The sequence below is a fragment of the Delphinapterus leucas genome, chromosome 2, assembly GCF_059928025.1.
Source record: "Delphinapterus leucas isolate spDelLeu-1000000601 "Yukka" chromosome 2, BTC_Dleu_Yukka2, whole genome shotgun sequence".
Taxonomy (NCBI): domain Eukaryota; kingdom Metazoa; phylum Chordata; class Mammalia; order Artiodactyla; family Monodontidae; genus Delphinapterus; species Delphinapterus leucas.
Genome location: NC_143130.1, coordinates 144,022,227 through 144,545,752, shown reverse-complemented (window position 1 = coordinate 144,545,752; position 523,526 = coordinate 144,022,227). Strand labels below are relative to the sequence as shown.

Below are 523,526 nucleotides of genomic sequence, written 5' to 3'. Positions count from 1 at the left end.
GGTAGGAAAGTCATTAAGAATTCTTAAAAATGTGCAATAGACTATATTGTGTTTTAAATTTTCTTAGTATTTAATAGTGTCTGCCAGTTTTCCTAGATGTAGGCCGATATCTAAGTTAATGGACTGTTTTAAAATATATAATCTCTAATTTTTTTCATTTAGAATAGGAAACTGCTCATCTTCCAAGGTAGTTTTAGATTTATCCAAGATGTCCTCTGTAGGAACAGGTCAGAATCTGAACAGGCCAGAGTGGACACTCAGCGCCTGCTGTGGTCAATTGAAAAGGACTCCTGTGGGGCTTAGTTTTAGAGGGATCTTCAGGGTGGAAGGTGTGAAGTTACACTGGACCTTATAAAAGTAACACTTTGGAAGAAAATGGTTATCTTGAATACTCATTCAAGGAAAAGATGAGAACAACTTCTAAACTGAGAGCCATAGGTCTCAAATGTGTGCCAAGGCACTCTGGAGCTCAGCATGCCATGGAGTATTTCAAATTTTAAAGGGAAACTGACATTTGACACCAGTCAGGAAAGTACTTGAACTGTTAGCTCCTACTAGTTTATAGTTTGAACACTGGCTCACTCTTCATTCCTTTTGATGATATATATATATATATATATATATATATATATATATATATAAAACATTTTTATTGGAGTATAACTGCTTTACAATGTTGTGTTAGCTTCTGCTGTATAACAAAGTGAATCAGCTATAAATATACATATATACCCATATCCCCTCCCTCTTGCATCTCCCACCCACCCTCCCTAGCCCACCCCTCTAGGTGGTCACAAAGCACGGAGCTGATCTCCCTGTGCTATGCGGTTGCTTCCCACTAGTTATCTATTTTACATTTGGTAGCGTAGATATGTCCATGCCACTCTCTCACTTCATCCCAGCTTACCCTTCCCCCTCCCCGTGTCCTCAAGTCCATTCTCTACGTCTGCATCTTTATTCCTGTCCTGCCCCTAGGTTCTTCATAACCTTTGTTTTTTTAGATTCCATATATATGTTAGCATACGGTATTTGTTTTTCTCTTTCTGACTTACTTCACTCTGTGTGACAGACTCTAAGTCCATCCACCTCACTACAAGTAACTCAATTTCGTTTCTTTTTAGATGACATATTTTTAATGAAAACTGCCCAGGGCTTCTCAGGACTTTTGAATTTGTTGCCAAGGGGGGCCCAGCAGTTGGTGGTATCACTACCAAGTAAGTTGACTCCAGGATCCCTGGATGCAATGTAAGAAGTTCACTTACCTTTCTTCTGAAGAATATCCTTGAGGAAATGAAGGGACACCCTGTCCAGAGCCTCCACCTGCAGCCCAATCTCTTAAGAAAACCACCTTCTTGTTCAGGATTCCCCAGGGTCATGGCCCAAGGGTCAGCTGCCTGCTGCGGCCTCAGCACAAAGAGCTGGAAGGACTGCACAACTCAACGAGCCAGGCTAGCTGTTTCCCCACTTCTCCAACTCCTTCTTTTTGAGGAATTGCAAGTACTGTCAGCTCTTGGGGTCAAGTTCTCCATGAAGGTGAACGTGCCAAGATGCGGCAGTGTCTCAAGGAGCCACTTCATACGCACGTTAAAGAAAAATCTTCTGCAAGTACAGAGTCCTTAGTCTTAATGCTCCTTTATGAATTGTATTAGTAGAAACTGATTGTTCAACGAGTTAACTGTAAAAGATTAGCTATGTTAACTCTGAGCAGACAAGGGAGAGGAACCCTTCCACTACCTGGAACAAATCTTTTCTAGAACTGCTTTTATCTTGTGGCCAAATCGCTGCCACTCTGTTCTTCAATGATGAGAAATGAATTTAGATTTAAGGACTTAGACAAATAGTTCTCAACCTTCAAGATGCAGCAGAATCACCTAATTAAAAAATCATTTTCTGGGCTTATCCAGAGATTCCAGTTCAGTGAGTGTGGTGTGAGGGTAAAGTATGGACATTTTTTTTCAAAGCTCTCAAAGTGTATGAATTGATAAAATTACTTTGGAAAAGTTTGGCAGTGTTATCAGTTTGTAACAAATTATCACAAACTTTGTGGCTGAAACAAATATTTATTATCCTACATTTCTGGAGGTCTCAGAGCTAAGTTCCTTCTGGGGAGGGGAGAATCCATTCCCTTGTCTTTTCCGTCTTCTAGAAGATGCCCACTTTCTTGGCGCATTGCCTCCTTCTTCCATCTTCAAAGCCAGGTCATGAAGTCCGCCCAGTCTTTTTCATACGACTATTTCTGTTATTCTCCTCCTCCTGCTTCCCTCCTCTTTTAAGGATCGTTGTGATTACATTAGGCCCACTTGGACAATCCAGAATAATCTCCCTATTTTAAGGTCAGCTGATTAGCAACCTTAATTCTCTTTTGCCATGTAGCCCAATATACTCACAGGTTCCGGAGAGTAGGACAAGCACACTTTTAGGGAGCCATTATTCTAGAAACCTCCCACAGTTTGCATCTAAAATTGAACACAGGCATGCCTTATGAACTAGCAGCTCCACTCCTACATATATAGGTAACAGAAATATGTATGTATATTCTACAAAACGACATTTACAAAATTATTCATGGCAGCATTGTTCATAATTGCCCCAAACTGGAAACTAGCCAAATGACCAAAAGTAAACATGACAACCAGATCCACTAGTTTAAGCATTTAGATCTCCTTCAGGTGTGGGACAGGGAGAGGTCAACTGGAATGCTGAATTTTCTAGGGGGCCATACAAGAAACTGACCCTAGGTCCAAGACTGGGGAGACGACATATGGAGGACAGCAAGTTTGAGGAGAAATGGTAAATTTATGGAGCTCCATTTAGCATGTGTTCCACTCAGCACGGTGGAAAATAGCAATGGCGTGCAAGAAGACTTCAGTTCTTGTTGAAATCTGTCTCTAACCTGCCATGTAACCCTTGATCAGGTCCTGGGCTGAACTCGAATTTTCTTAGAGGAAATAAGGTTTGGGTTTCTGAGTTCGACTCTAGATTCCAGGCATCCCCAACTATCCTGGCAGAAACATTTTCGCGTCAGATTAATGGAGCTTGCTGCCACATAAGTACAGGAGCCAGCAGGCAGCCACCAGGTACTTTCTTGCCCGGCGACTCTTTCCTCAGGGGCAAGACGGCTGTGTGCAGGTTCGACAAGGTGGGAACAACCCCTCCTCCCCAGTCTACCAGACTCGTAACTTCCAACTACAGAAGTCTCCTTCCGTGAAACAAAGGCTATTAGGGCCCCTTCCCTACTCTGAACCTTTACCTGCGCTCCAACACACCCTAGCGACAAGTGCGGCTGCAGAGGCGAACTCCACCTTCCTGTGCAGCACTCCTACTCAAGCTTCCACTGAGGACTTAGCCAAACTGGAGGAGCCACTCCCTCCAAGAACGCGCGGAACCATCCATTCCTCTTCCGTACAGCTGTTCGCAAGTTTGCGCCTGCGCTCCGCTAAACCAGGTTGCGCCTGCGCAGCCCACTGAGGCGGGAACGTGGGTAACCCTTGGCTGTAGGGCGAGTGCCGTGTGACACTGCGGACGGAAGTGGGCGAAGGAGATGCGGAGGAACTGGTGGTGACTGGCTGACGGAAATGATTGGCTGGTGGAAAAAGCTATTCCAGATCTCGCCTTCGTGTGGGCGGGGAACCAGCTGAAGAGGGAATCAGCCCTTCGGTGGCGGGGCAGGGGGCGGAGCCGAGGGGCGGTCTCGCGGGAGACCGTTTTGGCGGGCGCGGGAGGCCAGCGCGGGCGGAGGGCGCAGGACCTGTGCTGGAGCGTTCCGGCCTGGCTCCCGCGTGGGGAGCTTGGCGGGCGTCGGGCTGGCCGGCAGGGGGTAGAGCTGCAGAGTGTGGGGCGGCGTCCGGCGTTGTTGCTCCCCGGCTCCGTCAGGGCCCCCACCCCGAAACTGAATCGGAGCGACTGGGTGATGACCCTGACAGTTTTGAAAGCCTTCTCAGGCGAATCTGTTGCTCGGCCAAGGTTGAAGCCCAGCCCGCGTGGTTCCCTCAGCGTCCGGGGTAACCCCAGGTTGGCCAGTGCGGGGAGGGTCGTCAGCTTTTCGAGTCTAGGCTTTGTCCGATCCCCCACTCACATCTGGGGTTAGATGCCAAGTGACCAACGAGGGCGGACACTCCTCGTAGACGTCCACTCTGGAGAAGTGAGATTGGGCGTTTGCTTGGGGAGCGGGACTGCAGGACTGGAGAGCAATCCTCTGGTCCTGCAAATTGAGTCCGTTGAGTGCTGTCTGTGCTCGAGGAACTTGGCTGGTTCTTAGGCTCTCAGCTTACAGTTATCCCGATGCAGTTCTCTAATTTATCTGTTACTCAAGTAGCACTAAATATCTGGGTTTCTTTTACAGACCATTTCTTAAGATGGTGTAAGTCAATGGCAGAGCTCATCTATTGAACTTTATTCATTTTCCGTTTGGGGGTTTTGGCAGATGGATTTTACCTTATTCTTAAATTCTGATGATATCTTACGGGAGCCACATATATGGAATTAGAGAATCTCTAATTTCTTATTAACAGTTTTCTTGAGATGTAATTTACATACCATGAAATTAACCTGTTTTGAGTGTACAATTCAATGATTTTTAACATATTTAAAGAGCTCTGCAACCATCACCATAATGGAATTAGGCGATTTTTTTTTTCCTGGTAATTGCCTTTACAAGTCTCAAAAGTTTGTCTAAGCGGACATTTTGGAAATACAACCTAAGAGCCTCTGAAAATCTACGCTCAAGTCGTGTTATACCTGAGCAGGTGAAATTAAGAGGAGAATTGAAGCAAATGTTCCTAGAAGTTGCAGGTAGTGAAACTTTTGTGTATTGTCCAAGTAGATAGTGACCATTCCAAGTGTCTTTGTTTTCTGAAGAATATGGCATAAACCCCATTTTACAGATGAAAAAAGACTTTGAAGGATAAGTTGCTTAAAGCTCCATATTAGTGCCTAGGCTAGGCCCCAATCTTGGATGCTTTATCTGCCTTTGCCACCTCATCGGCCTGGTTTCCAATTATATTATCTATGTATGACCTGTACAATTCACTCATTTATTGAGCAAATAATTATATAGAGTGGCCACTATGCCAACAACAACCAAAAACACTGCTCTAAGTGCTGGAGATACCATAGAGAACCAGCTAAGTTTCTACCTTCAGCTAATATTCTGATGAGGAGACAATGATCCATTGAAAAAATATATACTCTAATTTTACATATTGAGACATGCTTTTGTTGTTGTTGTTTTGGCTGCACCACACGTCTTGCAGGATCGTAGTTCCCGGACCAGGGATTGAACCTGGGCCCTCTGCAGTGGAAATGCGAATCCCTAACCACCGGCCTGCCAGGGAATTCCCAAGACATGCTATTTTAAAAAAAAATAGGTAAATTAAGAGTGTAGGGAATGGTGATGGGAGGCAGGATCTGATTTGAGCAGAAATCTGAAAGAAGAGAGGAAGTTGGGGCATAAGAAAAAGAAACCAAGGATTTGGCTTGAGCAACTGAAAAGATGGAGTTGCCATTTACTGAGTTGAAATATATTAAGTGACACTGTGGAAGGACCAGGTTTTAGGGTTAAGATGATAAATTCAGCTTTAGATATATTTAGATGCCTCTTAGTCATCCAAGTGGAGATGTGGTATTTAAATCCATGAGATTGGATGTGATCTGACCAAGGGAATGGGTGTAGGTAGAGAGAGGACTGAGAACTGATCCCTATGACACTTCAATGTCTAGAATTCAAGGAGATGAGGAGGAACCAGGAAGGAAGATCGAAAAGACGAGTCCATTGTGTTAGGAGGAAAACAGGTGAGGATTCAGCCTTAGAAGACAAGTGAAGAAAGTGTTTTGTAGAAGAAAGGGTAATTAACTATGTCACATGTTACATATTTATCAAATAAAATGAAGACCGAGAATGGCCCATTTGTAAGAGATAAGTAAAATCTTTTGATGTAAATGTTCACACTAGCAGTAACTACAGAAACTTTCTTCCATTTTGAGGAGGTGTACATTTTTACAACCTTTTTGAAGGGCAGTTTGATATTATCTAAAATTTAAATATGTGTTTACTTTGACCAAATAATTTCACTTCTAGGAGTTCATCCTACAGAAATATTTATACATGTACACAAAGATATATGTATAAAGGTGTTTATCACAGCATTATTTACAATTGTAAAAAAAAAAGGATACAGATTTCCATCAAGATGGATGTAGTTTTAAAGGAAATATTGAAATGTATAGATATGAAAGATAGCTGCTATAGACTGAATTATTTTATTTTTATTTTTATTGGAGTATAGTTGATTTACAATGTTGTGTTAGTTCCAGGTGTACAGCAAAGTGAATCAGCCATACATATACATACATCCACTCTTATTTAGATTCTTTTCCCATATAGGCCATTACAGAGTATTGAGTAGAGTTTCCTGTGCTATACAGTAGGTTCTTATTATCTATTTTTTTTTTTTTTTTTTTTTGCGGTACGCGGGCCTCTCACTGTTGTGGCCTCTCCCGTTGCGGAGCACAGGCTCCGGACGCGCAGGCTCAGAGGCCATGGCTCACGGGCCCAGCTGCTCCGCGGCATGTGGGATCTTCCCGGACCGGGGCACGAACCCGTGTCCCCTGCATCGGCAGGCGGACTCTCAACCACTGCGCCACCAGGGAAGCCCTAGTTATCTATTTTATATATAGTAGTATGTATATTAGACTGAATTTTGTCTGCCCCAAGTTCATATATTGAAGCCCTAACTAACCCTCGATGTGATGTTTTTTGAAGGTGAACCTTTGGGAGATAATTAGGTTTAGATGATGTCATGAGAGTGGGGCCCTATGTTGGGATTATTGTTCTTACAGGAAGAAGAAAAGAGATCTGAGTGAAGACACTGCAAGCAAAGTAGTGGGGGCTTACTAGGAACTGAATTGACTGGTACCTTGATATTGGACTTCCCAGTCTCCAGAACTGTGAGAAATAAATGTTTGTTGTTTAAGTCATCCAATCTATGGTATTTTGTTAGCAGCCCTCACCTTGTTAGATGATAAAGTCAGGTTTTCTAATAGAATGTATAGTATGATCTGTTATCTTAATATATCCATAGGAGGCCTGTCTAATCACACTATCAAGAGTTACTTCCTCATTTCCCTTCCCTGATCACTGTTACATTATTCTTTTCTATCTGCAGCACTTATCACTATCTAAAAGTATTTTATTAATTTTTATACTTATTTACTGTCCTTCTTGTCATAGGAGGTAAGTTCTATAAGGCTTTTGCCTCTGTCACTTTTCTTTGTATCCCCAGTGCAGGAGTATATAATTTTTAAATACATTGTTTTACGTGAAAAACCCAAACAGACAGTATTCCTGTAGTGGTTTTAAAATGAGACCACAAATTCTTTGATACTCTTTCCTTCAAAGCGTGGTGGCTAATTCCCCTCCTTTTGAGTGTGGGCTGGATTTAGTGACTAGCTTCTAATGAGTAGAATATGGCAGCAGTGGAGGCATGTCTGTAGGTCATAAAAGGCATCATGACTTCCTCCTTGCTCCCTCTCTTGGATCAATCATTCTGGTAAACCAGCTGCCCTATCCTGAGGACATATCAAACAGTGCTTTGGAGAGGCCCTTGTGGCAAGAAACTGAGGCCTGCTCCCAATAGCCAGGGAAGAACTGAAACATCCTGCCAACAGTCATGTGAATGAGCTACCTTAGAAGCATTTTTTTCCAGCCCCAGTCATACCTTCAGATGTTTGCATCTCCATGTGACAACTTGACAGCAATGTCACAGGAGACCCTGAACCAGATCACTCAAGTAAGCCACTCTCAAAATCCTGTTAGATAATACATTTTTGTTGTTTTAAGGCACTGTGTTTGGGGGGTAATATCGTTATCACCAATAAATAACTAATAACAATTTTTGGTAAATATTATATTCTATTGTTTTAGTTAATACTTATTAGTTCCGTTCCTGAGAAAGTCAATTTCTCCCTGCCTTAGTTTTATCATATATAAAAGAAAATGTAAATAGTTGGACAGTCCTTCTCTATCATCACATTGGAATTATCTGGGCAGATTTTATAATATATATGCCTAGTCTCCATCCTAGACCAGTTAAGATCAATCAGAACTCATGGTAGGGCCCAGGCATACATATTTTTTAAACTTCTCTTTGAGATTCTAATATGTCATCTGGGTTGAGAACTTCTAGGTGATCTCTGAGCTTTCTCGTATTGATTCTGTTATGACTAATACATAATTGGGATATACTTTCACTGCTGTAAGAGCATTTCCCTGGAATTAGAGTCTCAATTTTTGAGATATCTAATCTTTGTTTTAGGAATAGACAATGGAATTATTATTTATGCTTCTTCCCTGAAGGGGTAAGTATGTATTGAAGAACAAAAATTTGGGCTATTTTAAGAATTTCACAGAAGAATTACCCAAAATTTGATTTTCACATTTTGGAATTTTTGCTTTTGGTGAAGCATTTTCTTTTTTTTTTTTTTTTAACATCTTTATTGTAGTATAATTGCTTTACAATGTTGTGTTAGTTTCTGCTGTATAACAAAGTGAATCAACTATACGTATACATATATCCCCATATCCCCTCCCTCTTGCGTCTCCCTCCCACCCTCCCTATCCCACCCCTCTAGGTGGTCACAAAGCACCGAGCTGATCTCCCTGTGCTATGCGGCTGCTTCCCACTAGCTATCTGTTTTACATTTGGTAGTGTATATATGTCAGTGCCACTCTCTCGCTTCATCCCAGCTTACCCTTCCCCCTCCACGTGTCCTCAAATCCATTCTCTACGCCTGCATGGTGAAGCATTTTCTTAATGCTTTTCTAGTGCTTGATGAAATCCCCTTTGTGTTTTCATTTTATTAATCAGGAAAGTAAAGAGTTACACTACTGTTTTTCCATTTTTACTTCAGGATGCCAAATAATTTTCATTTTACTTTTATAAAGTTTGTTTGGGAGAAGTGTACTATCATCATCTATAAGAATGACAAGCTGATTGTAAAATTCATATGCAAATGCAAAGGACCTAGAATAGCCAAACACCTCTGAAATTCTTTGAAAAAGAGTAGCAAAGTTTAAGGGTTAACACTATCTGATTTCAAGATTTATTAAAAAAAAAGATTTATTTAAAGCTACAGTAATCAGTACAGTGTGATATTAGTGTAAAGATAAAAGATAAATGGGATGAATAGAAAGTTCAGAGAGAACCACACATATATGGACATCTGTTGTTGTTGTGTTGTTATTTTAAATAAAGATAGAGGGACAATTTAGTGATGAAAGGGGAGTCTTTTCAACAAATGATTCTGAAACAATTGGATCCAGATGCCAAAAAGAAAAAAAAGAAAGAAAAAGAGAGCAAGCAAAAACTTTGATTCATGTCTTGTGCCATATATGTATGGCACATATATATATGTCTTGAATCATAGACCTAAATATAAGAGCTAATATTGGGGGCATACAATTATATCTGAATCCAGGTATGGGTTCAGATATAATTGACATTCATGTTTGCAAGAGTGAATGGAGGAGAGCTGGTGTATTGGTTCCTATTGCTGCTCTAATAGATTACCACAGGGACTTCCCTGGTGGTCCAGTGGGTAGGACTCCATGCTCCCAAAGCAGGGGCCCTGGGTTTGATTCCTGGTTGGGGAACTAGATCCCGCATGCATGCCACAACTAAGAGTTTGCATACCGCAGCTAAGAGTCCACATGCCGCAACTAAGAAACCTGCGTGCCGCAACTAAGACACCTGCTTGCCACAACTAAGAGTCCACATGCCACAACTAAGAGATCCAGCATGCGACAACAAGCTCCCACGTGTCACAACTAAGACCTGGCAAAGCCTAAATAAATAAATTGCCACAAACCCAGTGCTTAAAACAACACACATGTATTATCTTACAGTTATGTAGGTTAGAAGTCCTACACAGGTCCAGCAAACTAAAATCAAGGTGGTGGCAGAGGTGCATTCCTTCTGGAGGTTCTAGGGGATAATGTGTTTGCCTTTTCCAGCTTCTACATGATGCCATGGTATCTTCTTGTCCTTTCATATTCACATAGGGCCTGGTTTCTTTTTACTCTGACTTTTCTCTTTCTTTTCACTCTGGAATGGTCTCTTCACTCTGCCTTTTCTCTTTCAACCAAATGTACCCTGTGTCAGTAGACTAAAAGAATTCAAAGAATTTTCAAATGTCAATTAAAATAATAAAAAGAAACATATCCTTGTATATATATAATACTAAATATTCTGTTTCTCATCAAACTTTCCTCCATGTATCTATTTCCTAACTCCATCATTACTTCTGTATTACTGGCATTCTGCCGCAAGGAAGAGCTTTCTCCTTTCTGAATTCAACTTTAGAAATTGTCTCTTGACTTCCACCTATGGTGGAAGATTTAGATAACTGGCACTAGTTCTTCATTGCCTTTCTCTCATCTTCACAGTAGAATTATATTATTTTTAGTTCTTCCATAGGGTATCTTTGTGATTTAAATTAATATACTGACACTTTTTTCTTGTTGTTTCAACTCTTTATGATACCTCTTGATCTTTAATTTAGTAAAGTGAAGATTTTTGTTGTCCTTGCTCTTTCCTTTCATTCTCTTTCCCTGTTCTACTTCCTGACTTCTCTCACTTAAACTTTTACTTTTACACCATTGAGGTTGTTATTTACATGATGTCTTGTAACCATTATTAAGTCACTGTGAGATTATCTAGTTTCCCATCAATTTTTCGCTTAATGGCTTTAGAGCTAATTGATGAGCCTTACCTGAATTAATTATTTCACTAGGAATAACAAAATATTGATATTTTAAAATATAGTATTTTTGCTATACAGTACGTCCTTATTATCTATTTTATATAGTAGAAGTATATGTATATAGTAGTGTGTATATGTAGTAGTGTGTATATGTAGTAGTGTGTATATGTCAATCCCAGTCTCCCAATTTATCCCTCACCCCCACCTTACCCCCTGGTAACCATAAGTTTGTAATGACCTAGATGGGGAAAGAATCTAAAAAAAGAGTTGATATATGTGTATGTATAATTGACTCACTTTGCTGTGCAGCAGAAGCTAACACAACACTGTAAATCAACTATACTCCAATAAAATTTTTAAAAGAATTATAGTATTTGTTCTGCATTTATTAGCTGCCTGTTATTAGACTCTGTTATTCTAACCATCCTAATTGTTGTAAGGTACAGCTTCAGTGTTTTCACTCATGCTTTTAATACTTTCCCATTGACTCGGAAATTAAATTCCAATGCTTCTGTGTTATATCTAGGCCTTTTCTATTATATTTTCCACCCTTATTTATCTCCCTTACTCCTCTAGATACTATGATCCTGGAAAGAGTTCTTGTGCTCCTCAAAATTTCCCCCCTTCCCCTTGCTTCTCCATCTTTGTTCTTGCTTTTCCCTCTACCTAGATTACACTCACTCCTGTGGAAATTTTTTTTTTTTTTTTTTGCAGCACACGGGCCTCTCACCACTGTGGCCTCTCCTGTTGCAGAGCACAGGCTCCGGACGCGCAGGCCCAGCGGCCATGGCTCACGGACTCAGCTGCTCTGCGGCATGTGGGATCTGCCCGGACACAGGCACGAACCCGTGTCCCCTGCATCAGCGGGCGGACTCTCAACCACTGCGCCACCAGGGAAGCCCTCCTGTGGAAATTTTATCCAAAGTCTTTACAGTGGCCTCAGACTGACCTACAAGGTCTTACCACAGTAGAGTTCCTATCTCCTTGGACCTTATTCCCCTCTGCTTTTTCTCTCTCTCGTTCTAGTTGCACTGGTCCTCAAACACACCATTCTCACTTCCACATCAAGCCTTCGCATTTACTCTTCCTACTTCCTATAGCTCTCCCTCCTGATATCTGCAGAGCTCACTCTGTCATCAGCTCTTTCATGTATTTGCTCAAATATCACCTTCTTGGTGAGGCCTTCCCTGACCACTCACTCTGAAATTGCAACACCTCCCTCACCCTTCCTACACTGTCCCCCTTCCCTATTTTATCTTTCTCCATAGTACTTATCTCTGTTGAATATATATAAGTTATTGTTTTAACTTATTTTCTCTTCCACCCTTACTCCCTGCTGGGTATAAGTTCTTTGAGGACAGAGCTTTTTATCTATTTTGTTCACTGCTGAATACTTACCATGTTTGAAATTTAGCAGAATTCAATAAATATGTCTAAAATACTTAAATTTATGGAATGAATGAATGACCAAACCTGCAATGTGGTGAATTTTTTGGTTGTTGAATGAATGAATCCACTTCTCAAGAACCATCTCAAATACCATCTCTTTTTGGAAATTTATTTTTGTTCCTTGGGTCATCTCTATTCCAGATGATCTCTTTATTCTCCAGTTCACATAGAAAATGTTTATACTTTGTTATGGCACTTATATTTTGTCTTATTATTGTACTTATTAACATAGTGAGTAGATACTATCTAATTTATTTCTGTCCTCAGGAATATGTAGCACTACGTTATGTATACAGAGCACACCAAATAAATATATGTGAAATTAAAATACAAGTATAATGATAAATTCTTTTGCTTTGTTCGTTTTTATTCTTTGGACATTTCCTCTCATACCCTGTTCTTGCTTTAGTGGACTTTTATTCCCCTCTCACTTATTCACTTAATACAGACCTGAAAAACCCTTTTGCTTCCTTGGCACACTTTTGCTAAGCTACATGACATTCATCAAACTCTGGTTCAGAGCATTATGTCAGGATTTAGAAGTCTTAATCAGGATTAGTATTCTAATCCTCAACTCTATCATGAACTGTGATTGTGATCCTGAACTTGTATTTTTTTTTTCATCTGTAGCACAGAAATATAAAATCTTAGAAGTGGACGCAATATTAAAGTTCATATACCAAGTTTTCAGTCAACATTCTTTCCAGGTATTTATCTACATCTATTTCAAAATTTCCAGTGACAAGGACTTCCCACCCCCTCCAAAAGCCATTACATTTTCAGACAGCCCTAATTTTAAGAAAATTCTTATTTTTTTAAGCTAAAACCTACTGTCTTCTAACTTTCATCTTTTTGATCTCCTTTAAAATTTTCCTTCTCTATACTCAGTTACTGAATTCTAGAAATGATTTCCCAGTACCATCATTTCAACCCCTGTTACCATTCTCATTTGATGACTCATAAGTCTTTCTTTCTATGTGGGGTTTTCTGTCCTAAGGTTTCGTACTCTGACTGTATTTATATTTCAAAAGGAGGGAAATAGATGTCTTCATATTAAATTCTAAATGGGAGTTTAACATGTGTGTCAGTATATTTAGGATAAAGATGAAGCTATCCTGGCCAAGAACTTTGAAAGATACAACATTTTTCACTTTGAAGGACCAAAAGACAGAGAGAAAATTTGGGATAAATGTTGAAAAGATTTGATCCATAAGGAAAAACAGACACACCTCTGTGTTCATTCCACTGGAAAACTAAAACTGTGATTCCACTATCAGAAATTCCTTAGTCAGTTGTTTACTCTTCCCAGCAACAGTGTTGTCCCCATACCGGCCATGGAGGAAGCTGTGAAAGAGAGCATTCAGGAAATTGGTGCAAATGAGCCATCTTGGAAGTCTGTAAGTATATTGACAGATGAGTTACTCTTTCAAATTTGTTTCTTTTTAAAAATCTAGATTTTGATACTAGCCAATTTGGTAAACTCTGTAGTTCTGAATATTAATTTTGATTTTGTCACTATAAACATAACTGATAACTCTCAGGAAGTGTTTTTTTCTTTTGCTATAGAGAAAGGAAGATCTTCATAGGAAATTCAGATGCTCACTCAGCAAATAGAGCAGCTGCCCATCTTTATGAATAAAGTGTTTATGAATCATCCCAGGCTGAAAAAAGTATAGGGAACAATAAAGACCCTTGATATATCTGAATGGAAAAATTGCTTTCCATGAGTTTTTTTCAAGAAAGATTTGCCTTAGAGTAAAAAAAGACTTTCCTGAATGATAGATGTTAATTTGGGCAAAGAAAATGATCATATATTATTGTAATATTCCTAACTTTAATTTTGTTTATTGTAGAAAACTGATAAAACTGTTTATATTTCACCTATGATTGAAAAAGTGAAGAAAAACAGTTATAAATCCTTAAAGTGATGCTTCTATCTTTACCAAAAAGCCTTCCCTTTTTCATATCTTGTACTTTTTCATTCTGTACATATTTGGTATTTGTTGTGAGAGCATTTATATATAATTGTTAATGTACTTATAGGAAGACTCTAGGAAAAGGAACTCAAAAGAATGGCTCTCTAATAGTGGAATTTCAGGCACTGTGGTACCTAGATATGGTGGGTATTGGGTGGGGGGTCTTTGATGATATCCCTTAATAATGACCATGTAGATCATTGTTTTTCTACTTTTTCTTTCCTTGCATCTGTAAAGACAAGGTCATTGCTCAAACAGGATAGGAAGTAGGATGTGCTATCATTTGTTTTTAGGAGGTCGTGATACTGATTCACTACGTCCTTAGAAAACCACATGTCTTACCCAAACCTATGTTATACTGTTTTGACAATTGCTATGCAGTGTCATTTCACGTTCACTCACTAATTTGCTGTCTATATTATCTATTAGTACATAACAGATGACCCTAAAACTCAGCAGCTTAGAATAAGAAACAATTATGATCTCATGCAGTTTCTAAGGTTGGGAATTCAGGAGTAGCTTAGTTGGGCTGGATGGTTCTGGCTGAGGATATCTTGTGAGGTTGCAGTTAATAAGTTGGCTGGGGAGGCAATCATCTGGATGCCTGACTGGGCTGCTCCTAGACCTCTCCATAGGGCTGTTCACACCATGGCAGCTAGCTTTCTTTAGATCAAGCAACCATACTCGTTTGTTTTGCTCCTCACTGGCCGATTTATTCATTCATTTGATATTTATTGAGTCACCAGTTTTTAAACATTTACAGCACTTTCCTTGTGAAAGACAAGGATGTCCACTTTTGCCACTTCTATTCAACATAGTACTGGAAGTTCTAGCCAGAGCAGTTAGGCAAGGAAAAGAAATTTTAAGAAGAAATAAAAAGCATCCAAATCTGAAAGGAAGAAGTAAAATCATCTTTGTTTACATATGGCATGGTCTTTTTTGTAGAAAGCCCTAAAGATTTCTCCCCCAAACCTGTTAGAACCAATGAATGAATTCACTTAAGTAGTAGGCTACAAAGTTAGCATGAAAAAATTAGTTGCCCTCCTGTACACTAACTGTACAGTCTGAAAGGAAACAATTACATGAAATTATGAAAACAATTACATTTACAATAGCATTAAAAAAATAAAGTATTGGGACTTCCCTTTTGGTACAGTGGTTAAGAATCTGCCTGCTAATGTAGGGGACACAGGTTCGAGACCTGGGCCAGGAAGATCTCACATGCCGCGCAGCAACTAAGCCCGTGCGCCACAACTACTGAGCCTGCGCTCTAGAGCTCACGAGCGACAGCTACTGAGCTCGCGAGCCACAACTACTGAAGCCCGCATGCCTAGGCCTGTGCTCCACAACAAGAGAAGGCGCTGCAATGAGAATCCCCCACACCACAATGAAGAGTAGCTCCCGCTCGCCTCAACTAGAGAAAGCCTGCATGCAGCAACAAAGACCCAACACAGCCAAAAATAAATAAATAAATAAATTTGTTTAAAAAATTAAAATTAAAAAATACTTAGGAGTTAATCAAAGATTAACTTATACAATTATAAGTTATATAATTAAGTTATACAATGAAAATCACAAAACATTGCTGAAAGAAATTAGAGAAGACACAAATAAATGGAAATACAAACCAAGTTCATGGATTGGAAGACTTAATATTGTTAAGATATCAATACTTCCCAAAGTGACCCACAGATTAAATATAATCCCTATGAAAATCCAAATGCCATTTTTTGGCAGAAAGAGAAAAACAGTTCCTAAAATTCATATGGAATCTCAAGGGCCTCTGAATAGCTAAAACAATCTTGAAAAATAACAGAGCTGAAGGACTCACACTTGTTGATTTCAAAACTTAGCAAAGCTACAGTAATCAGAACAGTGTGGTACTGACATAAAGACAGACATAGACCCATTAAACCGAATAGAGAACCCAGAAGTAAACCCTCACATGTATGGTCAAATGAGTTTTGACAAGAGTGACAAGACCATTCCATGGGGAAAGAACCATCTTCTCAAGAAATGGTGCTGGGAAAACTGGATATCTGCATGTAAAAGAATGAAGTTGGACCCTTACCTAACACTGTGTACAAAAATTAACTGAAAATGGATCAAAGATGTAAATATATGACCTAAAACTATAAAATTTTTGGTGCAGAAGTTTGAATTAAACTCCTTAGTTCGTGTCTCATCATTTGAGCCTCAAAAGGTATATCTCTTGTTTCATTTGTTTACTCTTTTTTGCTTTATTCCCTGCACCCATAATCAGTTGAAAGTATTTAATGACTAACCTTTTATTTATGTGTTCTTTTTTAAAACAGCTCCATTCAGTTTTAATTTACATGTCATAATATTCACTCATTTGAAAATATATAATTCAATGATTTTTAGCAAATTTATGGAGCTGTGCAAACACCACCACAATCTAGTTTTAGAACATTTCCATCACCCCCAAAGGATCCCTTTTGCCCATATGCAGTCAGTGCCCCTCCTATTACTAGTGCCAGGCAATCACGAATCTGCTTTCTGTCTATAGATTTGCCTTTTCTGGACATTTTATAGAAATAAATGACTGCAATACGTAGACCTTTGCATTTGGTTTCTTTTATTCAGGGTTATGTTTCTGAAGTTCACCCATGTTGTAGCATGTACCAATATTTTGGGCTTTTTGGGGCTTCCCTGGTGGCACAGTGGTTGAGAGTCCGCCTGCCGATGCAGGGGACGTGGGTTCATGCCCCGGTCCGGGAAGATCCCACATGGCGTGGAGTGGCTGGGCCCGTGAGCCATGGCCGCTGGGCCTGTACTTTCGGAGCCTGTGCTCCACAATGGGAGAGGCCACAACAGTGAGAGGCCCGCGTACCGCCAAAAAAAAAAAAAAATTTTTTGGCTTTTAAAAATTACTTTATAGTAGCCCATTGTATGGATATACCACACTTTAAAAAATTAATAGACTATTTTTTTGAGCAGTTTTAGGTTTACAGAGAAAATTAGAGTTCCCATATACTCCCACCGTACACACACCAGTTTATTCTATTATTAATGTCTTGTTTTAGTGTGGTATATTTGTTACAATTGATAAGTCAATTTTGATACATTGTTACTAACTAAAGTTCTTTTTTTTTTTTTTTTGTTTTTGTGGTACGCCAGGCCTCTCACTGTTGTGGCCTCTCCCATTGCGGAGCACAGGCTCAGCGGCCATGGCTCACGGGCCTAGCCGCTCCATGGCACGTGGGATCTTCCCAGACCGGGGCACGAACCCGTGTCCCCTGCATCGGCAGGCGGACTCTCAACCACTGCGCCACCAGGGAAACCCCTTTGTATTGTTTTGTCAGATATATAATGATATGTAGCCACCATTCCAGTATCATGCAGAATAGTCTTGCTGCCCTAAAAAAGTTCTGTGTTCCATCTATTAATTCCTCCCTTGCCCCCAAACCTCTGGCAACCATTGATCTTTTTACCATCTCCATGATATTGCCTTTTCCAGAATGTCGTATATTTGTTTTTGTTTTTGTGTTTTGCCACACTGTGCAGCATGTGAGATCTTAGTTCCCCCACTAGGGATTGAACTCGCACCCCCTGCAGTGGGAGCACAGAGTCTTAACTGCTGGACCGCCAAGGAAGTCCCAGAATGTCATATATTTGTTATCATATAGCATGTATCCTTTTCAGACTGTCTTCCTTCACTTAACAATACGCACTTAAAGTTACTCCATGTCTTTTTGTGGCTTTATGGCTCATTGCTTTTTTATCACTGAATAATATTCTATTGAATGGATATACCAATTTGGTTATTCATTCACCCATTGGTGAATCTTGGTTGCTTCCAATTTTTGGCAATTATGAATAAGCTACTATAAACATTTGTGTGCAGGTTTTTGTGTGAACATAAATTTTCAGAGTATTTGGGTAAATGCCAAGGAGTGCTATTGCTCAATTATATAGTAAGAGTATTTTCAGTTTTCTAATAAACTGTCAAAATGTTTTCCAAGTGCAAATGTACCATTTTGCATTCCCACTGGCAATGAATGAGAGCTCCTATTTCTCCACGTCCTCACCAGCATTTGGTGTTCTCAGTGTTTCAGATTTCAGTCATTCTAATAGTTGTGTAGTGGTATTTCATTATTTTAATTGCAATCCCCTAAGGCTATATGATGTTTAGCATATTTGCATATGATGCTTTGCCATCTGTATATCTTCTTTGGTGAGGTTCTGTTCAGAACCTTTGCCCATTTTTAAATTGGGTTGTTTGTTTTCTTATTGTTGAGTTTTAAGATTTCTTTGTATATTTTGGATACCAATCTTTTATGAGATATGTATTTTGCAAAGATTATCTCCCAATTTGTGGCTTATCTTTTCATTTTCTCACCAGTGTCTCTCACAGAGCAGAAGTTTGTTTAATTAATACTTTACTTTTTTAGAAGAGTTTAAGGTTCACAGCAAAACTCAGGGGAAGATAAAGAGATTTCCTACATATCACCTGCCCCACACATGCATAGCTTCTTCCATTATCAACATTCCCTATCAGATTGGTACATTTATTACAATTGATGGATCTACATTGACACATCATAATCATCCACAGTCCATAGTTTACATTATGGTTCACTCTTGTGTTTTACACAGAGCAGAAGTTTCTAATTTTAATGAAGTGCAACTTAACAAGAAAAAATTTTTTTAATCTTTTGGCTGCACTGCATGGCATGTGGGATCCTACTTCCCTGACCAGGGATTGAACCCACGCCCTCCCACATTAGAAGCACGGAATCTCAACCACTGGACCACCTGGGAAGTCCCCAACTTATCAATTTTTTCTTTCATGAATTATACTTTTGGTGTTGTATCTAAAAAATCTCCAAGCCTAAGATAACCTGGATTTTCTCCCATATTATCTTCTAGGAGTTTTAGAGTTAGTGTTTTATGTTTAGGTCTGTGACCCATTATGATTTAATTTTTGTGAAAAGTGTAAGGTCTGTGTCTAGATTTATCTACTTATTTTTGCATGTGGATATCCAGTTGCTCCAGCACTGTTTGTTGAAAAGACTATCCTTTCTCCATTGAATTGCCTTTGTTCTTTTGTCAAAGATCAATTGACTATTTGCATGGGTCTGTTCTAGGCTCTCTAGTGTGTCCATTTTTTTCACCCCTACCACACTGTCTTGATTACTGTAGCTTTATAGTAAATCTTGAGATTGGTTAGTATCAGTCCTTCAACTTTATTCTTCTCCAGTATTGTGCTGGGTCTTTTGCCTTTCGATATAAACTTCAGAATCAGTTTGCTGATCCCACAAAAGTAACTCGCTGGGATTTCGATTGGGATTGTGTTGAATCTACAGATTAAGTTGGAAAAAACTAACATTTAATAATATTGAATGAGTCTTCCTATGCACGAACACTGAATATCTCTCCATTTATTTAGATCTTTGATTTCTTTTCATACAAAGATTTTAGTTTTCCTCAGAATGATGTTGTATATATTTTGATAGATTTATACCTAAGTATTTTGCTTTGATTAGTGCTAATTTAAATGGTATTGAGCTTTTAATTTTGATTTCTGGTTGTTTATTACTGCCATATAGGAAAGCAATTGATTTTTGTAATGTTAACCTTGTATCCTGTGACCTTGCTATAACTGCTTATTAATTCCAGGAGGTTTTTTGTTGTTGCTGTTGATTCATTGAGATGCTCATATAGACAATTATATCACCTATCAACAAAAACAGTTTCATTACTTTCTTTCCAATCTGTATTCATTTTATTTCATTTTCTTGCCTTATGGCACTGGCTACATCTTCCGGCACTGGCTAGATCTTAACAGCTAGATGTGTTGAAAAAGAATGATGAGCACAGACATCCTATTCCCAATCTTAGAGTGAAAGAATTCAGTTTTTCACCATTAAATATAATATTAGGTTTATATTTTGGTAGATAATTTTTTATCAAGTTGAGGAAGTTCCCTTGTATTTCTATTTTTCAAGTTTTTATCATGAGTGAGTGTTGAATTTTGTCAAATATGTTTTCTGTGTGTGTCTATTGATATGATCACATGATTTTTCTTTCCTAGCCTGTTAATATAGTAGGTTACACTGATATTTGAATGTTGAACGAGTTTCTCTTCCTTGGAATTAACCCCACTTGATCGTGGTATATAATTCTTTATATATTGCTAAATTTGATTTACTGATATTTTGCTAAGAATTCTTGTGTTTATTCATGCTGCATATTGGTCTGTAGTTTTCTTTTTTTGTATTGTCTGTGTCTTGTTTTGGTATCAGGGTAATACTAGCTTCATAAAATGAATTAGGTCAAATAAATCATTTTTTTTCTTTTCTTTTTTTTTTTACATCTTTATTGGAGTATAATTGCTTTACAATGCTGTGTTAGTTTCTGCTTTATAACAAAGTGAATCAGTTATACATATACATATGTTCCCATATCTCTTCCCTCTTGCATCTCCCTCCCTCCCACCCTCCCTATCCCACCCCTCCAGGCGGTCACAAAGCACCGAGCTGATCTCCCTGTGCTGTGCGGCTGCTTCCCACTATCTATCTATTTTACGTTTGGTAGTGTATATATGTCCATGCCCCTCTCCCGCTTTGTCACAGCTTACCCTTCCCCCTCCCCATATCCTCAAGTCCATTCTCTAGTAGGTCTGTGTCTTTATTCCTGTCTTACCCCTAAGTTCTTCATGACATTTTTCCCCCTTAAATTCCATATATATGTGTTAGCATACGGTATTTGACTTTCTCTTTCTGACTTACTTCACTCTGTATGACAGACTCTAGATCCATCCACCTCACTACAAATAACTCAATTTCATTTTTTTTTTATGGCTAACATTCCATTGTATATATGTGCCACATCTTCTTTAGCCATTCATCTGATGATGGACACTTAGGTTGTTTCCATCTCTGGGCTATTGTAAATAGAGCTGCAATGAACATTTTGGTACATGACTCTTTTTGAATTATGGTTTTCTCAGGGTATATGCCCAGTAGTGGGATTGCTGGGTCATATGGTAGTTCTATTTGTAGTTTTTTAAGGAATCTCCATACTGTTCTCCATAGTGGCTGTACCAATTCACATTCCCACCAGCAGTGCAAGAGTGTTCCCTTTTCTCCACACCCTCTCCAGCATTTATTGTTTCTAGATTTTTGGATGATGGCCATTCTGACTGGTGTGAGATGATATCTCATTGTAGTTTTGATTTGCATTTCTCTAATGATTAATGATTTGAGCATTCTTTCATGTGTTTGTTGGCAGTCTGTATATCTTCTTTGGAGAAATGTCTATTTAGGTCTTCTGCCCATTTTTGGATTGGGTTGTTTGTTTTTTTGTTATTGAGCTGCATGAGCTTCTTGTAAATTTTGGAGATTAATCCTTTGTCAGTTGCTTCATTTGCAAATATTTTCTCCCGTTCTGAGGGTTGTCTTTTGGTTTTGTTTATGGTTTCCTTTGCTGTGCAAAAGCTTTGAAGTTTCATTAGGTCCCATTTGTTTATTTTTGTTTTTATTTCCATTTCTCTGGGAGGTGGGTCAAAAAGGATCTTGCTGTGATTTATGTCATAGAGTGTTCTGCTTATGTTTTCCTCTAAGAGTTTGATAGTTTCTGGCCTTACATTTAGGTCTTTTATCCATTTTGAGCTTATTTTTGTGTATGGTGTTAGGGAGTGTTCTAATTTCATACTTTTAAATGTAGCTGTCCAGTTTTCCCAGCACCACTTATTGAAGAGGCTGTCCTTTCTCCACTGTACATTCCTGCCTCCTTTATCAAAGATAAGGTGACCATCTGTGCGTGGCTTTATCTCTGGGCTTTCTATCCTGTTCCGTTGATCTATCTTTCTGTTTTTGTGCCAGTACCATACTGTCTTGATTACTGTAGCTTTGTAGTATAGTCTAAAGTCAGGGAGCCTGATTCCTCCAGCTCCGTTTTTCATTCTCAAGATTGCTTTGGCTATTCGGGGTCTTTTGTGTGTACATACAGATTGTGAAAGTTTTTGTTCTAGTTCTGTGAAAAATGCCAGTGGTAGTTTGATAGGGATTGCATTGAATCTGTAGATTGCTTTGGGTAGTAGAGTCATTTTCACAATGTTGATTCTTCCAATCCAAGAACATGGCATATCTCTCCATCTATTTCTATCATCTTTAATTTCTTTCATCAGTGTCTTATAATTTTCTGCATGCAGGTCTTTGGTCTCCTTAGGTAGGTTTATTCCTAGATATTTTATTCTTTTTGTTGCAGTGGTAAGTGGGAGTGTTTTCTTGATTTCACTTTCAGATTTTTCATCATTAGTATATAAGAATGCCAGAGATTTCTGTGCATTAATTTTGCATCCTGCTACTTTACCAAATTCATTGATTAGCTCTAGTATTTTTCTGGTAGCATCTTTAGGATTCTCTATGTATAGTATTGTGTCATCTGCAAACAGTGACAGCTTTACTTCTTATTTTCTGATTTGGATTCCTTTTATTTCCTTTTCTTCTCTGATTGCTGTGGCAAAAACTTCCAAAACTATGTTGAATAAGAGTGGTGAGAGTGGGCAACCTTGCCTTGTTCCTGATCTTAGTGGAAATGCTTTGTTTTTCACCATTGAGGACAATGTTGGCTGTGGGTTTGTCATATATGGCCTTTATTATGTTGAGGAAAGTTCCCTCTATGTCTACTTTCTGCAGGGTTTTTATCTTAAATGGGTGTTGAATTTTGTCGAAAGCTTTCTCTGCATGTATTGAGATGATCATATGGTTTTTCTCCTTCAATTTGTTAATATGGTGTATCACGTTGATTGATATGCGTATATTGAAGAGTCCTTGCATTCCTGGAATAAACCCCACTTGATCATGGTGTATGATCCTTTTAATGTGCTGTTGGATTCTGTTTGGTGTATTTTGTTGAGTATTTTTGCATCTATGTTCATCAGTGATATTGGCCTGTAGTTTTCTTTCTTTGTGACATCCTTGTCTGGTTTGGTATCAGGGTGATGGTGGCCTCGTAGAATGAGTTTGGGAGTGTTCCTCCCTCTGCTATATTTTGGAAGAGTTTGAGAAGGATAGGTGTTAGCTCTTCTCTAAATGTTTGATAGAATTCGCCTGTGAAGCCATCTGGTCCTGGGCTTTTGTTTGTTGGAAGATTTTTAATCACAGTTTCAATTTCAGTGCTTGTGATTGGTCTATTCATATTTTCTATTTCTTCCTGATTCAGTGTTGGCAGGTTGTGCTTTTCTAAGAATTTGTCCATTTCTTCCAGGTTGTCCATTTTATTGGCATAGAGTTGCTTGTAGTAATCTCTCATGATCTTTTGTATTTCTGCAGTGTCAGTTGTTACTTCTCCTTTTTCATTTCTAATTCTATTGATTTGAGTCTTCTCCCTTTTTTTCTTGATGAGTCTGGCTAATGGTTTATCAATTTTGTTTATTTTCTCAAAGAACCAGCTTTTAGTTTTATTGATCTTTGCTATCGTTTCCTTCATTTCTTTTTTATTTATTTCTGATCTGATTTTTATGATTTCTTTCCTTCTGCTAACTTTGGGGTTTTTTTGTTCTTCTTTCTCTAATTGCTTTAGGTGCAAGGTTAGGTTGTTTATTTGAGATGTTTCCTGTTTCTTAAGGTAGGGTTATATTGCTATAAACTTCCCTCTTAGAACTGCTTTTGCTGCAGTTCTAAGGTTTTGGGTCCCATAGGTTTTGGGTCGTCGTGTCTTCATTGTCATTTGTTTCTAGGTATTTTTTAATTTCCTCTTGGTTTCTTCAGTGATCACTTGGTTATTAAGTAGTGTATTGTTTAGCCTCCATGTGTTTGTATTTTTTATAGATCTTTTCCTGTAATTGATATCTAGTCTCATAGCGTTGTGGTCGGAAAAGATACTTGATACAATTTCAATTTTCTTAAATTTACCAAGGCTTGATTTGTAACCCAAGATATGATCTATCCTGGAGGATGTTCCATGAGCACTTGAGAAAAATGTGTATTATGTTGTTTTGGATGGAATGTCCTATAAATATCAAGTAAGTCCATCTTGTTTAATGTATCATTTAAAGCTTGTGTTTCCTTATTTATTTTCATTTTGGATGATCTGTCCATTGGTGAATGTGGGGTGTTAAAGTCTCCTATTATGAATGTGTTACTGTCAATTCCCTGTTTTATGGCTGTTAGTATGTGCCTTATGTATTGAGGTGCTCCTATGTTGGGTGCATAAATATTTACAATTGTTATATCTTCTTCTTGGATTGATCCCTTGATCATTATGTAGTGTCCTTCTTTGTCTCTTGTAATAGTCTTTATTTTAAAGTCTGTTTTGTCTGATATGAGAATTGCTACTCCAGCTTTCTTTTGGTTTCCATTTGCATGGAATATCTTTTTCCATCCCCTCCCTTTCAGTCTGTATGTGTCTCTAGGTCTGAAGTGGGTCTCTTGTAGACAGCATATATATATGGGTCTTGTTTTTGTATCCATTTAGCCAGTCTGTGTCTTTTGGTGGGAGCATTTAATCCATTCACATTTAAGGTAATTATCGATATGTATGTTCCTTTCCCCATTTTAACTGTTTTGGGTTTGTTATTTTAGGTCTTTTCCTTCTGTTGTGTTTCTTGCCTAGAGAAGGTCCTTTAGCATTTGTTGTGAAGCTGGTTTGGTGGTGCTGAGCTCTCTCAGCTTTTGCTTGTCTGTAAAGGTTTTAATTTCTCCATCAAATCTGAATGAGATCCTTGCTGGGTAGAGTAATCTTGGTTGTAGGTTTTTCTCCTTCATCACTTTAAATATGTCCTGCCAGTCCCTTCTGGCTTGCTGAGTTTCTGCTGAAAGATCAGCTGTTAACCTTATGGGGATTCCCTTGTGTGTTATTTGTTGTTTTTCCCTTGCTGCTTTTAATATGTTTTCTTTGTATTTAATTTTTGACAGTTTGATTAGTATGTGTCTTGGCATATTTCTCCTTGGATTTGTCCTGTATGGGACTCTCTTTGCTTCCTGGACTTGATTAACTATTTCCTTTCCCATATGAGGGAAGTTTTCAACTATAATCTCTTGAAATATTTTCTCAGTCCTTTTCTTTTTCTCTTCTTCTTCTCGGACCCCTATGATTCGAATGTTGGTGCATTTAATGTTGTCCCAGAGGTCTCTGAGACTGTCTTCAGTTCTTTTCATTCTTTTTTCTTTATTCTGCTCTGCAGTAGTTATTGCAACTATTTTATCTTCCAGGTCAGTTATCCGTTCTTCTGCCTCAGTTATTCTGCTATTGATCCCATCTAGAGTATTTTTAATTTCATTTATTGTGTTGTTCATCATTGCTTGTTTCCTCTTTAGTTCTTCTAGGTCCTTGTTAAATGTTTCTTGCATTTTCTGTATTCTATATCCAAGATTTTGGATCATCTTTACTATCATTATTCTGAATTCTTTTTCAGGTAGACTGCCTTTTTCCTCTTCATTTGTTAGGTCTGGTGGGTTTTTATCTTGCTCCTTCATCTGCTGTGTGATTTTCTGTCTTCTCATTTTGCTTAACTTACTGTGTTTGGGGTCTCTTTTTCACAGGCTGCAGGTTCGTAGTTCCCGTTGTTTTTGGTGTCTGTCCCCAGTGGCTAAAGTTGTTTCAGTGGGTTGTGTAGGCTTCCTGGTGGAGGGGACTAGTGTCTGTGTTCTGGTGGATGGGGCTGGATCTTGTCTTTCTGGTCGGCAGGTCCACGTCTGGTGGTGTGTTTTGGGGGTGTCTGTGGCCTTATTATGATTTTAGGCAGCCTGTCTGCGAATGGGTGGGGTTGTGTTCCTGTCTTGCTAGTTGTTTGGCATGGGGTGTCCAGCACTGTAGCTTGCTGGTCGTTGAGTGAAGCTGGGCATTGGTGTTGAGATGGAGATCTTGGGGAGATTTTCGCCATTTGATATTATGTGGAGCTGGGAGGTCTCTTGTGGACCAGTGTCCTGAAGTCGGCTCTCCCTCCTCAGAGGCACAGCACTGACTCCTGGCTGCAGCACCAAGAGCCTTTCATCCACACGGCTCAGAATAAAAGGGAGAAAAAGTAGAAGGAATGAAGGAAGGAAGGAAGGAAGAAAAGAAATGAAAGAAGGAGAGAGGAAAGAGGATAAAATAAAAAGTAAGATAAAATAAAGTTATTAAAATAAAAAATAATTATTTAGAAAAAAATTTTTTTAAAAAGAAAAGAAAAAGGGATGGATAGAACCCTAAGACAAATGGTGACAGCAAAGCTATACAGACAAAACCTCACACAGAATCATACACATACACACTCACAAAAAGAGGAAGAGGGGAAAAAATAATAAATCTTATTCTCAAAGTCCACTTCCTTAATTTGGGATGATTCGTTGTCTATTCATGTATTCCACAGATGCAGGGTACATCAAGTTGATTGTGGAGCTTTAATCCGCTGCTTCTGAGGCTGCTGGGAGAGATTTCCCTTTCTCTTCTTTGTTCGCACAGCTCCCGGGGCTCAGCTTTGGATTTGGCCCTGCCTCTGCGTGTAGGTCGCCGGAGGGCGTCTGTTCTTCGCTCAGACAAGACGGGGTTAAAGGAGCAGCTGCTTCAGGGATTCTGGCTCACTCAGGCCGGGGGGAGGGAGGGGTGCGGATGCGAGGCGAGCCTGCGGCGGCAGAGGCCAGCGAGACGTTGCACCAGCCTGAGGGGTGCCCTGCATTCTCCCTGGGAAGTTGTCCCTGGACCCGGGGACCCTGGCAGTGGCGGGCTGCACAGGCTCCCCGGAAGGGAGGTGTGGAGAGCGACCTGTGCTCGCACACAGGCTTCTTGGTGGCGGCAGCAGCAGCCTTAGCGTCTCATGCGCGTCTCTGGGGTCCGCGCTGTTAGCCGCAGCTCGCGCCTGTCTCTGGAGCTCCTTTAAGCAGCGCTCTTAATCCCCTCTCCTGGCGCACCAGGAAACAAAGAGGGAAGAAAAAGTCTCTTGCCTCTTCGGCAGGTGCAGAGTTTTCCCCGGACTCCCTCCCGGCTAGCCGTGGTGCACTAACCCCCTGTAGGCTGTGTTCAAGCCGCCAACCCCAGTCCTCTCCCTGTGATCCAACTGAAGCCCGAGCCTCAGCTCCCAGCCCCGCCCGCCCCGGCGGGTGAGGAGACAAGCCTCTCGGGCTGGTGAGTGCCGGTCGGCACAGATCCTCTGTGCGGGAATCTCTCCGCTTTGCCCTCCGCACCCCGGTGGCTGCGCTCTCCTCCGCGGCTCCGAAGCTTCCTCCCTCCACCACCCGCAGTCTCCGCCGGCGAAGGGGCTCCTAGTGTGTGGAAACTTTTCCTCCTTCACAGCTCCCTCCCACTGGTGCAGGTCCGTCCCTACGGTTTTGTCTCTGTGTTTTCTTTTTTTCTTCTGCCCTACCCAGGTAAGTGGGGAGTTTCTTGCCTTTTGGGGGGTCTGAGGTTTTCTGCCTGCGTTCAGTAGGTGTTCTGTAGGAGTTGTTCCGCGTGTAGATGTATTTCTGGTGTATCTGTGGGGAGGAAGGTGATCTCCGCGTCTTACTCTTCCGCCATCTTCCCGATTCGCCCCAATCATTGTTTTATACCTAAAACAATGGCATGTGAAAATTTCATCTCAAAATTTTTAAAAAAGATTGTTAAATGTTTGGCAGAATTCTCCAGTTAAGTCATCTGGACCTGGAGGTTTTTTGGGGAAGGAGGGTTTAAATTATAAATTCAATTTCCTTAGTATTTATAGGGCAGTTAATATTTTATATTTAATATTAGATGAGTTGTGGTGGTTTCTGTGTTCAAAGAATTGGTTCATTTAATCTAAGTTTTCAAGTTTATATGTGTGGAGTTGTTTGTAATTGTTTATGATATGAATGTTTGCATCCCCCACAAAGTCATATGTTGAAGCCCTAATGCCCAATGTGACGGGGCCTTTGGAAGGTGATTGGCTTATGAGGGAAGAGCCTTCATGAGTTGGATCAGTGCCCTTATAAAAGAGACTCCAGCAAGATAACTCATCTCCTTCCACTGTGTAAGGACACAGCTTGGACTTCCTAATATCCAGAACTGTGGGAAATAAAATTATGCTGCTACCCAGACTGTGGTATTTTCTTATAGCAACCCAAGCGAACTAAGAGAATAATATTCCTTTGTTATTTTTTAGATGTGGGCATTTCTGGGCAGCTGACTTCTTCTCTTCCAATTCTGGGGTATATGAAATATAAAAGAAAACCCAGGCAACTAACCATGTTGTTCCTAGGTTCCTAGCTGGTCTGTTTTCTTCTTTCCACCTTTCCGAGTCTTCTTATGTTTATGTTATGTTCTTATGTACAATGTCCAGAGTTTTAGTTGTACTTAAGTAGCAGGAAGAATAGGGAAAAGTATATCTACCCTATGTTCCCAGAGTGCAAGTCTCCATCTTAAGTTTTTGATATTACTCTGTGGTTTATATATTGCTAAGGTATTGTAGCCAAATCATTTTTGACAAGATAAAGTGTCACTATTACTATGAAACCATTGTTGTCCATTTGGCAAATCTTAATTACATTCAGTGGCCTGAGGTGCTTGGTGAATATGACTTTTGAACATGTGGAAATGTTTTAAGTATTGACTTAGAGCAGACTATTTCTATAATAGCAAAAGATTTGCCCTAATTTCATTTGTGAGTAGATATTTGTACATAAAAGTTTATTTGACAAATAAAATATGGTCATTTAATTATTCAAAGGCAGTTTACAGACAGATCTGCTTTTGGATAATTACAGATGTCTCAACCACGTATTTGATTTCACAGGCAAATGAATAAGTAGAAGAGAAACACCGCAAGCAATTGAGTGTAAATGTGCATTCAAATAACAACTTTAATAATTAAATTTATGTCTTCAGTGTTTCCTGACAAGAATGTCATACCTATTTCTCATAGTTACATTTATTGGTCCAGTAACCTGAAATAAATGGTCTGAGATTGTTAGTTTGTATTTTAAAATCCTTTCAATTTAGTCAGAGGGAGTAACCATATCAAACACACTTCTTCTATGGAATAAATGTGGCTATTCTGCATATGAAAAAGTCCGTGTTCTATTTTTTCCTAATAATTTCCCCCTCTGTGTTCACATAGCTTTTATGTCAGTGTTTTCATAAAAAATGCATTGTCATACACGTAGAATTGGTATATATGTTTCACGGCACAGGTGTGAGACTTCTTGAAGCCTCCAACGTTAATCATCACTAATTGTATCATTGTGCAATGGTTAGTAGAGAATATAGAGGCTAGGAAAAAATGCAGGCTTTAAAAATATAAGCAAAAGTGTTCTACTAGTTGGGAATGTCAAGAGGCCCAAATATGAATTTAAATTAGAATTGTATGAAGTAATGTAAGTTCTCCTCTTAATGCCTTTTAATATAATTTTCTTTAGTATCCCTTAACACCCTCTTAGCCAGTAGTGCTCCATAATTATTTTAAAGTCAATGTCCTTTCTCTGTAATTTTAGCAGCCTCCAGTCTCCTAAGCATAGCTGCAAGTTGAAATGATTTTGGAGAACTGTGAGCAAAACTCTAATACCAAAAGAAAAAAAAAAGCTTCATTTTGCGGAGAAGGGTGTACTAGGTAATTGACAGAGAATGACCAGGAACATGGATGTAGGAGTAGGTCAGACAGATTGAATTAAGTATTTTGAATGCACTGTAAATGAGATTTTGAAATCAATATGCCATTTTTGTTGTATCTGAGACAGACTTCTAAAGGACAGAGGCAGGATGGAAAGATGTAATACTGCTTTGTTTAGCCCTGCTAACACAAAGGGAAGTGCTGTGTGTAAAAGTTCCCCAGAATCTCTTGAAAAAGGCAAGCTGTACTCATATGATTTTGCCTTTAGAACCAGATGTCTATAATTGTATATGAAATAATTATACGTTATATACTATTGCAATATACATGATGCCAATTTTCATCTTGTAACATCTACTGTCATTTTATTATTATTGTTTTGGGGTTTTCCTTAACAGCTCTTGGCTGGACACAAACTTACTGAGGTTACTCCATCCTTTATTATGCTGCATTCAAATGCAGGGATTCTAAGCAGCCCTGACTAGATCTCAAGGAATTGGTATTCCAAGTGTAGCAGATACTTTTGGTTCCACACCCAATAGCCATTTCCTTTTTGTTTGCTTCTAGAGCCCCATATATGTTAGGATTCCACCCTTTCTTTGCAGTCCTGTGCTCCGAGAAGGGATGAATCCTAGCAGGTATAAGCTAGTCAGAATGGCCCTTTCCCTTAGCCAGTGATTGGTTTAGAGTTGTGAGTATGAACCAGTTTGGTCAAGGAATCATGAGAGATATGCTAGAGAAACTCAACTTTTCCTTGCTCTCAAAAAAAGACAGAGGGAGGAGATAATCCTTTCTTCTACTGAATGTCATGCCTTAATGTGACCCTTGAGCTGCTGCTGCTGTCTAGAATTGTGGATGGGCTGACCTGAGGACAAAGTGGGGCACACCAAGGATGGCAGAGCAGAAATTGGAAAGAACAGACCCAGTGACGATGTTGAGTCTCTGATTTAGAATGAGACTTAGAGCTGCCCTACACCTAGGCTTGTTAAGTGATGTTACATGTCCTCTGTTGAGCCATTCAGTCAAGATTCTCTATTACTTGAAACTGAAAAGGGCCTGTGAAGATAATGTTATACCACCCTTGGCTTATGTAACATCTTCCACTTAGAAAACATACTTTTTAAAGCAGTAATGGATATCAGTCATGGGGTCTATCCTTGTGTTCTTTAGGGAGTCTAGACATGCTAAATAATTCCACTTTTACACCACTGTGGGGAAAGAAAGAACTTGGCAATAATAGTTACTTATTTACTGAATCCTGTACATTGAGCACTGTGCCAGATACTTTAAATTCTCACAAAATGCTTAGGTATTATTTCCACCATTTTTTCCCCCCACAAATAAGGAAACTGAAGCTCAGGAAGTTTAAACCACTTGCCCAATGTAAAAAGCTAGTAAGAGGTAGTAAAGAGCTGAGCAGAAATCTCTTTTTAATAAAACTTGTACTCCTAATTTTGCTGATTCCATTTTATTGAGCATGATATGCTGGTTATTAAGGATAAAAAGAGATAAAGTCAAAGTTGTTTTATAGCTTTAAAAAATCCTCAGGACTTTCACCCAAAAGAAAAAAGTTCATGCCAAAGGACTATAGAAAGCAGGCCTTTAAGGATGTGGTTGCAGTTGTTTCTGGATTACATGTGATGGTGCAGAGGAGAGGTAACTGTGATGGGAGAAGTCACACAGGTTGATGGTTAAAGAGCCTGAGCTCTGGGCCAGCCTGCTTGAGTGAGCATCATTAAGCACTTTTACAGTGTATGGGCCATCAGGTTGGAGAACAAGGATAAATGGCTATTGTAACTAGTGCTGCTAAGAACATTGTGGTGCATGTATCTTTCTGAATTAGAGTTTTCTCCGGATATATGCCCAGAAGTGGGGATGCAGGATCATATGGTAACTCTATTTTTAGTTTTTTAAGGAACCTCCATATTGTTCTCCATAGTGGCTGCACCAATTTACATTCCCATCAACAGTGTAGGAAGGTTCCTTTTTGTCCACACCTTCTCCAGCATTTATTATTTGTAGACTTTTTGATGATGGCCATTCTGATCAGAGTGAGGTAATACCTCATTGTAGTTTTGATTTGCATTTCTCTAATAATTAGCAATGTTGAGCATCTTTTTTTTTTTTTTTTTTTTTTGCGGTACGCAGGCCTCTCACTGTTGTGGTCTCTGCCGTTGCGGAGCACAGGCTCCGGACGCGCAGGCTCAGTGGCCATGGCTCACGGGCCCAGCCGCTCCGTGACATGTGGGATCTTCCCAGACCGGGGCATGAACCCGTGTCCCCTGCATCGGCAGGCAGACTCTCAACCACTGCGCCACCAGGGAAGTTCCTGTTGAGCATCTTTTCATGTGCCTGTTGGCCATCTGTATGTCTACTTGGGAAAAATGTCTATTTAGATCTTCTGCCCATTTTTTGATTGGGGTGCTTATTTATTTTGATACTGAGCTATATGAGCTGTTTGTATATTTTGGAAATTAATCCCTTGTAGGTCACATCATTTGCAAACATTTTCTCCCATTCTGTAGGTCTTTTCGTTTTGTTTATGGTTTCCTTTGCTGTGCAGAAGCTTTGAAGTTTAATTAGGTTCCATTTGTTTATTTTTGCTTTTATTTCCTTTGTTTTAGGAGACAGATCCAAAAAACTATTTCTGCAATTTATGTCAAAGAGTGTTCTGCCTGTGCTTTCCTCTAGGGGTTTTATAGTATCCAGTCTTACATTTAGGTCTTTAATCCATTTTGAGTTTATTTTTGTATATGGTGTTAGAGGATGTTCTAATTTCATTCTTTTACATGTAGCTGTCCAGTTTTCCCTGCACCACTTATTGAACAGACTGTCTTTTCTCCATTGTATATTCTTGCCTCCTTTGTCTTAGATTAATTGACCATAAATGTGTGGATTTATTTCTGGGCTTTCTATCCTGTTCCATTGATCTGTATGTCTGTTCTTGTGTCAGTGCCATACTGTCTTGATTACTGTAGCTTTGTGGTATAGTCTGAAGTCAGGGAGCCTGATACTGTTACCAAGTTCAAGCTCATATGCTCACCACATGACAGGCAAATAAATGGAGAGATGAATAGTTGGGGCAAGGAATAGCGACTTTATTCGGAAAGCCCGCAAACTGAGAAGATGGTGAACTAGTGTCCCAAAGAACCATCTTTCTTGAGTTAGGATTCAGGCTTCTTTTATACTAAAAGGGAAAGGGGTAAAGTCAAACATTTCCTGGTTCCAGTCAGACTTCGGAGGGGATGTGTTCGTTTCTTCCTTCCTGTAGCCATTCACAGGTGGACCTGATCAGGATGTTTTCTGTGAGCTAAACAAAGGTATTTTAGCTTAACACTCACTACATAGGAGTCAGGGTTCCCAGAGATGGACCATTTTGTATAATTTAAGCTTATAGGCAGCATACCTTTAGTGATTAACTTGTAGCAAAAGCAATAGAATACAAATGTTAAAGTAAAAGAAACAGATCCAATATGGAGTCAGATTTGTTCTTCCCTATTACAATACCTCCAGCTTTGTTATTTTTTCTTAACACATTATTGACCAGAGATGTATTAATATGTCTTTTGTTACCTGAACGTTATTGACCGGAGACATTTCAATATTCATTTACATAACAAATCGCCAGCCACAGGCGTTAGTTTATGCAAAAATCCCCTGGTCAATAATGAGTTAAGGTTACTTTGGCTGTTTGGAGTGTTCTATGGTACTAAATAGGAATTTTAGGATTATTTGTTTAGTTCTATGACAAATGACATGGGTATTTTGATAGGAATTACATTAAATCTGTAGATTGCTTTGGGTAGTACAGACTTTTTTTTTTTTTTTTTTGCGGTACATGGGCCTCTCACTGTTGTGGCCTCTCCCATTGCGGAGCACAGGCTCTGGACGCGCAGTCCCAGTGGCCATGGCTCACAGGCCGAGCCGCTCCACGGCATGTGGGATCTTCCCAGACCACGGAACGAACCCGTGTCCCCTGCATCGGCAGGCGGACTCAACCACTGCGCCACCAGGGAAGCCCAGTAGTACAGACATTTTAACAATACTAATTTTTCCAATCCATGAACATGGGGTATCTTTCCATTTCTTTGTATCATCTTCAACTTCCTTCATCAGTGTTTTATAGTTTTCAGAGTATAGGTCTTTCACCTCCTTGGTTAAGTTTATTTCTAGGTATTTTATTTTTTTATGTGATTTTAAATGGGATTGTTTTCTTGCTTTCTCTTTATCTCAGTTCATTATTAGTGTATAGAAAAGCAACAGAATTCTTTATATTAATCTCATACCTGCAACTTTACTGAATTAATTTATCAGTTATAATAGATTTCTGATAGAAATTTTAGGGTTTTCCATATATAGTATCACATCATCTGCAAATAGTGACAGTTTTACTTCTTTTCTTCAAATTTGGTTGCCTTTTATATCTTTTTCTTGTCTGATTGATGTGGCTAAGACTTCCAATACTATGTTGAATAAAAGTGGTGAGAGTGGGCATCCTTGTCATGTTCCTGATTTTAGAAGAAAAGCGTTCAGCTTTTCATCATTGAGTATGATGTTAGCTGTGGGTTTGTCATCTATGGTCTTTATTATGTTGAGATATGTTCCCTCTATACCAATTTGGGTTTTTTTTTTTTGCATTTTTTAAAACATCTTTATTGGAGTATAATTGCTTTACAATGGTGTGTTAGTTTCTGCTGTATAGCAAAGTGAATCAGCTATACATATACATATATCCCCATATCTCCTCCCTGTTGTGTCTCCCTCCCACCCTCCCTATCCCTCCCCTCTAGGTGGACACACAGCACCGAGCTGATCTCCCTGTGCTATGTGGCTGCTTCCCACTAGCTCTCTATTTTACATTTGGTAGTGTATATATGTCCATGCCACTCACTTCATCCAAGCTTACCCTCCCCCCTCCCCGTGTCCTCAAGTCCATTCTCTACGTCTGCATCTTTATTCCTGTCCTGCCCCTAGGTTCTTCATAACCACTTTTTTTTTGATCGCATATATATGTATTAGCATACGGTATTTGTTTTTCTCTTTCTGACTTACTTCACTCTGTATGACAGTCTCTAGGTCCATCCACCTAACTACAAATAACTCAATTTCGTTTCTTTTTATGGCTGAGTAATATTCCATTGTATATATGTGCCACATCTTTATCCATTCATCTGTTGATGGACACTTAGGTTGCTTCCATGTCCTGGCTATTGTAAATAGAGCTGCAATGAACATCGTGGTACATGACTGTTTTTGAATTATGGCTTTCTCAGGGTATATGCCCAGTAGTGGGATTGCTGGGTCATACAGTAATTCTGTTTTTAGTTTTTTAAGGAAGCTCCATACTGTTCTCCATAGTGGCTGTATCAATTTACATTCCCACCAACAGTGCAAGAGGGTTCCCTTTTCTCCACACCCTCTCCAGCATTTATTGTTTGTGGATTTGTTGATGATGGCCATTCTGACTGGTGTGAGGTGATACCTCACTGTAGTTTTGATTTGCATTTCTCTAATGATTAGTGATGTTGAGCATTCTTTCATGTGTTTGTTGGCAATCTGTATATCTTCTTTGGAGAAATGTCTATTTAGATATTCTGCCCATTTTTGGACTGGGCTGTTTGTTTTTTTGATATTGAGCTGCATGAGCTGCCTGTATATTTTGGAGATTAATCCTTTGTCAATTATCAATTAATTATCAATTATCAATTAATCCTTTGATAATTGCTTTGTTTGCAAATATTTTCTCCCATTCTGAGGGCTGTCTTTTCGTCTTGTTTTTGGTTTCCTTTGCTTTGCAAACGCTTTTAAGTTTCATTAGGTCCCATTTGTTTATTTTTATTTCCATTTCTCTAGGAGGTGGGTCAGAAAGGATCTTGCTGTGATGTATGTCCTAGAATGTTCTGCCTGTGTTTTCCTCTAAGAGTTTTATAGTGTCTGGCTGTACATTTAGGTGTTTAATCCATTTTTGAGTTTACTTTTGTATATGGTGTTAGGGAGTGTTCTACTTTCATTCTTTTATATGTAGCTGTCCAGTTTTCCTAGCACCACTTATTGAAGAGGCTCTCTTTTTTCCATTGTATATACTTGCCTCCTTTATCAAAAATAAGGTGACCATATGTGTGTGGGTTTATCTCTGGGCTTTCTATCCTGTTCCATTGATCTATATTTCTGTTTTTGCCAGTACCATACTGTCTTGATTACTGTAGCTTTGTAGTACAGTCTGAAGTCCGGGAGCCTGATTTCTTCAGCCCCATTTTTCTTTCTCAAGATTACTTTGGCTATTCGGAGTCTTTTGTGTTTCCATAAAAATTATGCAATTTTTTGTTCTAGTTCTGTGAAAAATGCCATTGGTAGTTTGATAGGGATTGCACTGAATCTGTAGATTGCTTTGGGTAGTAGAGTCATTTTCACAATGTTGATTCTTCCAATCTGAGAACATGGTATATCTCTCCATCTGTTTGTATCTTTAATTTCTTTTATCAGTGTCTTATAGTTTTCTGCATAGAGGTTTTTTGTCTCCTTAGGTAGGTTTATTCCTAGGTATGTTATTCTTTTTGTTTCAGTGGTAAATGGGAGTGTTTCCTTAATTTCTCTTTCAGATTTTTCATCATTAGTGTGTAGGAATGCAAGAGATTTCTGTGCATTAATATTATATCCTGCTACTTTACCAAATTCATTGATTCAGTCTAGTAGTTTTCCGGTAGCATCTTTGGGATTCTCTATGCTCTATACCAGTTTGGATAAGATTTTTTTTTTATCATGAATGGATGTTGAATTTTGTCAAATACTTTTTCTGTGTCTATTGAGATGATCATTGATTTGATAATGTGGTCTATCACATTGATTAATTTGCAGGTATTGAACTATCCTTGCATCCCTGGAATAAATCCCACTTGATCATGGTGTATGATTCTTTCTATATGTTGTTGAATTCAGTTTGCTAATATTTTCTTGAGGATTTTTACATCTATATTCATCAGAGATATTGGGCTGTAATTTTCTTTTTTAGTCATATCTTTGGTTTTGGTATCAGGGTAGTGGTGGCCTCATTGAATACATTTGAGAGTGTTTCCTTCTCTTCAATTTTTTGGAATACTTTGAGAAGGATAGGTATTAACTCTTCTTTATATGTTTGGTAGAATTCCTCTGTGAAGCCATCCAGTCACGAACTTTTGTTTGCTGGCAGTTTTTTGATTACTAATTCATTATTTTAAAAATTGAATTCTATAACTAATTTAATTCTATTATTAATTGAATTACTAATTCAAGTAATCCCTTGAATTATTGATTGGTCTGTTCAGATTGTCTATCTCTTTCTGATTCAGTTTGGAAGATTGTATATTTCCTGGAAATTATCCATTTCTTCTAGGTTTTCCAAGTTTTTCATAGTATTCTATTATTTTTTGTGTCTCTGTGATATCAGTTATAACTTCTCTTCTTTCATTGCTTATTTTGTTTGTGTTCTCTCCCTTTTTTTCTTAATGAGCCTGGCTAAAGGCTTATCAATTTTGTATATCTTTTCAAAAAACAGCTCTTAATTTCCTTTATCTTTTCTATCATTTTTTTGCCTATTTTATTTCCTCTTTGATTTATATTATTTTCTTCCCTCTGCTGACTTTGGACCTTGTTTGTTCTCCTTCTTCTCATTCCTTTAGATGATAGGTTAGGTTATTTATTTGAGATTTTTCTTGTTTCTTGAGGTAGGCCTGTATCGCTGTGAGCTTTTCTCTTAAAACTGTTTTTATTGCACCCTGTAGATTTTGAAAAGCTGTGTTTTAACTTTTATTTGGCTTGAGGTGTTTTCTGATTTCCTCTTTTATTTCTCTGGACAGCTCCCAATCCACTGCCTCTGTGAGTGCCAGTAATGGCCACCCTCACCCCCTTCACATGCAGTACCAGGTCCAAGCCTGCTCTGGCTGCCACAAATGAGCACTGTCCTTGGCACTGGCAGCCTTCACCCGAATGGGGAGCTGCACTGGAACAAGAGGTTTCAGGGTGGGCGCTCAACATGGGCTGGGACATGCACTGGGGCAGTCATGGGAAACTGGCCAGAGCCCTGGGCAGTTTCAACCTGCCTCCTCCGCCTTGTTACTGGGAGTAAGCAGGCATATGTCCATTCATCACGAGCTGAATCTAGGTTTCTTACAGCCCTCCTGTTAGTCCCACTGTTTTTCAAACCAGCTAAGGGGACTCCTCTTCCTGGTGCCTGATCCCAGGGCTACAGTGCCCAATATGTGGTCAAATTGCTCATGCCCCAGGGAGAATCTTGAAGCCCATCTAATCCCCCTCCTCTTCTGTGTCCCCTCCTAGGGGCACAGGTCCCTCCCCGATCTCTTTTCCCTTCCTACCTGACTCTGTGGATGTTTCTATACAGCCTTGGTTGTATAATGGTCTTTCTTCTAGCCTCCAGTTTGTTTTCAGTGAGGATTGCTCCACATGTAGATGTACTCTTGATGTGTTTGTGGAGGGAGGTGAGCTCAGCATCCTCCTGTTCTGCCATCTGGAGCTTCTCCCCAAATTAACTTTTAAATTTGTATATAGGTAGGTCTAGACATAACATGCATGCTTCTTTACTGCATCAGCCAGATAGACATTGAGTTATGATGTTTTATTTTTATAAAATATTTCATATGATGTAATTAATTTTAAATTATGTTTAAATAATTTTAATTTAAAATCTTGATATTTTTAAATTGCCTTGTATTTTGCCTGTTAATTTTCATAAGCAGTTTTTAAAAGTAATTTAGAAGAAAATAGCTCTTTTGAAAGCATTTAAAAACAATTTTAACTTTTCTATTTTAATATTTTAATTTACTTTTTTGGGTAAATATATATCCATATTTTGTTCCATTTGAAGTTACAATTTAAAAAATAATTATACTATATTTTTTAGATAATAAAACACAAATTTAAAAAAATTCAATTATTGCAAAATAATTGGTGGATTTCTGAAACAAAGGCAAGAAATATAACTGCTATGGTCTCAACGTTTGTGTCCCCCCCCCACCAAATTCATGTTGAAACCTAATGCCCAAGGTGATGGTATTAGGAAGTGGGGCCCTTGGGAGGTAATTGATCTTGAGAGTAGAGCCCTCATGAGTGTGATTAGCACCCTTATGAAAAAAGACCCCAAAGAGCTCTCTCCCCTCTTCCACCTTGTGAGGACACAGTGAGAAGTCAGCAGTCTGCAGGCTAGAGGAGGGGTGTCACCAAAACCTGACCATGCTGCACCGTGATCTTGGATTTCCAGCCTCCAGGATGTGAGAATAAATTTCTGTTGTTTATAAGCTACCCAGTCTGTGGTATTTTGTTATAGTAGCCCAAAAGGACTAAAATCACAACTTTTAGGAAATAATTGTGAATTATGTATGTTTTCACGTTATTACTAATTCAAGTGTTTTCATTCATCCAATCATTGTTGCCCTGTCAACAGAACCTAAATATGCATGATAATAATTAAATTTAGTCATGTTTGATATTTTGCCAACCTTCAGTCCTAGCAAACCTTACCTTTACACATAATTTTCAGTTTTGTTACTTCAAAGGTATATTTGCGAAATATATTTATTCAATAAAATACATTTTATTTAACAATTTATTAGCTTATTTATGTTTAAAAATTTAAACTGTGGCATGTGAGCTTTCACTTGTATGCTTGTCTGAGGTCCTGAAGATGTTAGGGACAGCCTGAAGGAGGGACTTTTTCAGGTCTTGAAGCTGCTTCTGTGGTCGCTGTGGAAACACCTGATCTGAGCCAACCTTGGCTAGTCTCCTTCCTTTTCTCCCTCTTGTTTTTGTTGTTGAAAACTGGGCAAGGAGGAGAAAGAATCTCCTGGAGATCAGTCTGTATGCTTTCTCTCTCCAAGAAAGACTCACAGGGGGTGAGGAGCCTCTGGAGTGGCAAAAGAGGCACTTGGGAAGACCTTCCTGTATGCATCAAACTGCAAGGGAACTGGCTGACTTCCTAGTCCCCATCTAGTTCTCCTCAGTGCTGCAGGATGTGTAAAATTCTACTCCTAGAACTTTATCTTCAGTTTCAATTATTCTCTATCTTTTAGCATTTTGGTTCTTCCTGCGAACAAGTTTGATTTTGGAAAAGAAGCAGAGAGGATCTGTGTTTCCAGGGCAACAGGGAAGAAGAACCACACAGTATAGTGGAGCTGAGATAGAGAATAAGGGGAGATGCGATGGAGATAGTGGAATTGGAAGGAGGTGAGAGGAGGTGGATGGAGATGAGGGGAGCAGGGGTAGAGTTGGGAAAGGAGATGAGAAGGAGAAAGTCCAACTGCCCTTTCAGCTATTTCACCTAGGACTGAAAGGAAGGGGAGTATTTTAGAAGTCAGGTTTTGGCAGTGAGAGGGAGCTAGACATTCTGTTGAACAGCTAAGAGGAGACCTTGTGTATGCTGATACTTGAAAACATGGACTTCTGAGTCAGACAGATGGGCTCAAATCCATCTGACAGTTTTTAGCTATCTGACCTTGGGCAAGTTGATTAACCTACTTGGGTCCCAGTCTTCTCATCTGTAAAATTTAGCAGAATAATTAGGACCTATTTCATAGGATTATTGTGAGGACTAATGAGGTGTCATTTGAGAAGTATTTGCTAGTGTGCCTAGCACACTCTAAGTAAATTACAGTTATTGGATAATTTACTCTCTTCTCCAGACCAAGTCATCTGACTAAAGATTCCACAAATCATCTTTAACCTGGGCTCAACCAAGCCTATTTCTGTTGTTACCCCGAGGCATTCTGACCCTAGAAAACAGGTCTTTGAAGCAGGAAAATTACCGAAAGGGGTCAGACTCTACTTTGCTCTAGTATAGACTTCCTTGAATCTTCCCCTCAACATTGCCACTAGAATGATCCTTTAAAATGTGAATCTACTTGTTACTTTACTGCTAAAGTCTTTGAATGGCTTGTTGCCTCCAGAACAGAGTGAAAACTCTTTAGCTTGGCATAGGAGGTCCTCCTTGACCTGGCCTCTGATGACCTTTCCTCTGTTGTATGTGTATGTGAATTTCCTCCCAAGTAACTGAACACAGGACTTGCCTCATTCATTTCTGTCTTACTAATTTTCAGTGTTTGTTTGCTTTTGATTAGGACATATCTTTACATGGTTCACAATTTTAAATATATGAAAGGAATACAGTGAAAACTCTTTCTTGCCTTTATTTTCTAGGTACAGTGTTACCTTTCTAGGAGGGAACCAAGTAATGTTAATAGTTTTAAAAATATATTTTGGGAGATATTTCACGTGAGAGAGTGTGTGTGTGCGTGTATTCTTTCTTCTCCCTTTATAAACAAATGGTAGCATATTATTCATACCATCCTGTACGCTGAATTTTTCCCCTTAATATATCTTGGCAATCTTTCTATCTCAGTATATAGTGAGTATTCTCAATCTTTTTTGCCACTTCATGGTGTTATTCATATCTTTATACCTTAACATCTGGTACATAGTTAAATAAATGATAAGTATTGAGTGAATGAAAACAAAAGGACACTTTTGTGCTGCTTTTAGACATTAGCTGAATAAGCTACTATATGTTGTTCCAACACGTTACACATATCACACATGACATAGACAAATCATACAAAGTCTGATCTAACAACAAATAGAAATCTGACTTGTCTTATTCTTTCCTATCCATTAGAGGGAGACATGAGCCTGTTGTGTAAAGCCAACAATTAGATCCTCTAACTAGAAAATCTGAACCAACTCTACAGCACATGGTCCTTTGTAGAATTTGAGCCCTTAATAAAGCTATCCAGAGCTGCAGGATCTGGAATGATAAAGGAAATTAATTGCAGGAGGAGAAAGTGGAAGACTAGGAGTGAGGACACAGTTGAACTCTGCTCAGTTCCTAATAGCAAGACAAATTCATCACCTTTGCTTGGTGCTGTGCTAGTAAACCAGCTCTCAAAAAAAATCCTGCTTGCTTGTCACTGTGCTGCAAATCTTTATAGCCTTTACAATACGGACTTCTGGGTATATGTTATACTGATTCTACTCTCTGCTTTTATCCTTTGGAGACTAGGAGACTCCCCAAAAAGGTAAATGCTATCAAGAGTAGAACTTTGTAGCTGTAGATTAGTTACGTTTAAAACACCTACTTGCAAGTCTTGCTTCTTTGGGATATCAAAATGTATTTTGTGATGTACTAAGGATACTGGTCCTGAAGTCTACCAATATTATATGCATTTTAGCCTAATTCATTATCTGTATGAAGTTACAATAGTAGCTGTAGATTACTAGGAATTATGTCATTTGTATTAAACCCAGATCTATTTCTGAGTATGTGGTTCATGCTGTTGTGAAAAATGTTTTACCTTTTACCTTTGTCAGTTTGTAACGAGAGGATTTCCTTTACCCTTTGTAGCTCAGAGAGCACCTGATGTATCATCTCAAACACAATAAACATGCTCCTTAAAAAACCAAAAAATCCTGCTTGTTTGTAGTGTTTACAGATTACCTAGAGAAAAAGATAATACTCAAAGTGAGCCATGAGCCAAAAACCAGAGAACAGTCAAGAAGTGTTCATCAGTCAAGTACTGTGTTGTTCTGAAGGAAACAGACCTAAGCACCCCTAAGCTCCTCTCTGACCAAGGGACAGAGTGTAACTACTCACCGGGCTGATTTCAAGCTGTGTTTGGCTTAACAACTGAATTGCAAATTCCTTGGGTAATTAACAATCAGCTCTCCTGAGTGTGAACAGGCTCCAGCATACTGCTGTGCCTTCTTGGGCTGTAGTTACCTTACCTGTAAAATAGGGACAATAAATCACCCATTTTGCAGATTCCATTATACAGTGGACACTTTAGCACTTTGAACACTTTAAAGCAATATTCCCCAAACATCCGAATTATAAAATCACCCAGTGGCTTGTGGAAAATGCTCATTTCCAGGAGCTCCTGGTTCAGAGCCTGCTGGGGAGGAGGGACCTGTGAATCTGTATTTTATTTTTAATTTATTTTAATTTTTAATTGAGTTATAATTAACATACAATATTGTATTAGTTTCAGGTATATAACATAGTGATTCGATGTTTATATACATTATGAAATGATCACCACAATAAGTCTAGTTACCATTTATCACCATACAGAGTTGCCACAATGTTATTGACTAAATATTCACTATGTGTACATTACATCTGCATGACATTTATTTTACTGGGAACTTTGTACCTTTTAATCCTGTTCACTGATTTCATTTGTCCCCCAAAACCCCATCCCTATGGCAACCACCAGTTTGTTCTCTGTATCTATGAGTCTATTTCTGTTTTGTTTGTTCATTTATTTTATTTTTTAGATCCCACATGTAAGTGAGGTCATACAGTATTTGTTTTTCTCTAACTTACTTCACTTAGTATGATATCCTCCAGGACAATCCATGTTGCTGTACATGGCAAGATTTCATTCTTTTTTATGGCTAATATTCTATTGTTTATCCACATCTTCTTTATCCACTCATCTATCAATGGACATTTCAGTTGCTTCCATATCTTGGCTATTGTAAATAGTGCTACAGTGAACATAGGGGTACATGTAACTTTTTGAATCAGTGTTTTCATTTTCTTTGGATAAATACTCAAAAGTGGAATTGCTGAATCATTTGGTACTTCTATTTTTAGATTTTTGAGGAACCTCTATACTGTTTTTCATAGTGGCTGCACCAGTTTGCCTTCCCACCAGCAGTACATGAGGGTTCCCTTTTCTCTACATCCTTGTCAACACTTGTTGCTTTTTGTCTTATTGATAATAGTCATTTTGACAGGTGTGAGGTGGTTTTTCATTGTGTTTTCTTTTTTCTTAGGCTGTGCCTAATGGCCTGCGGGATCTTAGTTCCCCAACCAGGGACTGAACCCATGCCCTCTGTGGTGGAAGTACAGAGTCTTAACCACTGGACTGCCAGGGAAGTCCCTCTTATTGTGGTTTTAATTTGCATTTCCCTGATGATTAGTGATGTTGAGCACCTTTTCATGTGGCTGTTGGCCATCTGTATGTCTTCTTTGGAAAAAAAGTCTATTCAGGTGCTCTGCCCATTTTTTAAATGAGTTGTTTGTTTTTTTGATATTGAGTTGTATGAGATCTTTATATATTTTGGATATTGACCCCTTATTGGATATATCATTTGCAAATATCTTCTCCCATTCAGTAGGCTGCCTTGTTGTTTTGTTGGAAGTTTCCTTCGCTGTGCAAAATCTTTTTAGTTTGATGCAGTCCCATATTTTTACTTTTGTTGCCCTTGCCTGAGAAGACATATCCGAAGAAAATATTGCTAAGATGGATGTCAAAGAGGTTACTGCCTACTTTTTCTTCTAGGAGTTTTATGGTTTCAGGTCTTCAATCCATTTTTAGTTTATTTTTGTATTTTGGTATAAGAAAGTGGTCCAGTTTCATTCTTTTGCATGTAGCTGTCTAGTTTTCCTGACACTATTTATTGAAGAGATTGTCTTTTCCCCATTGTATTTTCTTGCCTTTTTTGTCATAGATTAATTGACCATATGAGTATTGGTTTATTTCTGGGCTCTCAATTCTGTTCCAGTACCATACAGTCTTGATTACTATAGCTTTGTAGTATAGTTTCAAGCCTGGGAGGGTGATATATCCACTTTATTCTTCTTTCTCAATATTGCTTTGGCAATCAGGGTCTTCTGTGGTTCCATACAAATTTTAGGATTATTTGTTCTAGTTTTTAAAAAAATGCCATGGATATTTTGATAGGGTTTGCACTGAATCAATAGATTGCTTTGGGTAGTATGGACATTTAAATGGTATTGATTCTTCTAATCCATGAGCACAGTATATCTTTCCATTTATTTGTATTGTCTCCAATTTCTTTCCTCAGTATCTTATAGTTTTCAGAGTACAGGTCTTTCACCTTCTTGGTTAAATTTATTCTTAGGTATTTTATTATTTTTGATGCAGTTGTAAATGGTATTGTTTTCTTTACTTCTCTTTCTGATAGTTTGTTATTAGTGTATAGAAATGCAAGAGATTCCTGTGTATTAATTTTGTATCCTGCAATTTTACTGAATTCATTTATTAGTTTGAATTGGGTTTTTTTTGGTGGAATCTTTGGCATTTTCTCTATATATTGCGGTATCATATCATCTACAAATATAAATAGTAACAGTTTTACTTCATCTTTTCCAATTTGGATAAATTTTATTTGCTTTTATTGCCTAAGTGCTGTGGCTAGGACTTCCAATACTATGTTGAATAAAAGTGGTGAGAATAGGCATCCTTGTCTTGTTCCTGATTTTAGAGGAAATGATTACAATTTTTCACCATTGAGCATAATGTTAGCTGTGGGTTTGTCATACATGGTCTTTATTATGTTGAGGTATGTTCCCTCTATACCCACTTTGTTGAGAATTTTTATCATAAGTGGATGTTGAATTTTGTCCCGTGCTTTTTCTGCATCTACTGAGGTAATCATAAGATTTTTACCCTTCATTTTCTTAATGTGATGTATCATGTTGATTGATTATGGATTTTAAACTATCCTTACATCCCTGGAATGAATCCCACTTGATCATGTGTATGATTCTTTTGATGTATTATTGAATTCAGTTTGTTAATCTTTTGTTGATTATTTTTTCATCTATGTTTATCAGTGATCTTGGCCTGTAATTTTCATTTTTGTGTATGGTGTCTTTGTCTGGTTTTGGTATCAGGGTAATGTCAGCCTTGTGAAATGTGTTTGGAAGTGTTCTTTCTTGTTCAATTTTTTGGACTAATTTGAGAAAAATAGATATTAACTCTTCTTTAAATGTTTGGTAGAATTCACCTGTGAAGCCATCTGGACCCAGACTTTTGGGGGAATTTTTTAAATTACTGATTCCATTTCATTACTATTAATTGGTCTATTCAGATTTTCTATTTCTTCATCATTCAGTCTTGGAAGATTATATGTTCTGATGCATTTAGCCATTTCTTATAGGTTTTCTAATTTGTTGGCATATAATTGTTCATAATATTTGCTTATGATCGTTTGTATTTCTGTGGTATTGGTTGTAATTTTTCCCCTTTCATTTCCAATTTTATTTATTTGAGCCATCTCTTTTTCTTGATGAGTCTGGCTAAAGGTTTGTCAATTTTGTGTATTTTTCAATTTTCAAAGAACCAACTCTTAGTTTCACTGATCTTCTATTGTTTTATTTTAGTCTCTATTTCATTTATTCCTACCCTGCTCTTTATGATTTCCTTCCTTCTACCAACTTTGGGCTTTGTTTGTTCTTTTTCTAGTTTCTTTAAATGTGAATTTAGACTGTTTATTTGAGATTTTTCCTGTTTATTGAGGTAGGCCCCTATCAGTGTGAACTTCCTTCTCAGAACCGTTTTTTTTGCTGTGTCCCATAGATTTTGGAAAGTTGTGTTTCCACTTTCATTTGTCTCCAGGTATTTTTTCATTTCCTCTTCAATTTCTTCAGTGGCCCACTGATTGTTTAATAGCATGTTGTTTAGTCTCCACATGTTTGTGTTTTTTCCAGTCTTCTTCTTATAATTGATTTATAATTTCATACTGTTATGGTCATAAAAGATGCTGGATATGATTTCAATCTTCTTAAAATTATTGAAATTTGTTTTGTGACCTAATATGTGATCTATCCATGCACATTTAAAAAGATTGTGTATTCTGCTGCTTTTGGGTGGAATGTTCTGTGTATATCTATTAAGTTCATCTGATTTAATGTGTCATTTAAGGCCAGTGTTTTCTTTTCTTAACCATTTTTAAGAATTGAAGTCTAATTAATTTACAATGTTAGCTTAGTTTTAGGTGTACAGCAGATTCAGTTATACATATACATATATATTCTTTTTCAGATTCTTTTCCATTATAGGTTATTATAAGATATTGAATATAGTTCCCTATGCTATATAGTAGGACCTTATTGTTTATCTATTTTATGTATAGTGTGTATATGTTAATCCCAAACTCCTAACTTATCTCCCCCCAACCCACTGTCACCTTTGGTAACCATAAGTTTGTTTTGGAATTCTGTGAGTCTCTTTCTGTTCTGTAAATAAGTTCATTTGTATCATTTTTTTAGATTCTACATATAAGTGATATCATATGATATTTGTCTTTTTCTGACTTACTTCACTTAGTATGGTAATCTCTAGGTCCAACCATCTTGCTGCAAATGGCATTATTTCATTCTTTTTATGGCTGAGTAATATTCCATTGTGTATATATACCACATCTTCTTTATCCATTCCTCTGTCAATGGATATTTAGGTTGCTTCCAGTCTTAGCTATTGTAAATAGTGCTGCAATAAACATTAGGGTGCATGTATCTTTTCAAATTAGAGTTTTCTCCAGATACATGCCTACAAATGGGGTTTCAGGATCATATGATAACTCTACTTTTCGTTTTTTAAAGAAGCTCTATACTGTTTTCCATAATGGCTGTACCAGCTTACATTCTCACCAACAGTGGAAGAGGGTTCCTTTTTTCTCCACACGCTCTCCAGCATTTATTATTTTTCAACTTTTTATGATGGCCATTCTGACTGATGCGAGGTGATACCTCATTGCAATTTTGATTTGCATTTCTCTAATAATTAGCAATGATGAGCATCTTTTCATGTGCCGATTGCAATCTTTGGAGAAATGTCTATTTAGGTATTCTGCCCATTTTTTGTTTGGAGTGTTTATTTGTTTTTTATTAAGCTGTATGATCTGTTTGTATGTTTTGGAAATTAATTCCTTGTCGGTAGCATTGTTTGCAAATACTTTCTCCCAGTTTGTAGATTGTCTTTTCATTTTGTTTATGGTTTCCTTTGCTATGCAAAAGTTTTAAAGTTTAATTAGGTCCTATTTGTTTATTTTTGTTTTTATTTCCATTCCTCTAGGAGATAGATCCAATAAAAGATTGCTGTGATTTATGTCAAAGAGTGTTCTGCCTATGTTTTCCTCTAGGAGTTTTATGATTTCCAGTCTTATATTTAGGTATTTAATCCACTTTGAGTTTATTTTTGTATATGGTGTTAGAGAATGCTCTAATTTCATTCTTTTACATGTAGATGTCCAGTTTTCCCAGCACCACTTATTGAGGAGACTGTCTTTCCTCCATTGTATATTCTTTTTTTTTTTTTTTACGGTACAAGGGCCTCTCACTGCTGTGGCCTCCCCTGTTGTGGAGCACAGGCTCCAGACACACAGGGTCAGTGGCCATGGTTCATGGGCCTAGCCGCTCTGCGGCATGTGGGATCTTCCTGGACCGGGGCACGAACCCGTGTCCCCTGCATCGGCAGGCAGACTCTCAACCACTGTGCCACCAGGGAAGCCCCTGTATATTCTTAAGGCCAGTGTTTTCTTATTGATTTTCTGTCTGAATGATCTGTCCATTGATAAATGGGGTATTAAAGTCCCCTACTATTATTGTATTGCTGTCTATTTCTTCATTTATTTCTGTTAATATTTGCTTTATATATTGATGTGCTTCTATGTTGGGTGCATAAATGTTTACAAATGTTATATTCTCTTGTTGGATTGATCTCTTTATCATTATGTAATGCCCTTCTTTGTCTTATTTTACAATCTTTGTTTTAAAGACCATTTTGTCTGATATGAGTATTGCTACCCACTCCCCATCTTTCTTTTTAATTCCATTTGCATGGAATATATTTTTCTATCCCTTCACTTTTGGTTTATGTGTGTCTTGAGCTCTGAGGTGAGTCTCTTGTAGGCAGCATATACATATGTCTTTAAAAAAAATCCATTCAGGGCTTCCCTGGTGGCGCAGTGGTTGGGAGTCTGCCTGCCGATGCAGGGGACACGCGTTCGTGCCCTGGTCTGGGAAGATCCCACGTGCCGTGGAGTGGCTGGGCCCGTGAGCCATGGCCTCTGGGCCTGTGCGTCCGGAGCCTGTGCTCCGCAACGGAAGAGGCCACAGCAGTGAGAGGCCTGCTACGGCAAAAAAAAAAAAAGAAAAAATCCATTCAGCTACCCTATGTCTTTTGATTGGAACATTTGGCCTGTTTACATTTAAAGTAAGTATTGATAGGTTTATCCTTATTGCCCTTTTGTTAATTGTTTTCTAGTTGTTTTGTAGTTCTTCTGTGTTCCTGTCTTCTGTTGATTTCTTCTTTTGATGAATTCCTTTAGTGTTACGTTGGATTCCTTACTCTTTATTTTTTGTGTATTCATTGTAGGTTTTTGTTTTGTGGTTACCATGAGGTTCATATATATTGACCAGTATGTATAGCTGTCTATTTTAGGCTGATAGTAGCTTAAGTTTGAAGGCATTCTAAAAGCACTACATTTTTTATGCCCCTCATCACGTTTTATGTTTTTGATGCCATATTTTATATCTTTTCATCTTGTCTATCCCTTATTGTAGTTATAGTTGATTGTACTACTTTTGTCTTTTAACCTTCAAACTAGCTTTTAATTGGATGATCCACTCCCTTTACTATATGTGTGCCTTTACCAGTGAAATTTTTTTCTTTCATTTATTTTCTTATTTCTAGTTGTGACCTTTTCTTTTACATTTAAAGTAGACCCTTTAACATTTCTCATAAGGACAGTTTAGTGGTGATGAACTCCTTTAGTTTTTGCTTGTCAAGGAAATTCTTTTTCTCTCCTTTATTTATGAATGATAACCTTGCCAGATACAGTATTCTAGGTTGTAAGTTTTTTCCTTTCAGCACTTTAAATATATCCTGCCACTCCTTTCTGGACTGTAAAGTTTATGTTGAAAAAGCAGCTAATAGTCTTATGGGTTTCCCTTGTATGTGATTGGTTGTTTTTCTCTTGCTTCCTTTAAGATTCTCTCTTTATCTTTAACTTTTGCCATTTTATTATAATATGTCTTGGTGTGGATCTCTTTGGGAGATCCACACCATTTTGTTAGGGACTCCTGCTTGGGACTCTCTGTGCTTCCTAGACCTGAATATCTGTTTCCTTCCCCAGGTTACGGAACTTTTCAGGCATTATTTCTTCAAATAAAATTTTTGTCCCTTTCTCTTTCTCTTCTTCTGGGACCCCTATAATGTGAATTTAGTATGCTTGATGTTGTTCCAGAGGTCCTTTAAATTCTCGTCATTTAATTTTTTTTTCTTTTTGCTGTTCTGATTGAGTGATTTCTACTATTCTGTCTTCCATTTTGCCTGTCTGTTCTTCTGAATTATCTAATCTGCTGTTGATTCCCTCCAGTGTATTTTTAATTTCGATTATTGTGTTCTTCAGCTCTGATTGGTTCTTTCCTAGATATTTTCTATGTCTTTGTCGAAGTTTTTACTGGGTTTCTCCATTCTTCTCCCAAGTTTGGTGAGCATCTTTATGACTATTTCTTCTAACTCGTAACAGGTAAGCTACTTATCTCCATTTCATTAGGGCTTCCTGCCCTGCCCCCTGCCCCCGCCTGGGGTTTTATTTTGTACTTCCATTTGGAACATATTCCTCTATCTCTTCCTTTTGTTTGACTTTTTTTGTTTCTGTGAGTTAAGTGAAACAGCTACCTCTCCCGGTCTTGAAGGAGTGGCCTTGTATAGGAGCTTCCCCTGTATAGACTGCTTGTATCTGGTGGCTTTAGCAGACCAGCTAGAGCTACAGTGGATGCAGCCCAGGGTATTCCCTGGGGAGCACTGCACTGAGGCCAGCTTAGGGAGACATCTGGAGCTGGAGTGAGTGCAGACCTGGGGCTGTCCTGGGGTGCACTGCGCCCAAGGCTGCCTTAGTAGGACATCTGGAGCTGGAACAGGCATGAGGGGGTCCTGGGGGAACTTAAACAGTGGCACTTGCCAGCACCTCTGACCCCAGAGGGGGCTCCAGCAGTTCCCTGCCTGTTTAGCAGAAGCTCTAGGGTTAGTAAATGAATTTCCTTCCAGTATCATCTAGGTACCCTTTAAATTGCTGTTTTTTTGCTGTGTCACAGGGTTGGCAAGCTTGCACTTAGGCCCCTCAGCAATATCCCTCCTTACTGCAGGTTTCCATGTGAGAGGGGTGTTCCCATGGAGAAGGTGTCTCCATCTTTTCTACAGGTTACTGTGATGTTCTTCTATGTGCAACAGATGTTCAACCAGCCCTCAGGTCTTCTTCAGGAGGAATTACTCTGTATGTAGGTGTAGATTTTGCATGTCCCTGGGAGGAGATGAGCTCAGGGTCTTCCTAGCTGATATCTCAGACCTCTGCTGGGGATCTGTATTTTCAGCAAGTGACCCAGGTAACTCTTATGATCCAGGAATGTGGGGAAACGCTGCTCTAAATTAGTCTTACAATTTGGTCATCTGTCAGTAGGTCTTTCTCTGACTTACTTTACAACTGGGTTTGCCTGAAGAGATGTATTCAGAGTTCTAGGACTAACTCCAGGCAGGGCATATAATTTCTCTACTACCCCTCCACCCTCCAATCCCAAACATCTCATATCAGAAAACTGGCTCCTTGCCCTTTCCTAGGCCAAGTCTTCCTTATATCTGTGAAGCCCTTTGTTCCAAGGACTGCTGTGTTGTTTTTTTTTTCTTAAATTTTTTAAAGAATTATTTATATATTTAGGTGTTAGTTGGGTCTCAGTTGTGGCACGCGGGATCTTTGTTGCAGCATGCGGGATCTTTTAGTTGTGGCACACGGGCTTCTTAGTTGCGGCATGCGAACTCTTAGTTGCTGCATGTATGTGGGATCTAGTTCCCTGACCAGGGATCGAACCCAGGCCCTCTGCATTGGGAGCTCAGAGTCTTACCCACTGGACCACCAGGGAAGTCCCTGTGTTTCTTAAAGTTATCATTTATTGAGAATTTACCAGGTGTCAGGCATGTTACAATTCATCCTTTCTTTTCATCCTTACAACAAACCTCTGAAGTAGATTCTTATATTCTTCCCATTTTACAGAGGAAGATCAAAGAGGCCAGAAAAGTGTTCAAGGGCAAACAACTGGTAAATGGTCGGGCTGAAAACCCAACCCAGGACCCACTGACCCCCAAGCCTGGGCCCCATCCTGCTGTGGGCTCTTGTGGCCTGCCTGCACTGGTGCCTTTGTGCTTACTGTCCTATCTGTGGAAGCCCTGTGCTCTGAATGCAGATTCCAGAGGCAAGAGTGGAATAATGAGGGATTCTGAGGGAACAGTGCAAAGCTGGGCCTGGGCACCTGTAGAATTCGGAGGAGCCCCCAGGGGAGATCAGCGCTCTCTCTGTGTCTGAAATTCAGCCAGCTCAGGTAGTGAGCTCTGGGGTGGGGTTGGGGGGTTAATGTAAATCTCTCTCTAAGAGGAACTCAGACACACAGGACAGTGACTTCTTGTCCTCCGAATGCCCGCAAAACTCCCGGTCTCCACCATTTATTTGTCCCTTATCATTTTTAACAGGTCTTGTAGGTCATTTCTTAGGCATTTGTCTTCTCTTTTCACCTAAACTGTAAAGCCTCAGGGAGATCAACAGTTCAGAGAGAATGGGCATTAGACTGAAACAGATCTGGTTTGACCCCTCTGCCCATACTTTACTAGCTATGCGATATTGGGCAAGTTACTTAAACTTTCTGAGCCTTAGTCTTCTCATTTGTTAAATGGAAACTTAAATTGTACGTACCTTGTGAGACTGTTTTGAGGTTTAAATGAATTAGTGCGGATAGAGGGTTTACAAGCAATTGTTGAATGAATGGTCATAGATTCTTCCATCTCCTCCATCCTCCTCTTCATCATCTGTGAGTAGACACCTTCATATGCTTTTGTGTTTCAGGTGGGCACTTAAAGCATTATTGTTTTTTAGCGTTAATGGGGCATTTTCACAAAGATGTAAATGCATAACATCAAGAAGCATTCTCAGAAAAAGAGTGTTTTATGAAAGAATAAATGTAATGTCGAGTGTCAGAATAATTTTAAGGTGAAAAAACACTAAAGAAGCTGTCAATAATGTTCTCCCTTGAATGGTATTTTAGACTGACATAGGGTGGGAAGGGTAGAGGGAAGGGATGGGGTCAGGCTGACATAAGCCTAGGGATACCAGCAGTAGCATTATGAAGGACATTCAGAGACCCCAGTGCTTGGAATGCAGGAAACCAATCTGTCGAGGGGAGGCATGTATGGATCTACATGACGTGTCAGATGACCTGGGTTCCTGTAATTGTAAGCCTGGAGAATTCACTTAAGTTTCTTTATCTGCAAAATGGGGATAAAATCATTGTCACAGAGTTGGTGTGAAAATGAAGCATTACATGGCCACGTAAGTGATCTGTTAACTGTAAAAGTCAATGTTCACCTAGGGTGGCAGTTCTTAGTAAGCTGTGGCTGGTGGGTGGGAGCAAGCTGAGGAAGCCTGTGGCCTGGACATGGGCAGGACCATGAAGGAGAGATTAGTGAGCAAAACTGCCTGGATGGATAGGAAAAAAAATGTAGATCTGTAAAAAGAAGGGGAAAATGCAGGAGTACTAGTACGTTAGAAAACATTGGGGATACCTCAGAGGCTATATGAACTATCTGGAGAAGTTTATTTCCTGGCTGTAATTCCCAGCAAAGGAGGGGATTGAATACTGCAGAAGACCATTTATTTCTCCAGCTAGGCTCGTCAGCTCAAGCAGTAACATATGTGAAAGAAGCGCCTTCTCTCTGTACACAAAAGACAGGGTCTATATTTTTTATAAAAGCCACTAATGCACTTTGTTATACAGCAGAAACTAACACGTCACTGTAAAGCAATTATATTCCAATAACGATGTTAATAAAAAAGCCACTAATGCAACGTGCATCCCTGGAGTGTTAGTTGATGTGGGTCTAAAGGACAATGTGAGACATTTCTAGTAACTTTCCACGATATGAACAAGGAACTTGAAAATGTCAAATACATTTTCAAGTAAAAAAAAAATTAGTTTTTTTGGATTCTAAACTCCTTGGAATCAGACAGTCTTATTAGAATCTGTGGTCCCTTAAGCCATGTAAGTCTATACCCTATCTCCTTTTTGACCTTATTTCTGGGATTATTACACTGTCTGACCTGTTATTAATATTATATTATTCTGTGCCAGAAGAGGTAAGGAAGCTGCATTTCTAGAATAGCATTTGAGTCATCTGTGAAATTGCATATTACAATTTCCCACCATTTCTAACAGTTCTTTAACATTTTCTCTCTCAACTGGGTATTCAAATTCACGTCAGTGACCTCTAGGGGCTAGTTGCTTTTCTAGCTCAAGAGAGAATTTCTTAAATCAGAGTTGGGGCTGAGGACAGGAACGTATATTCTTCACACCGTTCGGTTTCAGTGGATAGAAAATTAGAAACTCAAGGTATGTGAGAGATCTGTGTGGAATTTAAGTACCTTCAAGGAGCAGTAGAAGGACAAAAAGTTATTTTACCTGTATGTTTGCAAATGTCAAAGACCAAGACTGAAAAAAATTAGGATGACTTATAAGGAGTTGGCTGCACTTGCTGGCTGCCCAGGTGGTTCATTTCAACTGAGGGTCAGAATAACCTTGTCCTGTGGTCTGTGTGCCCCGGTATCAGGTTAGGTCTACCTTGCTGCTTATGTCCTTGGTCACCTTACTAGAGGCTCCAGTCAAACACATGTCAGTAAAGAATAAAGTTATGTAAATATGCACACAGGTGGTCAGACCTAGACAAGAACTTGGCAAAAATTCATTCAGCAATAACCAGGCTCTACAGGACAAATATGCCTCAGTTTACATAACAAATAAGAAAAACATCACAGGATAACAGCAGAGAAAGCAAAGGATTAGCAGGTAGACAGATGACACTGGGTTGGAACTTTCACTCTGCCACATGCACAGGGGTGATATCACCAAAAAAGTCATCTCTCTGTGCCTCATTTTTCCAATCTATAAAGCAGAGATGGCCACAGGGTTGTTATGAGGATTAAATGAATAAAATGAACCCATCTGTGCAGGCCTGCCTATTGTGGTACTGGGGCCAGAAAGATTGCATAAATATTAGGTTCATTTTTATTTCTACAAAAGACATGATCCTGAAGAGCTCTACCCAAATTCAACTTTCAAATATCAAATTCTATTTTACGAACCCTGATTCATGAGCAGCTGAGATAACCTCTAATACATTGCATTAGTAATACCACCTTCCCAATTCATCAACATCAAATAAATGTGCTATTGCAGGTGCAATGAATCTTTCCCTTCTCTTTTATTATTCCATAACTTTAGGGTTTTATCTCCCAGATCCTCTTAAAACAGCAATTTATACCCACATAATATGAAGAAGGATCCTGATCTTGTTATACTTTGGAGCAGGTAGGAGCATCCCAGGACCTAAATCCTCCCACTTGGCCTCAGCCTGAGAAGAGGAAGAGTGATAGTCCCAAGCCATCCTATACCATGACACTCTTCTAGTCATTTGTAAGACTCCTTCATCTATACACTTTTGCACATCAGCTTTTGCTTTCTTGTCTTCAACAGGATTTTATTTATTTAGCCTCTTGCTAGTTTCTTTGCTACAGAAAATCCTTCCCCTTTCCCTCTGATCTTTCCAAGTTGAAGCCTTCAGCAGGTATTTGTTGAATGCCTGAGTTGTATTAGGTGGGTGCTATGGGCACCATGCTACCATGGGGGTACTAGAGACACAAGACGTGCACGGTGCAATCACAGTGCAGGCGGTGTTGACAGGCAGGCTGACCACTGTGGGGGGAGGCAGTGTACACGTTCTGCTGGGCTGTCACGGTCTTCACTTTACTTAGGCTCTTGGCTTCTCAAGACAGAAAAGGGGTGGGATGAAAAGATGAGGAAGGTACACCCCAATGGAGATGCTTTCCTTTCTCCTACAGCAAAACGTGCCTTTCTTACTCTGATTTCCTTTGATTTCCCAGGTGACATTTAGCTCATCTTGCAAGCTCATCTTATGAGTGTAATTATAAATGCTAGTAAATTAATATTACCCATCATATATAACATAACTGAATTTTAACAATCCAATGCTTTAACACCAAAGGACGACTGAATGGTGAGGACTTCAGTCCTTGTTGTAGGATATTTGGGGGAGAGGAAAGCCTTTCAATGTCATACCATGTGGGTGCTTCCTTAGGCAGGTCATGAGTGAGGTGGAAGTGAGGCTGGGACCCTGCTGAACAGAGGCACGTCCTCAACACTAGATTTCAGGTGCTTTTTGGCCTAGCTAATGGTACTTAACTGTTTCAGGAATCCCTTCTTAGTTTTCATCTTGGTTTGGGGGAGTTGGAATAGTCACCCTCTCCACTCTCTGCCTTCAACCTGGCAAAGGTTCCATCCCTAAGGTGCCATTATCTGTCTCAATCCACAGGGTGAGTCAGAAGGAAATGGACTCACTCCCATTCATTCTCTTTGCTTAATATTTCCTGCAGTGGGGTTTGCTTGTGTAACAAACAGCTTCTGTGGGTGTTTGAGGGTCTTTAAAAAGAGAACATGCTGTTCCTGTGAGTGGAATGACTTCTGAAGGAAGCACCACAGCAAACAGGGAGCTCTAGTTCCAGGGTTGAGCAGAAGCTTTTCTCACAGGTGGCAGGAGGCTTTAAGGTGGGGCTTGTCTGCAGGAGATATAATGTCCTGACATTCAAGCCATCTTCATTTCCAATTGATTGCAGCTGTGGTATGGAAGAAAACAGTCTTGGGCTCTGGCCTAGGTTCAAGTTCTTCTCAGTCACTGACTGGCCATTTTCTCAATCATAAAATGGGGTTAATTAATAGCAGAGTTGACTCAGAGGCTTGTTGTGTATAAACTGAGATAATATGTAGAAAGTGGAGCATGGCTAAATGCCCAATAAGTGGTAGCTGTTTATGAAAGCATTGTTGCTACTGGGTTCTTTCCTCACTATGCATGGCTTCAGGTAACTGATATAAGCTCTGTGCGCCTCAGTTTCCTCATCTGAGAAGTGGGGTCAATGAGGATTAAATGAGATGCTGTGCAAGCACTTAGCACACTCTCTGGCATGATGCAGATACTTAATAGATGTCAGTTTTCTTAACCCTCACATCATCTTTGTCTGCTTGTTGGCTCATGACTGAAATTCCTTCATAACAATTTCCATTGCAGAGGTATCTTGTTGACAAGTGCTACCAAATGGAACTGATTTTTAAAAACCATCCTTTAAAATGTTCTTCTTAAGGTGGAAAGAAGGAAAAAGAATACGGGTATTGGGCACCTGGAGAAAAACCCAGGAAAGGGAACAGGGGAGCAGAGATTGGCAAAGATAAGCATCTTGTCTTCTACCATCCTCCACAGGGATCTTGTCAGCTCTACACCGTCCCGTCCAAAGTTCTCAGCCTCAAGAATCAGGAAACTCTGCCCTACAACTTGTAAGAATCCAGGAGTCCAAGCTTTAATGAACCTTGGAGGTGGGGAGGGTACAAATTTTTGATAACCATTGTTTATAAGGTAGGTGGCTCTCCACATTTGGAGACTGTCTCCGCTACCTGTGGACCTGTGGACTTCACTCTTACAAACCCAGAGCACACTAGCGTCCCTCTAGGCTATTTTGGTTAAACCCCAACACTTAACGCTGTAAAAGTTTCCCTCCATATGCCCCTTTGGTCTTCCTGCATCAGAGATCTGGAGTCACAACCGCATCAAGAACCGTAGTTTGATGATTAATTAGGCACAAATGTGGCACTAGGGTCTCACAATGCCCTGTGGGACATCTGCTACGTTCTTTTCGATTTTTGCCATCAAGATGCAAGTTGCTTCTTAGTGACTATCAAATAGTCTTATTAGTCCTCACTCTGGGCACCACTGCCGGGTGGGGTGGGTGAGGAGAGCTTAGGGACCGTGCAGACCTGGGGAACAGAAGCTGCCACCAGGGGGCGCTCGCCTGCGGAGAGAGTTTGACGGAGGCGGAGCCAGGGAAGAGGGGCGCCTCCGCAGAGAAGCACGGAACCACCTCCCCTCCCTCGTCCTTCACCCACGCACTTCCTTGCAGTAGGTGAGTTTGAGGAGGTTCCTGGGATCTTTGCTCTAGGGCGAAAGGCCTTCCCCGCCAGCCCTTGAAAGATGAGAACCCACACCTTCCACCTCCCGACCATGCCGCGTGGCTTTGCCTCTCCCGGGGCTCGAGGCTGCGCTTGCCGCTGGGAATCGATTGGGCAAATAGTTTCACCTCTAGATGCTTAGTCAGACTTCTGTATTTAATGACGCCAAAGCATCCAGCTCCTCTCAGACTCACGTGGCTCAGGGTCTGGGGAGCCGACCCTCAAAGCGCGGCCCCCAACCCGGCAGCATCATTTTCAGCATCACCCCGGACCTGGTTAGGAATGCACATTCTCAGGCCCCGCCCCAGACCTCCCAAATCCAAGACCGGGGGAGGGGCGCCGTCTGTGCTTTGCTGCTCCTGCGGGTGACTGGGAGGCGCTCGACGGTGACAGCCCCTACCCTGGGGCTTCCTACGTCGCTCAGGTGAGTATGGATCGCGAGGCGGGTAGTCCGGCTCCTCCAGAGATCTCCCGGCCACTGGCTAGGTGGTCACGTGGGCTCTGGGCTTCTTTCCCCCCTCCCCCTCCTGCCCCTCGCGTCTTTAAAAGGAAGGAGAGGCTCCTCGTTAGTGATCTTTGCAGTGTCTCCGGCTACTGGACCTTCTGACACCCACTCCCTCGCCCCTGCTGCTAGGCCGCCGGGAGAGCGGAGGCTGCGACAGACGCCTCTGGAAACTCGCAGGGCAGAGAAGAGGCGGCGGGAGCCGGACCAGAGCGGGACCGTCCAGGGCTGCGACTGGCATCCGGTGCTGCGTTTGGGATCTGGGCTGCGCGAGGTGCGCTCCCTCTCCGCAGCTGGTGCCGCAGCCGGGTGCGGGGAACAGAACTAGTCCGGGAAAAGCACGTGCCGCGTCTCAGTGATTGCTAGGCGGGTGTGTACAAGTAGGGTAAGTGCCCCTTAGGTCAAGGTGCGATTTGTCTGATTTAGTGTTTGAAATCCAGCGATGGGAAAATAGTAATATTGAGAACAGTAAAAGACACCCCCCAACACCCCGCCAAATCCACCCGTCTGGAAAACTACTGGAAACAGAAATTTCATGTTTTGACTAAATATTTTCACTCAAGACGCTGGCAAGTTAACTAATTGGTTTGTGCCTGTAAGCTCCGGGTTGACTGTGCTAATATACATGTTTTTTAAAAGGCAAAACTCCTGTATTTTCTGCGGATTTCCCAACCGTGGATGAAACGGTGACAGTAGGAAAGTTGACCAGGGCACCTCATGCTTGAGTTTTGTGGGCCTGGGAAGATGTACATGTATCAGGCAGGTGACTAGTATTTTTAAATGTATTAACTGGCAAACCTTAATCATATCAGAAAGCGGAGTTACTTCTTTCCTGGGCGGATTGAGTAAGATTGAGATCATCTGGGCTTTTTTTTTTGCTGACGAGGAACCCCAGCCGCTGTTCTCTTAACCTGTTGTTTTCCCGTTCCTGCCTAATTAATACTGGATATAGAATTAAGTCGAGGGAATCTGTATATATATATATTTTGTGTGTGTGTGAAAAGCAAAACTTTGGATTCGGGTGAATTTCTATTTAGGAAAATAAGATTGACTCAATTTTACTAGCTTTTTAAAAAGCAACTTTGTGCTTTGGTGTGGTACACAACACTTTTGAGGAAGGATTTTGTTTTGTTAGATTTCTAGTATTTACATGGGCATTCCATTAGGAATTTTTATTTTTGTTCTAAGTTTCTAAACTCACAGTGGCTGTTTTTCTTTGTGTGTGGAGAAGGATGTTTGTTATTTAAAAAGTGAACATGTGGAAAGAAAGATTTGTGCTGTGAGTATTGTAAAAAGTACATGTACTGTGACTATGAAAAGAACGTTGTACACTTATTCTTTGGATCTTTTTTTTTCTGCAGAAAATCTGTTTTTGCATACATTCTAGAAGAGGGGGAAATGTTAGGATCTGTTTATCAGCAGGTGTTAAAGCATAAACCTTAGTATTCCATTTTATGTTCAAGCATTTTTTTTCAGTTGAATTACTGAAACATTATTTCAGAAGTCACCAGTCTCCTGTAACATTTAAGTCCTATAAGTCTCTGAAGTCAATTAAAAACACATTTAGGACATCTTTCATAGTGGTTCTGAGGGATGTGAATGAATCTAATCATCATTTACATTTCTCAGTTTATTTATAATATGGAATAGGTAAGATTTAGTAGTAAATTCAACCCTTAAAAATATAATTAGCATTTAATAGATATTGATATGTCCATTTTAAAGAATATTACATGTAGGTTTCTATATATGTGATCCAACAGGTAATGATTCAAAATACATCTTGTAATAATGTTAATTCATGTTTTGAATCATTTTATAATATCTATAAATAATAAAATAATATAGAATGCTGAAGGCTGAACTTGAACCATTTACTGGTAAGTTTTTTGATAATTATGTCTAGAGCCCTTGAGAAATGTATACTTGAATTTAGGCTTCATCATTCAGTGCCTAGCACACTGTTTTAGACATAATAACATTTTTGAAAAGTCAAGCTTATTGCAGTGTAATTTACATAGAGTAAAATCTAGCCTCTTTAGGTGTATCGCTCTGTGAATTCTGACAGTTGCACACAGCGGTATACTCAGTCACCTCCATAATCAAGACATGGAACAGTTCCATCACCCCCAGAAGTCCCCTTTGTAGTCAGCCCTCTCCACTCAACCCCAACCCCTGGAAATCACTGTCTGTTTGTTGATTATATAGTTTTGCTCTTCAGTATATTCTTACTTAGAAATAATTGTCTTCCTTCCCTTTTCTCAAAAAAAACCTCAGTTCCCTTCCTTTTTTCGGATGAGCCAGGTTCTGGTATTTTTGTTTTAATCCTATACACTTTGGGGTAAATTGAAGAAAAGACAAAACTATTTTGTATATGGGAAACCAGAGGCTTGGAATACGTGTTAGATTCATATTGGGCTAATAGATTTAATTTTTAGCAAATTTGGGTCCCATTGTGGTATAAGCCTTTGGTTACGGTTTGCATCATTAGTTATCCCAAACTGAAATACAAGGGCATTTAAAAATATATTTGTAATTTATGTAATATTAGTAGAATATGTGGATCCTTTATAATCTTTGCATTTAAGAGATACTTTTATTATATTTGAGATTAAGAAAGCTACCTGAGGGCTTCCCAGATGGCGCAGTGGTTGGGAGTCCACCTGCCGATGCAGGGGACGCGGGTTCATGCCCCGGTCCGGGAGGATCCCACGTGCCGCGGGGCGGCTGGGCCCGTGAGCCATGGCCGCTGAGCCTGCGCATCCGGAGCCTGTACTCCGCAACGGGAGGGGCCCACAGCAGTGAGAGGCCCGCGTACCAGAGAAAAAAAAAAAAAAAAAAAAGAAAGCTACCTGAAACTACATATTATCAAATAGTGAGAAGCCTAGGAACGATTGAAAATGACAATTTGTAGACATTTAAAATGAAATATAGAGTGATTGTGGCTACTTAAGTTAAAATACTCTCTTTAATAGGAGCTAAAGTCTGTGCCCAATTTATTTGTAGATGTCAGTTTTTTCATTTCTGTGCCCATGTTTTGAAATCTAGATTTTCCTGTAGGACATAGATGTAAACTCTTTTATAAACCAGTATTTTTTTTACTGTTTAATACATTATTCAATTCAGTAAACACTTAGGAGCCTGTTATTGCTAGGCACTCCTAATGAAGATATGTCAGACTGATGTCGTTTGCCGTTTTCCTTTGTGCTATGAAAAACAAGAGCCTGTCTTTTAAATACATACACAACGTACCTTTCAGAGAACTGCAGTGGCAGTAACTAGGATATGCAGAGTGGCAAGTTTATGAGGCACCAGCAAACTGGATAGTTGGCATTTCCAACTGGAACGGTTACAGCTCTTGATAATAATTAAGGGCTTTACAAAGGGAATCCTTGTGCAGGTGTACTTGAGAGAGGAGAGAAGAATGAGGGTCACCTGGAAAGACAAATTACTGGGCTCCTATATATTTCCTCAAAGCAGGACTGCAAAGTTTTGTTAGTGAATGTTTTGTGTTCACTGTCAAACCCCAGACTGGCAGGCAAGTTGAATGTATTCCGTTTAACTTCTGCATCGGTCATGTCCTTTTGAATCTCTTCACCCACAACTCTCCCTCACCCTGCCCCAAATGAATATTTGAATATGCTTCTGTTTCCTAAAAGTGGAGTATTGTCACTGACTTGGTATTAGGAAGGAGCAGAGACCTGCTGATGAAAGAGAAGATTGATGGGCTTCCCCTCCACACTGCTGCCTTAGAGTGTGATAACCCTGGGGCTGAGGCTTTATCCTCTTCCCATATTCAAACCCTCAAAATTCAATTTGCTAACCAGCTCAGTAGGCTATTAGGGGAGTTAGTTTTCTCATTTTGGAAAATACATGTACGTGTTCTTAAGAGTTGTATGTGAGTCAGTTATTACCGATCAGTTCCATGATGATTTTGGAGTGTTTTTTCTTTATTTCTAATTAATATTAAACTGATTGAGACTCTTAATATTTTTCTTAATATTTAAGGCTAATGATTGGCAAATAGCCACTTATACACATCAAGGACGCTTGACACCTAAGACATATTTTTTATCTTTTCCGTGAAATTCCTTCTATTGTCTGCTTTGTGAATGTGAATTTATGGCTTCTGAGGGGCACACAGGTGTGGGGTGTTCAAACTGAATGCTTGGGGAAGTGTGATGGGCAGGCTTGAGAATACAGCATAGGAGAATGTGGCATTTTGTGTTCCACACAGGCTACTAGCAGCTCAGCGTTTTGGACAGTGGTGGTGGATTGTCAAGAAGAAGTTAAGAGAGTAAAATTAGGAGGCAGAAATCTTCAGGGTGGCCATAAAGGTGTCTTAACCTAAACTGTCTGGAAATCCTGCCTAACACTCTAAGCATGTTCAGTGGCGTGCTGATAGACTGACTTCATCCTCTTGCATATGTAATGGATACCTTTGCAGAATGCTTTCATGTACATCATTTCACTTCATCCTTAAACACTGTGAGAAAGGGGAACCCATATTAGGTCCCCGTTTCTCCTGAAGGAGATGTAGGAACTCAGGGAGTTTACCTGATTTGTCTAAGATCACCTGGCCTTCAGGCAGAGCTGGGCCTGGGACCTGGTGTCCTGCTCTGGTCACTGGGCAAGAATATACATAAAAACAGGCCTGGTGGTGACTGCCTTCTGATTTTTTTAAAACTAGATTTGATCGGCACCTTGATAAAATCAGTCTACTCTTTCTAAAATGTCTTTCTGCCATTTCTAGGGCATGCCTTTTTCTTCTTCAAGGAATCACTGTCAATATTTGGAATTTTAAAAACTTTTTTTTTTTTTTTTTTTTTTAGTTTAAGAGCCATAACGTATTTCCCAGCCAGTACATTAGAACACTACATATAATCCCATGTGTACAAAAAGCTTTCCCACTGGACATAGATGTGACCCAAGAGGGCCCCACACGGGTGTGTGTGCTGGGGGAGTGTGAGAGAGACATCTTTGGGCAGAAGACAAGGGCTGTTCATCATGAAGGATACAGGCCAACTATTTTAGGCTGTGATGAGTAATTAAAGAAAATTGGCACACAAAGAAATGATTAATTCTTAGAATCAGGATGTCCGGGTACATGTTCTTTTGTTGGCCAGGTGAAATTCCATGCCTTCCAGGCCCAACAATTAAATTGTTTAGAGACTCTTTTTCCCTGTTATACCAGAGATTGTGGTCATAGAGGCAATGCTTGGGCGTTCAAACGAATGTGTGGGAAAATCTGTAGTGCAGTGCTGGAGAAATATATTCTTCTTGGAATTCTTTCCTTAGATCAGTTTATATCACTGTTTTAGAGCAGAACTACTTAAATGACCACAGGTTGTTTATTCACTTTTCTAGACCTCCAGTGGAGAAGACTTTCCTTTTGTTACTTATTCTCTTGTCTCCCAGGTCTACTGCAGTGATTTAAGTTCATTACTCCTTGTTGTGTCTTTGCTTAAGAAGGAAAAACCCTTTGCATTGGCTACCAAGTTATTAGTTACCCAAGACTGCACTGACAAATAGTTGTCATGTGAATCTGGATAATTTAAAAGATACCCAACCAAAAAACAGTATATCCTCTTAATCACTGCCCAGCAACCAGTTCTTTCACATTAATTATCATGGTACTGGGGATGTGTGGAAATTCTAGAGAAGTTGGTATATATGTGTGAAATGCATATTTTCTAAGCAAAGTCACTGTGGTACCTGATTTATTGCCTGGATGAATCCTGGCATTTGCCATTTGGCGGTATATGTCTGACAGGTCATTTCAGCATTTCTAGGCCGAGAATGAACGTTTCAGTTGTAGGTGAAAATGAGTGATGGGATTGATTCTCTGCTCCTGAGAGAGAGATGATCTTCATTTTAAATGGTGTTTTCCCTGTCCAGCTAGATAATGGGGAGTGTTATTTCAAGTTCATGAATTTCCATGCTACTATTCATTACTTTGTGTCCGTAGAAGCTTTACGTTTTTAAGAGGCCTAATGAAAGGAAAAGATAGTGGTGGTTTTCTGATAGTTTGGTGTATTGGCTTTTCTACTGATACTTAAGCCGAAACGCCAAATACATTTCTTTTGGGCAATGTAAAGTTGAGACAACATGAAATTCAGTAAAACCTTGATTGGTCAAAATGTTCAGAGAATGATTTTTTGTTTAAACAATTCAATTGATTTAAAAAAATTGATTATTAAGTTGAAGTCTCTTGTTCAAATTCCTATTCTAAAATCCACTGCTTTCCTGCTTCTTAATTTCTTGAATATAATTTAATCTTCATTTGATGATTGAGAGTGTAGAGTTTATCCTTATGTAAGTTTACCTTGAGCAGTGCTCTGTATAAGAACGTTGGGATACTCACCATGGTGATTACACTAACATTTGGATATGCTTTTTATTTATTAAATTGGGTAAGCCATCTTGTTTTCTTTTTTATAAGTTCAAGAAAAATAAAATTTAATACTATAAATCAACTATACTTCAATTAAAAAAAGAAATATAAAATTTATTACCTCCAGGTTACATTATGCATAAATACAATTTGTTATGCATGTTACCTTAAGTATTTTGTTCTCAGTTGTTACATACTGTTTAAGTTGTGCTGTTAAAGTACTTGTCTTTTGATTAAATATTTGGCTGCATAAGATATGCTCAGATCATTTAGCAAAAATAATGCACTAAAATCCAATCACCAAGGTACAATATTGAAAACATAAGCACAGTGAACAGGTGCATGTGTAGGTGGATTGAAATAGGAGAGATGTTTTCAAGACAGATTGAGGGACAAAAGCCTCCTAATAATTCTGCCAGTTCTCGACCTGACATCTAAAGGTTACTCATGACCTAATTACCAACTCCTGTATTCAACCATTTGCTCTAATTTCGATTATTTCCATGGTTCTGTAAATGTTTTCAAGCGTCTGTATTTAAAACCCTTCCTTGATAGACAAAATGTGGTGTATACATACAATGGGATATTATTTAGCCTTAAAAAGGAAAGAAATTCCGATACATGCGACAACATGGATAAGCCTTGAGGACATTATGCTAGATGAAATAAGCCAGTCACAGAAGAACAAATACTGTATGATTCTACTTATATGAGGTACTCAATAGTCAAGTCTGTAGAGACAGAAGTAGAATGGTGGTTGCCAGGAGCTGGGGGAGGGAGGAATGGGGGAGCTGTTTTTAACAGGTGTAGAATCTTAGTTTTGCAAGATGTTTTTAACAGGTGTAGAATCTTAGTTTTGGAAGATGAAAAGAGTTCTGGAGATTGGTTGCACTACAGTGAAAATGCATTTAACACTACTGAACTGTACATGGTTAATATGGTAAACTTTATTATGTGTATTTTACTACAACTTCTTAAAAAAGTTTGGAAATTGCTAGTTAGCATTATATGCTTTATCCTGCATATTTTCTATTAGGAATCAGGGATTGTATATATTGATTGGGAATAAGTAGTTGAAATATGGAATCCTGTCCTCATGATTAGTAAATGCATATTTTTTTTTGAAACTTCCTTGATCTTATATTCGTTTCCAGCTACCATTCTCTCTCCTGTCCCTTGTGGACAACCAATGTTGATTGGAAGTGGTAGCACCTTTGTATTCATTCCTTGTTATTTTACCTGGTCTGCCTGCCTCATTTACTGGGCATAGTGGCTCCCTGAAGGCAGAGTGCATGTCCTGAAACTCCTTTAGATCCCCTGTCTCAGCTCAGTACCATGGCTACTGCAAGTGCTCCATCTTTGATTCATACTCTATACTGGATGAAATCATATATTTTCAACACATTTCTTCATATTCTTTTCTTACAACAAACATTTATTGCATTGTAGTGGAAGGTGAATAAAATACAGTGTGTGCCTTCAGGAGCTTAAAATCTAACTGTACTTACTTCTTACTCTCCCACCCCACCTTTACCATTTCCAAAAAGGATTTGGTGTAGTTCTCTTCTAATAAGGAGGGTTAAATTTCTATGTAAGTTACTATAGGGGTGCTAGAGTGAAAAAAGTGATAAGGCATGAAACGCCAACTGCTTCACAATGCACTTTGCATATTTCTTATGAACATGGCAGGTTTTCTGTAGGAAAATATCAGGAGATTAGAGTGGAATGATGAATTGGGACAACATAGTGGAATGCCTTGAATGTTAAAAGAGCATGACTTATTAAGAGGCTGGTGGGAAGCAGGGGGCTGCTCAGAGCTGGGTTTTTAAGAATGTTAATCTGGCTGCTCTGTGGCCCTGGAGAAAGAGCTAACTGGAGGCAAGGAGCAGTAAGGAGACTATTTAAGGTGCACAGATAAGAAGTAACAAGAGCTTGCTCCAAGGTTGGCGAAAGACATAACCATGGAGAAAGGCACCATGGAGAGAAAAAACGAATGTGCCTTGGTGATGAAAGGTAGCTGGATGAAGGGGATAAGTCAGAGATAACTGTAATAGCCTTTGCCATTAACACAAATAGGAAATGAGTGGTTTGGGGGAGGAAAATGGTGAATTTTGCCTTGGATATTATATTATCTAGTGCTCTGTAACAAATTGTCATAGAATTTAGCAGCTTAAGACAACAAACATTATCTCACACAGTTTCTGAGAGGAATCCAGAAGCAGCTTAGCTTAGATGTTGGCCAGGGCTACAGTCATCTGAAAACTCGACTGGGGCTGGAGGATCTGCTTCCAAAATCTCTCTTTCACTGTAGTTCCTTGCTGGCTGCTGGCAGGAGGCCACCGTGGGGCTACTTGAGTGTCCTCACAATATGGCAGCTGGCTTTCCCCAGAGTGAGTGATCTAAGAGAGCAAGCCAGGAAGAGGCTGCAATGCCTTTTATAACCTAGTCATAGAAGTACATGCCATCCTTCTGCCATAATTTATTCATTAGAAGGGAGTCACTATATCTAGCCCATATTCAAGGGGGAGGTTAGGCACCACCTTTTGAAGGGAAGAGTATTGAAGAATTTATGGACATTTTAAAAAAACATCATAGATATATTGTGTTTTGAGGACAAATGGAATGAGCATTCCAAGGAAAATGTCAGGAGAAAGGAATTGGGAGCTTTAGAGAGCCAAGTTGCTTACATATGGAAGTAGGTGACAGCTGGAGCAGAAAATATTGAAGATGGAGAACTTCTCCAGGCTAGATTCTTAATGATCTCTCTCAAACAGTCTCATTATTAATGGTCATTGTTCCCTTCCCCAAATTATATTATTCCATATATTTTAACTTTTTTAAAAAAGGTTTCCATTTTTAATTTCTTATTTTGTTTGTTTTCCTTCAAAGCTTCTTATCAGGAAAAATTTCAAAGTTATAGAAAAGCTGAAAGACTAATATAATGTCCGTATGTTTACCATCTAGATTCAGTAATTGCTGACAATTTGACTTATTTGCTCTACCTATGTATCTATGTATGTATCTACCTATCTGTCTATCCATCTGAATATTCTTCTGAACTATTTATTGAGTGTCATTCTTTGGTAAAGAAGGGTTTTCCCTCTACGTTGGGATAAACTACGGGTTCTCTTAAAAAGGCAGAGTACAGGTTTAATTCTTTTCCCCTAATTACTAATTTTCAGAGCGAGGAACTGATACAGTGGTAGCAGATGATTCTCTTTTTCTTTTCCTCTTTTTTTGAACATCACTATGGACTCATAGTCCAAAGGGTAAAAAGCATATGTAATTTTGCTATTTATTGCCAAATCCCCATGGAAGTTGTGCCATTTTGCACTCTCACCAGCAACGTAGGAGCAAGTCCATGTTTTTTCCATAACCTTTCCAAGAGAGTCTGTTGTCAAACATTTGAATTTTTTGGGTTTCCCTGGTGGCGCAGTGGTTGAGAGTCCGCCTGCAGATGCAGGGGACACGGGTTCGTGCCCTGGTCCGGGAAGATCCCACATGCTGCAGAGCGGCTGGGCCCGTGAGCCATGGCCGCTGAGCTTGCGCGTCCGGAGCCTGTGCTCCACAACGGGAGAGGCCACAACAGTGAGAGGCCCGCGTACTGCAAAAAAAAAAAAAAAAATTGAGTTTTTGGCAAACATAAGTGAGAAATGGTATCTTGGTACAGTTTAATTTGTATCTCTTTATTGAACAAGGTTGAACATATTTTAATGTGTTTTAAGAGCCATTTGCCTTCCTTTTCCTGTGTTCTGTTTGTGTTTTTTGCCTATTTTTCTAATGAATATTTTGGGGTTTTTTTCCATCTTAATTTAAGCGTTCTCGCTATATACCAGAGAAGTTAGCCCTTTGTTTCTGATATAAGTTGGGAGTATTTTTTTCCAATTTGTCATTTACTCTTTTGACTTACGGTGTTTTTATGATATGCAGATATTTACTTTCATGAGTTTATGTACTTTTATGTACATTTTAAAATTGCATCTGGATTTTGAGTCATAGTTAAGAAGATTGTCCCCACACCCATGTTATAATGGGATTTATCTACATTTGCTTCTAGTACCTGTGCAGCCCCTGTTCCTCCCCCATTCCTGTCTTACCCCTTCTCCTCTCCTCCTCTCTCTCCTTCCTCTTTCCAGTTCTCTCAACATTCAGGTCTTTAACATTTGGAGTTTATTCTGGCATACATTCTTTTCCCAATGATAATTCTGTTGTCCAATGTTTTCCTAGAGATTTGAGATACCACCTTTATCCTATGACAAATTTCCAAAAACTTTTGACTTTTTTTTATATTTATTTATTATTATTTTTGGCTCTATCAGGTCTTAGTTGCGGCACGCGGGATCTTTCATTGTGGTGCACGGGCTTCTCTCTAGTTGTGGCGAGTGGGCTCCAGAGCGCACGGTCTCAGTAGTTGTGGCGCATGGGCTTAGTTGCCCCGCAGCATGTGGAATCTTACTTCCCCAACTAGGGATTGAACCTGCGTTCCCTGCATTGGAAGGCAGATTCTTAACCACTGGACCACCAGGGAAATCCCTTGAGTTTTTGAATTTGCTGTTTTAGGATTTTCTGTTCTATTGCATAGCAGTCTGGGTCCAGTCAGGAGATAGAAAGTACACAGTAGGTTCAACAGGGGAAGTCTAATGTAAGAATTACCAACTATGATGAGAGATTAAGTATAAGATATAAGAAACTCTACATGGAGCTGAGGTAGACTACCCAAAGATGGACAAACTTGGGGGATTCAGACCTCCTTGGAAAAAAATGGTTTGGCCACTAATTAGCAGAAATGTTAACTGTGTAGCTGGACGAAAGTGGTCTGGAGTTGCAGGTGGGGAGCAGGTGATCAGCAGCTGGTGGTGTGGGCATGCCCTGGGAGTCCAGGTACCTGTGGGGGCAGAAGACCTTCAGAGTGTGCATGTGCTTGTGATGAAACTTGTACAAGGAACAACTTCTGTGTAACTCCTCAGGCCATAGTCTTAACAGGTGATTGCAGAAAGGTTCTCGCCATGCCAGGGCTACAAGTTTGCAGTGGGACCTCATTCTGGACTTATGGCTGGCACAGGCTCCACTGGATGTTCTCACACCCACACTGCCAGCCTCTGCCCCTGCCAGAAATCACTGTGGCCTCTTCCTCCTGCAGTGTCCCTGCAGTGCCTCAACTGCGAAAGCTTAGCACTGGGCTCAGTTTAAATGCTTAAGGAATTCCATTGCTATAGAACATATACTGAAGGGTGTATTAGGTGAAAGGCAATATATTGGCTATTCATAGTGTGTTTGAAGATCTGTTATTGCTAGTCCTGCTCATTGATCTGCTCTTTCAGGGTTTTCCTGCTTATTTTTCTGTAAAAATTTAAAAAGGAACTTATCTAGTTCAAAAAAAAAAAAAAAGAAAGAAAACTGGTTGGCATGGCATTTCGATTTAATCCTGTGTTTTTTATTTTTAATTTTTATTTAGTTATTTTTTGCCATGCCATGTGGCTTGTGGGATCTCAGTTAGGGATTGAACCCAGGCCACAGCAGTGAATGTCCAGAATTCTAACCACTGGGCAACCATGGAACTCCCTGTGTTTTTTAAGTTTTAAAAGCACTTTATATTAAATTCTCATGGTAAAAAAATTATCATGGTTAACAACAAAAGCATTATGGAAGTGAATGAAGTAGAAAATAAGTTCCATGCTTTACCTTCCTACCCCTCTGAGGTTAATATTTTTGTGTATATTTTTCAGGATGTATTTCTAGGCCCATACAAGTGTGTGTGTGTGTGTGTGTGTGTGTGTGTGTGTGTGTGTGTGTGTGTGTTTAATAAAAATATGTCAACCTTTTTAATAGTATGCTTGTATCTGTAACTTAGAAATGTCTTTTTTTTTTCTTCACAGCCATACCTGTCTATGATTCTTTGAGAACATTATAATGTCCCTTTGTGCCTCTTCTCACAAGGAGTTTTCCTAGATGTTACCTATTCAAGACATGGATATCAAAAACTCACCATCTAGCCTTAACTCTCCTGTCTCCTACAACTGCAGTCAATCCATCCTACCCCTGGAGCCAGGCCCTATATATATACCTTCCTCCTATGTAGAGAGCCACCATGAATATTCAGCCATGACATTCTATAGCCCTGCCGTGATGAATTACAGTATTCCCAATAACTCGGAAGGTGGGCCTGGTCGACAGACCACAAGCCCAAATGTATTGTGGCCAGCTCCTGGGCACCTCTCTCCTTTAGCCATCCATTGCCAGTCGTCACTTCTGTATGCAGAACCTCAAAAGAGTCCTTGGTGTGAAACGAGATCATTAGAACACACCTTACCTGGGAACAGGTAAATCCAGTCTTCATTCTGAATTGTAGTTCATGGCCATTATTCAGATTGCTTTACGATTTAGTGAAAAGAAAGATATGTGTTATACAAGGTCTTCATTATTACATAGATCAAATAGAGCACCTAAAACATCTGATATTCTGAATTCTAGAATTCTGAATTCTAGAATATCTAATCTGATATTCTAGTTCTTACTAAAAAGTTGAGCTTACAGATCTGTGCTTTGGGGGAGAATTCACTACTGTCTTTAGAAACTAAAGATTTAACTTAAATCACTTTCTTCTTGATGAAGTGATTTGGGTTTGAAAAAGAAATTTTTACTTTCAAGTTAGATCCTTCTTATCTTGCAGTGAAATCACAATTTAGTGTTCATGACAAATTGTGTCCAAGATAAAAGTAACTGTCGGTATTACAACTTAATGAAATACTAGACAGGTGAAGCCTGAAAAGACAGACAAACATTGGTACAAGCTTTTAAGCAATGAACTAAAATAATAACATTTTTTTTTTTTTTTTTTTTTGCGGTACGCGGGCCTCTCACTGTACTGGCCTCTCCCGTTGCGGAGCACAGGCTCCGGACGCGCAGGCTCAGTGGCCAAGGCTCACGGGCCCAGCCGCTCCACGGCATGTGGGATCTTCCCGGACCGGGGCATGGACCCGTGTCCCCTGCATCGGCAGGTGGACTCTCAACCACTGCGCCACCAGGGAAGCCCAATAATAACATTTTATAAAGATTGATGGGAAACTATTTAAATGTGGACTTTAGTTGAACTTTCTTAAACTCTAAGGGCAAGGTAATATAATGGGTTATTTCCATTCAATTTGTAATGTTTTTTTTTTTGGCTTCTCTGCGTGGCTTGTGGGATCTTAGTTCCCTGACCAGGGATCAAACCCAGATCTTTTTAATGATAATTATGGCTACAGAGAGCAGAGGTAGTATAGGGAGAAGCATGAAGGGGAGATAAATTTCCAAAACAACCAAAGTACTAAGTTACAGCATATTTGATATTGAAATGTATTACTTTCAAATATCATAAAACTTTGAGAAAGCCGTATTACACAGTAATTTTATTTTTCTTCTTTAAAAAAATACTTCTTGTTTGTTGGTAAAAGAGAATATGAAAATTATAGATAACTTTTAAAAAATAATGTTTTCTCATTCAGGGTTTAAAGGAAGAAATATTTTGTTTCTGAGCACAAGTTCTAATCAGAGTTCTGCTAATATTTGGGTAAATTAAACCATAGTATAATTACCTTAATTTATAAATAATCGTACTTCTACTATTTCCTTTCCAAAAAGAAACATGCCGTAGCAAAATTAGGAACTAACCAGGTGTTTTTGGTGCCTGTTGGTGCTCCCTTGTGGGCTGTCCCTTCCTCTGTGGAAGCCCTGGTCCTCCCTCTACCCAGCATTGAACACCTTCCTCCAAAGCCTTCTCAGAGGACAGGTACATGTTCACGCTCTCCCCTTCTCTTCTCTCTTCTTCCTCTCTCCCCTTTTCTTCTCCCCACCATTTCCACCCAGACTGGATCTGGTCACTTATTACACTCAAAGTTGTACACCCTGATGGCTACAGCTGGCCATCCATGGTTACTGGTGCTCATCAGCACTGCATGGATGGGCATAAACTTGCTTAACCACGTTCGGGCATCAGTCATCCCAACAGGGTGACTCTTCATAGATCTGATATCAGTAACAACGGTTTTGCTTGATCAGATTTCTTGGAATATATTTATCACGAACCCTTGAGGGCAAAGAGATAAATTAGGCAATGTTCATGCTGTTCGTTTTTCTAGAAAGGCCCTGTTTTATCTTTAATGCTCTTTTACAATGAATGTTTTCTTTGCCCCTAGAGAGACATTGAAAAGGAAGGCTAGTGGAAGCAGTTGTGCCAGCCCTGTTACTAGTCCAAGTTCAAAGAGGGATGCCCACTTCTGTGCGGTCTGCAGCGATTATGCATCAGGATATCACTATGGAGTCTGGTCGTGTGAAGGATGTAAGGCCTTTTTTAAAAGAAGCATTCAAGGTACAAGAGTATTGTTAGCTGCTTCTGTAGTTTTCCACTTTTGCTTTTAAACAAGTTTTCAGATGACCTGGCAGAAATTTCACCTTTGGCCTGCTTTGTACACAGAGTACTTGATGAGCAGGTCAGAGGATCATGTGTGTTTGCGGGTGGGGTGGATTGTTTCAAGTGTAGAGTACTTTATCTTTCATTGCAGATCTCTACCCCAGAACCCAAATGGGTCTCACCCCATCATCACCCATCGCCATCTTCTTGGGAGAAGACGTCTGCCTACAACCCTTGTGAAGATAAAGCTTGCAAAAAAAAATGTGTGCTCGTTAGGAACTGCAAAGATTGTTTCTTCCTTTGTCTTATGTTTAATATCTGGCATAAGTAACAGTCATGATGGTGGGCTGTCTCCCGAGGAAGAGAGAATAAACATGTTTTACGGAAATGATCAGAAGTCAGTAGTTCAACTCCAGTGGTCTCTGAGAATTTATCTAGAGGCATGTCTTGCCCTGAACTAGTGGAACCTCCTTCACAATCCCGTTTCCTGGTCTGGGTTTAGACTATTTCCCTACCCTTCTCCAAATTTCTGCTGGGCTGGGTTTTTGTTTGTTTGTTTGTTTTAGTGGCCTTTTTAATCAGTTTCAAACTGTGCACACCTGGTTTCAAGGCCAGTCAGCCCCTTACCACACATGTCCTTGTTGGCCCTAATTTGCTGAAGGCACTTTCCTGCTTACTCGTGCTCTTGGCTGTCTCTCTGCCCCTTAACCCCTCCCTTGCCAGCCCTACTTCCAGACAATGTCCTATGTTCCCATCTTAGAGCTCCCTTCCCTTTTCTGCCAAGGCCTCAGTGCCTTGTTCTTATCCGGTTAAGGAAAGCAACCTTAAAGCAACTCATAGTGTGCAAGTGGCAAGTGGTAATTTACTGAGTTAATTCACCCAATGATAACTCTACATTAAGAGAGCATTTTACCTCGAGCAGAGAAGCTGATGTAATCCAGAGGGAGGTGAGGGGTAGAATGTTGGTAGATAAGGAATCACCTTCCTCTGAGTCCCCTGAAATTCACCCTTCATAGATGACCACCTGTTTATCCTGGACCCTCCACTTAGTAGCTCTGTGGCTTCCCAGCCTGTTTGCTCGTCTGTGTAATGGAGATACAGAGTTGTTCTAAAAAGGAAATGAGGTTGCTTATGTGAAAATATTTGGTCAGTTATAAACAACCTGCAAATTCAAGTTATTCTAGTTTTTCTTTTAACTCTTCTGTTTTCAGTTTAGATATCAATGTCTTTTCTTTCTTCCTTGTATTTCTCTTCGAATCCTAATCTCATTTAAACCTTCCTCCTCCAAAATCTTCATAGTTAGGTGGATGAGGGCCCTCTGCCATTTCCAAACTTTTCTTACCGAAAGGAAAAACAGCACAAAGGAAGCTGATGTCATCAAATATTATCAAAACATAAATCACGGTTGCTTATTTTTGCTTTTGCATACACAGAGCTTTTCATTCTATGTTTAACATATTCAGTGCTTAAAATTTTTTGTTTATGATCATTGTACTAGAGGGTTATAAGGCCAGGTCCAGTTTCCTGCGATATATGATAAGAACAATTCAGGTTTTCTGAAATTCAGAACCAAACTCTTGATATGATGACAATTCTCTATCTTGTTGAGGTTCTAGAATTTTATCTCCTAAGGAAATTTTGACCCAAAACAACTAACTACATCCTTAAAACAGAGAATTCTTATTTGCTGTTTGGGAAAAATCTCTGCATGGAATATCTTTCATGATACTTCATGAACCCTGAGACTGTAGCTGAAAACAATAAAACGTAAGTTTCCTATGCTTTCCCCATGTCATTCTTTCCTACTGCATCCACAGAGGAACTGCTGGGAAAGGGAAAAGGAGTGTCATATCCTAAAAGTGCAAATGGGAAAGAGTTAGTGCTCTTACAATTGCTTCATGCCTAAATGATTATTTCTTTGGACTCTTCATATTTTTGGTGCCCTCTGGTATAAATGCATTGCAATAACTGAAAGTGGCTACTCAATTTTTTTGGTATGTTGAATGAAATAAGAATCAAATATATTTTCATAAGTTGTCAATTTTATCCACATTGTTTTATTGAATAAATCCATTTTCATTGTTGTTTTTTGAATATAGGAGCTTAATTTTTTGTTTGAGATATAATTTACATACAGTAAAATTTCCCTATTTTATTTTTATAGTTTTATGAATTTTGAAAATACATGTAGTCATGTAACCACCACCATAATTAAGATATGGAGCATTACTATAACCGCAAAATATTCCTTCATGCCCATTGTAGCCAATTTCACCCCAACCTCCCAGGCTCTGGTGACTCTTGATCTATTTTCTGTCCCTATAGTTTTGCCTTTTCTAGAATGTCATAAATCTTAAAGTATGTAACCATTTATGTATGGTTTCTTTCACTTATCATGTTGCTTTTAAGATTTATCTGTGTTGTTGGATGCATTAGTAGTTCATTCCTTTTTGTTACTAATATTCCAGTAGGTGTGCCCCATTTTGTTTATTTGTTCATTTGAGTTGTTTCTAGTTTTGTGCTATTTTAAGTAAAACTGCTATGAACATTTATGCATATCTCTCAGTGTAGACATCTTTTTGTTTCTTTTGGGTAAATATCTATGAGTAAAATGGCTGGTTGTATGATAAGCTAACGTATGTTTAGCTTTATAAGAAACTAACAAACTGTTTTCCAAAGTGGTTGAACCATTTTGTATTCTCAACAGCAATGTATGAGAGTTCCAGTTGCTCCATGTCCTTATCAAAACTTGATATTGTCAGTCTTTTAAAGTTTAGCCATTCCATTTATATTGGTATGTAGTTCTATCTCACTGTGGTTTTATTTTGCATTTTCTGATTACTGACAATTTTGAGCACCTTTTCTTGTGTTCATCAATTTTTTTCTATGTATACGATATATATTAAGTTCTATATATACTAGTGTTTAGTCTGACTGTTCTGTTGATCTGTCTCTTCATTCTTGTATAAGTACCACATTATTTTAAGTATTATAGTTTTATAATGAATTTTAATACATGCCAGTATAAATTCCTCCTATATTAAAAATGTCCTGGCTATTTTCTCATGTTTATTTGTCCACAGGAACATTAAAATAATTTTATTAAGTGACCTCCCATCCTTAATGTTAAGAAAAGTGGATATTTTATTAAACCTAAGAATTATTTTTAAAGGAAGCTCTGTAATAGTCTTCACATCAGGAAACACATTGACTCCATTTATTTAGGTCTTTTACATCTCATAAAATTTGGGGGTTTTTTTGATATGTATTTGGCCCATTTCTTCATGTTATTTCCATAAAGTTCATCCTTCTGGCTATTTATTTTATATCCACATATCATAGTAATGATACTACTATACTCTACTATGCACTTTCATTTTGGTATTTATAATAACTTTTATCATTGTCATTTGAAAGTTAAAATCCATTTGACTGCTGCTCATGAATCTTTAACTCTTTATTTCTTAAGACATTATAGGCTAAGCTTTAAATGGGAAGCTGTAGCAGCCCATAGGTTGTGTAAAAGATTCTTACCTTCAAGGCATATATTCCATTACTTGGGACTTATTTGGTCTTGAACTCAAGAAGGATATCCTGAGGGAAGAAACAACAAGGTAGATGCTTGTTATTGAAGTATAAGAGTGCCAGGGAGGGTATGGGTAATAATTGCTCTGTTTTTTTCTTTTTTTTAAAGAGCTACATTATTTTATTTTATTTAAAAAAATATTTATTTATTGGCTGCATTGGGTCTTTGTTGCTGTGTGCGGGCTTTCTCTAGTTGTGACGAGTGGGGGCTGCTCTTTGTTGTGGTGCGTGGGCTTCTCATTGCTGTGACTTCTCTCTGTTGCGGATCACGGGGCTCTAGGCACACGGGCTTCAGCAGTTGTGGCACACGGGCTCAGTAGTTGTGGTGCACGGGCTTTGTTGCTCCACGGCATGTGAGATCCTCCTGGACCAGGGCTCGAACCTGTGTTCCCTGCATTGGCAGGCAGATTCTTAACTGCTGCGCCACTAGGGAAGTCCCTAATTGCTCTGTTTTTAAAATAAGAAAACCGGGAGGCTGAGCTGATATTAAAGTCAGTTCTTCTGATTTCAAGTCCAGTGCTGTCTCTTCCCTCCATGCAGTTGGATATGAATGATAATACATATTCAGACAGTCTCAGTAATTTTGCAGAGAACAAAGATAACCTTTTATGTTTTGTATTATAAAAAGCATATTTTCCTATAAAGTTTTATATCTTAACTAAAAGAATTAGCTTCATATTTTGCCTTTAATTTTGCTTTGAACTTTTCTCTTAGTTCTGTTAGTGTGGAGTAGCAGACTGTTGCATGGAACAAGAAAGCCATTTTAATACATGGGGTGTTTGGTGCAGTTCAAAGAGGACTTTTTTCTTTTTGTCAGAAATGAAGTGAATTACCATGACCTTCTTGCATAAGACATTTTCTAGGCTGTTTTATTGAGCATGTTCATATTATTGTGCTTTCGGATCCTTTTTTAAAAGTAAAATGATCTTTTACAGTAAACTCTGAGAGAAAAATAAAAGCCAACCTCTACTTGTCCCTTAAATGCTTATTGTTATGAACCTCCTTATAAAACCAATAAGGATGACATCATATATAGTTCTTAGAGGTTTTAGAAGATACTTAAAAGATTGCTTCTGCTATGGAAAGTGCTGTGGGATTACATTTATCTTCTAAGTATAAAGCATTATATTCTAAAGTACAATAGAAAGTTTCTGATTAGAAATATATTTTGGCTTTTAAAATTTATTTTTGTATATTATAAGTGAGGATAAAAGCAATAACAAGATAATTATCTGTTCCTTTAAATTTTTTTTATAGCACGCCTTATATTACCACCTATTCTTGAGTGTGTATGGAACCTGTAAATATGAAGACAGAGTCACTCCCTTGGTTAGGTTACATTTTATGGCAAATGGTGTTGGGATAGTCTCTTGTGATTAGTTTCTTGTGATTATATAAGACTCCATCATAGCAGACTGTGGAGAAACTGGAAGTCAGAAAGATGTGCTTCTCCTGGCCTGGAAGGAAGCAAACATGTTGTGAGCTGCTTCTGGGCAAGGAACTGCAGGTGCCTCTAGGAGCTGAGAGCAGTGTCCAGCCTATAACTAGCAAGAAAATGGGAATCTCGGTCCTACAACTGCAAGGAATTGATTCTGTCAACAACTTAAATGAGCTTGAAAGAGGACCCTGAGCTTCAGATGAGCCCACAGCCCAGTCAATACGTTGGCTGCAGCCTTGTTGGGACCCTGAGTAGAGTAAGCTGCGTCTGCACTCTTTATTTGCAGAAACTATGAGATAATAAATTTGTTTGATTTTAAGCTTTTAAGTTTGTAGAAATTTATTATGTGGCATGGAAAACTAAAACAATAACTTTAAGGAGGTTATTGAACTGAGCTTAAGTGTTTTCATTTGTAAAATGGGGATTATAACTCTTTATAAGGGAAGTTATAGGACTAAATGAAATGCTGATGAAAACTACCCGGAAATCAGTAGGACATCAGGAATGTTGGTGTGTCAGGCTAGGAAGACGTTGCTTCCTGTACATGGCCAGGATGGAGGGTCACTTGAGAGAGTGGTTTTTGCATCTCTAGGGCACCTTTGCTGGTACCCAGGCCGATTCAGAGTGTGATGGTAGAGCCACAAACAACTGAATTTCAATTTGTGTTTTGTTGAACAGATGTTACTGGAATCTATCTAAAAGGGGAGAGGATTATAAAATTTAATTATGGTTCAGTCATGGAACCATAGCTTTTTGAAGTGTTCTTTAAAATCTGGTGAGTTGGAAAAAGGAAAGTTAATTTCACAGCTTAAAACATTAACATTTGAAATATAGATAAATTTCAATTTATCTGTATTTGCATATTTATTTGTATGTGTCTATATTTGTGTGAATTCGTTTATTGTTTGAGTAGCTAACAGCATTTTTAAAATGAGTCTCCAACTTACAGAAAATGTGCATATGCAATATAAAGAACGTTTTTTCCTGAAATTATGAGTTGCCAACATTATGCCCCGTCACCTCCGAACACTTAACATGTATTCCGGTAGAGTCACAAGGGTCAAATTGGGAAATTAGCATTGATACATTATTACCATCTAATGTTTAGACTTGTTCCAGTTTTCCCAGTTGTCCTAACAGTGCCCTCTAACAGTTGTCCTAACAGTGCCTAACAGTGTCAAATTGGGAAATTAGCATTGATACATTATTACCATCTAATGTTTAGACTTGTTCCAGTTTTCCCAGTTGTCCTAACAGTGCCCTCTAACAGTTGTCCTAACAGTGCCTAACAGTGTCAAATTGGGAAATTAGCATTGATACATTATTACCATCTAATGTTTAGACTTGTTCCAGTTTTCCCAGTTGTCCTAACAGTGCCCTCTAACAGTTGTCCTAACAGTGCCTAACAGTGTCAAATTGGGAAATTAGCATTGATACATTATTGCCATCTAATGTTTAGACTTGTTCCAGTTTTCCCAGTTGTCCTAACAGTGCCCTCTAACAGTTGTCCTAACAGTGCCTAACAGTGTCAAATTGGGAAATTAGCATTGATACATTATTACCATCTAATGTTTAGACTTGTTCCAGTTTTCCCAGTTGTCCTAACAGTGCCCTCTACAGCAAGAGGATCCAGTTTAGAATCACAGTTTGCATTTAGTTGTTAGGTCTTTAGCCTTTCTCTCTCTGTCCAGAACAGTTCCTCAGTTGTTCCTTGGTTTTCATGATCTTGACAATTTGGAATCTTATAGGCCAGTTATTTTGCAGAATGCTCCTCACTGTGGGTTTGTGTGTTGGTTCCTCATCATTAGATTCAGCTTACACATTATTGGCCTATTGCAATATCACAGAAATGATGCTATATTCTTCTGACTGGCTCCTTTCATGTAGTGCCTGATTTCAATTTGTCCCAATACTAGTGATGTACACTTTGAATATTTGGTTAAGGTGATGTCTGTGAGGCTAGTGATGTCCCTGCTTCCATGCTCTCTCGGGGGATAGAGTTAGGGAATATATTTATTCCAGTATATATATTTATTTGGGTGTCCAAATTATCCCAGATTTGGCCAGTAGTGTTCCCTTAAACTGGCTTCTGTATCTTTTTTGACATGTGCCCCTAACACTGTAGACCCTTCTTTACTTCCTGGCACAACAAGATGTTTCAGGCTTATCTTGTACTTTCCCTGCCCCAGTGGGATAAGCTGGAATAAACTGTTTCTCCAAGGTTCCCAGTTTCCTATGAGTGGAGAATGATATTCATAAACCAAGATCTGGGTGTTAGTTTACTCATTGCTGTTGGGATATCTCTGCTTCCAGTCTGTCTCAGAGGATAGAGTATTTGTTCTAGTATATATAAATATTATATATATATATATATATACACACACACACACACACACATATAAAAGATATATAATGTATAAAATATATAAAATTTCATATTTATATTCAGTTTAGAAAAGAAGTAAAGAGCAACCTCCTGTGTGACTAGTGCCCAGGCCATGAAATAGGATATCTCCAGAAACAAACCCTCTGGGTGGTCCTTTTAGTTACAGCACCTTCTCCCCCTACAGAGGTGAGACAGTTCTAACTTCTGCCTTCCTTGCCATGTTTTTATTGCCTGTGCATGTAACCCTAAACAATATAGTTTTTTCTATTTTTGAACTTTATATAAATGGAATCCTCTCCTTTATGTTCTTTTGTGACTTCTTTTATGACTTGCCTATTTAGTTTATCATTGAGATTCATCCATTTTCCACATTGAAATTATGGGCCGTTATAGGTTTTATCGTAAGAAGTTCAGGCCCTATTGAAAGACTCAATTAAGAAATAAAGGCACCATAATACCCTGTTCACTTCTACTTTTTATATATTTTATTATAATTTCTGTTCCTTAACTCTTTCAGGTCTCTGTATTTATCTTCATCCTCCCTACTATTACCAATCCAGGCAGGCAGCCTCCTTTCTGGTTTGCACAGCAACAGTGGGTTCTTGCTTGGTCTCCTGGCCTTCATCAATCTTGCTGCCTCTAATCTGTTTTCCATACAGCATCTGAAGTAATGCTTTTGGTGTTTTTATTTTTTGTTTTTCTTTGGCTGCATTGGGTCTTCATTGCTGAACGTGGGCTTTCTTTAGTTGTGGCCAGCAGGGGCTGCACTTCGTTGCAGTGCGCGGGCTTCCCATTGCGGCTGCTTCTCTTGTTGCGGAGCACGGGCTCTAGGCACGTGGGCTTCAGTAGTTGCGGCGCATGGGCTCAGTAGTTGTGGCGTGCGGGCTTAGTTGCCCTGCAGCATGTGGGATCTTCCCAGACTAGGGATCGAACCTGTGTCCCCTGCATTGGCAGGCAGATTCTTAACCACTACTCCACCACGGAAGTCCCAGTGCTGCTTTTTGAAATGGAAATTTTCTTGTTTCTTCTTTACATAAAAGAAGTACCATTGTCTTAGTCAGATATTGCTATACAACTCTATTTAGGCTGTAGATTACTACAGTGAGCATTATTTTTTCATTTATGGGTCTGTGAGTTGTTTAGGGTGGCTCTACTTCATAAGGCTTGGCTCTGGGCTTTGGGTTGAGTTCTGGTCTGCACCACACGTCTCCCCATTCTCCTTGGACCAGTGGCTACCCTAGACATTTTCTTCTCATGGGCACTCAAGAGGCCAAGCCAAACTTTTGGAGTATCACATCTACTTCCATACCATTGGCAAGTCCCACGGCCAAGCCCGACGTGAGTTGGTGAGGAGGTGTGCTCTGCCTGCTGTAATACACTGTAATGTCACAGGCCGAGGGAGGGAGTGAAGAATTAAAAACGATAATTTAACCCACCACAACCATTATCAAGTGGCAGTCCTTTCTGTCCTTGTTTTGTTTGATGATTTCTATATTCTCTTATTGACCAGTGTAGTTCTCTTATTTAGCTGTGAATTCCTATTAAAATAACATGTTAAATACCACGGAGGAATGTATGTAAAAGAGTACAAGCAGTTGAATTTGGTGACCTGATACAAGTGTTACTCTCAAGGAGTCCTGTGACTTGGAGCAAATCAATTTCAGGTGACTGTCTCACTTTCCATGTCTAGAGGAGACTATTTCTAAATGTATCTCTTCAGAATTCTAAGAACATGCAGAGAATAACCTATTCAAAAGGGTAGGATATTGAAATATTCTTAGGTTTCCTTTACTCACGAACGAGGCACTGATGAGGCTGAACTTGGTTTTTATACCTGTACCTGTGGTTAAGAAGATGTTTCCTATCTCTCAGCTGGGTAGCGTTAGTTGTGTTGTTGACCAGGAAGAGATTTAGCCAAAATATTATAACAATAAACTTCCTTTTTTTTTTGTTTTTTTTGTTTTTTTTGCTCTGCTGTAGGACATAATGATTATATTTGTCCAGCTACAAATCAGTGTACAATAGACAAGAACCGGCGTAAAAGCTGCCAGGCCTGCCGACTTCGGAAGTGCTATGAAGTCGGAATGGTGAAGTGTGGTGAGTGTTCCCTTCCCCTTCTGTGATATGTGGGACATGCTGAGAGCCGTGTCAAACTGGGGACAGTTTGAGGACCTGGAGACATGTAGCCTGGATGAGAGGAGATTTAGAACATGGTAATTATCTTCAGGTGTGTGTATGCTGTCCCATTGCAGGGGTGTTGACTTATTCTCTAAAGCTGCAGAGGACAGAGCTGGGGTGAACAGGAGCAAGCTGTAAGAGGCAGATTTTGGCCCAATGTAGGGAAGAACTTTCTACAGTTCAAGTGGTCTGACCACAGAATAGGCTGCTGTATGAATTAGAGAACTCTAGCCACTGAGGTGCTCAAATGGGCTGGATGACCATCTGCCTGAGGCCTTGAAAAGTCTAAGGATGAAGTTCAGGTAAATGTTCTCGGTTAAAGCTCTGACAAGAAAGTTGACTATCTTGTGGACTACTTGGGATGACTCGTGCCTGTCCCTCCATTTAACTTTCTAGAAGTGGAAAAAATATGCATAGGAGTCAGAAACATGATAGACCTATGGAAAGCACATAGAGTATGGATTTTGTTCTAAGACAGTATGTGTGCATATATATGTGAACACACACATATACATACATGAAAAAACAAAGAGAAATGAGAACGTTAGTATAACAACTGACGACGATGCTTACGCTGCACTGTCTCCACCTGGCTAACTTGATTCACTTGTACATACTTGCTTGTTTATATACAGTCATATCAGCTCTGCCTGTACTTTTCTTATTCTTCTGCCAGCCAGTATTTTAGCAGTGGTTTGTTGTTATTTCTCTCTTTGTAACTATTTGAAAAATTAAAAAAAAAAGTCCTCTCTTTTCTCCCTGACAGTCTCTTAGTAGCTCTGCCCCTTGAACATTCCCTGTTCCCTCCCCTAGTTCAGAATTAGAGCAGAAGTTCTCTTAATTTAATCACAGTTCTCTGGCTTCCTAAAATCACTTGTGTTCTCCATTTCCTCTGTAAAATATCCTGCCAATGCCCATGACCTCCCAGTGGGTATTGGTTACTTTCATAAATGCCGCTTCAGTTATATCCTTATCAGTAACCAATGGGCTTCTTCCCAACCTGTTTCTACTCGTTGTAGTTGTTAAATCATATAATTTAATTAAACTTTATGCAAACATATGAAATATGAGTAGGAAAAGATAGTTGTTCCTGTGAAAGCTTTGAATAAAACTGTAAAGGACTAATAGCTATTGGGTTAGGTATGGGTGAGATTGGGGCAAAACCATTTATACACCTATAAAGAGTCTGCATTCAGATTGCTTTAGGAGCGCCTAAGTTCTTGCTGTGTTTTAAAGAAGCTGAAACTGAAAATCCAGAGACAAGGTAACTTGTGATTAAATTGGCAGAGGTGCTTAAAGAGAAATCCTTGGCCCTCTGACCAAAGACTGCAAATAAATATATCATGTTTTAAGTAAAACGATATTTTAAATTGTATACTTAAAAAAAAAAAAGATTTCCAATTTAGCCTTAGGTTAGAAACGCTTTTAATGTACTAGAGTCTGTTAGTGGCTGTGGTTCTCCTGGTTTGGGACCAGGGCAGTAGCACATACACTCCAGCTGTAGGGGACAGTGTATGCGGTGAGAAGAACAGCAGGACTGGACCCCCCCGACACACAGATGGAATCTCATTTTTTTTTGTCTCATTACTTCTTGCTAACGGTGACTATGCTTAAACGACCTAACCTTTCTGGCCCTCGGTTTCCTTATCTCTGAAACAGAGGTATCTGCTTCATTGAGTTTTGTGAGGAATAAAGACCTAACACAGTGCCTGGCGTTAAATTTTGCTTTTCCTTCCTTTCTCCCTTGTTGAAAGGCTCATATAAGGTAGGAGTTTTGATACAATACAGTTTCAGAAAGCAGAGTTCAGAGATGTTCCTGAATTTTTCCTGGAAAAGGTCATTGAATTTGACCAAAAAGTCACTGTATAGGGCTTAGAAAAAATATTTCATTATCTTAGATTACAGAAGGAATGAGATGGATTGATGTGCAAACAGATGGATATTTTGGCCCTTTACTGACCACGGGAAAAGACGATTAGGAATGAATTTTCTTAACTGTGCCTCCCTCCTTTCCCAGCCCTCTTCTCGTCTGTCTTCCTGAGAAAACCCTTGATCTAGATTCTTCCTTCTATCCAATCTTAGAGGATTAGGGATTCTCCCTGCATTCTGGATCCTCCTGCATAATTCCACTTCCCTGTTTTACTCAGAAATCCTGTCCCTTTTGTCATCACCTTTTTCTTCTGCATTTCCAGTCCTTTCTGCTGAGGTATTAATATCGTTGTTTCAATGGTAGGAGGGTACCCACCCAGACTAGCTTCAGGGACAAGGCTTCATTATAAGAATACACTGAAATGCAAATAGGCAGGAAACCGACCTGAATAACTGTATACCTGATCTAGAACCCTGTGTTGGGACAATAGCTCGGCATCTCTCAGATGCCATCTCTTTATTCACCCGCTGTGTAGACACTTGAAAGTAATTTGATAGGGAGGTGATATAAAATTGTTGTTAAAAGCACCAGCTCTGCATTCAGAACACTGATTGGTTTTAGATCCTGCTTCTGCTATTTTCTAGCTTTTCTACCTTGGGCAAGTTACTTGAGCTCTCTTGTGCCTGGATCCTCCCCTGTATGTTGGAGATAGTAATAGCACCTTTTCTCTAAGGTGGTTGTCAGGATGGGATAATCTATATACAATAATACACAATGTCTGGCATACGGAAGCTTCCAGTAGATATTAGTTGTCACGATCATCATTTACCATGGTTGTTGTTGTCATCATCTTTTCGCTGGGGCACTTTCTAATATGGAGCACTCCTATTTGGTACTTTCTCATTAAGCTCACTCAGAGGCACACTGAGTGACTGCTTGGATTACGGTGTCAAAGCCATAACACTAGGAATGTCCTTGGTAGAAAAATGTGAGTTCTTTGTCAATGACTTTATTTTTTGACCTTCTCAATTTCATTTTATTCCAGTGTATACAGTACAACTTGGTTTACCAGTTAAAACTAGGAACTCTATCAATAGATTCTAGGGGCTTTATTTTATTGATCCCAACTTAGAACAGGGTCTAGTACATAGAACTTTGTTGGGGAAATTTGGTCAAATAAATTTGAATGTGTGGAATCAAAACCTTTTACTTTGTATGGAAATCTGTTTTGTAAACTCCTTATCCTCATATACTCCACAAAAGAGAAATGTGTGATCAGAAAGATACTTTCTTAACCATACATTTTGTCCCATTTTACCCTGGAGGTATAATCGACCTTTAATAATATAATTATAATATTATATATAATGTAAATAATAATAGCACTTTATCTGATTACTAATAAAATGAATTATATTTTAGGCTTTTAATTCTTTTCATGAAAATTTTGATTCAGTTATCCCTAGATGAATAGAGCCCTTTCTTCTACTGCAGTTAGCCAAGGATAAGGGAAATTCAGATAAATTTTCTTGAAAGCAAATAATTTAAATTTGCTCATACCTCCTAACTAATATTTCTTTGTATAAATGTGGACAATTGAATTTCGTGAACAAACACAATGGTGGGAGTATAGAAACTAGGCATTCTGATTTTAACTTTTAGATTTTTTTTAGGGAAGATTCATATAAATGTTGTGCCCATGCTAACAACATCTTGACTTATGTCTTTTTTTGTGTGTGGTACGCGGGCCTCTCACTGTTGTGGCTTCTCCCGTTGCGGAGCACAGGCTCCGGACGCGCAGGCTCAGCGGTCATGGCTCACGGGCCTAGCCGCTCTGCGGCATGTGGGATCTTCCCGGACCGGGGCATGAACCCGTTGTCCCCTGCATCGGCAGGCGGACTCTCAACCACTGCGCAACCAGGGAAGCCCGACTTACGTCTTTTTTAATTCCATCTTACATTTTTGTCTTTAACCAATGAATATTTAGAAATATTTTGTGTTCATAGGACTTTGGAAGTTATATTTTTGTTACTGATTTCTATTTTTATTGTGGTCAGAGAATATGATCTATATGATATCAGTTTTAGTTAAAGTTTTATTAATGACTTGTTATGTGATAATTTTTGCAAATTCCATGAGCTTTTATAGCTCAAGCTTCTTAATTGTGCAGTTCAAATGTTCTGTATTCTTTTTCCCCATCTATTTTGTTAGTTTCTGAGAGAGATACAGTAAAACATCCCATTATATTGATATTAGTGTATTTGTCAATTTCTCTTTTTCTTTCAATCACTTTTTGGCATTTTGTTTGTAGGCTGTGTTTTCTTGTTGTTGTTTTGATGTATATGAGCTTAGAATTATTTACCTTCCTTTTATAATCTACTTATGAGACCTTAATAATGATTTTTGCCTTTAAGTTTATTTTGTCTGATATTGATAGTGACTCCAATTTATTTGGTTAATTTTTGCCATTGTATCTTCTTCTACCCCTTTACTTTCAGTTTTTCTGCATGTTAGATGTATTCCTTATAACCAGTCTATGTCTAGATTAAAAAATATGTCTGATCTCAGAGTTGCTCTTAATTGATTAATTTAGTCTGTTTATGTTTATTGTGATCGTTAGTATTTGGGTTCATTTCTATCATCTTATTTTGTGCTTTTCAAAAAAATTACATATTTTCTACTTTTTTTCATTTTTGGAGTTGGTCATATTTTCCTGGTTTCTTTTTTCTCTTCTGCCAGTTTGGAAATCATACATTCTGTTTTAATTCTTTTAGTGACACTATTTCTATTTTTAGCATGCATTCCTGATTAATTTTAGAATCAAGCCATTCTAATAGATATCTCTCTTCCTAAATAAAAAATTTTCGAATGTTCTAGTCAAAATTATTCCTCTCTCATCTTATATGTTATTGTCTGGTATTTTGGTTCTACCTTGTTTCTGTACCTCGAAAAATTATTATTATTTTATTCAGTGTTTTTCAGATTTACTCACATATTTACCAGTTTATTTTCTTACCACTGCTTCTTGACTTTCTTTGCTTCCTTCAGGTTCATTTTTCTCCATCCCAAAGAACATAGTATTTATTTCAAAGGGGCTGTGAGTGATATATGTTCCCAATCTTTTTAAACTGAAAATACCTTTAATTTATCCTCACTCTTGAATGATAGATTAGCTGGGAATATAATTCTGAATTGAAAGCTTCTTTCTTTTTTTTAAAAATTTATTTATTTTAAGTAATTTAATTTTGGCTAGTTGGGTCTTTGTTGCTGCGCGTGGGCTTTCTCTAGTTGTGGCGAGCAGGGGCTACTCTTCGTTGTGGTGCCCGGGCTTCTCATTGTGGTGGCTTCTCTTGTTGTGGAGCACGGGCTCTAGGCACATGGGCTTCAGTAGTTGTGGCTCACGGGGTCAGTAGTTGTGGCTCACAGGCATCGGTAGTTGTGGCTCATGGGCTCTAGAGCGCAGGCCCAGTAGTTGTGGCACACGGGCTTAGTTGCTCTGCGGCACGTGGGATCCTCCTGGACTAGGGCTTGAACCCATGTCCCCTGCATTGGCAGGTGGATTCTTAACCACTGAGCCACCAGGGGAGCCTGAAAGCTTCTTTCTTAAAGACATTATCCCATTGTGTTCTGCTATATAAACTTACAGTAACTGAAACGTTTTGGTACCAGCACAGGAATAGAAAAATATATCTATGAAAAAGTGTAGAAAATCTGGAAGAAGATACTTTTATACACAATTATTTATTAAATGACAAGGCATTTTATAAAAATCAATGGGAAAAGCTTATTTAATAAATGGTATGTGGAAAGTTGTACATCCATTTGGAAAACCATAACATGAAATATCAATATGGCATAATAGAAGCATACATAAAATTTCAAATATGTTTGAACCACAAAAGTGTTTTAAAAAGATATAGGAGAATATTTGTGTAATCTTTATGTGAAACAAAAAGACAGATGTGACTATGTACTAAATCTTCTTATGACAGAAGTCACCATGAGCAGAGTTAAAAGATATATTAACAGCTAAGACAAATATTGAATACAACAAAAGTTATCATTCCTATATAAAGAGCCTTTGTAGGTAATTAAGGAGATAAAGAGCAAAAGAAGCAAATAGGCAATATATAAGTAAGAGAAAATGAAGGGCAAACATTTTAGTCAACCTTGCTAGTAATTGAAAAAATACAAAGTAAAATGAGACTGTTTAGTCACTTGACAGATTAGCAAAGATTAAAAATGATTTTTAATGTCCAATGGTGTTATAAGAAAATAGGTAGCCCTTAAAATATTATTTAGATTATAAATTTTAAAATAGTTTTGAAGGGCAATCTATCAATATGTATCAAAATTTTAAATTTTAATTTAAACGAGCAACTTGGTTCAGCAACTTGACTTCTTTCTGTTTATTATAAGGGAGTAATTGGATACAGGAACAAAGATGCATTTTCATTGTAATGTGTAATATAGTAGCAAAGAAATTGCTAGAGTTCCATCAACAGGGGACACTTTAAATAAGTGGTGCTATACTCATAGAACAGAATGCTATACAGATTTTTTAATTGTTATAAAATGATACATTTTTAATAAAAAAGAAAAGGGAGGTTATACAATTATATATATACACACATATATACATACACTATGTATGTCCTAAAGTTGTATACAAAATATGGAAAAGTGTAAAAGCATTAAAAGAAAACTGACTTTAAGCCAAAATTTGTGCTCGTCTATATTTTCCAGATTTTTTCAATTACTTTATTGTTTGAAATAAACTTATTTGTGTTAAGTATGTGAAAAGAATACACAGACACGCACACACACACACACACGCAAAAGAATTTAAGGATGTATTATTAAAAGTGCATTATTTATAATCAGTTCCTAAGTTTTCCTTATCTTCTTCCTGAAGAAGATTCCTAATTTCATGGTTTGGAAACTGAGGTATACCAGCACTCTTTAAAAGAGAAATGGATTTAGATTTAGAAATGGAATAGATGACCTTGAAGTGGAAACCTAAAGATCATTTGGGCTATTGTCCCTAAAAAGTCATTACTGATTTTGCCAGTACAGTCAGTCACAAATATAATAATCTTTAGTACGTGCCCCACAGGCTCCAGAAATAAAAGTCGGGCTCCTGTTCTAAGGCACATTCTGTGAATAGACTCAGGTCTTCCAGTGATATCACTGCTTCATTTTTACCCTGGCGACTGGGGGAACTTGACTGCTGGGTTGGAGAAGAGACGGGAAAGCAGTGTGTTATATCATCTGCTCTCTGCTTTAGGTTCCCGGAGAGAAAGGTGTGGGTACCGCGTGGTTCGAAGGCAGAGAAATTCTGATGAGCAGCTGCACTGCCTGAGCAAAGCCAAGAAAAATGGTGGGCACGTGACCCGCGTGAAGGAGCTGCTGCTGAGTGCCCTGAGCCCAGAGCAGCTGGTGCTCACACTCCTCGAGGCCGAGCCGCCCCACGTGCTCGTGAGCCGCCCCAGCACGCCCTTCACCGAGGCCTCCATGATGATGTCCCTGACCAAGCTGGCTGACAAGGAACTGGTACACATGATCGGCTGGGCCAAGAAAATTCCGGGTAGGGCTTTCTGGGTCTTAGCTTTAAATTTATTTGTGGAAAGGGCCGCCTCTAACATTTATGGGGCAAGAATACAAAATGGAGGTCCACATTGTGTCTTGGGTATTTAGCAGTTTGAGAGCTTGATTTATAACCTTTAAATGAAATATGTTCTTTCTTCCTATTTTGACATGTATGCCTTCAACACGTCCTGGAAGACCAGGTTCCAGTTCAGAATTCTTGAATTCCTCTGAGTTCTGTACCAGACATGGCAGTGCAGAAAGAGTTGTATATGGTGGACCCCTTCTCTTCCTGACTCTCTGCCTTCTTCTCCAACTCCTGGATCCATCCCACACCACCTTGCACACACCCCATCCTACCTGTCCACATCTCCTACAGACACTAGCCTGTTGGCCATGTCTCATGCCTAGATCTGGTCTGGGACGAAGGACCCAGGGAAGAGACCCACCCAGGCTCTGGAAGTGGATATGAGGCCATTTAGGCAGGAAATTCTAGGGTCCTGGGACCTGGAACATGGTCTAAAAGGAAGGGATCTGGGCTCCACCTTAACCCATCTCTTGGCTGTGGACTTCTCACCTTGGGAGGAGGGGTGGGGCTCAGTATGACCAGTATGAAAGTGAAACGTTTCTCAGATGCTAAATAGGAATTGTAAAATTTTGTTCCCATAGAGAAAGAATCAGTGGTATGTACATATATGTGGATAAATAGAGTAAATCAGTTGTAGAAGTAACATGAATCATCAATAAACCTGGAATGCTTTTTAACTTGATAGACTTAAAAATGGGTTTGGTTATTCGTAAATTGTCATTTAGAACATTCATTTTCCATCCTATAATGTGTCCACTTTCCAAGACCAGTTTGTAACATATACTGCATTGTCACCATCTAATTATTATTTGAATTGGTGTTTCTGTGAAAGAATGAATCAAGGATTCTAACATAGAATGACAGCAACCCACCATTCCCCTGGAAGGGCTTCTCCATGTACGTCTATACATTTGTCTAAGAAATGAGGTATCTCTCCAAGTTCTAAGCCACTAGGGACAATTTCCATGGCCTGGAGGTCAGCAACTGCATTAAGCACATTTTAAAGATTGAGAAGGGGACATGAAGCTGGGTGACAGAGCAGCTGGGTGTAAGAGCCTCAGGTAATAGTATCCATAGGGGTCATTTGTTTGCTTCTGAGCTTTCTGAGAATTTCCGGGTTTTCCACTTTGGTTTTGATAGCCTAGCATCTTCACCTTTGCCAGAATGCTGTTTTATTCTCAGCTCTTTCCCACAGGAGACAATACTGACGCAATTTCCTCTAGCTTTTGCTCTACGTGGATTCCAAGCCTAGTTTTCAAGATCCCACGTGGAGAGTAGTGGTGAAATTAATTACTCCTGAGAGCTGTGCAGCTTCTTTAAAACCAAACTCTTAAGCTGCATTAGTCCCTCTTCAAGCCTGGTATTTTGGAAAATTTTCAGAAAGCTTAGGCATAGTCTGAAGCTGTGGGATTTTTCCCCCCCATTCTCAGCTAATATAGTCATTGTCTAAACAAACAAACAAAAAAATTGGAATATCACCTAGCCTTGGTTTTGCTGAATATCTACAAGTATGAAAAGTTTGATCTCCTTTGGGTAGGCTTATTGTCTATAACTGTGGGTGAGATTGAAACCTGTACACATATCAGGAACCGGAACTGAGTGTAGAATGTGGCTTTGGAAAGGATTTATCCATCTTTCCATTCATTACTCTATTAAATTCTCCTTTGTGCAGATTTGTGTTATAATTGTTCAAAGATTTGAACCATGTGTGTTCTCTGTGCCATAGTTTCCTCGTCTGTGAAATGAGGATGATGAGAGATCCTAGCTGTCGGAAATTCTCAGAGATAGGCCTTGTTGCCCCCATTTTTCCTGTAAGAAAACAAAGACTTCATAGGAGATTAAGTAACTAGCTGGGATGAGGCCGAGCAGGGTTCTAAGCAGAATGCATTGCACTCCAAGGCCATTTGTTTATATTTACTATATTTATATTATACTGCCTCCTCCTCTTACGGTGGCTTACGGAGGAAGCACCGGTGATCTCTGCTTCTGAAGTGCTCACCTCCCTTAGGGACCTGTTTCAGTTGTTACTTATCCTCTTCAGCGTACAGTAGCTTAGAGACAGCACACCTACTCAGAATGATTCTAACGCTAGATGGGAAATGTTAAGCAATTGAAGAAACTCTTTCAGCTGGAGCTCTGACTTTCTGCAGGGGTTGGCCCTGCTCTCTCTGCAAGCCTCCCATCCGCCACCCCCACTCTCCCATCCCCCCACTCCTCCTGGCCCCAGTCACGGGCTGGGCCAGATTGGCAGCCCCTCTGACTGGCAGCTGAGCTCTGTCTTTCTCAGTAGTGCAGAGGGATTATTAGGATATAACCAACAAAGGTCAGGGCCAGCTTTCTGTTCTTCCCTAGCATCTGTCTGGGGAGCTGTATAAGCCCAGGTGACAGTCCTTTAGAAATTCTGAATGAAGTACATTTCTCTCTAGAAGGGGTTTGAGACTAGAAAATAGTGAGTACTCACTTTGAGTTCAAGATTTTCTCACTTGTCAGCATTTAGCAATGTCTTTAAAATATTGACTTTCCCCCCCACTGTATGATTGCTCTTCTGTTTTTATGGAACGGGGGAGCTGAGGAGGAGGGTGGGGTGTGCTCACGGCCTCTTGCTTTCCCCAGGCTTCGTGGAGCTCAGCCTGTACGACCAAGTGCGGCTCTTGGAGAGCTGCTGGTTGGAGGTGCTCATGGTGGGGCTGATGTGGCGCTCCATCGACCACCCCGGCAAGCTCATCTTTGCTCCAGACCTCGTTCTGGACAGGTGAGAAAAAAATACTTTGTGTTTCTTCTCCGACTGGTTTGAGTGAGGCGCTGAGTGAAGTGGGAACAAAGTCCTGGGTTCTGCAATTAAAACTTTACTCCTGAGAGGGCAGGTAAGAGGAGGATAATGTCATGAGTTCCTTCACTGGGTCAAGAACCCAAGAAGGAGAGCATGGGCACAATGATTAAGTGTCTTGTGACTCATTCTTACCTATTCTTTCAGTGTGGCAGCATTCACTGGCCAGACCACAACAGGGGCCTGTGTCCTGCAGGGTATGTGGCCACTAAGTGTACACGTCAACTTAGATTTTTCTGCACTAAAAAACTCCATCTTCAGGTTATAATTTTAAGCTGTCCTGCTGTTTTTTCCACTGGTAGGGACCCTGTACATCTCCAGCTATTTGGACAGGTGATGAAATTCTTACAAATCTACCAAGTTCATTTTAACATGCTTTAACTCACTCTAACTACATGTACTATATAGCATTTTTGGCAATAGCCGTGGAACGAATGGTTATTAAAACCAGATGAAAGTTAACGGAAACTGGGGAACGATAGTGTTAATGTGATAACTTCGTTGCATTTAGTTTTCTTTTAAAGATGGTGCAGAAAAGGAACCAATTTTTAATTGACTTGGGTGAACTGTTCGTGGAGGGAAAGCTGGAATGTACAACACTCAGCCTTTTTAGGAGAAAAGTAGAACGCTTTCTTGGGGTAAATTTGAACAGTTTGAAAATCTCCATGGAAATTGATTTCCACATTCCTTATATTGAAAAATGTGCTAGTGTTGAATATTCAGTCACATTTGGCTCTGTGCACAAAGAAGGATGCCTAGTGTTATGAATGGAAAGGATCTGCCCCTTGGCATTGCCTCTTTAGATCATCAGAAGATCCCCATGCATACCTTACTCAGATGAAAAGTAATAGCCCAGGGAATTAGCACCCATTCTGTCTGTTGTCATGGATGACAGCATTGACAACACTGTTCTAAGTAACAGAGGTGTGTTGGTGGAGAACAGGGCCATTGGGAAGAGCTGGAGCGTGGACTGTGGCTCCACTAGGAGCAAGCCCAGAGGGAGGTTCTGGAAGCCCAGACCCTTCAGTAGCAATCAAAATAGCTAACTTATTGGCTTCCAGGCACCATCTTAAGCACTGATATGTGTTAAGTCATTTCATCTTCACAACAGCCCTTTATGGGTAAGCACCATTATTATCCCTGTCCTTCAGATATGGAAACAGGAGGTAGGTAACTTACCTGCAGTTAGCAAGTGATGCAGCTGGGCACAGGGGCTGGCTGTGAAGTTCACACTCTTACCTACAACAGTACATGCCTCCCAGCGGGATAGAGAACTGGAAGAGGAAAGAGGAGGAGGCCAAAAGGCAAAGTAACTTTCTACTTTATTCTTTTATCTCAGAACAACTCTGTTTCACTCTCTGTGCACTTCAGAAGCCTGCTCCTCCTCATCTCAGGGTACCATGTTGCGAGGCAGGCTGCAAGGCCAAGCACCCAGCCAAGCCATCAGTCTCATTCATTCATTCATTCACTCATTATATTCCACTTGGCATTTAAAGGCACACACACACACAAATATACACACAAAATTCCCTAGAAGTTAGTGCTAGGAAGAAGTTCTATCCTTTGGTGAACCAATAAATCTGCAGACTTTGGGACTGTGTTATTTTATTTTTTGCCTTGATTTCTAAAATTGATGCCACATTTAGTGTTTATTTTCAGTGACTATTTCATTCCTGGTTTTTAGTACAACTAACTTACCTCTTTGTGCGGGTTCTTTAACTCCCATGTGTATATAAATTACTGTAAATTGACACCAATCCCAGATAAATTTTAGGCTTACCTGTTGGTTAAGTGATAGAAGGAAAAAAAAGTAATTTTTCTTATATGTTATTTTAATAGACTCACATTACTTTATAAATATTTGGATGTCTTATTTTTTACAACATAGAAATTGAGTATATTGAGGATGAAGGAGGAGTTCTTAGGAATTGTAAATGCATTCACATTGAACAGGCATTGTTTTGGAGTGCCTACTAGTGGTTATTTTTTGTTGCAGTCCCTACTTGATTTGAGCACTCTGTAAAGTATAGAATTTCAATTCCGAGACTCTTAGTGCATCTATTATACAGATAAATACGTTTTAATGTAATGGGTATGTTTCTGGAGGAGCTGCTTATTCAAAAATGTTCAAAATGTGACTTATTCCAAAAGTCAGGGATCATGCACCATAAAAGTGTTCTATTGTGAATCTTTTTTGCAACGTGAATAAATAATTCTCACACTACATGAAAATAATTGTCGTTTGGTAGATTGTCCTGTCAGAGTTCCTTTAAGTGGTGGTATGACCATGTAAGCAGTGAATACAATTAAATTAGCCTATTTATTTGTGGAGACTGAGACTATAATTTGTTTCCCTTTATTCTTGTTGAGGCTTCTGCAGCGAGAAAACTTGAACCTACTGAGGATGAGAGGAAAATCCGGGTATCTCAGCTTATTTCTAACAAGGTAGTTCTTTTAGTAATCACTAGAATCCCAATTCATGTGAAGATCTACCACAGAATCTGAACTTCTACTTGCTCAAAAAATCATATATGCTAAGACATTATGTGTCCTTAGCATCAATAGGAAACTGTCAAATGTTATTTAAAAGTCAGAGGAAGTGGATGTTTATGGAGTTCTGTGGACTCACAAGTGTAAATGTACTGAGTTTGCATTCACCTCAGGTATTTGTATATTGAACTTTCTTCAAGAGACTGACAGAATTTTCACTTCTGAATTTGTATTTCCCTTTTGTACTCAGATCATTTCACCTGAGTTCAATATTTCAGTCCTTCCCATGAGCTAAGCTCTCCCAACCCTACTGCCGCCCACACAAAGATAGACAAACTGTGGTCTATTAGCCACATGTGTGCTGCCAGCGGATCTATATATGCCAGTACAAGACAGTGAACCCCAAAGGGAAGCCCACTCTTTCAACACGTTGTCCTTGGTATCAAACAGAATATTTTTCTTTTATAAAGGGAGTGGTTATCAAATATAAGATAGTCCACATGGAACTACTACTTTTATTTTTATTTAGCACTGGTTTATGGGGAAATGGAGTGTAAAAGTAAATTTCCATGAGTAGTTTGGTTTGATTGATATATTGTTTCAGTATTTTAACATCCAACTCATATACCCACTAGGTTGAATTCAGATCTTTTAAACCTGTCTTAATTTCTTACTCGTAATTCAGTGTCAATCATAGTTACTTACAGAATAAATGAAATAGGTCTCATTGATTGTAAAGTCCTTCCTCACTCTGTTCTGTATAACTCATTTTAAAGTAGAACTCTATTAGGGTGTCCTTTATAAGATATTGTACCTTATTGCCCCTATATTTCTCATTTATTTTCTAGAAATGTATTTGTTTTCTACAGCCTGTGAAGTGAATAAAAATATTCTAACCTTGCCACCCCTTGAATGAGATGGTTGGCTCTCACACCTGCTGGAGAAAGCAATCAGACCTTGCTCTTTACAACTGGTTGAGAAATTCACTTTTTCCATGCGGTACATATGTTCTGATTACTTTGAGCTGCAGCATTTATCAAGGCCTAAGATACCCTAAAATATAAACTCTACCTCCATTAAAAAAATACATTTAGTTATTTATTTTGGCTGCACCAGGTCTTAGTTGCGGCATGCGGACTCTTAGTTGTGGCATGCGGGGTCTAGTTCCCCTGACCAGGGATGGAATCCGGGCCCCCTGTCTTACCCACTGGACCACCAGGGAAGTCCCTCTACCTCCATTTTTGAAATATGAATTTACATTTTAAATGGTATGTATTTCGATGAGGAAATGGTGCTAACTTCAGAATTTAGAGATGTGTTTTTAGGCACAGGTGGCAGCTTCTGCAAAATAGGATTGATTTCAAATGAGTCCCCTTATCATACTACTTGGGGAGGTGTGTGTGTGTGCGTGCCTGTGTGTGTGTGTGTGCATGCACACATGTGCCTGTGACCCCACCTCTGAGTCTCACAAAAGAGTAAAGAGCCAAACTATTAAATTGTCAATGCAGGACTTGTTGGATTTTTTGTTTTTGCCCCCAGAGATATTTTAAAACTAGCTTTTCTCAGTATCAGTTGTCCTTAAACCCACCAATTACAGTTTCCAATAATTAATTGTCCTAGGCCAAGTGATTTGATGATTGGCTTGAGGGGCATTCAAGTGAAGAAGTATTTCTTGTGCCTCTGCTATGTGCAGGGCATGCATGTCCTTACTGGACATTAGCAGCAGGCTGCCTGGGAAAGCCCAGAGCAGGGGAGGTGGGCGGATGGCATATGGAGGGCTGGGCTTTTCCTATAGATTTTGGCACCCTTTGCCAAAGGGTGGGCTCTGATTCTCCAAAGTGGCCTTTCCCTTAGGAGTGACTTCTAGGGGGCACTGACATTTTATCACTTAACCTGTGCGCTTTCAGGAAGCCTAAACTGGTTTCCAAAGTTACCGCGCTTGTTTGCCAGTGTGCACAGTTTGCATACTTGTAGCTTTGTGTAGTGAGCTCGTGGGGGTGTGAACGCTGTGGACTGCAGGTTCCTGGTAAGCGGGCATCCAAGCATAGCACCAAATAGGAAAGGCTTTAGCAGGATTGGTAGTACCCACTGGTGCCAGTTCATTTGAACTCTACAGAGGCCCTTTCTCCAACTACTACCATCACTGGAAATGTCCTGGCTTGGGGTTGGGAGAAGGAGGAGGGACCAGCCAGTGTTCTTTGAAGATCTCAGGTCCCCTTCAGGGGCTGCTACAGACTGAAAATGAAACTTGCAGAAACTCATGGCCACCATAGCTGCCCTTTGCTGTGTACTGCAGGCTTTTAGAAGCAAAGGAATGTTTCGTGGCGAAATCATTTAACTGCTTGCTTGTCAAGGACTTCCAGTAGCTCTATGACTGATGATAATGGAAGTTGTTTTGGGAGCAGTGAGGTGGAATAATGTGTGTCTGGCTGGAGTGAATTGAAGCTGGTATTTTCTAGGTACAGTTCAAGTAATTTACTTCAAAAGTGTGCTTAAACATTCATTTCCGTAAGGAGTGCTCAAAAGAATCTCGATTACATAGTCCAAAGTTTGTCTAAAACTTTTGCTTAAAAATAATCTGTAGCACATCAAAATTACCATGTCTCCATTTCTACCTTCCTTTCCTGATTCTAATCCATCTTCTGTAATTGTGATTTCTTTGTATGTCATATTAGCTTTTCTTCAAACTGCATTTAAATGTCTCTTAGTTGCTCCACCAGTTTCTAGTTGACCACCAGGATGTGAGAGTTAAGCCCTAGATATAAAGTAATATTTCTTCTTGGGATATTTGCTTCTGTAATGTTCAATCTTTCCTCATTAATACTTCAGAGTTTTTTGATGAGAACATGGACTGTATCATTTTAGTAATATGTGTCATATTGAGGGCTGGTTGGCTGACATAGTTTAGATCAAAAATAATGAACAGAAATGGTATTCCTTTAAGAAAACATTTGGTGAATAGGTAGGAGGAAAATGTACTTCCGGGGCACACTGTTGCCTAAAGAGTATATATTCAAATATTTGCTTTATGGACTTCTAGGAAATGCCCTGTCTTCCTTATATAAAAATAATTCTAGTAATTTCACATTTCTGGGTGTGGTCTCATTACTATCTTGTTATAGTTAAAGGGTGTACAAGATGAAACTTGAGATTAAAAAGAAAAGACTCCTTATTGCTTTCGATGGTTACCGGAAGCTGTATGTTCCTTACATTTCTAAATGGACTTTTGTAGGGATGAAGGAAAATGTGTGGAAGGAATTCTGGAAATCTTTGACATGCTCCTGGCAACGACTTCAAGGTTTCGCGAGTTAAAACTCCAACACAAAGAATATCTCTGTGTCAAGGCCATGATCCTCCTCAACTCCAGTAAGTAACCACACAGCTGGGCCATGTTTTATGGGGGAGAGATGCTGTTTTTAGAGCTGGCATGGTGTTGAGGAGTACTGAATTTCTTTCTTTTTTTTTTTTTTTTTCTGAATTTCTTATTTTATTTAAAAAGGGGAAAATGGCTTTCTTTCGGACTTTTCTGTTTCATTTTATAGGCATTTAAACTGTAGTTAACTTTTGGTAATTTGAATATAAATTATTTGTCGGGTGAATTACTGGTAGTAATTTAAAAAGTAGCTGAAACCACTGTACTGGAAAAGGAAAAAACGAACTTCAAAATGTTTACCTCTCATCCTTTTTTCTTTTTTTGACATTTTAATTTATTTCATTGTAATGTAATCGACATAGAACACTATTAGTTTCAGGTATACAACATAAATGATTTGAATTTTTTTATAAATTTATTTTTATTTATTTATTTTTGGCTGCGTTGGGTCTTCGTTGCTGCGCGCGGGCTTTCTCTAGTTGCGATGAGTGAGGGCTACTCTTTTTTGCGGTGCGCAGCTTCTCATTGTGGTGGCTTCCCTTGCCGCGGAGCACGGGCTCTAGGCACGCAGGCTTCAGTAGTTGTGGCACACGGGCTCCAGTAGTTGTGGCTCGCGGGTTCTAGAGCACAGGCTCAGTCGTTGTGGTGCACGGGCTTAGTTGCTCCGTGGCATGTGGGATCTTTGCAGACCAGGGCTCGAACCCGTGTCCCCTGTGTTGGCAGGTGGACTCTTAACCACTGCGCCACCAGTGAAGTCCCAGATGATTTGAATTTTGTGTATATTGAGAAATGATCACAATAAGTCAACACCCATCACCATACATAGTTAACAAAACTTTTTCTTGTGATGAGAACTTTTAAGATCTGCTTTCTTAGCAACTTTCAAATATGCAATACAGCATTATTAACTATCGTCACCATGATGTACATTATATCCCCATGACTGATGTATTTTATAACTGGACTTTCAGCCCCTTTTCAGTGTTTATACGGACCTTTTACATGGTTAACATGCATTTATATTTACTATTTTGGGTTCTGCTTTTACAAGTTCATTTATTCATTCATTTCATTCATTCATTCACTAAAGATGTTGAGGATATATGTATTCCTGCCCTCCCATGGCTCATAGAGAGAGAGAGAAAACAAATTCGCTAAAAAGAATGATCTCAGTGCTATCACAAAGTGTGTACAGAGCACTGAGTACTCTGGGAAGACAGGAGGAGAAGTGCTGAAGTGGTTGCAGAAGGGAACGATGTTTGGGTGTTGAATGAGTTGATGGGCAGGTGGGAGGGGTAGGCAGGGAAGAATGAAAGGACGGGGGTAAGCCAGGAGCTGCAAGTCATGCAGTGGAAGAGCAGGGGGAGGTGGACAAGGTTGTAAAATGCAGTGTTGAAGATTACTGAGTGTAACTCCTGTTGAGAATTGTTGCCTGGGGAATTGAGCAGCCCTAGAAGAGGGTCAGGCAGGGAAGTATCATGGACAGATAGGCATTCTTTTTTTTTTTTTTTTTTTTTGTGGTACGCGGGCCTCTCACTGTTGTGGCCTCTCCCGTTGCGGAGCACAGGCTCCGGACGTGCAGGCCCAGCAGCCATGGCTCACGGGCCCAGCCGCTCTGCGGCATGTGGGATCTTCCCGGACCGTGGCAGGCGGACTCTCAACCACTGTGCCACCAGGGAAGCCCCAGATAGGCATTCTTGAAAGGTCACTCTGGCTTCCGTGCGGAGGACTGACTGGAGAGGGGAGAGACTGAGGCAAGGGGCCTAACAGGAGTTATTAGGAACAATGAGAGCCAGAACTAAGTTGGTGTGGAGGGGCCTGGGAGGAAGGGACCTGACTTGAGGGAAATATATGGGTTAGAGGTGGGAAATGAGGAAAGCATCTAAGATGTATGTATGTTGTAGCTTTGCTGTTTTTTTTCTTATTATGTAAATAATACCTGGTTATTGTAAACATTCAAACAAAAGAAAAACATACAAAGAAGAAAATAAAAATCACTAGGAATCCCCCCTCTCCGCCCTAGATAACCACCATATCTTCGGTGACTGTTCTTTAACAGCTCTTGATAGAGAGATAGAGACAGATATGTACACATATGCTCATATATAAAATTTTACATAAACAACATAGCATCTTGTATTAAAAGTTATGGAAGCTTTGAAGGAGGCTTGCTTTGATCCCATTTTTTCTTGATCCTTCCACCCAGACACCAAGTAGCTAATCTTAACAACCAGAGGGTAGCCTTTATACCTTCTTCCATCCTCTAATAATCATTTAAAATAATACCTCACCTCCGGTATATACACAGACCTTTTTTCCCCCATTTAAAAAACTTGGGACACTACATACAAATACTTCTTTGCATCTTGCTTTTTTCCTTTTCAGAATGCTGTGAAATCCCTTCAGGACAGTGAGGAGAGATCTAATTCAGTCTTTGAAGCAAGGGCATTGTCTACATCGTTCAGCCTTTTCTCTATTGATGGGCCTTTGTTTAATATACGTTTTCTATTTTTTTTACCATTATAAACATTGCTACAATTAATAGACACGTATTATTTTGCACACATTTCTAAGTTTCTGTGTAGTTTTCATCCTGTTCAGTTTGCTGTCTACCTGATGGTATTCAATCCAGCTGCTGTACCAGGTATTGATTGCTTTGCTTAGCTGTTTACTCTTGTTGGGCCTTTAGGTTATTGTTTTTTGTTTTTTTTTCTTTCTTTCTCAAATAATATGTATGTCCAGGTTTTAATTCTCAAGTGATGACTTACAGACTTCATTTGGGCAATGTATGGGGCTTTATTACCTAGATTTTATCCAATTTTAGAGCATAGTGTTTGAAACAGCAGAAATCTGTGAGATGGTACTATGCTACTTTATTTTAAATCAGACTAAGCAGCAGTTCCTGAAGCCAAAACTCAATGCAGAACCTGTGGCCACATGGGTCGCAGGCTGTCTCCTGATGTGGGAGCAGCTGACCTCTCCCCCTCCAGCCTATATTCATTTCCTCTCTAATAGGTGCTCTTGGGCATTGGCACTGGTTTTGATGAAAGGGAAACACATAGAGCAGTGCTTCTCAAACTCTCTATGGTGAAGCACCAGGTTTCTTTTTCTTTTATAATTTCCAAATTGTTATAGATAGTTACTTTATTTTTATTTTTATTAGAGTATAGTTGATTTACAGTGTTGTGTTAGTTTCTGCTGTACAGCAAAGTGAATCAGTTATACATATATCCACTCTTTTTTATTTTTTTAACATTTAAATACTTATTTATTTATTTGTCTGCACCGGGTCTTAGTTGCGGCATGGGGGATCTTCGTTGCTGCTTGTGGGATCTTTGTTGCGGCATGCGGGATCTAGTTCCCTGACCAGGGATCGAACCTGGGCCCCCTGCATTGGGAGCATGGAGTCTTAACCCCTGGATCACCAGGGAAGTCCCTATTCACTCTTTTTTTAGCTTCTTTTCCCATATAGGTCATTACAGAGTATTGAGTAGAGTTCCCTGTGCTATACAGTAGGTCCTTATTATTTATCTGTTTTATATATAGTAGTGTGTATATGTCAATCCCAATCTCCTAATTTATCCCTCCTCCCCTCCTCCCTGGTAACCATAAGTTTGTTTTCTACATCTGTGACTCTATTTCTGTTTTGTAAATAAGTTCATTTTTTTAGTTTCCTCATGTAAGCAATATCATATGATATTTGTCTTTCTCCACCTGACTTACTTCACTTAGCATGATAATCTCTGGGTCCATCCATGTTGCTGCAAATGGCATTTTTCACTTTTTTATGGCTGAGTAATATTCCATTGTATATATATACCACATCTTTATCCATTCATCTGTAGATGGACATTTGGGTTGCTTCCATGTCTTGGCTTTTGTAAATAGAGCTGCTATGAACATTGGGGTGTATCTTTTCAAATTATGGTTTTCTCCATATATATGCCCAAGAGTGGGACTGCTGGATCATATGGTAGTTCTATTTTTAGTTTTTTAAGGAACCTCCATACTGTTCTCCATAATGTTGTACCAATTTACATTCCCACCAACAGTGTAGGAGGGTTTCCTTTTCTCCACACCCTCTCCAATATTTATTGTTTGTAGACTTTTCGATGATGGCCATTCTGACCAGTGTGAGGTGATACCTCATTGTAATTTTGGTTTGCATTTTTCTAATAATTAGTGATGTTGAGCATCTTTTCATGTGCTTTTTGGCCATCTGTATGTCTTCTTTGGAGAAATGTCTATTTAGATCTTCTGCCCATTTTTGGATTGGGTTGTTGGTTTTTTTGACATAGAGCTGCATGAGCTGTTTGTATATTTTGGAGATTAATCCCTAGTCAGTTGCTTGCACATATTTTCTCCCATTCTGAGGGTTGTCTTTTTGTTTGTTTATGGTTTCCTTTGCTGTGTGGAAGTTTTTAAGTTTAATTAGGTCCATATGTTTATTTTTATTTTCATTACTCTAGGAGGTGGATCAAAAAAGATATTGCTGTGATTTATGTCAAAGAGTGTTCTGCTTATGTTTTCCTCTAAGAGTTTCATAGTGTTGGCGTTACATTTAGGTCTTTGATCCATTTCGAGTTTATTTTTGTGTATGGTGTTAGGGAGTGTTCTAATTTCATTTTTTTACATGTAGCTGTCCAGTTTTCCCAGCACCACTTATTGAAGAGGCTGTCTTTTCTCCATTGTATATTCTTGCCTCCTTTGTCATAGATTAGTTGACCACAGGTGCGTGAATTTATTTCTGGGCTTTCTGTCCCGTTCCATAGATCTATATTTCTGTTTTTGTACCAGTACCATACTGTTTTGATTACTGTAGCTTTGTAGTATAGTCTGAAGTCAGGGAGTCTGATTTCCTCCAGCTCCAATTTTCTTTCTCAGGATTGCTTTATCTATTTGGGGTCTTTTGTGTTTCCGTTTAAACTTTAGAATTTTTTTTCTAGTTCTGTGAAAAATGCCATTGGTAATTTGATAGGAATTGCATTGAATCTATAGATTGCCTTGGGTAGTATAGTCATTTGGACAATATTGATTCTTCTAATACAAGAACATGGTATATCCTTTCATGTAGATAGTTACTTTTGTAAAATAAAAATAAAGTACTAGAAAAAGAAAAGTGCAAAATACAAGCCCTAGTATTTTGTTGTTACATTCAACTGATTTAAAATTATTCTATCAATTACTGTAAAAGTTTCCAAATGCTTACCCTCAATTTCTTCTTCTCTCTTTGTGAACTGGTAACAGATGATACTTTGAGTAACCCTGGTATAGAGCATGGAGAGCTGTCCGGGAGATAGCTGGATCAGGAGGTGGGCGTGGGGGGAGGAAGTTAGGTCTTAAAGGAGAGGAGAGGGGGAATGAAGAAGGAATTTGAAGGTCATGTGAGACTCAGAGACCCTGAAGACAACCTTTGGGTACTTCCTGGTTGGATCTCAATGTGGCCTTACTTGCCTGACAGGACATTTCCCGCACACCCAGTACACTCCCTACCGCAGTTCTAGAAAGCAGACATTTGTGAGTAGAAATGGTAAGTTGTTGGACAAATGAAAATTGTAGGGAAAGCCAAGAGACTCCTAAATGCTTTGGAGCTTCTGGCACCTTCTTGACATTTATTGTTACCATTCCCCTTCTATAAAATAATATGAGGGCCCAGCTTACATCAGTGATTAAGTTGATGTGCATATAGGAAATGTCCAGGTGGGACATATGAAACTGTGGAAGAAAATCAACTTTTTCTGACCTTCTCTTTGAATTTACCTGCAGACGTTACCTCAGATTTTTGTTGTCATTTGTCTTTGTTAAAGGAAAGATTTCCCTGGAAAGTTCATTCCCACCTTGGTACAGGAGGATCATCAAATGCCAGATTATGGGGCTTCTCTTACTTGCAGAAATAATTTAGAACTCTTTTCTGTGCAGCAAAGTGCTCCTTGGAAAGCAGTTTGTTTCTTGTTACACCACTTTGCAGTGTAAAGCCTTATGTTTGGCAAGGCTCCTCACAGTCATTTTAGCCTCTGGACATCATATTGTGTTGTTGGGAAACTAGAAACATCTGTGCAAATGGGAAAGCCTAAGGCTACGGCATTCCTCCTGCAGCATCTGAGAGAACTGCCATGTAGAGAGAATTACAGAGGGTGAGGTAGGCATGTGATGTAATTACCACTTGGGACAGTAAGTGAGTAGGATTTGTTTACAGTAAATCCCAATTTAAGAAATCTTTTCTTAAGAAATTTTTTTGGCTTGGTAGTCATAACGGCATTCAAAATGAATTTATTCTGTTCTGCGTTGCTGTTAGGAAAATGGGGTTCTGTTTCTGTTGGAAAATTTCCACTGTCAGGAGAGGTGAGTCTTTTCCATGCTAGATTTTAAGCATCTCAAGTTACAGGCTTTTTTCTTTTTGATTATTTATAGCATTAACTTGAAAACAAACACAGGGACAGAATCCACTTAGCCACCTTGAATTTAAACAACCCTACAGAATATGTAAAACAGACATTGGACATTGGACAGTGACTCCCAAGAGAATAGACACAAGGTGATCCATTTGACCAGTTTACTGCCTGGAGCCAGTTTCCAGGTTGCAATACAGGGAGAAGTAACCCAGGTAGACACCAGTGGTCTCCCTGAAATGAGGGAGCAGAGTTGTGAATTTGGGAAGGCTAGGATTTTCAGGGGAGAGAACTGGAGAGGAATGAGCCGGACAGAGAGGCTTTAGAGACCTGCAGAGGGTCCCCTTCAGGTCTTCAGCTGAGCATTAATTTCATGCTTATGATTCTAACCGAGGGCAGGGAAAGAACCACCAGAAAGGAGCAGGCAGAACAACACTTGGAAGTTCACACAGGGCCAGGAATAGTTCACGTTCTCACCAGCCACAGGGAAAAAACCTTCTACTCTACTGGATGTTGGTTGTAGTACTCAGAAAGGCATTGCCTCAGTAGTGAGGTAACATAAGCCCTAGACTAAAGGCTGCCCTGCTCCTACCAAATGAAACTTAAAAAGCAAGTCTGAAGGATCAAACTATTGCCAAGTAACTTAACTGCATCTTAACTGCATAAAGCTCAAGACTATTTAAAGGAATGGAAGAATATCCAGCACTTAACAGGGTAAACCAATCACATGTTAGCAAGCATGGAAAGAAGCAGAAAATATGACCTATTATGAGGAAAATGACAATAATTGGAAAAGACACCAGGTGATGCAGATGACAGACTTAGTAGACAAGGGCATTGAAACAATTACTGTAACTATATTCCATATGTCCGAGGAGTAGAGGAAGGCATGAACGGGTTAAGGAGAGACATGGAAAATATGAAATACACACAAACTAAATTTCTAAATGTGAAAACTAGGTTTTGATGGATTTACGTCTGATTAGGCATAGCAGAAGAAACAATAGTGCCTGTTAAGCAAGAGCAATAGAAACTATCAAAAAAGAATAGAAAGAAGAAAGGGTTTAAAAAATGAACAGAGTATTAAGCTGGAGTGGCTACCTTAATATCAGAAAAAGTAAATTTTAGAGCAAAGAATATTTCTAGGAATAAAGAAGGTAATTTCATAATGATAAATGAGTCAATTTGTCAAGAAGACATAACAATCCTAAACATTTATGCACCAAATAAGAGAACCTCAAACCTTATGAAGTAAAATCTGATAAAACTGCAGGGAGAAATGGACAAATCCCTTATTATAGTGGGATATTTCAATACCCCTCTCTCAATAATTGATAGAATAAGTAGACAGAAAATCAGTATAAATATAGAGAAGACTTGAATAACACTGCCAGCCAACTTTACCTAATTGGCATTTTAAAAACCCTCAACCCCAAAACAGCAGAAGACACATTCTTTTCAAGTATTCATTGAATATTTACCAGGATAGACTATATCCTGGACCATGAAACAAGTCTGAATACATTTAAAAGAATTTAATTTGTACAAAGTATTTTCTTTGACACAATGGAACTAAATTAGAAACCAATATTAGAAAGATCTTGGAGAATTTCCAAACGTTTGGAAACCAAATAACATATATCTAAATAATCCATGGATCACAGAAATATAACCAAAATTAAAATTAGAAAGCATTTTGAACTAACTGAAAATTAAAGTGGAACACAGCAAAATGTTGGGGTTGCAGCTAAAGCAGTAGCTTGAGGGAGGGCTTGCCTGGTGGTGCAGTGGTTGGGAATCCACCTGCCAGTGCAGGGGACTCGGGTTCAAGCCCTGGGCCGGGAGGATCCCACATGCCGCGGAGCAGCTAAGCCTGTGCGCCACAACTACTGAGCCTGCACTCTAGAGCTGGTGAGCCACAACTACTGAGCCTGCACTCTAGAGCTGGCAAGCCACAACTACTGTAGCCTGTGTGCCTAGAGCCCGTGCCCCGTGACAAGAGAGGCCACTGCAATGAGAAGCCCGCGCACCGCAACAAAGAGTGGCCCCAGCTCGCCGCAACTAGAGAAAGCCCGTGCACAGCAACAAAGACCCAACACAGCCAAAGATAAATAAATAAATTAATTTAAAAAAATAGTTTGAGGGAAATTTATAGCATTCAAGGCCCATATTCCAATAAAAGGAATATGTCAAGATTTTTCTTGAGGTAGGCTTGTATTGCTACAAACTTACCTCTTAGAACTGCTTTTGCTGAATCCCATAGATTTCAGATCATGTGTTTCCATTTTCATTTGTCTCCAGGTATATGTTTATTTCCTCTTTGATTTCTTCAGTGACCCACTGATTTTTTTTTGTAGTATGCTATGTGTTTGTGTTTTTCGCAGTTTTTTTCTTCTAGTTGATTTCTAGTCTCACACTGTTGTAGTCAGAAAAGATGCTTGATGTGATTTTAACCTTCTTAAATTTATTAAGACTTGTTTTGTAGCTTAGCATGTGATCTATCCTGGAGAATGTTCCATGTGCACTTGAAAAGAATGTGTATCCTGGTTTACATGTACACCAATGTTCACTGCAGCATTATTTACAATAGCCAAGATATGGAAGCAACCTAAGTGTCTGTCAATAGATGAGTGAATAAAGAAGATGTGGGATGTGTGTGTGTGTGTGTGTGTGTGTGTGTGTATGTATGCACACATACAATGGAATATTACTCAGCTATTAAAAAAAGTGAAATCCTGCCATTTACAACAACATGGAAGGATCTAAAGAGTATTATGTGAAGTGAAGTAAGTCAGAGAAAGGCAAATACTGTATGATCTCACTTATTTGTGGAATTTAAAAAACAAAACAGACAAAATAAAAATAGACTAATGAATACAGAGAACAAACTACAGAGAACAAACAGGTGGTTGCTGGAGGGGAGAGAGAGTGCATGAAGTAACTGAAGGGAATTAAGAGATACAAATTCCAGGGCTTCCCTGGTGGCACAGTGGTTAAGAGTCTGCCTGCCAATGCAGGGGACACAGGTTCAAGCCCTGGTCCGGGAAGATCCCACATGCCACAGAGTAACTAAGCCCGTGCACCACAACTACTGAGCCTGCGCTCTAGAGCCCGTGAGCCACAACTACTGAGCCCGCATGCCACAACTACTGAAGCCCACACTCCTAGAGCCTGTGCTCCGCAACAAGAGAAGCCACTGCAATGAAAAGCCCGTGTGTCACAACTACTGAGCCTGCGCTCTGGAGCCCATGAGCCACAACTACTGAGCCTGCATGCCACAACTACTGAAGCCCACGCTCCTAGAGCCTGTGCTCCGCAACAAGAGAAGCCACCGCAATGAGAAGCCCGCGCACCACAACTAGAGAAAAGCCCTCACGCAATCATGAAGACCCAATGCAGCCATAAATAAATAAATAAATAAAAATTAAAAAAAAAAAAAAGAGATACACACTCCAGTTATAAAATAAGCCATGGAGGTGTAATATATAATATTAGGAATATGGTCAAAAATATTGTAATACCTTTGTGTGGAGACAGATGGTTACTCGACTTATTGTGGTGATCATTTCATAATGTATGCAACTGTCAAATCACTATGTAGTACACCCGAAACTGACTTAGAATTGTATGTCAACTATATTTCAATTAAAAAAGCCAGGTCTGAAATTAAGGACCTCAGCTTTCAACCTTAAGGAAACTTAGGAAAAGAAGAGAAAATGAAACCCCAAATAAGCAGAGGAAAAGAAATAATAAAGGATAGAGTGGAAAACAATGGAACAGAAAAAAAGAAAATAGTAGATGAAAAACAAGAAAGTCAAAAGCTGATTATTTGAGATCAATGAAATTGATGAGCCTCTGGCCAGACTGATCAGAAAAAAGGAAAGAAGATACAGGTTACCAGTATCAGTAGTGGGATAAGTGATGTTATTTTTCTGCAGATATTAAAAAGAATAAGGTAATATTATAAATAACTTTATGCCAATTCGCTTGAATATTAGATGAAATGGACAAATTCTTTGAAAGATACAAATTACTGAAACTCAATCAAAAAGAAACTTAAAAATTCTGAACAGCTATATATCTATCAAAGACATTGAATTTGTAGTTACAAACTTTCCCACAAAGAAAACTTCAGGCCCAGATGGCTTTTCTGCAAGAATTCTACCAAACATTTAAGGAATAAGTAATACCAAGCTTATACATATTATTGCAGAAAACTGAGGAGTTGGCAATACTTTCCAACTCATTACTCTGATAGGAAACCCAGACCAACATATTGGAAGAAAAGAAGACAGCAGACCAGTATCTCTCATGTATACAGATGCCAAAATTCTCAAATTTGTTTTTTAGAAATAGAATCCAATAATATATTGTGAACAAGTGTGATTTTCCCAGGAATACAAGGTTCTTTAACTTTTGAAAATCAATCAACAAGGACTTCCCTGGTGGGCCAGTGGTAAAGAACCTGCCTTCCAGTGCAGTGGACGCGGGTTCGATCCCTGGTCGGCGAACTAAGAGCCCACATGCCACAGGGCAACTAAGCCCAAGCGCTACAACTACTGGGCTTGCACACCTCAACTAGCCGGTGTGCCACAAACTACAGAGCCCCTGTGCTCTGGAGCCTGTGCGCCACAACTAGAGAGAAGCCTGCATGCCGCAATGAAAGATTCCACGTGCTGCAACTAAGACCCGATGCAATATTTATTCAATATATTTTTTTAATTCAATAAATAAATAAATGAGAAAAATAAAACCATGTCATATTCATTAAAAAAAGAAAATCAACATAATTTACCATATTAACAGAATAATAATGAAAAACCATATGATTATTCCAATATGTGCAGAAAAAGCATTTGACAAAATCGAATGCCCATTCCTTCTAAAAACTCTCAACAAACTAGTAACGGAAGGAAACTTCCTTAACCTAGTCAGGGGCATTAATGAATAATCTACAGCTAATGGTATACTTGCTTGTTATCAGGAATAAGACAAGTATGTCCACTCTCATGAATTTTATTCAATGTTTTACTGGAAGTTTTCGTGTCATAAGTCAAGAAAAGAGAATAAAACATCCATCCAGATTATAAAGGTAGAAGTAAAACTCTTTATTTGAAAAGTGTGATAATCTGTGTAGAAAACTCAAAGAGTCTACAAAAAAGTGAGTTTACCCAGATTGTGGGATATAAGGGAAATATATAAAAAATAATTTTATTTCTATATGGTAGGAATGAATAATTGGTAATTGAAATAAAAAATCAATGCTATTTATAACAGCATCAAAATTGTGAAACCTTGGGCTTCCCTGATGGTGCAGTGGTTGAGAGTCTGCCTGCCGATGCAGGGGACGCAGGTTCGTGCCCCGGTCCGGGAAGATCCCGCATGCCGCGGAGCGGCTGGGCCCGTGAGCCATGGCCGCTGAGCCTGCGTGTCTGGAGCCTGTGCTCCGCAATGGGAGAGGCCACAGCAGTGAGAGGCCCGCGTACCGCAAAAAAAAAAAAAAAAAAATTGTGAAACCTTAGGTTAAATTTGACAAAACATGTGAGACCACACACTGAAAGCTGCAAAACATTGCTGACAGAAATAAGAAATCCTAAATAAATGGAGAGAGATGTTAATGGGTTAAAAGATTCAGTATGTTAAGATGTTAATCTTCCCCACAGATAGTCTGTAAATTCAACTTGATCCTAATAAAAATCTTAGCAGTAATGAACTAGATACAATGCTTTTGGTCCAGAATAGGGATATACACTCTTACAGTTAATGAGGGCTCTGATCCTTACCGGGCTTAGAAGAAAGAGCATGTTCCTCTCTGTTGGGGAGAGATGGGGTGAGGGCAGCACCATCCGAACTTCCCTCTCAGCAAATCCTCTTCCGCGGTGCATAGGTAAGATGTGAGGGTGCCTGGTATTACTCTATTATATATACTCAGTCTTTGATATGGCTCCTGAAACTCAGAGACAACAGAAAATGTTGCATTTAACACAACCTATTACAATATTTGTTAAAGTGTTTTAGAAACTCTAGGGTGTTATGTGAGTGTTATACTTAATGTAACAGCGTATCCAAATTAAGAGTCCTGAGACCAGCCATCTTGTCACCCAGAAACCTGGAGACTAGGGAAGTCCTCCCTTGGATAGAATTAGAGGCTACTGAATCTAGGAAACAGAGTGGAATCAATCTGCAAATAATGAGTCTTTTAAAATATTTAAAATTAGGAATAAGATCTATGTATCCAAATAATTTTAGGGCTTTGCAAACTTTTGTGACTTTTCATTACAAAGTTTTCATATGGATGAAACTTTTCATTAAATGAAAGAAATAGTTAGAACCAGGTAAGCCTATTTTACATGAAGAAAATTATTAAGAGATATCAACTCAAGCCCTGGTTCACTCTGAGTTTATAGGGAGGGTTCCCATGACGTGGGTGGGCGGAGAAGGCCAAGATACAAAAGGACACACAGAAGGATGCTGAAGAGGCCAGATGGGTGCTTTTCTGTTGATGGAGAACATGGGGGCAAAGCATTGTAGGCATCAGCCTCCTGGGTCCATGTCACCAACACCTTTCCAACATCAGTCTGTTCTTATGGTGCTGGGTTAGGAGGTAGTGATAAAGGGGATGGTCATAGCTAGAGGTTCTTTCCTCAAAGCAAACAGGCAAACAAAACCCCACATATACCTCCCAAAAGCCAGAACATTTTTCCTTTGGCTAGTATTCTGGAATTTTTATTAAACACTTTATCTCTTCTGATTTATTTGCTTTCAGTTGAGGCGAGCTTATATCTTCATCCTTTGAACCCTTAGGACGTGGCAGATGTTGGGGGGTTGCCCATCTCTCCCCATGTGCTGCTCAGAATGTCATCAGGTGGGCTGGTGAAAGGAGGACACAGCTGTTCCCAGGCGATAAAGAGGAAAGGAAATTGTGTCCTTGATTTTATTTTACTTTCTTTGGTATGTGTGTGGTGGTGTGCCAAGATCTTGACTTTTTTTTACTGTATTTCTTTAGTTTTAGGAAAAGTCATTTAATTTCTAAATGAAAATCTGATGTTCTTAACTCTTGGGGGCTGGGAGGAGTTAATCCTTACCGTTTCCTGTGTGTCTGGGCAGTGAGCATCCTGGGGGCTTTGTGTCTTGTCTCTTGCCCCTCCTGGGGCCTGCCACTTAGCAATTACCCTGTACCTACGTGTCTAATGAGCAAGAGGGTATGTGAATGCCCAAAGTGCAGGCACAGCACTGCTGACTGAAAAGAGAGGCAGGCAGCAAAATGGGTATTCTACAGCCCAGTTCCTTCCCAGGATGATTTTATATAGGTTAATCTTTTTGTACGTAAAATCTTTCCCCATATGTAAAATTGATACGGCACATGCCTTTACAGAACCACAGTGACCCCTATCCCCAAACCCCTCATCAGTGATGGACCCTGAGCCCTGTATGGAGCTGTGCTGACCCCACAGCCTGTAGAAGATCCTTGGCAGTGACTGCTCGTTTATGAAGAAGGTGACCCAATAGCCAACACAGGTTATCTGAGGGGAGCCTTGGTCAGACGTAAGGAGGTACTGAGGAGCTTTTATGTTACTGCAGTTTTGGTTCTGAAGATTCATTTTATTACTTTTTAAAATTACAGCTTTATTGTGATATTCATATGCCATTCAATTCACCCATTTAAAGTGTACAATTCAGTGGTTTTTAGTATATCTATAGACTTGTGCAGCCATCATCAAAACCAACTTTAGAACATTTTTCATCACCCTAAAAGAAATCCTGTACTCCCCAGTCTAGCTGTCACTCTCCAATCTCTGTCCCACCTATAGTCCTGGGCAACCACTAATCTACTTTCTGTCTGTATCGATTTGCCCATTTTGGACAGTTCATATAAATGGAATCATAAAAATGTAGACCTTTGTGGCTGGCTTCTTTCACTTAGCATGATGTTTCATCCAAGTTGTAGCATGTGTCAGTACTTCATTCCTTTTTTTTTGGCATTCTGCTTTTTATTTTTATTTTTTTATTTTTTATTTTTATTGGGGTATAGTTGTTTTACAATGTTGTGTTAGTTTCTACTGTACAGCGAAGTGGAGTTCCCTGTGCTATGTAGCAGGTTCTCATTAGTTATCTGTTTTATACATATTAGTGTATATATGTCAATCCCAATCTCCCAGTTCATCCCCTCCACCTTTCCTTCCTTGGTGTCCATACGTTTGTTCTCTACATCTGTGTCTCTATTTCTGCCTTGCTTCATTCCTTTTTATGGCTCAGTAATCTTCCATTGTATGGATATACATTTTGTTTATCCATTCATCAGTTGGTGGACATTTAGGTTGTTTCCACTTTTGGGCTATTATGAGTAATATTGCTGTGAACATTTGTATACTAGCCAAATATTTTTATATTTTCACTTTTGTCACTTTAGACTGACATATGTACAGGTATGTAATTTTGACTCCTCTTAGAATCCAAAAATGTAAGATTTCTTTATGGCAGTAGAAATACATGGAGCACATTTCATGTAGCAGAATAGACTAAAGGGTAGTTTAAAGAAAGTACTTGTTAATGCAGCCAGGGTCAATTTTAAGGGAAAATAAGCTTAAAATAATTTTCTCTAAGCTTTCATTTGATTTATAATTTTCTGTGTATGTACCTAAAATATGCATCAACATGCATATTTATCATTTCAATTATAATGGTGTGATTGGCTAAAAATTTAAACCTATGTAAATTCAGTCTAATTCTTCCATTTATGAGTGCTTACTCCATGCCAGTCATTGTAATAGGTGATGGGTATATAAAGGCAAACAACTAGGGTCTGTGCCTGCACAGTACTTATTATGTCCAGTCTCACTGAGGGTCAGAGCGTGTGTATGAGGACATCCAGCGTGTAGGACAACGTGCTGCCCTCTGCTGGGGAAGCACAGGGCACCTTTGGAGCTTCAGAGGAGAGCCCAAACCAGAGGGAAGTCAGGGAAGCTTCCACAAGGAAGTTCATAACCAGGCTGGAATCTAAAGGAGGAATGGATGTAGATAAGCAAGAGGAGGGGATGTGGAGAAGAGGAGGAGATGGGGTGGAGGAGGGGAGGGAAGGAAGAGCATTCCTAAGCAGAAAGCTCAGTATGCTCAGGGCATCACCTGTTAAAGGAATTGAAAGCAGTGTTCAGGGTGAGGTGTGCGGGGAACTGAGGATGCAGAGAGCAGAGAGAGCCCTGGTACACTGTTAACTGCACCAAGTGGTTTGGACTCTACCCCAAGAGCTGGGAATTCATTTAAGGGCACCACATGATCTGCATTTTTCATTTTGGACAGTCAAGGGCATGTTGAGTGGAAGGTGGGGGCAGTGAGAGGGCAGGTTATTTGCCATGGGGATCAATGGGAGGCTTGACCCCAGCATGCCAGGGAGCCTGGAAGAGTCCCTGTGAGGAACATGTGAGCAGATGGGTTAGAGCAGCAGCTTCTGGGCCAAAGATGAATATTTTAAATCTGCATCATCAGACATCATGGAGGGACATGCCCCTAGGGATGTGGCGAAGCGCTGCACTGGCATGGTTGTGGTTCAGTATGTCCCTTGCCTTAACTGGACTGAGTTGAACTGAGTTGAACTGAGTTGCATTAATTGAACTGGAAATGCCAATAAAAGTAGAGAACAAAAACTGCCAAAACCAATTCTGTGGATGATAGAGTGCCAGCCATCCTTCGTTCTCATTACAGTCAAAAGTCAGCAGCTCCCCCGTTGACTTCACGTATTTGCTATTTATTCTTTGAAATCGAAAGCCTGGAAGAGAAGCTAATTAATTCCCTGCTGCCAGGAATCAAGGAGTCGGGTTGGTAGGCGAGGGGGTAGTAGGGCAAGATTTACCTGAGCAGTTGTTTTGCAACCTTTGGGAGGTCAAGTATCTCAGTCCCGAGAGTCAGAGGGGAATTAGACACCGGGCCAGGCAGGAAGGGGTAAGCGACCTACCTCGTGGGGAGGTAGACATGTGCCTGTAAGCTTTGCTCAGTGAGGAGCTGAGGCTGGAGGAGCTGCGTGACTGGTCAGGGATCAGAGAGCGAGAGATGGAGGATATAGAGTAGGTCTGTCTGATTCCAAATCGGTGGTCTTCCTGCTCCAGCAAGGCATCACCTGAAGTGAGATGCTGAGGGCCTGGACAGAGGTGGCAGTGGCCCTGCCGTGGCCGTCTGCGCGTGGCACACAGGGGTGGGGGGAGGCGGCATAGCGGTGGTGATTAGTTTATGTTTATTAAACTCCCCGTAGATGAGGGGCCCTCTTAGGGACTAGGAGTTGAGTTAATCTCACTTTCTGACCATCTCCATGTGGGTATTTGTTGCTGCAGCTGAGATACACCATGTCATGGTTTGAGGCAACTAGATACATTTCCTGCTTGGCAAGGCCACACTTTTGGGCCAGGGGGCCCTCTCAGAGGCCGTTGAGTCTGCCTGCGTTCATCCGGCATTCAGCTGGAAGGCTTTCCCTTCCAGCTCAGTGACAGGGCTGGCTCTTGGGGGACAAGGACACCATGCACAGGTGAAGCCATGCTTTTAAGGTTTCACCAGACATGCAGATGTCAGAGCAACCCAGATCACTTTGGCCTCCTTTCTGGAGAACATATGCATGCCTAATGGCTGAGCACATGACTTCCGTTTTCTCCTCTCAGGGCAGTGACTCGTGGCTTTTTTATGCTTTGTCTAGGTGTGTACCCTTCAGCTGACGCACCCCAGGAGGCTGACAGCAGCCGGAAACTGGCTCATCTACTGAACGCTGTGACGGATGCTCTGGTCTGGGTGATCGCCAAGAGCGGCATCCCCTCCCAGCAGCAGTCCGTCCGCCTGGCTAACCTGCTGATGCTCCTTTCTCACGTCAGGCATGCCAGGTACAATCCCTGCGGGGGCCGCTCCACGGGGTGCGTGGTGGGAGGGGGCTGTGCACATGCCCAGAGGAGGGCGAAGAGCTTTGGAAAAAGGGTTTTGCAACTTTGAGATGGATAAGGCAGAATTGCCACCTTTAAGGGAAAATGAACCCCTGAAAGGGAAGGGGGTGCATCATCAGTGCCCACACCTGTAACCAAAGACCGGCCACAGCAAGCACTGAATGTGGCGTCGTCCTCATAGGAGCTTTTTATGGCGGCCTGTGTGGCTCATCTGCTTTTCAGTTGCTGGGGCTTTTAGCTTGTTTATGGAGCTCTGAAAGGGGCAGTTAGTTAGTTCCTCTCCTAGAGTGAACTGCCACCTCTTTCTGCACTACCCAGGGCTGGGGTCCTGAGGTCTTTTCGGGAAGAGGTTAAACCCAGCTCCTCTAGATCAGCTCTGGGGCTTGTGATTTGGGGAGGTACACAAAGGCTTCCCTAAGAGCTCTTCTTTTCTTACGATAGCATCAGGTTGTTAAGAGTGAGACCTAAGAGAACTAGTGAGCCCAGTAGGTTTGGGACGGCAGGGCGTGGGTAGAGTGTATTCAGGATATGGAAATTGTGTGCGCTCGTGGAGGGGGATGGTGTGTGATGATGGTTTCATGCTGGTACCATGCGGCTCAGTGCTTGCTGTCACCCAGGAGGAGGGTAGCCCTGCCATGGGGCTGGAAGAGGGGACATGAGGATGGAAGGTAGGTGCTCCCTCGACGAGGAGGGAAGTCTAGGGGTGGTGAGAAAGGACAACACACGCCTCAAGAATTTTACCAAGGGGGAGGAAATGGAAATGACCTCCGCCTCTGTTTCCTCTTTAATGATTACTCAGTACATGACCATTTGCAGAGCAGAAACAGTCCATCCTCATTAATCAGAGATTTCCTATTTGTGAATTTGCCTGCTTGCTAAAATTTATTTGTAACCCCCAAATCAATACTCAACGGCGCTTTTGAGGTCATTCGAGGACACGTGCAGCATGGCAAAAAGTTTGAGTTACCCATACTTACGTTACCAGCAGGGGTCACACGAAGTGCTGCTCTGCCTTCTCGTTTCTGCTCTCATGCTGTAAACAAGGGTCCATTACATGGTCTATTTAGTGCCTCATTTTGCCATTCTTGTACTTTGTTGGGGATTTCACTGTCTAAAAATGACCCCAAGCATAGTGCTGAAGTGCTCTCTAGTGTTCCTAAGTGCAAGAAACCTGTGATGTCCCTACAGAAAAAATATACGTGTTAGATACACTTTGTTCAGGCATAAATTTTAGTGCTGTAGGCCGTGAGTTAAATGTTAGTGAAATGGACTGTATGTGTTAAATAAAGTGTCTTTATAACAATAACTCAGAAGAAACAAGGTTATGTATTAATGGCTGGTGAAAATGTTGGGACCAGGACCTCTCAGAACCTAACCCTGTATTTCTCCCAGTAGCAATGGTTCAGTGTTTGCGAAGACTGTGTAGACATAACTATGGTGAACAGCGAGACCCCATTGCACTATGTGCCGGTGCTATCAGGCCATTGTGGGTGGGTGGTGGGACACCAAGGCCCATAGGACATTGTACTTGTCCTTACGTGTAGATCATTGGAGGAGACAGATGCAAGAACCGTAGCTAGCAAAGGGCTGGAAGAAGCGCAGGGGTTGGGGTGGAGGACTGGCTCTGTCGGGGAAGATGTCAGACTTTCCTTGGCTGCTTCAGGAAGGAATCTCAGCACCTTTTTGTCCCCCTAGTAACAAGGGCATGGAACACCTGCTCAACATGAAGTGCAAAAATGTGGTCCCCGTCTACGACCTGCTGCTGGAGATGCTGAATGCCCACACACTTCGTGGCAGCAAGTCCTCGGTCACAGGGTCCGAGTGCAGCCTGGTGGAGGAAAGTGAGAGCAAAGAGGGCTCCCAGAACCCCCAGGCTCAGTGATGCCAAGCCCTGAGGTGTGGTCAGGCTGCAGAGGAGGTCAGAGGCCGAAGCGTGAACTCCAGCACAAATCGTGAGCCCCATCAGGAGGGGGCGGGCTTCATCGGCTTTCTGCTGTGTGATCCCTCATATGGCCCCTCAATACCATCCTTCCCCGACCTCCCTACTTCCCGGGAGTCAGGGTGAGAAAGCCAGTGCTCCTTGTCACCAGGGGGCACATTTGAGTGCAGCGTTTATGTCTTGCTTGGCCTCATGGGATCTCATTGTGGTCCCTCTCACTTCCCATCTCCCTCCCACCCTTTGGAAAACATCTTCTTACAGCTCTTGGAATGACTGGTGGAAATCTGACTTGGAAGCGTTGTCAAGTAGAAAGGGGAGAGAAGGTGGCACATGCACAGGAAGGGGACTAAGCCTTATTGTGCCACTTAACCTGCCCACAGAATTAGTCCTTTGTATGCTGCCTCTGGACCGCTTGATTGTAGGATTGAAAACCACGATGGCAGTCAACTAACTGGTTCCACACACCTATCTCACAGGCCTGTGAGGACAGGTGTCACGTATTGCTGTGACTCTATCCAAGGCCAGAGGGAATGTGACCTAGGGAACCAGTGGTCAAGCTGAGATGCGAGCCACGTTCATCCCCCAAGACCTTGCTGCCGCCTTCATGCAGGTTCACCCCCTCTTGGTTTGCATTCAGAAAGCCTACAAATTACGTGTGTGTGTGTGTGTGTGTGTGTGTGTGATCACCTTCATGGAGGAGTGTGGAGATTTAAATACCCCTACCCCTGGAATTGCCCTTTGTTAAAACTCTCTTGTCCCAAGGGGCCCAGTGTGTGTGCTAGAGAAAGGACCAGTGTTTGCAGGAATGGGGTTTCTCCTGTGGGTGTGGGTCACAGCCACACTGCTCCCCTGGGGCAGCCACAACTGCCACCTCAGCCACCCAGGGGAGACAGGGACACTTCAGGCTGTGTGTGTGAGGCATGCTGTTGCACGGAAGGATGAACAGCTACACACACGTCAGCGTGTCATGTTCAGGGCCAAACCGTATAGACGGGGTGAGCGTACCACTTGAACAAGATTGTGAACTCTATTTAAAAAAGAGAAATATTTAGGGTAAGTATTTATAGCAAGAAAATTCTTTTATACCCTAGGGCTCTTCTAGAATATTTTCTTATCAGAACATTTATATGGTGGGCTGGGTGAAATAAAAAGTTAGTAAAATATTAGTTCTTAATCCAAGTGGAACATAAGTAGGACATGGTGACAAAGCACCTCTGAAATTACAATTTTAACTCACTTTTTAAAAACTGAAATTTTCAGGAACATAGTGAATGCAGAAAACGAGCTACATCTATACTCTGGAAGAGAGTAATTAAATAATCATGTGTGATTTTTGCAATGTTTTTAAAAATTACCTTGTGATAGGAGATTAAACACACTTTCTTTTTGAAAATAGTAAATACAGAAATGTGCTAGCCACAGTAAACCAAAGTCATTAGGAAGATTACATTCAATAACATGAGGTTGGTTTCTGCCAGTGTGATCTTGAATAATTCTTAATTTTGATATCAATGCAGTTTTACTAAAAAAGTTGAGCAAAGCTGTATCAGAAACTCTTGGCCATGTACCTAGAGAACACACCGTTGTCTGTCTTCTGAGGTGATTTGAAATTATTCTTAGTGACTTGTTGCAGCCTCAGCAAGATTGAGTACAGCAAATATATTTGATTTCGTAGGAACGAGGGAACCAGTATTTTTCAGCAGGTCAATTTTCTTTCTTTCCAGCCAGTTTAGGAGCCCCCATGACAAACAAGGGGGCGGAGCCTAGAGAGTGGGAAGTGGGAGGCAAAGGAAGGCAGCCGTGAACAGTTATTTGCCAATGAAATTCTCTTAATTGTATTTATAAAAGAGACTACCAGGTTGAAAAAGCAAAAATAAAAAAACAAAAACAAAACAGAATGAGGTCTAAGCCGCAACCCCATTACTATGTAGTGAAGTTTTGCAGGTTGGATTTTGACGCCAAGGTAGGCAACCGATTTGTCTCAGGTGTCCTGGCACCTGTCTGTGCTGCACCCTGTGTGTCACCCGCACGGTGCACGCTCTCATGAAAACTCCTCCAGTGCCCACTGCCCATTTTCCACAGACACTCCTGCATGCTTCTTGGGGCTGCTTGTTTCACTGCATTTGGATTTAGCCCATGAGGAGCATGTAACACTTTTGGTCATTTCTTCTTGGCTGTGGTCTCACCTAGGTGTGCTGAGGAAACCAGTCAGTCAGTCCAACCTGAGAGGCCGCCCTGGTGCAAGGCTGTCTCTTAGACTGGGGTCTGGGCCAAGTAGGCAGCTGAGATAATAAGGTCTATAGTTTAAAGGTGTTCTTTGTTTTGAGTATTCTAGGGCCCTTTCCCCCTTTCAGATGAAGTGTGTGATCTCTGTTCCCAGCTGCTCCAAACGTGTCCTCTAAGGATGACAAAGTGCAAAGTCAGGCTGCTGTTTTTCTGGGTTTTGAGTAAACCCTCCATGTCCATTTTAAAGATTAGCCATTTCTCTTTAATAGTGCTTTCTTAAAAAAAAAAAACAAAAAAAACATAGTGCTTTCTTTTAAACGTCTTCTTTTGGGGGAGGGTATCTCCCCACCCAAATGGTCCATGGGCGACTTAAATTTCTCCCATAGCTAAGCGCAGTGTTTTCAAGTTCAGTTTTTAAAAGGAATTAACTAGAGAGGATAGGACCTGACAACTGTAAACAAGAATTAAATTGAGTATTGGAAAAAAAATAACCCACCCAACTACATTTTATGTATCATGGAAAAGGAATGCTCAGCTTTGCCTTAGACTCGTATGGTGAGATTCCTTTCCTACATTTTGGTTTGTAAGTGATCATTTAATACGACAAACTTAGTTGTGGGGGATGAGTGAGATTTGAGCTAAATTCCAAAAACACGAGTGTCTAATATGGGAATCATATAGACAAATTTTAATGAAAATTAACATGGAATATTCTTAATACAGAAACCACTAGCGCAGTGTTCACACAGGTTCCTGGGAGAGCTGGCAGCTGCTGAAAAGGACCCACATGGGCCACCCCAGGAGAGCCGCACAGTGAGTTGCCCACGTTCCAACTGCATCTCCCTCCATCCCCACCACATCCTGTCCTTGTGGCCTCAGGCCTGTCACATGCTCAGGGTCCACCAGGACTAACTACAAAGGATTCAACCCTAAAATAATTTTTGAAGAGATTTATCTTCAAAAATTGTGGTGGGAGCAGCAGATTAAGTTGTCAGTTCAAGATCATTTCTGGAGGGTCTTAACTATTAAAGACAAAACAATGCAAAATCAACAAAAGCTCTTCAGTGAGACAGTCTTTATCTGGATTACTTCCTCTGCTAACTCAGCTGGAAGACCAATTATTTTCAGTTTCATTAAAAAAATATCAGTTCCCAATTCTTGGCAGAGCTACGTTATATATTCATATCTATAGGTTATGTTGAAGCAATTCTAGAATGTTCTAGCATGTGAAAACCGAGTTTGGTTGTTACTTAAATTTGCTAAGAAACTTGCATATATTGATACCTTTTCAAATTCCAAGGTGAACCTTCAGTTTCTAGTCTATTTTGAAACGAAACATTTTTATTTAAGATTTGACACATTTCTTTAAACTGCTAAAAAATCTTAAAAAGACATAATAAAGGTTATATGAAGGAAATGATAAAAATACGTTGTTTAGTACCCAAAAATAGTATTTGCGGAACACTGACTGTGTGCCAGGCACAGTGCTCAGTGCCTCAATACATTCATATTTAATCCTCATACTAACTGCTGTTATCCCAGTTTTCCGGGTCTGGAACCTAGAGCCTAAGCAAACTTGCTCAAGGTCACACAAGGGAGTAAGTGACAGAGCTGAAAGTATCACGCGGTTTAAAAAAACTAAAGGAAGAATACTTTTAGACTGCAGAATCCATTCGTCAAATGCAGTCTGACATGCGCGGCTACTCTGGTTTAAATGGCTCCATTTCCAGAACACCCAGTAGAAGAGAGTTCAGTCCCATCTTTTGTACACGTGTAAATTAAAGCCTGGAGGGGTAAATGGACCTGCTGAAGGTCATAAAACTACTTAACGGCAAAACTGGGACCAGAATTCAGGTCTTCTGCCTGCCTGGCCAGCACTGCTCCTGCTACAGACTTGCTTCCGTAGGAGTCTGCTGCTTGAGCTGAGTCTCGGTGCATAGAGGAGAGACGGTTACGTTATGGTTGCCTTCTACTGTACCCTCTGCCTTCTCAGCTTAGATGGGGTCTGCGTGAACCTTTACAGAATAGCAGCCATGACAGGTGGGAAAAAATAAGACGAATTATATCATTCCTACCCTCCCATCCTGGGCTCATAAGCTCGTGGGTGGCACTGCCGTCACCTCCTCCTGTCATCATTTTCCCCAGATGTGTTGCCGTGAAGTAGATTCGCTGGAAACTTACCCGTGTAAAATTCTCACGCCTTTTAGGCACTGATGCTTCCCCGTGGAGTCTAGTCTACTGCAGTGCAAAACACATGCATTTATTCTTTACAGCTCTCCAAGTTGCTGGAACTTTGGCTCAAAGTGGTAGCTCAAAGATGTGCATTCTCTGCAGTGTTATTCTTATAACCCTTTTTGTTGCGTTGGAGTCAAGGATCCTTTTTCTTTTCTTTGTTTTTTTGAATGCCGAGGGTCCTATTCACTTGTGGGGCCAGTCAGTGTTATGTGATGGTGGGCTTCCTTTAAGGGAAGGACAAAGCTCTGACGATATGCTAACCCAGACCAGTTCCTGTAACTCTACAATCTGTGCTGCTGTGTTTCTCTTTCTGTGCTGGGTGTCTAAGTGCCATGACTGTAGGTCCTGTAATGTTGTTATTCAGTGGTCCTGTGTACCTCAGAGCCCACTGGCTGGCTATAACTTGTCATTTTTTTCAGATGAATGCTCTGTACCATTAAGCAGGCTTTTAAATTTGGGCCTTTTGACAAATGAATGTCTGCTGTTGCGTGAAAGCAGATTTTGAAACCTGCTTTCCATTCCTCCAGGTACTACTTTTTCTTTGCTGTGTGCCTTTAATGTCTATGGAACTGTTGCAGAAAGAAGTTTAATGTGACATAAGCTAAATAAAGTGTTTTTTCATAATTTTGGTTTTAAAAATGTATTTGTTGGGAGTATAAGAACTTTCAGTAATTAGGCTAAGTAGTCAGTGTTCCCATTCTATTCTGAATTTTATTCCGTTTTAGGTTTGCAGAGCCCTTTAAGAATTTGATGAAAAGCACAGACACTCTTCCTGGACAAAGGTACATAAACAGAATGCTTACATACAATTTCAAGAGTTAAGAATCTCTGACTTAAACTGCTGAAGACTTTTTAAACAGCAGCAATTTAATCTTTAGTCAGCTAATCTCCCACCTGTGATTTATGACCAAAGGCATTGTATGCTCAAGTAAAATGCAGCTCACAAATATGAAAATTCTGATATGCAATGCATCAGTTCGGGGAGTAATTTTCTGTAATTACCTCATTTGGGTCAATTAGTATTATACCCCACGAGGGATGGAGAGAAAAGTAATTCCTTCATACTGACGCTAACTTAATGTCAAGGGTCATTTGAAAATTTCTCTCGCACGTGGGGAATGGAAGATGTAAAATCTCTTGAAGGTGTAAAACACAGATTATTTCATAACAAGAGCTGGGGGACACACTGAGCTGTGGGTGAAGGAAGGCTTCCCTGGGGTAGAAGCCTGGAGTACAGACTCAAGACTCAAAGGCCTCTATCCTGAGAGTTGGTGTGCATCATTAGACTTGAAAATGCAAATGACACTCTCCTTTCTCCGCAGCTTGGACTTGCCCCAGAGTCCCTCCTTACAGGCAGAAAAGGTCTCTAGAGTAGTCACCTCCTTTGGGCTGGAAAGAAGGGAAGGAGGTAGAGATATTCTGCCTTTTGCCTCCGGAGAACCTGGAGCAAGGACCTTCTAACCAACTCAATGGCTTAAAGAAAAAGTTTGGGTAATATTTTCATTTAAATTTCCCTCTACGGTTATTGTAATCCATGAAAAGAGATGGATTATTTTAGAGTTAAAAGAGACTTTGAGGTTGCATGGTAAAGCAGTACCTTTGTGTCCGTATCACTTCCAACAATTTGGTAAAGACAGTTCTCTTCAGCTGGTCCCTTTACATAAAGCTACTGGTGAATTGCACACGTTCTGGGGTGTCTGACCCACAGAAGGGCCACCAGTGCTGAAATCTGGCCTTCATCTACTGACAAGCTTCCTTGGCTTCCCCAAGGTTTGCACTTTGCAGAGAAGAAGAGAGGGACCGAAATTGCTTTGAGTCCATGGTGTCTCCCGAGTGTCAAGAGATGCAGGTTAAGAGCAGGTAACTGAGGAACTGGGTCAGTAACAACTTTTTTTTTCATATTCTTTTCCATTGTGTTTTTTTTTCTGGCTTTATTTTTAATTTTATTTTATTTTAAATTTATTTTATTTACTTATTTTTGGCTGTGTTGGGTCTTCATTGCTGTGCGTGGGCTTTCTCTAGTTGCAGCGAGTAGGGGCTACTCTTCGTTGCAGTGCGTGGGCTTCTTATTTTGGTGGCTTGTCTTATTGCAGAGCACAGGCTCCAGGCACGCGGGCTTCAGTAGTTGTGGCACGTGGGTTCAGTAGTTGTGGCTCTTGGGCTCTAGAGTGCAGGCTTAGTAGGTGTGGCACACGGGCTTAGTTGCTCCGTGGCATGTGGGATCTTCCCAGACCAGGGCTCGAACCCGTATCCCCTGCATTGGCAGGCAGATTCTTAACCACTGCGCCACCAGGGAAGCCCCTCCATTATGGTTTATCACAGGATATTGAATATAGTTCCCTGTGCTATACAGTAGGACGTTGTTGTTTATCCATTCTGTGTATAAAAACTTACACGTGTGAACTCCAGTCTCCCACTCCATCCCTCCCCACTCCCTCCCCCTTGGCAACCACATCTGTTCTCTACGTCCGTGATTCTGTTTCTGTTTCATAGATAGGTTCATTTGTGTCATATTTTTCAAAAAATATTTATTTGGCTCCGCTGGGTCTTAGTTGTAGCACACAAGATCTTTAGTTGAGGCATGCAGGATTTTTAGTTGTGGCATGTGGGATCTTTTAGTGGTGGCATGTGGGATCTTTAGTTACGGCATGCGGGCTCTTAGTTGCGGCATGTGGGAGCTAGTTCCCTGATCAGGGATTGAACCCGGGCCCCCTGCATTAGGAGCATATAGTCTTAACCACTGGACCACTAGGGAAGTCCCTATGTCATATTTTAGATTCCACATATAAGCGATATATGGTATTTGTCTTTCTCTTTCTGATTTACTACTTCATTTATTGTGATAATCTCTAGTTGCATCCATGTTGTTGCAAATGGCATATTTCATTCTTTTTTATGGCTGAGTAGTATTCTATTGTATATATGTACCACATCTTCTTTATCCATTCATCTGTCAGTGGACATTTAGGTTGTTTCCATGTCTTGGTTGTTGTGAAGAGTGCTGCTATGAACATAGGGGTGCATGTATCTTTTTGAATTATAGTCTTCTCTGGATATATGCCCAGGAGTGGGATTGCGGGGTCATATGGCAACTCTATTTTTAGTTTTCTGAGGAACCTCCATACTGTTTTCCACAGTGGCTGCACCAACTTACATTCCCACCAACAGTGTAAGAGGGTTCGCTTTTCTCCACACCCTCTCCAACATTTGTTATTTGTAGACTTTTTAATGATGGCCATTCCGACTAGTGTGAGGTGGTAGCTCACTGTCGTTTTGATTTGCATTTCTCTAATAATTAGCGATGTTGAGCACTTTTTCATGTTGGCCATCTGTATTTCTTGGCCATCTGTATTTCTTCTTTGGAGAAATGTCTATTTAGGTCTTCTGCCCATTTTTTGATTGGGTTGTTTGTTTTTTGCTGTTGAGCTGTATGAGCTGTTGTATATTTGGAAATTAAGCCCTTGTCGGTCTCATCGTTTGCAAATATTTTCTCCCATTCTGTAGGTTGTCTTTTCGTTTTGTTTATGGTTCCCTTTGCTGTGCAAAAGCCTGTAAGTTTGACTAGGTCCCATTTGTTTTTACTTCTATTGCCTTGGGAGACTGACGTGAGAAAACACTGGTAAGATTTATGTCAGAGACTGTTTTGCCTATGATCGCTTCTAGGAGTTTCATGGTGTCCTGTCTTATGTTTAAGTCTTTAAGCCATTTTGAGTTTATCTTTGTGCATGGTGAGAAGGTGTGTTCTAACTTCATTGATTTACATGTGGCTGTCTAGCTTTCCCAGCACCACTCGCTGAAGAGGAGACTGTCTTTTTCCCATTACATATTCTTGCCTCCTTTGTTGAAGATTAATTGACCGTAGGTGTGTGGGTTTATTTCTGGGCTCTCAATTCTGTTCCATTTGGATCAGTAACTTCTAATCACACTCTTTGTTTGGGTGGGAATAGACAGTGGTGCTGGAAATGGAAAGCAGATGGCTTTGTCTGTAACGTTTGTTAAACACTATGTGTTAATTCACCCCGGAGGGAGCTGGGAATACAAAAATCTGGGTGAAATGATCCTTTCACGTCCACCTTCCACACTGTGCTGCCCGCATCGCCCCCTACAGCATTGGAGGCTCACTGCATGGGGTAATCACCTCCTATACAGGTGTGGGTTTCTAGATCTCATAAGTTATTCTGTACAAAGATAAATAAGTAGAATATAAAGCTTAGCTCAAAATCTGTAAAACCTGTAAATCCCCTCAGATATTTAAAAAATAATTTTTGCTCTATGGAAGATTACACATAACGTTTAACTGCTTTGTAATATAATCTAGGAAGACAAAAGTATGGCTTTTTTGTTTTCTTTTAATGAGAAACATCTGAGTTGTACATACCACAAACAGCTTCAAGTCTCTGGACCAACCCCCCCACCCACCAGTGGCCAAACAGTTAAACAAAACCTGAAGCACCACTTTAAATGTGAAAAGTCTTATAAAATTAACTTACAAAAATGTCCCTATCAAGTCTGTAGTTTGTTTGGCATTTACTGTACATTAGTCAAAAAGCTCAAGCTAAAATCTGATTTTTAAAAAAAAAATCAAAGTTTACATTATTCATACAGATTCTGCATTGTTAAAAAATATGCACAAATAACCACATCCATGCAATATAATTTCTTTAAAAATTTAAAGCAATATAAAAGAGCAGACCTAAGTACTGAGCAGAACATTTTGGTTTTATAACCTGTAGCTCCAAGGTTGCTGCTGATTGAAGTAAAATTAACGCTAAATATTTTAAATATGATTGTTTCAATCAATCAGCCAAGGGTGCGTGTGAGTTTCTGAACCATTTCTGAGGCGGAATCTGCTTGCTTGTTTCTGTAATATGTATTATGTGATGAACACTACTGTTCACTGACCATATTGACTACATTTTAATAATGTGGTTTGACAAATCAGAATTCACAAAGTGCTTGGCTCTTCAGGAAACTGCGGTTTCCAGAGATCCCGAAACCAGTCAACTAAGTTTTGCCAAACTGCCCGGGGTGATGGCCGCCCAGGTTCCCTGCCCTGGGGGAAGATCATTTGAAAGCTGCCCTGGGTCCTGAGAGAGCTCTCTCTGGTCACGCCCAGAGGGAGGTGTCCGCAGCAGGTGGTCTCTGGACCAATGCTCAGAGTCCCCCACGGATTGGTCTGGGGCTGTGAGTCCGGCACTGCGCAAAGAGGCTGGTGGGTGTGGTGCTGCGGCCGGGCCGGCCTCTAGGTGGGGGGTGGCCCATTGGTGTACCTCAGCATGGGGTAAAAGGACCTGGCAAAGTTGTTGGCCTGAGTGCAGCTGTAGTCCTCTTCGGAGGAGGGCAGCAGGCAGGCCAGGAGCAGCAGCAGCAGCAGAAGCAGCTGGAGGGGCAGCGCCGCCCTGATCACCCGCCAGAGGAAGGAGCGCTGGGGCCGCGAGCTTTCAGGGCCAGCGGGGCTGGGCACCCTGGCAACAGAGGAGGTCAAGAGCTGATCGGGAGGTTCTGGAGGCAAACCCCGCTCCCGTGACCTGACCCCCCTGCTTGCGTAAAGACAATCATCAGGACCTGAGATTAAAATGGGGCCCACGGCTGGGATTCAGCTTTGGAAGGGAAGCCCAGCCCCTTCCAAATGGAAGAAAACAAGAAAACCAATTTTTCCAAAGACCTTAAGAGTGGCATTGGCAAGCCTGCTGAGGGGAGAGGAGTGTGGGACAGGGAACCCATTGCTGGTGCTGTAACGCTGTTACCTGCTGGCTGTCTTGGTCTTGTCTTTTGTAGTTACCTCTGCTCTGAACTGCTAGATAAAAATAATCCAGTTAGTAAACTGAAGACAGTTTAGTCCTGTCAATGATAAAACGTTCCTCCTCCTTAAATTATACATCTTTCTTAGGTTGTCTTCCTGCCAAGCTTTTGAGCCTAGAGTAATACATTTGAGATTACACTCTCTGAAGTAAGAAATAATTCAGTTAAACTAGGGAGAGTTTCACGTCCCAGCCTGTTGACCTGTTGCCACGGAGAGATCAGGAAGCCCCTTCAGCAATGCCAGGAGGGCTCCCAGCTTCCACAGCCAGCACAATCCCACCAGGGAAGAGTACTGAGCACAAGACAGCCTTTCCATTCGGTCTTTAAAAGTTTTTCTTTTTCTTTTTTTTAAATCTTTGGAGTAAGCCGCTCTACTGACCAGCAGGTTGAAGCAGAAATCTGTGCTATCATGAAATACTGGATGGGGCCTTGGAGGCCCAAGTCCCTGTCATCTCAATAACTTTCAAGAATAACCAGTGTCGTTTGCCTGGCAGAAGGGGGCTCTCACCTTGGCTTGGGGAGCTGGTACAGGTGCTGCTAGAGGCTCTCTGGGGTCTGCTTCATCCAAGCTGGGCAGAGGTGAGTCTGGGTTCTGAAATCCACACCCCAAGAGTTCAGTTCGGGGAAAGAGAAGGCTCTGAATAGTCTCAAGAGCACAAAAACATGGTTCCTGCAGGTTCTTCGTTGTACCGCTCATCCCTTCCCCACTGTGATCCTGCTAAAAGGAGGGGCTCTTCTGGTGCGCTCACTCCCCCCTCTAACAGGGCCTTACTCAGATGACAGGGGATGGAAACAAGGTGAGGCCAGCCACTTGCATTAAAAACCCAGAGCACACATGAGGAGGGGGACAGAAACAGCTGGACAGTGAGCTCGCGGTGGGTGATGTAATCACGTGGCCACATAGTCTGGGCTGCACGGAAGGAAAGATATATACTCTGGGATGGAGGGGAGGGGCTGCCCTATGTCTGGCGAGTCCATTTGTTCTGAGCTGGATCACATTTTAAGAGAAGAAGGTACACAAATGAGAGAGTGGTCAGAGGAGAGTGACCAGGACAGGGAGAGGACCAGAAACCATCACGTGAGAACAGTGAAGGCATGAAGGCAGAAGCGATGGAGGGACCCGGCTTGTTTTCCGTACCCCCAGCCACACTGATGGGTTCCATTGCTGCCTCCCTCTTACAAATGACAAAGCGGCTTTGAAGAGCTTTGGTAACTTGTTAGGGCCACACAGCACAAAGGGGCATGACTCCTCTGTGACCGCTGCCACGTGCTTGTGACCTCCCTCCCCAAGCAGGGCTGCCACACTGCTTTCCCATTTGCATACATTTTTATATTTAGAAGCTACAAGGGGACTCACCTGGCTTTGCTGCAAGGACACTAGGTCTTGGGACACTTGCTCAAGCAACTGTTTGAGTTTCTTCTCAATAACATGGACTTTCTCTTCAGCCTCAATGTAGTCTTCTCTGTGCCCCTTGATAAGCAGGCTGCTGGAAATCTCTTGTAAGGAGTTCACTTGAGGTTGACGCTCCACTAGCTCCTTTTCCAGTTGCTAAAAATAAAAACGTGTGTCAAACAGTTGCTTATCAAAAGGGAAGCTAGTGTGGCCGGAAGAAGCTTTCTCCATGCCAGGGAAGTTCCAGGATGAGTGGTGGCTGGTACCCAACTCAGAACCACCTTCTTCTACCTGCCTGCCTGTCCTCAAGCCTGGCATCACTTAGATAGCAAGTTGGTTACACTCTACCCCTATTTTTAATTTTATTTTATTCCTTCTCATTCTAAAGACAACAGTGATGCCGGAGAAGTTAGAGGAAAGGAGTGAGGGGGGTGGTGTGGGAAGACTAGGCCCTCATCTGCGACGGCAGGAAGTTGAGGGAAAGTCTAAAGTGGACAAATTGAGAAAGCGCAGCTTACGCGCACCATTGAGAAGTGTAAGGAATCAAGTGAATCTGCTCGTGCGGTCTTGCTTGATGTCTGACGTGGTAGCCGCTGGACAACGTGTGGCTACTGAACGTGATTAAAAGCTCAGTTTTAGTCACAGCAGCCACATGTCAAGTGCTTGGGTGCTACCATGGCTAGGAGCTGTTACACTGGACAGTGCAGCTATGGAACATTTCCATCACTGCAGAAAGCTCTATTAGAGCTGCTCTGGACACAGGGGCTTTACAAAGATTTTAGACCAAAAACATATTTTTTAAGCAATGACCAGTGTTTTGATTAAATTTAAAATGTTTAAAACTAAACCACATACAAATATACGGATAAAAATGTCACCTTGAGTGCAAGTGAGAATATATGGGTCTCACCTTGGCTTGCTGGTGAAATAAATGTATGAAAACACAGCTACCCTCCCAGAAGAAAGACTGTGTATGTGGCTATGGAAAACTCATACAGCTCGAACACCGTGTTTCCTCCCAAATGAGCTGTATTCACAAGGGAAAAATACTTCAAAGGGCCTTCAGTTTCTCAGGATCCTGCCAACCACCTCCATCACCGGTTCCTGAGAGTCTTGAAGACTTCCTGCTCTGGGCCACGACTTTTCGTCCCTGCACTCACCCCGCTTCGGAACAGCGCAGGGATGCTCAGTAGACACCAACCAGAACACGAGGGCAGAACACCACGTGGGCGTTGTTTCCAGAAACGCCAGGCGAGGCCACCTAAGCACTGACCTCCTGAAGAGGCCAGTGGTAGTGCAGGGCCCCTAGACTTACCAGGAGCTCCTCCCGACATGCCAGGAGGGGCCGGGGGTCTGCCTCTTGGTCAGTGACACGAGCCTCCTGCCTCCGGCTCTCGGCGCTCGCTAACCACAGCAGCAGGCTTTGACTCAGCTGGTGAAAGTCCTAAAAAACAGCAGACGTCAGAGCATGTCCCTTTCTTAGACTGTGAAGGCAGCTGTGCTGGGAAGCAGCGTGCCATTGCTAATCCATCATCGTCATTTGCTCTGCTGGTCCTTATCCAGTGAATACAAGGGCCAGATTTAAACTAAATGCCAGGGCCCCCAAATGAGGGGAAGCAGGGCAGGAGAGCACTCAGCCCTGTCCCAGGAGGCACACTGAATTCTGCCACGTTAAAAGTGCTGGCAGAAAGGTGGGGCTTTGGAACACCCCACCTGATATTACTAGGAAGAGCACACAAATTATTCAACACGTCTGCTGGATTCACTGGTGGGCTCCTGTTTCCTAGGATGGGGTCAGAGCTCACCTGTTGGGCATTTACTGTGTGGCCGGTGCTGGGTCAAGGTTATATGCATCTAGTCCTAAAAAGAACCCTGTGAGGTAGGCCCTGGAATTGTTCCCATTTTCCAGATGAGAAAACTGAGGTCTAGAAGGTGCAGTGTTTTCCCCACAGTCACACGGCTACTAAAACTACAGAGCTGGGTTAAACTGCTCCTTGTTCTAGGGCCAGGTTTCTTAACACTCTGCTATCCAGTGTTCCTGGCAAAAGGACAGACACAGGGCAATGTTGGTGTGACACTTCCAACCTACTGGAACGCTTGCTGGAACCCTTACAGTACGGGTGGGTCTGGGCAACACAGTGGGAAATGCAGGGCAAGTGTCGGGTCTCTGAGGCAGCAGGTAGGCCGCTTTGGAAACAAATGGTAAAGCGCATGCTTCCTAACACAAACCATATTTGGCTGCGTGAAAGCAGCCTGAAGATGATAAACATATCTCTTCTCCCACCCACGTGGGCCTGGCTGTGCTCGGGACTGGACCTTGGGCACCGGCTGGGTGCTGAGTCGCCGTACCTGGCACTGCATGAGCGACAGCCGTAAGCCCTCTCTCCAGCTCTCCACCGCACCCTGGGCCGCGTCCCAGCGCAGCCGCAGCTGGCCGACTCTATCTTGGAGCTCTTCGGAGTCGGTGCTCTCAGTTTGCAGAAATTCCTTGCTGCTCACGTTGACAGAAACCACTAAGGCCTTGTAGGTGTCAAAGGCTTTTAGTATCTCCTACCGCAGAGGGAAAAGACTGGGTCAGGCACTCTAAACAGTGATGTGGGGTTCATTTTGAACTTCAGTGGGGAACGGATCTTCCAAACACTTCTCTAAGCCGTGGCCCGGCATACAAGAGCAACGTCGCCTGTCACTGGCTGGGAAGCCTCAGGTAAGGGAGCTGCCTTACAAGGTCACGACTTGGCTGGCCAGATGACTGGGCTGAGAGACGAGGCCCGTCTCCCAGTGGACCAACTACACCGCAGGCGTGAATAGACCCTGCTGGCCTCTGTCTGGCTTAATAACATTTCTGGGTCAGATTAAAAGTCTTCTACATAAAGCACACATAGTTATCCTGCATTCGACCCGGAGTATTGCAGAAGTGTTATTCCGTAGGATGAGTGGTAACCCCTGATGTGTCAGTGCACAAAGTAAACCAATAGTACGAATGTGAAGACTGCCTGGATACCCCAAAGCTCCTATCCTGGGTCTTCTTGGGAGCCCAGGCTCATGTTCAGAGCACCCCCAAAGTGCAGGGCTCAAACTGCCCCTCCCCTGCTCCCTGGCTGTGTGGGTGACAGCTCCCAACTGCGTAGCAGAGTAACCGCTCAGGCCGCAGAATCGGTCGGTAGGTGCGCTGTCCTCCTGCTCACCCTCCACACGCCACCCCCCGTCTTGCCTGCGTACAGTTTGGAAGGGTGTTTTTAGGCTGCCTGTCCATGGCCACGGCGGGGGGTCCCACAAGAGTCCAGGGATCCCTCAGCAGTCAGGTGGGAGCCGCACCTCCCCAGCACTGCTCTGGGCTTTGGGATCATCTGGAGATGCTCCTCTGAATGAAAATACAAATCTTCACCTGTGTCCTTGCTAGTTACAGAAATGAAGTGCGAGAGGCTACTAACCACACAGCGTGTGCGAGCCGCCCCCGATGCGGCAGGCAGAGGATCTGACGTGCATATGCGTTCTGAAGTCCTCTTCCCCTCCACGCCCTCACTCACCTTCAGCCTCTTCACTCGGAGTTCCATTTCCTGCATACCAGAGGGAGGCTTTGCCAGCTTTAATGTTTCCAGCTCTGCTTCAGTTTTTTCCAGCCACGTGGTGATGTCGCTGATATCAGAGTTCAGCTGCTGCAAGTTTTGTTTTATTCTGAGTTTACTGTGAAGTTCTTGCGCTTGGATCAACTCCCATCTATCAAAGGCACCTGGAATAAAAAGCCGCCAATAAAAAGAATAATGCAAACATTTCTCTGCTTCCAACTAATTCAGCGTCACAGTGATAAAATCTGCGGGGCATGCTCCTTGCAGGAGCCTTGGGGTTTGGGGGTTATCGCTTCCCCCAAGTGTGGAACAGCATGTTTCCCTCGCTCTGGTTCAAGCCCTGTGCTGCTGCACTCCCACACAGGCCAGGACGAAGTAGGGAGCTGCTAGGAGGCCCAACATGTTGCCAAGATGCACTGTGGTCCCAGGTTCCGCACTCCAGTTCATGCTGTATTTAAGGCACTCTCGGGCTTCCCTGGTGGCGCAGTGGTTGGGAGTCCGCCTGCTGATGCAGGGGACATGGGTTCGTGCCCCGGTCCGGGAAGATCCCGCATGCCGCGGAGCGGCTGGGCCTGTGAGCCATGGCCGCTGGGCCTGCGCATCCGGAGCCTGTGCTCCGCAACGGGAGAGGCCACAATGGTGAGAGGCCCGCATACCGCAAAAAAAAAAAAAAAAGGCACTCTCCCCTCTGTCCATGAATGATCAGGTTGATGCTATGAACTTGACTTTAGGCTCAGTTGAGTCATGACTTTTCTGGTCTCTCGAGGAGACACCCGACACAACCCTTTGATCATCATCTTCGTGTCTGATCTTCACATACAAGCGAAGTCATGCAGGTAAAAACAGACCCTTTATCATGAGGCTCATTTTGTCAATATTTAGAGAATAAATAACAAACAGGAATTTGTTCATAAATACAAGTCAGCTGATTCTAAAATAACACTGGCTGCTATAGGCCAAGTTCAGCAGTTTTGGTGAATTATGTAGTTGGTCAATTCCTAATCAATGCTCTGTTGAGCAGTGCCTTGAAGTAAATGTCCAACTAACCCAAAACACAGTCTCCACCTCATAACAACGGCCCAATTTAACTGTACCTGACTGCTGCCCGGTGAGAGCAGCCAGGCCCTCGTCTTCCCGCTGTGGGCCGCCAGTCAGGACTCTGGGATCTTCTTTGCCACCTTCAGTCCCTGGAGACAACAGCAGCTTTACCTAGAATGAGACAATTTTTATGTTACCATCTGTACATTTTAAAGGCATCTGAAGAATGTCTTGGTTCATATTAACAGGTAAGAAATGAAGATATAGGAGCCCTTTCTTTTGAAGGGTAACTTGCTGGTAATACAGAGGCACTTTAGTGTATGGGTAGCATTTATAAGCAGCAGAGCTGATGGCAGAAATAAAGCTTCCGCAAAGGCACAGGGGGAAGGGTAAGCAGGTAAGATGTCAATATTGGGAATAAAACGGCCTGATTTAATTTGAGGCTTCCTAACACTCCTCAATCCAACCATGCAAAAAGACTTAAAAACAATCGTTGAGCTTACCAGACTGTTATTGTGTTAGCACTTTTACCTTTGCACAGTATTTTACAAAATTTTAGTTATCCCTCCCAGTCACTCCGTAGAGCTGGTTGGCATTATTATCACCGGGAATCGGAAACAGAGCACAAACCTGCCTCCTAGGGTCATTCATTACCAAGCATTTATCTTTCACTGTACATATTGACTCTTGTGTTATCACAGAGCTGCCTGGGCTGTTATCTCAGGACTTTCCAAAAATAAATGTATCTTTTTTTTTTAGAAAACTCGTGTTTTTTGGATTGTGTCCATATGGCCTATTTGTGTGGAATGAAAAGAAAAAACCAAAGATCCTTCAGATTGGAGGTTGCAGACACACAGACACAAAGGGCTGAGCTTTTGAAGGTGGCCAGGCAAGGAACACAAGCATAGTTACCGGAAGAGGCCAAACCACATGGTCCTGGATGCAAAGCAAAGGTGAGGTGCTGGGGGCTCTCTCTCCGGGACTGTTAGGTCTTATTCGGCACCACAGAGGGACAGATTAAAAATGATAACTGCTTGCTAAGAGGAAGAGTTTCCGAGTTGGGCACGGGCAACACATTATCAAATGATTGGGGTCTGACCGTGTTTAGGCAGAACCTTCTCCAACTGTCTAGCAACATCCACTCCTCCACACAGAGGGCACTCTGACAACTGATCTAGTGATGTTCACATCGCTTCTGGTTTCTCTAAGAGATGACACTAAAAATGTGTGAGACGTCTTAATTTCAACTTGCTCGTCACTAATTCTCTGTACTGAGAACGATCTGGGGCCAACATTAAATCCTCCGCAGGCTGGCCCGCAACAGCTGCGTAACCAGAGCGTGGCAAGGGCTCATGTTGCCTGAGGAAAGTGCAACTAAGAGGGAACAGTCACTGGTTTAACGACAAACCATATACAGTAGTGATAACAACAATAACAATAATGGTGACCACTTCGAGGGCCTTCTTTATACCTTCATACACATTAATGCTAACAACAATTACGTAAGGTAGGTTTACCCTCAGGTGAGGAAGGCTTACAGAGGCAAGGTAAAGTGTTTATGGTCCTAGAGCCATTTACTGGTAGGGCAGGGAATCAAACCCAGGTCTACCACTGCACACTGTCAAACCTTTCTGAACAGGAAGTCACAATTTTCTGAATACGATGTGTAGGCAAGGTAAACATCAAAGGTTTGGGAGCGCAGGAGTGGCTCAGGAAGGCCAGCACTTTGTTCCTCTGCTGTTTGCACGATGACTGACTCAACAGTAATAATCCCTGTCATAGCGCATCAACACTCAAAGACGGTGTTTGGCCAGACGGCTATCTCTAAGTCCAGTCAATTATGCCAGAGTTCTCATGAAGTATGTCACCACGGGAAAACCAACCCAAAATATGCCTGGGGAGTGAGCACACACAGCATACACCCAAAGCTCTCTCCCTTTAAATGTTTTAACTATTACTCATGCACTTGGGTTGTGCTCTCAGAGGGGTCAAGACTTACGTAGGCTGGTTTATAAGGGGTGCTGGAATCGGAGGGGATGGGTTGGACATTCCTGTCACCTCCCATTTGTTTGTAGCGACGCTTGCGGCAGGGAGGGCTGTCAGGAACATGCCACGAGTGGCCTTCAGAAATGGATTTACCTGAAACAGAAAAATAGCAAGTGACAGTCCATTCCCTCCAGCCAAAGCATTCATATTTAGTTACACAGAAAAGGTCACGGGTAACATGGCATCAGGTTATAGTATAACATGAGTTCTGCAGCTTTCCTTGCAAAGCATGCATGTTTGCAAAATGTCAGTATGTCCCCGAAGGGAATGAAATGAGACTCATGCAACTGAGCGGCACTGGGCCTGCACTAGATGGGTTCACAATGGAGCACAACAAACACGTGACCTGCTACGGGATGAGTGGCCTTTTGGAGCCGGGGGCTCTAGCGGTAGGGGGCACTGGCGGCAAGGCCGGGTTTGGGGGCCAAGAGGACTGAAGTCCTCTTAGGAGTGAGGGAAGAGTGAACATCAGGATGGACTAGGGGACCGAAGGGCCACTCGTGGCTCTCCCCAACCACTGCAGGTGGGGATGGGGCAGGGAATGAAGATCAGAGCTGCAAGTCAAGGAGAGGGAGGTGTCTTCTCCTGTGGCAAAGGCAACAGTACCCTCACCCCCCCCAGCTTCCCACCCTCTCCCCAGGAAATCACCGTAAGCAGGGTAGTAGTTCTAAACCAAGCCACCATGAAGAAAGCTTGGCCCATGCCAAAGGGCTTGAGTGAGATGGAGAGAAAAATAAAAATTTTAAAAGGCACCTGAAAAACTCCCTTCTGCACAGGCCTGAAGGGGAGGAGAGGGATGGCGTGGAGACTGCTCTGGCCTGGGAGGGTTTTGTATGGAGCACGAAGCTATGTGTGAGTACGGCAGTGCAAATACACCATGACACAAGGACCAAGGCGCATGGTGTCCACAGAAGGCAGAGGTCAGACATGACACGGGAGCGAGGTTTAGGATGCAGTGTGCACCACAGGACGCTGCCATGTTGGGACGCATGCACGGGCAGGGGCCTACCAGAAGACGCTTTCAAAGTTTTTGTGGTCATTTTAAGATATGCCTCAGGATTTTCAGGGATTTCTACATCTGAAAAAGAACAATGTCATTTTCCTCACTGCAGGCGTCTGTAGATGAATGCCCAAGTATTAAGTTAAAACAGTAGAAACATTGTCACCTGGGAGGAGAAAAGTGACTACCCTTTATCTGTTTTATTAAAAAGCTTTAAAGACCCAGAAGGAATTTTTCAGTTAACTCCTGACCGTCCGAAACAGCGGCGCGGGAGGGGAACTGCGTAGAAAGGACAGAGACGCTCAATCTACTGATATTCTGAAAAACTCAATCGAAAAGGCCACTGATGAGCCTCCCGTCTATCAAGAGCCATCAGCAAACAGCCTTCATGTCCCAACGTGGACTTTGTGTATTTTTCCCTTTCATTCCACCAGGAATAGGAAGGAGCCAGCCCTCAGGTAGGTCAAAGGCGGGCAGGACAGACACAGGAAGCCACAGGAAGTCTGGGTCAGCCGCAGCCTGGACTCTGACCACTGAGAGCTGGCCGTGTTGCTCAGGCGCTAAGGACTAGCCGTGCGGGGCCATACCTGACAGCGCGCTGTAGTACGGGCCCTCCTCGTCTTCTTCGTGAGAGGAGGAGCCCCCCACGTCACCTGTGTGATCCCACTCCAGCGGGATGGAATCCACGCTGACAGGGGTCTCACAGCCGGAGCGCTCGGGCCCTGGCGCTGGGGGCACCAGGTGACAAAGGGACTGAGGGGACGAGGGCTCCTCGCTCTCTCTCCTTTTACGCCAAGAGTCGTCCTGGATCTCTCTGGGGTCTTCCACATCCGTTTCATTCTCAGAGGCTTCCTTTTCATCTTCCAAGCCCTAGAACGGGGGTATCCAGTTTTCAGAATTAACCACTGGGAACTGGCGGCTTCTGAGTAAGTATTGGCTCTATATTAGTAAGTGTGGAAAGAGCACTTTTCAACTCAGCTTTTTAAAGCAGACTCACAGATACAGAGAACAAACCAGAGGTTACTAGTGGGGAGAGGGAACCGGGGAGGGGGCAATATAGAGCTGGGGGACTAAGAGGTACAAACTATTCGGTATAGAACAAGGTACAAGGATATATGGTACAACACAGGGAATACAGCCAATATTTTATAATAACTATAAATGGAATATAATCTTTAAAAATTGTGGATCACTATACTGTACACCTGTGACTTATATAATATTGTACAGCATCTATCTATACTTCAGCAAAACAAAAACATAGTTTTTGTTTTTCCTTTTAACCATAGAATAAATCATTGTTAACCACGCACAGTTTCCCAATTCTTTAAAAGTGGAGGCAAACATCCACTTCGGGTGGCCCAGCAGCCCCACGTGAGGGGCAGCCCCTTACCGACGCGTGGGAGGTGAGCCTCCGGTGGAATCGGGAGACCCTGCCAAACACTTCCTGGCAATAGCGGTGCAGCTCCTCCAACTCATCCTCAATCAGCACGGCATCCAGGGGCTCACTCTTCTGAATGAGCTGCTCCCCAAAAACGATAAGCTGATCAATCTTGTTGGTATTTAATGTAATTTCCTGCTGGAAACCCTATTTAGAATATGAGAAAGAAAGGATTTCAAACTCAAACTTCATCAGTTTTCAACTAAGTGACTCCAAAGATTTAAGAATTTAAAATGATCATATGTATGTATTTTTTTCTTCCCCCTCCTGGGCACTGACTTTTCCAGTTACAATGATTCTAAAGGTCTGACATGGATGAACCTTTACTGTTACTGAGTGCGAGGGACAGACCTTGTCTTATTGACGCTTGGTAGAATCAGAAAATTTCCCGTAGTAAGTCTCCACCGGGCATTTCTGCTGACACAGTAATAATGCTCATTGGTGCCGTTATACCATGGAAGGCAAATCAAATTTCCATTTCTCAACCTCTTATAAAATTTAGCCAAGGAGGAAATTATAGTGCGATTAAAGTGTAGTACAGACATCTGTGACAGTGGGAGAGAAGATACCTGTTCCTGGTCCCACTCTTTTCTTTTTTTTTAAAAAAAATGAGAGGTCTTTTATTTTTTTAATTTATTTCTAAAATATTTATTTATTCATTTAGCGGCGCCGGGTGTTAGTTGGCGGCATGTGAACTCTTTCTTGCGGCATATGGGATCTAGTTCCCTGACCAGGGATCGAACCCGGGCCCCCTGCATTGGGAGCGTGGAGTCTTACCCACTGGACCACGAGGGAAGTGCCCTGACCCCACTCTTGAGAGAGAGTTTCCTGCTGCTACAGCCCACAGGTTGCACTCAGACTCAAGTGCTGGAGAAACAGCACCTTATGAAGTCCTGTCTGGAACCGCAAGAGCGTTCTCCCCTTGGATGATTACATACGACAAAGAGAATAAAGGGCCTCGTTCCAATACCCCTTGACTGTAAGGAACAGTATCCTTGCTTGTGATAACCTGGCAGTACACAGGTGGATGCAGTCTGGCTGCTCTGACACTTCTGGAACCTGCTCTCAGGGTATCAGGTGAAGTCTGTACTTGGCCAGCTCTCCCCTGCCTAGGTGCACTCTTTGGGGAGGAGCTAAGGAAGCAGGCCTTACGTTCAGCTGGCGCATCTTGTCGTCAGCATCGCTCTCCGAGAAGTGCTCCACGTTGGTCAGCTGCAGGTCCATCTCCGTGAGCCACACCAGAATGCTCTCCCTGGTCCCCTCGAATTCTTCCCTTTGGTTGGTGAAATGCTGCGAAAGGGTGAAAAAATCACGTTTGTGTTGATGGCGTAACGGGAGTTCAGGCGGACAGCAAGGTCACTCTCAGAAGAGGGGAAAGGTAGCCCAGGGTACCCCCGGAGGCCCACACGGCCAGGAGCCTGGGGTCTGGTCCTGGCTGTGGGATACCAACGAGCCCCCTAAACTTCCCTGAGTCTCAGTATCTGCTGGTAAACGAGGTGTGGGAACGTTGACCGTGATCTCTAAGGTTCTTGCAACATTTGAAATTCTATAATTCTCTATTCTAAGTCAGTGATTTTCCCAGTCTGTCCTCTGAGGAACACGCCCCTCTCAAAGTCCAGGCTAGGCACTTGCCTATTTTCAACTGTTAGCCTCCTGTGGGAGCTTCTGCTTGACAGAAGGATTTAGTAGCTTCAGGATGGAAAAGTATTGATCTCGGGGTTGAGCCTGGACTAGTGCCCCATTTGCCTTCACTGATATAATTCCGAATGTATTTCTTCAAAAAAAGAAAACCCAGATTTATCACTTCCAATTAATGAGGCCTCTTGGGTTACCACCTCATAGATGGGCAGCTGATTCTCAAACAAACATAGTGCCCAATGAAGGTTTAGGCTGGTCACAGTCAAATCAAGTCAGCAGGAGATAAAGAAATTAAGGCAAGGGGGTTGTGGAAAAGCTAGCCCATTTCTTCCTGAGAGGGTTAAACAAAAAACCCAGATTTTCCTCTTAGAATGGTTTCAAGAGTGCTCTGCCTTAAGAACGGAAGCAAGGATTAAAATTACTTCCTGTAGCCACAACCCACACCGGTCCTGTCAGTTTACACCTGGACTCACAAAAGTTGACATATGATGTCTTCTGAATCACAAAATCTAAGGTGACGGTTCACACCCCAGAATCAAACCCATCATTTGAGGTTAGACAGCTGCTGTGAGGTTGGGAGAACTGTCACTGTCCCCAAGCCCCAATACAGAGCGGGGGGCTCTGTCTGTTCCCCCACAGTGCAAGAACCAACGGGACACACAAAAGTGGGCAGATGGGCAAAGGGGGCCTCGTCTCAGACTAAGAGGTACCTTCGCCCGACCCGGTGACGGCAGCGCCCCAGACTGGGCAGTGTGTGGGCTGACGTGACACCCTCAGGGGTGACAGGAGTGGAAAAAAAGCGATGTGTTGGTAACACAATCCCTTGAATAAGCTCTGCCTGAGAAGCCTATTCCGAGGCAAATAACTTCACTTTAAAAAAAAAAAAAAAAGGAACGCTTTTTGGCAGCTTTGCGCTTAAACAAAAGGGAGGCTGTACTGGAAGAATGTCAAGACAGCTTAGGCCTCAAATGAAATCTACCCGCTGCTTTGTTACAAGCCTGACATCACATATCCGACCCCCTCCACCTCCCCAATATCTACAAATGACCCGGTGACGTAGAGGAGGTTACTCGGAGTCTCCGCAGGATGGCTGTGACCCGCTTCTGGAGGTTGTCCCAGCGCTGGTTGCCCTCGTGCACCATCTGCTTCAGTTTGCTGGCCGTGTCGGTGCGGTTCTCGCGGGCCAGCCGCCGGTACTGCTTGTTGATGAGCTCCAGCTGCGTGAGCCTCTCGTGGATCTGCCGCTGGAAGGCCTGTGGCAGGAGGGGACCCTGTCAGTGCCATAGCTGCAGGGCCCCGGGACACCCCTTCCAGGCCCCAGACCACCTGCCTCAAGTGTCCATCCAACGGAATGGCCACAGAGGGCTGGCTTCACCCGTTCTTCTGACACTACTGAAGAACAGACTTTCAAGTTCACGGCCTGCGGTTGGCATAAATCGGTAATGCCCCACAAAGCCGCTGGAGCAGCTGATGGCGGGCTGGGGACTGGGCGGCCGGGGCCAGAGGTGGGGAAGCCTGCCACTTATGGGAAGTCATTTAAGCCGGCCCCGAGCCCGCCGCATCCTTGGTTATCAGGACCACTGGGCTGGGGAGGGCCTTTACCTCGAACCTCTTCAGCTCTTCTTTGGCAACGGTGTACAGCACCTCGGAGGAATTCGGGCAGGCCGCTGTCCTCTCGGCGGACTTGAGCCAGTCCTCGAAGCGGGAGTAATCATCTAAAAACTTCTGCCAAAGCCGCCATGTCTCCTCAATTCTAACAGGAGGAAAGCAACTCAGTACAAGCCATCCACGTCAAGCCGAGCTTTTACATGGCTTTTTCTCCCCTGACTGGTCCCAGTCCCAGTCCCCCTTGCACTGGCACTAAATATTTAGGGGGAGAGACCCTGCTACCCCTTCCAGGAAATAACCGGAGACATCACTTTGTGGTCAGGACACCCCCCCTTCTGGGAGCACCAGGCCCCTCAGAGCTTCTGCTTCACAGAGGTCACCCAACAGGAGACAGGCGTCCTCCACTACTTAGAGCTGGGACACATCAGCACAGTGGCCACCTGCTGTTACACCCCAAGACACAGGAGGGCTGGGGAGAGACAGGACCCTGCCTGTATTCTCCTTGAATGATCCCCTTAATAAGGACTGGCCACACCTACTGAGCCTTCCCCGCCAATACTTGGCACGCCCCTCAGTGAAGCTAACAGAACACAGTCACTGTTATGTAGGTCAGTCGGGAACACGCAGTCGGCATCCAGAGGCAGCTCGGTCCTTACTTCATCCGCCGCTCCATGGACATGGCACAAATGTTCCTCCAGCGCCGGTCCAGGCTCCTGGTGGTCTGCTGGACGGAGTCGCACTCAGTCTCGTTGGCACAGGCATCGGAGTCGTGCAGGAGGACGTCGCAGATGTTAAACACAGACTCCACCCCTGCACTGTGCTGTTCTATGTCTCGCTGCAGGTCCTACAACGATGGGAGAGTAGGAAGCACACTGAGGTGCTGGTGGCAGTAGTGGGAAGGTTCCCCCTGACCCTCTTCCAGCCCGGGGGGCACGGTCCTGTGTGCATTTCTACCTGGGACTTGGCAACATAGGCTGAGTCTCTCTCACCTTTGGGCAACCCCTGTGCGACAGTATCTGACACAAGGCCTAACCGCGGGCAACAATGGGATTGATCTGTTGAACTAACTATGTGAGGGGGTAGGAGGAGTGGGGATTCCCTCCCCTGAGAGCCCAGCTCCCCCAGATTCTGGGGAGTCATGCGATCTACTCCGTACCACCTGATCCCAAGGGCCTTCAATTTAGACTTGACTTTGGGGAGGTCTTCCTCGGAAAACTGACTTATCTTCAACAGGACCTAAAACTTCAGCAACAGAAACTCTTAACCTTTTATGGGTCACAGAATTCTTAAATCTCCTAAGACCTCTGTACTATCTTCATACACCTCCACCCCCCAAACTGTGCTCGCAGCTGCACGGTGTCCACAGCCTCCCTAGGAGCCTATCCTGGCTCCATGGGCCCAAGGGGTAGAGATGCTGCCCTCCAGCTGATGGAGTCCAGTCACGGCTGTAGCTCGGGGAGGGGGCGGGGTCTCTGGAGTCTTGTCCCATGATGGGGAGAGTGCTACTGATTCAGGAAAACGAAGGGTCACCAAGAAAAACATGCATGGTCATAGGAAAAAGTGGAAAACTTGTTTAAGTATCAACATGGCATTTTCAGTTATCACCCAGGGAGTGTTCCTTCTACACACAAGGGCAGGGCTGGGGGAAGGGCGAGGTGAGGTGCCTGTTTGTTTTGTCATTCTGGATGAGCCAGGCCTCTCCTGATATCCAAATTCTGTGATGAGTGACATGAGACCACACCACTTGTCTTAGTACCCAAATTACACTGTGAAATAGATGAAGTTAATAAGCTGCTACTAACTATACAAGTTCCCTGGATTCAGCATAGTCCATTTTACAGGAGGGATTATTTTATAAACAGTGGCTGCCACTGTCTACAGAAAAGCAGCATGAAGTTCATTCCAGGTCACCTCAATATTTAACAATTTTGGAGATTACGACTGGATTACTAGATAGGACTAATGTTTTCTTACTGTTCTTCTGATAAATGCACATTTGGATAATTCTGTGTCCAGGTGGAAATGAAAGAATAAAATGCTAACACTCAAATCAAGTTTTAAATCAAGCAGTTCTCAACACAGATCCTAACTGATGAAAAATGAGCACCTCAAAGTTATATTCAGAAGAAAATGTGCTTTTCAGTTTGTCACCCTGTGTGTCCTATGAAGAGAGATGTGCAGGTGATTTTTTTTTTAAGCTTTGCAGTCAGTCTAAGACAAATGTCTGAAATGCTGCAATGGGGGCAGTCATCTTGGGGTCAGTGGACTAGCTTTATAATTAATAGGTTTAAATAGAATTCCAGGTTTAAGAATTCTTACCCGTTCACAGAATTGCCACAGGCTTTCCTAAAATTTACAGATATTGATAAACAACCTTTTAAACTTTTTTTGCCAAAATAATAAATAAGGAATCCTAACGCTGGTGCTAAATAAGTAATATTGACAATTATCATTGAAAAATGGTACCTGCCCCTGACCTCACCTGGTAGGGTTGGGTAGGATCTGGTTGAAAAGCACTGAGAAAGTCTAGTCTATGGATAAACACGAATGCCATGTATTTTAATAGCCTCTTTGCAGTTACTCTCCATTTTTTACTCAGCTTTTATTGAATGAAACAGCTAAAGAAAACTGATTTATATAAAGGGTAAACGATGGCAAGAAATGAGCTCTCTGATAATTTACAAAAGACCATGAACATCTTGGCTAAAAAAGGAGTCCAGAGTTTTTCAAAATTTCCAAAACAAACTTCTAATACACCACAAAATGGCCTGCTGATACTGTAGCATGAACTAGTTAGTTGTCTTGTAAAATATAAAATAAAGTAGTGGACCATATTTTAAAACACAAACCACTGAAGTACTGGACAAGTGACATTTTGCAAACTGAAATGATCCCACCACTAGTACCCATTGAGGCCCGAGTTTGCACAATGACTGGATTTCAAAAGTGTTCAAACGCAGAGACGAATCCGACTTAAGAAACAACGTAAAACAATGTGAAAGACTTTTGCCAATGGTTCTGGAAACATGAGTGCCTGTTTACTTTGTTTTTCTGCTCCTGAGTAGGTGACACAGAGCACTGAAGCTGGGAAAGGGCTGAGGGAAGTTGAGGATCAGTGAGAGGACATGGGGAGAAACAGGAAACCAGAGCAGAGAATGCAGCCAGGAAGAATAACACAAAAGGAACTAGAAAAAATGAGATATAGGGGGGAAAAAAGGAAAACCAGGAAGGCAGAAAACCATGTTGTGTGTTGTGGGAACCCAGGTGGTGGCTCCAGAGTGTCTCCGTAGGAGGGGCTGGGGGTGTCAAGCAAGTCCAGCAGGGTGGTCCTGGGCAGTGGATGGGCTTTGGCATGAAGCTGACTTGGCCACTGGGGAGGGGACTACTGGTAACTATAGGGTGTGGGGGTAACGAACCCCCCAAGCCACCATCAGGCACCCCTGGGATGCCTGGGAACCAGGCAACCAAAGAAAACTGGAGAGAGATGCTGAAGACTCAATGAAAGTGGTCCATGGTTTAAACGTGTCACAAGGTGGCCACCACTTCCTTTGCATTTTGAAGATGATCTATTCTACAGGAATAACAATACAACACTTATTACCTAAGGAGTTTCACATAAAGAAGAGAAGCAAAAAAGACTTTTATAAGGTCTGACCCCTTCTGCACCAGGCCCCCAAGGACGTTATAATGAGGGTCCAGGGACATCATGGCGCTTTATCACTTTTGGGCCTGAGGGCTTTCGCAGAAGGCACTACTAGATGATCCCAAGAGTTTGGGTCTTATTTCTGGAAGCAATCAAGCAATTTATTATATTTAAATCAGTGACAGAAACACAGGCAAGGTTTTTAAAAAATGGCCCATAAATAATTATTTTGTGTGACACATTTTCTGTTTTTGGTGGAGCATTTAAGGTCTAGGTTTAGTTATAATTTTGTTTTTTTTAATAAAAATACTACAGGTTTCCTCAGGACATCTGTGGTAGGCAGAATATTGGCATCCCCAGAACCTGTGACTATACTAGGTTACATGGCAAAGGAGAATTAAGCGTGCCAATCAGCTGACCTTAAGATAGGGAGATTATCCTGGATTATGTGGGTGGGCCTAATGGAATCCCAAGGGTCCTTAAAAGTACAAGAAGAGTCAAGCAGAGGGAGAAAGGCTCAGAGAGATGCACCGTTGCTGGCTTTGAAGATGGCGGAAGGGGGCCATGGGCCAGGAAAGGCAGGCAGCCTCTAGGACTTCAAGGCAAAGAAATGGATTCTCCCCTAGAGCCTCCAGAAAGGAAAGCAGCCCTGGTGACACCTTGACCTCAGCCCTGCGTCAGATTTCTGACCTCCAGAACTATAAGATGATAAATTTGTGTTCAGCTGCTAAATCTGTGGTCATCTGTGACAGTGGCAATAGAAAATTAATACATCCAACTTCTTCACAGCAAAGTGGTCCTGAATACTAACTCCATAATTTTTTTTTTAATAAGAATTCCATGATGGTGATTCTAAATTCTATAAATTGGAAACCTTCAAATCAACCAGACTGAAATTATATACCATTTCAGTATAGGAACACACATGGCCAAGAGAATGGCAGCTGCTCCAAACTGTACACTCTTGGGAATAAATTCCCTGCAATTTAATGATGTTTTGTCACACATCAGATTTATAAAATGTTAACACACGTTATTAGCCCCTGCCAAATTTAGCCACGGGCTAAAGGGAAAAATGTTGTCAGCTTTTGTTCTATTTACCTGAAAAGACTCACCAGTCAGGGTAAATGGTTATTTGCAAGGCCTGTCTATGAAGAGACTATTCAAGAAATTCAACCTAATGGATCAATCTTGTAAATAAAGCTGATAATGTTCAGTAGCCCTTTACTGATAAGGGCATTAAAATCTCTGCAGTGTCCATTAACATGGTAGTTATATCAATATTCATTTCTCCACAAAGCAAAGACAGAATATAGATGACCTCAGTGAAAAAGACATACTTAAATTTCTGAGGCTAAGTGGAAAAACCAGTATTTTTACTTTGCAGCATTGCTAAATCATACTAGTTTGAAAATCAGAGAATAGGCATTATTCAAACAGTAATTGTAATAGGATTAAATAAAGATCTAAGTCCAGAGTATTATCAAATACTTAGCTCTATTTCGTGGTAGCATGAGATGTTGCTTATTATCATGAGAAGGACTGACCTGACCTCAAGAGAATTTATAATCAAGGGGTGGCCTTCAGGCTTTGATAATCTGATGAAAAAGTTTCAGCCCCCCAATTCTGTCTCCAAGCAGCTGGGATATGTGAGTGAATCGGTGTGTTGACAGACAACAAACACCAAGGCTTTGAAGGAAACATGAAGAAAACAGATACAAGGCTGTGACCTTGGTAGCGACCATATTGCTCATATGGTTAAAACGGAATCTGCTCACAGGGCTGCGAAAAACAAGTGAAGGAAAGCTACTAAAAGAATAATATAAGCTTAGCTATTTTAAAAGTAAAGAGGGGGCTTCCCTGGTGGCGCAGTGGTTGAGAGTCCGCCTGCCGATGCAGGCCGGTCTGGGAAGATCCCACATGCCGCGGAGCGGCTGGGCCCGTGAGCCATGGCCACTGAGCCTGCGCGTCTGGAGCTTGTGCTCCGCAATGGGAGAGGCCGCAACAGTGAGAGGCCCATGTACCGCAAAAAAAAAAAAAAAAAAAAAATATATATATATATATATATATACATATATATATATATATATATATATGTATATATATATATATATAAAAAGAGAAGCTCAGGCACTGCATATGAGAATGAGCATGTAAACGTGAGCCTATGGAGGGTAGGAGAGTGGATTTGACAAGTCAGTGAGACCAAAAAGCACCTGCCAGGTTAGGGGCAGGATTCGGTGGTGTTTAAATTGTGGAATTTCCAGGGTTGGCTAAGAGGGGATATAACTGATGACAGAAATGCACTGAACATTGCAGGAGAGGCTTCCTAAGCTATTGGTCCAAACATGCTCCTTCTTCCACACACCCCCGAGCGCTCCCCTTTTCTTGAAGCTCTATCAGACCCATCAAGTGTTGTCCCATGAAAACCTTCTTTGGTTGGAAAAATTATTTTTCTTTCAATTCATTGCCAAAACTATAGTAACAAAAACAGAGATTAAAAAAACCTTATTCACCGCTAAGATTAAGGTCTGCATCTTCAACATTATTCAAAGTATTTCACAAAGAGCAACATGAATGGTGGTGGTGGGGTGGGCACTCAAGAGATGGATGCCTCACACCGCCAAGAGCATGGACAGGCAGGCAGCTTTCTCTGGAAAAAACATACCAGTATTACAAAATATGAACCCACTAAAATGCACAGCCAGTGCGGGGATAGTTTGCATTAGCAGACCCTGTGAACACCTAGGCTCTGACAAAAGCCCATTCTCACTTCCCCACCTGCTGTTCAGCGAGCCTCTTCTGGATCTCTTGATCATCACAGACATCATAAACCACAGGCTTAGAGAGCTCAGACTCGATCCGAGCCAACCAGGTGCGAAGGTTGCTCATGTTTTTGTCTAACTGCTGAATAAAAGCGAAGGTCTCCTTCAGCTTCTTCACCCTAAACATATTTGCAGCAAAAAAGAGGTGGAAAACAAAAGCATAATGTTTAGTGGTGAGAAGAATGCACCCAAAAGCCTGCTGGAGGTTAAAAAGTAATCATCACTGGTTACTGATTTTATAGCAGGGACTAATGCTCACGTCGCCAGAGTTTTTACACAATATGGGACAATTTACAGAATTGCTGTTCCAGCTGATTTTCAAATGGACTAAGAGATAATCTACCCATGCAAGTATGAAGTCCTATCATTCTCAGGGTGGGATCCCCTGAGACCCAGAACATCTTTCTGGGGTCTCAGAGGAGATAGGAGATGCCATTTCTTTCTTTCCAGGTTAAGATCACCACATGTGACTTGTCCAGTTTCTGTTTTGGGTATCACCAAGATCACAGCAGCCAGGGACCTTTCCTGATGGGTAAAGACGTTACACACCTGGCTCATTGGTGGTACCTGGCCTGCGATGCTTCTCATGGGACCCTCTTCTTGAGCAAGTACAGAGCATGTGCCAAACCCCACCACGTCCAGCCTGAGGGGCTGGGGGTGCCGTACACATGGAACCAGTCCCTCCTAGGGCAGCTGTCTCAGCCAAAAAGGGAGGGGTGGACACATCATCTACAAGCACAGTTGCAGCTCCATCTACATGACCAATCTGCCTGGCTCAGCGTGGAGTGGATCTGAACTAAGACACATGGCGTCAGCATACATGGAGAGCTCCCGGGCACGCCAAAGTGCTGTCACGGGGAAATGATGCAGGGGCTGAGGAAAAATGATCTCCATATAGATCCTGAAAGAAAATGTTAAAATCCTCAAGCAGAGGGAGTGAAGGCTTGTTCTGGTGATCTGTGGGCTTTTTAGTTAATCCCAGAGACTTGAAGTAATGGCTACAATGGAAAATTCCCGCTTACTGATACTCATGTTACAAAGTGCTATCAGAACTGCATCCCAGGGACTGGAAAGAGAAACTGGGGCACTGACTCCTAACTCACAGGAAGTGCCCCACCTTCCCTGACAGCAGCATCTCTTCCTTGACTGCCTGTGAACAGCTTCCTGCTGCCCCCCTCACCCTTCTCCCAGCTTCTGGTTCTGTAGCCGAAGTGTACAGCAAGTCTGATTCTCGCTCAAACTCTTCCACGGTCCTCGCCTACCCCGACATAGCAGTTTAACGCCCTGACCTTTCTAGTTCCTCAAGCGGTCAGTGGCCTCTCTGTCTCCAGCCCTGCACTCTGCGAAGTGGCTCCCCTCCCTTCTCCTGCAGCTTCTACCACTGTTCTCTCCGAGATCAGCTGAGGGCCCCTCGACCATGTGCTCCTGCAGCCCTGTGTCTGCACCCCTCGTTGACTGTGCCCATCTGGACAGAGCCCACACCAGCCAGGCTGCATGGGGCTACCTCTGTGTGCACAGTACCTCCAAGACCGCCTGGTCGCCAGGAGGCATTGACAAGCATTTGCTGAATGAATAAATGTGTGTAATAATCCACTCCATGTGATTATTTAATAAAACCACAGGGTTGTGAGTGTTTATTATTTAAGTAAACCAGAGAGATTTGAGAAGATGGCGGAAGAGTAAGACGCGGAGATCACCTTCCTCCCCACAGATACATCAGAAATACATCTACATGTGGAACTGCTCCTGTAGAACACCCACTGAATGCTGGCAGAAGACCTCAGACCTTCCAAAAGCCATGTGGAGGACAGGCTCTTGGTGCTCCAGCCAGGCATCAGGGCTGTGCCACTGAGGTGGGAGAGCCAACTTAAGGACACTGGTCCACAAGAGACCTCCCAGCTCCACATAATATCAAACGGCAAAAATCTCCCAAGATCTGCATCTCAACACCAGCACTCAGCTTCACTCAACGACCAGCAAGCCACAGTGCTGGACACCCTATGCCAAACAACTAGCAAGACAGGAACACAGCCCCACCCATTAGCAGAGAGGCTGCCTAAAATCATAATAAGGCCACAGACACCCCAAAACACACCACCAGACGTGGACCTGCCCAGCAGAAAGACAACATCCAGCCTCATCCACCAGTACACAGGCACTAGTCCCCTCCACCAGCAAGCCTACACAACCCACTGAACCAACCTAAGCCACTGGGGACAGACACCAAAAACAACGAGAACTATGAACCTGCAGCCTGTGAAAAGGAGACCCCAAACACAGTAAGATGAGCAAAATGAAAAGACAGAAAAACACATAGCAGATGAAGGAGCAAAGTAAAAACCCACCAGACCTAACAAATGAAGAGGAAATAGGCAATCTACCTGAAAAAGAATTCAGAATAATGATAGTAAACTTGATCCAAAATCTTGGAAACAGAATACAGAAAATGCAAGAAACATTTAACAAGGACCTAGAAGAACTAAAGAGGAAACAAACAATGATGAACAACACAATAAATGAAATTAAAAATACTCTAGAAGGGATCAATAGCAGAATAACTGAGGCAGAAGAACGGATAAGTGACCTGGAAGACAAAATAGTGGAAATAACTACTGCAGAGCAGAATAAAGAAAAAAGAATGAAAAGAACTGAGGACAGTCTCAGAGACCTCTAGGACAACATTAAATGCACCAACATTCAAATCATAGGGGTCCGAGAAGAAGAAGAGAAAAAGAAAAGGACTGAGAAAATATTTCAAGAGATTATAGTTGAAAACTTCCCTCATATGGGAAAGGAAATAGTTAATCAAGTCCAGGAAGCACAGAGAGTCCCATACAGGATAAATCCAAGGAGAAACATGCCAAGACACATATTAATCAAACTGTCAAAAATTAAATACAAAGAAAACATATTAAAAGCAGCAGGGGAATAACAACAAATAACACACAAGGGAATCCCCATAAGGTTAACAGCTGGTCTTTCAGCAGAAACTCTGCAAGCCAGAAGGGACTGGCAGGACATATTTAAAGTGATGAAGGAGAAAAACCTACAACCAAGACTACTCTACCCAGCAAGGATCTCATTCAGATTTGATGGAGAAATTAAAACCTTTACAGACAAGCAAAAGCTGAGAGAGTTCAGCACCACCAAACCAGCTTTACAACAAATACTAACAGAACTGCTCTAGGCAAGAAACACAAGAGAAGGAAAAGACCTACAATAAAAAACCCAAAACAATTAAGAAAATGGGAATAGGAACATACATATCGATAATTACCTTAAATGTAAATGGATGAAATGCTCCCACCAAAAGACACAGACTGGCTGAATGGATACAAAAACAAGACCCGTATATATGCTGTCTACAAGAGACCCACTTTGGACCTAGGGACACATACAGACTGAAAGTGAGGGGATGGGAAAAAGATATTCCATGCAAATGAAAATCAGAAGAAAGCTGGAATAGCAATTCTCATATCAGACAAAATAGACTTTAAAATAAAGACTACTAGAAGAGACAAAGAAGGACACTACATAATGATCAAGGGATTGATCCAAGAAGAAGATATAACAATTGTAAATATTTATGCACCCAACATAGGAGCACCTCAATACATAAGGCAAATACTAACAGCCATAAAAGAGGAAATCGACAGTAACACAATCATAGTAGGGGACTTTAACACCCCACTTTCACCAATGGACAGATCATCCAAAATGAAAATAAATAAGGAAACACAAGCTTTATGATACATTAAACAAGACGGACTTACTTGATATTTATAGGACATTCCATCCAAAACCAACAGAATACACATTTTTCTCAAGTGCTCATAGAACATTCTCCAGGGTAGATCATATCTTGGGTCACAAATCTAGCCTTGGTAAATTTAAGAAAATTGAAATCGTATCAAGTATCTTTTCTGACCACAATGCTATGAAACTAGATATCAATTACAGGAAAAGATCTGTAAAAAATACAAACACGGGCTTCCCTGGTGGTGCAGTGGTTGAGAGTCCGCCTGCCGATGCAGGGGACACGGGTTCGTGCCCCGGTCCGGGAAGATTCCACATGCCGCGGAGCGGCTGGGCCCGTGAGCCATGGCCGGTGTGCCTGTGCATCCGGAGCCTGTGCCCCGCAGCGGGAGAGGCCACAGCAGTGAGAGGGTTGCGTACCGCAAAAAACAAAACAAAACAAAACAAAAAAGCAAACACATGGAGGCTAAATAATACACTACTTAATAACGAAGTGATCACTGAAGAAAACAAAGAGGAAATCAAAAAATACCTAGAAACAAATGACAATGGAGACACGATGACCCAAAACCTATGGGATGCAGCAAAAGCAGTTCTAAGTGGGAAGTTTATAGCAATACAATCCTACCTTAAGAAACAGGAAACATCTCAAATAAACAACCTAACCTTGCACCTAAGGAAATTAGAGAAAGAACAAAAAACCCCCAAAGTTAGCAGAAGGAAAGAAATCATAAAGATCAGATCAGAAATAAATGAAAAAGAAATGACGGAAACAATAGCAAAGATCAATAAAACTAAAAGCTGGTTCTTTGAGAAGATAAACAAAATTGATAAGCCATTAGCCAGACTCATCAAGAAAAAAAGGGAGAAGACTCAAATCAATAGAATTAGGAATGAAAAAGAAGAAGTAACAACTGATACTGCAGAAATACAAAGGATCATGAGCGATTACTACAAGCAACTCTATGCTAATAAAATGGACAACCTGGAAGAAATGGACAAATTCTTAGAAATGCACAACCTGCCGAGACTGAACCAGGAAGAAATAGAAAATATGAACAGACCAGTCACAAGCACTGAAATTGAAGCTGTGATTAAAAATCTTCCAACAGGGCTTCCCTGGTGGCGCAGTGGTTGAGAATCTGCCTGCCAATGCAGGGGACACAGGTTCGAGCCCTGGTCTGGGAAGATCCCACATGCCGCGGAGCAACTAGGCCCATGAGCCACAATTACTGAGCCTGCGCGTCTGGAGCCTGTGCTCCGCAACAAGAGAGGCCGTGATAGTGAGAGGCCCGCGCACCGCGATGAGGAGTGGCCCCCACTTGCCGCAACTAGAGAAAGCCCTCGCACAGCAACGAAGAGCCAACACAGCCATAAATAAATAAATAAATAAATAAATCTAAAAAAGGGCAAAATTCCAAAAATCTTCCAACAAACAAAAGCCCAGGACCAGATGGCTTCACTGGCAAATTCTATCAAACATTTAGAGAAGAGCTAACACCTATCCTTCTCAAACTCTTCCAAAATATAGCAGAGGGAGGAACACTCCCAAACTCATTCTACGAGGCCACCATCACCCTGATACCAAACCAGACAAAGACGTCACAAAGAAAGAAAACTACAGGCCAATATCACTGATGAACACAGAGGCAAAAATCTTCAACAAAATACTAGCAAACAGAATCCAACAGCACATTAAAAGGATCATACACCATTGTCAAGTGGGGTTTATTCCAGAAATGCAAGGATTCTTCAATATATGCAAATCAATCAACGTGATACACCATATTAACAAATTGAAGGAGAAAAACCACATGATCATCTCAATAGATGCAGAGAAAGCTTTCGACCAAATTCAACACCCATTCATGATAAAAACCCTGCAGAAAGTAGACATAGAGGAAACTTTCCTCAACATAATAAAGGCCATATATGACAAACCCACAGCAAACATTGTCCTCAATGGTGAAAAACTGAAACCATTTCCACTAAGATCAGGAACAAGACAAGGTTGCCCACTCTCACCACTCTTATTCAACATAGTTTTGGAAGTTTTAGCCACAGCAATCAGAGAAGAAAAAGAAATAAAAGGAATCCAAATCGGAAAAGAAGAAGTAAAGCTGTCACTGTCTGCAGATAACATGGTACTATACATAGAGAATCCTAAAGATGCTACCAGAAAACTACTAGAGCTAATCAGTGAATTTGGTAAAGTAGCAGGATACAAAATTAATGCACAGAAATCTCTGGCATTCTTATACACTAATGATGAAAAATCTGAAAGTGAAATTAAGAAAACACTCCCACTTTTCATGCCAGATAAGGGTCCATATGGCTTTGTTCTGGATTCCCGTTGTAACTTAAAGGGAAACATTAACAATGTCCGGAGCCCTTGATGTCCTGCAAATGCAGGAGGAGGATGTCCTCAAATTCCTTGCAGCAGGAACCCACTTAGGTGGCACCAACCTTGACTTCCAAATGGAACAGCACATCTACAAAAGGAAAAGTGATGGCATCTACATCATAAATCTGAAGAGAACCTGGGAGAAGCTTCTGTTGGCAGCTCGTGCCATTGTTGCCATTGAAAACCAGCTGATGTCAGTGTCATATCTTCCAGGAATACTGGCCAGCGAGCTGTGCTAAAGTTTGCTGCTGCCACTGGAGCCACTCCTATTGCTGGCCGCTTCACTCCTGGAATCTTCACTAACCAGATCCAGGCAGCCTTCCGGGAGCCAAGACTTCTGGTGGTTACTGATCCCAGGGCTGACCACCAGCCTCTCACAGAGGCCTGTTACGTTAACCTGCCTACCATTGCTCTGTGTAACACAGACTCTCCTCTGTGGTATGTGGACATTGCCATCCCATGCAACAAAAAGGGAGCTCACTCAGTGGGTCTGATGTGGTGGATGCTTGCCCGGGAATTTCTGCGTATGCGTGGCACCATCTCCCGTGAACAACCATGGGAGGTCATGCCTGATCTCTACTTCTACAGAGATCCTGAAGAGATTGAAAAGGAAGAGCGGGAGCAGCTGAGAAGGCTGTGACCAAGGAGGAATTTCAGGGTGAATGGACCGCTCCAGCTCCTGAGTTCACTGCTGCTCAGCCTGAGGTGGCGGACTCGTCCGAAGCTGTGCAGGTGCCCTCTGTGCCTATTCAGCAGTTCCCCACTGAAGACTGGAGTGCTCAACCTGCCACTGAAGACTGGTCTGCAGCTCCCACTGCTCAGGCCACCGAGTGGGTAGGAACAACCACTGAGTAGTCTTAAACTGTTCTTCCACAAACTCTTAAAATGGAAATAGGTTGATGGAAAATAAACAGTTTCTAAAAAAAAGAAAAGAAAAGAAAAAACCACTCCCATTTACCATTGAAACAAAAAGAATAAAATATCTAGGAATAAACCTACCTAAGGAGACAAAAGACCTGTATGCAGAAAATTATAAGACACTGATGAAAGAAATTAAAGATGATACAAATAGATGGAGAGATATACCATGTTCTTGGATTGGAAGAATCAACATTGTGAAAATGACTCTACTATCCAAAGCAATCTACAGATTCAGTGCAATCCCTATCAAACTACCACTGGCATTTTTCACAGAACTAGAACAAAAAATTTCACAATTTGTATGGAAACACAAAAGACCCCGTATAGTCAAAGCAATCTTGAGAATGAAAAACGGAGCTGGAAGAATCAGGCTCCCTGACTTCAGACTATACTACAAAGCTACAGTAATCAAGACAGTATGGTACTGGCACAAAAACAGAAATATAGATCAATGGAACAGGATAGAAAGCCCAGAGATAAACCCACGCACATATGGTCACCTTATCTTTGATAAAGGAGGTAAGAATATACAGTGGAGAAAAGACAGCCTCTTCAATAAGTGATGCTGGGAAAACTGGACAGGTACAAGTAAAAGTATGAAATTAGAACACTCCCTAACACCATACACAAAAATAAACTCAAAATGGATTAAAGAACTAAACGTAAGGCCAGACACTATCAAACTCTTAGAGGAAACATAGGCAGAACACTCTATGACATAAATCACAGCAAAATCCTTTTTGACCCACCTCCTAGAGAAATGCAAATAAAAACAAAAATAAACAAATGAGACTTAATGAAACTTCAAAGCTTTTGCACAGCAAAGGAAACCATAAACAAGACCAAAAGATAGCCCTCAGAATGGGAGAATATATTTGCAAATGAAGCAACTGACAAAGGATTAATCTCCAAAATTTACAAGCAGCTCATGCAGCTCAATAACAAAAAAACAAACAACCCAATCCAAAAATGGGCAGAAGACCTAAATAGACATTTCTCCAAAGAAGATATACAGACTGCCAACAAACACATGAAAGAATGCTCAACATCATTAATCATTAGAGAAATGCAAATCAAAACTATAATGAGGTATCATCTCACACCAGTCAGAATGACCATCATCAAAAAATCTAGAAACAATAAATGCTGGAGAGGGTGTGGAGAAAAGGGAACACTCTTGCACTGTTGGTGGGAATGTAAATTGATACAGCCACTATAGAGAACAGTATGGAGGTTCCTTAAAAAACTACAAATAGAACTACCATATGACCCAGCAATCCCACTACTGGGCATATACCCTGAGAAAACCATAATTCAAAAAGAGTCATGTACCACAATGTTCATTGCAGCTCTATTTACAATAGCCAGGAGATGGAAGCAACCTAAGTGTCCATCAACAGATGAATGGATAAAGAAGATGTGGCACATACATACAATGGAATATTACTCAGCCATAAAAAGAAACAAAACTGAGTTATTTGTAGTGAGGTGGATGGACCTAGAGTCTGTCATACAGAGTGAAGTAAGTAAGAAAGAGAAAAACAAATACCGTATGCTAACACATATATATGGAATCTAAGAAAAAAAAAGGTCATGAAGAACCTAGGGGTAAGACGGGAATAAGGACACAGACCTACTAGAGCATGGACTTGAGGATATGGGGAGGGGGAAAGGGTAAGCTGTGACAAAGTGAGAGAGTGGCATGGACATATATACACTACCAAACGTAAAATAGATAGCTAGTGGGAAGCAGCCGCATAGCACAGGGAGATCAGCTAGGTGGTTTGTGACCACCTAGAGGGGTGGGATAGGGAGGGTGGGAGGGAGGGAGATGCAAGAGGGAAGAGATATGGGGACATATGTATATGTATAACTGATTCACTTTGTTATAAAGCAGAAACTAACACACCATTGTAAAGCAATTATACTCCAATAAAGATGTAAAAAAAAAAAGTAAACCAGAGAGTTGTGTGTATTTTTAATTTTTACTATTATCTTTTTGCACCCTACTATCAACCAGATCGACCTCGGGGAATGACTTCTAGCTCCATCTCTACTTCCAATTAGCTTTATAATTTAGAGAAAATCCTTCTACCTCAGCCCCTCATGTCTAGCAGGCCTCTCAGGTCCCTCCAGCTTCAGGGAGGTGATAGCATCTGGGCGACATTCAGGCCAGAGCTCTGGAGGTGAGCAGACCCAGATCTAAGCCCCATTGTACCATCTATAAGCTGTGTACCCGGCAAGGTACCTAATGTTCCTGATTCCCAGTTTCCTTGTTAATCTTCAAATTATCCACCTTGTAGGGGGTTCTGAGACAGAAACAAGAGGATGCATGTAAAGCCTTTGGCATAAAGTAAGCACTCACTGTAATACTAGTTCTTATTACTGCTGACTGGGATCACACGCTGCTACGGTAACGCCTGATTTACACGGTATTGGCCCTCACATAGTCCTTTTATAAATATTTTATCCTCAACAGTGCCATGAGGTAGGCAAGCTTGGAACGAGGCCATGGAGCCTGGTGATGAAGAGCACACTCTTTGTGGTCAGGGTCTGGGTATGAATCCTGGCTCTATTTAATCTCATCTGTCAAACGGCGTCAACAGTGGTACCTTCCTTCACTGGGTGGCTGAGAGCAGGATGAGATACACATGCATGAAAGGAATTTGGCACAGTGTCTGACAGAGATAAATGTCCAGAAATTGTGGTTGTAATGATTTTAAGATGGTATATTTTCCAAATTACATTCTTACTGCAAATATCACAAGAAGTTTCCTTCAAAGCCACAAGATGATTTATTAAAAAGGAAGTAACAGAATCCAGGGCCAGGCCTGGATGCAGCTGTAACCTAGATACTTCCTTTGTTCCCCTGGCTTTCAAGTTATACCCTCCTCACCCCAATGTCTTGTCACCCTGACTGCCCAGGGAACAGAAGGAACACTCCACACAATGCCAGAGCAGCTGGGAAGCCCAGGCCCCATGGGACCAAGTCTTGCATGCAGTTTGCAAGGGGCTACCCTCCTGGGAGGCTCTGGCTGGAGAAGCTCCGCCCTGAGAGCTTCCTGTAGGTGGGGAGAGGCACTCAGGCCAGCAGCCTCTGCACAGCCCTCCTGCTTCCTGCTTCCCCATCCTTCCTCCTCTCTCCTCCCAGAATGGCAGCCCCCACTGCTTCATCCAGCGCCCGACCCTAGTCCATCATAAGGCTCTCAGCCTCTTTATTTTGAAAGAAGAGGGCTAGAACGCAACTTTTTAAATGAAGAGAGCTAACAAGTAATAAAATAACCTGGTTGCAAAAATACTGAGACGCAGTGATCCTGAATCCTGTTAATCCTGAGGGGTGAGGTGTGCAATAAGCAGAGGGGGGAGTATGGAGAAGGTGGATGAATAATTAGCTTGGCTTCCCCAGAACTATGGTACTCCAGGCCAGTGGTGTCCCAAATGTGGGGCTCAAGCCCATTGGTGTCCAAACCAATGGGGTGTGGGAAGAAAATATTAGACTTTCTATTGTTATCCCATTCTTTTAAAATTTCTACATTGGGTATGCTTTAAAATTCACAAACTTTATTACTAAAATGGAACATCTACAGAACATGCCGACATCTTTATGTGCCAGGCCTACTGTGCTTTATATATAAGTTAGCAACTCATCTAATCCTTACAACGATGCTGTGAGATCAGTCTAATAACATCCCCATTTGACAGATGAGGTAACTGAGGCAATGAGATTAAATAATTTACCATAGTAACACAACCAGTCAATGGCAGAGGAAGGATTCCAACCTGGGCAGTCCGGCCGGAGCTACTGTTCTTAAGCACTTTTCTTGTGGTATCCTATATAAACCTGCACATGGTAATGGGCACATATGGTGGGGTGGGTACAGGATGGTTTCCAGCGCTGTCAGGGAATATGATCAGGAGTCTAGACTCACAGCTCTAGGACACACTGGCGGGTAGAAGCCCATCCAACAAGTGTGGCATTTTGGGTGCCCACTTTGCCCCGCCATGATTTCCTTTCAATAAACATTTAACCACTCACTTTGTCTTGGGTCCTGTGCAGATCCTGAGGATTTGAAGATAACTTATTCCCAGAGGTCATGATCTAATTTAGATCTAATTTAGACATTATAATATTATAGGAGGTGCTCAATAAACACCTTCTGAATGAACAAGTGACATTCACACATCCCGTCAAATTTGTCTTTTTCATAAAAGAGGTCGTCATGTTACATTTTAAAGGAAAGAGGTGACGATCAGAGCACCCCCGAGCCATCTCGCCACAAACAATCTGCTACCACATTATGAGCCACACATGCTCCTAGACATTGGTTCCATATCGGACAAGTGAAGTACTTAAAAACACGCACATGCATCGCATGCACATTTAGGGCAAAAAAAGAGGAAGGGTGGGAGGGAAAGAAAAGAAGCTACAAAACATTCATCCAGTCAGGACTTGACGTGCTTCTATGTCCCAGCCTCCGACTGAAGGTGAAATATCCCCAAATGCACAGTGGCATAAGTAAATGTTGTTCCTCAGATAATCATGTTACGAGTTACTCTGGGAACCATCGGATGTACTGCTGAGTCTACATCGATTGTGCAGACGCTAATCTAATTACCTAATCAACACCTTTCCCAGGTCAGGAAGTACACGTCATTTGCCAACCCAGGCAACCGACCTCCTGGTTAGGCCTTGTTATTAATATTGCTCTTGGAAAATTTTAAATCTCGAGTTAATATTGGGAACAAGGAAATCCATTCAGAAACCAGGCTGTTGTTACAGGGAAGCAAGCACAATTCTGCATTACATCAGCCACCCAGGCAGCTTAAGTAGCTCACCATCTCTGTACTGGCCCATGCTTCACCCAGGCGTGCTTGACTAATACTAATCACACATATATTTCAACAAATCCATATTTCTCCAGAAAAAATAAGCATGATTCCCTGAGCTGAATTCCAGTTCTGAGGACTGGAAAACCAAGATATTTAGGCGCAAGGAGGAAGTTTTTCACCTGTATGGACTACTGAAAGACCCGAATAAAACGAAAACATTTTTATATGATACCAAACAAAATAAGGAGTTTGACAAAGGGCATACAAATAAGAAGTTCTTTTGTGGGGCTTGCGGGTAGAAATGCAGAAAATAATCAAGGTGAATAAAGTTTTTCCTTTATCTTCATCTAGCGATGGATGGGAATTTAATACTTATGAACCCTCTTCCCTCTCCAAAACAAAAATCAAGCCAGGTTAATATCACTTCATGATTCAGGCCTAAGTCTTACAGTGTGTGAGGGAGGCTTTAAATATCAAATTCATGTATATGGAAGAGTTTACATTTCATTCCTATTCTCTCCATGCTAAAGGGTCTACAGTTAAATTATTAAGGCCCTGGACCAGCGTAGGTTAAAAAAATTCCCATGCCCATGTGGACAGCGTAACTTAAAAAGGAAAACTGAGATGGTTGAGTATCTGCATTTGTATTGAAACAAACAGATACTCAGACCTGTGGGCAGCTGTCAGTTGCTAAAAACACTGTGCAAATTCTGCACAATTGCATCTTTGTAAATGACTAAACATCTTTGTAGTAAGATAATCAATTACTCCACGATCTTGAAGCCCTGATTTGAGGGCACGGACATTACAATACATTTGAGCTAATCGCCTCTTTGAAGCATTTATGTCGCCAGAGGACTTCCATTTTCCACACAGCATAATCACTTCTCTCCCCTGCTTGTCAAAGGCTGGCTGCAGACACCACACGCATGCTGACACTGGGAAAGAACCCATCCCCCGATGGCCGAGCACACACACTCCGCAGCCACCATCTCATCGGTAATTTCTATTGTAACCAACATGAGAGCGCGAGAAAACGAGACACACAGGGACAGCAGCCGCTGCTCCCAGACGTAGGACTGATCACCAAAATGGCACTTACTGTTGACGAGAAACAAATCATTCCTTAGGCTGAGCGAAACCTCCAAGTTCCCGGCTGCACCTCCACCTCCCAGGGACGAGGCGGCCCCTCCCCCGCCCGGCGGCCTCTCCATTCACTGGTTCAGCATCTTGCACAGGCCGCCCTCCCGCAGGCTCCCGCGGGCACGGCTCGCTCGCCGCTACGGAGCAGTGAGGGTAGGCAGGGAAGAGACCTGCTTCTCCGCTAACTGCAATTTTTAATCTCAGTTTTCCTCCTTCCAATAAACAAATATCTCTAGCCCTTGCCTCTCTTACACACACACAGTCTTTGTTCTGACGCTACAGGATTGCAAGGCTGGGGGAAGAAAGTCCCAGTGTTATCTTGGCTATGGGTTATTTATGAAGTGCTATAAACGCAGGGAAGAAACACTTAAGATTTGGGGCACAGAAACGAGGATTTCTGTTCTCATCAAATTAAATGTCTCTGTTTCAGGTTTAAAAGCAATGGTGAAATCTGAAGCCCCGAGTCCAACGGGAATGGCTTCCTCCTAAAGAAGAAATTTCCCCAGGAGGTTTTCTGCCCTGCCTTTTCAGTCCTGTGCATCCTGGCTTGGGAGGGGCAGAGAGTTTATTTAGTCCATTTCTTTGCTTTTTTGCAATAATAATAGTAATAATAAGAATAAGAATTCTATCTTGTAGTACAAATGGAGTTCAACACTTTGCAGAGGAAGAAATTTTGCAGTTTTCCTTGCTAGTCCCTCCTAGGTTTTACCATAATTTGAGTACCTGTAAATTCCTCTACCTCCCTATCCGTGCTTCTCTACATGACCCTGAGGGGCTCTGCTGAGGGAAGCACCCTTGGTTTGTGTCCAAGCCCCTTTCAGGCTCAGTCTCAGCCTTATTTGGAGACTCAATGATATCAATAATTTCTCATGGGTCCCCAAAGCCCAACATTTAGCCATTATTACATCCCCACCTTGAAACACACTAAGCACATTCTAGACCAGTGAAATTAGGTATAAAGATTTGGAAACAGTTCTCCCCAAAGGCAGCATCTAACTTGTGTCCACACGCTTGGCTGTCCCTGGTGCTACTCCAAGGCTCAGTACGCTGGACCAGCCTGATGCTGGACACCAGGCTCCTGACTGCTCACTGATCTGTGATGGCTGCTGTCTCCTTGGAGAAGCTCCCCGACCCTTAGGAAGGCATTTCTGCATGGCCCGGGAGCAAGAGCCACCTGCTCCAGAGGTGGAACGATGGGACTTGTGATGGGAAGGAAAAAGGAAAGTGGGGAGGCCGACCTCACATCAGGCTCTCCCTGTGCGACAAATCTCTAAGTGCTTCTAGTCCCACTGGATCAGGCAACCTGCTAAGACCAGAGCAAGTCAACTTTATGACTAGCGGCATTGTTTGGTCTTCCAAAGTAACCTTGAGAAAATACAGATAAAAGGAAAGCAATGAAAAACGTATCAGCTTAAAAAGGCACACATCTCTCTGCCCATTCTTCAAGGGATGGAAAAACAATCTTAACACACAGTTGCCATGGTAATAACTGCTGAGCTTAAATGACATTTTAATTGCTACTATTATAAAGCAGGTGGGCTTTTCACATTGGTAGATAAAATGTGAAAATTATGCTTAGTTAAAAAGTTTTTTCACGGACTTGATCTTTCTGATAGCAAGAGAGCTATCTAGTCTAAATAGGAAGGGACCATAAGGTAGTACATCTGGGTGTGTCCCTCCTTCATAACACTGGCTTAAGGATGCCAAGTCTATTAAATGATGCTACCACCAAAAAGAAATTAGGAGAAGGGTAACAACATTCATGACATTTTTTAAGAAGAAAAAAAAGAGTTCCCGTGTTCCTTTTTCCATAATGAACATTTAGTAAATACAGATAAAAAGAAAATTAAAATCACCAATGATGCCAACACCAACAGATATGTCTTTCCACTCAGTTGTCTCATCTCTTTTAGGCACTGAAAGCTTTGACCAGATCATCCTCACAAGCTGCTAGAAAGAGTCTTTAAAAAGAGCCCCCCAACCCCACGTCTCTGAAGAGGCTCCACCAAGATGAACAACCAGACAGTCACTGAGGACACAGGGCCCCTGCTTCACCGGGCAAGGTGAAGGCTTTGATTAATGAAATGGGGAGGGGGTTCTGGGAAACAAAAGGAGATGAATCTTTAAGGAGTTCAGCTCCTGGGATTTTGAAATCAAAGGTACGTATAAGTGAGGGTACGTGTCGAGCTGAGGCTTTCTTTGGCATCAGTCCTGTTGATGGCCGGGGACCCTCTTTTCAGAGGTTTAGTCTGTGCTGGCTGAAGCAGGTCAACTTTGCATCCTTTGGTCCATCACCCGACATCCTGTGCCTAAACTGTTCTTATTAATAGGTAACCTAGCTGCCTCCAAAACACGGATCACACATATCGGTCGTTCTGAAAAACGACTTCTGTACTTTAGTCATCTCTCCTGCATTCAGGTTTTGCTGCGTCACTTTTCAAAGATATTATCTAAGAAAACATGGGCAAGAGGAGGAGGCAACAGTTACAATTAAAAAAAAAGTTAACTCTCCCAAAAAAGAGGGGATATATGTATATGTACGGCTGATTCATTTTGCTGTACAGGAGAAACGAATACAACATTGTAAAGCAACTATACTCCCAATAAAAATTAATTAAAAAATAAAGTTAATATAGGAAACGGCCTTTAAAAAAGTTAACTCTTCATTTAATCTGTCAATAAACATAGGATATAATTAATATTTGTCATCAAATCAGATTGGGTTCTATAATAATCACACCATTCACCAAAAAATATGTAGTGCTTCAAATGGCCTTTCTGTGGAAGAAATTAATAGCATGTTTTATAAGAGTTCAGATGCCACAAATGCAAGAAGCTGCCCAAGGGCCCATGAGGAATGCTAAAAGCTCCTGGGGCATTTCTGACAGAGAGCCAGTTCTGTGCATTTTAGTGCCCACATCAGGGCCTCGTGTGACCTTATGTGAGGAAATCAGCATTAAGACTGACTTAGGCACCCCAGTCCCCTTGATCATCTGGTTATTTCAGGAGATGGGTCCTTTAGATTCTTTAAGGATTTTTACAGAAGCTGAAAAACACTTTACAAGCAGAGGAAAAACAGTGGCTTGGGTCTAAGCACCCTCCCTCTCCTCCCCTATCACACAGCCATACTGCACTGCACCGGAGGCTGGCATGCGTGTGTATGGACAGACCCATCGTTGTCCTGGTACTTTTTCATCCAGAATCTTGTCCATAGTTTACCAACAAGGAGACAGGCTTACAGAGGTTGCAAGACTTGGGTTACCGTAAGTGGCAAGTCCACTGTGTCACCTCATACTACTGCTTGCCCTAGCACTATTGGCAACACCTGGGCACTTGTTAGAAATGCACCTTCTTGGCCCAACCCAGTCCTACGGAATCAGAAGCTCTGGAGATGGGGTCCAGCCATCCACGTTCTCAGGAGCCCTCCAGGGATTCTGATGAATGTTTAAGTTTGAGAACCACGGCTCTAGAGTAGACAGTAAAGTCTATATTGAGTACTAGATTTTAGAAAAATTCTGATAAACCACATTTTCCAAAATAATTAATTAATTAATTTTTGGCTGCGTTGTGTCTTTCTTGCTGTGCGCGGGCTTTCTCTAGTTGCGGCGAGCAGGGGCTACTCTTCGTTGTGGTGCACGGGCTTCTCATTGCAGTGGTTTCTCTTGTTGTGGAGCATGGGCTCTAGGTGCATGGGCTTCACTGGTTGCAGCACATGGGCTCAGTAGTTGTGCCTCGCATGCTCTAGAGCACAGGCTCAGCAGTTGTGGCTCGCAGGGGTCTGTAGTTGTGGCTCGCGGGCTGCAGAGCGCAGGCTCAGTAGTTGTGGTGCACGGGCTTAGTTGCTCCGCGGCATGTGGGATCTTCCCGGACCAGGATTCGAACCTGTGTCCCCTGCATTAGCAGGCGGATTCTTAGCCACTGCGCCACCAGGGAAGACCTAAACCACCTTTAAAAGTCTCAAAGGAGCCAAGTGCTCTGCTGATGCATGGAGCAGGGGGACAGAATGACCTTGGCTCCGTGCCACCATGTGCAGAATTGCTTCTGCCCTGGGCTCAGTTATTTACCCTCTCTGAGCTGCGGCATCCTTCTCTGTAAAATGGAGAATACTGACCTTGCAGGGTTGCTGCAAGGATGAAATGAAATAATATATATGAGCCTGGCCCTTAAAAAAATAAACACTGGGTTCTTCCCCTATCCACCAAATAACGGAGCCTACTACCTGAAATGATCAGTAAATTTAATGTGTATTTAAGTAACCTTGTCCTCCATGTCTTATCAATTTTTTTGAAATTTACCTCTATTTTGCTGAGAATGAACCCAAAACAACAGGTCTTTTTTCAGTTTTTTTTCCCAGTGAATTAAACCTGATTTATTGAGGTCTTGAACTTCTGAACACCATCTCCAACTTTTTGTTTGTTTGTTTGTTTGTTTTTGCGGTATGCGGGCCTCTCGCTGTTGTGGCCTCTCCTGTTGCGGAGCACAGGCTCGGGATGCGCAGGCTCAGCGGCCATGGCTCACGGGCCCAGCTGCTCTGCGGCATGTGGGATCTTCCCGGACCGGGGCACGAACCCGTGTCCCCTGCATCGGCAGGCGGACTCTCAACCACTGCGCCACCAGGGAAGCCCCATCCCCAACTTAAGTTAAAGGCTTGTAGTTAAAATCTTGAAGTCATGAAGCTGGATACCTGCTTCATAACTTCAAGATTGGTCTCCCTCCCAATCTTCCCTCTTGTTAACAACAGGTGCTTGCCCTGCCACAGGAATGAAGCAGCAGAACACGGTGAGCAGGACAGGAACGGTTAAATGGTGTCCAGAATTGTTTGGGCAAATGAGGCCATTAGTATACCCTGCAGGGCTGCAGGTTCTGATTAGCATGGTTAATTCTACTGCCTGTGCTCTCCTGCTTTTCTGATGGCCATGCAATGAGTGTCAGCAATCAGACAAGGAGTTGATTCTATGTGAGGCCAATTTACGGCAAGTTCAAGCTTGCTGCCTCAACCCACAGATTCACCTAAAGCGTAAAGTCAACTAAGAGTTTCCTAGACTATCAGTCATCTGTCTCACCCTGGCCTTTGCTTTAAAGTAAAACAAGTTATTCCTTCCCTAGTCCTTCAGTTTCGAAGGGATTAGGTTTTCAAAATGTTCTACTCATTTCAATGTAACAAGACACAAGGGTCTGGGTTAGCAGGGAGGTAACACAACTGTTTGAGTAGAAATCCTGGTTGCCTCATGTGCTGACTGTGTAACCATGGGCAAGTTACTTAACTTCAGTGCCTCAGTTTCCTCATCTGTAAAATGGGGAAATGGTGTCTACCTTTCAGAATTATAGTGAAGATTAAGTGAAATCATACATAAAAAGCACATTGTTAAGAATACAGCCAGCAGCCAATATATTTGCTATTATTTCAGCTCCTTATTTTGCCAATTGCTCTTTCCAAATAGACGACTGAAATTTCACCTGCTGTTTTTGTCTTTCCCACCAAGGAACTGGCTGAAGACAGGCAGTTAGAGAGGAGGGAGGAAAGCAAGCAGCCTATTAAACTCTGAAGTGATAGAACCAAAGCACGAATGAGTAAGAATGAATCATCCCTCTAGTCCTCAGGAAGCAGAATCTAGATCCTACTCCTGAATGATCTAAGAACAGGTATCATGTCCTCATACTCTTTTTTTCTTTTTTTTGTGGTACGCGGGCCTCTCACTGTTGTGGCCTCTCCCGTTGCGGAGCACAGGCTCCGGACGCGCAGGCTCAGCGGCCATGACTCACGGGCCCAGCCGCCCCGTGGCATGTGGGATCCTCCCGGACCGGGGCACGAACCCGTGTCCCCTGCATCGGCAGGCGGACTCTCAACCACTGCGCCACCAGGGAAGCCCATGTCCTCATACTCTCGATTAGTGCCAGGTGCCCAAGAAGACTTTGGAGATAAAGACAATGACGACAAAGACATACCAGACACAATTTACCCAACAGAAATGATGACAATCTTATGTCCTGGAACATTCATTCATTTCAACAAATATCTGAAGCACTGTTCTAAGCACTGGAAATAAGATAGTCAAAGACATTGTTCTCACGGAAGAAAGACCTCTCATGATTAGATCTAAGCGAGGGAATCCTCTTCACTCAAAAAACATGTTACTTAGTCTTAAAGTCTTCTTAGGGAGAGACAATGATAATAACCACTCAATAAATACTGGCTCCCACATGCTGGTCCCAGGCCAAACGCGAGACACGTGTCATTCATCCCCACAGCGGCCTCTGATGTAATCACTGCTGTGAGACACATTTTGCAGATTTAGAAACTGAGGCTTAGAGAGGTTAAATCACTACAAGTTTCCATGGTAAGTGGAAGTCAGGGAAAGTCAGGACTGGCTCAAAATCTGTGCTCTTTAATCCTTGCTTGGGTTACCATCATGGATTTCCATAGATTTTTTTTTTCCCCCCCAACTGGCAGTAGACAGAAGTTGAACTCAGCCCAGCTTGTGCTGCCAGCCAAGTCACCCTAATATTTATCTTCGAGAGACCCTCCCTTCTAAAAAAAAACCGCGAAAGACTCAAACTTTATTTAGGAGGACAAGTCTTCAGTTGAGATTTAAGCTCTTCTAAGACTCAGCCTCAACCTACCTTTCTAAAAGCTTCATCTCCTGCACTTGAGCCAGTGGAGCTTCTTATCATTTCCTGCACAGTTTCTACTCTGCACTACCCTGTACCTCTTTGCTCACAGCATATGTCTCTCCCCCTTCTGCCACCAGTTGCGCTGGAATTCCAACCCCTTATTCAGGACCATCTGGGGACACTGCTCTTCTATCAGGCCCCTCCCAATCCCCACCCCGACTCCAGGAAGATGAGGTTTGAGCTCTCAGAGGTTTTACACCTGCCCACATGTCTGCTTCCATTAATGTAACTGACTCACCTTACTTCCTGGTCTGTAATTCTCGTAGCACTTAGCCTGGTGCATCTGCTGATTGAACTAGGTTCATTTATGGTTTACAGTAAACAATGAGGCAAAGGAAATGCCGAATTATTAAGAGTATTTTATTTTCAGTACTCCCTGATTCTTCGTTTACCTTGCAGGATTCGCCTGTATAGTCCACGTTATATATGTGTTCAAAATTTCCAAGCACTCTGTTATGTAAAAGACTCGCTCGGCCAGTGGAAACAAAGCCGCATGAACGGCCCCAAAGCCAAGTGACTGCTCTCTGTGTGCCAGGTTACAACTGAAAAATACTTTGGTCAGGGTCTGTCTTTGGACAGAGAATTTGAAGATGGAAGACATTTAAAAGTTTGAGTGGTACTGTCATCGTTATTTTTTGAGGGGAGATAAAATGATCAGCCTTGTTTCTGACAAGCACTGGATAGCCTTGATTTATAGTTACAGCTGTGCCTCCTTAGTCCACACCTTAGGACCAGATGCCCACTGGGGACCTGGCACACCTGGCAAACCTGCAGAGAAGCCCTGCCTTGGCTGAGTGTGCCCAGCCCCTGTGGTGGTGGTGATGGGGGCATGGGGGGCAGTCGGGGACCTCCAGAAGCAGCACCTAGAAATCAGGCCTATGCCCTGACCTACCTGCACTTGTCACACACAAGCAGGAGCAGGCAGGCATGATTTCATCTGGGGGACATGCAAGTCCTAAGGCAGTGTGAGAATTGCTAAATAATACCTCCTCAAGGAACAACTCTCATTTAAACCTAGTCTAAGTCATGTGAACTTTTAAGCTAAAGAAAAAAAAATTAAAGTGAGGTATACTGAAATATAATCTTCCTATAATGTTGAAATAAGAATTTCCATTTTTACCAAGCTTTGCCTTTATCTGTAAGTTTATAAAATTTCTGGGTTACCTTAGAGGAAGATGGGGCTCAGTTTCTAGATCTGTGAAGTAACCACTGTACCTAGGGAGTAGGAATCCATTTTTAGGCCACTTCTTACCTTGATCCAATGACATCAAAAAGATGTTGCCAACGGTCATTAATTTTGTTGAGCTTGTCATCGATCTCAGCTGCTCTTGTCTTGTTGCTGGCCTTGATCAACCGGTCGCCCATTTGTTTTAACTGTAACTTGTTTTCACTAAACAGATTTATTTCTTCCATGCAGTCCTGGCATAGGGCACCAAAACACAAAGCCGGAATCACTATCGAAAATTCACTTCTTTGCCAGCTACAAACACACAGTTGTGCCTCTTGAAATTTCTTAAAAAATAAAAACACTTCTCACATCTGTTAATGCAACTCTTCGGAGAGCAGCTAAAAAGTCAAACAATGCCCGTTCAGCGCATGTGTGATATATAAGGCGGTAGTTACTTTTTTAATTCAAGAGCCCTGGTTTCCCTCACAGAGTTCTTCTAACCTAAGCTACTTGGGAGCGGAGGACTACTGAGTCTAACTAAATTAGCCTAATATATCAGCAAGAGCTTTCCTGAGGGCTAACTGAGCGGCATTTGGGGTGACCGTGGCCAGAAGGCTCTTCCTCCCTTTCCCTGTGGGAATCAGTGACCTTTTCACAATTATGAGCCCCATTGCTGTTGGTCTTTCTCCTTTGGCCAGGGGAGTTCCTTAACAACACAACTAGAGAAACCGTAACTCACCTGGGATGTGAACTGAAGCTTAAGGGGACACGAGCCCCTTGTCTGGCCAGACTTCCTAACCAAGAGAAAGCAACCCCCCTCGGTACACAGCACCATGCCCACCTTTCCCATCTCATTGGAAACGGGCCTACGACATCATACAGCTCTGAGCCTAGGAGTGAGGAAGGCAGAGGATACCGTGGTGGTCATAACCGTCCCCATCTGGGGACTCCTGCTTACCTTCTGAAGCTTTTCAATCATTTCTTCAATACTAATATCTGCTGTCTGGAGAACTTTGTTTTCCATCTGCACCAGCCATGCACACAACTCTTTATTTTTTTCATTGAACACAATCCATGAATTGAGTCTGTCTTCTATCTCCTGTTTGCGTATAGCCACCTGGAAATGAAAATGCATTTGGCAGCTGGGTATAGGCAGGAAGGAAGGAAGGAGTTTCTCTTCCCTTCTCCCCATCAAAAGGACTCTGAATTTCATTCATTTTAATCAGAGGTCCTATAGACTTAAATTATTATGTTTTTGCCTTTTAAAGACCTAGGGTTTAATTTCAACAGAAGTTCCTTACACCTTTGATAAATGCCATAAAAAGCAACAACGACAGTAACAACAGAAGACTGTACCTGAAGTGTAAATGACCAAAAGGTTTCAGTATTATCCAATATATATCTATTATTACTGAGGTATATTAAAAGTTAGAAACATGAAGGTTAGATGAGTGCGTTTTAAGCATCACCCAAATTTCTTCTGTTCCTTATTCTTTCAGTATACATTTATTTACTGCTTGCTACATGCTAACTTATAACTTTATGACCCCAATCCTTTCTTTTTAGAAAATGATCAAGTCCTTATTCTTACTTAAGGCCAACGTCCTGCCTATTTAATTTAAAAACGACCATCTTGATCGCAAATCTAACATTTGTAATGCAAATGGATCATGAAAATTAAAGTCATTTAAATGTCTTACTGGTAATTTCAAAAACAAAATAAAATAAAAAAATACGCATCACTCATTTAATCCACCTTCCCAATATGCACTAAGGCTTTGGAGGGAAACCATGGAAATGGAATCAAATACTGGTCTGCAGTGAGCAGGCTGATCCCCAAACCCCCAATGCTCTGTTACGCATAAGCTGACGTCAGCAAAGGCACTTCCTCCTTACAGGGTTCAACTTTATTACTTAAATAAATATAAATTTAAAGAACGCAAATCAGCCTCTCCAAATGTACAAAGGTATTCCCAGGTCTTAGAAATCTTTAGAATTTTAGAGATAAAAGGGGTAGCTAAGAGTTCTTTCGGTTAACTTTTAACATCCCACTTTATAAATGGGGAAACCAAGGTTGAACTCCTGGAGATTTTTTTGCTATGTACAAAAAACAAAACAAAAACAACCCTCTGCTCTTTTCAGAGTGAGGCAAAAAAATATCTAATGCTTGTACATCCACCCACCAAGTGTGTTAAGAAGGCTCAAAAAACTATTCCTAAAACACCAAGTTTTGTGTTTCTGTTTTTCAGAGCATCTATTTATCTCAGCTTTTTAAGAGCCTGGCATTTTGCACAGCATCATTCTGATTGGCTTCATAATGGTAACAATTGGGAACATCTGGGCTCCAGTCTGCTTTTTCCTTAACTTTTAGAATACCTTTCACATATTCTAAATATTTTCTTTTATATAAAATTTGAATAAAAATTCTAAAAGGACGTTTAAAATTATGGGTATATGGTGAATATTAAATACTAAAACAAAGAAGGAAAACATTTTTATTTTATTAAAATGCATTCAAAACTGTGAATTTCAACTTTTAAGTACATCTCTTCTTAATTCACAAAACTGAGATTGAGGACTTTACTTTTCTTAGAATTAAATTGTTCTTAAAACAAAGATCTATTTGAACCCTTTAATTCCATCTTGATCCTGTCACCTTAACCACAATCCAGTTCTTAATAAGTAGAAGTGATCTGCTGAGATACTAAGTGTAGCAGCTGAGCATTTCTTCCAGAGAGTTTTCAAAGCCAGCTACTTGAAATAAACACTGGATTGCATGCGAATGCAGAGTTCTCAGATATAATGACTCCAAGCCTGGCACTAAGTACATCTCCCACTGTTTGTTGAGCCCAGAACAGATACTGCAGAGATACTGCTTTTAAGGCCAGCCGAGACCTCTTTGCTGAAGTCCTGATTCTAAGACAATGACCGGTACTTGTCATCCATACAAGACAGAGGGCAGAGTGCACGCAGCTGCTCAGGATGGCATTCCTCCCCTCCCCCACGACTTAAGGTGATTTTTAAAAAAGCTCATTAAAAGTGTGCAAAGTTCCAGCATTGAGCGCTGGAGAAACAAAGGGTCAAATCTGTTAAACAATGTTGCCGCCTTCTAAAGGAGCAGCGGCTGGCCTGGGCTCCAACTGAAAAGGGCCTCCCGGTTCAATGAAATTAAGCTTCTTTCTACTTTGTCTGGCCTTCGGAGACATTTCAATAAACTTAAGAACAGCCGTGCCCTGCAGTTAACTAACTTACTCTTAAGCAGAGGTCCTCCCATTGTCTGTGCAAATGCTCTATTTGCTCTTTCAAAACCACCACGTCCTCCACAAGAATGTGCTGGGTTAGGTCGGTCTTCATAGTGTGAAGTTCTTTCAAGTTCTGAGTCCAGTTAGCCAAAGACTTCTCTAGTTCCTGCATTTAAACACAAGAAAGAAAGGGAAAGAAAGAAAAAAAAACTCTTCAACTCAAGCTGCTGTTGTTTCCAAACCTGTAGGCTAATACTTTGATTGGACTCTGGGGGAGGGGAGGCCAGGAAAGGGGGCGGGACCTTCTGAATGAGAAACAGCCCAGGGCCAGCGTCTGCAGTTGTGGTTGGCCAATTCCTCACCACCTATTTTCTCAAAAGAAAGCTCTTTTCTACCTTTATTTTCACTTTCTCAGGTATTTCAGACTTTTATATACTTAGTTCTATGTTAAACTCAAGTAGGTCTTTACCTTTATTTTGAGGAAAGTATTTTTGGAGTCTAGCAACAATCTCTCTCTCACATACACACTCACTTTTAATCCTGAAACTGTGTTACAGAACGTTGTATAAAATGTGATTTCCCATTTTTTAAAACACCTTAAGAAATGCATTGTTGCTATGTGGCAATCATATAACAGCTTCTGTTCAAAGGGAATTCTTTTGGTTAACTCTCAAAAAGAATGAATGTAAGTGAAGAAAAAAAATGTTCCCTAATAATTACCAGAGACGGGTTAGCAGAAAATTTCCTCTGGCCCTGGAAACACTTATTTTTTTAAAAAATTAAGTATTGGTCAAATTAAAACGTTTTTGAGTCCCAGGACTTAATGAAGATAATCACTTTCACAAGAGAGAAGGTAAAATGAAACAGCCCAAACACTCAAGAGATCTCCAGATTTTTATTGTGCTTCCAATTCTTTCTATTTTGGCACATTTTAAGGGTCTCTATTCATACCTGTCTATTGAAATCTGAAAGAAGAGAGTATTTCATTTACATCTGAAATCGGTCTGATTTCTGATGAATCAGTTAACTCCGATTGCTTTTTAGAGTTCTAAACGCTACATTGGCATGATTTCCTAACTTGCCAACAAGGATTTACATTTAATAAGATGTAAATTCGGAGGATTCTTTTTAAAGGTTGCATGGAGATTCAGAAATAGCACCTTTATCAGAGGAGAAACCATCACTTTAAAGTTTTGTTTCCTACTTTTAGCTTCATGATTGTAGTAAAGAGGACGAGAGCAGATTCTGCAGTGGAACCCTTTTACCAGCTTCGTAACATAAAGGGGGGCAAGTCACACGCAGAGGCTGACCACTCACTGACTCTACAGACCAGAAGGCCGCTGAACTTCGTACAATGTTTCCTGCTCAGAAGTGTGGGCTCAGATGCCTGCACAGAGGGAGGCGCCCACCACTGGGTTTAAATCCATTTTGGTCTGGATACTCAGTTTCCTCCCACAGTTGAAAGGATAACTGACAGATGTAGAACTTTTGAACATGGACGTTTTATGATTCTTAATAAATACTGCCAAATTGTGTCCTCAAAGGAATGGCTATATTTTTCCACATCCAGTTTGGTGTCGAGTTTTATGTATTTGGGGGGCAAGTTTAATATGTGTAATGACTCCTAGTTATTGTTTAAATTTGTTGTTCTTTAGTTACTAGCCTGAAATGCTACCCAGTCCTTCACGCTGATGCTTCCCCAGATATATTTAGTTAATTCCTACCGACACTTTCAGATCTCAGACCAGGTAATTCCTCAGAGGGGTCTTCTCTGAGTCATCGGATGAGACTGGGACCCTTGTTTTGTGCTCTCACAGCCCCCTATCCTTTTCCCCTCTAACACTCACCATGCTTACAGTTATTCACACATATATATATGTACACATACAGTGGGACTCTGGTTAACGTCTGTCTCTCCAGTAGCCTAGACTATCGGCTCCACACTGGCTGGGGCCATGACAACACTGCTCACCAATGCGCTGCCCACCAATGCCTTGCCCACCAAGCACCTACCAAGAGGCCTGGTGTATAGTAAGTCCTCAAATATTAAAATGTATGATTGAAAGGAAAGAATTTGGCAGTATGTATCAAGCGCTTTAATATGTTCAAAAATATTAAGCGGAAAAGCAAGGAATGAAACAATATATAGACTGAGGCCTACTGTGGTGGAAGTCTATTAAGGCTGACGTTCACTTATTTCTATAAACATTTCAAAAACTGTGCTTCTGTTTTTAAATTAAAATACTCCAGATTTGCTACCAAACTAATTGCAAAAGAGAACATGTCAGTCAGATAAGTTTGCCTTTCTTAATTTAACTAGATAAATTTTCTACATTGCAAAAGTACCTGTAAAATTCCAATTGTCCATATGACACGTGATTTAAAACTTGATTACATAAAGTGGTGTGTTGCACAGGCTTTGGCTGGACTCCAACACAGCACAACAGCATTTAAGTCTTTGCCTGTGGACTCAATTACTATTGGGATTGTCAAGTCCCATTTCCCTACACTACCATTTGGGTAAAAAGAGGATCAAAAAATGAATGTGTATATATATAAATATTGGTCTGCATATGCATAGAATATCTTTGGAAGAATACACAACAAATTGGTAACACGGCTTCTGTGGAGAGAAACTGATGGGAGAAAAATTTTTCGTGTGTACCTTTTGAATTTTGAACCATGTGACCATATTACTTATTCAAAAATTATTTTATGAAGAGGTATAAACCTCCTGTTATAAAATAAATAAGCCATGGGGATGTAACATACAGCATAAGGAATATGGTCAGTAATATTGTAATAACTTTCTATGGGGACAGACGGTTACTAGACTTATCGTGGTGATCATTTCATAATGTATGCAAATGTCAAATCACTATGTAGTACACCTGAAACTAGCATAATAGTGTGTATCAACTATATTTCAGTAAACAATTATTGAAGAAAATAAAACTGTTCTAAGGACTCAATCATTTGACAAGTTTTATGAACACAGATGCCCACTATAGCGATAGCAATTTTCATAATACTGAAAGTTAGTATATAAAACATATAAAGAAATCATATACGCATTTCTTTATAAACGTATAAAGAAATCATATATGTGCAGACACATATAAACATGCAAAGCAGTTTTTCCATACATCAACTTGGCTGTGATGGGAATGTAATTTCCTAAGGAGGAAAGTAAAGGTCAGACTGGTCGAATGGTTAGGTATCTCCCCAAGTGACTCAGGGATGATAAACACTGTTCTAGACAGGCTTCAGGTTACTTGGGATCTTTCTGGAATATGGTCACAGGTTGAATGAACTCAATGCTCTTGGTCTCTCTCCCCAGTTCTTTCCACTGAGAAATAGAATGCTGAGGCTATGGAAGTTGAAAAGATCCCAGTGGAAACCGAGATGTGTCCTACTTGGGAAAAATTATGCCTCCTCATGGGTTTATGGTTCACATTCTGCACAGGTTTCTGGACTTGATGAAAGGAAACTCTATGTGTCAACTCAGAGAGGGACTCCAAATCCTCTCATCTGTTACTGAAGTCTAGATCTAAAGTAGAGATGATAAAAACTTTGAAAATCAGGGACAGACAGGAACCTTCTTAACCTAATAAAGGCATCTACTAACACATCACCACCAAAAATCACACTTCATGGTGAAATGATAGAATCATTCTCTTTAAAGTCAGGACTGACACATAGGGGCCAGTTACCAATGCTTCTAACAACACTGCTCTGGAGGTACTGACCACTGTAGACAGAACAGAACAAAAGTATAAGAATTAAAAGGAAGAGACAAAAAAAGTCATTATTCATCAATGGTGATTGTGTTCACAGACCCCCAAAAGAATAGACAGACAATTTATCGAAATTAACAAGAGTTTAGCAAGATGGCTGAATATAATATCAATGCACAAAAATTAGTTACATTTCTAGACATCAGTAATAAACAGAAAGTATAATTAGAAAAAGGCAGTATTTTCAATAGCTTCAAAAGTAACACCAAGAAATAAATCTAACACAAGATGTACAATACTACATAAAATTATAAAGCACTAAACATGAATAAAAGGAGAAAGATGCCATATTCGGAAACAGGAGCACTCAATGTCAAAAAGATGATAATTTCCTCCAAATTATTCTATAAATTCAACACAATTCCATTAAAACTCTTATCAGGATTTCTTATAGTTTGACGAACTGCTTCTAAAGCTGTGGGAGATCAAAGAACCAAGGATATCCACACTCGAGTGGGAGAATGAGGGATGGGTACCTGACACCTGAAATGAAGATCTGTTCTAATAAAACACAGTATGCAGGATAATTTGGTATAAAAGCTGAGATGAGCAGACCAATGGAATAGAGCAGAGAACCAAGAATCAAACCATATGCATAATCGGAAACCTGATATTGGGCCCTGGACTAATCAGTGAACAGGCACCTGGATAATGGTCACATCCGTACGAAGAAAACAAAAACCGGCTCTTCAAAACATAGGCAAAAATCCGTTCTCCACTGAATAAAGGTGTAAACGTAAAAAGCAAAATTTAAAAGATTTCAGAAGGAAACGTAGGAGTATATCTTTATGACTTACGTATAATGGTGCTGCTTATAGAAAGTTTAAAAACAAAAGTAGTACTTCTACATTCCACTGAGATCTACATACACATGTAGTAAAATGATAAAGCAATGCATAAGAATGATAGGACACCAGATTCAGGGATGTGGATACCTCTGGGGAGGGGAAGTACATTAGAGATCATACAGGGCATTTGAACTGTATTTGTAAAGTTTTATTTTTCTGCTGGCTGATGGTTTCATGGTAGTTGTCATATTATTTGTTGTTAGAATTTTTTTGCACAGTAGAAATTTTTACAATGAAGAGAAAAGGTTCAGGAGGGAGGACACTAATTTCCAGCACAGCCTGAAGTATGAGACTACTCAATTCTTCCTAATTTTTTTCAATTTGACCCCTGAAGTCACTGAAGGAAGAAAAAAAAAATTTTTTTAAACCTTATTCCATTAGGCTATTGATGTCTTTCCAACATCAAACTTGCAGAAAGGGAAGAGATGTAGGGAGTTCCTGACCTCAGAATTTAACTGGTCCACATTCCTATCAGTAAGTTTGCCTTGTCTTCTGCAAAGTCCTAACATACCCAGGAATTTTTGCTAGTGTGGTATCCATTAGGCAGAATATAGTTTGGAAGGTATTACAAAAACTGTTATATTTGAGCAAAACCCCCAACCTATTGTCTTCTAAAAAATGAATTCTTCAGTCATACTTTACTCTCATTTCAAAGACAAGGCCATTTGGTAAGGGAACAACTTTCAATGTAATCTCAGAGGCCACATCTTAAATTACCGAGGAGAAACAGAAAGAGGACCTGAAGGAGAAAACCCCCCAAATTCTAAGAAGTTCTGCAAAATCTTCCTCATCTTCACACATGGATCTCAAAAAGCATTGATTCTAATTGCTTTAGTGACCAGGAAGGTGTATTAGAGAGAAGACAGGCAAAATATTTTCCAACTGGACACGAAGATTTAGTTTCACACAGACATCGAAAGGCAAACACACACTTCAATGTCGCAGAAAACAGCTGAGTGATTATCTTGAACACTACTTCAGATTTCAATACCTTAATCAGCTCTTTTTCTCGATGGAGCTCCTCATGAAGTTCTGGAAGAGGATCTTTACTCTGTGCCTTTAAAACTTGCAGCCTGTTTCTCAACTCCTTGATTTTCTTCTCACACTGGTCCCAGGTCTATTTGAAAACAGTATTAAAATTGGTAAGTACTTGGTTGTTTAAGAATGAATTGTAGGAATAGGATAATTAATTTAATCCATGTAATTGTTCTATTAAATGTGTTTTTGTAAATCACGCAGAAACGCAGTTCCTTGTCTTGAGCAGACTGTGGTCTAAAAGAGCATATGAGACAGCAGGATGGTTCGACACCTCTCTGCAGCTTTACGTGTGGCTCATCTCAACCACTGCGTTGCCTTTGGCTTCGAAATATTTCTTCCTCCCCGCATCTCTGACCTAGCTAACTTATTTCTATTTTAGTTTTGGAAAAGTTCACATTTAAAAGGCTACTAGAAGGATTAATTTTTAGCATTTCCAGTCTTGGGTATGTGCTCTAATAGCACTGAAAAGCAAAGGCCTCTCACTGTTGTGGCCTCTCCCGTTGCGGAGCACAGGCTCCGGACGTGCAGCCTCAGCAGCCATGGCTCACGGGCCCAGCCGCTCCACGGCATGTGGGATCCTCCCGGACCGGGGCACGAACCCGCGCCCCCTGCATCGGCAGGCGGACTCTCAACCACTGCGCCACCAGGGAAGCCCTTGTCTTCTTTTTTTAATGTCATCCCTCTGCTCTCTCCCTTCCCCCTTCTAGAAATAGCTTGGCTTTAGCGACCCTTTCACAGCCAAGTTTCACTCTCCATTTCTTACCACTGCTCTGACTGCCGCCTCCTGCTTGAAGTAATTCATAGTTTACAAAGCTTATCAACTTCATTATCTCACTGCAATCATAATAAGCTTAGGAGACAGACGCAAGTGTTACTATCACATTTAAAAGAGGAAAACTGAGGCTCAGAGAAAACCGACTGGTCCAAGGACAAGCAGTTAGAAGTAGCTTAATCAAGAGTCGACCTAAGGCCACAGTTTCCCTGTGGATGCCTTTCTTTCATATCAGCTCTTTTCCTTAAACCTTATATTACTGAGCAAATGGTTGCCTGTTATTTTCAAGTACAGAGGGTTCAATCCATTAGGATAAATTTCTATTCCTGATATTACTAAAATTCCTCCTCCTGAAGTTACTAAAAATAGACAAACACAGACTCAAACACTACTCTATTCCTCAGTACTACTGACACAAATATTCTTGGGTTGGTCCAATTGTACGCTAACACCTCCCTTAAGGGGAGGCCACTTATCGCACAACATAAACTCTCTGGAACATAACCAAGGAGAAAGTGAAGGGAGAAACAAAACAAAACTATGAGTCCTTATCTCTTCCACCAAACCTTTATTTGCATTTACCACCTTGCTTTGCAAACACGGCAGGTGCTCAACAAATGTTTGCAAGTTAATGAATTTCACAGTGTATACGCCAAATAAAATTCAGATACTTTATTCAGAGGAGAGATGTTCAGGCCCTAACTCAGCACATATTTATTCTGTATTCAGAAAAACATCTCTGACAAGCTTGGTTATCTTGTTTTGGTACCCACACAACAGATTAAAGAGTGGGCTACAAGGAGTATGTATACTCAGAGAAATAAAAAGTAAAAATAGGGCTTCCCTGGTGGCGCAGTGGTTGAGAGTCCGCCTGCCGATGCAGGGGACACGGGTTCATGCTCCGGTCCGGGAAGATCCCACATGCTGCGGAGCGGCTGGGCCCGTGAGCCATGGCCGCTGAGCCTGCGCGTCTGGAGCCTGTGCTCCGCAACGAGAGAGGCCACAACAGTGAGAGGCCCGTGTAACGCAAAAAAAAAAAAAAAAAAAGTAAAAATAGCTTAAATTAAATAGAAAGAAAGACAAACAATAAAAACCACATAAGAACTCAAAACGCATAGCAGTGCAGAGGCTAGGTTCAATGCAGCTCAGAGTCCTTAAGAACAACTTGGGATATTTTAGCATAATAAAATATTAATGATTTTCCTAATAATCACTCAAAAGAAAGCATTTTGGTTCTTAAAGGTATATCATAAATTATTGGGAAATTCAGTTATATGGAAAAGTGTATTCTCTGAAGACAGCAGAAAGATGAAGTATCACTGTGTTTATTTTCATATACCATACCCAAAGGCAGACCATATGTGGAATGTTAGCATTGGGTATTGAACTTCCATTGAACATGAATTAGTTTCCTGTTTCATAAAGGTAAATATAAAATAGTACCTCAAGTATTTAGATATTAACATTGAGCTTTTCCAGTGTTATATTATTATTTTACATTAAGTAACTACCATGATTTTGTGGATTAGTAGGACTCAATGTCCCTTGGAAAGCCCATAATATTGTGATTTCCTAAAATCATTCCCATCTCCATACAGCAAACAAAAATTCTATGTACTGCATTTGAATATCATGAACAGAAGAGTAAATGGTGAGTTTACCTCTGCAGTGCTCTGGAACTGTTTAATCATCTCTCCTAGTTGGAGTTTTGTGTCCTTCCAGGTGTCCTGAAGTTGACTGATTCTCTTCTCAATTGACTCTTTAGTTTCCAGGTGAGTTGTGCTCAGTAACTTGCCCCCAGCTTCCAAGGTTAGTGCATAGGTTGTCTGCCACCTCTGGAAATGAATTTCTTTATTCTTAAAAAAAAAAAAAAAAAGTAATTTGCTTAAGCCTCTGATGTGATCAAAATGTGACTCTCTGCATGCATTTGTGTGTATTTCCTTCAGAGCTTCTCTTAAATGTTAAACTAGATATAAATTAGACCAATCTGGTTAGAACACACACACACATACATACACACTCATTCACATCAAAGGCTAATATTTTTATTGAGTAGACAGCATACTACCAAATGATGTGTTCTTTTTTCTTTTTTTTTTCGGTACGCGGGCCTCTCGCTGTTGTGGCCTCTCCCGTTGTAGAGCACAGGCTCCGGACGCACAGGCTCAGTGGCCATGGCTCACAGGCCCAGCTGCTCCGTGGCATGTGGGATCTTCCCGGACCGGGGCACGAACCCGTGTCCCCTGCATCGGCAGGCGGACTCTCAACCACTGCGCCACCAGGGAAGCCCCAAATGATGTGTTCTTAAAATAATTTCCAAGGGTTGGTAAGATTTTAGTATAATGATTAGAAGTACAGAGAAATTAAAAATACACTTCGGGCTTCCCTGGTGGCGCAGTGGTTGAAAGTCCGCCTGCCGATGCAGGGGACATGGGTTCATGCCCCGGTCCGGGAAGATCCCACATACCGCTGAGCAGCTGGGCCCGTGAGCCATGGCTGCTGAGCCTGCGCGTCCGGAGCCTGTTCTCCACAACGGGAGAGGCCACAACAGTGAGAGGCCCGCATTCCGCAAAAAAAAAAAAAAAATACACTTCACAGAATAAAAACCTACAAGATAAATGAATCCAAGAGTATTAAGAAAATGACTGGAGTATTAGATCCGATATTAAGAGCAAATACCCATTACCATTATGGTATAAAGAGTCAGGCTGCTCCTAACCCACAAGGTTGGAATGTGCACATTATGCTAAACAAATTTAAAAGGAGAGAATAAAAAAGATAAAAATACAAAAATAGACACTTAAGCACATAAATATACACATCAGTGTTTATACTAAAGCAATAGCTTTAAAAAATTCCATTTGGAGATCACATAGGCTTTTCTTTAAAAGGGACTGAAACTAGGCATTTATAACACAAAAATGAAGTAAGAACTTTATATTTCCAAAAGCATTTGGCTTCAGGAGAAATAATTAAATAGCTTTTATTTCTGTTGTATATATGATTTCTTTTATTTTCAAATTTCTCAAGGGAGACATAATGTGGGCACTTTCCAAAATGGAAGCTGATGTTAAAAAAAAATCAACAGAGCATTGATTTATAAAGATATTTCTGAGAATACTCAGGATATAACCCAAAGGCAAAGGAGAAACACACACAAGAAAAACTGCAATTCAAGGAACACACTGCCCCTCCACACTTGTCCTTCTAATATGCAGTACTGCTCAACACAGCCACTGTGATAGATGCCTGTTAGCCATTTCAAACTGAAGTCATCAAAAGACCTGGTTCTCGTCCAGTCTCCCCTGACTTGGTCAACAGCACATTATTCACCAAGATGCTCAACCCCAAACCTAGAATCATCTGGATTTAGATTTTTATTTACCTGCCACATCCAAACCATAAGCAAGTCTTGTAAACCCCACCTACAAACATAGTCTTTTTATCTTCACTGTGATTACCCTTGTCTTATCCATCCTAAAAACTACCCAAGACCATTGAAATAGCCTAACGAGGGCTTCCCTGGTGGTGCAGTGGCTGGGAGTCCGCCTGCCGATGCAGGGGACACGGGTTCGTGCCCCAGTCCGGGAAGATCCCACATGCCGCGGAGCGGCTGGGCCCGTGAGCCATGGCCGCTGAGCCTGCGCGTCTGGAGCCTGTGCTCCGCGACGGGAGAGGCCACAACAGTGAGAGGCCCACGTACCGAAAAAAAAAAAAAAAAAAAAAGAAATAGCCTAACGAGCTATGGCAGACTGTATTTTTCACAAAATGGCCACAATATTACCAGCCCCACATGCTCTTCTAGAACCTTCCCTCTCCCCCCTCTTCTTGAACCCATGTGGGCATGCGTGATGGCCTTGATTAATAGAGGATGGTGGAAGTGGCTGACGTCTGAGGCTAGGTCTAAAAAGGCAATACAGCTTCTCTCTGGATCTATCTTTCTTGGGACATGCACCTTTGAAGCCATGAGCTGCCATGTAAGGAGTCTGGCTACCGAAAGCCTCCAAGTGGAGAGCCCACAGGGAACAAAGCCCAAGGAGCCCCAGCTGCTCCAGTTCCTGGCTGTCTGAGCCTTTCCAGCTCAAGTACTAGACATGAAAGTGAGGAATCCTTCAGATGAGTCCAGCCTCAGCCGTCATCTGACTGGAACTGCCTGAGAGCCCCCTGCAAGAGCCACCTAACAGCCCTGACAACCTCCAGAACTGTGAGAGAGAATAAGAAATGTTTGTTGTGATGTGGCAATAAAGAAGTAGTACACTGGCATTCCTGCTTCTTCTCAGACCCCCACCGACCCCCAAACCATCTTCCTCAGAGCAGCCAGAGGACATTTAAAAAATACAAATCGTATCGAGCTGCTTCCTCTTCCAACTTCAACGGCTTCCTATTATCCAGACTGACATCCAGCTACCTCACCTCCCTCCAAAATGCTCCTCCCTGACTGCCTATCGAGTCCATTTTCCATCACTGCTGTCTCACTGGCTACACTCGTCACACGAGCCTTCTTTCTTCCTCTGCTTTGCTAAACTTGTTCCCATCTTGGGGACTCGGGAAAGCTCTTCCCTCTGTCTGAAGGCTCTCCCCCCAGATCTTTGCACAGCTGGCTTCTTCTTGTCATTCAGGTTCCAGTTTAAATGTTGCCTCCCCAGAGATGACCCAGTCTAAAGCAGTCACCCAGCCTCTCCATCACCGGCCCTGTTTTAATGACCTACATATGCCATGTTGCAATCTGATATTTCCTTTAGTTTTTGATTTGTCTGATCTCCCCCACCAATCAGACAAATTAGTATTTTCTTGTTGGTTTACTGACTTGTCTGATTGCCCCCACGGGAGCAGAGGTCTTCTCTTGGTCCACACCATATACCCAGCACTTAGAACATTGACCAGCAAAGACCAGATGCTCAGTTAATATCTGAAGCCTAGATAAATGAATGAGGCAAGCAAAGGATTTCAGAAGGGTGCCGTTTTGTTTAGCTGTCCCTCTCCAGTGAAGTGTGGTTCGATAGCTCAGTGCAACATGCCCTGGGAACTGCCAACTAATTATTCTAGTCCTGTGCTCATCAAGCAACTTTCTGATTGGAAACGTTGTTGCCTAAATGAATTCACCCTTCAAGAGGAAGCAGGAATCCCACTGTAAATTACTACTTTGTGGTAGTCATTTATACATTAGTCAGTGCTTTAAATGTCTGTCACCCCAAACTTCCCCACTCTACCTACCCATCTCCAGTTCGTCTCTACTCCCACAGCCCAAGAGAGCTTCACTATTTCTGGTTGAATGGATAAGATTGGGTTTCTGACCTCACAAGGCTAATGATAAGGCTGTGTAGGGTCCCCATGAGCAGCTGGCCTCCCCATCGCAGAAAGCACACTTGAACGTCACAGAAAACACAAAACCTGAGGCGAACGAACATCTTCCAAATCAAGAGCACCCTGCAGTTCCCACACTGCTGCTGTGCATGTCCTACCTTCAGCTCATGGATCAGACTTCTTGTTTGGTGGAGGCTGTAGCAGTCCTGGCTCTTCACTGCAGACAGCAGGTGGCTGGTGTAGGCGAGCAGGTGGAGCAAGTCCCCCTCGGAGGTGGTGAAGTACTGCCACTGCCTCACCAGCTCATCGATGTCACTCTTCCTCTGCCGAACGCCCTGGGCAGCACTCTGCCACCTCTCCTTCAGCCTCGTGAACTTCCAAACAAATTCCGGTCTTGGGAAAAATAGATGGTTAGAGAATTCTGACATCAACATGTAGAAAAAATAACTATCAACATGTAATAGGAACTTAGATTTGCTATTTATGTGCACAATTTACATGGAAAAAAACTTCTTTAAATCTGAGCACCATTCAATGTAAACATGATGGGGAACTTGGGGCTGGGGCAGGGGCAGTGTGTGGATTGGTGAAAGGTGTTTATCACAAGATAATTGCACATGGCCTAGTATTTTCCTGGCATGCATGACAACCACTGCCTTAAACAAACTTAAGCTGTTTTTTTTTGTTTGTTTTTTTTTTGCAGTACGCGGGCCTCTCACTGTTGTGGCCTCTCCCGTCGCGGAGCACAGGCTCCAGACGCGCAGGCTCAGCGGCCATGGCTCACGGGCCCAGCCGCTCCGCGGCATGTGGGATCTTCCCGGACCGGGGCACAAACCCGTGTCCCCTGCATCGGCAGGCGGACTCTCAACCACTGCGCCACCAGGGAAGCCCCTTAAGCTGTTTTAACACAGATTATGCCAAGTGCTTTATGGAAAACTAAACATGGGATCAATAGGAAACAGATAAACAGGTAGGTCCCTTGTAATGTTATCGATTACTTGAGGGCTGTATGCTACATAATTTCAGCAATAAAGAACATGCTTTCTGCAACTACTCAACTATTTATTTCCCAGACAGACAATGTCCTTCACATGATAAATAAGGCCTTTTATTTATTACGGGAAAAGTCATGCTTTGCTGTACTGATCGGATCAAAACTAGTTAAATCATCCTGAAATTGGCTTGGATTTTATTACTTCAGAACTAGGAAAAATGGGTTTTATATTTCTTAGTTATGTTGAAAGAGGATTCAGAGGTATATGGGTGATGATGGGGAGGAAAATAATGCCTATGGAGACATTTGGAGAGGTCATTTAAGGCCAGGCCCCCTCGGGCTCTGTCGGCAATTTCAGCAGCTATGCAAGCAGGTACAGTTACTGTCACCAGGCTGCCTAAGGGGCCCTGCTCAGCCTGACTGGAACTCCCCGGAGATCCCAACCTCATGTACACAGCATAGAAAGAAGTCTCTTCTTTCACAACTGTGACATAGCTATCTACTGGGAACAGCAGCACTTTGAAATTTATTTTTTAAATAGCAAAACATCATGAGGCTGAAGGCAGAGAGGAAAACACAGTTTAGAAAAATCCTTCGGGGTAAAAAGTTAGATAATGGTACTAGGTGGATGGGTGCTTGCAAAGCATCCGGTCTGCTAAGCCCACCCATCTACCATAGGGAAAAGGGCCCCTGATGTTTTTATGGCCATGAAGCAAGACTCCATCCTAATATAAAGTCAGAAGACCGGCCCCATGGTGGTCTACCAATGACATGGTCGCAGGCACTGATGTAGTCAAGATTCACATGGTGGAAGGCCCACCAGGCTGCATTGCCTTCCACATGCCCACAACCATTACGAGTCCCAAAGAGCTTACCTCTTCTCTATTTCTGCTGTGTCCAGGAGCTGTAAGCACTGGGTGACATAAGAGTCAGCAATTGTCTGGTTTATAGAAACTTCAGCTTCTAACATCTGTATATGAATTAAAATATGGGAATTGTTTTTGTGAATTTCCTAATAAAATCTAAGCTCACAGAGGATATGTGAGGTGATTAATTTTCAAAAGATTTGAGGCTAACTGCAAAAAATGCTTAATCATCACAACAGTACCTATGAATATAATTAGAAGCAAATAGGTCTAATAATAACTACACCTAAGGCCCATTATTGGGCTTTTTCTACTTGTTAGGCACTGAGTAAAGCATGCATTGTCTCACTTATTCCTCAACCTTACGACTTAAGTAAATACTATCAGACTCATTTGAAGAGGAGGAAACTAAGATGTTCAGTAACTTATCAAAGTCACCCAGCTTTGCCTGGACAGATTTCATTTTCAGTGGATGATCTTAATGTAACAATGCAGACTTAAATCAGTTACACTAAAAAGTTACAATGCACTAATCATGCACATTTTGGAAATGCAGGGTCTGCCTATAACCACCAGGAGTACTCTCAAATATACGTCAGCATCAGCATGGGGAAACTCCTCTGTGAAATTATTAATGCTACAATTATAATTATACCGGGTGCTTCAATACTTTACAAAACTATTCAGTGAAAATGCAAAGATGACTTGAAGTATTTTAACATGCTCTTGGTAAAGTGGTACCGTGTTCGCATTATGCAAAAGCAACGTTGTGCTAGAAGCTTCCACCTACTGTAGAAAATCTAGGAGTTCTGTCATTAATAGAGCAGCAAAACAAAATTTTGAAATTTATGAAATGTGTGAGAATTTTACAAATGATCAACCAACAACTGAATTTGCTCAAAGACATATATTCTGTGTTTAGGGGTTGAGGATTGATAGGTACTCTCTGTATTTTACTTTATTTAATCTCTCCTCCCCTGAGTCCTGCCCCAGGGTGAGGGGTCCAAGGTGGCAGAGAGCACAGGTTTATTTACCTCATACGTTTTCTGCTGTTCCAGGAGAGCAGGGAGGCTGTCAGCAATGTTCACCTTGAGCATCTCTTCTATCTTCTCCAAAAGCTGGACCCACTTTTCACAGCAATAAAGAAACTTTTGATTCAATCCAATCCCCTGAAGTTCACTAAGAAGGTTTAAAAACAAACAAAACAGAGCCATATAACAATGACATTACTGGGCTCAACTGTTAATTTTGCCTTAATTGAAACAGAATGGGAGAGCTGGGCTGTTCTGACCTGCAGCGTTCCAGTGCTGTCGCCGTGGCCCGAATCCATTGCCGGTTCACATTTTGTAATGTCTTGACAGCTACGTCACTAAGTGGGAGCTTGAGGCTTACTTCATTCAAATGCTCAATATCAGGTGACTGGGCTGTCAGTGCCAGCACATGATTCTGTGAAAAAGAAATTAAATTCCAGATTTTTGGATGCCAATAAGATATCTGGATTATGAAAAGGCTTCAGAAATCCTACAGACCTTCCTTATCTCAAAGAAGAGGGAAAACTGGGGCCTAAATAGGTAAACGACTTGCCCACAGTCAAATAGCTAGTTAGTGTCAGAATCGGACCTGAACCCAGATCTCTCAATCCTGTGTCTTTTCTAGAACAAGCTGCACACATGGCCAGAACTGAAACAGCCCAGGAAATAGAAAGTGATCTCAGATTTTTGTCTTTGAAGAAGATGGAAATGAGCTTTCTTTTTTAAAGGACCCATTCTGGACCTTCAAGTCCCATTTAGTCTGCCAACAACTTGACCTTCAACAGAACATGCAGTTTATTTACAAAGTAAATGAAAATTCAATCCTTAAAATAACCCTAGCAAAGCATGGTAGTTACACATCAATATTATGGTGAAATCATAGGAAAGCAAACTCACCAAAATTTTATCTTTAAGACAATATTCCAGGGACAGCCTCTAGGACAACAATATATTAAGCAAACATCCTTCACCATATCCATGTTCTCACTACAGAACTCTGCCACAATAGTCTAGGTCAGGGTCAACAAACTTTTACTGTCAAGGGCGAGATCATAAATATTTTAGCCTTTTATGACCCATATGATCTCTGTTGCAAATATTCCACTCTGCCCTTGTAGCATGAAAACTCCCATAGACAGCACGTAAATGGTGGAAGGGCATGGCTGTGCCAGTAACACTTTATTTACAAAACCAGGTGAGGGGCTGCATTTAGACCACGTGCCATAGTTTGCTGACTCTTAATCTAGGTTATGAATATTGGTCCTCAGGAGTGTGCAAGATCCAGAATTCTTTCATTCTTCCATTCATCTATGTTAACTATACTAAACTTACTAAGGTAATAAAGAAGGAAAAAATATACCATTAATTTAATAGGGCATTATACTTTTTGATCTTCAACTAACCAGAAAAATTCAATTCATCTCAATAGCCAACTGCTAGATTATTTTAGTTCACTGAAGCTAACTAGTAAAGACTTCAAGATTTAAAAGTCTACTAAAATTACTGAGGCATATTACTAAAATAGATCTCATGACCCAGCAATTCCACTCCTGGGTATATATTCAAAATTGACCAAAAACACTAATTTGAAAAGATATATGAAACCCAATGTTCATAGCAGCATTATTTACAACTGTCAAGATATGGAAGCAACATAAGTGTCCATCGACAGATGAATGGATAAAGAAGATGTGGTACATATATACAATGGAATATTACTCAGCCATAAAAAAGAACAAAGTTTTGCCATTTGCAGCAATATGGATTTGGAGGGCATCATGCTAAGTGAAATAAGTCAGACAGAGAAAGATAAATACTATATGATATCACTTATACGTGGAATCTAAAAAATACAACAAACTAGTGAATATAACGAAAAAGAAGTAGACTCACAGATACAGAGAAAAAACTAGTTGTTACCAGTCGGGGGGGGCAATACAGGAGTGGGGGAGTAGGAGGTACAAACTATTGGGTATAAGATAGGCTCAAGGATGTATTGTACAACATGGGGAATATAGCCAATATTTTGTAATAACTGTAAATGGAAAGTAACCTTTAAAATGTATAAAAATTAAAAAATTGAAAAAGAGAAATAATTGACAAATAAATTGTATATATTTAAAGTGTATGGGACTTCCCTGGTGGTCCAGTGGTTAAGACTCCGTGCTCCCAATGCAGGGGCCCTGGGTTCGATCACTGGTCAGGGAACTAAACCCCGCATGCCACAACTAAGAGCCCGCATGCTGCAACTAAAAATCCTGCGTGCCACAACTAAGACCTGCTACAGCCAAATGAATAAAATAAATAAATAAATATTAAAAAAAACAAAAAAGCAAAAAAAAAAAGTGTAAAAAAAAAGATCCCTACGTTGTCATACTTTTCTAGATCTTAGGGAAAACAGGTCAAGAATGAATGGCATATCAATGAATGTGCTCAAGGGTTAAGATGCACATAGATGACAGTAATTCACTTATTTTTTGTTCTATGGTGAACCTGAGCCCTTAGGAATGACAAATATTGGCAATACCAGGAATAAGTCAGGATTTCCTTCTTTTTCTTGCTGGTAGAGTTTATCCAAATTCTCTTCTTCATGCGTAATGAGACCTTTTAAAGAGTCCAACTGGTCCCCAAAATCCTTGAACTGTGATAGAACAAACTAGAACAAGAGAAGTTTTCATTAGAAACAATTTTCATGTGCATCTATAACAGAATCAAGCGCAGCCTTGTGATAAAAGTCCAAGCTGTTTTCAGCCCTAAGCAGTTCATTATCTTGAATCCAGAACACTCCTGATACTCACTTTGTGCCTTTGGCAAAGTATGAAGCCTTCACAGGGATGAAAAGATCAGTTGCTTGACAGGGGCACCTAGAGGAATCCTGCTAGCTAAATATTTTTTCCCTGCTGTGTGATATTGGAGCCCCATGGCCTTCTATTCAGCTTTTTGATAATTCATGCACTAAAGGCTTTTCAAAAAGAGAATAAAATACATAACAAATGGTCGTGCTTTAAGCAGCTACTCTATGACTCAATTACCCAACTTGGAAATTCAAATAACTATGAGGTCTGAACGGTGCATGAAATATATCACTTTAACATGTTCAATAAAGAAGAAATGTATGCTTAAGATCTGCCCATTGCCCATGTGATTGAAGAATCACATGACTGAAGAATCATGTCAAATGGTAGGTATGTTTAGGGCATCTTTATTCTGTGGTTTCCCTAAGGTGCAGCCCACAAAGCACTAATAACTGTCACTTCGCAAGATATAAGGAATTGAAGGGAGTGTGCAAATGTCCAAGGCTTCAAGTTGAATAGAAAACTAAGAGGAACCTTAAATTCATTTGTTTTCATAAGCAGCATCTTTTCCAAGTAGGAAGCCCTCTGGAGGGAGTGCATTTGACCAGAGAGGAGCACGTGCGTGTTGGGCTCTGCAGGCTGTGGGAGTCGATCCAGGAGAGTGGAATCTTGGAGAAAGGCTTCTTTTGTCTTCTGCACATCATGCTGCAGCTCCTGGAGAAGAAAAAAGTGATCGCAAAACATTTCCTCCTCCTTTCCCAACAAAAATCCCCAACTCATGCCGCTCCATCAACATCTAGGAGAATTTCTGCCCTGAAACAGTGGGTGTGGCTTTTTGTTACTGTTTATTTTAAAGAGATAAAAAAGCTAAGCCTTCTTTATATGATATCACTGGTACTGTTCTGAAATTTGTCAGTTCAGAGCTAAAAGTAACCATGGATAAATAGAGTTGGGGCTTCTAGTTTACAGAAACTGGAGATGACTTGGGTACAGTCTTATGTTTTATATTTCTAATCAGTGAACACTTTAAGGATCTACTTCAATGCATTTTAAGAATCAATCCAACCCCGTCCTCTGCCTGACACTTTGTGACATAAATAGATTCATTTGCAGAGAGCATAGAATTTCATTGACCAAGACGATTTTCGGGCTGCTCCAGAAATATTGCAACTGTGTGAAATTTCTGTTTTTGTTGTTTTTTAAATGCCAACAGATTAGATAGAAGTTGATCAGAAATATGGTTCATATCTGTTGGATTCTTATCTCTAATTTAATTGGTTAATACTTCTTTATTTGACCTATAGTATTAAAAGATACAAAATGTACCTGGTCACCTAGTTTAAAACTAGAAAGTATTTGCTTTCTAGGCATTCATTAACATAATAGAATAAAACCACAGAGGAAAGTATACAACTCTTAAATAATAGTCTAAAAATCATTATATCCACAGAAAAGCCTTATTAACATGGTGGTGAATCTAAATGATTACTCATTTAGATTAGATAATTATTTAGATTATTTAGATAATTATTCATGATTATTTCTAAATCAAGAGATTCAACATCTACTATTCTTAGATGACCACATTCAGCTGATATATTTCTGCTTTTATTGGAGACTTTGTATGAAGCTTTGGCTTTAGAGATTTACCTGCTAGAGTGAAAGGGGAGATTTGGAAGGAGGTGGTGTCAGGTGACCCTGACCCAGCTACCTGCTGCGTAGCCCTCACCTCTGAGCCACCACCTGGCTCTCCCAACCCCACACGTCCCTGTCTTGCCTGTGTCCTACATGGTCTGCTCACATACCTGTCCTGACCCACTCCTCCCTCCCTGTGGTCTGTCTAGTCCCTGGGTCATGGCCCTGTCTGTCAGGCTGTCTTGGCCTTGGTTTTCCCAATGGGCTTAACGCCTACCTTTACGTCCTGCAGGGCTGGGGGCAGGATCTCTGCCAGGTTGTTTCCAGATGTGTTGATGTTTGCGAGCTGTTGGTACTTTGCTTCCTGCTGCTCCAGTCTTGCTGCAGCTTCAGCGTGAGCACTGTTATATGCCTTCCAGAGCTGTAGCGGGCTCTGGGCCCTCTGCAACTGGTCTGCAATGTCTTGGTTTACCTGCGTCCACCTGTCAGGGCAACATGAACAACAGGAACCCCATCCATCCTTTCCTTTGCAGCAAAAGCACAGCGCCCACACTCTACCCATAAGTTAAGAGCAGATAAATTAAGAAGACGTGTTAATGTCTTTTCAAAATTAATGCCATCATTAATATATAAACAGAATTCCAAATTAGGATACTTCACTGACTTTATAATTCTCAACAAAACCCGCAAAATTTGTGACTGGCAGGAAACACCTATTGTATGATGAATGTCTCTTAGGCAAAGGTGAAGAAAGTACTGAACTGTTTGCTTGATGAAACTTTCTCCACATGGGAGGGCCTCCTATTTTATAGAGGGGGTCTTTAAGTAGGCCTTATTTAAGTTGTGTTTATGTCCAATTTATTTTCTAATTACAAAAGCAACATGTTCCTATATAAAAGTAGAAATAAAAAACAATATATTTTCCTACTTCTCAGCAAAGGGTACTTATTTCCTATGATGTTCTAAATTTGCTAATGTTTTAATGTTTTGTGGAAATACGGTATGTTGTAGGACTAATTTCTTTGTGGATTGAGAGAAAAAAATGGCAGATATTACCTGGTACTTGATAATATTTCATTTGTTCTTTAGAGAAAAGTTAATTCCTGTGTATTCTCTTTCTACTTAGGCCAATTTGCATCAGAAAGTTACTCACTTGGTAAAACTGATCTTAGTCACATGAGAAGAGAAAATTGCGTAGCCCTCAAAGGATGCTAGCACACAATATATGAGGGAAGGCAGCAGCAGAGTACCCAGGCCCCAGATTTACATAGCTGGTCTCCATGGGTGGGCCAGGCTAAAAATCAACTCTGGAGTCCAGGCGAACTTAACTAGAGCTGTTGATGAAACCTAGTTAGAGACCTCGCTTTTAGAGTAGATACCACCAAGTTATGAACAATTGCAAATATTAAAAGTATTTTAATATGAAAATGAGCTAATTTTGTGGTGCCGGCACATTCATTGGTTGCATGATTTGTTTTTTTGGATTCTCATTTATATGCACTGTTAAACTGCTACAAAAACTAAAAATCGTAATAATAAGAAAAATGTTATTTTCTGTAATACATTTTTCATTCTATTAAAATTGAAAAGTAGAAATTTAAAAATTTTGTTTTTATTCCATACTATGGACTGTAATATCTTGCCTTTCTTTCCCATTTAACTTAAAAACTTTTTCCCATGGGAAAAAAAAATTTTTTCCCATGTTATTAATAAAGAATAAGTAAGCCTAAGTTTAAATGGCTGTACATAATGGTCTATAAATGGTCTTTTTTTGTTTAATTACCAAATTCCAGCTTAGTATGGATATTGGAATAATTTTCAATTTTTGCTTCCAAAAATAATGCTCAGATACAACTTTGTTCAAAGGCTTTTTTCTGTATTTCAAGATATTGGTCTTAAATTAGACTTCTTAGAGAATTTTTGGGTCAAAGAATATAAATATGTAAATATTTTTAAGGTTATGGGTATATGTTCAAACTGCTTTCTGAAAGCATTATAATATTTACATTCTCACCCAAAACACATGAGAATGCTTGTTTCACAATATCCTCAAGCCCGTTAAGTGGGCAAAAAAGGTGACAAATGGCATAATTGCTTTACTTCTTTGTATTTCACAAATCTTCTCAGAACCACCGGTTTTTAAATAAGATTTTCCCCAATTATAAATACTATAAATATAAATACTAAAAATATAAATATTATAAATAAATAAACATATGCTCACAACCCCCCAGAAAACATGTGTGTTTAAATCTATCCATACCTATATTGAGATTGTCTACCCATCTACCTACCTACCTACCTGTCTATAAAGAGAAAGTAAAAAAAACACCTGACATCTCATTAATCCAGAGATAACTACTGTTGGCATTTTGGTGCTATTTTCTTCAGTCGTTTTCAATATGCCTTCTGATATATTCTTGTGCCAACAACTGAATGTGTATGGGCACTGATGACAACTGAATCCCTTTAATAGCAACCTGAACCACCATATGTTTTGAGGGAGGCCCCCATCACTGTATGTGAAATTAGATACGTGTCTGTGTTTATCTTTACCCTCACTCCTCCCCCTCTTCCACTAAGGACTGGATCAAGGGCTGAGGACACCAATGCAGGGTACATAAATGTGGTGTCCCTTGTTCAACATATATTCAAAGTTGGTTTATAGGAGAGGCTGAATCTGCATGAAGGAAGGGTGGAGAAGGCCACTGAGGGTAGCTTAAACTCTTCACCACTGTCTGGAACAAATCAGCTTTGGGCCAACTTTCATATCCCATCCAGCTATATAAAAGCCTCACAATCAACCAGGGCCACACTCCTTAGAAGGAGTTTTCTATCATAAGTAGTTCATCAAAGAATTCCTCCCAACCTCACAAATATCTCCTGAGATGTATTCTAACATCCCCTTACTTCCACCTTATAATGTTTCCAGTGAGACAGACTGCCCATCTGGCCATCCCTTAGCCTGTTTCTGCCTGTTGATTTTGGTGCCCTTGAGGATCGCATTGGGCATTTAGCCTATGCCCACTGAACGTGGCTACACTGGGGCTGTACTTAGGACATTTCTAGACTGATTATACCAAACACTTGTACAAGGCAAGTAATAGCCTTCACAACGTCAAATCTTACGTGAACAAGATCCTTCCAAGCAGGAGAGACCAGAATAGTATGAAACCAGTTATCTCAGATGATTAAGAAGGCTTTACCCAGCCTACGTCCCTTCATTTGTCACATGTCATTAAGATAAAAATATCTGCTCTACCATTCAAATTGCATCTTAAAGTGTACCTTGTGTGAGTATTTTGGCATTTCTCTTGAATTATTTCAGCAACTGAGGGGCAGTAATCTTTGAGTTTTCCAATAACCTCCTGGAGTTTCTTCCAACTCCCTTCACTGCTCTCAGCTTCATCTTGAAGAGTCTAGGAGGACAGAGCAGGAACGTCAGTTGCAGAACAGCCTGGCCTCGTCCAAAGAAGGCAGCAGCTGGTCAACACTTGCCGCTGTACCACAGTGATGTTAACACGCAAACTTTAATAGGACAGGGATAAATTACCAGAAATGTGAAGAAGAAAACTGAGAAGGCATTCTTTCATGGGGCTAGCACTTGAAATAGCATACTTAAAAAAAAAAAAACACCCCAAACCCAAACCTTTAAATTGTGAAATAATATGGACATGAAAGATGAAGAAAAATTCACAGTATACTTGTACCAAGTTTCACTCATTTGGTTCATGTCATTCATTTTGAAATTTCAAGTTATACTTTTGATGCTGCTGTTTAAAATACTGTTTCATGTTTCTCTGTGGAGAACATAACAGTAATTGTGTTCATTTCTGTGCTTCCTTCCATTGGAGATTTTCTGCCAATAATGCATTGTGCCAAGATCTGGTTAATATACCTGAAGGTTCTGCACCTGGCACCTTAAGGCCTCTAATGATAAAACCACAGGTTTGCTGTGTTCCATGCGGTACCAGAATCGGATCGTCATCATATTCACTTCATCATAGAGTTTATCATAAGTCTTCCACTCCTGTAAAACAGACTGCATGGAGGTCTTGAGCTCATTGACCTATACAAAAAGTAGAAACATATTTAGGAAATCATCGACAAGAGGCTCTCTCATCTTTTTTGTTTCCCCCTCCTAAGGACTCTACCACCGTATCCAATTTAGGCATTTTGAGAGTGGAGCTTCAGTGATTCACTGAAGGTGAGAAGGGTGGGTCAATGAACAAGAAATATCAAAGAAGGCTAAGTTTTATAGTAGCTGAATGGAAAAGAGCCCTGAGACCAGAGTCCCCAGCACAGAGAGAGTTCAGCCTACAGAGGGACAGCCCAGGGAAAAAAACACTGATTGAGGAATCAGAATCTCAGAATATACATTTCAGTGACACCCTATTAGCTTTCTGACCTTGGGCAAGTTATTTAATCCTTGAGTTTATTTCTTCATCCACAAAACAGATATAATAAATGAAAACATAAAGAAAATAGTGTCTGTGAAAATGCTCTGAAAACTGTAAAGCATTATAAATGTAAAGTGTTAACCTGTGTTACCTGGCACTTAAGTCTGGTTACTACTGGAGAGCAAGCAAAACTTGGAGAGCATCATGCTTGGCCAAAATGATGGGCAAGTGCAAAGTAGGAGGGAATGCAATGGTGGCCATATTTTATTCTTTAATGTGTTTTGGTAATTATGAAAGGTTGAAAATTGAAGCATTTAAATGACCTCTGACACAATCGAGAATATACAAGTATATAAATCTTTATATATTATGTAAAGAACACTTACATCTCAACAATAAAAAGACAACCAAACTCAAAGATGGACAAAGGATTGAATAACCATCTCTCTAAAGAATATATACAAATGGCCAATAAGCATATGAAAAGACACTCAACATCCACAGTCATTAGAGAAATAGAAATCAAAACCATGAGATACCACTTCACATCCACTAGGATGGCTATAATCAAAGTTGGATAATAACTAGTACTGGCGAGACTATGGAAAAATGGGAACGCTCATACACTGCTGATGGAAATGCAAAGTGGTGCAGCTTCTGTAGAAAAGTTTGGCAGTCTCTCAAGAAGTTAAATACTGTATAGAGTTACCATATGACCCACTAATTCTACTCTTAGGTATATGCCCAAGAGAACTGAAAGCATATGTTCACAAAAAAACCTATACACATACATTCTCAGCAGTGTAGGAGGGTTTTAATGTCTCCATATCCTCGTCAACACTTGTTACTGTCTGTCTTTTTATTGCAGCTATCCTCCTGCAGCCTGTGAGCATCTTGAGGGTAAGAACCATTTTTCTTATCATTGCACCCTTGGCAGTGAGCACAGTGCCTCACAAAAGATATGTTAACAAATGACTCACACAGATATGTTCAGCTCACCCCTACTTTTCTGCCTGAGTTCTGGGGGAAGAATGAGGCTGAGGGTCACCTATGGATTTCATTTACATGGGTTATTCCCAATTTTCTCTTGGAACAAATGGTTGAATGTAGATTTTAGTAGATGACAAATAATCCACAATAAAGACTCTGTGGGAAACATGGACACACCTATAATAGGTTAGTATTTACAATTTCTCCCTCCATTTGTGGGGAAATGTCAAAGTTGCAGTGTCTGAGGATGCCTGTCCTTTGTCTTTTGGTGTTCTTCCTCCCAGAAGGGGTAAATGCAGACTTTGACATGCCTTTCATACAATTACCAGACGTCTTCCACAGTCTTCTATGCTTTCTCCTCAGCACATGCTGTTTCTCCCCATCTCTGGAGTTTTCCCTATGCTGACCATGCTTCTAGCTTAATAGAGTCTACATGCGATAGGATCACGCCCTCCCTGAGGCATCTCCCTGAGTGTGGGGAATCTGAGCTGCTTCTTCATAACTGCTCCTGTATATCTGGCCAAGAAACAACGCCAGATGCTCTGTTGGGTTTGGGGTTGGGGGTGAAGACATTTTTGTGTGTGTGAGTGCATTAGACAAAACAAAGATAACCAGGTGGACTTCTAGCATGCCAAGGATGTGGGAATTTGGTGGCTTCGCCTCTGAGTATCCAGTGAAGGAAAAAAATAAGAGAGATCTGAAATGTTTTTCTCTACTTCACTTCAGTAGTTTTCACAGCAACTTTTCAGTTTTTGGTATGGAGCGAGTGTCCATTATGAAACAAGAAATAAGATAAAAGAAGGATACGCGGAAAGAAATAGTATGCTGTAAATGAATTCTAGTACCTGGTTGATAACACTGGTTTTCTTTTGAAATAACTCATCAATTCTGGATGCTGTATCTTCCAGCAATGGCATTGTCCCACTCTCTGAAGTCAGGTAACTTTGTCTCAATTCATCCAATGCTTTGGATTTAATTGCAAGTTGATTTTCTATATCCTGGAAGGGCAAGAGGAAAAGGTGCACAATATTACAAAACAATTAATAAGGGGTAAGAGGTAGGAGTCTGCACTTTTCAAGTAATAATGCCAATAGAGTATATAATTTAATAACATTACACAGAAGACATTTTAATCATATCACACTCTCAATTCAATGTTTACAGTGAAATTTTGTAATATAAATTTACAATATTACAAAATGAGGTTTTACAATACTTTCCATTATTACATGGCTCTAAATTTTAGAAGAGTCTAGGTAGCAAGTCCTTATCATCATGGTATAGTAGAAAGAGTCTAGGAGATATAGTCTCCATTCCACGTCTGCCCTGTACTGGCTGTTGGACCAAGCATTAAGTCATCAAACTGCCAAGTCTGGAAAATAGTGATGACATCCCAGGTCTGAGTAACTTAGCACTCAGGTGAAAGCAGGGCGGCCGGCTGGGGGTGCTAGAGCACTGAGCTTACAGTCAGGAGGTGGCTGTAAACACTCTAAAATGGAAATGGCTAGTGGGTAGTTAGAAACAGGATACGACCATCTGAAAAGATCTCTTATGGAGGTGTTGCTGCCCATATACTATATCCAGTATCATTCTGTAACCTTCTCAGTAGAACAGGGGTCTGAGCCGAGTTTCCAGCCCCAACAGTGAGAAGCGCCATGCCTTCCTGTAGGCGGTGCAGAACCCACGTAACCTGTGCCGTCTACAGCTCTGGGACAGTGGAACTGCTCTCAACAGGAGTGACACAATCAGGGCGGTGGGGAGGGAGGAGTGAACCCACGTTTGGGTGAGGGCACCTCAAAGACCAAGTGACCTGGCAAATGATGACTGAACGGAAAAAGGGCACAGCCAACATGCTCTAGACCAAATGGGATTTAGACAGTGGTTCTGAGGGAAAAGTAGTTCTTTGAGAACACATTACACAGCAGGTAAAATAAAACCATTTTCCTCTGAAGAAACAAAAAGAAATACTAAAAATCATGGAGACTTCAGAGTAATTTTGTAAATACTGGAGAAATTAATAAAAACACAAAAACTGGAAAACATCTAAATCAAAATTCCCGTGGAACTTTTTTTTTTTTTTTTTTGGCTGCACCGTGCGGCTTGTGAGATCTTAGTTCCCCAACCAGGGACTGAACCCAGGCCACAGCAGTGAAAGCACTGAATCCTAACCACTGGACTGCCAGGGAACTCCCAACATTTTTTTCTTAGGAGTAGCATTCAAATCTCTTAAGAACTACAATAACCATGAAAATACATCTGTTTATCGTTTAAAAACAGCATTTTGCAATTCTGTAAAACACATGGACACATCTATTTTATAGAAGAAAGTTAAGTAGCTGGGGGCTTTGAGGAGAACCCTCCGAAACTATAGCAGCTTGCCCTACTCCCTGGGGCAGGTGTGGTAACTAACAGCCTGACCAAGCCACACTGGACAGGTGCTGTGTGTCTTCTCACCTGACAATCCAGGAGCGTCTTCTGCACCGAGATCACACTTTCAGGTTTTTGTAAAGTGTTCAGTCTCTCCTCTTGTGCCTCCATCCAGTTGTTCAGAATCTGTATTTTGTTTTCATTCTCAGTGATACTTTCCAAAAGTTGTTCTAATTGTTGTATCTACCAGTTATGAATAAGAAAATAAAATTTTCTTATTTTAAACCACATGTTTAAAATGTAAATGTCATGATATGTTATTTTTAATAGGATAATTTTGTTTCTTCTCAGATTTCTAACGTTTTGCACAAGATTTCCCAACAACTTTCAGAATAAAGATTCATAAGTCAGGAAATATGAATTATTTTCTCCTTTTTTAAAAAAATCTAACATTTGAAATGAAAGCTAACCTGGGTAAGAAAGCTGGCTGTTCTGGAGTTCCACAATATCTGTACAAAACAAAATCATGTTGCTAACACTCAATATTTTTTCATTGCATCATCTATTGATATATGTAAAGCTTAAGAAATTTTTTTTCCCCAGACTCTCTTCATTAGACTCACTTAAAAACTGTCAATATAAAGAATATCACAAATAATGCGTCAATTTAATAAAGTAATATTTTTTAAACGTCTGTGATTCTTCTCATTTCTAATGCTTACAATGTTTATTAGGTTACAATCATAGTATATATAATATTTTATACTTCTTTTCATATGCCATAGGCGCTTTCTATATCATGACTTGCTGCCCAGTACTTCATCAAATGGACACCATATAATTTGATTAACTATTTCTCTTGAGTTGGAAATTCAGGCAGTCTACATTTTTCACCCGAATAAATAATGTTGAATTGAACACTTGGTGCACATATCTTTTCCTTTTTGAAGGACTGTCTACTTAAAATAAATGTAAAAGAAGTGGACTGCTGGGTTAAGAGATAAGATGATTATTATGGTTCTTGAAATTTTCTGAATGCTTTCCAAAAGGGTATGTAAGCCATTATCTGCAATGTATGAATGTGAAAGCCTTGGGCTTTTATCTTTATCTGAAGTTTTTCTAATTTAGTAAGTGTATAATGTTATTAATGTTTATTTCAAACGTCTGACAATTAAAGTGGTAACCTTTCCATATTTATTTGCCAATTATAATTTTCTCTTTTGTGAATTATCTGCTCATGTTCTTTGTCCATCAGGTCTTATTTGTATGCATTCTCCACACAATAAAGAAATCAACCAAGTTTCACTATTGTATATAAATATTAAATATTTTCCCAAGAATAAGTGTGCTTAATCTTTTCGGTCATGGAATGAAAATCTACCAAGAAGCCATATACATTTTTCTTCCTTTTTATAATCTTTCTAAAGCTGAAATAGCTTTGCTGCTAAAAAGCAGAAAATTTCACAGAAAATGTCGACATTTCACAGAAAATGTCGAAACTTCTGACCATTTAGTAGCCTCATGTAATACTCGACATCTTCTTAAATAACATTTCTCCTCTTCACTTGCCTAAGTCAACTTCCCACTAAGAAATCGCAAAGAAATATAAAAGCTATTTCCAACTCTTATATGCACCAATGGAGGACAGGATTTAAAAGGGGCTAGAATTGAGATGATTACTAGGTTTAACTGTAAGTTAACCAGACAAATGTCTTTTTGTTTTTTTTAATTAATTTTTTTTGGCCACTCCATGCAGTATGCAGGATATTAGCTCCCCAACCAGGGATTGAACCCATGCCCCCTGCAGTGGAGTGTGGAGTCTTAACCACTGGACCAACAGGGAGGTCCCACAAATGTCTTTTAAAATTTTTCAGAAAGTGGTATTTTGCAAAGGCTAAATCATACATCAAGCTGTGACCATGAGCTCACCTTTCCATTCAGTGTTCCATGGACCCGGTGCCATTGGCGGTTCATCTCTCCGAGATGCTCTGCAAACTCTGTTCTCTCATAGCGCTTACTTTCCACATCACAGGTGCTTAACTGAAGTAATGACTGGTTAACAAAGTCAACTATCCATTGTTTATAGTCCATTTCCATTCTAAACTCCTAAAATGAACAAAGAAAACAAAATTAAACCACCAAAGCCTGAACTGAAGCAGATGAACTGGACCTCTCCTTTGGTGCACTGTAGGGGGCGCCAGGCTCCCACCCAGTAATCAAGAGGCACCTGTCTGGAGTTATGTTCTACCCTCCCCCAACCCCACCACGCATCTGCTTTATTTGCGTGGAGAGTCTTTTGGGCAATTACACATTCCTGGGAACAGAGAGACTCACCGCTTTCAAACAGACTGAAAAGTCAAAGATGTACGGTACCATGTATGGTAGTTGCATCATAGGAACCAAAATCAAGACCCAAAATCTGACAAAGGGTTCCTTTGAGAAGCTTCCCGAGAGCTCCACTGGAATTCAGAGCCATCCTGTGGGCTTATGGAAATGACAGGATGGGAAGTCTGAAGTTAAGACTCTCCCAGAAAACCCAGGACACCTTTAAGGAGCTCTGCCAGTTTAGGCAGCTTCTCTGTCCCTCTACGGACCGTCTAGGCCTCCCCGTTTGGATGACTTTAAGTTCTAGAGCAATCCTAAACCCTCCCAGGGCCAAGCATGTTTCTGTTAAGGCTGATACTTGTTGGGTTTATTCTGGCAAGTTCCAGCACCTCCATAGCAGACATCCAAGGGTAAAACTATGTGCTAGGTTACTAGGGCCTGTGAGAAAAATACACATAGGCCCTCTACAGATTGTACTACTCACTGAAGTTAGGATGGGATAGGATATAAAAAGGAAATCCTTGCTAATACCATGCTTTGTGATTAAGCCATTCATCTTCTGCCTACCAGAGGCTACATCCATTAGCTTATGAGGTCTTGGAAAGCAATGACCGGAGTCTTCATTCATCTTTGTGTTCCTAGTGGCGAACACCTTGCCCAGCACACAATAAGTGTTTGTGCGTGGCTTGTTAAATGTTAGTTAAATCTACTTGAAATCAAATATCATGGAGAAGGCCACATCCCTATCTATTTGTAGAAGGATATCAACTTTTCCTTACGTATTCTCTTATCCAAAGAACATTTACTTAACACCTATTGGATGCCAGGTGTTGGGCTAGGTGTGCTGTTTCAGGGAGGTAAAGGAGGAGCCCCTGCTCTCAAGAAGCTAAGTCAAGGTGGGGAGATAGGCAAGCAAGAAAATAATTATAATACCGGGTGACAGGAACTATTGATAGCACCATGGAGACACCTAATCCTGGAAAGTAAACTGATCTGGCTGGAAGAGTCAGGGTAGATTTCCAAATGAGAGGATACTTGAACTGACTCTTGAAGGATGACTAAGAAGATTCCTACAGCTAAAAGCGGGACACTAGAATTCCAGGCCAAAGGTACAGCACGTACAAAAGCAAAAGCACGAGCAAGAGAGCGCCAGGGGCGGTGGAGGGACTGCAAAGGATTTGGTTCAGGCAGAGTCCAGGGTTTATGTGGGGAAATGAAGAGCCGGAGCCAGTTAAAAGCTTGGATTCTGTCCTGTGGTGATGGGAGCTACCAAAGGAATCTGGGCAGAATAAGAGCAAGTACACTAACTCCTCTATCTAGAATCATCCACCATCCCATTCCCCACCCTTAGAATTAGTTTTTCTAAATAATATCCTCCATGCCTCTTTGTTCAGTATTTCCCTTCCAACTGACTTGCCTTCTTTATGTAATGAAAAGGCTTCTGGCTTTTTTGTATAATTACCTTGTACTTGTGAAGAAGATTTTTAACTTGAGATGCAGAACTCAGTGAATGCTCAGAGTCTTCATCTGCAGTTTGATGCTCCACATCGTTCATCCAGTTAATCATTTCTGTTATTGCTTTACGAGATGGCAATTTCTCCATCTGAAGCTGCAAAATCAAAATGATTTCCATTTAATTACCTGCAGTTAACAAAATGAATCAGGGCATCACTTAAGATAATACCTGGTTTGATAAAAGGTCTTGCCACATAATTATGCAGGTTACTCACAAAAACAAACCCAGCATTCAAGCTCAGAATAAGTGACCCCAAAACAATGACAATGACCTTCACATAAACTAACACAGTGGTGCAGATAAACTGGGAAATAAAGTAATTAAGCCTGATTTCTCTCTTAAGAAAGATCCCACTGGAGGAGAGTCCAGTAATTAAGACCTATATTCAGTGGTGCCAGAGAAAAGATAGGTGGTGTCAATGAAAATTACTGAGTCAGAGAAATGATTTTAAGAGTTGTGAGCTAACAAGTGAATGCTAATTCAAATGCTGGGTCTTTAACTACTTACCTGGTGAAGTTTTTCTTGGATGTCAGGAAGTTGAGTTATGAGCATTGTCCACTTTTGTTCAAACTGTGCTAAAGAAGCTCTCAGTGTCGCTGTATCAGCTTCTTTCAGGTGAAGAAGTTGGTTCCCAGTACTTAGAACTGCAGTTTTCAAGGAGGACTTTTCATCAAGTTCCTTTGAAAACTCCTAAAAGGAAACAGTTTCAAAGTTTAGAAACTTTTAAAATTTAAATGTGTCATGGAAGGACTTCCCTGGTGGCGCAGTGGTTAAGAATCTGCCTGCTAATGCAGGGGACATGGGTTCGAACCCTGGCCTGGGAAGATCCCACATGCCGCAGAGCAACTAAGCCCACGCACCGCAACTACTGAGCCTGCGCTCTAGAGCCCATGAGCCACAACTACTGAGCCCGCGTGCCACAACTACTGAAGCCCGCGCGCCTAGAGCCTGTGTTCCGCAACAAGAGAAACCACCGCAATGAGGAGCCCGCGCACCGCAATGAAGAGTAGCCCCCGCTCACCGCAACTAGAGAAAGCCCACGCCCAGCAACGAAGACCCAACACAGCCAAAAAAATAAATAAACAAATAAATATAGATAAATAATAAATAAATAAATAAGGCATGGAGTAACTAAGAGTCAGAATAACTGGTTAGAGTCCAAAACTAAATAAATGAATTCAATTCAAATAGTAAATATTTATATGTGTATGTATGCATGTGTATATGTGCTCACATGTGAGCGTGCGTGCGCACACACACACACACACACACACATTTTTCCTGCTAAGTGTCAGGCACTGTTCCAGGCATTTGATATATGGTGGGGGACAAAAGAGATGGAGTTCCTGCCCCTTGAGTGGCTTATAATCTAATGGATTAATATTTTTAAAAATAGACAAATCATCATTTCAACTATAAAAAGAAAATACGGAACACAGCACTACGTTCATTTTTTTTTAAAGTTCATATTAAATGAACTAAACACAACAAATTTTTAACTAAAATATCTGAAATCTTTCCTGGTACTTACAGGTTTTTTCCAAGTATATTTAAAAAATATTTATATTTTAATATCAAAGTGAGTAATCATAGCTACAAAATATGAAAAATGGAGAAAAGACTAAGGGAAAAGACAAAAAGGTCTCAAAGTATAATTTATATCACAAAATTAATACTTTCTTTTCTTCAAAAAAAACCCCTTAAAACAACAGAACAATAACATTTTAGTAGAAACATCAATTCTGTATATAACAATTTAAAACCATGTATTTATTAGTTAACATTTATGAATTAATAATCCTATGAGGTTTTGGGGGCAGGTAGGGGAGTTATTTTCTGCACTTGTAAAACATGCCCCATGTCAGGGCAAGTTTTAAATATATATATATTTTATAGTGTCAATTTAAAATATACTTTATCATTATTATAAGCATATAAATCAATAGTATAAACAAACAGTTCTAAGTTTGAAGAAGGCAGCTGCTATTAGCCCAAGTTTTACCCCTTATCTACAAATGATTATGGAAACTACCACACCAACTCTCCTAATTTTCCCCCGATATCTTTTTCTAACCAACAATTACCTGAGCATATTGTATTACAACTTACAAAAAAATTGTTTATGTTGCTTCTGATTGTGTCCAAGTCCTGAGACACATTGAGGGACTGCTCTTTCCAGTAGTTCAGAGTTTGCTGAGAAGATTCCAACCACTTGGTTAACTGATCTGAATCTCTGTTATAACTAATAGGAGCAAAGTGGGAGAGAAAGGAAATTAGAAACGATTGCATCCCCCGTATATTTTCTTCTGTTTCACCATTTATTTTCTTGTGTTGACCAATCCTATTATTCAGAAAAATCATGATTTTTTAAAGAATTATACCCTGTTTAATCTCAGGTCCCAAATCTGATGCTCCTGTCATTTTCTATGACTCTATAATGACTAATCAAGAACAAAGAGGCATTTTAAAGTCTAAAATAGTCTTTTAAAAGTTTACTACAGCTATACAAAGGTAAACCCACAGGTAAGGACAGAAATTATTTTTATTCATCAAATGTCCTCCATAGATTTGTGTACAGTAAAAATATAATCAGCATTGGTATAAGTTGTATAATAGCGAATTGCTATTGGCTGGATGCCAATATATTTATCTGATGGAATGAAAATATCCAAGCAAAATGCTGTCCCTCTTTTAACTTCTAAACTTCTCTAGGTTAAGACAGCCTCCCTAAGAGGTGGGAAAGAGAATGAGGTTAAGTGTTCTATGTTTTCTACCTTCTTCAAGGGTTTCAAGAATGAAGTAAGCGAAAGACAAATACCATATGATATCACTTATATCTGGAATCTAAAATATGATAAAAATGAACTTATTTACAATACAGAAACAGACTCACAGACATAGAAAACAAACTTACGGCCAGCAAAGGGGAAAGGGATGGGGAGGGATAAATTAGGAGTTTGAGATTAACAAATACATACTACTATATATAAAATAGATAAACAACAAGGTCCTGCTATAAAGCACACAGAACTATATTCAGTATCCTATTAAACCACAATGGAAAAGAATATGAAAAAGAATATATGTATTATATATATGACTGAATATATATTACTGAACATGTATTATGAATCACTTTGCTATATACCCCAGAAACTAACACAACATTGTAAATCAAGTATACTTCAATACAAAATAAAAAAAATTTTTTTTTAAAGATTTGATCAGTTAAAGCAAAAAAATTCTTTGAAGAACTCCAAAGACTTTTTCAAACTATTCCATCAGCTAAAATTATTTTTAAGATTTAAAAAAGTTTGGGGGGCTTCCCTGGTGGCGCAGTGGTTGAGAGTCCGCCTGCCGATGCAGGGGGACACGGGTTCGTGCCCTGGTCTGGGAAGATCCCACATGCCACGGAGCGGCTGGGCCCATGAGCCATGGCCGCTGGGCCTGCGCATCCGGAGCCTGTGCTCCGCAACGGGAGAGGCCACAGCAGTGAGAGACCCGCGTACCAAAAAAAAAAAAAAAAAAACTTTTGGAAGAGTGTAGGAAAGAGCAACATCATGGCATAAAGGTAACATGTGTATAATTTTATAACATAATTCCTAGTTTCCACAGGACTGATTACACATTATCCTGACTCTTGCAAACTAGCATCAGAGACTCTAGTTCCCATTTAGCCTGGAAGAGGGACTCAACTGCTTTAGACTGTCAAAAACCGTACAACAGGGGGATGGCACGTAAAATCTGGTTGACTGCAGAATCCCTCTGAGGTCTTTTTCTGATGCCAATCAATCCCTAAGAAACCACACCTGAGCAGATGCTTGAGAAGCGTTTGCAGTCTATGTAGTTCATGATCAATTTTTTTGTTTAGGGACAACCACTGCTCTTCCAGTTTTGCAATCTGGCCCTCTAGTTCAGGACAGCTCACGGAAACCACCAGCTGTTTGCCTTCATTCACAGTCTGGTAAAGCCGGGCATGCTTCTCATCGATGTTCCTTTTTATTTGCTAATAAAAATAAAGTCATAGAATGAATGATTTAAAAATTAAATCAGCCAGTCAATTCACAAATACTTCATGAAAAACCTACAGTAGAGGCTACTGAAGAAACAGTAACACTCTCCAAACCCTCAAGACTCTTGCAGTCTGGCTGAACAAACATGATTAATGGATTATTAATTATCTTCCACAATGAGAGTGTCCAATGCATTTCTACTGCACAGATTATACAAGCAATATAAAATGAAAATTCACAGATTTAGACCTGATCGTTACTTCTTTCACCTAGAAACTAAAAAGGTGATGGTCTACAGGGCACACTGAGCTTGCCAGAGAGGTTTTGTGTGACCTAAAGCTTATTCTGAAAATCAAGAAATTTTATATAGAAATCAAGATTTCCTGTGACTCGGGGAAAACAGGAAGCTCTAGCAAGCTCCTTTGGAAGAGGTTGTTCTCCTGGGTTCTCCTCCACCACTGTCCCCACCAGCCCTCCAACTGTCCACCCACTCAGTGACCCTTATCTCCGTTCTCCTGCCTGGGCACCTGGAAGCATTTCACATTGCGGTCTAGGTATGAAGGGGATCAATAAGAAAACATTTCTTTATCATCCTTTAGACCCAAACAGTAGGGGGAAAAGCTCATTTTGAGAGTCTTCTGGATATAAGGATTCAGGAGGGAGAAGAGGATTTTAGAAGAATAAATGAAAACAACACATTGCTAATTCAACTTCATGAAAAAAAAAAAATTCTTCAGAATTGTGAATGCAATGACCCCCTGAAGAGAACTCTGTCTAAAGGCAATTATCTCCTGCAGTTGGGTTCAGCTAATGACACATATCCTGACAGCTACTGAAATTTAATCTTAAAAAATAAATTATGATCAAAACAGAACATTTGCTATTTTCCAATTAACTTAAGCTTTTTAAAAAATTAATAAAAAAGTCTACCTCCAATGCCCTGTCCACCACTCCTAGCTGCAACTCCTTCTGCCTGCCCGAGTCCACAGGCTAGAATAAAATGTCCGACATTAGTTTAAAAAAAAAAAGGTTCTAATTTTCTAAGCCTTCAGTGTGAGACACTTCATCTTAAGAGCATCTCTGAGAAGTTTGGTTTTTTTTTTCTCCAAAATATCTTTTGTTACAGTTACATGGAAATGCTATTGTTTCATGGGTTGCCCTCATAACTGAGAAGTTTTAATTTTCCCATTTTATACACGGGAGTCAGACTGCACTGGTCACTCGGTCAATGAGGTGTCAACCGGCACTGGAACATGGCTTGTTCAACACCAGAGGCCATGCAACGGACTGACCCTACATTCCCGGCCCACAGACGTCCCCTGATCAAGATACACACAAACCTCTCCATGATGCAGAAGACGATAATGACCTAAGGAACGCTATCAGTGAGATGGGCTTTACTAGATATCTGTCTTCTTTTAGTCTGGCAAATGTATTTAAAACTCTTAGAACAATTATTTTGATTTTTAAAATATTTCTAACTTAACAGAATCACAGGTTATAGTTTAAGGTATATAGCTACTCTTGGGGAAATAATCAGGCTTCTATCAGGTTGGCTAATATGAACTGTTTCTTAATATAATAAGGTTTAAAACCGATCTGTTTTCAGCTGCATTCTTTCAGCTGTTCAGGTGGTACCTTCTGCACCCCTAGACTAACAAAGAAGTAAAGAGCAGCTTCCCACCCCCATAAGACTCAGCTTTATCTGAGTTCAACTCAATATGACAAGATGGCAAAGATATCCATGGCAGCTTTCAAGACACCTAGAGAGCATAACTACAGCATTCCAGCCTCTGAAAAATGTTCCTTACAGGAGCTTAAGTGCCTCCAAGGAATGGTGGGACCCTGCCAAGTATTCCATGCTTTCTTCTTCCATTCGGTCTGGTCTGGCAACAAACCTGCCTTTGAAGTTTTAAAGTTGATATATGATAGCAACCTCTAGCTGCACAACTCAGATTCTGACCACATACATTCTAAAATTAAAACTAAGTATTTTCCGTTTCTGCAGAAAATATTTAAAACTTGTTTTTATCTGTTGGTCATGTTCTTAATACCACTTGAAAACCATTTTAAGGTTTTATCTTTTCTATGGCATTGAAATTTGAGACATAGAGACTTTGATAATAACAATGTCAAACATTACACAAGAAAAAATTTCAAGTTTGAAGTCTCTTTATAACGCTGGTGGCAGGTAACAGATTATTGTTTGTCTCATAGGCTATGTCCAGTCAGGGCTTCACTGTTGTCATAAAACTAAAAACATGTTCAGAGGCCTGTGGTTTACAAAGTTCTTCCCATACTTTAGCTCATGTCCACACCCACTGACATCCACCTCCAGAGACTGGTAGCACCAGCTTGATTACCTACATGCTACAGATAAAGACACTGAGGCTTAGGGACAGAAAGTTGACGAAGTGATAAGTGAGAGCCAGGACTCAAACCAAGGTCCCGACCCCACGTCAGACATGTGGTTATGTCAAGAAGCCCACAAGTAAATCTGCAGTTTCCCCAAATATGTGTCACTGTGAGTTGTGTGAGGAATGATATTTCATTTCAATTCAAATCATTCACCTTCAAAGTCAAGTAATTTAGCCAAAACACAATAAAAATACAAAGTGCTACAGACAATGACTTTGACGGCTTAAGTGGAAGCAAAATACCTGATAAAATGAAATCCTTTCCATTAATCTTTCCTCCGTCTCTTCCACCAAACTCACAGAGGGCAATGTAGATACAAGAATTTCCAGGTCCTTTTCAAGAGACGCATAGTTTTCATCAAATTCTTCCCATTTCTAAAGAATTAAGAACACATGATCAGCAGGGGGCTTTTTCTAGATTAGTTCCAGATAATGACAAAATTAATCCTAAAAACAAAAATGAACTCTGAGACCATACAAAATTAAAGCACAGATTCCAGGGGTTTCTGAGTTATAACCTACCCTAGTAAGAGCTCAGAGTCTGGTGGGAAACAACTCCACTTCCACTGCTTTGTGGAGAAGGTTTTAAAAAATCCAGTTGGTATTAGGGTTTTATGCTTGTCTCGTCAAATCGAGTAGGAAATGATAGGATTAAGTTAAAGTGATACTCTCAGCATGCACCTCTGTGGAGACCTCAGAGCCTTTCTCTTACTTGGAAAGAAAGGGGTTAACTTTGTAAAGTCTTTTTCAACAGAAGCTTCTGTTAGGCTGCTCCCAATGCTCCCTGCTCCAATCCCCAGTCCTAGGAACATTACCCAACAAACACGACCCAAACCGTTACCCTACCGTGCTGCTTGAAGAAGCTGTTTGAGAAGTTATGGGCTTACGCTTCATCAGGGGAGTAACTACTGCCTTAGCCTGAGTCTGCCTTGTCCTAGCTCTCTCCAGTTCCAGAGAAGCCCACCCCTAGGGTCTCAGCACTCTACAGAGCTGACTTAGGGACATGAAATCTTACCTGCTAGAAAATTAACCACCTTAGTAATTCTCACAGCTAGTGAAACAGCGGGTGACACGGCTGTTAGGGGCACTCACTGGGTTCATGGAGTCCTTTTTTATTTAATTTATTTATTATTTATTTGGCTGTGCCACAGGGCATGTGGGATCTTAGTTCCCTGACCAGGGAGTAAACCTGTGCCCCCTGCAGTAGAAGCATGGAGTTTTAACCACTGGACCACCAGGGAAGTCCCTCATGGAGTCTTTTTTTTAAATACGATGAACTATTACTATAAATATCAACTTGACACACTAACTAGAAAATTACTTTTATTAGCATAAAATTATACCATAGCTTATTATCACATTAAAAAGTTGAACACTGGAACTTTCCTGGTGGCGCAGTGGTTAGGAATCTGCCTGCCAGTGCAGGGGACATGGGTTTGATCCCTGGTCTGGGAAGATCCCACATGCTGCGGAGCAACTAAGCCCGTGCGCCACAACTACTGAGCCTGTGCTCTAGAGCCCGCGGGCCACAACTACTGAGCCCACGTGCCACAACTACTGAAGCCTGTGAGCCTAGAGCCCGTGCTCCACAACGAGAAGCCACTGCGACGAGAAGCCCACGCACCGCAACGAAGAGTAGCCCCCACTCGCCGCAACTAGAGAAAGCCCACGTGCAGCAACGAAGACTCAATGCAGCCCAAAAGAAAATAAATTAAAAAAAAAAAAGTTGAATATTTCTTTGTTTTTTGTTTATTTCCTTTATGTGCTAACATCCACCGTGTTTAAGAAGTTAAAGGGGAAATAAACCTTAAAATTGAGAAAGAGCTTTACGTAAGCTTAATTTTTTTCTTTGAATCGGGACAGGACTGTCATGAATCTACTTCAGCAACAGAACATCTGGGCTTGCCCTCTTCCGGATGCACAATTTCTGAACCGCTGACTATTTCATCAAGTGATCTCATTCAAGGTCTCAAAGTGCTTTCCCTTTTGTTTATTTGTACACAAACCTGGAAGGTAGAAAGATGCTGTGCCATCCCTAACCAACATATAAGAAATCTCAGCTAATATTTCATTCCGGGAGTAGCAGTCAGAGCTGGAACAGGATTCCACATTCCTCACTGCTGGTTCCCACTTAACTACTGCTTAATAATAACCAGATACTTGTTTTCAAACCTAGAGGTGATGGTTGAAAATCCAGAATTCCCGGCTTAAGTACAAAATTTATGAAAGCCACATACCTGCAATAAACTTTGCAGCTTTATTCCACACTGGTGTGACTTTTCTTCTAGTAATTTAACTTCCTTTACTTGTTCTGCCCAAACTGTCTCTTTCTTTTGCAATAAAGAAGGAAGCATTTTGTTGGAGTATGTTTGGATCAACAGCATGTCAGCAACAAGCTTCCGGAAAAAAAGCTGTGAAATGAGGAAGATTTTAATATTTATTTATTTTTACATTGTGAAAAATCTTAAAATTCACGTTACTTCAACATGTTATAGTGTCATTTACTTTTTAATCCAAAATCCCAGGACAGCCATGTAGAGTCAAACACACGAGAAAACAAAATAAAAATTGCCTGTGTGTCCATAGTCTTTGAGTACGAATGGAATTTTAACAAATCACAAAGAAAACTTACCCTAGGTAATATTTCCCACAAAATAGTCCATATTAAAGGGCAAACATTATTAATTAGTCGATTTAAATTTCCAGTGAGATCTTCCTATATCAGTTATTCCAAGTTTTAAGAAACTTTACAAAAAGTGGTAAAGCCACTGATGTGGCTAATTAGTTTCAACATGATAAATTGGATGGATAGCTGTGTGAGCCCAAGAAACTCACATATTCAAGAGCCAGGGGTTCCTAAACTCTGGTTCTAACTTCTACACAATAAAATAGTTAACTAAAGGGAATTCACTGATGGGGTCTATTGGGATTCTGGTTGGTAAAAGCTCCCAGAATAGCACTTTAAGACCTTTAAAGAGGAAGGCTTTCCTTCACATGGCTCTCTATTTATAGTCGGCTGCCCCCTCTAGTTGTTTGGGGGGGACTTCTTATTAGGTGAATCCCTTCTCTTGTTCCTTGAAAAGGATACATACAAGGGTTTATAAAAGCATCTATCATAAGGTCTGACACATTGTATATATCAGTTAATATATTTTCTCCTCTTCCCTGCCATCCTTTATACAATATTCACCTCTGAATTTTTCTTAGACTAAGGTCTACTTAATCAAAAGCCTAGACTTCAGCTTATTGAAGGCAGGAACTCTGTCTTATACATTTTTATTATCAGCACTTAATTACTGCGTATCTCTTGTTGATGATCATGAGGTTTTGTTTAATGAAATGAATGGAAAACAAAAGGATTTACTGTAGCATTACACTAGACATACATTTACGTAATTTAAATATTTCTTTTGATTTCAGTTCTCAGTAAAACCTCTCCTAACCCCCGAATTCAATTCCCTCTATTAAATGTTCTTAAAGTGTGTATGCCAAGTTTAATTTTAAATTTGTTTGAATGGCTCCTTGACAAATATGTCTTCTCAATCAACTGAAAGCTCCATAAATATTAGGAACTATGTCTGTTTTCACTCACAATCATATTCTTACGAGTTTAGCAGGGTTCCTGGTACACAGGGAGCACTGTAATAGATGTTTGTTAAAAGAATGAAGGAATGATGTAAATTTCACCAGGGAAGAAAACGGATGCTCTTAGTTCACACTCAGAAAAACTTAAACTCTATGAAAAGGTGATCTGACCCACGTGTCTTACCTTGTGATTTTGTATTTGAGCCTGTAAGGCAACTTTACTTTTGGTTTGTTGTAAGTGGTCATGAGCAAGATTTTCCTTTCCGATATTCACCAGTTCTACCATGCCTTGCAACAAAGCATCTTGCTGGCTCTCAGTGATGAAAGGGCTGCTGAGTTTTGTGTACCTGGCTCTCAGGATTCCCCACATTCTGTCAAGTACATCCTGAAAAGAAAGAGCAGGTGTGCACAGACTTTTCCATCCAACCATGAAAATAACCCAAATGAAGAACATATCTAAATTCCCTTGGTAGAAGAAAAAAGTCTTACTCTTTACAATCATAGTAATTCACGGAGAATAAATTATAAGAGTAATACTCTTTATAATTCATAGTTATGTTCTCTGCTCAGACATACCTCTAATTTGTAAACCTCCTGGAGTAGAACAGAAGGTAAATGAAGCCTCTCCCCTTCGTCTCTTAGTTTTGCCACTCGGCTCTCAGAGTTCTGCAGCTCCACTGTATATGCATCTGCTTTCTAAAGCGAGAGACAATACAAAAAAGTAAAGCCGTTTAATAAGGAGTCTACATATTCATTTTAAAAGAATTAAACATTTTGTCTTTCTCCGGAGCTGGAATCTGGATGTTCCCTGTGGGAACAACATCCTTATAGCCGTGGAAGAGGGCCAAAGTCGAGTTATTCCCTGGAAGGCTCCCCAGTCTCCCTGTGATGAAACATCCAGGTCAGGCTCAAGGAGCAGACTCTTTCACGGGTCAGAAAGAAGGGAGCATGTACATTTGTTCCAAGACTGGCCAGTTCCTTCGTGGCATCACACTCTTCTTTGTGTCTGTGGTTAAAGAGCAACCTGTTTAATGGGTTTGATTTAATATTTGGTGCTTAACCCATAGCAGACTGTGTGTGCGGTGGTGGGGGGTGCAGACTTAGAAAGCTAATATTTTAGAGGCAACAGGAGAGGAGGAGATGGTCTCTTCACACCTCAGAGAAAGGGATCTGAAAGACGTGTTCGTGTCTCTGTCTCCCTCTGCCCCTGCCAAGGCTGGAGGGAAAGGGCTCCCCACGATCTAAGACTGTTACTGTGGCAGAAACCTCTGGCTTATGCAAATAAATGGGGCTAAGGCCCTTGTGTTCTACCGGAAAAAAAAAAAAGAATTAAACAGTATAGAAAAGAATTAAGGGAAAAGTGAAAGTCCCACTTCTCTATCCTCTCCATTCTCCCCAAAGACCCACAGTTGACAGTTTGTTCCTAATGTGTTCAAAGCAGGTACTGAGTAGAGGTATAGTGCACATCCTGAAACACAATAGATTGCACACATCATTGTGTTCTGCAATTTGCATTCCTCCCTTACAAGCTCCTCAGCATCTCTTCACATCAGTACAAACGTATCTGGAGCCTTTCAAACGGACATATAGTATGCCATTGTAAGGCTGCTCACTCCTTTAGCAACAGTCTGCTCTTAACGGACTTTTGGGCTATTTAGAATCTTTAATTCAAGCAGTGCAGCTAGGTCCACCCTTGAATATTCATAAACATATTTATCTTTATGCGCTTGCCTTTTTCTTTAGGATAAGTGCAAGTCCAGTACCTAGAGAAGTGCCTGAACATAGTAGGTCCTCAACTAATACCTGCTGGATAAATGGAGTGCAAGAGCATTTAGGCTTAAAGTTTTGATATGTAGCCAAATGATCCCTAGATGCTGGACTAACTGGCACTCCTACAAAGAGGGTGAGGGTTTCATTTCTCAATACCCTTCCCAACACTAAACAAACTTACATTTCAGAAAGTGATTCAGAAACACAGCTTATACACAAGACTCTCTGGTTCAAGGTTAAGTCAGTTTGAATTATTTTGACTTGATTACCTGAAGCTGTTCATCAATACTCTGGCCACTAATTTCATTCAGAGATTGTTGTAAAGATGTTTTATTCTTAATAAGTTGATCATATAATCGCTTTATTTCATTCTGTATAAAAAGATAAATGCAGGAAACAGTGAGAATCTCACTTAGGCCTTCAGTACCTTTTTAAAGATTCAGTTGTCCTTCAGTTTCTGTGCTGTAAGAAACTTCAAACATATGCCAAAATAGGAGGAACCCCTGCATTACCAACATCCATCCAGCTTCAACAATTACTGACTTGGGCCTGGTCGTCTCTCTTCTGCACCCTCCCCTGAGCTTTCTTTTTTTGTTTTTTTTTTTTAAAATTAATTAATTAATTTTTTTATTTATGGCTGTGTTGGGTCTTCGTTTCTGTGTGAGGGCTTTCTCTAGTTGTGGCAAGTGGGGGCCACTCTTCGTCGCGGTGCGTGGGCCTCTCACTATCGCGGCCTCTCTTGTTGCGGAGCACAGGCTCCAGACGCGCAGGCTCAGTAGTTGTGGCTCATGAGGCTAGCTGCTCCGCAGCATGTGGGATCCTCCCAGACCAGGGCTCAAACCCATGTCCCCTGCATTAACAGGCAGATTCTCAACCACTGCGCCACCAGGGAAGCCCGTCCCTTGAGCTTTCTTGACTGTACCTAACCTTCCTTCCCTCAGATTATTTGGAAGCAAATCCCAGATACCATATTATTTCACTAGTATATGTTTCAGTATGTATTTCCTAAATGATAAAGATTCCTCCCTTTAAAAATACAACAAATCGGGCTTCCCTGGTGGTGCAGTGGTTGCGAATCCGCCTGCCGATGCAGGGGATATGGGTTCGTGCCCCGATCCGGGAAGATCCCACATGCCGCGGAGCGGCTGGGCCCATGAGCCATGGCTGCTGAACCTGCGCGTCCGGAGCCTGTGCTCCGCAACAGGAGAAGCCACAACAGTGAGAGGCCCGCGTACCACACACACACACACAAAATACTACAAATCAATAATAATTCCTTAGTATTATTAACTATCGAGGCAGGGTTCACATTTCTCTAATTGCCTATACTTTTTCCTTTTGGCTTGTTGGAACCAGGATCTAAATGAGGTCCAATAGGCTGTAATGGATTAACAAGTGTCTTAAGTCCCTTGTCATCTGCAGTCCCCCGCCCATCTCTCTATTTTTTTGGTTTTTTGGATTTTTTGGTGTTGGGGTGGCGGGCTGGTCGTGGAGAAAAGCATACACACACATTCTATGCAGCTTGCCACTGCCTGGGCCTGGCTGACTGCGTTCCCTTGGTGCCGCTCAACATGTTCCTCCCTTGTGTCTATTTGACTGGGATCCTAGAGGCTTGATCAGATTCAGGTTTGATTTTATGGGCAAGACTCTTTCCTAAGTGATGTTCTGTTTCTTTTCTCTCTTATTAGATAGTTTTTAGTAGCTTCCTAACTAGTCCACCTGCCTCAAGTCTCTGCTCTAATCCCCATTAGACAACTGCCAGGTGCATCTGCCGGAAATGTACGTGGACTGTCATTCCTTTGCTCAAAAACTGTAATGGCTCCCCTTACCTAGAAATCCTGCCAGGTGATGCTCTTTAAGTGGCTGAATGTAACGCAGGAGAGAAACATTACTTTAGCTCAACCTAACAAATTCATACCCGAGGGTTTGGAAAGGACCTCATTTTCAAATGGTCTCCCACCATGAGCAGCTGAACTAACTTAAAGACCTTCATAGAAAGAGTGTCATCGCTTTCCTTAGCAATTCCCACTCATGAATGCTGCCAGGAATAGGAATGAATGGAAATTAGAGGTCCATGCTACGACCTAAAACAGTGTCAAAGCAGCCAAGCGCCCAGACCCATACCTGATAACTGCGGTTATAGTCGAGGCCAGCTTTCAGGGACTTGCTCCTAGAGGCAGTTGTAGCCTGGATGTGCTCCAGGTAGATTTGGAGGTTATCAAAACAGTCAAGGAACAGGCTGGCGTTCTTGCCAGGCCAAGTCATGGCTTTTGAAATATCATTCTTCTTGTCACTCATAGCTAAGCAAAGCTTTTTCAACTCAAGAGCCAGAGTCTGCAAAGTGGAGAGGAAGAAAGACACTGTGAACAAGGTCTGACCTTGAGAGGTTTCAGCTCTAGTTAACTAGGGGGCCGCCTGTGGTAATGGCCAACACATGGGCTTGATGGACGCTCCCTACCTCGTAGTGCACCTGCTGGGCACCGACATCCCCTCTCAGGAGCCAAGGGGTCTGCAGCATCTCCTCCACACTGCCCAGGCACTGACTGAGGGTCAGAAAGAGTTCAAGTAATTTCTTATCCAAATTTGCATATGCTTCTTCTGACACGTCTTCCTAAATCAAGAGGAGAAAAGGAAAACTAAAAATCACTAAGATTCCTCGCCTTCCTAAGCCTACATTTTCCCTGGTTTCCATTATAGTTTACAATTTATGTTATCCTTTTTTTTTTATAATTAGTCATTTCAAATGCACTGTGAACTAGGTAGCAGAATAAATAAATAAAATTAAGATGTTAACTCTGAGAGAAACAAGTTTAAGAAACTCAGTGTTAGGTAGTGAATTGACTACTGAATGGAATTAAAAGGTAAATCAAAAGATGAAGGACTTCTTTAGTGGGGCCATCCAGGTGGAAGCGTGGTCCCAGATAAATCACACTATCCCTCTTCCCACTGTTCTCCACCTCCCATATTTTAACATAGGAGAAAGTGGGTTAATGAAATCAAGTGTGGCCTGGAGAAGGAAAAGAAGTCAAGAAACTTGAAGGATTCATTAGAAAAAGGTACAACATCTTAAAGGTAGGCATGGTACGGCATGGTACAGCCTGGTGACTGTATGTAAATTAGGAGCCTGCTGAAGCTACTGATTACCCCAATTTGGGCTGTTTCCTGCCCTGTTCTTTGATGGGTACCTAAGCTATCCCGCACACCGCCTCAGTGTTAAGCCTACTCAAGGTTGGAAACCTTGCAGCTACTCCCTCCCTCCTCACCCTTGCAATCCCACAGCCCCACTGCAGACAGTACTAATCAATCAAGATCCTTGTTCCTGCCAATCCTGGACTCAGGTTTAGAAGCCTATGCACATGGTATTCTACACAACCACTACCAAATTTACCAGAGTCAGTAAGAGAGATAAATCCTATTTGCAATTCTAGGACTCATTCCATTATGCGTCCTATTATTTGTTCAGTAAAGAAAATTACGACCAATTTACAATATCACATTTCCCCTCATTTTTGTTATTGCAATGAGGAAAATATATAACATGCAGCTGCTACCTGTGTCTGAAGATTATTTGCTTCTTGACGGAGGTCTTCAAGTTGGGTGGTATAAGTTTTCAGTTCTTCAGTTGTTGGGTATCTAAAGTTATATATACTCACACTGGGTAGAACACTCATATTTGTGGCAACCTATTTGAAAAAGGGAAACCCTATTACAAACAGTTTGAGATCCTGTGAATGTTAACATAAAACATCAAAAATGCCTTAACATGTTATCTTCCGAGTTTACCTTCTTGGAAAGTGTTTTTTGTCTATCTTGTCATTTATAAGAAAAAAATAATTAAATTAAAATTTAAATATTTTGGACAGCTTTGAAAATTCATGACAGGCTTTACACAGACACTTGAGGGTCCATTTAGATAACAAAACGAGGGGAAACAAAGTATAATTTGAAAAATAGAATAAAACCACTCATCTTTCAATTTGTAGGGATGCTATCTATCTGTGTTCTAAGGTTAGCTGTTTCTTTTCCCATTTATTGGTAGACTCCTGGCATACAGCCAACTCTTACAATAGAATACAGTCAACCTCCAGGGACAGATTTGCATCTTGATTTGTTATTGAAAAGCGAAATAAGTACTGAAAATGAGCTGTGACTTCAGAAAGGAGAATGATTCAGAGTTCATTTCTTTCCCAAATTGGAAAACTAACATATATAAAGGAACAGGATGGGATGGTAGATGACTCTGCTGGGGTGGAAGGGTGGAGAACAAGGGTTGTTATTCTATTGCTGGAAAAAGAATGATATATTACATGTTATAGTGTATATGACAAGGAGAAACCAAGACTAAAATCCTACCAATGAATTTGATTCAACTTTAATTGGTCAAATAAGGTTCTTGGTAGAGTAGAAGAGAACGGAAAAGTTCCCACCAGATTGGGGAATTGGGAAACCATTGACAACCTGTGCCCCGGCAGTCTGAGTGCAAAGTTAAAGGCAGAAGCTTGATTGCTGGGAGCCACGGTGCTATTCTGCTCATGGGCTCCCTGTTTAGAGAGACATCCATCAGTAGCTGGCACAGTATGAATAAACCCTTGTAATGGCAATAATCAGGTGTGATAAGGTGTGCTGGTGAGAATACCTATAGACAGGTACCATTGGCATAGGGGGCCAGCACACTGCAGATGCCAAATAATATATATATATATTTTAATGCTTGGCTTTTATTTATTTATTTATGGCTGTGTTGGGTCTTCATATCTGTGCAAGGGCTTTCTCTAGTTGTGGCAAGGGGGGGCCACTCTTCATCGCGGTGCGTGGGCCTCTCACTATCGCGGCCTCTCTTGTTGAGGAGCACAGGCTCCAGACGCGCAGGCTCAGTAGTTGTGGCTCACGGGCCCAGTTGCTCTGCGGCATGTGGGATCTTCCCAGACCAGGGCTCGAACCCGTGTCCCCTGCATTAGCAGGCAGATTCTCAACCACTGCGCCACCAGGGAAGCCCCCAAATAATATTTTGATGAATGAATGACACTCATATAGCAACGTATCATTTTCAAAGTTTTTTTTACATATATTATTCATTCCTTTACTCATTCAACATATAGTAACGAAGATTTTTTGATGTTCCAGTTACTACTGTGCCAGGCACTCAAATGTGAATCAGGCAGACACGGTCTTTCTTCTCATGCCATCTAATGGGGAATACAGGCAAATACGCAGGGGTATAGTATAGTAAGAGCTATGATCAGGGAAGCCCAGCGTGCTATAGAAGCACAAAAGGGAAGCACTTAATGCAGATTTCCAGGAAGATGAAAAGAGGACAGCTAAGTAAGAAAATCCACCTGGCATCTTTGCCTTCTGAAAATAAATAAACTGCTTTTTGAAAATAATGCAGAACATACACGTGTGTTTAATGAACGTTCATTGGATTTTCAAAGGTAAACACACTTATTTACACCGTGTGCACATACACACTGACCTGGGGCTGCACAGGCTGAGGTAGAGGGAGCCGAATTTTTGATGAAAGTTCATGATGTAAATATTGCCATTTATCTCCACTTTGGCCCTGGGTTGACAAGATCAAGTCTGGAGCATCATTTTCAGGGCTAGATGCCTTACTGCTTTTAAGGGAAAACAAAAGGTGAAAAGAATAATCAACATACAAAAATTTTATTACGTTCAGACAATGTTTTATAAGTGATATTAAAAGAAACACTGTTAACTCTCCCAACCACAATACTACCAAATGTCCGATTCTTTAAAAATATTTTACCTCACAGATGATGGCTGAGTTGTATCTTTATCATGTTGGCGATACTGAGGCCATATTTTGTTAGCATTAAATTCTATGAATTTGATTAAATCTTTCTGTTCCATTGGTTTTAACTCCAGAACCTATAATTGAATAAGATTCAAATAGTCCAATCAATCAAGGTTTTCAGTTATTACCCAAGGGTTTCTTCTGTTGAGATCAGCTGATTTGGAATCACTTCCTAAATCATTATTTACTATTACTCTTTCTTGCTTGCTTGTACTCGTTAACTTTTATTTTTCAAAAACTTATTTAAAATATTCACACAATGACCAAGTATTGTTAAATATATGTTACACACATGGAAAACCACCAAAAATATAGTAACACATTTTGAAACAATAGGGAAAGATGTGTTGCAGTTACAGAGGTAAGTTCACCCTGAAGATATTTGCTTAGTTTGATATAAGACGCAAGTTAATAAGGCAGCCAAGTTCCAGTATCCCCAACTGTAGCAGATGAAAGCAAAGCAGCTACTGCAGTAAACGCTCAAAACTCAGAGCTGCTGCACACACAGGAACACTCACACATCACACTTTCTATTCAGTCACGTAAGAAAACACTCCAATGGCCTTTCAGTATTTAGTTCAATGGGAAATTCCATATAGAAAGCTTTATTCTTATCTTTATAACTGTTCGGGGGCTGAAATTACCTGTTGCTGCTGGAAATCTTTTTGTCTGCTAAACTGTGGCCTTTCAGTTACAACAGATTCAAATTCAGAAAGGTTATCTGGTTGGAGAACTTTCTGATGCTCGGAAGATTTCTTTAGCATGGTAGAATGCTGCAAAACATTTTATGATGGCAGACTATTTATTTAAAATGGTGACCTATTTCAATTCTAATAATGCGACTACACAATGGAAAAGTTTTATGTGAAGTAAATGACTGTATTTTGTTAATTACAATAATTATACACTACGATTTAATGTACTTATTTCATAACGACTTCAAAAACCACTATGTTTGATGAAGTGGTCGTTTTATCATTCCTCAACTTAACTCATCCAATGAGTTAGTAAAAGCTAGGAAATCTATTGCACTTTTTTACGGAGGACAAAGTGAAATGGATATAAAAAACAGACATGGTATTATGCTTATGAACTCAAATTTCCCCTATGTCTAAAACGTAAGTAGTTGCTTTAAAAGAGAGAGAACATATTAGGATAAAAGGGGATCCATACAGCCTGTGTATTTGGAGCCAATCTTATTTCTGTGAATGTAAGTCCTCTTAAGTAGAAACCACCAACTCATAAGTATGGATGCAAATCTTACATAGTAAGATCCTACTCACAAGATGAACATTTGCATTTATATACACAGAATGCTTTTAAAAGTCACAGCACACTTTAGCTGTATGATACTTTCATCAGTATATGTGAATATTTATAAATGAATAACAAAAAGTACCCTGGAAACAGGTTTTTGTGTTTCTGGTTGTCAAATTTTAATCTTATCTATAAAGGCTTCATTTTTCCAGTCAATCAGAGTCACACAATTCCTTTAAAATATATCCTTTTATGAAGAAGGCTTACAGAGAGCTCATTATCAGCAAGAACAATCAACCCAGTCAAACCAACTCTAACCAAACCAACACCATCACTAAAGACAACCTAGATGGGAAAACTACACAGCAAATGAAACCAATGACAAAAGCTAGTGTAACCAAGCCTTACAGTTTTAAGAGGCATAATTCTTCCTCACTTACTGTAATTCCTCTGTAGTTGTTTCCTTACTTCCACCCACAGCTCTTTGCTGATGGATCTACCATATGCATGCATCTACATACATGTTTATACACAGTCATCTTTTACCTGGTTCTCGCTGTATTTCTCCTGCAGCATCATCTGGACTTTTTCCAAATTGCACTTCACAGTTTTTAGTTTCAAGGAAAGTGCTTCAGCCTCCTGTTGAGTGGCTCCACTGTCTCCCAGGCCCTGATCTTTGCAATTCTCTAACAGAGAGGCAACCTTGTGCTCAATCTCTGTTAGCATAGCCTAGGAAATAAAATCATTTAATTAATCATAGGTTTAGTCCTAAGCAAATGTTACAGTCTAAAATAAGTTAGATTCACTCTCGCTACCTAAGTGTATATATAAAGTCCTAGAAACACAAGTTGGAAGGGACCCTGGGGAAAGAAAAACAACTTCCACATAATTCCTGTGCTTATCCATAAGGGTACAACCAAACCAACTCCAAATCAGTTATAAATAAATAAATTGGTTGTAAAATAATCTAAAACAAGTGATTCTATATTCACCTTAGAAAACAGAGCTTAATATATCCATTATAGCATAGTGGTTAAGACCACAGACACAGGAACTAGACTGCCTGGGTTCAGATCTCAGCCCTGCCACTTCGTAGCTGGGAAAATTTGGGCACCTTATACTGTATGGTTGTGCCTCTAGTCATCTGCAAAATGGGGATAATAACAGAACTTACCTCCTGAGGTCACTTTGAGAAGCTAGAGTTAAATCCACATACTTTGGCCAGGGCTTGATACGTAGTCTGTGCCAACTATTATTTTTTTCCCCACCTTCCTAACCTTTTTCTATTGCAATCCAAGGGCTGAGTAGTAATAAAAAAAGAATTCTTTGAAAGTTCTTTCCTTTGCTCTTTTCCTTCGCTTTCTCAAGCCAAATAAGCTTCCCAAATATCAGAAGACGACTACAGAAGACATAATTTAGAACCTAAAACACTTAGTCATTGATACAACTGGCCAACTTACACCCGGATCTAAAAATAAATCAGGAGGATGAAGTAAGTTTCCCAGTAAGTCACCATCATTGTTTTCCTCTGAACAGATCAAGTTTGCCCTCTCCTGGGGCTCAGGAGCCCCAAAAGTCATGTCAACTGGCTGCGCACACGAGTGTAGCAGCAGCATTCAGCCTTACATGCCGGCACTGTGAATGCTTGGGCTAAAATAGTGTGTGACTATGAACAAGTTCAGTTCTTTGAGAGAAACTTAAGGAAGAACTCTATTCTTAAAACAAATTTTCACATAACAAACTTATAACTTCTCCATTCAAGCAAATTACTTGTATCCTCTATAATACTCTTCTAAGCTTAAACAATATGTACTTACAGATTTTAAAGTGGCTGTAAACAAAGTATACTATAAATCTGCACTCTTTTTCTCCATTTAGCTATTTTATGTATACATTTTCATGTGTCTACATACATATACTTCATGATTCCTACTTTAATAACCACAAGTCAATACTCTATAATTCTCTTAATCTCCCTACTGTTAAGCCTTTCAACTGCTTCCAGGGCTTCACTTCTGTAATCAATGCAGCCATAAATATTCTTCTCCTTTTGGGTTATTTTCAGAGGGTAAATTTAAAGTAATGGGATTATTAGGTCAAAGAAGATGGACATCTTATCTGCTAACAGCTGACTTCCCAAAACATTGAACCAATCAGACAGACATTAGTGAATCTATTTCTCCAGAGTTTTCCAGGATGGTATAATTTTTGCCAAGGTAATGTAGGAACAAAACAACAGCTGTTTTGATTCACAAGTCTTTCATAATCAAGGCTAAACATTCTTCTCAAATATTAAATTACCGAATATAATTTTTTCTTGACCGATCTGTTTGCTCCTGTCCTTTGGACATTTTCCCTCTGGCAACTCAATGTTTTTACAGACCACTGTAAGGCTTTTTATATGTTTCAAAGTTAAACTGTATGTGTAATGGTGTTATATAAATGAGCCAAAGTTGGCCCCTGTATATTGACCCATATGTTGTTCATTTCTTCACAGCAGAAATATCAGCTCACATTTCACTAGTGTCAGACTCAAAACTGGACCCCCATATCTGTTAGCCATGGTTAAGTCAAACTTTGGTGCTCTAAAGACCCCAGCCTCTGCTATCCTTCAGAGCTCTCTGGCATCACCTAGACATGAGCCCCTCTGGACTGCCCATCTTCTGGGAGTTCCACTGTCTCTTCCCTTCCGGGTGGTGGTCCCACCCTCACTCCTTGCCAAAGCCTCTGGAAGGTCCCCTGCCATGAGAGACTTTCCAGTCCCTCCAGGTCCCACCAAAACGCTTTATTTGGTCCCACCAAATAAAGCTCATTGCGAGCTACTGCCACCTTGCGGTCCTATTTTTTCCTTGAGCAGCTCTCACATCCTTGAACTCACTACAAGTGGCCCAAGGACCAGATTTTGGTAATGATCAAGGAATTGGCTCTGGGGGTCTACCCAGTCAGCAGGACAATCAATTGGCAGATGGCTTCTGAATAGCCTTAAGTGGCTAGGTCTCAACATCTGGAATACTGCAGGTTCAGATTAGAGTAGCACTGCTCCGTGCTGAATTACACTGTCTTCTCCAGACTCTCGAGCGCCGCATCAGCTAGATCATGTAGTAGTGCCAGTATTTGAGTGAATCCGCCCTCGGAGCTGACTTTTGGGGTGAGAAGTGCTGAGCTGCCCAAGGAAGGAAGTCCAGCTTGCTTACCTGGGTCCCACTGGACAGGCACCGGATGTTGTAAGACTGTTGAGTCTGAATGGAAAAAGGGGAGGAGCGCCGGCCTCGGGCCAAGGTGGGTCTTCCCCAACCCCATAATGGGATATAGTGGGTGGAGCTCCCTGTGGGCTGGCCAGCGACTTGGGTTACTCTGAGAGGAAGTCCTTGTCCCTGGGACCAGTGCAAGCGAGCCAATCTGGCCAAGGCAGGTCTTAAGTGCCTTTAGGGGAGGCGCCTCGGCTGGACTGGGCTGGGCTGGGCTGGGCTGTCGTGCGTGAAGCTCAATTATGCTCCTGCAGTGTCGTCAGTCTCGCCCTTCCCTGAAGGGGTACAGAGATCCCAACCTTTGGGCTATGCCAGCAAATGTTACTCAAAATGGCTCCCAGGCAAGGAAGTTTACATTCCTGCCCCTCCCCAGCAAGAGCAGGAGCATTTGTAATAACACGGCAGCAAAGCCCTTTTATATTGTATCTGCAATCCTGCAAATCAGGATATTCATTTTCATTTCTGATGAATGAAAATTCAAAGAATTTAATATTATGCATAAAATTAGTATTTATTGAGCACTTTATATATACTTCATACACCAGACACTGATTTAGATAATTTATCTCATTTAATCCTGACAAAGTCTTAGGAGATAACCTACTCTATGAGGAAAATGAGGTGAGAAGTTAACTCCTACCAGTTCACAGTTAATGACTGGATCTGAACTCTAGATTCTGAGATCTTACCCACTACTATCTCCCCAAATACTCTGCTTACATAAATCATTTCAAAGAACTATCCTGAGAACAAAAAGTTGAGGCCAAGATAAACATAGGGGTCAGAGTAACAGGAAGAATCACACTGTCGCTTTAAAAGAAACTCACCCAGTCTTAGAAGGTGATTGGCGAAGAGGCAGACCCCGAGCTCAGACCCATTAGACTTACCTGGCACCCTACCAGCTGCTGTTCCACCACCTGCTGCATGTCTGCATCTAACGTTTCTGGCTCGAATGCCACGTTGGCTTGCTGCAGCCACAGCTCCAGCTCAGCCACCTGGTTCTTGCAGACATGGAGGACTTCCGCAGGCTTGGGCCTTGCTTTCTCCACTGTGGCCTCAAAAGCTCCTTGCTCATCAGAAAAGCCCAGAGCTGCAACCTTGATAGGAGGTGTGGTACCCTATGATAAATCCAAAGGCAATCCAGTGGTGAAAAGTTAGGAGTCCAAAATGTTCATATTTGGACTTGCAAAGACCTGTGAACTTATAGCATTTCCCCAGTTAAAAGAAAAATAAGGGCAGAAGAAGTAAGAAAGAAAAGAAAAAGCCACCTCCACAGGCATAGCAATGATCACGTGACCTGGCGCCCCAGGTTTCCAAGCAGCTGATCTGCATGTACACAGGTACAGAGTTCCTGGGCACAGAGGACGCAAACAGGCTTGCGGTTCATTAAACTGTGGGTCCCAGGAGACAGGTGAGTGTGAGCGAGAGGGTGTGCATGTGGGTGTGTGTGTCTGAAACATTTCAGCGAATTGGCCGGTGTTTAAAGTTGCATGATGCATGATTAAGCAATGCTTACATTGCTGTGCACTCTGTTCAAACACGAAAAAAGATCTTTACACACTGGCAGGGATACAAGGAAATATACCTCACACTTTTAACTTAACATCTTCTCAAGTAGTTTAGATTATAAAATATTTTAGCTTCCCCCCCCCACCCCCACTAGTACTTATCTAAGCTTCTCCCTATTAAGAATAACTTGAGTCAAGTGATAAGCTTCACTGGGGTAATTTGGAAACTTTGCTCGTATTCTTCAGAGAGTGTCTCTAAAACTACTTTTCACCTTCTAAATACTCAAATATTACTGAGTTAAGGACTAGATGCCTATAGTATAGAGAAAGTATTGTTGTGTGATGTGTTCTTTTTAATATCGAAACACCTAGGTTGCTTATCGATCCGATAGAAAAATTTCTCCCAGGTACCAAGGGAAAGTATTCTAGTAATTATATAATAGATACTTTCAATTTGGAGGCAAAAGATGAACTGATACAGAGATATATTTGCTTCTCACATCTTTTTCCAGAATAGTGAGAGAGTATTGTCGACCCCTCTAGAGGAATTTCTTTAGGAATAAGGATCTGTGTTTTGCTCTACAAAATTAGTGATCTCCGTCAATATTTTATTCATTCTGAGTATGATGAAATGACAATGTTTTCTATATAAGGCTTTGCTAACTCCATCTCAGCATCTAATAAGGCACTATTTTGGCTAACTGAGAAATGGGAGTGGCTCACAAATGTGAGCAATATGCAACTCAAATGCATATTTCCTAATATTTGTGGAATTTCGTTTAAACATAGAACTTTCAGTACAACAGAAGCAGACGAAATTGGTATGTGGTAACAAAAATATGCAGGGTATGAAAATACCACTCATTTTCACACACAATGATGAGGCTTATGAAAGCTGGTTTGGCAGAAGGGTCCTCTGAGTTGTACTCGTTCCCCTTGACCATCTATTAACTTCACATATGTTTGCCTTTTCTGCCAAAATGCTATTTCTCCCCTGATTTCATCAGTGTTTTCTTCAAGAATCACCTTCCTAAGGAAGTCTTCCCATTGCCTTGCTTTCTCTGAAGTTCACATACAGATCTATATTTAGATTCACCTGTCTCAATTTTCTTTTTTAATTCTGGTCTTTAAAAAAGCAACAGGGCTTCCCTGGTGGCGCAGTGGTTGAGAGTCCGCCTGCCGATGCAGGGGACACGGGTTCGTGCCCCGGTCCGGGAAGATCCCACATGCCGCGGAGCGGCTGCGCCCGTGAGCCACGGCCGCTGAGCCTGCGTGTCCGGAGCCTGTTGCTCCGCAACGGGAGAGACCACAACAGTGAGAGGCCCGCGTACCGCAAAATAAATAAATAAATAAATAAAAAAGCAACAGATATGTGATTTTACTGCCAGACACCAATTTCTAGTTATCTGATTAATTGTTTTCTAGCTTTCAGATATTTCTATCTTAGTGGCAAAGATTTTGGGATCCTCTTGTCACCTGAGATAACAACCTGTTGATACTGATTGATTAATTAATTAATTAATCTTCAATAACAGATTTACCATCTGCCTTGCTTATTTCCTCAAAAACATTCGAGCACCTATATCTGCCACACAGATGTAGAAAAAATGACAATATTTAATTTCTTAGCTTTCTCACTAACTCACTGAATTAATGAGGAAATAAGGAAGCTGGATAACTAATCTCGGCTTTATTTGCTAGTTATTTGAACCTGAAAAGAATCCAAAGGTGACAGAAGAGAAAAAGATTATTTGTAATTGTAGAACTTCAATACCTGAAGGTGGCCTGGGGAATGTGCCAGGAATCGGTTCACTCACCTCTTTTTATAGTTACAGAAATCCAAGTACATTTAATGTTTAATCAGTTCACACCCCTCCCATCCCACCACATTGCTTCTGAGAAGCTCAGGCCCAGATATAAATTACTTGCCCAAGGTCACACAGCTCTGAGATCTTTTAATTCTGAGTCCACAGTTTTTTTCCATAATAGCACCCCTGCTGAATACCTTCTCCAAACGATAACCCCAAATTCTAAAAGTATTTAAATGAAAGTTTTATGACTGTACATTTTGGAGGGCTAAAAGAGTATGACCACAGGTATTTCTTGTTAGAGAATTATGTCATCTCTAAAGCATTAATGTAAACTGATAATACCCAAACTTTTATTGGGCTCTAGAGCTAGGCCACTGTGATAAGACCATCTCATATTTCACACCCCAAACCCATTATTCCCAGTGCACAGATGAGGAAACTGAGGCTTAGAGAAGCTAGTCAAACTGACTATGGTCACACAACTAGTAAGTAGAACCAGAATCCAATCCCTGATTTCATTATGCCTTGGGGTCTACAAGTCCACATTTTTAAAAAAAATTTATTTATTATTTTTTAATTTATTTTTATTTATTTTTGGCTGCGTCGGGTCTTAGTTGCGGCACGCAGGATATTCGTTGAGGCATGAGGGATCTTTCGTCGAGGCACAGGCTTTTCTCTAGTTGTGGTATACGGCTTTTCTTTCTCTGGTTGCGGCGCACAGGCCCCAGGGCGCGTGGGCTCTGTAGTTTGCCGCATGTGGGCTCTCTAGTTGAGGCGCGCGAGCTCAGTAGTTGTGAAGCGCGGGCATAGTTGCCCCGCGGCATGTGGGATCCCAGTTCCCTGACCAGGGATCGAACCCCCACCCCCTGCATTGTAAGGTGGATGCTTTACCACTGGACCACCAGGGAAGTCCTAAGTCTTGACATAATTCTGTCAACCCTCTGGCATCCAAGTTAGCCTCTCAGTTAGTGAATGTTATACTGCTTGATTTCTACATAACGCATCGCTGATCTAAGTAAGATCCATTTAAAAGGCAAATGAATTTTCTGGCTGTAGCTATATTTCATGCCAAAATACCAACCATCAAAAATATTTTACTGTCAATTCTACGAACAGGTGCACACACCCCACCCCACCCCCCATTTTATAAAATGCAAATCTGCCTGGCTAAAGTGCCTTACCTAAATGCGTTTGCACAAATACTAAATAGGCCACTGGGATGGTGTGGTGGCGGTTTATTTTGTGAGGCCAAATCTGCCTTGGTTTCATATCTTTCAATACTAAATATTCAAATTAGGAAGGCAGAGTGGAATATTCTGAGTCTGACTCTTACTCCTCCATTTACCAACTGTACTTTTATTCCCTGAATTTTGATTTCCTCATTTGTAAACATATGGCAGGTATTAGCCTACCTTATTTAATCTGAGGATTAGACAGCAAATACAAATGCCTTTTATGTAATAGGCAGTTAATCAATATTAGCTCTCCTCCACTTTCATCGCCCCCATAAGTTATATCTACGGAAGAAAGAAGGAGGTGTTAATGGAAAGGTTAGTTCACCCTCACAAGCGGTGAGTGAGTAAAAAATCTTTAATTGCTCTGTACCACGCTTACTCTCTACGTAAACACCTGATGTCGAATCTTCCTGTGCTCCGGCTTGGCTGTGCACATGAAGATGTTAAAGTTCACAAAGACCTCTTGGTTTGCAATACAAAATATTGCAAAACACAGAGAGCTTGTCATCTCTGGGGGCTAGTCCAGGTATCTGGGCAGTTGGCTTGTCACCAACAAGGACTTACCTCTTGTGTTTGGTTGGGGCTCAGGGAAAATTCTGGGCCTTGCTCAGTGTTTAGTGAGTCTTGTGCAAAAATCTGTGCCGTGGAACTATCACACATGCTTATTTTCCAAGCTGCCTCCTGTAAAGAAAAGAATGAGAGGTCCAGAAAAGTTCCTGCCCTGCTGCCACGCAGGTCCCTCTTCCTGGACCTGCTCATGTTACAAATCACCTGCTTAAAAAATGTCTAGAGAAGTCAGGTGCATTGAGAAAAAAAATTTGTTTATTAGGCAAAAAAAATCAACTTCCTCAGGTTTGTCTTTATTTTGAAGACTCAAATTCTCTAAAGCTCTGTAGTTAATGAGGGACACATAAGGAATCTAGAGAATTACGTATATAAATGGATAATTAAGAGAACTAAAATTAAATAAGATTATATGATAAAGCCCACATTTCTAATAATGGGGGAAAGATGAATTTTAAAAATTGGGAACAACTATCCTATCCATGAAAAATATAGCTAAGTCCTCTGCCTCACTACTAACAATGAATTCTAATTGTATGTAATATTTAAATGTAAAAGTTACACCATAAAAATTCTTGAAGAAAATATGAGTGAATCTATTTCTAATCTAGGAGTTGGGAGGGACTTCTAAATCATGACAATAAAGGGAAAAAAATTAGTATTAACAACATAAATAAAATAACATGCACCACAAAAGACACCATAATCTAAGTTAAAAGAGAAATAACAGACTGGGATAACATCTCGCAAACTGTTAATATCCTTAATATATTAATTACTGTTATAAATCAATAGGGAAAACATCCCAGTCTGTTTGAAGAAAAAGTCAAATGGCGTGAACAAGTGATTCATAAAAGAAGAATATGAAAGCCAATGAACACCTAAAGAGATACTCAAAATTCTTAGAATATACACAATTTAAGCCACTGGCTATGTTTGGCTAAGACCGAAAATGTCCAATATCAGCCTAGGGTCAGGAAAGAGGCATTTCCATGCATTCCTGGTAGAAATAAAATTGATGTACTCTTTCTAGAGGGCAGTTTGACAATGTGTGTCACATTTTAAATGGATGTACACTTTGATCCTAGTAAGTGTAACCCACTTACTAGGTCAAAGTTAAACAATGGGAAAATGAAACGTACACAAATATTTAACATAATGCAGTGGGAAAAGTGGATGACGTAATTGACCAATCTTGATTGCTCTACTTGCAAGCTGTGTGATCTTGGACAAGTTAACCTGGACTTTCTGAGCCTCATTTACTTCACCTTTAAAGTGAGAATATAACCTAGCTCACTCATTCCTGTGATTATTAAACAAGATGACATTTACAAAGCATCTCACAGTTCCTAAGAAAATGTTACTTTCCTGCTCTGCGTACTGAAAACAGTAACTGCTATTAGAAAGTTATGAACCAAAAACCAAAGGTAAAGCTTAGATAAAATTGGAAAGGTAGGTTGGGATCATGATAAGTCTGGAAGTCAGGCTAAGAAGATTGCATTTTATTCAGCAGATAGTCAGAATCCAGGAAAGACTGGAGCTTAGCATGAACTGCTTTAGGAAAAGCCATCAGTTAATATTGTATAAGACATATAAATGACTAGAGGCTATAAATCCACTTAGAGGGCTACTCTAAAAGTCTAGGGAAGAAGTTAACAATTGACTGGAATAGGAAGATGACAAAAATAATGGGAGGTGAAGAAGGATGTAAAGACTGAATGAACATCACTTGACCAGTGGATATGAAAGGTAAGACAAATGAGGTACCTGAGACGACTCTGAAGTTTGTCTCAGACTCTGAGAAAACAGTGGTGCCACTAACAGACACTGAGGAATTAGGAGGAAGAGGAAGCATTGAAGGAAAGTTGGTAAATGGATTTGAGATGAAGAAAATACATTCAAAAAGAGAAATCTATCAGGAGAGTAGAAATGAGGAACAGATTTCTGGGAAAAGTCAAGACTAGAGATTTGATGTGGGAATCCCTGTCATACAGGTAACTACCAAACCTATGAGGAGAAGAAATTGCCATGAGAGAAAACAGAGAAGAAAGAAGAGGACAAAACACTGGGGGAAATGCCTACCATCACAGAGATGGGGCAAGAGAAGGAGATGGAAGAGGGGCTGCAGGTAGATAAGACAAGGAAGTACAGAATTAAGAAAGCCAAAGAGAAGCGGCCGCATGGCACAGGGATATCGGCTCAGTGCTTTGTGACCGCCTGGAGGGGTGGGATAGGGAGGGTGGGAGGGAGGGAGACGCAAGAGGGAAGAGATATGGGAACATATGTATATGTATAACAGATTCACTTTGTTATAAAGCAGAAATTAACACACCATTGTAAAGCAATTATACCCTAATAAAGATGTTAAAAAAAAAAAAAAAAGAAAGCCAAAGAAACACTGCATTTCAAGAAGGAAGAGGTATTTAGTGCTGAAGAGATCAAGAAGGATTAGGACTAATAAAAGGGCATTTAATTGATATGCAGAAGTCAACAGCAATTTAAGTATAGCAAGGGACAAAATCATGATTACAAAAGGGGCCAAGAAAGAGGAGCACCAAAGTAAAGACATTTAGCCATAAATGAAAGAGGAAGCAACATGTAATTGATCTGCAAAGCAGGATCAAGAAATTCAATGGAATTCTATCAAACATTTGGAGAAGAGCTATCACCTGTCCTCAAACTCTTCCAAAATATAGCAGAGGAACACTCCCAAACTCTTTCTACAAGGCCACCATCACCCTGATACCAAAACCAGACAAAGATGTCACAAAGAAAGAAAACTACAGGCCAATATCACTGATGAACAAGATGCAAAAATCCTCAACAAAATACTAGCAAACAGAATCCAACAGCACATTAAAAGGATCATACACCATGATCAAGTGGGGTTTATCCCAGGAATGCAAGCATTCTTCAATATACGCAAATCAATCAATGTGATACACCCGTATTAACAAACTGAATAATAAAAACCATATGATCATCTCAATAGATGGAGAAAAAGCTTTTGACAAAATTCAACACACATTTATGATACAAACCCTCCAGAAAGTAGGTATAGAGGGAACTTACCTCAACATAATAAAGGCCATATAAGACAAACCCACAGCCAACATCATCCTCAATGGTGAAAAACTGAAACCATTTCCACTAAGAACAGGACTAAGACAAGGTTGCCCACTCTCACCACTATTATTCAACACTGTTTTGGAAGTTTTAGCCACAGCAATCAGAGAAGAAAAAGAAATAAAAGGAATCCAAATTGGAAAAGAAGAATTAAAGCTGTCATTCTTTTCAGATGACATGATACTATACATTGAGAATCCTAAAGACGCTACCAGGAAACTACTAGAGCTAATCAATGAATTTGGTGAAGTAGCAGGATACAAAATTAATGCACAGAAATCTCTTACATTCCTACACACTAATGATGAAAAATCTGAAAGAGAAATTAAGGAAACATTCCCATCTACCACTGTAACAGAAAGAATAAAATACCTAGGAATAAACCTACCTAAGGAGACAAAAGACCTGTATGCAGAAAACTATAAGACACTGATGAAAGAAATTAAAGATGATACAAATAGATGGAGAGATATACCATGTTCTTGGATTGGAAGAATCAACATTGTGAAAATGACTCTACTACCCAAAGCAATCTACAGATTCAATGCAATCCCTATCAAACTACCACTGGCATTTTTCACAGAACTAGAACAAAAAATTTCACAATTTGTATGGAAACACAGGAGACCCCAAATAGCCAAAGCAATCTTGAGAAAGAAAAACGGAGCTGGAGGAATCAGGCTCCCTGACTTCAGACTATACTACAAAGCTACAGTAATCAAGACAGTATGGTACTGTTACAAAAACAGAAATATAGATCAATGGAACAGGATGGAAAGCCCAGAGATAAACCCACGCACCTATGGTCACCTTATCTTTGATAAAGGAGGCAAGAACATACAATGGAGAAAAGACAGCCTCTTCAATAAGTGGTGCTGGGAAAACCGGACAGGTACATGTGAAAGAATGAAATTAGAACACTTCCTAACACCATACACAAAAATAAACTCAAAATGGGCTAAAGAGGGCTTCCCTGGTGGCGCAGTGGTTGAGAGTCCACCTGCCGATGCAGGGGACGCAGGTTCGTGCCCCAGTCCGGGAAGATCCCACATGCCGCGGAGTGGCTAGGCCCGTGAGCCATGGCCGCTGAGCCTGTGCGTCCGGAGCCTGTGCTCCGCAACGGGAGAGGCCACAACAGTGAGAGGCCCGCGTACTGCAAAAAAATTAAAGAAAAGAAAAATGGACTAAAGACCTAAATGTAAGGCTAGACACTATAAAGTTCTTAGAGGAAAACATAGGCAGAACACTCTATGACATAAATCACAGCAAGATCCTTTCTGACCCACCTCCTAGAGAAATGGAAATAAAAACAAAAATAAAAAAATGGGACCTAATGAAACCTAAAAGCTTTCGCACAGCAAAGGAAACCATCAACAAGACGAAAAGACAACCCTCAGAATGGGAGAAAATATTTGCAAATGAAGCAACTGACAAAGGATTAACCTCCAAAATTTACAAGCAGCTCATGCAGCTCAATATCAAGAAAACAAACAACCCAATACAAAAATGGCCAGAAGACCTAAATAGACATTTCTCCAAAGAAGATATACAGACTGCCAACAAACACATGAAAGAATGCTCAACATCATTAATCATTAGAGAAATGCAAATCAAAACTACAATGAGATATCATCTCACACCAGTCAGAATGGCCATCATCAAAAAATCTAGAAACGATAAATGCTGGAGAAGGTGTGGAGAAAAGGGAACACTCTTGCACTGCTGGTGGGAATGTGAACTGGTACAGCCACTATGGAGAACAGTATGGAGGTTCCTTAAAAAGCTACAAATAGAACTACCATATGACCCAGCAATCCCACTACTGGACATATACCCTGAGAAAACCATAATTCAAAAAGAGTCATGTACCAAAATGTTCATTGCAGCTCTATTTACAATAGCCCAGAGATGGAAACAACCTAAGTGTCCATCATCGGATGAATGGATAAAGAAGATGTGGCACATATATACAATGGAGTATTACTCAGCCATAAAAAGAAACGAAATTGAGCTATTTGTAGTGAGGTGGATGGACCTAGAGTCTGTCATACACAGTGAAGTAAGTCAGAAAGAGAAAGACAAATACCGTATGCTAACACATATATATGGAATTTAAGAAAAAAAATGTCATGAAGAACCTAGGGGTAAGACAGGAATAAAGACACAGACCTACTAGAGAACGGACTTGAGGATATGGGGAGGGGGAAGGGTGAGCTGTGACAAAGCGAGAGAGAGGCATGGACATATATACACTACCAAACGTAAGGTAGATAGCTAGTGGGAAGCAGCCGCATAGCACAGGGAGATCAGCTCGGTGGTTTGTGACCACCTTGAGGGGTGGAATAGGGAGGGTGGGAGGGAGGGGGACGCAAGAGGGAAGAGATATGGGGATATATGTATATGTATAGCTGATGCACTTTGTTACAAAGCAGAAACTAACACACCGTTGTAAAGCAATTATACTCCAATGAAGATGTAAAAAAGAAAAAAAAAAAAAGAAACTCAATGCATTAAAGTAGCATATTGCACTCAGTACAGGACGTCAAAATGTAGAAGGTAAAGTTCTTGCTTTTCATGAAACTGTGTCAGGTCTATGCATAAAACTGTGATAGGTCATAACGGAGGTTCAAAATGCTATGGGAAAACAAAGGGAAAGAGGCAGGCAGTTTCTTGGAGGAGGCAGAAGTTGAGATGGGCCTTTGTGGATGGGTAGGAAGGAAGTCCACAGGCAGATATGGAGAGAAGGGCACCCCAGGGAGGCAAAGCACTTTCTGAAGAGATGGCCTGGGCTCTGGGTCCCTCAGCTTGTTCAGCGGGTTAGGGCCATGGGGGAGGGAATTTGTTAGGGAAGGGGAAACTGAATACTTCTGAGGTAGAGAGGAAAGGAAGCTACCAAGAGAAAGAGACTGGAGATGCAGGTACAAGTGTAGCCCCGTGCCAAAGATGAATGAAAGGACTGGCCTGGGAGCTGGGGGAGGGGTCAGCCCTGGTCAGGAGGCAGGCGTGGGAGGTGTGTGGATCATAATGATGAAGAGATCTTTCAGGAGCAACGGAAAAACATCATCTTCACATCAGCATGTAATAATGATTTTCTAAAGTGAGGGCATTTGCCCTCTATTTTGAGAGGCTGGAGAAGGTTTAGAAGGTCATAAGGAGCAAAAAGACTTATTAATTTACCTTCCATGCTACTTTGTCCAAAAAGAGAATGATGGGGAGACCTCTCACCCCAACTGCTCCCCAAAGAGTGGCATGTTAAATGCTTTAACCACTATGGTAAACCTTTTAGGTGCTCCTTTCAGTTATGTTTTGTCAGTTTGGATTTTCACACATGGAGTGTTTCTCAGCAAGATACTCTCCTATTATCACTAAGTGCACAAAAGAAATGCAAGTAATAGGTAAGTACTCAGTCGTCTTTGCTTTGTGCAGAGGTAACACTGAGAAGCTTAAAAAAATTTCAACCCACGTATCCTGAAGCATTCTTTCAATAAGAAATTCTTTGCTTTGGCTTACTATCCCTGCCCATCCCCTAGCCCCAACAAATGTGATATGTCCAGTATTACCTGAACCATCGTTCCAGAGGACGAGGATGTCCTGTCTTCCTCCACATCCTTGTCATGTTTCCAGAGTAAAGATGGGGACCTGGAAGGTGGCTCTGCTTTCTTATCTCCACTCTGACACAGCAACCAATTGATTAGCAAAGGGAGGTGATTTCCTACTATCATAACAGCATCCTCTTCATCTCTTTTATATGACTCAGCTTACCAGGTAGTATAACTGCAGCCCTTAATTCCACCCATCCCCCTATTTGTCATCGATTTCTTTGGCTAACTACATCACAGGAGTCCAAATGTGGTTGCTCTTCCTAAAGCCTAAAAAATATTCTTATAAGTTGGGATTCAGCTCATGTCACACAAAGGGGATCTTTAAAACAGTGCTTTAGGAATTTGATCTGCTTTGGTACATGTAACCTCAAACGCTATCTTTAAAATAACAGCCTGATGAACATGTATTTTTTGATCGTTGTCAAAGACAAACAATGAATACTATAAACATATCAGTTCAGAGGCAAATACAGGTCTCAAATTAGAATTGCACTGAAGTGCACTCTTTTTTTTGGTCTTGGTACCTCCTCCACTCTCACAATTCTCTCTGTTGTGAAGAGGCATAATCAGATCATAAAGTTGTCTGATGGTCAGAGTGTATAATAAGCCTCACTTCTCCTTGTCCGACCACTCAGCCCCACGTATCCTAGTGATACACTGAAGGAAAACAGGCTGTTCTGTGTGACCGTGGAGCTACTGAACAATCTATAAAACGAGCAGGGAGAATGTCTGGTGGTTACGTGTGAGACATTAAAAACTGTAAATTGCTGCAATTTTCTTCCCTTTCGCACAAGACCCACTATCACTTTAATTCTTAAAGTATGAAATGGAAATTGATATCAGGAAAGACAACTGGTAAAGGTCTCATCCAACCAGTTCTGATGGAGTAATAAGGATTCATAGTAGGGTTAGTTGCTAATACCATCTTTGTGTCCTTGGCAATGCTGTTTCAGACTAAAAAAAGTAATTCAAATATGGAAAGATAAAGTTCTATAAAGCACACCAGGAGTGCCAACCAAACAGCAGAGAAAGTACTCAAAACTCCAGAGAAAGTACTCAGAAGTCAGGATACAACAAAGAATTTCATCTTCTCCCTTCTGCCAACAAGTGTGTCTGAATTACATTTATTCCACTCTGGCCTGAAGTAGGTTTAGATGCACTTAAACATTAATAACATAAGACTACTTCAATCACCCTTACAAACTACCAGCATTGAATTTAAAAATCCTTACGTTTCCATTCATTTTAAGATCTTCTCATTGACCTTTTAGAGATTACTGTTCTAACAAACTTGAACGAGAAAATCATTTTCCTTACTTCGCTCTTCAGGGAGCTTTCTTCCACCTCTTCCTCGACGGCTGGCAGGAAGAACATGGAGCCCGTTCTGTTCAACTGAAAGGCACAGCACAAAGACCTGCAGCCGGGTTGCCATTCAACGTCACCAGGATCCTGGCCTGGCCGCATTTTTATGTAGCTAATTTTTTACTTACTTTATCCAAGATGCCTGCCCACACAAGAAGCCTCGGGGTCTAGCAACTCTCAGCTCATCCAGCTGAATATCATGACTCACTCAAATCTTAGATCTCTTTCATTTGCACTGCCTTCTGTGGCCCCTCATCAAACAATTCAAGAATGTGATTCATTGATGTGGATTCAGAGTGGGCTTAGAGAGGTGCTGGGCCCGTTTTTTTAGTTTGCAATGGGCTGTTTAGTAGGAAGATACTTCAAAGGGTAGATGCCACCCACCTACCCATGGAATTTCATAAGCACCTCTTTAAGTAACTTGTGCATAAGAATTCTGGGTTGAGTCCAGAACAGACACACCCTAAGGATTAATATTCACTAGTGAATAATCTCACGCAGAGTATTTCCACTTTGAAAAATTCCTTTACTATAGGCCATATACATAGATGCCACAGGCCTTCCAGGTGAAAAATACTACCAATTTAAAGCTCTTGTGGAATGTGGGACCAGCATTAACTAATGTCATACCCACCTTCCATTCAGAAGCATCCCTCTCAGCCCCTCCATCCTCGTCTGATGCTCTGGCTGACAGCATTTCCTCTTCTAATTCTTGCTGTTTTTGCTGAAAATGCTGGTGAAGTTTTAGTACGGCAGCCTTCAAGTCCACCAACAGGTCTTCTTTTCTCTGGTTCAAGCTCAGAATCTGCTTTTCCGTACCTTCGATTTCTCCCTGCGCAGAAAGAGTGTTTGCATTCCTTTGGGACGTCTGATACCTTTGCCACAGGAGCCTACTTCAATCGGTACAAGGGATGAAGATTTTTCTATGCTGTGCAGTTGGCAGAGCCAGGAGCCAGTCCCTGGTACAGTATAGCTCCTCTCCATCTGGACTGTGTTTCTAAATGACCTGGGGAGGGTTTATAAGCTCCCTTATAGGATGCCTTAGCCTCACCTGACACCTTGTCAATCAATCTCTAGGGGTCAAGCGGTGGCTCAGAAATTTGTAACAATCTCCACAGGTGACTGTGGTGTGCAGCCAGGGTTGCCCCACTCCAGTGGCCACAGGACTGACTGACCAGAATCCGCAGGGTCAGGGGCCATGAACCTGCACTTTAACAAGCTTCCAGAAGATTTGTACGCGGACTAATGTTTGGGAACCGCTGAGAGAAAACGAGGCTAGAAATCTCACACTTTTATTATCACTTTTGAAGTCTTCTTTAGTATTACTAAATACATTTACTTTTTTCTCACAGCCAAAGCATCCTAACAAATGGGAATAAATAAGCCAACAAGGGCACTGTGAAGTGTAACTTGTTATGGGAATGATGAACAGATGATTCCAAGCTTTAAAAGATTACTTTAGGGCTTCCCTGGTGGCGCAGTGGTTGAGAGTCCGCCTGCCGATGCAGGGGACACGGGTTCGTGCCCCGGTCCGGGAGGATCCCACATGCCACGGAGCGGCTGGGCCCGTGAGCCATGGCCGCTGAGCCTGCGCGTCCAGAGCCTGTGCTCTGCAGCAGGAGAGGCCACAGCAGTGAGAGGCCCGCGTACCGCAAAAAAAAAAAATGATTACTTTAAAATTCTGTATGATTGATAACGTGGGAATAGAATTTCTTATACATGGTAGAAGTACAGATGCCCACTGTCTGTCTAAAAGGATTATAGAATTATAGAATCCTAGATTTGGAGGAAATATCAGGTGTCGTCTTGTCTGACATCTTCCTCTTTAGCACCTTGAAAGGCATCATTCAAAGCCTGAGCTTTACAGCAAGTGCTGTATCAGAAGATAACCTGCTCCTTTTTAGCAAACCTGTCACATATTGGAATTTTGTCCCTAATGTATTCCTTAATCCCCCAGTCCATTCATTCGTTCCTTTCTTCCTTATTTCTTTTTTTAAAAAATTTATTTATTATCTATTTGGTTGCACAGGGTCCTTAGTATAAGTGGCAGGCTGGCTCCTTAGTTGTGGCTCGCTGGCTCCTTAGTTGCGGCTCGCCAGCTCCTTAGTTGTGGCATGAGAACTCTTAGTTGCAGCACACATGTGGGATCCAGTTCCCCAACCAGGGCTCGAACCGGGGCCCCCTGCACTGAGAGCTCGGGGTCTCAACTGCTGTCCACCAGGGAAGTCCCATTTCTTCCTTACTTCTTTTTTTCCATCCATCCATCCTACAGATATTCATAGAACCATTACTTTTTTTTAGAGACAAAGAAACTCAACATGTCTCCACCTATAAGTGAGAGTTCTGAAGTCCAGAGAAAGAAGGTGATTTTTCCAGGGCTGCAGCTAGTGACAGAGCCTAGACCTGGACTTCTGACACCCAGCCCCCATGGCTCTTGTGCTACTGCACACATTCCGACACCAATACCCCTATTCTGTCTGAAGTTAAATTTCTCGTGATTGCTTTGGGAAATGATAACTTAATTAAATCTGAGTTGGCCGTGGTGTCTGTCCCTTTTCAATAAACACTACACTTCAGAGGAACAGTGCCTCCCAAGAGACGTTAATACTACAGCCATTAGAATAACACTTACAGAAACAGACTAGTCTGCAGAGCCACTAGCATTATGGAGACAGAGAAGGGCACAGAGCGGCCATTCTCAAAGTGGCATCTGCAGACCCTAGGGGGTCCACACTCTATAAGGTCAAGATCATTTTCATAATAATTCTAAAATGTTACTGGCCTTTCTCACTGTGTTGACATTTTTCTCTGTGTGATGTCGCAAAAGCAATGGTGGGTAAAGCTACTGACACAGTATGAATCAAGGCAGCGATATCAACTATATTAGTAGTTACTAGATGCTTCACTATCATGAATTTAACTGGGAAAAAAAGCCAGCTTCACTTAAGAATATCCTTGATAAAGAACATGTATTTTTAATATTCTGTATGACAAAGTGGGAAGCCTGCATAAAGCACTTCTGCTATGTACCAAAGTTTAATGGTTGAGGAATAACACTCATGTGATTAAGTTTCAAGCTAACCTATCCTTATTTTTCTCATAGAATACTGTTTTTACTTGAAAAAAAAAGATGGTTGTTAAACTATACATACATAAATACATACATATATATGTAATACATATATAAAGATTTTTCTGAAGAGGTAAATGTTAATATTAATAAATGTGAATTTTTTAATATCGGCTACTGAAATGTGTCATCATTTGGAGGATCTACATGACTACTCAAATAGTATTTTCCAAACGATCAAACATGATGTTATAAAATCATGCATGGTTGGAGATCCATTCCAAGTACAAGACAGACCAATGGATTTTAATGTAAGAGTATGAAAAGTTCACTGACATGGCTTCAAATTCCATTTAACAATGAACCTCTGAGTAATTCTACTTGTTAGAGTTTAGTGTAGTTTCAAAGAATGTCCACAATTATTCAAAAGGGTTATTAAAATAGTTCTCTCTTTTCCATGTACATGTCTTTGAGAGGTTAGATTGTCTTTATATACTTCAAAGAAAATGACATACCTCAATAGATTGAATGCAGAAGAAGATGAGAATCTAGCTGTCTCCTAGTAAGCCAGACTAATGAGATTTGCAAAAATCTCACTCTTCTCACTACATTTTACATTTCTGAGTTTTAATATAAACACAAGCTCTTTGGGGTCCTTTAATTTTTTTTTTAAATTTTATTTTGTGGACCTCAGAAACACAGAATTAGATTAATCATACTCCCTGCTTCACAACTTGTTTTCATCATTGTCCATGCATGGTATGCTCTTTTTTTTAATAATTTTTTTAAAAATTTTTATTTATTTATTTTTGGTAGTGTTGGGTCTTCGTTGCTGCATGTGGGCTTTCTCTGGCTGTGGCGAGTGGGGACTACTCTTCAATGTGTGTGCAGGCTTCTCAGTGCGGTGGCTTCTCTTGTTGCAGAGCATGGGCTCTAGGCGCACGGGCTTCAGTAGTGTGGCAGTGGGCTCAGTAGTTGTGGCTTGCTGGCTCTAGAGTGCAGGCTCAATAGTTGTGGTGCACAGGCTTAGTTGCTCCGCGGCACGTGGGATCTTCCCGGACCAGGGATTGAACCTGTGTCCCCTGCATTGGCAGGCGGATTCTTAACCACTGCACCACCAGGGAAGTCCCTGGGGTTCTTAAATTTTTTAATGTAAAGGGAAATGTGACACTTTTACAATACTCAATCTTTAATAACCTGAGTCTGCCTTATTGAGTCCACCACTTAATAGCTGTCTGTCATCTTGGACCCCTTTGTACTTCACTTCAGACATTAAGAAATTTGCCCTACATCTCACAGCTGGAAAGTGGTGTAACGTGGCTTTGAACACCATAGCAATTGCGTGCCTACATCAACTTGATGGCAATAGAGAGTTAACATGCAAACCATTGTAACTGGGTCCACAGGACATTGTTAATTAGGGCATATGGAGAGGCTGCTTAGTATACGGAACTCTTTATTACAACAGCATTCAGTCTTTACTTCTAAAGCCCAGCCTGCCTGACCCTTATGCCAGAAAGCTAGCTGGAAAGCCAGGTTGTCCAAATACCATGTGTTATATCAGCTTCTTTGCTACCAGCCAGAATGCACCAAGTTGAGGCTAAAGACACTTGAAGAGACTTCCATTATGATAATTATATAATAACCTATTTTATGTAATAGGAATAAAAAGTAAATACACACGTAAAATACCTTCAGTTGAAAGAGAGAAGTAGGAAATACACTGTATCATCAAAAAGGGCTTGTAGACACCAACAGCTTAGAAAGTGACTGTTGAATAAACTGCTGGAAAAATGAATGAAAGAAATATACCTGTACTTGTGGCAGGTTGGCAGCTCGGTCTGGTGACATATGTTCATGGGAGAATTCAGCTGAATAATTATTTAAGATCTGTTTCAATTTTTCTATTTCTTCATCGCATTCATTTGTCTGTTTTATGACTATCTATAAAATAACCCCCCCCAAAAGAAGATCAATGGGCTACTTCCAATGTCTATTTCCATCACAAACTCCAATCAATTATATCAATACACAACCATACAGATTCCAATAGGAAATGGTAGCCTCAATACAGAGAACAACGTTCGCAATGCTGGCACCTGACCTTCTTGCTCCACTTAGATGCTAGAGCACCTTGGGTTCAAGTCTAATTAGACATACGTTTGTTCTTAAGTATTCCCAGTCTAACGGGCTTATTCTGGGAAGCATTTTATAGCACGTTAACATAAAGTTGCTAAGTTTATGAAATTACTGATATGTCACATACGCCATTTTAATACATATTCCTTGCGGGGCTTTCAATACACAGAAAGGTGACAATCCTGATTCAGAATGGAAAGGGCATGTGATTTGAGAAATGATGGGTTTTCCTGGTCCAGACACATCCTCACCTGGTACCCCTTGGGATCTGTGATATACATTTTATGGTAAGAGGTTGAGGTTTGAGAGCAGTCTGAGTTTGCAGAATAAGGCAAAACCAGAACAATACCTGGAATCTAGTGTTAAGGGAATAGTAGAGCTTGAGCTTACTACCTGTGTGCTAAACGATATGATCAAAGTGTGATGAAAGATAAAGAAACGGACTTCAAAAGAAAATCTAGATATTTCCTTGTATGCTTCACAATGAAACAAAATGCTTTTTGAAACTACAAAGTTTCTGGCCAACACAGAATTCTTCCTTGTATTTTCTTTAATATTTAACTATAATTTTAGCTGCAGGCTGGAAATCAATAACTATGTTTGCTGCACACACCTGTTCCCCAGCCTTCAGTAATGAGCTAAATCCCATTACTCCCCCCAAAAGTAATTTGTCTTATTTTCCACAATGAGAGCACTTACAATTATCTAAGGTAGAAATGAAATGTACCATACTCTAATGATTTTCATTACCACTGGCTTACTTAGCTTTGAAATACCTGAGATGACATCTGATTTCCACTAACACAATAAGATGGAAAATTTTAGCAGCACATTTTGATATCTAACTTGGCACAAAACCTAATTTCCTCTTCTACTGCTCCCCCTTTCATCTTGTGAAGGAGTCACTTTAAAGCATAGTTAGGACTGTTATTTTCTTTTTCTGACCAGGAGACCAATAAAGCACAAAAAGATTAAAAGTAACAGATCAAATTTTCTTTTTTTTTTCTTCTCTTTATATTATTAAAAAAATAGTACATTGAGTGCCAGATCTTTTTTCTCCCTGTGGGTGTTAGGAAATGATGTCAGCTGATCAGTAGCCAGGCCAGAGAGACTACATGAGCTAAGACTCAAACCAGAGATTACAATATCCTCAAATCTTAGGAGAACAGAGTGACCACCAAACGTGAATGAAATTTAAGAGGGAGAAAGAGATAGCAATTTTCTTCTTATAACCAGGGGATGGATGGGAAGGAGGAAAAATAACCTTTCCTCTTACCCTGACACACCTAATCAAGAAAAGTAGGCAGGAGGGGGTGTCTACCAAGAGGGCTGAAAAGTCTGTGGCTCTTTCAGCAACTTTCTTTTCCTGTAGGAGTGGTTGTTGATATAGCAATACCAACCAAAGTAAAATGTAATTTCTATCTAATGATAATTCCTGCCTTGAGACAGGAGATCTATCAGAAGAATTTTAAAAAGCCCTCAGGGAGAGGCTAGAAGATGTCATCAGTTAGAAGGAAGAGACCTCGATATGAAGAATAATACTAGGGTCTAGAAACTCAAATTCTTTTCTTATCTGTACACAAATTAATCTCAACATACGTTAACTCTGGTCTTTCAGAAAGTCATCTGACCTTTGGACACTAGTCTCCTAATGTGTAAAAATAAAAATGGCAAAGTGCCTACCCTACCTGTATCGTGTTGGTAATAAATTGAAATGATTAATAAGAAAGCAACTGAGAGGTATAAAGACATTATTGTGGGTCTGTCAGCCTCATGAGACTGCAAATGCACGGTTCAGGTTGAATCTCTTCCCACAGCATTTTACCCATGTAGATCTTCAATAATTAAAGAATGGAATGAAATAGAACAAAACTAGACTTTAATGTCTTCAACCAGAACAAGAATAAGAGCTGAGAAAAATCACTTTAACCTCATTTGAGCAACAAGATACTCTCATATCAAATGCCACCTCCTGGATAATAATACTGGAAGAGACCAAAAAGAATCAACACAGGCAGCATCTTTTGGTCATGGGAATTTGACCCGCCCAACCATTAAAACAACACCAGCTTTTGCTGAATATTTTCATCCAATAAGTTGGCTGTCATCACAAAAACCACTCACCTTTAATAACTCATTTTGTTCCTGAGTCACATTTTCCAACAGTTTTATATCTTGTAAAAGCTCATCTGTCCGCTGAAACACAGGCAGAGGCTTCATTCCTGTCTGGGGTAACCTCAGTTCCACTTGGTAAGACACGATTTCAGCAATGGTTTTCTTCATGGGATGTATATTTTCCAGTATGACCTTAGATAAACATGGTATACAAGTGAAAAAAAAAAGGCCACTCCTAAATCTATTCAAAATTAAACTTTAGTCTTTATAGTTTTGAGTTTTAAAACAGTGTCTTAGCTCAGGTTGAAAAGAACTAATATATTACTTGTGATTTGGCAGTTAGATAAGGTCTCAGGAAAGAATGCCTGGGGCAAGAGTACCCTCCCAGCATCACGTGACACCTTTGGACAACCCTTTCCTTCTTTCTCCCTCCCCCCCCCCCCCCCCCGCCTCTCTCTGTAGAACTGTTATGTGCTTCATGTGTTGTGACCAGGCAGTAAGCTGTGGAAGAGCAGGTATTGCCTCTTACTAACTTTCACAGCAACTGCACCCAGCACAGGGCTTCCCACATAATAGACCCTCAAAAAATGCTTATTGAATTGAACGGAACTGTCCTGCCAAATTTCCTAAGTCCCAAAACTGCACTTATATTTTGTTTTAATGACATCTGATCCATAGATATCTGGATTTACATAATGAATAAATTAGGAGAGAGTATTCACTTTACTAAGTACTTCGTATGTATTATTTCATTTAATCTTCACAACCACCCTAGGAGGTAGATATCATAACTTCCCTTTCACAGGTAAGGAAATTGGGTTCACAGAAGTTAGAAGACCCAGGTGAGGGCACACTGTAAGAGGCAGGGTCAGGATTAGAACCCAGGGCTGCCTGATCCCAAAGCCCATGCTCTTAACTGGTAGGCTGAGGGGGAAGCAACATCTGTATGCTGTTTAGTATGTCCCAGCTCCTGTGCTAGGGGCTCCATATACATTATAACTGTCCAACATAATCACCACAATACCAATGTACAGATATGAAAGCAAATCCAAGAAATGTTAACCAATCACTCAAAGGCACACAGCCAGTAAGCAGGGCAGTTGGGGCTGGAACCCAGTTCTTCTGACTTAGAGGCTTAAGTGCTTAGACTATTAAACAAACACCTGGGTTTGACGTGAAGGAAAAACTACCAAACCTTGAAGTTTTAGGAAGAAATTAAATGAAAAAATAACCTATAGGAAAATTATAGATACATAGATAGCACTAGAAATATGATTTAAAATATGATGTTTATAGTCATTCATATCTATTTCCCAACTTTACTTTGCTCTTACTTTAGCAAGATTAAACACTTTTTATCACATCATATTATTACACACTTTAAAATAGGCATAGTAAGTATTAAGAGAAAATATTTTTAATAATGATCCATGCTTACCTCCCCATGCTTAAGATGCTCTTCAGGTGAAAAATCAAATATTTCTTTTGATAGCAGGATAGCTTTGATTTTTGAAACTCTTTTCTCCATTGATTTTACTTCCGTTTCAATGGCAACCACATCCTAGAATTTCAGAAACAAAAAAACACACTCATGCAGTATATGTTATATGTTAATAATCTTTCTAAAACACAATTTACTGCCATTTACTCTATTCTCATATTTAACCAAAATATGTTTGCCACTTATATCACTTCAAAACTAACCAAGTGCTACACGGATAACGTGGACTGTTTTCAATAAAAATGTTGTTCTGTTAGTAATAGCACACCACAATACAAAGCATTGCTTATACTTACTGAGTTAAAAGATCCTCATGGGGTCAATTTTCAATTATTTATGCTATGAGAACAAAAGTAGTATGCATCTGAACAAATTTTAAGTAAATTCTCAAATATCTACAAACTCTTTAGATTTATCTTTGGAATGTCTTTAAACACTTGAATACAAGTGGGTCAATGCTGAAAAAATTCTCACTACTTTAAGTAAAATGGTAAAGTCACCCTTGAGAAACAAACACACAAGGAGCTGGAAAATTGACAGATTTTGGTGCCAATTCCCTAACAAACTTTTGCCGTGTGGAGAGTCACTAAATTACCTTATAACCTACTCAAATTAATATGAACAACAGATCATTTATCCAGTGGCTATTCTCCCATCAGTGTCAACTTCTAGAAAGTGGCCAAGAAACTTAAAGTGAAAATGCTGCAATTTGTGCTCTCAAACCTACATATTTATGAATATGTGCTATAAAACCTACATATTGAGGTCCACTCACACTGTAAGAGGGCCTTCAGACCTTTAGAGCTTTATGGAGATAAACTGAAGCAAAAATAATGCAGGGAATAGGAAAAACTACATAGAAATCATCAAAGGATTTCAAATTATCACAACTTGGAGCCATTCAATGTAGGACAAACATAACTTCATATAAGCAAATAAAGCAGTAATTATAGTAATTTACCTTCATATTATGAAACATTCAGTTATATTGAAATTATTTTCTATACCATACGTTTAAGAAAATACATAAATATATACAATGTATTTTATGGTAATTTCCATGAAAAGTTGTAGAAGCATTTAACAATTTTGGAATAAGCTTCAATAACCAAGAATATTTAATAAGTATGATTCTCTGAAGTTACATAAGTGTGGTGCAGGGAATGTAACTGAGAAATAAAAGGTAAATTATTAAGACTAACTGCATCTGCCTTTGCTGTGTGACTCCACCCTTAAATAAATGCCTCACATGTTTCGAGCCAAAATAAATAAAATTATTTAAAAATCCAGTGGCTGGGGCTTCCCTGGTGGCGCAGTGGTTGAGAGTCCGCGGCTGGGGCTTCCCTGGTGGCGCAGTGGTTGAGAGTCCGCCTGCCGATGCAGGGGACACGGGTTCGTGCCCCGGTCCGGGAAGATCCCACATGCCGCGGAGCGGCTGGGCCCGTGAGCCATGGCCACTGAGCCTGCGCGTCCGGAGCCTGTGCTCCGCAACGGGAGAGGCCACAACAGTGAGAGGCCCGCGTACCGCAAAAAAAAAAAAAAAAAAGACTACTTCTGGACTGAGAATGGGGATATGATTTTTGTTGTAGTTGCACTATAGGGTATAAAGTAAAATGTAATTCAAGAAATAACATAAATGAAAAATGTACCAGATCAATGTGTCTTCATAGAACTGATTAGTAGTATAACTCTAATTTACTAAATGAAATATACATTTAAAATAAGAAGTCACATCGTTATAGTGCTAACTTACATCAGCCATTCGTTGAATCTGGGGAAGGCTTTCTATGATTTTTTGTCGTAAAGCTACTATGTGATGACTTAAGTCTTGTATAGGCTGTGCTAAAGTATCTGTTTCAAAAATTATTGACAAGCCTTCTAGATCCATGAAAATTGAATGCAAAAGATTGTGCTTCTGTTCTGCATCTTCCAAAGCCATCTAGATAATGGGAAACATGAAAAAAGAAAAACATCAAGATACTGGAAAAAGTTGACTGAAATTATATCAGAGATAATTCTATAACTATGTATGGTGACGGACGGTAACTAGACAGTGTGGGTGATCATCTTCCAATACATACAAATATTGAATCATCCTGTTGTACACCTGAAACTAATAAATGTTGTATGTGAATTATACCTTAATTTAAAAAATTAAATCAGAGAATATTTGAATTTGTCTCAACATTTCATACTCCTGTTCATTCCCAATTTCATAATAAAACATTGAGCATTCTCTCTTGTCAAGGGCAGTATATGACTATAGAATGTCTACCCCATCTTGGTGGGCTTGCAGCAGCTGTTTTATACCAAGTAGCCCTGCTCCTCCAGCCATCGTCAACAGAATCAGAAACACTTGACCTATAAGTTCATCCCTCTATAATTTGGAATTAGGGTCAAGAAAGCCATTCGTATATGTATCGCTGATTCACTTTGTTATAAAGCAGAAACTAGCACACTATTGTAAAACAATTATACTCCAAAAAGATGTTAAAAAAAAAAAAGCCATCCAATTGGCTGGACTTGTAATTTTGGGAAATGGGTTTGACAGAAATAGATAAGTGAAGTGGGGATGGGAAACGACGAGGCAGTCCTGGTGCCAGTGTCCTCCTTGGCCTTACCATCTGGAGCCACTGACTTCCATGAAACACCCCTATAGCTTGAGTTGACTTGAATAACTTGATACCAAAAGAGCTCTATCTGATAAAACCAAATATAAGTGGAAAACATCCATTTTTAGAATTCCTTAGACATTCTTCCTTAGAATTTTTCTTTTGTTCCTTTAATGATTATAATTATTAACTTTCAAACTTAAGATTTCAAAATATCTCAGCCACCTATTGGAAGTATTCAACCTGCTAATGTAGTCTTCAGGTAATCCCATAAAAAATAACTGTTATGAAAAAGAGCATTTACTTATGCAACCAGACTTCTAGTCACGAGTCCCCAAAATTAATCAGGTTATTCAGAATTTCATATTGACCTTATTCCAAATCCTAGCAGGAGAAAACTTGAAAGGAAAACAAAACTTAAAACCAATGCTTTTCCCAATAATACTATTTACAATAGCATCAAAAAACCATAAAACGCTCAGGAATAAATTTAACAATTTACATTAAAGAGAAATTAAAGAGGACCAAAATAAATAGAGAGATACATCCTGTTCCTGGATGGGAACAGCCAATATGGTTAAGAGGTAAAGTCTTGCCAAAGTGATCTGGATTTAATGCCCTCCCAAAATTCAAACAGACCTCTGCATAGATATTGACAAGATGATTCTAAAATGTATATGGAAATGCAAAAGATCCAGATTAGCCAAAACAAATTTGAAAAAGAACAAAAGACTAAGTTGTAGAATTTATACTACCTGATTTCAAGATTTACTATAAAGCTGTAGCAATTAAGACTGTGTCATATTGGTAAAAGAATAGACACATAGATCAACAGAACAGAAGAGACAGTCCAGAAACAGACCCATATATATGAGAGGTCAATTGATTTTAACAAAGCACCAAAGTAATCAATAGTGAGTCTTTTCAAAACATGGATAATCCCATAGAAAAAAAATGAACCTTGATTCTTGCTTCATATCATATACAAAAATTAACTTTATTTACTTTTTTAACATCTTTATTGGAGTATAATAGCTTTACAATGGTGTGTTAGTTTCTGCTTTATAACAAAGTGAATCAGCTATACATATACATATATCCCCATATCTCCTCCCTCTTGCATCTCCCTACCCCATCCCTCTAGGTGGTCACAAAGCACTGAGCTGATCTCCCTGTGCCATGCGGCTGTTTCCCACTAGCTATCTATTTTACATTTGGTAGTATATGTAAGTCCATGGATTACAGACCTACAAGTAAGAGTTAAAACTATAAAATTTCTAGAAGAGGAAATCCTTGTGACCCTGGGTTAGATAAAGATTTCTTAGATACAACACAAAAGAATAATTTATAAAAGAAAAATATTGATAAATTAGACCTCCTCAAATTAATAACATTTGCTCTTTGAAAGACAATATTGAGAATGAAAAGACAAGCCACAAGCTAGGAGAAAATATTTGTAAATCATATATGTGACAAAGGATTTTAGAATATTATATAAATAATGTTTACAATTCAATAATAAAAAGACAAATAACACAATTAAAAACTAGGCGGGCTTCCCTGGTGGCGCAGTGGTTGAGTCCGCCTGCCGATGCAGGGGACACGGGTTCGTGCCCCGGTCCGGGAAGATCCCACATGCTGCGGACCAGCTGGGCCCGTGAGCTATGACCGCTGAGCCTGCGCATACGGAGCCTGTGCTCCGCAACGGGAGAGGCCACAGCGGTGAGAGGCCCGCGTACAAAAAAAAAAAAAAAGGCAAAAAACCCCCAAATAACTGAACCGACATTTCACAAATGAAGCGTACAAGTGATAAATAAACATATGAATAAATGCTCAAATTAAAAAATCATTAGTCATTAGAGAAATGCCATTTAAACCACAGTGAGATACCACTACTTGTCACTAGAGTAGCTAAAATTTAAAAGACAGATACTATCGAGTGCTGACAAGAATATGGAGTCATTAGAACTCCAGTGGGAATGAAAAATGGTAAAGCCATTTAGGAAAATAATTTAGCAGTTTCTTAGTTAAATACCATAAGAGCCAGCAATCTATTCCTAGGTATTCATCAAATGAAATGACCTGAAAACCTATGTCCACACAAAGATTTGTATATGAATGCTCACAGCGGCTTTGCTCATAATAGCTGTTGCAGCTCCTAAAATGGCCCCCAATAATCCCCACCTCCTGGTACTCATGTCCTTACAATTAGTTCTCTTGAATGCAGGCGGAGCTTATTGATTTACTTCTAATAAGATATGGCAGAAATGATGAGATGTCACTTCCAAGATTAGATTATAAAAGACCGTTTCTGGGGCTTTCCTAGTTGGCGCAGTGGTTGAGAATCCGCCTGCTGATGCAGGGGACACGGGTTTGTGCCCCGGTCCAGGAAGATGCCACATGCCGTGGAGCGGCTGGGCCCATGAGCCATGGCCGCTGAGCCTTCACGTCCAGAGCCTGTGCTCCGCAGCAGGAGAGACCACAACAGTGAGAGGCCCGCGTACCGCAAAAAAAAAAAAAAAAAAAAAAAAAAAGACCGTTTCTGTCTTGGGAGCTCTCTCACTCTTTTTTAGATTGTTCACGGTGAAGGGAGCCAGCTGCCATGCCATAAGGCAGTGTTGTGGAGAGGCCCTCACATCTGTGAATGGAAGTGGATCTTCTGAAGCCTGCCAACAGCCACGTGAATGAGCCTGGAAGTGCATCCTGTCTCTTCCTTCACCCAAACTAAGCCTTCAGATGAGATCACAGCCTTGGCTGACACCTTGACTGCATTCTCATGAGAGACCTTGAGCCAGAACCACTCAGGTAAGCCATGCCTGGATTCCATAATTCTTGTTTTAAGCTGTTAACTTCAGGAGTGATGTGTTACAACGCAATAGATATAGAATACATAGCCCCAAACTTGAAATAACCCAAATGTCTATTAACTGGTGAAGGAATAAACATATTGCATATTTCCACAAATGGAATACTATTTAGCAGTCAAAAGAATAGACTACCTATAAATGTAACAACCTGAATGAATCTCGAAAACATTAAGCTAAGTAAAAGAAGTCAGGCCCAAAAGACTGTATGATTCTATTCATTGGATAATGTAGAGAAGACAAAACTATAGGAATAGAAACCAATGAGTGATTACATAGGGCTGAACATAGGTAAAAGGATACTGACTGCAAAGGAGCACAAAGAAACTTTTTGGGGTGATGGAAATGGTCTTTATGTATTGATGGTGGTAGTGGTTACACAACTGGATACTCTTATCAAAACTTACCTAGCTGTACACTTAGGTGTTTTTTACTATCTGTAAATTATACCTTAATGAAGTTGATTTAAAGAACAAGTTGTTTTCCTATTTTCTACAATGACAATTTCTGTTTCAGTGAGTCTTCATTACAACAGTAGACTTCACGGAATCAGCTTTAGGTTACGAAAACCTAATTTAACAAATGCAATCGAGGTGGAAGGTTATAGTGTGATTAAAACAGACTTTTAAACCTTAGTTGAGAGTTTTGATACTTCTTTAAGTCATTTTAAAAATCAATACCAGGTAATGTTAGAAAAATGGTAAAGGGTGCCCTAAAGTAGGACAACTATTTTCAAAATAGGAACAAAGTGGGGTATTCACATGGGACTAGTTATTTATGACTTATTTCCCCTTGGAAGATTTATTAGAATACATTCTGTGGACATCAGCCTGCATATCCCCTGGTCCCTACTTCCTCCAGCTAATAACCTAAGTTCTACTCAGTCCCATGTAAACAAAGGTCAGCAAAGGAGGGTGTCCTGAACAGTTTGAGAGATACTTTTACACTTTTACATTTGTGTCAGAAGAAGGCAGTAAAACTTCAGCTGTTTTTGCATATGTTCATTCTTGTACAGTTTTTTAAAAACTCCTAATAAGCATTTGAGGGGAAAAAAAGCATCATTCCTCTCTTCTGTCTGCAAACTTCTTGAAAATGATGAAAGATACAGGTAATTTAAAATAAAAAGATGACATGCTTTGGGGATGTGGAAAGTCAACCCAAGAGGTGGGGGCAGAAATCACAGGCAAGGGGAAGAAAAGAAACAAGTAGGTGAAAATGCAGTATCTTTACAGCTGTTACCACAGGAAAAAACTGTGCCAAGAAGTCTCACAGGGGAGGTATGAAGTCAGTTGTTACTTAGGGACACATTGTGCTACTTTAAAGATATAAAAAAAAAAGAGTTGGATCAGTTTTGAGGTCTGATTACTCTAAAAATTGTTATAGGGGATTTCCCTGGTGGTGCAGTGGTTAAGAATCTGCCTGCCAATGCAGGGGACGTGGGTTCGATCCCTGTTCGGGGAAGATCTCATATGCCGTGGAGCAACTAAGCCCATGTGCCACAACTACTGAGCCCACGAGCCACAATTACTGAAGCCTGTGCACTCTAGGGCCCGCGTGCTGCAACTACTGAAGCCTGAGCGCCTAGAGCCTGTGCTCCGCAACAAGAGAAGCCACCGCAATGAGAAGCCCACGCACCGCAACCAAGAGTAGCTCCAGCTTGCTGCAACTGGAGAAAGCCCGCAAGCAGCAACAAAGACCCAACGCAGCCCCCAAAATAAATAAATAAGCAAATGAATAAATAAATAAATAAAATTGTTATACAATAAACCTTTTCCTAAGAGATTCTTTCTCATGGCTGAATAGTATGAGAGAAGGGAAATATGCCTTCACAATAAAATTTAAGCCAACATTCGGCATCCGGAAGATCTCTTGTAGTCACGGCCCTGAGTAGGAAAAGCCTTTCATTTGTTTTGCCTTTATAGGTTAGCATGGTGACACGGGGCACCTGTGGAGCAACAGGAAGGACAGGAAATTTGGAATCATGGCATGCTAGAACTGGAAGGAACAACAGATTAGTTTTCTAATGCTGTGTAACTAATTACCACAAACTTAGCAGCTTAAAATAAAACAAAGTTATTATCTCATAGTTTCCATGGCTCAGGAGTCCAGGCATGGCTTAGGCGGGTCCTCAGCTCAGGATGTCACAAGGCTGCAATCAAGGTGCCATCTGGAGCGTGGATTTTTCTTCCAAGTTCATTCTGGTTGTTGGTAGAATTTAGTTGTAGGACTGAGATCCCAGTTTTCTTGCTGGCTGTTGACTGTGGGTCTCTCAGCTTTTGGAGGCCACCCTAGGGTCTTGGCTCCATGGCCCTCTCATAGTATGGCAGCTTACTTATTCAATCCAGCAGGAGAATCTCACTCTAGTCTGCTACCAGGGAGTCTTATAATTATACATCCATGATCAGTCATGTATTCATGGGAGTGACTATCCCATATCCTTAGCTATACGATGTAACCTAATCAAGGGAGTGACTATCTCATCACTTACTCATATTCCTGCCCACACTCAAGGGAAGGGGATTATATAGGTCGTGTACACCCGGGAACAGGACTATTGGGAACCATCTTGGAATTCTACAACCAAAACCATCACCACCATTCAGTGCAACATTCTTACTTCAGAGATCGGGGAAACTGTGGCCCATGGAGGACACAGTAAATTATCCTGAAAGTCAAGAATTAGTTATCAGGACAGAAAGAACTAGATCCTGGTCTCCAAAATCCCTATCTAGAGCCTGCCACTCTTCCAAGCTTCCTTCTGCCATTTGGCATGCTTGAAGATAAGGCTGTTTTTTCAGGAAAGAAGGGGGGAAAAAGCATCGCGACCATCAGCTAAGCCACTAATCGTTATGTAGATTCTACGACACCCAGGAAACACTGAAAGAACACTCACCTGAAGGGTACTAGCGTGGTGACTCAGCGTCTTTGAAGAGTCATAGTCTGCAGGATCGGCCAGCAAACGACTGGTATTTTCTATCCAAGCCTCAGTACTCTTCAAAAGATCATGATACTCCTCCAGCTTAATTGTGGCCTGTGAAAGATAGGCAGTACCAAACTCAGTCTGATGGTTCCTCTTTCAGTGGAATGATTCTTAAATGAAGAACTGGTTGCTGTTAGTCAGTGGTGTCAGGCCTCGCAGGGCTCCACACCCCACAGCTGGGCCACTTGCCCACCCCCTCCAGGTTTTGATCCTTCAACCTGTAAAACGAATCCTGACCACAGGTGGGAAGGATTTAAGGAGTTCTACCCCAACGCTATGGGCCTCAGCAAGGGTTTCAAGTTAGCTTTGCAACTAGTCTGGTTCCCGTTTTATGTCCCACTTTGAAAACTGGACTTACATTTGGTCCTCCTGTACCGGGCCTTGTCCTATATATACCAGTCCCTCTGAGAGTAGGCTCCTGCCTTGCTGCTGCTAGATCACATGCACAGCTCACCCACCGTGACCCCTACTTGGAAGGGAGGGCAGGGGTGTTTTGTTCCCAAATGAGGTTCTTTCTCTGGCTCCCTCCTGGGACTCTTGAGGTTGCCTGCCTGAAATTCCCTTACCTGTTGAGAAGCCCAATTCTTACCTGGACTCCTACTGTGGTCTGACTTTGGGATTCTTGCTTCTGCCTGTGCCAGCAGTCCCCTCGATACCTGCTCAAACCTATGGTGTAGCTCTAGCTTCAGGTCCTAAAACTGGCAATTCAAGGGAAACTGGCTGCCTCTGAATATGTATTTTTGTTTTGTTTTAAACCCATCTCACTACTACCACATGCTCCGTGTAGCTATCGCGTGTTACAGCCATACCTTGTTTAACTGTGAGGTTCTATATTCTGCCCTCTGTGATACTTGCTGATACTGCTGGAAAGGAATCATCAAGTTATCCATCCATTCTTGAGCTTGTCCTGGGTCCTGTTCAACAATGTCCTGAACTTCAGAATCCAGCTCATTTAGCTTGGAGTGCCAGAGATCCAGCTCATCCCACATTGTCTGGGGAAGAAAAGGGTAAGTCCATTTGGATTGAAGATGTGTTGAGTTCTAAGTTTTCACACAGTATCTGTACTTGTAAATGCTACCAAAACAACATGACGGAGACAACATCCCAGGCAAAGTTTTTCAATTATGCCCAGAAACCACCTGAACTGAAAAACACTTTTTCTGAGGTCTCTTAACTCTTACTGTATTCATTTCAGTACAAATTAGCTGTAAGGGGGCAGAAAGTCCTGGACATTTCCAGAGATGAATGACACCAAACAAGGTCAACGTAATCCTAACCTTTCAAGAGTGATGAGGTAACATTACATTTAAAAGGGCTTGGGTAAAATACCTAACCTATTTAGACCAGTATATATATCTACTTAATCTAGAAGACAATTCTTATTAAATGCAAAAATAAAACTGATAAAAAGAAAATATCTGCTCTGACTCAGACTAATACACTGGCAGAAAATTCTAGCCACATGTATTAGTAGCAACTGCTTTTAGTTCAAGAAACCAATAGGCTGGATTCAAACCTGCACTTGTCTGGGCAGAGGAAATCTCAAAGGCAACATTCAATTATTACTTAATATCTGTGTAAGAACATAATTTCTAGAAATGGGAAAATCTGACTAGTTAAAGTGCTTATTGAGAGCCCAAGATTTTGTCCAACGGTGAGCCATAGTCTGACCTATTTTTATTTTTCAATTTAGTTTAATCTTTTTAATCCTTTGACATCACATTTGTTTGGTTTAGAGGGGGCTGCAAAGTCAAAGGCAGGTATGATTGTTTGTGAGCAAATCTTGTTCACCTTATTTTAAGAGAGTATACACAGTCTAATGTCTTCTCAATGAAAGAAGGACACATACAATAGGTACAATTATTTCTTTTAATATTTAGAATTATTTGCTTATTTTTACCAAAAGAAACACAGTCAAGTTAAATTAGAAACCAAAGGAGAGACTTAACTGCAGGGAGGAAGGGAACAGAGGGAAAGGGGGTGATAAGTGAGACTTCTCTGAGGATAACTTCTTTAAAAATTGCAGTATAACTGACATATAACATTTTATTAGTTTCAGGTGTACAACACAATTGTTCTTTCTTTTTAAAAATAAATTTATTTATTTTTGGCTGTGTTGGGTCTTCGTTGCTGCGCACAGGCTCTCTCTAGTTGCAGTGAGTGGGGGCCACTATTCCTTGCAGTGCATGGGCTTCTCATTGCGGTGGCTTCCCCTGTTGTGGAGCATGGGCTCCAGGCACGCGGGCTTCAGTAGTTGTGGCGTGTGTGCTCAATAGTTGTGGCTCGCGGGCTCTAGAGCGCAAGCTCAGTAGTTGTGGCTCATGGGTTTAGTTGCTCCGCGGCATGTGGGATCTTTCCAGACCAGGGCTCGAACCCATGGCCCCTGCATTGGCAGGCGGATTCTTAACCACTGCACCACCAGGGAAGTCCCACAATTGTTCAATATTTGTTTCTACCATAAAGTGATCACCACAATAAGTCTAGTTAAAAATCCTTCACCATACATAGTTACAAAATTTTTTTTCCCTGTGATGAGAACTTTTAAGATCTATTCTCTTAGCCCTATTTTTAAAAGTCTCCATTCATATTAGAATATTTCCTTAAAATATAAAGTAGAATGTTTTCTACATGCAGGAGTTTACTTGGAAGTTAAGAGGTAGAATATTATGTTTATGTACAGTTCTACCTAAGACATTTTACAAGTGAAATAAATTTGGAATTTCTACTTTCCTCTGTTTCCCCCAGCAGTCTAAAAAAAGCTGTTAATACCATTTATATCTTACTGAAATGTTTTTATATATCAGTCTTCCCAAGACAAGATCCTTCCCTAGTGAAAAGGCTGGTTCCCAATCATAGGCTCTCAGGAGTTTGGGCATATTCCCACCATGGAAAAACTGAGAACAATTCTTAAATGCAACCTTCTCCACCAAGCCTCTGCAGGTGACACACTCAGTGAGGAGGGCCCGGTAAATCAGGGTTAGGATCCCTGTGATGACTGATGACAGGGAATATACCAAATGCTGAAGGAAGTTAAGGGAGAATGTTACCTTTTGAATTTCTTGAGCTTTCTCAATATTTTTGCTCTTCTGCTGCAACATCTTTTCGACATTCCGAAGCCCGTTGTTAATTTCGTCTATTTTTCTACTCATTGAATATGATGGTGAGCTTTTCAAGACTTCATTGCTGATCTGTTTCAAAGGAAGAATGACACAATGGAGATGTTTTCCGCACTCTATTCAGAGGTTCAAATGATAAAAGGGGTAGTCACAGTGTTTTGAGATTTTACTCGTACAAATCTTTTAAGGGCTAGGGGGGAAATTCCAAACCATACTGACTAATGCGTTAACAAGAGGGTAGATTAGTAGACTAGGAAAAGGCAGCTGTGCTGACCTGACTGTTCAAATCCAACCAGGAAAAAAAAAAAGAAAAGAAAACTGACCAACAGAAATCTGTTCAATATAATCCACAGTATGTACTACAGATATGTGCTGTGTTGGGCAAAACTACTGAGGGGACTGTCTGAAACATACCCCAAGGGAGCAAATGATATTAAAAAATTCCTGGGAGAAAAATTATTTATTATACAGTTTCTATGTTTTATGAGAGAATCCTCTGCACAGATTTGTTTTCAATAAAAACAAACATTCTCAATTTGACGTAAAAGATGTAATTCCCATCTTAATATTCATTTGGGTGAAATAACCTTCTAAAACTGGCTATTTCTTGCAGCAGAAGATCTTAGTTTTTCTCTGTGTGAATGTTTCTAGTGTATGTTTTCCCAGCAGTTAGAAATCTAGCTGCTGAACAGTATAATTTTTTTATCAGAATGATTTTCCAAAGAAATTAACTTGTACTAGGAAAGATAATAAATGAATTTTGAACGTATGATTTTTCAAATGCCTGATTAGCTCATGTTCTTATTTTTTTAAGCTATGTTGATAAGGTTTTCTCCAAACAGCCACTGAATAACCAAAAAATACTTAATGCTTTTGTATTCTCCTTTTAATTAACCTTTTTAAAACCACTATATCTGTACAACCATTGAGACTAAACCTTCCAATGCAGATACTTTACAGATACAGAAATTGAAACACAGGCTAAAGTCATCATGTATGACTTGCTTAAAGTCATACAGCAAGGTAGTGGGTGAATTCACCCCAAGAAGCCCGAGCCACCAGACGCCAAGGCCCCCAGGCTCTTTTCACAGCATCAGGTTGTTGATACTTTTATATAATGTTTTTATTCCACAGACCATACCACAGTCAAGATTTTTTAGAAAAAAACTAATCCTGTATTACTATTATTATTTTTAATCACTGTATTAGCTTTTTATTGCTACATAACAAATTACCACAAAATGAAGCTTTCTGATATTTTGGGCAGTTACTCTTCTGGCAGAAATGCCTATCATTTTTGTATATTAGGAGAGATCATGATTTAGGTAAAGTATGCAGCCAACTGAATTGCACAGAATGGTATTGTGTCTGTTGCCTGGATCCTACAGTCACATCACGCAATAAAAGTAAGTTTTTATTGGTTACAAATATACACAGGTATCAAAGTTACTGTTGAAATTTTCAACCCTAAATTTAAAAGGTAGATTTTGATTATTAACTCACTTTGTTAGGGATTTTCACATGAAGTAGTCAGGAGAACCAATTGAGTTTCTCTCAAAACATTTAGTATTCTCTTAAAATAAAATCAATAGTGCATGATTCTTGAGGAAGTTCCTCATAATAGATTATCTTGTATGTCAAATCAACAAGATTTGTTATAATATATATTAGGAGTTTACATGTTTTTTACATGGGTTAGATTTTCCAAAGAAATTTGTCGCAAGTTTGAACCTGATTTTTTGTGTGCAATTAATATGTTTTATTTACTAAATTATAGGTATTTTAGGCTTCAAAAAGCAATACAAAAATCCTTCTGTATTCTTCTGGACCAAACAGGATTTTGTTCTGTTGGATTTGGGCAGCCTTTAAATAACGCAATAAAATTGTCTTGCTAAACTCCTATGTCTCCAAGTACTATGAACCATTTCCCATTCTTTCTTCCAACCTGGACTTTCAGGTATAAAGATTTGCCTGGGTATGCTTTGTGAGAATTATGTTACCATCATTATTAGAAAGACACCGTGTGTTAAGTGCTACTCCTAGTAAGTTATGAAATGTGTGTTCTTATTGTTCTTGGTTGCAATCTCAAAATGTTAAAAGCAAAGTATTATTCATGACCAAAATTTTAAAGTGATTTTCCGGAGGAAAAAAAAAGTCAAGTAAAAGCCAATATAGAACTCTATTTTTAAATGCAAGAGAAGAAAAACTAAGCATCTTCACAACTAAAAATTAATAGACTAATTCTGTTACCTGTGTCACTTACTTAGAGCAACTCTGTCTCAGTATCAATACGCAAAATTATCACTCAACTAAACTCTATAAAAACAGACATAGCTGAAATCAGGGCAAATGAAAATGTGATCTTAAATGATATGTTGTTCTTTATATTCATTCACCTCCATAAATAATAATACGAATACAAACATTATTATTACCTTCTCATCTACGTCTTCTAAAGCTTTTCTGCATTCTTCCACCTGGGATTCAATCTCTGCAGGGACTATGGTGTACATTTCAGAATACTTGATTCGCAGTTTTTCCATAATATTCTCAAAAGTTAGCTTCCCTTTCTTAAGAATGCTTTGAAGCTCCTAAAAAATCAAGAGAGTTTCAAATGCTCACAGGACAGAGAAAAAGTTTAACTCTAAAAATGAAAGCAGCTTTCCAGCACATCTTTATGATTTAAATGAGCAAACTTTGCATGACAAAACCTCACTATTGATACAAGCTGATTAAGCATGAGAGATACTCAGTTTGGTCAGATGATGCTTTCTAATTTGTAAGAATTAAACTTGATATCTCTCCATAGTGTCAAACCATTGTCCTGAAAAGACATTACAACATCTCCTGCTTCTAAAGTACCTCTAGGATTTAGTTATATCTCAGTAGCAGTCTCCATCTAAAAAGCTGCAAGCAGCAACAAGTTTCAAAGAAGTTTTATTTTATTATTAACTTGTTGCCATTTCTGCTTCTTCCTACATTATCATCACAATGATTCAAGGCCACTAAAAGCCCTGTGCTTGAAGCAGAAGTGTCTGCTTTCATGTAATTAGACAGCCCAGCACAGCTCAACTTCTTTCAAAAGGGAGGGTTCCAGTTCCTTGCAAAGAATGTGGGGTTTTAGGAGATAAAAGAAACCTGAACAAATAGTCTATTGGTCGTGGCCTAGAAACAGAATCTGATCTACGTACTCCTGCACTAATTATAAAGGAGAAACTCATTTGTTTGGGAAAGTTTCCCAAAGATCAAGTGGAAAAATACTTCTTGACTTTACTGTGGCTTTTTGGGTTTTCTTTTGTTTTTACAGTAGCTGTTGAGTAGCATTATCTGTGTTAATGGATTGAGTCACCACACTGAAGAATGATTACAATTTTGAATGACTCCCCGATGTGTCACTGCTTTCCTTTTCTTAGCCCTCAGCAGAGAACAAGTCTAGAGGAAAAGTTAAAGAATAGTGCCATTCAGAGAAAGGTAGGGTTTGAGGTACAGAGTGCTCCTCCTTTATCTAGACTTAGCCCTGAGTACAGGTCTTCATTCAGAGCTACACTTAGATGGCTTCCCCATGAAGACTGCCTCTGTGAGGGAGAGTAAGTTTCCTTTTGCAACATTGATACCAAAAGCTCTGGTGAATAACAGCATGCAACTTTTGAACAAACTGCCAAACGTCAGTTTTGCCTGTTACCACCTAGTGGAATGAGAAGAGATTGTTCGGAAAATGACCCCTAGCCTATGCACAGATAGTGCGATATAATAAATACATTTAGCCTTCATCCCGGTTCCTGACACAGCTTCTAAAACCCTTGGAATTTCCTGCATAGGGGTGAAAGGAGTGTCTTTTGTTATTTATAACAAGTCTTTTCCAACCATACCTGAGTTTATGGTAATGAGAAGATTCTTGGTGGTGGGGCTGGGGGGTGACAGCTTCAGGATGGGGCTGGTGCCAGAGGAACCAACTGTGTGATTAGAGGGCTAGAACTTTCAACCCCACTTCCAGACCTCCAGAGGGGAGAAGGGCTGGAGGTTGAGTTAATCACCAACTGTCAATGACTTAATCAATCACGCCTATTAATGGAACCTCCATAAAAACCCTTAAACAAGGTTTGGAGAGCTCTGGATTGATGGACACGTCAAGGTCCATCAAGGGAGAGTGGCGCACCCAGAGAGAGCATGGAAGCTCCACATCCTTCCCCCATACATGTCTTCCACTTGGCTGTTTCTGAGTTGTATCCTTTATAATAAACCAGTAATAGTAAGTAAAGTGCCTTTCTAGTTTTCTGAGCCATTCTAGCAAATTTATAAACCTGAGGATGGGGTCGTGGGAGCTGCTGCTTTATAGCCTGTCGGTCAGAAGTACGGGTGGTGTTTCTATCTAAAGAGAAAATAGTGAAGTTCTTTACTTGGAATCCAAATACTTAAAAAAATAGATTTCATGTCTTAAGGAAAGTATGATGGAAAAGCAATTTGACTATTTTTAACCAAAGAAATTTCTTCTATGGAGGCATATGATTTTGTCTCTCTGTAATCAAGATTATTCTAGTTTATATTTACATATCAAAGTAAAATCTGTTATTTGTATTGTGTCATTTTCTATGCAATAGCTTTTTAAAGTTAACTCTTTTCTGTTTGAACATCTTTTTAAAGTTATGAAGGACAACATTTACATGAGATTTTTGAATAAAGCATTTCTCAAAATGTTAAAAAAAAAAAAAAAAAAAAAGAAGTACGGGTGGCATCTGAAGCAGGGGCAGACTTGTGGGACTGAGCCCTTAACCTGGGGGTCGATACTAACTCTTTATAGTTAGCGTCAGAATTGAACTGGTGTCCCAGTTGGTGTCTGGAGAGTTGGGGAATAGGTTGCTGTGGGGAAAAAAAAGCCTCACACAATTGGTGGCAAGTGCTGTGAGTAAAAACAGTTCTATCCCTCTCAGAGACTAGATATTATACCCTATAAAGTGAGCAGTCCTACGTACTACTCAAGAGTGGTCTGAGACCCCTGTACACCAAACACACTTGAAATGTGGTTGGAAAAGGGCTGCTGGCCTACCTCCTGACCTAGTCCCAACTCTGCTCTCTGTACTCCAGCCATATTGATCTCCTGTGGCTCTGCCCACACCATGCCACAGGGCCTTTGCCCACATTTTCTTCTTCTTCTAGATTCCCTCTACACTAGCCACAGGGTTACCTCTGCTCCAAGAACTTTGGACTCAAGATTTCAGATCTGTATCAGCCACATTCACTAGTTCATTCCTCACTTACCTCAAGCTGTTCTGCCTTTTCTGGGTGGTCTTGTAATTCCATATTTTGGAAAAAGGTTGTAGTCTGCTGAAATGAATTCTTCAAAGTAATTATTTCTTTTGTAAAGGCATGTCTTTCTTGTATTTCATTCTGTATCAATTCCTTATTTTTTTGAGCCTTCTGGAAAAGCCTAAAATATAGCATCAGAATAAAATTGTTCCTCTATCCTGCTTTTCTGTGTAATAGTTTTATTTCAACAATTAATACAATGTCTGCATAGCTCACAAAAGGTTTTTTTCCTGAGAGAAAAGTACCAGTTTTCAATGGTTTATATACTATATATACAAACATACATCAAATTCTATCACTCCATCAAAAAAGGGGGGATATATGTATACGTATAACTGATTCACTTTGCTGTACAGCAGAAACTAACACAACATTGTAAAGCAACTATACCCCAATAAAAATTAATTTAAAAAAAGAGAGGAAAAAAAAACTCTCTAAAACTTTCATCCCAAAATATCTTCTTTTCACACTTTACATTCCAATTGCCATATTTTTTTCCTTGTAATCCTTGAGTTCAATTGAACGTGACTCAGAGGTGTGAATGAAGTCATGCATGGGCCCTTGGAGTCATAGATGACGGAATTAGCCTTTCTATCCAAGCTGACCCCATTTACTGTGGATGCAGCCATCATATTATTGGAGGAGTTTAAGTAGGGAAAATCTTTCCTGAGAACTATCTGGTAAGTATTTCTAGCTATAAAGATATTAGTGATATATCCTTTGACCTGATGATCATACTTCTTGGCATCTTTCTCAATGAAGTAATCACAGATGTACAAAGAGATTCTAGCGTAAGAATATTCATTACAGTGTTTTTATAAAAGTAAAATAAATTACATATAATTTAAAGGTTCTATATTAGGGACTTGGTTAAATACATTATAGCATATCCACATGGTGAAATATTACAGTTATATTTTAAAGAACATTTAATAGCATAGGAAAATAAATATAATATGCTTATAAACGGTTCAGCAGAATATAAAACAGTATAGTACTATGATCACAATGTTTTTAAAAGTACAGCCATAGTAAGAAAGATGAGTGATTGGTAGTGATTGTTGATGAGTAGTAAAATTAAAGGTGGTTTTTATATTAATCTTTACAATTATCCACATTCTCTAAACTTCCTATAATGAACATGTATTACTAAGTTAGAAAAACAGCAAACATTTAAAAAAATTTGAAACACCAGGATGGAAAATGTGTGCTTGTTTTAATTATCGTTAATATTAATATTTTCCAAAATAGATAACTAATGAGAACCTACTGTGTAGCACAGGGAACTCTACTTAATGCTCTGCGGTGACCTAAATGGGAAGGAAATCTAAAAAGAGAGGATATGTGTATAAGTAAAGCTGATTCACTTTGCTGTACAGTAGAAACTAACACAACACTGTAAAGCAACTATACTCCAATAAAAAAAATTAATTTCCATCATTTTTATACCTATCAGTGTTGACGCAACTTGATTCTGTCATATCATTTGTCATTGTTCTATAATATTTTTATATTCTAGAAATTCAATATTTTCTCAATTTTTCCTGAGTTTGTCAAGCACATTTCCTTAATAGTTTTTCATAAATCTTACTTGTGGCATCGTTCTTGCATAGACATAATCTCTTGAGATGCAGAAACAGTTCCCATAGGTCTTAAGCCTTCAGGAGTGTTCTGGATATTTTTTACGCGCTGCAGAAGTAGGGCCAGTAACAGCTGCTGCCTCTCCACATTCTCTTCATATTGGCATAAACAATCCAGCAGCTCCGAGAATTCCTCTGTGGTGGCTGCCTCTTTTGTTTTGGAAATTTCAGGGAGTTCTTCTTGAAGATTATCTAAAATAATTCCTTCTCGTTCAATCTAATTCAGTAAGCAAAAAAAAAAAAAAAAACACAGGGAGCTAAAATAAGTAAAATATACTCTTACCACTTCGGGACTCAGCAATCATAATTTTTACATACTGGCTCTTCAAAGGATTCCCAAAGCCACATCTCAGTTCAAGGTAATATTTGTCTTCCTACAGCTGGGAGTATTATCTCTCCACTATCCCAATCCCATAGTTCCCAGCTACTGATCATGTATATGTGTGATTAAAAAGAAGTATTGCTGGGCTTTCCTGGTGGCGCAGTGGTTGAGAGTCCACCTGCCGATGCAGGGGACACGGGTTCGTGCCCCGGTCCGGGAAGATCCCACATGCCACGGAGCAGCTAAGCCCGTGAGCCATGGCCGCTGAGCCTGCGTGTCCGGAGTCTGTGCTCCGCAACAGGAGAGGTCACAACAGTGAGAGGCCCGCATACCGCAAAAAAAACAAAATGTATTGCTGCTATGAGCTGAAGGAAATGCTACTGAATATTTTCATAATTTCTTTCTCCTTCCAATTTCAGTTGCTTTATTAAAGCAATTATTTCTCCTGACTGAGATACCCATAAGTTAGTTAGAATGAGCTCCACCAAACTGCATCCATGAAGTAGAAGAGGTTGGGCATTTTTTCTACAGGTCTCTTTTCTTTCACATCCAATGCTCAAAAAAGTAAGCCCTCAATACCCTGTCACTCACTTACACCAATGGGAAAGCAGCCCAAATTACTGGACTGCTCATGTCTTTCTCAACCACAGCTAAATGCAGAACTCAGAAATACATAACCTATCAATAATAAATAAAATATCTAGAAAGTGGAGTTCTACTGGCCCTGAAACTCAGAACCAAAGACAGAATATCAGATCCCTCTCATTCCCTCTTCAAATCCTCTGGCGCTCTCGTCAGCAGCACTGTACATTTACCACATTCTGTCCCAGCATAGCCAACATTCCTGCTCTACGTTCAGACAGAGTCAGCCATCCTGCAATCTTGACATTACTGAATATCACAGAGGTCAACTACATTTATGATATCATGCTAACTGAAATGATAAATGAGGACCTGGATGCCCAGTAAGACATGCCAGAGAGTGAGATATAAAGCCTATGAGAATTCAGGAACCCCAGCATCAATTAAGCTCCCAGGGGGCATAGTCTGGGGCATGCCAGGGGACTTCTATAAGGTAAAGATCAAGTTGTTCAGTCTTGCACCTCTGTTGCCAAGAAAGAGGTGCGGCACTGGATGGGCCTTCTGGGATTTTGGCGGCCGTGTATGCTACAGTGGTGACTATTGCTCAGATCCATTCATCAGAACGCCGCCAGTGCTGAGGCTGCAGTGCTGCAGGACCAGGCTATGGCATAAGCTACCCTGTCACTTGGGCCATAGGTTCCAGCTGGGTCCCCAATCACTAGAATCCATGAGTACATGTGTACCCAATCTACATGTGTAGATTGGCCCCTCTCCAAGAGACCCAGTTATGGAATTTGTGCTTTCCATCCCCTCAAACCTAAATTCAGTTGAACTGAAGTCCTAGTTCTCAAGCAGGCAGCTACACTTCCACCAGGGAAGGGGATACAGGTTCTACTGGGTCATTTTGCAGTCCCCTCACTCCCCCACCAAAGAACCAGCATGCAAAGAAAGGAGTTGCTATGTTGACAGAGGTAACTGTCCACCTAGGGTTTCCAATATACACTGGGGTTGAAAGAACTATGTCCGTAATCCAGGACTTTATGGAGCATCTCTTGGTGCTTCCATGGCCAGCGATAACCATAAATGGGCAACTGCAGCAACCAGGATCCAATAAGAGTAAAGCGACTAAAGGCTCTAACCTTTCCTGTGTCAGTTCTCCTATCTCCCATTCCTGTTCCCTTGGATCACTTTCCAAAATAAACCACCTGCTTACAAGCCCCTGTCTCAGGTTCTGCTCTCTGCTGTACAGCTGTTAAGTCATTAGGAGGAGAACACAAGGGGGAAGAATAATTTTTTTAGGACAATAATTTTATCCAAAAGCCAGGCAATTCTTCAAATTGTGAATGGATAAACTAACTGCTGTGCATGAGTCTGACAGACTATTACTCAGGAATAAAAAGAAATGAACTATTGATACAAGCAGCAGCATGAATGAATCTCACATGCATTATGCTTAGCGAAAAAAGGCCAAACTCAAAAGGCCACAAACTATCCGAGTCTGTTTATATGACATTCTGAAGATGGCAAAACAGATTAACAATTGTCACAGGCTGGAGGTAATGGAAGGGGCTGACTACAAAGGGGCATATGGAACTTTCTTGGGTGGGGGAAATGTTCTAAGTCTTGATTTCATTGGTGGTCATGTGACTGCATGCACTTGTCAAAACGCAGCAAACTTTATACCAAAAAGAATGATGGCAGCCCCCAAATAAGTAAATAGTTGCCACAAAGATTATGCATTCACTCTTCAGCCCCTGGATGATTTTCCCTGGAAAGGTTATAAAACTTTTAGGTTCACAGTCACTTATAAAGTTGAGTCTAGAAAGGGAGAAGGAGCCACAGTTGTTCCAAGAGTAAACACAGAGACGGAAACAGAAAAACCTGTAAGCAGCCAAAGTAGAAGCTAAAACAGGAAAGGCTTTTGGATCTTGGGTACAAGGGGAAGAAGACAGCCTTACCCCTCCCATATCTTTGAAGACATGCCTTTATTCTAGCACATTGTGATCAGTGAAGCATAAAATGATGATCCTGAATAACCAGAAATGAATAATTAAATTAAGCAGATTCTGCTTAAGAAAAGAGGGAGGTAAGATTTTAGGGGGAAAAAAACGGTAAATCAAAATTTAAATTAATTTTTGAATTTGTAAATTTAAACAAGCATTTAAGTTTTCAAAAATCTACTTACACAAAACCTTTCTTCATAAAGATACTGGATTGTTGTATTAGTACAGACGTTTTTAAAAACAGAAATTCATTTTGTCACATGTAAAATCACCAGCCATGCCAACAGAATCTTGCATGTACAGGTATTTAAATGATATAATTTTTATTGAATGGATAAAAGCTATTTTAAAATCTTACAGCAACTTGGCATGTGTAAAAATCATTTAAGTTGACAGTTTAGTGGTTAAAAACAGAGTGTACATTTGAATCTTCTATCACTTATGAAGTTGAGCAAGCTAATCTCACTGTGTCTCATTTTCTTCATCTATAAAATGAGAATGATAATCTCATCCTCATAGGATTCTTGCGAGGATAAATGTAAATACATGTAAAGTGCTCAGAACTATGCCTGACACGTGCTCAATTAAGTGCCCATTAAGTGTTAGCAGTTGTTGTTATTATTGTTATTACGTGAGAACATATTTTGTTGGTGTCATTCTTTGAAAAACACATTTTGTTAGCAGATATTGTCAAATGCTTGTATGGATAACTACAAAAATAACTACTATTAAATAACTACTAAAATATGATTGCCAGTGGGTAGAGGGCAAGAGAAAGATAATGTAATAAAATAAAAAGAACAATAATCTTAGGATTAGCCTAAACCTGGATGTGAACAAGAGCTGTCCCTCAACAAATACTAAGTGCCCACTAAGTGCAAAGCCCTGTTAAGATTCTAAAATTACAGTGTGAGCAAAACAGATGTGGCCCCAGCCCATAGCCCCAGTTTAATCACTAGCTTGGAGGCTTGTACCAACTTAAATCTCTCAGTGCCTCAGCTTCTTCATTTAGAAAATGGTGATAATAGGTAACTCCTGAGGGCCATGCCAAGATTCAGCAGCATCATGTGTGAACTGCCTTCTTCTTTTTTTTTTTTTGGCCACGCCTCGCAGCTTAGTTCCCTGACCAGGGATGGAACCCGGGTCCCCTGAAGTGGGAGTGTGAAGTCTTAACCACTGGACCACCAGGGAATTCCCTGAACTGCCTTCTTAGCACAGCACACAGGAACACACTGCACAGAAGGACCTCAGTAAACCGTGTCACTGTGGATGGGAAAGAGCTGGAGGCTAGCGGCCCTGCTAAAAGGACAATTTACAAAGTTCCTTGGAGTTTTAACATTCAGGAGACTATTTACTAACCAAACCCCAACAGCACCATCAAAATGATATTCATTTTCAAGAACAACAAGTTTTAAGCAGGAAAATATGATAGTGCTAAACGTTTAAATCCTAAGGCAATGTGACCTACTGCTAATCAAGTATTGATTATATTTGTCTTAAGTAAATTCAGCAGAAATTTTAACAGGAATAAGAGAGAAGGGTTTTCATTTAATGTTCTGATCTGTACCTCATTTATACCTGGTCCTTTGGAAAGATTAAAGAATACCCTAAGATATTTTTATACTATTTTAAATTTTCTTTCTAAATGTATGGGATGCCTAAGGCCTCAACCATGGTTAAATTAACATCTGTGATCGATATATATTATGGAGGTTTTCTTTGAGCCAGTCTTCAGAAAGAACATCATACATATTTTTATTAACAATATACTTATTAACTTAATATACTTATTATACTATTGTTAATATACTTATTAACAATAGTAGTTAATTTCCACAGTTAACCACTGTAATTAATTTCAAAATTAACTGGTTATTATGAATATTACCTTATTCTAACCTCTAGTGTGATAGAGAGATATTTTTAAGAGGGCTTAGCTTATCTGCACGATAAAGATTTTAAAGCTCATGTAAGCAAGTAGCCACTTATTTCTAAGAATTATTTGACACCAAAAAAATGCCACTGTCATGAAAGAATTAGAATCATTCTTGAACAATTCCTTGGAGATTATTTTGCTAGGACCTGACCTCTATAAACATTTACATGTTCCATGCACGTGATGTAAACAAATGGTACAGGTTGAGGACTTGTTTTATATTTTAAAAAAAATGAAAATAATAAAACAATTGAAATGACATGTGTTAGTAAACTGTACAGTTTGACTGTTGCAAATGAAGCACTTACTTCTTCATGGATAAATTTCCACTCCTGCTTCAGTTCTTCACACCACAACTCCCATTCTTTAACAGCTTCCATCAAACTCAGCCATCTCTCCCATAGAGCAGATGTGCTTCTGAGTAAACAGAGGCTGTCACTATCTGTGCACATGGGTCTCAAGTGTCTGAGGACCTGTCGTACTTTCATGAGCTCTCCTTTGGCTGACGTAAGATTTGACACCAAGGCCTTAAGAAAGAAAAGAAAAGGAATAGGAGGGATAGAAGTTTTCTGAATTCAGAACTATCCTGAAACTTATAAACTATTTTAATCTTGAACAATTAATGTTTTAAAATCATCCATAAGTATTACATAATCCATTTTTTAGTCCTTTTGGAAGTCAATTTGAGACAGATGAGAAGCATCTATGTATTATTATATTGTACATGAATTTGGAACTATGGGGACAAATAATGACCTATAAACCAATTTTTCTAAGTAAAAATGTGTTTTCCAAGGTAAATATCCTAGAAGTTCATTTTCTTATTTTAATGTAAGTCTCGTATTTTACTAGATAGCTAATTTGTACAATGCTTACTGTAATCAACCACCAACACATTATTTATATTTTTTGGTTTTGTGTTTGTTTGTTTTGTGGTAGATGATAAGCACAGATGATTTAGAATGTCCTCATCCAAATGCTAATAACATACATAATACCATACACTGTGACAGATGAATATATGTAAAAACTAAAATTGCTCAGTAATAGAGTATAAGAAGTAACCAGAATTTAGCATTTCTGCAAGTTGCATTAAATGCTCTGTCATTGATCCAGCGATGTCCAACAAAACAACATGCAAGGTAACGCTTTAGAAAGAATGATTAATAAGGACAGGAGCTACTGGGGAGAAGACTGTCCTGTGAACCCAAATGATTAAATTTCTCAGAACCAATGCCTCATTTTCCCCATGGCTTTTGGTTTAGGAATTTTGTTGAGTGTACAACTCAGGATGAAGATTTCTGTGGGTCATAACGGAGCCACATCCCCTGATGCCTCCACCTGCTTTCTGCCAATTTTTTGTACATAGTCTTACTGAGATTTGCAAGTTCTATTACCTTGCTCTGTTCCAAGCGCTCTAAAGCTTCTTTGTATGACATTGGCAATGGGGACATGGACTGCCCAAGAACTGTCTCCATCTGGCTGAGGTTAGTGCAAATTTTCTCTTTTATTTTTCTATAGCCTTTGTAATTTTCAAGACACCTAGTGAGACACAGTTAGAAAAAAAAAGCGATGTTAAATTTTATTTAGTACAATAAATTCTGAACTTCCCAGAATGCATTCTGAACACTTAGTAAAAAACAGAATGTAATTCTCTTTTTGCTACTCAGTGTATTTCAACAAATATTTATTGACTACCTCCTCCTCAAAAGACCTGCATGAGACTTTTAATGCAAACTTTAACAGGCAGATAAGACTGTTTCTAAAACACCTAAACTGGAAAACTGCATTCTTGAGCACTGCTAATAAGGTGTAAATTGGTACAATTCTTGTAGAAAACCACTTAGTCTTAAAAATGCTCATATCTTTTGATCCAACTTCTGCAATTAATCTTAAGGAATCAATCCTAACATAAGAAATTTATCCTATACCTTATAAAACCTTTTACACAGTAAAATCTTTTTACTTATTAGACTGTTAATTAAAATGGCAAAAATCAGAACACACTTTATGCTAACAAAAGATATGGTTAAGTAAGTTACAACAATCCGTTTTATAAAATATTATATAATAATTACAATTGCTTTTATATGAAGTTTTGTTACAATAAGGAAGAGTTCATTTTATAAAGTAAAAGCAGCCTATTTTTATATAGTACAATGTTGTGCTACATTAAAAAAAAACACTATGAATAAAATTATGTATACAAAATAGATACAACTTAAATCCCCCACTGAAAACAATAAAAAATTAGGTATCAAAGATATATTTTTAAAAATTCTTAAAACACAATAATAAACTGGCAAAGAATTAAGGAATATTCAGAGGCCCCAAACTATGTAAAAGTGGAAATACAGAGAAATAAGCTAAGCTCCAAGGCCAGTTTTTCACTTTGAGGACATCTGTCAAGTTTCAGTTTTGTTGACCTTCACCTGGAATGCTGGGGACAGAGGATAAAGCCCGGAGCACACCCAGGATGGATGTTTATTAGGACATCCCCTCTGTAAAGATAATTTGTAACACATATAACACAAAGACCAGCCTTCAAAATGTAGAATAAATCCCTACAAATCAATAAGAAAAAGCTAGACAACCCAATAAAAATTGTCTTGAACAGGCATTTTTCAGAAGATGAAATATGAAAGATGAAGAAATATTCACAAAAGAGGCTCAAATTCATTAACAGTAATAAAGATGCAAATTGAAGTATTTGCATTGAAGTATATAAAGATGCAATGAAGTATCACTTAACCATAAGACTGGCAAAAATTAAATCTCACAACATTAAGTGTTGGTGAGGATATGGGGCAACTGGAACATTAATATGTTGCTGGTTTGAGTAGAAATGGGTAAAATCATTTGGAATTAAAAATTTAAGATGTGCATACCTTTTGACCCAGCAATCACAATCCTAGTTATACACCCAAAGGAAGCTCTTGCATTTGCAAATGTTCCTAGAAGCACTGTTTGTGAATGCAAAAACTAGAAACGACCCAAATGTTTACCAACAGCTGGGTGAGTGAATATTTTACTACAGACAAAAACATGAATAAACTTCAGGATCATAATGGTAAGTTTGAAAAAATGAAGTCACAGAAGAATACATATACATGAAAACAGGACACAAACACGTAGTAAAAATATTTTTAAAAGCAAGGGCATGGTAAATAAAAAACAGGATAATGGTTACTTCCGAGAGGAGAAGGAAGGAGTACCCAAGAGAATTCAAAAATCATGATGTTTATCTTTGAACCTTTGGGTACAAAGGTGTTTGTTTTATCATCATTCTTTATACCATACTCAGACTTCTATAAACATTCTGTTTTAAGTACTCAATATTAATTAAGAAAAAATGAAATAAATGCAATAGAATATTTGCCATGGTTTTCCTTAGAGATTTTTTCTTACTTTTCCATATTTTCCAAATTATTTCTAATGTGTACATGTTAATTATAAACAAATCTATATTTTGTTCTTAAAGCATTACCTTTAGAAAGAAGTACCTACCTTTCTACTTCAGCTTCCTTTACTTTGGCTGCCTCCCTCATGGCTGAGTCCTTAGAAACTAATTCCTGTAAAGTACACTCAAGTTGTCGTTTAGCTTCTGGGCTGCATATAGTCCCCAAATTCTCGGTGAGGTCCTGGATGTCTGCTATTGTGGACTTCAGTTCCTCTTGTTTGCGGCGAGGCATCTCTATTGATTCTTCTGGATTATCAAGGTCTACTCTATGGGATGCAATGATGGCTTCAAGGGCAGTGATGATCCCCATGGCCCTGGAGACTGCTTCATTATAGCGTGCCATATTTCCATAAGCATCATTCAAGACATTCTGGTGAATGGAAGATTAAATGCCGTGATGAAAACTGTCAAACTTTTGTCATTCTTGAATTTTTGTGATACATTCATAATATGTCTCTGTGTCATAAAGAATGAGCATCTCACACTTATAGTTTAATAATATTACACTAATAGTTAAAAATGAATAAGTTTAAACTAAAAAAAAACAAACAAAAATGAATAAGTTTTTCTTTGCATAAAGAAAATGGTTTCCAGATTTGCTAAATCTAATCTAAATTTAAAGATACATCTCATGAATCATGTCTAATGATATATGTTCCTGCTCTAGAACTCTTGTATTAGACTATGAATTACATAAAACAATTGAATATATTTAATGTATATAACCTTAAGCAATATCTGTGGGGAAAAAAACTGAAAAGACCCCCCACCAAACCTCTTGTATTTTTAAATTAATGGCTCTGCCACTAACTTTAGTTTTGAGCACATCATTTAATGTCTCCAGACCTCAAGTCTTCTCACTGAAATAACAAATAGTTGAAATAAATAACTTTAGAGGTCCCTTCCAGTCCAGCTCTAAATATATCATTTTGGGGATTTATGTACATTGTTTCTGGAAACTGTATTAAAATCAAGCAGAGAATTTGTTAAGTACCAATTTAAAGAATGTATTAGGGTTCATATGACTTTATATTTCTATAGCATTTATACCTTAGCAAAGTAGCTCAAATACATTATCTAACAACTCTTTGAATTAAAGAAGGGAGTTGGGCTTCCTTGGTGGCGCAGTGGTTGAGAGTCCGCCTGCCGATGCAGGGAACATGGGTTCGTGCCCTGGTCCGGGAAGATCCCACATGCCGCGGAGCGGCTGGGCCCGTGAGCCATGGTTGCTGAGCCTGCGCATCCGGAGCCTGGGCTCCGCAACAGGAGAGGCCACAACAGTGAGAGGCCCGCGTACCACAAAAAAGAAAAAAGAAGGGAGTTAACGTCCCCATTCTAGAAATTCAGTGTGACAATTCTGAAAACACAGTGAAGGGCATTATATTAAGAACAGTGTGTTTAAATGATGCCTAAGATATCTACCCTATTATTGCAGGAAAGGAGGGAGTTTGTTGTCATCGCTCTGCAACAGAGATCAGCAAACTTTTCCTGTAAAGGGTCAGACCGAATATTTTAGGTTTTGCAGGCCATACGGACTGTCACAACTACTCAGCCCTGCTGTTGTAGCAGGAAAGCAGCCATACACAAGCCAGTAAGGAATGGGCATAGCTGTGCTCCAATATAACTTTATTTACAAAATCAGGTGCCTGGGCAAATTCGGCCCATGGGCCTTAATTTGATGCTCTAAAATCACACAGATCTCAACATGAATCCTGGTTCTGTTACTATTTCAAGACCTTGAGAAAACTGTTGATGTTTCTGAACTTCAATTTCCTTATTTTAAAACGGGGCTAGTAATAGCACCCATTTCACAGAGTTGCTATGAGGATTCAAGATAAAGTGTTCAGCACACTTCCTAGACACTGTAAGTTCTAAATAAATGTGGAGTTATTATCTTGTGTTCTTTATACCATATTTCTTCCACTACTCTCTATTATTTCTGAAAAGCAAAGAAATAAAAATCACAAACTTTTTGGTTCTGAGCTCAACAGAAGCTACGAGGGATATAGAAATAAAGGTGCCAAACTCATCTTTTTCCAAACTGTAAGGAACTGTATTTAGATGCAGAATGAGTTGGGATTATAAACTGGACCTTTGAAGTTCTTTAAAATGGCTATTCTCCTGTGCAGAATATTTCTATAGAACGTGTAACTTCTTGAGAAATGTGGATATTAACTAGAGTAAAACATAAAATCATGAAATTACAACAAATACATTAACCACCTAATTAAAAAACTTACTGTGCGCGAATCAATGCTTGCGTTAAGCTGCATGTAAAGATCTTCAATGTCATGTAATTTTGTCTCCACATCACTAGCTTCAGAAGAGTTTTCTTCTCTTTGCTTCTCAAGAACAGTCACAGCTTTAATGCTATCCAGTTCTGCCTGAACTTGTTCTTGAAACATTTCACAATTAACTTTTTCATTTTGAATATGTTCAATTTGCAAATTTATAAGTAAAGGCTGTCGTAACTGAGATTTTATGTGATTTAAAACATGTAAGGAATTTTCTAGTTTGTCCTGAAAATTCTTTTCATCCATCTCTTTCGGTTGGGATTCCAGGACTATATTTTGGAGAACCTTGTGTAACTTATCACTTTCTTCTGCATACAGCTTTATTTGTAGCATTTCTTTCTCTTTGAATGAGTCATCAAAGTCCTTATTTTCACTTAATTTCTTGATTATTTCATGATACAAGCACATGACTTTCCTGATTCTCTGATTCAAAATTTGAGCATTGAGCAGACTGCTTTCCGGTGGGGTGTTAGGCGTTGTTAGTAGTGCTTCAGTCCTTTTCTTAACTTGCAGATCCATAGCCCTCAATTTACCTAGTGATGCCTGATATTTGCCATATTCTGCCACAAATGTATCTAACTGCTTAATTTTTTCTTCAAGTTCCTTTTCTTTTTCAAGTATTTGGGTTTGTAATTGGTCAAGTTGGGACCAATCCCAATTTATTCCTATACAGTCAAACACTTCTTTGAGTTTCAATACTTGTAGGATACTAGATCGAATACCAGTGATTTGGTCTCTAAGACGATACAACTCCTCTTTAACATCTGGATTTATTTCTGGATTTAGTAGCAGTTCATTGTGCTGTATATGGTCAACCTCCTTCTGAAGCTCAGATGTTTTTCCATAAAATTCTCTATAAAAATTTATCTTGTGTTCTACTTCATTACATTTATTTTGAATGAATCTTTGTGTTCTGTTGGCTCTAGTCTTAAGATTTTTCAATTGATCATCTAGAAATAATCTTTCAAATACACTTAGATCTTTACAGATGTTTGTTTGTTCCTGAAGATGTGTTGCGATTACACTCTCAATTTCCTGCAATTCCTTCTGAGAAATGGTCAAAGTGACATACTGATGTTCTAGTTCAGCTTCTGTGGAGGTTGTTTGCATCTTGGGGATCATCAGTGTTTCATTTCCTTGAAGTGAAAGTTGAACCTTCCCTATTACCCCAACAAATTTGCTTCTTTCTTCCAAGTTAAATTCTAATTGCTGTGATCTTTGAGTTGATTTTAAAACTAGCATTTGGTATTGATTCTGTAAGTCCTGTAGGAGGTTATTTAAATCACTGCTCTCATATGCTGTAAGGTTAGGAATATTATCTTTAACCTCTTCAACCAATGACTCCACAACCTGCTGCTTATCTAGAATGCCATCGTGCACCACCTTGCATTTTCTGATCTGTGAAAGAATATTGTCTGGGAGAAGGGAAATGGTAGGGACGAGTTCACCTAACAGATTTTTGACCCATAAGATAGCCTCTTTCATCTTGTACCTGGTCTCACACTTCTTGATCTGATTTTCCACCTCTATGTTTAATGGTTCCAATGCTTCCAATTGCTTCTGCAAATTATTTATTGCATCTCCTAAAATCTTCTTTTCTTTTTCTCCCCAAATCCTCTTCATCTGAAGTTCAGCTCGCCCTCTGAACACAGAAAATCTATGCTTGATAGTCTGGAGTTCAGTGGCCAAGGCAACCATGCTTTGATTCCCTTCTTCTTCTGGAGAGTCCAGCCTTAACTGCAGACACTGCTGCTGCTGCTGCAGAGAAATTTCAAGGTCTTGGATCTTACTCATGAGAAACGTAAACTCATCATGTCCCACCACTTGCTGAGAATACTTCTTCTGGACCAGTTGTTCCATTTGCTCCCAACCATGTTCAAGTTGCTTCATCTGGCTTTCCAACAGCTTCTTATCCATGTCAGTCAGACAGTTTGATAAATTTTCCCATTCGATTTTCAACTTGCTTAAAGAATCTTTCTCTTTTTCTATTGATGCCAGTAATTTTTTAATTTTGTCTGTATGGGTTGCACTGTCCAGTGGTCCCCTAGCAAAAGAAGAAAAATGGAGCTGATTAATATTTATTATACATCAACATGAGGTTAGCTGTCATTAAAAGAAATTAATTCTGCTTTGAATTCACAGAAGAGAAGATTAGGCTGTCTGTAAGAACACTCTGTCCTTAAAATAAAAATCAGAATCTTGTTTACTGTAGCTCTCAATTAATGTGTGACAATGTAGAAAGCTTGTCTATAAAATGAGTATCATAAAAATGCAGAAGCGGGCTTCCCTGGTGGCGCAGTGGTTGGGAGCCCGCCTGCCGATGCACGGGACACGGGTTCGTGCCCCGGTCCGGGAAGATCCCACGGGGCAGCTGGGCCTGTGAGCCGTGGCCGCTGGGCCTGCGCGTCCGGAGCCTGTGCTCCGCAACGGGAGAGGCCACAGCAGTGAGAGGCCCGCGTACCGCAAAAAAAAAAAAAAAAATGCAGAAGCACAGGAAGGGAGTGAAAAGAGAAGGGAAGAATGTATGTAAAAGTACTCTGTCACCTGTAAAGTACTTGTACAAAGTTAGGCTAGGACTAAGCTAACTTACAACATCCAACCCCTTTGTTATCATCTTACCAACAATAATGATAAAGATATTGACTAAGAAGGTACAATCATCAGGCTAATCTTTTAAATATAAAATTGTTTCCTCAAAGGATGTCACTGAAAGCGAACCCCATTTAGGCAAAAGTATAAAATAAAAGTTTTTAATAATGAGAAAATGTTTACAAGTTATGACTATATCTACAATCTTCAGCCATCATTTTCAAAGCCAAAAGGAGTACATACATGTAAAAAGAAACCATTACAATACATATATATTCCTTATGTTCCAAACTATTTAAACCAAGTATGTTAATATTAAACAATTGTATTGGGCTTCCCTGGTGGCGCAGTGGTTGAGAGTCCGCCTGCCGATGCAGGGGACACGGGTTCGTGCCCCGGTCCGGGAAGATCCCACATGCCGCGGAGCAGCTGCGCCCGTGAGCCATGGCCACTGAGCCTGCGTGTCCGGAGCCTGTGCTCCACAACTGGAGAGGCCACAGCAGTGAGAGGCCCGCGTACCGCAAAAAAAAAAAAAAAAATTGTATTGATAATGTTTCTGCCCCCCTCCCATAGTTTAGAATCATCTCTTGGCAAAAAAAATGCTAAATTCCATAGAACTTAAACTTATTTTGCAGATATTTATAGAGTGAGTTAATAGTTTAATACATTAATTTGTAAAATTAATATAGTTTAATTGTAAAATTAATATGAATATTTTTTGCATGAAACCAACAGAATTTTCTTCAATGGTTTCCATATGAAATTAATTTCCACACTGTAGTATTAAAATCATAATATTCTTTAATAGTATAAACTCTTAACACCCTGGGCCTGTCCAAGGCAGTGGAGCCTACGGTTGAACACAAAGAATGCACATCCTAAATTCTTATACTTACACTTTTAGACTTTCCTTTTCTGTCAACAAGGCTTTCATCGAGGATTCAACTGCCACGAGGTGTTCCTGAAAATCTTTAAGGAGACAGTATTGGCTTTCTTTCTTTTTCTTCAAAGTAGTAAGTGCCTGAAGCAGATTGTCCAAGTGCTGCACTGAATACCTTTCACTGTGGGGAAACAAGGCACTTGTTTCTGCTTTCTTAAGATATTCAATTTGTTCTAGTGGTTCAATGGCTGCTTTCTTTGCTTCCAACTGGGTACATAATTCCTAAAAACAAGTCAAGGAAATCAATAAATATACACTCACTCATTCACTCATTAATTAACTCATTTATTTTTTTCCCTTTGCTCTTTCCTTTCAGTAACACATTCTATCCCAAGAAGATGTTTTAAATATTTCATTTGCACACAGAGAAACTAAGGTCCTGACATTTAAAAGGTTTTTTTTTTACTAGAGTCATGTTAAAATGTAGACTAACACTCACCATTGGTCTAATGTTTAATAGCAAATTGGTCACCCTATTGTGTTAAAAGATTCTACAATGTCTAAAGAAGATTTATCTTTTTATTAGTTACATGCATCCCCTCTCTTTCCTGTTTTAGATACATGTTTACTGTTATGTAAACTTAGCTAAAATTGTAAGGGTCATTTTAAAAAACATGGTAATGTATTGGACTTTTAGATGCCTTTCCATAGCTATGTAAACACAGCTGTAAAAACAAAGAAGGAGTATCCCATAATGCTGATAATCAGAAAAAATAAAAGGAATTTGTCAGAATCAGAAAAATACATAGGACTAAGAAAAGGAATGATGGCAAGTCAGAATCTCCAAATTTTCTTACTGAATAAGTAAGATTTTAGGAACTTTGTGAAAGAGGAGACCAATGTTCATTAAACTTTTACACTTCTTAAATGGAAAGAGTTATACAACTTACTGATTAGTACATAATTATATAGTTACCAAACTGATCATCAGGCAAAGGTTAAATAAGACTTTTCATTCTGTGGAAGCAATTTTTTGGTAATTAAAATATATTGTATTGTACTGGATAAATGATGCAATCATGTTGTCAGTATTTTTCTTGTTTCCATACCTCTATCTCTTTTAATTGTTCATTTCTTAACATAACATCTAATTCTAAAGGTTGATTTTGCAGCTCATTGACTTTCTGCTCATCTTCAGTGGTTTTCATGCTTTCTTGAACATCAGGAGAAAGTTGTTTTGACAAGACCATTTCCACAGCTGAATTCTGAAAACATAAAAAGATTAATTGCTGAATAGTCTACCTTTCAAATAAATAATTTTTTATTTTTCTTGATGAAATAATTCCAGTTTCTTCTATTTACTCAGATTAAAGACTTTTCACAAGTATATCTGGCCACTACCAAAGAGGATTTCTCCATGCAATATTTAATGCTAATATTGGTATCCCAAGAAAAATGAAACTTTTTTGACAAGACAGTATAGCATCTGGCATTGCTCAGTTATATACTGAGGAATATCTACAGTCTTAAAGAAAGAAAACGGATATGGAAAAAGCAAAAGTTCCAAAGTTTATACTTAGTATTCACCATAATGCAGAGGGCTGGGCAAATGGTAGGCACTCAATGGTACCCACTGGTAGTTTAAAATAGTAAGTGGAAAGATGAAGGAAACACCAAAGTACCAAAATTTCTTCATATTAAAAATGTTATGCCTAGAGACTTCCTGGCAGTGGTTAGGATTTTGCCTTCCAATGCAGGAGGTACGGGTTCGATCCCTGGTCGGGGAACTAAGATCCCACATGCCTCGCTAAAAAAAACAAAACATAAAAAAAAAAAAAAAAAAAAACAGAAGCAATATTGTAACAAATTCAATAAAGACTTAAAAAAAAAATGGTCCACATCAAAAAAATCTTTACAAAAAAAAAAAAAGGGAATTTCCTTCTTAAAAAAAAATGTTATGCCTTAAATTACGCAAAGGCAAGAATTCCAATTCTGGGTATGGCAGAACAGGTTATATGTGGGGTAATCTGATCTTTTCTGAAAGCTCTAAGAAATTGAGGTTCTCAATAGGATATATAGAGATGCCATTTCAACTCATTTATTCATTCTTTCAGCAAATATTTGTTGAGCACTTACCTACAACAGGCACTTTATCAGTAATTTTAAAAGATTTCCCATGATTTTGCTAAGGTATTAGTTTTTATTTTCAGGTTACTTTGTAAGTGAAATACCATTTAATTTTGCCATATACTTTCATGTCAGTAAAAATCTTTGAGGTATCAAGTCTGTGAATAAAATGTGTCCACGTATCCAAACAAGGTAGAAATTGCTGTTTTAGTAGTAGATAGCAGATACATTACTAGATAGTAATATAAGATGTTAACAATAGGGGAAACTGGGTAAGGGATATATGAGAACTATCTATACTATCTTTGCAAGCTTTCTGTCAATGTGAAACTATTCTAAAATTAGAGTTTATTTAAATAAAACAGATACTGTCTGGAGCTCCATCAATACTAACTGGTAAGAAAATTCAGCTGACCAGTGTTACTGGTTTTGAAGTATTTACTTGGCACTTAGCACAAATCACTTCTTCTACAAGGCTGCAAATAATTGAAATGATTTTTCAAATTTCCTCCATTTCCAATTTGTTCATGCAAACTATGGTTAAAACTCCATGGAAGGCAGCATCTTGGGTGGGGGCGGGGGGTGGGAGACCCAGGAAGGCTGTGAGAGGAAAGGACAGAGGTGCTACACCACAGATTTCATTGGCCCATGGGTACTCTATGCCATGAACTGCAATTCTATGAGGTGGACGCCTGCCTCCTTTTAATCTGATGGCTACTGTTGCTTACAGCACCCAACAAATCCACCTGTAGGGCAAGCGCTCCTGCGCTAAAGGCATAGATACTAAACCCAGGAAAACTTTACTTCTTATCAATAATTTATTAGGAATTCAGAGCCCTGGTCTCTCTTACCTGATGGACTGGTCACTTAAGGACTAGCCACATTCATAACCTGCCATTTGTAATCTGCCTTCCATGGTCAGGGAGAGCATCCTAAAAAACTTGAAATCACCCCATAACACCATTTGTTTACCAAATCCAAAAGCCATGTTTCCACTTTGGTAGAAAATCCAACAGAATCCCTCAAATGAACATTTTAAATTTAAAAGGCAACATTCCTTTGCTCATGCCCGAGAGGTCAGAACACAGGCTTGTGCCCTGATTGGCTCCTGGAAAGATTCTTTCATATTTCATAACCAGTGATCATTTGCTCATCACCCTTAGCTGTATGTTATTTTTATTTTGCAGGCTCATTTGAAACATCTTATTTTAAATTATAAGAGAATTCAAATATATTTAAAACAACAGAATAGAACAGATAATCATTACCCATGACACAGATATAACTGATATAATTTTCTATATTAAAAATATAATTTAAAAAATATATATATAATTTAAAGCCCAGTCCTCAACCCTTTCTCATCTCTTCCTCCCTAGAACTAACCACTATTCTAAAATCCACACATACTTGTCTTTATACTTTGACTACACGTGTTAATATACATACAGTATTGTTTTATATATTTTAAATTCTTATAAAATTGGAATCATACATGTATCATTTTACAACTTAGTTTCTTCACTCAGCGGTATGTTTTGAGGTTTATCATGGTGTCAGATATAAATCCCATTCAGTCATTTTACGTTTGTATACTGTTCTGCTATCTGAATGAACACGACTTACTTGTCTGTCAGGCTACTATGGACATTATCATTGCTTCCAACTTTTCCTATTATAGATTTTACTGTGATAAACACCCTTGTTTTAGGCCTTCTTGCACTTATGTGTGAGTTTCTTTGGGACGTTTTCCTAGAACTGAAATTATTCCTTTTGATTCTCGATAGACAGTTATTGATTTGTTCCTACCAGCATGGTAAAAGAATTTGTATTTTCCCTATTCATCTCTGGTATTTGGTACTAACAGACAATAATTTCTGCCAATACATTGGGTGTGAAGTTGACATCATTATTGTTTTATGCTCCCTGGTCATATGAGTCTTACCTCCTGTGGATTACTTCTGCATAATCATTGACTATTTTTTATTGGGTTGGTTATAATTTCTGGTGTTCTTTTATACACTGGATACTAGTCTTCTAACCATTTTATGTACTGCAATTATTATCTCTCAGTAGATTGTCTTTAAACTTTATATATGGTATCTTTTGTTGAATATGACTTTAATGTTTTAATGCAGTCAAATTTATCAATCTTTTCCTGTTTGGGCTTCTGCTTTTAGGGCCTTTTTTTGTGTGTGTGGGTACGCGGGCCTCTCACTGTTGTGGCCTCTCCCGTTGCAGAGCACAAGCTCCGGACGCGCAGGCTCAGCGGCCATGGCTCACGGGCCTAGCCGCTCTGCGGCATGTGGGATCTTCCCGGACTGGGGCACGAACCCGTGTCCCCTGCATCGGCAGGCGGACTCTCAACCACTGCACCACCAGGGAAGCCCTGAGATCTCAAAAATATAATGTATACATAATAATTTATTTTTATTTAGCCTGTTCAAGGTTCTCTGTACTTCTTGAAATTGAGAATTCATATTATTCTTCAATTCTGAAAAATTCCCAGCCTTTCTTTTCCTCCATTCTCTCTATTCTCTCCTTCTACAACTCCTACCAGAATTGTGTTTGACCATCTCATTATAGCCACTGGGTCCTTAAAATCTCTTTCCTCTTTTCCACCTCTTTATAGCTCTGTGTTGGATTGTGGGTAATTTTCTAACATATTTTAGCGAACTAATTCTCTCTTCAAGCTGTATCAAGTGTGCTACTTGACCAGAGCAATCTTAATCTCAATGACTTAAAAAACATTATTGAAGTTCCTTATGGTTCTTTTTCAAATCTAACCTTTTTTCTCAAAGTATTTTATTCTCTCATTATGATTTCAAATCCATCTATCACTAACCATTTAAAACGTATTATTGTATAATATGTTTCAAACTGCTGCACTGTCTCACTATCCCAGTATATTAATTCCTCTCAATTTTAGTGATGAGGACTCTTCTGGTGGAATGTTCCTTTGTGTTATTGATTGATTGACTGATTCATACTAACTCAGGGTTATCAGACTTTTTTTTTTAAAAACTACATTGCGGGAATCCCTATGACCTGATCAGTAGAACTGACTACACCCCCTTATGCAGATTTGTGTTTGCTTCTTCCAGGTACCGCAAGGAGATAAATAGACAGAGGTTGATTTACATGTTAATTTCTTAACTTGAATTGCTCCACAATGCATGTAGTATAGATTTGGACTCTAAACCTGTTTGAGATATAGGGTGGTTCTGATTTCTCATGGGAGACCTTCTTTTCCCACCCGCAGTCAGAATAAGTAGGTCCTAGGCCTTTCTCTGGGTTAGAGATTTTCTTGTTGGCCTTTCTCCCTTTCTCTTCAAGGTCCCTGTCCATTCTGGAGTAACCACTCCAATGCATGGACTCTCATGAGCCCTTATGAACTCTAAGCCCCGGGACATCTGATTCTTTCCCTTCTCCACTTCTCCTGGAATTTCTCTTAAAAAAAAACAACAAAAAACTACGATCAGTATAAATTTAAGACAAAGTATAACTTAATAAGCATACATATTGAACCTCTGAGCATAAATGGAATTTTCAAAGTTAATAATAAATTTAAAGTAGAAAATGACGATTCTATCAAAAGCCTGGTTCTGTTATATTGCTAACTATATTTACTTTTTTAAAAACTGTTGCTTTTTTTCAACCACGTATCTTTTCTTTGAGTTTGGCCTGTTTGGAAAAGAACAGGAGGTGAGAAAGAATGTCATCAATTCTCCTAAAGGGTAGGACTGTGTTACTGCCATTTTTATGTCCCTTAATTCACAAAGTAAACATTTTACTTTAACATTCAAAACACTGAGCTTTAAGTAACTAAGCATTGTCTCTGGCTTGCGCAAACCTAGCAGCACAGTCAAGAGGTAAAGACCATGACAGCTTCACTATCCTTTTTCCCATTCAGGGGCAATGGCCCCGTGGCTATAATAATTCTGTGACAGTGAGAAGCTACATCTATCACTTATAACCTGCCAACATTGAGACAGTGTCATACATACTCTAGAGGATATATTTCTTTCTTCTCTAAAGCATTCCAACATGAAGTAGTAAAACAACAATTCTAAGCGTAAGCAAACATCCATCACTTTTAGAGACAAAACCGAATGGCAGATCAGGTTAATCTCAGAGGCTGCCTCTTTCTCTTAGCATATTGTCTAAAATGTTAACATGACCCGTAATGCACTTGGGACTCAGCCAGCCCTGCCTACCTCCCAGGCCTCACCTCTGTCCTTCTCCCCTCCTCCTCCCCCTATGCAGTGGCCTTATTCCAGTTTCTGACTCCTCATGTTTTCTCCCCCCACAAGAGGAAATTCTACTTTCTCTGCCAAGAGTGCTCCTGACACCCAGCTCTGAGCTCTGTTATCTCCAATCCACGCTGCTGGTCTCAGGTCAAGTGCTGTTTCTTTAGAGAAGCTCTCTGAACTTCAGAGAACTACAGTTCAAGCCAGCCTCCTTTATTATAGATAATCATGGAAACGTGTTCCTTCCTTTAGTTGCTGTAATTAGCCTCTCATCAGTTAATTAGTTGATTAATGTATGTCTCCTCCTCTAGACCAGAAGCTCTATGAGAATAGAGACCACGTCTATTTTCACTCACCGATGAACCCTAACTGCCCGTTCAAGAAATTTTTACCGAACGGATGTATAGATGAATTCACATTAGAAAAAATAAATAAATAAGAGAATTTCATTTAGTCTTCGATTGCCAAGATTAACAATTTGTGGTTTATAAAGTAGAGTTGGAAAGAAATTGAGGACCCATCAATCTAGCAGCTGTGGACCAGAGATCTGTTAGGAATGACAGGAACAGGGCTTGGTTGGGTTTAACGAGAGTAGAGAAGGTTTGAAACACGCATGAGAACTGGAGTCAAACAGCATACTGGCATATTAAACCTCAATGAACAACCCACGTAACACATTCAATAAAACTGTGAGGTAGACCACCAAGCATCAGGTTGCGTAGAGGCGCCTGGCTCTAGTCCCAGCTCTGCTAGAATGAGAACTTGGCTGATTAACATCTTCTGACATTAATTCCCTAATGTGAAACACAGGGTTAGGAGAGACATTTTCTAAGGTTTCTCAGCCTAAGATTTCAGGACTTTGGAGCGCGTTCTCAAATGCATGCTGCTTGCAGATGTTAATACTATGTATACCATGTAAGTCCCTTGTCCTGTAAAGAAATAAATCTTGGATTGAGAAAAATACCTCTAGAGTAAGAAACAAGATTGGCATCCTGGCCAGAAGAGCAAAGTAATACACTTGGAAGGCAGAGTTGACACATGGCCCAACTACATGTTCCATTACAAAATTTTTTTTACTGACTTACTAGGATAACCAACACCAGAAATAAACATCATTTACTCCAGGCCTGAAAACTCTTTCCTCCTTTTCATTCTAGTACTGACTCCCCTGAGTTTCTGGTCGGTCACTCACAGCTGGACGCCTTGCATGTTTTGTATCTGTGATCATCCACCTTCCAGGATTTCTCTATGGGTGCCTTCTTAAATATTGAAATTATAAATGCTCAGAAAATGTTGAAAAGAACAAAAAATGATTCAGACATACTAAATTATACCTAATGACAAGGAAATTAAAGAGGTAATTATAGACAAACTTTCTTTTTTTTTAAGAGCAATTATGTCATGTAGGTTGACACTTGGGAAGGAGTGGGCAAAAAAAGATCATTCAATACAGGTTAAGCTGTAATGCTGCTTTATGAATTTTTAGAAAAATAATAAATGAAGAATGTATCGGTTTCCCTGTGTTTCCTTTTTGTCATTTCCTTTTATGGACACCTGGAATCTTAAGAGATTAGTCAGTCCTCATTTTTTATCATATCCTAATTTGTTACTTCACTTAACCTATATAGGAAGGGGGGAATGGAAGGCAGTTTTGCCTTTTCATATTTAAAAAATTTTAGAAATTCACCTCTGTAAAATTATCCAGTATGATCTGGGATCATAAGCACCCACACCCTTCAGACTGCATTTTGTAACTTCTTTTGTCTCTAAGTCTGCGTTAATATTCTTGATATTAAATAAAAATTCAGCCAAAGGTCCGGATCTAAAATATCTCCTAAATTTCATCTAAAATGAAAGTCTTGGCAATGGATTCAAGCATATACACGCTAAAATGGCAATTCTGAAAAGTGTAATCACACTTTCAGCAACTCTAAGACCAAATGCAACTTATTAAAGAAATAATAAAATTAAATAAAACTTCCTAAAATTTTTTCTGGAGACGATTTTACATCATCTGATAAAAGCCCTTCTAGGCTCCAAAAAGGCACATGAAATGAGCATTAATTAGATATTTAATGAGTATTAGATTTTAAACTGTGACAATTGTATTCTCACTTCTAGCTGAATGACCAGCACAAAAGAGGTCTCAATAAATGTTTTTAATGAATGAAATGGTTATTTTCACTGTCACAATAGTTTTTGATTAATCAGATTTATAATTCTGTAAATTGTGCTTTTACGTGCTCTATGTATTCATTATATAGAGACTCCTGCTTAAGTAATTTACACCTGCGTCTTATATTTGTCACTTTGTATTATATTTGTCTATGCTGATTTTGATCTCTTATACCAGTTGTAGTTCAACTTTCAAACTGCTCTTGTATAGAGAACAAACTTGTAGTTACCAGTGGGGAGAAGTTAGGGGGAAGGAATAGGGGATTAACAAACTATTAGGTATAAAATAAGCTACAAGGATATAGTGTACAACATGGGGAATATAGCCAATATTTTATAATATCTATAAATGGAGTATAACCTTTAAAAATTGTGAATCGCTATATTGTACATCTGCAATTTATATGATATGGTACAGCAACCATACTTCAATTTAAAAAAACTTAAAAAATAAAAAAATTTAATAAAATGAAAATTAAAAAAAAATTTTTATCTGCTCTTGATCTTGGTCTAACGTCACATAGAATAAAGTAAATACAGTCAGTACTTAGCATAGAGAAAATAAGAAGCACAGATTCAAGAAAAAAGATTCATGTTACAAAAGAGGGGAAAAAAAGGTAAAATGTCGCTAGAAATTAAAACTAGATTCCTCTAGGCCAGACCTGCAAAAATTATTTGAAGACTTAAGTCCCTCCATCTGCTCTAAAAAAAATGATTCTAATGAAGTACCATAAATTATCAATAACTCATCATTCAAGCTTAAGTGCAATCTTAATAAATAAAAAAATCTTATTGTGGTATGATCTTTATAGTTTTCAATATACTCTACTGAATTTGTAGGGTTCACAGCCAAAATTGGTCTGAGAAGCTAATCTTAAAGTTATTAAGCAAATCCCTTTAGCAATGTCATGAATTAGGATAGAAAGCACTCAGGTATTTTTCCTTTTTTACTTATTTACTGCTCTTTAAATATTAAGAAAGTTTCTTTTACACGTACAGCTTCAAGAGTTTCACCACAGGGCCCTAATCCTTTAAGACATATTTCCTTAGCTCTATCTAACACTGTTTGTGGGATTTAGAAGTCTTCTCCTATGGCCAGAGAGATGCTCTGCTGGCATTTAACCTTGTTTTACACATTTCTAGAAAACCTTATCTGGTTCCTCTAATCCTCCATGATTTCTGCTCTAGGAAGACAACAGAAGTGCAGGCTCTCTTCATTCCTGTGTATCATGCATTCCATAAAAAGCCGACGAGGACCCACACCTGAATGGTCTAACCTTTGCTGCTGTCCCACTGGACCCTGGATTGTGAGAGGCTGACTAACAGGTAGGCTCTTTCAAATGTAGCTTACTGGATGGCTCCTTGTGCCTTTTCCATTTCAATCTCTAACCTATGAGAAAGCACTTTAAAAGCTACAGGAAAATGTACCCATTTGGATGTTTAGAATGAAAACAAAACAATATTCTTTCTTCTCCACAGGGACCATCAGGAGGCTGAATGTTGATATTCTCACACCAACATGATCTGACAACATTTAAAAATACATTTGCAGTACAGGGTTAACGTAAGGAGAAAGGCCCCTATCCTTTCAAATGGTCTCTGATTTCATTATGAAATCAACTGAAAAAAAAAAAAAAAAGACCCTAAAAAATAGGGCTGTTGGATTTTTTTCCTAAGAAATGTGGGCACAGCACATTTTCTTTTGCCTTTTCCAATTTGCCTTTGAGCTCCTGATCCAGGAAACTGTATCTGATTACATATCAGAGAGAATAATAAACCTAAATTGATGACTGACATTTCTAACAGATGAACAGTAATATTTCACTGCTGAAATCCTGGACAGTTTTCTAAGGGCTCTTTTGACAAGTGGGCATCATAAATAGCCAGCAGATTGAGGGTTTAATTATGAAATCAGAAGGCTTGATTCACGACCCTCTTTTCAGAGTCCAAATACACCTCTTCATTCGCAGACACGATGTCTTAGAGATGCAATCACAAGCACTTACCTTATTTATTTCCCAGTCTTCCTCCAACTTTTCCACTGCAGCTGAGTCCTCAGCGGACTCCTGTACATCAGAAGTGACCTGCTCCTCTCTGCCTGGCAGAGGAAACTTTTCTCTCTTTTCTGTTGAGCATTTTGATTTGAGAATGCTGTTGAGACAATTGTCCATCTCCTGCTTAGCAGATTCAAGTCTGTTTTCCAAATCTTTTTGTTTACACTTAAGTGATTTTATATCATCTTTAATAATCTTCTGTCCCACTGAAGATGTATTTTGCTTGATGGATTTCGCTAAAGCTAAAATCTTCTCTAATGTGCCATCTTGTAAACGGAGACTATTCTCTAGTTCCTGTGAGTGGAGAAAAGATTGTCACAAAAGTATCACTGTTCAATTGTCACAAGAGTTAATTGACTTTTGTAAATCGTAGCGTGTTCTGCTTCACTAGTGGAAAGTATAAAAAACTTATCAACCCGTATCACAAAGAAGGAACTTTGGGCAAAATTTAAACCAATGTAGCAGCCCAGATCAAATTCTCTAACAGATTTTATAAGATGCTAGAAATGTATAAGAAATAACAAAGAAAATTTTCACAACCAGTTCCTGGAACATAGGAAATGGTCAACACATATTTGTTGAGGACATATTTTGTTCAAGATACTACATAATATACAAGTAATACTAAAATCAAACACAATCAAAACACTAAATAATAAGTGCCTACTTTGTGCAAGGCCCTAAAAAGAATAAAAAGAATCATTTAGAGCGTGCCTGCATGAATCTAGTGCTAATATTTAAAATTCAGAGCAAAGTTTAACTCAATCTATCAAATGCAATATCTTAAATATATTAGAAACAATCAATATTTATTAGATGCATGAATGGATGAGGCTAATTTGAGACCTCTACACGCAAAAGGAATTTGATAAACTATAGCAACTACTGATGTTACTACTGAAAGAGAATAAGCCTTAAAGTTACTAGGTGAACTATATAGTATTTATTAGTCACTGTTCTAATGGACTATACAATAAATATTCATTCATTCATCTAACAAACAGCAAGTGTTATGATAGGTTTTGAAATTACATAGATGAGTAAAACACAGTCCCTTCACAATCCTATAGTCTAGTGAGAAAGACAAAGAAATAAACAGATAATTGTAACAGAATATGGAAAGATGTATGCTAACAAATATGTACAGGTCATCGAAACATTTTAGCTGGAAGAAGGGAGTTCCAGATTGCATTTTGATAGACCCGAGGTGGCCATGGGATAGGTGCACCGGAAAGGGTGATACTGCAGGCAGGGAGCCCATTCAGACGTCTAATGCAGGGATCTTTGAGATGAGGGTCTGCTCTAATGCAGCAGTAATGGGGGTAACAGTGGAGGGACAAATTGTTGAGATAATCCAGAGATGAAAGAGATAGCACTTGATGTCTGTCTAGATTGGGGAGTCTGGGAAAGGATAGCCAGGTTTCTGACCCGGCAGCCTAGAGAGATGGTATAGATACCCACAGAGTCAGAGAAGAAGAAGCAGGCTCATTGGTAGGGAGCTGGGGTATGGAGAAAGGGAAGGAGATGGTGAGTTATTTTCTGGACATGCTAAACCACAAATAACTATGAGACACCCAAGGAGAGATGTCTAGTGGGGTCAGAAGACCCAAGTTGTAGACCCACTCTGTCATTTAACCTGGGTGACCTTGTAAGTTCCTCGCCTCTCTGGAACTCAGCTCATCATGTATAAAATGAGGAGTCTTGGGACTTCCCTGGTGGTGCAGTGGTTAAGATTTCACGCTCCCAATGCAGGGGGCTGGAGTTCGATCCCTGCTCAGGGAACTAGATCCCACATGCATGCCACAACTAAGAGTTTGCATGCCACAACTAAGGAGCTGGTGAGCCGCAACTAAGGAGCCTGTGAGCCGCAACTAAGGAGCCTGTGAGCCGCAACTAAGGAGCCCGTGAGCCACAACTAAGGAGCCCATCTGCCGCAACTAAGACCCCGTGCAACCAAATAAATAAATAAATATTTTTTAAAATATGTGTTTTAAAAAAAAATGAGGAGTCTGAACTTGATGGCTTCTGAGATTCCTTCTAGCTATAGCAGAAGGCTATATTTTAATTTTTCAACAGGAGCCTGAGCTCCTCAGAGTGAGGCTCGTGTCTTGCACTTTTCTCAGTATCCAAGGCACCCAAACAGTGCCTTGGACATGATGAGCCCTCAACATTTGTCAAATTATCACTGTTAAAAGGGAGGTAGCCTTGTCACAATGTCAAGCTGTTCTGGAGGGGAAATCTTGCTTGATTCCCAGGTTCCTAAAAAGGAGAGATAAGAAATTCCCAAGCTCATGCCAGCAGTGCTGCCCTGAGACTCACCCCATGCAATCTCCAGTCAAATAACTGTGAAAGAAGCAGCTAAGAAAATGCTTTACTCTGTTTTCTTCTAGAGGACACCAGTTGGGCCTGTTTATGTTGGCTGTGCAAACAGTGAGCTTCCAAGGAATGTGTTTTGAGAATGTGGGTAAAGAGCTGCAATCCTTACTGTATAAGGAGAGGGGTTGTTGAAGTGAGGCTGAGAATTTTAAAAGCCCTACATCTGCAGAGACCTCTAAGGTAGTCCATGAGTATGAAAATTAATAAGGTGAAAATTATACAACTCCTATCCTACCCATGATGAAGAATGCAAAATTGAATCATTTCTCCCTAGGTCTTATTGCATTCGTTATATCCTTTGAATACCCAATATCTCCTGGAATCACTGTGCTGTCTCTTAAACAAAGATCTCCAGGAGCTATAGACTGCTCATGGGTGGAATTGTCTCTAAGGGTTCAGAGCACAGAGTACTGTTCAACTCAAATTATAAATGGATTTGCTCACTAAAGAAGAACATTTCCACTTTTTATGACTGGTCAGGACTTTATCCAATAGTCATCTGAATAGCATTTTCAGCATTTGAATTTTTTCTTTTTTTATTTCTTTTCTTTCACCATTTGAATTTTTGATCAAAGACCCTGATTTGTCAAGTTGTAATTAATATTGATTTTTTTTAAATGTCTATCATGTCTGGACATTGTTTAATACCTGCAGTTTCTGCATTTTTTCCTCAACTGCTATTTGATCCACAGGCTTATCAGAAAAACCGACAAATTCCTTGGAGATATAGTCCAATGCAGTATTTAGGTCTGTGATGCAAACCTGGTATGAGTCGTGTTCTTGAACATGACCTTCCAATTTTTGCACAGAATCCTAAAAATAAAACATTGACAATGCATGCATTAGGTCCCTGAATTATTCCACTCAGAAAATAATTAAATGGTTCATAAACATTTGTTTTATGAGGTTTCATCTTGAAAAAGGAATATGGCCATAAATCATCCAGAGTTCTTAAGTAAAGTTTTTAGCGTTGAGATATTTGTTTCCCCCCTGTTTCTTTGCCTTCATTTCACTCCCGGAAACAATCTGTCAAGAGGTTTACAAAATGAAATGACTACAAATTATATCATCAAATCACAAACACCCATAACAAAGCAGTTCCCTTAATTATCCTTCTTACTACAAGCAAGTACCCACTCTTGGAAATGAGACTATGTGAAATCAACCTAACCTCAGATTCCTTTCATAAGACTCAAACTCCAAAACTGTGTGTTAGGAAAAAGTAATCCTAACTCAAGAGCAAGACCACCTTCAGGTTCTCTCCCTGGAATAAGAAAATAAGGTGACCGCACCTGATCAGAAAAGAACAGCAATTATTAAACTAAATAACTCACAGCCAAGTGGGTATAAGCAAGATTATACCCACACAACTCCTGCTATCTGTATAAGCAAAGATTTCTTATCCAGGAAAGATATATTGAATCTGGCTTTCAGTATGCAAAGAATTATAAACAATTCTCTTAAGAGAATAATATGCCTCATGACAAGATGACATTTTACCTCTTAATTCTTTTATTGCAGATCATGTGGAAAGACTCAAGGGAGAAACCTGATAAGGTTTATACAGAATAATGGATATAACTATTATAATAGATGATAGATGGATGGATATGTGAATGGATGGACGGATGAATGCAAGCATGGATGAATGGATGGATAGATAGATGCTGCATGGACAACTTTGACACTGTTACCTACATAAAGATGCCTAAACATATCTTAATCCTTCCAACCCCTTATGAGGGGAACTTTGATGAGAGGAAACAACACTATTATCAAATAATACACACTGGATTTCTCTAGCAAAACTGACCAAATTGATTGCTCCATCTTGAGTAGTTAGTATTTGTATCTAAAACTGATAAATTTTAAAACCTTTTGATTTACCAAAAGAACAAAACAACGGTCCTATATACAAATATTACATAATTATGCATAATTAAGACAAGCATTTAAAATTTTATTTTGACCATTTCACCTGTAGCTGTTGAAGAAGACTTTCATGTAGATGCTTTATTTCCAGCCACGGCTCTTCACTAAAGTTGGGATTTTTAGTGCACTCTAAGAGGTAATTTCCTTGAGATTTTAACTCCTCTAATAAGGATGTCAAATCTTGTGCTTTCTGGAGGAATTTCTTATAAATTTTTAATTGAGCTTTCTTCTCCTGCAAACCATGTTGCAGAGCAAAGCCCACTTCTTGTTTCTTTTTTAGTTCTGTGAGCATTAATCTCAGATCCTCTTTACTTTGCAAATACTTCTCGCCTTCTAGTAGAAGCTTTTCTTGATGGCTAAATTTAACAAAGTATTTTACAAATGAAATGATACATCAAAATCTTATAATACAACATGCATTATTATAAAAAGCATTAAAATAACACTACTGTACATTACTCCCAGGGACTTCTTTGGCATTATAACATTCTAAATAGCACTAAGTTTAGCTCAGAAATCAAGATTAAAATTGTTGTAGTATTACTTTAAAAAAGTATTGTTTTTTTTTGTCACATAATTTGATCTGAGAACAAATATTTAATAATTTAGATTTCAAACTATTCCAGTTTTTATTGTTTAAATATAATTATAATATTCTATGTTTTTCTTTTTCATATAAGTAAAATAAATAAGCATTCAGTATATTGGCCAACTAACTAGTTTATGTTTTCTATAGCTTAAATTTGTTTTGATCTATTTTTCTTAGAAAAATATAAAATTTACATTTCCACCAAATGTTAAATGTATCATTTAAGACATGATATGAATTAAGAATTTTCACCAGAATTATGCCCATTACATTCAGACAATGTTTATCAATGTTTACACATTTAAGAATCTCTTAGCATATATATTTAAAAGCATGAATTATCCTGCAGTAATACCAGGAAGATACTGAGGTTGTCTGGGGAAAGGGGGTTTTGGTACAGAAGGGGAGTGTTGAAGGTGGAATGAGGTAGACAATGTTAAGTTGTTACCAAGGGCCCCATGGGTTGATGCACCAGCCAAAGTAAACACTGCCGCCGAGTTATGACAGCATGTTCCATATCTGATGCAGAGGACTATCCTTCTTCCCTTCTGCCTCAACATTGTGATTGCCCCTGATATTACTTACTTTCTCTCCAACAGATATATTATATCCACATCCAGAAGGCAGACAAAACATACTTGTTATGGCTTCATTGTGCAACGAAAAACCATGAAAGTGGTGAAGGCATGCCCTTTACCTTAGATATGTGTTGGCTAAGTGGAGTGTGTTGTCCCACTGGTTTTTGATATCAGTAAGGGTCTTTGGAACCATCGGAGCCTTGCTGCTCTCGGCCTGACTCACAACGGTCTGTATTTTAGCGTCCCCTTCAGGCTTTAGTAAAATGATTTCCTAAATCAAATAAAAAAGATCTTAAAATCTCATTCGTACCACACAGGGATATTTCATATGATATGTTTTTATTTATAAACATTATTCAGAGATTCTAACTGCAGAGTAGATTTCAAAATTACCCTTTCATTTTTATATATTCCCCAAATACAAAGACATCCTTCACGTTGTATAGAACTGGTTCTCAGTAAGCATTTGTCACATTGATCTGATGGCATTCCTACTCTTCTCTTGATTCTCAATTGCCCTCAAAGAAATTATATGCCAAAAAATCCGTGGCAAATCCTCCTTCCAATCTGTACCATTATTTATAAATAAAGAGTTAGGGTAACAACCTGAACAAGACACTTCTATACACCCAAGATTGGGTTTATCGCTTCCCATAGGAAAATGCAGAGCGCCTCAAACCAACTGCTGTTTCTCCACCACAACGTAATTAATTCTCATTCCCTGCAATTTTATTTTTCTCTTTTGCTCCAAACAATCAAGTTCCTCCCTTCTTGGAAACACTACTCCAGATTCACCTTCCCTGGAAAACCTTTCAGATATAATCCCAAATGATCCTGATTACGTCAGTATGCCAAACTAACCCTTAGGGCTTGACCGCATCATCCTCTGTATCTGACAAACTAAGAACCACACAACCACTCAGTATCTAATAACCTTTAGGAACCACACACATCCACTCTGAAGACGAGCTCCTCTCCAGCCCTCACCTTGACATTGCCGATGGCTCTGATGTACTGACATACATTCTTTTAACATCCTAGCAAATTTCCACCTGCTGCAGCTCTAATTTATAGTTTTAATTTCATTTCTCCTGCACTCAGTGAAGACGGACAATAACTGGACATTGCTCCCACAAAGAGAGGATATACTTTCTCCCTTCTCTATGCATTAAAATAATTTTAGGTCCATCATAGCTCTTCTCTTTTGCAAGCTTGGTCATCTGAATTCCTTCAACCAATCTGCAGTGATCCTATTTTCCATTAAAAAACAAATCTTTGCAGTTTTCCTCTAAATCTTTTCAAAATTAGAGTTCAGTCTGGCCTCTGAAATTTAGTTTCCACAGTTATACCTTTATTTTTTGGATTCTTTCCTCAAGTGGCATTTTGCCTTCAGATGAATTCAAAACCATCAGGGACTCTTTAATCCCTGTTATCCAACGAATTACATCATGTGCAAGATCATTAAAGCTCTGGTCCTTGGCAGGAGGTAACTTATCCTCTTCGTCAATTTCACATAATTGTCCCAATAATGTCTGGTATCTATTGATCAAATGTGTTGATTCTGTTACTATTTCTTCTTCCTCAGTAATCCCATATTCCTTCACAGAGTTGTTCAACTGGGCCATAGATTCGAATTGTTCCCTGTAAATTCCAAATATCATTGAAAGTTTACAGGAGCCACGACAGCATTTGAGAAACCGTATTCCCCAGAAGTACATTTCATGCAAGATCAGCTATACCTCTTTCTAGCTAGAGCTTGGCAAAATAGCTCAGTTTTCTCTCTTGTTCCTTCCATTTCTTTCCATTTCTCTTCTTGATTAGTCAACCACTTACTCAGGTTTCTGTGGTCATTCTGGAGTCTAAAACAATATCACACACATTGGAATATAAAATCAGCAAAAAGTGTTTATCTGAAGAGAAGGTTGGCACAAATCTTGTGAGCCAACCAGGATTTTTACTACATTTTTTTGGTTTCTTTTGAGAAAATTTAATTTGTAACATTAAAACCTGAATAATAATAACACGTATTATAGTGGAATTCTAATGAACCATACATATACATCATAAAGAACAGGAAACAAACAAACAGACAGAAAATATTTTTGGACTCTCCCCTGAACCTTGGCCATAATTTGAGGAACTCTCCAAAATTCTATATCCTAGAGCCAAACTTGGGTTTGAAACTACATATTTTATTTTTGAAATTTGTGTGTACGTGTATCCCACTGCTAGCTGTACTGAGGCAGAGTACGTATGAAGATATCATTAGCAAACATGCTATTAGACGTCACCTTTATTTCCTACCTCAGTAGCTGCGGCAAGCACTCATCAAGCTCCTTTGCTCGTGCCTGGCATATGGACTCCATTTTTTCTAATTCAATTTCTTGACTTACGATCCAACTGTTAAGCTTCTTAACAGGTGCTTTGGGCAGATGCTTTTTCACATGATTCAGTACAGTTCCCACCTGCTGTATTTCACTGCCTCTTCCTTCAAGAGTCAAGAAATCCTTAAGAAAGACAAAAAGTCAATTCTATCCTATGGGCAAGTCTAAGTATGGTCCCTGCCACCCCAGTGACACTTTCCCAAGATGGTACATAGACATGCCATCTTCATAACATCCTATATAAAAGAAGTTGCTATGGAGAGGTGGCTAAGTGCAATAGCAAATGATCAAAAGACAATTTATATTGGTTCTAGAATGTGTGTGTACATTTGCATTTGCATCTGACTTTCTGGGAATCACATCAAGCAAAATGATGCCACCATGTGGGTCAGTGGGAGTTAGACCGGGAAAGCCACATTTTCCTATCCTGGCTCTGCTTAGCTTCTCCTAAATACTTGCTCCTTTCTGGCAATCAATATGTAAAACTAAATAGCCTATTCTCTGTTTAACTTTGTCCAAATCAGAATTTTATTTCAATGTTTGTGTTTCAAGGTTTGAGCATCAATTGTTGAGACCCATGCAATGCGCAAAGTTTAAAAAAAAAGTTGGAACTATAATTTAAAAGCAGAGAAAAAAGATGATTTTGTCAATAAAGAATAGTATCATCAAAGCAAGGAATTAAACTGGGAACATTTAATGCCACTGATAAGTCTGAGAGCATAAGTCATCACCAAAGCCTAAAGTACTTGATAATCTACCATAAAGTGATCAAGAATTAAAGTTGCCATACGCATTTGAAATGCCCACATTATTGCCTCTTATTTCAGGCTATCTTCCCCCACCCACTCCCATCAGCAGCGTATTAAAGTTCAACTACAATTTTTAAAAGAAATATGGCTGGGAAAAAACTTTTTAAAAAGTCAAGCAATCTCTTATAGAAATTAAAGGGGTTTCAAAGTCCAAATTAGGTAAAGCCTTTTTTTTTAATCAAATATGATTTTAACACAACTGAATTCACCAGCAAACATTAAGTTAAACAGCATCTTAGAATAGTTGTGAAAACAGAACCTTTTTAAGTCACTTACAACCTTACCCAGTAAACACAGAGTGTTAAAAATACTGGGTTGGCCAAAAAGTTCATTCGGGTTTTCCGTAGATGTCACGGAAAATCCCGAACGAACTTTTTGGCCAACCCAGTATTTGGGGAAAGGCCAGGTTTTTTGGAAATACTATCTCTATGTAGGGAAATTACTAAGTCAAAATAATTATTGTCCTATCTACTTATATATAGTTCTATCTCCAGCATTTTAATTTTGATAAATTTTGATTGAAATTTAAACGCGTCTTCTTACAGAAAGCTTTTGTAGTTTTTGTTCCACGCTCTTTTTTGTTTCTGGTGGTTCAAAACACTCCTTAAGGTTCACTTTAACGTTGCCAAACCAGTCATTAAAGTTCTTGCACTGATCTGCAGGAAAAAAACAAAAGAAGCTATATTCATTCAAGGAATACGTCACAAACCTTGTTAAAGTAAAATATTTTGAAACTTGCTTCCCATGCCATGGGTACGAGTCACTGTAAAGTGATAATAAACGAAAATCTAATTTTGAGGGTTAATGGAGCCGATGTAGTAACTGTGGCATATTTTCTACACCAAACCTCCTTTCCAAGCATACAGGACACCCAGAGACACCTGCAGGGGCAGCCTGCTCACAGGCATGACCCCAGACTCTGACAACAAGGAGCAGGTCAAACACGAGGACCCTTGTGACTCTCCTTCACGAGAAAAAGATCTGGTGCTTGAACAAAAGAGATGTTATTTACGATAGGTGTAGATCAGTGAGTGTTTGCTCCTAAAAGATTTATCTGAATATTTTTTCCTTAAATAGAGTGTGTGCAACCATCTCTAAGTGAAGCTTAGATTAATTAGCCTTTGTGCTCACAGTACTTATTCATACCTCAAGATTCCCAGAGGCACAGTAAGAGAAACATTGCACTCACCATTCAGTAACTTAGAGAAGTGATCTTGCAAAACACTTTTTTTGGTATTAAATAAATCACTGACACTTTCATATTGCTTTTTTAATTCAGAGAGTTCAGGAGTCAGACAACCTATTTGATTCTCAAGTAATATCATACTGTGTTTCTGCTGTAGAATTTGCTGTTGAATCTCCTAAATATATAAACAAACAGACAACACTGAAGTCTTAAAAATGGGCTCAATCTACACAAAACATATTAGGTATCCATTGTTTCTATAAAAATCTAGATGATTTTTTATTGGGTAGACCTGCTTTCTCTTAGTTAGTAAATGTATAATGCAATGCAATTTAATATCAAATAATGACCACAAAGCAATTCAAAGGTGAAACAGTTAAATATACACAAATTGTTTTTCTGAGTTTTTCCCCCAGACTTATACTATTTTTATAATAATTATTAACCTCAAGAGGACAAGACCATCAGAAACAAGTGTGAAAATAAATCTGAACCACAGAAGAGAAGTAGCTGGGAAGTACCTCTAGTTTAGTAAAGATCTCCAAGCTGTCAGAAGGAGACAGGGCATTTAAGAGGGACTCAGTCATTCCAATCTGGGTCTTAGCCTGGTCGAGATCCTCCCTTAACTCAGCTGTGCTGCCACCGAGTGCACTGCAGTAGGATTCTCCTGTTAAACGCATTTTCACATGTTCTATCTTGTTCAAAATAGAGGACTCCATGACCTGAAATCATGAAACATATGACGTACTGTAATGGACGTGATTTAACTAGATTATAAGACACCTGCACTGCTGAAGAATGAGTTGAAACTCCGTTTCATTTCAACGTGAAATAACTTCTCTCTTTCTGATTCTTCCTTGTTCAACATCACTGATACAATTCAAACAATGCCTTCAAAGAAAAACAGTAACTTGTAAAAACTGAAATTGACATTCTTATTTTTTTCTAAGAGACTAGGTGAATCTTCCTCTTAAAACAAGTTTTATTTAGCATACCAGTTGAGGTGCTATCTCATGGTGCTTATTGGAAAACCTATTAAAACATATAGAAAAAAATTAAATAGCCAGCATTTATTAAGTGTTTATTACGTACACAACATCATGGTAAGCACTTTGTATACAAAATACAGGCTTAAGAAGGATAAGTAACTTGCCCAAGATCACAAAGTTGGCTGGCAGCAGACCCAGGCCCTCCCCCATAAAGTCTGGCTCCAGAGCTTATATTCAGGCACTTTGCACTTTGATTTAAATAAAAGTCTAACAAATCTCTTCACACAATAGAAAATCACACTTGGGGCAATCTCCCTATTACTCCATCTAGCAACTAATAAACTTGGAATCTCTTGAGCCATATTCTCCTTCCTATGCCCAAGACACTTATGAGGAAACCCTTGTTACTTTACATGGAAGCAAGGTAACATCTCCCCCTCTGCACAAGAGGCCTGTGAAATAAATGAAATGAGAATAAGAGAATGCAAAAAATTATTCATTCTAAAATGGGACAAATATAATAAACTATGCTGGCTATTAAAAATTTGGTTGGACATGACTAAAGATGAATCAAGTAATGATCCTAATTTTATTTTAGGTTTAAATTTTAGAATTCTGGCTTACGAGCATTACTTTAGAGGATATAGAGCATCTTTAATTGCAACTTTAAAATAAAAATTTTCTTACCTGTAATTCAAGAGGTATTTCACTGCTTTGAAGCAGGAACTGTATCTTAGCCACTCTTTTAGAAAATTCTGAAGGTTTTTGTTCATGAACTTGTAACTCTTCCTAAAACACACAATGTTAATGGAAAATATCTTTTTATTTTATACCTTATTTTCTGGTACCCCTGATTGCTATTGAAAATATACAGAAACTGAAAAAGCCTTTAAATTTCCCCTAATCACTTGATTTTTGATACAGTCCTGGGAGTTGCAAAACTAAGTGTCTTCATGGGTCAGGCATATGTTATAACTGAGTGAAACACTCTAGCAACAAAACGAGAGGGGCCAGGCTTGCGCCACAGCAGAATGCAGTGCCTACCTAAAGGCATGACATCTCAATAGCTCTGTACATATAAACATACACATAAACATATAAAGCCAACACACACACACACACACACACACACACACACCATGTTGGCAGAATTTGGCCCACACGGTAGCCGTTATAATCCTTAACTTCAAATTTTTAAATAACCTCTATCTCAAGACAAATTTAAGGGATACTTAGTGACAATTCATTTCACTTAGAAAATCAAAATCTTACTTCACAACTGTCATAATATACCCAGGAAACTCATAAATCTCCACACATTTTGAAAGTCTTTTTCCAAAAGTATAAAAATGGATATGTGAATTTAAAAGTGAATAAAGTGACCAAAATTAGAGAAAAAAAAATAAGACTTGAGACATTAGATGTGACATACTGCAAAGCCATCATACACGCATAATACATTTTTATATTACACTGAACCACATATAACTGCCAGACTTAACTGTTTTTTGACATACGAAGATTGTAATTTTATATGGTCCAAACTAATAATATGCAAACAACCAGCAATAGAAAAAATTCTTTTTAGAGTTAAAAGAGATAACTTTAAAAATATTTTAACTTTAAAAATATTTTTTAATTATTTTTTTCTTTTCCATTATGGTTTATTACAGGATACAGAATATAGTTCCCTGTGCTATACAATACAACCTTGTTGTTTATCCATTCTATATATAACAATTTATATCTGCTAGTCCCAAGCTCCCAATCTATCCCTCCCCCGCCCCCTCTCCCTCTTGGCAACAAGTCTGTTCTCTATGTTTGTGAGTCTGTTTCTGGTTTGTAGATAAGTTCATTTGTGCCATATTTTAGATTCCACATATCAGTGATATCACATGGTATTTGTCTTTCTGTTTCTGACTTACTTCACTTAGTATGATTATCTCTAGGTCCATCCATGTAGCTGCAAATGATATTATTTCATTACAAGAGATGAGTTTAATTTTCTAAATGGCAAAACCTGAGATCACTGTTTTAAAAAACCAGCCTCTTTTGAAGCTCTATAAAGATTTTGATATTCAGCCTTGTGTTTTTTTCTAATCTTTTTACTTTACTTAAAGTATAGTTGATTTACAGTGCTATGTTAGTTTCAGGTATACAGCACAGATTAATAATACCTGCTAACATCTTCCTGGATACCACAAAGAAAACGATGGAATTCAGGTCTCACTCAAGGAATAATGAAAGAAATAAAAGATTTCTTTGTGATTTCTCTACCCCTCTTCAAGAAAGCAGACTTGATATGAAAATGTCAACTGTCTACAAAAAGAACAAATATTTTATTTCTGCTTAATTAACCTTCAGCTTTTGTCTTTCCTCTTCAGTCAGTTGATGTAATTCCATTTTTTGAAGGATCTTTTCAGTCCACTCATCAATCCCATTTTTTAAGTTAAAAAGCTTGTCCCATAAAGCTAGAGCTCGACCAAGATTTTCGTAGTAGTCTTCTGTCTTCTCATTTATCTACCATAATTAAAAAATAAAAGTAACATATTTAGTGGTGAAAAGCATAAGAACAATTGTTTCAGTCAAACACAACTTTAAAATAAAATTTTAGATTACCTCTACTTGCTAAATAATTTGCTTTATTCATCAACAAAAAATTCACTTTAACATACCGTGTAGTTCTTTCTTCTACAAAAAAAAAAACTTAGCTGGTTTGCTGCAGTTTATATGCAATTGAAAGCAATAGTTTTCCTATTTTCTAAACCACAATAATAAAAAATGCTTTTAAAAACCCAGAGCAGGGACTTCCCTGGTGGTGCCGTGGTTAAGAATCCGCCTGCCAATGCAGGGGACACAGGTTCGATCCCTGGTCCGGGAAGATCCCACATGCAGAGGAGCAACTAAGCCCATGCACCACAACTACTGAGCCTGTGCTCTAGAGCCTGCGAGCCACAACTACTGAGCCCGTGTGCCACAACTACTGAAGCCTGCATGCCCTAGAACCCGCATGCTGCAACTACTGAGCCCACACGCTACAACTACTGAAGCCTGCGTGCCTAGAGCCCATGCTCCGCAACAAGAGAAGCCACTGCAGTGAGAAGCCCACACACTGCAATGAAGAGTAGCCTCTGCTCGCCGCAACTAGAGAAAGCCTGTGCACAGCAACGAAGACCCAACGCAGACAAAAAAAAAAAAATTAAAAAAAAATTTTAAATATCAAAAATCCAGATCAAAATATAGCACAAATTCTTAATTTATAATTCATAAAAATATCATTACTACTCAACAAAAAATTATTTTTAAAATATTAAATAAATATAATGTTGAATGTCAACTGGCTGCATGGATGGATAATATATTAACTAGTTTATTTCAAATAAGTGGAGTATGCACTTGTATATCTAAAAGAGTATAGACTCATTTGTTAGTAAAATAGTACCTAACTCTGGGCATAAAGCTAAATCCCAAGTCACAAACTTTATATTATTTGAACATTTTTTATAACGAGCACTTTTGAATTTTGTAATTAGATAAAAACATTAAAGATACAAAAGAAAAGATCAATTTAATTGTTATTAAATAGAATTTCTAGTCAATTAAATTATCACTTACATCAAGCCACCTATCCACAATAATATTAGCCTCTTTCTCAAAAGGAGGCTCTTCAAAGTTTCTCATTTTATTTAGATGAAATTGTAGATTTTTGCAGATCTGGTTAATCTTGTCTACAACTTCTAAATGTTCATTAAATTCTTCTTTAACAACTTCAATCTGTAAAAATGATATGAAACATGTTTTGATATATTGATACAAACATAAGACTTACTGTCCCACTTTCTCAATGAAAATTTTTTCGAATCCTAACCCTCTGGTTTATTAATAATCCTACACCCAAATTCCTTGTCCCACTCTGCATGATGAAATATTTATAATGATCTAAAACCATCTTTCTAGTGCATGTGAAATAATATTCTACCAAAAAAAAGCACCTCTATTCAATCGTATAAAAAAATGACAGTTCCTAGACTCCTCAAACAGGAATCATCTTTGTCGTTTTGAAGAACCTAAGTGCTCATCTGAATAAAACAGACAGAACTCTAAAACATCTTTAATGTGACTTCTAGTTTAATCTTTCATGATTCTAACTTCCATGTCATTTCTAACATGGAAGGTGAAACAATATTTAACCAAAAGGCCAATGATTTTAAACTACAAAATAAAATGTGTGTTGAGTAATGCAATCTTAATGTTTCCACTCAATTTACTAATCTCATACAAGCATTTTTAATGATTATATAAAATTTGAAAATAGTGATTTCTCATAAATAAAAAACTAAAAATTATATACCCACAGGGGACTTCCATTTCTGGGAATATGCAGTAGGCATAATTTTCCCATTAAGCACAACTAAAAACCCTGGACATCATATACAAAACAGACTTAAGAAGACTGAAAAGTGAGGAGTTCAAGGAGGGAGAATGGCTGGGAGCATCAGCTCCTGAAGACAGCCTGGTGGTGAGCTCCCTGAATTTTTTTTCCCTTGGATATCCCAGACTGTGTGCTGGAGAAGTCAGAAGCTGGTAAGATCCACAGACACAGACCAGGAAAAGCCTGCTCTCTTCAGCCCAAGAACCAGGAATAGGACAACCTACCAAGACAGAAAACTTTTAGGAAATAATCACTCACTGGAGCAAAATACCATAGGAAACACTGTAGCCCAACGCCCACCTGTGCCAGCAAAGGTCAAGTGTAGAGCCTAGACAGCCACCATCTCCAGGCTGTAACAGGAGCCCCACTCTCCCCCAACCAGGGAAAAGAAGGCTGAGTAGAGCTGGGACTTTCATTCCTGCTGGGCAGTAACAAGTGCGCGCACACGCACACACACACACGCACACACACACACACACACACACGCACACACACACACATACCCATGATGTCAGGGGAGGCTGCCTAGGGAGCTGTAATGAGGAGCCAGGGAGGTGTCAGTAGAGACCTTGTGGGGAAGCAGAATGCCCACCCCCAACCAGCAGTAACAAGGAGCCCTCTGTCTCAGGTGTCCTTATTTGCAGACAACATGATTATCTATGTCAGAGAGCCCAAGGAATCTACAAAAACACCCCTAGAACTGATATGTGGGTTCAGAAAGGTCACAGGATACAAGATAAACATAAAAATCGATTTCTCTTCTCCATATTAACAATGAATACATGGACACAAATTTTTAATATTATACCATTCACAATTACTCAAAAAATCGAATACTTAAGTGTAAATCTAACAAAACATGCACAGGAACTATACGCTGAAAACTATAAAATACTGATTAAAGAAATCAAAGAAGATCTAAATAAATGCAGAGACATACTAAGTTCATGGATCCGAAGACAACATAGTAAAAATGTCAATTCTCCCAAAATTGATGTACAGGTTTAATGCAATTATTATCAAACCCAGCAATACTTTTGTAGATATAGACAGGATTATTCTAAAATTTATATGGAATAATAAAGGAACTATAATGGCTAAAATATTTGAAAAAAGAAGAATAAAGTGGGAAGAATCAGTCTACTTGATTTTAAAACATCATATAGGTACAGAAATAAAGATTACATCAACTGGCAGAGGGACAGACACACAGATCAATAGATCAAAGTGAACCCAGACAAATACACCCAACTGAGTTCTGACAAAGATGAAAAAGCAGTTCAAAGGAGGAATGGGAGCCTTTTCAACTTATGGTGCGGGAGCAACTGGACATCTATAGACAAAAACATAAACCTTGATCCAAGTCTCACACCTTATACAAAAACTAATTCTAAATGGATGATGGACTTAAATGTAAACCATAACACTATAAAACTTTGAGAAAAAAAATAGGAGAAAATCTACAGGATCTTGTGCTAGGCAAAGAGTTCTTAGACTTTGACACCAAAAGCACAATCCATGAAAGGAAAAATTGATAAACTGGATTTTACCAAAATTTAAATCTTTTGCTCTGCAAAAGACCCATTAAAGAGATGAAAAACAAGCTACAGTTTGGGAGAAAATATTTGCAAACCACATATCTGACAAATGACTACTGTGTAGAATATATTAAAAACTCTCAAAACTTGACAGTAAAAAAAAACCAAACAATCTACTTAGAAAATGAGCAAAAAATATGAAGAGATATTTTAGCAAAGATGACATACAGATGGCAAATAAGCACAAGAAAAGATGATCAATACCATTAGCAATTAGGAAAATGCCAATGAAAACCACAAAGTGATACCACTATATATCTATCAGAATGACTAAAATAAAAAGTAGAGGCAATATCTAATGCTGGCAAGGATGTACAGAAACTGAATCACTCATACATTACTGGTGAGAATGTAAAATGGTACAGCAACTCTGGAAAACAGTCTGAAAGTTTCTTTAAAAATGAAATACATAATTAACATACAACCCACCAACTGTACTCCAGAGCAATTAACCCTGAGAAATAAAAACTTATGTTCACAAAGAAGCCTATACAAATGTTTATAGCAACTTTATGCATAAGAGCCAAAAACTAGAAACTACCCAGATGTTCTTCAGAGGTGACAGTTAAACAAGCTGTGGTACATCCATACCATGGAATCCTACTCAGCAAGAAAAACTATTGATGCATGCAAGAATCTGAACGAATCTCCAGAGAATTATGCTGAGTAAAAATAACCAATCGCAAAAGGTTACCTACTGTATGATTCCATTTATATAAGATTTTTGAAATGACAAAATTATAGAAATGGAGAGCATATTAGTGGTTGTGAGGGGGTGGAAGCAAGAGGGAAGTGGTAGGGCTATCCAATAACAGAACCAGGGATAGTCTGGTGATGGAAACGTTCCTCCTCTTGACTGTATGATTGTCTGTAACCTGACTGCAATATCGCACTACAGCTTTACAAGATATTTCCATTGGGGAAACTTAGTAAATGGTACATAGGATCTCTCTGTATTATATCTTATAACTGCATATGCATCTACAATTATCTCAAATTTAAAAGTTTAATTTAAAAAATTAAAATTACTTAAATGTTTTAAATGGAAAAAAAAAATAACTGGGGCAGTTTCTGTCTCCTGACTGGAAGCTGACTGATACACTGGCAGAGCTGAGATGCAGGCTCAGGTGGTTTTTTTCTCCCAGTTCAGGACATTTTGCATAGGGCATAATAAATGCTTGTTCAATTAAATGAAAAATACATATATGTATGTGTGTGTGTGTGTGTGTGTGTAACCTAATTTTTATTACATTCAAAGAACTTTGTTGTTACATTGACACAAGCCACCAGTGGGTGAAGAGAAAAGAAAGAGCAGGAGAGGATACTTTTAGCATTGACAGGAACTGCAGGCTTTGTCCTACAATGAATGGAAGGGGTAAAATAAAGGAAACTAGATCCCCCCCTGACATTTCCCAAACTTTAATAGTCCCCTGACATTCTAGCCTTCTAGTCTTACTTTTGCACTTCTGCCTTTGATTAAAGAGGGTGGAAATTTGGCACCATATCCTAGATAAACATCCAGGTTTCTATGGTTTTGAAGGACAAAAGTTCTCAGTGGTATCATACTTCAGCCACTGGTGCAAAGCATCATGACAATACATACACCAGAAACTGATTGTTTCTGAAGACAGTACCTAAGTCATCACAAAATTAACTGAGAGTTATGTTAACAATTGGTACTAAAATTTGCTTTTTTCAGACAGTTAAAAAAAGCATATGAGAAAATAACTAAACACAAGTGTACTTCTGTATCTTCCATACAAAATGATATATTATTTCAGCAAATATACAAAGATACCACACTAGATACAAGATTCTCAATATAATAATAAAAGCCTGGGCATTTATACGTTTCTTAAAGGTAATTACAGTTGTTTTGTTAATTTTTAAAATATTTTTCTGAGTAAACCTTTACATTTCAAAAAGGGGTACAGACAAAGCAAAGTTAGCCATTTTTTACTTCTATAATATACATGTTTCAAATATGTCTTCAGGGAAGGCAATATTATGATGATTGGAACATGACTTTGTAGTCAGATAGACCTCAGCTTAAATAATGATTCTGTCACCTATTAGCCATATAATCTTGGGAAAGTTATTTAACCTCTATCCTTACTTTGTTTCTTTGTTTACAGAGAAAGTTGCTAATCTGTCCAGCCAAGCCAGGGGTGATGATGCCATCCCAGTGGACCTGGAAGGCAGAACATCAAGCCAGAGAGGATTATTCTCAAGCCTTACGGTTTAATGTTGTTTGCCTTGTTAGGTTTCGGACTTCCTTGGGACCCAATACTTCTTTCTTCTTTCCTATGTCTCTCTTTTGAAGTGGATATGTCTATCCTATACCTGTCCCACCACTGTATTTTGAAAGCATATAATTTGTTTGGTTTCATGGGTTCACAGCTGTAGAGTGTAAAAAAATGAATAAACAGGGCTTCCCTGGTGGCGCAGTGGTTGAGAGTCCGCCTGCCGATGCAGGGGACACGGGTTCGTGCCCCAGTCCGGGAGGATCCCACATGCCGCGGAGCGGCTGTGCCCGTGAGCCATGGCCGCTGAGCCTGCGCGTCCGGAGCCTGTGCTCCGCAACGGGAGAGGCCACAACAGTGAGAGGCCCACGTGCAGGAAAAAAAAAAAAAAAAAAAAAGAATAAACAGAAACCTAAATTAAACAGAGTTGGGAGACCAGATGGGGTGGCAGAGCCCAATAGGAAGAAGAAAGGTTCCTTTATTGGCAAGGCCTCAGCCAATGAAAAGCCATGGACTCTGTCTACTACAGCCCATCCAACGTCCTTTTCCCCTCTATAAAAGCATTCTTCTCTCCTTGCTGTGCAGGGACTTGCACATGGCTCCCATGGGTGCAGACCCTGAAATGCAATTCTCTGTTGATCCCAAATAAATCCCTCTTTGCTGGTGAAATATCTGTCAGTCCATTTGTTTTGGATAAACAAGAGGAATTCCCTCAGGATGAAGTGCACCTTGAGTTTCACTCATATCTAATTTAGATGATATTTAGGTGAGACTTTGGACTAAGCTGGAGCGAGTTAAAGCTTTTAGGGCTGATGGGAAGGAATGAATATACTTTGCATGTGAGAAGGACATGTTTTGAGGGGTCAAAGGCAGAATGTTATAAACTGTGAGAACGGTCTTCAGAACTGTATGAAATAAAGTTATGTTGTTTATAAGCCCCCCAGTCTATTGGTATTCTTTTATAGCAGCCCAAATGGAAGAAGACAACAGCCATAGAGGAACTAATCATAGCAGAGGGGTCAGGACCTGGATCTAGATTCCCATCAGGGAGACTCACCCAGGAGAGGGGCCAAGTGCCTGAAGGTGACAGAAGTTTTATTAGTCAAATAAATAACTTGTCCAGAAAGTGCAGTTTACCATTAATGGGTTGATGAAGTCCTAGGCACTCTGCAGGCACCTTACAGATGTTACCTCACCTAATCAGGAAAGGAACAGCTCTGCTGGTAACAGGATCCCACTTAGTGGGACAAAGGCAGGACTCCAGGAGTGAGGAGGATTGGCACAAACCAAGAACAGCTGCCAGTCAGGAGGGATTCACTATCTGGTCAGATTGAAAGGCAGCGACCCAGGATCTGTGAGTATCTAAGGCAGAGACCTGGATCCTGAAACAAGAGCACAAGCTGGGAAACTGTATCAGGGGCACAGTAGAAAAGTAGCTATGTGAACTGGGCCACAAGGCTGAGGGGATTTTGTAAAGCTGATCGTGTTGGATACTCTGAGAACCAAAGCTCCTTAATCCATCTGGATGAGGACACGATCCTCCTAGATCCCAAGACTGCCAAACCCAGAAGCTGCCTCTGCTGGATGGAACCAGACAGGTTGCATCTAAGAGATTCCGACTGCCAGCCTGCTCCTAGCATGGTGGTCTCCCTCGATTAAATCTGATGGGAAACCAGTTAAACAGTCACATATTGTACAACTGGTGTCCAAGCAGAGCCCTTTCTGATTGGTCAGTTCCAAGAAACTGCGTCTGAGAAAGGAGGCCGCAGGCAGGGACTACTCCTCATCTGTGGCACTGATGTGACTCTGAGTGTCACTTCAGCCTCAGGGATAAGAGTTCTAGACAAAGACTAAATTGTAAGAATCTGGTCTACAGGCATACCTCAGGGACATTGCAGTTTGGGTCCAGACCATGGCAATAACGGGAGTATCGCAATAAAGCAAGTCACATGAATTTTTTGGTTTCCCAGATATATATAAAAGTTATGTTTATGTTATACTGTAGTCCATTAAGTGTGCAGTAGCATTGTGTCTTAAAAAATGTACATACCTTAATTTAAAAATACTTATTTGCTACAAACACTAATCGTCATCTGAGCCTTTAAGCAAGTCATAATCTCTGGTGGCGGAGGGTCTGAAACACTGAAAGAATTCCCCAGATGTGACACAGAGACGCAAAGGGAGAAAATGCTGTTGGAAAAACGGTACCGATAGACTTGCTCTACAAAGGGTTGCCACAAAACCTTTCAATTTGTAAAAGACACAATAAAGCAAAGTGTGATAAAGTGAGGTATGTCTGTATACAAGCCTCACTTCTGTTGCTCTCAGCCACTGGGAACTTTAATAAAATTGCTTTCTAACAACCAGGTGTATCAGGTAGATGATATTTCACAAATGCCTCTGACATTCTGACAGCACTTTAGCATAGAGTACTCATAAAACCAAGAGGAAAAGCAACTTTCTGGTGTACAGTAATACAGTGTAGTGTATCCTTTTCTAACTATTCCATTCTTCTGCCACTCTGGTTGATAACCACATAAAATCATAGAAATAATGACATCTAGTGTCCAAAAGTGTTATTCTTCTTAAACTATGAAGTCGTGATTGGCGAGGCTATGAACACAGATGGAGCAACTTGGAGATAAGCTCACACATCTTTACAAAGAAATAAAAGGGAAGAAATAAAAACATAATTTTTCCTTTATCCACTAACAACAGATGGGATTTTCCTAGTACCTTCTTTCTCTCAAGGTTGCAATGAAGTCTCAGGGGGTTTTTTTATGTGGGAAGTCAGTGCACAAACTGTTCCAAACTTTCAGAGGTAGCAGCAGGGGCAACCCCAGACTCCAAAAGAACCACACCATCAGTATCAAAACCCAAACAGATGCAACCCAGCATTAACCCGGGGACCAATCTTTTTCAAGCCCTGGGGATAAATTCAATAAATTCTTAGATACCTGGTAAAACAAAGTCACTAGTAACTTCTTCTAAACTAAGTTTCGAAAGTGACTCCATTGATAATATCCTCTCTATTGTTGGGCTTGCAAGCGAGGCCGCTATGTAAAGTTTCCTTTGGAATTTGGACTCACCTCTGCTATCCTTTTCTTCAAGTTCTCCTTTCCCATGTAGGAAGCCTGGAGGGAGATGATATTCTCTTCTTTTTGAATCAAAGTTGTCAGGACACTTTTAAAATTCTGATATTGTTTTAAGAGCTCCAAAACTCTTTCACATTGGTCAAGGCTATGAAAAAAAGTAAAACAGCTAAATTTCTGAAAATAACAAAACCATTCTTTCTCTTTGTAAGTATACTACAATAATGACTAATAAGTTATAGAAGGATTTTTCCTCTAGACATGGTTTATAATATTGTTTTACAATTTAACCTAAGAATGATGGCATATATATTTATTTGACAAATGGATGGTATAAATAATCACTGGATTACTATTTTCACCAGGTCAATATTAAAAAGTCACCAGATATAAGCTCTGGAACGAAACAGGATTTGTAACCATAAGGAATCAGCACCTCAATTTCATCATTAACTAAAAGATAATTTGGAAAACAATGCCTCCCCAGCATTATTCTTAGAGATTGCTTCAGTGTTAATTCAATATGATTCAATTATGTCTATTTCAACTCATTCTAGATTTAGCCCTTTAAAAAAAAGTTTAGTACAGATGATGTGGCAGCTAAGACACCTGGTTTCTAGCTATGGTTGGGCACTAATTAGTCATGCGACCTTAGATAAGTTACTTGAGGCTCTTTGGACCTCAGTTCTTTCCTCTGTAAAATCGAAGGGTAGACTAGATCAAATCCACAAACAGACTTCATCTTGACTACTGTATACTCAGGTTCCAGGAGGAAGCAGGAACTCCACAGATGGAGTTCTGTGGTGAAAGGACCACTGATAGTAAAGTTAAGAGAAACCACCAAGGAGCTGAGACACCCAGAGACTAACCCTTCCAAAAATAGGTACAGCACCTGGGCTCAAGGGGAAAGAGGGAAAGTGCCCTAAGCCAAAGAGGTGTCAGTAGGAGCTACTGGAACCACCTGCTGAAAAGTGAGGGGGTTAAGACCACCCCGACTTCTCTCTCTTCTTGGTTACTAATCTCATACTAGTACCTCCCACTTCCTAACCCAAATGGAACCCTTGGCTTGGGTGGTACAGCCTGTAGGGGTCAGCCCTCTCAACTACTCCTACCCCCAGGCAGAGAGTAAAGGGAGAAGGCAGGGATGGAGACTCTTCAGCCGAATCGCCAACCAGGACTGATAGGTAAGGGCTGCCACAGAATTAAGAAAACTCTTGAGCCTTGTCCAGGCTCTGTAGGAAAGATGGCAGTAACTGACTGGCAACATCTGGCATTTAAGTGGAGTGTGGGAGGATAATGCCCCCAACTCCCAAAGACGCCCACGTCCTAATCCCCGGATCCTGTGAATATGTTGCCTTACATAGCAAAAGGGACTTTACAGATGTGACTAAATTAAGGATCTTAAAATAGAGACATTATCCTGGATTATCTGAATGGGTGCAAGATAATCACAAGGGCCCTTATAAGAGGGAGGCACGAGGGTCAGAGTCTGAAGGAGATGTGATAACAAAAGCAGAGATGAGACAGAAAGACAGAGAGAGATTGAGATTTGAAGATGCTGCAATGCTGGCCTTAAAGATGGAAGAAGGGGACACAAGCCCAGGAATGGAGTAGGTGGCCTCTAGAAGATGGAAAAGGCAAGGAAACGGATTCTCTCCCAGAGAGTCCAGAAAGGAATGCAGTTTCATTTTAGCATTTCCAACCTCCAGACTGTAAGATAAGTTTGTGCCGATTTTAAGCCACAACATTTGTGGTCATTTATTACGGGAGCAATAGAAAACTAATATAGGTGGGGCAATAATAATTATAAATACACTATGTATTTGTCCTCCCTCTTAGACAACCTCTTAAAGTCATTTGTCTGTAATCCAGGATTCCAGGTCTTGCCCCAGACGTTGGCCCAGTGAGCTTCGAGCGTGAAACTCTTAAGTTGGCCTCTCCTTGAGGCCCACTGGAATGTGTTTTCAACATACAAATTTCAAAAAGTTAATTGTGCCACAGACAATTTTTCAGATTTGGGAGGAATTTTTTCCTTACCATTCAGTGACCGAAGCTTTTGTATTCTCCCACAAGAGTGCTGTGCCTTGGCACTGTTGACTCAGAGCTTTCTCTCTGCCGTCTTTGAATTGTGGAAGAGAACTCACCATTTCTTGCAAGTGTTTCTTCTCTTCTTCACATTCATCTAGATCCTTATCTAGTCTGAGTAACGATTTTTTCCTTGATTATGAGAGAGAAAAATTTAATGGCCAATTAGGCGATTTGATTCAACACAAATATGGGTAATTTGTGGGAGCACACTAACTTTAATTTGTCCTCATGAGGTTTATGCCTAAATCACACATTCCTATGACAGAGGTCAGGAGCTCTGCATTTCCAGAATACTAGCTGGTGTTTTAATAGAACAGACATAGAAAACCACGAGCGGTAACATTTCTCAGTGATGAACACAATTGTAAGGGGTGTGTATATGCATATGAGAGAAAAGAGAGGAAAAGTATATGTGTACATGTGTGGGGAAGACAGTATGATATGGAGAAAAGACGAGATGGCTGGTAGAACACTGCAAGCTCCTCAGGCAGGGCGGAAGGGTCAAGAAGAAAGGGAAATACAACGAAATCTTGCGTTTCTACCCTGTGTACAAAAAGCTCCTCCATACCAAAGAAGAGTCATTTGAACTAAGGGTTTTAACCTGCAAATTAATCCTGGTGGGATTAACTCTATTCACCTAGGTCTAAATTGCTTTCATCAGATACTCACTTTCTCTACTTCCTCTCTTCCAATTCTCTCTCTTTTTTTTTTTTTTGCGGTACGCGGGCCTCTCACTGTTGTGGCCTCTCCCGTTGCGGAGCACAGGCTCCGGACGCGCAGGCTCAGCGGGCGGCCATGGCTCACGGGCCCAGCCACTCCGCGGCACGTGGGATCTTCCCGGACCGGGGCACGAACCCGTGTCCCCTGCATCGGCAGGCGTACTCTCAACCACTGCGCCACAAGGGAAGCCCCTCCAATTCTGTCTTGAGTCCACTCCCATAAGGCTCTCACTCCCTCCACTCCTCCAAGACTGCTCGTCAAGATCCCCAGTAACCTCCACATTGCTAATCCATGTCCCAGTCTTCATCTTCACCTTCCTTCAATAGTCGGCAGCATGTGACAAAGGTGATCACTTCTCATTGAAAGGCCTTCTCACTTGACCCCCAGGACGCTCCTGATTTTCCTCCTATGATACTGGCCACTCAGTATCTTTGACTGGTTCCCTGTCATCTCCCTGACCTCTTAACATGGAGTGCCCCAGAGTACACAGCATGGCAATCTTATCCATCTCATGGCTTTAAACAGCATTCTAAAATGTTGATGACTCTCAGATGTATACCTCACCCAGACCTCTCTCCTGACATCTGACGCCACCTGTTTTTAACAGTCTTATTGAGAGTGCTACTTGAACATCCAATAAATATTTTGAACCTATTGTGTCTAAAACTGAGCACACCTGATCTTTCATTCAATGCCTGATAAACTTGTCTTCATCATCCCAGTTAACGGTAACTCCAGTCTTTCTTTTACACCCCGTATCCAATGTGTCAACAAACCTTGTGGACTCTACTTTCAAAATACATACAGAATCTTAATATTTTTTGCCACCTCACCACTGTTCTGTGCCACCATTATTCCTCACCTGGATTATTGCTATAGGTCAAACTAGACTTCCTGAGTCTTCCCTTGACTCTTACAGTCTATTCTGAATACACCAGCCTGTTACAATGAAAACCAAATCATTTCCCTCTGCTCAGAAGCCTCCAATGACTTCCCATGTCACTCAACAAAGAACCCAAAGTCAACACATGGCCCACAGGTCCCTACAGGAGCCAAGCTCCATCCTGCCCGTGACCCCTGTGACCCCCTCCCTGCTAACCTGCTCACCTCCTTGCCTCTCCTCAAACGTGCCAGGCCCAGTCCCACACCTGCCCTTTGTACCTAGAGCCCCGAGCCTGGGAGGCTCTTCCTCCAGGTTGTCCCTTGGCTTGTCGCTCATCCCATCTGGCTCACACGTCACCTTCTCTGTAAAACTGTGCCTGCTGACCCTGTGTGAATTGTAACCACTTCCTCCTCTACTTACTCTTTCTCCATGGTCTTTATCACCATCAAACCTACTGCATATCTTCCTCGTCCCACTAGATAATAAGCTCTATCAAGGGCAAGAATTTTTGTCTGTTTTGTTAACTGCTGTATCCCCAGGACCTAAAACAGTGCCTGGCTTATTCTATTAGCAACTCAATTAAATATTAAAGCAATTTACTATCTATCAAAGTATTATTTTCATTTATAAATTAATAAGTTAATTTATTACTAATTATTTATAAATCTATAATAAATGCATTAACAATCAAATTAATAACTAAACCAGTTCCACACCTCATGAAGAACTGGAGCGCTGTTGAAATAGAAGTCTCATTGAGACGGAGGGCTCAGGGAAAGCTTAATCAGCTGAACAGCCTCAGGAGAGCATTGAGCCTGAGGGATTAGAAGTGAGCAGAAGAGGAGATGGAAAGTGGGCGAGATTTAGAAGGGGGAGGGGGGCTCACAAAAGTGACTCTTTTGCTAACTCTTGCTAACGTTTTCATTTTCAGGACCTGGAGGCTGACGCTGAATGCCAGAATGACAATAGTAGCACTCCTAGAGATGGCTGCGAACCTCAGGTAACCCCAGTTCTGCTGAGTCTCCAGAATCAACCCTAACCTAAATCTACCTCTTAAACTCAGTCCTCATCTAATCCTGCCGGGAGGAGGGGAGAGGACCAAATAATGAAGGAAGAAGTAGGGACGAGGCGTGGTATGTGCATCTTCCACCACTTGTTCTCTATTATCAAATGTGTAGAGTTTCCCAGGTTTTCCCCCATCAGGAGAACTCCATAATAAATAAACAGCAGCAAAGAGACTTTGAAGCAACTCATGGACTTCACACATATCTTATTGTACTCTTCCTCTGTCCATAAGAATGAAAACTTTAAAGGAAAAAATTATATAACACTTTGTAAAGGCACAATCTCAACAAAAAGAAAGCTTGTTTGAAAAAGCCTACAAAAAAGAATGCTGAATCCTGAATAGAGGGGAATGGAACAGAAGTAGAAAGACACAGGAAGCATTTGTTTCACCTAATAGATATTTGGGAAAAAGAAAAAACAGAAAATCATCATCTTGCGTGGAAACGGACGAAAACGATACCTACCGTTGTTTTACAGCTGGAACGGTCGGATCTTTCAGGCCTATTTTGCTGATTTGATAGTGTATATCTTGAATATTTTTCAGGAGTTCATTATTTTTGAAAATACAAGTCTCTAATAATTCATCTTCTTCCATGATTTCCTCCTGTCTGCCAGAGCCATGAGTCTCAGATAAGCTTCTGGACAAAGCATTCAGAAGTTTTTCACAGGAGGTGTTTTCACCCCATTCAGCATCTTTAATGCTTATACCGAGCACCTTCAAACGTTCGTCCAAATGTCTGGCCTTGTCTTTCATCTGATGAATTCTTTCCTCTTTATTTTCCACCGTCAAAGTATTTCCTGGTACCACCTGTGAACCTGAGGCTGAAAGGTCTATAAGAAGCTCACCAGTGAGTTCAGCTGCTCTCAGAGAAGCCAAAAAGTCTTCCAGAGCTTTGACGGCATCTTTACTCCTCTGGACTCTGTGGTTCATTTCTTCAAGTTGAGTTCTGTGTTTCAGGATAATATTCTGTGCTGCATGCAGGTCAAGCGGGTGTAATTCCTTTAACGCAAAGTTGCCTGACTGTTCCAAATGATTACATATTTCAATCTGTCTTACTATGGAATCTTGGATGTTCTACAATAAAGGTAAGAAAAGCTGTAAGACTGAGGCAGAAAAAAGAAAAATTGCACAGCAGAAACTAACCTCAAATTATGTCACTAGATTTGATCTAGAAAACTGCTTCTCAGTCTAACCAAGGCTGACAGTTTTGACAGAAGGAACATTTAATTACAAATGATCAGATGGCCCAGCTGTTTCAATATCTGATACCCTTCCTGATATTTAAATCCCAAGAAGAAAAGAGGTATATAAATCTATTGATTCAATGAAAATAATTACAGGTTGAACTATTGAGACATCTGTTTATAATTTGAAAAATAAAAAAATATTTTTAAGATGAGATTTCAAATAAGTAAACTGTAGAAAATGACAATTTAAGCATCTTCGTCTAGTACAGAGAGAAAATTAGGATTTCAGTCATTGGAGAAGGCATTCATAAGCAAGCCTTCATTTTTAATTCAAAGAAAATACGTCATTATTTACTCCATGGTACCTATTGATACTTTCCAATTGGCAAGGAATTAAAGAGTTGAGAAATAAATAACAGGTCTAAATTATTGAAGAGTTTTCTGCCGTGGCTTAGATTTGAAATAAATACTATGGATGTATAATAAAAAAATGCATAAACATGTATAAATCTCTGAAGAACTGTTTATTCTATAAATACACTGTGAGAATTTATATTTACCCTCAGGTTTCGATAAATGTCATCAGCATCAGTGAGATTAAATTCTTGAATGGCCATTTCACAGAGGAGCAGGTCTGAGTCACAGAGAAGGAGCAACTCCTTCTCCACAGGTAACACAATATGCAGCGCAGTCTCCAAAGACTCCATTCTGGGTGAAAAATAAATCAGACATGAGGGGAAAGCACAGCAGAAAGGTATCTTATAAAACATTTAATATTAATGCCATTATTTAACCAAGAACAGAAAATAATTATTCAATAAAAATACATACAATGATATGTATAGATCATCACATTAAAACCCAAACCCAGTGATCCACAATGGCAAAGAATGAGCTGTTTGCTACATCCAAGTACTCGCGATAATTTAACTGATAGTGTGCTAAATGGAAAACTGTTGTAAAGCATACTAAGCCTTTCTCTCTCTTTTGAAATACAAAATACTAAATGTAATTGAACCTTGCCTTGATGACAAAGAAATTCATTATGCATACTAACTATTTTATTGTGGAAATATACTAGGATTCAAAGTCTAGGCCAATAATAAGTTGAAATGTGTGACCCTGGATAAATAACATATAGACTCTGAGCCTCAGTTTCCTCCTACATAAAATGGGGAGATGCACTGGGGGTACACATCCTATGTAAAGGGATAACAATAGCACTCTCGTTCTAAAAATGAGGAAATCAAGGCCCAAAGAAGTTACGTGACGTGGCTAAATTCAGGCTCAAGGGGAGACAGTGGGAAGAGCACGGCCTTTGGAACTCAACAGACTTTAAGTTCCACTTAAGTCTCTGGCCAGTAGTGTGGCTTGGTTATGTGATTTAACCTCCCCCAGCAGCAGTTTCCTCATCAGCTTCTCTTATGGTTGTTGTGACAACTAAATAAAATAACATACTTAGTATAATATTAGCCTCTCTTAAAATTTAGTGCATTTAGTAAACTCATGGTTAATAGATCCCAGAATTATACCTGGTATTAAGAGTCATCTGAAGCTCTCTTTCTTTCTCCTTTAATTTATCTCTTGCCTTAACTAGAAAAGGCTTCCTAATGTCACTTTCCAGCTCTTCTAACTTCAGTGAAGTGACTTCAAACTCTTTCCAGCAAGCCTCAGTTTCATTTTTTAAGACCTGGATGAAACATGTAAATTAATTTTTCAATGAATGGGTTAATAGGCACAATTATTCTGTTCTTACAAAATGAGACATCTACAATTGTGGGCACAAACACAAAGTTTCACGTGAAAATACATTTGAAAAGATATTTTACAAGTAAACTATCCTTCAGGGAGCAATGCTACTAACTGTGCTCTCGGAAATCCACTGAATGAAATCAAGGGAATCAGCAACATGGCTTTCAAAGGAATCCAAGTGCCCTTCCCTGAAGTTAGATACACAGAATACAATTCAGAAAGATACACAGAGATATAAGAACATATTCTATTAGATATTCTATTTTCTCTAGTCTTTTTTTTCTCCTCAAACTAAAATTGCAATGAACCAAAATCATTTCTATCAAATGAGAAGTGAGTAAAATTAATTTATGATCTATAGTTAAACATCTAAAATTCTAAACTATTCCAACTCCTTATCTTGGTTCTTTTTTTTAAAAAAAAGGCACTGCTATAGAATCTGAGTGCTCATCAGTAAAATTTGTTCTTCACTTTCCCCAAGGATTCGTATAGTTTTTCTAACCAACTTATTATTCAGTCACAGGAGTAAGGTCTCAAGAAAGCTTCTTAATTGTGATGAAAATGTGCTACATCCACTCCTTGAACAACAGAGATTTTAACACATGAATTTTGCTTATTCAGATGGAAAACAGAGAAGAGCCATTTGGTAGAGTGTGACTCAGGAACTGGCATCATGAAAGGAAGATAACTAGAAAATATGAGAGGGCATTGTAGGAAGCACCCATGACCTTTTCTCCACCTGATGGGCTTTCTGTAAGGGTTCACTCTAATGCACATCCAAGCATATGAGGGTGTTGCACTGCAATGCACAGCTTATCTTCAAAATAAGGAAGATACTTATTTGTAGAACTTAACTACTGGTGTGCCCATCACTAGATTGTTTTTTCTGCAGCTCCTGAGTCAAATGCAGTACTCCCTCTGACGGCTCTCCACAAGATCATCCATCACGTACAGAGAAAGCTCCCTCCACGACCTCCCCCTTTCTTATTACCCAACATCAGACAGATAATTGGACAATTTGGTTAAGATGATAGATGACTGAAACAAAAATTCAGAGTTGCTGGTTTTTCACATATTGTTAATTTTGGAGCAAACCAGAAGCTGTGTTGGCTGAAATCACCTTCAAACACATCGTTTCAACCAATTCAACTGAAGCTTTCATCCCCATCCCAAACACAGTCTAAACTTCTGCAAGCCACAATACATAGAATATCAAATTAGAGCATGAGCAATACATTAGCACCCCGAACAAACTCCTTCCTGGGTTTGGGTGTCTTCCTGAAATCCGGTGACAGTTCTTCAGAAACATCTAGCATATGAGACCACAACAAAAATGGTGAAGTCTATACTTATGGCGGTATTATTTTCTAATAAAAGATAAAACTCCTCTAGTAATATTTTCAGTATTTACCTGTAGATCTGTCAGTTTATCCTGTAGACAAACACTACTCCTTTCCTTGTCACTAGAGAAATCAGAGATAATCCTGACAATGTTGTTTTGCAGGTGTAGTTCAAGATTGTCTCTGTGTGTATCATACCTGGAAAAAAATTAAATGCAATGTTACTTAATTTTATAAATAAGACTAAAATAATTTTTTTTAAATTACTGTCAATTGTCCACGAGGAAATCCCAGAGAATTTCTCCTTAAGTTACTGGATCACATGCAAAAATTATGACTAAAGGAAAATAAAAACTTACTTATTAAAGTATAACATTTGCACTGATGGAAGATTTTTGCTGGATTTTCTAGTTGTTTAAAAGAGTTTACCTCTCCTTAACATATACACAATACTATACATAAAATAGATAACCAGCAAGGACCTACTGTATAGCACAGAGAACTATACTCAATATTTTGTAATAATCTATAAGGGAATAGAATCTGAAAAGGGATATATACATACAAACATACATCATATATATACATATATATGTGTGTGTGTACGTGTAACTGAATCACTTTGTTGTACACCTGAAACTAACACAACATTGTAAATCAACTGTATGTCAATAAAAATAATTTTTTTAAAAAAGAGTTTACCTCTCTAGTAAACTATTTATAGATGCACTGTGATCCTTTTCATATTTCTCCATAATGCTTTCCTCCTGTTGAGGCTTTAACTTGGATTCCAGGCTAAAATCCTTAATCGATTCCATTGCCTAAGCAAATATGCAAAATAGTAAACATATTATATTCAATATACTTAATTGTCTGGAAAAGATAAACATTTTGTGATACAAAGGGATATCAGTGATTCTTTATACCCCAAACCAGGAGATAATACAATTTATTTAAAGTTTCTCAGTTCAGAGAAAGGTCTTTCCATAGGACAGAGGAGATTTATTAGACTGATTCTCACCTTCTAACTGGTATGTCAGCAGGATAAAGGAGTTCTCGCAGCCCCTAAGTGCTGTTTCTGCCTGTGACCACATAGCCATGGTCCAAGGCAGACAGAATCCTAGCATGCAGGAACAGACCTCTGAAAAAAAATACACCTTGTTCCTTCCCTACCCCTTCTGACAGGCAGTCTGGGCTGTGATATACAGCAAATCCCCACTCTCCTAGAATTTAAGAATTTAGAAAATCCAATTCCCAAGGAAATTAAAAGACATTATAATGAGAAAAAGACAAATGACAAATGAACTAGTTCATCTCAATGACACTGAAGCATCTATGCAGTTTAAGCTCAGCCTCTTGTGCTCTCAACAGTAACACGCAGACAGCGTGTATTCATAATGGTTCAAAATGGTCTCTTTTGGAAAGAACTGTTGGTCTCCCCAGAGGAAGATTAAGTTATGCTTGCCATAGCTTTGGTTTGTTGTATTCTAATTCTTTGAAAAGCAATCTTCCTTACGTTATTTAAGTGGGAATTCTCAGCTGATGGAAACAATCAGATAATTAAATGCAACACTCAATGAGAAGTGGATTCTTGTACACCTGGCTTTTTTCATTGGGTTTACTTCTAAAATACATTATCCAAATTTAACACCTTTTCAGCTGATGGCTGACTGTCTGATTTTGCAGATGGAACCTCGCTGAGGGCGTTCCTTCCTCCATTCTCAGATGTGTCTGAAGTACCCCTAGGAAGGAATCAAAATTGTGTATTAAAATACAGGGAGAAAAACAAAGCCTAAAAGAGAATGAATAATACTCAGTGTCATTTGATTTCGAGAGAGGGTTTATCTCATTTCTCCCTGACATGCAGCTATTCTTATGAGGCACTAACTTGTTTTTCGACGTGCCTCCCACAGTGGGTTGCAGTGTCATATGAATCTCGGAAGCACATTTCCGAAGCCTTTCTATCTTCTGTTCATAATCTTTGAGCGCTCTCCTCACTTCCTGTTGACTCTTCTGTGAAGTCAGCTCTTCACACAGCTCCCGCAGGACATCCATGTGGTGATCAAGCTGGTACAGGCTGCTTTCCTCCGAAAAGCAGGCCTGATTGAGGAAATAAAGCAGGGAATGTGTTTCAAATGAGTTTACATGATTAGTCCTTGAGGATTAGAAACTAACAGATGTGTGTGACTTTAACAACACTTTCAATTGATACAGCCACTATGGAGAACAGTATGGAGGTTCCTTAAAAAACTAAAAGTAGAGGGCTTCCCTGGTGGCGCAGTGGTTGAGGGTCCGCCTGCCAATGCAGGGGACACGGGTTCGTGACCCGGTCTGGGAAGATCCCACATGCCGCGGAGTGGCTGGGCCTGTGAGCCATGGCCACTGAGCCTGCACGTCCAGAGCCTGTGCTCTGCAACGGGAGAGGCCACAGCAGTGAGAGGCCTGCATACCACAAAAAAAAAAAAACAACTAAAAGTAGAACTACCATACGACCCAGCAATCCCACTACTGGGCATATACCCTGAGAAAACCATAATTCAAAAAGAGTCATGTACCACAATGTTCATTGCAGCTCTATTTACAATAGCCAGGACATGGAAGCAACCTGAGTGTCCATCGACAGATGAATGAATAAAGAAGATGTGGCACATATATACAATGGAATATTACTCAGCCATAAAAAGAAACAAAATTGAGTTATTTGTAGTGAGGTGGATGGACCTAGAGTCTGTCATACAGAGTGAAATAAGTCAGAAAGAGAAAAACAAATACCTATGCTAACACATATATATGGAAACTAAAAAAAAAAAAAAGGTTCTGAAAAACCTAGGGGCAGGACAGGAATAAAGATGCAGACGTAGAGAATGGACTTGAGGACACAGGGAGGGGGAAGGGTAAGCTGGGATGAAGTGAGAGAGAGGCATGGACATATATACACTACCAAATGTAAAATAGCTAGCTAGTGGGAAGCAGCTGCATAGCACAGGGAGATCAGTTCGGTGCTTTGTGACCACCTAGAGGGGTGGGATAGGGAGGGTGGGAGGGAGACACAAGAGGGAGGAGATATGGGGATATATGTATATGTACAGCTGATTCACTTTGTTATAAAGCAGAAACTAACATACCATTGTAAAGCAATTATACTCCAATAAAGATGTTTAAAAAAAAAGGGAAAAAACCAAAAACAAAAAAACCCCCAACACTTTCTTTTATAAGCCCATCCACTGTGTGCCTGGTGTGGGAATGGGCACTGGAAACAAAGACGAGCAGTCAGCCCTAAAGGGATTCGCCGCAGCCCAGTGACGTAGTGAAGGAAACCAGAACACGTCAACCCAATGTACGCCTCTTTGATGTGAAAATTATTTTTTTTAATTGAAGTATGGTTGATTTTCAATGTTGTGTTAGCTTCTGCTGTATAGCCAAGTGATTCAGTTAAACATATATATACATTCTTTTTCATATTCTTTTCCATTATGGTTTAGGATGTGAAAATAATTTTGAACTGAAGGCAATTAAGAAGCAGTAAACACAGAGGGAATTCCCTGGCAGTCCAGTGGTTAGGACTTCGTGCTTTCACTGCTGGGGCCCAGGTTCAATCCCTGGTCAGGGAACTAAGATCCCGCAAGCCACGCAGCATGGCCAAAAAAAAGAAAAACGAAACAGAAAAGGTTTCCCCTTTTCTGCCTAAAGGCAAGAAATAAAGTTTATTTTACTGGAGACAGAGTTCTATCAGCCCAGAGATGGGACCAAAGGAATCTGCAAACAAACCCTGTACCCTAACCCTTATCTTCCTAGTTTCTTCTTCACCTTTTTACTATCCCTAGCCCAAACTCCTTTGTCTTGTCAATTCTTCACAAATGTATTGTTTCTTTGTCTAAAAGGTATAAAAGATTCCTGCTCTGGTCACTTCTTTGGGTCATCATGCTCTTGTGAAGGCTCCCATGTGCATATAAAAATTCAATAAAATGTGTATGCCTTTCTCCTGTTAATCTGTCTTTGTCAGTTCAATTTCCAGACCCAGCCAGGGATCTTAAAGGGTAGGGGAGGGCTTCCCTGGTGGCGCAGTGGCTGAGAGTCCGCCTGCCGATGCAGGGGACACGGGTTCGTGCCCGGTCCGGGAAGATCCCACATGCCGCGGAGCGGCTGGGCCCGTGAGCCATGGCCACTGAGCCTGCGCGTCCGGAACCTGTGCTCCACAACAGGAGAGGCCACAACAGTGAGAGGCCCGCGTACCGCAAAAAAAAAAAAAGGGTAGAGGAAAATTTGTTCCTCCCCAACAGTAGTCACATAAATAATGAGCATATCACATGACAAGTGCTATGACAGGGCCACTACCTGCCTTAAGGAGTCAGAGAAAGCCTCCTTCACATGGAGGAGCCATCTGAGCTAGAGGTGGAAAGAACACGTACGAGTCCTTCCAAGTAAAAGGGGAGAGAGGTCATGCCTAGCAAAAGGAGCAGCGGAGAGAAGAAAAGCTCCAGTTCTGAAAGGACATGGCTGGAGGGGTGATGAAGGCGTGTCCTGAGGCCACACATGAAGGGCCTTGTGTGGCCTTCTGAGGAGTATGGAGATGTCCCGGGAGTAATGGTGAACCAGTGACATAAGATTTGTGGTTCAAAGGGATCACTCTGGTGATAGGGCTGGAAGACAGTGCAACCACCATCATACTGAGAAAATGACCCCAGGTTAAGGGAAGTGGTAACACTGGTGGAAAGGAAGGAAAAGAAGCAGCTCTTCTGAAGATGGGGAGCTGGCAACCGACTACAGTAAGGCTGAGTGAGAAGGAAAGAAGAAGGGGGGAGGGAGTTCTGAGACGGCAATGCCTTTCATAACCAGGATACATTAAGAGGAAGAAAAGTTCAAGAGAAGATATTATTGGTTGGTTTTGGACATGCTGAAGTGGAGGTCTCTGGGGAACGCTGGTGGTATCTACTTCTTGGTTAGAAACACAACCTGGAGGTCAGGGGGAAGGACGAGGCTGGAGATAATGATAGGTGCTATCATTGTAGAGAGGGCAGTTAAAACGCCCAAGTGCATACAAGTACCTGGAGCAAGCATGAAATTAGCCAAAAACTGAGACCCCAAAACTAAGACATCAGGGTAACACAATAAAAAAGGAAAATTAGTGAAGGGCACTAAAATGAAGGCCTCCCTCCAAAATAATAAAATAAGAAAAAGCAAGAGAGATTTATATTGAGAGAGCCACAGCAGTAGCAAGTTTAAAAGAAATGAAAAGAGGGGTCAGTACTGTCAAATATGCAGAAGAAATCAAACAGGATGAGGACCAAAAAGAGACCATTAGATTTGCCCCAGCTGGTTTATATGCTGATTTGGTATCTTTCACAAGAGCCGTGTTTCTGAGGACACCATGTCCTTACAAAAGTAACTACGGGAACTTCAATAGCAGGTGACACATCTTGTAACCAGAGTCTCAGGACAGGGCCCACTGAGATATATAAAGAAGAAATATTAACTCAATTCTGAATTTTTCTCACTTCCAAAAGACAAGAAGCACGGGCTCTAGTTAGAGCTTGGACTGCAGAAGGGAAGATCCCCAGGGGACAAAAGGGCTAAAGTAATTTTCAGAGCAGATTTAACCCTAGCCAAGGGCATATTAAACCATTTAAGATAAACCCCACAATGATAACAAAATGTGAATGGAAACAGGTTTTTACCTCATGTTGCTTGATGAGATCCTTGGTCCTTCCTCTGCGAATTAGTTTCTTTTCTTTATTTATTTGTTTTTCGAGTTTTGCAATATTGTCACTAAGTTTTTCTTTTTCAATGTCTATTGTTAGTTGTTGAATATACAAAGACATTTCATGATGAAGCGACTGCCAAGAAAAGAAAAACAAAAAAAACCAAAGGCACATATTAACCATAATAGGATATACTGAAAAGATTTCCATTAGAAACACAAAAATATTTGTTGTAACAAAGGATAGAAATAGAGCTTATGTGAAATTCTGATTCATCCATGTATCTTTGGGGAGGATGTTTTAAAATATATCAGAAACATATTTTTTTCTTCTAATAACTAAAAATGTGTTTTGTCTGTGAAAGACACTGTTAGAATTAAAAGACAAGCTGCAGACTGGGAGAAAATTATTACAGAACACGTATCTGAGCCTATGGAGAAATATCAAGTAACTACAATGTGTATCCTGAATGGGATTCCAGAACAGATGTAAAAGGACATTAGGGGAAAACTGTGGAAATATGAATAAAGTATAAACTTCAGTTAATAATCTATCAATATTAGTCCTTTAATTGTGAGAAAGGTACCATATTAATGTAAGATGTTAATAACGGGAAACTGGTCATGGGTATATTGGAACTCTCTGTATTACCCCTGTAATAATTTTGTAAATCTAAAATTGTTCTAAAAGTTTATTTTAAAATGTGTATTAGGGCCTCCCTGGTGGCACAGTGGTTGGGAATCCGCCTGCCAATGCAGGGGACAAGGGTTCGAGCCCCGGTCCGGGAGGATCCCACGTGCCGCAGAGCAACTAAGCCCATGGCCACAACTACTGAGCCCACGTGCCACAACTACTGAAGCCCACGTGCCTGGAGCCCGTGCTCTGCAACAAGAGAAGCCAACATGGCCAAAAATAAAACAAACAAACAAATAGATTTTTAAAAATGTGTTTTAAGAAGGCCTTTAACAGTAGATATTCAATTATATTACCTTATTCTCTCTCTCTCTCCATATATTCACACACACACATGCACACACTTAATACTAAGTACTATTTACTAAACACAATCTCTGTGGTAGGTGCTTTATATAAATCCTTGCAACAGTCCTGCCAAGTAGGTGGAATTATTCCCATCTTATCACTGAAGCTCCCAGTAGTTAAGCAACTTGCCCAAGGTCATAGCTGCTGGATCCAGGTCTGTCAGCCACCAAAGCCTATACCTATTTTCTATGAAACTCTATATGCTTATATGTGTCAATAAGTTGTCTTAGTCAGGATCCAACCAGGAAACCAGAAAACATTAAATATTTAACACAGAGGGAATTAAATGCAGGGAATCGGTTATAAGAGATGAAAGCCAAAGAGGGGACAGTAAGGTAATCCAGAGATTAGCATCGGCAGAAAGCTGCTACCACCCTAGGCTGGAGGCTTCAGCGGAGCCCAGGGAGAATGGTCACCCATCAGAAGCTGGATCCATGGAACCTGCAGCCAGGGGGAGACACAGCTGCCAGAGGCACTGTGCAAGAGAGAAAGGGAAAGAAAGCCATTGGATGCTCCCTTTTCCACCTTCCAATCACCCTTTAATCTCCAAACACTGCTGTCATTGGATGAACACAGACAGAAGCCAGCTGATGCCGGGCCTGAGAACCACAGCCTACAGTGATCAGCCCTCCGTGATACGGGGCAGACAAGGGACCACCAAAGATGACTCTGATGACAAACAAGTCCAGGGTCAGATCTATAAGCATAAGCTCCAGACACATATGAATGTTCTTACCTCCCACTTGGCACAGATATCTCTACTCTTTTCTTCCAAAGACAGCTTTACATCCTCAGTTACATTATTTTTCAATTCTTCAACAGCTTTCAAATACTTGGCCAGACTTTTAGTATTAAAAATTATTAGTGCTTCCTAAAAATAAAACCACAAACAAGAACATGAAAGCCTTATTCTACTGCCACGTCCTCAAAGCTAATTTAACAGGTAGAATTTTAGAGTCTTTAACATGTAGAACCAGGAAAGGACTCCATGAAGACTATTTGAAGATTTAGGGGAGACTTCTCTTGGTAGATTGAGGTTGATCTCCCTTTTGTATCCCTTGAATTCTTTTGAAAAGAATTGCAAAATATTCATTATTCAAATGTAGTTACACATTTGAGGCCAGGATAAAGACTTCCTTAAGATATGCAGCATGGTTTTTGGTACCCCTTTGATAAATATTTAAAAGGCTTACTGAAAGGCTTATTATGAGCCACTGGCAAAGTATCCTCTAAAATTCTTAAGTATTGAGCAGACGACCACACTTCATAAGTAATACAATATTAAGAGTATACCAGCTTGTATTAGAGATCAGTGTTGCAATAAGACACAATTTATAGTAGGGTTAAGACAGCAAATATTTAATATTGTACATAAGCATTTTATACTGCAAGGAGGCAACATCCCCTTATCATGGACTTCAAAGTTTTGCCCAGGACTAACCATAATCGCAGTCCCATCCCAGGGAAGGAGCAGCAGGAGATGGGGATGGGATCTGCCTTCCCAGGAATGTGTTCGTCCCTTACTTCACACTTATCTACTCTTATAGAATATTACCTGGCAATACTCCATAAGGACAAAAACCTGGCTTAGGTAACTATCAAATGACAGAACAAAAATAGTCTGGGGTCTGTGAAAGGGCAGAAAAATCTATAAGAGACAAGAAGATGAAAGTAATTCTGGGGAAGAAGGCAATTAAGCAGGGTGGGAAGTCATTCATATACTTATTACATATTTATTATGGGTCTCCTGCAGAAAAGGTACAACCTGGGCCCCCAGGAACCTCCTCCAAAGCCTCTGTGAGGATTGCTAGATTCACGGCCAGGGAAGACATGCTAGCCCTGTGTGCCGGAAGGGGCTGCTACCACCCATGTGTCCCAGGAGTCCCAGGGGGTCTCAGGGCAATACCTGGCAGGGCAGGGATTCTGCTTCTGCTGTGAAAATGGATCTACTTCACTAAATGCCAGAGACAAAATGGTGGAAATCCCTGGCCTCAGATTCCAAAAGGAAGATGGTCAGGGAGAGGAAAATGGTGCAAAAACTGACACTGTAACTCCTCTCTCTGGTAGAGGAGGGGCCTGCGGCCTCTGCTTTTTCTTTTTCTTCCCTCTTTCCTCAGCTGACCATATCTGTCCTTTTGAAATTCAGCCTAGTGATTACTTAAAAGAACAACTGACTCTTAAGTTTAGTTCAGCACTCTCAGCATATGGGAGTACAAGAGAGGAAAAAAGACAGCGGGAATTGGCCAAAGCTGGTGGCTGGCAAGGTGCAAGCAGCATAAGATGGCTGTGGGAAAAGCAATGCTGAAATACCTGATATTAGGGTCCAATACGGTTAACAGTCCAGAAAGCCAGAAGAGGGTTGAGCCCAGACAAGAGAAGGAGACCACAAGGAGAATGGAGAGGCTCCTGTAGGAGCTCCTTTTCCTGAAAAAACTGTGCACAGTAGCACTGGCAGTATTGATTTACTTCATCATTTTTTTTTTAAATTGAAGTAAATTTACAATGCTGTGTTAGTTTCAAGTGTACAGCAAAGTAATATACATACATATATATTCTTTTTCAGATTCTTTTCCATTATAGGTTATTACAAGATATTGAGTAGAATTCCCTGTGCTATACAATAGGACCTTGTTGATTATCTATTTTTATATATACTTAATGTGTATATGTTAATCCCAAATTCCCAATTTATCTCCTCCCCCCATACCCCACCACTATCCCCTTTGGTAACCATAGTTTGTTTTCTATGTCTGTTAGTCTATTACTGTTCTGGATTTACTTCATCTTTATCTCTCCCAAAATGCCTAGCTCATTTTAAATGTGCAATAAACTTGTTAAATGCTGAATAAATGAATGAAGGAAAGAACACATATTTCTCTACCTGTCCAACCTCCAAGGGTAGAGACCTTGTTTTACTCTTATTTCATATCCCCAAGTACCTCCAGTGTTAGTTAATAGTGAGTCGGCTTTGGACACGTCTTTTTTTTAAAGTATAATTGATTTACAATATTATATTAATTTCAGGTGTACAACATGATGATTTGATGCTTTTATGGATTACGCTCCATTTAAAGTTATAAAATAATAGCTATATTTTCTGTGCTGTACAATATATCCTTGGAGCTTATTTATTTTATACACAGTAGTTTGATACATCTTAAGCTGCCTATCAGACCATGAAAAGTCAACCTAAAACTGTCTCCATACAAAACACTATTGGATCTTTAACTGCTGATAAGCATATGTTCATAAGTAGCTTTTACCAGCGCATTTTAATAATAAAGGCTTTATTTTACATTTGAGGAATTTTAACGACTCAAAGTTTCTTCACATACCTTATTTTCATTTATTGGCAGCTGGATAGGACTAGAATTATTATGTCCATTTTATTTGATTAAAAAAGCCAGAGAAATTAAGATTCTTGCTCAATGTCATAGAAGTCAGCCGTGCTTTTTACACTATACCACTGAGTTCATTCATACAGTAAAATGTGAATTTAAAAAAATCTTCGTTTCAATTTTTATTTTTAAGAGTTTCTGGGGAACAATGTATAAAACTTGGAAATTTTTTAAAGTTATAATAACTTTGTTATAATTACAGTGACAGAAACATCTTGATTTCAAATGAGGTAGATTTATATCTACTAATGATAAATGTCCTACATTTGATGGCTGAAAGAGCCGCACCTTGTATTTTGAAATTAGTCCTCTCTGGCTCTCTCTTTGGCCAAGTAATTGTTCAGCCCTTGTAATGTATGATTCAAGTTCCTTCTGTGAGTCTTCCACCTTCAGCCTGGCATCCAGGTCTGGGGAAACATCAGTTGAGTTCTTCAACACTGCTACTAATTTTACCATATTGATCTGTGATGACAAAAAATTCTCAACTTAACACTTAGCCCAACTTCTTAGAAAACTCATAAGTTAATAAATATTTTCTTTGAGTAGCAACTCATATTTTCCCACTAGACATAAGAACATCCTACTTATTATATTGATTTTTCCAACATGCTCTAAATAATAAAGAAATAAAATATAAGGCAAAATTCATATTTTACAAAACATTTCCAAACTACAAGGCAATCCCCCCCCTTCCCTGCCCTCTCACTGACCACTCAGTTTTAAAGACTAAATTCACTAAATAGGGAATATTAAAGAGAGACCTGAACTTTCTCTTTAGCTTCTTGAATCTTTGCCTGAAGCCCAGCTGTGATCACATGCTGAAGAGACTCCTGGCTTGAAACATTTTGCACATCCATTTGTAAAGTGTCTTCAGTTCTAGACACAAGCTCTTCATACATAGAGCCTTTGGCAATAAGATGCTATGAAAACAAATTAAAGTGAGATCACTTAAATATCACTTAAATATTCTGATTATAAATATTCTTATATTTATATATTAAATAATTATAAATATTTAAATATAAATATTCAAATAAATATTCTGATTATGTTAAACATTAACCCTAACAATCTCATCAGGAAATCATAAAAAGTTAACTATTAATCCAAAATGAGGCAAATTTATAGTCTAAAAAATGTTATTTTAAACATTCATTTTGAAATTTTATATAAATATAATCAGATTCTGAGCAACAGTCTTTTATAGATTTTTTTTATATACTAAGCACTTCAATAAAATAAAGACTAGAAGAAATACAATGCCAACAGAGAGAAAATAAGTTGAGAGAGTAGTAATAAACCTTAAAAAGAAACTGTTGTTAAGTCTAATCAGCCAGAAGGGAGTTCAATAAATGTTACTGGAGAAAATGGCTATTGGAAAACACCTTTTTAGAACCATGCTTTATACAACATACCAAAAATAAATTTCAGATGAATTCGAAAATTATATATAAAATATGAAGCTAGAAAAGAAGAAATTATCCATGAAAATGGATCTGCTCCCTGGGTGCGGAGGGCCTTTTTAGGCATAAGAGACAGAAATGACTAAATAAGTACAAAAATTTTCTATGTGAAATAAAATAAACAAAAGTCAACAACTTGGTAAAAATATTTGCCACACAAATGAAAATGGGTCCTGATTCAGAGAGCTTATAAATTCAGTAAGAAAAATACTAAGATCCCAAAGATAATTCAGAAAATACAAAAACATATATAATTCCAGAAACAAATGGCTAATGAATATATGAAAGACAGTTCAATCTTACATGTAATCAAATAAGTACAAATTAAAATAATGAGTTACCACTTTTCAGTTACCAAATTAACAAAAAAAATTTTAATTACAACTCAGAGGTGGCATGGGTATGATAAAATAGAAATTATATTGTGTGATATCAACTATGTAAATGTTGATCTTATTTATCTTAGAGCAGTGGAACTATGGTGATTTTTATTCTCCTCTTTATACTTTTACACATTATTTAAATGTTCTAAAGTTAGCATGTTCATTTGTAACTTCAAATTTTTCTATTTTGAATCATAAAAGTAACAAAAGCTCCTGTAAAAAACTCAAAGAATGGAGAGGTATACAGCACATAAAGAAAAAGTTCCTCTTCTTCCCCATCCTTCCCTTAACTGTCATTTAATCAATCATTCACACATTCATTTTAAAAATATTTACTTTATATCTACTAGGTACCAGGAAGTGTACTAAGAGCTGGGCATAATGCAGGATCAAGATACACAGTTAGCTATTTGTATATGCTTACAGATATTTTTCTACAGATATAAATGCATAAAGTTTAAAAAAGCAACTGTTTTTAAAAATACTAAAAGGATCACATCACCAATACTGTTCAGCAACTTGCATTTCTTACTTTACAATATATCTTGATCCAACAAAGATCTACTTAATTTCTTTTTAATGGAAGTATATTCCAGCTTGTTTGTGTTTTCACTGTTTATAACAGGGATCATTGTTATAGCTTTGAAATATTTTTTAAATATTGAATTTCTCATTTCTTACTCATTTATTTCACCAAAATAAATTCCAGATACAGCAAATAAATAAATACAAAAATAAAATTAGAAAAGCACTGGCAGATGGCACAGGTAAGTTTATATAATATTTTCAAAGCAATAAAAAGTATTACTCTTATAAACACAAAATTCTACATATACACCTTTCAGAAACGTAGATTTAAAAGAATTATACAAATGTTCCTTTATCCCAAGAACTTTCCATCTGGTTGTAACTTATGTCAGGCTCTATAAATTTTATAGCTGAGCTGGAACTCAGTAAAACCTCAACTGTAACTCTTTTCCAGGGAGAACTGAGCGATATTAAAATACACTGTTGCCTCATTGCTTTTCAATGAGTCCACTGCCTGAGAATAAAGACAGAACAGAGTTTTAACAACATTCATCCCCACCCTGCATCAGTTAAGGAAGGGAAAGCTTAATATGGGGTTGATCTTTCAAAGCATAGGTTGTATAATCTCTTACATTCGCACTGCACTGAGCTATAGGAGACTGAACTCACTTACTCATCTCATTGCCCTCTGATACAAGAGAATATTTTAATCTCCATCCTGTAGCTGGGAAAATTAGTTCAAGAATGTAAAATCCTAAGGTATTATTAGTCTTCAAATCTATCCTCTGTCTTCAAGCAAAATCACAGCAAATGAGCCAGGGTTGAGATTCCACGCCATTTTTTTTAAAACCCCAACAAAGAAAATTCTAACAGTAGTCTTATTACTGTTTCCTTTAAAACTTTTTATCTTAATACATAAGCCTACAACAATAAAAGCTGTCTTTTAAATACTTTTTCTACTCATACCTGCAAAGATTCTTCCACTGAGGTATCTACATCACCTTGTTGTCTCAGAAGATCCAAAACAGATGTGGTTTCTGCCTCCCAGATTTTCACTTGTCCAATCAGTTTTTCAACCTCTTCAGCCACTTTCAGTGTCCCTGTAAATTCTTCATTTTCTTTTTCATGTTCTTCCCCAGCCTACAACATTCAAAATTATCACTATGAAAATGGTACCATTTACATTTTAATTTTCAATTTAAAAAAGTTATATCCCTATAGTGAATTAATTGAACAATGAAAATCTCAAAAACAATGGCTGTTTTTTAAACTCAATGTTTTAATATTATCTTTATAAAGTTTAGTTAAAATGCATACTACAGGGATATTAGCTCGGTGCTTTGTGACAGCCTGGAGGGGTGGGATAGGGAGAGTGGGAGGGAGGGAGACGCAAGAGGGAGGACATATGGGAACATATGTATATATATAACTGATTCACTTTGTTATAGAGCAGAAACTAACACACCATTGTAAAGCAATTGTACCCCAATAAAGATGTTAAAAATAAATAAAAATAATAATAATAATTTTTAAAAAATGCATACTAAACTATCATGTCAAAACAAATAAAAAAATAAAAACAAGTGCTAAGTCAACATATTTTAATGATCTAAGATCTACTGTTTGGACAATGAAAACAGTACTTTATGATAGCATATATAGCTTTATTATTTTTTTATTAATTTTTATCGGAGTATAGTTGCTTTACAATGTTGTGTTAGTTTCTGCTGTACAGCAAAATGAATCAGTTATACATATACATATATCCCCTCTTTTTTGGATTTCCTTCCCATTTAGGTTACCACAGTGCATTAAGTGTAGAGTTCCTTGTGCTATACAGTATGTTCTCATTAGTTATCTAAGCATATATCACTTTAAAAATTAAAAGATTTGTTCACAAAAATTTTCTTAAGGATGATATCATCCCTATCAGTTACTATTATCTCCATTTTACAGATAAGAAGATTAGAGCTTAGAAAATTAGGGTATTGACTCTATAAACACATTTCTAAAACTTGTATACAATTTAATTAAATACAGCTATTAGCAATAGTTGTGAAACATCAGAATCAAATTTCCACAAAATTAAGCCTTTTCCCATTAATAATCTCTCAATATGCTACAGGTTGATATGCTACAGCTTTACATGACAGACACATTCTTAAAGTTGTTTTTAATCAGATCATATTTTAAATGTATGAGAAAAATATTCTATATTCTTCTATTCTAAAAGCATATTGCACAAATTCAGATTTTTCAAGATCTTCTATGATTATGTCTTTTCACAGTGGGAAAACATGGGCACTCCATCATGGCAACTGGCCAAAGCCAGTTAAAAATTACTTTCTTTAAAACTATATAAGTTACTATTCTGAAGGAGGCACACTTCCAAAATCATAGGTGTTACACCTTACACGTGTATGATTTTTTTTGTTGTTTCTTTTCCATATTCTTATCTATAATCTAAAGTCATCCTCTGAATTACCCAACAAAGCAAGAAATAAAGATTTTATTTCCCTCCATTTTACAGAAAGGAAGCAAGACACAGGCCAGGGGCTAGCCTAAAGCTGGACAATTTCTGAATACTAGTCAGAAGCAATCTGAAGAAGATATCAACTCCATCTCCACAGCTCAGAAGTCATGACTGCTTCTGTGTGTCTGCAAACTCCCCAGTGAGTGAGACACCCAGGGCTTTAACACTGAAGACCACTGCGTGAGGGACCCACTTGAGCATTTTACTGGAAAATGACCATACTTTAAATGTTATCTAATGATCCCATTTACCACTGTTTCAACAATATGGTTTTTTCAAAAGAAAAACAGCAAAGTTAAATTAATTCTATGTACAAATGAAATACATAAAGTATGACTATTTACCATAATATTCTGACTGTGATTTTCAGGAAGTTCTATTGACATATCTGTTGAAAAATCAGCAGTTAGGTTCGCTTCTTTAGATAGTTGAGTATTTCCAGAATTGTCAAGAAAGGGCTCATCTTGCTTTTTTATAAGGGGCAGGTTCATTTCCTATAAAAAATTAATGTCATGAAATATAATGTTTACATTTCTATGCTAAGATATATGATTAAAGACAATAAACGAACATATTCAATATATTTTTCGGATATATCAGTTAGTAACAACGTTATAAAATTTCCCATACAACACCTCAGTCTCAAATTGTTATGAATAAGAAATAGAATAATTTAATAATTCAAGTTCAAAAAATTATTTATTAAAGGTATGCTTCTATGAAGCACTACACTAAATACAAAGATAAATAAAGCTTAGTGTATGTTCTCAAGGACCTTGAAATCTAGTAGGCAACAATGCTTAATGTTATTCTTTAATGGTAAATGAATTTCAACTAGAAATCTGTATGCTGTATATCCACGCAAAAACCTGTACATGAATCGTTATATCAGCATTATTCATAGTAGTCAAAAAAGTGGAAAGAAGCCAAATGTTCATCAACTGATCAATAAATAAAATGTGGCATATCCATACAATGGATTATTATTTGCCGATAAAAAGGAATGAAGTACTGATACGTCACAAAATGAATGAACTTTGAAAACATTACACTAAGTGAAAAAAGCCAGAAACAAAAGACTACGTATTATATGACTCCATTTACGTGAAATATCCAGAATAGGGAAATCTTTAGAGCTGGGGACATTGCGAGAAAATGAAGAGTGACTGGTAATGGGTACAAGTTTCTTTATGAGGTGATGAAAATGTTCCAAAATTGATCATGGTGATGGCTGCACAACTCTAAATATTTCAACTGAAAACCCCTGAGTTATGCAGATTAACTGAGTGAATTGTATGTATGGAAATTATATCTCAATGAAGCTGTTACCAAAAAAAAACTTACAAGCTGAGTTTTTGTAATAAACTTTCTCCATCTTTTATTCAGCCTCCTCAGTTCTTTAGAAATAGATGATCCAACTTCATCATTGCTGACTTGAATTAAGAAATTTCCCACTTCATTTAAAGTAGTATGTTCTAGATTCCACTGGGACAGTGTCTCAAAGGGAACCTACAAAACATATAATCAATGTAATATTTTAATGACATACTATTTGTCTTTTCATTATTTATAATAGATCTTCACCAAGGTTGACTGTAAAGCAAAAGTGACTGTGAGGGGGCTTCCCTGGTGGTGCAGTGGTTAAGAATCTGCCTTCCAGATGGGTCCCTGTCAGGGGACATGGGTTCGAGTCCTGGTCCGGGAAGATCCCACATGCCGCGAAGCAACTAAGCCCGTGCTCCACAACTACTGAGCCCACGCATCACAACTACTGAAGCCTGCACGCCTAGAGCCCGTGCTCCACAATGAGAAGCCACCACAGTGAGAAGCTGGTACACCACAACGAAGAGTAGACCCTGCTTGCTGCAACTAGAGAAAGCCCACGTGGAGCAACGAAGACCCGATGCAGCTAAAAATAAAATAAATAAGTTTTTTTTTAAAAAGTGAGCGTGAGGTTTTTGCAGAGACTTTGACTCTCCCTATTGGTTGAGTGCTTCATCCCTGATCACTAACTGGCAGGCGCTGGCTGCCTGTTATCACTCTTGGTCCCGGACTTTCAGGAAGCATCTGATCTTCTATCTTTCTAGGCGGCTAATGAGCTTACAGCAAGGGTTCTCAGACTTTTTCAGTTCATGGCCCCCTTAATGTCTCAGTAATTTTTTCATGGATTTCCTAGGCTAGAAGAATTATCTAACATTTCTCATTGTTAAGTAGTCAGGTCCAAACAACTCAGTAGTAATTTGTGTGGTGTCCAGCAGACAGATGTTGCTTTGTCTCCCTCAAATTTTAAATTACTTTGAGAGTTCTTTTTGGCAGCTCAGGTCACCTCAGCACAGAGTTTGGAAATTCTAAGGCTTAAAGTGCTATTTCCTCAGAGAAATGTGAATTTTAATAAAAGGACTTTAAAGACAGAAGAGCTATTGAAAGCCAAAGATGTGAAATTCTGGTATCAACAGAGGTGACAGGAAGAAATAATGATTCACTCAAATATTCTTTTTGTACTCATATACTTATCAGAAACTTTACTTTCATATGAACAGCCTGTTTTCTGTTAAGTAACATTAGCTTCTATTTGGAAAATGTTTAATCTGAGAGGCTGTCTACATTTATTTACAACAGAGGAAAACAAATGAAAGAAAGAAAAACTACCTCAGAAAATAATCATAAAACAGGTTATTACATAAATAGCAAATAAAAAAACAGTGAATTACTCCAAAATTTCTTCTATAGTTCTCCACATAAGTAAGCTATTTTGTTTTTCCTCCTCCAGAAAGTCAGAAAGGTTTTAGAACTGAAAGGTATGCACCCAAATAGAAAAAAAAAACTTTCTAAAACATTCATTTATTTTAAATGTATCTATAAGCTATCTACTACTCCACATCTTTTATTTCCCTTCCAAGGAACTTAGCAATATATCTTCCAAAAGCTATACTGTGTATGTAAATTATACCCCAATAAAGCTGTGTGTGTGTGTGTGTGTGCGCGCGCGTGCGCACATATGTGTAAAACCTATAACAAAGAGAAAAATTCCTTTTAGCAATTATATGAGAAAGAAACTAAACCCTTTCCAAAACTTTGGAGGATTTTTCCGACAGTCATGCTTACTTGTTCCTGGCCTCTCATTTTTGGATTGAAAACGAGAGTCTCCAAATAAAAGGAAAAAAAGTAAAATTGAGCAGGTGCCATTAGACTGAAAATACCTCTTTCATCTGTTCCTTCTTTGTTTCCTCAAAACAAGCCTTTAGTAAACGAAGCTTTTCCACATAAATTGTCCAACATGCCAGAACTTTTTGTAGAGTGGACTTCACATTATATATATTTTTTCTATACATGCAAAAATGATATTCCACCATTGTATATTGTTTACTAATATTTGGATATTGTCCAGCTATAAGGTTAACAAAACAAGAAAGCAATTTAGAAAACAGTTTTTCATTAAGAGAATAATACTGCTAAGAAAAATACTTGCATACTAATTGACAGTGGTGAAATAAATATGTACACTAACAATATTAAAAGTGGATGCAAGAATTTTCTAAAGAAAACACATATGTAAAACCAATTTCTAAAACATTAAGGTACATAAAGAAAGCAAAACAAATGAAATGCTATTTTTAAGTGATGGTCATTCCATCAAAAAGTAATTGTATAGCTTTACCCAAATTCTTATGAATTTCTTCACATTTTTGAAAAGAGGTTTCAAGTTGAGCTAAGAATTCTTTTTCTTCAATAAATTTCTGGGGAAAAAATGAAAATAAAACATATTGACAGTTTTTATTTTTAAAAATGTGTCAAGAAATCCAGATAGACATATACACATTGATGAAGCACTTAGGCACCAAAATTTCTTTACAGTTTTAATACTACATATTTGGGTAGGAAAAGAAGAAGAGTAGTTCATGAAGAGAGACAGTTAAGTTCTAAGAGACGTAAGCAATATATAGGTATGAGACCTGACAGCTTATCTTAATGCAGTGACATAGTTCTAAAATGGTTTTCCTCTCATGAGAAAAGGCAAGTATTTATAGCAATTTCAACAACTCCTACCATACATATTTATTAATATTGCATAATTTATATCAGCTTCTCTTATCTCATATGCCTTTATTAATATTGAATAATTTTTATTAGGTATGTTGAGTATGTTATAAATAGATACAATCCATCACACAAAAACTCTTGAGAAATACTATTACCGAAGTTATTATGTGCCTTAAGCTAGTAAAATCTATGGAAAAATAGACAGTTAATTAAAAACTCATTGTATACTTATGTGCCAATGGTATGATTATTCAAATGGAAAAATGAAAAATCAAGGTAGGAAAAATAAATTAAAATATTCAAAATCTAATCTAATATAGAATGATGATTCCTGTTTAGGAATGTACAGTATTTAAATCATAAATTGTAAATAAATCTTTCTTCATCATGTTTTTCCAATTTTTACACTGAAGTTTACAATCTTGGGTTTTTCTTTTTGGCCCTCATTCCAAAAACAGAGAAACAGGGAATTCCCTGGCAGTCCAGTGGTTAGGACTCAGTGCTTTCACTGCTGTGGCTCCAGGTTCAATCCCTGGTCGAGTAACTAAGATCCTGCAAGCCACGCAGTAAGGCCAAAAAAAAAAAAAAAAAGAAAGAAAGACAGAGTAACAGAAAGAAGGGTAATAAGGCCTAACTGTAGAAATGACACGGCCAGTCTGCTTTAGTGTTAATTTACCAAATAAACACACACATTTAAATCATTTGCAACATTTTTTCCCTATAAATTGCAAGAGCTAAACCCCCTCCCCCAGAAAGCCTCAAGACAAAACACAGTTTTTCCCACTCTTAAAACTTGAAAGGCTAAGATTAAAATGTTCGAAGAAAAATTTAATTTTTGACTAAAACCATAAATCTGAGTGGGGAAAAATATTAAACAAGATGTCCAGTAAGTGAAAGTAGGAATTTTTTTAAAGGAAATAACATTGAACATTGAAACTTTCTCTATTATGTAACTCAGTCCGGTTAACTCAATCTCCTCTGTTGTGCTAAATAATGTTTTCTCTTTCTTACTCTTCCCAGCGTCTGTTATTTGCCTACCGGTAATTCTTTTCTCTAGGCAATGTTTAAGCTAATGAAAGCTACCAAGAAAACTCATCTCAAAACCTGAAAAGGTAAGGGAAATTGTGCTAAGGAAAAATGCAAACCCAGCACCATGGAGAACAGTTGTCTGAGACATGAAATAAAGCAGCTTACATGCCAGTCTTCCAGCAATAATTCCACAGATTCTTTGCTCCCGTATTTGATGTTCCAAACAACCAATTTTGATTTCACTTCATCTAGCAAACCAAGAACTGAGCACTTATAGTAATGAAATTCTAGAAGTGGAATGAATTTTTCCCCCGAAATGTTGTTGATTCTGGAAGATAGTGCAGGTTTTAGAATTTAATTTAATATTGTTGGCCAAATGTGAGAAATCCGTTTGGTATTTTTAAAAATATTGGGGCTTTAACTTTTTCTTTTAAACACATGGAACTCAAATGAATCCTCATATTTTTTTTAAACAAAGTAAAACAAACATTGTGACTAGACATAAAACAGCTATTTCTAAGATAAAAATATCTAACAGAACATTTTCTGAAGAAACTATTCCCCTATTGAGAAATTCTATAATAAAATGTTAATCTCTAAAATACTTTACTAAACTTGAAAACTTCCATATAACTTAATGCAACTGTAATTTCAACATTTCACTTTAACAGCTTTCATTATTAAGGCTAATACCCTCTTAATATCATTCTAATAAGCTGCTTAAGAATAATGAGAAAAGAGAAGATGATGTGGACAACCACAAATTAAACAATCTTCATATCTGTAGTTTTTTTGAGTTTATAAAGTGCTTTCATATACCTCCTCTCATGTCACCTAGTATCCTTGTGAGACATGAACAGAGTGATTACCATTACTCTGTATTTACAAATGAGGAAACGTACAGAAAGACATAGTAACTTGGCCACAACCAAGATAAAGAGCTCAGTTTCTGACTATACGTCCAGAACTTTTTCCACCACCATATCCTACCAGGCAATAAAAGAGGAAGTATGTTAGCATGATCTAATGTTACTATTACATAAAACATGAAGGAACTGTTATCAAGACTTAAAGACCTATTATCAGAAATTATCGAAAAATCTGTATTTTCTGGTCCCTATAGCACCATGTTAGTGCTCAAACACAAAGGTGTCAGCAGTTGTGAAAGGGTAGTGATACAAACCGTCTTTTCATTTCCTCCAATTTGTTAGGTGGTACCAATGGCAAATATTTTTCATCTCTATTTTCAAATGTCAGGAGAGTATTCAAATGACAGTCAAATTTATCCATCAGACTCTGAGAAGAAATTTAGCATGATATAACCAGATTTATTGACAAACACTGTAATTGAAGGCTTGTTAATCTCATTTGCTCTGTGCATGCATTGTATCTTTTTTCAAAACAAAAATCATAAAGCCCTTTCATTTTTAACTAAAATGTTGTAAATAAATATTTTCATCATAAACGTTTTAAACTGGACCATTTTACAGAGAGGCAGACTGCAGTTTCTCTGGTAACAGCTTTATCAAAATCTTTTCTTTTCAGATGTATTTTCCATTCCTTTGTGGGCTCAAATGCTATAAATCTCACCTATCAAATTCTTTCATATCATTTTAGTGAGAACCCAATCTTCTATGTTTTAAAACAATCTCCCCTCTCCTTTTCTGCCAGACTTTACACAGTCCAGACTTTACTGGACTCTTCTTATTGTTTCCACCTTAAACTAGCAGAATGCTCGTCAAATAACTGAAGCTATCTTTTGGGACTCAAAAATCTCCACGGGAATCACCTAAACCATCCTCAAATACCCACTATACTTCCTTCCCTCCTTTCTAGGAACATCTTCCTCAAGAACAGTTCCTAACAAAGCACATATTTTTCCATGTTTCTATTCCAACCTGGAATAAAGTCATTTTCTCTTGTATTAGAGCCATGGCTTCATAATAATCCTGGGAGGCTGGCAAATCTTCATCTATAAGCTCCTCCACCCCCAGGAGCCAAGTTTCTATTTGATAGAGGGGTGAGGGCAAGACATGATTCAACTCTGTCTTCCACACATTAATCTGAAAAAAAAAAAGGAAAAATGTTCTTCAGTAGACACCTCTATAGTTTATTTCTTCACATACGGCATGCTTAATTCTTTAAAAAATTCTTTTAAGACCACTCTTTAAAAATAGTATTTTAATTCTCTGATCTGTTAGACAAGGAAATCTTGATCAATAGGTAAATTTCTTAGTTCTAAGTATCAGTTGGCTAGCTGCTGATCGAGAACATAATTTATTCAAAAGTAGAAGAGGGCACAACAATAAAAACAAATGTTTTGATAAATCCATAATGAGTCATGAGAGAGAAATTAGAAATAGTTAAACCACCCCTGGAAGCAGGGGTAGACTGTACTAAATGACCATCATTTGAAATGTTGTATGCCCTTGTGTTCTCTGACATTACAACTATACTTCACAAGCAGATTTACAGATTACTTTCCTAATGAGCCCTAATCATATATTTACATTAGATATCTCTACCATATCTCCTGAATATCTGTGCTTCACCAAATCCCCCGCCCCCCCAATCCAGCCAACCTCTTCCTTCCTCAGCCTTCCCAACACTCCTTAAATACATGAGTCACATAAATGCCAGCTACTTATTGCCCCAAACCCTGATTACTCTTCCAGGTCTTTGCCCTTGCTGCCCCTTCTGCCTGGATTTTCCCCTGCTAAACACCATCAAAACTCACTCACAGAGTCCCACACAGGAGAAACCCAAGGAGAAACACACCGAGAAACACAGTAATCAAAATGGCAAAAATTAAAGACGAAGAAAAATTATTGAAAGCAGCAAGGAAAAAACAACAAATAACATACAAGAGAACTCCCATAAGGTTAACAGCTGATTTCTCAGCAGAAACTCTACAAGCCAGAAGGGGGTGGCATGATATACTTAAAGTGATGAAAGGGAAAAACCTACAACCAAGATTACTCTACCCGACAAGGATTCAGATTCCATGGAGAAATCAAAAGCTTCACAGACAAGTAAAAGCTAAGAGAATTCAGCACCACCAAACCAGCTCTACAGCAAATGCTAAAGGAACTTCTCTAAGTGGGAAAGACAAGAGAGGAAAAGGACCTACAAAAACCAAGCCAAAACAATTTAAAAAATCGTAATAGGAACATACATATCGATAACTACCTTAAACGTGAATGGATTAAATGCTACAACCAAAAGACACAGGCTTGCTGAATGGATATAAAAAAAAAGACCCATATATATGTTGTATACAAGAGACCCACTTCAGACCTAGGGACAGATACAGACTGAAAGTGAGGGGATGGAAAAAGATATTCCATGCAAATGGAAATGAAAAGAAAGCTGGAATAGCAATACTCATATCAGATAAAATAGACTTTAAAATAAAGAATGTCACAAAAGACAAGGAAGAACACTACATAATGATCAAGGGATCAAACCAAGAAGAAGATATAACAATTATAAATATATACGCACCCAACACAGGAGCACCTCAATACATAAGGCAACTGCTAACAGCTAAAAGAGGAAATCAACAGTAACACAATAATACTGGGGGACTTTAACACCTCACTTACACCAATGGACAGATCACCCAAAATGAAAATAAATAAGGAAACAGAAGCTTTAAATGACACAATAGACCAGATAGATTTAAATGATAATTACAGGACATTCCATCCAGAAACAGCAGATTACACTTTCTTCTCAAGTGCGCACGGAACATTCTCCAGGATAGATCACATCTTGGGTCACATATCAAGCCTCAGTAAATTTAAGAAAATTGAAATCATATCAAGCACACTTTCTGACCACAATGCTATGAGATTGGAAATCAATTACAGGGGAAAAAATGTAAAAAACACAAACACATGGAGGCTAAACAATACGTTACTAAATAACCAAGAGATCACTGAAGAAATCAAAGAGGAAATCAAAAAATACGTAGAGACAAATGACAACAAAAACACGATGATCCAGGTCTTCCCTGGTGGTGCAGTGGTTGAGAGTCCACCTGCCGACGCAGGGGACACGGGTTCGTGCCCCGGTCCGGGAAGATCCCACATGCCACAGAGTGGCTGGGCCATTGAGCCAAGGCCGCTGAGCCTGCGCATCCGGAGCCTGTGCTCCTCAACGGGAGAGGCCACAACAGTGAGAGGCCCGCGTACCGCAAAAAAGAAAAACAAAACAAAACAGGACAATCCAAAACCTACGGGATGCAGCAAAAGCAGTTCTAAGAGGGAAATTTATAGCTATACAAGCCTACTTCAAGAAACAAGAAAAATCTCAAATACACAATCTAACCTTACACCTAAAGGAACTACATAAGGAAGAACAAACAAAACCCAAAGTTAGCAGAAGGAAAGAACTCATAAAATCAGAGCAGAAATAAATGAAATAGAAATAAAGAAAACAATAGCAAAGATCAATAAAACTAAAAGCTGGTTCTTTGAGAAGATAAACAAAATTGATAAACCATTAGCCAGACTCATCAAGAAAAAGAGGGAGAGCACTCAAATCAAGAAAATTAGAAATGAAAAAGAAGTTACAACAGACACCACAGAAATACAAAGCATCCTAAGAGACTACTACAAGCAACTCTATGCCAATAAAATGAACCACCTGGAAGAAATGGACAAATTCCTAGAAAGGTATAACCTTTCAAGACCAAACCAGGAAGAAATACAAAATATGAACACACCAATCACAAGTAGTGAAATTGAAACTGTGATTAAAAATCTTCCAACAAACAGAAGTCCAGGACCAGATGGCTTCACAGGTGAATTCTATCAAACAGTTAGAGAAGAGCTAAGACCCATCCTTCTCAAACTCTTCCAAAAAACTGCAAAGGAAGAAACACTCCCAAACTCATTCTATGAGGCCACCAGCACCCTGATACCAAAACCAGACAAAGACAGTACAAAAAAAGAAAATTACAGACCAATATCACTGATGACTATAGATGCAAAAATCCTCAACAAAATACTAGCAAACAGAATCCAGCAACACTTTAAAGGGGTCATACACCATGATCCAGTGGGATTTATCCCAGGGATGCAAGGATTCTTCAATATATGCAAATCAATCAATGTGACAAACCATATTAATAAATTGAAGAATAAAAACCATATGATCATCTCAATAGATGCAGAGAAAGCTTTTTTTTTTTTTTTGCAGTACGCAGGCCTCTCACTGCTGTGGCCTCTCCCATTGCGGAGCACAGGCTCCAGACGCGCAGGCTCAGCGGCCATGGCTCACGGACCTAGCCGCTCCACGGCATGTGGGATCTTCCCGGACCAGGGCACAAACCCGCGTCCCCTGAATCGGCAGGTGGACTCTCAACCACTGCGCGACCAGGGAAGCCCCAGAAAAAGCTTTTGACAAAATTCAACATCCATTTATGATAAAAGCGCTCCAGAAAGTGGGCATAGAGGGAACCTACCTCAACATAATAAAGGCCATATATGACAAACCCACAGCAAACATCATTCTCAATGGTGAAAAACTGAAAGCATTTCCTCTAAGATCAGGAACAAGACAAGGATGTCCACTCTCACCACTATTATTCAACATAGTTTTGGAAGTCCTAGCCATGGCAATCAGAGAAGAAAAAGAAATAAAAGGAATACAAATTGGAAAAGAAGAAGTAAAACTGTCAGTGTTTCAGATGACATGATACTATACATAGAGAATCCTAAAGATGCCACCAGAAAACTACTAGAGCTAATCAAAGAATTTGGTAAAGTAGCAGGATACAAAATTAATGCACAGAAATCTCTTGCATTCCTATATACTAATGATGAAAAATCTGAAAGAGAAATTAAGGAAACACTCCCATTTACCACTGCAACAAAAATAAAATACCTGCAACAGAATAAAATACCTAACAATAAACCTACCTAGGGAGACAAAAGACCTGTATGTAGAAAACTATAAGACACTGATGAAAGAAATTAAAGATGATACAAACAGATGGAGAGATATACCATGTTCTTGGAAGAATCAATAATGTGAAAATGACTATACTACCCAAAGCAATCTGCAGATTCAATGCAATCCCTATCAAATTACCAATGGCATTTTTTACAGAACTAGAACAAAAAATCTTAAAATTTGTATGGAGACACAAAAGACCCCAAATAGCCAAAGCAGTCTTGAGGGAAAAAAGCAGAGCTGGAGGAATCAGACTCCCTGACTTCAGACTATACTACAAAGCTACAGTAATCAAGACAATATGGTACTGGCACAAAAACAGAATTACAGATCAATGGAACAAGATAGAAAGCCCAGAGATAAACCCACGCACCTACGGTCAACTAATAATCTATGACACAGTAGGCAAGGATATATAATGGAGAAAAGACAGTCTCTTCAATAAGTGGTACTGGGAAAACTAGATAGCTACACGTAAAAGAATGAAATTAGAACACTCCCTAACACCATACACAAAAATAAACTCAAAATGGATTAGAGACCTAAATGTAAGACTGGACACTATAAAATTCTTAGAGGAAAACATAGGAAGAACACCCTTTGACATAAATCACAGCAAGATCTTCTTTGATCCACCTCCTAGAGTAATGGAAATAAAAATAAACAAATGGGACCTAATGAAACTTCAAAGCTTTTGCACAGCAAAGGAAACCATAAACAAGACGAAAAGACAACCCTCAGAATGGGAGAAAATATTTGCAAATGAATCAAGAACAAAGGATTAATCTCCAAAACATATAAACAGCTCATGCAGCTCAATATTAAAAAAACAAACAACCCAATCCAAAAATGGGCAGGAGACCTAAATAGACATTTCTCCAAAGAAGACATACAGATGGCCAAGAAGCGCATGCAAAGCTGCTCAACATCACTAACTATTAGAGAAATGCAAATCAAAAGTACAATGAGGTATCACCTCACACCAGTTAGAATGGGCATCATCAGAAAATCTACAAACAACACATGCTGGAGAGGGTGTGGAGAAAAGGGAACCCTCTTGCATTGTTGGTGGGAATGTAAATTGATACAGCCACTATGGAGAACAGTATGGAGGTTCCTTAAAAACTAAAAATAGAATCATCCTATGACCCAGCAATCCCACTACTGGGCATATACCCGGAGAAAACCATAATTTAAAAAGACACATGCACCCCAATGTTCATTGCAGCACTATTTACAATAACCAGGTCATGGAAGCAACCTAAATGCCCATCAACAGATGAATGGATAAAGAAGATGTGGCACATATATACAATGCAGTATTACTCAACCATAAAAAGGAATGAAATTGGGTCATTTGTAGAGACGTGGATGGACCTAGAGACTGTCACACAGAGTGAAGTAAGTCAGAAAGAGAAAAACAAATATCATGTATTAACACATATATGTGGAACCTAGAAAAATGGTACAGACGAACCGGTGTGCAGGGCAGAAATTGAGACACAGATGTAGAGAACAAACATATGGACACCAAGGGGGGAACGCAGCAGGGGGTGGGGGGGTTGGCGTGATGAATTGGGAGATTGGGATTGACATGTATACACTGATGTGTATACAGTGGATGACTAATAAGAACCTGCTGTATAAAAAAATAAATTCAAAAATTCAAAATAAAAAAACACACACTCATTCATTCACTCATTGAGCAAATGTTTATGAATTGTGCTAAGAGCTGGGTATAAAGACACAGAAGGCTTCTGGAGTAGAGGAAGGACATGTGGTGGGGGGGGTGGTCACACACCACAGAGGGCTGTGCAGCGGTTAGATGCCAATTAGATGTACACGGGGGGCAACATGGAGGCACCTTATTTAAATATATGTGTTCAAAACTGAAAGTAAGGAGCAGAATAAAATACAATATCAATTCACACAACCTAAAAATACACGGACACATAAATACAATCAATACTGCATTTTGTTTTGCTTTTTTTAGCATTATTGAGGTATAACGGACAAATAAAATTGTAAGATATTTAAAGTGTACATCATGGTGATTTGATATACATTTACATCATAAAAGGAGTCTCACCATCTAGTTAATTAACACTTCCATCATTTCACATATTTATCTTTGTTTGGGGGGGCAAGTACATTTAAGTTTTACTCTCTAGAAAATTTCAATGATATAATACAGTGTTATCACAATAGTCACCATGTTTTACATTATATCCTCAGACCTTATTCATCTTATAGCTGAAAGTTTGTTCCTGTTAACCAACTTCCCCCTATTTTCCACACCCTCAGTCCCGGACAACCACTTTTCTACTCTGTTTCTATGAGTTTAACTTTGTTTTAAGATTCCACAAATAAGTGACACCATGTAGTATTTTGTTTTGCTTTAATTGCCTTGCAAGTTTATTTTCTCAAAAGGCATAAGACAAAAGACAGCTCTACAATCCTAAATCATTAACGACATACCATTAAGCCTCCAGTCGGAAAAGAATGAAAAAATGTTTTCACTATTATGAATTTTAATATGAACAGGTTAGCATGTGCTTTTATTATATATATCTGAATTATCTGTGAGTTTCCCAAAAAATAAACAAACAAAAAACCCAGAAAACCGGCAAACGACTGAGCAAAAGAGAAGCTAAGAACGATACCTCTAACTCAGCTGTTATTCTTTTCACAACTGAAAGAAAGCTGTATATGTTTTGCATGAAACCGAATGTGGGCTTTCTGACTGCGGGCTGTACTCTATGCAGCAGTAGGAAGAGGAAAGATAGAAGGCAGTGCTTACCTTTCATTCCTCTCTTTCCACTCTTAACATAGAAAACTAGTTCTACACTTTCTTTCTCAGTGTTGGAAATTACCTTTGAATTTGGATGAAAATTTATATAAGATCTTGTCAGGTCAAAATAACGTAATGTGGCTATTTCCTATTGCAGGCTTAAAATGAAATCATTTATTAAGATGCTTTGAGATATCTGTGTCCTCAACCAATTGAACCAGAATCTGTCTGGATGGTACTGACTGTTATACACCTGATGACTTTAAAATTAATAAGTTTCATTTTGCAACACCAAGAAAATGAGCAGCACTCTACCTACGGAACGGATTTTCAAACTACTATCAATTTGTAGCACTTAATCTTGCAAAATAGTTCTTTTAATGGTTTTTCTCATTATTTTGGGTGATTTTTCCAAATCACAGGCAGCAAAATTAGACCGCGTCTTTTTGGCCTGGAACAGCCTGAACTATACAGACAATATTTTCTTCCTCTCCCGTTTTGTTGAGGATTCGTAACAGAGAGTTCCTGCCCTTCACAGGGATCAGTTTTGTCAAACTGTGGTCAGAACAGGAGCTGAAATTGCAATGAGCACTGCCACTTGATGGGAAAATTTCTGAAGCTGCACTAGCTCTTTAAAAGTAGGGACTGAAAGGGTGGCTCTTTTAAGCCACTGTGCTAGTGTTTAACACACTATACAAATAGTATGATAAATATATTCTGAAAACAGGGTGTCGCTCTTGATGGCCAAGAAGCTTGAGCAGGAATTGGCAAAATTTTCCAGGACCAAAGAGTTTTGTTTTTTTTTTTTTTTTTTTTTTTTGCGGTACGTGGGCCTCTCACTGTTGTGGCCTCTTCCATTGTGGAGCACAGGCTCGGGATGCGAAGGCTCAGCGGCCATGGCTCACGGGCCCAGCCGCTCCGCGGCATGTGGGATCTTCCCGGACCGGGGCATGAACCCACGTCCCCTGCATCGGCAGGCGGACTCTCAACCACTGCGCCACCAGGGAAGCCCCAAAGAGTATTTTTGACTTACAAACTATACAATCTCTGTTGTAACTCTGTAAATTCACTAAAAGTCATTTAATTAGCCATTTAAAATGAGCAAATTCTATGATATGTAAATTATACTTCAACAAAAATATTTAAAAAGAATGAAAGCAAAATAAAGACATTTAGACATCAAAGAAAACTAAGAGAATTTGCCATCCACAGATCTGCATTATAAGATAAGTTAAAGGACGTTTTTCAAGCTGAATGGAAATGAGTTCAGATGGAAACTCAAATCTCTAGGGAGGAACGAAGAACAATGGTAATGATAAATAGCTATATAGATATGAAAGACTAATTTTTCTCCTTAATTTCTTTAAAATACATGACTGTTTTGAACAAAAATGTATAACATGGTCTTGGGAACTTTAAAACATGTTTGTGTCATATATATATTTATATATAAAGCAACTAAGCATAAAAAATGAGAGATTTGATTGCAAGACTTCCACATATTATAAGAAGTTGTACAATAACTTAGAAGTGTAGAAATTTAAGTAGACTATAAAAATTTTATAATGTGGGCTTCCCTGGTGGCGCAGTGGTTGAGAGTCCGCCTGCCGATGCAGGGAATGCGGGTTCGTGACCCGGTCCGGGAAGATCCCACATGCCACGGAGTATCTGGGCCCATGAGCCATGGCCGCTCAGCCTGTGCTTCCGGAGCCTGTGCTCCACAACGGGAGAGGCCGCAACAGTGAGAGGCCCGTGTAACGCAAACAAATAAACAAAACAAAACAAAAAAAATTTATAATGTACATTGTAATCACAGTAAAAATTTGAAAGAGGTAGAGCCAAAAAGCCAATAGATAAATTAAAACGGAATTCTAAAAATATTAACATAATCTAGAACAAGACAGGAAAAGAAAGAATAGAGATACAAAAAACAGAGGAAATAAACAGAAAAAAAGCATAAGATGGTAAATCCACATCGAACCATAACAATAATTACATTTAATATTAACTGTCTAAACCCTCGAGTGAAAAGGCAAAGATCGTCAGAGTGGATAATAAAGCAAGATCCAACCATATGCTATCTACAAGAGATGCACTTTAAATATAAAGACTCAAATAGGTTGAAAGTAAATGAAGGAAAAAGATGTGCCACACAGCCAGCACAGGAAGAATGCAATTATCATACTGATATAAGATCAAGTAGACATGAAGAAAAACAGTCTTCCCAGAGATAAACAGGAATATTTCATAATGGTAAAAGTGTTGATTCACGAAGACATAACAATCATAAATGTACACACCTAATAACAAAGTCTTAAAATACATGATACAAAATTTGACTAAATTAAAGGAAGGATTCCACAGATTTTAATAGGTCTCTCTCAGAAATTGATAGAATACCTAGACAAAATGTCAGTCAAGACAGAGATAATCTGAATGCTACCAACCACCTTGTCTTAATTGATATTTATAGAATACTATATCCAATAACTACAGAATACATGTTCCTTTCAAGTGCAAATAGTATATATATATATATATATATATATATATATACACACACACACACATTATCCTGGGCCATAACACAAGACTCAATAAATTTAAAACGACTGAAATCATACAGATATATTCAGACACACATACACACATTCATCATTACACATTCTCTCTGGGTTTGTCCCTACCCACTTCAAGCACCTATTGATAGTGACACACGATACTGGTCCAAAGCAGAGAGGAGGCTGCATGTCAATCAGAATATGGATAATCTACTACGGCAAACCAAGAATTGATGGCAAATATAAAAACTTTGGATAAGCCTGCAATTTCTCTAAACAGAATGTTATAAATTGCTATTTCAATATCAACCACTACCCAAATGAGATCATGGAGAAAATATAACGCTCTCCCAACTTTCTGATGAAGCATCTACTCTGTCTTTTACAGAATTCCTCATGAAAGTTTAAAGTTCTCATCCAACAAACAAAGCTGCCCCGTGAAAATGTTCTAATCAACACAACGCAGTAACCTGGTAGTTGAGACCATCCCAGGCTTCTCTCAACTGTAACTGATCTTCATTCAGCTCATCTAGATTCCTTGTTATCGACAGGACATCCAGAAAGGGTTTTTTTTCTTCATTGAATGACTCCAAAAAGGACAGCAGGCTCTACAATTAGAAGGGTATTTTAAAGACTGAAATGTTTAAACCAGTTTATAAAATGTAATTTGCTATTTGCAGGTCAATAGTTGTAGGTTATATTTAAACTTTTACTTAGATAAAGGTAAAATTCCCTGAATTTAGGATCCTCTCACCAATCCAGTTTCTTTCTTCAGTGCACCCTCATGATCTGGGAGCCCTTATAGTGACATAGGTCACAGCTTGCGTCTCATGTCACTATGGTTGGATTTCTACTGGAATAGGGCAGCAAGGCCACCCAGCTCTAGAGGACAAATCATAATGCCCCATGGAAAATGTGAGTTTGTCCTCCCCAAATATGTGTTCACAACAAAATAAGAATGAGTAGAAGTGAGAATTATATGACAGCAGTCATCATGTATAAATGGTTTTTGAAGTTTCCATGATTAACTAAGCTTGAGCCATTCTTCCCAAGTCATTTTATACAAACTTTAGAATATACTTTGTCTTTGCCCTCAAAAATTTAATAAATAAAGCTTTTCTTGGTTTGTATTTGTGTGAAATATTGGTGTTTTGAGTCATCAATTCCATAACTGTTATTTAAGATTACCAATAATTATTGGCCGCATTTCTAATTAAATTTTGTGAACAAACTAAGGGATAAGTAATTTGATTCTTTCTGAGAGTTAAAATAACTTCATAAAGCCTTTCATTTAAGAAACCTGAATCTGTGGTACATTAGTAAATGAAAGACAAGTGAGAGCAAGGCACTTCCCGTGAACGCTGAGCACCTTGTCAATGAAAAAAATTTCAGGCCAGAGCTAAGAGGCAAAAAGCACAAGAAGCCTATGCAGTTCAGAAAAAAGGAAGATGAGAATGTCTTCCTTCCCTGATGGCTCCAAACCTAAAAGAATGGTGTGGCGAGCAAGTCACACAATCCACCGAATGTTAGTGTAGGAAACACTGGATTCATCCGACTCCCTCTCTTAACCGATGTGGGGGATGAAGGTCTAGAAGTGCTAAGTGCTGTGTAGGCCCAGGAGTGTATCTCCTCCTTATTCAGGGTGGAGACCAGGTGAGGGGCACAGTGTTGCACAGACTGGGTTCTAAGAAAGAAGACTGTGGAGCCCTCACTTTGGCTCCTGATAGTATCTTTCAAAATGGTGTGGGGAATAACTGCTTTCCCTGGAGAAGCATCAGGACTAAAGAGAGCTAGGGCTTTGAATCTAGACTTCATTCCAATCCCACCTCTACCTTTCAGTAGCTATATAACTTCAGATAAATCACTTAGTCCCTCTAGGTATTGTTTGTCTTCATCTGTAAAACTGGAATAACCATGCCATACTCAGCAAGATGTTGTAACCTGGAAAATGCTTGTCAGCAGGTGCCTGATATATAGCAAATGTTCAATACATGGTGACAGTAACAGTTGTCATTACTCCCAAAGGACATTTTGGTTGAAGCCCTGAACTGTAATTCTGGGATGGCTCCATTTCTGATTTCCTAATCTTTTTCCCTTCAATATTCATTCTGAAAAGCATGTTCTGCTCTAGACCTGGGATTGGAAAACGTGTACTATAAGATAAGCAAGATAGCAAACATCTTGGGCTTTGTGGGCCATATGGTCTCTGCTGTAACTATTCAACAATGTGGTGAGAATGCAGCCACAAACAATACTTTACTGGGCATGGCTCACATATAATATATACTATAATATATAATACCTAAGATAATGTATCCAGTAACAATGTATTTACAAAAACAGGTGCTGGGGCCCAGAGACCAGTTTGCCAGTCCCCACTCTAAAACCTTACTGCTCAAAGTTCTCTAAGGACCACCAGCAATCAGCACCATCTGGGAGCTTGTGGGAAATGCAGAATCTCAGGCCCCATCCCAGAACTACTGAGTTAGAATCCGCATTTTAACAAGATTCCCCAGGTGATTCCTATGCACATTAAAATTTGAGAAGCTCATTCCTTCTAACTCAACACTAAAACTTGGAGTTAATTTAGTATTTAAACAATTAACTCTGAAAGTTTTTTTCTAAAAACATCCTACTCTTCCCCAAGAGTAAACTACAAATAAATTACTGTTTAAAGTCATACTTACTTCATACTTGTTACAGTAGGTCTCATTTTCTGAATCCGTTAGCATTTTCTGTAGCTTTTTCTCTTGCAGAGTTAACCAGACCTTAGCATCTTTCACCTTTCCCTGTAATTCACACACACACATTTAAAACTCTAGCCTAAATATACTTTGTGATTTTTTTAAACAATAAAATTAACAACTTCAAACATCAGTGAAATAATGTAATCACTACACACCAATGACTCATTGTGCCCAAGAGGAATTTTGCCTGTTCATGTAACACCTTAAATTTTAAAAGGGGTTGTAACTACCATCTGAATATAACGTGCTAAAGAAACAGGGCAAGCAAGCCCCTATTTTTTTGGCTTACCCACTTGCATTATTCTTCAATTTTAGAGAACATTATTCTAAATTATTTATTTATAGTAGGCATCTCAGAATACTGCTTTCCAATAAATCTAAACATGGGTTAACAGCTGTTTACATCTACTAAATATACTGACATCAAAAATACCTTGAACAATTTAAAGATCCTAAAAATAACACTACTAAAAGCTCTGGTTAAGCTATCCTATGGAATTGGGCAACAATTATTTCTTCTTTAGATTCCTGTTTAGGCGGTAAGCTTGCACATGTTTGGAGGCAAATTTTACTGGCGGAGGATAAAGCAAAAGAAATTGCGTCTTATTTCCATTCTCCTTTAACCTTCCTTTAGTTTTTTCTTTCTATTAAGCAACAGTGCTTTCTATATATTTTTGCAACTGATTTCATGGACAGTTGAATTTTTAGTTTTATTTTTTGATAAGAAAATTAATTAGAAAAGAGGAGCTCCTCAGCAGGTCAGAAATAAGTGAAGTGCATTATAAGCCCGTGTCTCAGCTTGAGTCTCTCTTCCAGAGTCAGCAACAATCTGGCTTGGTGCCTCAAACATAACAGTTGGAAAAACACAGGCCTAAATTTTATGTCAAAGCAAATGTGATAATATGACTACATGTTTACATGTCTGAGGAAGTAGTTTAAATTTTAAAATAATATTCAAAAACATTTTACTAAACTCACAGCACTCATTTATCTTTATAGATGCAGAAAAAATGTTTATTTTCAGCTCAGTGATTTTTAAGAAATTTCCACCCACAACATTTTGTGTAACTGACTGAAAGTCAAAGGAAAAAATTGAATAAACAAATGGCAGTCTGATGGTAATTCAACAGTATCTCAACAAACAAGGATTAAGAGTGGAACACAATGCTTCTGTTTATATGGATTATATGATTCCATTTATACTAAGCTAAAGAACAGGTAAAATGGAAATATGCTAAAATTAGATTGTGATGATGGTTGCACAACTATGTAAACATACTAAAAACCACTGATCGTAAATTTTAAATGATTTAATTTACAGTATATGAATTGTATCTCAATAAAGCTGATAAAAATTACAATAGACAAAAATCCGATATCTCTAGGCTTTTTTAAAAGCCTGCTAAACTTAATTTGTCCTATATAGTATGTATCTAAATGCTGTTTTAGATAATTCAACAAAGTTTAATGAACTACCACTTTTAACTTTAAAAAAACAAGCAAAACTAATCTATAGTGAAAGAAATTGGAATATTGGTTGCTTCAGGTGGAGGAGTACAGACAGAAGACAGGCACAATGGAACAATCTGGGTAACAGAAATGTTTTACATCATGATTAAAGTATGGTTATATGAGGTATGCATTTGCCAAAACTCACTGAACTGTACATTTAAGTTCTGTGTGCAAATTATGCCTCGATGCTAAAAATTAAACTATTAGTAGGGTACAAAAAGAATGAGCTTGATTTGTACTTATAAAGACATACCTGGGCTTTATCTCCAGTCCCAGGTGCAGCCTTTGAATACTGCAGAAACTGTGCCACATAGGTCATGATTGACTTTTCATCAGGATTAACAACATCCACATCTGCAAGATATGCCACACTATCAATCAGCTATAAGTGTGATTTACTATAATTAATACTCAAGAACAGTATTGAAATGAACTTGAAATGAACCAAAGTAGTCGAACAGCCAAGCAGTCTCTGCTCACTCACCCTTGCACCAAGGTTATGCAGTGGTTAAGAGCTTAGATCTAGAGTGAGACGGAGCTGGGTTGAATCCTGGCAGGAGTATTGCACAGCCTCAGTTTCCTAATAATAAAATGTCACTGTACACGTTGCATGTATGAGGGCATGAGTGGTCAGGGAGGGTGGATAGGAGTAAGGTAAGCCTGCCTCTTTCTGGTGACACTGTGCAGAAAGTCCTCCAGGAATGCAGAAACACAGAGCAACTGGAATCCACTCCTGACACATTGGTCTCAGCATTTGTGCAGTAAAGCATTTCCAAAAGTATATGTTGTATAGAAGATTTGTTCAAGACATCCACAAGATTTTATTCATTCATTTGTGGAGCAAATACATTTACTGAGAGCCTTCTATGGACCAATCTTTGTTTTGCATTAAAAGAGCCCATGGTGAAATAAATTTGGAAAATGCTGATTTAAACAAAGTTAAAAATATTATAAATTATGTACAGAACTTCTCCAGGCATATAATAAATTAAGTAGATCACAAAGAAGAGATTACAATAGGTTACAGAAAAAATGAACACATAATTTGCGGATGTCTTTTGCTACGACACCAAAACAACCAATGACGATATTGACAAGGAAATCTGTGTTTATTTATTAATTCTGTTACATTCAATTCAACACGTATTTATAGAGAGCCAACAAATGCAGGTCACAAGCAGGATATGTAAGACTCAGTCCTTGCCCTTACGGGCTTATGTTTCATCCCTTCATTGAGCAAGTAGATGCTAGACCCTTGAGTAGATGCTAGATGCCTTAAGACATTACCTGCCCCTTGAGGAGCTTGCAGTTAGGAGAAAAACAAATAAACAAATACAACACACTATGCGTGCTTTAGCAAGCATGTTTGCTGGGCCCAGTGAGTGCTCTAAGTCAGTTGAGGGAGGAATTGAATCTAGTCTATAACCAAATGATAAAATCCAAGGCAGTAAGCACATTAAACACATCAATAAAGAGGTGGGAGTAGGGATTCAATAAAGAAAGGATCCCTAAGAGTTAAGTTATTCTATCTTTTATTGAAAAAAGTATAAATATCAAGAGATACATAAAATGATACTGGCTTAGCTGGATACCTCTCTTTTAAATTTTCTCATTGTATATGAGGCTATGCATAATGATTAAATGGGTTAACAAAATTGTGTCAAAAGATAATTCCCTTATTCAAGTATGACTGCAGTATTTGGTTTCCATAAATAATCATGATGGGGATTTCCCTGGTGGTCCAGTGGTTAAGAATACGCCTTCCAATGCAGGGGACGCAGGTTCAATCCCCAATCGGTGAACTAAGATCCCACATGCCTCAGGGCAGCTGAGCCCGTGCGCCCCACAACTACTGAGCCTGCATGCTCTAGAGTCTGCTCACCGCAAAAGCCCGCACACTGCAATAAAAGATCCTGCATGCCACAATGAAGATCCCACGTGCCGCAACTAAGACCTGACGCTGCCAAATTAATTAATTAATTAATTAATTAAAAACTAAAAAAAAGGTCCCCCCTCTCTTTAAAAGAAAAAATCATCATGTATTTCATGTTTTTGAGCTTTTAAGCTATGTAAAATGAATTATGGGCAATCATTTATAAAGTGGAAATTTGTTTTCGTTAAATTGTCTGTTCCACTAGTTGCCTAGTTATTTTCACATACTAAAATAGAGAAAATAGTTTACACTAATAATAAAGACTTGGTGAATCACAATGAAAGAAGTATTAAAAGAAAACACAGAAATAGCGAATAGAGCACAGCATGGGGGGAAATGAAGAAATTTTGAAAAGATAATGAAAAGACAAAAAGGTTATTTCCTTTTTGGACAAAAAAAAGGGGGGGGAGGGAGAAAAAACAAAGAGATGGGGGAAAGTTAAACGAGCAGAATTATTAACAAGCAACATGAAGCCAAACTAATGACAAACCTGATATACAGAAACATGGAATCATTAGGCTAACTGTGCACTTGGGAATATCACATAATTAACTCTTATAAAAACAACTGAGGTCCAAAAAGGCTAGAAACCAGTAGCAACAAGCACACCTAGCACCCAGATCTTGGTTTCTAATACCATTCTCCAGTAAAAGGAACCAGGGCTCTTGGAGGAATGGTTGATCCAAGACTACAGTAGGAAGTATACAAGATGAGCCTGGAGCATCTTGTAGTGCCAAAACAAACAAGCCAACCCCACACTGAGGATATGTCAAAGGAGCACAGGAGCCGACTAAAAGAGCTCTCAATAGCCAAAACTCGGAGGTATAAAAAAGATTTTTTTTAATTTGAGCAATAAAATAAACAAAGTAGCATTGGATTATAACCCAAAGTATAAAAAAAAATCCATGAATCTACACTGATACAAATAAACAGTTGGATAAGTAAATAAATGGAGGAGAATAGACAAATCTCCTGTGCAGAATTCCAAACAATTTATGTAGCTAACCTGCCCTCAAGGAGAGTGAGCATAACTCTCCTAAGTGTGGGCTGTGCATAGTGACTTCCCTCCAAAGACTACAGTATGGAAAGGGGGGAAACAAAGAGTAACTTCACAGTGGGGAAACCTGACAAACACTATCTCAGCCAGGCGATCAATGTCAACATCAACAGTGATGTCAAGTTGGCATTAAGAGAAAAAGCATAACACAAATTCCAGCATCTACAAAATACCTGACCAGTAATCCTCAAAACTGTCAAGCCATCAAAAACAAAAAAAATGGTCTGAGAAATTGTCACAGTCAAGAGGAGCCCAAGGAGACATGATGACTAGATGTAATGTATCCTGGATGGGATCCTGAAGAGAAAAGGGGCATTAGGGGAAAACAAAGAAAATGCCTTTATTATATCAATACTGGTTCATTAATATAAGATGTATTAATGTAAGATGCTAACAATAGGGAAAATTGGGTGTGGGGTATATGGGAACCTACTGTACTGTCTTCCCAACTTTCCTATAAATCTAAAACTGTCCTAAAAAATAAAGTATATCTAAAAATAAAAAAATTTTGTTATTATTTTTAACAATAAATGCTGCAACATGGATGAACTTTGAACATTCTGCTAATTTAAAGAAGCCAGGGGCTTTGCTGGTGGTGCAGTGGTTAAGAATCCACCTGCCATTGCAGGGGACATGGGATCGAACCCTGGACTGGGAAGATCCCACATGCTGCGGAACAACTAAGCCCATGCGCCACAACTACTGAGCCCGCGTGCCACAACTACTGAAGCCCGCGTGCCTAGATCCCGTGCTCTGCAACAAAGAGAAGTAACCGCAGTGGGAAGCCCGCGCACCGCAACGAAGAGCAGCCCCCGCTCACGCAACTAGGGAAAGCCCACGTGCAGCAACAAAGACCCAACTCAGCCAAAAGTAAATAAATAAATTTATTTAAAAAAAAAAAAAACCCACTCACAAAAGACCACATATTGTATGATTCTGTTCATGTTAAATTTCCAGAATTGGCAAATCTATAGAGACAGAAAGTAGATTAGTGGTTGCCTAGGGCTGTGTGGGGGGATGGGGGATGGGGGAAATGGGGAGGGACTGCTAATGGGCTCGGGGTTTATTCTGGGGGGTCATAAAAATGTTCTAAATTTGATTATGATAATGGTGGCAAAATTTTGTGAATATACTAAAAACCATTCAATTGTACAGTTAAATAGGTAAACTGTATGGTATGTGAATTATATCTCAATACAGCTATTTAAAACCAGAAAGGTTAAGTGACAAAGCGACAGTCAGTCAGTGGTGTGCTCACACCAGCTTGAGAGAGCTGATTGTTTAACAATTGACTTATGAAACTGCTGAAAATTTAACATAGTCAGCATTAAAAGTTAAATTCTGGGGCTTCCCTGGTGGCACAGTGGTTGAGAGTCCACCTGCCGATGCAGGGGACACGGGTTCGTACCCCGGTCCAGGAAGATCCCACATGCCGTGGAGCGGCTGGGCCCGTGAGCCATGGCCGCTGAGCCTGTGCGTCCGGAGCCTGTGCTCCGCAACGGGAGAGGCCACAACAGTGAAAGGCCCACGTACCGCAAAAAAAAAAAAAAAAAAAAATTTAAATTCTATAAATGCACAATTACATAAATTATATTAAAACAAAGGTAATAAATACTTAAAACTCATCACTTTCCAAGTATTTCACTGCATTTTACTACTATCCACACGTCTAAGGTTATGTCTATTGTATCTGTATGATAGAAATAATATATAATGGTGTGCTACTGTGCACCTTTTCCCAACGTATTCAGTGACTTGACACTGGTGGCAAGATTTATGCCACAGAAAATCAGCAGATGAGGGCTTGATTTGCTGTTTTGTTGAGTGCCAAGAAAAGGATGGAGATATTGTTAACAACGCAGGTTAATCTTAAAAGTGCGTCCTGTCTATAGCTGTCAAATTGTGAGTGGAACAAAAATCGAATTCTTCCAGTATTCTCCCAGCAAAGAAGTCATTCACATCACAGAAGAACAAGTGCAGCTCTGACATACCTCTTTGCTGTTACACTTATTCATTAATGCAAAGGAAGTTATCCACCAACACGCATGTCAGAACTGCACTGGTTCAGCAACTGCAACCTTAAGTTTGCTACAGACTGATACAAGAGTTTGGCAAAAATCAACGAAAGCATTTGGGGGCTATATGGAAGTTATAATAAAGTGTATCATATATTTTATTATTATTTGTAAACTGTGTGCTACACATCATTTATGTTTGTAAAATTTATAATAGACATGTATATGTACACACACACACTGTTTCAGAGAGCCTAACATTAAACATTGACCTACACACCCCTGTTGTAGAGCTGAGACTAGAATTTGTATCTCTTGACCTGTTAGTTCATTATAACTTTCACTAATCCTACATGCCTTTTTTATGACCTTACTGGGTTTTTGGTTTTTTTTTTTAACAAGCTTTGGGTAAATTATGAAACAACACAATCCAAAGTAAAGTTCTTTTCCAGAAGAATTGAATTATTTAAATCTTAATTTTATGAAGTTAAAGTATAACCTGATAATTATCTCTTTGAATATAGCCAGTATTTAGGATTTCGCTAATGTTGTTAACAATCCAACAAAATTATTATTATTTTGGCCGCTTCGTGCGGCATGCAGCGTGCAGCACGTGGGATCTTAGTTCCCCAACAAGGGATCAAACCTGCACCCATTGGAAGCGCACAGTCTTAACCACCGGACCACCAGGGAAGTCCCTAACAATCCAACAAAACTGATTTAGCACAATCAATGGTAAAGCTGAGCCAGCCATAGAGAGAGAAACAGAAAAAGCAGTTTCTGTCCTCACAGAGGCTCAGCTTTAACTAGGGGGAGGGAATAGGAAAGGGGACATAGATAATCCACTCAAAGAAATATCTTACTTGAGATATTTTAGAAAAGAATAATAGAATCAAGGAGGATGAAATATAGAACACAATAAAAGAAAATTAAGACAAAGACTCAAAATTATTCCCCAAAACAGCATCGTTTGGTTGCAGCTGTGACATCCTCCCTGCAATTACTGAGGTTAACTAACTGACAGGAATGCTTAATTTCATGAAACTTAATAAAGGGTTTAAAGTTAAACCCTTCAGGACTAAAATATAATGCTGTTATGTTTGCTCATATGTGGGTACTGTTTTCAAATCCACTTCACACTGGACATTGCTTTACAAAGAAAGAAGCTTCTTTACCTTCTGGTTCCAGCATTTTGGGGATTTTTAATTCTCTTTCTGCAATTCTGAAGGCCTCTTTCAGATTGTCTCTGTTGGATCTATGCTTCACACTCTTCATGTCGATCAGGTCTGGTCGCAAGCCATGAATGACAGCCAAAAAAGCCATCCCATTTCTCCAGCTTGCCTTAAAATCTGTCACACTGACAGACTCAAACCTATGACAAAAGAATAAAAACACGATAAACACTATCTAAAAGACTATATCAGAGCACCTCTATTCATCAGGAATTAAAATTAATTTCTGCCAATCACATAAATCGAATTAATCCTTCTAGGAAAATATTTTATTTGAACCATGGGGTCAAATTAAAGTAAAATGCCAAGTGTGATGAGGCTCACGACGCTCCAGGGCACTGCTTCTCAAAGTGTGGTCCCGGCAGCAGCAGCGTCACGTGGCTGTAGGTGCTCGAAATGCAAATTCTCAGGCCCAACCCCAGGTCCACTGAATCACACTCTGGAAATGCACCTGAAATCTGTCTTACGAGCCCTTCACGTGACAATTCTCACTCGAGTTTAATGCTCTTCATTCAGCAATCTGTTGGCTCAAGACTAAGCTGGGCCTCTACAAATTGCTAAATTCCTTTCACTAGAGGGACTAATTTTATTTCTCACTGGAAACAATTAAATGATACATTGTGCCAAGTCAGTGGCCAATAGCTCATTGGATAGATAGACCTTGTCACTCCTTTGCTTAGAACCGGTCATCAGGAATGAATGCATAAACAAAATGTGGTGTGTTCATACAATAAAATATCATTCAGCCCTAAAAAGTAAGGAAATTCTGAGATATGCTACAACATGGATGAAACTTAAAGATATTATGCTGAATGAAATAAGCCAATCACAAATGGACAAATGTTATATGATTACACTCTCTTAAGGTACCAAACAGAGTGAAATTCACTGATAAAGAAAGTATACCTCTGGTGGCCAGGGGAAGGCTGAGGGGAAGGAGGAATAGGGAGGGGAGGTGTTAAACAGATACAGAGTTTCAGTTTTGCAAGATGAAAAAAGTTCTGCAGACAGATAGCAGTGATGGCTACACAACTGTGAATGTACTTAATGTCACTGAACTGTACTCTTAAAAACTGTTAAAGTGGTAAATTTTGTTATGTATATTTTATCACAATAAAAAAGTTATTTAAAGAAAACCCATCATTGCTTGTCATTATATTTAGAGTAACATCTCACACTCTGGCCCACAAGGCCAGACAAGCTTTGTTTCCAGCTTACCTCTCCCACCTTTGCATCTCCCCTCTCTTACAATGTTGCAGTATGCGGCTAGACCACACTGACTCCATTTTGTCAGTTCCATCTTAGGCCCGCAGTCCTACCCACCTGTTCTCTCTGCATGACCGAGCTTTAGCCTGCTCACAAGGAATGTGCCTAAGCCAGATAAGTTCCCCATCAACTTTTACCCCTGCCTTCATCTGATATGAAAACTGCAAGAATGCCTTTTGCTGACACAGATGGTTAATGGTCCTGAGACCCCAGGGAGAGGAAAAACCCCTGGTTCCTGTTGGTGCAGACATACTTCTCCCTTCACAGTCAGATTCTGTTTTAGCTTTGGCCCCTTTAAATCTCCCTGTACCCCTTTTGAGGGCAGGGAGCACAGCTCTGAATGCCTCTGGATCCTCGTCTGCCTGATCCTGCCTGTAAGTTACCCACAATAAATTTCATAACTGCACTTTATGGAGTTGCCTGTTTCACTCTTCAGCCTTAAAGTTCCTTCTCAGTTCAGAGAATATTATTCAATATCTCCACCTTCCAACATGCAGTAACATTGGCTTCATTTCTGCTTCTCCACAGCCTTTTTAATCCTTCTGCCTGGACACTCTTTCTCCCAGAGATTCATACACCTAAAGCCTTCTCCTTCAGGTCTCAGCTCAAAGGTCTCCTCCTCAGAAAGGCATACACACTACTATATGTAAAATAGATAACCAACAAGTACCTACTGTATAGCACAGGGAACCATATACTCAATATCTTGTAATAACCTATAATGGAAGAGAATGTAAAAAAAGAATATACATATTTATATATATGTATAACTGAATTACTTTGCTGTACATCTGAAACTAACACAACATTGTAAATCAACTATATTTCAATAAAAATTTTTTAAAAAAAGAAAGGCACTCCATGACCACCTACCAAGGGCACCCTCTTCCTATCCTTGACATTCTCAACCATATCATAAGTCCTTCCTAACTTTACGGCCAACTATAATTATCAAATTTATTCATGTGCCTCTCCCACTAGGGTGCAAGCCCCTTGAGAACAGGGGCCCTTTCTTTCTTGCCCATCATGTTAGACTCACCCACCCTGCAAACAGTGCCTGACATAAAAAGGTGCTTAACATATATATCTCAAACCACTCAATTTGTGTTCAACAAGAGATCACTGAATATTTTGTAAAAGCATATAGTAGCCTACAAAGTGTGGGAAATATTTGAGAACAACTATAGTTTCCTTTAATATCCCATAAAAACACAAGGAAATTCAATGGACTAATTTAAGTATATATCAAAAGTATACATGATAAAAGCTACTCAAGAAATAATCTGCTTCAGATGACCTGGGCTTTCCTGGATCCCTTAGGAAAAAAGCCTAAACTATGATTATGACAAATTACATAGTAAGCAGTGACTTTCGTGTTGTTTAACAAACACTTATATGGTGCCCGTTGTGTCCAGAAACTGTTGCAAATGTTTTTTTTTAAAAAACACAATTCTTGTAAAGCACATAATAACCCTATGAAGTAAGTGTTAAGTATTGTCCACGTTTTATGATTAAGGAAACTTGAACACAACGAGATTAAGTGTCTAAGCCTACCAGTTAGAAAGTGCTGGGAGCCAGAACTCAAAACCTGGTATTCCAGCTTCAGCGTGCGCGTGTAAGTACTCAACTAAATTGATGGCTACAGGGGTGGCGGTGGGGCTGAAAGCGGGGCCGGACCCTCCAGAGCGCTAAGGGGGCCAGAGCCGGCTCAGGGCCGACCAGCAGACACCTCGCTCCATACAGCACCAGGCTGGGAACTCAGCTCTGCCCTGAGGGGCCAAACCAAGTGCCACACAGAACGTGCTACTGCCGGGCCTTGGAGAGGGCGGGGCTGGCTCCAGAGTGACTGATAGGGTCTAGACTCACGCAGACATCACAAATGGGGGCCCAATTCATCTCCTTCAGAAATAAAAAAAATACCACATATTTCTTACAACATAGCCTTACATCTGAGCCCTAGAGAATCACAGAATATTCAAACAAAAGTCACCCAGTAATACCACCAATGACAGCCAAAACTACAATAAACTCCTGACGAAATACTTAAGAATTACCTACTACATCTTAATACGTTTAGCATAAGCTCTATAGTTGAAAAATAAGGATGGACATGGGGAAAAGGTAAACCTTGGTAAAATATATGGACTTTGAAAGGGTTTGAAGCGTATTTAAGCATAAGTGAAACAAATCTGAATATGGTGTAATAATGATGTTCACACATGCTGTATTTTGGATTTTAAAAATTTAGGAAACTGAAGTAAAATCATCTCCAGGAAATTCAAGAAAAAGTTCATTTAATATACTTAAAACCTGTAAGATATGCATGGATATTTGTGTCCCCTCACAGAATACAGAGGATGAATGACAACTACAGAAAGGTAAGGCAGAAATTAACATCTTAGCCTTTCATTAGGAAGCAGTTACTCAGAAGCCCAACATTTGAGAGGGCTTAGCAACATTTTTATGCCTCTGTTTATCTGGACAATGCTATGATGTGACAAAGAACGCCTTTTGAACTCTATAGGTCTTTTTGTGGTGGATCTCCTGCGTCCTAATTCCTTATTTTCCTAAACTCCATCCAAGCAGTTGGCTAAATTGAAAAAGTAAATGTATCCCAAGAGCAGAAAACATTTTCCTATGTAAAAAAGAAATTATAGTGGGAGGAACTGGGAGACTGGGATTGACACATATACATTATTGACACTATGTATAAAACAGACAACTGATGGGAACATACTGTATAGCACAGGGAACTCTACCAAGTGCACTGTGGTAACCTAAATGGGAGGGAAGTCCAAAAGGGAGGGCATAACTACACGTGTATGGCTGATTCATTTTGCTGTGCATTGGAGGCTAACACAACATTGTAAAGCAACCATACTCCAATAACAATTAATAATAAAAAAGAAATTAAAAAAAAGAAATTATAAGCATTAACTTCCCTTTATCATCTCCTTTTTTTAAAACACCTACTCTCTTGTTTCTTTGTTTCCTAATTGAGCTACGAGTTTCTAAACAATGGGGACCATGGTCTTTCATGCAGCCCTATAGAGTTCCAAGGAATAATTTTATGAGTTGGCTGCTCATTCACTCATTTTTCATTCATCCACTCAACACATTTATGGAGCACCTACCAAGAACACATATTAGGCTAAAATTAAGGGAATACACAGTCAACTGAGATAGAGTCCCGACTTTTAAAGAGCTTCTAGTATGGCAAAACTTTTTGAATCTAAATCCACCTTCCAGATGCATAGGGGACTTGTGCCTAAAGAAAAAGATATTTAAAGACTACTTTATTTGCACACAGTAATAGACCACCTATACATGGGAGTGGGAGTGAGGGAAGTTACCCAGATGATACCACCTTCTGGTCTTCAAAACCAAGTGTGGCTGAGCTCACAGAGGTCCACATGTGGAAGATTCAGTGTGAAAGGAAGGGGGAGAGTGAGCCTTTTCTTTTTATGACAGGGAAGTGTTCAGGTGGGTGTTACTCCTATTTGGCCTGATTTTCAGACCTGGAGGTCGGTAAGGTTGCGTTGGTGGGTACAGCTGCCCTGTGTGTCTCCTCTGGTGGAGCAAACTACTTACATGGCACATTGCTCCTGAGCCCACTGGAGAAGAGCCTTCTTTGCAGACATCTGCCATCTTTCTTGGACTTTGGAGCATTTCTTAGCTGGAGGACTTGAGGTAGGAGATGAGTCGACCACACTCACACTGTCCAGGGAAGGCTGATTGTAATTGCAAGAAAGAGTCCGGGCAAGCTCCTCAATCTAAGGAAGACATAATAATCGTTAACGTGTATGGAATGATAGGTTAGCAGCATTGAGGCAAAACCTTCAGCCAGAACAAGACCTAAAAATTATCGTGTAACAGTGACAGTTTACTCATGGTGCAATGAGTACTGGGCAAACCTTTGAATAACGGCATTTGCCATCTGGGGCTACACATTGGCTTTTGGGACTTGCTCTCACCCAAGCATATGGCGCTCCACATCAAGGGCAGGCATCTATTCGCCCCCCGCAACATGCTTATAGAGCACTTCACTGGTGCTCCACCTCTGTCCATCAAAACTGAACTGAGGGGCTTCCCTGGTGGCACAGTGGTTGGGAGTCTGCCTGCCGATGCGGGGGACGCGGGTTCGTGCCCCAGTCCGGGAGGATCCCACATGCCGCGGAGCAGCTGGGCCCGTGAGCCATGGCCGCTGAGCCTGCGCATCCGGAGCCTGTGCTCCGTGGCGGGAGGGGCCGTGGCGGTGAGAGGTCCGCGTACCGCAAAAAAAAACAAACAATAAAAACTGAACTGAGCCAAACTGAACTGCTAGTCGAGAATTTCTCTGGAGAGACTGGGTCAATTAAAATGCATCCTTGATTATAAACCATTAAGAAACAAATACACATACAGGAAAAAATAGTCAAACACGAAGAGGTAAATCCCAAGCAAGAAAAAAACCGCCCTTAAGTATATGAAAAATAACTTCATTAGTCATTTCAGAAATCTAAATATATACAGCAAGAGAACAGTTTTTTTCATACATAACACAGGCAAAAATTTTTTAAAGGTAAGAGTCAGTGATGGTGTGAATACCAGAAACTGGGAACACGTAAATTGGTTTAGATTTTTTTGGAGGGCAATATGATAATACCTACAGAAAACGTTAAAAGATAAATCCAGGGCTTCCCTGGTGGCGCAGTGGTTGAGAGTCCGCCTGCCGACGCAGGGGACACGGGTTCGTGCCCCGGTCCGGGAAGATCCCACATGCGGCAGAGCAGCTAGGCCCGTGAGCCATGGCCTCTGAGTCAGCGCGTCCGGAGCCTGTGCTCCACAACGGGAGAGGCCACAACAGTGAGAGGCCCGTGGACCGCAAACAAAACAAAACAAAAAAACAAAACAAAAAGAAAAATCCAGAAACATAATAGAAGTATTATTGAAAGATGTACACTTCTTTCAATGATTGACAGACTCACCAGATAACCAATAATAGTAGGTGTGACCAATACAATGAACAAATTTGATCTGGTTGGCATACCCCATTGCACCTAAAATGGCAGAATCAACATTCTTTCCCAGTGCATATAGAATATTTACCAAAATTGGCCATGCTGAGCCATAAAGCAAGCCACAGCAATTCTGAAGGACTGAAATAATTCAGATTATATTTTCCAACCACACTGAAATTAAGCTAGAAATCAGTACTAGTGAAGATATAACAAACCTCCAAATATTTGGAAATTAAGCCATAGATTGTGATAGAGCCCATGGGTCAAATGAGAAATCATAATGAAAATTTGAAAATATTTTGAATAGAACAAAAATGAAAATGTTATATTCATGGGTTAAAAGATGCATTATTTAAAAGAGGTCAGCTTTTTCCAAATGATTCTATACATTCAATCAATCCTCATTAAAATTCCAGCAGGTTACGTGTGTGTAAATTAACAAGTTACTTATAAAATTTGTATGACTATCAAATCAACATGTTATCTACCTTAAGCTTACACAATGGTATATGTCAATTACATCTCAAAAATATATATATACGGAAATACAAAGAGCAAAGAAGCCAAGATAATCTTGAAGACGAGTTGGAAAACCACAATATCAGATATCAAGACTGACTGTACAGCTACAGAAATTAATGTAGTATAGTATTGGTACAAGGATAAATAATGGGACAGAATAGACAATCTGAAAATGGAGCCATACCTATATGACTACTTGATTTATAAAGGTGATACTACAGTGCAGTAGGAAAATGATGGTCTCTTCAATAATTACTGTTGGATCAACTGGATAGCCATATGGAAAAAAAAAATCTTAATTGCCTTAACATAACATACTCAAACAAATCAATTCATTCTTGAAAGATTGTAGAGCTAAAAGTAAACTGTGAAATGATTAAGCTTTTAGGAATGTGCTGTCCAATATGATAGCCACTAGCCACATGTGGCTATTTAAATTTAAATTAAATAAACTTTAAAATTTAGTTCCTTAGTCATACTAGTCACATGCCAAGTGTTCAATAGCCACAAGTGGCTAGTGGATACTGTTCTGTCCAGTGCAGGTACAGAACATTTCCATCATTGCAGAAAGTCCTATTGGACAGAACTATTCTAGAAAATAACATAAGAGAATATCTCCATGGTACTGGCAAAGGGAAAGAATTCTTTAAAGGACATAAAAAGTACTAGCCACCAAAAAAAAAGAAGCTGATAAATGTGTACTACATTAAAATTATGAATGTCTGTTCATTAAAGATTTGAAAAAGCAAGCCACAGAGTCAGAGAAGATATTTGCAATTTATATATACCCAACAAAGGACTTGTATCCAGAATACATTTTAAAACTTCTATACATCATTATACACAACAGCATAGCTAAAATAAAAGTTTTTAATGCCAAGTATTAGCAAGGATTGGAGCAAGCAACTCTTAAACTCTGGTAACAGTGTAAATCACAACAAGTTTGAAAAACTGTTTGGCAGTATCTACTAAAGCTGAAGATCACATGCCCTGCAGACCAGCAGTTCCAGTCCTAGATAAATATGCAACAGAAATAAGGGCTTGTACCACCAAAGGGCATATACAAGAATGTTTTTAGCGGCTTTATTCACAATAGCTTAAAATTGGCAGCAAAAGAAATGTCCGTCAACAGTAGAATGGTAAATAAGTTCTGGTATATTCATGCAATGGTATATTCATATACAGCAATGGAAAAGAAAGACCCACTGATACCTGCCTCAAGAGGATGAATCTCACAGACACGATGTTAAGTGAAATAAGTCAGGTAGAAAAGACTATTATATAGTGTATGCAAAATAATTCTGTTATAATTCTGTTTATATGGAGTTTAAAATGCTAAACTAACCAATGATAAAGATCAAAGTAGCGGTCATCTTTAGGGAAGGAGGGCAGTGACTGGGAGAAAGACCTGGGGGCTCTGGGATGCTGGCAATATTCTATCATCTTATCTTCAGTTAAATGGTGGTTACGTGGATGTGTTTAATTTCCAAAAATTCATCAAGCTCTACATCTAAGATTTGTGCAGTTTTCTCTGTGTGTTGTATACTTTTGACAAAAGTTTATTTACAATATTAAAACAAAACTTTAAATTGATTCTTTTTTTTTTTAATTTATTTATTTTATTTATTTTTGGCTGTGTTGGGTCTTCGTTGCTGCCTGCGGGCTTTCTCTAGCTGCAGCGAGCGGGGGTTACTCTTCATTTAGGCGCGCAGGCTTCTCATTGCAGTGGCTTCTCTTGTTGTGGAGCACGGGCTCTAGGCACGTGGGCTTCAGTAGTTGTCACATGCAGGTTCAGTAGTTGTGGCTCGCGGGCTCTAGAGCGCAGGCTCAGTAGTTGTGGCGCATGGGCTTAGTTGCTCCGCGGCATGTGGGATCCTCCAGGACCAGGGCTCGAACCTGTGTCCCCTGCACTGGCAGGCGGATTCTTAACCACTGTACCACCAGGGAAGCCCAAAACAACACTTTAAAAAGCTACAATTTTGCAAATCTTATGGCCCAAGAATGCCGTTTCTAGGAATTTGCCCCATGGGTATAATTAAGATTATATGCAAAAGTTTTATGTTAAGGGTAGTCTTTTTGGAATTGCTTACAGTCATAAAAAACTGTGAGCATTCTGACTGTCCCTTAATGAAACAACAGTGCTTTACAACAGAACATCATACTTGCATTAAAATACATATAAATTCAGAAAGATTTTAATTAGAATTGCTTGAAAACAGTAATGGATAGCACGACCCCATTTTGTTTAAGACATACATGCATGAATATATATATTAATTCCCACTGTATATGTCATGAAGACTGTACACCAAATTAATTGAAGTGGTTATCTGTGAGTGACAGAATTACAGATGACTTTATTTTCTTTTTGTTGTCTATATTGAAATTTCAAATTATATTTCAAATGTCCTAAAAAGTATGGGAAAATATTAAAAATGCCTATGAATTATCAAATTTTAACATTTTACCACATTTGGTTCATAATTTTTTAAAGAAATAAAACACAAATACACTTTGAGCCTTCTGTCTTTCCCCCTTCAATTCCATTTCCTTCCTTTCCCAAAGGAAGAAAACCAAAATCCTAAATTTAGTTTTCATCATCCTCACATATATTATTCTACTATCACTACAAATATAGGTATCCAGGAATGATATAAAGTCTCATTTTGTATGTTTGAAATTTTATATAAATTAGTTATGTTATTTTCTAGTTTTCCTAAAATAAGCATTTGTTTCCCATATAATTTTTAAAGTTATTTTTAAAGTAATTATGGAGATGATGAACATGTAACTTTTTTTTTTTTTTTTTTTTTTTTTGCGTTACGCGGGCCTCTCACTGTTGTGGCCTCTCCCATTGCGGAGCACAGGCTCCGGACACGCAGGCTCAGTGGCCATGGCTCATAGGCCCAGCCGCTCCGCGGCATGTGGGATCTTCCCAGACCGGGGCACAAACCCGTGTCCCCTGCATCGGCAGGCGGACTCTCAGCCACTGTGCCACCAGGGAAGCCCCTGAACATACAAGTTTTTAAGTAGCTACAGAAAATACACACTAATTCAAAATCCCAGGCCTGAAAGAATGTATTTATCAGCCATAAGTGTCATAAAGTCAGGACTATAACCTACTTATTCCCTGTTATTTTCTTTCTTTCTTTTTGTTTTTTTTTGGCTGCGTTGGGTCTTCATTGCTGCGTGCGGGCTTTCTCTAGTTGCGGTGAGCGAGGGCTACTCTTTGTTGCAGTGCACGGGCTTCTCTTTTCAGTGGCTTCTCTTGTTGCAGAGCACGGGCTCTAGGTGTGTGGGCTTCAGTAGTTTCAGCACATGGGCTCAGTAGTTGTGGCACACGGGGCCCAGAGTGCGAAGGCTTCATTAGCTGCAGCGTGTGGGGCTCAGCAGTTACAGCGCACGGGCTCTAGAGCACAGGCTCAGTAGTTGTGGCACACGGGCTTAGTTGCTCCACGGCATGTGGGATCTTCCAGACCAGGGATTGAACCCGTGTCCCCTACATTGGCAGGTGGATACTTAACCACTGTGCCACCAGGGAAGTGCCCCCTGTTATTTTCTTACTGTCCCAGCACAAAAGTTAGCACAAAGTAGGTGCTCAAAAATATTTGTGGAATGAAATGAAAGCTATGAGTCAGTCTTGGGACAGAGCTAGATGTTGCAGGATTATTAGATTAGACAAGGGACCTCAAAAATAGGGAGATTTTACCAAGTTTAATGGGTTAATTTTCAAGAATTTACTCCAGAAGCTTCCTATTCTCTCTTCTGACAGAGTAAATGAACAATAATAAGCAAAAATTTACCATGGCAAGCTCTATTCAGACTGGTGCTGATACCATGGATATTTCAGGATATCATGATAATTCAGAATTCAATTTTCAATTGAAGAGTAACATAAGTGGCAAAGGGTCTGCTATATATTTTCCACCTGACAAGACTTCCAGAGGGTCCTATTTCTGGAAGAAGCTCTAGCATCAAGTCACACTTATTGCATTACACTTATTTCATACTGTGGTAATTAGAACAGGAATACTTTTCATATCATCAAACTACTTACATGAAAGTGCAGTATAATTGTCCAAATTAGGCCAAGAATAATGGATGGGTTTCCATCTATAATATCGGTAACGTGAATATTTATTAGCTTGATCTGGAAAAAAAGAAACGCATGTTAAAAGAATAAAATATTTCACAGCATTTATCTCCCCAATGAATTTTCGTGTGAATTTCATACTCACTGATCGGTTTTTTAGGAACCTCAGGGCATGTTCTATATTGCTTCTACACTGGAATGTATTAGATCCTTTATCTCGAGGCTATGAAATTCAAGCAAAATATATTACTCACAAATGTGATTTTTTTTTTTAATCCACAAAATTTCTTAATGTTGTTTTAAAAGCTTACCAACTGTTGTCCTGAGAGTACTTCCAGCAGGTCCAGGAGGACATGCCCCTTTTTAATGTCTGCGAATAGGTCCGATACAACTGAGGGAGGGGTGTGCTACAAAAGGTCACAAGAAAAGTAATCATTGAAACTTTGGTCCAAAAACACGATAACTTTTAAGAATCTCATAAATGTGCTTTTGCATCTTTGCAAAAGCTAAGATTCAGTAGTGATTTTCTTCTTAATTAACAGAATGTAGAAAACACACGAAGTTCCACATCAAAACATGATAAGGAAAGTAGTGAATTTATCTCACAGCAAATTTCCAGTAACACAACACTCTTTCAGCTTTCACTGAGAGCTTAAAACTTGTGCAGTGAAGTGGCATTCAAGATGCTCAGAATCAGCCAATAGTGACCCATTTGGGGAGATTACATTTCTGGAGTAACCCGTTTATGAATTTCCTCTTTTTAGAATGACAAGCACTGAGCTGGGATGGGTAGCCTGGGTGAAGAGGCTCACTCATTTTGTATCCAGGTTATTCCAGGCACCTGGATCACTGAAGGCCAGGATAGCAGAGAGATTAAGATCAAGGCCTCTGGGTCCAGACTGCCTGGGTTTGCATCCCAGCACGATCACTTGTAAGCTGTGGGACCTTGGAGAAGTCACACAACGTCTCTGTACCTTAGTTTCCTTGTTCTCTAAACACAAACAATACTGTCTGTCTCAGGATGTTGTGAAGTCACTGAAACATAACGAGTGGTCAGTACATTTAAAGTACTTACAACAGTGTCTAACATAACACTCAACATATATGACTTCTTGTTACAATTTCATTTGATAAAAGAGATGTTACTGCTTTAAATATTTTCTAGCACTGTCTCCCATATCCTTAACAAAAATGCCCCCTTTTCGTGTTGGAGAAGAATAACAGATCCATCAAAACAAGATCAAGGTGACATTCAGCACATTTTTTCAACCTTTTACATGTCACCAGTGCCATTTTGGGGACCAAAACTGAGGGAACAGGAGGAATCACTTAAATATATATTTATAGCTTGATTTGCTCTCTTTTTCCTCACCTTTGCCAACTGTGAGTTTATCCAGCATGTGAAGGTTTTCTTCTGAGTGTCTTCCTGTTCAGCTATTTAAAAAGGACAATAGCAGTTAGAAAACGAGAAGACTCAGAAACCATTTGAACAAATCAACGTTTCAAAGGTCTGTCACTCTGGGTATGTGTGTGTATCTCACAATCTTATAAATGTTCTAGGACTTAGTTTAAATTTCAGATGTTTGTCCAAGAAGTGTTTTGGAAATATAGCACGTTGAAATAAGATATTTCTCAAAGCCACCGTTTAACTGCAAGAGACAACGGTTTTTAATATTTTACCGACAAAAGAATTAGCCCCTACATGACCTTGACAGTGCTGTACAAGGACCTGTGAAGAAAAAAAAAAGGGTTTCTAATCCAAATGGACTTGCAGTCTAAGCCAACACCACACGGTACTTCAGATAAACCCAGAACATCTGAATACATTTTAAAGGGCTCATAAAGTTGCGGCAGTTAAGTCTTGACATTTATCATGAAGAATATATTGTCACTGAATTAACTGTCAATCAGCTGCAATTAGAGTCAGAGAGACCTGAGTTCAAATCCTGCCTGTGTTACTGAGTAGCTGTGTGACGTGGGGCAGGTTCCTCATGGAATAAGGTGAGAAGCACTCACCGCTAGAGACTGTTAGTGGTTCACTCAAAGTGAACAGACCCTTGCACCAAGGAAACACAGAAGTGCTAGCTCTCACTCTTACTAACCAGGCAGGAGTCCAGGGAAAGATCAGAACACTCGGTGTGGATCCTTCCTTCCTCCCCAGGGCAGGAGAGAGCTCCATCCCGACACCATTCTTCCCCTCACCTCTAGCCCCTCGGCTCCAGCAGACACCCTCAGCCCTGAGGCCAAGGGTTCCCCTGCACACAGGACTGTCTTTCCATTTCCCCAGATCTCCTCATCCTACTGGACAGGGGTGAGAGCAATCCAGACACCCACTCCTCCCTGTGCCTAATGCTTACAGCCTTGTTCCCACCACCTACAGCGAGCTCAGATCTCAACTCACTGTGCCTTTGCCCCTGCTTACATCCCATCAACACACACACACACACACACACAGTTCACACACCCAGGTCCCCCTCCATTCTCCCTCTAATTTCCAAAAGACTCTGCACGTCCCCCAATTTTTCTCATCTCCCACCTCTCCTTAACTCCTGAAACCCTTCACTGATGCTGAAATCCATAATAGACCATCAGCGAAATCCCCTATGTGCCCACTACCCTCTTCACCTTTCTGCTCTAATTGAACCTCCACCCTAGCCCAGAACTCTGCTTTCCCCACAGCCCTCCCAAGTGACAGCACTGCTTTCTCTTACAGACCCTGGAACACTAGTTCCTTGCTCTTCGCTGCTACTTCCAGATCATTTTCCACTCTCTTTGTCCCTGAAATGCTCCAGCTTTAACTCTCATGGCATCAGACAGTCCCCACTATTACAGTCATCTACTTACCTCTGTCATTCCTCATCATTTCTCAAAGGTTTTAGCTCCTTCCCCACTGTTGCTCTTTCCAATGTGACCCCTAATTCTTCGTAATTTCAATACACATACTGGTGAAACTTCCAACCTTCTGGCCTCTCTGTTTCTTGAATTCTTCTCCAATAAATGTGTCTTCTGCTCTGCCTCAGCCACTCACTGTCATGGTTATACCCTGACCTTGTCATTACTAATAACTACAACTCATGATCTTGAGTTCATGCATCCCCATCTCTGAACATCATTCCTGATCTTTTCAGTTCATTCTCACTAGTGTCTCAACTCCAACAATCCTTGGAGTCCATCAGCAACTCCAAGCCATCAATTCTGCCAGTTTTACACTGTCCCTCGCCCCCTTGGTCTCCTTCCTTTCATCCTTATCCATTGTAAATTCCACGATCAATTATTACGAACATTCCCTTGCACCTCTCATTCTGCTGTGCGCTCTTCATCACCGCTCTCTGCTCACTCATACCTGCACGCATGCTGCTGAATGTGGCTGGAAGGAAATCCGTAACTGCTGACCAGTCTCATCGTGACCGCCAAGTAGGCCCTCAGTGCTGCCTGGAAGTCATAATACACTGCCCTCTCCCACTCCTCTAGACAGCAATTTCACACCCTCTGCTTCTTTCTCAAACTCCCAACGCCTCCCCTCCCATCCTTACTCTCAGCTGAGACCTTGCTTCCCCAGGACACTTAGAGATCATCTACTCCCTTGTCTAGTAACCTATCAAAAGGCTCTGCCTCCAGCCTGTTAGCATGGGTGAGCCAGCCTTGCTCAGACCTAAAGCCAATCCCTTCCTTCCCTCATTCACCAGGTCTCATCCCTTTGGAGCTACTCCAGGACCTTTTACTCCTTTCTCTCCTGTATTATCCTCTCCCCGGCCCAAGACTATTCCCATTAGTACTGATCCATGCTATTAATTCGCCCATCTAAAACTAAAAACAAAAAACAACCCTGTCTTGACCCCATCAGGTACAGGTCCTCAAATAGATTTGTCTATGTTCCTGGTCTCCAGGTCCCCTCCTCCTTCTCTCTTAACTGAACCCACACCAATCATGCCCTTACCATTCCGCTGAAACTACTCTTTCATCAAGGTCACCATGAATCGAGTTCATCAACGACCCCCCCAGCCCCCACTAAAACCAATGATCGATTCTCAGTCTTCATCTTTCTGGAGCAATCAGCAGCATTCAGTACAGATAATCACTCTCTCCTTCTGCTTGCAGGCCCCTATACGCTCTGTCTTCCTCCTCCATCACAGGTTGGCTTCTCTCACACTTCATGTCCAATGCCTCGGGAAATCCTCTTACGTCCACCTTCAAAATATATTCAGGGGGCTTCCCTGGTGGCTCAGTGGTTAAGAATCTGCCTGCCAATGCAGGGGAGACGGGTTCGAGCCCTGGTCCGGGAAGATCCCACATGCCGCGGAGCAACTAAGCCCATGTGCCACAACTACTGAGCCTGCGCTCTAGAGCCCATGAGCCACAACTATTGTGCCCACGTGCCACAACTACTGAAGCCCGCGTGCCTAGAGCCCGTGCTCCGCAACAAGAGAAGCCACCGCAATGAGAAGCTCGTGCACCGCAATGAAGAGTAGCCCCCGCTCGCCACAGCTAGAGAAAGCTCTTGCGCCGCAATGAAGATCCAAGGCAGCAAAAAAATAAATAAAATTTTAAAAAAAGAATTATAAAGGACCATAATTTTGTCCTATAATTCAAAATGTTACTAATGTTTTCACTGTTTGTTTCCCTAGAATCAGCAGATAAGACAATAAATTTTAAACATGCATTGACGCTTACCAAAAAATGTGTTGAGAGCTAACTTCGTTCCTCAATAGAGAAAACTAGAGAACAAGTTTTTATGTTTCCAGGATCAAGTTACATGCACACAAAGTACATTAATCAAGGCCACGTGTATAAGCAGGAAGGGACTATTTCATTATTACAAAAAAAGCAGAAATTCAAAACAAAAAACAAAACAAACAACAAGGAAAACAAACAAAGAGGGCTCTCTTTTTTTTTTTTTTTTTTTTTTTGCAGTACGTGGGCCTCTCACTGTTGTGGCCTCTCCCGTTGTGGAGCACAGGCTCCGAACGCGCTCCATGGCTCACGGGCCCAGCCACTCCATGGCATGTGGGATCCTCCCGGACCGGGGCACAAACCCGCGTCCCCTGCATCGGCAGGCGGACTCTCAACCACTGTGCCACCAGGAAAGCCCGAGGGCTCTCTTCTTTATCCTTAAGGAGCCAAGAGAGATTTTTTTTTTCTTTCTAGGTATAAAGTATGGAGAAGAAACTAACCAGGAATACCACCAGATCCAGGACAGAGAGTCTACACTAACGTTAGGGGAATTATTGTGGGAGAAAGGAATAACCATAGAGGGGGTGAAATGCTGGCACAAAAAGGAATGTAAAGGAGCACTGTGTGCCCAAGGAGTTTGAGTATTGCACATCCACCTGGAAACCTCAGTCATTCTGAATTATTTCCAAGAAAGATGAGGGATCACATGATCATTTCCATGTGATGCTGGACAAAAGGGGTCTTGGTACTGAGCAAACTGAGGACTGTGAACTTTCCTAGGCTGAGAAAGCAGGCAGCATATGAGGGCTCTATATGGACTGCTCAACTTGGAGCACCTAGTCTCACATAGGTTGGACTGACCTCTGATAGGGACATAAATTTAAAATAACCAAAAATTTCCAATGAAAACCTTAAGTTATCCCTGTCCTAAGTTGATTAAAATCTAATAGAAACAAGGGGAAAAACAATAAGAGGAGCAGGCAGAAAAAATCCCGACCCGAACTCTCCAGTTAGCAAATGAAACCCTCAGGAAAAGGTTTTTAAACTTCATGGCTTTTAACTAACACATTGTCCACCTCTTCATCCTGGAAATCAGAACCCTTCAAATGCAACAAGGACCCTTGCTAACAGCAGAAAAAGATGTCCCAGGTGCAATTAAACACCTTTATGACTACTCAATCAAATGGCTTCATCTGTGCCATGTCACTTATCCCTTGACACACTTTTCTCACATTCTCATACTGCCTTATCCGTGAAAAGTGGTATTAATTCAACAGGAACCAGAGCCAAATAGCTCCCCCTATGGCAGGATAAGTAACCTTTTGTTCCTTTCAAAGGCTGACCCATTGGGGAAAAAATAATTGAGAGACACATGCTTTAAAGCAACTTAATTTGAGTGGGTGAGATTTTTTTTTAATGTTGGGTTTTATTTTTTAATTTCCAGAGTAACTTTCTAATGAAATAATAAAACTCTTCTCAAAATGACATAAAGGGAATAGGACCTTTTATTTATTTGTTTATTTATTTTTTATTTTTTTAAGACGTTGGGGGTACGAGTTTATTAATTAATTATTTTTGCTGTGTTGGGTCCTCGTTTCTGTGCGAGGGCTTTCTCTAGTTGTGGCAAGTGGGGGCCACTCTCCATCGCCGTGCGCGGGCCTCTCACAATCGCGGCCTCTCTTGCTGCGGAGCACAGGCTCCAGATGCGCAGGCTCAGTAGTTGTGGCTCATGGGCCCAGTTGCTCCTCAGCATGTGGGATCCTCCCAGACCAGGGCTCGAACCTGTGTCCCCTGCATTAGCAGGCAGATTCTCAACCACTGCGCCACCAGGGAAGCCCCTATTTTTTATTTTTTTTAATTTAATTTTTATTTTATATTGGAATATAGCTGATTTACAATGTTGTGTTAGTTTCAGGTGTACAGCAAAGTGATTCAGTTATACATACACAAATATCTGTTGTTTTTCAGATTCTTTTCCCATATAGGCAATTACAGAGTATTGTGTAGAGTTCCCCTGTGCTATACAGTAGGTCCCTGTTGATTATCTATTTTATATATAGTAGTATGTATCTGTTAATGCCAACCTCCTAATTTATCCCTCTCTCCCCGCCTTTCCCCTTTGGTAATCATAAGTTCATTTTCTAAGTCTGTGAGTCTGTTTCTGTTTTGTAAATAAGCTCATTTGTACCATTTCTTAGATTCCACATTTAAGTGATATTATATGAAATTTGTCTTCCTCTGTCTGACTTACTTCACTTTGTATGATAATCTCCAGGTCCAACCATGTTGCTGCAAATAGCATTATTTCACTCTTTTTTTATGGCTGAGTAATGAGAAAAAGACCATTTAATCAGCAGACATCAGGGACAGAAAAAGACAAAAACAGACAGAAAATAATAAAATCTATCATAAGAATGAGTTTCTTAAAATGCCAAGGAATAGAGAATGAGAAATTCTCTATTCTGATTTTTAAGGCAAATAAGAAATATATAAAATGCAGGAAAATGTAGTCAGTGAATTTCATTCAGGCCCATATGGCTATCCTAGATTATCATTCTTGGAAAATATCTGGCTGAGTTTCAGAAAGGCATAGAAGGAAAAGGTTTTCTCTAGGTGTCATTACCATAAAAATACATTTAATCTCTGACTTTGTTCTTATTCAATCTGCCTTTTGTGAGCTGGCAACTCATATCCTTAGTTGGAAGGGAACTTAAATGAAAACAAATTGAGTTAAGCTCAATTAAAGAGTGTAGATTTTAAGTTCATTATAAATCTCATTATTAAACTACCAAGGCCACTGTGTCTCAGCAAGGTCCAGTCTCCACAAAAGTTCATCTAAAATGTTGACTCCAGCAGTCCTCCCTGGTAGTAAGAGTTCAAAGGCAGTTACCCAGGCATGAGAATCTCTAATTGACATTTTCACTTAAACACAGAGCAACAAATTCTTACAATGTGGCTTCTCCAAGAATGTTCTCTACTGCATGAGGTCACCAAGGAGGCTTTGCAACCTTCTCTACCCACGAATTTCCCTTCTTCCCTTTCTATTGCTGGGTTATTGATAACAGGTTTATTGCACATGGCACCAGATTTATTACTTGGATCTTTCACTCTCCTCATTAAAATCTTTTGATCACTCCCTAATTCCTTAATGAATAAATTATAGATTCTTAGCCTAACATTCTAGGTCATTCAGAATTTGACTCCAATCAACTTTTTCCTGACTCATCCCCCATGACTTCCCCACTTACATCCTACTTCTCTAGCCAAACTAGAATATATGCAGCTCCCCAGTTAAGTTGCTCTCTTTTCTGAATCAACATGCTATGTACCCTCTGGACTGGCTAATCCTCCCGCATCCCTCTGCATTCACAGAAACCCGAGCACCCAGCACAATGCACATGGGGGGGCATTTGATCAACATTTGTTAAAATAAGACATATCCTGTTCAAATGTCCCCTTTGTGAAACAGAAATAATCTCTTCTGGCTCTGGCCTACCGCAATACTTTGTTGGGTCTTTTTTTTTTTAATCATTATTAGCATTAGGAAGTAATATATAATCCTCATAAAACATGTTTTATAAACAGTAACAGAATTCAAAGTTAATCTTAACTTTCCCCACACACCCATTTTCCTTCCCCAGAGACAACATTAATTAACAATTTCCTGTGCATCCTTCTAGATTAGACAGGCAAAGAACATAAATTCTAAAGAGCAAGGATTTGTTTTGGTCGGTCACTGGGTTCCTCGCTCCTAGAATAATACCTCACAAGTAGAAGGCACTTAGTCAATACTTGTCAAATGAAAGAATGAATGTATGTCTATGTAAATTAAATTACTACACTTGTCGAATGAAAGAATGTATGTATATGTAAATTAAATTACTACACATGATATGGTTTCATTTTTTAAGTTGATAATTCAAAAAGCAGCAATTTAGGTACACTATTTAAAGTTAAAAAGCAACTGTTAAGCCATAAGAAATTTTTAAAAAAGAGATCATAAACCTTCCACATTACCAGAAAGGAAGAAAATTATCATTTACCCAGTAAAAAGAACAAAGTAGATACATATGTGCCAATGCAGGTATATTCTTAAGTGAAAAAGAGCAAATTATAAAATAGCATGTTTATCACCATTCTACCTGTATGTTTATGAAAGGATAGCTACATGAATAACCAGCAGTTTTGTTTCTATCTTATGGTAATTACCACTTGCTGCTCATGTACTGCAGTCATGTACCTCTATGTGGTTTCTCTCCTACTCATTGTATCAACCTTAATATTAAACCCTTATGCTTTTGTGTCTTTGCTTCCCCTTAGACCAGTGCCATGTAGAGAAGAGGTACTCAATACATTTTGCTGATTGAAAGACTTAGCAAATATTAAAAGATTGAGGTTCAAACTGACTTATTGCAAGGAGAAGAATTTATTGGCAACAGTTACTAGGCCTATGTCTTATCCTAATCCTTGTTTTAAAAACCCCTGGGCACAGATGTAGAGAACAAATGCATGTACACCAAGGGGGGAAAGCTGTGGGGGGAAGCTGTGGGTGGGATGAATTGGGAGATTGGGATTGACATATATACACTAATATGTATAAAATAGAGAAGTAATAAGAAGATGCTGTATAAGAAAAATAAATAAAATTCAAAATCAAAAACCCCTGGGTAATTTCTTTCTTCTACTAAGAAAATGTCTTGAACAAAAGGGCATGCACTAATGAGACCCTGCTGCTCTCCCCTGAAACAATGCTGCCAACTCTCCATTAGACAAGGTAAGAATAACTAAATTCAGACAATAATGCAACACATTTTAGCCATGTGTTCCAACAGCCATCCCAAAGAATCTTACCCAAGCTGTTATCCAATAGAAAGGGAACTAAAAATAATAAGGCCACCTCTTCTATTGTTTCTCATGGAGATGATAACAAACAAATAAATGAATGAAAACACACAGGCATGCACAATGAAAACAAGAAAAGCCTAAAATATCTGAAGAATAAACAGGAAAAGGCCTGTTACTGAACTACAAAAGGGGAGACTATTAACCAACAGAGAAAGCAGGGGGACAATTTACAACACATTTTCTTAAGCCAAACAAATAAGCAAGTAAGAAAGAAAAATAAATAGTACCAGGACTGAGATCTCACTTACTGAACCAGAAAAGTGAGTTTAGAAGCTAAGTCCTAGCTAACACATCTTGTAAACTCAATGTGCAACCACGTCTCTACTTCAAAATTCTTTTCATTCACGTATTTCCTCCCAGGAGAATCTGTGTTGTCACTATGGAAAAAACAGCACTTGCCTGTCAAACTCAGCATTCCAGGACTGAAATGACACTCTACCTCCCTACTTCTCCCCAAACCCGCCCTCATCTGTGTTTTCATCTCATGGACTTGACACCACCATCCTTTATCAGCCCCAAGTACAGCCTACCGCCAAATCCTGCAAATTTGCCTCCACGTGGCTCTGGTATGCGCTTCCTTCTCTACATCTGACGGCCCTCTTGCCTGATCTACCGTCAGGTCTGGCCTGGACCATGTCCATGGCCAACCAGGTCTGCTCTGCTCCCTTCAATCTGTTCTCCACTTCAGCCAGTAGATCTGACCACAGTACCCTTTCCACCCTTTGATGGTTTCTCTCTGCTCTGAGGATCAAAAGCAAAACAGCCTGTGAGGCTTGCATGGTCCACCCCAGAGCATCTCTCCAGCCTCGGCACTTACAGCTCTCCTCCATGCCCAGGGCTCCAGCCACTCCATCTGCCTTCAGGGCCTTTACAAGCTATGTCCCCTCCTGCCACAGCTGTTTGCACCACCCTGCCCTCTTCACCTACTTGACTTCTAATTACCCCTAGGGCTCAGCTCAATTGTTGCATCCCGAAGGAAACCTAAGTCAGTCTGTCTTCCTCCACTACTTAGCATCGGCCTCAACTTATAATCATTGACAAGGTTAAGAGCATGGGCTCTAGAGCCAGACTACCTGAGTTTGATCCCGTATCTGCCACCTACTTGCTATGTGCCTCAGTCTTCTCATTTGTAAGATGGGGATTAACAGTACCTACCTCACAGAGTTGCTAAGAGGATTAAGTATTTGTACTGATGCAGAATCAGAGATCAACAACAGATAATCCCAAAGGCCAAATGTAGCCCACCACCTATTTTTGTAAATACAGTCTTCTTGGAACACAGACACACTCATCTGTTCACATATTGTCTGTAGCTACGTTCATGCTAAAACGGCAAATTGAGTAGTTGTGACAGAGACCATATGGACCTCAAAGCTAAAATATTTACTACCTGGTCCTCTACAAAAAAAGTTTATCAATCCCTGGCAAGATTATGCTTGATCTACACAAATGAATATTAGCTACAACAGGGATGAATGTTGAAATCATTATGCTAACTGAAAGAAGGCATCACAAAATACCACATATTATATGATTGCACATGTACAAAATGTCCAGAATAGGACAGTCTATAGACACAGAAAGTAGATCAGTGGTGGCCTTGGCCTGATGCAGGGAGGAGTAGAAGGTTTTGGAATAAAATGGGAATAAAGGGTATGGGGTTTCTTGTGGGGTGGGGGGTGGGGGGGCGGGCAGTGATAAAAATGTTCTAAAATTAAATGCAATGGTTGCACAATTCTGTGAGTATACTAAAAATGATTGAATTGTACACTTTAAATGGGCGAGTTGCATGGTGTGTGAATCACATCTTGACTTATATCTCTATAAAGCCGTTCCTAAAAAAATACTCGCTAACATCTGTGAGCTAACTTGATTACTATCTGCCTCCTCACCAGCCTACGGGCTCTAGGAGAGCAGGGGCCGGGTCTGACTTAGCGCCTCACTTTGCCTGCAGCTTGTACACAGTGCGTTTCATGTTGTTCGAATTCAGAAAGCATTTGTTGAATGAGTGGTTATTTGGCTGGGGCAGGAGCGAGAGGGGCTTTGTTGCTATTTTTCCCCAGTGAACCCACGGATTTAAGTACTTAGTTTGTTGGGGAAATCTATGACACACAGCAAAGAATTTCTGCTTAGGGCCTTAGCATGTAGAATCCAGCAAGGTCCTGTAGCCACATGAGGCAACCACACCCTTATGCAAACACCTGAGATTTTCACACGGAGGCTTTTGTTTCCAGCCCTATGGAACATAGCTCCTGGCTCTCTGCGTAAAAGCAAATCTTGTATTTCTAGCACACGAAAATGAGCGCACAATACAGATAAAATGCCTAGGATCTGGGGTGCTATTTTTTTCTCTTCTTTCTTACCCTCTTCTGACTCACCTGAGTTGCTCAATAAACATCTGTGGAATGAATAAATCAAAGAAATGACTACATTTCTTTTAGCACATATTTCTTACTCCTTACTGCCTTTTACCAACCACATTAACACTGTGAGCATTTTTCTTGTGAAAATCAAGGTGTGAGCCTAAACACCTTCCACTGGGGCAGCAGTCCAAGCACCTCTGACTTCTGAGTGCAAAAGAGCCAGACTGGACTAAGGAGATACGTGCCGTGATTACAAATCTAGGATTCCTACACTTTTGAATGCCAGCGAGTCATGGTTTAAGTGCAGGGCTCTGTGCCCCAATTCCCAGAGATCCTGACTGAGGGGGTTCACATAGCTCATGCTCAGAAACTCCTAGCTAAAGTAATTAGACTGGTTTACATGTGTGACTTATTCTTGAGACAACAAGGGAACAGGAAGGGCCTGGCAAAAATAGTAATGATATAATAAACTGAGATATTATCATAATGTAATGCAATGTAAATCTATTCTAACTTATGGGTACCCTAAGACACGCGTGGAGGGGCTCGGAAGGCTTGCTGAAACAAGCCATGTCCAGGAATAAGTAGGACTCGAGGGTAAGGAACAATGACACTATTTCATTAAAGCTTCTAGCCAGGTGGTCAGGCAGGCATTTTGTAAATGAGAAAACTATAGCTCCCAGAAGATGAAGGGTTTTTAGTCACTCATTCAATAAGCATTTATTGAAAGTCTACTGTGCCCTGGATACTGTGCTCTAGATGTCACATCTGGTGAGAGAGAAATTCAAATCCAGACGTGTCTGATACCAAAATCCATGTTCTTTTCATTATAATTAAAAATCAGCTTAAATGCCAGATCCGTGGCCCCTCCAGCTACCACCCTATCTCTGTCCTCCCCTTCAAACCCAAACTTCTTGAAAGAATTGTCTACCCTGGCTGTCTTCACTTCCTCACCTACCACTCACTTCTCAAGCCACGAAAAGCTGGCTTCCACCCCAGCCCCTCCACTTCATTCTGAGCAGGGCCACTTATAATATACTCATTGCTAAACCTCATGGATACTTCTCAGTACTTTTTGGATATCTTGAAACTTCTGATACTGTTTACTACCCTCTCCTTCTTGAAATATTCTCTTTCTTAGGATTCCACGGTACCACACTCACCTTGTTTTCTTTCTACTTCTCTGGACACCCCTTCCCAGGCCCTAATATGGGCTGGTTTTGCTTTTTCTATCTCTGGAATGTTCTGCCTAGGCCCTTCTTCTCTTTCTCTAGATACCTTCATCTACTCCCAGGGAACCAATCACCATTTATATACTAATCACTTCCAAATCTTTACCTTCGGCCCAGGTGTCTGTTTCTCCTGAGCTGTGCGTATGTTTATTCCACTATCTTCTGGGTATCTCCACCTACTTATTCCAGGGACACTTCAAACTCAGCATTTCCAGAACTGAGTTACCATCTCAGTCAACTCCCTCTCCTACCAAAGTTGTTCTCCTGCATTTTTTTTTCAGTTCCATCATCCACTCATTTGCCCAAGAATAAACCTGAGTCATCTTTGATACTTCCCTCTCCCTCCCTTTCCCATATCCAGTCAATCAAAAAGTCCTGATAATTACCTCAATAAAGCTGAAAATAAAAATTTTTTCATATGATATAGCTTATATGTGGAATCTAAAAAAAAGGGTACAAATGAACTTATTTACAAAACAGAGGTAGAGTCACGGATGTAGAAAACAAACACATGGTTAGCAGGGGATGGGGAGGGGAATAAATTGGGAGATTGGGATTGACATATACACACTGCTATATATAAAATAATCAACAAGGACCTATTGTACAGCACAGGGAACTCTACTCAATACTCTGTAATGGCCTACCTGGGAAAAGAATCTAAAAAAAAAAAAAGAGTGGATATATGTATATGTATAACTGATTCACTTTGCTGTACACCTGAAACCAACACAACATTGTAAATCAACTATACTCCAATAAAAAAAATTTTAAATAAAATTAAAAAATTTTAAAGCCCTGAAAATTGTATCTATTAGATATCTCTGGATACCCATTTCTCTCCATCCATACTGGCACCTCCTAGATGAGGACACCATTGTCTCTCAGCTGGTCTTCCTGTCTCCACACTCAGTCCCATAAGACCACACCCCACAGTGCCCCCTGGGTGATTTCTAAATCACTAGTTCTGAATATGCTTCTACTCAGAATCCTTCAGTTGCTTCCCCTTGGTCTTAAGAAAAACTTCAAACCCCTATACATTTACATGACCTCATCTTTTCACACTCTCCTTCAAACTCTAATCCTCAGTCTCGCTAAACATCCGTTTCCTGGAATGTGCCACATTCAGCCTCATCTTCTGGCTTTTATATGCCGTCACCACAGCCTGGAGCACTCTTTCCACCTTCAACGCCTGCTCATCTATTAACACATGTTAGGTCTAAGCTTAGAAATCACTTCCTCTGGAAAGCTTTCCCTGACTCCCAAGTCTGGGTGAGGTATTCCTACTCTGTACCTCTATAGCACCATGTCAGCCCTCTTTGCAGCACACATCATACTCTACTGTTGATATAATTGTCTGTATCCCTATAATCAGAACATACGTTTCAGGACAGCACATGCCATGTGCCATCCCCTGTGTTCAGCACAGTGTCATACACCATAGGTATTTAAAAACACTTGTTGAATAATGAATGAACAAATAAATGAATGGGGCTCTAGCAATAAATGAACCTAACTTAGGAAAAGCGTAACAGTTAATGGAGTAGTATCTCTTACTTTACAAAATCCTACATTTCCCTTCAACAAGTACCTGATATCAACAAAATTTCTTGAAATGTTAAGTCACTGTCTCTACTCCCTCACCTCCCATTCTCTCCTCAACCCCCTCCAGTCAGGCCTCCATCTCTACTATCTGAGTGTGGCGAATGTATTAGAGCTACCAACTGACTCTATGAACCCAATCCAATGGCCATTTCTCTACTTAACACAGTTGACCATACCCCCTTCTTGAAATATCTTCGTCTAGGGGTTTCCAGGCCATCACACTTGCCTGGTTTTCCTTCTTTGACCTTGGCCACTCCTTCTCAGTGTCCTTTGCTTGCTCCTACTCTTCTGTTTGACCTCTGAACACTGCAAGACCTAAAAGGTCTGCTCTAGCTACATATTCCATAGGTGATCTCATCCAGTCCGTGGCTTTAAATGTAAGTATACCAGCCATATGCTGATGGCTGCCAAATCTATACCTTTCTCTAGGACTCTGAATCCTGACATCCAACTGTCTACTTGACATCTCCATCTGGATATCAAATAAGCATCTCATATCTATGATGGCAAAAATACAAGCTTGATTTCCCCCAAAACTAGTTTATCTGCCAATCTTTTTTTTTTTTTTTTTTGCAATACGTGGGCCTCTCACTGCTGTGGCCTCTCCCGTTGCAGAGCACAGGCTCCGGATGCACAGGCTCAGCGGCCATGGCTCACAGGCCTAGCCGCTCCACAGCATGTGGGATCTTCCCGGACCGGAGCACGAACCCGTGTCCCCTGCATCGGCAGGCGGACTCCCAACCACTGCGCCACCAGGGAAGCCCTATCTGCCAATCTTTATCGCAATAAATTCCATAACCAACTGCTCAATTTCTCAAGGCAAAAATTTAGAAATTATCCTTAATTTCTCTTATTAATCACCCAATCATCCCAATGTTCACAAACATCCTTTGAAAAAAAATCCGTGGTTCTTCATCCCATTGCTACCACCCTGGGTCCAAAATACTATATCTCACCAGGGCTACAACAAAAGCATCCTAACTGGCTTTCCTGCTTCCCCTCCTGCTCCCAGATAATCCCCTCTCCACCCAGCAGCCAGAGTGGAAAATGTAAATCAGATCATGTTACTCCCTTGATTAAAACTTTCCAAAGGTTTCCCATCCACACACCTTAGCTTAGAGCTGATGAATCCCTGCCTAACCCAGCTCTGCCTTGCTCTCCAATCACCCTGCCCCTCATCCACCACAATCCAGCCACACCAGGCTCCCTTTGCTCCATGAATTCACCATGTTTGTTTCTCTTGTTGAGTTCTTCCTTGAGCCATTGTCTCATACTGGAATGCCCCTCCCTAGCTCTTTGCACAGCAGCTCCTTTGTGTTATTCAATTGCTCCTTAAGTGTCTCCTCTTCCTTCTCTGACACCTGATCTAAAGAAGATGCCCAAGCATAAATCCATTTTTGCATAAATCTGTTTTTGATATTTGCTATTTTTCTTAATGATTTATTGTTTGTCTCTGTAACTGAAATGCAAGCCTCGTGGGGCACATGAAGCTTACTGGAGTTGTTCACCTCAATAACCTCTCAACCCAAAATAGTGCTTGATACAAGGTGGGGTTTCAGGGAACACATGCTGCATGAATATATCAATGAACAGATTTACCTGTATTCATAAAAACCGTAATTACGTGATAAAGTGGTTAAGTGTGAATTCAACTGTACTTTTGAAACATTTTGTTTTGAAGACATCAAACCACCCTGGAAGTTCTGCTGAGTAAACACTCAGACTGAGGCAGACAGACACATACAGCAAAACTAGTCTGCACTCTGAATATCCTTCTTAACTGAAGACGAGGCCAACAATGCCCACGTTTTGGAAAGATCCTACATGTTACTCAAATTTGAGAAGTGCCGTTGGTGTTCTGTATTTGAGCCAGGTGCCCTTGATCTTGTAACATTTCGCTGCCCGTGTAATTGGTAGTACCCTTTGTAGTAAAGGCTGAAAAGACAAAGGTGTGACCCGTGCATGCTGCTCCACCCCAGAGGCAGAGAGCAAGTGTGTGTGGCTGCTCTTCTCCCATTTTCTTCCAGTGCTCATTCAACACATGTTGCCTCATAGACCATCAATGACCAGGAGAGATTATTCACCCAGAATCTCATATCTCTCCTGCAAAGATACACACATTATCTTTCTAAGATATACATATATCTATCTAAGATATACACACATGATAATGTCAAACATTCCATTTCTCTAATAAATCATTCATAGCTTTTTATTTATCATTTTTAAATGACTCTAAAAATACCCGGTGGTTATTGGTAAACTTCAGCTCTCATACATATTGAGAACAACAAATACAGTTACCTTTTACCAAATTTCCCTGCTGAACGTTTTAGAAAAATGGAGCCATTTGGAGAAATTATAATCACCAATGCTGAAACCAGATGAGGGAAGTAATCTCTTGAAGAAGCACATTTAGAATGACCTCTGATTTTTAGAGTATAACATCACACACTAAACCCACCAGATGGTTATAAATTAATCTCTTATATTTACTTCAAATTTTCCCATTTCCAAAGGGAAATTATTTTGAGTTTTATTTTTCCTAATATACTACTTCAAGCTCTGAATAACTACACCCCCTCCCAACACACACGCATACACAACAAATGCTCAGAAAATCTTGTATCGCCCATGGGGCTAATTAAAAAGGATTCTGATTTCTATAAGGAATGAATGAGATCTTTGTTAACCTACTTTAACAGGACTCTAAATGACCCTGGATTTATCTTGCCCTACTTTTCAAAATGTAACTGACCCAGAATAAAGTAAGCTTATCCCCAAACTCCTGGCAAAAACAGAACCAAAGTTCCCAGAAGACAAAACCGTATATACAACCTAAAAAGAAAAAAAAAAAAAAGAAAAAGAAAAAACCTTTCCCTGAAAAACATCATTCACTGCAAACACCACTGCTTCCAGAGCTATTTTGTTTTTCATTTAATTGGAATATTTTTAAGATTATGAAGCTTTACAATATGAAGGCAAATAATCCTCCAAAAAAACACAGCAGAAGACAGTATCAGCTATTATGATATCAGGAACTTTCTGGAAGCTTTTTTGTTGGGACAGTACAGCACTGATAGCTGGTGAAGGACTATAACTTGATTATTTTCTCCGGGTGTAATAATCACCTAATTGGCAAAAAAACAAAGAAACCCAGAGATGATTTGCTTTTATTCATAATAACAAAGCAGTCTGCCTTGGTTAAAGAAGCAAAAATACTGTCTGCATATTTCTTACTCTTCATTCATCATTTCCATCAAAATCCCACATTGGGGACCTAGGTGCAAAAGGGCAGAAATCCTACCCAGAAGCATTTTATTAAATCCACTCCTCTTTCTCAGTCTTCACAGTTTCATTCACTCACTGTCATAAGGTAGAACAGAATTTCTCTCAGAAACATGATACTAAAACACTACTGAGCCCCTAAACACCATATACATACCTCACTGCCTCGTGTCTAAAGAAATCTTTGTTTCCCCTGTCTGATTTTCCTGAACACTGAACGATTTTTCTAATTCAGGATACTTTATATATATTTTTTTTCTTTTTTTTAATTTAAATTTAATTTTTACTTTATATTGGAATATAGTTAATTTACAATATTGTGTTAGTTTCAGGTGTACAGCAAAGTGATTCAGTTATACATACACACATATCCATCTTTTTCATTTTCTTTTCTCATATAGGTTATTACAGAATATTGAGCTCCCTGTGCTTTACGGTAGGTTCCTGTTGATTATCTATTTTATATATACTAGTGTTCTATGTTAATCCCAAACTCCTAATATATATCTTTATAGTGGAATGGCCACTCAGTTTTTCATTACACAGTTTTTTATTGAAAGCCTAAAACACGTCAGAAATTTCATTGGCAAAAAAAAAAAAAAAAGAAAAGAAATTTCATTGGCAATAAAGATACAAGATTTCCTATGCAGGGCACCTAACATACTTAGAGGAACTCAGATGGCTTCTTAGAGCAAGAGATGTCGAAAGATGAAAGGAAACTCCAGTATAAGGAATAATTACAGAGGGTTCAGCAAGAAAACAAACTCCCGGGAAGTTCTTATTTGTCTTACTTGTTGATGTCACTTTCACATGATGTCAACAGGCAAAAGCACAGCTGGACTACATGCCTCTTGAAGGTGCTCAATCTATTCATCTTTGCACCCATAACACCCTACCTATGGTTGCCATCCAGTATTTACTGAACAAGTGAATAAAATTCAACATTACATCGCATAATTATTCTTGTAATCTAACCCAACGAACACAAATATTTTCTAATGTTATTAAAAGGAATACATAAATTGAAAGCCTCCCTTCAGATGGATACTCAGTAAATCATGAATAAATTTAAATGGAGTAATAACCTAACTACAGAGACTCACATTTCACTGCTCAGCCCTACCAAGCAATGTCTACCCAGAAGGCATAAAGGGCGTTTTAACCTTTTAAAATATGTCATCTAGAAGATAACAGCACTAAATAAAACATATGAGCATTGTTTGAAACAACACAGTAACTTGGCTGGACATGGGTTTATACAGGTTCGTGCAGATGGTTAACCATTCACCAGCATTTTGGCAGGACTACATGAAAGTTAACTCCACGTGTGGTGGCAAAGGTAACAGAATACACACTCCTTCCTAGTCCTTTGTCTAATTGATGATAACATTCTCTATTCGGATGCTGTTGCTCTAATGAGCTACCATTGGCCTACCTCATTTTTGAAAACAAAATAATGTGCTCCTGGTACATAAAATTATGAAACAACTTAAATCAGGACTTCCCTGGCAGTCCAGTGGTTAAGACTTCACCTTCCAAGGCAGGGTGTACAGGTTCAATCCCTGGTCGGGGAGCTAAGATCCCACATGCCTCACAGCCAAAAAACCAAAACATAAAACAGAAGCAATATTCTAACAAATTCAATACAGACTTTAAAATGGTGCACATCAAAAAAAAAAAAAAAAAGAAAAAGAAAAAACTTCAATCTGAAATGTATAAAGTGTCCAAAATTGCCATAGCTACCACTTAAAATATCACAAGAGGAGTCAGCCTAGTTAGTCAATTTCACTCATTGTTTTTTGGGTTTTTTTTTTTCGGTACGCGGGCCTCTCACTGCCGCGGCCTCTACCGTTGCGGAGCACAGGCTCCGGACGCGCAGGCTCAGCGGCCATGGCTCACGGGCCTAGCCGCTCCGCGGCATGTGGGATCTTCCCAGACCGGGGCACGACCCCATGTCCCCTGCATCGGCAGGCGGACTCTCAACCACTGCGCAACCAGGGAAGCCCCACTCATTGTTTTTAATTGAACTATAGTTGATTTAAAATATCATGTCAATTCCAGGTATCAATTTCACTCATTATTAATTTGACTTTCAAATGGACCCTCTACCTGTGTCGTGCTATTAAGCTTTCCATGACATAGGAAGTTCTCAAGCGTTTCTTTGAAAACAGGATTTTTTATCTACAACAATTTATTTAAGCATATTGATATAAAATAGTATTTAATGGTCTTATTATTTGATGCTATTAAAATACTTGGTGAAAAGACACTAAATAAAAAGGAAGTTAAGGGGCTTCCCTGGTGGCGCAGTGGTTGGGAGTCCGCCTGCCAATGCAGGGGACGCGGGTTCGGGCCCTGGTCCGGGAAGATCCCACATGCCGCAGAGCAGCTGAGCCTATGTGCCACAACTACTGAGCCTGCGCTCTAGAGCCCGCGAGCCACAACTACTGAGCCCGCACGCCACAACAATTGAAGCCCACGCGCCTAGAGCCCGTGCTCCACAAGAGAAGCCACCACAATGAGAAGTCCACGCACTGCAACCAAGAGTAACCCCTGCTCCCCGCAACTAGAGAAAGCCAGTGCACAGCAATGGACACAACACAGCCAAAAATAAAAAATAAATAAAATAAATAAATTTATTTTTTTAAAAAAGAAAGTTAATACTTTGGACATTATAGTTGCTACCACTATTATCTCAAGCAGCTCAGCTTCTAACTTTGGAGCTTCTCCACCTTATTTTGCATAGTCAGTAACTGCAGAGTCCTACTGAGTCTTCCACCTTAATGGTTTCTTATCTGTCCCATACTTTCCTACTCACTGCTATAACTCGAATCCACGCCAACATTACCCAATACGCAGATATTTGCAAAGCTTTCTAATCAGTTTCTCCAATTTCACTTTCTCACCCCTTTCAAGTCTTCCTATACCTCAAACCCAGACTAATCTCCTAAGGCACAACTCTGACCATGGACCCTGTCCTCTCATTCCCAAGACCCAAGAGCTGCCTGCTGCCTAAAAGCAAAATCCCCAAACTTCTTGGGCTTGAATTCAACTCCCTCAAGGATCTTCATCTCAGAAATCCTACTGAAGGGATTCCTCCTTTGGTCTCAAATTAAATGGAATGGCAAAGAAAGTCCCTTCCAACTTGAAAACTCTGTGGTATTATCCAGCTTTACCCTTTACTGCTTCCATAATCGTATCAAAGAAATGTTCTCTGAACATACCTTTCCCACCTGAAGAGCTTAGCAGAGATGTTATTTCAGACAAAATATGTACTTACTATTCTCTTAGGATAAAAGGGAAGGAAGCACCTATTATTTTGCCAGGTAAGAAATCCAATGGAAAGATGTAAAGAAATTCTATAATGGAAACCTCAGTAAAGCAAATAATTTTTAAAAGCAACCATTTATTTATCATTTTAATAGCTTAAACTTTCATATCTATAATTTATTTAAAATGTGGACCATCCATGGTAGTACAAAATGCACTAAACTAAAATAAATTCCAGTTTTTACATTAATCTGCTCAAATTGTTCAAATTCACAAATGTCATTTCTTTTTCCTCCCTAAAATCCAACCATTTCAATATTACTATCCTCACTAGTCTAAGAGATCACAAATATCTCTGTACAAAAAGTGCCTTTAAAAATCCCTTCATATGGGCTTCCCTGGTGGCACAGTGGTTGAGAGTCCACCTGCCGATGCAGGGGACACGGGGTCGTGCCCCGGTCTGGGAAGATCCCACATGCCGCGGAGCGGCTGTGCCCGTGAGCCATGGCCACTGAGCCTGTGCGTCCGGAGCCAAATCCCTTCATAAAGACATTTTCTCAAAGATCACACAAATGATGAACAATAAATGATGTTTATTGTCCTGCTCTATGAATTTCAGCAAAGCACTGCCTGATTCCTTAGGTCTGATGCCTTGTTGGCCTTGCACACATAATATACCTGTTTTCATAGCATATCAACAATGATTCACCACATTTCAATGCAGACATTTTAATCTTTTCTTAAGCGTATTATTCTCAGTCAAGGTATGGCCATAATTGCCTCACCTTATATAACTTTTTGGCTAAAATAAAATAGGCATTATTAGTTAAATAGGCCTCTTTCTTCCTTTTAAAAAAAGGTTCTGAAATGAGGAGAAAAAACCTTTCTTATGAGCGGTCACCCTGAGCCTTTCATATGACATAAAATCTCTTTACTCATATTACTCCAAGGATCACTAAGCACATGTGAATTCTGTGAAATACAAGTCTGCTTACATGGTGTACAAAGCCAAATGCTTTTAAGACTATTGCCAACAGCCTGCAGTTCAGTAGTTGCTAATGTTCATAATATTGTCTATCAATGTTTTTGTCTACATAGCTAATAGCCGTGCAATGAAACCAAAGTTACCTTCAGAAATACATACAAGTTCCTTCTTTCTTTCCTTCCTTCCTCCCTCCCTCCTTTCTTTCTTTCTTTCTTTCTTTCAGCAACTCAGGCCGAAAGAATCATTACAAATCTGCTGATAACAATACAGAACTTAACTTTGGGAAATCCATTCATTTCATGGTTAAGCCTTCATTCTACAGTCATGGGAACTCCTCAGTTGAGAGTATTTGGCTAATGTGAGCAGCCCTTGCCCAGTGTAAAGCTGACTATAGTATAGTATTGGTTTTCCACCTCTCCCCCTATAGAGCAATGCATCCAGCAGCATATTCCTCTAAAGAGACCACGAAGGAAAAATCATTCACACGGGCAGCACATGTATATCACATTTCCATTGCCAAGCAGCCCATACTCATCTCCTACTGTAGAGCAGATTGTATAACCTAGTATAATTCAAAACATGCTATAAGAAAACACTCATTTATCAGTAATTTGCTAATTATTTTGAGCTACTTGTGAACCTGAGATTAATGTTACTTGAAAATGCCCATCCATATTCAGGATGTGAAAGATTGCTATAAAAATTAAAAATTAAAAATATAAAAGTTTGCTATGGATTAACTAGGGTAAGGCTAAGATTTATTTGCACTTTCCAGAGAAAGTTGTTCGGGAAATTCCCTCTTTCAAATTGTTCTTTGAACTATGTCGGAGTGGCTGTGGTGCAGTGGAAAGAAAACTATCCTCCAGGTCAAAACTGAGCTCTGCTGCTCACTAACTGTGTGACTCTGGGGGAGTAATTCCATCTTTGTGAGCCACAGCTTCCTTCTCTGTATCTTGAAGATAAAAATATCTACCTTACAGTGTGGTTGTAAGGATCAAATGAGGTAATGTATGTAAGGGTGCTGTGTAAGCTAGAGCATGCTACATAAAACTCTACAGTGGGGAAGAAAACATCTTTAAATATAACACCTATAATATTATTATAAGTTCTAAAATAGGTACTGTGGGAGAACAGAGGAGACAGTGTGAATCTCAGCCAAAGAAAGAGTGGGGCTCATGGAGAGGGCCGAGTCTGGCTAAGTTTGGGATGAACAGGGATAGAGGAGGCCTAGATGAGCTGGACTCTTCCAGTGGAAAGAGGAGACAGGAGAGCTGCAGGGGGAACCACCTGAACAAAAGCACACAAGCAGGGGAGCATGGCCCCTCAAGGAGCCATGGGGCTGGAGCACAGGGTGTTTGTGGGAGATGAGGGCAGAGAGAAAGGTGAGCAGCAGACAGGAAGTGCCTGTGAGCCACACCAAGAAGTCTAGACTTTATCCCATGTGTGATGGGAAGCCATTGAACAGAAATGTCAAAACTGAAAAACAGACATCTGGTTTACCATTTTTTCCTATCCACCATGCAATTTCTACTCTAGCTGTGTGCTCCTGGACAAGAAATCCTTTGGGACAAAGACTTTAACTGTAATATCTACAAAGAAATTACGATGCATTTACTGAGCTCCTACTCTATGTTCCTACTCTATGTCAGGCAAGCATGGTGCTAAGCCCTTTGCATGCATTATGGTTCATCTTCAAAGCACAGGTGCAATATAGGCATCATCACCCACATTCTAAATATGAGGAAACTGAGGCAAAAAAGATAAAGTCTCTTATCCAAGTTCAAAGAACTGGTTAAGTGGCATAGCCAGCATGAGAAATTAGATTTACTTGGAAGTATGCACTTTTTGACTGCTTTCAGTCAACTCCACCACCACCACTGCCTCTGGTAACCACAAATCTGATCTTTTTCTGTGAGTTTCTATGTTGGGTTGGTTGGTTGTTTTTGAAGTATTATTGACCTACAACACTATATTAGTTCCTGTTACATAACACAGTGTTTAATATTTCTATACATTTCAAAAGGACCACCATAATAAGTCTAGTTACAGTCTGTTACAAGATAAATAAGTACTAGGGGTGTAATGTACGCATGATAAATATAATTAACACTGTTCTATTTTATATATGAAAGTTGTCAAGAGTAAATCCTAAGGGTTCTCATCATATGGAAAAAACTTTTTTTGTTTCTTTAATTTTGTATCTATTTGAGATGATGGATGTTCACTGCACTTATTGTGATTACCAGTTCATGATGTATGTAAGTCAAGTCATTATGCTGTACACCTTAAACTTATACAGTGCTGTATGCCAATAATATCTCAATAAAACTGGAAGAAAAAATCAAATAAATGCATACATAAATACTTATCAGGATCAATTGATTCAGGAAAAAAGGAAGGGAGGGAGGGAGAGAGATAAAGGAAGGGAAGGGAAGGAAAGGGAAGGAAAGGGAAGGAAAGGGAAGGAGGAAGGAAGGAAGGAAGAAAGAAAAAGAAAGAAAGGAAGGAAGGAAGGAAGGAAGGAAGGAAGGAAGGAAGAAATTAGATTTACCGACCATTTATTGATGCACTATCATCCTGATACACTTTAGGGCACATGAATTACTACTCATATTCAACCAAAACTTGAGAGAAAAATAAGAACATTGGGTTTTTTCCGATAAATGAAAATTTGATTCAAACTACTTATGACGAGTATATAACACCATAAAAATGCACTTACTGAGAATTTTTAAAATTCTTACCTCAAGTACTATCCCTCAAAATACGTTTCTTGAGTCTATACAAATTACATGATATTTATTTTTAAAAGCCATTGACCCCAAGGTCAAGAAGCTAATCATTCAAAACCATGTTTAATTAAAAAGAGATACCAGAAAGAAAGTCTTTCGGGGGATCTTTATCATACATGACACAAATAAATATAATGCACAGCATGGTGACTATAGTTAATAATGTTGTGCTGCATATTTGAAAGTTGCTAAGAGAGTAGATCTTAAAAGTCCTCATCACAAGAAAAAGAAATTCTGTAACTATGTAAGGTGACAGATGTTAATTAGACTTATTGTGATGATCACTTCACAACCTACCCAAATACAGAACTGTTATATTGTACACCTGAAACTAATATAATGTTATATGTCTATTATACTTCAATTCTTCTAATAATAAATTAAAAATTTAAAAAATTAGTGACTCAAAAGCTATGGCTTCTAAATAACATTCTAAGAATGTTACATAATGCTGTCAATAATCTTTCAACTACTTTAAAATACACAGTGACATAAATATTTTCAAAGACTTGCCATACCCTTATTTATTCTACACTAGCTGACTTTACTCAGCTCCAAGATATGCAACAGAGGTGTAAAGTCTAGTGGCTAAGGAATTTTCAAAGTACATAACAAATATTGCCAAGAAACATTAAAAAAAATACGGACAGTACTTATTTGCATAAAGGCACACATAATTCATGGGACTGAAAGTCCACTCACTTTTAATACTACTACTATTCCTTTTTATTAGGGCAAAATAAGGATGTACATTCAAAAAGATGTAAAATAAGTGCAAACAATGCCAAGCAAACTATGGTTAACTATTTAATTTTCATTGCAAATAAAACACATGCACTCAGATTGAGAAACCAAGATACCAAGTTCCTTCCAGGTATTCCTTACTTTCCTAAGTAGCTGAGATAGCAATAAAGATATTGAAGTATACTGAAAGATTCTACAATTGGAAAAATACAGATACATGTATATATTTTACCATAAGAGAGACAGAAAGCAATACAATTTGTGAATAGATGAGAGGTTCTCACAGTTACCACACCCAATCTTAATACCTTGCAATGAAAAATGGAGATCATCGATGCCCAAGGAAACCTGTTCGTCTTCGGTGGGAAGCACAGGACCAGATGCCATCCTTTGACTCAATGGAGATTATATCACGTCCATCTCAGTTAAAGAAGTGAACTAAAAATAGAAGGGATAAATGCTCATTAGTAACTCTGCAGCCCTGCATTTCCAGTAAACATGCATTGCCAGGAAACAACAGCAACCAGAAACTGCCCTCCAAAAGAATCACAGCTTTCTAGAAAGTGTTGCTTAGTTCACATGGAACAAAGTGACTACGCCTTCTTTTTTGAATCATAATCAAAATTTTGCCCTATGACCTATTCAGTCCCTTTAGAGTTTGCAGGCAGAACTCCACAAGAGCTAGCATTGCAGATTCTATACTAGCGGTGAAAAGGAAAGCTACGCAATTATATTTTATAATTTGTCCAGAGGATGTAAAGCTGACACGAACTGATATCTTAGGTTTTGTGTGTATTATATTATTAGCCTCAACATACAAGGATTTTCTTTAAAGCTTTTCGTTTAACTTAGTTCCTTTTCTGCTCCATGATTGTTGCCATTTACCGGAAACAATAAGAACTGGGTCTGCATAGTTTGCAAAGTGAAACTAAAAAAACTATATCAAAAAGAATGTCTTCAGGGGTTATCTAAGATATTGAATTATTTTCCTAAGCCCTTATTTTTCCACCTACACATTTCTTTCTCTACCCCCACTTTGACTTTTAAGGAATCCTTCCAGTAAGAGTAATTCTTACTGAGCAACTCTTTAAAAGTACTGCTTCGTGTATGTGTATGCCACTATTTGTATTCTGGGGTCTGAGAATAAATCATTGACTTCTCCCATACAGATGATGACTTCCTTAGCAAAATAAACTTAACCAAGTACATAAAAACATAAAATGTATCAGGGGATGGATAGAAGAATGGATAAGTGTACAGACACGTGATCAACAAAGTATAGCAAAACGATAACGGCAGAATCTGTGTGTTGAATATGTGTGTTCACTGTTAAATCCTTTAACTTTGCTGTATATTAGAAATTCTTCATAATAAAATGTTGGGGCGGGGAGAGACTAAAAAATAAATAAACCTGAGGCCAAGAGCTAGATACAATCAGTCATATCCAATAGACCACTTAAAAAAAATGCAAAGAACAAAAATCATTAAACATCTAATGCTAGAGCCAGACTTCGAAAATCTTTCAATCCTGTCTTCCCACTCTGTTTATCATCCAAAACTCCTTTATCATCTCTCCCATGGATCACTGTTGTTAAAGATTTTACCTACCAAATAAACTATGTTTATTAATTAATATGTTTATCAACTAATAATTAGTTTTATCCTCTGAAGTAAGATGAATCAGAGTCTGCCTGAGGTAACATTGTTCCTATACAGAGTTGATACAATTCTAATCAAAATAAAAAGCTTCTTGATCGTTCAATGAGCCTGTGCAGCCTGCTGATTGATAAAGGTACAAATGTCCTCAGTTGTTGGTGTACTAAAGACCTCCACTACCCATTCCCATGCTGAGAGCTCCTGAACCCAAAGTGAAGGCAAAGCACTTCTTCATGATGACAGGGAGAAAAACTGAATTCCAGAATTAATTTCCTAATGGCACCCACTATTCCATGCCAGGGCTATTAAATAAAACGATAATAATGATAGTAGCAAACACTTATATAGCACTTACTATATATAGGTACTGTTCTAAGCATGACTTAGGTATCGTAATTATCCCATATTTGAAAAGACAAAACTGAGATGCACAAATGTCATATACTGTTGTCTAAGGACACACAGCTAATAAATGATGGAACTAAGATTTGAACGCAGGTGGTTTCGGTTTCAAGAGTCCATGCTCTTAGCCAATACAGGTTGGTACCTCATAGAGCCAGCTAGAGCTAGCTAAAACTTAGCCAGATTTTATTAATTCCTTCTTTTACTCATTTACTCAGCAAGCATTTATATATGCTATATGCTGCTCTCAAGGAATTCAATCTTCTAAGAATGACAGATAAACACATATTGAGTGAAATCTTCTAAGAAACATATGTAGAAGGTGTTATGGAAGCACAGGAGAAGGCATGTCCTATCTCTTGAATCTGAAGATAGATGTGATTAGAGGAGTGTACTTAATATAAAACAGCATCTCCCTCCAAATAGTCCTGTAAGCATTATTTGGGTAATACCTTGAATTTAATAAGAATGTCTCTGAGGGCCACTCATTGCCATTCAATATTAAATAAATATGTTATCAAATGTAGGGGAAAGAACTTAAAATAAAAACAGAATAATATGCAACAATTTGATAACCAGAGAATCAAGAAATGTTCCTGAACTAGACTGGCATGTGGAATCCACTATATTCTATATTAAAGTTGTAGAAAAAAAAGTAGTATTTGTAAAAAAAAAAGTCTAGACCTTAAAATAACTTATGTGTCTCAGAGGTTTCTGTTTTTAACAGTGAAAATTTATTAACAAAGAAGTCAGTAAAATATATTTTTTTATTTACTGAAGAATTTCCTAGAGCTTCTAAAAAATGTAAATCGAAAGTAAAACCAGGGAATTCCCTGGTGGTCTAGCAGTTAAGACTCTGGGCTTTCGCTGCCAAGAGCCCAGGTTTGATCCGTGGTCTGGGAACTAAGATCCTGCAAGCTGTGTGGTGCAGCCAAAAAACTAAAACAAAAAGTAAAACCAAGCTATGAAGACTGAATCAATTGCAAGTGCTGGATTATTGATCCCAATACTGTCTTAGTACAATTATTTATCAAAACACGCTACAGAGGTCATGAGGATCTGACTGAAGACAACGTATGATGACATTTCCAACATAATTGTTTTTGGTGAGAAACAGTTGACGTCTCCAGAGAGGAATTTACTTGCTAAATAGGGCTCATGAAAAACTGGAACACAGTAGAGAAGACAAGCTTTGAGAGACTTCTCAGGATCTTAACTGAGAAGCTAGAAAGAATATGAGCAAGGAAGGCAGAAAGAGGATGAAGCTTGGCCAGGGGCTCAGGGAGTCAGTCACAAGGGTCTATCAACCAAAATCCGGAGGGCCATCCTATCATTTGCCTTCCGACTCCCCTGTGGGGAGCATGAGGGCTGCCTGCCCAGGTGGAATCACAGCACAGACAAGCCCTTCTTCCCAGGCGGTCCTCATCACCTTACTTTTCCTTTTCAAATAAAAGTTACATACAATTATGTAACATCAGGGTTCAGAATGAAAATAATAGATCATCTTCAGACACATACGAAAGATTAGGTAAAGAATTAATGTAGTGGCATTAAAGATTCGAAGAGCAAGTAGAATCATGTGGAACTGTGTTTTTAAAATCCATGTAAATTAATACACATGCTTTTATAAATGGCATAAGCTATTTTGATACAACTGTGGTTTGCTAATGCAATACATCTTAATATGCGTCTGGTTTCTCTAAAACCTCAAAACACTAGAGTATTTCCCTTTTAAAAGAAATCTTGGCATATACTTTGGATTATTATGATTAGAATTTTTACAACTCAAAAGTGAAATTTGAATAGAGATCATTTCTAATGAGTGGAATTATTAGTGATTTTTATTTTCTTCCTTTTGCTTATATTCATTTTTAAAGTTTCAAATGATGAATTTGAATATGAATAGCAGCCTATTTCTGCTGCAATAAGAAAAACATTTTTGCTTTTATTTTGGTGAAATGACAACAAATGGGGAATAAGGTATTTAGTTCAGGGTCAGCTCTCCAATCCATATGCTATGGAAACTGTATATCTATAGCTGTATAATGAGAAAAATACTCTCTTGACACAAATAAAATATTAGAAAACTTCTCTGGGTTTGTCAGAAATTTATAGAAAGGACTCCTAAAGCCTTTTCGGTAGCTCAAGAGGTCTCACTTTCTCATTAGTAGATAGTTTGTTAATAAGCCCTGCTGTTCTAACAGCACTGAAAAAAGCACTGTCAATGGGGAGAAAGGGACTTCTACGTCACCTTCAAAATTTGATCGGAAGGTGTATGTACCATAGCAGGACATGCTAAACACATTTAGGTAGTTCTTTAACAGACTGGTTTAAATGTTACCATTTTCCCTGGCGTAAATTCCCTGTTCTTTCTTCTGTCCTTCAGCTGTACCAGGTTATTTACGGTCGAGCTAGGAATTCTAAAGGCTCTCCCTTTTGCCTGTTAAGTTATAGAGCTTGTCATCGCACTGACAAGTTGTTAACTCTGATCTGCCTCCAAGCTCACAGAAGAAAGCTGGTGACACACTTGCCATAATAAGCTTCTCCATCTGTTTCCCATTAACTTTTCCTAACTCTGTTATTACTTATGTTTCATCATCACTTGACCAGAAGCAATTGGTGTAAATTCCCAGAACCATTGATTTTTAAGATCCACTCTTCTATCTCCTTTTAGGCAATTTATTTTTCTAATAATCACCACAAAATGCCAGAACAATCAATCCTAACCATTCACCACACTTTTGGAACACAAACACGTAGCAGTTCTCTGGATGTGATATTGCTGCACTTGCTACCTCACAACAAAGCAGTGTCACTCCCCAGCCAATCCTAACTGTACTGCTAAACCACCCACTTTAACCATGATAACAGCATTTTAAGTAAATGTAACCACTTCCCTAAAAGAGCTTTCTGTTGGCCTTGACAAAGTCCCAAATGCTCTGAACTGCAGGGTCCACAGCTATAGAAAGGGATACATATCTTATAAGGATTTCAGTGAAGCACATGAAACTAAAAACTACAGTAGCAACGAACATTTATTGCTGTGCTTACTATAGTAGATGTACTACAGTATATAAATTGTGTTTACTATAATCGGTGAAATGAATTCATCAGGATTATCCCATTTCTTAATCAGCAGTAAAAATTAAAAGCTAATCACAATATTAAAACGTAGAGTATAAAGGCTTAAGGATAATAACTTCCAAAGCCACAAAACTGGATGTGTTAATAAATCAGCACAAATCTAGAAAGCATGCACTCAGGAAGTAATTACTTTTAATTTTCATCAGCTCATTTTAGCCTAGAAATTCTGCCCTTGCACCCACACTCCAATTTTTAAAGCTCATAATACCCCCAGCAAAAGTTCCCTGCCTTCATTACTACCATGTCACCAGTCTCCAAAAAAACCTAGAGAGATCTTTAAGTTACAAGTACTGGCAATGGTTTGGGGGCTTTTCCCCATATATATCTCTTCATTCCTTTTGCCATCACTTCTGCCCGTGACCCCATTATTTTGTTCCTAAATTGATACCAAAGATTCCTGGCTTTCTTATTAACTCTAGCTTCTCCACCCCTATCTTTAAAGAATCCCAGAGAGGTCTGGGATTGGTGGCAAGAGACACTACAGAAGTTGAGGATGAGACAGAGATCTGAGTGTGCTGAAGATCAGGACCAATAGCAAGACTTTAGACAAGTATACACCTCAACAGGGGGACCCCCTAGCCCTCACCAACCCCACCTTCTCCACAAGCACTGGAGCCAGACGCATGCCCCGATCCCTTGCTCCATCCACAAGTGGGATTTCAGAGGATGCTTTACTGGAGAAAGTAAAGCCCCTAGAAAAGACCTCTAGAGATTGATATTTGGGATTCCTCAATAGAAAAGTCAGTTCCATGCCAAATCACCCAGCTGTGAAATTCCACTGATTGGCTTTTTCGTTCCTCACTCTTGAATACGATTGTACAGCCAAAGATTACGAGACATTTAAGGAGAGCCTCCAAGAATGAAAGGAAGAGATCAAAACAAACACAAAAGAGGAACCCTGAGGAACCAGCAAACACAGGAAAGGAAAGAAAAATAAAAATGAAACTGATCATTGAATTTTTTTTAGAAACAACACCATAAGGTGAACTCTATTTTAAACCTTATAAAAGGCTTCACCATATCAGTTACAAACAGAATCAACATTTCTTCCATTTTACACCTTCACATGACAATGCACTATATAACAAGAGATATATTTTAAAGTTTTGTTCCACATGCTGCTAACACATTTCACTAGCTTTTTCTTTAACCATTGGATTTTTAACAATATCAAAGCAAAAAGTCATATTCTATTGGACAGAATTAATTTTGGAAAGCCCTTGTAAAATCAGACTTAGTCTTGTTTATAAATATTCACACCCACCATACGCTGAAATGGAAAGCAAAATGAAAGACAACCACCTTGGCAGGAATGAATGCTTAAAGATTTTAATCGTAGCCCTCAGAACAAGCAAGCACTACCATTTGTTCTATTTCCTCCAAAAGACAAAAGTCAATTCCATCCTCAGTGATACAATGGTAATACTACAGAGAAACTCAGTGTGAATTCACAATTCCACAGGAATCTGAAAATTACCAAGGCAATTTTCCTTTTGAGGATTACAAAGTCTACAGAGTTAGTAATACTGAAATGGGCAGCCATAGCAGAGTTCTGAGCAGAGGAGAGAGATAATGTGACTTATGTTTCAAAATTATCATTTGGACTGATGTGTGGGAACAACACATGGGACAAGGAATGAAGCAGGGAGACTAGTTAAAAGGTTATCACAGAATGGATGGACAGAGGGATAAACAGATGGGTAATAAATGAGAAAACAAGCATGGTAAAATGTTAAGGGTGGAATCTATGTGTTGAGAATACAGCTATTTGTGTAAAATTCTTTCAACTTTGTTGTATATTTTATAATTTTCATAATAAAATGCTGGCAGAAAAAGGTTATTACAGTAATCTAGGTGATGATGGCTGGGACCAGGGCTGCACAAGTAGAAGGAGTAAGTGATCTGTGCAGCCTGTGTAGCCCGCCACTGCCAGATTCTGAATATATGCTGGAGATGGTACCAAAAAGTCTTCCTGACTGATTAGATGTCATATGCCACAGGAGAAAGAGAAGAATAAAAAATAACTTGTAACGCATAAATTTTTGACGTAAACAACAGGAAGGATGGAGAAGCCATGAATTGAGCCAGAGAAGGCTGCAGGTGGAGCAGGTATGAGGGCAAAGCAGGAGTCCAGATTTGACATTTCCGATGTACATCATACATCAGTTCTGAAGCCAGGTAACTTGTGCATACTCCACTTTTTTTCAAAGTAAATGCTTCATGTCCCGTGGGAAACAAAGCCAACAGGATCAAGTCAGAACCAGGAGGATGGAGTTTGGCAAGGCAATAAGATAGGAACAGGGCACTATGAAAAAATATTTAAGTGCTGTATTTTAAAAGATCAATAAAAGAGTTAGAAAATAAAATAAGGGCATCTCCCATAAACAAAAGGGAGAAAAACAGAAAAGAAATATAAAACTTAAAAGCCAATCCAGTGGATCTAACATCCAAATGAGAAAACAGAGGGAGGAAATTATCAAAGAATTAATACAGTGGCTGGAGAAGATGGCGGAAGAGTAGGAGGCGGAGCTCACCTTCCTCCCCAGAGATACATCAGAAATACATCTACACGTGGAACAACTCCTACAGAACACCCACTGAACGCTGGCAGAAGACCTCAGACCTCCCAAAAGGCAAGAAACTCCCCACGTACCTGGGTAGGGCAAAAGAAAAAACAGAGACAAAAGAATAGGGACGGGACCTGCACCAGTGGGAGGGAGCTGTGAAGGAGGAAAGGTTTCCACACAGTAGAAGCCCCTTCACGGGCAGAGATTGCAGGTGGCGGAGGGGGGAAGCTTTGGGGTCACGGAGGAGAGCGCAGCAACGGGTGCGCAGGGCAAAGCGGCGAGATTTCCGCACAGAGGATCGGTGCTGACCAGCACTCGCCAGGCCGAGAGCCTTGTCTGCTCACCTGCCGGGGCGGGCGGGGGCTGGGAGCTGAGGCTCGGGCCTCGGTCAGAGCGCAGGGAGAGGACTGGGGTTGGCGGCGTGAACACAGCCTGCAGGGGGTTAGTGCACCACGGTTAGCCACAAGGGAGTCCGGGGAAAAGTCTGGAGCTGCCAAAGAGGCAAGAGACTTTTTCTTGCCTCTTTGTTTCCTGCTGAGCGAGGAGAGGGGATTAAGAGCGCTGCTTAAAGGAGCCCCAGAGACGAGCGCAAGCCGCGGCTAACACGGACCCGAGAGACAGGCATGAGACGCTAAGGCTGCTGCGGCCACCACCAAGAAGCCTGTGTGCGAGCACAGGTCACTATACACACCTCCCCTCCCGGGAGCCTGTGCAGCCCGCCACTGCCAGGGTCCCGTGATCCAGGGACAACTTCCCAGGGAGAACGCACGGCGCGCCTCAGGCTGGTGCAACGTCACACCGGCCTCTGCCGACGCAGGCTCGCCCCGCATCCCTACCCCTCACTCTCCCCGGCCTGAGTGAGCCAGAGCCCCTGAATCAGCTGCTCCTTTAACCCCGTCCTGAGAGAAAAACAGACGACCTCAGAGGACCTACACTTAGAGGCGGGGCCAAATCCAAAGCTGAACCCCGGAAGCTGTGTGAACAAAGAAAAGAAAGGGAAATCTCTCCCAGCAGCCTCAGGAGCAGCAGATTAAACCTCCACAATCAACTTGATGTACCTGCATCTGTGGAATACCTGAATAGACAACAAATCATCCCAAATTGAGGAGGTGGACTTTGGGAACAAGATATATTACTTTTGCCCTTTTCCTCTTTTTGTGAGTGTGTATGTATATGCTTCTGTGTGAGATTTTGGCTGTATAGCTTTGCTTTCACCATTTGTCCTAGGGCTCTGACCGTCCAGTTTTTTTTTTTTTACTTAAAATAATATTTTTTATTTTAATAACTTTATTTTATCTTACTTTATTTTATTTTATCCTCTTTCTTTCTTTCTATTTTTTCTCTCTTTTATTCTGAGCCATGTGGAGGACAGGTTCTTGGTGCTCCAGCCAGGCATCAGGGCTGTGCCACTGATGTGGGAGAGCCAACTTCAGGACACTGGTCCACAAGAGACCTCCCAGCTCCATGTAATATCAAACAGTGAAAGTCTCCCAGAGATCTCCGTCTCAACACCAAGACCCAGATTCACTCAACGACCAGCAAGCTACAGTGCTGGACATCCTATGCCAAACAACTAGCAAGACAGGAACACAACCCCACCCATTAGCAGAGAGGCTGCCTAAAATCATAATAAGGCCACAGACACCCCAAAACACACCACCAGACGTGGACCTGCCCACCAGAAAGACAAGATCCAGCCACGTCCACCAGAACATAGGCACTAGTCCCCTCCACCAGCAAGCCTACACAACCCACTGAACCAACCTTAGCCACTGGGGACAGACACCAAAAACAACGGGAACTATGAACCTGCAGCCTGCGAAAAGGAGACCCCAAACACAGTAAGATAAGCAAAATGAAAAGACAGAAAAACACACAGTAGATGAAGGAGCAAAGTAACAACCCACCAGACCTAACAAATGAAGAGGAAATAGGCAGTCTACCTGAAAAAGAATTCAGAATAATGATAGGAAAGATATCTAAAATCTTGAAAATAGAGTGGAGAAAATGCAAGAACCATTTAACAAGGACCTACAAGAACTAAAGAGGAAACAAGCAACGATGAACAACACAATAAATGAAATTAAAAATTCTCTAGAAGGGATCAATAGCAGAATAACTGAGGCAGAAGAACGGATAAGTGACCTGGAAGATAAAATAGTGGAAATAACTATTGCAGAGCAGAATAAAGAGAAAAGAATGAAAAGAATTGAGGAAAGTCTCAGAGACCTCTGGGACAACATTAAACACACCAACATTCGAATTATAGGGGTCCCAGAAGAAGAAAAAAGAAAGGGACTGAGAGAATACTTGAAGAGATTATAGTTGAAAACTTCCCTCATATGGGAAAGGAAATAGTTAATCAAGTCCAGGAAGCACAGAGAGTCCCATACAAGATAAGTCCAAGGAGAAACACACCAAGACACATATTAATCAAACTGTCAAAAATTAAATACAAAGAAAACATATTAAAAGCAGCAAGGGAAAAACAACAAATAACACACAAGGGAATCCCCATAAGGTTAACAGCTGATCTTTCAGCAGAAACTCTGCAAGCCAGAAGGGACTGGCAGGACATATTTAAAGTGATGAAGGAGAAAAAACTACAACCAAGATTACTCTACCCAGCAAGGATCTCATTCAGATTTGATGGAGAAATTAAAACCTTTACAGACAAGCAAAAGCTGAGAGAGTTCAGCACCACCAAACCAGCTTTACAACAAATGCTAAAGGAACCTCTCTAGGCAAGAAACACAAGAGAAGGAAAAGACCTACAATAACAAACCCAAAACAATTAAGAAAATCGTCATAGGAAGATACATATCGATAATTACCTTAAATGTAAATGGATTAAATGCTCCAACCAAAAGACACAGACTGGCTGAATGGATACAAAAACAAGACCCGTATATATGCTGTCTACAAGAGACCCACTTCAGACCTAGGGTCACATACAGACTGAAAGTGAGGGGATGAAAAAAGATATATCATGCAAATGGAAATCAGAAGAAAGCTGGAGTAGCAAATCTCATATCAGACAAAATAGACATTAAAATAAAGACTATTTATTACAAGAGACAAAGAGGACACTATATAATGATCAAGGGATCGATCCAAGAAGAAGATATAACAATTGTAAATATTAATGCACCCAGCATAGGAGCACCTCAATACATAAGGTACATACTAACAGCCATAAAATGGGAAATCGACAGTAACACAACCATAGTAGGGGATTTTAACACCGCACTTTCACCAATGGACAGATCATCCAAACTGAAAATAAATAAGGAAACACAAGCTTTAAATGATACATTAAACAAGATGGACTTAATTGATATTTATAGGGCATTCCATCCAAAAACATCAGAATACACATTTTTCTCAACTGCTCCTGGAACATCTTCCAGGATAGATCATATCTTGGGTCACAAATCTAGCCTTGGTAAATTTAAGAAAATTGAAATTGTATCAAGTATCTTTTCCAACCACAACGCTATGAGACTAGATATCAATTACAGGAAAAGATCTGTAAAAAATACAAACACATGGAGGCTAACAATACACTACTTAATAACAAAGTGATCACTGAAGAAATTAAAGAGGAAATAAAAAAATACCTAGAAACAAACAATGGAGACACGACGACCCAAAACCTATGGGATGCAGCAAAAGCTGTTCTAAGAGGGAAGTTTATACGAATAAAATCCTACCTTAAGAAACAGGAAACAACTCAAATAAACAACCTAACCTTGCACCTAAAAGCAATGAGAGAAAGAAGAACAAAAAAACCCCAAAGTTAGCAGAAGGAAAGAAATCATAAAGATCAGATCAGAAATAAATGAAAAAGAAATGAAGGAAATGATAGCAAAGATCAATAAAACTAAAAGCTGGTTCTTTGAGAAGATAAACAAAATTGATAAACCATTAGCCAGACTTATCAAGAAAAAAAGGGAGAAGAATCAAATCAGTAGAATTAGAAATGAAAAAGGAGAAGTAACAACTGACACTGCAGAAATACAAAGGATCATGAGAGATTACTACAAGCAACTCTATGCCAATAAAATGGACAACCTGGAAGAAATGGACAAATTCTTAGAAATGCAAAACCTGCTGAGACTGAACCAGGAAGAAATAGAAAAAATGAATAGACCAATCACAAGCACTGAAATTGAAACTGTGATTAAAAATCTTCCAACAAACAAAAGCCCAGGACCAGATGGCTTCACAGGCGAATTCTATCAAACATTTAGAGAAGAGCTAACACCTATCCTTCTCAAACTCTTCCAAAATATAGCAGAGGGAGGAACACTTCCAAACTCATTCCACGAGGCCACCATCACCCTGATACCAAAACCAGACAAGGATGTCACAAAGAAAGAAAACTACAGGCCAATATCACTGATGAACATAGATGCAAAAATCCTCAACAAAATACGAGCAAACCGAATCCAACAGCACATTAAAAGGATCATACACCATGATCAAGTGGGGTTTATTCCAGGAATGCAAGGATTCTTCAATATACGCAAATCAATCAATGGGATACACCATATTAACAAACTGAAGGAGAAAAACCATATGATCATCTCAATAGATGCAGAGAAAGCTCTCAACAAAATTCAACACCCATTTATGATAAAAACCCTACAGAAAGTAGGCATAGAGGGAACTTTCCTCAACATAATAAAGGCCATATATGACAATCCCACAGCCAACATCGTCCCCAATGGTGAAAAACTGAAACCATTTCCACTAAGATCAGGAACAAGACAAGGTTGCCCACTCTCACCACTATTATTCAACATAGTTTTGGAGGTTTTAGCCACAACAATCAGAGAAGAAAAGGAAATAAAAGGAATCCAAATCGGAAAAGAAGAAGTAAAGCTGTCACTGTTTGCAGATGACATGATACTATACATAGAGAATCCTAAAGATGCTACCAGAAAACTACTACAGCTAATCAATGAATTTCTAAAGTAGCAAGATACAAAATTAATGCACAGAAATCTCTGGCATTCTTATACACTAATGATGAAAAATCTGAAAGTGAAATCAAGAAAACACTCCCATTTACCATTGCAACAAAAAGAATAAAATATCTAGGAATAAACCTACCTAAGGAGACAAAAGACCTGTATGCAGAAAATTATAAGACACTGATGAAAGAAATTAAAGATGATACAAATAGATGGAGAGATATACCATGTTCTTGGATTGGAAGAATCGACATTGTGAAAATGACTCTACTACCCAAAGCAATCTACAGATTCAATGCAATCCCTATGAAACTACCTCTCGTACTTTTCACAGAACTAGGACAAAAAATTTCACAATTTGTATGGAAACACAGAAGACCCCGAATAGCCAAAGCAATGTTGAGAAATAGAAATGGAGCTGGAGGAATCAGGCTCCCTGGCTTCAGACTATACTACACAGCTACAGTAATCAAGACAGTATGGTACTGGCACAAAAACAGAAATATAGATCAATGGAACAGGATAGAAAGCCCAGATATAAACCCACGCACATATGGTCACCTTATCTTTGATAAAGGAGGCAAGAATATAGAGTGGAGAAAAGACAACCTCTTCAGTAAGTGGTGCTGGGAAAACTGGACAGGTACATGTAAAAGTATGAGATTAGAACACTCCCTAACACCATACACAAAAATAAACTCAAAATGGATTAAAGACCTAAATGTAAGGCCAGACACTATCAAACTCTTAGAGGAAAATATAGGCAGAACACTCTATGACATAAATCACAGCAAGATCCTTTTTGACCCACCTCCTAGAGAAATGCAAATAAAAACAAAAATAAACAAATGAGACTTAATGAAACTTCAAAGCTTTTGCACAGCAAAGGAAACCATAAACAAGACCAAAAGACAATCCTCAGAATGGGAGAAAATATTTGCAAATGAAGCAACCGACAAAGGATTAATCTCCAAAATTTACCAGCAGCTCATGCAGCTCAATAACAAAAAAACAAACAACCCAATCCAAAAATGGGCAGAAGACCTAAATAGACATTTCTCCAAAGAAGATATACATATTGCCAACAAACACATGAAACAGTGCTCAACATCATTAATCATTAGAGAAATGCAAATCAAAACTACAATGAGAAATACATCTCACACCAGTCAGAATGGCCATCATCAAAAAATCTAGAAACAATAAATGCTGGAGGGGGTGTGGAGAAAAGGGAACACTCTTGCACTGCTGGTGGGAATGTAAGTTGATACAGCCACCGTGGAGAACAGTATGGAGGTTCCTTAAAAAACTACAAATAGAACTACCATACGACCCAGCAATCCCACTACTAGGCATATACCCTGAGAAAACTATAATTCAAAAACAGTCATGTACCAAATGATCATTGCAGCTCTATTTACAATAGCCCGGAGATGGAAGCAACCTAAGTGTCCATCATTAGATGAATGGATAAAGAAGATGTGGCACATATATACAATGGAATATTACTCAGCCATAAAAAGAAATGAAATTGAGCGATTTGTAATGAGGTGGATGGACCTAGAGTCTGTCATACAGAGTGAAGTAAGTCAGAAAGAGAAAGACAAATACCGTATGCTAACACATATATATGGAATCTAAGAAAAAAAAAACAGTCATGAAGAACCTAGGGGTAAGATGGGAATAAAGACACAGACCTACTAGAGAATGGACTTGAGGATATGGGCAGGGGGAAGGGTAAGCTGTGACAAAGTGAGATAGTGGCATGGACATATATACACTACCAAACAGAAAATAGCTAGTGGGAAGCAGCCGCATAGCACAAGGAGATCAGCTCAGTGCTTTGTGACCACCTAGACGCGTGGGATAGGGAGGGTGGGAGGGAGGGAGACACAAGAGGGAAGAGATATGGGAACATATGTATATGTATAACTGATTCACTTTGTTATAAAGCAGAAACTAACACATCATTGTAAAGCAATTATACTCCAATAAAGTTGTTAAAAGAATTAATACAAGATTTTCTAGAGTTGAAGGGCGAACATAAGAGCACAATGAGTGCCCAATACCCTCGGCAAAACACATGGTTACAAAATTTCAGAATAGCAAGAATAAAGAATCTCCCAGAGGACAGAAAGCAAACCAGACACCAAGGAACAAGAATTAGAATAGCATTAGACTTCTGTATTAGCCATACTGGACAACAGAAGACAGTGAGGAATATCTTTCAAGTTCTGGGAAAACAACGTAAGAGCTAAAACTATAAAACTCTTAGAAAAAAACATAGGACAAAAGCTTCATGACATTGGATTTGGCAATGATTTCTTGGATATAACTCCAAAAGCACAAACAACAAAAGAAAAAATAAATTGAACTACAATAAAATTTAAAACTTCTGTTCATCAAAGGACACATTCAACAGAGTGAAAGGCAACCCATGGAGTGGGAGAAAATATTTACAAATAATGTATCTGATAAGAAGTTAATATCCATAATACATAAAGAACTCCCACAATTCAACAACAACAAAATGAACCCAGTTAAAAATGGGCACAGGACTTGAGCTCAATACCATTAATCATAATGGAAATGCAAATCGAAACTACAGTGAGATAGTACCCCAAACCCATTAAGATGGTTACTACCAAAAAAAACAGAAAATAATGTAGAGAAATTGGAAAACTTTCACACCATTGGCAGCAATGTAAAAATGGTATAGCTGCTATGGAAAACACTATGGCAGTTCTTTAAAAATTAAAAATAGAATTACCATATGATGATCCAGCAATTCCAGTTCTGGGTACATACACAAAAGAATTGAAAGCAGAGTCTCAAAGAGATTATTATATACCCATATTCATAGTAGCATTATTCACAATAGCCAAAAGGTGGAAGCAACCCGAGTGTTCATCCATGGATGAATGGATAAACAAAATGTGGCATGTATATACAACAGAATATTATTCAGTTTTAAGAAAGAAGGAAATTCTGACACATAGTACAACACGGCTGCAACTTGAGGACACCATGCTTAATGAAATAAGTCAGTCACAAAAAGACAAATACTGATGATGCCACTTACATGAGGTACCTACAGTATTCATATTCATAGATACATAAATAGAATGGTGGTTGCCAGGGGTGAGGGAGGGTGTGTGGGACATTAATTGTTTTAATTAACTTTGAATTAAATTAACCCATTGTTTAATGAGTAGAGTTCAGTTTTGCAAGATGAAAAGAGTTCTGGAGATGGATGGTGGTAATGGTTGTTACACAACAATGTGAATGTACTTAATACCACCAAACTTTACACTTAAAAATAGTTAAATTGGTAAATTTTATGTTATGTGTATTACTACAATTTTTTAAAACTGAGATAGAAAATTATTTTCAACCTATAGTCTCTATCCACCTAAAGTATTAATCAAGTTTTCGGGTAGAAAATAGTCATTTCTTGACATGCAAGTCTCCAAAAAATTTATGTCCTATGCTCCCACTCTTAGAAAGCTACTGGAAAAGTTACTCCAAAAAAATAAGACAGTAAAACAAGAAAGAGGTTGGGAAGTATTCCAACAAAATTGAAAACTAAACTAAACATGAGAAAAACGGGGACTAGACATTGAACACAGGAAAACGAAACGAGAAGTTTCCAGGATGGCCGCCATGCAGCAGGTCAGAGCAGGAAAAAGTAGGGCTCTGGGAGAGAGGTCCAGGGTGGGAGCTGCGGGGAGGATGAAATAGAAAGAGGGGATGTGAAGACAGGAAGAGGTGAACAGACAGAATGAAGGAGCACACAGACTGGTGTCTGAGGGAAACTGAAGAACCATCACAGTGAGCGTACTTTGGATGTTAAGCTAGAAGAGCTGGAGGCTGATGTCAGAGGGTATTTAAATTAGTGATGTTGAAGATGGTGTAGCTCCTGGCAAGACAAAGTTCCAATCTGGGGGTCTGAGAAACTTAAAAAAAAAAAACTCCTACCTCCATTCATTCCACAAAGAATTTGTGATTTGCACATGTTCACCATTCTTCTAAGTGGAAATGCTGAGAAGTTTGGGAGAGAAGGATCGAGGGAGCTCTCATCAGATGACCTTATTTTTCTCAGGAAAATAAGAAGTCAGATAATCTCTTAGGTGTGAGGAAGCTAGGGTAGGGTAGGGTCCTTGAGAAATGAAAGGTTCTTGGAACAGGTCCTAGTCGAGAACCTGAGCAAACCAAGCAGAAAGACATACAAGGAATTGGAAGGCATTGAAGGTACACAAAGACTGAATCAGCACTGGCTGCAAATGGACCCAAAGAGTATTTTGGGTGCAAGGATCTCCCAGGATGACCCAGGATGTGACTGATGCTCAGGTAGGAGTAGCAACAGCTGGTGACTTAATAAATTTCTACCAACTAAAAAATGTTCTAAAATTGCTCATGGACACAAGGACTTATGTTCAAGAATGTTCATGGAAGAACTATACATAGCAGAAAAAGAGGAAACAGCCGAATCCCATCAGTAGGAAAATGCATAAACTGTAGTTGAGTCATGCGAGGGAAGATCCACGGCTAAAATGAATGACCAGTATCAGAAAGGTTAAATATCAAAACTAAAATGTTCAGGGGTGGAGGGCAGAGCAAGTCCAAAAGGATTGATACACTATGAAGTCATTTATGTACTTTATGTAAATTTTAAACACACACATACATATATGGTAAAAGAACAGAAACATGCGTGGGAGTGATACCCACAACTTCAGGGTAGAGGGCAAAGGAGTGGGAGGGCGGGACTTCAGCTCTATAGCTAATGTTTCATTCTTCTAAAAAGTTAACATCTAGGACTTCCCTGGTGGCACAGTGGTTAAGAATCCACCTGCCAATGCAGGGGACACGGGTTCGAGCCCTGGTCCGGGAAGATTCCACATGCCATGGAGCAACTAAGCCCATGCACCACAACTACTGAGCCTGCGCTCTAGAGCCCGTGAGCCACACCTACTGAAGCCCACATGCCTAGAGCCCGTGCTCTGCAACAAGAGAAGCCACTGCAATGAGAAGCTCACGCACTGCAACGAAGAGTAGCCCCCGCTCACCACAACTACAGAAAGCCTATGTGCAGCAATGAATACCCAACGCAGCCAAAAATAATTTTTAAAAAAAGTTAACATCCAAGTAGGATTATACTACAGATGTTAGAAACAGTCATCCCTTTTTTCCAGACCAAACTTTTAATTATTTTATTGAACAGCACATTAAATGATTCTCTGAAACAGGTATCTTAACTGATTTCCTCTTCCCAGATCATTTTACATTTGCAGATTTTAAACTATTTTACCATCTGTTGACCCATTATGAATCAAACGTTATTAATAAAGTTTATGATAAGTGGCAAATATGATATTTAACAAAACAGCATTAAGAAATTCCATTCTTAACATTTTTAAATTGTAATAGAATTCTACTTAGGTTAGAGAGGAGAGATGAAATGGTTGAAAGAACCCTAGACTTAAGAGTCTGAAGAATCTGGCCTTGATCCCAGCTCTGCCACTGACCTCAAAGCCTTGGATAATCATCAGCCCCTGCAAGGTCCCGTTTCTTCATCTGTGAAATGATTTTGTCTGAGCCAACTCACACTTTCGGGTTCTTGCCAAAGAATCTAACCCGAAGTTCTCTGCTGTGCATTTAAAAGCACTGGATTACAAGCAATAATATCCCTGGAGGAACGCCTGAAAGACTGAACGTCCACCCGTTCCTGGATGTGGTCTTTGGATCCTTTCCAGCCATCAGGGAGCTGTGAACCTGAACTGCATTGTTTTATCCCCCTAGAGAACTGCTTTTATTAAAACGTATTCTGGCATAATCCCATAAACCTTACCAAGCAGGATATTATAGGAAACAGTCAAGAGAGACCTACCATTGTACTTCTTACACAGGAGTTCAGGAAGACAGTCTGTAAGCCACATAGTGTTCCTTTTATGAGAACAAGCTGTGGAAAATTCTCAGGTCTCAGTACCAAGAAAAATTGTGATCCTGAGCATTTATTCTTTTAATCTAATGACAATGTTATTTTTATAAACAAAGTTTCCCTCTCTTTATTTTGGCTGGTATAGCCTGGATCTAGCAACTACAAATGACTTTATGGAAAACAAGGTGCTATCACACCGGCTTTATGCATCTACTCTTATCTTTCCTTCACTGCAATATTCTCATCTATTTTTCTATTCAACTGAATTTTATGTTTCTATGCAAACTAACTCAAAATTTCTCTACAATAAAGGAGGGTACAAATAAGTGAGTTAAACAAACTCGGACTTTCTGTAGGACAAGATGAGATAACATGTAGCATGCTGAAAATTACAAAATGAGATACAAATGCAAGTTGTTCTCCATTGGTGAGAAAGAAAATTTTATTAGTGGAAGATGAAATTTATGTGCTTTCAGTAAGTGAGATCTTTTTAATATTTTTCAATGTCAAGTTGCTTGAAGACATCCAGATTCCAGTTCTAAGCTCTAGGAAGAGATCTAATTTGTAGACAACATGGTGAAGCATCCCTAAAACACTATGAATGACTTTGTGACTTACTCTATCATTTCTGCCAGGTTCTGTTTGTTCCTGTTCCATCTTCTTGAACTAAGTGCATGTCCCCTGTAGCCTCATTCCCATGGAGACCCTGAATCAATGGGGAGTCTTGCCTGGAAGCAATGGATTAACAATGCCTCTAGTGGGAGGTAGAACAGGCAGAGGGTGGGTGAGGAAGTACTAAAGGGCATAAATTGGCTTGCTATTATTCATAAGAAAAACATATTCCTAAGAATTCTTTGCACTCAATATATTTTTTCAGTGATTATACTCTTGGTGAATATATTCTTACTCTGCCTCTCCCTCATGTCCCCACTCCCTGCCCATCAATCTCCTCTCTCTTGAAGATCAGCAGTCCAGGCTCTGTGGGGTGTTTTTCTCTCTCCCTGTCCAAGTCCACTCCCATTACAACAGGGCAAACAAAAACTGAAGGTTCCATAAAATGCCAGCATATAAAAATGAAAAGAGGACACCTTAAACATCACCTACAACTTCAAAAAGCTGTTAAAACCATTGTATATGAATTGTTTACATTTTCCAAACAGTGAAAAGAAACAAGCAATTAGGTAGGTCCACTTGCCATTCAGGAAACTGGCTTTAGGTGGATTGGCTTTCTTCCCCAAGAAGTAGCTGTGTGACTGACTAACAGATCACTTATTCTGGTCCTGACTCCAGGAATAACTTCAGCCCTGCGCCCAGCCAGACCAGCTAGGGCCCTGACTCCCATCGATCACCTAATTCTTGTTAGCCTCTTCCCAGCATTTCACGCTGCAGTAATCTGCAAGCATCCTAGGATCACAGTAGAGGCTGTAGGTCCTGAATGTCAACTTGAAATGCCTGCTAACATGAAGAAACCCAATCCTCACAAGTTCCACCACTGAGCCTACCTGTCCTTTTGGAGCAGATCCTTTGGCCCTGGGTCTTCTTGAGACTCTGGATTGTGAGCTCGGACAAGGGACTATGTTTGGTTCACTGTTGTATCTTTATCATCTAGCACAGGATGTGGCACAGAGTAGGTACATAATAAATGTTTGAGGAAAGAGTAAAAGAGTGAACAAATGAACAAACTGGAGCAAAGTTATGGAGGACACTGTTTCTACAACTCTCAGCTCCCCTGTGGGAAACCCTCCATTCAATTTTTTTTTTTCTTTTTTTTAACCATTTAATGCTAGGAAAATACTTCATTTCCTTGGAGACACAGGTTGGGTTTTCTTGTGGTTGTTTCTATATTATTTCTGCTCTTGCTTTCCCTTCTGAAAATAAGAACCATATAATAAGTGTTCCTTTTTTTACCTTGGATGTCCAGAAACACAGAGCTAACTCTGAGGTCAAATCGTAGCAATTATGTCAGTCAAAGTTATGCCTGTTTTTCCCTGGCCTATGTCTCGTCTTTTGTTTTTACTTTTTATTGACATATAATACCTTTCTTAAACATATTTGTTGCAGTCATCTTAAATCCTTTGTGAATAAAGTAAGGAATGAACAAATTAAAAAACTAAATAGGGCTTCCTTGGTGGCGCAGTGGTTGAGAGTCCGCCTGCCGATGCAGGGGACACAGGTTCATGCCCCAGTCCGGGAAGATCCCACATGCCGTGGAGTGGCTGGGCCCGTGAGCCGTGGCTGCTGAGCCTGCGCGTCTGGAGCCTGTGCTCCGCAACGGGAGAGGCCACAACAGTGAGAGTCCCGTGTACCGCAAAAAAAAAAAAAAAAAAAAAACAAAACCTAAATAACCAAATAAGCAAGCAAACCGTAACACAGAAAGTATATATATATATATATATATATATATACATACACACACACACACATACTTTTTTTTTTTTTTTTTTTGGCTGCATTGGGTCTTTGTTGCTGAACATGGGCTTTCTCCAGTTGCAGCAAGAGGGGACTACTCTTCATTGCAGTGCGCAGGCTTCTCATTGCAGTGGCTTCTCTTGTTGTGGAGCATGGGCTCTAGGCTCTCAGGCTTCAGTAGTTGTGGCACGGGGGCTTAGTAGTTGTGGCTCGCGGGCTCTAGAGCGCAGGCTCAGTAGTTGTGGCACACGGGCTTGCTCCATGACATGTGGGATCTTCCTGGACCAGGGATCGAACCCATGTCCCCTGGATTGGCATTCTTAACCACTGTGCCACCAGGGAAATCCCAGAAAGTATATTTAACAAGGATGCTTTTTTCTTTTTTTCCGCAAAACAACTGAAATTTTACTCATGGTACAAAAGTATTTAATAAGCACCACATTGGTACAGAAAAACACACAGCCTACAGCTAGCTCATTCTTTAAAACCAGAACAGCCAAGCGAAAAGTCAGTAGAGATTCTTATTTTTACTTGAAAAATAAAAACAACAACAAAAAACCAACTCAGGTACACATTGGGAATTGAACTACTATAGTTTTTCTTTCTAGAGATGTGACATCCATGTTTTCTGGTCAGTCATGTTCTATCAAACATTGTAGTAAACGAGTGTACTAAATCCAAGCAGACAGATGACCCGTAAAGCTGTTTGTTATCTCCTACTGAGCTCCACTGAGGCCAGTGGAACGCTATCTTGGTAGGATTATTCTGACAGCAAGAAGGAAGTGCCGAGCCCCTACCCCAACAGAAAACCTAAGGAACTGTTTTACACAGAAAGCGTTTTAAGCAAACCTGCACAAACACTAACATGCTCTAAGAAAAGGAAACCTTTTAGACTACTTCCAGCATGCATTCATTGGTGCCCAGTAAAATAGGAACACCAACACAGAAAGCATTTTTGCTTTCATAGCATCAACAGCTAAAAAGCACACAGCATATAATACTTTGATCTTGAAGTGAGTAATCATGGAAGTTCCAAGATTATATCCACTAGGTTAGCCTGAGTATTCATCTATAAAAATATGTTTTCAAAAACACGTAAACGAGAGTTATAGAAACAATGGGACTACATCGGGACCAGTAGAAGACAGTGAAGTGATACAAGGACTGTACATGTAAGACTAGGAATTGATTTTCACAAGTAGCTTTTAGGTAAAGGACAACTCTCTAAATTGATTCCAACAGCCAAGACTAGCTGTGATAGTAGGAGTCATAGTCATAGTCTAGCTGTCACAGAAGATGATTTGCACAATGAAGTCATCACTAAACCGCTGCTTAAGTCCAGCCTTCTTTTTCTGCTCGACAGTCCAGAAACATTTCTTTGAAAGCCAGAAAATCTGTAAACGTGAGCAGCACGTCGAAAATGTCACCGGCCACTTCATCTTTATGGTGCTGTAGAGTTGTAGTGAAAGCCGCCATGTTAAATCCAGGAATCCGCTCCAACAGCTGTTCTATATACTTTTCAACCAAAGAAATATATTCATTAAAAATAGGTGTGTAGGTGAGCTTATTCTCTTCTGTGTCTTCAAACTCCTGGTAGTACTTGTCCATGAAATTCCTCTGTAATAACTGGAACTCATCATCCATGATAATGTCCTCTAAATATCCAACCATGGCACCAAATTCTGCATCAGAGGCGGAAGAGATGGACTGCACAAAGCTCTCTTCCTCTAGGGCGTCCATCACCGCCCCCGCTTCCACAGCGCACGGGGGAGTGGGCCCGCCGGCCTTCTACCCGGCCCGAGGGCCGGGCGCAGCCTCCGCTCTGCTCCGCAGAGCTCCAACTTTCATCGGGAAGGCCTCGCAGCCGAGGCCTCAGCCGGCTCACAGCCCAGCTGGGTAGCGGCTGCGCACGACGCCCCGGCCTCAGGCTCCCGGGCTGCTGCCACGCGCGGCCGGGCCTCCAAGCCCTGCCACGCCTCCAACAAGGATGCTTTTTAATACACACACAAATAAAAATAAAAATAATTTTGAAATTCAGGTGTTCCCGAGTCACGGGGTATTTTTTAAAAGTTACAATTTCCTCTTTGATATCTCCATTTGAAGTGTTCCCCTTCCTTCCACTTTTTTTTTCAAATAAATTTATTTTATTTTTTTATTTTTGTCTGTGTTGGGTCTTCGCTGCTGTGCACGGGCTTTCTCTAGTTGCGGCGAGTGGGGGCTACTCTTCGTTGCAGTGCGCGGGCTTCTCATTGCAGTGGCTTCTCACTGCGGAGCATGGGCTCTAGGCGCCCGGGCTTCAGTAGTTGCGGCACGCAGGCTCAGTAGTTGTGGCTCACGGGCTTAGTTGCTCCGCGGCATGTGGGATCTTCCCAGACCAGGGATCAAACCCATGTCCCCTGCATTGGCAGGCGGATTCTCAACCACTGCGCCACCAGGGAAGCCCCTCCTTCCACTTTTGACAAGATTTTTTTTCTCCCCAAATGGCCAGAATCCTTGGCCACAAAAAAACTGAATTGCCCTCAAATGTCTTCCTAGACGTATTTTAAGGTAAAATGCCTATTTCTATTTATAATGATTTTTTCTCTTGGATTTTTAAGGCTTCAGAGGAGTTGTGGTCCCAAACTATTCTGGAGGAAAGAAGGGATGGAGAAGTTGGGGGAATTCTATTAAATTTACAAAGCTGAACTAGTCCTACTGAGCTGTGGCCAAAATGGCTGCACAGTCACTGGCAAAATTCTGAAATGACTGAAACGTTTGGGAAAATATGTGCAGGATCTCACTGTGATTATAACAGTATTTTTGTCAAGTGTTTCAAGTAACATAACTGTACATGCGTTTTTACACATTTCTATTGGGTAGCATTTCCCCACTGATGAAAGATTTGTTGTCTTCAAAATTCCAAACACTGGTATCTCCAAGATATTTAAAATAAATATTTCCAAATTTGAAATGTTTGTGAGCAAATACAACAGCCAGAAATATGTTGCCTGTTAAAATTTGTTTCTGAAATGTATTATTTATTTAGAAAAATATTTGCCAATTTTAGTGGCAGCTGCAGAAATGTTTTCACACTCAGAAATTAATTTGCTATTAAAAATGGGAAAAGGAAGAGTGATTTGCTTTTCCCATTTGGCCTGCGCTACTACAACCAACCCAAATTACACACGTCTTCATCAACAGATGCACCAGCTGCTGCTTGGCCAGGTACCCATTCTTTCTCTTTAACTGTGTTCTTACAGAGGAAATTAACAAAATTAACCTTTTTCAGATAAGGGTCCATTTTGTCTTATAATGACCAAGTCCCACTACAGCCCTCAATCACACATATATGATTGCTAAGTTTCTTGCTTACCTTAGAAGTTTTCTGACCAAATTTTATTCTACTCCTCAAGCTTAAGTTAAATATTATACAAGCATGAACTAAATTCATGTAGAGTTGAGCGTTCTACATGAGACCATATTAATTCATCCATTGAACAAATATCCACTGAGTGCTTACTACCTGCCAGGCACTGTATCAGTTACTAAGGATGTAAAGATGAGTAAGTGGGAAAGGTTTTCCAGAGACAGGAACAGTGTGCTCAGGATGCATAAATGACAGCAGTCACTAATTGCCTAGGAGAATCTAAAAAAGCAAGGCTTGTCCTAACAGGCTTAATGGAAAAGGAGCAGTTTTTACCTTCCCACCCTCAAGATTTTCCTGGTAAAGTAGGTAGGACCTGGCAAATGTAGACTGGTGGATGAGGAAGCTGGCCAGGACAAGTGAATCTAGTCAAATTACATATCATTAATAAGTGCAAAAATAAGTTTGTTCCTCCAATCCACCACCACAACAGAGCCAAGGGTTAAGAAATGGATTAAATGGAAGAAAATATTTGCAAATAATGCAATCAACAAGGGATTAATCTCCAAAATATACAAACAACTCATACAACTCAACAACAACAACAAAAAAATAGAAAAATGGGCAGAAGACCTAAATAGACATTTCTCCAAAGAAGACATACAGACGGCCAAAAAACACATGAAAAGATGCTCAACATCGCTAATTATTAGAGAAATGCAAATCAAAATCACAATGAGGTATCATCTCACACCGGTCAGAATGGTCATCATCAAAAAGTCTCCAAACGATAAATGCTGGAGAGGGTGTGGAGAAAAGGGAACCCTCTTGCACTGTTGGTGGGAATGTAAATTGGTACCGCCACTATGGAGAACAGTACTACGGAGGTTCCTTAAGAAACTAAAAATAGAGCTACCATATGACCCAGCAATCCCACTACTGGGCATATATCTGGAGAAAACCATAATTCGAAAAGATACACGCACCCCAATGTTCACTGCAGCACTATTTACAATAGCCAAGACATGGAAGCAACCTAAATGTCCATCGACAGAGGAATGGATAAAGAATATGTGATACAATGTAATATTACTCAGCCATAAAAAAAGAATGAAATAATGCCATTTGCAGCAATACAGATGGACCTAGAGATTATCATACTAAATGAAGTAAATCAGACAAACATCAAGTGATATCACTGATATGTGGAGTCAAAAAAAAAATGATACAAATGAATTTATTTCCAAAACAGAAACAGACTCACAGATTTAGAAAACAAATTTATAGTTACCAAAGGGGAAAGTTGGCGGGGAGTAACAGATTAGGAGGTTGGGATTAACATATACACACTACTATATATAAAATAGATAACAACAAGCACTTACGTACAGCACAGGGAAATCTACTCAGTATTCTGTAATAACCTATATGGGAAAATAATCTGAAAAAGAATAGATATACGTATATGTATAACTGAATCACTTTGCTGTACACCTGGAACTAACACAACATTGTAAATCAACTATACTCCAATATAAAGTAAAAGTTAAGAAAGTAAAAAATAAAAAGAATGTGGTTATAATTACAGAAAAAAGAAGAAATGGATTCAAGTATTTTTAGGGGGTGAAAGAAATCTTTGAAATCTAAATTATGTATACTGGATAAAAAGTCAAACTACAGTTCAAATTTATTTTCTACAAAATGGAATATACAATTCATTTACTTTTACGAGGGTTTTTTGGTACTATAAATGTGTGTATTAAAGTAACTTTTTAATGTTACGGAAAACTAAAAAATGATAAAAATCTATCCACAGCCCCATCATCCAAATATCACCACTCCTAATAGTTTGGTGAATTTTTAGACTACTTTTATCTCTAACATAGGTTTTTTAATTTTGTTTTTATAGTGTTGTAATTATACCACAAAATTTTTCTTGATTCTGCTAAATATTAAGCATCAGTATTTCCATGTAATTAGTCTCCATAAACATCATTTTAATGCCTACATTGTATTTTTTAAATAAACTTATTTATTTATTTTTGGCTGTGTTGGGTCTTCGTGGCTGTGCGCGGCTTTCTCTAGTTGCAGTGAGCGGGGGCTACTCTTCTCTGCAGCGCGCAGGCTCCTCATTGCGGTGGCTTCTCGTTGCAGAGCACGGGCTCTAGGAACAAGCGTTTCAGTAGTTGTGGCACGCAGGCTCAGTAGTTGTGGCTCATAGGCTCTAGAGTGGAGGCTCAGTAGTTGTGGCACACAGGCTTAGTTGCTCCACGGTACATGGGTTCTTCCCAGACCAGGGCTCGAACCCATGTCCCCTGCACTGGCAGGTGGATTCTTAACCACTGCACCATCAGTGAAGACCCACCTACATTGTATTTTTTTTTTTTTTTTTTTGCGCTGTGAGCAGGATATGATACATTGTATTTTGATGGTACATAAAAATTTGAATCAGAAAAGAACAGCAAGGATTAATCTCCTAAAACTTCTCAAGACCAGGGGAAAAAAAATGTTCTCTTATTGTTTAGCCTTCATTCATTTATTATTAGCCAGTAGTTTACCCAGAACATATTCATGTACAGCTTGTATGCTTCAGGCACTATGCTGGGTGGTTAGCAAGATAATCAATCCTCGGGAAAATGATCTCCAAGACAAGAGGGATACATAATCCCTCACCTTATTGGATTCCTGGCCATTGTTACCACTGTGCTTCAGCTCTGTTCTGTGCAGATTAAATCAAATAATTAAGTGAGTTATGTTATGAGACTAATTTCCAGGACAGGAATGGTGAATGGGCCTCAATAACAAGGACCCAGGCTTACCTGAGCTAGAACAGAAGCAAGTCTGACCTCAAGATCCCTGCCCATGGTGAGAGAAGGACCAACACACATGAGTGCTGGATGGCTATCAAGTAAAGGACAATGCTTCCCATGCAGGCTTGGAATACCCTAGCTACACTAAATCTAATCTGGGAAGCTGAACGGTCTTTGAGGAGGCAATGCCACGTCGCAGAATTATTCCTAGACTAGTGGTTTACAGACCTGAGTTCTGGTTCTCATTCTGGCCCAAGCACAGAGAATGCATTTAACATATCTGAACCATAATTTTCCCCATCCATAACATAAGGGTGGATCTAGACATTCTCTAAGAGCCCTTCCAGCTAAATAAATCTGTGATTTTATGAGGCTATAAAAAGCAGGGCTCACAGTCCACAGAAGTACCAAACCCAGCCATCTTACCACTTTTAAAGCATTATTTCAAACAACAAGAATGAAGAAAAATCAGTTCCTTGCTGCTCTAGAAGTTACATACCTTCCAGTTCAATTACTGAGCTATTTTGAGTTGTGATCAATCCTCAGCCTGGCTGGCAATGCCGACAAGGCCAGGGCTGGGGTTTGAGCCTCTGGATCGTCCGGGAGGACAATCTGCCGTGTTCTCGAATGTGGCCACAAGATCAACACCTTCCCCATGGACCCACAGAGTGGGTGTGATGGATACAAATCTGCTTTTCTAATGCAAATGTTCAAAGTATCACCTTGATGACTGAAGGTCACACTCTCATTACATGACATTCTCTGACAGTATGGAAACTAGAGAATAAATTCTCTTTATTATTGAAAAATTATTTTCAATTTTTCCCAAAATGATTATTATTTCCATGTTATTAGGGTTAACTTTATAAATTCTTTAATAATTAGAGAATAATCCACGCCATTTAAAAAACACAAAATTAATAAGACTACTACCCTGATAAGTATAAGATAGTCTGTCAAACAATTTAGATACATATTTACACAGTATAAAATTGACACAAATACATCCAGTAAGTAAACAAACTTTGCACTTAATAATTGCCTTTGTGCCTAAAAATCACACAATGTACTCTTAAACTCACTCCTATTCTACCTACCTCTTCAAATCAAAGTCTATCACTTGAAAAGAAAAAAAGGAACAAAATGTCATATAATAAACAAGTGGGCAACAGAGCATGCATTCCACCCTGCCTTACAGGAATTACAGTCTGCTAGTCTTATCAAAAAAATCATTACTCATCTGAGATGATAAAGCCAAAAAGAAAAAAAAAAAGTACCACATGGACACAGGGCGGGAAGGGAAGGGTGGGATGAATTGGGAGATTAGGATTGACATATATACACTACCACGTGTAAAATAGATAGCTAGTGGGAACATGCTTATAAAGCACTGGAAGCTCAGCTCGGTGCTCTGTGATAACCTAGATGGGTGTGGGGGGGGAGGTCAAAGAGGGAGAGGATATAGGTATACTTATAGCTGATTCACTTCACTGTACAGCAGAAACTAACACAACATTGTAAAGCAATTTTACTGCAATTAAAAATATAAAATAAAATAAAATTTTTAAAAAGTACCATCAGCTCTCAATGACCCAAGCACACATATTTCTTATGTTGCATTAGTCAGAGTCCCCTTCCTCAACCAAGGACATTAAACAGAGGTGATAAGTTTGTGTGTCTGCCTGTATGTACACCTTTGCAGGTAATGAGTCCACCCAACAGTACATTCGGAATCTTTTTCGAGACAGAGCCAGTGCGGGTGTTAAAGCTACTTTCACCCTGTGAAATGGCGTCATTATCTGTCCGTGCTAGTACACATGGGGTTGTAGGGCTCAGTCACTAGAAAGCAGCAAGATCCCATGTTGATGGCGGGGAGGGGAGGCGGGTGGCCAAGTACAATTCAGAAAATAGCATCCATTCAACTAGCTTATTCTCGGAACATCTTCCCTCAGCTTCAATTAAGTGTTCAGTAAATGCAAGCTGAATATCTTGAATGAACACGCAGCCAACTGCATACTGAACACATAGCTAACGGCGCTACCTCCACGACTCACAGCTCAACATAGTCAAAGTAGAACAGGTGACTTCACTTCTGGCCATGAAGGAATTACAGTATCCACAGTCAACCTTCTTCTAGGAAAAAAAATTATTTTTAACAGGAAGCATTTTAAGAGTACAACAGGCACTGTAGGAGGGTCATCCTTCTGAGAGGGAAACAAGCGAGGTGAGCCCCAGGATTGTCCGTGCTTTCTACCTGGAGACAATGCGCAGACCTCAGCGCTTCGAGGGAAACGCCAGATAGAACAGGGCAACCTCGCAGGGATCAGAATTCACAAAGGCTGAGATGGCCAAAGCAGAGAAGGAAGCAGGGCTGGGCAGAGGATGAGATGAGCTGCAAAGCGGGCTCCTGAACAGCCTCTCCCAACCCCACAGTGGGCTCAGGAGGCGAAATGGCCCTTCAGAGCTGTCCTGACTTGGTGTAGATGGTCCTCACACTTCCACTTCATCAGTCACTAGAGGTGGGGGCCCTGCATCCCCACCCGCCCCTGTGAAGGGGTGTAACACCGGGAGAGGTGGCTTGCTGACGCTGGGGCGATCCCAGAAAGGCTGGCAGCCCTCCCAGAGGCTGGGAGACCTGGGCTGAGTTCTTAAGGTCATCAGTCTAGTGATCTTACTTCCCCGCTTAAAACACTTCAGAGGCTCCTCATCAACTGCACAGCATTCCAGGCTCTTTAAGATCTGGCACCTTCCTCCTTCTCTATCCCCATTTCCTGACCCAGGCTACAAACATGGCAAATGAATCCAAGCTCTCTTTAATGTCCCATGTTGTCTCTCACTTTTCTGTCTTTGCACATGGTGCTTCTCCTACCCAAGCTCTGGGGGAATGAGAAGGTCTGCCTTGTGCTCCCTATACACCCCATACCTCAAACTCAGCACAAATATTCCAACTGTCAGGTCCCTGTGTATGAGACCCCATCTGATCCGTGAGCTTCTGGAGAGTACCACCTCCTTCTTTGTAGCCACAGCACCAAACACCAAGTCTGATGCAAAATAGGACACTAAACAAATGTGCAAGGAGTCAATGGAGGGATGAATGGATAGAACCATTAAGCATCCTCACCAGGTACCTCCTACTGAAACTGTGCTGAGAGTCACTTCTCCCTTCTCCTCACAAGGCTGCTGTACCCCCATGTTCTCTAATCTTAGAAATTTTACCTGCATTGTGGTCTATGACAGGGCCTATTTTCTCCTTTTTAATTTACCCTCAATATTCCGTCCTGTCTGATATGGTCTAGGAGCGGGAAGATGCTCACACACTTCTCTTCTGGCCCCAACAACCCGGCCATGGCCCTTCTCTAAACTTTGAGCTTCATGGCTGTTGTTTGTTTGTTTTTTTTAACATCTTTATTGGAGTATAATTGCTTTACAATGGTGTGTTAGTTTCTGCTTTACAACAAAGTGAATCAGTTATACATATACATATATCCCCATATCTCCTCCCTCTTGCATCTCCCTCCCACCCTCCCTATCCCACTGCTCTAGGTGGTCACAGAGCACTGATTGATCTCCCTATGCTATGTGGCTGCTTCCCACTAGCTACCCATTTTACGTTTGGTAGTGTATATATGTCCATGCCACTCTCTCACTTTGTCCCAGCTTACCCTTCCCCCTCCCCGTATCCTCAAGTCCATTCTCTAGTAGGTCTGCGTCTTTATTCCCGTCTGCCCCTAGGTTCTTCTGACCATTTTTTTTTCTTTTTTTTTTAGATTCCATATATATGTGTTAGCATGCGGTATTTGTTTTTCTCCTTCTGACTTACTTCACTCTGTATGACAGGCTCTAGGTTTCACAGCTCTTTTTCATCCCCTGGACCTCATCCACTAGGTCATCCACCACCACCCAATGCCCCTTCACAAAATTCTCTTCCTGATGCCACGATACACTTTTTCGCTTCAAAACAATTCACTAGCTTCTGCATTTTAAGCAACAAAAACAGTGCTACATTTATATTTCATCACAGAAAACATCAGGCTCTGGCCTAGGACAACTTTTCCCAAATTCAAAATATTCAATACCTCTGTAGGGAAGGGATATTTATCATCTAATATAAATTCCTTTTTTCTTTTTTTGTTGCATGTTCAACCTTTATTAACTGTCACTTCTTTATATCTAGAGTACAATGAAGCTTGCACTTATAATAATATAAAAGGACTCTGAGGCTTTGCAATGTCCTAAAAGATTATGAAACTCAAAGAAAATTTCAGTTGTAGTCAAGACGTTTATAATGTTAATAGTCTAAGTCTCTGAAAATGAGCAATCTAAGTATGTTGGGTCCAGTTATGGCAGAAAACAGATAAAGTAGAAGATACAGATCTATATCCAAGAAGACCCACTCTAGACAAATTATATTAGCGCAAGTTTCAACTATGTTGATAAGTGCTATATATATATCCTAGAACGGCAGCAAACTATAGCTAATGCCTGACACACCTAAAGCTAAAAGGTTCCAACAATGAAAACATGCCTTTCCCATCTCAGTCCCCAGAAGGTACAAGTGAAAAATAAAACAGACAAACACAATCGATTTAAGGAACAAATAAGAATATAAGTACATACAAAAGCTAAGTAACCAGTCCTTGAATAATTTAAAGCTGATTATAATCTCTCCTATATCATACCTGCTCAAATATATTCTGCCCTTTTCTGTGTTTACTGAAACTGAATTTGGTTATACATAGATTATTATTATAAAATATAATAAAATCTCCACAAAAAGCAAGACTCATTCCAAATATCAAAGGCCAAAAACTGCTCACAAAGATTCACATACAAATGAAACTCATGGAATGCAGATAATTCCTGAGGCTTGACTCATAAGACTAAACATGGTTGAAAGGACAAGATCACAAGGAATATCTGCCCATAGTCAGTACAAAGTGTGCCTGTCCAAAACCACATTTACTCACTGCATTCGATTCAGTTTAAAAAAAAATAGAAGGCTATATAAAAGAAATTATAATGAATGGGAATTGTGTTAAAAAATAACAACTGTTTCTTCTTTCTAAGCTTTCTGCTGTAATAATAGAGTGAAGAAGCACATGCTTGATCTTAAATTTTAAAATATAAAAGAATAAAAGAGAACTGAAGCATATTTAACCAATAAATGACACCTAGTTCATGATAAAATAGAGTGCTTACTATGCATTAAGCATTTTACATAATACACTAAGTATTTATACATATTTCATTTAAGCACCGTAAAACATCTCTAACAGGGACACTAGAAATATTACCAATACTGGGGGAGTGAAGTGCCTTATGCAAGTGGCTCAGCCAATGAACTGAGTCTCAGAGCCATATCTGTCTCACTCTTGACTCCACATTCGCAACCCCTGTTTCATATAATCCCAAGTTATGACAGTCAGGAGAAGAAAACTTTTCAAGTTATTATATAATTCACTCTTTTAATAACATCAACATTTGTTTTTAATCAACAGTGATGGAAATTCCTTGACACACTAAATATAATATCTGGAGTATGATTTAAGTTTTCTTTGGTGACTTAAAATCATCATTATTAATTACTGTACTTGGCTCTAATTACAACCATGTATGGCACTTTATCTAGCTCCTCAAGAAATTCATCCTAAGGAGTACATTATTCAAGATGACATTTTTCAGGGTGCAAAAAGAACTACCTCTTCTCACGCTGGCTCTGCCGCATACCCTTGCCATGACCACAAGCAGTCACCTGATGCTCTCTGAGCTTCCAATTCCTCTGCTGTAACATAGGGGCCCAGGGCCCTGCCTACCTCACAGAGTTTGCTAGAAGGCTCTAATGAAATAATTAATATAAACATGATCAAGAAACTATAAACTGCAGCAGGACTGTAGGCTTTATTATCTCCCTTCAGTGAAACGCTTGGATTTTAAACTCTTCCTCTCAGATACTACTTTAAAAAGCAATGAAATTCATATATGGCTAACAGTTTCCACAGTTCGACAGTAGTTTCTCTGGCTAGCCACTCAGAAGTACATTACAGCTTCCAATGATGAACATCAGCAATTGTGCTTTTGTTCTAATGGCTTCTGCAAGCCCAGAGCACTAAGGCTTGAGAAGCTTGTGTTTCCTCGAGTGGTGTGAATACATAGTATCTTAACCACTGGACATGTGCACAAAATGCAACAACAGGCTCCCTGATGTGGTAGATTAATTCAGACTTTGAGAGAGTAATTAATTCTGACTTTTTGCATTTCTTTAAGGAAATTAATCTGTGTTATATCTCCGACGCAAAGAATCAAGTTATTCGTCTATAGCAACATCCCACAAAGTAACTGAAGACAAGAAACAACCATGTGAACAGCTTCATAGGTAATTAGAAGATGTAAAAGGTTTCCTCTAAAAAACAAACCAAGTTCTGACACATATGAACAGATAATTCACCTAAGAGGAAAATACTAAACAAACATATGTAAAAATGTTCACCTTCCCTGGTAGACAAAGAAGATATATGCTACACTATATACACAGTAACCATTTGGGAAATTAATATGGTGGTATGTAGCTTGAAACATAAAAATGCTCAATAGTCCCACTCCTGGGAATTTATCCCAAGAAGCAATTAATTAGACATATATAGATAAGTAGACATATACATTCTCAATTAACATTGGAATGCTTTGCAAAATCTGATACATCAACCTGGAAAAAAAAAAGTTTTTAATCAAAACAAAACCAATCATTTAAAAGTCTATGGAAAATACTAAACAAGAAAATACTAAGTAAGATAAACAGAATATAATGTTTATGTTCGATAGGAATGTCAATATATAAATACATATTCATGTGGGCAAAGACTGAAAAGGTAAAGTGCAAAAATGAAAATTGTTGTTAGTGATGTAACTTATGGAATTCTCATTCAAAACATTTAAGCATTATTGCTACCTCATCTTCTAAATGAAAAATATGTAACTCATGCCATTTCTTGAAAAACCACTTAAAATCAACTTCTGCCAAAACACTTCCACCAACTGAAATAAAATACCTAAAATTTAGGTTATTATCTATAAAATAAGAAATAAGCAGAAAAGAAAATATTCCCTTAAGAATGTGATTTGTGGTTAATAAGAACAATAATAGTAAACCTACATCTTCCCAGTGCCCCTACGATGTTTATCACTGGTTGGTACTACAAACCTAAGAATCCCCACGATAACCTTTACCAGTTTGTTGAATTCCGCTGCAGTGCTTTTCCAGACTAACTGAAGAACTTCATCTTGTGGTATTTGTAAAATATGTTATCTGTGGCGTACTGAAGGGAAAACACAAGTATTTTTGTCTACTCTTGCCTATTTATCGGAACACATTTAAATCTCCTCCTTTGTCTCAGTCCTTGTTAGATGAACTTTGGAAGCCCCTTGATTTCTCTGGGGAGTTACATATTATCACTCTCTCTTTTCTCTCTGCACACAATTAACAGCCTATGTCAAATTGGCTTCTCCACCCTCCCAGCTTCCTTTCTAGGATACACTAACCCCCTGGGGAGGCTTTCTTGGAAGAAATGAAAGACAACAGATTATTTATGGCAACTGTCAGAATTCAGGGGATGAAGACCCTTTGTGGGCTCTGCCAGATCTCCCCGCAGATTTGTGGCCTGGATCTCTGGGGTCTGCCTGTCTCCTTCCTCTGCCCACAGTCAGCATTCCCTGGGGCTGACTCCAGCAGGTGGCCTCTCAACTAGAGGAGTTCATTTTTAGACATGTTGGGTCTCCTTTCTCTGCCTGGTGGGGAAGACATATTTGCAACAAGAAAACGATTTTAAAATTAACCTTCTGATAAAACTTGCATGAAGGGAGGCTTCTCAGTATCTTTTATTGAAACAAATTAACCTTACCGCAGTTTTTCCCATTATTGTCTTCTTAGTTCATGAGGCAATATGACTCTTTAAATTCCTTAGCATCTTTCAGGTACAGAACAGACTTCTCCTATGTACATTCCTTCCCTTGATAGACAGTAAGATCATTCTTTTCCCAATTTTATTATTCCTATATAAGCAAAGACCCAAAGTTTTCTTGGAAGGCTCTCAAACACTCCAGCCTGAAGGGACTTCCTTTCTTCCTGGATGTAACAGAATCCTCCATGCCCTGTGACCCTTAGCTATAGAGAAAAGGCGCGCTTTTTTCCCCCCTTAGGTTTATTATCCCAAAATGCAAGGGTTCAGTTACAATCTGCATATTATCATCTTCACATCCATGAATTCCTTCTGTCCCTAATGTAAAAGAAGAAGATTTCTCAAGGATCTGGGTTCTTTCATATGGTTAAAAGAACCAACAACATGTACTGAGAGCATGAAGCAAACCACATTATTTAGTGGATTGGGTCAGATATTTAGGGTTATGCCTAAAATTTGATTGCTGCTTAAAAAAAAAAGCTTCAGCAGCAGAAAATGAAATGCCTGAAATCTAGGAAGAATGGATGTCAGCAAATCATTATCTTGATTCCTGTGTGGCCCCAAATATAAGCTATATATTAAACCAACTTGTCTAGACAACCAACCAATCCCCACAACCTCACCGCCCTCCACCCCAAGGTAAGGGTGTATACTGTCCCCACAGCAGGCCTGTTACTGGGGTTTTAGGCCCAATCCGGTGATGTGGATGTATCAGGCTCAGACCAACGAGATCTAGACATGCCGGCCCGGTGGGGCACAGAGTCACATTCAAGCTCCCACATGTGCCATTTCACGTTCACCCACCCACTCACCACCTATGTGGTACCAATTCAAATGGTCCAGCCTGTAAAATGCAGAAAGCCACACCTTGAGACAGACAGCCACAAGTGGCATGGTCAAGGAAACACAGGAAAAAAGAGGTAAACTCAGAATAATAAAGCAAATGAATACATACACAGAAAAACATAGACACATTCATTCTGAAATATAAAATGTGCCTCTTTGATCCCAAACACTTAGTGGCTTTTAAAAACACCATGATCAGCTAGAAAATGAGAGCCGTGACACTTTACACCAGCGTAGGTCTTCCAAAGCATTCTGCAATTCTATTTCAATCGCAATATTAAAACATGGAGATGGTTCTTCTTTCTATTTCCATGGTTTCCTTAACCTCTATTAAGGCAAAATATGAATGTAGGTAACCAAGTCAACTGCCATGCAGCAGGAAAAATGGAAACTCTCAGAAACCTCCTGTTTGTACAAATCGTTCCCCAAAACCTTCCTGCCAAACTTTTGACCTATTGTTTCTAAACTTACCAGTCCTTGGCAATGAGTGGTAATAAACTTAAAAAGTGAAGTTTTGGTCATGAATCATAGTTCCTATTTTGACTAACATTCTAAGTTATATACTTCCCACTTTTTTCTTCAAGTAGCATGGACCTGCTATTTTTATATATGAAAACAGCCATAAAGTGCCTTTTTTCTCTCCCTGAGGGCTTCCCATAATGTATTTATAGGACTGGAAGTTTTCCAAACCCAAACATAATTTACTGTGCCATTTTCAATGACTGACAATTTTGGTTTTGTTTTTCTCTTATCCTAAGGGAGAATCAATTGTCCAACAAACTGATATATCCTTCATCCTTTTATCCTTAGAGACCAATGGTCAAAATTGACTTTGGTCTCAATTGGTCTATTTCTGGCTCTGAGTGGATGTTAATCCTCAAAAACAGGTTTGTTGGACTAAGTAACAAACTGGGCATCCAAGGGCAGTGGTTCTGACTCCTTCTGTCTTCTCTCACTCACTGGGAGGCCTTGAACAAGTCTCTGTATTATCTTAGGTTCTCTGAACATAAGATGATTACCAAAGCAGTCAAAAGGAACAACTAGAGAGAAGCCCACACACTGCAACAGAAGATCCCACATGCCGCACCTACTACCCAATGCAGCCAAAAATAAATAAATAAATAAAAAATTTTTTAAAGCGGGGGTGGGGGGGGGGCTGCTGGAACCACCCCAGAGATTTGAATGCGGTCAGGCCTTGATCTATTTCAAGTCCTTAGGAGCTCAGGGTCTACCCAAGAGGTATCCACACTGGGAGAATTTGGAGGTAGAGGCCCCTATGTGTGAATCACCTTATGAAGTCCCACCGGAGAGAAGGAAGAAAGAGTACTCAAAAACTGAGACACTTTAGCTTTCTAAGGTCAATCTATAGCAAATTCCTGTGATCAGCTCAGGAAAAAGGTAGGACCCTCGGGTCCATCACAGTTTAAACCAGAATCACTGGGACGACCCCAGTCCACAGACCTCCCTAGAGCACAACAAAGTTAAACAGAGGGATCTTCTAAGATACACCCCTTGCAACAGGCACTTTGGCCAGAGATCCTCTTCCATCCTGAAGTTTCTGGCATGGTCTGGGGGCTTCGGGACCCTGGAGAGGGCATCGGCCAGCTCTTCCACCTCAGCAGCCAAGAATCACCATGGTGACACACTGTTAGCCCTAGTCCCTCAAATACACCGGCCTAAAGATTCATGCCAAGACAGAAAAAAAAAAAAAAAAAGTACTGTAAATATTTACATTTTGAAAGTTTTATTTGTTATTTTTTAAGATGTGAAGTTCAGACACAGAAAACAAACTTATGGTGACCAAAGGGGAAGGGGGGAGGGATAAATTAGGAGGTTGGGATTAACATCTACACACTACTATATATAAAATAGATAACCAACAAGGACTTACAGGGAACTATAGCACAGGGAACTATAGTCAACATTTTATAATAACCTATAAGGGAAAAGAATATATATCTGAATCACTGTGCTGTACACCTGAAACTAACACGACACTGTAAATCAACTATACTTCAATTTAAAAAAGGTGAGGTTTTTTTTCCCTCCACATTCCGGGCACTATTAATGAGTATTTCTTAACTCACCCAATGCTTTTTTCTATTCTGTTAGTCTAAATCAATCAAAGGACTTTCACTTCACCAGTCCCATTGTGCAACGTCCCATCAAGGTCTGTGATTCCAAAAAAGCAGGCGACAGCTTGAGTGAACCGGTCCAGTAACACCAGTGCACCTCCTCCACCCCAAGCTCGACTTCCCCTTAGAAGAAGGAAGTGATAGGGTTGGAAGACAGCCCTAAAATGCTGTCATTGTTATTGCGAACCTTTAAATAGACCTTTGAATCTGTAAAGGATTTGGGGTTCTGCTCACAAAGATCCTGTGGGAAAGTCAGTGCTGCTAGCCCCATCTTCCACTTTTATCTACATCACATGCTACATTATAACTAGAAACTAGGACTCATAAAGTAAAAACTACCCCCAAAAATGAAATCAGGATTATTTAAAAATCAAAGACTGAAAGGGTTCTCTTTACTCATGTGATGATGAAGTTAAAATTAATTTGGATGACACCATCTCTGAGAACTCTGCTTGTCTGCTAGTTTTAACTGCATGTCCTCTGCACAACAAAATTTCTTTAAACACTTTTCTCCTTTGAAGATTTTTAATCTTCTACATCATTAAATGAATTTTATATGGCAAAACATGCAAAGAAAAGGAGAATTTAAGAACACCTGTGGTAATATTAATTTCGACTAAAAATACAGAAAGCTGAAAGAAAAATGCAGCTTGTTTTCAAAATGTTTAATATATTGCTAATTTTTCAGCAAGATTTTTGTTTTTGCTTTGGGATTGCACACTTAAAGTCCATAGTTTTGTCTCTTTATGCCTCTAAAAATAAAAATGTTTCTTTTGAACAACACTCTTAAAGTTCTGGCTGTTCCCAGGACAGAAGAGACTAGTTAATCAGCAATTTTTAAGAGAAGGGAGCTCAGGCAGGTTACAGAAATTCTTCCCGGGAGCCCTTGGCCTATCCTCCATCCACAATATCCAGCAAATTACAGTACTTTGTTAGCTCCCAACAACAAAAGAGACCTACAGAGCCAGGAGGGTGGGAGTGAGGCAGTGGAGAGGGGGAGGGCAGAGGCGGGGTTGCTGGGGGATTGGGGGGGGAGGGGAGGCGGAAGCGATGCTCCAGGAAAAGGCAACCTCCAGTACTAAAAGTATTTTTAAATGTTTTTGTCCTTTTGTACAACAAAAAGAAGGTTAAAAAAATTTAAATGAACAAAACATTGGATGCTCTGAAGGATGGCTATCTAACAAATGCAGTAATTTGTAAGTAGAAAGAAACAAGGAAGAGACAGAAGGAAGCAAAGAAGCCAGGAAAACAAAACCAATAGGAAGATTACACTTCAAGCCTGTGAAAGGTTTAACTGTCCTAATCCTGGTGTTTAAGATCCTTGAAAACAATAGCCTTCTAGAAAGCAGATACAAGTAGCCAACAAAAGAACAAACAGCCAAACATGTACCTCTGTCAAGTTCCTGCGCACTGGGGATAAAAAAGGGGAGGGAACCAAAATCATGAACCACCCAGATAGTTCTTTTTTTTTATTATTTTTATTTTATATTGGAGTGGAGTTGAGTAACAATGTTGTGTTCGTTTCAGGTGTACAGCAAAGTGATTCAGTACATGTATCTATTCTTTTTCAAATTCTTTTCCCATTTAAGTTACTACCAAGTATTAAGCAGAGTTCCCTGTGCTATACAGTAGGTCCTTGTTGGTTATCTAACAACCCAGAGAGTTTAAATAGTGAAAGTTCCTGGAAGAACTTCCTGAGCAATGGCCTCAGTCCTTCCATTCACTTTATAGTTTCCTTTATATGCTGTGGCCGATTTGGGGTTCACTAAGGAGGCAAGGGCACCACCCATTTTCCTGCTTTTGATTTAATAAAGAAAAAAAGAACTTTATAATTTCCCATAAAGGCTTTCCTCCCACACTTTAGAGTTACAATGAGGTCAACCCTTTCACCTACAGGACCATGTAAATATAGGGAAATTAAGTCCATTTTCACAATCAAGAATGTTAAGACTATGTCAAACCCATTCTAAATAATGGAACATGTCCATGTCTACAGTCACAGGTGATGTCACTGGTGTACTTGACGTGAACTTGATTCGGGGATACTGAAAGACCCTTTCCAAATGTGAACACCTATGGAAAGACAAAGCTATGATAGGTTTTATGTGGCTTATATAAGTACAGATGTTAATGAGTATTAAATACTAGTTTCCAAAAAAAATACAAAAATAATATACTCACAAATCAATAAGGAAAAGACAAACAACCTAACAAGAAAATAAGCAAAACACCTGAACAGGTGAGAGGGCATAAAAAAAAACAAAAAACCCTAATTATCCAAAAATAATTGAATAAATAAGCTGTGACATATTCATACATTAGAATATTAAACACTGAAAATGAATAATGAGATTATACATGTCAGTATGAATGCATCTCACAAATACAAAGTTGAAGGAAAAAAGCAATTTGTAGAAGAATGCATACAGGATGGTACTAACTATGTACACTCTTAAAAATATTGCTTAGTGGGGGTCCACGATGGGTCTGATATTCAGCTAATATACTTTGGCATGGCTGGATCTGTTGCCAGCATCCATTATGAGTGGCAGTGCCTACACACTACCAGGTTGCTAAATACTTTGAAAATTAACATTCATATGCAACAAAACTGTAAAGAAATGCATTTGAATGATAAACACCAAATTCAGGACAGCTGCTACCTCTGTGGAAGAAGGGGTCACGACCATGTTAGGAACAATTTGTTTCTTAAGTATCATGCCAAAGCATGTAAGGACTTAAGGGAATGCTGATTTATGCCTTTTCATAGGTTTTAAATAATGCATAATACTTTAAACACACACACACACACACACACACATCTATGACAGCAGGAGCTTTGAGCCAGTAATCTGGAGGTAGCATTTTTACTCCTTGTTCTGCCAATTACCAACTGTACCTTGCCATCCCTGAATCTTGGTTTGTCATCTGTGAAATAAGAGGATTCAGGTATCATTCAGGTCTAAAATTCTGAATTAAATTCAACATGATGGGTGTTGAACTCTCTGGACTCTAATAACGACCCATCACTTCTCTCACTGTTCAAGTGTACAAATCATACATGAGACAAGACTTATTGACTCACTATGGATAGCACACACACATTTTAATGGCCTTTAATTAAAGGCCATCCCAGGAATGGCCTTTAATTCCACCACACTCTCTCCTTCGTCATCCTTTGTGATGATGGCAGACCTTTGAGAGCTGGCTGGCTGTGTTTAGGAGAGCAGCCCAAAGAATATCAGTAAAGGGGCGGGGACAGTTTAAATGACCCAAGACAAAACATGCTTTGTATTTAGTTGTGCTTATAGGCTGTTTTATATAATCATGATACTCCTGAGGTGGAGAAACTGAGATCGTTATCATTAGTGATTTATTCAAGGACATAAAACTGTCTGGGACAAACCCAGGATTTGAATTCATCGTTGGTATCTTAGATAAGTTGAGTAAGATACTGCTCTTACTCAACTTACGATCTCTCCATTATTTCTCTCACACCCTCAAGACTCGTTTTAGAGAAGAGTTCCCCTCTATTCCCTACAATCCAACTTTGACTAGTTTACCAAGATTTGTACGGCACACAAAGCAAACTAGCAAATCCTTAGGTCACTCAGTAAATCACTGTAGATTTTAATATGTAGCTCACAGACTGTGGTACATAGAAGTTGGTTTAGAAAGTGCTATGACTTACAAAGTAAATGACATTTCTTCTCATTACTTTAGATTAGGGTTTTCATACCATAATTTTAAGGAAATTGTTCTAGAGAAATTTTTTCTAATTCAAATCTTCCCCAAATTAGAGCTCCTTTCAGTCCTTTTTGAGTTTCTGTTTCTCTTTAACTCTTTACTTCCAAGGAACCATCCATTACTGCATTGGTAAGTGGGGAGTTCTAACTAAATACTAGACACCCAGTCTTACCTCACCTTGAAATCTTAGCATTCTGACTGGTTAGTGGGAAAGTAGGTGAGAAAAAACAGCTGAAAAATTAACTGTTGTGTGATTTGGAAGCTGTTTTTTCTAGGGTGCCAGCCAGCAGTGCCACTCTTCAACAGGTATTCATTTGTTTTAAAGATGTTGAATCAAGCAACTATGGAAATACAGGGTATCTGAAAAAGGGATTTGAGCTCTGAAGTAGTAGAACCTCAAACTGTGAAATCATCCCTTCTCCCAGGCTTCCCTTGTGACTTGCTACAGAGTTTGCAAGCTAGTTTCCATTTCATTTCTAAACATGGCAGAAGTTTCTCACCTGAAGAGAAACAACCAGAATTATTTGTTTCTTAGTTTATCCTAAAGATACAGTTCCCAGTTCTGTGGGCACAATTTACGATCTGATAAGAGGTCACATCATCTCAGGGAAAGAACAGAATGTACTTCTGTGTATACAAAATTATCTTTGTTGTTACTTGTAACATGCACAGCGACTCCATTAGAAACTTGTCTGGCTTTAAAAAAAAAAAGCCTATATCTGCCCACTTCTAAAATTACTTTTTCTTCAGTATATATACTAGGTCATTGAAATATTTAGAAGTTATACACCTCCCTGTGAAGAAAAACTTCCTAAAACATAAATAATCCTTCTGACCCCTTAACTCCAGTAACTCAGATTACAAAACTCTTAAGTTTTCTTTCCACGGAATTTCAGATTACAGTTTTGAGATTTCTAAGAAATATTTTTTCCTTCTCTCAAAGCCTTCCCCATGGAAAGATCTCTGACCCATCCCCAGCCCCCAAAACTCATATAATATAAAACATCCTCAAAAAGGAATACACCTAAGTAGTTCTCTCCCCATTGGTGAACAATTTGAACACTCTCAAGAAAATGTCTTATGCATTTTACAATATTTTCCTGAGTAGAACCAAAACTAGAACCCATGAAGAATCTTGAGAAGTGGGACCACAAAGACAAAAGAAAATCTCTGTGTGGTCCTTTGGTTGAAGCTCCTCCAACTTATTTAGTTAAGAAGCTGACTAAGAGGGGTACTGAGATCTGTATCTGCTTAAAATGCATACCTCAATATTTGCACATTCCTTCTGACATCTACAGTGCAATAAAAGTGAAATATAGTGATGTCTCCTTTGTTGTAGCTTGAGAGTAAGACGCAGGTAAATTCTGCTTACCTGGATGAACAAAATTGTAGGTCCTCTATTTGATAATAATGATAAAACAGTAATAAGTATAGTTAATATTTATTTAGTTTGTAATTTGTGCCGAATATTTTACATGCACCATCCCTTTAATCCTCACAAGACAGACACTATCTACCCCATTTAGGGAAACAGGGAAGTTGAGTAACTTCCCTGAGACCACACAGCAAGTTACTGGCAACTCCTGCTTGAACACAGTGTGCAGGCTCTGAACTCCATGTCCTTAAAGTTCCTAACAGGCAAGATATATTGAATTGACTAACTTATTGCACGATTTTATAGAGAAATTTACCAGAACACATATAGTCTGAACACTTCAACATATGAAGTAGTTAACAGATTAACATAGTTACTAAAATGGGCCTATGTTAGTTTAAATTCACATTCTGCGCTTTCTTCTCTTTAAAATAAATAAATAATAAGATGAAACCTGTTTTTTGTCCACTGTTGCAGTTAACTGGCAAGTTTGTGTAATAAATTAACTAACAGAACTGGTTTAGCAACAAATGAGAAGCTCAAGGTCTCTAAATTCTAATCCTAGGTATGTCACTGATTTGAAAGGTGATCCAACAGCATTTAACATAAGTTACATTTGATGTTTACAGGGCTCTCAGAACACAGTCTAAAAAGAAGAACCTGTATTTATGAAACTTCAATAATAAACCCTAAAACCAAATATCTGGGTGAAAAGGAAAAAGCTTAAAATCTAGCTATTTTGCCCAATTACTGCCAAGGTTCCAAATGTTTGTAAACATTCAAATGGGATAAACATAGAATTGTCCACAGTGATTATCTCTAGGGACAGAGACAACAGAAGTGGAAAGTGGAAATAATATGAGGACAGGCTTTTGCTTTTTAATATCTGTGTGTTGTATGTGTGTAGTTGGATTTTCGTAATTAAAAAAAAGATTTTAAGACATGCTCAAAGTCTTCCCAGACTTAATTTTCATCTGCATTCATGAGCTTGACCTCAGGACTACACATTTCGAAGGGGATAACATTAAGGAAAAGAGCACCATTCTCTCTACCCTGCTCGTCCTCTCCAATCCAACTACAACAAGGCTCATTTTATAAAGTTAAAACCCACTCGTAGCCAAACTTTTCCATTTCATCAGAAGCAAGAGAAAAAAAAAAAATCTTGGAGTACTTCAACCTTCAAGTAGTTCTAAAAGGAAAGGAATATCAGAACTTGAGAAATAAGGTTCATTATGAAACTCCCTCAACATTCTTCAGGTAACAAATACTAACCGCCCAATTACAAGGAGATTCTCTCCTTGTGGTAAAGAAGATGTAATGACAGCCTGAATGAAGAAATGATGAAAAGTGCCACAGAGGGCAGCCCACTGCCTTCCATACCCACTCACTCATTCTTCCTAGCCCCAGCTCTCCACTTGCTCCCAAGAGCTTGAAGAGAACAATAAAAGTGAGAAATGCTTTGAAATTAGGGTAGATATTTAAATAATATCAGGCCTCTTCTCAGCTTCTATTTCTTCATCAATAAAAATACTATTTGTTTCCAATAATGATTTGTGAAGATGCTTAGCATAAAACCTGAGACATAGTAGGTGCATAATAAATGTTAGCTTCCTTCTTTCAGAACTAAATTTCCAACTGCCAGCTAGATGTCCACTAACCTTTGAGCTCAAAAGACCCATTAGCAGACTTTAAAATAAAGACTGATACAAGAGACAAAGAAGGACATAATGGATAAAGAAGATGTGGTACATATACATATAATATATAATATATAGATTATATATAATGGAATATTACTCATAAAAAGAATGAAATAACGCCATTTGCAGCAACATGAATGGACCTAGAGATTATCATACTAAGTGAAGTAAGCCAGACAAAGACAAATATCATATGATATCACTTATATGTGGAATCTAAAAAAAAAAAAATAATACAAATGAACTTATTTACAAAACAGAAAGAGACTCACAGACATAGAAAAAAACAAACTTATGGTTACCAAAGGGGAAGGGGGGGGACGGATATACTAGGATGTTGGGATTAACATATACACACTACTATATATAAAATAGATAACTAACAAGGACCTACTGTATAGCACAGGAAACTATACTCAATATTTTGTAATAACTTATAAGGGAAAAGAATCTGGAAAGGAATATATATATGTATGTGTGTATATGTATGTTATGTCCGCGTGTGTGTGTGTGTGTATGTGTGTGTGTATTTAAAAAACTGAATCACTGTGCTGTACCCCTGAAACTAACATGACACTGTAAATCAACTATTAGTTCGATTAAAAAAAAAAGACCCATTAGCCCACCCCATCACCAGACCATCGGTTTTCTCCCACACTTTCTCCCTGTGGTATCTCTCTCACAAGTAATGGCAAGTAATGGCACCAATATTCTTTTCAGCACCTAATTTAGAATTCTCTCTCTTCCATCTCATTTTAATTCCCTCTGACTCTGTTCTCTGAATTTCTTCATCACTCACCTGGATTTCTGAAAACATCCTTGTAATTGGACTCCCTGCCTCTCCACTACATCTTTCAGAATGTTATTATGAAATAGAGATCACACCAAGCACACGCTGCGTGTTCCCACTGACAAGAAGAATATGGTCCAAACACTTCCATGAAAAAAACATCCCAAGATCTAACCACAAAGCATCTATCCAGACCTCTCCCACTACAACCTGCCATGAGCCCTGTGCTTCAGTGTTATTCTTCAGCCCTCAATCTACTCTCCTCCATTCTCCACCCATGAAATCCCTATTCTACACTCTAGACCCAGCTATACGCCCAGCTAAAACGTCAAATGTTCTCTACAAAACTAGCCCTAACTTCCCCAAAGGTGACATTAATTACCACAGCACTTTGCTAGCACCTCAGGTGGCACTTCTTTCATTCTGGATCATATTAGAGTGATTTGTTTACAAGGTTATCTTCCCCCAGTTCCTGCAGAAGGGGAGCCATGTCTGATTCATTGCTGATTGCCCTCTAACACCTGTCACTTAGCCCCTTGTTCACTGCACCCTTGAATTGAATATAATAACTAGCACTTATTACTATGTGTTCTACAATGTTCGATTACAGGTACTGTACTACCCGTTACATGTATTGTCTCAGTAATATTCATAACACTCCTATAAGTCATATTTTGGCATTTGTTTTACAGTTGAAGAAGCTCTACCCAGAGAGGTCTGTAATTTGCCCAAAGTGACACAGCTAGTATATGGCAAAGCCAGGATTTGAATCAGGGTCCATCTGACTACAGAAGTTACAATCCTAACCATTACACTATACCACAGACATTTCTAAAATCCACTTGTCCTTTAGTACTTATGCACCTGAGAGTATAACTCAAGATCAAGACTCCAGTAAATTATATTTTATCCTATTAGCATATGGAGGCCATTTTTGGTTCTGCTCTAGTCCAGAGTCATAAATGAGCATGTCCACAGTCTTCCAGGTTCCTTTATTTTTCTCTTTTCTTACACCTACCCTCAACCCCCTTAAAAAGAAAAAAAAAAAAGAGAAGAAAAATTATTTGGAAGGCAGGGACAGGAAGAGAATGAAATCATTCCTTCACGGTGGAACATACAACATTAACAGTAAGCTTATAAGGTTTAACAGGCATATATAACCTGAAAGAATATGTTGGATCATTTCAAAACATACTTTCCTAGCTCAAACCTGAAATCAGCAGCTGTTGCTAAGAAAACACATAGCCAACTGCGAGACAACATGGTGATTCATGAAAGAAGCAAGCTTACCTTCCGAGTCTCAGAAACCATCACCAACAGAGTCTTGGAACCAAATCATCAACCTGTGATTATAAACATTTGGGAGTTCCTTTTCATCTGGCTCAGAAGGAAATATGATCAGTTCTGGACTAAACACTGTTTATAAAATTAATTATTACACAACTGAGTTGGAGCTTCCTAAAATGAAAAAAGTGCCGAGACTACAAAGGTAACATACTTTCTTTTAAACAAAGTCCCATTAACAGAGGAAAAATTTTTACTCAGTGTCATCAAATGAGTAACTACAAAAGATAGTCAAAGAAGAGACTGCTAGTCACCTATTTTCTTTGTAAACATACTAGCACGATAATAAGACACACCTTTAACTGCTTTATAAACAGAACTTATAGTTAATTCTTTATTTTTCTCTTTCTGAATCACTAGCTCAAAATTTTGAACTAAAAGCTCTAGCATGCATTATTCTATCAAACAATCCCATCAAACATTGACTATAACCTACCTTAGTACTAACAGCTCAGGTGCATTTGAGTTGTAGGGTTTTTTAAAATTTATTTGGGGGGCATGGGGAACAATCTTGAACAGCTTTATTTATTTTGTTGCAACTTACACTTCAGATAAAAATTACTTCTGAGTAATTAGCATTTTTAAATGAAAATTAGCTAACTCCTACGGTACGACCCATTAATTAATGTATCATTCAAAAGCAGCCAAACACGAAGAGCTCAGTCGTATTACTATCAGCTTTTCCTCATGATATCACAACTTGTACTCTAAAGCTACAGTAGGAGAAAACAGGTAGTTTTCTACCTGTTTGTGAAAAGTCTGTGAAAGTTAATTCTGTCCCCTTTCTCCAAACATGAACTGTCTTATAGCCTGAGCTCTAACCTTGATAAGACTGTGTGTAGCATATAGATTAAGATAAGTGGATTTATTTTTTAAGATGTATTGTTCATCCCTAAACGTTGACTACCTTTATCTTTCCAAATGAGGCAACATAACTGCCGAAATGAGAAATTTTAATTTAAATATATTAAAAATTTGCCTAGAAATCTGCAAAACCTTTTTATGATACCATCCGTCCTAAAAATTTGCCTTTCAAATTAAAGTTTCCCCTTCAAGCACAGGATTTCAATTTTGGTAGCACATGGATATATTTTTTCTTACTATTCTGGAATACTATTTATAAATATAATGTATATATTGCTATAATGATGATGAGAGTATATAAAATATTTTCACTGTTGTAACCAGTATATTTATTTTTAATGGATTTTATACTAATAGGAGTATATATACACCTGCCCACACTACTGTTTTGTTTTACTCATGTTTTGTGTAAATGAACTCCAAACTTTATCTATAATTTAACATGGAAACATGAAATGGCTATATGTGAATCGGTTTCAAATTCATTTCTAGCAACTTAATAGCTCAAATAATTTAAAATCTAATTATTTATGGATGAAATGATATGATGTGTGGAATTTACTTTAAAATAACCCAGCACAGGGGGGATAGGTGAGGGTATAGGTAAAACCAAATTGGCAGGACTTGATAGCTATTGATACTGGGTAATGTTTACATAGGAGTTCATTTCACTATTATCTCTGCTTTTGAATATGTACTTAAAATTTTTCATAATAAAGTTTTTTTAAATCTAATTTACTTTTGTCCCAGTGTCAGGCATATCTTTACCATTTTGAATTCCTGTTTTACCCCCATAGCATTAACGTTTTACATACCAATTCATTCGTGCTAAAACAGTTCTTAAGGTACAATACAACGGGGTAAATATCACATTTCTAAACCATATTTGTAGAAATTAGGACCTGGGGAAAAAATCTCAGAGATCATCTAATCCTCTATGCCACTGGTTCACAATCTTGAGCGTGCATCAGAATCACTTGGAAGACTTGATAAACACAGATTGCTGGGCCCCACCCTCTAGGTTTCTGAACCAGTAGGTTTGATGCTACTGGTTCCTGGACCACACTTTGAGAACCGCTGCTCGAGGCTTACTCCCATTGCCCAGTTCATATATCCATTCCACCAATTACCACATTGGAACACATGCTTCTCTACTTGTGGGCCTTCTCTTATGTGACAGTTAGCTTTCGAAGGGCAAGGGACATAAATTTTCATCAATGTGCCAGAGCCCAGATTGAATAAATATTTACAAAGTAAATTAATTTGTTGGATGAGTTAAGTTTTCTCACTCATTTATAGCTGAGTGTTTGTCAATGTATTGACATTCAGAATAGGAGCACATTTACATAACCCAGATGGAAAGGAGCTACTCATTGATAAAGGAAAACTAAAAGTCAGCTGGAACCAAAGCAACAAGTAGATAGCAAATTTTGACCAGTTCTAGAACTGCATCTCAGATTGGAGTTTTCAGTCAAATATGGACACTGACAAGCAGAAGCTTGAGGCTCACTTTGTCAAATGTGTTACTCTGACCTGAGGAGCTATAACCAAGTGCTCTTCATCTCATACACCATTGAAAGAAAGAAGTGCTTTCACACTTATCTATCAAAGTTTCTCAGGGTCTGGAAAATGTCAGTATGGGAGGACAGACTCTTTCTGCCTATCCATTTCCCTTTTCCTAATGCTGCCCAAAGGAAAGAAAAGAAGTACAGCACACTCATCAGTGCCTGTCTGGAGAGTTCTCCAAGTCCAGGTGCTCTGAATCTTGTAATACACCACAGTATCCTGAAGTATCCTTCTATTACAGCAATGATCAGCTCAATGACAACTCAGTGGGTTTAGTTTAAAAAAATGAACTATGCTCTGATTTCCAAATTTCACTGCCTCTTTAATGTTTATTCTAAAATTACAAGTTAGGGCTTCCCTGATGGCGCAGTGGTTTAGAATCCACCTGCCAATGCAGAGGACATGGGTTCGAGCCCTTGTCCAGGGAGATGCCACATGCCACAGAGCAACTAAGCCCATGTGTCACAACTACTGAGCCCGCGAGCCTCAACTACTGAAGCCCGCGCGCGCCTAGAGCCCGTGCTTCACAACAAGAGAAGCCACCGCAATGAGAAGCCCACGCACCACAACGAAGAGTAGCCCCCACTCACCACAACTATAGAAAGCCCGCGTGCAGCAACGAAGACCCAACGCAGTCAAAAATAAAATAAATAAAATAAATTTTAAAAATAAATAAATAAAATTATAAGTTAGAATATATTCATAAATATGAATCCAATAACCTCAATATGTATGATTTCTTTATTTTCATTTAATAATAGTAAAACAAAGAATATAACCTGCGTAACCATGGGTCAATATATGATTTTTTTCTTGTTATTTAGATCCCTTAAAAAAATAATTGACTGCTCAAACAAAAAATAATAATGTAGTGTAGGGTCTATCACAGACAAAAAGTAAAATGTATGACAATAGCACAAAGCAGAGAGACATGGGAAATATATTATTACAAGGCTTTCATTGAAGTGGTATAATATAACACTTGAAGTTAAACTGTGATAAGTTAAAGATGTATACTATAAACCCTAAAGCAAACACTGAAATAACAAAATAAAGAATGACAGGTAGGGAATTCCCTGGTAGTCCAGTGGTTTCACTGCCAAGGGCATGGATTCAAACCCTGGTCAGGGAACTAAGATCCCAGAAGCCAAGGGGTGCAGCCAAATTAAAAAAAAAAAAAAAAAAGAGAGAGTGGCATGGACTTATATATACTACCAAATGTAAAATAGATAGCTAGTGGGAAGCAGCTGCATAGCACAGGGAGATCAGCTCTGTGCTTTTTGACTACCTAGAGGGGTGGGATAGGGAGGGTGGGAGGGAGACGCAAGAGGGAGGAGATATGGGGATATATGTATACGTATAGCTGATTCACTTTGTTATACAGCAGAAACTAACACACCACTGTTAAGCAATTATACTCCAATAAAGATGTTAAAAAATTAAAATTAAAAAATTAAAAAAAGAATGAGTGCTAATAAGCAAAAAAAAGGATATAAACTATAATGACCAAAATTCAATTAATCCAATCAAAGACAGAAAAAAGGAAACAAAGAACAGATGAGAAAAACAGAAAACAAATTGCAAGATTATACATTTAAAGTGAACCACAATCAATAATCATTTTAAATAGAAATGGCCGAAATACCAGAATTAAAAGTCAGAGATTGTCACGTGGGGTAAAAAAAGCAATACCCTTCAAGGAGAAGAGGGATAACTCTCCACTCCTTAAATGTGGGCTATGCATAGTGACTTTCAACTCAAAAAGCAAAGGACAGAACAGGGAGAAAAGAGTAACTTTTTTATAGGAGGGAAACCTGACAAGCACTACCTCAGCCAGGTAATCAAGGTTAACATGAACAGTGATGTCTTGTTGATGGTATGTTCCCTTGACATTGTATAATTAGAATACACAGTCTTTTCAAGCACACACAAAACATTTACCAAAATTAATGATATTCTGGGCTTTAAAATAACTCTCAGTAAATATAAAAGAATTTGAGCCATATAAGTTATGCTCTTTGACAATAAGAAAACTAAATTTAGAAATTAATAACAGAAAGAGGCCTGGAAAATCCACAAATGTCTGGAAACTAAGTAATAAACTCCTAAGTAGGGCTTCCCTGGTGGTGCAGTGGTTGACAGTCCGCCTGCCAATGCAGAGGACACAGATTCGTGCCCGGGTCCGGGAAGATCCCACATGCCGCGGAGCGGTGGGCCCGTGAGCCATGGCCGCTGAGCCTGCGCGTCCGGAGCCTCTGCCCCGCAGCAGGAGAGGCCACAATGGTGAGAGGCCCGCGTACCGCAAAAAACAAAACAAAACAAAACAAAAAAACTCCTAAGTAACTCAAGGTCAAACAATAAATCCAAAGAAAAAATTTTAAGCATTTTGAACTGAATAAAAATGAAATCACACCCTATTTAAATTTGTGAGAATTCCCTAAAGCAGTACTGTACTTAGGAAATTTACAGAACTAAACACCTATATCAGAAAAGAAAAAAGGTCACAGTGACTTGAATAAGAGGAGTAAAATTAAACTCAAAGTAAGTAGAAGAAAGAAAATAATAATAAGGATCAGAGTAAAAATCAATTAAACAGAAGACAGAAAATATAAATGAAACCAAGAGCTGATTCATCGAGGTCAATAAAATTGATAAACCTCTAGCCTAGGGTTTCTCAACCTTGACACTACTGACATTTCGGCTGAATGATTCTTTGTTGAGAGGATCTCTCCTGTTCATTGTAGGATCTTTAGCAGCATCCCTGGCCTTGACTCACTAGATGCCAATAGCAAATGCCCACCCACCCCACCTCACCACATTGTCTCCAGACATTATCTCATCTCCAAAACATGTTAAGTGTTCCTGGTGGCAGTAGGGTAAAGTTCAACCCATATTCCGGCTCCATAAACAAAAATTAACTCAAAGTAGATGGACCTAAATGTAAAACGAAAGACTTCATGGTTTTACATTCTTTTATAGAGTTTTCCTATGAGTTTTATAACTCTAAGGAAAAAAATCTTTGTGACCTTGAGTTAGGCAAAGATTTATTAGGTATAACACCAAAAGTATACTCCATAAAAGAATAAATTGATATATTGGACTTTAGTAAGATTTAAAACTTCTTCAAAGATCTGTTAAGAGAATGTAAGATGAGCAATAGACTGAACGTAAATATTTGCAAATCATGTATCTGATAAAGGACTTGTATCCAGAATATATAAAAAAACTCTCAAAACAGTTACTGAATAAGGAAGTAACTAACCCAATTAAAAATGAGCAAAAAATGCAAAGAAACTTCAACAACAAAAAAAGATATTATATGGATGGTAAATAAGCACATCATTGGTCATCAGGGAAATGCAAATTAAAACCACAATGAGATACCACTACACATCTAACAAAATGGCTATGAAAGCTTAACCATAACAAGTGTTGACAAGGATGCAGAGCAACTGGAACCCTCACGCACTAATTTGGGAATGTAAAATGATACAACCACTTTGGGAAAGTATGGGAGTTTTGTTTTGTTTTTTTTTTTTGCAGTACACGAGCCTCTCACTGTTGTGGCCTCTCCCGTTGAGGAGCACAGGCTCCAGACGCGCAGGCTCAGCGGCCATGGCTAACGGGCCCAGCCGCTCCGCAGCATGTGGGATCCTCCCGGACCGGGGCACGAACCCGTGTCCCCTGCATCGGCAGGCAGACTCCCAACCACTGCGCCACCAGGGAAGCCCGGGAATTTCTTTAAAAGTTAAACATACGGGATTTACCTGGTGTTCCAGTGGCTAAGACTTCACGCTCCCAATGCAGGGGACGCAGGTTCGATCCCTGGTCAGGGAACTAGATCCCACATGCCGCAACTAAGAGTTCACAAGCCGCAACTAAAAGATCCCACACGTGGCGACGAAGATCCTGCATGCCGCAACTAAGACCCGGTGCAACCAAATAAATAAATAAATATTTTTTTTAAAAAAAGTTAAACATACACCTACCATAGATCTAGCCATTCCGCTCCTAGAAAGTAGGTGTCCATACAAAGACAACATAATGTTCACAGCAGCTTTATTTTTAATAGCCAAAAACTTGGAAAAACCAAACGTCTATCAATGGGTGAATGGATAAATGAACTTGGGTATACCCATACAATAGAACACCACTTAGCAATAAAAAGGAATCAACTACTGATACACACAACAACATAGATGAATCTCAAAATAATTATGTTGAGTGAAAGAAGCCAGACAAAAAAGAGAACATACTATGTGATACCAGTCATATAAAATTCTGAAAATATGAAATAATCCATAGGGTCAGAGCTACCACTGGGTGCTTGGGAAAGAAGGATGCAGGGTGTAGGGAGGGACCAGAGGGAAAGATGGATTCACAGATCTATACATAAGTCAAAAACTCATCAAATTTAACACTCTAAAATATGCGGCTTACTGTATGTCAATTACATTCAATGAAGCTGTTTATAAAATTATCACACAAAATGAGAAAGGCTAGACAGTTTAAGATAAAAACAATCAAAAAAGAACTTAACCTGCAATTTCACAAAGAATTACAGGCTTTAAATATAAGTGATTTTACAGTATTCCAGACACAATCCTTTATTTTGTAAAAGTAGGAAAGGGGACACATGACTCAGGTAATTGGTAAATATGAAAGTAAGAAAAAAAAAAAGAGAGCGAGATCTCAAGAACACACAGTGAAGCCCTGAAGAATGGGCTATTGCATTTAACATTAAGATTATTTCTGAATTATAGCTAATCTGAAACATTTCATAATTCTGAAAAAAAGGAAAAATGTTTTCATTTTTCCCAATTTGGTCTGCCCCATTCCTAGGCAGAATTAGGTGCTTTCCTCCTCCCACAGCCCCTAGAACACATCTTTTCTAGCACCACCATGTGTGTATTGCAATGGCTTGTCTTCACTAGACAAACAGGTCCATCAGGATATGGACTGTCTTTTGATGCTGGCATAGTGGTTAAATATAAGTGGAGACTGAGAGCCTGGCTTCCTATCCTAGGCTGTGCCATTCACCTACTGTGCAGACTCAGAAAGTTACTTCAGTTTTATAAACTATAAAATAGGGCCAATAGGGTATATATGAGGATTCAATATGAATATATCCAAACTTTGGCCTACGAGGCCCTGCATGATCTGTCACCTGATTACCACTCTCTCATCATTTTGTTCTCTCCCTCCAGCTGACAGTGCTCACCCACAAGACCTACTCTCAGATCCAATCAATCCACACACTATCAAGCTCTTTCCTGACTCAACGCTATCTCCTCTGCTGATCTTCCACGCCTCCCTCCTCTCCTCACCTCCTACCCTACAACACACTGCACTGCAGGACGAGTGGTGTGATCTGATTTACATTTTAAAAACTATGATTAGTTTAGTAATGCCTTTTATGTTCTGCCTATCTTCCTGACTTGCTAAGACAGCTAACAGCTGTCCTGTGCTTTATTATAACTCCAGCACCTAGCACAATACATTGTAAGCATTCAACAAATTTTTATTAGATGAATGAGGTAACCTATGTGAAGCATTTACTGGTACAAAATAAGTATTCCATAAATAGTTATTATTATTATTTGTAACTCCGGAGTCCAGCACAGTGGCTGGCATATGGTAAGAGCTCATCTGAGTAAATGAAAAAATAATTTTGTGAAATTATTGAAAATCCATATTTAAAACATATGAGTAATGACAAATGAATCAATTGCCTTTCACACTTTCCCTTACTTATCAAGACGTGACTTGATTCCAGTTTTGAGCTTTACATTAAACTCTCAGTTATGCTACTGAGGGCACAACCTAGAAAAATCCCATTGTGACTCAGTTCTCTAAACATACTGCAATATCCTGCAAACACAATTAGCACTAATGCACTGAAATGCTTGTAAATTTCTAACTGGGTAAATTTATAAGATTTTTTTTAAGAAACAACCTTAATGTACAAGGTTGAGCTGACCCAACTGATTTGACTTTGATTTTTGTTGGCTTCAAATAAAGCTCATTAACTCAAACATATGGACAAAGAACTAAGAATTTTCACTTTTTACTTACTTTGACATCTCCAGAGTTTTCACCACGAAAAAACTTAATGAGGATTGCACCTGTTCTCTTCTCCCTCGGGTGCTTGCGGGGGTGGGGGGCGTGATGACGCAGCTAAGGCCACTCAGTAATTATCTCAGGAAGAGCCCGAGAGAGTCTCAAGAGTTTTGCAGAAAGGGAAGGTAACTAAAGAAGGAGTGGTGCTTTAAAGTATAAAAACACACCAAATGTTCCATCTCCTAAAAGGTGAACACTCCACCCGATGATGTTTACAATGGCTCAAGGGCGGGCACCCCAGTGGTGAGCGGGCCAGGTATGGTTCGGGGGCTTAACTGTAACCCCAACCCTAAAAGTGGTCGGACTTATCCTAGCACAACCACGTAATATCTGCAAGGAGTTCTTCGGAGCTCTGGAAACTTTTAGGAAAGCAGATGAAAGTTGTTTGAAATCAAACAAACTTTAAAAAAAAAAAAACGATGCACAAGTGTTGAGCGGCTAGAAGGAACCTCCTGGGTTTGACTCTGACTTGCTGGTGCACGTACACAATCGTGCTTGCTAGCATCTGGCTCAGACGCTCCCTTCCACTAGGGGAGGATAAAATAATAACTTTCGGAAATAACAGGCGTCCACAAAAGCAAAGGTTACACAGGACTGCTCAACCTCCATCAAATAAGGTGGCTAATGTTGTTTGGAGCAGCAGATTCCACATAAGTCACCCCTCGCTCTTTAACAGAAGAAAAACAACCCAAAAAGGAGAAGGTGCTACCGTCAGACCCTCAAGGCAATTTCAGACAACAAAGACCCCAAGCAATCGAAATGGAATTATAATCCTAGCCGTCCAAGCGGCCCCCGCCGAGGAGGCGCTCGGCCGCCGCGGTTCCTACCGTGCCGGGGCCCCCGGGGCCGCTCGCGCTCTCCAGCCCGGTGAGCCCCGCCCGCCGGTCCTCTGAGACCCGGGGCTAGCCTCGCGCCGCCCACGGTCTGGCAATCTCCGCGCCGCGGCTCTCCGCGTTCTAGCTCACGCGGCGTTCAAAATCTTTCCCGCCCAGGCGTGACGCGAGGAGCGAAAACAATCAGCGGACCGCGAGCGCCGGGGCCTGGGCCCGACGCTGGCGACGGGTGGATGGGGGCCGCGCCCCCGGCGCAGCCCCTTTCCCAGGCGGGCAGACCGGCGGGCTAGGGACCGGAGGTGACACAAAGAAACCGGAGAGACAAACGCCACTCGCTGGCGCTCGCTCCAATCTCCGAAGCGCCCCGCCCGCTGACAAGTTTGCGGCGCCCTCAACGCACCCCGCTCTTCCCACCCGGGCAAAGTTTCCCGTGGCCGGGCTCGGACCCCCGCAGTGGGCCGGGTCCAGTCTCCCGCCGCCCTCGCCCCCAGCTCGGGGACCTTGCTCTCCTTCACCCCCGCCCCTTCCCCTCCCTCCCGCTCTCCTTCCCTTGCCACAGACCGCTCTCTCCGGGGCGCACCGGGGTGCAGGGGCCCCGCTGCCGCGCTCCCCTGCTGCCGGCCCGGCGAGGGGTGAGGGCGCGAGCTAAAGCCTGCCCGGGTCGCGCGCCCCACTCGCCTTGCTCCTTCGATCGCGCCTCTTGCTCGGTCTCCCACTCGCCTTTTAGGTCCAGCGGAAGGCTCGGGGCTCAGCAGAGCGCGCTCCGCTCCTTGGCGCTCGGAAGGCTGCAAACCACGCCCCGCGCCTTCCCCGCCCGCCGCCAGCCGCCGAGTCCCGCGCTCGCCGCTCGGCGGCCTGTGTCGAGCCCGCCCGCGAGTGCTGGAGGCGGAGCAGCTGCCTCCCCCCGCAGGCCCTGCTGCAGCCCAGGGCTGGCAACTTTCTTTCCTGTTCTGGAACATGAGAGATGGTCTGAGGGAGATGCTAACTCAGAATGCAGGTTAACCACCGGGAGTGGGGGGGGTATGTAACAAACTCCCTCAAATAAGCTCTTCGGGTCGATTTCAGCGAGAAACTCCTCTAACATTCTTGGACTCCGGGGTCTTGGAAGTGCGGGTAAGAGAGGAGATGTGCGAATTAGCTACCAGACCTTGATCAAGTCAGTAAACGTTTGTGAACCCTTTGTAAAATGAGAAATTGGAATTAGATGGCCTTTAAGATCTGGATCAGTATTTCCTATCGCATGGTCCAGACCTCAGTGTCACCTGGAGGGAAGGGGAGGCGCTTGTTAGTAATGAAGAATGCAGGGTCCCTCCTGCCCCCTGGACTCTGGGAAGTGGGGAACAGCCTCAATCTTACAACACAATATACAACTTCTAGGTCTGAAACTCAGTGGAAACTAGACCCTCGGGAATCCAAACTGCAAGGGCCAGTTTGATTTTCCAGCAAATTACTCAGTGCCTTTGGGCTCAGGATGCTGTCAACTGACTCCCGCTTACCTCCTGTGCTGCTATTACAGTATTACGGAGGCACTCGAGGTCCTAAATGAAAGGTATTGTGTCAACTCACTACAATCACATGAAGAAGCAGCGACTTTAAAGTATTTCTCTATTGAGTTTGTATCACAATCAAGTTTAATTTTTTTATAAGTCCAAGTTCATATGTGTTGTATGGCTCGAGAATCTTGCCTGGATTACTTAAATTTGGTGCTTATGACCCAAACTAAATAGTAAGGAGCAGAGATTAAGAGGTTTGATAATGCATTCAGTTAACATACATTCATGGAAAAAAACTAGCTAAAAACTGTAGCCACAATTTGAGACAATTATTTCAAAAAGCTGTACCTCCGTAGCAGGATGATTCCAGTAAGTTGTTTAAAAAGCACATTAGGGACTTCCCTGGTGGCGCAGTGGTTAAGAATCCGCCTGCTAATGCAGGGGACAAGGTTCGATCCCAGGAAGATCGCACATGCTGCGGAGCAGCAACTACTGAGCCTGCACTCTAGAGCCCGTGAGCCACAACTACTGAGCCCTTGTGCCGCAACTATTGAAGCCTGCGTGCCTAGAGCCTGTGCTCTGCAACAAGAGAAGCCATCGCAATGAGAAGCCTGCGCACCGTAACGAAGAGTAGCCCCTGCTCACCACAACTAGAGAAAGCCCACATGCAGCAATGAAGACCCAACGCAGCCAAAAAAATAAGTAAAATAAATAAACTTTTCTTTAAAAGCACATTATCTTGATGGTCAATAGCTTCCCAATCTACTGCTCTTCCTTGTATTCCAAGATAATCCTTCTGATAGTATCACTTCTCTTCTTGGACTACCTAGGTTTACATTATAATTAATGGCTTGGGTCACAACAAAGGTCTATAAAGCAAGGAGATCCTTCTGGTCAACTTTGGGGAGGAGCTGGCCTCCAGGATTCGTGAAGCTCTCTACAAAGCATTGTGTGCTATTTTCCTTCTCTGTTCTATTCATTCTATTTGTTTCTATTTTATGTGGGTTGCTTCTTTTATAGTAAATGCCCAAATCATCATGGCAACAGTCTCTGGAGAAGATGTTATGGATAATTTCTTAATTATTGTTCCATTCCAGGCATCTATGCTACAAGTCCTCAAAGTGAAAGGACTGTTGTTCCATATCGTATCTAGTGCACTTAAAAGAGTCCAGAATAAAGTGTCTCAAATGTTTTCAGATGTCCCCAATTAGAGCCTCTTAATTACCTGTGGTGTCTCCTAGCCATGCCAATTTGGATATTAAATTAATACCTACTTTTAAATTCACAAATTAGACTAAAGGCAGGAGAACTGAAACAGATCCTCCACATTTTGAAATGAAAATAAAATGTAATGCTAAGCCAAACAGAGACACACCTGGTTCTTTTGAAATACTACACTAGGCATCTGAAGGGATGGCTCATACACTTACATCTCTGACTGGCAGAGTAAGGGCTGCCATGAACCCAGCTGTGCCCACATTCTCCCATGCACCAAAACACAGACATAGTACAGTAACATAGTATGATGTCATGTTATGTCTCTTAGTTATTATTTACCTCAGGCCTCTGTATTTATAGCAAAAGATCCATCCAGCTCAACAGCCCACCTGAGAGACTTTACCAGCTCCAATTGTGCAAAGCATACGTTTTGCAAATTGATCAAACTGAAAGCACATCTGTGACTGGGTACACAAGCATGCTGTGGCACATGGTGAGAACTACTGAAGCAGACATTCAATATATGCTGGCACATAGTACTGAGCAAGGCGGAAAACATGGCCTGAGGCATTCAAGTGAGTCGGACATCCTCATGCCACTAAAGGAATTAGAGTCAACACTCTTTAAGTTAGGCAGCAACTCCTCTCTGAACTACATTGCTGTTTACATCCCTGCATCCCACATTGGACTGTGAGTTCCTTGTCTTTTGCATCCAGAGTACCTGAATAAGAAAGGCAATGGATTTTATACTGGGAGCAAATTCTAGTCTGGTACTTAGGTGCCATGTTGAGAAGGATTATGGGGCTGCATCTAGGTTTTGCAAGAAAGAATACAAGTTGATTAGAAACTGAGTCTCTGCCATGGGCACAGAAGGGGAGAGTATTGACAATAGTATCATGTATTTATCAACATAATGGTAATAGAAGAAAATGTTAAATGATTGACCCGATGGGTAAGTGAATTTAAGAACAACACAGAGTATCTTTAGCTGAAGAGGCAGGTATAATATTAATTAATTCGAGGCAGTGTAAGACCATGTTACTACTTGCTTCTGTTTTATTAACAATGTTACCACTAAAGATATAAGGAGATTGGTTTACAACTAAACACTCCTTGTTAGGCTGTTAACAACATTTTGCTACAATATTTTTTACCACACTGGGAGCACATGTGTAAGCCTGGGATGAAAATAGCTGGCCAGGAAAACAGCTCTGTTCCTCTTTGTCCAAGGGTCCAGTCACACCCTATAAGGACCTGAGCTCCTTATCTCATTCTGGTCTTGTTTCCTGCCAAACCAAGAAACTAACAAATACATGTTGGCTAATTGCTCCCTGGACCAATGTGATCTTTCTGACCATTGTCCTGATTCAAGTAGAAAGGTGTGTCCAACAACATGCAAGTGTGCCCTGCCAGTTTATGCAGTAGACGGTCTCCTTAAATACTGAGCCAATCAATTGAGTTTCTGCCTATTGAATCAGAGTCCGACATTACAGAGTTTGAAGAAAAATTAAAACAAATATGCTATGATTCAGTGAAATCGTATATGTAAAATGCTAAGCATGGAGCCTGGCATGCAGTAGGCACTCAACAAATGATAGCTATTATTAAAATAATTTTAGTTAGTAACAGTGGGGCTTAGAAAGGTATTATTTCAAAAGCACTTTTATTGAATTGGTAAATCAAAGTATTGGGTTAAAAAAATATTCCATAGCTCACCTCATTTTACACGAAAGAAGACTGAGGCCCCTAATGGCATGAAACTAGTAGTGGCAGTCCCTAGATTAGAACCTAGAGAAGTTTTTAGCAAAAGTAAATGTATCACTTAGAGGAATCCAGTTGTACATCTTGTTATTTGTTTTACTCCCAAATGCTAAGCACTGAATTAATCACACTGCTCAGCTCACAGTAAAAAAATAGTAAAAATAAGAGACATCAATATATCTCTCTCAAGGAAAGACATGTTTAATGGATCAAATTAAAAATTGATGACAAAATCTCAAAAACAACTAGTCCTTTCCACCTGAAAATTTTAAAGTGTACTATTAAAGAAGTATTGGATGAAATGGAAAATACAATATAAATTAAACTCAAATCATTTCCAAAAAAAATAATGTTAATGGAAAAAATACATATCAGAATCTATAAAAAAACAAATCAGTGATTACAGAAAAATTTACAGCTTTCAAATATTTATACAATGAGAATAAAAGAATGACTATAAATGAATTATTTTTCTAACATGAAAAGCTAAAGCAAAGAAAAGCAGAGGAAGAAAATAACGACAAAAGCAATGAGGTTGAATATGGAGACCCAGGAGGACTGATAATCAATATGCTGATTATTTGAAAATAAAAAAAATTTTAATGACAGACAACTAATGAAGCTATTCCAGAAAAAAAGGAAGAATGCAAAAACATTCAAAATAAGAAATGCCAAGGGGTTATAGAAACAGAAACTTACATAGTATAACATAATTATTTTCATAGTATTACAAAAATACATTGGAAAACCTAGATTTAATGGAAATCACAACATGTCAAAATTAATCCCAGTAAAGATTGAAAGCCGAGACAAACCAATTTTACTAGAAGAAATAAAGAAACATATCAAAGAACTACCTACACAAAAAAGCACCAGGCCCAGATGGTTTCACAAGGTAATTCTAAATCCCCAAAGATTTGATACTTAGATGCTACATACATTGATTCAGAGCATTTTAAAAGAAGAAAATATTCCAAAAAAAAGAGAAAATATTCCAAATTGTTTTTACAAAGCCAGCATGACATCAATTCCAAAATATGACAAATATTGCACCATTCTCAGTTAGGCATATAAATGTAAAAATTTTTAAGTCAACATCAGCAGCAGAATACAAAAGCACATTAAAAATAAAAATACTTGAGCCTACCTGGGGTCTTTTGTGCAGCTAATGGCGGACTCTGGGAGGCTCATGCCAAGGAGTACTTCCCAGAACTTGTACTGCCAGTGTCCTTGTCCCCACGGTAAGCCACATCCACCCCCCGCCTCTACAGGAGACCTTCCAACACGAGCATGTTTGAAGTATTTTTAAAAATAAATTTGGACATTCACAGAAAGATAGACAAGATGAAAAGGCAGAAGGCTATGTACCAGATGAAGGAACAAGATAAAACCGCAGACAAACAAAAGAAAATTCTGAATTCTTTTTCTGGAAGGTTGCCTGGAGATAGGCAACCTTCCAGAAAAAGAATTCAGAATAATGATAGTGAAGATGATCCAGGACCTCAGAAAAAGAATGGAGGGAAAGATGGAGAAGATGCAAGAAATATTTAACAAAGACCTAGAAGAATTAAAGAACAAACAAACAGAGATGAACAATACAATAACTGAAATGAAAACTACACTAGAAGGAATCAACAGCAGAATAACTGAGGCAGAAGAATGGATAAGTGACCTGGAAGACAGAAGGGTGGAATTCACTGCTGTAGAACAGAATAAAGAAAGAAGAATGAAAAGAAATGAAGACAGCCTAAGAGACCTCTGGAACAACATTAAACGCAACAACATTCGCATTATAGGGGTCCCAGAAGGAGAAGAGAAAGAGAAAGGACCCGAGAAATTATTTGAAGATATTATAGTCGAAAACTTCCCTAACATGGGAAAGGAAATAACCACCCAAGTCCAGGAAGCACACAGTCCCACACAGGATAAACCCAAGGAGAAACAAGCCGAGACACATAGTAATCAAACTGGCAAAAATTAAAGACTAAGAAAAATTATTGAAAGCAGCGAGGGAAAAATGACAAATAACATACAAGGGAACTCCCATAAGGTTAACAGCTGATTTCTCAGCAGAAACTCTACAAGCCAGAAGGCAGTGTCATGATATACTTAAAGTGATGAAAGGAAAGAAATTACAACCAAGATTACTCTATCCGGCAAGGACCTCATTCAGATTCGTTGGAGAAATCAAAAGCTTTACAGGGCTTCCCTGGTGGTGCAGTGGTTGAGAGTCTGCCTGCCGATGCAGGGGACACAGGTTCGTGCCCCGGTCCGGGAAGATCCCACATGCCGCGGAGCAGCTGGGCGCATGAGCCATGGCCGCTAAGCCTGCATGTCCGGAGCCTGTGCTCCGCAACGGGAGAGGCCACAAGAGTGAGAGGCCCGCGTACCACAAAAAAAAAAAAAAGCTTTACAGACAAGCAAAAGCTAAGAGAATTCAGCACCACCAAACCAGCTCTACAACAAATTCTAAAGGAACTTCTCTAAGTGGGAAACACGAGAGAAGAAAAGAACCTGCAAACGCAAACCCAAAACAATTAAGAAAATGGTCATAGGAACATACATACTGATAATGACCTTAAACATGAATGGATTAAACGCCCCAACCAAAAAACACAGGCTTGCTGAATGGATACAAAACAAGACCCATATATATGCTGTCTACAAGAGACCTACTTCAGACCTAGAGACACATATACACTGAAACTGAGGGGATGGAAAAAGATATTCCATGCCAGTGGAAATCAAAAGAAAGCTGAAGCAGCAATACTCATATCAGATAAAATAGACTTTAAAATAAAGAATGTTACAAGAGACAAGGAAGGACACTACATAATGATCAAGGGATCAATCCAAGAAGAAGATATAACAATTATAAATATATATGCACCCAACATAGGAGCACCTCAATACATAAGGCAACTGCTAACAGCTATAAAAGAGGAAATCAACAGTAACACAGTAATAGTGGGGGATGTTAACACCTCCCTTACACTAATGGAGAGATCATCCAAAATGAAAATAAATAAGGAAACAGAAGCTTTAAATGACACAATAGATCAGATAGAGTTAACTGATATTTATAGGACATTCCATCCAAAAACAGCAGATTAGACTTTCTTCTCAACTGCGCACGGAACATTCTCCAGGATACATCACATCTTGGGTCACAAATCAAGCCACAGTAAATTTAAGAAAATTGAAATCATATCAAGTGTCTTTTCTGACCACAACGCTATGAGATTAGAAATGAACTACAGGGAAAAAAATGTAAAAAACACAAACACATTGAGGCTAAACAATACGTTACTAAATAACCAAGAGATCACTGAAGAAATCAAAGAGGAAATCAAAAAATACCTAGAGACAAATGACAATGAAAACACGACGATCCAAAATCTATGGGATGCAGCAAAAGCAGTTCTGTAGCTATACAAGCCTACCTCAAGAAACAAGAAAAATCTCAAATAAAAACTCTAACCTTACACCTAAAGGAACTAGAGAAAGCAGAACAAACAAAACCCAAAGTTAGCAGAAGGAAAGAAATCATAAAGACCAGAGAAGAAATAAATGAAATAGAAACAAAGAAAACAATAGCAAGGATCAATAAAACTAAAAGCTGGTTCTTTGAAAAGATAAGCAAAATTGATAAACCATTAGCCAGACCTATCAAGAAAAAGAGGGAGAGGGCCCAAATCAATAAAATTAGAAATGAAAAAGGAGAAGTTACAACAGACACCACAGAAATACAAAGCATCCTAAGAGACTACTACAAGCAACTCTATGCCAATAAAATGGACAACCTGGAAGAAATGGACAAATTCTTAGAAACATATAACCTTCCAAGACTGAAGAAATAGAAAATATGAACAGACAAATCACAAGTAATGAAATTGAAACTGTGATTAAAAATCTTCCAACAAACGAAAGTCCAGGACCAGATGGCTTCACAGGTGAATTCTATCAAACATTTAGAGAAAAGCTAATACCCATTCTTCTCAAACTCTTCCAAAAAATTGCGGAGGAAGGAACACTCCCAAACTCATTCTATGAGGCCACCATCACCCCGATACCAAAACCAGACAAAGATACTACAAAAAAAGAAAATTACAGACCAATATCACTGATGACTATAGATGCAAAAATCCTCAACAAAATACTAGCAAACAGAATCCAGCAACACATTAAAAGGTTCATTCACCATGAACAAGTGGGATTTATCCCAGGGATACAAGGATTCTTCAATATACGTAAGTCAATCAATGTGATAAACCATATTAACAAATTGAAGAATAAAAACCATATGATCATCTCAATAGATGCAGAAAAAGCTTTTGACAAAATTCAACACCCATTTATGATAAAAACTCTCCAGAAAGTGGGCATAGAGGGAACCTACCTCAACATAATAAAGGCCATATACGACAAACCCACAGCAAACATCATTCTCAATGGTGAAACACTGAAAGTATTTCCTCTAAGATCAGGAACAAGACAAGGATGTTCACTCTCACCACTATTATTCAACATAGTTTTGGAAGTCCTAGCCACGGCAATCAGAGAAGAAAAAGAAATAAAAGGAGTACAAATTGGAAAAGAAGAAGTAAAACTGTCAGTGTTTGCAGATGACACGATACTATACAGAGAGAATCCTAAAGATGCCACCAGAAAACTACTAGAGTTAATCAATGAATTTGGTAAAGTTGCAGGATACAAAATTAATGCACAGAAATTTCTTGCATTCCTGCACACTACCAATGAAAAATCAGAAAGAGAAATTAAGGAAACAATCCCATTTACCATCACATCAAAAAGAATAAAATACCTAGGAATAAACCTACCTAGGGAGACAAAAGCCCTGTATGCAGAAAACTATAAGACACTGATGAAAGAAATTAAAGATGATACCAACAGTTTGAGAGATATACCATGTTCTTGGATTGGGAGAATCAATATTGTGAAAATGACCATGCTACCCAAAGCAAGCTACAGATTCAATGCAATCCCTATCAAATTACCAATGGCATTTTTCATGGAACTAGAATAAAAAATCTTCGAATTTGTTTGGAGACACAAAAGACCCTGAATAGCCAAAGCAGTCTGGAGGGAAAACAACAGAGCTGGAGGAATCAGACTCCCTGACTTCAGACTATATCACAAAGCTACAGTAATCAAGACAATATGGTACTGGCACAAAAACAGAAACATAGATCAATGGAGCAAGATAGAAAGCCCAGAGATAAACCAACACACCTATGGTCAACTAATCTATAACAAAGGAGGCAAGGATATGCAATGGAGAAAAGACAGTCTCTTCAATAAGTGGTGCTGGGACAACTGGACAGCTACATGTAAAAGAATGAAATTAGAACACTCCCTAACACCATACACAAAAATAAGCTCAAAATGTATTAGAGACCTAAATGTAAGACCGGACACTATAAAACACTTAGAGGAAAACATAGGAAGAACATTCTTTGACATAAATCACAGCAAGATCTTTTTTGATCCACGTCCTAGAGTAATGGAAATAAAAACAAAAATAAACAAATGGGACCTAATGAAACTTAAAAGCCTTTGCACAGCAAAGGAAACCATAAACAAGACGAAAAGACAACCCTCAGAATGGGAGAAAATATTTGCAAACGAATAAACAGACAAAGGATTAATCTACAAAATATATAAACAGGTCATGCAGCTCAATATTAAAGAAACAAACAATCCAATCCAAAAATGGGCAGAAGACCTAAATAGACATTTCTCCAAAGAAGACATACAGATGACCAAGAAGCACATGCAAAGCTGCTCAATATCACTAATTATTCAAGAAATGCAAGTCAAAATGACAGTGAGGTATCACCTCACACCAGTCAGAATGGGCATCATCAGAAAATCTACAAACAATAAATGCTGGAGAGGGTGTGGAGAAAAGGGAACACTCTTGCACTGTTGGTGGGAATGTAAATTGACACAGCCACTATGGAGAACAGTATGGAGGTTCCTTATATAACTAAAAATAGAATTTCCATATGATCCAGCAATCCCACTACTGGACATATACCCAGAGACAACCATAATTCAAAGAGACACATGCACCCCAATGTTCATTGCAGCACTATTTACAATAGCCAGGTCATGGAAGCAACCTAAATGCCCATCGACAGGTGAATGGATAAAGAAGATGTGGTACATGTATACAATGGACTATTACTCAGCCATAAAAAGGAGCGAAATTGGGTCATTTGTAGAGACGTGGATGGATCTAGAGACTGTCATACAGAGTGAAGTAAGTCAGAAAGAGAAAAACAAATATCGTATGTTAGCGCATATATGTGGAACCTAGAAAAATGGTACAGATGAACCGGTTTGCAGGGCAGAAATTGAGACACAGATGCAGAGAACAAACGAATGGACACCAAGGGGGGAAAGCAGGGGGTGTGGGGGCGGTGGTGTGATGAATTGGGCGATTGGGATTGACATGTATACACTGATGTGTATAAAATTGATGACTAATAAGAACCTGCTGTATAAAAAAATAAATAAAATAAAATTCAAAAATTAAAATAAATAAATAAATTTGAAGGAAAGAATATAAATAAAAATACTTTATGCAACCCCCTCCTTGGTATTCACCCAAATGAGCTGAAAACTTATACCATGCAAAAACCTTCACATGGTTGTTTACAGCAGCTTTATTCATAATTGTCAAAACTTGGAAGCAATAAAGATGTCCTTCAGTTGGTGAATGGATAAATAAACTGTGATACATCCAAACAATGGAATATTATTCAGTTCTAAAAATGAAAGGGACTATCAAGTCATGAAAAGACACAGACGAATCTTAAATGTTTATTATTAAGTGAAAGAAGTTAATCTGAAAAGGTTACATACTGTATGACTCCAATTATATGACCTTTTGGGAAAGGCAAAACAATGGAGACAATAAAAAGATCAGTGGTTTCCAAGGATTGGAGGAGAGAGGGGTAAATAGGTGAAGCACAAAATTTTAGGGCAGTGAAACTATTCTATATGATAATGTTGGGTATATATCATTACACATTTGTCCAAACCCATAGAATGTACAATGCTCAGAGTGAACCCACATGTAAACTACGGACTTTGGGTGATAATGATGCATCAATGTAGGTTCATTGATTGTAACAAATGTTCCACTCAGCTGGAGGCTGTTGATAGTGGAGGAGTGTTTGTGTGTAGCAGGCAGGGAGTATATAGGAAACGTCCATACCTTCCTTTCAATTTTGGTGTGAACCTAAAACTGCTCTAAAAAATAAAGTCTGTTAAAAACATTTTTTTAAACCCGAATTTTATGACCAAGATAGATTTATTCTAAGAACGTAAAGATGGTTCAATATTAAGAAGACCATTAATATAATTTAACATATTAATGGACATAAGGAGGATAATGCTAAGATTGTTTCCACAAGTGCTGAAAAGGCTTTTAATACAATTTAATATCTTTTTCTGCTAAAAAAAAAAAACTCAATAAAATAGAAATTGATGGATACTTCCTTACATAATAAAATTATAAAATATATTTCAGCATCTTACTGGGGAAATATTAGAGGCATTCCTACTAAGGTCAAACAAAGCAAGGATGCTCACTATCTCCGCTATAACTTACTATTTTAATGGAGATTAGCCAGTGTAATAAGACAAACCAATTCAATTAAAGGCATAAAATCTGGAAATGAAGAAGTGAAATTACATTTGCCGATGTTCTTAGAAGACACATAGAAGATCCAAGGAATCAATGCTAAAACTAACACGAACATTAAAGAATTCAGTAATGGTTGGTAGTTTTAAAGTTAACATACAAAAACAATTACCCTTCATACATATCAAACAGTAAGAAGACTTAATGTAAAAGTAAACCTTGTTTACAAAAGCAATGAAAATGTAAAATACTAAAGAGCAAACTTAACCAAAACTTATATGTGAAAAATCTTAAAACGCTCTTGAAAAACGCAATAGCAGGGCTTCCCTGGTGGCGCAGTGGTTGAGAGTCCGCCTGCCGATGCAGGGGACACGGGTTCGTGCCCCGGTCCGGGAAGATCCCACATGTCGCGGAGCGGCTGGGCCCGTGAGCCATGGCCGCTGAGCCTGCGCGTCCGGAGCCTGTGCTCCGCAACGGGAGAGGCCACAACAGTGAGAGGCCCGCGTACCAAAGAAAAAAAAAAAAAAAAAGCAATCTTGAACAAATGGAAAGGATCCTGTGTTCTTGAATAAGGCAAATAAAATTAAGATGTCAATTTTCCTCAAAATTAATACATAAATTTACCAGTTTCATAATGGTACTAACATGATTTTATTTCTGGAGTTAAGTAAGTTTATAAGTAAAGTCAAATGACAAACTGGGAGGAAATATTACTACTCACATAAAGAGTAAAGGGCTATTGCCCTAATGTATGTGAGTAAAATCATCGAAATCCAATATAAATATTGGCAAAAGACATGAACAGATAATTCACAAAAAGGATATATAAATGGATCTCAAGCATATGAGAAAATGTTCAACTTCATAAAAGAAATCCGAATTAAAACTCCACTGAAATATCATATTTAGAATCTATTACTTTGGCAGAAATTCAGAAGTCTGATGTTGTACTCTGTTCCTGTGGCTCTGTGCAAGGATGCTCTCATATGTTGTTACTGACAGTACAAAATGGGTCAACCCCATATGAAGAAAAATATGGCAATATCTAGTAAAGCTACATATAATCCCTCTAAGAATTTACCCTGAGGAGATATCTCCACAAAGAGAAAACAACATATGTACAAGGTCTTCCACAAAGAGCAGCACTATTTGTTCCACCGCCAGATGATTTCTTTTAGGTTTCGCCGGTGAGCAACAGAGATAGGAAGGCAGGAGAAGGGAGGAGGGGCTTGCCTCCCATTTCCAGTCCCAGTCGGATCCCCCCAGCAGCACGAGAACAGCTGTACCTCCAGCCTTCTGCTTCTTTTGGCGCTCACAGCTTCAAAAGTATGGCACCTTCCTCCCAGAAGTTCCAACACCAGTCTCAGAACGGCCCCCCACCCCCAGCTGTCTGAGCACCAGCTGTGGGGCACTTGAGGACCAGCTCCATGGTGCCCCCAAGAGGTCGCAGCTGTGGACTATCTCCTCTGGAGGACTGGGCACAGCCTGTGGGAGCCCCTCCTCCAAGTCCCCAGGTTCTATTCATGCTACCTCTTCCATTTTGTTCCCTAGCCCTAGGAGCAAAGTCTCCTTTCTATAGCTATTGATTAAAGGAGACCTAAATAAGTGAAGCGATATATCTTGTCATGTAATGGCAATGAGCAAAACACCATTGGCAGAGACACCGTCAAAATTGGAGTCCCTGAATGGCCCCACAAAACAAAACCAGTCTCCAGACTAAAATGCCCACTTTGGAGCTATTACTTGAAGGAGAAAAAAGTCTACATTCTTTAAGCCCTCTATTTTGAGCTCTCTTTTCTGTAGCAATCTTAGCTTAACCCATACTAAGACATTGGATTAGGACTTCCCTGGTGGCGCAGTGGTTAAGAATCCACCTGCCAATGCAGGGGACACGGGTTCGATCCCTGGTCTGGGAAGATCCCACATGCCACGGAGCAACTAAGCCCGTGTGCCACAACTACTGAGCCTGCGCTCTAGAGCCAGTGAGCCACAACTACTGAAGCCCACGCACTCTAGGGACCACGTGCCGCAACTACTGAGCCCACGTGCTGCAACTGCTGAAGCCTGTGCACCTAGAACCCGTGCTCCACAACAAAAGAAGCCACCGCAATGAGAAACCCGCACACCGCAACAAAGAGTAGCCCCCGCTCGCCACAACTAGAGAAAGCCCGCGCACAGTAACGAAGACCCAACACAGCCAAAAAAAAAATTGGATTAAAGATTTAGATGTGAAAAACAAAAATAATAAAACTTTCAGAAGAAAATAGAAATTATCTTTATAACTTCACAGTATGGAGTGATTTCTTAAAGAAGAAAAAGCGATTTTCATAAAAAGCACTAACCATAAAGGAAAAAACCCCACATTAAAACTAAAAACTGTTCATCAAAAGACAACGTTAAAGGAGTGAAAAGACAAGTCACAGAAACAAGGTATTTTCAGCACATCATGTAAAAAGATCTAGAATTCAGAATATATGTAGAAGTTCTACAAAATCAATGAGAAAAAGGGAACAAATTAATAGACTAATTGAACTGCAGCTTTAGAGAGGAGAAAATACAGATGATCAATATGGAAAAAAAATGTTCGACCTTATTACTAATGAGAAAAAAATTTAATAAGACTATGGTGAGGTAATATTTTCACTCATTGAGAAAATTTTTAAATCAGAAAATACCAAATACTAAGGAGGATGTAAATCAACAGGAACACTTACCAGTGCAAGTGTAAGCTGGTAAAAGCATTTTGAAGACCAATCTCACATTATCTTGTAAAACAGGAAATTTGCAAACTTTAAGAGGATTTCCACTTCTAGGCATACACCATGTATACCTAGGACATGTAAAAAATGTACATGTATGTGACAGGTGCAAAAATGACTCATACATACATTTCTAGTAGCATAATTTTTAAATAAACTTTAGTGGAATAAAATTAATATTATTAATATTAATAATAATTAATAATATTTAATAATAATATTTAATTATATTAAACTTAGATTAAAATACAGACTTTAAGTGCAGTTCAATGTGTTTTAATGAATGTATATGTTTGAGCTACCATTTCCACAGTCAAAATATAGAACATTTACATAACCTTGAAAAATTCTATTCCCAATCCCTTCCTCCAGACAACTATTTTTTTTTGTTGTTGTTGTTTTTTATTTTTATTTTTTTTCCAGACAACTATTGATCTGACTTCTATCAGCACAGATTACTTTCATCTGTTCTAGAATTCTTATAAGTGAAATCATACAGCGTGCATTCTTTTGTGTTGGCTTCTTTCCCCCAATATAATGTTTTTGAGATTCATCTGTTTTTGCATGTATTAGTAGTTCATTCATTTTTATTGTTATGTCATTTTCCATTGTATGAATATATCATACAGTGATGGTCATCAGTTGTTTCATTTGGGGTTATTTTAGACCAGTCTACTGTAAGTATTCTGCAAAAGTCCTTTTGTGGACATATGTTTTCATACCTAGGAATGCAATTGCTAGGAAATGGAATAGATATGTGCTTATTTTTATTAAAAAATTGTGAAATTGATTTTCAAAGTGATTGTACCATTCTACACTTCCATGAGCAATATACAAGATTTCCAATTACCTCAGTTGGTGTCATCAGGTTTTTTTTTTTTAATGTTAATCATTCTAATTGGTGTGAAGAGGTATGTTGATATTATTTTAATATGCATTTCCTTGATGATTAGTAATGTTGAGCATCTTTTCATTTGCTGATTGGACTTTAACATATGTATGTGTATGTACCTACACATGTGTGTGTATCTTCTTTTGTGAAATGTCTGTTCAAATCTTTTGTCTGTTTTATTTATTTATTTATTTAAAAATTTTTTTTGTGGTACGCGGGCCTCTCACTGCTGTGGCCTCTCCCGTTGCAGAGCACAGGCTCCGGACGCGCAAGCTCAGCGGCCATGGCTCACGGGCCTAGCCTCTCCGCGGCATGTGGGATCTTCCCGGACCGGGGCACAAACCCTCGTCCCCTGCATCGGCAGGCGGACTCTCAACCACTGCGCCACCAGGGAAGCCCTTGTCTGTTTTAAATTGGATTGTTTGTCTTTGTATTGTTGTCAGAGTTCTTTATAAAGCCCATTTACTAGATTTATGTGCTATTTGCAAATTTTCTCCCGGTCTGTGACTTGATTTTTCATTTTCTTATAGGTATCTTTGGAAAGCCAAATATTTGCTTTTTGTTGTTATTGTTTGAATTTGAAGAAATAAATTATCAACAAACAGGTACCATGCTTACTTTATTTTTTATTTTAAAAAATATTTATTTATTGGCTGCATAGGATCTTAGTTGTAGCACACGGGATCTTTTGTTGTGGTGCGCGGGCTCTCTTGTTGTGGCGCGTGGGCTTAGTTGCCCCGCGGAATGTGGGATCTTAGCTCCCGGACCAGGGATCGAACCAGTGTCCCCTGCATTGCAAGATGGATTCTCAACCACTGGACCACCAGGGAAGTCCCCATACTTATTTTATAAATGAGGAAAATAATGTTCATAATAGGTCATTTGCCAAGGCCTCTCATTAGAGTAAGTCTTGAAATGTGGGTTACACAGTAACTCTATGTTTAAAAAGTTGTGAGGAACTGCCAAATTGTTTTCCAAAGTGACTGCACCATTTTATCAATACAATCCCTCCAGCAATGTATGAGGGTTCCAATTTCTCCATATTCTCACCAACACTTATAATTGTCTGTCTTTTTCATTTTAGCTATTGTAGTGTGTGAAGTGGTGTTTCACTGTGGTTTTGATTTGCATGTTGAGCATCATTTATGTGCTTTTTGGTCATTTGCATGACTTTTTTGGAGAAATATCTGTTCGGATACTTTGCTCATTTTAAAACTTGGGTTGTGGGACTTCCCTGGTGGCACAGTGGTTAAAAATCTATCTGCCAATGCAGGGTACATGGGTTCGATCCCTGGTCTGGGAAGATCTCACATGCCGCGGAGCAACAAAACCCGTCCACCACAATTATTGAGCCTGCACTCTAGAGCCCGTGAGCCACAACTACTGAAACCCATGCGCCTAGAGCCCATGCTCTGCAGCAGAAAAGCCATGGCAATGAGAAGCCCACGCACCACAACAAAGAGTAGCCCCTGCTCGTCGCAACTAGAGAAAAGCCTGCACGCAGCAACAAAGACCCAATGCAGCCAAAAATTAAAAAAAAAAAAAAATTGGGTTGTTTGTGCTTTTATTGTTGAGTTGTAAGAATATTTTAATCATTCTGAATACAAGTCCCTTGTCTGACATACGATTTGCAAATATTTTCTCTCTTACTTTGTGTTATATCTTCATTTTCTTGATGATTTCCTTTAAAACACAAAAGATTTAAATTTTGATAAAGTCTGATATATCTATTTTTTATTTTGTTGCTGTGCTTTTGGGGTCATATTAAGAAACCAGTGCCTAACTTGAAGCCAGGAAGATATACACCTAGGTTTTCTTCTGTGAGTGATGTTATAGTTTAGCACATACATTTAGGTTAATGACACATTTTGAGCTAATTTTTGTATATTGTGTGATGTAGGGGTCCAGCTTCATTCTTTAGTATGTGAATATCTGAATGTCGCAACATCATTCATTGAAAAAAACATGTTTTCCGCATCATATTTTCTTGGCATCCATGTTGCAAATCAGTTGACTGTAAATGTAAGTTATTCACTCCTTCCTGTACTTCTGAATTTACATCTAATATCATTTCCTACATCCTTAAGAATTTCCTTTAGGGGCTTCCCTGGTGGCGCAGTGGTTGGGAGTCCGCCTGCCGATGCGGGGGACACGGGTTCGTGCCCCGGTCCGGGAAGATCCCACATGCCGCAGAGCGGCTGGGCCCATGAGCCATGGCCGCTGAGCCTGTGCGTCCGGAGCCTGTGCTCCGCAACGGGAGAGGCCACAACAGTGAGAGGCCCGCGGACTGCAAAAAAAAAAAAAAAAAAAAGAAAGAAGAAGAATTTCCCTTAGCATTTCTTGTTCTGGCAGCATTATTTATAGTTGCAAAACAATTGAAAGGTCCCCAAATGTCCATAGATGAAAGAATGGATTAATGAAATGAGCTATTTTCTTACAATAGAACATCATCTAACAGTGAAGATGAATCTACTATAACTACATACAAAAATATAGACAACTCAGAATATTAAGAACCCTGCAAGAAACCTGATTTAAAAATGGGTGGAAGAATTGTATGGACATTTTTCCAAAGAGGACATGCAGATAGCCAATAGGCACATGAAAAGATGCTCAACATCGCTAATTGTCAGGGAAATGCAAGTCAAAACCATAGTGAGATATCACCTCACACCTGTCAGAATGGCTATCATCAAAAAGACCACAAATAACAAGTGTTGGCACGGATGTGGACAAAAGGTAACCCTCATACACTGTTGGTGGAAATGTAAATTGGTGCAGCCACTGTGGAAAACAGTATGGAGGTTTCTCAAAAAACTAAAAATAGAACTATCATATGCCCCAGTAATTCCACTCCTGGGTATATATATGAAAAAAAAACCAAAAACACTAATTTGAAAAGATATGTGCACCGCAATGTTCATAGCAGCACTATTTATAATAGCCAAGACATGGAAAACAACCTAAGTGTCCATTAACAGATGAATGGATAAAGAAGATGTAATATATATGTATGTGTATATATATATATACATATATATATATATAATGGAATACTATTCAGCCATAAAAAGGAATGAAATTTTGCCATTTGCAGCAACATAGATGGAGGGTATTGTGCTAAGTGAAATAAGTCAGAGAAAGACAAATACTGTATGATACCACTTATATGTGGAATCTAAAAAAATACAACAAACCAGTGAATATAAAAAAAAAAAGAAACAGGCTTACAGATATGGAGAACAAACTAGTGATTTCCTTTGGTGAGAGGGAAGGGGGATGGCAATATAGGGGTAGGGGAGTAAGAGGTACAAACTATTATGTATAAATAAGCTACAAGGATATATTGTACAACACAGGGAATATAGTCAATATTTTATAATAATTATAAATGGAGTATAACCTTTAAAATTGTAAATCACTATATTGTACACCTGTAACTTATATAATATTGTACATCAACTATGTTTCAGTTAAAAAAAAGAAAAAAGAACTCTGGCTTTTATTTAGTGTGAGATGATAATTCATTGTAGTGTTTTGAGCAGAGGAAAAATATTATATGACTCACATTTTTTTTTTTTACATCTTTATTGGAGTATAATTGCTTTACAATGCTGTGTTAGTTTCTGCTTTACAACAAAGTGAATCAGTTATACATATACATATGTTCCCATATCTCTTCCCTCTTGCATCTCCCTCCCTCCCACTCTCCCTATCCCACCCCTCCAGGCAGTCACAAAGCACCGAGCTGATCTCCCTGTGCTATGCGCCTGCTTCCCACTAGCTATCTACCTTACGTTTGGTAGTGTATATATGTCCATGCCTCTCTCTCGCTTTGTCACAGCTTACCCTTCCCCCTCCCCATATCCTCAAGTCCATTCTCTAGTAGGTCTGTGTCTTTATTCCTGTCTTACCCTTAGGTTCTTCATGACATTTTTTTTTCTTAAATTCCATATATATGTGTTAGCATATGGTATTTGTCTTTCTCTTTCTGACTTACTTCACTCTGTATGACAGACTCTAGGTCCATCCACCTCATTACAAATCGCTCAATTTCATTTCTTTTTATGGCTGAGTAATATTCCATTGTATATATGTGCCACATCTTCTTTATCCATTCATCTGATGATGGGCACTTAGGTTGTTTCCATCTCTGGGCTATTGTAAATAGAGCTGCAATGAACATTTTGGTACATGACTCTTTTTGAATTATGGTTTTCTCAGGGTATATGCCCAGTAGTGGGATTGCTGGGTCATACGGTAGTTCTATTTGTAGTTTTTTAAGGAACCTCCATACTGTTCTCCACAGTGGCTGTATCAATTTACATTCCCACCAACAGTGCAAGAGGGTTCCCTTTTCTCCACACCTTCTCCAGCATTTATTGTTTCTAGATTTTTTGATGATGGCCATTCCGACTGGTGTGAGATGATATCTCATTGTAGTTTTGATTTGCATTTCTCTAATGATTAATGATGTTGAGCATTCTTTCATGTGTTTGTTGGCAGTCTGTATACCTTCTTTGGAGAAATGTCTATTTAGGTCTCCTGCCCATTTTTGGATTGGGTTGTTTGTTTTTTGTTATTGAGCTGCATGAGCTGCTTATAAATCTTGGAGATTAATCCTTTGCCAGTTGCTTCATTAGCAAATATTTTCTCCCATTCTGAGGGTTGTCTTTTCGTCTTGTTTATGGTTTCCTTTGCTGTGCAAAAGCTTTGAAGTTTCATTAGGTCCCATTTGTTTATTTTTGGTTTTATTTCCATTTCTCTAGGAGGTGGGTCAAAAAGGACCTTGCTGTGATTTATGTCATAGAGTGTTCTGCCTATGTTTTCCTCTAAGAGTTTGATAGTTTCTGGCCTTACATTTAGGTCTTTAATCCATTTTGAGCTTATTTTTGTGTATGGTGTTAGGGAGTGATCTAATCTCATACTTTTACATGTACCTGTCCCGTTTTCCAGGAACCACTTATCGAAGAGGCTGTCCTTTCTCAACTGTACATTCCTGCCTCCTTTATCAAAGATAAGGTGACCATATGTGCGTGGGTTTATCTCTGGGCTTTCTATCCTGTTCCATTGATCTATCTGTTTTTGTGCCAGTACCATACTGTCTTGATTACTGTAGCTTTGTAGTATAGTACATGACTCACATTTTAACAGGATTCTCCTGGGTGCTGGTTGAGGTAGACTGCAGAGGGTGGGGTGGGAAGGGACAAGGGCAGAAGCTGGCAGATCCACTGTGAGGCTATTGCAATAATTTAGGCAACAGATGATGATGTCTTGCACTAAAACTGTGGTAGTGGGAATGATGAGAAGTGGTAGAACTCTGGATATATTTTGAAGGTACAAGGGACAAAATTTGAGGGGTATCGGTGAAGGAGAGGAATCAAGTATGAAAATGAGTTAACTTAAAAATATTTTTTAAAATAAAAGCACGGTTTGTATGATGATATTGCAAAAATTGTGAGGCACAGCAAGTTAAAGGAATCAGTGACCCCAATGATTTTAGTCTGAAAAAATGGAAGAATAAAATCTTATGTTATTGTCTGAACTTTTCTATATGTTTCAAATATTTTATAATATGTAAATGCTGAGAATAAATAACTTTTAAGAAAAATTATAAAGATGAATTAAAATATTAATTAGAATATTTGGAGATTTTCAAAAGTAGAATTTAAGGAATGAGCTACTAGAAAACACTGATAGGAGTATCTCAAAGGTAAATATGTACTTTAAAACTTTTTTATAAAATTTTGTATTACAATAATTATCATGTATGCATGATAACAGTAGTTTTATCTATTAAAATTTTTTAAAATTTTTTATTTATTTATTTTTGGCTGTGTTGGGTCTTCGTTGCTGCGCGCAGACTTTCTCTAGTTGCGGCGAGTGGGGGCTTCTCATTGCGGTGGTTTCTCTTGCTGCGGAGCATGGGCTCTAGGTGTGTGGGCGTCAGTGGTTGCAGCATGCAGGCTCAGTAGTTGTGGCGCACGGGCTTTGTTGCTCCACGGCATGTGGGATCTTCCGGGACTAGGGCTCGAACACTTGTCCCCTGCATTGGCAGGCAGATTCCTACCCACTGCACTACCAGGGAAGCACTATTAAATTTTTTTTATCAATGCATCTTCAGCACCTAGAAAAAGGGCAGGCACATAATATGCACTCAAAGAGTCATTTGTTGAATTAAGGAACAAAGAGCCTTATTTTTTCTCAAGGTCCAGTTCTTTCCTTTACCTATTATTTAAACTCCACAAATGCTGTTTGACTTACACCATTCTGTATGACAAGAATTAAAAGACAATGACTTATGTGTCATTATTATCAGAGTAAACTTCAGTTTAAAGAACTTTAAACAGATGATTTTTTTTAGAGATATTTTAATCTGTGAAACAACTTAGCAAGTTAAACTAAAATTCAGAAGAGTTCCTTAAATATTCTTTGTTATGCACTACTTGGAATGTGTCTACTTATGAGAAATAACAAAAAAATAAGACTACCTTTTGAGATAGAAGATAAAGCAGCTTATGTTCTGCAGGGCAGGATTCTATGTTGGTACATTTATCTTTCTTATTAGGTGATAGCAAAGCTGACTCGAGGAACGCTATGTTTATTCAAGTGTGATTAGCATGCCACTGAGGGTTCACATGATTATTTTAGTTGATGATACACAAACACACCATATTTAAAAATCGGCAATTCCATGGATATTAATGCTTCGGGCTAGGTTAAGTAGGTATTACAGTGAAAGGAATATGAGTCAACTTAAAATTATTTTTAAAATAATAGCACAGTTGGTATGATGATATTGCAGAAATTGTGACGATCATAAGTGAGACTGAAATTTTAGAAACACTGGGGTAAAGGAATAAGGAAGAGTACAAAGCCATTATATACCATTAATAAGGAGTTATTAATTTGATGAGGTTAGGAAAGGGAATTGGAAATCTGGACTGATACTGTTTCTAAATGATCCATGGACAATGATTCAAGGACAAAGGATAAACAGATGCCATTAAAGAAAATATGCTGGCACTTAGCTGTGACTTTATCATAAACAAAGATAGGTGGTACTGGTGTCAATCAGTGGTCAGCTCATTGAGTGTCTGTTGGTCTGTTTTATGTCTGTCTTCACATATGTTATCTACTTGAGAAAGAAAACTACAAGAAGACTGGGATGATATCTGTGTAGTCTACCTCCTTTCGTATTGGTAGAGCAAAACATATATGTGGATGTTTAATAAATATTTTAATACTAATGAAAGAGCAGTTTATGATATATGATTTGATTCAGACAACTTTTTCTTAAAGAATAATATGCATACAGAAAAAAGCATACCATAAGTACATAGCTCAGTGAATTTTCACACACTGAACAAACCCATAAAACATCATTTACCCTTTGTTTTGAAACTAGCTGCATTGCCTAAACTTATTTGTTCACTTTTACCTAAGTGAAATAAAACCCTTGACTACTCATTAGGACTTTGTGCCATGCCAGGTCTTAGAACATCATAATCGTTAGTGCTTTTAGTTTTTAGTCTACCTGTGAAATAGCTAAGCTTATTTTTTCTATTATTTTTTCTTCTGCCTCAATATGGGTTGGGGGGGATGGAAGGGAGAATTGCCATTAGAGCATTATCTCTGGACTGCCATATAGAATTATTTTATTTTATTTCATTTCACTGCACCTCACCTCACTTTCATTTTATTTTATTTTTTGGCAGTGCTGCGTGGCTTGCAGAATCTTAGTTCCCCAACCAGGGATTGAACCCAGCCCCAGCAGTGAAAGCTCCGAGTCCTAACCACTGGACCTCCAGTGAATTCAAATTCTATTTATTTGAAACACCTTAAATTCCAACAGCAATAGGCCTTATTACCTTTATTTTCTCTCCTTTTGCTCAATTAGAAGTTCAAATAGAAATAACATGTGCATTATTATTAACCAATGAAATTATCTTGCTTGGGTATATTTTAAGTAAGTTGCTAAATTCTGACTTATTAACAATTATGGCTTTCTTCTGGCCACTTCTCTTCTGTGATAATAGTTAAACACTGTAAAACAGAGATGGAGAATCCACCGAATCTAACCCTCTTCCTGTGATAATTGTGTTCTGGACTTCTTAGCTGCAACCTAAAATAATACTTTTTCCTTGGCGGATTATTATGATTTTCAAATTCACAAGAGAAATTCTCAAACTTCAAGGGTTAGAGGAATTTAAAAGTTAGAACTATTTGGTAGCGTTTTAATTAAAATTTCAAGCTGATTTGATAACGAGCAATTACCTATTTTGAATTTCACTGCACAGTACAGTGAAAACAGAATACATTTTTGCACGAATCCTTTAAAAATTACTATTAATCTTTCTCTGAACTTTTTTTTTCTTGTTTCCTTACTTTTTGTTGTTGTCGTTCTTCCTCCTTGTAAATCTACCTCCATTGCATTTTTCTCCTACATTGAGTCCTTTATAACTCAAAATCTTTCTCCTCTTCCTTGGTGTGTGTGTGTGTGTCTCCTTTGCTCTGAATCTTTGGTCTGTTTTGTTCATCTGGTAATTTTTATGTTCTCTCTGTCTCTGTCTATCTCTCTTTCTCTCTGGCTTCTTCCTTTCCATCCTCCCTCCCTCCATGCTATTTCTGCTCCTCTTTCTTTTGGGTGAAAACTGAGAGAATTTATCTTGAGAGCTCAGGGCAAAGAATACCTGATTAATTTGAAAATCATAATTTTGTAGATTTGTTTTCTTTTTAATCCATTATGTTTATTTTGAACATTTAACCATGTCTCTTTGCCATTGACAGGCTATTATAAATAAAAATAACAGTAATCTTTGTGAAGTACAATAATAAAATAATAATATGAACATGGTTCCCATAAAAATGTGGTTTCTTAAATATTAAAATTTTCCAAAAAAACTATTTTCTAGTTAGTTTTAAAAATAATGAATGTTGGGACTTCCCTGGTGGTGCAGTGGTTAAGAATCCACCAATGCAGGGGACATGGGTTTGAGTCCTGGTCTGGGACGATCCCACATGCCGCAGAGCAACTAAGCCCATGTGCCACAACTACTGAGCCTGCGCTCTACAGCCTGCGAGCCACAACTACTGAGCCTGCGTGCCTGGAGCCCATGCTCTGCAACAAGAGAAGCCACCGCAATAAGAAGCTGCAACGAGGAGTAGCCCCCACTCACCACAACTAGAGAAAGCCCACGCGCAGCAATGAAGACCCAACGCAGCCAAAAATATAAATAAATAAATAAATAAATAAATAAATAAAACAATGTATATTATTTCAATGACTTCAATAGTCACTAAGATTCTTAGGAAAATGAGTATTATATTCTAACATTCTCTACTTGCATAAGTCAAAGGGAAGTATGTGTTTTAAGAAAAAAGCTAATGAAAATAGACCAATATTTAGACATATGCTAGAGAAAATCTTGAACTTCAATAGAAAAAAATAATCATATAAGCATAAAAGTTAAATCAAAAACCAAGAGCAAATGCCAGGAACAAAAAGAATCAGACTATGCTCAGGTTTTTCTTCTATGATACTACATACTAGAAAGCAATGAAATAATGTCTTTGTACTTAAAAGAGATTGAGTCCCAAGACTTTTATATTTAGTCAAGATGTCACTTCATACGTGAAGGTGAAAGACAGATATGCAAGGGATCTGGAAATACATACTACCCATAACCCTTCCTGAAAAAAATACTCAGATTCTAGTCAACCAAGAGAGTAGTCAAAATAGAGATCAAAGGGTGGAGAGATCACTGTATTGAAGGATGGAAGGTTAGAATTAAAAACCCATTTAATGGTAAAATTGTACTGTAATAATTATTATGAATAATTACAAAACAAAATATTATTAGCAAGTATTAAAAGATACATAATGTAAAGGTAAAAATAACTTGAATCTAAGAAATGATTTAAATTCCCCAGACAGATGGGGAAAAATAATGAGATACGGGAAAAGTTAAAATGTTCTGATAACCTTTTTTTATGTGTGCAATTCAAAGACTTTAGTATATTCACAGAGTTGTCATCCATCACCACAATCCATCTTAGAATATTTTCATTACCTCAGAAAGAAACTTTACACCCCTTAGCCATCAGCCCACAACCTCACAAGTACCACCAAACTCAGGCCTAGGCAACCGCTAATCTACTTTCTGTCTCTATAGATTTCCCTAATCTGGACATTTCATATAAATGAAATCATACAACATGTGATCCTTTGTGACTGGCTTCCTTCTCTTAGCATGTTTTTAAGATTCTTCTGTTTTGTACCGTGTATCAGGACTTCATTCCTTTTTATAGCCAAATAGTCTATAGATATACTGTATTCGTTTGTTGATTGTCATTTGGGTTTTTTCCTACCTTTTGGTTATTACAAATAATGCTGCTATGAAATTTTGTGTGTAAGTGTTTGTGTGAACATATATTTCATTTCTCTTGGGTGTATGCCTAGGACTATTGAATCATGTGGTAACTCTGTGTTTAACCATTTGAGGAACTGCCAGACTGTTTTTCAAAGTGGCTGCACCATTTAACATTCCCACCAGCAATGTATGAGTGTTCTAATTTGTACATATCCTAGCCAATGCTTATTATCTACCTTATTGATTGTAGCTGTCCTTGTGTGAAGTGGTATCTCATTGTGGTTTTGATTTGCATTTCTCTAAGGATTAATGATACTGAGCATCTTTCCATGTGCTTATTAGTTATTTGTATATTTTTTTGGTGTCACGAATATTCAGATCTTTTGCCAGTTTCTTAATTGGGTTGTCTCTTTTGTTGTTGTTAAGTTGTAATTGTTCTTCATATATTCTGGATACTAGATGCATATCAAATATATAACTTGCAAATATTTTCTCCCATTCAATGGATTGTCTTTTCACTTTCTTGAAGAAGCTCAAAAGTTTTAAATTTTGATGAGGTTCAGTTATCTATTTTTTTCTTGTATAGTTTGCGCTTTTGGGTGTCATAGCTAAGAAAACATTGCCTAACTCAAAGTCACAAAGATATTCATCTAGGTTTTCTTCTAAGAGTTTCTTTATAGTTTTAACTCCTACATTTAAGTTGATGATCCTTTTTTTTTTTTTAACATCTTTATTGGGGTATAATTGCTTTACAATGGTGTGTTACTTTCTGCTTTATAACAAAGTGAATCAGCTATACATATACATATATCCCCATATCTCCTCCCTCTCGTGTCTCCCTCCCACCCTCCCTATCCCACCCCTCTAGGTGGTCACAAAGCACCAAGCTGATCTCCCTGTGCTATGCAGCTGCTTCCCACAGCTATCTATTTTACATTTTGTAGTGTATATATGTGATGATCCTTTTTTGATTAATTTTTATAAATGGTGTGATATTCAACTTTATTTTTGTGGATGGTAGAAGTTCAACTTCTTTCTTTTATATGTGGATATTCCATTATCCCAGCACCATTCATTGAGAAGACTATTTTCCTACTGAATTTTCTTGGCATCCTTGTCAAAAATCAATTGAACATAAATGTGAGAATTTATTTCTGGATTCTCAATGCTATTCCATTGGTCTATATGTCTATCCTTATGCCAGCACCACACTATTTTGATTACTATAGCTGTTAGTAAGTTTTGAGATTGGGGAGTATGAGTCCTCCAACTTTGTTATTCTTTGTCAAGATTGTTTTGGCTATTCTGGCCTTCTTGCACTTCCATTTGAATTTTAGCATCAGCTTGTCCAATTCTGCAAAAAAATGGCAGCTGAAGTTTTGATTGAGATTGCATTGAATCTATAGATCAATTTGAGGAGTATTGCTATCTTAACAATATGAAGAACTCCGTGAATCCAAGATGTCTTTCCATTTATTTAGGTCTTTAACTTCTCTCAATGACTTTTCGTAGTTTCCATTATATGTCTTGTCCTTTTTTTGTTATATTTATTCCCAAGTATTTTATTCTTTTTGATGCCATTGAGAATGGTATTTTCAACTTGTAATGTCTGATTTTTATTGGTAGTATATAGAAATGAATTTGATTTTTGTATATTAATTTTGTATGCTGCAGCCTTGCTAAACACATTTATTAGTTCTGGTACTTTTTGTGAGTATAATGGAATTTTCTACATAAAAAATCATGTCCTCTACATTCAAAATAGTTTAATTTCTTCCTTTCCAATCTTGAAGCTTTTTTTTTTTTTTAACCTTACTGCACTGGGTAGAAACTCCAAGGCAACGTTGGATAGAAGATGTAATGAGAGTAGGTATCCATGTCTTGTTCCTGATCTTAGAGGGAAATCATTTAGTTTTTCACCATTAAGTATGTTGTTAGCAGTAGTTTTCTTCATCAGTGTCCTTTATCAGGTTGCGAAAGTTTCCTCTTTTTCCTAATTTGCTGAGAGCTTTTACCAGGAATGGATGTTGGATTTTGTCAAATTATCTTGTGTCTATTGAGATGATTATGTGGTTTTTATCCTGTATTCTGTTTTATTACATTGATGATTTTTGTATGTTAGACCTTGCCTTCCTGGGATAAATTCCATGTGGTTGTGGTGCATAACCCTTTTTATATGTAGCTGAATTTGATATGTTAGTATCTCCTTGAGAATTTTTGCATCCATTTTCCTAAAGATGCAAAAATACTTATAAAATATTTTAAAATATTCATGAAATATTGGTTTGTAGTTTTCTTTCCTTGTGGTGTCTTTGATCTTGATGTCAGAGTCATACTGGCTTCATAGAATGAGTTAGAAAGTATTCCCTCCTCTGTTATCTTTTTGGAAGAGTTTGTGAAGGATAGGTGTTAATTTTTCTTTAGAAGTTTGGTAGAATTCAGCAGTGAAGACGTCAGGGCATGTACCTTCATTTCTGGGAAGATTTTTGGTTACTAATTCAATCTCTCCAATTGTTGTAAGTCTATTCAAATTTTCTATTTATTCTAGAGTCCATTTTTGTCCTTCTAGGAATTTGCCTATTTCATGTAAGTTATCTAATTTGTTAGCATACTACTCTTCATAGAATCCCCATAACCCTTTTATTTGTAAGGTCAGTAGTGATGTTCCCTTTTCATTTCTGATTTTAGTAATTTGAGTCTTCTCTCTTTTTATTGTTTGGTCAAGCTACTTAAAAGTTTGTCAATTCTGTTCATCTTTTCAAGAAACCAGCTCTTGGTTTTGTTGGGTTTTTTATATATATTTTTATTCTCTATTTCATTTATTTCCACTCTGATCTTTTTGTTTCCTTCCTTTTGTTTGCTTTAGTTTTAGTTTGCTCTTCCTTTTTGGTTTCCTATAGTGGAAGGTTAACTTATTGATTTAAACTCTTCCTTCTACTTTAATATAGATGTTTAAAGTTATAAATTTCAGTCTAAACATTGCTCTGTGCATATGTTGGGGTATGTTTTCCATGCTGTAAGGAGGTGGTTTACAACTGTGCCTTTGCCTTCATTTTCTACTTGTGCAGAGCCTCAAGGTCAGTAAGAGGTGAGAAATTATGGCCTTCCCAGGTCTTTCTTGAGCATGAACAGAGCACTGCACCTGCACATGGCTTTCTAGGTTCCCAGGAATATGTTGGAGCTTTGCAACATGGACATCTCATTCTATATTTTTTTCCTTTTAATTTTTTTGGTCAGCCTCTTAGTATCTCCAACTCGTATAATTGCCTCATGCACCTGCAATGTTAAACAATTTACACTACTTGTTTTTGGCAAATGTCCTATAAGGATAAGGCTATTCACACAGAGTGAGCTCTGATTCAGGTAAAATAAGGACTAACCTTGATAAAGGAGTTTTTCAAGGAGTTAAAAGTTCAAATAGTGACAATGCTCTATTTGATGGAATAGAAAGGTTGGGATGGGATGGAAAGGTTGGGAGTTTCTAGTCCATTCTGCCCCTCCCCACCAGTGGCTGCCCAAGCTTCTGGTTTTCACAACTATCATAGTTGTGAGGCCATTGGTTTTCAAGTCTACCTTGAACTGAGGGGAGTGGCATGGGAATAGGGCACATTAAAAGCCACCAAGCTCACTGTTCTTATTGATATTCAGCTGTTTTTCTTGAGTAAATGATCCTAGAATATTGCAAGCCTTTGGTTAATTTCCAGAGTTCTGAATAAGTTGATTTTGACAATTTTTGTCATTGTTCTCTTGCTTTTATGGATGAGCAGATTGTCATAGGTCCTTACTACACCATTCTGGAAATGTTTCTACACAAGTGCATTTTTAGATTTCCACATTTATACAGAGTGTTTGGGGGTGCTATATTTTATTGTTTATTTTCAATTAATTGCATTTTGATCATGTGCCAAACATTAAATTATAGAAGCCAGATTAAAAAGTTAAAGGGAAACAGATAAAATTCATTTTAATAATGTCTTATTTAGCACACTAGATCCAGAATGTTATAATTTCAACCTGTAATCAATATAAAAATTATTAATGAGATTTTTTACCATACTAAGTCTTTGAAATGCTGTATGTGTTCATGTTTTTATGTTTTATTTAGTATAGTTGGCAAACAATAAACTGTATATGTGTAAAGAATACAGTGTAATGGGTTTTGTATTGTATATACCCATGAAACCATCAATACAGTCAAACTGATTAAAATATCCTTCATTTCAAAAGTTTTCTCATGATTCTTTGCAATTACTTCCCTGGCTCACCTATCTCAAAGCAAGCACTGATACGCTCTCTGACACTAGAGATTAGTTTGCTTTTTCTAGAATTTTATATAAATGAAATCATATAGTATGTACTGTTTTATCTGGCTTTTTTCTCTCAGCACAATTATTTTAGCATTCATCCATGCTGTTGAGTATATCTATAGTTCACCCATTTTTGTTACTATTCTATTGTATGGATATGCCCCAATTTGTTTATCCATTGGCTTATTGGTGAATGCTATGGTCTGAATATGTGTCTCCCACCCAAATTCATGTGTTGAAATTCTAATCCCTAATGTGACAGTGTTAGGAGGAAGAGTCTTTAGGGAGTGATTAGGTCGGGAGAGTGGAGCTCTCATGAATGAGAGTAATGATCTTATAAAAGAGATCTAGAGAGCTCCCTTACTTCTACTGCCATGTGGAGATACAAAGAAAAGTCTGTAGCCCAGAGAGGGTCCTCACCCAACCATGCTAACACTCTGATCTTGGACCTCCGGGTTCCAGAACCAAGAGAACCCAATATCTGTTGTTTATAAGCCACCCAGTTTATGGCATTTTGTTATAACAGCCCAAACAGACTAAAACAGTAGATATTTTGGTTGTTTTTAGTTTGGGCTATTACAAGTGAAACTATTAGAAACATTCATGTAGATAATTTTGTGTGGATATACGTTTTCATTCCTCTTGGGTAAATACATAGGAGTGAAATGGCTGAATCGTATAGTATATGTTTGTTTAAGAGATAGCCAAACTGTGGTTGTATTATTTTACAATCCCACCAGAAGTATATGAGAGTTCCAGTTGCTACATATTCTCACCAATATATGGTCACTCTTTTTAATTAGAGACATTCTAATAGGTGTGCAGTGCTATATCATTTGGGTTTGATTTCTATTTCCTGAATGACTAATGATTTTGAGCATTTTTTTTCATGTGTTTATTTGCCATTCAAATATATGCTTTGGTAAAACGTTTGTCCAAATCTTCACCCATTTTTTATCGGGTTGTTTATTTTCTTATTATTGAGTTTTGAGAATTCTTTGTATAGTCTAGATGAAAGTCCTTTATCAGATAGGTGATTGGCAAATATGTTCTCCCAGTCTGTGACTAGTCTTTTCATTTCTTAACAGTGTTTGTTTTGTTTTGTTTTGTTTAATTTATTTTTGGCTGTGTTGGGTCTTCGTTGATGTGTGGGGGTTCTCTCTACTTGTGGAGAGCAGAGGCTACTCTTAGTTGCGGTGCGCGGGCTTCTCACTGCGGTGGCCTCTCTTGCGGTGGAGCACAAGCTCCAGGCACGTGGGCCTCAGCAGTTGCAGCAGGTGGGCTCAGTAGTTGTGGCTCGGGGGCTCTAGAGCACAGACTCAGTAGCTGTGGCGCACAGGCCCAGCCCCTCCGCAGCATGTGGAATCCTCCCGGACCAGGGCTCGAACCCATGTCCCCTACACTGGCAGGCGAATTCTTAACCACTGTGCCACCAGGGAAGTCCCTCTTAACAGTGTTTTTTGAAGATAAGAAGTTTTTAAAAATTTGATGAAATCTAATTTACCTTTTTAAAAAGTGTATTGTGTACTTGTTATGTCATAGAGGAACCCTTTGCCTAACAACCTAAGGTTAGAAGATTTTCTCATATGTTTTCTTCTAGATGTTTTTTAGGTTTAAATTTAGGTCTATGATCCATTTTAAGTTAATTTTTATATATGGCACAAAGTACAGATTGAAGCTATCTTTTTTTTTGCATATGTATAGTCAATTCTTTTAGTTCTGTTTTGTTGAAAAACTATCCGTTCTCTGCTGAATTTTATTTTTCCCTTTGTTGACAATCAAATGACAGCATATATGTGGGTTTATTTCTTCATTTCATTGATCTATTTGCCTTATTGACACTAATATCACACTATCTTGGTTTCTATAGCTTTATAATAAGTCTTCAAGTCAGGTAGTGTAAGTTATCTAACTTTGCTCTTTTTAAAAGTCGTTTTGGCTGATCTAAGTCATTTGCATTTCCATATGAGTTTTAGAATCACTTTGTCAATTACAACAAAAAGGCCTACTTGGATTTTGATTGTGATTACACTGTAACTATAGGTCAATTAGAGGAAAATTGACATTCTAACAATATTGTGTCTTCTGACCCATGGATATGGTATATCTCTCTATTTAGACATTCTCTAATTTCTCTTAGCTGTGTTTCACAGCTTTTCCAGTAGACAAGTTTTGCATATCTTTTTTCAACTATCCTTAAGTATCTTATGTTTATGATGCTATTATATTTGGGTTTTTAATTTCACTTTTTTTTTCTTTTATAAAGAAATGCCATTGATTTTTGTATAGTAAGTGTATCCTGGTAACTTGCTAAACTTACTTTTTAATTTTGGTAGTTTTTTTTTTTTTTTTTTTAATACCAAAGGATTTTCTATTTGGACAATCATGTTTGCATATAAATTAGTTTTACCACTTCTTTTGCAATTTGAATGTTCTTAGTTTCTTTTTCTTGCCTTATTGCACTAGCTAAACCCCCCAGTATAATGTTGAAAAAATTGATGAGAGTGAATGTCCTTGCCTCATTCCTACTTGGGGGAAAAATGTTCAATATTTTACCAGTAAGTATGATACTAGCTGTATGTTTTATGTAGATTCTCTCTAGCAGAGAAAGTTCTCTTTCAATCCTAATTTGCTAAGAGTTTATTTTTACTCTGAAGTGGATGTTGGGTTTTATTAAGTACGTTTTTTTCCATGTATTGTGAGATTATCAGAGATTAACATGCAATTTTTAAAATAATTCTATTAATATGGTAAATTACATTGTTTATTACATCAATTGCCATTTAAAGGATATCTCAATTTGTACTTCAGTTGTATCAATTATAGCTTCATTTTAAGTGTTCAATATCCCCATGTGAGTATTGGCTACTGTATTAGGCAGTGCCGCTCTCTATGTTCTTAGCCACTCTGCTTACTACTTTCTACAATTACCCAGAAAGCAACTCAGCCAGACTCCTTCCACCCAAAGAGCAGAAAACACACAATTTGAAACTTAACAGCTGTGTGAATTAGATATTATTCTTTCTAAGTAACAGATTATAAAACTGAGATCCAAAAAGGTTGATGTCACACATATGCTTGTGAAAGAAAAAGAGAGAAAGAGAACCTAAGGGACAAGTGTTCTTTTCATTACAGAATCTGCTATTCAATAGCTTTAGGAGGAAAACAAAAACCAAAAAAAAAAAAATAAGTTCATTATAGACCAACACCTGAGAAAACAAATAACCTAGGAAGATGAAGAAAATCTTAAAAAGGCAGAGCCAAGCAGAATCAAAATGTTCAAAATCCCTTCTTGGTCAAAAAATAGGCCTGGCACCTGGGTTAGAGTCTTGTGAGGTGAGTTTGAAAAGAGAAGTGGGGTTGGGAGTGATGGCCTCTCTCTTATGGGCAGGGAAACAATCAGGAACCAAAGTCTAAGTTTTGGCCGAAGAAACAAGGGTAATCTGGAACTGTCAAATTCAGGGCAGAAAGAAAGAACAGGATACGAAATAAATGACTATCAAGAGTAGTTAAACCACTTAAGCAAAATGGCTTATGATGTGGAAGCAAGATTGCTGCCCCAAAGCGAGAGTAAACAAGAGGTAAAAGGGTCTTTGACAAGGATCCTGCTGATGTGAGGGAGACATACAAGGTACATTCATTGAGATGCATAAAGCTTCTAGGCTTCATTGCATGTCTGCTGGAATTATTAATGCAGCTATAACAATTCCATAATAATTACATATAACAACTCCAAGTATAATATATACCATGGCAAATAATTCCTAATAATTAATATTAATTATTAACAATTATTACAAACAGAAAAAGTTCTTTGTAGATCTGGAAACTCCCTAAATACACAATAAACACACAATAAATACACAATCATACAATAAATACACAAATCTTCCCACTTGATTTTTTTTTTTTAACATCTTTATTGGGGTATAATTGCTTTACAATGGTGTGTTAGTTTCTGCTTTATAACAAAGTGAATCAGTTATACATATACATATGTTCCCATATCTCTTCCCTCTTGCATCTCTCTCCCTCCCACCCTCCCTATCCCACCCCTCCAGGCGGTCACAAAGCACCGAGCCGATATCCCTGTGCTATGCGGCTGCTTCCCACTAGCTATCTACCTTACGTTTGTTAGTGTGTATATGTCCATGACTCTCTCTCGCCCTGTCACAGCTCACCCTTCCCCCTCCCCATATCCTGAAATCCGTTCTCCAGTAGGTCTGTGTCTTTATTCCTGTCTTACCCCTAGGTTCTTCTTGACATTTTTTTTTTCTTAAATTCCATATATATGTGTTAGCATACGGTATTTGTCTTTCTCTTTCTGACTTCACTCTGTATGACAGACTCTAGGTCTATCCACCTCATTACAAATAGCTCAATTTCGTTTCTTTTTATGGCTGAATAATATTCCATTGTATATATGTGCCACATCTTCTTTATCCATTCATCCGATGATGGGCACTTAGGTTGTTTCCATCTCCGGGCTATTGTAAATAGAGCTGCAATGAACATTTTGGTACATGACTCTTTTTGAATTTTGGTTTTCTCAGGGTATATGCCCAGTAGTGGGATTGCTGGGTCATATGGTAGTTCTATTTGTAGTTTTTTAAGGAACCTCCATACGGTTCTCCATAGTGGCTGAACCAATTCACATTCCCACCAGCAGTGCAAGAGTGTTCCCTTTTCTCCACACCCTCTCCAGCATTTATTGTTTCTAGATTTTTTGATGATGGCCATTCTGACTGGTGTGAGATGATATCTCATTGTAGTTTTGATTTGCATTTCTCTAATGATTAATGATGTTGAGCATTCTTTCTTGTGTTTGTTGGCAATCTGTATATCTTCTTTGGAGAAATGTCTGATTAGGTCTTCTGCCCGTTTTTGGATTGGGTTGTTTGTTTTTTTGTTATTGAGCTGCATGAGCTGCTTGTAAATTTTGGAGATTAATCCTTTGTCAGTTGCTTCATTTGCAAATATATTCTTGCATTCTGAGGGCTGTCTTTTCGTCTTGTTTATGGTTTCCTTTGCTGTGCAAAAGCTTTGAAGTTTCATTAGGTCCCGTTTGTTTATTTTTGTTTTTATTTCCATTTCTCTAGGAGGTGGGTCAGAAAGGATCTTGCTGTGATTTATGTCATAGAGTGTTCTGCCTATGTTTTCCTTTAAGAGTTTGATAGTTTCTGGCCTTACATTTAGGTCTTTAATCCATTTTGAGCTTATTTTTGTGTATGGTGTTAGGGAGTGATCTAATCTCATACTTTTACATGTACCTGTCCAGTTTTCCCAGCACCACTTATTGAAGAGGCTGTCCTTTCTCCACTGTACATTCCTGTCACCTTTATCAAAGATAAGGTGTCCATATGTGTGTGGGTTTATCTCTGGGCTTTCTATCCTGTTCCATTGATCTATCTTTCTGTTGTTGTGCCAGTACCATATTGTCTTGATTACTGTAGCTGTGTAGTATAGTCTGAAGTCAGGGAGCCTGATTCCTCCAGCTCCATTTTTCGCTCTCAAGATTGCTTTGGCTATTCGGGGTCTTTTGTGTTTCCATACAAATTGCAAAATTTTTTGTTCTAGTTCTGTGAAAAATGCCAGTGGTAGTTTGAAACGGATTGCATTGAATCTATAGATTGCTTTGGATAGTAGAGTCATTTTCACAATGTTGATTCTCCCAATCCAAGAACATGGTATATCTCTCCATCTATTTGTATCATCTTTAATTTCTTTCATCAGTGTCTTATAATTTTCTGCATACAGGTCTTTTGTCTCCTTAGGTAGGTTTATTCCTAGATATTTTATTCTTTTTGTTGCAATGGTAAATGGGAGTGTTTTCTTGATTTCACTTTCAGATTTTTCATCATTAGTATATAGGAATGACAGAGATTTCTGTGCATTAATTTTGTATCCTGCTACTTTACCAAATTCATTGATTAGCTCTAGCAGTTTTCTGGTAGCATCTTTAGGATTCTCTATGTATAGTATCATGTCATCTGCAAACAGTGACAGCTTTACTTCTTCTTTTCCGATTTGGATTCCTTTTATTTCCTTTTCTTCTCTGATTGCTGTGGCTAAAACTTCCAAAACTATGTTGAATAAGAGTGGTGAGAGTGGGCAACCTTGTCTTCTTCCTGATCTTAGTGGAAATGCTTTCAGTTTTTCACCATTGAGGATTTCCCACTTGATTTTTTAAAAAAATATTTACTTATTTGGCTGCACCAGGTCTGAGTTGCAGCATGTGGGATCTTCATCGACGCATGCAGAATCTTTAGTTGCGGCATGCGGGATCTAGTTCCCTGACCAGGGATCAAACCCAGGCCCCTTGCATTGGGAGAGCAGAGCCTTAACCACTGGACCACCAGGGAAGTCCCAGACTTGATCTTAACTTCATCAGGTGGCTAGAGGTATTTCACTCCCACTGGAAAACCTAGTCCCACACCAGGACCAGGAACCAATCTTGTCCTTTATTATGAGGAATTTAAGGTACTCTAATGCAATAGCTCAGGTGACACCTTAGCTGCTAGCCCAGCTTTGCTCTTCTTCCAGGACTTGGGTTATTCTGCTTTATTCTTACTATTAATGATAACCCCAGAGTTCAAAAGATCTAAATCTCATGCCCTGTGGTCAGACCTCTCTTTGACAGCCTCCCTGTCTAGAAAGGTGTCTCAGCAGTGCCTTCACCCATAGTTCTTGTCTCTACATATAACGGGAAGGCATTAAAATTTGAATTTTGGCTTTTGTTGTATAGTTAAGATTATTCATTTTTCAAATTTCTTATTGTGTACATTTTAGTAAGTTTTTAAAAAACAAATAATTTGTCCTCTTGATCCAAATGGTCACATTTTATTGACATGCAGTTATTTATAATATTTCATTAGCCTTTTAATGTCTATGGTAGCTATAGCAATGTCTACTTTTTATTTCAGTTATTGATAATTTTTCCTTTTCTCATTTTTGTTATTGGTCTTACTAGGTGTTTATCAATTTTATTAATCTTTCCAAAGAACCAACTTTTGGTTTTGTTAATTTTCTCAGTTGCATGTTCATTTTCCAATTCACTGATTTCTGCTCTAAACTTTCTTTTCTTCTACCTTTTTGGATTTAATTTGCTATTTTTAAAATAGGTTATTGGCATGGAGACTTAAATAATTGACTTTCAACCTTTTTTATTTTAATATTGAGCTTAAAGCTAAATTTTCAAAGCACTGTTTTAGTTGTATTCCACAAATTTTGTTATATTGTTGTTCTACTCAATTCAAAATATTTTACAATTTCCACTATGTTTTCTTCTTTCATCTGATTTTTGGAACTATTTTACTCAATTTCCCAAACTTTGGGGATTTAAAAATCATCTTTCTGTTATTGATTTTTAGTTTAATTTCATTGTGGTCAGAAAAAAATTTTGGATTACAAAGTTGGTCCTTCATAATTTGTGAAGAATTTCTTTATAGCCCTGCATATAGTCTAATTTGGTAAATGTTCTGTGTGTACTTGAGAAGAATATGTATTCTGCAGTAGTTGGGGGATGGAGTTCTGTATATGTTGAATAGGTCATACTGATCAACTATGTTGTACAGATCTTCTACATGCTAATTTTTTGTCAGTTTTATCTGTTATTCAGAGATGTGGATTGAAATCTCCAACTATCTTTATCTGTATCTCTTTATAGTTCTCTCAGTTTTTGCTTTGTATATTTTTTGAAGCTACGTTTTAAAATGTGCCTAAGGGACTTCCCTGGTGGTCCAGTGGTTAGAGTTCTGGGCTTCCACTGCTGGGGGCTCGGTTCGATCCCTGGTCCAGGAACTAAGACCCCACAAGCCGCACAACCAAAAAAATAAATAAATAAATGAAAATAAATAAAAATGTCCTAAGATAACACAGCTAGTACGTGAAAAAGCTGAGACAAACTGAGGTCTGACTGGAAAGTATTCAATACAGTACTTTATAGTACTCATCTCAGAATACTGACTGTAAGTCATATCATTTAATTAAAATGATGTAAAAATTATAGAACTTTTTGAAACAAAAAATGATTTCAAAAAATCAAAAAATGTTAATCTAACTCATTAATTTGAATCATTCTTGGGGTTGGAAGAAATTGGCAAAGGAAAGACCAGTCACAGAGAATGTCTTTCTAAAATTCTACCTCTTCAATCTTCTGCTACTGGAAAATAATTTTGATTGAAGTTCTCAAGTCGCTTTCCTATTTCTCTTCATTTACACTGAAATCTCACAATAGGAAGTAGAGGAGTTCTTAAACTAAAAGACTGTGAAAGTGACATTCATATAGAAGAATGGCTCCTTTCCAGGAGCTTAACTTTCTTCTCAAAACATTTTAATGAGCCACATGGTATAAGACAGCACATATCAAGAATCGTCACTATTCTCTCTTTCTTTCCTTAGTTCTTCCTTTTTTTCTTTTCGAAAGCATTAATAGCCTTTGACTCTCTTCTCCCTGTGTAGTATATGTCATATCCTACTGTGCATCCATCTGTTCTATTTCAATATAACTTCAGGGATAAAGAAACATTCAAGGGCCCAAAAACCATATGCTAGTGGCATTTTTGTTTCTATTTTGTTAATAAATACAACGGGGAAAGAAAAATGAAGAAAAATTCTAACTCATCTTTGTAAATCCTTAACTAGAGAAATGTTTAGTGTTATAATTTTAAAATTGAAATATGACTGTACATTAGGTTTTGAGGACTTAGATCACAGAAAGGGCTGGGATGTGAAAGAAGGAAATAATATTGGAGAGGTGTTCTGACTACCTTCCATCCTCAGAAGAAAGCTAGTCCTGGGTTGGAAACAGGACACAGGTGATGAAAAATTGAAGGATTAGCCAAAAGAACCTCTTGCCCCCAAATGAACAGGCTAACAGGAAAATTAAAAGCTCTTTACTAGACGGGGCTTTGAAAATTGTCATTCAAAAGCAGGCTTTGGGGGGCTTCCCTGGTGGTGCGGTGGTTGAGAGTCCGCCTGCCGATGCAGGGGACGCGGGTTCGTGCCCCGGTCCGGGAAGATCCCACATGTCGCAGAGCGGCTGGGCCCGTGAGCCATGGCCGCTGAGCCTGCGTGTCCGGAGCCTGTGCTCCGCAACGGGAGAGGCCACAACAGTGAGAGGCCCGTGTACCGCAAAAAAAAAAAAAAAAAAAAAAAAAGCAGTCTTTGGATGCTCCAGATCTTCTGGCCAAATCCTAAATTCTGTACAAGAAATTCCTTCCTGATTTCCCTTTGAAGGAAATTATCCTGAGATAAGATTAGTCTGGGTCATCTGGAGGTATCTTCTTCTGTTTAGAAAAAAGAAAGAAATATGCCATTCCAAGACCAAAAAATTTAACTTTTGTATTATAAAAAAGACTATGTTTATTTTTCAAGCGAAACAGTGACCCCTAGTGGACAAAACACTTCGGTAAATAGAGCTAAATATTCTATTTCCGTCATTAAGAAAAACATGATTTAAAAAATTTGTATCTTAAAAAAAAAAATTTGTATCTTAATAAATGTTTTTTCCCCCTAGATGCAGGTCAGTGGCAACTGATATAAAAAATTTCTCACATTTATACTAAAAATATTCTCAGTTATTTGTGTGACCAGGGCCTTGGGCCCCATAGAGAGCTGTTCAGCAGGATATTAGGTAATCTCCAGCACCCGCAGAACTCATCTGGGCAAGGGAACAAGACCTGTTCCTAGCCACCTTTCTTCCCTCCATTAGAACTCTGATGGTGTGTTCTGATAATAGCCATACTTTGGAGGAGGCTCTGATCATACCCCTTCAGGGTATTTGGAGATCACAATGAAGTAATATTTCTTAGAGGCCAGGGATGGAGTCTAGTTAGAGTCCAGAATGGGAGAAGAGGATTAAAGTTAGAGCTCTAAGTAAGATGTGTGCACGAGGAAGAGGTGTTTCTTAATTCTATAGTTTAATAGACTAATGTAGAGCAAGTATAAGTCAAGCAGGCAAGCAAGCAAGCCATTGATAAGTTCTACATTGCTCTTTGTTCTCTTTCAAGTTTAATCTTGTTAAGAAGTCCTAGAGAAGTGCCCTGACCTTCTCTAGAACAGGACTGGTTCTAATGTGTAAATAGACACCTGATCCTGATGACTAAAGAAAGCTCCCACTTGTTCAGTATCTACTCCAAGCAAGGCATTGTGCTAAGATTTTATGCACATTAAATCAGACCGTATTTAATACACACAATCCTGATGTGTAGGCATTTAAATCTCTTTTTACATATAAGAAAAATGAGGCTCAAAACAAGTTCCATAACTTAAGTAGCAGAATCAGAGATCAAATCTCAGTTATTTCCATTCTAAGTCCCGTTACGTTTTCAGTGTATATTGCCCCCTGCCACATGGATAGAAGAAAAAGAAAATGGACACTGTTCTTCATTTCTTCTCTAGAAAACTGATGGAGCACTTTTACTGTTATCCTGAATTGAAAAATAACATATTTCCTCCCCTGCCTTGCACTACCAAATTTGGTATATTGTATATTTTTCAGCTTCAGGGGAGATTCACAATGATGCTGCTTCATTAGAACTTTAAAAACATCATCGGACTTTGATTTACCTTAGCAGAGAGATGAGAGTATGGCTACTGGAATCAGTTGCTTAGATTTGAATCCTGGCTCACCTATTGATTTGCTGCATGACCTTGGCAAGTTACTTAACTTATCTGGGCCTCAGTTTCCTCATTTATAAATGGGATAATAATATCGAATTCATAGGTTGTTGTGAGGATTGAGTAAAGTACTTAGAACAGTGCCTGGCACATAGCAAGGGCTCAGTATCATCATTATTGTCAACATTATTTCTAATAATATATTAAAAAGTAACAAGTTACTGCATTTAATTATTTAATAACTTTATGAGGTATGATTTACATAATATAAATTCACCCATTTTTAACAGTACAATTCAATGATTTTTAGTAAGTGCACTAAATATTGCAACAATCACCACAATTCCATTTTAGAACATTTCCATCACCCCAAAAATGTCACTTGTCCCTTTTTATAGTTAATACCCCCTCCCATCCTCAGCGCCAAACAACCATGGATCTGCTTTGTCTCTATAAATTTGCCTTTCCTAAACATTTCGTGTAAATGGAATCATACAATATGTAGTCTTTGTGTTTGGCTTCTTTCACACAGCGTGATGCTCCTGAGGCTCATCCATGCTGTAGCATGTAGTAGTAGTCTATTAATTGCTGAGTAATATCCCATCGTATGAATGTATACATCATATTTACCCATTCACCAGCTGATGAATGTTCAGGTTGTTTCCACTCTTGGGCTCTTCTGAATAATGCTGCCGTGAACATTCACATGCTAGTCTTTGTGTGGACAGATGCTTTCAGTTCTCTTGGGTAATATCTACGAGTGGAATTATTGGATTATATGGGAAATTTTTTAACATTTTTTTTTTTTGACTGTACCCTGGGGCTTGCAGGATCTTAGTTCCCTGACCAAGGATTGAACCTGGGCCCTTGGCAGTGAGAGTGCGGAGTCCTAACCAGTGGACCACCAGGTAATTCCCTTAACTTTTAAAACAAATAAATTTATTTATTTTTATTTTTGACTGCGTTGGGTCTTTGTTGCTGTACACAGGCTTTCTCCAGTTGTGATGAGAGGGGGCTACTGTTTGTTGTGGTGCGTGGACTTCTCATTGTGGTGGCTCCTCTTGTTGCCGAGCATGGGCTCTAGGCACGTGGGCTTCAGTAGTTGTAGAACGCAGGCTCTAGAGTGCAGGCTCAGTAGTTGTAGCTCACGGGTTCTAGAGCACAGGCTCAGTAGTTGTGGCTCATGGGCTTAGTTTCTCCATGGCATGTGGGATCTTCCCGGATGAGGGATCGAACCCGTGTCCCCTGTATTGGCAAGCAGATTCTTGACCATTGCGCCACGAGGGAAGTCCCCTCTTAACTCTTTAAGTAACTGCCAAATATACCTGTTCTTCCACTCAGTTTTAAATTGGGCTGCTTGGCCTCTTTTTAACGAGTTGCACAAAATGTCTCAATAAATTTTTAAGGATTATTTTACTCCAGTTTGATGGAAATCCATAGACTTCCCTTAGGTCAAGTTGGTTGATAATGTTTAAGATGATTATAACCTTGCCGATTTTCTGTCTAAGTATTATTTTAGTTTTTGATAGTAGGATATTAAAGTCCCTAGTTATTATTGTTGAATTGTATTCCTTCCTTCAATTCTCTCAGTTTTTGCTTCATATATTTGGAGATCTATTGTTGAATACATAAACGTTTATAATTATCTTCCTGATGGATTGATCATTTTATCATTACAGTATATCCCTTTTCTCCTATAGAAACTTTTTTTTGTTTGTTTTAAAATCTGTTTTGTCTGATATTATAGCCACTCCAGCTTTCTTATGGATATTTTTTGCATCATTTTACTTTCAACCCATTAAATCTATGAATCCAAACTGTATCTCTTACAGACAGCATGTAGGTGGATCCCATTTATTTATCTTATATCTCTGCCTTCTAATTGAAGTGCTTAATCCATTCACATTTAATGTAATTACTTGCTTGGTTAGACTTATGCCCACTATTTTTCTATTTGTTTCTTTATGTTTCATGTCATTATTGTTCCTCTGTTCGAACTTTATTGCCTTCTTTTGCATTAAACCAATATTCCTCAGCGTGCAATTTTAATTCCTTTGTTCACTTTTAAGCTTTTTGAGTTCTTTCCTTAATGGTTGCCCTAGGGAATATGGTATGTATCTTTATCACAATCTGCTTCAGGGTTATACTGACCAATTCCAGTAAAATATGCAAACTTGCTCTGATATACCTTCATTTGTCCCCTCCTCCTACACTGAGGGATGGATTGAGATAGACGGTCTCAAAGGTCCCAAATATTTTAAAGAGATAGAAAGTAAAAAGGGAAAATAAATGCTGTCTTTCAGGAAAAGAATACGCAGAGAAAAGGCATGAATCAAGAAACAGCCTGTTTATTGGCATATAATGCAATAGAGACATGAGAAAAGTGACGACACAGGCCAGATCAATGAAGGACCTTGCTAAATCAACAGAGGAAGGGTTGGTAGGGCACAAATTATTTTATTTTATTATAAATTAATTAATTAATTTATTTATGTCTGCATTGGGTCTTCATTGCTGCATGCAGGCTTTCTCTAGTTGTGGCAAGCAGGGGCTACTCTTCATTGCGGTGCATGGGCTTCTCATTGCGGTGGCTTGTCTGTGTTGCAGGGCATAGGCTCTAGGCACGCGGGCTTCAGTAGTTGTGGCACGTGGGCTCAGTAGTTGTGGCTCGCAGGCTCCAGAGCACAGGCTCGGTAGTTGTGGGACACGGGCTTAGTTGCTCCGCGGCATGTGGAATATTCCTGGACCAGGGATCAAACCTGTGTCCCCTGCATTGGCAGGCGGATGCCTAACCAATGCGCCACCAGGGAAGTCCCACAAATTATTTTAAAATACAGTAAGTCCACTACATACAAACCTTCAAGTTGAGAACTTTCAAAGACGTGAACGTGCTTTCCCATGTCCCATCATGTAAGTTAGTTCACATTTCTGGCGTACATTGTCACATGCGTGCATCCTCTCCAAGTGGTTGTGCTTCTGTGCACTTTACAGTACAGCACTGTATAGAGTACAGTAGCACAGTATCTTTATTTCAAGTCCAGGATGTCCGGAAGCACGTGTAAGAGCAGGGGTGATGTAGCAATCCAGTGCTACCGTGTCATCTATAATGAAAAAAAAGAGCTACTACCCAGACACCACTGGATTGTATTTTCAAGAGGGTAGATAGAACTGAATCCAGCAAGGAACCAGAACCTGTGCCATCAACGTCAGGTGTGAGTGAAATTGCAGCTTGCCTTCGTCTGTTGCTGACGATCCTTCAGCTCTACCATCTCCCACCTCCTCTCCCTCCTCCAGTCAGCAACTCTTCTTGCCTGTTCACTTGATGCCAGCCCCTGCATGCCAGCTGTTGTACTGTACCGCTGTACTTTTCAAGGTGCTGTACCGTAAGACTAAAAATGTTTCCTTATTTTTTGTGTTTGTTTGTTTTTTATGTATTATGTACTATCTGTGTGAAAAGTATTATAAACCTATTATAGTATGGTACTATATAGCCGATTGTGTTAGCTGGGCACCTAGGCTAACTTTGTTGGACTTATGAACAAATTGGACTTACGGACGCACTCTCGGAAGGGAACTCGTTTGTATGTAGGGGACTTACTGTTTTGAGAGACATGGTCACATTTGCATCCAGTCAGAGCACGCTAACAGCAATGTAGAGGATCAGTTTCAGGAAGGCACGATTGGACCAGAGTTCTCTCAGTAATCCTCCTGAGTTTTTCTTGATTTCCCAACATAGTTTCTGTGCATCCTCAGGTGGGGTCGAGCCCTTACACATTTTGTCTTTAGCTTGTAACCCTCTGAGGTGATTAACCCCAACTATTAGGGACTCATTGTGTGCAAAGTCATGCAAGTCAATGCTCGCTTATTCAGAGGTCACCTACTGAGTTTGCATAGAATCACACCTATGGTATCTCTGTTTCATCCCTTCTCCCTGCTGTACTCTCATTTACTGGCTGACTAGTTCCTTCATATTATGGATGAAAAAAAAAAGAGAGAGAAAAAACTAGGGTGAGTATGCTTTCCCCCCCCCCATAGTTTGAGTAAATAATGGAGGAGTAAGAGTTTTTAAAGTCAGAGTTCAAGTGACGTTCGCGGCTATCAGTGTATTTTTACTAACCCTCACCCTAGTTTCTAGATTAGATTATAAATATCTCCTCTTTTCAATGTTCATTAACTTTCTTGTCACGAGAACAGTCAGTTTAAAAAATGTTAATACTTTTAATTAATAAGACACTTTTGTTTTAACAGGTTTATTTCAGATGAGACTATTCGGGCTCCTCAATTTCCCTCCAGAGGGGTAATTTTGAATAAAAATCACAGAGGCAGGAAATAGTAAATAATTGATAGTATCACTGTAAGCAGATAAGGTAGGGGCTCCCCAGAGAAAGAGAACCAGGCATGGCTCTCTTGACATAAGAGAAGCCATGTTTGGCCTAAGCCTGGGATCTAAGCCTGGCCATGATCCTTGTACTTGAACAGGTCTCAGTAATAATGCAAAGAGAAGTAATAATAAGAAAGATAATAAATCAGTTGTAAAGACTCCCAGTTCTGTTTCAATGGTAAAGTTTAGCCTGAAGCACTTTCTTGAGCTGTCTTGCAGAATTTAAACTCCCCTGGAGCCCTCAACCACCAGATTGACTGGAACCTAAGGGATGATGATGTTGACCTTTTCTGACCCTCATGACTTCAGTCAACTAAAGCTTGGACTCTGTCAACCTTTGCCCTGATTCTATAATGAATTCTCCTCTGCTCAAGCCCCTCATAAATATGCATATACCACCAAAGCCCCATCATGAATATGCATGCACCCTTAGCTTAAAACTTCCCCAATTTTGCTGTTAGGGGAGACATTACTTTGGGAAAGACCCCCGGTGTTCTCCTTACTTGCTGCAAGTAATAAATCCTTCCTTCTCCCCATCTTTGGCTCAGTTGTGTCTTTTGGCTCAACACCCACCAAGAGGCAAACCCAGTTTCCGGGTAACATCACTACCCAAAAGTGCCAACTGAACTGATATATCTTAAAGGTAGATATCCAAGATAGTCTCTTGGTGATGAGTGATCTTTGCTGCAGGATGGGGGACCCCTCCCAAGGCCTGAGACTGGGCTCTTGTCTGACACTCAGAATTGATCGTCTGAGGAGACACGTGCTGACAAAGCAAAAGACTTTATTGGAAGGGGCAACTGAGAGCAGTTGCCTGAGCCGAGAGCGGCAGGGTAAGGGAACTCAGGAAGACTGCTCTGTCACATGGCTCCCAGTCTCAGGTTTTATAGTAATAGTTTCTGAGTTGTCTCTGGCCAATCATCTTGCTTGCGCCCATATTTGGTTTGACTCAGGGTCCTTCCTGATAGCGTGCATCTCTCAGCCAATTTGGATTCCAAAGCAAAGGTTTCTGGGAGGTTGGCAGGACATATTATGGGCTGGTGTCTCCTCCCTCCTTTTGGCCCCTCCTGAATTCTTCCACCTGGTGGTAGCTTGTTAGTTCCGTGTTCCTTATCGGGACCTCCTGTTGTGAGACAACTCATGCAAGTGGCCAGGGCGCTATCCTGCCTGGCCAGGGTGGGCAGTTTCAGTCAATGGTTCCCTAACATTTTGAAGCCTGTCGATCAAACTTGAAAATGTCATGAACCTAGAAGGGAAGCTAATATACTGGATGGCAGTCTAGGGATCCAAACAGACTAAGAAGGCCAAATGAGTGAGGAAAATAAGCAGTATGAACATTGTGCCAGTTAGAAATGAGTTTGGCTACATATAATAGAAAGCCTAAACTTATAATAGTTTAACCAAATATGCAGTATTCATAAGAAGGAAGTGTGACAGTACTTCAAGCTCATCAGACAATGCCTGGAGGATGGTGTTGCTACTGTAGGACTCACAAACTGAGTCACGCTGTTCAAATGCCGTGAGGATGGTGAGGGGACTCCAAACCATGTCTATGAAAAATACTTGAAGAAAGTGGGGCGCTTATTCTGGAAAAAAGAAAAGATGCTTAAAGTACCATCTTGGGAAAGGAGAATCAGATTTTCTCTGGGCTACTCCAGAGGGCAAAAAAAAGACCAACTGGTAGATTGGCAAACTTCAGCTCAAATCTAGAAATTTTTAATGTTAGAACACTCCAGAAATAAAATAAGTTTGAGGTGATAACCAATTTCCCATAATAGTAAAAATAATGGTGATGACTTACTGGGGATTAACAATGTACTAGGCACTATTCTAAGGGCTTTTCATGAATTAACTCATTTTATCCTCAAAATTACCCTAGAAGAAACTGCTATTATCCTCGTTTCACAGATAAAGAACTGAATATATTTGCCCAAGGTCAGACAGAGAATTTTTACTGCTCTGTGTCCAAGCAGAGTCTTGTTGACTAATGGTAGGGGTGGAGTGGGGTGGAGGGTGTCACAGGCAGATCAAAGCCTGTCTAGGATGAGGTAACTTATGTGAGACTAATAGCTACATTTATTGAACATTTGCCATGTGTCAGGCAGTGGACTAAAAAGTTCACATACATTAAAAGAGATAATCCAGCAAAGCACCTGGCAGAGCACTGATTACATCATAAAGACTCAATTACTATTAATTGTTAGGATCACTTTTAATCCTCTCAGCAGTTATAGTAGATGAATATTACTGTATTCACTTTGCTAATGGAGAAACTGAAGGCTTGAGAGACAAGTAAATTGTCCAAGGTCAGGTAGCAGTAAGTGCTAAAGCCAGCAAGTGAACTCGGATCTGCCTGAATGCTACAGCCCTATCCTTTCTACCACACCATGCTTTCACTAGGGCACCTACCCTTCCACCGGAAATTTTATGGTTCTGTGAAACCAGAAAGCAGGTAAGTTCAACTTAAAAAAAAATAGTCTAGGGAATTCCCTGGCAGTCCAGTGGTTAGGGCTTCACACTTCCACTGCAGGGGGCACGGGTTCAATCCCTAGTCGGGGAAATAAGATCTCGCATGTCACACAGCCAAAAAAAAAAAAAAAGTCTATGCAAACTTAAATATCAATAAATCTTACAAATTAGTAGACTATTAGCTATTTGAAGTTAAATCTGATATAATAAGTACATATCAGAAGTGCGACGTAATGAGATTGGTTTTATTTTTAAAGTTTCACACCCACTTATCTCCCAGCTAAAGACAATTTTCCTGGCTCTTCTCTTTACAAGTTCCACCCAGAAATTTCTAGGTGCCAATAAATGAAGAGAAACTCCAAGCTGGAATAGTGATGATCATGAATTAAAGCCAAACGGCCCTCAAGGATCAGAATTGGATATTGGCTTAAGGGGCCAGGGTCTAAAAGCCCATGAGGAAAGAGGGCTTGAGACCACCACCACGGACACAGACTCCTGTTCAGGGCAGAACAGGAGATGAGCTCTCTGCAGAAAGCTAGCACCAGGAAAAGCCGTTCTGTCTGTGAAACAAGGAGAAGAAAAACTCCAGCCACTGGTGTGTGTGTAGAGACACGCATAGAAACAGGCTAACAGGCTGGGCCATGGGTGGAAAAGGAGTCACCAAGAGAAATCTGAACCCAAAGCCTCTGCAGGCAGTGGCTGTGGATACATATTTCTACTGTCTTCAAGGTGACAACATCCAAAGCCCCCCAAACAAAAACATCATAAAGAACCAGTGACATCTGTAGGGCCCTAGCAGAACCAAATAAAAAATAATTCAGTAAGGACCTCTTAATAATCCAGAGCACATAGAATTCACACAATAAATAACTCTGAGGATGAACTCACTGTCAAAAATTAGGAAGAAAACATCTATGAGAGAAAATCAGCAGATCCAACAAATAACACATATAACAAACAGCCAGACACTGAGGTGACCGAGCTGTATGAAAGTCTAGTTATGTTCTTCTCAGAAAACAAGTGAAACTCTAAGGAGGGAAAAAAAAGAAAAAAAGACATGTCAATGAAAATTCAATTAACTATCAAGAAGAGATAAAGGGAATTTTATTCAAGCCAAATGGAGGATTATAACCCGGAAGCAGATTCTCAGAACGCTCTGAGAACTGTTCCACCTGTTTGAAGTCGAAAGTATAGTCATACACATTTTTGAAACAAAAGATTGTACATCAAAATGACATAGTGATATTTTACATAAAGTTCACTAAGAGTACATAGTCCAGGGAAGCACATAAAGCGAGCAGCAAGCCACCATGACACCCCACGGAGCTGGAAAAGGACACTATTCTTCTAGGAAGTTACATCGTTAGCACTCCCATCTTTGAAGAGCTCTGGTTAATGTGTAATGCAGATGCACAGCACACATTAGGGAGGGAGGAGGCCCAAACAAACACACACAGAGAATTTTATGTTTAATTTTTCTTATCCTGCCATAAAATATCAATTTTATTTCACCAGACATCATGAAAAAAGAGAGGAAACAAGAGATGTGAAAAAAAATCATCCAGAAGGTGGTGCAGAGAAAAAAAAAACAGTATACAAAAGAGAATCTAAGAAATATGAAAAACAGAATGAGAAGCTCCAACATGAACCTACTAAAAACTTCAGGAGGAGAAAGTAGAGAGAATGGGAGAGAAATAATATTCAAAAAGATGACCGAGGGGCTTTCCTGGTGGCGTGGTGGTTGGGAGTCCGCCTGCCAATGCAGGGGACACGGGTTCGAGCCCTGGTCCAGGAAGATCCCACAAGCCGCGGAGCAACTAGGCCCGTGTGCCACAACTACTGAAACCCGAGCGCCTAGAGCCCGTGCTCCACAACAAGAGAAGCCACGGCAATGAGAAGCCTGCGCACCACAATGAAGAGTGGTCCCTGCTCGCCACAGCTATACAGCCCACGTGCATCAACAAAGACACAACACAGCAAAAAAAAAAAAAGGAAAAAAAAAAGATGATGGCAGAGAACTCTCCTAAACATGAATCCTAAGATTGAAAAACACCAAAGAATCTTAATCAGAATAAATAGGAGCAAATGAACAGGAAGGCACACTGAAGTTAGACTGTAGGAATCAAAGGTAATGAGGGAACTCCCCGGTGGCCCAGTGGTTAGGACTCCTCGCTCTCACTGCCAAGGGCCCGGGTTTAATTCCTGGTCGGGGAACAGATGACTAAAAAAAGAAGAAGAATCAGATTGACATGGACTTCTCATCAGTAGGCTTTTTGTTAGCAATTATAAGATCCAGAAACAAATGGAATGTTAAGAGAAACAAAGCTCACTGAAGTTAGATATCAACAGCTACAACCCTCAGACACCAGATGGGGGATAGCTATTAAATAGCTCCTGCTCTTTATCATGTGTCTCTGGACAGCAGAGTTTGAACAGGGCCAGTGAGAATAAAGTTTCCGTTAAGAAGAAAACAAGTAGCAAAATAAAGTTATTATATCCTTGTGTTGCTCTTTGAAAAATTGTGGCAAATCTTTCTGCACAGGGCCAGACACCTCTGCAAACTATCAAACCATGTTCTATAGAACTGTATGATACCCTTAGGGACCTTTCATTTATCAGACAGCTTCTCCCTTATTTAACACCATTCTTTCTCTCTCATCACCTGTCGATTAGGAACTTTCTTATACACCTTAGAAATGCTCCTCTACAATATTGCCTTTTGTTTTCCAAAAAAACTTTGCCTCAAAATGGAAACACCTGTATTTGTTTTTCTGATTATAAAAGCAAAAGACACTCATTGTCGGGGGGGGGGGAAGGAAAAGAAATGAGAAATGTACATGGAGTGGTCAACTTTGAACACATCACAAAATCAGATATACAAAAATACAGCATTCCTTATTTTCTGCGACTGACTCACTGTTCCTCTACAGTTCTCATTCCCCAGTTGGAGGGTGAACGTGGAGTAGGAATGTAAACCTGCTAATTAAAGGTATCTCAGTTTCTTCCTCGAAGGCCTTACATTTCAGGTAAGTGTTTTGGGGCAATCCTCTGAATCTACCCCTAAACTCTCAGAATTTAATTCTCCTACAGGATTTTAACTTTTGTATCTATTTATCCCGTTCCCAGTCTTAGTGTTGGTGGTGAGGGTCCTAATCCTAGGTCAAGGACATTGGGGGAATAAGGATATTTTCAGAAATGCAAAGACTCAGAAAACAAACAAAGCTATAGAACAAAACTCCTTTGCATCTTTCTTATGAAGGAACTGGAGAATGTACTCCCCTAAAATAAAGTATAACCAAAAATGAAAATGAAACAGGAAATCTATGGTAATTGAGAAGTGAAGGATGACAGTGAAGGGAAATTCCAGGATGACAGTTGTCACCAGGCACATGGGCAAACCAAATCAGACAGGCGAAGATCACAGGCACCATTTCTTGGAAGAGGAAACCAATAGAATATTTGATGCATCAGAACCTCTTGAAAGGAGGTTCACACAGCTGTCAAAGAACTTGGGGCTGAATTAGTGATAAGTACATGGAAAACTAAGCCAATTAAAAAGCAGGGCAATTATTAACTCCAGGGAAAAGAAATGCGTGTCCAAGATAAGAAGATAATCATAGTATACTACTTGTCTCAGTTGTAAATTCTATTTACATGATCATAATTATGCAAACCCTTAATATTGATCTAAGCAAAATTTTGATAGAACAAAATCTGGAGGTGGTGGGACAGGCGAGGATGGAAGGAAGGGAAGGGTGAGTACCGGTGTGGTGGGTAAAGGTAGAGCAAGGAGAGTTGGGTCCCCATCTTCCACAGTAAGTTTACAAATAAATAGTAGTTTATAAAACTGAAAAATCAAAGAAATAACAATTAAGCATGTTACTTAGAGACATGGCAGTAAACATAAAAATAATCAGGTATGAAAGATGAAAGTGGTTGCCTCTGAAGAGTGGGTAATGGGGAGAAGCAGGGCAGGGTATTGATGTTCCTCTTAACAAAACTTGCTGAATTACTTGACTCTTTAAACAAAGTGCATACATAATGCTGACAATGATTTTTAAAAAAGCTTCATTAAAGCTTCATATTTTTCTGGTTTTATAAAACATCTCCATCTACTGAATCTTGTAGATTTTTGTGGACACATTTTTCACGCTAGACACACATTGTCCTGTTTTGGATTACACTAATGCTTTCAAGTAATCCATACCTAGAAGTAAAGTAAACGGAGATGTGATTTCTTCATGAACAGATTTGAAGTCATGATTGTAAATATTCACATTGCCAGGCAGAGTAAATCCTGAGTAGATCTTGGATAAGAGGTGTTCTAGTTTTGATTAGGGGTGGAAATAAAGTAGGGTATCTTTTCTTGATTTCTCAGTACAGTGTATTTCCAAAACAACAAAACAAAAAAGCATTTGAGGTATAGAGAATGGTGGGACTTATCAGTATAGAGGTTTGTTCTCCTTAAGAATAAGAATCACCATTTCAAACTGAACACTAAGAGTTCATACTTTTCCTATACTTACAAATATAATAGCAAGCCACTGTATTTACCTGATACACACACACACACACACACACACACGTAGGTTCACTTAAACATACATATGCTGCTACTGTGAATAACTTTTTAAACTTTTAATTTTGATATAATTACACATTTACTAAAAAGTTGCAAGAACAGTATAAGGAACTCCATATACCCACCAGACTCACAAATTGTTTATATTTTTCACCATTTATCATTCTTTCTCTCTCTCTCTCACTCTGATACATATTTATTTATTTGTTTGTGTGTATGCTTGCCCGCATATATATATGTATATATATTCTTTCTGAACCATTTAAAATTAAGTTGGGGAATTCCACGGCAGTCCAGTGGTTAGGACTCCAGGCTCTCACTGCTGAGGGCCCAGGTTCAATCCCTGTTCAGGGAAGTAAACTCCCATAAGCTGTGTGGTGTGGAAATGAAATGAAATAAAATAAAATAACTTCTTAAAAAATTAAGTTGTTACCAGGTAGAGAGGGCAACTGTGCCTTTACCCCTAAACACTTTTGTATTTTCTAAGAACAAGAACATTCTCTTATATAACCAGTACCATGACCTAAATCAGAAAGTTTAATATTGGTACTATATTATTTTTTAATCTGAAGTTCATCTTTAAATTTCATCAACTGTCCAAATAATATGCTTCATAACGATTTCTTTTTCCTTGTCCAGGATTCAACCCAGGATTCCATATTGTTTTTAGATGTGATGACTTGTTGGTCTCTTTTAATCTGGAACACTTCCTCAATGTTGAGAGTATAAGCCAGATATTTTGTAGAAAGTCATTCAAGTTGAATTTGTCTGATGTTTCATCATAATTAGATTCAGGTTATGCATTTTTGGCAAGAATAACACAGAAGCGATGCTATATTTTTCTTAGAGCATCATATCAGGAGACACGTGATGTCAGATTGTCCCAACATTGCTAATTAGCTATAATCACTAGGTGAAGGTAGTGGCCATGAGATGTTTCCACTGTAAAGTTAATATTTTCCCCTATGTAAATAGTAATTTCTGTGGAAGTACTGATACTATGTAAATATTCTGTGTCATATTTTTACTGATTAGTTTTAACATCCACTAATGATATCTAACTATAATTTCTTCTATATTTTTTAGTTAGCATTCTATTGTAAGTAAAATCTTTCCCTTCTTTCTTACTCATTTATTCATATCAATAAGGATTCATGGAATCTTATTTTATTCAATGGATTATACTCCATTTCTATCATGTATCATAATGCTCAAATTGTCCTAAATTTAGGTAGTGAGAGAACCTTCAAGCTAGATTCTTTATGCCTTTAGACACATTCTAATCATTCTTTAAGCAGTTGTCTAATTTCTGACACAAAGATATGCTATGCTCATCTTGTACATTCCCTACTTCAAGAGGAAAATACAGGAATAAAATCCGGGTGCTAGGTGTGCTCACTGCTATTGGTGTGTCATTGTTTCTCAGGCCCTCTCAGCAGACAAAGCTAAAAAAAATGTACATACCCATACATTAATAGACGTATTTGACAACTACATATACCCATTTAACACACTCCTAAAAACATTTCCATTATCCGAGAAATTTCTCTCATGTTCCTTCCCAGTCAATCCCAATCAATTCCCATCCCAATACCATCCAGGGGCAACCTCTGTCCTGATTTTTTCCATTATATATTAGTTTTGCCTGTTCTAGAACCACATGTAAATGAATCATATTTTATGTACTATTTTTGGTCTAGCTTCTTTCATTCAGTGTAATATTTTTGAGATTCGGGCAAGTTGATTCATGTATCAGTAGTTTGTTTCATTTTATTACTGAATAATATTCCATTGTCTAAATATACCAGTATTTGTTTTGTAGTGTTTGGGTTAGAGGTCATGCACAGCTTTTGTTAAATTTATTCTTAAGTATTTTATGCTATTGTAAATAGAATTGTTTTCACTTCATTTTCAAGTTGTATTTCCAATATCATTGATTTGTAAATTCTGGCTCTGTATTCTATGATCTTGGGAGTATCAGATCTGGGAGTTGTATTGCAGATTCTCAGATTTCCAACTTTTTCATTAACTGTGAAGAGTAACAATTTTACTTCTTCCTTTCCTGTCTGTATTCCTTTTCTTTTTCTTGCATTGGTTAAGATCTCCAACACAATGGTAAATTAAAATATTGAGAAAGGACATCCTTGCCTTGTTGCTGAACTTAGAAAAAAATAATTTAATACTTTACTGTTCATATAAGGTTAGCTCTAAGTTTTTTGTAGCTGATCCTATTTTTCCAGCTTGTTAAAGTAGAAATTTAGACACTGATTTTATTTTAAAACTTTCCAGAAGTACAGAAAAGTTGAAAGAATAATACAATGATTATCCAAATGCCCACCATCTGGAATCTACATGAACATTTTACTCTACTTACTTTATCACATGTCTATCCAAATATTCATCCCTTTAGCCATTAATCCATTTTATTTTGATGATACATTTCAAAGTAAGTCACAGACATCATTTCATTTGCCCAAAATACTTCTGCATGCATATCATTAACTAGATTCAATATTTGTTTATGGTTCCTTTTTAAAATTTTAAGATAAAGTTTACACACAATGAAATATACATATCTTAATTGTGCCATTTGTTGAGTATGAACAAGCACAAACCTCTTCTAGGATAGGAAACACTAGTACCTCCCCAGGAGGTTCCCTTGTGTTACTTCTTAGTAAATCCCTGCTTCCTACCTGTAAAGAAATATTAAAAAAATTTTATTCCACATTTGATTAGTTTTTTCTATTCTATAACTTTATATAAATAGAATCACGCTACATTCTGTTTTGTGTATGGCTTCTTACAGTCAGCACAATGGTTTTGATTTTCATGAATTTAAAACTTTTTTTCTTGCCTTATGGCAATAGCTAGTTTTCCTTAATAGAAGTAGTGAGAGTGGGCATCAGTACCTTGTTCCCACTCTTAGGGAGAAATTATTCAATAATTCACCAATAAGTATGATGATAGCTGTAAAATTTTCACAGATGCTTAGATTGCTGAAAAGTTTTAATCATGAATGGATGCTGAATCTGTGTAATGCTTTCTGTTTCTCTTGGAATGGTGAGGTGGTTTTTATCTTTTATTCTGTTCATGTGGTGAATTACATTGAGTAACTTTTGAATGTCAACCCAACCTTACATTCTGGAGATACAGATTATTTGATCATGTTGTATTGACCTTTTATATACTGCTGAATTTGATTTGCTAACATTTTGTTAAGGATTTTTTTTGCTTATGTTTATGAACAGTATTGGTCTATATTTTTTCCTCCCTTCCTCTCTTCCTTGCTACTTGTTCTATAAATTACCAAAAAAGACATGCTGAACTTCCAACTGTAATTGTAGGTTTGCCTATTTCTTCTTTCTGTTGTTAGTTTTTCCTTCAGGTATTTTGAAGTTTTGCTATTACCTGTGTACACATTTAGTACTTTTTATGCCTTCTTGATGAATTGACTCATCTATCATTATGAAATATCCTCTTTATCTCTGCTAATATCCCTCATCTTGAAGTCTTCTTTACCTTATATTAATTGATAATCCAGCTTTTTGACAATTCACATTTTCATGGTATAATTTTTTCCATTAAAATTTTTAACCTATGTCTTTTATTTTATTTTTATTTTTAAATTAATTTTTATAGGAGTATAGTTGCTTTACAATGTTGTGTTAGTTTCTGCTGTACAGCAAAGTGAGTCAGTTATACATATATAACTGATATACATATATCTGCTCTTTTTTAGATTCCCTTCCCAATTAGGTCACCACAGAGCATTGAGTAGAGTTCCCTGTGCTATACAGTAGGTTCTCATTAGTTACCCATTTTATATAAGGTAATGTATATATGTCAATCTCAATCTCCCAGTTCATCCCACCCCCCATCCCCCCTTGGTAAACTTAAGTTTGTTTTCTACATCTGTGACTCTATTTCTGCTTTGCAAATAAGTTCTGTACCATTTTTCTAGATTCCACATATAAGCAATATTATACAATATTTCTCTTTCTCTTTCTGACTTACTTCACTCTGTTTGACAATATCTAGGTCCATCCATGTCACTGCAAATGGTGTTATTTCATTCCTTTTCATGGCTGGGTAATATTCCATTGTATATATGTACCACATATTCTTTACCCATTCATCTGTTGATGGACATTTAGGTTGCTTCTATGTCCTCGCTATTGAAAATAGTGCTGCAATGAACACTGGGGTGCATGCATCCTCTCAAATTATGGTTTTCTCTGGATATATGCCCAGGAGAGGGATTGCTGGATCATATGGTAGCTCTATTTCTAGTTTTTTAAGGAGCCTCCATACTGTTCTCCATAGTGGCTGTAACAATTTACATTCCCACAAACAGTGTAGGAGGGTTCCCTTTTCTCCACACCCTCTCCAGCATTTATTGTTTGTAGGCTTTTTGATCATGGCCATTCTGACCAGTGTGAGGTGAAACCTCATTGTAGTTTTGATTTGCATTTCTCTAATAATTCGTGATGCTGAACATCTTATCAGGTGTTTTTTGGCTATCTGTATGTCTTCTTTGGAGAAATGTCTATTTAGATCTTCTGCCCATTTTTAGATTGGGTTGTTTTTTTGTTTTGTTTGGCAGCACCACGCAGCATGCGGGATCTTAGTTCCCTGAGCAGGGATCAAACCTGTGCCCTCTGCAGTGGAAGTGCAGATTCTTAACCACTGGACTGCCAGGGAAGTCCCAGGGTTGTTTGTTTTTTTGACATAGAGCTGCATGAGCTGTTTGTATATTTTGGAGATTAATCCCTTGTCAGTTGCTTTGTTTGCAAATATTTTCTCCCATTTTGAGGGTTGTCTTTTCGTTTTGTTTATGGTTTTCTTTGCTGTGCAAAAGCTTTTAAGTTAATTAGGTCTCATTTGTTTATTTTTTGCTTTTATTTTCATTACTCTAGGCAGTGGATCAGAAAAGACCTTGCTGTGATTTATGTCAAAGGGTGTTCTGCCTATGTTTTCCTTTAAGAGTTTTATAGTATCCAGCCTTACATCTAGGTCTTTTATCCATTTTGGGTTTATTTTTGTGTATGATGTTAGAGAATGTTCTAATTTCATTCTTTTACCTGTAGCTGTCCAGTTTTCCCAGCACCTCTTATTGAAGAGACTGTCATTTCTCCATTGTATATTCTTGCCTCCTTTGTCATAGATTAATTGACCATAGGTGCGTCGGTTTATCTCTGGACTTTCTATCCTGTTCCATTGCCCTATATTTCTGTTTTTGTGCCAGTACCATACTGTCTTGATTACTGTAGCTTTGTAATATAATCTGAAGTTAGGGAGCCTGATTCCTCCAGCTCTGTTCTTCTTTCTCAACATTGCTTTGGCTATTTGGGGTCTTTTTTGTTTCCATACAAATTGTAAAATTTTTTGTTCTAGTTCCGTGAAAAATGCCATTGATAATTTGATAGGGATTGCATTGAATCTGTAGATTGCTTTGGGTAGTATAGTCATTTTCACAATATTGATTCTTCCAATCCAAAAGCAGGCTATGTCTCTCCATCTGTTTGTGTCATCTTTGATTTCTTTCATCAGTGTCATAGTTTTTTGAGTACAGGTCTTTTGCCTCCTTAGGTAGGTTTATTCCTAGGTATTTTATTCTTTTTGATGTGATGGTAAATGGGATTGTTTCCTTTATTTCTCTTTCTGATCTTTCATAGGAATGCAAGAGATTTCTCTGTCTTAATTTTGTATCCTGTAACTTTACCAAATTCATTGATGAGCTCTAGTAGTTTTCTGGTAGCATCTTTAGGATTTTCTATGTATAGTATCATGTCATCTGCAAATGGTGACAGGTTTACTTCTTCTTTTCTAATTTGGATTCATTTTATTTCTTTTTCTTCTCTGATAGCCATGGCTAGGACTTCCAAAACTATGTTGAATAAAAGTGGCGAGAGTGGACATCCTTGTTTTGTTCCTGATCTTTGAGGAAATGCTTTCAGCTTTTCACCAATGAGTATGATGTTAGCTGTAGGTTTTTCGTATATGGCCTTTATTATGTTGAGGTAGGTTCCTTCTAAGTCCACTTCCTGGACAGTTTTTATCATAAATGTGTGTTGACTTTTGTCAAAAGCTTTTTCTGCATCTTTTGAGATGATCATATGGTTTTTATTCTTCACTTCCTGGACAGTTTGTATCATAAATGGGTGTTGACTTTTGTCAAAAGCTTTTTCTGCATCTTTTGAGATGATCATATGGTTTTTATTCTTCAGTTTGATAATGTGGTGTATCACATTGATTGATTTGTGTATATTGAAGAATCCTTGCATCCCTGGGGTAGATCCCACTTGATCAGGGTGTATGATCCTTTTGACGTGTTGTTGGATTCTGTTTGCTAGTATTTCGTTGAGGATTTTTGCATCTATGTTCATCAGTGATATTATGTCTTTTATTTAATTTTTTTAAGATTTATTTTTGATGTGGACCATTTTTAAAGCCTTTATTGAATTTGTTACAATATTACTTATGTTTTATGTTTTGGTTTATTGGCCCCAAGGTATGTGGAATCTTAGCTCCCCGACCAGCAATTGAATCTGCACCCTCTGCATTGGAAGGTTAAGTCTTGACCACTGGACTGCCAGGGAAGTCCCTATGTCTATTTTTCTTTTTTTTTTTTGCAGTACGTGGGCCTCTCACTGTTGTGGCCTCTCCCATCGCAGAGCACAGGCTCTGGACGCGCAGGCTCAGCGGCCATGGCTCATGGGCCTAGCCGCTCTGTGGCATGTGGGATCTTCCCGGACCAGGGCACGAACCCCTGTCCCCTGCATCGGCAGGTGGGCTCTCAACCACTGCGCCACCAGGGAAGCCCTGTTTTTTTTTTTTAACATCTTTATTGGAGTATAATTGCTTTACAATGGTGTGTTAGTTTCTGCTTTATAACAAAATGAATCAGTTATACATATACATATATCCCCATATCTATTCCCTCTTGCGTCTCCCTCCCTCCTCTATGCCTTTTATTTTAAATGAGTTTCTAATAGATGCATACATTTTGGTCTAAGCAATCTTTGCCCTTTAATTGGAGTGTTTAGTCCATTTACATTTAATAGAATAATTGATATGATTGGGTTTAAGTCTATTATTTTGATATTTCTTTTCTATTTGTCTCATCTGCTCTTTGGCCTTTTGTTTCCTCTTTTCCTATCTTCTTTTGTTTTGAATATTTTTAATATTCTATTGTATCCTTTATATTGGATTATTAACTATACTTCTGTTCTGAGTTTGGTGTTTTTAACTTATCCCAGTCTACCTTCAAATAATATTATACCACTTCACATATAATGTAATAACCTTACAAAGGCATACCTCCACTCTCCCTTTCCTGTCTTTGTGCATCATCATACTTTTTACTTCCACATATATTATAGGCCTACAATACTTTATTATTTTTGTCTTATATTTAAATAATCAATACTTTTAAAAAATTAAATAAAACAAGAAAAAATTCTCTCATATATAGCTACATATTTACCTTTTATGGCACTCTTCATGCTTTTGTGAAATCCAAATTTCTACACTATATTATATTTCTTTAAGTCTGCTCATGATGTATTTTCTTGGCCTTTGTTTGTCTTAAAATGTCTTTATTATGCCTTTGAAGTTTGAATAATATTTTTGCCAAATATGGATGCTACATGGTAGAGACTCTTGAGGGTGTTGAATGTTGTTCCATCAGGCAGTTACCACAGCTAGACTCAAATTCCAAACTCTGTCCCCGCTGTGGTTGACAGCAACAGTAATCATTGCTTAGATCTTTTAGCCTGTTCTTTTTTTTTTTTAAGCTTGCTTTTACCTGTGCCACTTGGAGTCTCCCTCATGAATGTACAGAATGGAAGTGAAAGATTTCGGCAGAATTTATATGCAGAATTCACTACTCTCCCTTCGCGGTTTTCTGCTTTCCAGGATTTTCCCTTTTACTTTTTTTTGGCTGCATTGGGACTTCATTGCTGTGCATGGGCTTTCTCCAGTTGCGGCGAGTGGGGCTACTCTTCATTGTGGTGCACGGGCTTCTCATTGTGGTGGTTTCTCTTGTTGCAGAGCACGGGCTCTAGGCGTGCGGGCTTCAGTAGTTGCAGCATGTGGGCTCAGTAGGTGTGGCACATGGGCCCTAGAGAGTGCGGGCTTCAGTAATTGCAGCACATGGGCTCAGTAGTTGTGGTTCATGGGCTTAGTTGCTCCACAGCATGTGGGATCTTCCCAGACCAGGGATCAAACCTGTGTCCCCTGCATTGGCAGGCAGATTCTTAACCACTATGCCACCAGGGAAGTCCCTCCCCTTTACTTTTCAGCCATTCTGACAGTGCCAAACACCAGCTTTTTTGCTTGAGTTCTAGTTACTCCATTCAGCCTGGACTAGAGAGGCCCACAGAAGAAAAGCCATTAAAATTGCAGATATATTTCAGTGACTTTCCCTTCTTTTCAGGATTGACTTCTCTCTAGTTTCTAGAAGCTTTTGGTCACTCTCCAGGGCTTCCAAATAAGTATTAATTATATTTTATCTAGGGTTGAAAATTGTTATCCGTGGGAGGGTTGGCCTAACTTGAACTACTCTACCATTACCAGAACAGTGATATGGATAACCAAAAATTATAATTAGTTTCTTTGAATCTTTCAAATTTGAGGTCCTGAGACTAAATATACCAATTTGTATGACTATTATAAGTAGAAGATATTAACCATACTTTGACATGTTTCCATTACTAATGATTTACCTTCTGGGAATTCATAGGAAGTATAGTTTCTCATGATTTTTGTTCTGAATTTTAAGACTGTCCTCTGTTCTGACAAAGTGCTCTGTTAAAGCAGTCAAGCACAAATTCCTTCAGCTGTGAATCATCCTTCTCATCATAAGTGTCATGATGTAGCTTACCTATTTTCTCTCTTTGTTAGATAAAGGAGAATTTCTTACTCCCTTCCAGAACAGCTCTATTTTTGTTAGTTTTATATGCTGGGCCACCGTACACAATTTTGTTTAAAGGAAGTGTGCCAGGAACTAGAACAAAAAATTTCACAATTTGTATGGAAACACAAAAGACCCCGAAGAGCCAAAGCAATCTTGAGAACGAAAAATGGAGCTGGAGGAATCAGGCTCCCTGACTTCAGACTATACTACACAGCTACAGTAATCAAGACAGTATGGTACTGGCACAAAAGCAGAAATATAGATCAATGGAACAGGATAGAAAGCCCAGAGATAAACCCACACACATATGGTCACCTTATCTTTGATAAAGGAGGCAGGAATGAACAGTGGAGAAAGGACAGCCTCTTCAATAAGTGGTGCTAGGAAAACTGAACAGGTACATGTAAAAGTATGAGATTAGATCACTCCCTAACACCATACACAAAAATAAGTTCAAAATGGATTAAAGACCTAAATGTAAGGCCAAAATCTATCAAACTCTTAGAGGAAAACATAGGCAGTAGACTCTATGACATAAATTACAGCAAGATCCTTTTTGAACCACCTCCTAGAGAAATGGAAATAAAAGCAAAAATAAACAAATGGGACCTAATGAAACTTCAAAGCCTTTGCACAGCAAAGGAAACCACAAACAAGACCAAAAGACAACCCTCAGAATGGGAGAAAATATTTGCAAATGAAGCAACTGACAAAGGATTAATCTCCAAAATTTATAAGCAGCTCATGCAGCTCAATAACAAAAAAACAAACAACCCAATCCAAAAATGGGCAGAAGACCTAAATAGACATTTCTCCAAAGAAGATATACAGACTGCCAACAAACACACGAAACAACGCTCAACATCATTAATCATTAGAGAAATGCAAATCAAAACTACAAGATATCATCTTGTAGTAAGATATCATCTCACACCAGTCAGAATGGCCATCATCAAAAAATCTAGAAACAATAAATGCTGGAGGGGGTGTGGAGAAAAGGGAACCCTCTTGCACTGTTGGTGGGAATGTAAATTGATACAGCCACTATGGAGAACAGTATGGAGGTTCCTTAAAAAACTACAAATAGAACTACCATATGACCCAGCAATCCCACTACTGGGCATATACCCTGAGAAAACCATAATTCAAAAAGAGTCATGTACCAAAATGTTCATTGCAGCTCTATTTACAATAGCCCGGAGATGGAAACAACCTAAGTTTCCATCATCAGATGAATGGATAAAGAAGACGAGGCACATATATACAATGGAATATTACTCAGCCATAAAAAGAAACGAAATTGAGTTATTTGTAGTGAGGTGGATGGACCTAGAGTCTGTCATACAGAGTGAAGTAAGTCAGAAAGAGAAAAACAAATACCATATGCTGACACATATATATGGAATCTTAAAAAAAAAATTGGGAATAAAGACGCAGACCTACTAGAGAATGGACTTGAGGACATGGGGAGGGGGAAGGGTAAGCTGGGACAAAGCGAGAGAGAGGCACGGACATATATACACTGCCGCATAGCACAGGGAGATCAGCTCGGTGCTTTGTGACCGCCTGGAGGGGTGGGATAGGGAGGGTGGGAGGGAGGGAGACGCAAGAGGGAAGAGATATGGGAACATATGTATATGTGTAACTGATTCACTTTGTTATAAAGCAGAAACTAACAAACCATTGTTAAATTAATTAATTAATTAATAAAGGAAGTGTGCCGGGCTTCCCTGGTGGCGCAGTGGTTGAGAGTCTGCCTGCCGATGCAGGGGACACGGGTTCGTGCCCCAGTCCGGGAAGATCCCACATGCTGCGGACCGGCTGGGCCCGTGAGCCATGGCCGCTGAGCCTGCGCGTTCGGAGCCTGTGCTCCGCAACGAGAGAGGCCACAACAGCGAGAGGCCCACGTACCAAAAAAAAAAAAAAAAAAAAGGAAGTGTGCCAGTGATAGGCTCTAAAATTCAATAACAGTATATTTTAGTTTGCTTGACTATGGACAAGGGGTATATGTATATGAAAATAATCGTTGACATAAGAAATTCCTACTCCTACGTGATATCCTTCAAAGTGCTGCCTACTTGATAGCAAGTAGAATCACTTATCAACAAAATAGTCCTTTGATTTCTCTCTATTTGAACTCATCCAAAGATCCATAATGCAAAATTCTCTTTATTACTAATTATTTTGCCATCAATATTACTAGTCTGTATTATTTTGCATTTTCATAATAGTAATCAAACTAAAAGACAAAAAGAAGACTTGTGCTGAGAAATGTATATTATTCATAGTAAAAGTTACTTAAGTTCAAAGGAATGTCTACAGCTGTACTAATTGAACTATGACCTTCATAATAGTTCAGAGCTACAACTGTGCTAACTTTCTAGCATCAGACACATTTACAAAAGATTGTCATCACCTAAGGGTTATGTAGTAATTTCTCTGATTTAAGTTTCAGAGTTGTTATCATCTGGATATTCCTGTTTATCAGGAAGGTGGAAATTTTCATTTTAATTGTGATACGGAACCCATTAATCGTCTGCTATCATCTTAATCAAGAGGAATAAATATTGTAATAAACATTCACGTAAAGCCTCCAGTGAACTAAGATGCTGTTTAAATGAAAAACAATACACTGATAGAGGTCAGAGGGCTCCCTCCTCCTTGGTGTGCTTACTAATTTACTGAATGTACTCTGAAGGCTTTTAACGTTAAAGGAAAAGTACTAGGTTCTCTTTTTAGTGTGTTACCTGAGAACACAATGTCTAGTCTGTGGCACACATACAAAAGCTATTATATTACCTGATCTAAAATACTGGTAGGTTCCTCCTCCTACCTGAAGCTTCTTGGAGATACTATGTCATATCATTAATCTTTGTAATTCTATCAGTGCGTAACACGTTGCCTTGCATTTTGGCAGGTGGTCAGCAAATGTTTGTTGAATAAATTCATCTTTATTTAGTAAATTTTGCTGTAAGTAGAGTTGTTCAGGTAACAGGAAAAACTCAGGATCTGATGGACTTTCATATTCAGGATATTATTATTGTTGCCATTTTTATTTCTACTACTAATGCAATCATAAAAACCAGATTTTATTGATTAAAATGTTCTCTCTTGTCTTCAGTTTCCTAAACTGTAAGATGAGGGAGAAATCTGCTGTTAGTTGATAATCAACTGAATGGCTGTGTTACTCACAGCCTGTCATACAAATACAAAGAGTTAATAATTTTATTATAGTTGTAAGAGTCTATGAGTGGTCAGAATTGCTAATTCTATAATCATGTTGCAAACACAAGATGTGCTCAGCTCAAGCAAAAATTTCTTCTGTCAGAAAGATAGTCACAAACAAGCCCAGGCAAACGCACTGGTATCTGCACTTTCCATTTAAAACTGAAGTCTGTTGCTTTAAACCCCACAATCTTGCTCTTTACAACATATTGAAACTAGATAGCTTATTTTAAAAATGCAAAATAGTAACTGCTGGTAGGTAGCTTGATGGTGATAAAGAGGACAGTTTTTAGAATTAAAACTAGTAAGTAGTAAAAGTGGCAGAAACAAAGACCAAGAAGTGAAAAAACTCATAGTGTGTTTCATATTAGTGAGTGGATCCATGTGTGGCTACAGCACATGCTATGGTGGAAAACAAGACAAGAAAGGTCAACTGGGGTCAAACTAGGGAGGGCCTTGAATCCCCTATTACCCAGAGTGATTGTACTTCACACTATGGTGAATAGGAAGCCTTGATGCGGTCTGAGTAGGGATCTGGTTGATGTAAAACATATTTGGAAGGCTAGTCTCATAATGATGTCAAGCAGAGATCAGGAGCAAGTGGGTAATACTTACTCTCACAGAATACAGAATTAAATGAATACTTTCTATTTTAATTATTACTGTGAAATATATCATGAATATAGGAGTAAAATACAATAAGTATGTACAGTTTAAAGAATAATAAACACCAACTTTTAAAACACTTTTTGCTTTCTAATTATATATTTTTGAATTGTATGTTTTTAGTTTTGCCTGTCCTTGACCTTTATATAATAGAATCATACTCTAAGTAGTTTTCTGTGCTAACTTTATTTCCTCACTCAGTATTTTTGAGATTCTCATCCATATTCATCCCTATAGCTGTAGTCCATCCTTTTTTTCTGCTGTATAGTATTCCATTGTTTAACTACACCACAGTTTTATCCTTTGATGGTGTTTCCAGCTTTTTGCTCTTATGAATAGTACAGCTAAGAAACTCCTGCACATTCCTACTGCTGAGTGTAAAAATTGTTCTTTAGGGTAAATATCTAGGATCGTTAGAAATGGTATTTTCAATTTATAAGGCAATACAAAATTGTTACCCAAAGTCATGATCAAATGTACAGTCCCATAAAGAGTATATGAGGCTTTCTGTGGCTCCATTTCCTCACCAACATCAAAAATTGACCAATTTTCAAGTTTTTTTTGTGAGTCTGGTAGGTATGAAATGGTATCTCACTGGTTTTAGCTTGTATTTCTCTGATCACTAATGAGTTTAAGAATCTTTCCACATGTTTTTTGGCCATAAATGCTCCCCCTTCTAAGATATGAGATGATTATTTCATATAGCTAAGATTAGATGTGAGATATCTAGTTATATCATTTGCCCATTTTCCAGTTGGTTTATACTTCTTTGTTGATCTGTCAGGCCACCTCTGTCTTATATCAAATTTCCAGTTATCCATGGGTCTGTTTCTGGCATCTGTTTTCTGGTGAATTCATTTTTCACTTATCTGAATATTTAAGACTGGTCAACTAAAAAATGACTTTTAATGAAAGCCTCGATGAAGGAATTTACAAGAGATTTTCTTTGAAATTCACAAGACATTCTTGAAAATACTGAGTAATCACTGAGGATTAGTGTGCCACCAGAGAGAATCCAAAGGGGTCCGTGAATGTATAGCACAGCATCCAAGCATGCACAGGGTAGTGGAGTCTAGCTTTACTGAGCACTGAGCGTTTTTCACTGTTATTTACATCAAGACCTTGGGGTTTTAAAGCATTTTTGCAGTATATCTCATTTTTCCTTCTGGTATTTTAGTATTTTTATTTCATTTTCCCATGTCACTATGGCACAAC

The 523,526-nt window shown here is 39.4% G+C and overlaps 2 protein-coding genes and 2 pseudogenes across 22 annotated transcripts; 2 read left to right on the top strand and 2 right to left on the bottom strand.

The window, feature by feature from the left end:
* Window positions 1-61,887: 61,887 nt before the first annotated feature.
* On the top strand, window positions 61,888-127,163 carry ESR2 (estrogen receptor 2). Its single transcript, XM_089907815.1, has 8 exons — window positions 61,888-70,811; window positions 72,666-72,838; window positions 82,270-82,386; window positions 89,625-89,924; window positions 92,625-92,763; window positions 98,561-98,694; window positions 115,769-115,949; window positions 117,702-127,163. Exons 1-8 carry the CDS (start codon window positions 70,441-70,443, stop codon window positions 117,886-117,888), a joined length of 1,602 nt encoding a protein of 533 aa, XP_089763941.1. The 5' UTR covers window positions 61,888-70,440; the 3' UTR covers window positions 117,889-127,163.
* SYNE2 (spectrin repeat containing nuclear envelope protein 2) lies at window positions 109,749-457,798 on the bottom strand. Of its 21 annotated transcripts, none has more exons than XM_089907796.1 (116): window positions 457,694-457,798; window positions 400,759-400,888; window positions 375,968-376,029; window positions 374,907-375,002; window positions 374,741-374,818; window positions 374,560-374,652; window positions 368,572-368,753; window positions 363,658-363,854; window positions 357,731-357,831; window positions 355,906-356,007; window positions 353,689-353,826; window positions 343,804-343,968; window positions 343,089-343,201; window positions 342,071-342,233; window positions 340,494-340,572; window positions 340,036-340,223; window positions 338,180-338,344; window positions 337,180-337,329; window positions 335,269-335,442; window positions 332,690-332,848; window positions 332,193-332,390; window positions 329,267-329,401; window positions 327,466-327,624; window positions 323,679-323,890; window positions 323,442-323,532; window positions 322,493-322,611; window positions 321,862-321,988; window positions 320,231-320,388; window positions 319,259-319,406; window positions 317,975-318,585; window positions 314,792-314,971; window positions 312,752-312,902; window positions 305,005-305,163; window positions 303,748-303,909; window positions 302,077-302,178; window positions 300,922-301,122; window positions 300,404-300,575; window positions 299,758-299,870; window positions 298,326-298,528; window positions 297,761-297,880; window positions 297,371-297,662; window positions 296,141-296,292; window positions 294,901-295,210; window positions 293,571-293,735; window positions 290,499-290,840; window positions 281,050-281,205; window positions 279,957-280,222; window positions 276,418-278,515; window positions 274,225-274,547; window positions 272,115-272,259; window positions 271,026-271,244; window positions 265,826-266,091; window positions 264,187-264,355; window positions 261,366-261,521; window positions 258,862-259,002; window positions 256,624-256,806; window positions 255,728-255,865; window positions 249,112-249,297; window positions 247,296-247,418; window positions 245,867-246,049; window positions 243,416-243,547; window positions 239,168-239,365; window positions 238,489-238,563; window positions 237,130-237,240; window positions 230,444-230,560; window positions 226,213-226,443; window positions 222,624-222,806; window positions 221,465-221,593; window positions 220,773-220,894; window positions 220,479-220,620; window positions 218,557-218,688; window positions 217,464-217,616; window positions 217,130-217,339; window positions 215,275-215,376; window positions 213,812-213,931; window positions 213,420-213,620; window positions 211,888-212,061; window positions 209,894-210,025; window positions 207,030-207,226; window positions 205,330-205,462; window positions 203,728-203,910; window positions 203,167-203,313; window positions 201,309-201,485; window positions 199,467-199,622; window positions 197,858-198,010; window positions 195,521-195,691; window positions 194,911-195,041; window positions 191,900-192,104; window positions 190,522-190,701; window positions 189,720-189,848; window positions 187,453-187,607; window positions 187,196-187,340; window positions 186,171-186,265; window positions 184,460-184,694; window positions 180,659-180,853; window positions 178,179-178,304; window positions 172,553-172,708; window positions 170,259-170,417; window positions 169,385-169,551; window positions 148,363-148,525; window positions 142,595-142,782; window positions 141,933-142,083; window positions 141,401-141,583; window positions 139,845-139,982; window positions 138,645-138,839; window positions 137,839-138,121; window positions 137,261-137,329; window positions 136,205-136,344; window positions 134,262-134,376; window positions 133,129-133,331; window positions 131,951-132,151; window positions 130,917-131,045; window positions 129,566-129,757; window positions 128,717-128,800; window positions 128,154-128,203; window positions 109,749-127,871 (listed from the first exon to the last, which is right to left on the bottom strand). In XM_089907796.1, the coding sequence occupies exons 2-116, from the start codon at window positions 400,835-400,837 to the stop codon at window positions 127,649-127,651; spliced, it is 20,784 nt and encodes a 6,927-aa protein (XP_089763922.1). In that variant the 5' UTR covers window positions 400,838-400,888; window positions 457,694-457,798; the 3' UTR covers window positions 109,749-127,648. The 21 variants fall into 21 exon arrangements, 20 of the variants coding, with proteins under 20 accessions (XP_089763922.1, XP_089763920.1, XP_089763927.1 ...); XM_089907794.1 differs by having other exon boundaries at window positions 457,652-457,793; XM_089907801.1 differs by having other exon boundaries at window positions 128,154-128,200; window positions 457,652-457,793.
* LOC111173077 (small ribosomal subunit protein uS2 pseudogene) lies at window positions 154,406-155,508 on the top strand (annotated as a pseudogene).
* On the bottom strand, window positions 409,408-443,652 carry LOC149750309 (ADP-ribosylation factor-like protein 2-binding protein pseudogene; annotated as a pseudogene).
* Window positions 457,799-523,526: the final 65,728 nt, after the last annotated feature.

Excerpts from the sequence above, each read along its gene's own strand:
- ESR2 (XM_089907815.1), top strand. The coding sequence starts at position 70,441 with ATGTTACCTATTCAAGACATGGATATCAAAAACTCACCATCTAGCCTT. Across the intron at positions 72,839-82,269 it reads TTTTAAAAGAAGCATTCAAG|GACATAATGATTATATTTGT; the intron begins GTACAAGAGTAT and ends GCTCTGCTGTAG. Across the intron at positions 89,925-92,624 it reads CTGGGCCAAGAAAATTCCGG|GCTTCGTGGAGCTCAGCCTG; the intron begins GTAGGGCTTTCT and ends TGCTTTCCCCAG.
- SYNE2 (XM_089907796.1), bottom strand. The coding sequence starts at position 400,837 with ATGGCATCTGGTCCTGTGCTTCCCACCGAAGACGAACAGGTTTCCTTG. Across the intron at positions 318,586-319,258 it reads ACATTTATCGAAACCTGAGG|AACATCCAAGATTCCATAGT; the intron begins GTAAATATAAAT and ends CCTTTATTGTAG. Across the intron at positions 134,377-136,204 it reads CCCCTTATAAACCAGCCTAC|GTAAAGCTGCTGTTGTCTCC; the intron begins GTAAGTCTTGAC and ends GTCTCATTCTAG.